Source organism: Staurois parvus, unplaced genomic scaffold, assembly GCF_062004578.1.
Source record: "Staurois parvus isolate SC_StPar_1 unplaced genomic scaffold, SC_StPar_1.0 ptg000636l, whole genome shotgun sequence".
NCBI lineage: Eukaryota > Metazoa > Chordata > Amphibia > Anura > Ranidae > Staurois > Staurois parvus.
The window spans coordinates 1,489,653-2,066,368 of record NW_028318432.1 but is presented as its reverse complement, the minus strand read 5'-3'; the positions used below and the strand labels follow the sequence as shown (position 1 = coordinate 2,066,368).

Genomic DNA, 576,716 nt, shown 5'->3' with positions numbered 1-576,716 from the left:
GTGGCGATCAGCGACTTATGGCAGGACTGCTTGACTGCGGTGGACATTCTGACACTGGGGGGGAACTGACTTGGGGTCACTAACATCCCCAGTGACACCAATACAGTGATCAGTGCAAAAAAAAAACACTGATACTGTACTAATGGCACTGGGGAGGAAGGGGTTAACGTTTTTATTTACTGAAAGGGTTAACTGTGTGAGGGGAATGTTTTACTAGGGGCGGGAGTGTCTACTGCAGGGGAACATGCTGATCCGGAGAGATAAACTCTTCTCTCCAGATCAGCAAGTCAGGAGCTGACAGGAGACTAACAGAAAGCATGGCTGCAGTGTAAACACTGCAGCCATCCTCTCTGTCAGTGATTGCCGCTAATCGCCGGGACACGGTAGGTAATGATTGGCCGTGACCCGGCGACTGACACCCGAGGCCGTGATCGGTGGGACGGGTAGGGCGGGCACGCGCCTCGCGCGTGCCCCCTACCTGTTTTGCAAGCGCACATTTTAAAACGTGCTTTTGCACAGCCGTGCCGACCTGCCACCGTATTTCTACAGTGGCTGGTCGGCAAGAAGTTAAAAAGTTGATTGGAGAGGGGAAAACATATAAAGAAGTGCAGAAAATGATAGGCTGCTCAGCTAAAATGATCGCAAATGCTTTAAAATGGCAACCAAAATGTGAAAGACGTGGAAGAAAGCAAATAACTACCATTTGAATGGATAGAAGAATAGCCAAAATGGCAAGGACTCAGCCAACAATCAGCTCCAGGAAGATCAAAGAAGGTCTAAAGTTCCCTGTGAGTACTGTTACAATTAGAAGACGCCTATGTGAAGCAAAGCTATCTGCAAGAAGCCCCCGCAAAGTCCCACTGTTGAAAAAAAAGACATGTGCTGAAGAGGTTACAATTTGCCAAAGAGCACAGTGACTGGCCTAAAGAGAAATGGCGCAACATTTTGTGGACTGATGAAAGTAAGATTGTTCTTTTTGGGTCTAGTGGCCGGAGACAGTTTGTCAGACGACCCCCAAACACTGAATTCAAGCCACAGTACACTGTGAAGACAGTGAAGCATGGTTGCGCAAGCATCATGATATGGGGATGTTTCTCATACTACGGTGTTGGGCCTATTTATCGCATACCAGGGATCATGGATCAGTTTGAAGACATCAGAATACTTGAAGAGGTCATGCTGCCTTATGCTGAAGAGGAAATGCCCTTGAAATGGGTGTTTCAACAAGACAACGACCCCAAACACACCAGTAAATGTGCAACATCTTGGTTCCAGACCAACAAGATTGACGTTATGGAGTGGCCAGCCCAATCCCCGGATCTTAATCCAATAGAAAACTTGTGGGGTGACATCAAAAATGAAGTTTCTGAGACAAAACCAAGAAATAGAGAAGAACTGTGGAATGTAGTCCAATCATCCTGGGCTGGAATACCTGGTCACAGGGGCCAGAAGTTGGTTGACTCCATGCAACACAGATGTACAGCAGTTCTCAGAAACAGTGCTTATACAACTAAATATTCATTAAGTGATTCAAAGGAAAGAAAAATCTTCAAACATTTTTCAGTTTATATAGTGAATGTTTGAGTTTGTAAAGAAGAATACAAACACTGCTATTTTTTTTAACCATCTAATATTCACTTTTCTTCAATTTGTATTAGAGGAACAACACATATTTGATCTATTTTTCTTCATGTTTTGATTTGGAATAGAATGTGTAGTGTTCACAATGCATTTGTGTGTATGGAAATAAATGCTATTAGAAGGATTTTGAGCTTTATTCACTTTTTTTCAACACACTGCTATTATTTTGAACACAACTGTACATCACCAACCTGGTCTCAAAATATCAACCAAACCGCTCTCTTCGATCCTCCCAAGACCTTATGCTCTCTAGTTCCCTTGTCACCTCCTTCCATGCTTGCCTCCAGGACGTCCCCTGAGCTTCTCCCATCCTATGGAACTCCCTATCCCAATCTGTCCGGTTATCTCCTAATCTATCCACCTATTAGACGATCCCTGAAAACCTTTCTCTTTAAAGAAGCCTATCCTGCTTCTAACTAGTAAACTGCCTTTTATTTCCTCCATCAGCTCATCCCCCACAGCTATTACCTTTTGTATTACTCAACCCTTCCTCCTAGATTCTAAGCACTAACGAGCCCTCTGTTTCGTCTTGTACCAAATTGTATTGTAACTGTAATGTCTACCTTCATTTTGTAAAGCGCTGCGCAAACTGTTGGCGTTATATAAATCCTGTATAAAAATCATTAGAAAAATTACCGGTTGGCAAAATGTTATAACAGAAAGAAAAATGTTTTCTTTTTCATAATTTTTGGTCTTTTTTCATTTGTTTAGCAAAAAATAAAACCCCCAGTGGTGATTAAACTGAAAGCTGAAAATTGGCCTGGGCAGGAAGGGGGTGAAAGTGTCCGGTAGGCAAGTGATTAACTAAGGAAAATGAGTTGGAATGAAATATATACATTTGTAGCAAAACCATCAAACTCCACAAAGGAGAAGTACATACCATACTGTGTAATATTTGTTCCTGGACTGAGGAGAGAACAGTGCTGTTTGAGTCATTACTACCCAGTCAGCTGCCTGAGGGTCTAGAAACATTTCCAGCACTTGTGAATTTACAAATTGGGCAAACAAAGCGGATAAAGGATTCCTTTCCAGAACACCACCAAACATACGGTGTACATTTTACCAAGGACCATGCTGGGTATAATCCATATGGTTTTATAAGAAATCTCCCTGGATGAAATGAAAACTACAAATCAGTCAGAACAGAAGGAAATAACAGGTGTATCATTGTCAATGCAAATAAACTCCCAAGTCACACAAGGCAAAAAGTGGAATCCACCCAGTGGATTTACTACATCTCACAGAAGAACATCAGGCACTTGCTAGGACAATGTTATATGAAGAATCAGAAACTTTTGCAAGAGGAGGGGGAAATTGGAAGTATTACTAATTTAAATGTCAGATCAACTTTACAGATAAGACACCAGTGCAAAAGTCTAATAACTCCATACCAAACCCCCTGTACTAGGATGTAAAGGCCTACATAGAGAAGCTGTTGGAAAGGGGATGGATACGAGAGTCCAAATCTCATTACTCATCTCCTGTAGTTTGTGGGGGGAAAAAAAGATGGGAGCTTGAGACTATGTGTAGACTTCAGAGAATTAAATAAGAAGACCATGCCTGACAGGCACCCCTTGCCACAAGTTCAAGACCTGATAGATAATGTAAGTGGCTACTCATGGTTCTCTGTTCTAGGTGATGGCAGTGCTTACCATCAAGGTTTTATTATTGAAGAGTTAAGGCATATGACAAAGTTTAGTACACCTCGGGGCCTAAATAAATGGTTGAGGAGTTCTTTTGGCTTGATGAATGCCCCAGCAGCATTTCAAAGATGCTTGGAAGAACTAAGAGATGAATATTGTTCCCCTTATCTTGATGATGTACTCTGTTGTTCCCAAACCTTTTCAGAACACTTTGAAGTATTGAGAGAGGTTTTTCATAAGCTATGTGCTCATGGGATCAAGCTGAGAGTATGTAAGTGTGAACATTTCAAAAGAGAAGCAAGACTTCTTGGTAGACTTTTTTCAGGCAACGGCATTCAAATAGATCCAAAGGATACAGAAGTAGTAGATGCACTTAGCAAAAGAAACAAGGGATATTTGGTTCACACATATTGGAATACATGTTTAAACTGGCCAACTGCATCAAAGTAATCTCTAAACAAGGGATATTTGGTTCACACATATTGCAATACATGTTTAAGCTGGCCAACTGCATCAAAGTAATCCCTCTATGGCCAGTGTGAGCCAAATATCCCTATTTATTGCAAAGTTTGCTTGAAAGGGTATATACCAGTGTGCAGAGGGCCTTTCAGAATTTCTAGTGTTAATATGTGATTACACCCCTTTACCACCTGATGGATAAATGCATGCACTAGCTATTGGGATTTGAGCACAGGGATCTCTTGTTTGTTGTATTGTTGGGTCAGTAGCCAGACCTACACCTGGTAGCTCTCCCTCACTTTGTCTTTTTCCCTATATTGGCATTTTGTCCACAGTAGAATTTGTGTAGGTAGAACAAAGTAGGACTGGCCACAGAGGGATTACTTTGACGTAGTTGGCCAGCCTAAACATGTATTGTAATATCTGTGAACCAAATATCCCTATTTTTTGCAACGTTTGCTTGAAATGGTTTATAGCAGTGTGCAGAGGGTCTTTCAGAATTTCTAGCACTTAGAAAAAGAACATCAAAGACAGTGGGCAAAGTAAGAAAATTGCTTGGATTTCTATCTACTACCGCTGTTTCATGCAAAACTTTTCACGTATAGCAAAACCCCTTTATGACTTACTACAAATCGAAGGAGGATATAACGAGACAAGAAAGGGAGCTACAGCAAATGGGAAGACACCTGTTAAAAAGGAACAGCTGCCCTCTGGGATACCAATTCAGTGGATGCCAGAACACCAGAAGGTTGTTGACAAGCTGGTGTTGACCACCCCCCAATCCTTGCCTATCCTGACTTTAACTTGCCATTTGTGTTACACACCAATGCATTACAAGATGGGCTAGGCACAGTGCTTTATCAACATCAAGAGGGCAAATTATGGCAAACTGAGATGGAAGCAGGAGTGGATACCAGTCAAAACAGGTATCCACTCCCCCCAAAAAAGTGCCAAATGTGGCAGTGCAGAGGGGAAAGAGGCAAACAAGCAGAGCTGCCACTTTTGGGTGGAACTCCGCTTTAAAATAGATGAATGCCACTTTGTTTACTAAGCCACTGTAACATAAACAGTTGTCATGTTATCTTTTTCATAACATAATTGTTTTCACCTTTTTTTCTCATTGCCACAGTCTTTTTCAGACCTTCTCTCTACATGGACTTGTTCCATCATTACCGGCTTTCCTATAGCGAAAGTGGGGAACCTTGCCTATGAAATGTGTTTTTGCGCAGTTGCTTGTAGTCTCCACCAGGGGCGCATAAGACAAGGGCAATACAAAGGAGTACAATTGGAATACACTTGAATACACCTTATAGCAGCATACCTTCCAACATTAGCACTTGAGAACAAGAGAAACATTAGAAGGATGCCGGCCTGCAGCCAGGGGCGTATTTACCAAAAAGGCAAACAAGGCATTTGCCTAGAGCGGTATTTTTCAGGGGGGCAGCACTGCCCCCCAGAAGAATGAGCACATGCACCATGGGGATCAGGTGAGATCTGAAAGAGGCTTCAGGCTGCTTGATGGTATATACAGAGCCTGACTCTTGTTCCCAGGGATATCCGGAGCTGTGAAGGTGAGTGTCTATCTCTCTCTCCCTGGGAAGGGGGGGTGGAGGTGGTTGTAAGTTAGTGGAAGGCTCTCTCAGGTGGGGGTGGGGGGTAAGGGTGTTTGTTGATCAATGTCAGGCTCTCTCAATGGGGGGGGGATAGGATTGGTGGCAGGTCGGTGCCAGGCTCTCTCCCCCAAATGTGGGGGGGGCTCTGATTTTTTAGTTGCCTAGGGCAGCACAAAACCAAAATACACCACTGCCTGCAGCACACATAGCACACCCCCAACACAAATCCTCTCATTCACAGCACCAATTCTTGGATACTCTCCACAGGTTGTGTTCCTCCAGTACATCCATCCCTGAAATTCACAGAACTCAGATATAGCACAGCTGAATGCCAGAAGATATCCATTCTCTCAGGTTCCCCTTATGTCATGAGATACATTAGAGCTGAGAAGGAGCCTAGGGGAAGCTTCCATTGGCTCTGACACTTAATAATGCTGTATTGGTGGGCGATCATGGTGTCAGGAACCTGGAACAGATGCCCTGTGTGCCCGATGCTAGAAATGCCCCTACATAGGTCTGCGAGGTAAATTCGTGGAGCCAAGTGCTGGAACTCATTTCGGCATTAGACTCCAGGATCTGAGGGATGCCTAGATTTTGTTGAAATAACTGGACAGTCCTGCAGAATCTGGGACAGGAGGTACCTAAACTAGGGCCTTCATGGCAAGATCTCCAGGTATTCTTTTATTGAAAGTTGCAAAATTAAAAAGACTGAAAACAACTTTCAAAATCAAATTAAAAGGCAAATATTACCAAGGATGTCCAGTTTTGATTCTAATATCAGTCTTGTGATGCAGGCAGTTGTAACTACACTATCTGGCTAAATTTTAAGAGTATACAGTATATATATATTGAAATGGAAATGTCAAGTAGCTAATCATCATATATTAACATACATAATGTGATAGCACATAGTTGTCTTAATCATTCTGACAGTCTAATAAAGGAAAATTTATATTGTCAGTTAGCATGAATCAAATAAATGTAAGTCATGGCACAGCTGGGCCTGTGTGGCAAATCTCCTTTTCATTGTAATACTTTCTTTCCAAGCGATAGCCTACAGCTCTTTGATCCATAAATACTTTCTCAATGGACTCTGTTGTCACATGGGATATGAGAAGTCCAAAATGAAATACCTGCACACTGTAATTTTTTCAGTGCCAACTCAATAAAATTTCAGCTTCTGACAGCCACTCGGTATGGTTATGAATAAAGGTCGGGGAACTTTTATATTATGTTGCCAGGTTCACTACTGACAACCCAAATCCTCCCCAACGAAAGGACGGGGGACGATGACAATGAGGTGGAGGCTTGGAGAGTCAAGGTAACCAGAGGCATTGTATGCTCATCATTAGCTAAATGTTAACCCAATCATTAAATTGTCAATTTAAAAAAATAGATTTTATTAAAAAATCTGCATTTCCCAATAAAATAATACCTGCTTATCCTGCAATGAAGAAGCCTTTTTCAAGAACTTCAAGTTAAAGGGTGACAATGCTTTCTCCTTTGTTGTCACCCTGTGACAAGGGCTTGCAATGAAGACTACAAATATCCACTGTTGTCTCTATTAGGAAACCCACCCTAAGAAATGTCATGCAGCCGTCACTTGAATGCATGTGGAGAGGAAGTGGCTGCAAAAAGGCTGCAGAAGATGACATGCAGTAAGTGTTATTTGGTTAAGGCTGATATCTATTTTAAGCAATATTTCTATCTAAATTAGCCACATAACAAAACAAATATAAATAAAGCTCATTTGCGTTAAGTTTCAGGTTAGGAAAGGGTTAAAGAATAATTAGTCATGGACACACACGCACGCATGCACGCACACACACTCTGTATATAGTACCCTCTATGGGTGCTAGAGAGGTAAATTTAGTGAGTCTCACAGTGTGAAATGAGTATGTCTGTTTTGGGTTTACTTTAGGTCAGACTGGAGGGCTCTACAGGTCAGGCCTCTGGTACTGTACCTCCCCCTGGTTCTGGAGTCTTCCAAAAGATTTTAGAAGTGAGTGGGCAGAGGGGTGGAGAACAAAATCTGCATATTGATGAAAGTCCAACCAATCCCAGGCAGCGAGCCTGGCAGTGTGGCAGACAGGCCCATAAATAAGGGAGAGAGCTTAGCCAACATGAGACTGGGGTGGAAGATGGAGTGTTAAGGATCAGGACCTGGGAGGGGACCCCGGGGAAGGGGGGTTCTGCCTCCAAGCTGGAGATAAGGAGGAAGGAAGGAAGGAAAAAAGTTAGACAGAGGGGACTTCACTACCAATCCTATTCAGGAGGCAGCCTGCTCAGCATGGATGACTAGCACAGTTAAAAGCCTTGAACAAACAGTCTTATGCAAAAGCCGCAGGATACAAGGGACAGAGTGAGTACCTCTACACCCCCAGGAACTATAAGGGAGAAACCTGCCAGATGCAATATCCAACACAGTTTCACAGGGACAGTGTCACAGCTAGCCTAATCCCGTGCTCTGGGACACATCCAATTTAGCCAGTTGGGCTGGCATCTTTCTCACCAAGTACTGAGACGTTGTGAGACTTCACACAAGTATCTTTGCCACTGATTATTAAAGGGACTGATACCACTCTGGCAGGAGTAATGTCCAGGATCCATTTTTTTGAACATAAGCAAAGGAATTTTGTCCTCAATCTGTTTTTCTAGTCGAGTTGGGCATCACATAACCCCTGCTCCCTATCCAAGCTGTTTCCCCTAAATAAAACAATAAAAACAAGCCCGTGAACTGGATTCTTTTTTTTTTTTTAGACCCCCCCTTGTCTCCTCCTCTATTTCTCCCATTTCAACATATTTATTTGATCTATTATCAGTCCATATTTTCCACCTTTCTCTAAACCTCTCCATTTTTTCTTCTTCTATGTGGTAGAGTTCCTCCATTCTGTACATATATTCCACCCTACCCATCCAGTCTATTATTTTGTTGCTGCTCAAATACTATCCCACTTCCCTCTCCCATTTTTCCATATACTGGAGAACAGTGACCTCTCCCATCCCTGCGTGTGCCAAATAATTATGAACTATTTGTGTCTGCCAAAAATGCATGTTGCCTGGCTGTGCAGTAAATAGGTGGATCCAAAATTCAGTGGCTCCTTAGGGGGGTGGCATTACACACACACATTATATTTATATTATATATATATATATATATATATATATATATATATATATACACACACACACACACACTGCTCAAAAACACTTTTTAATCAGAGTATAGCATCAAGTCAATTAAACTCCTGGGATATTGATCTGCTCAGTTAAGTAACAGAGGGGGTTGTTAATCAGTTTCAGCAGCTTTGGTGTTAATGAAATTAATAACAGGTGCACTAGATAGGCACAAATGTGACCACCCCCAAAACAGGAATGGTTTTGCAGGTGAAGGCCACTGACATTTTTTTCCCTTCTCATCTTTTCTGACTGTTTTTCACTAGTTTTGCATTTGGCTTGGGTCAGTGTCACTACTGGTAGCATGAGGCAATACCTGAACCCCACAGAGGTTGCACAGGCATTCCAACTCCTCCAGGATGGCACATCAATACGTGCCATTGCTAGAAGGTTTGCTGTGTCTCCCAGCACAGTCTCAATAGTATGGAGGAGGTTCCAGGAGACAGGCAGTTACTCTAGGAGAGCTGGACAGGGCCGTAGAAGGTCCTTAACCCATCAACAGGACTGGTATCTGCTCCTTTGTGCAAAGTGGAACAGGATGAGCACTGTCAGAGCCCTACAAAATTACCTTCGGCAGGTCTCTGGTGTGAATATCTCTGACTAATCAGAAACAGACTTCCTGAGGGTGGCCTGGAGGCCCACTGTCCTCTAGTGGGCCCTATGCTCACTGCCCAGCCCCATGGAGCTCGATTGGCATTTGCCATTGAACACCAGAATTGTCAGGTCCGCCACTGACGTCCTGTGCTTTTCACATATGAGATCAGGTTCACCCTGAGCACGTGACAGACGTGAGAGGGTCTGGAGAAGCCGTGGAGAATGATATGCTGCCTGTAATATCGTTCAGCATGACCGTTTTGGGGGTGGGTCAGTGATGGTCCAGGAAGGCATTTCCATGTAGTAATGCACAGATCTCTACAGGATAGACAATGGCACCCTGACTGGTGCAGTGGGTCCTGGGTTCCTCCTGGTACACGACAATGCCTGACCTCATGTGGCAAGAGTACGCAGGCAGTTCCTTGAGGATGAAGAAATTGATACCACTGAATGACCCCCACACTCGCCTGACCTAAATCCAATAGAACACCTCTGGGATGTCATGTTTCAGTCCATCCCACACTACATTCCTAAAGCATTATCCAGTCCATATCACTATAGATATCCAGCATGATATTTTTCCCCATTGAGATCTGATGTGTTTTCAAAGTGTTCCTTTAAATGTTTTGAGCAGTGTATATGTGTATGTATTATATAACATACCTACCAATGCCCCTGGAAGGTGGAAATCAGTGAAGTGCATACCGCTACCCAAATGATATCCACTTGTTTCCAGGTCCTGTGCTGAGTGACCAGCCTGATGCATTGTGAACACAGGAGGTCAGCTACTAAGCACAGGCACTGCTTTCATTTTCTGAAAGCAGTCTCTGATTGGAAAAGGTGGAGAGCATGACAAACTCCCTGCCTCTCCACAACATCCAATCAGAGAACATTTTGAGGTTGATTTACTAAAACTGGAGAGTGCAAAGTCTTGTGCAGCTGTGCATGGTAGCCAATCAGCTTCTGACTGCAAAAAAAAAACAAAATGGAAGCTGATTGGTTTCTATGCAGAGCTGCACCAGATTTTGCATTCGCCAGTTTTAGTAAATCAGCCCCTTTGCATTCTTTCAGAAAGCACAAAGCATTCTCTGATTGGCCCCTGTGCTGAGTGGCCAACCTCTTCTGTTCACAATGCATGAGACCAGCTGCTCAGCACGGGACCCAGAAACAAATGGAGATCAATGGATTATCAGCATCTACAGTATTTCAGTGATTTCCAGATTTCAGAGACATCGGGCAGGTATGCTATACATTAATCTCAGCTGGAGCGGAACTGGAACATGGAATATCCATGTCTGGAATTCTTCTTTAACACACTCGCCAGACTTTTGTTTTTCTGTGTCCTGATGGGAGGATTTTCCTTCACTTCTTGTGCCAGAGGTTCAAAGGAAATGGGAAGAAAGCTCTTTAAAGTGAGAGGAAATAACCGCCTAGTTGATACTGGAACATGTCCGTCCATTGGAAGATTTCCCATTTTTCTGTTTTAAGGACAACTGGAAACTTTTGGAGCTCTCATCACTTTGTGTCCTGTTGTCAATAGTCACTAGGATAAATAGAGAGGATGCATCTCCCCCAGTAGGGATACAGAAAGCAATAAAACCCCAACAGGGGCACTAACCCTTCCACACCATCTAAGGTAATCATATGTTTTGGCTTAAGGTTCACTTTAACTTATCTGGAGCAATAATGGAGAGTGTGAAAGTTCAGTAATAGAATATCATGCTTAAAGTGTTACTAAACCCCAGACCCTGCATTCACTATATCTGGTCTCCCAGGACCCTGCATTCACTATATCTGGTCTCCCAGGACCCTGCATTCACTATATCTGGTCTCCCCGGACCCTGCATTCACTATATCTGGTCTCCCAGGACCCTGCATTCTCTATATCTGGTCTCCCCGGACCCTGCATTCACTATATCTGGTCTCCCCGGGCCCTGCATTCACTATATCTGGTCTCCCAGGACCCAGCATTCACTATATCTGGTCTCCCCGGGCCCTGCATTCCCTATATCTGGTCTCCCAGGACCCTGCATTCACTATATCCGGTCTCCCCGGACCCTGCATTCACTATATCCGGTCTCCCCGGACCCTGCATTCACTATATCTGGTCTCCCCGGACCCTGCATCTACTATATCTGGTCTCCCAGGAACCTGCATTCACTATATCTGGTCTCCCCAAAATGAATATTTTTGTTTTGCACATGTCTACTAAAGCTGAACACGAGTTACATGCAGATTGTCTGAATACAAGAGGCATGTGTATTGTTACTGGAATCTTGATGTGATTTGTGCATTTCTTCCAGATCTGTGCAGTAATCCAGTGTGAAACTTTGCTTCCTGTAATAAAGACCGGTCACTGCTGCTCTCCCTCCTTGTGCAGGGTGACTGATCTTGTCTCCGCCCCTCCTGTTTCCCATAGGTAGTCTGTAGTGGGTGGAGCCTGCTGGGCTCCTCCTACAGCCCTGCTTTCTGCATATGTAATGTACAGCACAGTGATGTCTCAAGTATGTTTACAAGGTAATATCTGGATTAGCAAAAGCATTTCATGCACAATAAAATAGATTACACTAAGACACCATGATGAACCTAAAAGGGTACCTTCTGCGCTGTTTTGTATCACAAAGCATCTCTAAATTTATGGAATATGAAATGTTGGATGTTTAGCCTCTTTCAAGTTGCAGATAAGAAACAAAGGAAAATGGGAATATCGCTAGGATTGTCACATTCTATAGACACACAGAAATGCTGTGGACTGTGACAGAAGTCAGACATTTACATATAAAGCATCAAAGATTGTCAAACTGCAGAAAGATGAATGCTGTGACCTGCTGGGGAACAAACAACTGTTCTAGAAAATGTTAACTAAATGTTAGCGGCTCTAAAAATAAAATGTCTTTTATGTCCAAGGAAATGGCTCCACCTAGAGGAGACACCATTGTATGTCCTGTGAGGGCCATAATATTATGTTCCCTTTTCCTTTTAGTGCAGCTTTCTGCAGACTGTGGCCCTTTGCATATATGTATCTGGTACTACAAGCCCTGTCATGGAATCACCACTCTTGGAAAATGTTCATTCAATTGTTTAATTGTGTAGTAAAAACAAAAAACTAATCAAAGACATGCCTCAAAACTATTTTTATTTAACACTCCAACCTTCTGGCTTAACCGCTATCCCGCAGCCCTATAGCAGATTGGGGGTGGAAGGGGTGCGCAAAATCACATATATGTGATTTTGCATTTCCAGGTAGGGGGGGCACCAACTATTCCTCCCAATGACACCAACAATGGGGCATTATCACAGTGGCTAAATGGTTAGCACTTTTGCCTGGCAGTACTAGGGTCGTCGGTTCGAATCCCAACCATGGCACCACATGCCTGGAGTTTGCATGTTCTCCCTGTGCGGGTTTCCTCCGGGTACTCCGGTTTCCTTCCACACTCCAAAGACATGCTGCTAGCTAAACTGGTCCTAGTATATGAATGTAAGTTAGGGACCTTAGATTGTATGCCCCTTTAGGGTTAGGGATTGATGTGAATGTACAATATATATGTAAAGCGCTGCATAAATTGATAACTCTAATAAATAAATACATTTACTAAAACTATCCTATCCTGAATACTGCGGCCAGACTCATCCACCTTACTCACCGCTCTGTATCTGCCACCCCCTTCTGCCAATCCCTCCACAGGTTAATTGGATCCTGTCTAAATTGGCCCTAGTATGTGTATGTATGAATGTGCGTTAGGGACCTTAGATTGTACACCCCTTGAGGGTTAGGGACTGATGTGAATGTACAATATATATATATGTAAAGCGCTGCATAAACGGACGGCGCTATATAAGTACCTGTAATAAATAAATAAATTATTCCTCCCACTGACACCAATGATGGGGTACTATTCCTCCCACTGACACCAACGATGGGGCACTATTCCTCCCACTGACACCAATGATGGGGTACTATTCCTCCCACTGACACCAACAATGGGGCATTATTCCTCCCACTGACACCAACAATGGGGGCACTATTCCTCCCACTGACACCAACGATGGGGCACTAATTTTCCCAAATACCAAAGATGGGAAATTGTTTGTTCCCACTAACACCAGGACATTTTCTACTCCCATTGGCCATGGACAGCCTCCCTGAAAGTCCGAAGCACAGTAAACTGGCCCTTTCTTTAGAAAGGCCGAAAACCCCGGCTGTAGTGCAAGCATTTTCAGCCATGTGATGTGATGCATCGTGGACTGGAATTTGCGGTTTTATTATACAAGCTTGTATACACCTGTAGGTTTTTAAGTAAAATAATTTCCTTGGTTTTAATAATAAAGTCAAGTTTTGAGAATAATGCATTCGTTTGGTGCTCCCACTGTTTTGTTCTATGGCTATAGCTGTGCAATCAGCAAAAACTATACTCTTTGCCGATTGGAGGTCTGGCTCTGACTTAGCAGGGGTTGTGGTATACAAGGTTTTCTGCTCAGGCTGTGGCTGATTTTGAAGCCTAACTCTAGGAATAGTATGACTTTAAATAGTTTGTTTAGACCAAGCTGTCTCAAATGCAGAGGCATAGCTTGAAACTTTTCGGGCCTTGGCGCAAAAATTGACCTGGACCCCCAAATATCACTACCACCCACCACTTCCACCGTGCGTCAAGATACTCAAAGAGCCTAAAGAGTTATTTCAGATCTTTACTTACATATTGAGAGGGTAATTCAAAAGATTTTGGGGAAACTGTCCACATTTCAACAGACCTCTCCTATTCTTTTGAATACCCTGGAGCAGGGGTAGACAACCTTTCTGAGGTGGAGATCTACCTGAACAACAACATGAAAAAGATCACAACATGAAAAACATCGCAGATTACCAGGGTTCAGTGTCCTTTTTTTCTTTTGTGAGTAGGGCAGTGGGATGGTGTCAGTCAAGCAGTAGAGCAGTGGATGGTGTCAGTAAGGCAGAGGTTGGTGTCAGACACTGAATGGTGTCAGTCAGCATAGCACATGGTCAGTAGGGTACTGGATGGTGTCAGTAGTTTCTTTGTTGTTTTAGTTTTTTTTAATTATTTTTATTTTTTACCATATTATTTATTTTTTTAATTTTTATTACAATATTTTAGGCCCCGCTGGGGGGGGGGGGGGGGCTTTGGTGAAATATGAGATTGAGGACAGCCTTCAATCTCCATCTCTGCAGCCTCAGCTGCACAGAAGAAATGGACAAGAACAGCTCTGTACAAAGCTTCCTGTTCATTCACAAATTGAAGTATAGTAAACAGTTTACTATGTTTCAGATATGGATGGACACAAGAGTGATTGGTACCAGTCACTCATTGTGTTCACCCAGAAAAGGAAGGGGCCAGTAATGACATATTTTCTGGCCCCTCACCCTGCTCTGCATCCTGACACATCTCCCGCAACAGCTGGCAAGAGAGGGGAAGCCCATAGCACTGCGGGGGGGACAAGGGGGGCCAGGGGAGCACACAGGAGCCTGGGTCAGCTGGAAACAAGTAACCTGGATAGGAGGGGTGGTATATAGGGGAAGCAGCTGCAGGAGGAAAATGGAGGGTATTGGTTCCTCTATATGCTGCCCCCTATCCATGTGTAGAACTAAATATGACAGAGGAGCTGCACAGGCCCCCTGGAGCATAGGCACCAGTCACAATTGCGACCCTTGTGATCCCTATAGCTATGCCAGTGCCCAGATGAACTATTTCCTTTAGCAATCGGTGCAGTGGCTGTCAGCGCAGTATAAACTGTATGTAGCATCAGCTGCTTATAGTACTGTGATCTGGCAGCACCACGAGGACTTACCATCCCATTTCAGAAACAAAATTGAGTTAGGCTGAGCATAGCTTAGGTATTCATAGAAATTCTTATCAATTAATACAATGCTCTTTCTGGATGGCTGAGGTGGAGAGGCAGGCAGATGACATCGCTATCACCACCTTAGCCAATCAGAAGAAGTCTTGGATTCACTCATAAAACTTCAAAGCTTCCTATGAATGGCTGAGCAGTGCTCAGGTCAACTTGATTTTTGTTCCAGTAATCGTACAGAAAGTCCCAGTACTACTGGCAGAACACAGTGCTGTCAGCCGCTGCATTGATTAGGAAAGGAAACAGCTTTGTCCAAGCAATCTGAAGCCATAGTATTCCTGGAGTTAGGCTTAACAGTAACTACAAAGCTTTCCACATGTTTTGTTCTGATGCACCTGGAATAGAACTATATTATTTAAACCAAAAGTTCAATTGGACTTACCAAAAAAACTTTTTTTTTTTTTAATCCTTGCAGCAGTACTAAGTTCTGACATCTTTTATCAGAAGAATGCACAGGGCTAAACATTAAAAATGCATCCCTAGCATTTCCCTGTATGCGTGTCATCACACCGGCCTCGACTGAAAGAAAAGGTGGGACATCTGGTGGTGAAGAGGACTGTCTTCAGGGCCCAGCTCCAAATTTTAAGGCGAGTACTGCAGCAAAAGGTGCATTTTTATTTTAACAACTTCGGCTGTTTATTTTTTACTTTTTTTGCCAGTAGGTCATCCTACTTGTGCCACCATGGCTCTCTAGGGACCATTAAGGTGACGGGATTGTTTAACACTCACCTGCCTTCCTATCCAGCAGGATATTGTGTTCAGCTATGAAACCATAAATGACATCTCCTGACTGAGCAAGCCCCAGGCAATGTGTGGGCTAGCCTTGCTGCAAGCAGAGAATTGTCAGCTTTCCTGGAAGCAAAATAGGAAAAAAACAGACAGCACTCCAGTAATAGTTTTTTCCTCACTTACTAAGTGATTCTTCCAGATCTCAAATAAAAAAAGTTATTACAGCTCCTGAAGCATCAGAAGCTAAAGTACTCATATTTGTGCTCAATTTTTAATTGTATCTATTAACCTTGGCTCTTATGTAATCAATTAAAAATGTATGTGGATTGGGGGATGGGGGGGGGGAAGCAGTAGCTCAACAGAGGACCCAGATACTAGTGAAGATCACTGGGAGTAGCAGTGTCTGCACTACAGACATTTTAGGCACGTGATAAGAAATGCTATAAGTACAAATGCTTTCAAAAAATGTATTTTATTTTTATCAATTTTTAAAAAGCAAAGTGAGAAAACAAGAACATTTTAAATCAAATCAATATTTGGTGTGACTGACCTTGGCGTCAAACCAGCATCAGTTCCTGCACTTGCACACTTTGGACACTTGCACAATGTCAGGGATTTTGTAGGATTTGAGTCAGGTGAACGATTAACCAATTATACCAAGCAGGCACAAATGATCATCAATTTTATATGTAGGTTGAAACAGTCATTAACAAACAGATACAGTTGTGTAGGAGGCTTAAAACTGGATGAGGAACATCCAAACTCTGCTAGTAAGGTGAGGTTGTGGAAGACCATTTCATGTCACAGGTCATACACCTTGGCAAGACACAAGGTAGTTATACTGCATCAGCAAGATCTCTCCCAGGCAAAGATTTCAAAGCATATTGGGGTTTCAAGATGTGTTGTTCAAGCTCTTTTGAAAAAGCACAAAAATGGGCAACGTTGAGGACCATAGATGCAGTGGTCAGCTAAAGAAATTTAATGCAACACATGAAAGACACATCATGCTTCTTTTCCTTTAATGTCAGAAGATGTCCAGCAGTGCTATCGGCACAGAACTGGTGCAAACCAGTAGGACCCAGGTATGCCCATCTGTCTGAAGAAGCCTGCCCAGAAGTGGACTTCATGGAAAAAATGTGCTCAAAACACCATACCTCTGACAGGGAAACAAGGCTAAGTAACTCAACAATTCATGAAAACATAGGAACTGGGGTGCCAGAACTGGCAGAAGATGCTCTGGACTGATGATTCAAAATGTGAAATATTTGTCTGTAGCAGGAGGCAGTTTGTTCACCGATGAGCTGTAGAGCAGTATAAGAATGAGTGTCTGCAGGCAACAGTGAAGCATGGTGGAGGTTCCTTGCAGGTTTGGGGCTGCATTTCTGCAAATGGTGTTGATTCGGTCAGGATCAGTGATGTTCTCAATGCTGAGAAATACAGGCAGATAGTTATCCATCATGCCACACCATCAGGAAGGCGTGTGATTGGCCCCAATTTTACAAAAGGACAATGTCCCCAAACATACAGCTAATGTCATTAACCACTTGCCTACTAGGCACATTCCCCCCCCCCCCCCCCCCCCCTTCCTGCTCAGGCCAATTTTCAGCTTTCAGGGCTGTCGCACTCTGAATGACAAATGCACGTTCATGCAACATTGTACCCATATGAAAGTTTTATCATTTTTTTTCACACAAATAGAGCTTTCTTTTGGTGGTATTTACTCGCCACTGTGGTTTTTATTTTTTGCACTTATGTCGATAGGATGGTGGTCACACACAAAAGACAGACAAGCTTAAAGTATTCTAATTACATGTAAATAGAAATTGTTGTCTGATCAACATATGTAAAATACATTGAATAACTCAAGTGCTAACTATGGTGAAATAAAAACAAAAAATTACAAATAAATGCTGTAGCCGCTAGTGCACACAACCCATGTCTCAGTGGGCCAAATTATACAATCATAATGTGAAGTGAAAAAATGCTGTGCTACATAAAACAATGGAACAGACTATTAAATAATAAAAAAACAAAGTGAAGAAAATAAATATATATTAGAAGAAAAAATAGTAAAAAAAATATTAATATTGAATTGTAAATACATATATATATATATATATATATATATATATATACAGTTGCAAGAAAAAGTATGTGAACCCCTTGGGATTACGTGGAGTTTTGCATGAATTGGTCATAAAATGTGCTCTGAACGTCATCTAAGTCACAACAATAGAAGAACACTGTCTGCTGAACATAATACTACACAAACATTAGATGTTGCCATGGTTTAATTGCACATAACATGTAAACATTCACAGTGCAGGGAAGAAAAAGTATGTGAACCTTTGAACTTAATAACTGGTTGACCCTCCTTTGGCAGCAATAACCTCAACCAAACGTTTCCTGTAGTTGCAGATCAGACCTGCACAACTATCTGGAGTAATTTTGGACCACTCCTCTTCACAAAATTGTTTCAGTGTAGCAATATTCTTGGGATGTCTGGTGTGAATCGCTCTCTTAAGGTCATGCCACAGCATTTCAATCGGGTTGAGGTCAGGACTCTGACTGGGCCACTCCAGAAGGCGTATTCTGTGCTGTTGCAGCCATTGGTTTGTTGAATTACTTGTATGCTTTGGGTCATTGTCCTGTTGCCTCACCCATCCTCTGCAGAGCTTCAGTTGGCGGACAGATGGTCGTACGTTTTCCTGCAAAATGTTTTGATAAACTCTGGAATTCATTTTCCCATCAATGACAACAATCCATCCAGGCCCTGAGGCAGCAAAGCAGCCCCAAACCATGATGCTCCCTCCGCCATGTTTTACAATGGGGATGAGGTTTTGATGTTGGTGTGCTGTGCCTTTTTTTCTCCACACATAGTGTTGTGTGTTCTTCCCAAACAACTCAATCTTGGTTTCATCTGTCCACAGTATATTTTGCCAGTAGTGCTGTGGAACATCCAGGTGCTCTTTTGCATACTTCAAACGTACTGCAATATTCTTTTTGGACAGCAATGGCTTCCTCCGTGGTGTCCTCCCATGTACTCCATTCTTGTTTAATGTTTTCCTTATTGTAGATGTGTCAACAAAAATGTTAGCATGTGCCAGAGATTTCTGTAGGTCTTTAGCTGACACTCTGGGATTCTTCTTTACCTCATGCAGCATTCTGCGCTGTGCTCTTGCAGTCATTTTTACAGGACGACCACGCCTAGGGAGAGTAGCAACAGTGCTAAACTTTCTCAATTTGTAGACAGTCTGTCTTACCGTGGACACATGAACATCAAGGCTTTTGGAGATACTTTTGTAACCCTTTCCAGCTTCATGCAAGTCAGCAATTCTTGATCGTAGGTCTTCTGATAGCTCTTTTCTGCGAGGCATGGTTCACATCAGACAGTGCTTCTTGAAACCAGTAAACCCAAAACAGATGTGTGTTTTTTAAGGGCAGGACAGCTGTCAGCAACACATCCAATATCATCACACTGATTGGAGTCAAAGTTGGCTCACTCCTGGCTCCAATTATCTCTGGGAGAAGTCATTAAGCTAGGGCTTCACATACTTTTTCCTCCCTGCACTGTGAATGTTTACATGTTATGTGCAATTAAACCATGGCAACATCTAATATTTGTGTAGTATTATGTTCAGCAGACTGTGTTCTTCTATTGTTGTGACTTAGATGCCGTTCAGAGCACATTTTATGCCCAATTCATGCAAAACTCCACGTAATCCCAAGGGGTTCACATACTTTTTCTTGCAACTGTATATATATATATATAAAACACAAAAAACACTTCTGAATATTTTAAGTATGAATCAAATAAAAGTCAATCAAAAAATCAAGTTCAATCAATAAAGTGTTCATTCAGTGAACCCTCCTTTGGATAATGAAAAATATGTGCATCTGCCATTAATTCCTGTGCAAAGACATCCTCCACCATATATCTGCTCACCTCATGCAGTGTGACCTCATATTATACAATGTTACGGTCTAACTACACTTTTGGTCCCATATGGACTCAGAAGATCAGCTTGCTGAATGAAGACTCCAAAGTAAGCTCCTTCCTGATGAGCTTCTTTGTGTCAGCCGTATTCCTCATTAAAAAGAACTCCACATAGTGCTTTATCCTTTTAAACTTTTATTCATCAATTAAAACATATGAAATACACTCACGTTCCGGAGGTGTATTTTGCACCAGGTATGATGAAGATCCAGTGATATACTGAGTAAACACAAGATGGCAGTATCATCTCAAATGGACTGAAAAATTGTTTTTTCCCTGTGGCTGTTAAAGCATTGAACAGCTAATCATTAGACAATATTGCATTACTGTATATTTTATTCACCACTGAATTACTGAATATTTCATCCATGAATGCACTACTCATTGCACCGATTATGGTATTACTGTATATCTCATACCCCGATTTTTGTTATATTGTTATTTATTGTAAATGGGCCATTTATGCACTTCTGGCTGGATGCTAACTGCATTTCATTGGCTCTGTACATGTACTTTGCACAATGACAAAGTTGATTCTAATCTAATCTAATCTCAGCAGCAGAGTCCTGTACAAGCTCAAAACAGACACCATCCATAATATATTGCAAGGCAAAGCATGGGCCCACTCAAAGTATGCTATTGCCTGCTGTAATGTCGTTTCAGGAGCCGTTTGTAGAGTACTACAAGCCGCTATCCCGATGAATGGAAACGTGACGTCATGCGCACACTCCTCCCCGATGCGGTTCGTCACTAGTCACATGACTTCCCAACCACGGCACCACCTGCCTGCATGTTCTCCCTGTGACTGCGTGGGTTTCCTCCAGGTACTCTGGTTTCTTCCCACACTCCAAAGACATGCTGGTAGGTGGTGGAACACAAATAAGAGAAATATTAGTTTAACGTGGGAATGTAGTTCTACACGGATACATTTTTTGGATCTAGAACTCATTAAAGATATAAGTGGTTTCAGGACGGTCACTTATTTTAAAAGCACTGATAGAAATGCATATATACCATGCCATAGTTGTCACCACAGACCTTGGCTCATCAATGTCCCGAGGGGCCATTTCATGAGATTGAGGAGGAACTGTACTTACAAGTCAGATTATAATACTCAGTCTCATACATTGGCCAACAAGGTTACAAGTCAGATTCTATCGAGACAGCAAGGGAGGAAGTTGGGTCCCTGAATAGAGAATCCCTGCTTATAGATAAATCCCATGGAACTAAAACCATGGAAGGGGTACCAGTTATTTTGAATTATAATATCCAATTTAGACAAGTTGAGCGGATTGTGAAACAATATTGGCCTATACTAAAATTGGATAAACAACTTGGTCCTCTTCTAATGGACACACCTAGGTTCATTTACAAAAAAGCCCCAACATTAAGGGATAAGTTAGTTCACAATGTGGTGGACCCTCCCAAGAAGTAGGGTTTTACATTTTTTAATGGAAACGGTTTTTATGCCTGTGGACGGTGTTAAAGCTGCACAAGGGTGAAGTGTTTGAAAAAAAGAAGGGAGAGTTTTAGTAGTTTTGTTACAGGCAAGTCATATCAGATCAAAGAATTTATATCGTGCAATGCAGTGGGAGTTGTATATAGTTTATCCTGCCCTTGTGGGCTTCAATATGTTGGACGCACCAAAAGAATGCTGAAAGAATCTAAGAACATGTCCACAATATTATCAAAGGATTTCCTAAACATTATGTTTCCAGGCATTTTCTGGATGTGCACAACAAGGATTGCTCAGGTTTGACTGTTTGGGGCATTGAAGTATATAAAAAGATTTGGAGAAGTAGTAATAAGATAAGAGAGCTTAGTAAAAGGGAGTCCTATTGGATCCATGAGCTTCAAACTTTGTTCCCCAAGGGGATAAATAGGGAATCTGATCTTTACTTGTTTATTAGTGATTGTTAATTAGATTTATATTTATTTTATACATATCAAAGTTATATATATATTATATATATATATTGCATTTTTTATTTATAATATAATATTAATATGTATCATTTTTATTATATATATTTTTTATTTACAATATTTTAAAATAATTTTATGATAATGTTATTTTTTGTTTTATTATTGTCATTTTGTTGTTAGTGGGTGGCTTTGCAGCTTGTTTGATGAGCATCCCGTATGAATTGTACTGAGGGCTGTGGATGGTGGATGGTGAATGAGTGACATCTCAACAGCTCATGCAATACAGATCCCATGTTATTTATTAATGAACGGCGTTTGTTCTTTATCCTTGTTTGGTTTTCATTAAAATGCTAGGCCACTCCACAACAAAATGGCGCCAGTTTACTATATACATTGTCTGTGGGATGGTCCAATCGTATCCCTTTGATAAAGTCACATGACTAGTGACGAACCGCGTTGAGGAGGAGTGCGGATGACGTCACAGCTTTGCCATTCATCGGGACAGCGGCTTGTAGTACTCTACAAACGGCTCTTGAAACGACATTACAGCAGGCAATAGCATTCACTAAGTGGGCCCATGCTTTGCCTTGCAATATATTATGGATGGTGTCTGTTTTGAGCTTGTACAGGACTCTGCTGCTGAGATGATACTGCCATCTTGTGTTTAATGAGTACATCACTGGATCTCCATCATACCTGGTGCAAAATACACCTCCGGAATGCGAGTGTATTTCATATGTTTTAATTGATGAATAAAAGTTTCAAAGGATAAAGTTCTTTTTAATGAGGAATACGGCTGACACAAAGAAGCTCATCAGGAGGGAGCTTACTTTGGAGTCTTCATTCAGCAAGCTGATCTTCTGAGTCCATATGGGACCAAAAGTGCAGTTAGACCGTAACATTGTATAATGTGAGGTGAGCAGATATATGGTGGAGGATGTCTTTGCATGGGAATTGATGACAGATGCACATATTTTTCGTTATCCAAAAGGAGGGTTCACTGAATGAACACTTTATTGATTGAACTTGATTTTTTGATTGACTTTTATTTGATTCATACATAAAATATTCATATTTTTTGTGTGGTTTTTTTCGTCTTATATATTTTTTTTATATATGTTCTTATATCTATATTTACAATTCACTATTAATATTTTTCTACTATTTTTTCTTCTAATATATATTTATTTTCTTCACTTTGTTTTTTGGTTATATAATGGTTTGTACCATTGTTTTATGTAGTGCAGCATTTTTTCACTTCACATTATGATTGATCAACATATGTAACAAGGGGTGACACCATCGAAGTATGTACAGCTCAACATGTTTCATGCTGTTATTCTGCTTCTTCAGAAGGAAAAGTGGGAAAGATTATATTGCTACAATTAACGTTGGCAGAGATTATCCAACTGGTGATATATCACACAGACCGCCTCAAACACCATATCCCATCTCAAGATACATTAGCATTGAGTAACAAAAGAGGGGGAAAAGAAAAAAAGAAGCAAGTCTGTCCTAAAGAGTAAGAATAAGAATGTTTCCAATTTGTTCATGACCAAAAATATCCCATCATTTACATTAAGATTACAACATTCATTGGTCAACCATAATAATATGGGATTCATCAAAACACACACTAGTATGTAAGGACAGCGCTCACAGCGGTCAATCTGCAAAGATCTTAAATGGTCCATCATGCAGCTTGGGATCCCCAAACCCAGCACCACATAAGAGTGCAGGATGCTATATTTTTTTTAATTTGCAGAAATAAAGATTATATTTTAAGGAAAATTTCCTTTGTGATGCGGTGCCCATAAAGTTCATGGACTGTAATTATATATATATATAATTTTTTTTGTTATTGTGACTAGTTGAAATAGATTGATGATGTGGCACCTGTTTACCTTGAGGGTTTACATGCTTCGCATTTCCACACATTGTCTTGTTTCTTGATCTTTTCTGAATTTAAAAAACACTGCAATGCAGTCATTCAGCATATTTTATATTTTATATGCATGAATATACAAGCGTATACACATAAATTGCATCACTGGCAACTAAAAAAAAAGAGGAAGGCCCCTCCCTTCTGCCAAATGCCCCCAGAGCAAGCATTTTGCTAGGGGGGCACCTGAGCAGACTCGCACCTGAGCTGCTGCTCTGTGTGTCCATTAAAAGTTAAAATTTGAATCCACAGTAAGGTTTTTCCAATGTAGTTGAATAGTTGCTGTATGTACTGTAGCTTTAAGCGTCGTGATGTCAGAGCCCCTCCCCTAGACGTCACATCACTGGGTCACGTGGCTTCATCAAGGGGAATTCCTGCGGATTAAAATTTTAACTTCTAATGCAGTTTTAACTTGTAATACATGTGAGTGTACTATTTTATTTAAATAAATTTTAAAGGAGGATAAAGCACTATATTCTTTTATTACATTTCATGGCCAATATACCATCCATAAGGAAGCAAGAAGATCCCTAGTGGGAAGAGGGATATTTCTGTCCATCCATTCAGCTCCAGGAAAATCCATAAAGAAGCAAGGAGAGCCCCTGCTGTTAAAAGGGAACACTCCGCTCATCCATCCATCCTCCCATCCCAGGGAAAGAGGGATAATCCAATCCATTTATCACCAAGTCCAATTATAGGAACACAAGCTTTTTATTACCTTACTTAATGGTTTGGTTATATACACCAGAAGACATCACAACCAGTGAAGGTAAACAATATATTTTTTTTTTTTATGCTTGATGAACTGCACATTTATTATCTCACATCACAGCATTAGAAGTACCAAAGGCACGGACTTAATAAGGACATGTTTGCAGCAGCAATATATTTGCAATGATATTGTGACTTTTTTTGATGCTGGACTTTTATTTATTCAATATATATTCATTCATAATTTTTGCAACTGATAGTGGAGCGCAACACTATTTTTGACTACACTTTAAGGATATATTTTTAAAGAGCTGGATTAATTTGTCATTTCTGTTTGAAGTTCAGCTTTAATCAACTGTACAAAGACAATTTTATATGACAATGGTACGAGTATGTGTAGAGTGTAAGCGAACCACATTTTTCAGTTTTATACATATTTTATTTGTACATCACAATTTAGCATCATTTGAATATTTATTAGCATTTTACATACACCATAGTAGCTCACAAGACCCCACACCTCAGTAGATCCTTAAAGTGACACTGGTTGGAAAAATAAAAAAAACCTCAGATTGACCTGTATTTATAGAAACCTTTCAGCACAGCACCTGGAGACAGCATAGCTCCACCCCTTCTCCCAGAAAACACCGCAACCAAACTTCAAATCACAGCCTCTTCCACCATACCTTAAGTTGTAGACGAGAAACCTCAGCATGCTGGAAAACAAAAACAGAACAAGTGCCACCATAAAAGATAACCTAACAAGTAAATCAATGTCCCGGGGAGAGTAGTCACTGTTGTCCTGATAGGCTCCTGGAAATACCATTACCAGTAAGTCTGAGGTTTTCTCACCTCGCCTTTCAGGACAGCATCTGGGGATGACAACCCGAGAAATATACCCTTGGGCAGGACCACCACTTGCAGCACCTTTCTACCAAAGGATTGGTCAGCCGTCAATAGGTACAACCTATAATGTCAGATGACAGTAGAGAAGCTAGACCAACTGACAACCTTGCGTATCTGATCCGGTGATGCACCAGCCCTCTCAGCCCAGGACGCTGCCACTGCTCTTGTCGAATAGGCTGTAATTCCCTTAGGAGGTTGTTTTCCTACTGCCACATAAGCTTTTTGAAATTTTTGGAAGAAAACCTGGGTCCATCCCGAGGATCACTCGATCCGGAAACACAACTAGAAATGGTTCAACAATGGATACGGCCTGAATTTCACTTATTCTTCAGTCCACAGTAACTATTAACAGAATTGTCTTGAGAACCAGATTCCTTAACGAGGCTTCCCTCAGGGGCTCAAATGGGGCTCCTGTGAGCCCCTGTAACACAGTAAAAATCCCAGCTGGGAAAAAATTTAAAAGGGACGTAGGCCTAGCCCTGGCCAGAGCCCTAAATAAAATCTAATAACCAAAGGTTCCAGAGATCGCTTCTTCTCCAAGAACACAGACAAAGCTGCCACTTGCACCTTGAGGGTACTTGCTACCAAGCCCATCTCCATTCCTTCATGGAGGATATCTAAAAGAAACGACTTTCAACTCAAAACCCTTAGTTGAGCACTATGAATTATACAGTTTCCATGCCTTAAAAGTATATCACAGTCTGGTTACCTTCTTCCTGCTTGAAAGGAGCGTAGCTATAAATGTCTCAGACAGTCCCCTTCCACGTCTGGATAGCACAAAGGACCCTGCACCAACAAATCCCTTCTTTTCGGCATCCTCCAAAGTGGTCTCGCATATAGGTTTAGGAGTGACAAAAATCCAAGGCCTTTTTGGTCAAAACAGGGCAACAAGGATCAACTCCGTGGCTTCTTCCCTAAACTTCTTGAGCACGCATGAGATTAGTTGAAACGAGGGGGGGAACACTACAGGGGGTAATCCCACAGGAGAGCTAACGCATCTAGCCCCACCGCCTGATCACAGGGAAAAGAAAACAGGGCTTTTTAAGTTTTCCTGACTTGCGAATAAGTCGATCTGGGAAACTCCCCCAGAGTTCTATGATCATCTGGAAAACCTCCTAGTTCAAACTCCACTCGGACTTTAACACCTGTTTTCTGTTTAGGAAGTCTGCCAATAAATTTTGCATGCCCTTTAGATGGACTGCTGACAGGGAAGCCACATCCTACTCTGCCCAGTCTAGGACTTGAAGTGCCAACTCCAGAGGACTCTTGTTTCTCATTTCCCCTTTGCTTTGATAGATAGATATATATATATGCAACAGCTGTCACGATGTCCGACAAGACTTGAGAGTGATGGCCTTTGATTGCCAGAAATGTAAGAAACCCAGCTGGACTGCTTTCAATTCACTCCAGTTGGATGATCTTCTGGCCTCTTCCTTTGACCATGAACCCTGTGTTACCAACTCTTCTAGATGAGCTCCCCAACCCCATGTGCTTGTATCTGTGATTAAGCACCTGGTTATGGGGAAAGACCAGAGCAGCCCCTTCTCTAAATTTGCCCGATATCTCCACCACTATAGAGCTCTTTTTACCAGAGTAGAGATCCTTATAGGTTTCTCTAGAGAGTCCTGATGAGACCAGTTCTGAAGAATTGCCAGCTGGAGTGGATGAGAGTGCAGCCTGGCCCACTGAACTGCTGGAATGGAGGACGTGAGTAGTAAGAGAGCTGACATTTCCACCCTCACTAATGAGAGGTTGGACTGAACCTGAGCCAGGGCTGACTGGATCTGTTCCATCTTCTCTTCTGGCAGAAAGATCTTCTGTTGCACCAAATTATTGTATAGCCCAAGAACCTCACTCTCTGAGCTGGTGTCAAGTTTGATTCCTCCACCCAACCTCTGAAGATGAACTTGGGTCATCTGCAGCTCAAACAACTGACTCCTGGACTCAGCGAACAGAAGCAGGTTGTCTAAATAAGGTACAATTGAGATCCCTCTCCTCCTCAAGGGCTCCAAAGCTTCTACCATCACCTTGGTGAACACCCTGGGAGAAGATGAGAGTCCGGAAGGTAGCGCTCTAAACTGCAGATGCCAAATTCTTGTCCCTAGATTGATGACCAAACGGAGAAATCGCTGCGATAAGAGGGCTATTGCAATGTGCTGGTAAGCTTCTCGGAGGTCTATAGATGACATTAACCAACCTGGAGTCAGTTTCCTCACTAAATAAATTGTGTCCATACGGAAACGCTTGTACCAAATAGACTAAGGATCTTTAGATTCAGAATTAAAAACAGAACTTCGCAGAGGGTTTCTTGACAAGAAAAATGTGTGAATAGAAAAAGTTAACTCTCCTGTTCCCTGGGAACCTGAACAATGACCTCTTGTTGCATCAGTTCCTCTAAGGGGGACATCATTACCAGTGCCCTCTCCTGGTTCCTTGGGAGACTGGTAACAAAAAAACCTTTAGAGGAACTTCTGAAACTCCAGGCTGTAACCTTGAGGTTTGACAAACACGAAGCCTTCCCTTCCTCTGGTGGGGACCGTTAACGGCATTTTGCGGACTGCACTGGGGGCCTGAAGGTGCTTTTCCCTATTCTTTTGAGGGTTCAAACTTCTCTTCTGGCTCTGCTCCATCTTTAGGACTGTGAAAAATTATGAAAATTCCACTTAAGCAGCGCTTCTTCCTCTTGGATGGGAAGGCTTTTTTAGTCTGCCCTCCTGTCAAGAACTGTCGAGGTCCGGGCCAAACAGCAGGTCACCTGAAAAGTGAATTCCACACAACGTGACCTTTGAAGCTGTATCTCCTGTCTATGTCTTGAGCAAAATGGCTCGCCTGGCCGACATCCTAACTGATGAGGCTGAAGAATCCACTATATATCTTACTGCCATCAGAAGGGTCAGGAAGGATTCCAATAACTCACTTCTAGAGGTCCCTGCCTTCAACTGGTTGAGCCAACATTCTAAAATTCCTGCCCACTACCATTGAAGCAATCACAGGCTTAAGACTGGATAGAGTCCCATGCTTTGAGGAGGGATTCCACCCTTTTACCCATCTCATCCTTGAGGACACCCATATCCTCAAATGCCAAATCCGTACTTCTGGACACTTGCAAGAAGGCTGCATCGACTTGTGGCTTTTTATTCCAAACCCAGGACTCATCCTCCATTGTATCTGAAGGACCTTGCCGCTTCCCCCTCCCGTCCCTTATCGTCCAAATCCTTAAGGGAAAGAAGGATACTTTCTCTCTCCTCCTCTGAGTCGCTAGCCTCCAAACGCCTTGAGGTGGACGGCAGAGGGCTGGATAAGGTGCTTTGCTGAGAATTTGACAAATTCCCTGGCATCTTGTCCACTAAGGAGCGGAACAAACCCAACATCTCCATTAGTTTCTTTACTGAAGGGACTAACTGCTCATACTGCAGTGAGGATTCTTCCTTGACAAAACCACCAATACAAGACCTGCACAAGGGTTTTGACCAGGAATCTCAGAGGATTCTTACAGGAGGGGCATTTTCTAGGAGAAACTTCGTCTTGCCGGAGGCTTTAGTCTGACACAAAATCCAACACGGCCACGTAAGCTGGAGACCCCTATCCTAACCCCGCCCCCAGGGAGAAAGAACAGCAACAGGCTTCCTTACCAAAACAGGATAGACCACAAAAGACCCCACAGCCCAACAGTAAGGATAACAAAAAGGCACCACTGTACCTTCCCCCCCTTACCTGGGCCTGGCTGGTGCAAGAGGCGCCTGCTTCCGCCGTCGTTGCTGCCACCTCTAGGTCCTCCATCTTGCAGAGTGCACAGAGGACACATAAGGGACATCCGGTTCTTTAAGGCTGCTTCCTGGCTTCACCGCAACCCCAGGAACTGGAAACCAGCCAGCTGACCCACCCCTTCCACCTGCATTCAGAATTATTTGCCACCACACCCCCACTGGAAACCCCGTCCACTGGAAGCAGCGTCACCCACTTCCCGGGACCCAGAGCCGACATGCCAAGACCAGCAAACACAGAGGGACCCTTCACACCTCATGGCAGCACGCTGCCAGACACTCCCTCCATTGTGGAGGAAACAAAAACTGAAGGCATGGTGGAAGAGGCTGGGTTTTTGAAGTTTGGCTGCAGTATTTCGCAGGAGAAGGGGTGGAGCTACGCTCTCTCCAGGTACTGTCCTGAAAGGTGAGCTGAGAAAATCAAGTATGTATTTTTAAAGCATAAAGCATTCTAGGCATGATATACTTTTACATGGTTACATTGGTTCAATGTGGACCAATGTAATTATGTACAGTATATACCATACCTGGCCGATGCCAATAAAATCTGGATAACCAGTATATCTACCTTTTTCCAGGTCCCATGCCCCAGGCCAGCCAGGTGCATTCAGAATACAGGAGGTCGGCCGCTCAGCACCGTTCACAGAATGCTTCGCATTTTTTAAATGCAAAAATGTTCTGACTGGGTAAGGTGCAGTGGCAGGGCAGTGACATCACACTCCCCCTCTCCAGAGAATACTAAGCATTCTCTGAATTGCACTTGTGCTGCGTGGCCAACCTCCTGTATTCACAATGCATCAGGCCAGCCACTCAGCATGGGACTTGGAAGCTAGTAGAGATCACTGGAGTAACGCTGTGTACTTGTGCTTTCAAGTATTCAAGGGCATTAGCCAGGTATTGAATATACATAGTTACTTTGGTTCAGTTTGAACCAATGTACTATGCAATGCCTAGAATTCTTCTTTAATGGAGAAGTGCATGGAAAGTGATTATACCAGAGTGATGCCTGCAGCTGCAGGGATCATCCCAGTATTTTTTTTCATTCGGCCAACAGTTGGCTTTCTTGTAAAAGCAATCCTAGTGGCAATCCCCCCGGGCTCTCCCATCCCACCGGGAGACATGAGCGTCCAGCCCGTTAGTTGCATTAGCTGACCATAGAGGTAATCATAGACCAGAAAGGCTCTGATGATCTCTATGGTATAGGAAACCCGACACGATGAGCTTTCATCACTTCTGGTTTCGCCAGATGTAAACAGTGCCATTTTTAAAATGGGAAAGCATCTGATCACACCAAGATCGGAGAAGGGTAAAAGGAGAGATTTGGGGTCTAATAGACGTCAAGAGTACCTTTCATTGCCTATTGCCATCACGGGGGAGGGGGGATTTTTTAAAACGCCCACAATCTCCCTTATCGCGTGCTTGCACACAAAGGTGAACACATGCGTTGGTCCCGCATGAGCGCTAATAGCGATTGTCCCAAACATGAGCTATCGCCGTGAAGATCAGATCAAGGACAGTAATTCTAGCACCAGACCTCCTGTTTAAAAGCCTTTATAGGTTACTACTTTAGATTTAAAGTGTCACCTATGAATAATTAAATTTACATTTGTCGCTGTTTCAAGGGCATGTGAAATTTTAAACACAACATGTTTGGCATCTATTTACTGCTACTGCTGCGTAAATACCATGTGAAATAAAAAAAATTGCAACCACCATTTTATTCTCTAGGACCTCAGCTTTAAAACATGTTTGGGGTTCCAAGTATTTTTCTAGCAAAAAAACTTTTTTCTTCATGCAACAGAAAAGGCTTGGTCTTAGAGTGGATATAGGAAAATCATTGCAGCTAAGCTTTAGCTTTTTTGCATCAATTACCAGTCCACTGGACAATGATTTGCAGTATGAGGATGACAATTCATTGTCCAGGAAGCAGAGGGGTAACACAGTAAGCTGCAAAACTGGACCTGTAAATCGTGGTGTCACATGTCTGCCTTTGAAATGTGAGAGAGGTGTGATCGTAGGACTTGCTGATACTCCAACTTTGAGAACCTATTCACATTGTTCTACAATAACATGCACTGTCACGCACACCGACATGCATTGCATTAAGGTCGACCATTCATTTTGACAAAGAAAAGACAATCCGTTTTGCCTTTCCTTTTTACCTTCTATAAGCACCCCCACCCCCTTTTTTACAATAACAGTGAATTTAAACTTTAATAAAAAGACTCATAAATGTGTTTGATAACCAGCAATATTTATTTGTAACTTAAAAATGGTTTTAAAAAAAAACAAAAAAAAACATTTTAGCTTAAACCGTCATAAGCTGACAAAAGGTGCAATACTTAATGGTCATATCCTCATTTTTAAAATGAATAGCACTAGCATACTTGCCCAACTTGGTAGAATAGAATGGGGGGGGGGGGCAACAGATAGGCACCTTTCATCATATAATAAATGTCAAACAAAAGTAAACAAATATGGAAAAAGAAAAGTTGACCTTTTGGTTGAAATTTTCAAACGGTTAAATGGATATAATAGAGGAATACAAATAGTAAAGGCTTGTGCGCTGCTATACCATAAATGCAATAAAGGAAGGAGGAGATTGCTGCACTCACTGCTCTAGTGTACTCACACTCAAGTTAAAGAAAAATGTGATGCGCTACCTCCTCATATTATGAAAACATGAGCTCTAGAAAACATGCAGTTCTCAGTCCCAAAAAAATTTCAAAATTGTGAAATAACAGTCCAATCCAACATATGTTGTGCTATCGTATTTCTTTAATACGAGTGCATATTTGAGTGCATATAATTAGTCATTTTAAAAAACGTTGCACTACGGTATATTTGTTTTATTTTGCACGGGTTTGGAGCCAAAAGTCCAAAGGAGACATAGCACCTGTAAGGAACACTTTCTGGATCAGAAATTTTGAGGCTACGTAGTCCTTTTAAAAGAGTGTTTGGTCTATTATAATTTAAAGGTCAATACTCAAGGTGAGCAGGGAGTGAGGCCACAATTAAAGCATGGCGTTGAACATTGCTGTATGATAGCACAACATATGTTGGATTAGACGGTTTCACAATTTTGAAATTTTTTTGGACTGACACCATGTTTTTTTTAGAGCTTGTTTTCACATTATGAGGAGGCAGCACAACGCATTTTTGTTTAAGGATATAATAGAAAGCAAATTTGTAGAGATAAAAAAAAATGAAGATGTTGCAGCATCACATAGAGGATCACAATGCTGAATTTAATAGGAGAGGATTGTCTGAAAAACATTTCAGTTTAGCTGACTTTCTTAGCTACAGGTTTGCTTCTTCTGGCCCCCCAATAACACCAGTGGGGAGATATTTGTAGTAAAATTTCCAGTTACACCAACTACCATGGTCATTGAAAAGTGAATAAAGTTATGCTTTTTGGATGCATAATCCATTAGGTAGAACACCACCTTAATTTTGGCCTTGTATGGGGCACACAATCCATTGTGCAGAAATATTACCCCTGGATTCAGCTAAGATCAAGACCCTTTTTTGGTTGAAAACCGTTAACGGATACATGCATGCTTTTGTATGGGTAAATAAACATTTTTGGAACCCTTGACTGTGTGGGGGAACATCCATATATACAATGAAGTCTTATACAGGAAATCATTGTTGGGTAAATTTGTATTAAGGGTAATTGTACTGTGGTGCCACTTTGGGATGGTTTTCTATACACAAATGTTTTGATTTAGTTTTCCATTTTTAAATGAATTAGACATTTTAAAAAAGTAAGGGTTCAAAAAAGACCAGATAAAAAAAAAAGTTAAGTTCACCAATGCTGGAGCCACTGCTCATCTCAACCATGGCCTGCTTTCAGGTCAGTTCTATCAAACAGATGCTAAATCTGAAGCCAGGAAAGCCTAGAGAAAATGAACTCTTTGCATGTGTGCCTGCTGCCAGTGAAGTCTCCTTCAGCCAGCAAAGAAAAATACAAAGGCTACCACTGCTGAAGCCTCCTCCTGACAACGAGAGTTGCCTGGCTGTCGTGCTGCTTTAATACTTCTAGAACATTTAATAGTCACTGACCCAAGACTAGTATGCATCTTTGAAAGGAAACTTCTTCTGAGAAGAATATAAATATATAATAGACCTGTCCTGCAACTTATATTGGCAAGAGAATGGTTTTAGAAGCTGCATCACATAATCAGTAGACCAGGGTATCTACTGGAGTTGGATAACACTTTTTAATGTCTACAGAAAAACAAACTTGGTGTAAAAAGCTTGTTTCGAGCTAATCAATAGATTCCAATTCTTTGTAAAATAGTGAGCAACATTGGCTGTAGCACTAGGATGTCATCACCAAGCCCAAAAACACGAGCTTAGGCAGGTAGAAATACAGTGATACCTCGGTTCACGAACGTTTCTGTTCACAAACAACTCAGTTCGCAAATTTTGCTTTGGTTCGTGAGCTCCGCTTACTAACTGTGGCCATTTTCCCTGCTCGTGACTTCCTGTAGGCGAGATCGCAGTCACAAACAGACACTGAAAATGTACTGTGAAGACACTTGCAGTACTAAGCAGCTATTTTGGTGTGCTTTTTAGCACATACTGTATCGGACATCCAGTATGGCTCCAAAGAAAATTCAGAGCAAGCATGGTGGTGACAAGAACGTGCAGAGAAAGCATGGTGGTGACAAGAACGTGCAGAGAAAGCATGGTGGTGACAAGAACGTGCAGAAAAAGCATGGTGGTGACAAGAACGTGCAGAAAAAGCATGGTGGTGACAAGAACGTGCAGAGCAAGCATGGTGGTGACAAGAACGTGCAGAGCAAGCATGGTGGTGACAAGAACGTGCAGAGCAAGCATGGTGGTGACAAGAACGTGCAGAGAAAGCATGGTGGTGACAAGAACGTGCAGAGAAAGCATGGTGGTGACAAGAACGTGCAGAGAAAGCATGGTGGTGACAAGAACGTGCAGAGAAAGCATGGTAAGAATAAGGTTGTGAAGAAAATAACCATTGAGTCAAAGAAGGAAATTGTAGAAAAGCATGACCGTGGTATTCGTGTGACTGATCTGGCCTCGGAGTACAAGATGGCGAAGTCGGCAATCTCGACTTTTAAAGCTGCCATTAAAAGGAGCTGATGTGGCAAAAGGGGTAACGATGTTAACCAAGCAGAGGACGCAAGTGCTGGAAGAGGTGGCCAGGAAATTGCACAGGGATTTACTGCAAAAAAAAACCCTACAAGTGCAAGTGAAGAATTTAAAGCCAGTAGAGGGTGGTCCTGTCCTCCACACCAGAAGTCGTCTTAAGCAAAGTTAGTGTCCGCTCTTCATACTGTACTGTACTTTTGTTTTTATTTGTGTGGTTCAAAAACAAACAAAAAAAAAAAGCTCAGAACAGATTAACCTTATTTACATTGAACCTTATGGAAAATTTGATTTGGTTGGCGATCAAATTCGGCTCACAACCACGTTCGTAGGGGTCAGAACAGATTAACCTGATTTACATTGAACCCTATAAGAAAATTTGCCTTGGTTCATGACCAATTTGGTTCACGACCATAAAGTCAAGAAACAAATTACGTTTGTGAACCGAGGTATCATTGTAGAAGCTACAGTCAGGTCCATAAATATTGGGACATCGACACAATTCTAACATTTTTGGCTCTATACACCACCACAATGGATTTGAAATTAAACGAACAAGATGTGCTTTAACTGCAGACTGTCAGCTTTAATTTGAGGGTATTTACATCCAAATCAGGTGAACGGTGTAGGAATTACAACAGTTTGCATATGTGCCTCCCACTTGATAAGGGACCAAAAGTAATGGGACAGAATAATAATCATAAATCAAACTTTCACTTTTTAATACTTGGTTGCAAATCCTTTGCAGTCAATTACAGCCTGAAGTGTGGAACGCATAGACATCACCAGACGCTGGGTTTCATCCCTTGTGATGCTCTGCCAGGCCTCTACTGCAACTGTCTTCAGTTCCTGCTTGTTCTTGGGGCATTTTCCCTTCAGTTTTGTCTTCAGCAAGTGAAATGCATGCTCAATCTGATTCAGGTCAGGTGACTGACTTGGCCATTGCATAACATTCCATTTCTTTCCCTTAAAAAACTCTTTGGTTGCTTTTGCAGTATGCTTTGGGTCATTGTCCATCTGCACTGTGAAGCGGCGTCCAATGAGTTGTGAAGCATTTGGCTGAATATGAGCAGATAATATTGCCCGAAACACTTCAGAATTCATCCGGCTGCTTTTGTCAGCAGTCACATCATCAATAAATACAAGAGAACCAGTTCCATTGGCAGCCATACATGCCCACGCCATGACACTACCACCACGCTTCACTGATGAGGTGGTATGCTTAGGATCATGAGCAGTTCCTTTCCTTCTCCATACTCTTCTCTTCCCATCACTCTGGTACAAGTTGATCTTGGTCTCATCTGTATATAGGATGTTGTTCCAGAACTGTGAAGGCTTTTTTAGATGTCGTTTGGCAAACTCTAATCTGGCCTTCCTGTTTTTGAGGCTCACCAATGGTTTACATCTTGTGGTGAACCCACTGTATTCACTCTGGTGAAGTCTTCTCTTGATTGTTGACTTTGACACACATACACCTACCTCCTGGAGAGTGTTCTTGATCTGGCCAACTGTTGTGAAGGCTGTTTTCTTCACCAGGGAAAGAATTCTTCGGTCATCCACCACAGTTGTTTTCCGCCGTCTTCCGGGTCTTTTGGTGTTGCTGAGCTCACCGGCGCGTTCCTTCTTTTTAAGAATGTTCCAAACAGTTGTTTTGGCCACGCCTAATGTTTTTTCTATCTCTCTGATGGGTTTGTTTTGTTTTTTCAGCCTATTGATGGCTTGCTTCACTGATAGTGACAGCTCTTTGGATCTCATCTTGAGAGTTCACAGCAACAGATTCCAAATGCAAATTGCACACTTGAAATGAACTCTGGACCTTTTATCTGCTCATTGTAATTGGGATAATGAGGGAATAACACGCACCTGGCCATGGACCAGCTGGGAAGCCAATTGTCCCATTACTTTTGGTCCCTTAACAAGTGGGAGGCACATATGCAAACTGTTGTATTTCCTACATCGTTCACATGATTTGGATGTAAATACCCTCAAATTAAAGCTGACAGTCTGCAGTTAAAGCACATCTTGTTCGTTTCATTTCAAATCCATTGTGGTGGTGTATAGAGCCAAAAATGTTAGAATTGTGTCGATGTCCCAATATTTATGGACCTGACTGTATATGTGAATGAATGAGCTTGTCAAGCCCAAACAAAGTACAGCCCTCAGGAGTAGTCTGACAAACCAGACATAACATGGATGGTAGTTGTAATAAATCTGCCAAATGGATGGAGCATAGAAAAAATGGGTAAAAACCAAAAAGTACCAAATTAGAAATAAGGGATAAGAATAAGGGAAGATTGTGAAAAATAATGATTGGTGATTACTAATGATATGTACCAACATTATTAAAAGGTTTGCTTAGGATAGCCCAGAGTGCTAAACATAGCTAAAACTAGGAGCTGTAGCTAGAAGCCCAAAGAGGCTATGCTCACTTTAAGGCTCTCTGGCTGTCCCTTGGACATCTCTGGCTCGCAAGTCACCTTTATACCATGCCCTACACATGCGCTGTTTTGCGAGTGCAATTCTATTTTTCAATAAATTGTAATTTATCTTTTAATGCTACACTATAGCGTTGAGCGGTTTCTTTTGTTTTCTTCAGAAATGAAGTCCACCTAGCTCACTATTCCACATAAAAAGCCTCCTGAGCTAAAAGTCCCATCCTCTTTCACTTCAGGTGTCACATTCTACATCCATAAGGGAGTAAGCGAAAGATTGGCAATGTAGATCTATTCTGAGAGAAAAGCTCTGTAAAGATACTGGGGTGTCTACAAGCACATGTCAATTCTATTAACTCCAAGGGCAATTTGTACATTCCTTTTACCAAGGCTTCAATGCATTTTATTACAATTCAAACATTAAGCATGTAGGCAACAGCAACATTTTTGTCAAAACTGGTCAATAGGCAGGAGTTCTGTAAAAGGGTTGGCAAAATTAATACTTTTACACAGAAGATTAGTCAAAGCCATAATTATATAAAGTGCATCATGGTTTTGAATAGAGTAGGGGCAGGTAAGGACCTCTGGCAGTTTTTATATTATGTGTGCCCTCAAAGATAGACCCTCACTTCCTGTATTGTTGGAGAAGTAAAAAGGAATCTCTCCAATGAGGAGATACTGCAATAAAAGTCCCAATAGTCTTCTTAACCCTTCCTCATTCTTTAAAGCAAACATAAGGGGTTTGGGATATAGCTCTACTTAAAGTGGAAGTTCAGGCAAAGCCTAACTAAAGCTAAACCATCCCCCACCCCCATTCTAAGGTTATTCTATCTAACCCTGTAAGGAAACGATCTGTATACTTACCTATTCTGAAGCCACTCTGGTCTGGTCTCCAGCAGCGGCTTCTGTGTAAAGGAGAGTTCACAGCCAATGGCTAGAAATGCCTGGGAGATTACATCACCCATTGACCTACTATGGGGCATCCATTGTCTGCTCCTCTTTTACACAGAAGCTGCTGCTGAGACAGCTGATCCTGGGACAGAACCAGAGTGGCTTTGGAATAGGCAAGTAGAATAACCATAGAATGAGAGTGGAAGTAGGTTTTGCCTGACATTTCACCTTATGCACTGTTCACAAATCATTTGCCTCTACTACAACTGCTACTAGCGCATTCAAAAGCTGACTCTGGACAGTTCCATTGTATTGACCTGGATCTTCCATATTACTGCTTTCTAGCAGTTTTCACCTCATCTGAACTTTTGGTCCTTTAATGGTCTTCTTGATCACCTTTAAGTCATCCACATTTAAATTTAACGATTCATTGTCCACTACTCTTTTTGAATTCAGCATTTGATAAATACTTTGATTGATTTAATAGAACAAATCTCTTTGCTGATCTGCTTTACTACTCCGTTGTATGTCTTAAACAATATTTCTGATTCATTTTCTTTGGGTTCCTTTAGTGAGACTTCCATCTCCCTTGAAATGCCAGTGTACACCTTAAAAGGAAAAAAGTACAGCCAAAGCTTTTTTGGCTATACTTCTCTAATGGATCACAGAAGTACAGTTAGTTCTGCACTCTTGTGATCAAATCCGCTGAGAGCCTAAGCCAGCCCCTCCCATCTCCTCCACAGCCCAGCAGTCCAGTAAGTGCTGGAGGTACAGAGCAGAGATCTGGTGACTGACAGTCACAGCTCTCTGCTCAGGGTGGAGGGAGAGAACTGAGCAATCACAGCGTTTGATAGCTCAGTTCTCTGTGCAGAGCCAGCAGGGGACAGAAGCAGCAACAGATCAATGCTGCATCCACCTAGTTGAGTAGGATGTTTTTTTTATTTTTTTTCTACAGTCCATACATCTCTTAACATTAACGCCATCAATTTCCTTCATGTTGTCAGTAAAGCCCAGGGATGCAGTGGAGCGCAAATCAAAGTGGTCTCTCTCCTCAATGCACTCTTGTTCCTCCCACTTGTCCTGCTCTACTACAGAATCCAGCAGTGACACATGTCGGGTGGAAGAAACCACAGCGCACATCAGGGGATTAAGCAGCTGACACCTGTGAGTCAGATGTAAAGGTTCTTCTTCAGGCCACAGCACATCCAGAGAACAAAGTGAGGACGCTTGACCAGGAAGACAGCAGTATTAGGAGTCTTGTTAAGAGGGCACTTTTTTCTAGAATTCTTTATTCTTCAAGTGACTTTAGAAAACAAAAGCCCAATTGCTATATTTTCAAACTGACTTTTAAAAACAAATACTAAAAATAGATAATTCAGTTGATCCAGACAAAAAAAAAAAAAAAAATCAATTATAATTGGAAGACTTGACCTAATTTGATTAAAAAAATAATGCACGGTGATAAAAATACCATATCATTTTTTAAACTTGCAATCACTTATTGGCAACATGGCCAAAAGGATTAAATGTGGATCGCAGCAATAACATTTCACCACAAGCTTTCTCCCCTTTTTCTATAAAAGTATTAAAGTGTGACCCAATGAAATGAGGATATGTGGTTACCGTAATCATTTTTAAAAGTATAGAATTGTCAACATTCCCAAACCAATGTTCTACCAAACAGTCCCAGAGTAAAGTACAGTAGTTACAGTCTGCTACACAATAAAAAAAAAAAAAAAAAAAAATAACCTGAGCTCGAGTCTAGCAGTTTCTTTTCTGCCAGAGTCGAGCATCAGAGTTTCTAAGCTACATAAAACCTCTTCAACAAAACAAGCTGATAAAAAGGCTACACAATTCTTTAACAAAAAAAAATACCTATTTGCCCTTTTAAAAAAAGCACACCAGTAAACTGTCATGAAAGAGTTGTAAAAAAAAAAAAAAGTATAAAGTATATAGTTTGAAAGGTTGGTAAAATCCACAGTGAAATATTGGTGTCTGATTTCTGGAATCGGGAAAGTAATGTTTAGGGCATTTTCTAAGACTTAATTGCACCTTCAGGAACTGAATTAACAAGCTGTAAATGGTCTGATAAGCAATACTAGTTGAAATTAAATCCCTTATATAGCAAGCTTTAGAAAAAAAAAAGCAGGTAAAACTGGGTATCACTTCCAGACTTCATTCTCTACCATGATTATATTGTGGGTTCACTGAAATGAAAAATATTTCACAAGCTTTAAAAAGGACTCTCCGTTGAGCAAATGTTCCTTTCCCAGTGGTCATACTGATCCTTTACCTTAAGTGACTCCACAAGCATGCATAGTGGGAGTTATAGACATCACTGTTGTTTCAAACACTTAGCTGACCTGATATATAGATAAAGAAAGTCTACATCAACAAAGCGTTTTCAGGACATCTGCAATGGCAGCACACATACACATTTCTTTCTGTGCAGGATCCCTTTAAGAAAAGCAGGTTTTCACACATCGTGGCCCTGGGAATCTACACATGCCCATTACCCCTATACCAGCTGGAAAGCCACAAAAGCTGCCTATGTTCCTATTAAAAGGAGTCTGCAGCATGGCAAAATGCCTTCAGAAAGCCTCAGATTCCCCAACTACCATGACTGCATGGCCAAAGAAGCTGTATGCAGTCACTACATCAGAACTAAAACTGGGACCAAAAGTCAGAAAAGGACAGTGGGTTTTCTGCTTTGTAACATTTCTTTTACAGGCTAAACCCACCCAAATCTGATTATACAATGCGTCATGGATGCTGGTGGGTTACTGATACCTGGCTTCTTCTGCCCCTCAGGAAAATCAACAGCAAGGATATTCGGATACACTTCCAACTACCTGGCTTAAAATTAGGTTAAAGTCATGCTCTTGCTGCAAAAAATCCACTAAAAGCCTCAGTTGTCTAGAATTTATCAGCTGCGAGGCCTCAATTAATTGACTTGGACAATGGTGAAAGTAACAGACTCAGCAGCAGTTGCACAAAGCCAGTGAGTGATTCTAACCAACCAGTGCCCACCACAGAGAAAATACCTATTTAGTACACAAAAAAAAAAAAAAAAAGCCAGGATAAACCTAAATACTGAATATTGCAGTTAGGTATCCAGACCAGTAGTTTGATTTTGAACAGCACCGGGTCAAGTCCTACCCCCCCCCCCATGAGCACCTGCTACAATCTCCGCTTGGTAGGCACATCAGATTTCTCCATACATAGCCACAGCAGTGAGTGACTAAGCCTGCTGCATGACCTTCATCAGGGAAACCATTCTGTAGGGCTTGCAAAAACAGCCGTCTGACTGGAGGTATACAGGTTAGTAAGCTAGTCCTGACATTCCCCTTATGGACCCAGTTTGGTTCTCCTGGAACTTTCCTATAACCAAATCTTGCTTTCACAATTGAAAGAACCATAAAAGGCAACTTGCCAATTTGAAGACAACAGCAGCATAACCTAATGCTCAGCATGTACAAACGGACTGATACTATATGAAAACTGTTCTTTAGTGAGGTTGTCTGGTGTGTCCAAAACAGTTTTCAGATACTCTCCTGTTTTAGCATCACTTGATTCAAGTGTGGCTCAGACAAATAGAAACGGTTTGTATAAATAAAGTATGGTGATGATGTAGTGTAGGAAAATAATTGTCCGTAGAATAAATAGTGTCCTCCTTCCAAATGCTGGCAAGAAATTATCTCACTCCAGTTCGGCACGTCATCCACTCCAGGCCTTGACATAAGCTGCAGAGAAGAAAAAAAAAAAAGAGAAAAAAAATGGGAGGACAATTCTGGAGACAAAATTATCTACAGAGTTGTAACTGCTGGCAAAAAAAAAAAAAAAAAAAAAACACAACATCACACACTGCATTTGCCCTAAGAGACAGTCACAGGCTGAATGAGATAAAAGCAATAGATTCCCAGCTCCTGCACTTTAGCCCCTGGTTCACATATATGCGGCCGTGCGGGCCGTGTTTGCACGGGCACAAGAGCCCATTCATTTGAATAGACTCCCATGCCCGTGACACGCAGAGAAGTCCCTGCACTTTGGAACCTCGGATCGCAGTACGGTTGTGTTTCCCAGTGCGGGCGGTGTGCCATTGGAACTAATGGCACCTGCCTGCGGGTCCGCATTCCTCTGTGCGGGTAGTGCAGCTGCACGGATTTTTGTGCGGATCCGCAGCGACACCACCCGCACATATGTGAACCTAGGGTAAGAGTGTGGGTAAGATAATCAAAGCACAGGTGGCTGACTAAATACAATGGTGCTGCTATGCTAAACAGTGACTATCTGAAAGAAGGATGCAATCACGGTTTGGAAGATACATTTTTCACCAGGCCCAGTCGACTTGTTGAGGTGGGAGGTGCTTGCAGGGCTAACAACAGTTTGATTTTGGAAGGTTCAGCAGGAATTGGCTGAAATTAGGCTCAGAAGTTCCTACACAGACCTGTAGTAGTTCCAAATGTCCTCAGGTTATGACTAAACATCGAGCCACTGTTTCAATACATTTTTACTGAAGGTATGCAACATATTTACATTGTATCATTTTGTAGTTTACAGTGGAAAGTGGGAATTGGGTGGCAAACTTTTCTAGACCAAAGTTTGATCAGATGAGCCACAATCCATAAAGCAAAATGCTATATTGAGCCATTCAAACACAGACTTCCAGGGAAGTGTTTGAGCTTCCTAAATAGAATCCTCACCACTTCCTTATCTCATTTTAAATTTTTTTTTTAATCAAAGTTCAATACCTGTCAAATTAATTCCAGTGTGGTGCATACCGTTTTTCGCTGCACCATAAAAAAAAAGAAAAAAAAAGGAAGACTGAATAAAATGTAATACTACATTCCTCAGCTATTGCCTTTTTTTACAGAACACCTGTTAATCCTCCACTCTTAAAGGAGTTCTGTGGTCAAAGCATACACTTATTTTAGATCAACATGGGAACAATACAAAATCATTATTTGACTATCCAATATAAGCTCACTTGAAAAATATCCACTCATGTTGTGAGTTCTGACTGTCTGCTGGCCATCTCTTTCCACAACTTCCTGGATTCCCTGCATGTTTTGCAGCTTCTCCTGTTTCCTTTCCTTCTCTAAGGACTACATATCCCATGGTACCTTGCTGCCTGCAAGCAGCGATTCCTGTACTGACTTCCCCTCAAACTCCTCTCCTCAGCACCTCTGTAGATCAGAAGGCAGATTGTGAAATGTGTGACACAGCAATACCCACTCACAGGGCATAGTGACTACGTGTCACAGAATTCCTAGAAGTAAAAATGTGTGGAAATCTTAGTAAGTTTACAAACTTAAAAAATAGTTCAGATTAATAGAAGTAGGCTAGAAATAATTGAAATAGAATATGGAAAATGTATTGAGTTCAACTTTTGAACGATACGCTGTAAAGTAGTGTTGGATCTTGCCTCGAATGCCCATTTCACACAATCCTGTTGTCCCATCAGTATGAAAGGCTGCCCTATAGGCCAACAAGCAAACGCAGGAGATGAAAAGGTAAAATCACATTTTAGCACTGTCAGGAAGTGTCAGAGCGTTTCTGAACAAAGAGTCAGCATTTGGTCTTAACTGCAGAATTTTGGAAGCTACAGCAAGTACATATACGTTATGTGTGCAGCAGTGTTTTTTTGCCGACAAAATTTCCTTAAAAGCAGAATACAATTTTATGTGCGAACACTAGCCACGTATACATTGCATCTGTCCCCACCCTTATTAAATATCTGCTTTAGGAGTCACCTGCACACAAAGGGCAGTTGTATTTAATTTCAGGGAGGAAATGCACACAAAACGCAAGGAAAACATACAGCCTTTATGTACATAGGGCTGAGGGTGGAAAAAAAAAAGTCCAGTAGTAAATCTGATGAGTTCTCACTTCAGTAAAAAAAAAAAAAAAAAAAAAATTGTACCATGTAATAAATTACATTCATAAACACAGAACCTTAGCCACAAAATCTAGATGCCAATCGTCACACTGTGGTATACCAGCAGACAGGCCTCCTTTAGGATTTACAGATTTGAAGATGCCACAGGCTAATATGCAGACCTGTTTACTCTCAGCTGTATGAATACATGATGCAAGTATAGTCAGGGCATTTTCTGAAGAGTCTCTAATAAACAATTTGGAGCACTCCAGCCGAGGCGTTCCATACCAAACATTGAATCTGGAACATGCACCAATTTGAAAATGGAGATGAAATGGCCTATAATAGCTAGTCCACTAGACCACTGCCTTCCCCAGACATGCAGCCAGTCTAATGGGGAGTACGAATCAAAGCTGGTAAAAGTAACAATTACTTCCTGGATTGGTAATGCAGCTTCCTGTGGTCACCTCCCAACAGCTTATATCAATATCATAGGCTTCTGTGTAATGGGCAAGGGGGGTTATGAAGTAGCCAAGTTGAATCAGGCAGTAATAGCAAAGATCTGCATTGTGGCAAAGATGCATGAATCCCAAGAGTGCCTTGCCAAGTGCCCACAAAACAAGTCGCTTTCTATGGAGGCACTCATGCTGGCTCAATCCCATTGATACACAGAGCTTGGCTTGGCCTCACCCCCTGCTCTCTGGCTGTGATTGACAGCAGCAGGAGCCAAGGGCTCGTGCTGCTGTCTCTGAGCCTATGAGGAGGGAAAAAGCTCACGTATAAGGGGTGGCTGGCGGGAGATGTACACAGGTTTTTATTTTTTTACCTTAATGCAGAGAATGCATTAGGGTAAACCAACATTAGCCTTTAGAAACACTTTAATGAGTGACATGAAATATGCCTGCAACCTATGAGTATGAAAACTTTAAAAGGTCAGACTAGGTGGTACAGATTTGCTGAACATGACAGCCCTGAGGTCTACACCTCAAAATGTCTGAAGAGGTTGGGCTCTTACTTACAGGTTCAGAAAAAGAAGTAACTTCACCTGGAGATTTCCAAATTATGAATCCAGACTGAAGAAGAAACTGGGGAGAAATCTCCATCATTCAAAGTAAACCCATTTCAGCCTAATTTAAAAGTATAAATAATATCGTCTGGCATTTTAGATGCAACTAAACAAAGTTCTTCCTCTGCTTCCAGCTTGATTGCACAAGAAAAAGCCATAATGGAGTACAGGTGGTCTGCCACGCATTCGATGCACCAGTAAGGTGTCATGCACACAGGATGTTTTGCAAACTCCCCTAAAAGCCTTTCCCCCTGGCAGCAGTGTTTTGGATAAAAAAACCACCTGACGCCTTTTAAACACTTGCCTACCAGGCAATTTTACCCCCTTCCTGCCCAGCCCAATTTTCAGCTTTCAGAGCTGTCGCACTTTGAATGACAATTGTGTGGTCATGCAACGCTGCACCCAAACAAAGTTTTTATCTTTTTTTTGACAGAGAGCTTTCTTTTGGTGGTAATTAATCACCTCTGGGTTTTTTTATTTTTGCTAAGCTAAAAAAAAAAAAAAAAAAAATGAATATTTTGAAATAAAAAGTTTTATCCTTCACTGATGTACGCTAATGAGGCTGCAGTGATGGGCACTGACAGGTATCACTGACTGGCACTGATAGGCGGCACTGAAAGGCAGCTCTGATATGTGTCATTGCTGTGCACTGGTAGGCACTGATACGTGGCTTTGAGGTGCACTTGTATGTGGCATTGATGGGCACTGACAGGTGGCAATGATGAGGCTACATTGATCATCAGTGCCCTGATGATCAGTGTAGATGTCCCCTCTGAGGAATACCAATTACCAGCTCTCCTTACATGCTGTCAGCATGAGGAGAGGACTGCCGATAACCAGCATTTCCTTGTTTACATGAGATCAGCTGTGATTGGACAAAGCTGATCACATGACAGAGCCAACGTCATCAGCTCTTTAGTGTGATCGGTGATCAGCTGTGTTCCAGCGTCACCGCACAGCGCCCCTGGGGGCACGCATGTGCAATTAGAGTGGTAGGACGACGTATGACATCCTCCCAGAACAAGAGAGCCACCACCCCCCATTTCCTTATATGGCGGGAGGGAGGCGGTTAAAGTGTGTAATACATTTAGGCGTGTTTTAAGGCATTAAGCACCTCAATGCATTCATTTTTTTTGGCCAGAATATTTATTCTGGCCACTGAAACTAATTGCGATTAAACGTGCCAAGTGTGAACACGAATTTACAAGCATCATAATGCGTTTTTTTCTGCCAAAACTCTGCTGCTCTTGGGTGCACTAGCAGTGTGTTTTTTTTTTTTCTGCCTCTAAAAGCCTATATGTACATGGACACATTGGCTAACATGCAGGGGTGTTAAGAGGCAGGGAATTAAAAAACCAAAACACACGCACGCTAAACGTCCCTAGGAGCACCTGAAAAAGCTCAGTGTGCAAAGGCCTAAATCTTAAAGCCTTTTATTGGGGAAAGCAGCTCCTATTTCTTGTGGAATTAAGCTTGCAGTGAAGGACAGACCATTTGATGAGCCAGAATCCACAGCGGGCTGGTGCAGGTAGGTGCATCAGCAAAGCACCATAATTCTTATGATATAAACAAAGTCCTGTTAATATGCAGAGAGCACTACAATGTACATACCCTTCTCCTGTGAGGGCGCAGCAGGACTGAATATGCCATGGATGATCTTTTATGGAGCTAAGGGTGAGGTATTTAGAAATGTCTGCTGCCGACATGCACCCCTTCATATCCTGCTTGTTTGCAAAGATGAGAACTGCAGCCTTCCGTAAATCCTAAAAAATAAAATGAACCACAAAATCAATGGAAAAAAAAAAAAAAATTTCCACGAAAAGGACTGTGCTAAAACGATATACAATGCTAAATGTTATATAGAAAATCATACTAGATGAATGAAGACATCTTTGTTCCAAGACAAGCATACACCCAACCATCACAATAAAGAAAGACTGAACTATGACAAATACAGATATGCCTTTGTGGACCTAGATACCATAATGTATTATCAGAACGGTTTTTGAAAGGTTCAAGTGGTAAAAAGTAAAACCCAGAGTACTTGCAAATCAGAAGAAAGGCTTCCTGTTATAAATGTATAATATGAATCAGTTTAATATCTTTACGACTGTGTAACACTCAAATGTGCATCCAGGAAGTGGAAATTAATCCTGAGAGCCACATATATATGTGCTGTAAGGGCGCTTGATTGCATAATCCCAGCCTGTCGTTGCTAGCCCCAGGTTGCCTAATGATTGGGACCCTGAAAAGGGAAATTATACATTGCATCTATTGAAGAAAACATTTTATGAAAAAACAAAAATATGCACCAATTGTTTCTGGGTCCTACTACAGGTACAAAAGAACAAATCAAATAAACGGTATTGTCGCAATTGTCAATAGCAAGATAATTTTTTTTTGCAGGCCTTTAGGTGGTGGGTACTGGTGATGATATAAAAAATATAAGGCTAAAGTTTGGGGGGGGGGGGGGGAGAAGAAGGAAAAACATTACCATTCATCACCAAACGAAAGCCCAATTTGTCTTTAAAAACAAGAAATAATCCACCAAGTAGTAATTGTGATATGTATAGTTCTACTAATGAATGCCAAAGCTGCAAAATTGGGCTTGGGCATTAAGGTTTGTTTTGATCTTGGTCCTGTGACTAGGAAATAAGTTGTAGCTAGATTTCTGTGCTAAGGGGCAAACGCTTCCCCTCCCCCCATGTCCTTTATTCCACACTAACAGCTGGAGCTCTCCAAATGGCAAAGCTTCAGGCTCCCTAGTTGAGTGGGCAGGGGGTATGGAATCTGCAGAGGCCATTGCTTTCACAAAGCAGTTTACACACCAGGGCTTGGTCACAGGACTGAAACTGCTGTAGATTTCTTACTCAAATAAACGTTTATAATAGGATTTGCAGCACTCTGGGTTTCAAACATCTTTTTCTAAAAAGGTACAGTTGGCCTTTAACCACTTGCCTACCAAGGAAATTTATTTTTGCAAGTAAAACCTGCATACATGTTAAAAACCTGCAAAAATTACCTAGAACCCCCAAACATAATTTTCTGAAAGCAGCGGCCCTGGAGAATAAAATGGTGGCTGTTGAAATTTTGTTTTAATAAATAATTCTTATTAAATTTCATAAGAAGCATCTTGTACAAAATACATCAAAATCTCTGTAAATAGCTGCACACAGGCGGACAAACAGTATTACAGTGTCTAACGGTCAGTAGTCATATCAGCAGTGTATGGAGAAACTTCAATGTAAAGGATGCAACCCTGGACCAAAAATGTTACAATTAACCAAATAACTCCTCTCTACAAGCAGTCATTAACAAACAATATGACTGTCTACACCAAAGGCAGAGTACTAGAAGCAATGTCTTATTAACAATGAAGAACAGAGAAGAAGAAAAAGAAAGGTAGTAAGAGAGAGATCTAGGACTCTCCACTCTCCGGAAGCTACTCGCTCCTTCCAGCTAGGAGGGACCAGAAAACCTCCATAGAAATCGATCACAGGTCCTCAGTAGAATGCCAAAGCTCCCAAACCTTATTGTCTGTGTCAAGGTTATTGGTGAGGGGTGCCGTAAGGGACTGGCTGTTGCAATTTTTATGTCACATGATATTTGTGCAACGGTTTATCAAATGTAAAAAAAAATATAGGGTGAGTGAGCGCAATCTCAAAATAGCAGCTAGCACACAAGGCAATCCTCAACACCAAAAGAAAAAATAATAAAATGGTAAGCAGCGCTAAATAGTAAAGCAAACATCCATATAACCAGAGTGACAGTAAATGGATAAGACGGTGTAAAGCATCAAACATAAATAGTTCCATAAAAGGTAAAGATGAAAGATCAACAGTGCCACAGTGGAAATAAATATATTACAAATCCAGTCAGGCTTGTGGAAGAATCCGTCAGACGCCATTAAACCACCAGGGAGCCACTAACCACCAGGGAACTTCTCTGTTTGACCTGGGCATTGCCTTCTATTTGTGAGTTCCCTAATATACCATTTTGCTGTTTACCCAATAAAGACCTACTTCACCATTATTGCCATTTTACGCTTGGCTCGTTATTTGCGAGCCCCATCAAGGTGGAGCCATCTGGAGGAGTATTATTGGGAGAGGACTTCATTGGACCTGCCGGCGAAACCTGAGATGACCCTGGAGAGTGTTTCTCACCATTCCTGGGGGTCTTACATGGTGACTGGATACAGTCCTGTTTGCTGACCAGGCCCTGATGTCCACCATTATACAATGCTCAGTTTGTATGGCTTTGTGGTAAGCGCATTAATTTACCGGATTCTTCCACAAGCCTGACTGGATTTGTAATATATTTATTTCCACTGTGGCACTGTCGATCTTTCACCTTTACCTTTTATGGAACTATTTATGTTTGATTGATGGTTTACACCGTCTTATCCATTTACTGTCACTCTTGTTATATGGATGTTTGCTTTACTATTTAGCGCTGCATACCATTTTATTATTTTATCAATTGTAAAGTTTCAGGAAAAAATAAAGTGTTAGTGCTTACAAACAATACACAATTTGTGATAAAATATAATGTTGCATGAAATAAATAGATGCTAGACATGCCAAGATCTAAAAATTGTGCATGCATGTCAAATGGCGACAAACTATGGTGCCTAAAATTGTCCATAGGCGATGCTTTAAAAGCCTTTACAGGTTAGTTTAGAGCTGAACGTGAGCTAAGGTGCTAAAATTATTGCTCTCATTCCGACATTTACAGCTATAATTCACATGTGTGACGTAATCACCATTTGCATACCTGACCTACGTGGATTTATGTATGAGCATGAGGGGGGTTAATTTTTTTTTTTTCAGTATTTTTTTTATTTAAATGAAAAAAGTGTAAAAAAAAAACAAAAACAAAAGCACATTAAAGTTTATTGCCATAAGGGGTGAACAAGACCCTTGTGATAGCTTTCAGTAGTGATGGTACCTCCCTGATATCTCCCCAGCCTTTCAAGGCATCTGATGAAACACAGATCGTGTTGTACAGCCATGGATAACAGCACTGAAACCGGAAATGACAAAATCCTCGTTGCTTACAGCAGTAAGGGGTGGGGGGTGAATACTGTATCAGATTAACAGGAAATAAGTGTCACCAGATAAAAATAGCTCTATCCCAGTGACAAGCTGCATCATAGGTGTCATTTTTGCTTTTGTTCATTGTTTTGGCTGCAGTCAATTTCATTTTCCAGGTGAAGAACAGTTTTCCAGGCTAATAACATTTCAACAATCAGGGCTCATGCACAAGGACACAATTATTATTTTACACAGGATCACTAGGTAGTGGCACCCATGGCCATGTCTTTATTATTATTATTATACAGGATTTATATAGCACCAACAGTTTGCTCAGCACTTACATGTAAACATGCACCAACATATAACGTTCATAGTGTGTGAAATCGGACTGTGGGTGCAGAGGTTTCTTGTTCTGGTTTATGCAGCAAAATGCTGTAGGCCAAAATGCAGTTGTGGGATGGTTGCGCAAACTGTACAATACTGCCGCATTCAGATCCATGAAACAAAAATAAAAAAATAAAACTGTATACAGTACAGATCTGAATGTATCATTGTATGCCTGTGTGCATGAGTCCTAACAGAAAAGGCACTCATCTATGTGACAGTGTCCTTGTCACTTCATGCGACAAGGACTGAGGTTCATCTTACTTCTGTAAACCACTAAATCATCCCATCCCCTAGTAATGGAAAATAACAAATTATTATTATTATTATACAGTATTTATATAGCGCCAAAGGGTTTGCTCAGTGCTGTACATTATAGTGGGGGACAGAACATGAGACAATACAGTAACAAAACAATACACGAGGGGATTGAGGGCCCTGCTCTTTCGAGCTTACAATCTAGGAGGGAGGGAATAGTGGTACAGGAGGAAGTGGCTGAGGGGGATGGAGTGGTAGGAGGAGATCGGCTGTTAGGTGAGGGTGGGGTAGGCTTCCCTGAAGAGATGGGTTTCCAGGGTGCGCCTAAAGGTGAGGAGGGTAGGTGACAGTCTGATGGATTGGGGTAGTGAGTTCCAGAGGATGGGGGAAGTCCTGCAGTTGGGCATGGGAGGAGGAGACCAGGGAGCTAGAAAGTAGGAGGTCTTGTGAGGAGCGAAGAGTACGGGTTGGGTGGTATTTGGGTATCAGGTCAGTGAGGTAGTTTGGGGCAGTGTTATGAATGGCTTTGTATGTCAGTGTTAGTATTTTGAATTTAATGCATTGGGCAATCAGAAGCCAGTGGAGGGAATGACAGAGGGGGGTGGCAGAAGCGGAGCAGTTGGTCAGGTGGATGAGTCTAGCCACTGAGTTCAGGATAGACTGAAGCGGGGATAGCCTGTGTTGGGGTAGGCCAGTGAGAAGGGAGTTGCAGTAGTCCAGACGTGAGATAATAAGGTGAACGAGTTGCTTAGTAGTGTCTGGGGTTAGGAACGTATGTATTTTGGAGATGTTGTGGAGGTGGAGTCTGCATGAGTTTGCCAACGATTGGACATGGGGTTGGAAGGACAGGTTTGAGTCAGACCTGTCTGAAGTCCAGCCGGGGTGACACCCATTGCTCCTTCCATACAAAGTGTAATGGCTGAAATGTAAAACTGGCCACACATTTTTTATCCGTTTAGCCAGCTGCCTAAAAAAAAAAAAAAAAAAAATGAAAAAGAGGATTCTTCTATCCACAAAAATTAGGTAGATGGAGGAATCTCCCTTGCTGGGACACTGGATTCCAACAGCAGCATGTGCCTGTCAGAATGCACTGATTAGCAGTTACTGATCGAGGAAAAATTTCCAGGTCTCTTCAAATTGGAAGGACAGCCACACTGATCGAAATTTGGCCAGTCTGTTGAACCGGCTGAATTTCAATAATTGTCTAGTCAAGCTTTACTGTGTACCAAATTTTCCAATGTACTTGTCTGGGTTTATCTTTTTAACGACTTTTACATTCTTCAGTATGGTTGTCACTTGTTATGAACATTTTCCTACCCTACTTAGGATGGACATATTAGACCCACACAAAGGAAGAAAATCTAGGAGGAAAAAAAAAAAAAAATTCTAGAGATTACATGAAACAAGCTTGCCATTACACACAAATTGTGTAGATTTCTAAACCTGTGTAATATAAGTAACCTGACTCTACCAAGAGCTTCTGCGATTACTAATTGCCTACAAGGCATTTCATAACCATATGACAATGTAAAGCTCTCAACTCGTCTCCCTTTCTCTGCCTTTTGTACTACATGACGCAAGCTGGAGACCCCAGGACGTCACCAGGACTGAATGTTCTCGTTTCTTTAATCTAGCCCATAAAGTTGTAGTTTTTTCGTTTCTGCCAGAAGCTGCATACTAGTTCCAGGGCAAGGCTGACATGTATTGAAATAGTAGGTCAGCTTCACTACTTCAGAACTTGAACTCAGGCGTTTCAAACCTTAAATAGCATACTTTTGCTTGTGACCAACTCCCTGAATTATCTCAAGGTTTTGTAGCACATACCACACAGCACCGCCAGCAGCTTCATGAAAACCTGAGCAGAGACTTCATCTGACTGCATGCAACCACCGTTCGGATGACAATTCTTCATCAAGCTCAGGTTAGGTTTTTTAATCTGGATGATGCCAATAGGGACACCCATGGCCAATTAAGTAGGAATTGGACAAAACTTGAGCTGCATATGCTTGTGAAGAAATAAAATGGGTTTTCACAGTTATGCAACACCAATGTAAGACCAACTTTAATATAATAGGGGATTCACAACATGTAGTCTTGCCTCTCTACCCGCCACTTCAATGCATTTCACCCCACAAAAGGGATTAATCACTGAGACAAGGGTGGCTCACAAAAGTATATTTATATACAAAATTAAAACACAATCACAAACAAATGTGCTAATTATCCTCAAAAGAGCTTGCCTTCCTCATTGACTAGCTCTGAACAAGGGGGCCCATAACTCTATATAGTGGTGGATCAACTATACCCACAAATAGACATTGCACTGTAAAACTCACAGCAAGTTTCAAAGTGACAGGCAAGTGAACGTGTCATTGCACTGATATTAATACACCTATTATAAATAATATCCTTAAATCTCAAGAAGGGCTGTAGAATACAGATCATGGAAATTAGATTTAAGCTTTTAATCTGAAAAAGCCAGTTGACTGGTAGCTGCTGATCCTCTGGCTTTAATACTTTGAGTTGCTGACTTGCAACTAATACCGATTAAGAAACGCATGTCTGCATTTTGGTTCTTGGCTAAGGAACTCAAAGTTTTGAAATCAGCAGCTCTGTTTGACAGCCAGGTAACTAGCATTTTAAAATTGAGGCCAACAACTGTCACTGTACCTCTCTACTGACAGACTCATTTTGAAAAGGTTTGTTTTTCAGAGAAGTTGGCAGTTAGCTTAAAGTGACATTAGGGCTCGTTCACACCACATGTGCATTTAAACTGATGTGCAGATTTCACTTGCAGAGACATCAAATTACATAAGTTTTCATGCACGCTTCAATGAGATATATACATATTGCAGATTCCTACACAGAAGAAATCTGCATGTGATACTAGTGTTGTGGTGTGAACACAACTAATTTTGTTAAGCCCTTGCAGAACGCGTTCAGAAAAACTGACGTCTCTGTGCATGGGGTGAACGAGCCCTTTAAGGCAATTTTTAAAAATACATATACTTACCTGCTCTGTGTATTGGATTTGCAGAGAAAAGACAAGGCATGTACAAAACAGCCTGAGCACACACAATCTGAGATTACACAGACAGTTTTAAAACATCATTCATTAAATGCGGAGTTACATCCGGACAGAAAACTCTTTCTGGCCTTAGCGCAGCACCAATGCCAAACTTACATTATTAAAACATAAAAGGCAACCATGTTAAATTTCTATGTGTGCGTCGTTTATCCAGCAGCACAGCAAATAGTATGGCGACTGAAGCAGCAATACGGCTATATCATCACTGCACGTCTCCCAAATCTTACTCAAGAAAAAAAAAAAAAAAGGAAAAAAAAAAACAAAAAAACACAGCATAACACTGAAGTGTTCTAAAATACCTAACCCACAAAAAAAACTTCCAAGTAAGATTTTTTAAGAAACATGCACTTTAAAGTGGAAGTAACGTGTCAAAAAAAAAAAGCTTTCCCCCTGCAAGGCAATGTCATAATGTTCTAATATTCATGAATGCATACAAGCACATTATAAAAAAAGACTTACCTTAAAGCAGAACTCGGACATTTTTCACTGCATGGGTTAACTGCTCGTATTGTCCGGGGGCATGCACAGAGAGGCTTTACTTACTGGATCCTTTAGAAAACAGCGCTCCCCCATTTCTGGTAATGGATTGTTCCTGCCTTCCTCACATCCGGTCTATTGGCATGATGACGTCAGGAACAGTCCCATGCACAAGACCGTGGGGGGGCAGGAGCTTGCACTGGGAGGATCGGTATATTAGTCAAGTATATCACCAGTTTCCTTAACCCTAGACAAAAAACAAGCAGTTAACCCATGCAGTGCACAGTGGGTACAGCCCCATTGCATGGAAGAAAACATTTCCCTGGAATTCTTCTTTAAAACAAAGACCTCCCGTGGCATGCTGTCACCACTGACAGGGCTTCCATCTTCACCCGGTCCTCTTCTGGGTCCGTGGGCTCCAGACGTTTGAAGGGCCGAGCCGTGATGACGTCACTCCAGCAACACAGCTCTCTCAATGGACAGCATGTTGTCTATTGAGAGCGCAGTGCGCATGCACTAACATCACTGGCTGCTACACAAGTACATATCTCCTAAACGGTGCATGTTTAGGAGATATTTACAGTATGTACATATAATCCTTATCATAGGCTTTCCTGTAAGTACAAGATAACAAATGAGTGTCCTTGCTGCTTTAAAGATGGTAAAGTCTTCTACAATGCAGATTTTGACACTGCCAACAATATCTAGTTGGCAGATATCATTTGCTTTAACAAACTTTTTTTTTAGCTCAGCAGTCCAGCAATGAAAGTTTAACATCAGCACATACTGACAGCATGGGAAAGGACCACAGGTTTTGAAATCAATCCTACATTTTAAGAAATTATACCTTTTATTAAAGCATTAGCATAATTCAGCATGTTCTAAGATCTCAAACACTAGAGAAAACAAGAGATAAAATCTGACTTGAAAGGCTATGATGCGGGCTTAAAACCTATGCTGTGCATCACAAGCTTGTAATAAGCAGAAGCGGGCTTTTTTTCTCAGTTTGTAACAAACCTCGTGAGCTAGCATTCTGTAGAGTTCTTCTTTAGTGATAGAAAGTCGCTCTCTGTCTGTGCTGTCCACAACCAGGATAATAAACTGTGGAGACAAAACAGTTTGTTTTGTTTGTTTTTTTAAACTAGAAATGGTTAGCTACACATGATCAAATAATTCATTTAGTAAACTACTTTCATAAAGGAATAAAGTTCAAGCCTCCAAGCTAATAAATACACTAAGCAACATTAAATTGTAAGTAATCAGTTTGTGCTGTTAGATCAACTACTGTACCAATCACCTCCACAGTTCAGCACTAGAACACCTGAATTTGCAAAGGAAACAAATAATTTTTAATGCTGATATTTGCATAGGCGAACACCCTCTGGGGAGAATAGCAGGAGAGGGTGTGCCTATTACCACAAACCCCTTTTTCCAGAATACTCAATGCCACGAGGCAGCAAAATCAGCACAGCACACATAGCAGGCCTGTGTCCCTTTTGTCAACTAGATAAACAGAAGTGGAGTCCAAGGATAAATGCCTACTGACAATCCTATCAAGTCTGGAAAAGTTTGCCCTAGGAGTAAGATATCCCATATCAGGATACCTGACCTCAGAAGCCTCAAATGAACTTAGAGACTACAAAAAAATTAGGGAGCAGAAAAGGCAATTTGTGCCAAGAGCTCCCCCAGAAAGCAAGTTCTTTCAAATCTATACAAGTACACTGTTAGTGGGTACATAGGATAACCCTTGCTGAGGCCAATTTCAGCAGATGCCAAAGTGTTTTGGCTTAAATTAAATAATTTCACTGCAACCGAAGTCTTCAAGTGACCTCTCCCACTTCATGTGGCATAATTCCTCAAGCTGTGCCAGTTGGTGGTCTAGGCCTAGGGAAGCCGTGTGGGACCTTGTGGCATAAGAACATAGAAAAAAAAAAAGGCTGGAACGCAATGTCTGCAGTAGAGGTTGCTGCTATTAGAATCTGAAGAGGAATTGATGTAACTGGCATCAACTGTGGAGATATTGTGGCTATTCTGCATCAGTGAGGGCAGTATGGAGAATCAGGGTTAAGCCACACATGCACCCATAGACATAGTTGTTGCTGTAATCTTCATTCACTATAGCAGGTTTTTCCTCCATGAAGGAAACAATCATCTGTCGGTACCTGGCCATGTGATCCTAATATTTTCAGATCCAAATCAGAGTCTGAGACAGTTTTAAGTACCAGGGAATGTACAAATTCCTCACTGACAAGGTCCTTGTGGATTAGAGAGGAGTGGTTTACCAAGAAAAAAATACTAAGCAGCGTAAAATCAAAGCTGTACTTGTTCAATATAGCACACCATTTTGAATGGAATTTAGTGTCTGTCCTGCCAATGGTAGGAATATTTCTAATCCTAAAGTCTAAGTAAGTGGCTGTGCTGAAAGTATCCACTCAGATTTTGGCCATGTAACAGCAAGTCCACTCATGTTCAAAGTGTGCATTAAATATACTGTAGGAATCTAGCAGTACACTAAATACAATGAGGTCAGTAGTAACAAAGCAATGAAGAAGAATCCACGGGTATAGGAATGTGCCCTTTGAGGACACTTACAAATAAGAGGAAAAAAAAAACAAACAAACAAAAAAAAAAAAAGAAGAGCAAGTTATTCAGAGCTCCTGCACAGGTCTGCAATCTGTTGTTCAATGATTTACTAAAAAAATTAAAAATATCAGAGGCTTAAGATAAAATGTCCTTACATTAAAGTACCTTGGTGAAATTGTGAAAGTGAGTAAAACAATTTGTCTGATTTAGTGTTAGGTGGAGCCATATTGGCAGTCATGGAAATATAAACAATTCCAGCACTTATTGTGACAATTTTCATTCTGAGTTTTCTGGGCTGGATATTTTCCAGTAATTGTGTGCTGGCAATTTTCCAAGTACAACAAGCCAACTGTGTACAAGACATTTAAGAGTAACCAAAGCTTTTCCTATTTTAAGCATATATTACAGCTGTGTGAGAAGTCAGGTTGACATATTTGTTGAAAAAAAAAAAAAAGAAACTTTGATTCTGAAATCAGAAGCATGTGTTGGGTAAAAGTAGACGGATTAACAACAGGAAGGGTCCCCTTTAAGGCTGGTCCATTGTCAAAAACCTACTTCCCCCATCCCTCAGATAAGCTGCCACTAAACGGTTTTCCTGTGACTACCCTCTTTACACCTCCATGAAGCTGCAAGCTTCAGTGAGCCTATCCATTAGGTTTATGCCCCAGTGCCTTTTTACCTACCCATTTTTCAGCTATGGCAGCCGAAGTTCCCCCTCTGGATGCACATCTCCTTCTGAAGTGGGCCATCCATGAAAACAGAACGACCACTTAAAGGCCAAGTTCACTTTTGTAATAGCAATAAATACACTTTTTTGCAAAGAAAAAAAGTGCACTGTCTTTAGGAACCTGCAGAACATTGCACAGATCTTGGGTGCAATGTCAGGCTCCTGCAGACTCTCAGTACAGCAGTCTGCCCATACCACCAGACAGTTACTGAAGAGCAGGAAGAATTAATGAACTATGAAGGCGCTCTCCAGTGCCATCACAGTTCATCAACAACTACAAGCCACGGTGGTAGACAGGACTCATAGTTCGTTCATTCATTCACAGAACTCAATGAATGACGTGGCTATGTGGGCAGGGCCCTGCACAGCCATGCTGTCTTTAAAATTGTGAAAGTGGGTACGGGGAGAGGATCCTAACCTGCTGATTCTGCAGGGCTAATGCTTTTGTAACTTGTTACTAAAAGGTGAACTGATCCTATAGAAGATGTGTGTGTACGTTACACACTCCATGTCCACCAGTTAAAAAAAAAAAAAAAAACATAATTTGAGCTTGGATCATTCTCTATGTTTCTACGACTGTAGTATACAGATTTTAATATCAAGTTAAGGCAGGCTAGATTATCTACTACAAAGACTTAATAGCACTAAATATGAAGAAAAAGTCATATGGATTACATGGTCTTTAATAAATCAGACTAGAACTGTGGAATTTAAAACAAATTATGTAGCCCTGCAAAGCAGATAGCATAGATCGCATATATATTAAAGTATATTTAACTGATGATATGATACTCAGAGCATACTGGCTCCCCTCTTTACAAGCTCCTCTCCAGGTCAGAAGAGTTTGGAGTATATTTCTGCAAGAAAAGGGACTTACGGGGCTATCATACTCATAACATTGAGCCGTTATTTACTACCCTAAAGGCCCACACGCAATCCAGGGCAAGACTTCTACTGGGGGCTATGGGGAGAATTAACCTGGTTATAAAAAGGATCCTGCTGCCCAAATTTCTGTATGTTTTGGCATTCCTCTGTATTATTACCCTTGAAAATCTTTAAAAACACTTGAAGGTATTCTTTTAATTCATTTATCTGGGGTTCTAGTAGGCACAACCTCCCTTGGCTCACAATTAAAAATCATACCACTATGGGTGGTGTGGCCCTCCCCAATTTTCATTCCTACTATTTGGCAGCACAATGATCCCATTTTTACCACCTAGAAACGTCTGAAGCTGCTCGTTACCAGGCCTTCGTTTACAGGCAACTGGGTTGTATAGCATTCTCAAACCGGACAAGTGGCTTTAAGCGGAAGTGGGCAGGTAGGTGCCCCTGCGGCACTCCAATCTCTGCTACATCATCACAGATGCATCTTGGGGCTGGCTCTCAGGGGAGTGAATGCCCTTCCCTACCAATCACACGGTCTCATTTGGCATAACCTCCAGTTAACTGAACTCATCTCTATCCCCAACCCTGAGTTATGGACCTCTAAAGGGGTCATATATCTATACCAGGTACTTACGACCTCTGGGCCAAAGGCATTCAAAAGCTTGAGAGGAATTTGAACTTCCAAACCATATGTTCTTTAGATATTTGCAGCTACGGCATGCTCTGCAGGTCCAATTTCCTGCTCAGGCCCACTCTTTTCCGTCCTTTTCCCTGCTAGGGAACGCAGGGATGAGTTACTGGAAGGCGCTAAACTAGTTTCACCAAGACTACCAGATAAACTTACTCTGCTTTATATAGCACACCGAGCTTACCTAACTGCACTTAAGTTTCTAGATTTCGCCTGTAGCAGAGCCCTCTGTGCCCCAGCTGCTCAGGGGATACAGGTACATTTTTCCCATCTAATATGGTCCTGTACAGTTACTTAGACATATTGGGAATAAATTATCAAGTTCTTGCAGGACTATATGGGCTCTCCCCTTCAACTAGATCCTAAATCATGTCTGCTGGGCCTCCTTCTGGACCTAGAAGGATATGTTTTTTTATGACCTTCTTGCATGAAACACTCTTTAATGCTCGGAAACTAGTGGCGTGCCATTGGATGCAGGCTTTGCCTCCTGCGCTTCAAGCTTGATTGACAGAAGTCAACTCGACACCCCCTTATTAGAAATTGATTTACACAGGGGCTGTCCCATTAGGTACAATAAAATCTGGGATAGGTGGCTCAACATGCCAAACACTTGTGTGACTTAACCGAGTCAGGAAATTTGGGTCTAACTGTCCAGTTCTGCCTAACAGTATTTCTCCATTTACATGAACCCTTGCATGGGGAGACTGATTTTATTATACTTTCATTCCTAGTTTAATGTACCTACTATCTGTTACTTGTCCAAAAAATGCTTACTCTGTATATTTCGGCTGTGACCGGTGTATCATTTAATGTACTATGACATGCAACTATACTGAACTTTTTTGTAAAAAAAAAAACAACACAAGTATATTTATCTGCCCTGATGTACATAGAACATTTTTTAAAATATTTACACATACTGAGAGGTGGTATTACCTCTGTGTTGGAATAGTAGGTGTTCCAGGAGGATCGCAGGGATTCTTGGCCTCCAATGTCCCACATCAAGAAGTGGGTATTCTTTACAACGATTTCTTCTACATTACTTCCTATAGTTGGAGATGTATGAACCACTTCATTCATTAAGCTGCAATGAAAACAGAAATTTAGAGGAAACCATTCCGAGAACCTGCAAAAGGTGAAGAACCAAGAAGAAAAGAATAAAAATGATTATACTGTTTTTAAACAGAGAAATGTTGCGATCTAAATATGAATGATTAACCGTTTTCTCTCAATTTATCTGAGGGCCGGTTCACACACTAGGAACTGCAAGTGAATTGCACAGGAACACTGTGCCGTTCCTGTGCAATTAAAATGCAGTGAGATTCCAGCCCATTCATTTTGAATGTGCTGAAATCACACAACACCAAAAGTAGCGCATGCAGTACTTTTGGAAAAGCACTCTAACTGAATTGCATAATACTTTTGTATTTTGCAATTTGGTGCCGATAAATGCATTGAGTTTAAAACCTGCATTTGGAGTGTCATTAACATAACATTGACACCCACTACAGATCGCAAATGGAGTGAGTTTTGAATGTGGTGTGAAAAATGTGCACAGAACACAGGGTTTTCCATACCACGTTCTCATGTGAACCAGCCCTAAGACCTCGTAAGAGCACTTAAATGTAAACACCTATGCGAGGGCCATGTTTGACCACATGGGGAGGCACAGGGACCCTCACCCACACGGATGTCAAACTGGGAGTAGCGGCAGTGTGCCACTTGATATGAATGGGACTGCCTACATAGATGCACAAAATACCTATGCATTCCCACATAGGCAGCGCCATTCATTTCAATTGGGAGGCAGTGGCGGCGGACACAGCTGTTATTCCCAATTTGACATCAGCTTGGGTGTGGTTTCCTGTGCATACCCATGCAGGTCCCCAAATGCGGGGGCACCCACACAGATGTCAAATTGTATGTGTATTAAATTGCACCTTACCAATTTTTAGTTGTGTTGGCTGCCTTAGTTTTTCCTTCATTTCACCGTGTGGCTCATCTAGTGATTTAATACCACTTTAAGAAGCCCATGTGAATAAGGCCCAAAACAAAACACAGGGGTGTGAAAATTTACACAAAAAAAAAAAAAAAAAAACACCAACCTTGTCCAATCTACTTGTCCTGATTTAAATTCCCCCCTCCCCCCAGAAAGGAAACTACGAAGGGTTGATGTTTATTAGGCAGAGGTACTTTTAGGAATGTCTGGGGCTTTTAAAAATGAAACAGGCTTTATGGTGACTTAAACTTTTCTTTTTTTTAATTTTTACAGACAATTTCCTAGAACCCCCAAACGTTATATATATATATATTTTTTTTTTTTAACATTCCTTGTGACAGCAATAGGCAATGACAGGTACTCCTTATGGAGAGATCTGGGGTCAGACCCCAGATCCCTTCTCTGCCCTTAAAAGCATTTGATCACACAAATCGAGTGATCAAATGCTTTCCATTTCTAAAAATGGTGCAGGGGAAACCAATGGTGATGTACACTCATTGCTTCCTTTTTTTCTAAAAAAAAAAAAAAAAAAAAAAAAAAAAAAAAAAAGTGTTAAATGGGGGGAGGGGGCAATGTGCTCATTTCTAATGTGGGAGAGAGGGGGGACATTTAGGATTAGGGGAGAGAGAGGAGGAACATTGGGGATAAGTGGGAGAAGAGGGGGACAATTGGGAGAAGAGGGGGCATTGGGGTTTAGTGAGGGGAGGAAAATTGGAGAGAAATGGGGGAGAAGGGACATTTGGGATAGGTGGGGGAGGGGGCAGAAGGGACATTTGGGATTACTAGGGAAGGTGGGGCATTGGGGAGAAGTGGGAGAGGAGGGAGGACACTGGGGAGAAGTGGAGGGGAGAGGGGGACATTGGGGATAAGTGAAGGGGAGAGGGAGGACATTTTGGATAAGTGGGGGCATTGGGCGATTAGTGGAGAAGGTTACATTTTAGAAAAGTGGGGGGTGACATTGGAGATAAGTGGGGTGGGGGATGATGCAGTGTGTGACCGATGTGAGTGTACTGCACATACTGATTATTACATATCCCAGTGCATTTGGTAAGGAAGATTCCAGATGTCCATTACAGGTGGGGTACAGCAGCACACCCATTCCTGGAACTCTGAGCAGTATGCTGCACAGAATGGAGGTGGCTCAGTGTCCTGGGACTGACAGCTAATAGGAAGAAGTCAGGAAAGTATGTGTGCATGTCCTTCGGAGAGAGAAGCAAAGCTCACAGTTCTGGCTTTTAATTGCAGAAGATTGCTAGCTGCAATAGAGTACGGGACTACGGCAGGCTGTAATATGATACATTAGAGAAGATAAAAAGGGATGTTTGTTAGGAAATAGAAGTCTCTTTTGTGTCCTCGTTCATAACTGCAACTGCAATGAAGGAAAATATCAGTCCCCTGCCCTCTCCTCTGCTGTCATGGGCCGAGCAGTGAGGGTTTGGTGCTGCTGAACTAGAAGCCAGGCTTCTCTGTCTTCAGTTTCTGCTAGCGCCGGAGTAGCCATCAGCAGGGCTAAATGGAGAACAAAACTTCTAGCCCAGCTCCCAGAACTGCATGTCCCGAGCATCAGGCGATAGGAATAAACACCCCTGGAACAGATATGTAAATTAGCCGATATTTTTCTAACACATAGGATTTAAACAGTGATACAGAGACAGCAGGTCACGTATCTACTATAACTGACTATGGTAGTGGAAATTTGAGGAGGTGGCACGAAATACTTACAACTGGTAAAGAATAGTTGTCTTTCCTGCATTATCAAGTCCAACAATGATTACCTTGTGCTCTGTAGAAGAAAATAAAAAAACAAAAATGTTAATTTCTTTTAGCACAAAAGCGAGAACCATTAGTCTACCGAATCGATCTACCAAATGCTTTATATCACTGTAAAAGGAAGCATGTCCAGGCGGTGGTGTACAATAAACAGTCACAGGAGACCGGTAGCCAAATCACATAAATGTGGATTAATTCCTAAAGATTTATTGGAAAATTATCTGACCAACTGAATAAACCCAAAGAGAGGCTATAAAACAAAAAACACTTTCTGTGCTGTTCCCCTCATATTTGTTATTTAACTGTGCATTGTATCACCAATTCTTATTTCACCATGTTTGTTTCTATGTCTTGATCTGTTGCTGCCATCTGCTGGCCAGAATTTGCATGCTGCATGCCTCTGTTATAGCTAGTAAGTTTTTCCTCTGCTGGGTGTGGTTTTAGGCAAGCCTTGGTCCTGGTCACTTCCTGCAGCCATTTTATCTGCTATATAGCTGTGTGACAGGACATTCAATACCCTGGGCTTGTGAAGGCATCAGTTTTTGACCAGCAGTTAGCCTCAGGAAAGATATCACAGGACAGCATCAATACCTCTACTACCTTACAGTATTGTATCACTGTTTGTCGCTGTATTTTGGACCAAATAAACCCACGCTGATTTCATTCCCGTGTATACGTTTGGATCCATCTAACCTGAACATCTGCCGGTCCGGTCTGCTCCACTGCTTGGATACGAAGGTAGGAAGTTACACAGCCATTATCAGTTATACCTTCATTCGCCTTCATGTGGGGACAGAACAGTCAAAAACTGCCTTAAAGTCCATACCCCGCTACAGATTCCCTCAGAGTCCAGTACCACACTCAGGAATCTCCCTAGCAACAGGCCCACTTGCAGCAAATCTGCCCGGCTACAGTGCATGTTCCACAAGCCTATGCGGAAGCACTGCACATACGCAGTATCTATACTCTCGCCTGGAAGTCCTCCAAGCCATTCCTAAAGTCCTATATTAACTTTTGCTCGCATAATAGAAGTACTGTTTATGCACGTTCCTTACACTGCCGTGGCCGCCGCAAAACCCCGCAATTCATTCTAAATATCTTAGAAATATTGTCAAGGTGCCCTATCGGAGCTGTACTGCGATTTTCAGCCCCCAATTCAAAAGTTCATTTTCTTAAAGAGACAGCGCACCTTAAGTCAAAATGGCCGAAAAGGACTTTGCACAGTTCCCCAGTGATGAAATAAAGCAAATGCAACCTGATACTGATCATCATGAAGGGCAGGGAACAGAATCCACACTTCCAGCAGAACAAGTCGTGCGACCAAGACGCTCTCTCAAACCGACGGTAAAGGTCACTGAAAATTATCACACCACGAAAGATGAGCTATGTGATAACCTGGAGGAGCAATGGGAACGAGTTTCCTCCCTCATGTCCGGACTTAAATCCTCCTCAGGTGATGCCACAAGCTTACAAGTTGCCATCGGGCGGCTGGACACAGCTCAAGAAAGATACAAGAGACTGTCCACAAGGTATATAACCTTTCTAAAAGACTCCAATATCGATGAAGCCCTATCAGAACTGAGCAAGGCAGAATCAATAGCCAGACAAAGAGACGTCATGGTGCTGGATGTTAAAGGTAAAGCGGAACTCCGTATCTCTCATTTGCAAGAAACTAGATCACACAGATCAAATTCATCTAAACATTCCTCTCGGTCATACAAATCATCGTGCTCAAGAAGCTCAGCCTTGAGCGACAGATTACTAGAGGCCCGCATAAACGCAGAGCAATCCAAAGCGAGACGCTCCTTCACAGAAAAGGAAGCTCTTGCAAGAGCAGAGGCAGAGGCCAAGAGGGCAGAAGCAGAGGCAGAGGCCAAGAGGGCAGAAGCAGAGGCAGAGGCCAAGAGGGCAGAAGCAGAGGCAGAGGCCAAGAGGGCAGAAGCAGAGGCAGAGGTCAAGAGGGCAGAAGCAGAGGCAGAGGCCAAGAGGGCACAGGCAGAAGCAGAGGCCAAGAGGGCAGAAGCGGAAGCAGAGGCTCGAATAAAGATTTTCGAATCAGAGATGCAGGAGGAAATTGCATTAGCTAAAGTAAGATTACTCGAGCAAGCATTGAGCCAAGGTCTTGATCCAGTCTGCTCGCTACCACAGGAGATAGATGATCCAGTTGATCGCACCAGTGACTATGTACTGAATCAGTTATCTGCGCCACCCCCAGTTTGTAGTACCGTCCAAGCCGACAACACTGAAACCTCCAAGTCAGCTCTACCTGCGGTACCAGTGCCACCCACAGCACCCGAGCAACCTAATAACCGTTACCCGGATGTGCCCTCTCAAAGACGGTTGTTACAGAAAGATCGCTATCAGGCGTTTTCTGGCCTACCTCCACAGCTCAAGCAGCAGTCATCACAATATACAGAGGCTAAACGAAAGCTTAACCCTGCAGCTACATCATTCTACCCGGAAGCATCTCACCCTTTCACGCCAGGCAGCCCATACGCCCCAGGGGCATCACAAGTTGTCATGGCAACAAGCAGTGAGAAATCAGATATGTCTGAGTTTGCCAGGTTTATGGTGAGCAGAGAGCTAATCAACACCAGTCTCTCAAAATTTGATGACCGTGCAGAGAGCTACAGAGCTTGGAAGGCAACCTTCAAGGCCGCCATCGCTAACCTCAACCTAACCGCAGAGCAGGAGTTTGACCTCTTGATCAAATGGCTGGGCCCAGGCTCCACAAATCGCGTCAAGAGCCTCAGAACTGTCTACATGGGACAAGCAGAAGCAGGTCTCGCTGCCGCCTGGCAGAGACTTGAACGTACCTTCGGCAGTGCAGAAGCAATAGAGAAGGCCCTATTCAAGAGACTGCAGAACGTTCCAAGGATCAATCTCAAGGATGTCCAGAAGCTTCAAGATTTAAGTGATCTGCTCATGGAACTGGAGCTTGCCAAGGGTGACCCTCGTCTGTCCGGGCTGTGCTACCTGGATACAGCTCATGGAGTGAACCCAATTGTCGTGAAGCTACCATACAGTCTGCAAGAAAAGTGGGCGGCATCAGTCTCAAGGTACAAAAGAGAGCATGACATCACCTTTCCCCCATTTATTCACTTCTGTAGGTTTATCGATGAACAGTCCCAGATGAGGAATGATCCCAGCCTCGACTTCCTGGAGCTCAACACTACAGCTTCAGCAACATCATCATCAAGGTATGAAAGCATCACGCATAAACACAGAGACTTCAAGAGCAGCGTGAGTGTTAGAAAGACTAACCTACCATCTCCTGCAGTACCCACGGGTAAACAGTACACTACCTCATCAGGAGATAAGACTTTCAATCGTGAATGTCCCATTCATAAAAAACCACACTCTCTGAACAAATGTAGAGGGTTTAGATCCAAAACCATACAGGAGCGCAAGAAAATCCTCACCGAGCTTGGGGTATGTTTCAGATGCTGCGCTTCATTGGAGCACATGGCTAAGGACTGTAAATCTGTCATCAAGTGTGAGGAGTGTCATAGCGAAAGACATCCCTCAGCTATGCACCCAATCCCACTCTCCAGAGATTCACCCACTGCCATCACCACCAGTCCTGCTCCAAGTCATGGCGGGGAGCCCAAAAATTACGCTAATGCAGCGACTGCTGTTTCCTGCTCATGCTTGGATGTATGTGGGGAGGGCCAGTGCGAGAAATGTTGTGCCCGAATATGCCTGATCAAGGTCTACCCAGAGGGACTACCAGAAAAGGCAGTAAAAATGTATGCCATCATTGATGACCAAAGTAACCGGTCCCTAGCAGGTCCTAAATTCTTTGAAGCCTTTGGAATAAAGGGACCATCCGAACCCTATACCTTAAACACCTGCTCGGGCCGCATAGAGACTAGCGGCAGAAGAGCACAAGGATTCATCGCTTCTCCTGTCAGTGGGGATACGGAAATACCCTTACCGACGCTGATTGAATGTGATCAAATACCCAACCATAGGGATGAGATTCCTACCCCAGAAGCTGCATTTCACCAACCTCACCTAAGGCACCTAGCCAACGTTATCCCACCTATGGACATCAACGCCGAGATTCTACTCCTGCTCGGCAGAGACAATCTAAGGGTACACAAGGTGCGTCAACAGTGTAATGGTCCTGACTATGCGCCATATGCCCAGAGACTGGACTTGGGATGGGTAATCATAGGAAATGTATGCTTAGATCAACCAAAAATCGACTCCTTCAAAACGTACGTGCGTGCAGATGGACGCACAACTTGCATTAAGCCGTGTCCTCATCACTATGAGGTGAAAGAGAAGTCTCCAGGCCTCGTACAACTACCTGACGTCATTACTCCCCTCTTTGCCGACAACTTGGGGAGATCAGTCTTTCATACAACCAAGGATGATGATAAGGTAGCCTTGTCAGTAGAGGACAGAGAATTTGTCAAGATAATGGACAGTGAGTTCTTTAAAGACGAAACCAATCACTGGGTTTCTCCATTACCCTTCCGAGCTACCAGGGTAAGACTCCCGAACAACCGGGAACAAGCTCTGTCTAGATTTAACTCTCTTCAGCGTACCATGAACAGCAAGCCTGAAATGAGAGAACACATCGTTGCCTTTATGGATAAAATATTCCGTAACAACCATGCAGAACCAGCTCCATCCTTAAGGAAGAACGACGAGTGCTGGTACTTGCCTTCATTCGGAGTATATCATGCCACTAGACCTATGTCAGTAGGTTCCTTTACTAACTCTACTTGGCTTACAGGTCCGGAGTTTCTGCTAAGACAGGCGGACGAATGTGTACAGGAAGTTTTCAGCATCCAGGATCCGGATAATGATCCAGAAATACGCGCTGAAGTCAGTGTATTGGTCACTGGAACAAAGCAAACCTCCAGCCTCGGTTGCCAGCGCTTTGAACGTTTCTCCAGTTGGATGAGACTCGTCAGGACTATCGCAAGGTTAGTGCACATTGCGAAATGTTATCACAATACTCACAAAGATCAGGATTGTCACGGTTGGCACGTCTGCCATAAACCCTTCTCTGCGGAGAACATCTCTCATAGTGAGTCCCTCATAATGCGTCACGTCCAACAAGAGGAATTCAATGTAGAATGGAAGTGCTTATATAACAAGCAGCAGATTCCAATAAAAAGCCCTCTTGCCAACTTAAATCCAGTTATTGACAGTTTTGGCTTGCTCAGAGTTGGTGGTCGTTTGAATCAAGCCCACCTAAGAGTTGCAGAACAAAATCCTCTCATCATTCCCAGCAAACACCATATCACCGTCTTGCTGATCCGACACTACCACAAAAAGACTGAACACCAGGGCAGGCAAATCACTGAGGGCAAGTTACGGTCTGCTGGCCTTTGGATTATAGGTATGAAAAGACGTGTGGCCCAAGTATTGCATGACTGTGTTCACTGTCGCAAAGCTAGAGGAAAACAACTACACCAACAAATGGCTGATTTGCCTGCGGACAGACTATGTACAGAGCCGCCTTTCACCTACGTTGGCCTAGACGTCTTCGGGCCATGGATGGTGTCCGCACGCAGGACCCGTGGCGGTCACGCAAACAGTAAGCGTTGGGCTGTACTATTTACTTGCATGAGTGTGCGAGCCGTTCACTTAGAGGTCATAGAATCCATGGACACATCCAGCCTTATTAATGCCTTAAGACGGTTCTTCGCAATCAGAGGACCAGTGAAACAGTTGAGGTCTGACCGTGGAAGCAACTTCATTGGAGCCTGTAGAGAACTGAACATAGACACCAAATCCATTCAAGATCACTTGGCGGAAAAGGGTTGCACCTGGATTTTCAATCCTCCTCATAGTTCCCACATGGGGGGCTCCTGGGAGAGAATGATCGGAATCTCACGCAACATCTTGAATTCTATGTTGATGGATGTAAACTCTTCAAGACTCACACATGAGACTCTAGTCACCCTTCTCGCTGAAGTTTCAGCTATCATCAATTCTAGACCCCTCGTGCCAGTATCTATGGATCCTGAAACACCAGCTGTACTGACTCCAGCTATTCTACTTACCCAAAAAGCTGAGATTACACTAATGCCTAGTGGAGAATTTACTCATGCGAATATCTACCAAAAACACTGGAAACGTGTACAATACCTAGCTGATTACTTCTGGAACAGGTGGCGAAAGGAGTATCTCAATATTCTTCAAGGAAGAAGAAAGTGGCAACACCACAAACCAAACCTAAAAGAAGGTGACCTCGTGTTGATGAAGGAGCAACAAACCGTACGGACTGACTGGCCTATGGGACTAATTACAAAGGTTCTTCCTAGCAAGGATGGCAAGGTCCGTAAAGTGGAGTTGAAGATCTTCAGAAAGGGTGAGCTTAAAATGTTTGCAAGGCCAATTAACGAACTCATTTTGATACTACCCATCGAGAACATTCCTGCTGGGTGAACTCTACTGAACTTGAACTTTGTGGTTCTTCTCTATTCCAACTCGGAATCTACTATATTGTTATGTTTATTGCATTCTAACATGTTCTTTGTTACAGGTTGTTTTATATTTTATGGACATTCGTCATAGTGAAATCCCTTATGGAATTTCAGACGGGGAGTGTGCTGTTCCCCTCATATTTGTTATTTAACTGTGCATTGTATCACCAATTCTTATTTCACCATGTTTGTTTCTATGTCTTGATCTGTTGCTGCCATCTGCTGGCCAGAATTTGCATGCTGCATGCCTCTGTTATAGCTAGTAAGTTTTTCCTCTGCTGGGTGTGGTTTTAGGCAAGCCTTGGTCCTGGTCACTTCCTGCAGCCATTTTATCTGCTATATAGCTGTGTGACAGGACATTCAATACCCTGGGCTTGTGAAGGCATCAGTTTTTGACCAGCAGTTAGCCTCAGGAAAGATATCACAGGACAGCATCAATACCTCTACTACCTTACAGTATTGTATCACTGTTTGTCGCTGTATTTTGGACCAAATAAACCCACGCTGATTTCATTCCCGTGTATACGTTTGGATCCATCTAACCTGAACATCTGCCGGTCCGGTCTGCTCCACTGCTTGGATACGAAGGTAGGAAGTTACACAGCCATTATCAGTTATACCTTCATTCGCCTTCATGTGGGGACAGAACACTTTCCTTCATTAGTGTATGAAGGAAAATAAGTAGTAAGCATTGGGTTAAAATGTGAAAAGTTGCCTTCATGATCAGATGAGAACGACTGCGTGGTAGAGGTAAATCCTATGCACTTACATGTCCTACTAGAATAATCCTGAACATTAGGTCTCTGAACCAATTTACCAGAAAACCTCCACGACACACACACGGAATTTGCAATGCACTAAAAGCTATGCTAATGTCTCTTTCACACAATGCATAAAAAAACTGCTTGCTATATTTTGAAGCAGTTTGTAGAAAGTTATATCAAACTGCACCAAATATGAAAAAGAGGTAAATGGAGGGTAAATATTGCCTAAGTATTTTGTTTTCTTATTTAAGCACAATTACACACACAATTAAAGGAACACTTTGAAAACACAAAAGATCTCAATGGGGAAAAAATCATGCAGGATATTTATATTGATATGGACTGGGTAATGTACTAGGAACATGAGGATGCCCCATTGTTCGATGGAAATGAAAATTATCTCACACACACTTGATAGATGGTTGATAGATTCCCGCTCCAAAGTCCACTGAAATTGCTGGGGGCACTCTGAAGCAGGAGGTGGGTTACTGGCCAGATCACCAGGTGAAAACAGAAGGGTAAAAGAGAAAAAAAAAAAAAGTAACAGCCACCACATCTAATTATTGTTATGCTGCAATGTATTACATTTTTGGTTGGGGGTTTAATACTGCTTTAAAATGGTTTGTCTCATCCCTGTAACTGGGGCTTGCCAAACTCACTTTGGATCTAAAAACCAGCAAAAAAAGTTAGGAGCCAGTTTTTTGAAAAAGCAAACGAAAAGAAAGGAAAGGAAAGAGACACCGGGACACAGCTTCACCAGTTCGGGGATTTGAAATCTCTGTGGCTTCCTCTCCTCCCAGCACTGACAGGACAAGCTAGACAGATTCTGATTGGGCAGCGCTGTCCACATAATGGTGCTGACCATCTAGAATTCTTCATATGTACAGTGAGAGATACAGATGGGATTAAGTCAGAGATTTCAAATCCCTGGATCAGTAAAGTGGTATCGCGGTGCACGCCACAGGTGGCTGACAAAAGCCCAAGCGTCAGGGCACAATGTCTAGTCGCCATGGCGATCTGGGATTTGTCAAGCCCTGCAGTACAGCCCACATATCAAAGCACAGCCCCCCTCATGATACAATACAGTGCCCCCCCATATCACACAGCACAGCAACCACCCCCGCCATATCAAACAATATGAGCAGCAAAACACATGCTTAATGTGGCCCCCTCCCAGACACAAGTGGAACAGTGTGGCCCCCCCCATAGGTATAATACAGGGGCCCCATATATGACCACTCAAACCCCCTGCCAAACACTTGCTCAGACAATGGTCTCCCCTCCCCCAGCAGAGTGACAATTACCCTGGCTGGCACTGCATTCCTCCGCTCACTTCTGTCCACTATGGAGGCCAGGACCACCGGGAGCAGCTTTATCACTGCTGAGAGCCGCCAGTGCCCTGGAACAAATCCCTGGAGCTGCCATCACCGCCTGCCAGAGAGAAGGCGGGGCCGCAAAACGTCACACGCCGCCGGTCAGGGACTGCTTCTCTGTTATCCCTGAACTGTGATTGGCTGGAGAGGGAGAACAGCTAGGCGATTAAGCCACAGGGATTTCCATAAGAGCAGCATCCCAGTGCCTGCCAGCAGACGGCTGACAAACCCCAGGTGCCAAGACACAATTTCTAGTCGCCATGACTACCTGGTACCTGGGATTTGTCGAGCCCTGCCTGTAACCGATAGAATCTGCAAGAGCTTGTTCTTTTGAAAAACAGATTTACTGGCCAGAGGAAAATAAAGGCAAGAAAGCCTAAAAGAAAATGAATGCAGCCATCACATCTAATTGGTAAGCTGCAATATAATAAATGTTGCTTTTGGGTTCAATACTTTAACCTCTTGCAAACCACAAAACGCATACTGTATGTGCAGCAGCAAGTGGGTGGGCCCTATTGCCCACACGACAAACATGCGTCCATGACAGCTGAGGTTTCTGTGCTGAAAGCACACTCACTGCCTGCTCCCAGCACAGTGACTGAGCTGCCAACCAAAATTCCAGATCTCTAGTTATAATCACGAGTTGGTGGGACTGGCTTCCAATCATAGGACCACTGTGAACAGCCACAGCCTTAAAGTGATACTAAACAGAGAAGGGATCATTGCCATAACTCATTCACATACAGCGGTGCTCAAAGTTTGCATACCCTTGCAGAAATGGTGAAATCTTGGCACTGGAATTGAAAATATGACTAATCATGCCAAAAAAATGTCTTATTTAAGGATAGTGATCATATGAAGCCATTTTTTTTATCACATAGTTGTTCATCATGATGAACAGAACTCAGCCAAAGGGCCTTGATCAAAAGTTAACATACCCTAGAATGTTTGGCCTTGGTACAGACATACAAGGTAACACACACAGGTTAAAATGGCAATAAATGGCATTTCCCATATCTGTGGTCTTTTAACCTCTTCACGCCTAAGGGTAAAACAAATCTTAGAGCCAAATTAAAAGTTTACAACTTTGACGTGTGTTCGAAAAAAAGTACATAATCACCACAACTACTTTGTACATCCAGGTGAATTATACCTTGTGTTTTACAGGACAAATTGGGGTTTCATTTGGTGGTAAATGGTAATGGATATCTCCTGATTTTTTACTTTATTATCAAAAGGAAAACTGGCCCAAAATAGTTAAAATGGGGAAAAAAAAAACCCAAAACAAACAAAAAAAACCCACCACATTTGTTTTTAAAATGTAGCCGTGTGTTTCTTCTTACTATTATTATTATACAGTATTTATAAAGCGCCAATGGTTCGCTCAGTGCTGTACATTACAAAGGGGGACAGAACATGTGACAGAACAATACCAATACAATGCAAAACATGAGGGGATCGAGGGCCCTGCTCTTTCGAGCTTACAATCTAGGAGGGAGGGGATAGTGGTACAGGAGGAGATAGCTGTGGGGGATGGAGTGGTAGGAAGAGTGGAGGAGGTCGGCAGGTTAGCAGGGGGTGGGGTAGGCTTCCCTGAAGAGATGGGTTTTCAGGGTGCGCCTAAAGGAGAGGAGAGTAGGTGATAATCTGATGGGTTGGGGCAGGGAGTTCCAGAGGATGGGTGACACCCTGGAGAGGTCCTGGAGGTGGGCATGGGAGGAGGAGACCAGGGAACTAGAGAGAAGGAGGTCTTGTGAGGAGCGGAGTGTGCGTGTTGGGTGGTACTTGGATATTAGGTCAGTGATGTAGTTCAGGGCAGTATGGTGGACGGCTTTGTACGTCAGTGTTAGGATTTTGAATTTGATCCGTTGCGCAATCGGAAGCCAGTGGAGGGATTGGCAGAGGGGGGTGGCGGAGATGGAGCAGTTGGAAAGGTGAATGAGTCTGGCAGCCGTTTTCAGGATGGACTGAAGCGGGGATAGCCAGCGGCGAGGCAGGCCAGTGAGGAGGGAGTTGCAGTAGTCGAGTCGTGATTTGATGGAGTGGATGAGCTGTTTAGTGGTTTCTGGGGTTAGGAACGTGCGGATTTTTGGCGATGTTGCGGAGGTGGAGTCTGCATGAGTTTGTTAAAGACCATAACCTACCACCAAAGAACAACCCAAAATAAATTTTCCAGCTCGACGATAGCAGTGATACCATATATGTGTATGTTATTTGTACCAGCCCAGAAAACAACAGTGCACATTTTTGCTTTGTTTTTTTTGGCCTAAAACACACTGCCACCATTTATAAAAAAAAAAAAAAAAAAAAAAAAAAAAAAAACACCTTTACCTTTGATCCTGACCTTGACCCAAACACTAAAGCTGGCACTGAACTAGATCAAACCTTGATCTAGGTATTTTTTCCTCTCTGCAAGAGATCTACAATGTATCTCTCTCCTCCATTCAGAGAAAAAAAAAAAAACACAAGGATGGGTGGGCTTCAAAGTGACTGATCACCGTGACAGCCAATCAGAGGCTATCACAGCGATCATGTGGCCTGGAGTTGGGAGTCCAGGGTCCTGATCATTAGAACGGGACCTGAAGCTCTCAGTGACACCCTAGTCTTTTGGCTGGGAGCACGCTATGCAGCGCACTCCTAGCACAAAGACAGGTACGCAAATATGTGTGCCCAAGGAAAAAAAGCCCAGTTCTGTGAGGCCGCACATTTGTGTGACGTTGACGGGGTTGAACTGCAATTAGTGTGTGTATAGTCAACGAGTTTGTTAGCTTTCGCGTGGATGCACCGAGCAAGCTAGATACTGAGCCATGGGGAGCAAAAGAGAACGGTCCTACTGGCCAATCAGTGATCACATGAATCGGGACCTGCCACACTTCAGGCAATGGATGCGGGGGGACGTCTCTAAACACCCGCCACATCATCAACGCTCCGGTCAGGCCGTTTATCGGCATGGACTGGACTGGAAGAGATTAAGCAAAACATTCACGGGTGAGCTGCAATTGCCAAACCACTAGTGACTGATATGAATGCTCAGAAGAGGAGAGAGTGGTGCAACACCCATCAATCATGGACTATTGATCACTGGAAGACTAATATGGTCCAGTGAATCGAACTTCACACTGTTCCCAACCACCAGACAGGATTACATGTGGCAAACACCATCCCAAACTTACAACCAGGACTGTCTTGTGCCAACGGTAAAGCATGGTGGCGGCGCAATCATGGTTTGGGCAGCCATATCTTGTTATTCTGTAGGCTCCATCATCACCTTGAAGTGTCACTGCCAACGAATATGTACAAACTTTGGGCGACCATATGCACCCCATACATTGTTCCCTGAAGGCATTGCCATTTACCAAGACGATATTCTCTGATTCGCACAGCTAGTGTTGTAAAATTGTGGTTTGACGAGCATGCAGACGAAGTCTCGTACCTTCCCTGGGAGCCCCAGCCATCTGATCTCAATATCATAGAACTACTATGATCGACTTTGGAGAACAAGGTTCAAGTTAGTTTTCTGCGTCCACATCTCTGCGAGAACTGGAACAATTTTAGCATGAAGCATGGTATCAGATTCAATTATCCACCATGCTAGACTTATATTTGACAATTCCAAGAGAATTCAGATCGTCTTAGAGGCCAGGTAAACAGGCATCTGTCAGTTTTCTTTTATGAAACACAAGACAAAAACTAAAAAAAGGACTAAAAATCCTGTTAAAATTACAACACAACAAAAATAGTTACACTAATTAGTATAAACTCTATTTTTTAATATTGTATTCATGTCTATCCAGCAGTTCTACAGCACAATGTTTTCTAAAAACTATGTCCCCATTCACTAATTCCTTAAAAAGCTGCTAGCTCCTTATACCCCAGTGCTGCTTTCCCGAACTTCTGGTCGGGGTGCACTGTAAACATCAAAGTCACATGACTCAGCAGGACTACATGTCTCATCAACTTTGGCACCATTAACAAAACACACACGTGACCAGCACATCAGCTGGTTTCCCAACACACAGCTAGCAATCAATCACAGGAGGAGGAACTGGGGAGGAAGCCATTTAAGGGGTTACAAGCCGTGTGTGTTAACTTTGCCAGGAGCATATTTGTAACAGTGGCTCTAGGGAATGCTGCAAGGAATAGACAGAGCCACCCTAAAAATGGAAACGGGGTAGAGGGGAAAAAAAAATAAAAATTAAAATTGCAGATATGACAGGCTTAAAAAAGACGAACATCAATTACAGTGGAGTACAACTGTATGCGGCTTTATGTCACTTCCTTGAATGAAGGGTTTAATTACACTTTACAGTAGATAACTAGGTTTCAATGCAAAATGAACCAAGCCAGCTCAACGGTTTTCATTACTAAATAATGCAGCTGCTGGGTGTGCTGTAATATACTGTAGCTGCATTCACTACAGTCAGTAAGCAGTGCTGTGTTCCAGCAGCAGTAGAGGCACCAGCCTGTCTGCTGCAGGAATTAAAGAGTCTGACTGAGTGCTTCACTGCCATTCAGAAGTCTTGTATTAATGCTTCATTAATGAATAGAAGGCGTCAGCTGATTTGCAGAGGTAGAAATGACGCCATTCTCCCACCTCTCCACCGTGATGAATTCCCACCCACAGTAAATTTACCACAAGTGGGCAGCAACAACAGGCTAAGAGACGAACCGATATGTCATACTACATGTGTGCACTGTGGACACAGCGAGTAATGGAGCTCAGTACCCAGCCGTTGTGAGTGGCCAAGGTATCGTGATCGCTATGACCAATCATACCGGTCACATGATTATATGTAAGCAAGACTGTCACAAATGGCTTCCATTCATGACAGCTTGCTTACTATTGTGCTGTGACTGACCCACAGCTATCACATCGTATATCATAAGAATCACTGATCTCCCCCCCACCGGAGTAATACAGTGTCATCACTGCCAGCACTGGTAGTATCACTGATAAAAGTGTCATCATCACCACCAATGGTGGCATCACTACTGTGGGCACAACCACGGGAAAAGTTGGCAACGATGGCAACACAGCTGGCAAAGTCAGCTGGAGGTTCGGCATCACCACAGGCAATGCCGCCGGCAAAGTTGCTGGCAAATTCGCCATCACTGCCGACAAAGTTGCTGGAATACTCAGCAAGGTCGTCAGTAAAGACGATAAAGACAGTGGTCAAGACGGCAAGCTCGCCGGCAAACTTGGCATCACCACTAACACGCTCGGCAAAGTCGGCATCATCACTAGCATTCTCGGAAAACTTATCACCGACTAAAAAATTGGCAAGGTTGCAGGAAAACTCAGCATGTTTGGCAAGGATGTCAGCAAAGTTGCCGGCACAGTCGGCATCACCGCCGGCACCCTCGGCAGAGTCGGCATCACTACCTACGCCCGGCCCGCGGTCACTTGGCTTCCCACGCCGGCCTCGAGGTAGCTTTGCTCGCAGTCGGCTCCCATGTCTTCCCGGCCAGCTTCCCACACCGGCCCGAGGTAGCTTTGCTCGAGGTCAGCTCCCATGTCTTCCCAACCAGCTTCCCGTGCCGGACTGAGGTAGCTTTGCCCACGGTCGGCTCCCATGTCTAAAAGGTGTGGTAAAAACACGTCCCACCTTTGGGGTTTTACTGTTCCCCAAACCAAAAATGTGAATGAGCCATTATTGTCGTGAGCCCCCCTAAGGTTGCTTTCACATTGTTGCACAGTGCAGGTTAGCTGCATATACTTCTATTATACCTTGAGGGTGTGATGCACTGACAGCACATCAAAATTCTTGAATGCACGAATTCTGGTGCACTTTCAGATACTGCGTCCCACCCTCAAGGTATAATAGAAGTCACCGAGGGCCACATGTTGAGCACCCCCACTTCAAAGAATAAAATGTTTTAAGAACACCATGCTCACTGAGCTGAAATAGATATCGTACTCCTTCTGAAGTCCACAGAGATGGGTCAGAAATAGTTTGAAATTTGGGGACAGCTGGATTGAGCCATAAGGGCATGCAAGGAGAGCAGGATGTAGAGCCAAATCGACCACTTGGGTATCACCGTTTGCCAAGCCCGGACCACCACCTTCATTGACTGCGTAAGGCTGAAAGCGGTCATGGTTCCCCTATGTAATATGTTGCGAAGTGCTTCCCAGTATCCCAGATGGGCAGCCTCCAGCACTACAACAGAGTTCATATCATCCAATTGTGTGCATGTGTTACCATGGCTGCAATTAAATGATTGTGGATGTCCAGGCAAGCCAACTCACCCTGAGTCCATGGACTCTGCAGCTGCGACAACCTAAATCGAGGCTGGCCAGAGCCCCATAGGAAACCAGATATGCACGAGTGGAGGCGTGTAAAAAAAAAATGTGCAGTATCCAGATAGGAGAACGACGTAACACAGGGCACCAATGGCAGAATTTTCAACTTAATTAAATTGTATCCTACCTATCAGACAAAGGGAGATTACCCCAGGCTTTTAAACGCAATTTAATATTAGCTACGAGTGGATGTAGGTTTAAGCTACAGAAATCTTGAATGTGTGGGGAGAGGAGGATACCCAAGTATTTAAGTTTGTCAGTCTACTTCAAGGATAAAGAAAGGTCCTCAGCCTCAGGTGCCTGCCAGTTGACTTGAAGCCCAGAAAACCGAGCAAATTCAGATAACTCAAGAACCATCCAAAGCAACAGACCAGGGTATCGAGGAAAAAGTATAAGATCTTCGACGTACAATGCCAGTTTTTCAATGGATCCAATACGTATACCCTGCACCTGAAAGGCATGTTCAAGGACAACTGCTATGGGATCCAACATCAGAGCCAAGGAAAGGGGAAACCCCCGACGAGTCCCCTCTCCATGGGAAAAAAAAAAAAAAAAAAAAGAGGGTGGGAGTTCTCCACTAATCTCAATTTGAGCCATGGGGTGACTATATAAAGTGGTTAACCACTTGAAAAAATTCGGACCAATACCAAAAATCTCTAATACTTCTAGCATATAGACCCTAACCACTGAGTCAAAGGCCTTTCCTATATCGAGTGAAACCAAGAGTCTCTTGCTAGAGTCCAGTGAGGGCAGTTGTAAGTGGGAGAGGACTTGGTGGAGGGTTACATCCGTAGAGTGCCCTGGCATAAAGCCAGTTTGATCTATATTGACTGAAGATGGCAAAACTTCCATTAATTTGGTGGAAAGGATCTTTGAGAGAATTTTCAAATGATAATTTAGTGAAATAGGTCTGTAAGAGGAGCATTTAAAGGGGTCCTTCTCTGGCTTTGAGATCAGAACTATAAGGCCTTGATACATAGAAGAGAGGAGAGCCGCCCTCCCAAAGCAAGTAGGACAGACCTCAAGCAATTTAGGCACTATGTAAGGGACTTAAGACTTGTACCATTCCCCTGGCAGACTGTCCGCTCCAGTTTTCTGGCCTAGGAATGAGTGAATAGCAGCCTCATTTTCAAGTTGTGTAACATCTGACTCCAAAAGAGCGTTATCCGTAGAAGTCAACAATGAAAGGGGCAGTAACTAATAACCTGCGTATACGGGACCGGGGGGGGGGTATTTGTGAGCTGGCACCCTGGAATGAAGCTTGGCAATCCCCTCGTTGGGGGGGGGAGGGGGGGGGTGCTGGGAAGGTCCACAAGGGGAAAAGTAGCACAAAAAGAAAAAAAAAAAGGCCTCAAAAACAGCACAGTGGCTAAGTGGTTAGCACTTCCGCTTGGCAGTACTAGGGTTGCTGGTTTGAATCTGCCTATGGACCACAGACATCAACACCATCTAACATCCGTGGGCCATAGGCAGTCCAGAGGCTCATATACCCAGCAATCCCTCATTAATATGCAGACTATCATATGTGACGTCCGTGGTCCATAGGCAGTCCAGAGGCTCATATACCCAGCAATCCCTTATTAATATGCAGACTATCATATATGTGACATCCGTGGTCCATAGGCAGTCCAGAGGCTCATATACTCAGCAATCCCTCATTAATATGCAGACTATCATATATGTCACACTGGCCTCCCGACATTGAATGAAGGTAGAGATCATTAGGGGAACATTTACCAAAAAGGCCTGATTATATATACCCAGTGGGGAGGGGACCCTTAAGGGGAACTTAAGAGTTTATGGAAATAACACCCCTGACCCTGCTGAGAAGCCAACAAAGGGAAAACCCTCACAAATATCTTCTTTATAAGCCAACCTTCAGTCAGCTTTATACCTTTCTTGCGGCATCTTTCAAGGACTTGCCAGCAAACAGTGCCCTTTTGATTTACTTGTCTGCAATGGGTGTCTTCCCCACAGGTCGTTCTGAGTATGAAGGGACAATTGTCTAGTGAAGGTGGGGCTGTGCTTGATTGCTGTTCGGTGGAAAGTTCTGCTGGAGTCATCCCTTACCTGTGTGTGAGGCCAGTGGTATTATTCCCATACTATGAGCATCACGGTGGACGAGCCGAACCTGTGGAGGAGCTTTTTTAATTATAATGAGCATTTCATATGCGCTTCTGGTGAGTGCACTCAAGAGATGATATTTATCATGGAGTCACCTTTCACCACGGATACATTGTGGACTATTTATCAATATTTTTTGCTTTATTTTATTTATATTGGACATTTCACCATTGTCACTATCACTGTGTTTGACCACTTTTCACTGTTATTCAGTGCAACACTTTTTAACATTCATTAGGATTCACCCTAGCGCTACTTTTAGAGTGCTTCACTTATAATTAGTTTTCTTTGCGTACTTTCACCATTGTCCCTCGTTTTATTATTATATCCTACTGTGATTTATTAATATTTATATTTCTATGAGCGCTGCACTTTACGTTTATACTTTTGAGGATACAGAGGGTTGTACTTTTGTGCAAGCTGCTTTTGTCCCTCTGTGCGCTCACTACCTACCTTTACTTTTACTCTCAGTGGTATGGATGTTGGGGGATGGGGGGAGAGGTGGAGTGGATGTTGGCACTCTCAGTGATAAGAATGGAGTAGGAGGGTTGGTATGGATGTTGGTACTCTCAGTGGTATAGATGGAGGGGGGAATGTTGGTACTCAGTGGTACGGATGGAGGGGGTGGCATGGACGGCGGTACTCTCACTGGTACAGATGGAGGGGGTGGCATGGACGGCGGTACTCTCAGTGGTACGGATGGAGGAGGGGTGGCATGGACGGCGGTACTCTCACTGGTACGGATGGAGGAGGGGTGGCATGGACGGCGGTACTCTCACTGGTACGGATGGAGGAGGGGTGGCATGGACGGCGGTACTCTCAGTGGTACGGACGGAGGAGGGGTGGCATGGACGGCGGTACTCTCACTGGTACGGACGGAGGAGGGGTGGCATGGACGGCGGTACTCTCACTGGTACGGACGGAGGAGGGGTGGCATGGACGGCGGTACTCTCACTGGTACGGACGGAGGAGGGGTGGCATGGACGGCGGTACTCTCACTGGTACGGACGGAGGAGGGGTGGCATGGACGGCGGTACTCTCACTGGTACGGACGGAGGAGGGGTGGCATGGACGGCGGTACTCTCACTGGTACGGATGGAGGAGGGGTGGCATGGACGGCGGTACTCTCACTGGTACGGATGGAGGAGGGGTGGCATGGACGGCGGTACTCTCACTGGTACGGATGGAGGAGGGGTGGCATGGACGGCGGTACTCTCACTGGTACGGATGGAGGAGGGGTGGCATGGATGGCGGTACTCTCACTGGTACGGATGGAGGAGGGGTGGCATGGATGGCGGTACTCTCACTGGTACGGATGGAGGAGGGGTGGCATGGATGGTGGTATGGATGGCGGTACTCTCAGTGGCATGGGTGGAGGAGGGGTGGTATGGATGGCGGTACTCTCAGTGGTATAGATGGAGGAGGGGTGGTATGGATGGCGGTACTCTCAGTGGTATGGATGGAGGAGGGGTGGTATGGATGGCGGTACTCTCAGTGGTATGGATGGAGGAGGGGTGGTATGGATGGAGGAGGGGTGGTATGGATGGCGGTACCCGGACGGCCCCTCACCTTGGTTACAGAAGAAGTTCCACAGCTTGGCGAAGATGAGTCCCATGGCGGCGGACAGCGGCTCTCACACAGACATGACGAGGCCGGGCTCCGTGCAGTGTCAGGCCTCCATCCGCCCCTCTCACCCTCCAGGGACCACACGGTTCTCACTCCTAGCTGCCGACTCTCAACACCACTGTTACCCCCTCACAGCTGCGTGCGCGCTCCCAACCACTGCTTTCCCTCAGCCGGCGTCTGACGTGCGTGTGACAAGACCAAGACGTCACGGCACTTCCTTCTCCTCGCGGCACATTGACTCTAGCAGCCACCACCTTAACCAATCATGGCCTGACTTTCCACACACAGCTACTCTGAAACGATATAATTGGACCGCCGTTTGGCTGCAGCTTGCTAGGCAGATGTAATCCCATTACCCATTGGCTGTTCTGCGCAAGGCTGCTAAATGGTGTTTTCTGCTTGGCTAACCCTAATTGTAGTATTGTGAAGGGATTTCTTATTGGTTTCTCTGCAGTAGCTCGCTGATTGGATGTTACTGTAGCTGCATGACCTATATAGGGGAGGAGTTGAGACTTGGCATGAATGGACCTGTACATAAAGGACAACTATCTGCAGCCATGTACAAATAAAACCTTCAAGGATCTGTAACCCTTTCGCTGCCAGAGCCACGTTTGTGTTTTAAAAAAAATCTTTTTTAGGCCTGAAGATTGTGTAAAACACCCAAAACATACATTTTCTGAAAGCAGACACCCCAGAGAAGAAAATAGTGGTAGTTCCAATTTTTTATGTCACACAATATTAGCACAATAGTTTAACCACTTCAAGTCCGGACACTTTCACCCCTTTCCTGTCCAGGCCAATTTTCAGCCTTCAGTGCTATCACACTTTGACAATTGCACGGTCATGCAACACTATACCCATATGAATTTTTTAGAGACAGATAAAACTTTATTTTGGTGGTATTTATTCAGCACTGGAATTTTTATTTTTTTTGGCTATATAAACAAAAATGTCCAAAAATTTTGAAAAGTGTTTTTCTTATAAAATTTTGCAAATAAATAATCTTTCGTCATACATTTTGGCAAAATTTTATTCAGTTATCTTTTTAGTAAAAAAAAAAAAACCCCAAATTAGTTTATAACCCAAAATTATAATTTTTGCCATTTTTATTTTATTTTTTTTAATATTATTATTTGTTTGTTTTTTTTTATATACTGTCACCCTAGCAGTACAGTGTCTCCATAGTGACACTGTACTACTTGTGGGGGGTGATGAAAATTTTGTTTTTCTTTTGTTTACACCCATAAAGGCTGGAAAAGCAATGATTTCTCCTTCTTTCTGGCTGCATTCTTGCAGCCATTGAGAAATACTGGCAGCTGTGATTGGTCGCACCTTGTCACATGATACAAGGCTGTTGTGAATAGCTTTGTACCATGTGACCTCTGTGATCATTCACAGATTTCACACATAGTAAGCAATGAAAGTGACATCTTGCTTACACCTATTAATGTGATCACTGATAAAATAGTAAATAGATAGAAAAGTAAATTATATTTACTTGTTTTAACCTCTTTTTTTGCATTCCTTCATGTACTTCCTGATTTACATGCCTAAGCAAATGATGTCACACATTCCGGGAGTCTTCAGGTGGGGAGGGAGGGTTCTCAGCTCCACCAATGCCTGAGCTAAGGACAGATGGATTACAGGGTTGTCAACCCTGCATACACACTTACTACATTCACACATGCTACATACACACATGCTACATACACTACATATGTCCCACCACCACAGCACTTACCTTCATTGCTCATGCTGCCTTAGGTAAAAGGAGTGGCCCGGGAGCGATTATCTGTGAGGCTGGCCACACCCCCTCCCGCTGTCAAGCCTCACAGGGAGTCCTCAATCAGAGCGCTTGGGGGAGGAGGAAGAGGGGAGGAGTAGTGATCTGTCTGCATGTCTCTCAGTTCAGAATGAACAAGATTTGTGGCGCCGTCCACCCGAGACGGGAGGCACTGTACAATCCGGGAATATTTCCTATTTTTGGGATGAAGACCAGCCGTGACAGATTTTAACATCCAAGACCGTCCCGGGCAATCTGTAACAATTGGCAACTATGTTAACGGGGAGCAGGAGACGAGACCTTAAACAGGAGCTTCCCCTTTTGGGTGGAGCTCTGCTTTAACCGTAGGAGCTTCCCCTTTTGGGTGGAGCTCTGCTTTAACCGTAGGAGCTTCCCCTTTTGGGTGGAGCTCTGCTTTGACCATGAATAATGGGTCTATAATTATTAATCTCACTTTGGTGTGCGTGGTGATATGTAACACGTGTACTGCAATCAACGTTTTGTGCGTAGGTGTCCTCTGACATGTGCATTTACAATTACATTTGCGTGTATGTGACAGCAATAAAAGTGCTAAAAAATGTAAAGCGACAGTGTCAAAATAATATTAGAAACAATTAAGAAAACATTTTAGGCACCCCCTCCCCCCAAGTTGGCACGCAATGGCAAACGTATGCATTGGTCCCACACGCACGCAGACAGCAATCGTCCCACACATGTGAGGTATCACTGCGAAAGCCAGATTGTGGGCAGTAATTTCAACACCAGACCTCCAGTGGAAATCTAAAGTGGTAACCTGCAAAGGCTTTTAAAGTGTCACCTATGGATTGTACAATTTACGTCGCTGATTGACATTGCATGGGCGGGCGTAATTTTAAAGCATGACATGTTTGGTATCCATTTACTCTGCGTAACATAATCTTTTATATCTTACAAAAAATGGGTCAAGTAATGTGTGTTTTTGCATTAAAATTCAAAAAGTGTATTTTTTCCCAAAAAATTACATTTGTGACATAAAAAATTGCAGCACCCACCAATTTATTAGCTAGGACCTCTGCTTTAAAAAAAAAAATATCATATCTATCTAATGCTTGGGGCTACTAAGGAATTTATTAGTAAGAAATACTGATCGTTACATGTAAAAAAAAATTGGCAGAAAAGGTCTCGTCTGCAAGTTGCTAGAGTCAGTAATTTATCTCTAGTATGTCTCCATGTCCCGGATCCGGGACTCGGCAGTAGCAGCTGGAAGTTGGTCTACAACAAAATGGCCACCTCTAGATCTGTATACACATTGCTGCAGACACTTTTTTTTATTGAATAAATCTTTATTGGTGTGGACAGAGACCGGATACATGTGCTAGAACGAGGTAGGATTTGCTGGTATTAGCGGTGGATCGTTCATTGCTGTCCATAGATTTTTTTCCAGAGATGTCATGGAGGTGTATGTCTGACTTCTGGTGGTGGATGGTTATTACCCCTCATTTCCGGGGACAGTGTCTGCTTTGGTTGCTGGGAATGTTCCTGATTTCCATACACAGCATGTTTAGAATAAGTCCTGTCCCATTATTCCGCTCTTATTACATGCTAATGAATAGTTTTTATTCCTATTGGATTTTTTTTATTCATTCTTGGAGAGCACCATTTAAAATGTAAATATTGACCATCTCTTGTATCAGAATCCACCGCGCTGAAAAGCAGGCAAGATTCACGTTTGCTGGTCAGGAACGTGCATACCCGACCCACAGGCACAATGTGCTCTTCTGTAGCAGCTATGCAGGGCTGCCATTAAAGTGTTACTAAACCCACAACAGTAAAATCAGTCTGTATATGCAGTAAAGCATGCTTGTTATACTCACTGTGGAACCTAAGGGGTTAATCCTCTGCATTGTGTAAAAAGGATGTTTGATGCTTTCTTCTCTAACCTTCCTCTTGTTGAAATGACCACCTGATACAGACTGAACCTGTGGTCACATGTGCATGCTCAGTTTGGTGTGTATTGCTATAGAGTTTGTTTGTTTTTTCCCCCTAGGGAGGGTGCATGTGATCAGCACAGGGCCAGTCAAGACAGAGGGTCAGATGTTTCACATCCTCTTAGAGCAGAAAGAAAACGCCTACAAGCTTTAACCAGTTGGACACTGATAGAAGTCACAAGACTGCTCTAACTGCTGATGAGAAAAGGTATTTAGCAGTTTATATTTACTAAAATAATTGAATTTCCATGTAGTGTGGGAGACCAGATAGAGTGAATGCAGGGTCTGGGGTTTAGTAACACTAACTATTTGTCCATGAAGGATCATGACTTTCTGGCTCCTAGATTCCTTTGTCCTTAACCACTTGCCTACTGGACACTTTTACCCCCTTCCTTCCCAGGACAATTTTCAGCACTGTCGCACTTTGAATGACAATTGCGCGGTCATGCAACACTGTACCAAAACAAAAATTTTATCTTTTTTTAGACAGAACTTTCTTTTGGTGGTATTTAATCACCACTGTGGTTTTTATTTTTTTTGTTTGGGGAGCCTAAAACAAATTATTTAATTGCTTCAAGCTATATTAAAACAAAAAAATTAAATATATTGCCGCTTTTCAATTGTTCGATGTGGTGGCTGCATTAGTTTTCTTTTTAAAGACTTTTTACCGTCTGCTTTCACCCACTGATATGGCCAGTAAAATGCCTCCTGTATGAATGTGCCCTCATTCTGGATGAAGGAGCAACAGAGAAACCTTTTGACAGCAGCATTGTCAGTCTGGGGGGGAGGCTAGTGTTAGATATACTAGCAGATTTAAAAACACTAACAAATTGGAGCCAAACTCCAGATAACACATTTTAAGCAGTTAAAGCAGCAGTTTTGTCCCTTTTGGGATAAAAGGTTTACATAAAGAACAGCTGATCTTTGTAAGCATCCCTATCAGTGGTAAATGGTTTGTCTCAACTGTCTAACTGCTACATTTGCAGGACAACTTATTCGGTTGAAAAATAACAGACTTACTGGTCAGATCACCGGGTGAAAATAAAGGAATGAAAGCCTGAAAAAAGGAAACTAATGCAGCCATCACATATAAGAATTGGTAAGCTGCAATATAATAAATATTTGCCTTCAGGTTTAATTCCGCCTAGTCTCTTGAAAATACACACACTCCTCTGTGATTTGATATTTCAGCTGTCAGTGTGTGTGTGTGTGTGAGTGTTTCTACATACAATATATATATATATGTATAAACTCACATTTATAAAAAAAAAAATGCTTTCACTGTTTGTTCTCGTTTTTATTTTAGATTAGTTGAGCTGCAGTACGAAATGTGACAATACATCACGCATGAAATGTCAGTTTTCCCGAAGATTCTTCTTAAAAGAGAAGTACATGATCATCTGCACAATGTTTATCACAATAAGGAGGTGAATGATCTGTTATGTATTAAAGTGATAACCAATGATTAGATCCGCGCTAAGACAGCAATGTGCAGGAACAAGCAGCCGCTATAAACTGTGATATCAGTTAAATAAAATATAAAACATAAAGCAGCGCAGGAATCGATAAGTGATCAACACAAAGCAATTCATATGTGAAAAATGTAAACTATGTATAACAAAATGAAATCATGAAACTTAAATATTTGATGTCACAAAAGTGTCCATATGAGAACTGCCCATAAAGATGCCTTTCAATTGGAAGTCCACCTACCCAAAGGAAAATCAAAATCAATGTGAGTGACAATGAAACCTTCTACCACTTTACCGCTTCTTCTGGTAGATGTTTTCATTGTCACTCACACTTGTGGATTGATTTTTCTTTGGGAACGAGGACATCCAATTGAAAGGGATCTTTTTGGACAGTTCGGTGACATCAAATATGTTTCATGATTTAATTTTGTTATACATAGGAGTTTACATTTTTTACATATGAATTGCTTTGTTTTGATGATTTATTGATTCCAGCGCTGCTTTCTGTTTTATATGTATTAAAGTAGAAATATGACCTACCATAAAAGTCAGTGCAGGGCTCCAGGGACTTGAAAGCTGTGGTCCTCTTCTTAGACAGATCAGAGTGATTCAAATTTGTCCTAGCAAACCTAAGGAAAGAAGAAGGAGATTACAATTTTTAAACTTTTAAATCCCGGACCCCTGAAGTAGGGGGGTATGGTGTTGGGCTGGCCATACATCTTTCAATTTTCATATACAATTTTCCTTTAGATTTACCAAAAAACGTATAATATGAGATCAAACCTGCACAATACTTTCAAATGTATCCAATTAGGCAGGCCCTTGCACTACATAGTTGAAGGTAAATCTAAAGGAAATTGTACAGAAAATTGTATAATATATGGCCAGCCTTAGTTCATTTTTTTTATTTTTTGTGAAAAGGTAAACTTACACTTTAAAGGAGAAGTGTGGGAATATTAAAAAAATCAAACATACATTTTTATCTAGCTGCAGCAGCATCGGTCTGATGTTGTAACTGCCCCCCTGCTGGCTCTAAGCCCAAGAACTGAGCGATCATATGATCTCTGATCGCGTAGCTGTTGTGTCTGCTCCGATTAGACAGTAGTGACTGTCAGTCAATGCTATCTGCTCCGCCCCTTATGTGCTCACTAGAGAATCGGGCTGGGGAGGGATCGAGTGCGGCATTCTCAGGCTCTCAGCAGTGTGCTGAGAGGTTGAGCCAGCTGCCACTCAGGCATCTGGGTGGATCCTGACATTATTGTTGGGATCCCTCCAGAGTCTGGAGTGGTTCTGTGATATTAGCCGACAGTGGGCTGTAGCCTTCTCTTGGCTGATTCTGACAAGTAAGTGCACTCCCATGACCCACAAGAGAAGTATGACCAAAAAAGCTTTTGCCATACTTCTCTTATACATCCCCTGCAGTCTGTGCACCTCATGAAAATCTGCCCCCTCTGCATTGCACTACTATTAGGACCATGGTGGTGCTCTTACACTGATAAATGTTCTTATGAGCTTCAAAATATCTTTAACAGATGCATTTAATTGAATGAGCCCAACACATCATGGTCCCATTGTTACCCAGAGTAGGGGGTCTCCAAACTACGGTTCAGGAGCCATATCTAGCCCACTACAAGATTTTATCCAGCCCACAGCTAGGGTCAGTGACATATCCTTAGTGTGCACAGATTAAGGATTCAGATCAGCAGGGGCTAATAAGAACTCTGATGGGGACCCTCATGTAAGATGGGACTTTGATGTGGCCAAGATGTAAGGGAGAATCTGATGTAAGAGGGACTCTGATGGGGACCCTGATTTAAGGGGGGAAGGGCTCTAATGGGGACCCTGATGTAAGGGAGAGCTGTGATTTGGACCCTAAGGTAAGGAGGACTCTGATAGGGACCCTGCTCTAAGGGGGAACTCTGATGTGGAGCCGAATGTAAGAGGGATTCTGAAGGGGAATCTGATTTAAAGGGGACACTGATGTGGACCAAGATGTAAGGCAAATTCTGATGTAAGAGGGACGCCGAAGGGGACCCTGATTTAAAGGAGGCTCTAATGGGAACCCTAATGTAAGAGGGACTCTGAAGAGGAATCTGATTTAGGAGGGACTCTGATGTAAAGGGAACTTTGATGGGAACCCTGATATAAGGAAGGGGGGGGATAAAGTGTTGTAAGATTGGAGATCCCTGCCCTATGGAGTGCTTTGGGACATGCCTGTATTACATTTTTTAACCATTTTATATCCTCCAGCTTGTTGCTAATTTGGGCATGGTTGAAGTGGAAAGAAAATTTGAGCGTCTGCAGAGTTGTCTGTCGCACCCGCCATCTTTTACCACCATTAGGGTGAACACCTTGGTGACGTCTGTGGAAGATGCCAAGCAACGTCTGGCTGAAGAAATAAAAAAGGTTAGAGATTCTAGTTTTCCCACTTTGCTTTAAAGCTGAACTCCTGGCAGATATAAAAGACACAAATAAAAGTGGTTCTAAAAGCAAGACATGTTTTACCTAAATGCATTCCCTGCCTTAAGGTAAAAAATGTCCCAGTAGTTGTATGTCGCCCCCCCCCCCTATATACTTACCTGAGACCTATCTTGATCCATCGCTGTGCCCATTCTTCTCACAGGACACAGTGGTAGCAGCTGGAGCCAGTGTTTCCTGCTGCTGTCAATCAAATCCTGTGAGAAGCAAGTGAAATGGGGGGCTGCCTGAGTTACATTGTGTGTGTTTGTGGATGCACACTGCAGGGCTTGGGAGTGCACCTGCATGTGTGCCCCCATAGCACACAGCTTGCTATGGGGGTACATGCAGAAGAGGAGGAGCCGAGAGCGCCAGTGGGGGACCCCAGAAAAGGAGGTTTGGGGCCTCTGTGCAATACTATTGTACAGAGCAAGTAAGTATAGCATGTTTATTATTTTAGGGGAAAAATAAGCCTTTACAACCATTTACTGCATCTCTGTTTTCAAAAATACACCATTACATTTATTTTTTAAATGCATGCAGTGTAAGTATTTGAATTTGAATTGGTATCAGCCTTTTGCAACCACCTGGACAGCAAAGCTTAGAGTGAGAGAGGAACAAAACAACCCAAAGAGCCTATCAGTTTTGCTACAGAGTTCATGTGTTATCAAGTGACTGATATGAGGAGAGCAAAGTATCAAGAGAGATGAGCTCGTTACTGTGCTGCTTCTCCTTTCACTGTCTAGTCATGTTTGGGGAGAGACAAGACCTGTAAGTGTTTCTTAACTGCAGAAAGTATAAATCTCAGAGCTGGATTGATAGAAATAGAAATCCTTTGGCAGGAAAACCGCTTCCATTATGTATTTTATCTGTGTATGTAACGGCTTGCTAGGAGTTCTTTTTTAAAGCTGAATTCCAGGAGAAAAAAACATTTAATTTTAAATTTGCTTCCTGGCACTGAGACTTACAGTTCTAACTGGAGTAAGGCTCTGAGAGTGGACCTTGTCTCCACCTTGTCTATTCAAAAATAAATGTGTAATCTTTTCACTATATACAAGGCATTCTCTAGTTGGATGAGGGAGAATGTGAAGTTTCTGGCTTCGGGCCTGTGTTTTCCCCCCTTTTTTTCCCTCCCCCCCCCCCCCCCCCACACACCCGATGCATATTGTAGATTGTAATATTCGGTTTTTGTTTTTGCATGACTTAGTGATATTAGGAAAAGTACTGTGTATTAGGATGCTATGGTTTCGGGGTAAGCGGCGTTATGCATGACGTGTCGGTCTGGGGATTCATCCTTTAGCACATCCCGTCAGGCATCATACCGCTGAGCGAATGTATTTATTTCTGAATGTATTTATCGTATGCTTGGAACTGTATTGCAATGTGGTGCGCTGCGTCGCAGTACAGGGTGAGATGTACCCCGATTACAAATATCATGTTGTTTTTTATACTTCTGTAATAAAAGTGACCATAACATGATTTAATTTAATTTATTGTTAGCTGTAAACAGTAAGCACATACTGGAAAAATAAAAACGCAAAATTTTAAGAGCTAATTTTCCAAGGCTGAGAGCTGCTCTCCAAGACTTAGACTGGGAGGGAATATTGGCATCGATGAACACAACACAAATGGGAGTTCTTCAAAAAAACATGTAGGTGAACACACTGCAAAATATATTCCCATGGGCAACAAGTTTAAAAGGCTAAAAATAAAACCTATGTGGCTTACGGTCAAAGTTAAAAAAAGCTATAGATAATAAGAAAAGAGCTTTTATTCAATATAAAAATGAAGGAATGCTATCATCGTTTAAACATTACAAATAATATAACAGCAAAAAAGGAAATAAAGGCCACAAAATCGACAGATTGCAAAATAGTAGGAAATAGAGGAAACCCCAAAAAATTCTTCAAATATTTCAATAGTAAAAAGGTCCTGTCCGAGCATGTAGGCTCTTTAAAAAATAATCTAGAGTGGGTGACTAGGGACAAAGAGAAGTCAAATTTATTAAATACCTTCTTCAGCTCTGTGTATACAAAGGAGCATGGGGGAGCTCTTGTTCATAATGGGCATGGTATTGACACAGCTCCAGATGATCCACATTGGCTCACAACTGATATGATCCAAATATATTTAGACAGAATAAAGGTGAATAAAGCACCTGGACCAGATGGCATGCACCCACGGGTCCTTAAAGAATTGAGCTCTGTCATTTCAAAGCCATTGTTTCTAATTTTTAGGGACTCTTTAATGACTGCCATAGTACCACTGGATTAGCATAATGCCAATGTGGTGCCAATATTTAAAAAGGGGTCAAAATCTTTACCAAGTAATTATAGACCTGATAGTTTAACTTCTATAGTTGGGAAGATACTGGAGAGTTTAATAGAAGACCACACAGATAAGTTCTTGCTGGAAAAAAATATTTTAAGCAACAGACAGCATGGATTCATGAAAGACAGAAGTTGTCAAACAAATCTGATTTCTTTTTATGAGGAGGTGAGCAAAATCTTGGACAGAGGGGTGGCGGTGAACGTGGTATACTTGGATTTTGCAAAAGCGTTTAACAGTTCCCCACACACGGCTAATGTGTAAGGTAAAGTCTACAGGCTTGGAAAAATCTGTATGTAAATGGATAGAAAACTGGCTAAAAGTTCGTATTCAGAGAGTAGTGGTTAATGATTCATACTCTGAATGGTCTAAGGTTGTCAGTGGTGTACCCCAAGGTTCAGTGTTGGGACCCTTGCTTTTTAATATATTTATAAACTACAGTATATAAGGTCTGGGATTATAAATCCCATTTCAGTGCTTACAGATGACTCCAAGCTGTGCAGTGGAATAACGTCCTTACAGGATGTCTCCAATTTACAAGCTGACCTCAATGCTCTGTGTAATTGGGCAACTATGTGCAAATGAGGTTTAATGTTGATAAATGTGAGGTTATGCACGGCCGCTGGAAGATGCATGTGCAGTTCATACAAGTGGATTCATGCACAGCGGTTGCACGGACACAATTGCTTGTCAAATTTTGACACGGACAGGAACGGGTGCATGGATCTGAACTAACACCAGTAAGCATTTTTTTTTCAGTAGTCTAATAAAATGTGGCCATACATTTCCCTACCCCGTTAGGCATGCTTAACACTCTCCTGCATGATAGAAATGCAGGGCAGCAGTCAGTGGGAGCTCTGGCAAGGAGTGTAGTGATCCACGTTTTAGCACATCACACTGGTTTTTTTTTTCTTATTTGTGTAGTGTATTAATTCATCTTTTCATTTTTTCTGAAAAGGTGAACCTAACATTTTTCTTTATTTATTATTGCTCCAGTTAAACCACCACTGTTTTATTTCCTTTCACTTGGTGAGGACACAGAAAGTAAAGGGCATCACCCAGTAATTATGCAGACAGCAATCAAAAGCTTGAGGGAAATCTTTCTGTCTCTTTCTCACTCTATGCAAAACAAAAAGAAAGTCTTGGGTGAAGTTGTATTTTATTAAATGGCACTATGATGTTACTTTACAGCAATTTCCAGATGATGTTATCCCAATTCATCAGCATCCCAACCTCAAGGACCTCCTATTGATTCCAGTTATTGGACCAAGGTTGGTACATCACTTGTAAAAAGTAAGGATTTACTATATGATAGGAAAAAATATAAAAGTGTTAATTGTACCTAAAGCTGAACTTCAGGTATATAAATCTATGGGTGTCAGTATAGCCACATATTTAATTCAATTTGGTGTCTGTTTCTGCTGTATGCATTGTAGATCTTTGTAATCAGAACTAATAAACAGGGCTGGAAATTGACACCAGCAAGGCACTTCCTGTTACTGTGACCAGTAGCCTCAGCAGACTGACTAGGGTCCGGTGACTGGTCACCTCACCCCCTTGAAGGCTACCCCCACACAGTTGTTCTAGAAGGCTTTACCTATTCTGTCCTCTACACACTGGCTAAATGGTTAGCACTTCCGCCTGGCAGTACTAGGGTCGCTGGTTCGAATCCCAACCACGGCACTACCTGCCTGGAGTTTGCATGTTTTCCCTGTGCCTGCATGGGTTTCCTCCGGGTGCTCCGGTTTCCTCCCACACTCCAAAGACATGCTGGTAGGTGAATTGGATCCTGTCTAAATTGTCCCTAGTATGTGTATGTATGAATGTGAGTTAGGGACCTTAGATTGTACACCCCTTGAGGGTTAGGGACTGATGTGAATGTACAATATATATGTAAAGCGCTGCATAAATTGATGGCGCTATATAAGTACCCGAAATAAATAAATAATAAATACTCTGTAGCCTATGGCTACTTTCACACTGCACCATTGCAAGAACACTGTAAAAACACATTTATTTACTTTATCTTATTACAGGTACTGTATAGCACCGTCAATTTACGCAGCGCTTTTACATATATATTGTACATTCTTATCAGTCCCTAACCCTCAAGGGGCGTACAATCTAAGGTCCCTAACTCACATTCATACATACACATACTAGGGCCAATTTAGATAGGAGCCAGTTAACCTACCAGCATGTTTTTGGAGTGTGGGAGGAAACTGGAGTACTCAGAGGAAACACGCAGGTACAGAAAGAACACGTGCATTTTTGTTGTGTTTCCACTATGTTTTCTGGTTGCCTGCACCTATGCAAAATGGACACATGACTGAAAAAAAGGCTCCAAAAATGCAAACGCATTTTTGCTGCTTTTCCATTCATTTCAATGTGGAGGTTCGTTTTTGCATTTCTTTTTAAACATGTTCAAAAAATGCAGCCAAGCAGAACTTTTTATTTGATAAAAAAAGTACAACTCTTTATTGAGAGTGAAACATAAAAAAGAAATCATACAATAAGTAGCTTTACAAATTGTTACAAAAGAGAGGACGGAGCACTATAGTCTAAAGAGAGGATGGTTTCCATACAGAAACGGAGTATCGTACTCCAGCAATACAGTCAAAAGAGAGGATGGTTTCCATACAGAAACAGGGAGTATCGTACTCCAGCAATACAGTCAAGTGGTTAGCAATGGTACCAAATGATACATAGCACAGGTCTCGTAATACCGTAAATCTAATATAGCCAGCAGGTAATGCAGTGTACGCAGGAAATAAACACCCACGTATCTACATGTTCATCATCTACGCAAGTAGATGCTTGATCTAACCATCTGTCCCAAATTATATGATATTTAGCCGGGCGCCCTCTGGGAATATAAATAACTTTTTTATATGGCGCTGAGCGAACTATTGGCGCTTTATAAATACTGTATAATAATAAAATAATAATTATATGGTAGCATGAAATTAATGCAGGCAACCCAATCTTGGTCTGTTTGTGGTAATGCAAACAAACCAGGGAAAGAACTTGGGAAAAGAGGTACCACATTGGATCAAAGTAGTGTGACTAAAATATTGAAAGTTTACTGAAACAATATGCAATTAAAAATATACAGATAGAAAAGTAGATGCAAAGTAGCAAATGCTAATTTTGCAGAAACAGCCACCCAACACCAAAAATGACAGTGACAATGTTGTCAGTGATAAAAAAACACATGAGTACATACTACAAATCCATGTTAAGTGGACTGTAGTGTGTTTTCTGCGAAAAACTAAAAACGCATACGTGTGAACCAAGGCCCTAGGATAGGGGTAGGCAACCTGCAGCTCTCCAGCTGTTGCAGGACTACAAGTTCCATCATGCCTCTGCAAGTCATATCTGTAACTGTCAGTTTTGTAATGTTGCAATGCGTCATGGGAAATGTAGTTCCACAACAGCTGGAGAGCCGCAGGTTGCCTACCCCTGCGCGGCCTAGGAGATGTTATCTTGCAGGGAATGGCTACATGTAAAGCTAGCCACACACTACTCAAATTTCACCTGATTCCTGCCAGTTCAACTGAAATTCAGCAGTGGATGGCCTTAATCGGCACCACCCAGTTTGACAAAAGTCAGTTCAATTGGAAAATTGTCAGCCCAACAGCACCTACATACAATCCAATCCTTAAAGTGATTGTAAATGCAATAAAAAAAAACCAAAACAAACAGTTTTATACTTACCTGCTCTGTGCAGTTGAATTGCACAGAGTGGCTCCGAATCCCCTGTCCTGGGAAAAGCAAAAACGTTTTCTTTTAGTTTTGAATAGAGTGGGTTAGACCCTCTGTCATTTTTTTTTGCTCTTTGCCTTAGCTGGTTAGATTTACCCTCTCTATTTGCCCAGCTGACCATTGTCACCGAAATACATTGTGATAGAAAAAAAAAAGCATTTGTCACTAAATCTAGAGCTGAAAGTACAGTAAATCATTCAATAGTGACATCTAATTAGGAATTTCCTCACTTTCAGGAGATTTCTTTTCATTTCTTGTTGCATTGCTGAGTCAGGAAAGAAAGAAAAATCTCTCAAAAAATTGCCCCTAAAGTGTTTTTACCCCTCCCTGCTCTAACCAAAACTAAAATAGTTTGGCTAGACATGCACTTTATTTTATACATGTATGTACAGGATGGCAGCCATGTAGACATGCTGTGTTTTCAGTGTTGGGAGTAAGGTACAGTGACTTTTTTTTTATTTGTTTGAATGGCTTAGGTTTACATTTTGGATTCTTAATTTAGGAGGATACAGAAGCAGCATTCAGTACAAGTCATCGTTGGAGCCCAGTGTGGAAATGCTGTCCTCCGAGGAGCCCATGTGTACTCTGCTGGGATTCTGTCTGCTTCCAAATGTAAGAATGGTGCTATGTGGTACTTCCCAGAGGAAATAGCTCATTTTTGAACACATATTTGTGTTTAAATTGTGTTAGGGTCTCTCTAACCCTGTTGTCTTGAACAGTATTGTAACTATAGCCCTTTCCAAAAGTTTTGAGAATGACACAAATATTAATTTCCATGCAAGGAATCGCGTGTAGTCATCATTGCTTTGCAAAAAAAGGGATTCACAGGCAAGGATATTGCTACTACTAAGATTGCACCTAAATCAACCATTTATCGGATCATCAAGAACTTCAAGAAAAGAGGTTCAACGGGTTCTCCTAAAGTTGATTCAGTTGCGGGGTTGGGGCGCTACCAGTGCAGAGCTTTCTCAGGAATGGCAGCAGGCAGGTGCGAGTGCATTTGCTTGCACAGTAAGGCGTAGACTTTTGGAGGATGGCCTGGTGTCAAAAAGGCAACAAAGTAGCCACTTCAGGAAAAACCTCAGAGACAGACTGATATTCTGCAAAAGGTACAGGATACAGGAAATGCACTGCTGAGGACTGGGGTAAAGTAATTTGCTCTGATGAAGCCCCTTTCTGATTGTTTGGGACATACGGAGAAGAAAAGGTAAGCTCTACCACCAGTCCTATGTCATGCCAACAGTAAAACATCCTAAGACCATTCATGTGTGGAGTTGCTTCTCAGCCAAGGCAGTGGGCTCTCTTGCAATTTTGCCTAAGAACACAACCATGAATAAAGAATGGTACAAAAACATCCTCTGAGAGGAACTTCTCCCAACCATCCAAGAACAGTTTGGTGGCGAACAATGCCTTTTCCAGCATGATGGAGCACCTTGCCGTAAGTCAAAAGTGATAACTAAGTGGCTTGGGAAACAAAACATCGAAATTTTGGGTCCATGACCAGGAAGCTCCCCAGACCTTAATCGCAATGAGAACTTGTGGTCAATGCTCAAGAGGCGGGTGAACATTGATTATGCAAGAATGGGCTGCCATCAGCCAGGATGTGGCCCAAAAGTTGATTGACAGCATGCTGGGGCGAATTTCAGAGGTCTTGAAAAAGAAGGGTCAACACTGCAAATATTGACTCTGCATAAATGTAATTTCATTGTCAATAAAAGCCTTTGACACTTATATAATACTTGTAATTATACTTCAGTATACCATAGTAACATCTGACAAAAAGATCTAAAAACACTGAAGGAGCAGACTTTGTGAAAATCAAAAAAGAAAATTGTCATTCTCAAAACTTTGGGCCAGGGCTATATACTGTCTCCTTTATTCTGTAAAATGCTGCACAAACTGTTGACGCTATATACATCCTCTATAATAAGGTAAATCCTTGAGTTACACTTTCACTGGTGAAATAACATCGGGTACCAGTGTGTCCACTTGTCATTTTTCTAGTGCAGCTGAGAAAGTTGCTGGTTGCATTAGACGACACTGTTTTTTTACCATACTTCCATCCAGTATAGTGACACTATGGTTAGTCTGGCATTTTTGAGTTTCTCTGTGTATTTACTTCATATTGTAGCAAGGAATAAAATTTTAGGAGAGGGTCATAGTTATGGTTATTTATTATTTTTCCTTCTTCCTGCAGGGATGAAGGCTGGTGATGAGGTGTCCGTGTTCTCTGACATCAGAGGGAAATGTAGAAGGGGGGCGGTGGAATTCGATGGAGCCAAAGTTTTTATTGGCAATGGAAAAGCGGAACTGAGCCGCTCAGACATCTTCTGTACAAACAGCCCTGTAAAGTAAGTAAAACCTATGCAGATGTCATACATGAACTGGATATGTATGTTCTCAAGGCATTCAGTCAAATGTTTAATAGATTTCATTGCACAACCCTACCTGTCACTGTCTTCTGAATCTGACCCTGGTTCCAGTCACTTCCTCTTTCCTGAGTGATGAGTAGGAGGGTCTGATTCTAAAGTCACATTATCAGTCCGGAAAAGTAGGACACCAATCCTGTGATGAGGAAGTTGCATTTGTGGAGTTGTTCTATGCACCAACACTGTACAGCAGGGGTGTCAAACTCAATTTCATTGTGGACCTCATCAGTATTATGGTTACCCTTAAAGCGCCAGCTGTATCTGTAAGACTAGATATCCAGAGCACCCCCCCCCCCTTACATCAGAATTCAAGAGTTCCCCTTACCCTCCTTTTCATCACAATGCACCCTCTTACCTTCTGCTGCTACCTGGAAGATAGGGGTGGACCTGGGAACCTGAATGTGCAGGGTCTGAAGGAGGACCAGAGGAGGGCTGCTGGAGTCTGCTGAAACCAGGGGAGGCAGAGACGAGGGGGTTCTGTGGCTGCCCATAGGGGCACAGGACCTAGAGGAGGAATTCTGTATTCTTCTCTGTTGCCAACTGCTGAGGGTGGGGAGGGCAGAGATGAGCTTCTCTGTGACTGTACGGTAAAGCGCAGGATCTGGTGGAGGAGTTCAGTCCTCCTTTTTGCTCCTGGCTGCTGAGACGAGGTGGAGGCAGAAACAAAGGGGGTGCCACAGCTGCAGAGGTGCAAGGGCCACATGAAATGGCCTGGCAGGCCAAATACAGGTCTTGTGTTTGATAAATGTGCTATACAGGATGCTACTGTAATTATAAGGAAGCCATCTTTGCATTTTTTGCCAGTAGTAGAAAATCATAGTGACCACAAGGGGTCATTCACTCTGCCACCATTCAGAACATCTTCTGTTTTTTTCATTAAATACAAGGCTGATTCTCTGAATAAATCTCCTTAATGAGCAGCAGATGGCACAATCAAAAAACAATTTGAAAAATTCAAAATTACAAAACAAAAATGTCTTTAGAGGTACTTTAAAAAATAAAAAAATCTTTAGTTTGTGTTGCCATTAAAGAGATTTCCCCCACTTCCTGTTCCAGGGACAAACTTTTTACTAGACAGTGAAGTACTCTTTCAAACAGAGCCTCCATCAGCAATAAAACCTGATAGAAGTTATAATCCTTCCCCAATCTGACCAAAACTAAAAAAAAAGGTTGTGGATATAGAAGAATGAAAGCACTGTTACCCTTTGAATTAAAAAAAAAAAAAAAAGGGTAGAATATTTTTAAATTCACTTCCTTGGTGTCAACGATGTGTTTCCGGGGTTGCAGGGAAAGAGGCACCCTCTGTCTCACCTGGTGGACTTGTCCCAATGCCATCCGATTGTGGATGCGGGACTATGCTATGATCTGATCCGTACTTGCTATCTCCTTAGCTTTCAACCCCTAGTAGGCCTTCCTTCATGAACCTATCTCGTCCTTATCCAAGAACCAGCGGAGGCTGACGGGGTTTATGTTCCTGGCTGCTGACAAATTTGGGCATGGAGACAACCTTTTCTTAATATTGGCCAAGTAAAGCAGACTCATGGGCATTATGGTGCATGAGAAGCTCACTTCAATCCTGGAGGACACACATGCCCAGTACCTTAAGGTTTGGAGCCCATGTATCATCTATAATGCTCAGGAAAATATCGATCGCACCCTGCTTTATCTATGGTCCACCTATGGGGAGGATGTCATGCCCTGCTGATAGGACCACCAACCCTCCTTTCTCCCCCTCTTAATTTCCCCCAGGCAAGCTTTTCTCCTTCCCCCCCCCCCCCCCTCTTTTTTTTTTCTTCTTCTCCTTTCTCTTGATTCTACCTTCTTTATAGCTTACAGTGTACCGATGAACTAGGCTTATCCTCCTTCTTACCAAAATGTACTTTCCAGGTGCTGGTATTTGTCCGGAGTCAGGGAATCCCCTTTGTCTTTTTCTCTTTTCCTTTTCTCCCCCTTCTCCTTTCAATTGCATGTTCAATACCCTGTTCCTTATTGTCACTCAGTGAGATGGTCAGTGTTGTCATTGAAGAGCAAACTCCTCCTTGATTGGGACATTCATTTTGGTTCCTCCTGCATTTCCTTCCTCAGTGACTCCATTGGTCGGACAATATCAGTGCCTTTATTACGATGTACCTGCTTTACCTTGTACTCTTGGGTGTAATAATTCACAATGTTATCGTTTTTTGGCTGCAGCCTCTTTGTACTTGAAAACCTTTCAATAAAAGGTTTGTGAAACAAAATGAGGGTAGAATTCCATTTTAAGGATGTTTCTTCTTTTTGTCATCCCTTTCTGTTATTCTAGGGGGAAAGGCATCAGAATGACAGAAGCGGTATACTCCAGTCCATCCTTTGACAATATGCTGCCAGGATATATATACTTGCAGGTAATTCAGAATGAGAACAAGGACAGCTTTATTCAGTAAAGCAGAGCAAAAAGCAGGGGGGCCATAAAGGCGGAGATTTACTACATCTAGTGCAGCTGTGTACGGCAGCCAATCAGCTTTTAACTTCAGCTTGTTCATTTAGGCTAGGTTCACATATGTGCGGGTGATGCGGCTGCAGGACCCACTCAAAAATACCTGCAGCCACACCACCCGCACAGAGCAATGCGGGACCCGCAGGCAGGTGCCATTAATTCTGGAAATCGCAACTGTACTGGGAGCCTCGGACATCTTCCCTGCCTGTCCCGGGGCACAGAAGTCCATTCAAATGAATAGGTTCTCGTGCCCGCGCAAAACACGACCCGCACCGCCACAGATATGTGAACCAGGAGTAAATCTTGGCACAAAAACCTGGAAGCTGATTGGTTTCTGTGCACAGCTGCACTAGATTTTGCACTCTCCTGCTTTAGTAAATAGCCCCCACAGATTGCAGTACTCTGGACCGAATGATCAGAATAATGGGATAAGCTGAACTCAGACTGCTACGGATTGCTTTGCTTTTCCTTGCCCCTTTACCTTATTGAATATACCCAGATATCTTATAAGTTCACTTTCTCTCTCACTTTTCTGCCTTTGTCAAAGTTAAAGTGTTCACCTTTACAGAAAAAAATATAAGGGTGAACTAACATAGCACCCTCCCTCCCCCACCCCACCCCCAGTCCCCGTTGTATTTACCTCCAGAGCTACTGAGCTGTCAACTTCTCCAGTGGTCCAGGGATTTGCAGTCCCCGCTGTTCTCCCTCTTCTCCGTGCAGCGCTTCATTGACAGACCAGATCAAGTCACCGTGACAGCATTGACCAGTCACAATCCATCTGGTCCATCCTGAAATTGTTTCACAAAGTAGAGGGAGAACAGTGGGAATTTCAAATCCCTGGACTGCTGAAGCTGTTGTGGGGGTGCTGTCAGATTGACACCCCCTGGTGGAGGTAAGTGCAGTGAAGACCGGGGGGGATGGGGAGGGTGTCCGGTGTTAGTTTACTATTACATTTTTTCTGTAATGGCGAACTAACTTTTAACATGGTCATACACCCGTAGATCTCTTTCGTTCAGCCTGCGGGCTGAACAAAAGAGATACAACAGATGCCTCCGTCCACACTGCACAGTGCGGGTGGATGAATCTTCTACTGCAGCCAGTGAATTCTGACAACAGATACCTCCAGCTGTCAGAATACCCAAACAGCAACTGCATCTAATTGGATACAGGTGCTGTTCAGCTGACAGTTTCCCACCCGGCCCCCTTGATTTTTTGGACAAAGGTGCTTTTTTGATGCAATGTAGTGCATTTTTGGCCCCATTGAGTTCAATGGGACTGTAAGAGAAATGCATTAAAATACATTAAAAATGCACAAATATGCAGATGCACAAGTTTGAACCCAGGCTTGGAAATGGCTGGAAATCAGTCCACCCATGACCAGGACATAAATATGTTGCCCGGGAATCATGGGACACAGTTCTGGAAAATTGTGGGAAATTACATGAGGTTGCTGTCCAGACACTCCTCCAGTCTTCCTATTATAGCTGCATAATCAGCACAAGTACTAGTATACAATATTTATCCTTTCTGAAACTCCTAATTTAAAAAAACCTATATGAGACAAATTTGTGTATGGGCAGAGGAATAATAGTAGATACTAAGGCAGGAATCCTGGAGTTGGGCCAACCTGTAGACAAATAAAAACTGTCACTAAAGCCAGCCATTGATAGAACGAAATTCAGATGGTTTAGCATGGACTGGCTGAGATTCGATCCATGTATGGGCTGGTTGATTGTACCCAAGTCGATGCATTGATCAACTTGGGTACAACCAGCCTGTTAGAATTTCTTTACTTTTGATTACTGCCAGTGGCTATAGCCGCCAGCAGTAAACATTGTGTTCGGCCCGCCTGGAAGGCTCCCCCGTGCCGCCGCTGGCAGAACACTTTAGCGCTGTGTTGTTGTGGATGGGGGAATCAAGTGATAATTTCCTTTTTTTTTTTTTCCTTTACACCCACGGTGGAAGGAAAGAAAATCAAGAAATCTATGAGCTGCCTTAGTCTGGTTATTGCTGCACTGAGCCTCTTAGGTTTTAATCTGGAGTGTCTCGTTTTTGCTTTCTAGAATTTACCGTCTGCTGTTGTCAGCCATGTTTTGAGCCCTCAGCCCGGGGAACGGGTGTTAGATATGTGTGCGGCTCCTGGAGGAAAGACCACTCATATCGCTTCTCTTATGAATGACGAGGTAAAGAAAAGTCTCATCTCCTCCACAGAAAATGACCATCCTTGGGAAACAGGGATGAGGTGAAATACCCCAACTGGGCTGAAATTTCCTGCAGGTCCAGGTTTCCTTGTACTGTAGTGTATTGTCCATCCATTCAAAGGGCCGCTTTAACACAACGCATGATCACACATGTGCATTATCGCAATGTACCAGAATGAAGTCTGAAAGGGGCTCAGACAATAGGTGGACATGTCCTCATTTTATTTTAAGATTTATATTATGTTCATTTGAGATTTTCTGAATGCAAAGTCTTAACCCTTTCGCTGCCAGAGATGTCTTTGCAATTTTTACACACATTTAAAAGGCCTGAAGATTACACAAACCCCCCAAACATATAGTTTCTGAAAGCAGACACCCTAGAGCAGTGCTTCTCAACCAGGGTTCCGCGAGAGGTCCCCATGGGTTCCGTGGCGATCTACATGGCAGCTGACAGGTAGACACATGCAGGGAAGTGGCTGACATACAATTGGCTGTAGCGTTCTATTCCCCGACGGCCCCTCCTCTCTATCCCGGGTGCTTGTATGTGACATCATTTGGGATGGACAGGATATCAGGAGGGGGGAGGGGCTGGAAGAGAACCGCATGCCACTGGAGGACTGAGAACAGCTGTGTCCTCCACAATGTGCCCAACAGTCTGTCCCATGTAACGTGCCCTGTCCCATGTAATGTGCCCTGGTCATGTAATGTGTTCTGTGCCCTGTCCCATGTAACTAGCCCTGTCCCATGTAATGTGCTCTGTGCCCTGTCCCATGTAATGTGCGCTGCTCATGTAATGTGCTCTGTGTTCTGTGCCCTGTCCCATGTAACTAGCCCTGTCCCATTTAATGTGCTCTGTGCTCTTTCCCATGTAACTTGCCCTGTCCAATGTAACACGCCCTGCCCCATGTAATGTGCTCTGTACTCTTTACCATGTAACCTGCCCTGTCCCATGTAACGTTACTCTGTGCTCTCTCCGATGTAATGTGCCTTGCTTCCCCCTCATGCTGTGTTTCCTCCTGAGCCCCTGTACCCTGCCCTGCTGCACCCCCCTGATGGGGGTGCCATTAGGAATAAATGGTAGCCCCGTCTGTCTCTACAGAGTAGCGTGTTTTGGCAGCGGGTGGTTGCGGGTGCGGGAATCGCAACTGTTCCTGCAACTGTTCCTGCAATAGTGGGAACCTAGGCTTATTCAATTTAAAAATCAATATAATTGCCAAGGCTTGTTAAAGGTTTAGGGCTCGGCAAGGGGATTTACCTCCCTTTTTGGAGAAATTTTCTCTTGCTACCTATACTATATGCAGGACAGGAGGTGAAGGGCAATCTCGATGAGACACTGATGGCAAAAAAAATAACTGGGGTTTGAACTCTTCCCTACTCCATCCTAACAGATGAAAGGTTTTGGATTTAGATATACATTAAAGTGTTACTAAACCCACAACAGTAAAATCAGTCTGTATATGCAGTAAAGCATGCTTGTTGTACTCACTGTGGAACCTGCATTGTGTAAAAAGGATGTTTGATCCTGACCTCTCTGATCCTCCCCTTCTTCTGCTGTCCCTAATCCATCTGCTGATAGAACACAGCCTTTGGGTTAAGCTTCACATGCTCAGTTTGGTGTATATTGCTAGAGAGCGTTTTTCTTTTTCTTTCTTTCTTGGAAGAGTGCATGTGATCAGCACAGGACCAATCAGCGCTATCCAGACCTGCATCCTCCTACAGCAGAAAGAAAACTCCTACAAGCTTTAACCAGTGCTTTGCTGGACACTTATAGACGTCACAAGACTTCTCTACTGAGGAGAAAAGATATTTAACAGTTTATATTTAGTAAAATAATTGCATTTCCATGTTCTGTGTACTGTGGGAACCAGATATAATGAATGCAGGGTCCTGGGTTTAGTAACACTTTAATTACTTGCCCTCCAGAGGATTTACCCCCCCCCCCTTTCTTACCAGGCCATTTGTGCAATATGGCACTGCATTACTTTAACTGACAATTGTGCGGTCATGCAACGTTGTACATAAATTAAATTTATGTCCCTTTTTCCCACTAATAGAACTTTCTTTTGGTGGTATTTGATCACTTCTGCATTTTTTATTGTTTGCGCTATAAACAAAAAAAGACCGACAATTTTGTAAAAAAACAATATTTTTGACTTTTTGCTATTAAACATGTCCAATAAAAAAATTTTAAAAATCAAATTTCATCATAAATTTAGGTCAAAATGTATTCAGCTACATGCTTTGCTAAAAAAAAAATCCCAATACATGTAAATTAATTGGTTTACGTGAAAGTTATAGTGTCTACAAATAGCGGTATAGATACTGGGATTTTGGTTTTTAAACTAGTACTGACGGCGATCAGCGACTTATAGCGGGACTGCTGCAGGCATTCTGACACTGGGTGGGAACTTATTAACTGCCACTGAATCCCCAGTGACACTAATACAGTAATCAGTGCTAATAAAAAGCAATGACATTGTAGAAATTACAATGGGCAGGAAGGGGTTTTATGTTTTTGCGATAAAAGGGTTAACTGTGTGTGTTTTGCTGTGTGCGCTGTTTTCCTATAGAGACATGCTGCTTTGTATTTCTCAGCTGTGTAGACAAATACAAAGCAGCATGTCCTTGCTGGCAGGAGAGAGACCTGTGTTGTTTACACACATGTCTCTTCCCCGTCCGTTCTACACATCGCCGAGTGATGGCGGGGAATCTCCAGTCGGTACCCGGTGATTGACATCCTTAGCCGCCAATGGCAGCGTAGGTAGGGTGGCGAGCGCATGCCCCCTACCTGTAAATGTATATCGTGTGTGTATATATACGTGATTTTGCGCAGCCCTGACGCCCTGTAGCAGTAGTTCTACTATAGGGCGGCAGTTAAGCTTTGACAATAATACCTGGAAGCCAATTGGTTTCTCTGCAGAGCTACACCAGATTTTGCACACTCCAGTTTTAGTAAATCTCCCCCATTGTGTACTATCAGTATGGAGTCAGGCCGTTGACAGGGCTGAAGGTGTCAAAACCTTCTTGCAGAGTATCATTCAGTTTGCTTCTGTTGTATCACCACTGCAATAAATTAAAGGTACAGTGCTTAGTGTTTGCAGTGTGGCATTTGGTGTTCTAGATGAATTGAACCAGTTATTGACTTTGGCCATACCACACATGCCCTAAACACCTCATCTAAATACTGTGGAAGTGTGTAGCATGCCCTGCTCCTCTTCCTTTCCCATAGCTCCCAGGCCACATTCTGGCTGTCAGTTTGGTAGCAGGGACTTGTTTTGTATCACAGCCCATCTTCATGCTCCTTTGTAAACTGACTCTCTTAGAACATGCTGTGCAGTTTCTATAAAAATGACAAAGGAGGAGAGGACATTGAAAGCTTCAGGAAGCACCTTAGCAATGCAGATGCTCTCTGGATTCTGGCCGCAGTGAATTACACAGTTCAAGAACCTGATTGTACAGTCAGAATGGGCTGCCTGAACTTCAAATTATTAGGCAGGAAGCTGAAAGGCAGCATATATGTTCTTCGGCTGTCTATCTCACTTGTCTGTATTTCTACTTTAAATATTAAAATAAATAGTGATGCACCGAAATGAAAATTATGATGCCGAAACCAATCCCAAAAATTCAGAATGCATGTGGCCGAAAACCGAACCGAAAAGAAAATGTCTGCGTATGTGGGGGTGGAGAGGCTCCAATTTTTTTTTCTACTTTCATGTATATATTTATGATTTTTGTTAACTTATGATTTTATTGCTATCACATAGGGGACCAATAGTCCACTATGTGATAGCATATGAGTGACAGGTCTTCTTCGTAGGAGAGAGGGGGTGGGGGCAGTGTGTGCAAGGAAGGGCAGGAGAGGAGCAGTGTATACAGAGAGGAGGCGGTGTATACAGAGAGGAGGCGGTGTATACAGAGAGGAGGCGGTGTATACAGAGAGGAGGCGGTGTATACAGAGAGGAGGCGGTGTATACAGAGAGGAGGCGGTGTATACAGAGAGGCTCCCTCACTGGCTGTCACTATATGTTGGTGCCAATTTTTAATGAATATACAAATAATATGCTTAGTGATAATAATAAATAATATTCTTATTCCCCAAATAATAACAAACATAAAGTCCTGTATCCAAAAATCCAAAAATTTATAAAATCAAAGTCCCCTTCAAACAAAAATTAAGTCCAAAAAAATTGTCCAAGAATAGTGATAAATTCTTCAAAGTTTTGTGTAAGCTTGATTTACCTCAAAAAAACAAAAATAGAAACCACATAGTGCATTATCCTTAATATATTAATATCATATAACTCAACCAGTGATAATTCACCAAAAGTGAAACAAAAACGTGTAAACAGCAAACGTGTGCCAATACACTATGTATAGTGAAAAGCTGTGTAGGTGAATCACTCTTTAAAGTGTTTATAACACACACATAAATCACGTCTACTGCAGTAAGGAGTGAATACCCTTACCAATGTGTTTATCATTTAAGGCTTTAGATAAACATCCCCAAGTAGGCTGTATGATGGGACGAGTAAACGAGTATTATTCTGCCAGTATCCTCACTTTCACCTCCTCATAATTCAATGTGGATCCATCCACACTATTTCCTCAGACCAATTTCATCATAACCGCCATCCCGATAACGATATATATATACACACATAAAGAGATATATAGTGTAATACCGCCACACATTCGAATCACAAATTTTATTGGTGCTGCTTACAATATAAAATCTTTCTCATCGCATGTTTTAAAAGTGTGAAAAACCTGCATGCCGTACGTCCAGGAGAGTCCAAACCGCTGCAAACAGTCTTACTTCCACTCTCTAAAATGGCCGCCGCTCCACTTCCGGTTTCTCGTTTGCGTCTGACGTCACTTCCCTCTGACGCGTTTCGTCATTGGACGTAATCATAAAGGGTGTGGTTGTCAGACAAGGACGCTTCTTTATACTCCTCCTCTCATCATGGTGAAGCCGCGATCTCCATTTTTAGAAAGGGCACCGCTCTGCCTTTGACGGAGACTTAAAGCTACATCATATACTAACATAGATAACAAATAATGCCGGCACGGAATCCGTCTTCAGGAATAGCAATGAACAAAAACCGCGGATCTCAGCCCACCATGAATATAAACTTATATAAGCTACAACCCTCCAATATGATCATACAACAATAATAAAATACCTACATGATATATAAATGATGTGCAATTACTACTTATAACACTTCATATCTATAAAGGTAGCCGAATTATCTTGGATATAGTTAAAATTAAAATTATTAAAATACATCTATTATATACTCCAAAATAAATATGTATGGAGCTAACCCCAACATATTTCATATAATATATACACATATAAATAGAACACCAACCCTTAATAATATAAATTGAACATCAATACCCTAAAAATGAGAGCCACACTCTATATATTTCTCATATATTGCCCTCTCCTGTTCAATATGTACTCCTTAAAATAAATAAAACTATTAAATAATCCCTTAACATAATATATCCTAGTACCCTCATATAGGGTCCACAATAGTCTATTGATATTATTTATCTCACATATATAATTATACTGTATCATTAACATATATATGATTCAGGATATAACATCCTCAATCATAAATAGTAAGAAAAGGTTTATCATAAATACATAAAATTATTTAAAATATATTTAAATTAGCCATATTCTAAAATTAAACATTTATATTATTTTATAAAACTTTCTCCTATATCCATTCTTAATGGATCTACCCATAATATTCTGCATATATCCATCTTTTATATTATAATAAACTTTTGTTTGCAGCATAAAACTACAACTTTTAAGTTAAAAATTGGAAACAAAGCAATTTAAATCTAAATCTACATTTAAACCTCCTGGTTTCATCGTTCTCAATTCATAAATCCAGTAGGTTTCATTCTTGGATATGGTTTTGATTTTATCACCCCCCCTCCAATGCGCCTCTATTCTATCGATTCCACAGAATTTTAAACCACTAGGGTCACAGTTATGATGGTCTCTGAAGTGCCTCGATAGACAATGGTCTTTTTTCCCTTTTAAAATATTTGTAACATGTTCACTTAGTCTTTTTTGTAAGGGTCTTGAGGTCCTCCCCACGTACTGTAACTTACACGGGCATTCCAGTAAATATGTTACAAAGGGGGTGGTGCAAGTGATAAAATTCTTCATATTATATATCATTCCAGTTTTGTTAGATGTAAAATTAGAAATCACTCTCATTTTCGTATTCGTTATTGTGCATATTCTACATTTTCTACAGGGGTAAAAACCCTTAAAATCAAACATATGTTCCTTCTTTTTCTTTGGAGGAGAGATAACACTTTTAACTATAACATCTCTCAAATTCTTAGTCCTTCTATAAATGAACGAGGGCTTTTTTGGGATTAATGGACCTAAAATAGTATCTTTGCTTAATATTGACCAATGTTTAAAAACAATTTTTTCAATGTCTTTATATTGGTTATTATAACCAGAAATAAACGCATATTCTATCTTTTTCCCATTACCAGGATTCTTTTTAGATGGAACTTTTACAACCTTCTTATCTCCTAGATAGCTTTTACTCACTTCATACCTAATCCTTTCTAGTACCTCGGGGTCATACCCCTTCTCAATGAATCTTTTTTTAATGATATCTGTTTGCTCAACATATTCCTTCAATCTAGTACAGTTTCTAAAAATTCTTCGAAACTGTCCTTTGGGTATCCCATTGATCCAGGAAGGATGGTGACAGCTATTGGTAGGTATATATCCGTTCCTGTCTGTTTTTTTAAAATAAGTTTTAGTAAAAATAACTTTATCCTCAATAAAAATATTAAGATCTAGAAAGTTTACAGAGCACCTATCCATACTAAAGGTAAAACCTAAACCATGCTCATTTTTTTCCAGAACAGAGATAAAAGTCTTTAGAGATTCCATTGGTCCATCCCAAATTACAAGAATATCATCGATATACCTTTTCCACATAATTAATCCCTCCCATTTTCTATTAAAAATAACCTTCTCCTCCCATCTACTTAGAAATACATTTGCTAGACTGGGCGCAAATTTTGCGCCCATTGCTACCCCTTTCTTCTGCACATAAAATTGTCCACCATACCAAAAGTAGTTTTTTCCCATGCAAAACTCTAGTAGAGACACAATAAAATTCCTTTGTTTCCTACATAGGTCAGTAAAATTCCTTAAACCCCATTTAACTGCTTTAATACCATCTTCATGCTTGATACTGGTATACAAAGAATTAACATCTATTGTAACCAGAATGGTGTTATCAGAGACTTTCCTATACTCCACCAAATCTATAACATCCTGTCCATCCTTCAAATACGATGGCATTATTTTGACTATGGGCTGCAAATAGAAATCAATATACTCCCCAGTTCTCGCATGTATGGAGTCAATACCGTTTATAATCGGTCTTCCAGGGGGATTAATTAAACTTTTGTGTATCTTAGGTAGATAATATATTATAGGCATTTTACAATGGGAAGGAATTAAATATCTTGCTTCTTTATCATTCAAAATTCCTTCCTTTTGCGCTCTGTTAACTAATACTTGGAGTAATTTTTTGTATTTAGTCCCTGGGTTACTCTTGATTTTCATATATGTGTCTGAATCATTTAGAATATTTTCCATAACGTGTTCATAAGCCGATCTATCCAGAATCACCACCCCTCCACCCTTATCGGCTGGTCTGATCACCACATTATTTGCCTTCTTTAGAGAATTTAGACCCTCCTGAAATTCGATACTCTCTTTAACTTTCTTGATTTCTATATCTCTTAATTCTTCAGTTACCATCTGTTTAAAAACTTCAACAAAATGATTTTTATTATTGATTGGGTTAAAAACCGAATTGTTCCTCAATCCGCTATGTACATATTGATTTACAATATCTGGACCAGATCTAACAGCAGAAGATCCTTGTCCAGGTAACGATAAAAAATATTTTTTGATGTTCAATTTCCTAATATATCTATTCAAATTAATGTACGTCTCAAACTTGTTCAAACTTCTTTTAGGGGCAAATTTTAATCCTTTGTCTAAAACCTGGGTCTGGTTATATGTTAAAGGGATGGAGCTGAGGTTATAAATACCTTCCCCTACGCATCTTTCCTTTTTCTCTTGTTGTCTGTATTTGGTTCCATCCCTTGAGTTACCTTGTTTTCTCCCGGATTTCCTTGCTCTTCCCCTCTTGGTTGGGGTGGCCTTTCCTGTTCTCCCCTGTATTGATTTTGGTAATAATAAGGTGGGTCCCTCATCATCCCTCGACCCCATCCTTGTTGATAATATGGGTTTCTCGGTGGGGGTCCTGGTGGTCTTCCCCTGAAATTCCTCTGAAAAAAATTATTATTGTTCCTGTATCCTCTAGGGCTTCCATTGAAGCCCCTAGGATTATGCCACCCTTCTAGAGGCTGGAAACTATTATACACTGGAACATTGTAATTATTTTTAAACGGACTACCATAACAGTCCTCATCCCTTCTCCATGAAGATTTTTGTTGGGTTGTTTGTATATGTCTAGCATTCTCTTTCTTCTTGCTTACCACTTTTTTTGTAAGTGCACCAGTAGACTGTATACTCCCTTTTAAAGGAGAATTATTAGGTGTGGTATTATTAGATTGGCATTGATTAGCAATGACACTCTGCCATTTGTAAATGTTATTGGTCTGGTAATCTCCCATATCTCTCATATATTTTCTATGTTTTTTCTTTTTTATTTCCATATCCTTTTTATTTAGTTGATCCTGCAATTTTTTATTTGCATCATCAAATTCCTTTTTCCCTTTGAATACTTCTATTTTACTCTGTAATTCTAATAGCCTTGATTCTACTGTGATTAACTTTCTCCTTTTCCTATCCAGTAGCATACCCACTAATTGTCTTTCACAAGTGTGGAAAAACTTCTTCCATTCCAAATTGGAATCCTCATCCATCAACCCATCATTAGGGCCTAAATCCCATCTCAGCCTTCTAGGGATAATGTCATCTGTAAGATATTTTTCCAAAGTGACAATATCCCACCACAATTGTATTTTCTTCTCCATCGTGAATCCTATTTTTTTAGAAATAACTTCTAAATCATCATCAAATACTATTTGTGCAGTGGAAAAAACCTCATCTAAATTAACCTGTCTATTATTCAAAAAATTAAAAACCTCCATATCCCCTAGTGAAAGAAATTACACTCCCTAGTGTAATGCAATAATAATATTATTAATAAATCACTCTACCCAAAATATCCCGTGTCAGCACACTTCACCCCTACCCTTAGAGGTGTACACAATATACAAATAATATGCTTAGTGATAATAATAAATAATATTCTTATTCCCCAAATAATAACAAACATAAAGTCCTGTATCCAAAAATCCAAAAATTTATAAAATCAAAGTCCCCTTCAAACAAAAATTAAGTCCAAAAAAATTGTCCAAGAATAGTGATAAATTCTTCAAAGTTTTGTGTAAGCTTGATTTACCTCAAAAAAACAAAAATAGAAACCACATAGTGCATTATCCTTAATATATTAATATCATATAACTCAACCAGTGATAATTCACCAAAAGTGAAACAAAAACGTGTAAACAGCAAACGTGTGCCAATACACTATGTATAGTGAAAAGCTGTGTAGGTGAATCACTCTTTAAAGTGTTTATAACACACACATAAATCACGTCTACTGCAGTAAGGAGTGAATACCCTTACCAATGTGTTTATCATTTAAGGCTTTAGATAAACATCCCCAAGTAGGCTGTATGATGGGACGAGTAAACGAGTATTATTCTGCCAGTATCCTCACTTTCACCTCCTCATAATTCAATGTGGATCCATCCACACTATTTCCTCAGACCAATTTCATCATAACCGCCATCCCGATAACGATATATATATACACACATAAAGAGATATATAGTGTAATACCGCCACACATTCGAATCACAAATTTTATTGGTGCTGCTTACAATATAAAATCTTTCTCATCGCATGTTTTAAAAGTGTGAAAAACCTGCATGCCGTACGTCCAGGAGAGTCCAAACCGCTGCAAACAGTCTTACTTCCACTCTGCTGACACGGGATATTTTGGGTAGAGTGATTTATTAATAATATATTAATAATAATATTAATAATTATATTATTGCATTACACTAGGGAGTGTAATTTCTTTCACTAGGGGATATGGAGGTTTTTAATTTTTTGAATAATAGACAGGTTAATTTAGATGAGGTTTTTTCCACTGCACAAATAGTATTTGATGATGATTTAGAAGTTATTTCTAAAAAAATAGGATTCACGATGGAGAAGAAAATACAATTGTGGTGGGATATTGTCACTTTGGAAAAATATCTTACAGATGACATTATCCCTAGAAGGCTGAGATGGGATTTAGGCCCTAATGATGGGTTGATGGATGAGGATTCCAATTTGGAATGGAAGAAGTTTTTCCACACTTGTGAAAGACAATTAGTGGGTATGCTACTGGATAGGAAAAGGAGAAAGTTAATCACAGTAGAATCAAGGCTATTAGAATTACAGAGTAAAATAGAAGTATTCAAAGGGAAAAAGGAATTTGATGATGCAAATAAAAAATTGCAGGATCAACTAAATAAAAAGGATATGGAAATAAAAAAGAAAAAACATAGAAAATATATGAGAGATATGGGAGATTACCAGACCAATAACATTTACAAATGGCAGAGTGTCATTGCTAATCAATGCCAATCTAATAATACCACACCTAATAATTCTCCTTTAAAAGGGAGTATACAGTCTACTGGTGCACTTACAAAAAAAGTGGTAAGCAAGAAGAAAGAGAATGCTAGACATATACAAACAACCCAACAAAAATCTTCATGGAGAAGGGATGAGGACTGTTATGGTAGTCCGTTTAAAAATAATTACAATGTTCCAGTGTATAATAGTTTCCAGCCTCTAGAAGGGTGGCATAATCCTAGGGGCTTCAATGGAAGCCCTAGAGGATACAGGAACAATAATAATTTTTTTCAGAGGAATTTCTGGGGAAGACCACCAGGACCCCCACCGAGAAACCCATATTATCAACAAGGATGGGGTCGAGGGATGATGAGGGACCCACCTTATTATTACCAAAATCAATACAGGGGAGAACAGGAAAGGCCACCCCAACCAAGAGGGGAAGAGCAAGGAAATCCGGGAGAAAACAAGGTAACTCAAGGGATGGAACCAAATACAGACAACAAGAGAAAAAGGAAAGATGCGTAGGGGAAGGTATTTATAACCTCAGCTCCATCCCTTTAACATATAACCAGACCCAGGTTTTAGACAAAGGATTAAAATTTGCCCCTAAAAGAAGTTTGAACAAGTTTGAGACGTACATTAATTTGAATAGATATATTAGGAAATTGAACATCAAAAAATATTTTTTATCGTTACCTGGACAAGGATCTTCTGCTGTTAGATCTGGTCCAGATATTGTAAATCAATATGTACATAGCGGATTGAGGAACAATTCGGTTTTTAACCCAATCAATAATAAAAATCATTTTGTTGAAGTTTTTAAACAGATGGTAACTGAAGAATTAAGAGATATAGAAATCAAGAAAGTTAAAGAGAGTATCGAATTTCAGGAGGGTCTAAATTCTCTAAAGAAGGCAAATAATGTGGTGATCAGACCAGCCGATAAGGGTGGAGGGGTGGTGATTCTGGATAGATCGGCTTATGAACACGTTATGGAAAATATTCTAAATGATTCAGACACATATATGAAAATCAAGAGTAACCCAGTGACTAAATACAAAAAATTACTCCAAGTATTAGTTAACAGAGCGCAAAAGGAAGGAATTTTGAATGATAAAGAAGCAAGATATTTAATTCCTTCCCATTGTAAAATGCCTATAATATATTATCTACCTAAGATACACAAAAGTTTAATTAATCCCCCTGGAAGACCGATTATAAACGGTATTGACTCCATACATGCGAGAACTGGGGAGTATATTGATTTCTATTTGCAGCCCATAGTCAAAATAATGCCATCGTATTTGAAGGATGGACAGGATGTTATAGATTTGGTGGAGTATAGGAAAGTCTCTGATAACACCATTCTGGTTACAATAGATGTTAATTCTTTGTATACCAGTATCAAGCATGAAGATGGTATTAAAGCAGTTAAATGGGGTTTAAGGAATTTTACTGACCTATGTAGGAAACAAAGGAATTTTATTGTGTCTCTACTAGAGTTTTGCATGGGAAAAAACTACTTTTGGTATGGTGGACAATTTTATGTGCAGAAGAAAGGGGTAGCAATGGGCGCAAAATTTGCGCCCAGTCTAGCAAATGTATTTCTAAGTAGATGGGAGGAGAAGGTTATTTTTAATAGAAAATGGGAGGGATTAATTATGTGGAAAAGGTATATCGATGATATTCTTGTAATTTGGGATGGACCAATGGAATCTCTAAAGACTTTTATCTCTGTTCTGGAAAAAAATGAGCATGGTTTAGGTTTTACCTTTAGTATGGATAGGTGCTCTGTAAACTTTCTAGATCTTAATATTTTTATTGAGGATAAAGTTATTTTTACTAAAACTTATTTTAAAAAAACAGACAGGAACGGATATATACCTACCAATAGCTGTCACCATCCTTCCTGGATCAATGGGATACCCAAAGGACAGTTTCGAAGAATTTTTAGAAACTGTACTAGATTGAAGGAATATGTTGAGCAAACAGATATCATTAAAAAAAGATTCATTGAGAAGGGGTATGACCCCGAGGTACTAGAAAGGATTAGGTATGAAGTGAGTAAAAGCTATCTAGGAGATAAGAAGGTTGTAAAAGTTCCATCTAAAAAGAATCCTGGTAATGGGAAAAAGATAGAATATGCGTTTATTTCTGGTTATAATAACCAATATAAAGACATTGAAAAAATTGTTTTTAAACATTGGTCAATATTAAGCAAAGATACTATTTTAGGTCCATTAATCCCAAAAAAGCCCTCGTTCATTTATAGAAGGACTAAGAATTTGAGAGATGTTATAGTTAAAAGTGTTATCTCTCCTCCAAAGAAAAAGAAGGAACATATGTTTGATTTTAAGGGTTTTTACCCCTGTAGAAAATGTAGAATATGCACAATAACGAATACGAAAATGAGAGTGATTTCTAATTTTACATCTAACAAAACTGGAATGATATATAATATGAAGAATTTTATCACTTGCACCACCCCCTTTGTAACATATTTACTGGAATGCCCGTGTAAGTTACAGTACGTGGGGAGGACCTCAAGACCCTTACAAAAAAGACTAAGTGAACATGTTACAAATATTTTAAAAGGGAAAAAAGACCATTGTCTATCGAGGCACTTCAGAGACCATCATAACTGTGACCCTAGTGGTTTAAAATTCTGTGGAATCGATAGAATAGAGGCGCATTGGAGGGGGGGTGATAAAATCAAAACCATATCCAAGAATGAAACCTACTGGATTTATGAATTGAGAACGATGAAACCAGGAGGTTTAAATGTAGATTTAGATTTAAATTGCTTTGTTTCCAATTTTTAACTTAAAAGTTGTAGTTTTATGCTGCAAACAAAAGTTTATTATAATATAAAAGATGGATATATGCAGAATATTATGGGTAGATCCATTAAGAATGGATATAGGAGAAAGTTTTATAAAATAATATAAATGTTTAATTTTAGAATATGGCTAATTTAAATATATTTTAAATAATTTTATGTATTTATGATAAACCTTTTCTTACTATTTATGATTGAGGATGTTATATCCTGAATCATATATATGTTAATGATACAGTATAATTATATATGTGAGATAAATAATATCAATAGACTATTGTGGACCCTATATGAGGGTACTAGGATATATTATGTTAAGGGATTATTTAATAGTTTTATTTATTTTAAGGAGTACATATTGAATAGGAGAGGGCAATATATGAGAAATATATAGAGTGTGGCTCTCATTTTTAGGGTATTGATGTTCAATTTATATTATTAAGGGTTGGTGTTCTATTTATATGTGTATATATTATATGAAATATGTTGGGGTTAGCTCCATACATATTTATTTTGGAGTATATAATAGATGTATTTTAATAATTTTAATTTTAACTATATCCAAGATAATTCGGCTACCTTTATAGATATGAAGTGTTATAAGTAGTAATTGCACATCATTTATATATCATGTAGGTATTTTATTATTGTTGTATGATCATATTGGAGGGTTGTAGCTTATATAAGTTTATATTCATGGTGGGCTGAGATCCGCGGTTTTTGTTCATTGCTATTCCTGAAGACGGATTCCGTGCCGGCATTATTTGTTATCTATGTTAGTATATGATGTAGCTTTAAGTCTCCGTCAAAGGCAGAGCGGTGCCCTTTCTAAAAATGGAGATCGCGGCTTCACCATGATGAGAGGAGGAGTATAAAGAAGCGTCCTTGTCTGACAACCACACCCTTTATGATTACGTCCAATGACGAAACGCGTCAGAGGGAAGTGACGTCAGACGCAAACGAGAAACCGGAAGTGGAGCGGCGGCCATTTTAGAGAGTGGAAGTAAGACTGTTTGCAGCGGTTTGGACTCTCCTGGACGTACGGCATGCAGGTTTTTCACACTTTTAAAACATGCGATGAGAAAGATTTTATATTGTAAGCAGCACCAATAAAATTTGTGATTCGAATGTGTGGCGGTATTACACTATATATCTCTTTATGTGTGTATATATATATCGTTATCGGGATGGCGGTTATGATGAAATTGGTCTGAGGAAATAGTGTGGATGGATCCACATTGAATTATGAGGAGGTGAAAGTGAGGATACTGGCAGAATAATACTCGTTTACTCGTCCCATCATACAGCCTACTTGGGGATGTTTATCTAAAGCCTTAAATGATAAACACATTGGTAAGGGTATTCACTCCTTACTGCAGTAGACGTGATTTATGTGTGTGTTATAAACACTTTAAAGAGTGATTCACCTACACAGCTTTTCACTATACATAGTGTATTGGCACACGTTTGCTGTTTACACGTTTTTGTTTCACTTTTGGTGAATTATCACTGGTTGAGTTATATGATATTAATATATTAAGGATAATGCACTATGTGGTTTCTATTTTTGTTTTTTTGAGGTAAATCAAGCTTACACAAAACTTTGAAGAATTTATCACTATTCTTGGACAATTTTTTTGGACTTAATTTTTGTTTGAAGGGGACTTTGATTTTATAAATTTTTGGATTTTTGGATACAGGACTTTATGTTTGTTATTATTTGGGGAATAAGAATATTATTTATTATTATCACTAAGCATATTATTTGTATATTGTGTACACCTCTAAGGGTAGGGGTGAAGTGTGCTGACACGGGATATTTTGGGTAGAGTGATTTATTAATAATATTACAATTTTTAATGAAATTGCCTGCTTTTTTTTTTCTTCACTATAGCTCACAGAATTAGCTGTCAATTTCCCTGGAGCTAAAGGAAACTTTTGTTTCTTTTATCTCGGGCAATAAACTAAAAGGAAGCTTTGTTTCTTTTAGCTGGGGAAATTGACAGCTAATTCTCTGAGCTATAGTGAAGAAAAAAAAAAAAGCTGGAAATTACATTCAAAAACCGGCACTGACCTATAGTGACAGCCAGTCACTGTATACACTGCTCGTCTCCTGCCTTTCTCAGCCGCCCCCCTCCCCCCACATCTGCAGTACACACAGGCTTAATTAACCGATAGGGCTATTTTTGGCCGGTATGTTTCGGCTGCTGAAATTTCGGTGCATCCCTAAAAATGGATGTCTTTACATTCCCAGGGAGAAGTCATAGCTATGGACAAAACTGCCAGCAAAGTAGAGAAAATAAAGCATAATGCTTCCCTGCTGCAACTCAAATGTATCCAGGCCTACTGCTTCAACAGCACCAAGGCCGTGCTATGTGAGCCCAAGGGGATGGAACAAGGTAAGACGTCCGTGAGAATTGACCATACAGAAAGGGATGGGGTCACATCTATTCTATATAGATGGAAGTTTGTAGATACCTGACCATCGCACCTATATGAACTTGTTGGACTTTCCTTTACAAATCCATGGGCATTAATATGGAGCTACGACCTCTGCTCCCTTTGAAGCTATAATGGCCGCCACTCTTCTGGAAGACTTTATCCAAGATTTTGGAGTGTGTCTGTAGAAATGTTTGCCCATTCCTAACGCTGATGTACAAAGCTGTCCACCATACTGCCCCGTACTACATCGATGACCTAATATCCAAGTACCGCCCAACACACACACTCCGCTCCTCACAAGACCTCCTTCTCTCTAGTTCCCTGGTCTCCTCCCACGCCCGCCTCCAGGACTTCTCCAGGGTGTCACCCATCCTCTGGAACTCCCTGCCCCAACCCATCAGATTATCACCTACTCTCCTCTCCTTTAGGCGCACTCTGAAAACCCATCTCTTCAGGGAAGCCTACCCCACCCCCTGCTAACTTGCCGACCTCCTCCACTCTTCCTACCACTCCATCCCCCACAGCTTTCTCCTCCTGTGCCACCATCCCCTCCCTCCTAGATTGTAAGCTCGAAAGAGCAGGGCCCTCAATCCCCTCATGTTTTGCATTGTATTGGTATTGTTCTGTCACATGTTCTGTCCCCCTTTGTAATGTACAGCGCTGAGCGAACTATTGGCGCTTTATAAATACTGTATAATAATAATAATTCAGCAAAAAAAAAAAAGTGTGAGATCACGTATTGATGTTGGATGAGACGACCTGCCCTGCAATCCTTATTTGAATTCATCCTGATTGTTGGGGCGTCTAACAGAGCTGAGTTCAGGGCACTGTCTGGGAGTTCTTCCACAACAAACTGGTCATACCATGTGTTTATGGAGCCACCTTTGTGCACAGGCATGGTGGAACAGAAATGGTTCTTCCCCAAACTGTTACCATAAGTACAGCATTATGTAAAATGTCTTTGTATGCTGGAACATTGACAATACCCTTCATTGGAAACAGCTGAACTCAATAATGTGGAGGATGTGCACATAGGTTTGGCTATACAGTGTGATGGTGAGGTGTTGACATGCTTTTGGCCATATTATAATAGTTGTACATGTTCTGAAACTTCTTGAACCTGCTGAAAAGTGTTTGTTTGGGACAGCTGTAGTCCACTCTTGGCCATTTATTTTAATTGTTTTTTTTTTCACAAAGAGTGTAGGATTGACCATAATTGAACAGAGCCGCAATTATTGTGCCACCAAATGGGAGACAGGGTTGGGCTTTTTGTGAGTGCCCTTAGGGCTTGTTTACTCTTGAGGTCAGAGGAAGGTAAAAACAGGCAGTTGAGAGTTGTTACTGCCTCCCTTAAGCTGCAAAGACAGCCAGATTGGGTTGAAGATGTGCCATGGCCATGATGCTTTGCAGTTGAAGCAAAAATTATATCCACTGTCGCATTTAGTGGACAGTACAACCTGTGTATGAAACCTATGTTGATATGGTATTTACAGGGTCAAAAGATGAGGTTAGGAGGTGATATACGGCCTCTTCACTGCCTCTCAGACACCATTGTGGATCGCTTTTTAGAGTGGTGGCAAGCTTTGTGGTACTTCCAAACTTAGCTTTAAAGATCATTCATTATGTGGAAAATACTAGATACCACTGAAGATTATGTCTCAGCTTTTTTGCATCGACCAAGTTGCGACAGCTTCTGTCATTTAAGAATGGCCAGGCAATAACAGGAATTTTTGATTATTTTATTGGATGAACACATTGTCAGAAAGCTGGTATGGTATGGTATCCTATGTCTTAAAGGAGAAGTTTGGGGAATAAAAACAAATGTACATACTTACCTCTGTTCTGCTGCATTGGTGTAATGCTGCAGCTGTCCCATGTGTGCTCTTAGGACTGGGACCTGAGCAAACATGACCACTGATCGCTCAGTTCTCTGTCTGTTTAGAGTGGAGAGCAGTGACTGTTACAAACCGCTCTCTGCTCTGCTCCTCCAGCGCTCACTGTAGCACCATGCTGAAGAGAGGGCGGAGCCAGCTATCAGTCAGACAGCTGGGTTGATCCCAACAATATTGCCAGGATCCTTCCAGAGCCTGGAGTGGCAGGTTCGCTAACAATGGGCAATAACCTGCTATAACCTGACCCCGGGTCAGCTAGTACACTGTGTTGATCTTACTCAATATCAAATGAAAAAAAGCAGGTTTAACTTTGACTTGAACTATGGTAAAATCCTTCTATTAAAGTGTATATAGTAGTTTGCGTTTTTTTTTTTTTTTTTTTGCTAAAGCTAAACATTTATTTTACAGGTCCCGGACCTCCGTTCTGTCCAGAGTCATTTGACCGCATTCTCTTGGATGCTCCTTGTAGCGGAATGGGCCAGAGGCCTAATATGGCTTGTCTGCTATCCCTAAAAGAACTGATTTCTTACCAAGCCCTGCAGCGCAGACTTTTCAGCACGGTAAGTGCCCCTGTAGCAGGGATTACCATATTATTAGTGGAATTGAAGGGAATGTCCTTTGGGCTCCAGAGTTCTCTTAGTTACACTTCCAGGCTGCATGTTGCTGGTAGGCATTGCACTTTTTTTATTTATTATGACTGGTTATTCAGGCTGAAATTGGAAGGGGCAGTAAAGCAGAGGATTTAAAACCATTAAAAAAAAAAATGTTACACAAATTTACTTTAACCATTTCAATACTGGTCACTTTCACCCAACTTCCTGTCAAGGCACATTTTCAGCTTTCAGTGCTGTCTCATTTTGAATGACAATTGCACGGTCATGCAGCAATGTACCCATATGACTTTTTTTTTTTTTAAGACAGAGCTTTATATTGGTGGTATTTATTCACCATTGGGTTTTTTATTTTTTGCTAAAGAAATTAAAAAAATCAGAAAATTATAAAAAAAAAAAAATGTCTTAGTTTCTGTTATAAAATTTAGCAAAAAAGTAATTTTTTTCTTCTTCACTGATGGTAACTGATAGGCTGCACTGATGAGGCTACACTGATGGACATTGATAGGCTGCACTGATGAGGCAGTACTGATGGCCACTGGTGAGGCTACACTGATGGACATTGATAGGCTGCACTGATGAGGCAGTACTGATGGGCACTGATGAGGCTACACTAATGGGCATTGATAGGCTGCACTGATGAGGCAGTACTGATGGGCACTGATGAGGCTACACTGATGGGCATTGATAGGCTGCACTGATGAGGAAGCACTGATGGCCACTGGTGAGGCTACACTGATGGACATTGATAGGCTGCACTGATGAGGCAGTACTGATGGGCACTGATGAGGCTACACTGATGGGCATTGATAGGCTGCACTGATTAAGCAACACTGATGGCCACTGGTGAGGCTACAGTGATGGACATTGATAGGCTGCACTGATGAGGCAGTACTGATGGGCATTGATAGGCAGTACTGATGGACATTGATAGGCTGCACTGATGAGGCAGTACTGATGGCCACTGGTGAGGCTACACTGATGGACATTGATAGGCTGCACTGATGAGGCAGTACTGATGGGCATTGATAGGCTGCACTGATATGCTGCACTGATGGGCATTGTTGGGGCTGCACTGATGGTCAGTGCCCTGTTTATCAGTGTAAACCATGCACAGACAGCCTTGCTGGTTATTGGCTTTCCTTTCACACAGACGCGGCATTCGAGGAAAGGACTGTCGATAACCAGAAAGTCTGTTTACATGTGGTCAGCTGTGATTGGTCCTTTACCCCAATCTGTGATCAGCTGTGTCGAATAGTGCACCTGATGTGCGCGCAGAGGGTGGGGTTCTGGGAGGACAACCATGGACTCCCTCCCAGAACTAGACAACCACATTGTAGCCGTCTTTTGGCTATAGCGCGGTTGACAAGTGGGTAAACAAATAATCCATTTGTCGTGACAATATCTGTGTGAGATCTCAGCCTTGGCCTTGACACCAACAGGGTCAGTAAGAACTGCACAGCGTTTACCTTGCAGTAGAACTAGAAGCAAACCTTTTGCCATTTTGGATAGAGTAAGGCAGGGTTATTATCTCTGTAAAGGTTATTTTTGCCGTCTGAGTCCAATTGGGGAGATTTCCCTTCATTTCCTGTCTCATAGCCAATACAGGAAGTGAGAGAAAATCTCTCTAAAGTGATGGAATTCCTGGTTGTCACCAGGCTCACAGAACTAGTGACCCCACTTTAAGATATTTCCACAATTCCTTTTCTGGGGACAGCCCAAAATTTGGGTTGATTAGAGTGAGGGGGAAAATTTGGGGAATTAGGTTAGAGTTCAAACAAGGGTTAATGGGTTAAAACCTTCCCAACGGGAGTCCTTTACTCCCTTGAGCCCCCAAGATGTTTTCCACTTCGGTCTCTGGTGTTGGACAGGGAACAGTGCTGGCTGTGACTGCGGGGTGGTAATGCCCTCTTGGGGGAGCGGGTCCATGATGTTCTGCACTCACAGTATGTCCTAAGTCTTCCAGGTTGAAGGACGTGTTTCTTCCTCGACTTCAATTGAAAGCAGCATAGTAAGGATTGATATTTTCGGATACAAAACAGACTTTCTGCCCAGTAGTCATACAGCCATCAATGTTCACCTCCTTCTCTTCCCTTGAATGCCGTATTCTCAGGATTGTCATTTTTTTCCCCATTAGGCTGTTGAGTTGTTGAGGCCTGGAGGCACATTGGTGTACAGCACATGTACCATAACTTTAGCTGAAAATGAAGAACAGGTCGCCTGGGCTCTGAAAACCTTCTCCTGCCTCCAGCTTCAAGTGCAGGTAATGGAAATGCAGCATTGTGTGTTCTGCGTTTTTTTTCCACCCATACCAGAGAATGACAGCTATCTATAGGGGTACAAGTAGGGGAGCTGTCTTGTCCAATTTGTTTTAAAATATTCAGGCTCCAAGGTTGTAAACCTGATCGCTGTCTAAGGATTTACTGACATAGAACAAGCATGCAGGCAGTGAGGTCTGATAAGCCCCAAGAAGTCATCGACTCACTGGCAGCTTGTGTCCGTGGGCAATACAACTTGTTTTCATTTGCTTTCAGCTTGAATTACAGGTCCATTGGAGATATTTCTGAGATCATTCACAGTTCAGTGACAGGTACATTCCTGCATTTGATCTAATTCTAAACTGTAGCAACCTATTTCAAGCTGCTTCATCATTCCTATTGACTTATATGGGGAGAGAAGCAATTCTGATGGCAACAAAAGCCCATTACTGCAGACCCCAACAGCCCTGAATTCTGTACCTTTACCTCTTTGTTGCTATGTCACATTTTACAAACACACAGTACAACTCACATTAAAGTGGTTGTAAACCTCAGAAATTAAATATGAACAAAGCATATCCTTCTAGTGTGTACTTGGCTCAATCTAGAGCACTAAGTAATATTTCTGTATGCTGCCTTGTTCCTCTGCTATCTGCATCTGAGTCACTTCTGACAAGTTTTCCTGACACTAAAAAATAAGAGGTGACAGGGGAGGGTACAGCCTGTGATTGACAGCCTCAGGTCAGTGTGGAAGGGGCGGGGGAGGGGGCGGTGTGTCTCTTCTCTCTAATCAGCTCTCAGAGCTCTCCTTACTGAGCTGTAACTTCAGCTCTCCATCCCTTTTTTTCTGATAGCTCAGACCAGCTTTATAAATACTGGTCTTTGAATGGCTGTAGAGAAGAGAAGACTGCAGTTAAACAGATAAACAGGTACATCTTAAGTAGAAGGATTTGTTTCATTCCCCCCTCCCCCCAAAAAATATATAAATAAAACTTCACCTGTAGTTTTGCTTCACCCCTCCTTACACACATCCTCATTCCCCTCAGATTTTTCACCCTAGCACAAATCCTCCCACCCCCCTTCCCTGCCAAATCTCCCTTTCTAGCACAAATCTCCCAATCCTGACTCCTAGCACAACCCCCTCCATGTTACCTTTCTCAGTACAAATCCTTCCTCCCCACCCAACCCCCTCCATGTTACCTTTCTCAGTACAAATCCTTCCTCCCCACCCTAGCATAAATTCCCCCTCCCCCCTAGCCCAACCTCTCCCAATCATCCCCAGTCCCTCTCTCCTAGCACAAATTCCCCCTCCTAGCACAACACCCCACCCCCCATCATTCCTCCCTCCTAGCACAATCCCCTCTCTTAGCACCATTTCCCCCTCCTAGCACAACCCCCCCATCATTCCTCCCTCCTAGCACAATCCCCTCTCCTAGCAGAAATCCCCCCCCCTTTAATCCCCTCTTCTAATACAAATCCCACTAATTTCCTCTAGCACAAATACCCCCAACCCACCCTCCCAGCACCTATCCTCTACCTTCCATCCCCCCACCTAGGGCCAATTCTCCCAAATCCCTTCTCTATGTAAAACCCCTCCAAATTACCCTTGCCAGCATATAATCCTCCCACTTTACCCAAATGCCCCACCCCAATGAAGAGGATTTGCCGGGACACAAAGTACTACAAGCTATGGTGGACCTTTTGGTACCACCTGGCTGTGTGACAGTTGATTTTAAAATCAACCGAGCTACGTGAAAATTTGATGCAGTTTCATTATTCAGACAGTGCTGGATCCGTCTGAATATAATAGCCGGCATTGCAGATTCTTCCATCCACAGTGTTCAGGCATGACTGGGGGAGTCAATTGATTTCTCTCATTCAGTCTTTCATGGGGACAAACAAGAGAAATCTCCATGTGTTGAGGAATTGTGGACAGTTCACCAACGGCAACCTGTAGGGTGCCCAAAAAAAGTGGGTAGGGTGAGGAGGGCACAGCAAAGTGAAGAATCCTTCAGAGGGGTAGGGGATGGTCATTGAGGGGCTGTTCACACTGTTGTCCTGTGCTAATGCATGAGTATTATGCGGCACTTTACTCTGCACTACATTAAAGTACAACTATAGGCAAAACTTTTTTTTTTTTAATTTTGGATAGAGTGAAGGAGGGTTATACCCCTTGTCAGATTTTTTGCCATCTGTTTTCCGTTGGCGTAATTTACCTTTACTTCCTGTCCCATAGCCAAAACAGTAAGGGCCAGTGTGATTTTTTTCTCAACCAAAGCACACAGAAAGTAGGTTATATGGTTGTCACTGTCATAGTTCACGTCAGTGCTTGCAGTTCCAGTGCGTTCCGGTTGCAGAAAAAAAAGTAGAACATGTTGCGTTTTTTTCTGCACAGAACTGTACTGGAATGCGGTAAAACACACCAAAAATGCACTGGAACACACCAAAAATGCACTGGAATGCACGTTCCTATTTAAATTGAAGAAATAGAGAGGGAAAAAAATGAACTGAAACCTATAAAAAACGCACCTGAAATGCATAAAAAATGCATCAAAAACGCACATGCAGAAACTCATCCGAAACACATCTGGACTGCATTTCTATAATGTGAACCAGCCTTAAGTGAGAAGAAAACCCTGCAAATTATGGGAATTCCTTGAGGACCCCCAGGTTACTAGAACGTGTGTCCCCATTGGAAGATTTCCCCTCTATTTATTTCTCTGGGGACAACCCAAAATTTGGGATTTACTTTTACTTTCACTTTCAGTGATAATGGTAAACAGGACAAATGGGGGGGGGATCTCCCCAATAGGGGCACTGACAGGTTTTCTAATCCACCTTCACTGTATCCAAAACTAAGAAAAGATTTTTGCCTTTAGTTATACTTTAGTGCAGCCCATTTATTTGAATAGTTTGGCTGAGGCACCACAAAAGGCACATGTTCTATTTTTTGGAATGCACATCTGGCAAGGTACATTGAGATGCCATTTAGAATGGCACTGTGTTGTACCACGTGTGTAATGATGGTGTAACCGGATCCTAAATATATAAGTGAGACAATGATGAGCATACGGAGGAAATGTTTTAATAGAAAGAAACAGCCGGGACAGAGATTCAATCAATCCATTTCTCGTGTATATCAGACCTTTTACTTATTTATTTATTGGACAGCACAGCGGCTAAATGTTTAGCACTTCCGCCTGGCAGTACTAGAGTAGTTGGTTCGAATCCCAACCACGGTGCCACCTGCCTGGAATTTGCATGTTCTCCCTGTGCCTGCGTGGGTTTCCTCCGGGTACTCCGGTTTCCTCCCACACGCCAAAGACATGATGGTAGGTTGATTGGATCCTGTCTAAATTGGCCCTAGTATGTGTATGTATGAATGTGAGTTAGGGACCTTAGATTGTACTCCCCTTGAGGGTTAGGGACTGATGTGAATGTACAATATATATGTAAAGCGCTGCGTAAATTGATGGCACTTTATAAGTACCTGAAATAAATAAATAAATACATTTTACCAACAGGAGCCACACATAGGAGGAGAAGGCATGCCCGGTGCTGGGTTGTCCCTGGACCACTTGAAACTTCTACAGCGGTTTGACCCGTCGGCCACTGAAATGCATGACGTTGATGCAAACAAGTTAAAGTCGGATGACGACCTTGTTTCCCTCGCGGACTCTGACACCATTGGCTTCTTCATAGCCAAATTTCTCAAAAAGTCCTGACCTAAATTTTTATATTTTGGTGACTGTGCGCAGAGTGAAGGAATTCGATCTTCAGGTGTAGGACTCGTTAGACTTCACTGTTACCATGACAACAAATTAATATCTGTCACCATGGAAGCAGACTGTCTGCCAGCTGTTCATGTTGCAGCTAGCTACTGCAGTGATGAGTTAAAGAGTAACCGGGGGACTTCATATGTGTTTTTATTTCCTTTTCAGCATATGCTAATAAATGGCAACACATAGGAGATGGATCAAAAAGTAAAGTGAACCTGTGCTCAGTCTCTGCTAAATGACAGGTTGCATGACAGCAAGCTAAGCATAAGTACTTTCCCAGCATGTGGGGGAAGATGTGACACTTCTCACAATGCCCGAGGAGCCAGCTGCCAGACCCCAGAGCTGTCACATGGGGAAGGAGAGGGAATGCATATATTTACTTCTATAGTGCCCACAATTTACATACACACAGTGCTCAGCATAAATGAGGACATCTCTTTTGAAAAGTAAGATTTTAATCAATATCTCAATGAACACAAGAACAATTTCCAACATTCTGACAAAACTGAGTTTTATAGAACATTTGTTTAGCTCCTTACATGAAAGTAAAAGGTTAGTAATATAACTTAGATTACAAAATCTTCAGTTTTACTCAAATTAGTTGATGCAAAAATGAATACACCCCACAACAAAAACTACTACATCTGGTATTTTGTATGACCTCCATGATTTGTAAGGACGGCACCAAGTCTGCTAGGCATGGAATGAACAAGTTGGCGACATATTGCAATATCGATCTTTTTCCATTCTTCAAGAACGACCTCTTTTAGAGTCTGGATGCTGGATGGAGAGTGATGATCAACTTGTCTCTTCAGAATTCCCCATAGGTGTTCGATTGGGTTCAGATCAGGAGATGTACTTGGCCACTGAATCACTTTCATCCTGTTCTTCTTCAGAAATACAACATTGGCCTTAGATGTGTGTTTTGGATCATTGTCATGTTGGAAAAGTGCACGACAACCAAGGCCATGGAGTGATTGTAACATCTTTTCTGTTAATATAGAGCAGTACATCTGTGAATTCATGATACCATCAATGAAATGCAGCTCCCCGACACCAGCAGCACTCATGCAGCCCACAGAAGGACACTGTCACCACCATGTTTCACTGTAGGCGCCATGCATTTTTCTTTGTACTCCTCACCTTTGCGACGCCATACAGTTTTAAGGCCATCAGCTCCAAAAACATTTATCTTGGTCTCACCACTCCAGAGTACAGATTCCCAGAAGTCTTCTTTTTCAGCATGGACCCTGGCAAATTCTAGGTGGGCTTTTTTATGCATGGGCTTTAGGAGAGGTTTCCTTCATGGACAACACCCATAATAAAATTTATATAATTTTTTTTCCACAAATAGAGCTTTCTTTTGGTGGTATTTGATCACCACTGGGTTTTTTTTATCGTTTATTATATAAAAGAAAAAAAATTAAAAAAAATATTTTTTTTACTTTTTGCTATAAAATGTATCCAATTGGGAAAAAAAAATCATAAATTTAAGCCAAAATGTGTTCTGTGACATGTCTTTGGTTAAAAAAAAATCCCAATAAGTGTATATTTTTTGGTTTGCGTGAAAGTTGACAGTATATATGTTGGAATTTTTTGTTTTTTAAATAGCAATGGCGGTGACCAGCGACTTATACCGAGACTTTGATAGTGCGGCAGTGCTGACACTAACTGACACTTTCTGGGAGCTGGCTAACTGCCACTGACATCACTAGTGACACTAATACAGTGATCAGTGATAATATACATTGTCACTGTAGTAATGACAATGGATGGGAAGGGGTTAACATCTAGGGGCGATCAAGGGGTTAACTGTGTGCCTAACAAGTGTTAATGTATTTACTATGTGCTGTTTTTACTAATGGATCTTGTTGCTGAAAAAGCAGCAAGATTACCTGTCACTGAACGCTGCTCTTTGTTGTTTAATACCACAGAGCTGTGTTCCGTGAATCACTGAGCAGATAAGTGAGTCCCGGCGGTCAGACATTGGCCAGAACCCGATCGGCTTGTGCTGTAACGAATCACAGTACAGCTCGGTCAGCGGGCCCGCCCCCTATGTTAATCACGTACCAGATACGTGATCCAGCACAGCCGAGCCGCCTTGCCAATGTACAGGTAAGTGAGGCGGTCGGCAAGTGGTTAAACGCATTTATACGTAAGTATTTTACTGATCATTACACAGAAACGTTTCTGCTAGAAAATGTCTAATAACATCGGTAACATTTTTACGTCTGTGTGAATGAAGACTTCAAGTGTTTTTCTACATTTTCAGCTTTTCCTATATATTTAATGTATGAAGAGGGCTGTTGAGCTATGTTTGCCCTAATTAACTCTGTACTCTTCTGGCAGATCTCACTATCAGTTGTAAACTAGATGCGTGCGGACTCTGTCCTAACAAAGGGTTAAAGATCTCAAGGCTTGTATGATATATGGTATCTTAATGCATAAAAAAAACCTGTCCCTTTTCTTCATATTGCCATTGGTTCCAAGTCATAGAAGCTGGCCATAGAACCCTATGTATGAACCTAGAAAGGTGAGAAATATTTTTCAGAAAACTATATTTTTAGGTATGCTGTGTAAACACTTAGTGGTGGGTTGGGGGTTTGTCTCAAATTTGACTGCAGAGATGGAAATACACTTTTAAAAAAACTTTACTAAGCTTTGAAACGAGCCTCTATGTAGCTATTGGCAAAGACATTTGCAGAGGTTTCAGTTTTAGCTCTTTTGACAAGTCCTAGTATGTCTGAACAAGGGAGTAATAAACAGACCTCCTATGATGAAGTGGAGATTTCCCTGCTGTGTTCCTGCATGAGCTGCTCAGTCAATCAGCATAATACAGTGGATGAGGTGGGAACAGACAAAGCTTGTAAGGCTGTCAGATGTTTGAGAGTTGCTAAGGAGAGGAGGTAAAAAAGCATCCAAAAAACTAAGGGCTCTTTCACACTGGAGGCTGGGGGTTGATCAAAACAGGCATCTGAGCTGCAGTATTGCCGCCCACAACAGCCCTCCAGTATTGCACCACATTCTGCAATGCTTTGCTTTGTTGCCACAGCAATTTTAACTGCAGAATTGAGAGGTGGCACCGCTTGACAAACTCATCCATTGAGATAAATGGGGCTGCACGGCAAACTCTGAGCCAAATGCTCCCAATTATGATGTGGTCCTGCAATGCAAGATTGCTGTGCAGTAATTTAGAGGAAAAAAAAAAGGTGTTGAGACAGCAGTTGCACCCCCTGAAAGCCACCACTCTCTGAAATGTGATTCATTGCAGAACACTTTCCAGAGGGCAGTAAGCATTACTGCCCTAATCTCCTTGTTTTATCTACTTGCTGACTGCGTACTGTAGCTTTACTGCTACAGTGTGGGACGGCTGTGCAAAATCACGTATATATACCTGGTTTTGCTTTTCTGAGTAGGGGGGCACGAGCACACCAGTCTATGCTGGCATTGGCTCCCTGACATGCCAATCAGCGGGTCCTGGCCAGTGATTCACATACAGGACTTGCTGATCATCGGAGCTAGCAACTGGAGATAGATCTTTGTTAGTAAACAACACAGATCTCTCTGCTGCCAACGGGGATGTGGCAGTTTTTGATTCCCTGCTTTGCAGGGAGATGTCACATCCCCTTGTAGAACAGCACACAGTCAACACATTACACATAGTTAGGCACACAGTTAACCCTTAGATTGTCAAAGATGTTAACCCCTTCCTGCCCAGTGTCATTAGTACAATGTCAGTGCATTTTATTAGCACTGATTACTGTATTAGTGTCACTGGTCATGTCAGTGTCAGAATGCCCGCCGTAATATTACAGTTCCGCTATATGTTCGCTGATCGCTGCCATTGCTAGTATATTAAAATAAAAAATCCAGTATCTATGCCATCATTTCACGCAAGCCAACTAATATGCACTTATTGGGATTTTTTATTTTTACCAAAGATATGAAGCGGAATATATTTTGGCCTAACTTTTTTTCGTATGGGATATGTTTTATAACAAAAGAAATATTGTGGGTTTTTTTTTAAATAGTGCAAAAAATAAAAAAAAACAAGTGGTAATCAAATACCACCAAAAGAAAGCTCTATTGGTGGGGAAAAAAAAGATATAAATTACATTTGTGTACAGTGTTGCATGACCGTGCAATTGGCATTTAAAGTTCCGTGGTGTTTTATAGTAAAAAATGGCCTGGTCATGAAGGGCGGTAAACCTTCCGTAGGGCAAGTTGTTAAAACTGTAGTATGATATTTAAGTATATGTGAATTCTATAAGCTATATATGTTTTGAAGTGCATAGTCTACGGGTTGTACTGATAAACACTGCCCATATGCTTAATGAATACTAAATGATAGAATTAAAGTGGACCTGTCAGATAAAGAAATATGAGAGTCTAACACTAGTTCCTAGGAACAAACATATACATTATATTACCATAAGTATTGGTCAACCTGCCGTTACACGCACATGAACTTTAATGCCATCCCAGTAAGGTCCGTAGGGTTCAATATTGAGTTGGCCCACCCTTTGCAGCTATAACAGGTTCAACTCTTCTGGGAAGGCTGTCCACAAGGTTTAGGAGGGTGTCTATGGGAAGGTTTGACCATTCTTCCAGAAGCACATTTGTGAGGTCAGGCACTGATGCCGGGGGAGGAGGCCTGGCTCACAGTCTCCACTCTAATTCATCCCAAAGGTGTTCTGTCGGGTTGAGGTCAGTACTCAGTGCAGGCCAGTCAAGCTCCTCCACCCCAAACCTGCTCATCCATACCTTTATGGACCTTGTTTTGTGCACTGGTGTGCAGTCTTGTTGGAACAGGAAGGGGCCATCTCCAAACTGTTCCCACAAAGTTGGGAGCATTAAATTGTCCAAAATGTTTTGGTATGCTGACGTCTTAAGAGTTCCCTTTACTGGAACTAAGGGGCCAAGCCCAACCCCTGAAAAACAACCCCATACCATAATCCCCTCTCCACCAAACTTTACACTTGGCACAATGCAGTCAGGCAAGTACCATTCTCCTGGCAACCGCCAAACCCAGACACACCCATCAGATTGCCAGACAGAGAAGCATGATTGGTCACTCCAGAGAACACATCTCCACTGCTCTAGAGTCCAGTGGCGGCGTGCTTTACACCACAGCATCCAATGCTTTGCATTGCACCTGACGATATAAGGCTTGGATGCAGCTGCTTGGCCATGGAAACCCATTCCATGAAGCTCTCTATGCACTGTTGTACTAATCTGAAGACCACATGAAGTTTGAAGGTCTACCTATTGACTCTGCAGACAGTTGGCGATTTCATCGCACTGTGCGCTTCAGCATGCCCTGACCCCGCTCTGTCATCTTATGTGGCCTACCACTTGGTGGCTGAGTTGCTGTTGTTCCCAGTTGCTTCCCCTTTTTATAATACCACTAATAGATGACTGTGGAATATTTAGTAGCAAGGACATTTCAGCACAGCGGCTAAATGGTTAGCACTTTTGCCTGGCAGTACTAGGGTTGTTGGTTTGAATCCCAACCACGGCACCACCTGCCTGGAGTTTGCATGTTCTCCCTGTGCTGGTGTGGGTTAATTGCATCCTGTTTAAATTGGCCCTAGTATGTGTATGTATGAATGTAAGCTAGGGACTTTGTACAACCCTTGAGGGTTACGAACTGATGTGAATGTACTATATATATATATATATATAGCGCTGCGTACATTGATGGCGCTATATAAGAACCTGTAATAAAAAAATTAATGTCACGGATGGACTTATTGCACAGGTGGGAACCTATCACAGTACCACACTTGAATTCACTGAGCTCCTGAAAGCGACCCATTCTTTCACAAATGTTTGTAGAAGCAGTCTGCATGCCTAGGGGCTTGATTTTATACACCTGTGGCCATGGATGTGATTGGAACACCTAAATCCAATGATTTGGAGGGGGGGGACCAATACTTTTGGCAATATAGTGTATATTTTCTGATGACACCTGAAAGCTAGTGGACCCAGCAACATTTAGAAATCTCACCTATTGTAACAGCTTCAGCTCTGCCAGCTCCTACATTTCTATCCTGACAGGTTCCCTTTATAGAGATGGCAGTCCGCTTGCCAAGGACAGAATGGCCATACAAGGTGATGAAGTCCTTCACAGCCTTACTGACTCTAGTTATGATGCATAAAACAACCGATGGACATTGCATTAGTGAAATACGTTTTTGACGTGTTTGAGGTTGGTGACAGGATAGAATTACATCAATTCAAAGAATAAGTGCACCATCATGATAAAAATAAACATTTAAGCTCTTCTACCTCATACCAGTGGATTTATTGAGAGACGCTTACAGTCAAATCATATTTCCAATGTGAAAATATTCACTGTAAAAAGCAGGACCTTGAATTATCATTGGCTGGCAGCTGTACAATGAAGGGAGGAAGCAGACAGCATGTACAGTTGTGTTCAAAATAATAGCAGTCAGACATCACTAACCTCATCAATCACTGTTTTTGGTAGAATTTGCCAAAGAGCACATTGACTGGCCTAAAGAGAAATGGCGCAACATTTTGTGGACTGATGAAAGTAAGATTGTTCTTTTTGGGTCTAGTGGCCGTAGACAGTTTGTCAGACGACCCCCAAACACTGAATTCAAGCCACAGTACACTGTGAAGACAGTGAAGCATGGTGGTGCATGGTTGGGCCTATTTATCGCATACCAGGGATCATGGATCAGTTTGAAGACATCAGAATACTTGAAGAGGTCATGCTGCCTTATGCTGAAGAGGAAATGCCCTTGAAATGGGTGTTCCAACAAGACAACAACCCCAAACACACCAGTAAACATCCAACATCTTGGTTCCAGACCAATAAGATTGACGTTATGGAGTGGCCAGCCCAATCCCCGGATCTTAATCCAATAGAAAACTTGTGGGGTGACATCAAAAATGCAGTTTCTGAGGCAAAACCAAGAAATAGAGAAGAACTGTGGAATGTAGCCCAATCATCCTGGGCTGGAATACCTGTTCACAGGGGCCAGAAGTTGGTTGACTCCATGTAACACAGATGTACAGCAGTTCTCAGAAACAGTGCTTATACAACTAAATATTCATTAAGTGATTCAAAGGAAAGCAAAATCTTTAAACATTTTTCAGTTTATATAGTGAATGTTTGAGTTTGTAAAGAAGAATACAAACACTGCTATTTTTTTGAACAGTCTAATATTCACTTTTCTTTAATTTTTTTAGAGGAACAACACAAATGTGATATATTTTTCTTCATGTTTTGATTTGGAATAGAATGTGTAGTGTTCCCAATGCATTTGTGTGTATGGAAATAAAAGCTATTAGAAGGATTTTCAGCTTTATTCACTTTTTTCAACACACTGCTATTATTTTGAACACAACTGTACATTGATTAGAGTAAAGGGGGAAGTCTAGAAACTAGAAGAGAGAATTTGCAGTAAATACGAGAAAGAACTGTAGATCCTGTGCAGGGGGAAGGATGACTTTCCTGAAATCCATCTAGGTACAGTATATTCACTCTTTGCTGATTTGGTTAACGCAGGTTCATCACAAGAACAATTGTTTTCTATGTGCCCTTTTCACATCATACGGCGTACATGAAAAACATAGCACACACATTAAAGCACATGGCACTTCCCTGTTGTGCATGGAGGAGTTAAAAGCAGTATTTTTTGTTAACTTTACAGCTGAACTCCAGGATAAGCAAATATTTTCTACAAGAGGTCTGTATATTCTTACTTGAATCTTGGGGATCTATTTTTAAAATAGGGAGAATGTCACCAGCACACCGAGGATCACCAATACGAGTCCAAAAGTTTTATTGAACGATCACATAGTTACAGCAAGGCAATGTTTCCGAGTCTCGCAGAACCCCTTCATCACATGCCTGTTAACTAGTTGCCGACCGCAGATAGCCGAATGACGGCTGCACTGCGGCCGGCCAGTTCTGGGTGGACGTCATATGACGTCCCCCCAGAACGCGCTCTCCGGGGTGCGCACCCGGCGATCTCCGTGATCGCTGTGTCCTACGGACACAGCTGATCACATGATGTGGTAAAAGGCCAATCATACCGGCCTTTTACCACGTGATCAGCGGTGTCCAATGACACGCTGATCAGAGGGAAATGCAAGTGCCGGTTCTCGGCTGCACTTTCCTCACGCTGTCAGATCGTGAGGAAAGTACTGCCGAGAACCGGCAGTTGTCAGAGCGGGGATCGGCACCGATCATCAGGGCACTGATGATCAGTGCCCTGATGATCGGTGCCCAGCAGTGCCACCCGCAAGTTCCGCCCACCTGTGCCCAGCAGTGCGCCCACTAGCTCCGCCCACCTGTGCCCAGCAGATCACCCACCTGTGCCCAGCAGTGCACCCACCTGTGCCACTCTGCAGTGTCACACACCTGTGCCCAGAAGTGCCACCTACCTGTGCCCAGCAGTGCCACCCACCTGTGCCCACCAGTGCCACCCACCTGTGCCCACCCACCAGTGCTGCCCACCAGTGCCACCCACCAGTGCAGCCCAGCAGTGCTGCCAGTCAGTGCCCAGCGGTTGTGCCAGTCAGTGCCGCCAGTCAGTGCCCAGCAGTGATGCCAGTCAGTACCGTCTATCAGTACCCATCATCAGTGTCACCTATCAGTGCCGCCTATCAGTGCTGCATATTAGTGCCGCCTATCCGTGACACCTCATTAGTGCTGTCTATCAGTGCCGCCTATCCGTGCCACCTCATTAGTACTGCCTATCAGTGCCCATCAGTGCTGCCTCATCAACGCACATCAGTGAAGGAGAAAAATTACCTGTTTGAAAAATTTTATAATAGAAACAAAGAAACTTTTTTTTTTTTTCAAATTTTTTGCACTTTTTTAATTTATAGCGCAAAAAGTAAAGCACCCAGCGGCGATTAAATACCACCAAAAGAAAGCTCTATTTGTGAGAAAAAAATGATCAAAATTTCATATGGGTACAATGTTGCATGACCGCGCAATTGTCAATCAAAGTGCGGCAGCGCTGAAAGCTGAAAATTGGCCTGGTAAATAAGGGGGTATAAGTGCCTGGTAGGCAAGTGGTTAAAGGGGTCCTGGGAGACTCTGAAATGTTGGCTTGCTGTAGCTATGTGATCGTTTATTAAAACTTTTGGATCCATATTGGTGATCCTCGGTGTGCTGGTGACATTCTCCCTTGCTAATTCTATTCGGTCCAGCCGACAGTCCCTGCAGCACCCACTTATACACACAGCCATTTTTAACGCAAGAACATGTGTGTATGGATTGTACACTTCTATTTTTAAAATGTTTGCTGGACAAATGTCACACAGGGCAGATTTTCCCGTTATATTCTATAATAGATTAATTCTTGTGACCGTCAGCTTCATCTAGTGGCCAGAATGCAGTATACTTTCTCATTGAGGTAGTTCAGAAAACCATGCAGCATATTCACCACTAGATGGAGCTATCATAGGCAATAATCTGTTATGGAAATTCAGCCAGCCTGCACAGACGTTTGTGACATTCATTCAACGACTGTTTTATAAATAGGCTCCTATATGTATTTCTTCCAGATCTGTGCAGTAATCCAATGCAAAATGTTTCCCCTGTGCAGGAGTTTCCTGTAATAAAGACTGATCATTTCTCTCCCTCTCCTTGTGCAGGGTGACAGGTCCTATCTCCGCCCCCTCCTGTAGTTTTCCGCAGGCAGCCTGCAGTGGGTGGATTCTTTTGAGCCCCTCCCACAGCTCTGCTCTCTGCACAGGCTATGTAAAGCACAGTGAATAGAATAACGTGGGTCCAGTAAATCTAGCTGGACTATACTGGATTGGAAATGACATAGGACCGTTAGAAGACTCAATGGAGCGATGTGTGCAGCAAGCATTATCAAAGCCTTCGTCCAACTTCAAGATACTTTTGTAAACCCATTAAAAAACTCTCCACTTCAATTTGAAAGTGCTGAGCACTGATTTTGATTGGAAAGCTGACTGTCATAATAAAGTGAATCTGCATACAAAATAAAAATGTAATTAACCTGTAAAACATGAGCAATGGTACTTACCTTCTCGCAATGCTTTGCTAACCAAAGATCTTTCAGGATGCAACACTTCTAGGTCTGTGATATGCCCGTGTCCTGGGCTACGCAATGTTTCTTTCCTCTGGCCGCTAAGCCACTATAATACTTGAGGGAGGGCAGGCAGATGAAACCAGAGCAAATAGCGGGTGGACACAGCCATCAGACACACCCAAACATGTCTTATAGGTAGATAATAGATATACAGTCGTGCTCAAAAGTTTACATACCCTGGCAGAAATCGTGAAATTTTGGCATTGATTTTGAAATTATGACTGATCATGCCAACACTTCAAGTCCGGACACTTTCACCCCCTTCCAGTACAGGCCAATTTTCAGCTTTCAGCGCTTTGAATGACAATTGCGCGGTCATGCAACACTGTACTCATGTGAATTTATTTGCATTTTTTTGAGACAGATCAAACTTTATTTTGGTGGTATTTATTTACCACTGGGATTTTAATTTTTTTCTATATAAATGAAAAAGTCCAAACATTTTGAAAAAAGTGTTTTTCTTATACAATTTTGCAAATAAATTATCTTTCTTCATAAATCTTGGACAAAATGTATTCATCTATCTTTTTAGTAAAAAAAAAAAAATAACCCAAATTAGTTTATAACCAAAAATAATAATTTTTCAAAATTTTTTTACATTTTTATATTATTTGTTTTTTTTTCTTAACATACTGTCACCCTAGCAGTACAGTGTCACTATGTTGACACTGTACTACTTGTGAGGGGTGCAGAAGATTTCTTTTTTTACACTGATTGCTTTTACACCCATAAACGCTGTAAAAGCAACAATTTCTCCTTCTCTCTGGCTCCATTCCTGCAGCCATTGAGAAATACTGTGTGAGCTGTGATTGGTCACAGCTTGTCACATGGTACAAGGTTGTTGTGAATAACCTTGTACCATGTGATCTCTGTGATCATTCACAGATTTCACACGTAGTAAGCAATGATGTCAGGAAGTGACATCTTGTTTACTACTATTCATGTGATCACTGATTAGCCAATCAGTGATCACATGAATTGGGACCTCACACAAAGGTCCTGTACAGAGATCTCTGTTACGCTGTGTCCTCCAGACACAGCGGGCACCAATCACGGTGCCACACACTCCCAGGGAGCATGCGCAGGCAATGGATGCGGGGGGGGGCGTTTAGAAACGTCCACCTGCATCGGCAGCGCTCCTGTCCAGCTGTTTATTGACATGGGCTGGACAGAAAGAGGTTAAGTATAGCGATCATATGCAGCCATTTGTTATCAAATAGTTGTTTGGCTCCTTTTTAATCATAATGATAACAGAAATCACCCAAATGGCCCGGATCCCCTGGAATGTTTGGCCTTGCTGCAGACACACAAGGTGACACACAAAGGTTCAAATGGCAATTAAAGGTTAATTTCCCATATCTGTGACTTTTTAAATTTCAATTAGTGTCTGTGTATAAATTGCCAATGAGTTTGTTAGCTCTGATGTGGATGCACAGAACAGGCTAGATACTGAGCCATGGGGAGCAGAAAAGAACTGTCAAAAGACCCGCGTAACAACATGGAAAAGGATATAAAAAGATATTCAAAGCCTTGAATATGCCAGTCAGTACTGTTCAATCACTTATTGAGAAGTGGAAAGTTTGGGGATCTCTTGATAATAAGCCAAGGCCAGATAGACCAAAAAAGATTGCAGACACAACTGCCAGAAAAATTGTTTGGGATACAAAGAAAAACCCACAGGTAACCTCAGGAGAAATACAGGCTGCTCTGGAAAAAGGACAGTAACAATATTTGAACAAAAATTAGCTGCATGGCTGAGTTGCCAGAAAGAAGCCTTTGTGATTCCCAGGTCCATGTTGCTTTGCATTCATAGTATGTCCTCAGGACATCTTGAGGCAGAGAAGACGTACTGCAGGGGACAGCTTCAGATTAAAGGAGTATTGCAGCCAGATCTGCATTTTTTTATACCTTTAGACACTTAAAAAAAATAGCCTAAGTTGGGCTTTAAATAGTTTGTTGTCTCTGATTAAAAAGTGGCCACACACTGGAATAGCAAAAACTTACCAACATTACACAATCAGATTGAAATACGTGGAAACCTTAAAGTGGATCTCCAGCCATTTTTTAAATAGTAGGCAAGTGTTAGGATTTCTGCCAGGTTTTTATTGCCGTGCCTATCATTGTATGGAAAATCTACCTTTCCATTTTGTCCTGGTGGCCACTAGTTACCAAAACAGAATGTGAGCAGCAATCTCTCAAACAAGGCCACATAATGGATCTTTCTCCCACTTGCTATTGTCATTACCACCTAACACCAGAAGTGAGGGAAAATATATCAATACATGCCTGGCAGAGGTTCTAACCCCTCTCCAGTTTATCCACAATAGACTGTTTTTCTCAGTTTTGGATAGATTGGAGAAGGATTAAAATTTTCAGATTCAGATTTTCACTGCTATCGGAAGTCCTATTAGAGAAATTTAACCTCACTTCCTGGCAATGGTTTCACCAGACAGGAAGTGAGGGGAAATCAGGAACAAGGACAAAGACCGCAATAAAATCTGATCGGTTTTAGCCATCCTCTAATAAAAAAAAAAAAGCTTTTTTATTTCTGCCAGTATTGCTGTTGGGGAGTTCCTCCCTGTGTCTGTACGGTAAAAAGTTGTCAACAGGACAGGAAGTGAAGGGAAATCTCTCCCGAAGTCCCGAAGAGCAGAAAATACCTGGCAGGGGTTTTATTTCTTTTTCACTCTATCCAAAACTAAGAAAAACAGTTTTGACTGGACTTTAAGGGTCCATTCACACAGGTAATTTGTGTACATCCAGCCACCGATATCTGCTGGCTGTGCGAACAGCTGCAGACAGCATGTCATTGCATCGTATGGGCTCAGTGGCCACAGCTATTGGCACACGCCTGTCCATTCCACTTGTAAGAAATCACTGTGAACAGACCCTAAAGCAGAACTCCGTAACTGCAACCCTTGTAAAACTATGCTGGTTTATAAGGCACCACCTTGTGGATTTATCTCTATAATTTGTATCTATGGCTATACTCCCAATGCTCTGAGAGGAGAGTTGTGCTCTGCTACACAGTACCTGCTCTGCCCACCCATCCTCTCCCCTTTGTTGTCCATTCACAAAAGGCTTTGTATTTTGTGAATAGGTTCACATAATACAAAGCCTTCCATCAATGGGCAAAGGACTCTACAGCTGCTGTATTGGAAGCCCAAAGGTCCATTGTCAGAGCGCTGGAAGTATATCAATAGCTCTACTCCCAGTGCACAGTAAAAAATGTAAACAGTAAATAAAAAAGATAGGTCCACAAGGTGGCATACACCAAATTGGACTTGGCCCTTTATAAACCATCAGATTTTTAAAAGGACTGCCATTTCAAATACACTCTAAAGTTTGCCTTAATTGCACTCCATTTTGATTTTAGATGTTGACATGGCAAATCGTTCAAGATGACAATAAAGGACAAATAGACTACAGATATTGGAACATCATTCTTTTTTTTTTGTTGTTGTAGATTTCTACATGTTAAGAATAACATGTGATTTACAGCCACCATTTTGTATATAGTATAATAAATAAATAGAACCATTTAACAGTCTGACATGTCTACGGAAACCTACGATCCAATATCTACAAAGGCCGTTTTGAAGTATATACAAATGCTTACAAATCTGATTTTGGAAAATAAAGATACTTCCCACAAATATGCATATACAGTATTCAACAAAGCTTATATTTAAATATATATATTTTTTTCTTTGGAAAGAAAACAACTACCAAAGTGTGGCATGACCCAACTGAACAAAACAAAATGGAACTGAAGTGAAGGACCTCGAAGATTGTGGTAGGAGTTAAAACGCTGCTTGGCAATAATAATACTCAGTGGTACAAGTGTAGTTTTCAATCAAATGTTCTTTAAATATCACAAATATAAATTTATATCTGTATATATTTACACATATATTTAAGATAAAACTGTGATAGCTACTATATAGACTGGGGTTGACTTTCTAAAAGCAGGTCTTTTTCAAAGCATTTGACAAACTGTTATTGTTGCAACCAATTGATTCCATTAGACCAACTGGTATCATTTTGACTGATAGATTCAACCAATCAGAATCTCTCCTTCCTGGATCAAATGCATGGGTGAATGAGAGGTAGAAGCTGATTGGATGGTATGTGCAGCATGAAGCACTCTTTCTTCATATGCTACTCTGTTTAAAGTGGATCTTCACTCACCTTTTACCAACTGCATAATCCTTGCCTTCCCTCCTTACTTTCTTTGGGGGTAGCAAATAAAGCACCTTTTTCAGCAGGTACTTGCTCCCACTTCCTCATTCCTTGGCTAAGTAAGGATGGTGTTGCACTGGGTCCGCCCCACCCGCAGTCTCCTGGGATCAGTCTCCTATAGTCAGCCAGGAAGCCACTGCCAACTTCCAAAACCAAGATGTCGGCACAGGAACAAAGACTTAGGGTCATAAGAAAACATTGTTGGAGTTATAGAGCTGGCAAGTACGTTTTTTTTTTTTAAGTCAACAGCTACAGTACTTGTAGCTGTTGACTTTTGCTTTTTTTTTTAAACCTGGGTGAAGTTCCTCTTTAAAGTCCATTAATCATCTGTCATTTCTACAGTGGCTAGGTTGTGGCATTGAGCTTTCATGTTAATGTAAGCTATCAGGTTGCCAGGAAGCAGTATGTTGGGAATATTGATTAGATTTCTCAATTAGTCATTTAGTGCCAGACTGAGCTGGCACAACCTTGGCATATAAATTTGACAAGCTGAGGTTGTTGTAAACTATCAATGGTAAAGAATCTTGTTTAGAAAGTAAAACGTAACTACTAGACCACACCCTGTGTATATACAGTATATATATATATTAGTACTGCCATAGTCATTTTTATCTATTTTTAGGACAACTAGGTCTGCTGGCTAGTATAGCTTTTACTTGCTAGATTGCCCATTGCCCATCCTGCTGCGTAATAATACAGAATGTCTCTGGCTCTTAGTCAGCTAACAGACAAAATCCTTATAAAACATGAGTGGAGGTGATTGCAAATGTCTGTGTCCTAAGCAATAGATTCTCCGGTGTATGCCAGGAATGGGAGCAATTATGTGCAATGTGCAGTAACTCATCACAATCAGACCTCAGTGAAAAATGGATTCTGATTGGCAAACCTATGACCTAGTCTCAGATTGCTTTTAATCTGGGTCCCCAAGATGTAAAGTGTGCCACATGATGCAAATCTAGCACTACATGACCACAGCTGAGGTTCGGACTAAAGATGAATGAGTGCATTGGTGTACCCAAACAGAGAATTAACCAGATTACCATTAAACAAATATCTAAAAATGATGTGATCTACAGCGTGACCAATTTTCTCCCGCTGTCTCCTAAAAGTCAGCTCATATAAAGGGTCCTTTGGACCCCTTAGTGGTGCATTCCTCCAATTCTAGAGCCCTTTCCCCAGCCACAAAGTGGGGAAACTAGTGAGGATCACCTATTATCCAATTGACAACTGGGCAGGTGTAGGAGGAGGCAGGGAGCCTACAGCCAAGGAAAGGCTGAAGGTCCAGGGAACGCCTTCACCAATCTACTTCATGTGGTTGAGGGAATATATTTTAAGTATAGGCAAAAAAAAGCCAATGAGTCATGAATATCTGAGTCTATCAAACATATCGAAGGAAAATGACTAGCACAGCTTTTTTTTCATCTCTAGTCCTGACCCAAAAGGTTGCCCAACATTAGAAAGTGCCCTGTTTTGGTTTGGTCAACAATATTGCTCACAGGGTGGGGCTATTGAATACATAACAACATGAGGCCATGCCATTTAAATTGTAGTCTGCCTTTTCTTCCTTCAACCTGCTACAGGTGGGATCAGTAAATCATTGCCTGCCATAACCTTTGGATTAACCCCAGTGGATCTGCAAAACAAAAAAGTAAATTACATGCAGCCAATAATAATAACAAAGCACTATGAATAGGTGAATCATCCACTTTGCTATGTTATGACATTTCAGTAAAGCAGGTAATTCATCTATAGCAGAGATCCCCAACTGGTGGCTTGTGGGCCATATGTAGCTCTAAGTTACCTCTGAACACACTCATAGCAGCAGGCAGGGCGGTTCACAGTCTGTGCTGCATTTCACATTCTGCATAGGAATAGCACCAATCAGAGGATACCCAATTATATAATTCCACTAACAGTTTTATTACTGGTTTACATTTTGAGTGCTCCTTTTTCATATTTACCACGGGACTAAAATGGTCGGTCAACCAAAAATTGTCCTTTCAGTTGTAAAGGGGATAAGGCAGTCAGAACCACTGACTGATGTCCGATGACATATGAGGACCACCAGTGGGGAAATCTATAAGGGTTCCTGGCTCTGTTCTCACAAATGGTTTCCCACTGTACTTGTTGCATTCCCCGTGCTATTAAATAAACTAGATGTCCTACAAAGAGACTGGGGCCCCTCATAATGGACGCAGCAGGTGTTCTGGAGCGGAAATGCAGAGATCTCACCAACAAAGCTTTTGTTTTTTTTTTTGGTGAACTGAACCTTTTAACAAAGTGCCACAATGTGAATGCCTATACAAACTGTGTGCAAAATATTTTAAAAATCAATAAAGTTGGAACAAGATGTCAACTGGCTCTTTCTCAGTCTCCTAAGCATCTTCAGCTGAGATCAGGTGACCAGCACTTAGGCATGTGGTGATGTAACTGGGCTACCATTAAAGCCCCAAACAATCTTTTCTGCAAGTTAGGTTGTTATTAGTTGTCTAAAAGGCAAACTTTAATTATTACCGTATTTTGGTAGCCCTTTTGGTACATTTTTTAATAGATGTTTTATATATATATATATATATATATATATATATATATATATATCATTGTTATATATTATTATATGTTATATATATATATAGATATTAATAATGATATTACTATTTTTACTATTATTTGATTCTCAGTTTACAAATAAACATTTAATGCAGAATTCCATGAATTTGTTTAAATGTACTGGGAAGCAGTGGCAGGGAAAAAAAAAAGATAGTTTTTGCTGCAATATCTCTCCCCCTGTAGCCCAATGACTCACCTCTCCTGGTCACAGCTACCATTCCTCTCTTGGGTTGAATGACATCCAGCATCATCCAACCTACTTACTGTGAGCCCTGACTGTCAAGGATACAACCCCTAGGCGGAGCTTGGTTTGTGTCATTTTGTGGGCACCAATCATTCCATGGGTTAGGACTTCCAACCACCTCCAATGAATAAGAGACAGAACTTGTAACATCACCAAGCTGGGCTGAAGAGTGCAGAAAAAAGGTATGCATAAAAAGCGTAAACAGCAAACAATACTGTTGGGGGGTTTCAGGCAGGAGGAGGCAGTAGGTATTAGGAAAGCTGGAGTTCTGCTTTAATACATAACTAAGGCTGCCAAGGGGTTACCTAAAGAAACAGCAGAGCAGTAGCTGTGTGGCCCAAAGCTGGCTTTGTCTGACTGAAACCTCATACAGAGCAGTCTGATAAGGGGTGAGTTACAGTGATGAGGCATTCTATTCTGTGTACAAACTGCAGCTTCAGCTACTGAGCTTTGTTAACAACAGGCTTTATTTAAGAGGCTGTATTTACTTGACAAAAAAAAATACATCCCCTTTAACTATGAGTTAAAAAGGTACCTATTAGGTCAGAAACATAGTATCTGCAGACCACAATTAACTTGTATTTGAAGGTGCAGGATAGCTGTGATCCTAACTTTGATAATTGGTGGATGACTAACCAGCAACAAAAATATGCATAGCAGGGGTTCTGAGATGGTGATTCACTACGCAGTGAAGAAAGGGTGGGAATGTGGGGCTGGGAGCATGTACCATCAGACAACTTAGGGACAGTAGCTCCAAAATGTCCTTCTGTTGAGTCAAACCAATAACTCTGCAATCAGCAGGGAGCATGAGTTTGGCTGATTGCAGAGATATTAGTCTGCATCAGCAGAGAGGTTTGTGGGATGGCTACTCACACAGCGAGGTCAGTGGTCCTTAAATGCAGGATAAAAACGGGTGGGGGGTTGTCGACAGACATTACATTACATTACATTACACTTATGTGGCAGGCTGGACACTGGAAAACCTGTTGCTTTGGTGCAATCTAACATAATGGGTGCAGTTTTGTAAATGAGCCAAATTGGGCTTTAAATTTATTGCTGTAAAAGAGACCTGAAGCACTTACCAATCTTGCAAAACAGACTGCTTTGGGCTCCCATGGTGGACCAAGCCACATGATCTCTGCTGAAGGTGCTTAGGAGATTGGTGAGCACATTTCTATAAAATGAGTTGGCCTGCTAGGTACCATTTAAAGCGGACTTTTAATCAAAATGCAAGGCTGCCTTATCTTGTAGCCCCCCCACCACCCAGGTAAAAAAAAAAGTACTATTTTTGAAAGTTCAAAAATTCAGGAAATGTTTCCTAGACATTATTCCATCTGAATTTTATGACATTTATCCTAAGTGTAATGCAGCAAATAGAAGAATGTTGTTTGAATCTAAATGTGGCAGGCCAACATTGCTTGTTATTGGAATCTCTCTGTTAAATTGTATGTTTAAAATGATGGGTGAAATTTTTTAATCCTTAGTTGTATGGGGGAGACCCATTTTGAAAAATGTAAAGCCCGTCACATTTAAAGCCAAACAAGGTTCACCCAACTACCACATTAGGGTGAATCTGCTTCATCATTATATATGCCAGAAAATACAGATGGACACATTTTCAACAAACATTCACTGTCCAAATCGCACAAGTAATCCTTTGATAAATAGACCATTAAATAAAAGCAATTAAAAATAAGACATTTGAAAAATGAAAAAAAATTCTTACTCCAGCCTCTGGTGCACTCGCTTAGGTAAGGGTGATGTCACTGGGCCTTCTCATAGGATCCTAGGAATGCTGGTGGTCCAGAATCCTGTGCAAATGCACTCCTTCCCAGTTCTCGAGTGTCTTCCTGTGAGATTTGGGATCTTCAACTTTCCCAGATTCCCACAGTGAGATCCAATGACATCACCAGTGCCTACAAGAGGCAGCTGGAAGGTGTAAGGAATTCTGTTGTTTTATCTTTTTATATGGCATGTACTAATTATTTTTACACAGGGGTAAGGGGCTGTAAGATAATGGGACTTTGGATTATCATGCAAGGTCCACTTTAAGTTACAAATTATTTTCCATTACAAAAAGTGCCCAATTTCTTTGCCAATATACAGGTCTGTTTGGGGAGATATTCCTTCACTTCCTGTTTCAATATGCAACAGAATCCGAGAACATATCTCTCCAAAGAAAGGGGAACCCTCTCTTAGACAGTTATTGCTGAAAGTTTTACCCTATTCTGACCCAGTGACAACATAAAAATTCTGATTTTCCCATCCTATTCAGTCCCAATGCCAATGGTCACCAGGACAAATAGAGAGGGAAATCTTGCCAATGGAGGCACAGACAGAAATAAAAACCTGATTGTAACCCTTTTCCATCCTACATTAAAGAAAAAATTGGCTTTAGATAGTCTTCATATTGGGATAAGCATTTGTGCCGTGGTCGTTGACATCAACAAAGACCAGGCATCTAAGCAGCCTTGCTCTGAAGAATTTAAGCCATAATAAACTTACAGTTTAGATCAGCAAAATACATTGCAGGTGCATCAAAACAAGTGTTAAAAGTCTTACAGTCTTTTCTTAGAAAGGCACCACAGCTTGCATGGAAAAGCCTGTCCCCTGTCAACATGTTGTAAAGAAAGAGCCTTGCTCTCTATATGGAGGCAGTATTCCCTCTGCAGAGGTCCAACATGACCCCTGATGAGGAAGCTAGAGCTCTCCATGAGTGGACAGTTTGAAGTGGTTGTAAAGGCTCAAGTCTTTTTACCTTCATGCAGTCTATGCATGAAGGTAAAAACCTTCTGTGTGAAGCAGCCCCCTCAGCCTCCCTAATACTTACATGAGCCCCATCGCAATCCAGCGATGTGCACGACAGCCTCGGTTCTCTGCGGACTCTCTGTCCACATTGGCTCACGTTGCTGTCAATCACAGCCAATGAAGAAAGAGAGGGGGCAGGGTTGAGTCACAGCTCTGTGTGTGAATAGGCACGCAGAGAAGTGACTTGGGAGCAAGCCTGCTTGGGTGCCCCCATAGCAAGCTGCTTGCACTGGGGGTACTTAGCAGGAGGGGCCAGGAGCGCCAGTGGGGGACCTGAGAAGAGGAGGACTGGGGCTGCTCTGTGCAAAACCATTACACAGAGCAGATACGTATGACATGTTTTTTTTTTATTGCCTTTAAAGTGTTACTAAACCCAGGACCCTGCATTCACTATATCTGGTCTCCCAGGACCCTGCATTCACTATATCTGGTCTCCCTGAACCCCGCATTCACTATATCTGGTCTCCTCGAACCCCGCATTCACTATATCTGGTCTCCCTGGACCCTGCATTCGCTATATCTGGTCTCCCTGGACCCCGCATTCGCTATATCTGGTCTCCCAGGACCCCACATTCACTATATCTGGTCTCCCCGAACCCCGCATTCACTATATCTGGTCTCCCCGAACCCCGCATTCACTATATCTGGTCTCCCAGGACCCTGCATTCACTATATCTGGTCTCCCTGGACCCTGCATTCACTATATCTGGTCTCCCAGGACCCTGCATTCACTATATCTGATCTCCCTGGACCCTGCATTCACTATATCTGGTCTCCCAGGACCCTGCATTCACTATATCTGGTCTCCCTGAACCCCGCATTCACCATATCTGGTCTCCCACAGTACACAGAACATTAAAGTGCAATTATTTTAGTAAATATAAACTGCTAAATACATTTTCTCATCAATAGTTGGAGCTGTCTTGTGACTTCTATCAGTGTCCAGCTGAGCACTGGTTAAAGCTTGTAGGAGGTGTTTTCTTTCTGCTCTAGGAGGATGCAGAACCCCTGACCTCTGTCTGGACAGTGCTGATTTGCCCTATGCTAATTACATGCACTCTCCCAAGCAAAAATAAAAACTTCTCTAGCAATACACACCAAATTGAACATGTGCAGAGTGACTCCACACGATATGTCTTATCAGGAGATAAGAGGGGGACACTGGAAGAAGGGGAGGATCAGAGAGGTCAGGATCAAACAGCATTATTACACAATGCAGAGGATTACCCCTTAGGTTCCACAGTGAGTATAACAAGCGTGCTTTACTGCATATACAGACTGATTTTACTGTTGTGGGTTTAGTAACACTTTAATATCACTTTGAGCTTTGTTGACTGAAGAACCACTTGTGATTCATATTAGATCTCCGCAGAGAGATCACCGCTTCCATATAGAGTAAGGATCCTTCTCCAGAGCATGCTGGCATGGGGCAGGCTTTTCTACTCCGGCTTTGGCTGCATTCTAATGAAAACAAACTGTAGGACTTTGCACACTTTTTGTTTTGATGCACCCAGAATGTCTCGTGATGTTTTAAACTGAAAGGTCAACTGAAATTTTAGTTTCAGGTTCAGATGTTTTTAAGTCTCCCTATTCAATACTACAACAAATGTGGGCCACAAGATACAGTTAGGGACCTTTGCTCTAAAACCTGACAATTGTTTAATTTAAAGAGCTCTACCCATTACATCTCCTTGCTAATTCCAGTCACTGACTATTAAATTATGATGTTAAACAATATAGTTTAACATTTAAGCATGCAGGGCAAAGAAAATGACAAAAAAAATAAACACAACAAGAGTATACAACAGAGATCAGCACTACACGGAAAATTCTTTTTGAAATGTCGTGAGTATAAGGCAATATTTAACTCAGTTTTTTTTTTAAACATAGACAATGGGAGGCGAAAAAGGATGAAAAAAAAGTTAAATAGTGGATCTGAAATCAACATTCAAAGTAGGTGGGTGCATTTCAAAATACAAAAATAAATGCAATGTTTTAGCAGTCTGTTCAGAAGTCTGATATCACTTTTGCCGTCAGAAAACAAAAACATTGTCAATATATCGCTCTAACAGTGCAAAAGTGGAAACACATATGGAAGAAAAAGTGAAATCACTATTTATTTTGCCCGCAACCAGTCCCGTCTTAAAAAACAAAAAAACAAAAATAAAATAGGAGGCTACAAAAACATTATCACTTGCTTTAAAACAGCAACAATATCTTGATGGCAACACAGCATTCAAATGGTTTTCACGGAAACAGCTAAACACATAGTTTGGTAAGAGATCTGCAGATGTGCCATGGCAATTTTAAGTAAAAACACTATAAAAAAGAAAGTACTTTGTTTTTAATGCTGTTGCTTCCTAAGCAATAGCACAAACCAAAAATAGTAAAGAAAAAAACAAAAAAAGAGGAATTGGGAAAGTTATATTTTTGGGGTCCAAATAATTTGCATGGGGGTTTTATAACCAGAAAAGGAAAAAAAAATCACATATAAAGGTGTTCAAAAAGTTACTGGCGGATGTAAACATCCCGATTCCACTCATTATCATTACGTTTCCTAGAAATCTCTCCGTCCTTTTCACAATATCGTTCCCTTGATTTGTGACGGGTGCGGGGTTTGTTGCATTCGTTGTGGTCCTGATCCCTATCCTCATTTGTCCGGTGTCGAGGTTCTTTGTGTCTATGTTCGCTAACCGTGTGAGATTCGTCTCTGTGGTTGTGATCCCGGTGGGACTCCTGAGGATCAGCATGTTCGGAAGAGTAATTTTCCTTTGGCTCTAGATATACGGAGTCTCTGTTGTCTTGCGTCTCGTTGTCAAAGGTCTCCTGTCGAGAAAGTCCTCTGCTAACTCCACTTCGGTGGTTGTGGTGCTGGGCAGAGGAGGAAGATCGATGTTGAGACTTTCTTGTTGGCGGTTCGGCGGGTGGCTCTTCTTCTATGGCCCCAGGTCGTTCAGGAGGAGGATGTTCATTCTTCTGCTCTCCTTGGGAGCCCTGCTAATGAAAAAGTGAATCTGTTTTAAATGCTAATAACGTAACCTCCCTAGCGGTCTGATTATGTCCATATTTCTGTGCTCAAAGCGGTACATTTTTTTGCATGGAAATATGTTGTTTTTTTATTGTAGACCTGTCATTTTTACGAATAACTCACTGAAATCTGTCCAAACAAGAGTCTAGTAAACATCCCGGGTATGATAAAATTTGAAACACGAAATCATACATTATAATTTAATAATAAATTTATTTCAATAATATAATCAAAACAAAAACACTGAAATTTGAAATATAGCGCCAAGTTCGCACATCACTGAGCAAAGTCGCAGAATCGTTTTCAGTGTCTGATGACGAATTTCCCCACCAATCATCATCACTCAATTCTGCAAGTGGTTCTGATTTACTATCGCTGTTCTCTAGCCGGTCTAAAACCGCTTTTGACCTAAAGGGACGCTTTTTGGACGCCATGGACGTTTCTCAGTTTCCAGGCAGAAAGAACAGTAAAAATGCAGGCAGGGCACAGGACAAAGCACTCGGGACAAAATGTATGTGAAATGGTTTGATACAGTAATGTTATACTATGTGATTTTAGTGTATTTATTGAATGTCACTTTTTGCAATTTTTAAATTTCCCGCCGTTCTGTCCCTCGTACGTCTCGACATTGCAGGGAACGGAACCCGGAAGACAGATGCCAGCATCGGGCGGGGAAGACGGCCGGGGACGCTGCAGGGGGGACATCGCGGGAGCGCAGGACAAGGTAAGTGCAGAAGAGATCCCGGAGCAACGCTGCAAGGTCTTCCCGAGTGTAGCTCGGGGTTACCGCTTGTGATGCTGAAACTTTACCCCGAGCTACACTCGGGAATACCGCCAGGGGGGTTAAAGGCTAAGTTCACCTTTTGAAATATGTTACATGTGAAAATAACGTGGACGTGAGGGGCTTCACTCACATCATTCATTCAGTTTCCTGTGAATGCAGTCACGGTACGGGCTGAAAGGTGCAGGGCTTGTCTGCAGCACTCTGGCATTGCACCCCTGATCCACTGACCATGGGTGCAATGCTTTCCAGGCTCCTTAGGGAAAAAATAATAAATGCATATTTTTTTCCTGAAAAAAACACGTATTTATTATTTTTTCCCAAAAGGTGAACTTATCCTCTAAAGAGTATTTAAATCAAAGTACCCAAATTGAAAGTGTTGCAGCTCACTGATAATTAGACGTTGTGGCAGAAATCGTTTTCTCTTTTTACACTTTTATCCTATATCCACTTCAGCTCTGGAAGGTCCCTTTATGATCAGGCCATTTTTTCACACAAATAGAGCTTTCTTTTGGTGGTATTTGATCACCAGGAAGACTTTCATTTTTCAACTTACAGTACCAGACCAAGCAGTCCACCACAAATGGCAGTTAGAGGCTTGAGACAAACCATTTACCCCTAACAGGGGTGATTACAATGATCAGCTTTTATCCATTTATGTAAAATCTTTATCCGAAAAGGAAAAAAAAAACGGTGGCTGTAAATGCTACAAATGCTGACCTTGACTTTAAATTTTTCACACAAAAAGAGCTTTCTTTTGGTGGTATTTGATCACCAGGAAGGCTTTTATTTTTCAACTTAAAGTAACAGACCAAGCTGTCCACAACAAATGGCAGTTAGAGGCTTGAGACAAACCATTTACCACTGACAGGAGTGCTTACAATGATCAGCTTTTATTCATTTATGTAAAATCTTTATCCGAAAAGGAAAAAAAAAACGGTGGCTGTAAATGCTAAAAAATAGCTGACTTTGACTTTAATTTGTTAGTCAAGTCAATCTAAATCTATTAGTCCATTTAACACTATCCTCTCCCCAGAATGACAATGCTGTTGTCCAAAGGTGTCTTTGTTGCTCCACCATCCAGAGGGGAGGCACCCAATAACAGAAGGTGTTACTGGCTGGATTAAATGGTGTAAATAAGTTTAAAAAAGCTTAAAAAAAAGAAAACGAATGCAGCCACCACATTTAAGGATTGGTAATCTGAAATATATTAATTTATTGTTTTTGGGTTTATTACCACTAAAGGGTTGTTGGTACTATTATAATCGATGTAAACATATAGGCACGTTGTACTATTCTGTATTTGTCTTTGATGTACACAGCATACATCCTTTTGGAAGGGATGGAATGGGAAGATCTCCCCACAAATGTGTGGATGGGAATAGAACTGTATTATTTTAAGAAGCCAGCATGGACCAAAATCCCTATTTTCAGCACCAGCATAGATCGATATTTTTCTTTCCATGTAGAGTTGTATTTCCACGGCTTTTTTATTCTGTCTTGTTTTCTGAGAATATATTATTATTATTATACAGTATTTATAAAGCGCCAATGGTTCGCTCAGCGCTGTACATTACAAAGGGGGACAGAACATGTGACAGAACAATACCAATACAATGCAAAACATGAGGGGATCGAGGGCCCTGCTCTTTCGAGCTTACAATCTAGGAGGGAGGGGATGGTGGCACAGGAGGAGATAGCTGTGGGGGATGGAGTGGTAGGAAGAGTGGAGGAGGTCGGCAAGTTAGCAGGGGGTGGGGTAGGCTTCCCTGAAGAGATGGGTTTTCAGGGTGCGCCTAAAGGAGAGGAGAGTAGGTGATAATCTGATGGGTTGGGGCAGGGAGTTCCAGAGGATGGGTGACACCCTGGAGAAGTCCTGGAGGCGGGCATGGGAGGAGGAGACCAGGGAACTAGAGAGAAGGAGGTCTTGTGAGGAGCGGAGTGTGCGTGTTGGGTGGTACTTGGATATTAGGTCAGTGATGTAGTTCGGGGCAGTGTGGTGGACAGCTTTGTACGTCAGTGTTAGGATTTTGAATTTGATCCGTTGCGCAATCGGAAGCCAGTGGAGGAATTGGCAGAGGGGGGTGGCGGAAACGGAGCGGTTGGAAAGGTGAATGAGTCTGGCAGCCGTATTCAGGATCGACTGAAGCAGGGATAGCCAACGGCGAGGCAGGCCAGTGCTGTACAACAGTATGTCTTTCCTCTCCACTGTTTTTTTTTTTTTCTTCTAACACAGTTTCTGTCTCCAAGATTATTCCAAAGGTCCTCTTACCTGTGCATTAGAAGCTGAGGAAGGGGTGGCGGGAAGGGTTGCAGTAGTAAGGGTGCGAGATAAAAGTGCATTGGGCGGGTTGCTGCTTGGAGGGTGTGTAGCCTTCCAGTAAGCTTCTAGGTAATCTGCTAGATGTTCACACGCATCTTCAAGCTGATTCTCATCCAGGATAACATCAAACATTTCCTATGATAAACATATGAATGATTACAAGATTTCTTGCTTTAGATATTATAGTAGATGTAAATGCTAACCTGATGCCAAAGGACTACATTTGATAAACAACTATCATTGTTTTTTCATAAGATACTGTTTTCACTTTTTTTCATCCTAATTTGTATCACAGTGCTGCTGATCTCCTCCTGCCTCTTTCAGCCACTTTCTGTATACACTATATTGCCAAAAGTATTGGCCCCCCCTCCTAATTATTGGATTCAGGTGTTCCAATCACCTCCATGGTCACAGGTGTATAAAAGCAAGGCTGCTTCTACAAATATTTGTGAAAGAATGGGTCGCTCTCAGGAGCTCAGTGAATTCAAGCATGGTATCGTGATGGGTTGTCACCTGTGCAATAAGTCCATCCGTGACGTTTCCTTGCTACTAAATATTCCACGGTCAACTGTTAGTAGTATTGTAACAAAGAGGAAGCAACTGGGAACAACAGCAACTCCACAAAGTGGTAGGCCACATAAAATGACAGAGCGGGGCAGTGCATGCTGAAGTGCGCAGAAGTCGCCAACTGTCTGCGGAGTCAATAGCTAAAGACCTCCAAACTTCGTGTGGCCTTCGGATTAGCACAACAACAGTGTGTAGAGAACTTCATGGAATGGGTTTCCATGGCCGAGCAGCTGCATCCAAACCTGACATCACCAAGTGCAATGCAACACATAAGATGCAGTGGTGTAAAGCACGCCGCCACTGGACTCTAGAGCAGTGGAGATGTGTTCTCTGGAGTGACCAATCACACTTCTCTGTCTGGCAATTTGATGGAAGCGTCTGGGTTTGGCAGTTGCCAGGAGAACGGGAATTGCCTGACTACTTTGTGCCAAGTGTAAAGTTTGGTGGTGGTGGGGGGGGTTTATGTAGGGTTGTTTTTCAGGGGTTTGGCTTGGACCCTTAGTGCCAGTGAATGGAACTCTTAAGGTGTCAGCATACCAAGACATTTTAGACAATTTCATGCTCCCAACTTTCTGGGAACAGTTTGGGGATGGCCCCTTCCGGTTCCAACATGACTGCGCACCAGTGCACAAAGCAAGCTCCATAAAGACATGGATGAGCGAGTTTGGGGTGGAGGAACTTGACTGGCCGGCACAGAGTCCTGACCTCAACCCGATAGAACACCTTTGGGATGAATGAATTAGAGTGGAGACTGTGAGCCAGGCCTTCTCGTCCGACATCAGTGCCTGACCTAACAAATGCGCTTCTGGAAGAATGGTCAAACCTTCCCATAGACACACTCCTAAACCTTGTGGACGGCCTTCCCAGAAGAGTTGAAGCTGTTATAGCTGCAAAGGGCGGGGCCAACTCAATATTGAACCCTACAGACTAAGACTGGAATGCTAATAAAGTTCATGTGCGTGTAAAGGCAGGTGTCAAATACTTTTAGTCTTCAAGTGATCATTACAGTATCAGCTCCACATTCTTGCTCTGGACTAGTTTCTCAGTTTCTCAATAGTAAGAACAGTGCCTGTTGTAGTCTCCACCAGAGCCACATGCAACTGGGTGACAATGAGGGAGCATGACTGGGTGAAAGTTGTCACCCAATAACAGAAAATGCCTGAACAAGGTATTATTTTGTATAGCTTCTATGAATGAAAAACAATCCATGAATGGAGAGGTGGACCTTTCATTTGTCCATCTGTCCTCCATTTATAGATATTTTTTTTATTCATAGAAGCTATATAAAGTACAGCAGTATGCAGTTCAGTTTTGGGCACCAACTCACAAAAAGAACATTGTGGAACTGGAGAAAGTACAGAGAAGGGCAACCAAACTGATAAGAGGCATGGAGGAGCTCAGCTATGAGGAAAGATTAGAGGAACTGAATTTATTCTCTCTTGAGAAGAGGAGATTAAGGGGGGATATGATCACCATGTATAATACATAAGGGGGGATATGATCTCCATGTATAATACATAAGGGGGGATATGATCTCCATGTATAATACATAAGGGGGATATGATCTCCATGTATAATACATAAGGGGGGATATGATCTCCATGTATAATACATAAGGGGGGATATGATCTCCATGTATAATACATAAGGGGGGATATGACCTCCATGTATAATACATAAGGGGGGATATGACCTCCATGTATAATACATAAGGGGGGATATGATCTCCATGTATAATACATAAAGGGGATATGATCAACATGTATAATACATGAGGGGGGATATGATCTCCATGTATAATACATAAGGGGGATATGATCTCCATGTATAATACATAAGGGGGGATATGATCTCCATGTATAATACATAAGGGGGGATATGATCAACATGTATAATACATAAGGGGGATATGATCAACATGTATAATACATAAGGGGGGATATGATCTCCATGTATAATACATAAGGGGGGATATGATCTCCATGTATAATACATAAGGGGGGGATATGATCTCCATGTATAATACATAAGGGGGGATATGATCACCATGTATAATACATAAGGGGGGATATGATCTCCATGTATAATACATAAGGGGGGGATATGATCTCCATGTATAATACATAAGGGGGGATATGATCTCCATGTATATTACATAAGGGGGGATATGATCTCCATGTATAATACATAAGGGGGATATGATCTCCATGTATAATACATAAGGGGGGATATGATCACCATGTATAATACATAAGGGGGATATGATCTCCATGTATAATACATAAGGGGGGATATGATCTCCATGTATAATACATAAGGGGGGATATGATCTCCATGTATAATACATAAGGGGGGATATGATCTCCATGTATAATACATAAGGGGGGATATGATCTCCATGTATAATACATAAGGGGGGATATGATCTCCATGTATAATACATAAGGGGGGATATGATCTCCATGTATAATACATAAGGGGGGATATGATCTCCATGTATAATATATAAGGGGGATATGATCTCCATGTATAAATACATCAGTGGTTCATATAGTGAACTCGGTGTAGAGCTATTCACCCTGAGGTCATCACAGAGGACAAGGGGGCACTCTTTACGTCTGGAGGAAAAGAAATGTAATCTCCAAACATGGAAAGGTTTCTTCACAGTGAGAGATGTGAAAATGTGGAATAGACTCCCTCAAGAGTTGGTTCTGGCCAGCTCAGTGGATTGCTTCAAAAAAGGCCTGGATTGTTTCTTAGATACACAGAATATAACTGGATACTAACATTTATAGGTAAAGTTGATCCAGGGAATATCCGATTGCCTCTCGGGGGATCAGGAAGGAATTTTTTTCCCTGCAGGAGCAAATTGGATCATGCTTTGCTGGGTTTTTTTGCCTTCCTCTGGATCAACTGTGGGTATAGGATTATAACTTTTTTTTTTCTCTATGGTTGAACTGGATGGACTTTTGTTTTTTTTCAGCCAGACTAACTATGTAACTATGTAGCTTCAACGAATGGAGGAGGGTGCAAAAAGAGCAGGCATAGTTAGCACTCTCGATGAATGCATATGACAGGTCCCTAAGCTCTAAAATCATTGCGGCACTGGAAGATTATGGCGGCACACCCAACAGCACAAAGGACATATCATTCATTGACTGTAAGTAATGGGCAGCACAGTGGTTAAATGGTTAGCACTTCTGCCTGACAGTACTAGGGTTGAATTCCAACCACGGCACCACCTGCCTGGAGTGTGCATGTTCTCCCTGTGCCTGCGTGGGTTTCCTCTGGGTACTCTGGTTTCCTCCCACACTTCAAAGACATGGTGGTAGGTTAATTGGCCCCTGTCTAAATTGGCCCTAGTATGTGTATGTGTATGTGTATGTATGAATGTAAGTTAGGGACCTTAGATTGTACACCCCTTGAGGGTTAGGGACGGATGTGAATGTACAATATATATGTAAAGCGCTGTGTAAATTAACGGCGCTATATAAGTACCTGAAATATATAAATGTTGCCTCTGCATTGATTTAACTTTTTTTTACTAAACTTAGGCTTCTAGGGCCGATTCATAGGTAATCTGCACAGGAATGCAGTCTGTGTTTCTGTGCGGTGAGATATTTAGCCCATTCATTTTAATGGGCTGAAATCACACTGAATCGCACGAAAAGTCATGCATGCACTACTTTTAAAAATGCAGAGCAACTGGATCACATGGTACTATGTTACCATGGGATCTGGTGTGGGCAAACACACTGTGTCTGTGATCTGCATTTGGGGTGCCATTAGGAACACTTTTGACAGCGGAAAACTTAAATAGAGTGCAGGTTTCCTGCACCACGTTTTAATGTGAAGGAGCCCTTAAATTCTAAAGTACCACCTACCTGGCCTATGTCAGAAAACATAACATAACAGGGGACACTTACTGGCGGGCACTGTGCTAGTTTGTCAGCTGCTACCATTTGCACGTTTAGATGTTTTGCCTGAGATTTTCCTCGTGATTTTATTAGCCTCTGTAAAACCTGAAAATGATAATTAAATGCACATAATATTAACATACTGAACACAACACACATACTGGCATCACACAAAAAAACAGAACACATCACGCATGCCACTTTTGGACAGGAAGGAAGAAGGGTTTCAAATTATTTTGAGGGACAGTAAACTTAAATACTCATCTGGCTGCAAGGTTTTACTTTTAAATGGGGTTTGGGGGGCTTAGGCAGCCCTTGACTTGCTTTATATCGTGAATACTTCAGCAACAAGATCTCCCTGCCATAATTCCTGACTCTGTTCCAGTCCACCTGGAGTTTTTGGTGTCCCTGCCCACCTTTGGGTGTTTCAGTTCCTTCTTTTACAACCCCTCAGAAAAAATAAATAAAATGCCCAACAGGAAGACTGTAATTCTCTCACAATAGCCACAGCAGGTCTATAGAGCAGGAACCCGGGCATATAGATCTCACCAATAAAGTCCCCAGTAGATAAAATTGTCAGGTGGATAAAACTCTGTCTACTGTTCTACTAAAATCTCAACTACAGTATCAGTTTTGGGTGGACACCCCTTATAGAATAGCTGTTTTACATTAATAAGGCAATACATTAAATTAGAACTATAAGCAAAACCTTTTTTTTAGCTTTGGATAGAGTAAGAGAGGGTTATAACCCCTGTCAGTTTTTTTGCCATCTGTGTCCCATTGGGGAGATCTCCCTTTACTTCCTGTCCCATAGCCAAACAGAAAGTGAGAGGAAATTCTTGCAAATTAAGGGAATTCCTCAGGGACCCCCAGGTCACCAGAACTAGGGTTCCCATTGTTTTTAGGAAAATTCAAAATGTGGGTTTGTCTTTTACTTACACTTTTGATGATAATGGTAAACAGGACAAATACAGTAGAGAGGGTAAATTTCTTTGACGGGGGCAGAGGTAGCAATAAAAACAGGTATTCTAATCCCTCTCCACTCTATCCAAAATGTTTTGCCTTTAGTTATACTTTAAAGTTAATGGCTAGAGGTAAAATGGACTTGTAATAGTTGGAACTTTTTCCAATAATGAACATTTCTGTGAATGTGGGTTCCTACTGTCATGTCAGTGCTTACAGAACAGGATATGGCCTTGCCATGGTCTATCCTCCCAGCTGTCTATGAACACTTCTTGACTGTCATCTTACTTTAGCTGCTTTGGAGCACACAGATCACTTCTTTTCACTATGCAAAAATCTAAAATAGAGAAGAGACTCTAGAAAGCATCTCTTTCCACCACTTCACCAATTTTCTTTATCTCTGCTGGTTAGATAAGGTGATCCCTGAAGACATTATAATAGATTTTCAAACTGTCAACTGTAAGCAATGATGGAAACAGGTGGTGAATCTCAAATGACTGGAAAGGTCCAGGTTGCACATGGCTTCTCATTTTGCTGTACTGTATATCTCCAGTTGTATAATTATGGAAATAAAGCAACATTCACTAGCAAAAAATTAAGTGACAGTAGCTTACAGGTATTAGGTGTAGATACCTAGTAGTTTCTGCATATAACTGCAGCAGCTTTCAATGTCCTCTGCTACAGTTGAATTCTGGCTGGTCTGAGCAGGCAAAGCTCAGACACGTTCAGGTAGTGTTAGAGCTTTCTTACTATTCCCATCTCACACATAACCAGGGGCGGACTGACAACTTATGGGGCCCCCGGGCATTAGGGGATTATGGGGCCCCTGTGTCCTTGCCCAAACTCAAAAAAGCCTATGAAAAAGGTATCAGGGGCATCTCATGGGGCCCCCTACTGACCCCGGGCCCTTGGGCAGTGCCCGAGTTTCCAAATGGTCAGTCCGCCCCTGCACATAACCTTTGGCTAATGAAGCAGACCAACATAGTGATGGCCAATAGGAATGTATGAGGGAACAGGTAAGCTCCAAAATTATACAGAAGCATTGGAGCTTTGCCTGTTCAGAATGACCCAGCATTTGGGCATTCAGAGCTTAAACTAAAAGAAGGAGCACCAGACCAATTTCATAAAGAAGTCCAAAACAGCTTTAATGATTCACAGGACAGCCAGCACATTTTGAAAGCAAAACAGGCTCCCACTTTATCAGGGCTTAAAGATAAATATAAAGATGTAGCATTATGAAAACTATAAATCAAAAAAATATGTAATCAATATCCATTTATACATACTACCTAAAACCAGGAAAATACTAACAAGACAAAAACTTGCATTTACAGTAGATACCAAATAATTTGTGAACAGAATAAAAATAATTGAATAATTCAGAGGTGAATTTTGCCCCTAAAAGGTGTTGAATGTCTTGTGAATCATCAGAGCTGGTTTGGACTCTTTTATGAATTTCGTATGGTGCTCCTTCTTTTAGTCTTGGGGTTTTCACACAAACAACAATTTCCCACTACACTTACCTGCTAGCCTGCACAAAAAACAAATTGTCTAACAATCTGACGGTTTTGTTTGCATGCATTTGCAAATATATGTGTAAGCCGCAGTACCTACATCAAGGCACCTCTGTGTACTGTGGTCCTAACTCTATGACTTTAAGAGTCTCCACATTGGAGCACATATAGCAGTGTGCATATAACATATAGCAGTGTACATATAACATATAGCAGTGTACATGTAACATATAGCAGTGTACATATGGGTTGGATGTGAAACGTTATGCAGGTATCAGATTGACAAGGTAGATAGTATTTAACATTTGCTCTGCAACTAATGCACAGTATTAGAAATACAACTGAGAGATACAACAATCCAACTTGTTTTATTCCAACTATGTGAAGTCTTTGTTATTTCATGACAAATCTTGTCCTTTGTAACAGTTGTTCTTTTTAATGAAAAACTGGTTAATAAAAATGACCTGATTTAAAAACAAATTATAGAGTTAGGACCACAGTACACAGAGGTGCCTTGAAGTAGGTACTGCGACCTACACAAATACTTGCAAATGTGTGCAAACTAAACTTTCTGTGTATAAAGTGATTTGTTAGATACTTGTTTTTTTTTCTGCAGGCTAGCTGGTAAGTGTGCTGGGAAATTTATGTTTGTTTGAGATATGCAATGCCCTTCCATGTGCACCTTACTGCAAAGGCTAGTTACAGGTTGGGCTGGTTGCCACTTTTTTGTCATGTTCTTGGGTACCCAATATAGAGTAGCCCTGATTGCATGTGAGTCGCCTACCAAGAGCCATATCAATAAATATGAAATACTAGAAGGCAATTCGAGTTGCTGCAGGTATTGATCTTTGAGGTGCCTACACCTTATTTTTAAATACCCGGCTCTTTAAGAAATCACTTCTTTTCTTTTAATTTTTAAATGATCAATTTCAATGAGCATCTGAGATTAGTTTGAGATGCTGTTTCCTTCTTTCCAGGCCCAATTGTACTTCTGTTGACTTTCTTCTGACCTACAGTACATTTAACCCCCCTCAAACCTTCATCAAGCTGCTTCAGTTTTATGGGAAGCAAAGCAGTTCTAACACTACCTGTTAAGTCCCTAAGAGATGAGTTTCTGAGTTCTTTCACAGTTGCTTCTGGACCCTTTCTCACCTTCTTCTAAGATGCTGAATGTATTCTCATTGACTTGTATGGGAAGAAAACAGTTCTGACACAAAAGCATGCAAAAACGTCTCTTATACATAACTGCCAGACACATTACTGAAGCAAGATTACCTTTGGAGAAGAAATCTTTACGTAAACTATGATGGGGGCCAGGGAGGTCTTACTAAGTTGCGTTGGATGGTTTATGGTATCTGCGTCAAGAACTACAAGCTGTAATGTCCTCGCTAATTCAAAGATACGTTCAATTTCACTCTGGACTTCAGCTGAGGATACAGAAAAACAAGAATGAAAGTCATATGGTGCAAACCAACCGGAAGAAGCTTAACAACTGGTCCCATTTAAATTGTTAAAGGTTTTCCTTCAAGAATTTCAGCAACATGTTCATTCAGATACAGATTGCACTGTACATGGTATATTTGATAATGGGTTCATGTAAATGAAAATTATTCACTTTTGCCTCAAAAAAAAAAAGAAGAAAAAAAAAAGAACAAGCTTCAATTAGCTGTAACAAAAGACTCATTGCATCATTTTGGACTTCAAAGGAAGACATGTAAATTTTGAGGGTCTCAAACAAAGTCTTAATACTTAAGACTGTACAGGGCTGCTTATGATATAGTTTCTAAATCTACTTAGCAGGACACAGGGAAGAACAATACTTTTTCTTTTTACTGAACAGTCTGTAGCTGTTTTTGGACCTTCCTTGATATACATCAAGATTCTAATACAGCAACAAACATGGTTCTTGTTAATCCTTTGACATGCATTAGGTACAAGTTGAATTTAGAAATAGTAAATCTTTATGTATATAACAAAAAGTAAGCCCCCCCACCCCAACCCCCCCAGATAAATCTTTACCTTCTTCCCCACTCACAGTTCTTCACAGTGTGGCCCTGCCTGGAGTGCAGATCATCCACAGAAATGAACGGAGCTGCTTGGCACATATGTACTAGGAACAGTAATCCGCAAGGTCATTTTGCTTGTGCAGTGACAGGCAGGGGGTCAAATTTAATAACGTTGGAGTGGGAAACAGTTCAGGGGTTGAGCTATGACACCCTATGATCACAAGAATCCATTCTGGTACCAATCAGATTACTGTATATGGTCATTTAGGAGCGGTAGGACTTCAAATGATACAAATATTGAAGTGCAATACACCCTGTTCCAAATTATTATGCAAATTCTAATTAAGTGTCAAAAAGATTAAATATTTTGTTTTTCAGTTTAACTCATGGATGGCATTGTGTGTCAGGGCTCTTTTGATCACTGAACACAATCTCGGACACCTGTGATAATTAGATTGGCCGGTGAGCCCAATTTAAGGAAAAACTACTAAAGGAGGGTGTTCCACATTATTAGGCAGAGCACCATTTTCAAGCAATATGGGGAAGAAAAAGGATCTCTCTGCTGCCGAAAAGAGTGAAATAGTTCAATGCCTTGGACGAGGTATGAAAACATTAGATATTTCACGAAAACTTAAGCGTGATCATTGCACTATTAAGAGATTTGTGGCTGATTCAGAGCACAGGCGGGTTCATGCAGATAAAGGCACATTGAGGAAGATTTCTGCCAGATCCATGCATCGGATCAAGAGAGCAGCTGCTAAAATACCATTACATAGCAGCAAACAGATATTTGAAGCTGCTGGTGCCTCTGGAGTCCCACGGACATCAAGATGTAGAGTCCTCCAGAGTCTTGCAACTGTGCATAAACCTTCTATTCAGCCACCACTAACCAATGCTCACAAGCAGAAACGGCTGCATTGGGCAGAAAAATGCATGAAGACTAATTTTCAAACAGTCCTGTTCACTGATGAGTGCCGTGCAACCTTGGATGGTCCAGATGGATAGAGTAGTGGATGGTTGGTGGACGGCCACCCTGTTCCAACAAGGCTGCGATGTCAGCAAGGCGGTGGTGGAGTCATGTTTTGGGCCGGAATCATGGGAACAGAGCTGGTCGGCCCCTTTAGGGGCCCCGAAGGTGTAAAGATGACCTCTGCAAAGTATGCAGAGTTTATGACTGACCATTTTCTTCCCTGGTACAGAAGGAAGAACTATGCTTTCTGTAATAAAATCATCTTCATGCATGACAATGCACCATCTCATGCTGCAAAGAATACCTCTGCATCAATGGCTGCTATGGGGATAAAAGGAGAGAAAGTCATGGTGTGGCCTCCATCCTCCCCTGACCTCAATCCTATTGAGAACCTTTGGACCATCCTGACGCGAAAGATCTATGAGGGTGGGAGGCAGTTTACATCCAAACATCAGCTCTGGGAGGCTATTCTGACATCTTGCAAACAAATTCAAACAGAAACTGTCCAAAAACTCACAAGTTCAATGGATGCAAGACTTGTGATCTGCTATCAAATAAGGGGTCCGATGTTACAATGTAACGTGATCTGTTAAAATGTTTAAAAAGTTCAAATGTTGTTAAAAGTTTGATTGAAATAACTTTTGATTTCAGTAAATATGCTGCAAACACAACAAATGACAATTTTCAGTTCTTTACAACCTATAAAGTGTTTTGAAACTTACTGTGCGTAATAATTTGGAACAGTGCATTGGAAGTGTTTTATGTTTAAAAAAATCCTGTTATCATTAGGAGGTTTGTTCAATAAAATGTGAATTGTACTCTTAATAGTTGATAACATGAGAATTACGCTGACTGTTATTTACATCAATTATTTAGGTAAATGAGAAAAATATCATTTGCATAATTATTTGGAACACAGTTTATTTTGTTGTTGTAATTTGTGGTGCTTGTTTAGTATCATGTTTTAGAAATCATTATTTTTTTTGTGATAATTATGTGATTTTTCAATAAAGAGAATGAGGATTTTACAAAATTATGGTGTTTAAGTGTCTATAAAGTCCATTTAGCTGCAATCACATTTTGGCAAGTCTTCCTAGGATGTGGCACAGTGTATAAGCTATGTATCCATAGTACCACCCTAGGGATATACCCTTTATCTATGATCACAAGAAGCTGTGACTCGCTCCATGTGACAGCACTGGGCCAATCAAAAGTTGTCCATGAGGACTCGATTGCCTTGTGTAAGCTATAACTCCAGTGACTCACAGCTTACATGGTTCTTTCCTTTCACCCCAGGCTGCTGAACTGAGCAAATGGTAGATAAATATATTCTGCTGGGGAAATCCTCATTAAAAAGAACCTGTTACTTTGCCCTCCATTGACAAGCACAATGTGCACTTTGACTGTACTACAAAAGCTGGGGTTTTGTAACAGCTTCTGTGCTACCCTTAACAGATGATTTCTTACTCTTGAAGGTGAAAGCTTGTAATCCTAATGGCTGCTAAACAAACATTTCTGCCCTTGTTTGCCCAGTTTTTGTACATTAGCCAAAACCCCATTGCAAGCTGGGCCAGTGATGTCTGCTGGAGTGCTGCAGTATCACAGCTTGAATCCGCTAGAAATAGACCAGACAGCAGGTTTGTTGCAGCTGCAACCCAGGTCCAACCAGCAGCTATTTCAAAGGCAACCTGTCATCAAAGACCTATGCGGGTTATCACTGCTAATTTTTTTTTTTTTTTTTAGAATGGAAGTTGCATGACCGTGTTATTCTTCTTGTGGCTTTAACATTTTATAATTGATTATTTACAAATCTTATCTGTAAGAAGCATGTATCAAGTTAAGTTGGAACTCCTGTACACCTTCTTCTGGTCAGTTACTCAATGGGGTTGATTTACTAAGATTGCTACACTCAGAATCTGCTGTGCATAGTAGCCAATTAACTTCAGCTTGTTCAATTAAGCTTTACTAATAAACCCTGGAAGCCGATTGGTTTCTATGCAGAATTGCACCAGATTTTGCACTCTCCAGTTTTAATAAATAACCTCCAATGTATTGAAAATAATCAGCATGATAGCTAGGTAAGCTACATTTTCAGAAGGAGGTCAGTTACGGAAGCTCATGTACATGTCCCATCACAGGTACACTTTAAAAATTAATTCCAGGTATGGTATATTTTGACATAGTTACATTGGTCCAGCATTGGTCAGTGATTTTCAGCTTTCAGGGGCATTGGCCAGATATGGTAAATACATAGTAACAATGGTCCATGTGTGCTCTCCAGAAATACTATTGCACTAGTCCAATAGCCATCATGTGGAGTGAATACAAGTTAGGCAGGCAACCTCTGACCCTTAAAATTTATTTCCACTTTTTCAGTCAAATTTGAGAAAACCCTGCTTTTGTTATGTTATGTGTTCCCAATCACATAGGATAACTAAAAAATTCAAAAAAAGCTCACCTTTTAGATATTTTTTTTAGGAGAAGGTAATGGCAAACTGTACACATTTCTGAACAAATTCAGACTAATGCCGGCCATAGACGGGTCGAAAATCGACCGATTTTTCGGCTGATAAAAAAAAAATCGGCCGATTTTCGCACCGTTAGAGGGTTAATTGGTCGGCTATTTTTTGGGGGTTTTGCACATTTTTTTTTATCGGGCATGTTGGAAAATTGGTGGCCAATTTTCCCGGCAATGATGGGCAAATCGGCCGACCGGTTTACCGATAAAGAATCTGCGCATGAGCCGTGACCTGCAAGAAGAAGAAAAAGAAGAAGAAGGAGAAGAAGAAGAAGAAGAATTCCAGTCCGCTATTATATTTTATATGAAAACGTCTTGCGGTTGCAACAAATGTATCCATTTGTATCAAAATAAAAACAATGTAATCCAAATAATGTTTTACAATGTTTTTGTTTGGATACAAATGGATACATTTGTTGCAACAGCAAGACTTTTTCATAAAAACATTGTAATCCAAATAATGTATTACAATGGTTTTTTTTGGATACAGATGTTTTATTTGAATACAAATGGATACATTTGTTGCAACAGCAAGACTTTTTCATATAAAATATAATAGCAGACTGGAATTCTTCTTCTTGCTGTCACATTGTATGGTGTGCCCCCTGTCCCTGCAAGGGACAGAAGTTATGGGATTAATGCCAGCCGTAGATGGGCCAAAAATCAGCCAATAACGTTGGTAGTAACGTCATCCGATCAAACGACCGATTTTTCTTTTTTTAAAAAAAAAAAATCGGCCGATTTTTGACCTGTCTATGGCCTGCATAAGTCTGTCCCAATAGAAGGACTAAGGACAGGCTCAGCTTTGTCTCATTAACATACAATGGAGAGGTCCAGCTATTAACTGTTAAATGTTTGTTAGGGCAGACAGTAATAAAATCTAGTGTACAACCAATAATGAGATTTGCCAGCACAGTACAGGCAGGATTAAATATGGTAAACCTCATCCCCCTCATAAGCAAAAAGAACTAAGTAGGATGTTTCAGTGCTGAAGTTATCAGAAAGCATTTTAATATTTTTTTTTTCAAGTTATGCAATGTGAATGAGAACATGAAACAAATATAAAGTAGGCGTTATTCCAATGTGGCTGTAAATGTGGAAATGCACTTTGTATTGCAGACAGAGCATGCTGGGAGTTGTAGTTTTGCAGCTAATGAGTGACTAGTCAGCTGTATCTGAATCAGACAGATCAGCATGATTATAAGAGGCAGTGCCTATGATTTTTGCATCCTTTGGCCTTTTATTTTAATACCATTTTCCCCCCAAATCTTTGTGGTATCATACAGTAAAAATCCCAATTTTACTGTACATATATTAGTGAAAGGAATTTTTATTTTTTAATATTTTGGAATAGAATGGGTTAAGACAAGGAAACCTGCTGCCCCTAAAACGTTGCTGCCTTAGTCAGTGGCCTACATCATCTTTCTGTAAATCCAGGCTTGATAACAGATGAAGGCCACATCATTGCTGATGATACAAACCCCATAAAGAGAACATGTCTATGCATCACTTCACACACACAGCACAATGCACTGCACACACAATACAGTGTACCCGGTACATACCAAAACCATCTGTCATGGCCAGGCAATAATGAAGAGGAGAATGGGATAAACCAACACCATCACGAGGAACACATAGAAATGGAGATAACATGATGAGGAACATTTGGAAAAACTCTTCTTAAGGTGTTGCTTGTATTGTCCAATCAGAACAGCTGTTCATTTTTAATGTGCACTAGGAAATGACAGCTGGAATTTTACTGGATATGACATCCATGACGGGCAACAATGTTTTTTTTTTCAAAATTGTGTTTTCAAAAATGTCCTCAATGAATGGATCATAGGTGAAATAAAAGCTGGAGCTATGGATTAACTCTAGGCTCTTCTTGTAAGAGAAAACCATCAGCAAGAGAAATACAGAACCTCCTACAAAAAATGTTAGCTGCCTGGCTGACTCCAGTTTTATTAGCTCGAGTCACTAATCAGGAACGTGTATGCAGATCAAAAGGCCAAGTGAAGTCAGAACTCCATAGTCTTGTTCTGTGTCATTGACGCAAAATACTAAAGCTTCATAATCAGTATGAAATCCTCATTACAGAGGTCCTTCATGGAGGAAATTCCATCATGGAGGAAAATAATCTGCTGCCTCCGAAACCTTCCTGTCACAGATGAGCTGCTTTGAAAGTCAAAAATGCAAAGCGTGCATCTAAGCCCCACCCCTACACATTCCAATTGGCTCATCATTATGATGGGCAGCCTCACTGGCCAAAAAGGTTGTTTTGCCATTTTCTAGTTCCCAACCCTCATGACAGTTTCAAGGTCACCTTTGGATCTCCAAGGTTGGTGCACCTTGGGATCCACTTAACCATTTAAAGTGGTTGTAAACCTCAGACATAAAATATGAACAAAGCATATCCCTCTATAGTGTGTCCTTGTCTCAATTAAGAGCAATAAGTGTCATGTTTGTTGTCTGCTTGTTCCTCTGCTCTCAGCATGAGTAATTTCTGAGAAGTTTACCTGACTCCAAGAGAAAAATGGTGACGGGGAGGAACATCCAGCAGATTGACAGCCTCAACTCTGTTCCTGTGTGCTGTGTGGAGGGGGGGGGTGTCTATTCCCTCCAATCAGCTCTCAGAGTTCTCCTCACTGATCTCTCTGAACTCTCAGACAATGTTTATAAATTTTGCACTTTAAATTGATTTAGAGAAGAGAAGACTGCAGATGGACAGGTACAACTTATGTAGGAGGATTTGTTTCATCTCTGTGCATCACCTGAGGCCAGTCACATCACTGGGTATATGTAAGGGATTACACCCATTTAAATTACATTATAGAGGCTACACATATATAGTTGTCCTGTTAGTTTGGTTTAGATTTGATTAAGGAGTAACTCCACTTTTGTTGGGAAAAAAAACATTCCCCTCTGGGAGATCTATGTACACTGCAGGGATTTTAACAAACTTTGTTACAGATTCCTACCTTTTTGTAATTCTGAACAAGCAGCTGTTTGCTTGTCTGTGTCCATGCAGAAAGTGAATCTGTATGGGAGTGGTTTTATAATGATCAATCAACTGCTGCACCTGCAGGGCTCTAATGAGGAAAATTGCAGGGTCTGCATCCCTTTAGATGTGATTTCCTATAGGGAGTATCTCACCAAAAATAATATTTTTGTTCGAGGGGATGCCAAAAATCTGACTTGTATCTTAGTGCAGATTTCTGGGAAAATCATTGAGCCAATCACACAAGCAGGAAATGACATTTCCAGGGGGCATTCTGTACACATCTCTGCATAGAACACCTACAGGTTTCCATATTGCATCACATTTTACTGAAAATTTTAGCACTGCAGATTGAAAAGGGAAAGGTCATTTTTAATAACATTCAAATACAATGACTTGAGTCGCAGTTGTAAACTCTGTATAAATTTTTTTTTTTCATTATTTGCTAATGGTTTTTGCCACGAAAGTGGAGTTACCCTTTAAGGTCCAGTTACCACAGTTTTTCCTGTCCACACATTTTAAAGAACAACACCCATATGGAGACACAAACAACATTATCTGACAAGGGAAGAATGAAGTTACATAGTTTATTAATGTATGCTGGATGTAGCACTCGAAGTCGAAATTGAAAAAAAAAAAACATTTACAATGGAAATGTTAAATGAATTAAATCCCTGGTGGTGTTTAAAGTACAGTTCATCAGTAATCACAATAGTTTCCTTAGGAAGTTATTAGTTGTGTGTAATACCAGATTTTACCAGCTGATGGTGCTGCAGGAAAATCTGTGACAGCTCCTGTCTATCATAAGAAAACCTAAACCCACAAAAAAAGGACTCATTAAAACTGAACCTAACCCTTGCAATGGGACTATATCTGCACTACGAGGATTAAATGGTTGTTTTTGTATAGGGTACCTTTAAATGCAGTTTTACTTACCTCACCCCTCGTTTCCACAGGCTTCATCCTTTTTCATTCCCCGAAGCTTCTTTTCTTCGGTCACACTCTATTGTCAGTCGCACTCAGGCGTCATCACATACAATGCTGGACCACCAGCCCTGCATTGTAAGTGAGGACACCAAGGGCCCGTCCACTACCTGGAATGTCGGAGGGAAGTGGAGGGTGACAGCTGGCTGGGGAGCAAAGTGTAAGGTAAGTAAAACTGCTTTTCAGTGGTACCTTAAAAATGAACATTTATCCCATGATGTGCACTCAGGGGCTTTGAGTCCAGAAGGTGGGGACTGCCAGATCTCAAAGAAAATCTACTTGAAAGTGCTTAGGCTCATTGTATTGAGCTATAACAATCACCTTAGATTGTACACCCCTTGAGGGTTAGGGACTGATATGAATGTACAATATATATGTAAAGTGCTGTGTAAATTGATGGCACTATATAAGCACCTATAATTAATAAATACATTATTTGCAATAACATAGCTACAGAGTTACATTGTTTGTCAGGTGGAGAAAAGACACACGTCCATTGAGTGCACCAAAAGACAAAAATACATTGAAATCCTGCATTTTCAGAAAACCTAAGCCTACACCTGATCCAGAGGAAGGCAAAAAAACCCTTATATGACATGCTTCAAATTTGTTAAATCTGTGTGAACAGGAAAAAAAATGCCTCCTGATTCTCTAAGGCAGTGGCCAGATATGTCCCTTTGCTTGCCTTTATCTGACCCTTGGAGCACCGTTCCTCCCACTGACACCAGCGATGGGGCATAATTCCTCCCACTAATATCAATGATAGGACACTATTCCTTCTACTAACCACAGGTGCTATAATAGTGTTTCCCGCTGACCACAAAGCCTGAAACATTGTCTACTCCTACTGATTCTGGGGCATGTTCTACTCCCACTGGCCACAGTCTGGTCTCCTAAAGTTTGAAGGTCAGTAAACTGGCCCTTTGTTTAGAGACCCCAGCTCTAAGGCATTCAGATATTGCTTGGATATTGCTTGGACTAACAATAGATTGTGTTATTTCTTTTAAATATTATCAGCCACTTATAATCTGTGCAAGTAGAAACACATCCATCAGTTCTGAAACAGTCTAAAGAGATGGCCAAAGCTAGCTTCTGTGGAAGTCTATTGGACATGTGTCAGGAATGCGGGTGTCACTAGAAGTGTGTGGACTGACACAGGGAAACGTAGGCTTCAGATATAGTAAATAATATAATTTATTAAGACTAACAATACAAACACAGTGCAAAACTAAACATAACACAGTGCAAACAAACTGAACCAAACCTCCAACAGATAACAAACATACAATACAAGAGTAGTCAGGAAGGCCGGGTCAGTAGCAAACGGGCAAACGGAGTACCATGAGCAGGCGGGAGAGTGGTCAGGACTAGCCGAGGTCAGTACAGGCAGAGTTCAGGCAGCGTCAGGACAGCAGAAACAGGATCAGGAAACCAGGGCCAAGCAAACAGTACAACAAGGTATTGTATAAGACTGCAGGTCTGGCCATCCCTTAAATACACCACCTGCAATCAGCCCCAGGTGATGGCTAATTGCCGAAGTGAGCCTCTGGTTGTTGAGAGCACCCGCTGGCCAGCCCTGGTACTGCAGCCCACAAGGCAGGTGAGTCCCACCACTATTGGCAAGTCCATTCCTGACAACATGGTTACAGTCATACTATAAAGAAGTCCTTATGCATACAACGGTTAAATCTCCAGGAGTTCCCCCCTGTACTTTGTAATGATTTTAAAGTGAATAGCTCTCCACCAAGTTTACCGCATGGACTATTTATGTAATAATACAAGATGATCATAGAAGTAAAAAAAGTAATAGTTGGCAGTTTTATTCCTTTATATGACCAGGCCCAGACATATCTGTTTCCACTCTATCACCTTCATTAGTAAATCATTCAGTACTGATCATCCTCTCATATACCAACAGATTGAAGCTTACAAAAATGTACTTGTAACTTTAAAGTGGATGGGGAAGTTCTGCTTTAAGGCCTTCTCCCCCGATCCTCATTAACAAAGGGCACCTTTTTTTTGAGGGGGGGGTACCTGCTTTTTACAGTTACCCATTCCCACTTCCGCCCAGGTCATCTAGACAATCCGAGTGGAAGGTCTCCTCCGAACATCCCTCTCCGCAGTCTTCTGGGTCATGTCCAGAGGTCCCAGAATACTTCGGGACCATTTACAAAGCGCAGTGCAGCTTGCGCATTTGCAATGAGCACCCGACTGTGAATCCACAAGCTGTCACAGTCGGGTGCCCTTAGTTAAGATGCCGCCGCCATGGACTAAAGAACAACTGGCTCGGGTGAAGACATAGCTGGATTCTGGCACAGGTGAGTGTGTGTTTAATAAAGGTCAGCAGCTATAGTTTTTATAGCTGTTGACTTTTAATTTCTAAAAATTAGACTGGAGCTCCTCTTTAGGAGAAACTGAACTGTGCAAGTTGTGTCCAAAATAAGGCAGGCAAAGGGCAAATGACTAGTCACCAGTATTGCTTGTGGTTTCTTTGCAGCTGATCTTTTGCCATTACTGACGTGTCATGCTTTGTTCTGCAATGTGTCTCTGTATGGAGGCAGCCAACTTGGTGGAAGCAGGGCTTTGCATCCTCATGTCAGTGCCTCCAGCAAGGAGCACATTGAACAGCACAGTAGTGTTTACTAAATCTCATTCTAGATTTGGTGGAGCTAGCAGTTGGAGGCAGCAGTGCCTTAGATGTCACAATGCAGATATAAAAATGTAGGTACAGGAGTGCCTAGGCACACACACAAAGTAGGAAGTACAATTATATTTTTTGAAGAATTTAAGAAAAAAAAGGCTAATTGTTAGGGTACAGTTTAGGCATGATTGGTATTTCTAGATGTTCCCTAGAAAATAGCAACTCTTCACTTTTTAAGGTCAACTTAAGGTTTGACTGGCCTTCAGATCAGTGTTTTTCAAACTTTGCGCAGTCACAGCATCCTTTGTAAGTATCCCCAATCCCAAGGCACTCCAGTCTAAAGTGTGTGTGTGTGTGTGTAAAAAGTAATATTTTACTTATTAATGGGAAAGCTGAGCCTGGAATGATGCACACAAATGCCTTGATAAAATTAACTTCACATCAGAAGCCCCCCCCCCCTCTAATTACTTCAACAGACCCCCCCCCATCATATCAGAGCTCCCTTCACATCAGAGTTCCCCCTTCATATCAGAGGCCCCCATCACTCCAGGGTCCCCACCTATATACTAGAGCCCCCATCACACCAGATTACTCCCATGACAGAGTCTCCCATCACATCAGATCCCCCCATCATTGAAGAATCCTCCATCACATGGTTCTCTCATCACATAAAAATTCCCCATCACAGAGCCCCCAATCACACAGTCCCCCCATCACACAATCCCCTCATCACAGACCCCCACAATCACACAGTCCCCCCATCAGAGGCCCTCCTACAGACACTGATTCAGGGCAAACTGGGTCCTGTGCTGGTGGCACCCAGGGGTACCCTTGGCTTTCTCTGTGTTCAATACCTTCTGAGTCACTGACTGAAATACAGTGAGGAACAGAAGTATTTGAACACCCTGCGATTTTGCAAGTTCTCCCACTTAGAAATCATGGAGGGGTCTGAAATTCACATTGTAGGTGCATTCCCACTCTGAGAGACAGAATATAAAAATAAATTCAGGAAATCACATTGTATGATTTATAAAGAATTTATTTGTCATCATCAAGTGGAGAAAATATGGCGCAGCAGTGACATTACCAAGAACTGGACGTCCCTCCAAAATTGATGAAAAAGACAAGAAGAAAACTGGTTTGGGAGGCTGCCTAGAGGCCTACAGCAACATTAAAGGAGCTGCAGGAATATCTGTCAAGTACTGGCTGTGTGGTACATGTGTCAACAATCTCCCGTATTCTTCATATGTCTGGGCTATGGGGTAGAGTGGCAAGACGGAAGCCTTTTCTTACAAAGAAAAACATCCAAGCCCGGCTAAATTTAGCAATAAACACATCTGAAGTCTCCCAAAAGCATGTGGGAAAATGTGTTATGGTCTGATGAAACCAAGGTTGAACTTTTTGGCCATAATTCCAAAAGATATGTTTGGCGCAAAAACAACACTGCACATCACCAAAAGAACACCATACCCAAAGTGAAGCATGGTGGTGGCAGCATCATGCTTTGGGGCTGTTTTTCTTCAGCTGGAACTGGGGCCTTAGTCAAGAATTATGAACAGTTCCAAATACCAGTCAATATTGGCACAAAACCTTCAGGCTTCTGCTAGAAAGCTGAACATGAAGAAGAACTTCATCTTTCAGCATGACAACGACCCAAAGCATATATCCAAATCAACAAAGGAATGGCTTCACCAGAAGAAGATTAAAGTTTTAGAATGGCCCAGCCAGAGCCCAGACCTGAATCTGATCAAAAATCTGTAGGGTGATCTGAAGAGGGCTGTGCACAGGAGATGCCGTCGCAATCTGACAAATTTGGAGTGTTTTAGCAAGGAAGAGTGGGCAAATATTGCCAAGTCAAGATGTGCCATGCTGATAGACTCATCCCCAAAAAGACTGAGTGCTGGAATCAAAAGGTGATTCAACAAAGTATTAGTTTAAGGGTGTGCACACTTATGCAACCATATTATTTTATGATTACCCTGCTTCCTCTTCCCAGCAGTGACACAGCAGCTCAGCTCACCCTGCTTCCTCTTCCCAGCAGTGACACAGCAACTCAGCTCACCCTGCTTCCTCTTCCCAACAGTGACACACAGCTCAACTCACCCTGCTTCCTCTTCCCAGCAGTGACACAGCAGCTGAGCTCACCCTGCTTCCTTTTCCCAGCAGTGACACAGCAACTCAGCTCACCCTGCTTCCTCTTTCCACCAGTGACATAGCAGCTCAGCTCACCCTGCTTCCTCTTTCCACCAGTGACATAGCAGCTCAGCTCACCCTGCTACCTCTTTCCACCAGTGACACAGCAGCTCAGCTCACCCTGCTTCCTCTTTCCACCAGTGACATAGCAGCTTAGCTCACCCTGCTTCCTCTTTCTACCAGTGACACAGCAGCTCAGCGCACACTGCTACCTCTTTCCACCAGTGACACAGCAGCTCTGCTCACCCTGCTTCCTCTTCCCAGCAGTTACACAGCAGCTCAGCGCACCCTGCTACCTCTTCCCAGTAGTGATACAGCAGCTCAGCTCACCCTACTACCTCTTCCCAGCAGTGGCACAGCAGCTCAGCTCACCCTGCTTCCTATTCCCAGCAGTTACACAGCAGCTCGGCGCACCCTGCTACCTCTTCCAAGCAGTGACACAGCAGCTCAGCTCACCCTACTACCTCTTCCCAGCAGTGACACAGCAGCTCAGCTCACGCTGCTTCTTCTTCTCAACAGTGACACAGCAGTTATTATAGTAATACCTAAGAGAAGGAACTCTGGAAGGAAGGAGCAGGGTGGGCTGAGCTGTTGAAAGAATGACTTGAACATTTGCTGTGAACTTTGAGGATGTACCTACCTTTCCAGTACTCCCCCCACTATGACACTATAACACTGGAGAGTCCTATGTAAGTTGAAATTTACACAGGTCTATGCACACTACCCCAGCCACATGTGACATCTGTCAGGCCTGATGACTGGTCACTCAGGCACATAGCACAGTACTGTGGGAAGACCACAAAACGCAACCCTAGTTCATCTGATAGGGAAGTTCTGGAGAAAGAAAATGTGAGGGATACACTCTATACCCGGATGAACATTCTAAGAAGTGTAACTGCAACAAAATGTATTAAATAAGAGTAGGAAAAGAAAATGCAACCCACCTAAACTTGATCGCGTATTGGATCTCTCTATGATTGCGTGTTTACTAGGATTATTTAATACTGAGCGTTTGGCAAGCGAGATGTCAGCAGTGACCCGTGTGATGGATATTCTGGAGAGAGAAAAAACGTAAGACAATGATTAAATTCAGCCTTGACACTGAAGTTCATAATACAACAATATCACAATAAGAGCTAATTAAAGGAACAGTCCACCCACACAGGAGGCTGCATGAAATGAACTTCAATTGCAGAATCAACAGGTATTTGTGGGACTTTGTAGAGGGAACTAAGCCGGCCATAGATTGATCGAACCTTGGCCGATTCAGCAGGGACCAGCTGAGTTTTGATTATGGGCTGGCTGATTGTACTAAAGTTAATTCATAGTTAGACTTCAATACAACCAGCCTGTCAGGGTTTTTCATGCAATCACTGCTGGCGGCTAAAGCCACCAGCAGTGATCATTGTGTTCTGCTGACGGGGAAGGCTTGCCGACGGCAGAACACAATAGCGCTTCGGGTGGGACTCCCCCATCAATACTGACTGTGTTGATAAGGGAATCAAGCAATTTTCTTTCCTTCTACCCGTTGTGGAAAAAAAGAAAATTGCATAATCTACAACCATGTCTATGAAGTCTGAATGAGATGTTTAAATCTGGCTACTGACAGCAGAGAAAGGTAAGCAACTTCATCATTTAGGTGAAAAAAGAAGGATACATCAGTACAAAACTGACTGTCACTTACCTCCCTTCAAATCTGTGTTTTAAAAAGTCAAACAAAGCTTTTTGCATCATATCTGTCACCTGCATGGAAACAAAACCAAAGACATGAGACACAGGCAGTGGTGTATTAATTCCGTGTGCTGCCCTAGGTAACACAAAATCGCACCCCCCTCAGCCAGGATTGGACTGTGGGGGAAAAAAAGAGCACCCAAAGAAATGTCACACAAACATGCAATTTGTGTGACATTTAAAGAGTAACTCCACTTTTGTTGAGAAAAAACATTCCCTCCTGGGTGATCTATGTACATTGCAGGGATTTTAACAAATTTTGTTGCAGATTCCCACCTTTTGTTATTCTAAAGAAATAGCTGTTTGTCTTTCTCCATAGAGAAAGATAATTATAATTATCAATCAGCTGCTGCACTTGCAGGGTTTGAATGAAGTGGCAGGGTCTGCATCCCTTTAGATATGATATCCCTTTGGGTGTATCTCCCCAAAAATGACATTTTTGTTGCAGGGGATTCCCAAAATCTGACTTGTATCTTAATGCAGACTTCTTGGAAAATCAGTGAGCCAATCACACAAGCAGGAAATTACATTTCTGGGGTTATTCTGGACACCGTCTGTGTAGAGAAGGCCTCCAGGCTGCCATATTATATTGAATTTTACAGAAAATGACACCACAGCAAATTGAAAACAAAAGACAATTTTTAATAAAATTCAATTACAATATGACTTGTGTAGCAATTGTATAGTTCTATTCAAAATAATAGCAGCCAGACATCACTAACCCGATCAATCACTGTTTTTGGTAGAAATGATATTTCTCCATGGCAAATAATTTACTAGCAGGTGTAGTAGAGTAATAGAAATCCAACAGACCCAACAGTCATGACATGCATGCTGCTGATTCTGTGTAATTGAAACACTAATTGAAAGGGGCATGTTCAAAATAATAGCTGTGTGGAGTTCTATTAGTGAGGTCATTCATTCTTTGAAAAACAGGTGGCAATTATTGCCCTTATTTAAGGAAGGAAGGCAGCAAATGTTGTACATGCTGGTTACAGTGCATTTCTCTCTGAAATTCTGAGGAAAATGGGTCGTTCCAGACATTGTTCAGAAGAACAGAGTACCTTGATTAAAAAGTTGATTGGAGAGGGGAAAACATATAAAGAAGTGCAGAAAATGATAGGCTGATCAGCTAAAATGATCGCAAATGCTTTAAAATGGCAACCAAAACCTGAAAGACGTGGAAGAAAGCGAAAAACTACCATTCGAATGGATAGAAGAATAGCCAAAATGGCAAGGACTCCGCCAACAATCAGCTCCAGGAAGATGAAAGAAGGTGTAAAGTTCCCTGTGAGGACTGTTACAATTAGAAGACGCCTATGTGAAGCCAAGCTATCTGCAAAGTCCCACTGTTGAAAAAAAGACGTGCTGAAGAGGTTACAATTTGCCAAAGAGCACATTGACTGGCCTAAAGAGAAATGACGCAAAATTTTGTGGACTGATGAAAGTAAGATTGTTCTTTTTGGGTCTAGTGGCCGGAGACAGTTTGTCAGACGACCCCCAAACACTGAATTCAAGCCACAGTACACTGTGAAGACAGTGAAGCATGGTGGTGCAAGCATCATGATATGGGGATGTTTCTCATACTACGGTGTTGGGCCTATTTATCGCATACCAGGGATCATGGATCAGTTTGAATACATCAGAATACTTGAAGAGGTCATGCTGCCTTATGCTGAAGAGGAAATGCCCTTGAAATGGGTGTTCCAACAAGACAACGACCCCAAACACATCAGTAAACGTGCAACATCTTGGTTGCACACCAACAAAATTGACGTTATGGAGTGGCCAGCCCAATCCCCGGATCTTAATCCAATAGAAAACTTGTGGGGTGACATCAAAAATGCAGTTTCTGAGGCAAAACCAAGAAATAGAGAAGAACTGTGGAATGTAGTCCAATCATCCTGGGCTGGAATACCTGATCACAGGTGCCAGAAGTTGGGTGACTCCATGCAACACAGATGTACAGCAGTTCTCAGAAACAGTGCTTATACAACTAAATATTCATTAAGTGATTCAAAGGAAAGCAAAATCTTCAAACATTTTTCAGTTTATATAGTGAATGTTTGAGTTTGTAAAGAAGAATACAAACACTGCTGTTTTTTTGAACAGTCTAATATTCACTTTTTTTCAATTTGTTTAGAGGAACAACACAAATTTGATATATTTTTCTTCATGTATTGATTTGGAATAGAATGTGTCGTGTTCCCAATGCATTTGTGTGTATGGAAATAAAAGCTATTAGAAGGATTTTGAGCTTTATTCACTTTTTTCAACACACTGCTATTATTTTGAACACAACTGTATATTCTATATTATTTTTTTTCTTTATTTGCTATTTTTTTCCCCATGAAAGTGGAGTTAACCTTTAACTGAATTCAGATCTCTGGCTCTGCATATCTAAGGCACTATGCTGCACCAAATATAACATTTCCTATGCCAATAGTCAGATTTGACAAAAATGAACAGCTCCTGTGGGTTTGATTTCAGTAACATGAAGTTAACCTCATCAATATATATAACTTTAACAAACTGAAGGTTCTTTATGTTTAATGGTGTGCACCTTACCTCATATCCTTTTAATGAAGGCCCCACTAGAACTACAGGTCTCATAGAAGGCACTACATCGTAAGGAGGAATGTGCTCTGTCTGTGCAAAAATGGGAACATGGTCAAACAGGTCATGTGAATGTTATTGTATCCTTATGGACTATAGCTATGGGATATTCCCAGAAGCGTGGCAATATTTGGTTAGCAGCTTGAAATAGGCAAAGCAAAGAGGTTTATGCTCCATCACAAAAGATCAATAGCACATATCTAACATTTTTCTGCATAATTCAATTCTCAACTAAAATGTAGATTTGTTTAATAGTGGATCAAAGCACTGAAATATCCCCCCACACCCAATGCCTAAAAAAGAATACACTATACAGCCAAAAGTTTGTAGACCCCGACCATCACACCTAGATGAGCTTGCTGGTCAACACATTTCAAAACTATGAGCAATAATAATATAGAGCTGGCCTGCTCCTGTGGGAAGGTTTTCCACAATATTTTGTAGGTTTTCCACAATATTTTATACCCGTTCAGCCATAAAAGCATTTTATGAGGTCAGGCATGGATGTTGGACAAGAAGACCTGGCTCACAATTGGGTGCACAAACTGTTGGTGCTATATATAAGTCCTGTATATTAATTCCAATCATATTCAATCGGGTTGAAGTCAGGGAGCTGGCATTGAGCACATGGTAAAAGTGCACAATTTTCCTTTTGTTTCAGAAGGCATCCACAAGAAAAAAAGCACAAGCTTAGTTTACACCTCTGTTCCATACCAAATCACTCAAAATATCATCAGTCTTTAGCCTCTAACGATGGAGATAACTCCTGAGCGTATTGACTGTTTATGTACCCAGTTTTTTCTGATAAATTCAAGACTTTTTAAATGATTGGAAAATGTCAAGCTTTTTCTTTTTTGGTGCTTTTCACCCACCGTTACAGCAGTCTGTAACTGTCTAAAATGTCTGTATGCTGTAGCATTAAAAGTACCATTCCCTGGAATCACCTAAACTCAATAATACATAGGGATGTTCACATACTTTGGCCATATAGTGAAGGTGTGACGGTCAAGTGTCCACGAATTGTTGGCAATAGTGTATAAAAACAGCATGAATTTACCTGACTACAAAGACCTTTGTAAAGATTATTTCAGATTGCTCACTGCATAGATACATAAGATAAATATTTGATTCTATTTAGGGCAACTCCTGGAATCAGGACTGAATAGAATGGGGACAGATCAGTAGAGTTTATCTCTCCTTTCCTGATCTTCTGATCCATTAATTGGGACCAGTGGTCTGCGCACCACGTTTTCATCAGTTGTTGGTTTCCCCTGACTGACACATTTGGTCTCCAAACTTTCTAAACAAAGGGCAAGTTTATTGTTCTTCAGACTTTGAGGGGGCCGAACTGTAGCCATTATGAGTAGAAAAGGCAAACAATGCCCATCATTGATATTAGGAAAAGGAGTAGTGCCCAATCATTGGTGGCAGTAGGAGGAATAGTGCCCCATCAATGGTGTCAGTGGGAGGAATAGTGCCTCATGAATGGTGTCAGTGGGAGGAATAGTGTCACAGCATTGGTATCAGTGGGTGGAATGCTTCGTCCTTGGTGTCAGTGAAAGGAACAGTGCAGTGGAGGAATAGTGCCCCATTGTGGGTGTCAGTGAGAGAAATAGTGCCGCAGTTTAGAGACCACTTCATTAGAGTCTCAAATTGGGATATTCAATTTAGGCTACCTTCAGATCTTTGTGTGTCACTTTCCCAAAATACAGAGAAAGATGTGGCCCTTTAGCAGACACGTGGCTGTGCCAATAAGTATAGGTTCACATCTATGCATGTTGGGAATGCATTCAAAATCACATGCTTTCCAAAGACGCAGAGAAACACACTGAACTATAGTAAACATGCAGGTGTACCATTAATTGCTAATGGCATCCCCATGCATCTGCAAGTGCGTTCATTTTCATGAGCACACCACCACATGTGGCCCCAGCATCATGTGGTTTGGTGTGTTGTATTTTTGGAAGAGTTAGGGACTTCTTTTCTGCGTTTATCTTGCATAGGGCAGCCGACTGAAATGAATGGGTTGTCTTACTTTCTAAGCCTGGGAACAAACTGAAAACACACGGTAATGTGCATGGTAATGTGCATGTCGTACCTGTAGGTGAGAACCATGCTTAGTTGTTAAGGACACCCTACACATCTGCAAATGCACCAAACCTCATGGTGCCGCAGTACCATGAGGTTTGCTTCAGCACATTTTTGGAAAAGAGTCAGGGACTTCTTATACATGTTTCTCGCATATAGGGCAGTCCATTGAAATGAATCGGCTTCCTTACACGCCACACATGAAAAATGCACCGGAATGTGTCTGTGCTTGGTCGCACCTGTAAGTGTGAGCCAAGCCTAAAGTATCAGAGGGAGCAGGGGCCCAGAGGTGATTGTGGCTTCCATGTAACACTTTTTTCCTCCATTCCACCATCCCCTGCATGATGGAACTGCTGCGGTATATATTTTAATGAAAACCTGTCACCATGTAAAAATTATTCACTTGACAGAGTTGACAAAAAGCAAGAACCACAAAGTGCCTTTAAGTATCTTTGGTTTCTGATGCAAATCAGAGACTTCCTCTCAATTCCTGTTACCGATGCTGGACAGGAACTGACAGGAAATCATATCAATGGGACATAGTTAGCAAAAATTAAACTGACAGGTGTTTTAACCCTTCCTACTCTATGTAAAAATAAAAAAACAAGTTTGGGCTATACATATACTTTAGGTATACTGCATTAAAAGATTAAATTAAACATTTTTATTCAGGGCTCTTGTGGTAATCAGAATCCCTATTATCAGAAAAAATAGTTGAGGACTGATATCTTGCCAAAACCTCTAATATTTTAATTAAAATATTACATACATAATGCCATTTTGTTTGTAAAATTTGTTGTGAAATTGTTAAAACTCCTGTCAGGCTTCTTTAACTGTAGTCTGGGCCTCCACTGGCAAGATTCACCCTCTCTATTTGTCCTCGTGCCCGATACAAAAATTGGTGAAAATCCAAAACCGTTCCAGTTCTCATTGGCACAGGTGATATGGGAAAATATTCCAATGGGGTCACCTGTACTAGTGGTAACTGCCTAAAAGGGGAATTTCTCCTTGCTTTAGAAAGAATTCCTTCTACTTCCTCTTCTGTCTCTGGGACAGGAAGTAAAAGGGAATCTCCTCGACAGGTGACAGACAGGTTGTCTTAACCATCCACTACTCTATCCAAATCTAAAAAAAAGTTTTGACTTTAGCCATATATAGAGACCATATAAAAAAAGTTAAATTGAAATGAAAATCAAAGCAATCAATACAAAGTTATACTATGTAAAAGAATATAACATACAATTTCTAGTCCTTCTACAGGAAAATGCCTAGTTTTCCAGACCACACTATCCATGCATGAAGCTTTATTAAATAGTCTTCAATCATATCATCTTAATTAAATAAACAATTTATTACAGAAAATCTTACAAAGGAAGTGAAATAGAGATACATTTGTCTGCAATGGATAATATACTTATACTGACGACAAAGAGAAGTTAGACAGACAAACAGAAACCATTGGCAGATAATGTACTTAAAGCACAGGAAGCAATGAAAGGCAATATAAAATCATTTGTTAGATAGGTCTGTTCTGTGTACAGAAGCCACTGGCATCATAAGATGTTATTGCTACATGAAGCAGAATCATTAAAAGAATTCAAGCATTCATATTAATAAACCCCTGACAACAAAATTTTGGAAAAATTTTAGACTGGTTGCTATGGTTTACTGCAGAATCTTGTCCCTCATTGCTCTGTGTTAGTAAATAAAAATATTTGCTCAAGTCACCGTAAACCACTCTAAACCTAACCTAAGACCTAAACTAACCTCTAACACTAAACTAACCCCTGCAGTCAAATATTCCTGTGCCAGGATGTGGGCACTGTATGATCCTGGCACAAGGCTTCCATTGCTGGCAATTATGTGAGTGGTACTCTACTCTGAGGCTGCACTGACACTGCAAACATTCTGGCCTTCCGTGCTGAGACTCTCTTTCACAAGACCACAAAGCCTTGCTTGAGGTTCCAGCGCTGGGAATTCTACACTGCATGACCTTGGCATGAGGCTGCTGCCCAGAGAGGCATAGCAAATAATATTCTGCTCCAATGCCATGCTGACCAAATCATACTGGCCTTCTAAACTGGGATCATATTATCAAAAAGCATGAAGGAACTCATGCCAACATCACAATTGATACCAATATTTAGGAACTACATTTTTGTGGTGGGACTTTTAAGGCACCAATGTATACCAACATTTTTGACTCAGAATATATATTAGATAACAGAACCTTCATTCCTCATACAAGAAGTTGAAGTTGCACACTCTGTTCCATCAAACATCACAATGCTAACAGATCTTGCAAGACATAAGACGTTATTCTTATGGAAAATCCAATGTGTGTTGAAGCTTCTTCAGGGACAGGGTTGCCAGCTGTCCATAAAGTTACGGACAGTCTGTAAATTTTAACCCATTTATGGGCTGTCCGTAAATGTCACTTGCGGACAGTGGCCACCCCAGAGACCAGACCCCAGCCCTCATCATGGCTGGAGCCTGTGGGGACTCCCACCACCACACCACTGTAAGCACTGCCACACGGAGTCCAGGAGACTAAACCCCTGCACAAACCATCCACCCACGGCTGCTATGTGATATCCACACTTGAGGACTGAGGAGGCACAGCAGTTACCAGACAAGAGCAGCAGTGCCCGGTGAGATTTTAAAGAATCACAGATGTGCGCAATCTCTGGCAATTTCCTGTATCCTGTCCACAGCCTCTAACCATCTCCTGTATCATGTCCGCAGCCTCTAACCATCTCTTGTATCCTGTCCGCAGTCTATAACCACTTCTTGTATCATGTTCCCAACCTCTAACCATCTCCTGTATCCTGTCCAAAGCCTCTACCCATCTCCTGTATCATGTCTGCAGCCTCTAACCATTTCCTGTATCCTGTTCGCAGCCTCTAACCATCTCCTGTATCCTGTCCACAGCATCTAATCGTCTCATGTATCATGTTTGCAGCCTCTAACCAATTCCTGTATCCTATCCGCAGCCTCTAACCATCTCCTGTCCACTGTCTCTAATCATCTCCTGTATCCTGTCCGCAGCCTCTAACCATCTCCTGTATCATGTCCGCAACCTCTAACCATCTCCTGTATCATGTCCGCAGCCTCTAACTATCTCTTGTATCCTGTCTGCAGCCTCTAACCATCTCCTGTATCCTGTCTGCAGCCTCTAACCATCTCCCGTATCCTGTCTGCAGCCTCTAAACATCTGTATCCTGTCTGCAGCCTCTAGCAATCTCTTGTATCCTGTCCGCTGTCTCTAATCATCTTCTGTATCCTTTCTGCAGTCTCTAACCATCTCCTGTTTCCTGTCCGCAGTCTTTAACCATCTCCTGTAGCCTGTCCACAGCCTTTAACCATCTCTTGTATCATGTCCACAATCTCTGACCATTTCTTGTCTTTTATCATGTCTGCAGTCTCTGAGGGAGAGCCTGGAGAGGAGTCAAGAGTGGGAGCGCCACCAAGACAGGGGTCACAAGAGGAGTCAGATGTGTGAGGACTGTGGAGAGGAGAATACAGGATGTAACCAGAGCCGCCAAGCTGGAGCTCAGAGAGGACCATCTGACTGAGTCTTGCATGGTGCACCTGAGAGGGGGTCAGTGACCGTGCCGCAAGGCCAGTCTGACTGGAGGTCACTGGTGTAAGGGGGTAATGTAAGGGGGGGCACTGATATAAAAGTTCCCCCTTATATCAGTAACCCCCCTTGCCTTAGTGTATTCACTCTACAAAAGGTGGTCTTGCACTGTAAGGGAGAATCCAGCAGACTGATGTAAGGGGGAACTCTGTGCTGGCTGGGTAATATTAACCTGACCTTCATGTATTTGGAGAAATATGTTTTTTTATTTTTGTTGTAACCTAAACACATTGCTAATAGCACTAGCTATGTATTTGTAGCTTACATATTGATATTTGCACCATTTGGCACCTAAAACGGACATTTTATGCACTTGTTTTAAGTGTCAGTAAAAATGTGGCTCTGTCAGTAAATTTCATGACTTTGGTCAGTAAACAAAATTGGTACTGTTTCTAAATTTTTGGAGTCCTGTCAGTAAATTTCACTTCAGGGGGTTTCACTGTTCAAGGGGTAAAGAGAACATAAAGAGTATCAATTTGTAGATTTAGTCAGCCACACACTAAAGCAACTGTCTGCTCTCTGTGATCTGTTCCCACCCCATCTCCCAAATTTTTGTACAATAAAAATTGAAGGTTTTTTTTTTATCTAACATACAACTTGTGTCAGAAATGTTGGTATACGTTGGGGCCAAAAAAGTCCCATCACAAAAATTTAGTTCTAAATATTGAACTGGGATCTTCTGTGGCAAGATCACACAGCTCTGCACCAAGTTATATGGGTATGGGATCCCAGAACCATAAGAGGTTGGTTCACAGTTTTGAATGGTATGGCCCTATAATGCCATTTGCTGGTGCATATACTTCAGCATATACTTGTTGCATAGTAGGCACTGTATATAAAAAAGGAGGTTTAGAAATTATTGGCATTATTTATTTTTTACACAAAGGAATAGTGGCTGCTTGGAACATACTTCTAGCAGCAGTGGTGAGTCTAACAACAGGAAGTCAATTAAACTTGAACTCTGGGCTACAGAAAACTAACAGTCACAGTGGGTCCCCCCCTGCAGTGCAAGGGTTAAATTGTTGTTTTGACTAGGGGGGTAGGAATAAAGTGAAATAATTACCTCATTTCATGCTCCCATAGGCTTCCTCCTCTTTGGTCTTGCATTGTATCTAAGGATTCTGAAGGCCCACCTTCATCCCAGGAACGTTGGACAGCAAAAGGAGGGCACTGAATGCCAAAGGGACGAGGATTAAAGTAAGTAATTTACATTAATCATCATCTCCTGAACAAAATGAGCATTTAATCTGGACAACTCAGAGTTCAGCTTTAAATACGGCTTGGAATAAACGTATCCCTAGGACAAAAATGGTAAAAGTAAAAGAGTAGACTCCATGGACCATTTGACCTTGTTCTACCATCCATGTTCTACGCTTCTATGCCTTAGATGATAGGTTTCCTTCTGTAGGCAGCAGTAGATACATAGCATCTGGGATGTGATGTGTATAAATGGGAAGCACCAGAGCTTTGGACTTTTTTTCTTATTCTCATACATGAATTCTATAATCTTCACACAACAGTTTAGGCAATATTGCCTATCTATGGTACTTCTGGATGACCCACTCTATGAAGGAGCCAGCTCAACTCTGTACTCATGATGCCAGTGGCTAGGCAAACTCTTCACCCATGTCACAGTGAACTTACCGATTTTTGCTTCTGTTTAGCTACAAGCAGCATGAAAGAGAAACAAAGAACAACAAAGGCATGCATGTTATTGACAAGTCGAAAGACAGACATTTAACAGGACTTGCAATGTGTAACAAGGAGCAGCAGAGCAGATGGCGAGCGTCACACCGGAGCTGGTTACCTTCTTAAAAAAAGGCATTCTTTTCTCTTTGGAGAGGGGTGATGTTACACTGTTTACACTGGGTTTAGGGGAGCGGTGGTTGGCTGGGATATCAAGCTCTTCTGCCTCTAAGCCAGTGGCATCTAAGTCTATAGCTATATACAGACAAACCATGTACAGTTATCAGGTGGGGAAACAGAGGGCATTGGATGACAGTTATACAATTTTACCTGAAAAGGAAAGGTCAGAAACAAGTTAACTTAAAGGCGTTTTCCAGTTTCCAAAAGCATGGAGGCTTGCATAGCTAATGCAGTAGCATACGGACTTGTATGTTTTTGTCCCTGTGTAGATTAAAGCTGTATTAAACCCACAAAAAATGTAATATAATGCAGCTTACTAATCGCGAGATGTGGTGCGTGCATTCATTTTCTTTTTTAAGCTTTCTTTTTCTCACCTGGTGAACTGGCCAGTAACAAATGTCCTGTATTAGAGTGCCTCCACACAGAGATACATTAACAAATTGAAGCCAAACTCCAACTAACACATTATAAGCAGTTACAGCAACCGTTTTTTATATTGGGATAAAGGTTTTGCATCAATAAATAAAAGCTGGTCATTGTAAGCACCCCTGTCACTGTTAAATGGTTTGTATCATCCCTATAATTGCTACCTTTGCATAACAGCTTGTTCTTTTGAAAAACAACAGACTTACTCAGCAGATCACTAGGTAAAAATAAAGAAAAGAAAGTCTAAAAAAGTAAACTAATGTAGCTATCACATCTAAGAATTGGTAAGCTGGAATATAATAAATGTTTTCTTTTGGGTTTAATACCAATTTAAAAATGGCAGCCATGCATAGAGCTATCAAAGCAAACAATACAGCTGACTGAATATGAATATCCTGCAAACAATAGGAGGTGTAAGACTTAAAGCGCACCTTTTATTTGCCCATGCAGGGCCAAACAGGTACTTTTTCCTGCCCAGCAGTGCACACTCACCTTTCCTTCACTACCTCTTTGGTCCATTCAGCCATAGGGATTGAGTAAATTAGGCCCTGTGTAAGCTTAGAGTCACTCCATTCAGGGTTTATACTGTACAGGGCTGATGACTACCCATCCCCATATGACAGTGCTGGGCAATCATGAAGCACCAATTCTAACACATGGCGTGAACCACATGCTCCTCCACACCTAGAAATACCAGGTATATTCTTCACTGGCAGGGGTAGAAATAATGGTAAGTGTGTACCGATTGCTGGGGAAGGGCCATTAAAGCCAACTTGTTGTTTTGCCCTGTATCGACATAAATTAAAATAAAACAGGTGCCCCTGCTGACATGTTGAAGGTGCAGGCTTCAGGTCTGTCATCTTGATTCTTACTTTAATTTTTATTGACTCACTGTCCTGGAACAAGAATATGTACGTTGTATATCAAATGTCAGACACCTAAACACACATGCATGCTCCAGGTCAGTGACCCACTAAGAAGCAAGGATCAGAATAACAGCCCAACAGCATGCTCTCAGAGCACCGGCAGCTCCCATTTTCCTGTTATAACTAATTCCCTTAAAATATAGGAGGTGCTGAAAGAACTCTAAAATGTTTACCCATCTTGGAGGGCATTTATGGAGCCTAGGCACATTACCAAATGCCAAGCCATTTGGTCTTTTGACCGTCTGTTGAGGGATCTCACAGCAGTGGGAGGGGCTGTGATGTCACTTTAGATGAACTTTAAAGTGATTTTGTTGCTAAAATGAGATCCTTGCTAAAGGTCCTCCCAGTAAAGAGCAAGTAAATATTAACTTTTCCCGCTGCCTGCACTGAAAATCACCACTTTAAACTGATCTCCTGAAGTTTAGAAATTGACACTTCTCGAAGTGTTATCTCCAGCTTCCCTCAGTGGCTCATCCCACCAACCTCTGTATCACTACAGGATACAAAAAAAATTACTTTTACTGTCTATACTTTCTACAATCACTGTCTCCTTTCACCAAAATTTGTGATTTCAACATAATTTGTGATTCTTGACTTTCTAAAGTATAGGCTGCCCCTCCTCCCAAACAGCTAATGGCTGTATAACAGTATGATTCCCAGTGGAGTAGCAGGGAGCAGGAAAAGTCCGATGCTGCTTTTTATATAAGGAATCATTCTCTAAAATCTGACATGGTAGTTGTTCCATGGACATTCAAAGTACTCTGTGGAAAGACCCAAGGTGAAAAAAAAGAAAACAAATGGATGTCTTTAATTTACACAGCTCAGGTTTTTGCAATGCAGTCTGTATATAACAAATAAAATATTTTTTATAGATTTCAGTTTTTCTGGGTAGACAATATTGGTCAAATCTGGAAGGCCCCTTTAAGTAACATTGAAGAGCTGATTTATGCAAATTGGAGCAAAAGATGAGCTTTCGGCTAAGGAAATCAATTTTAATTGGCCAACTCTCTCTCCAGGTTTATTTCCAATTTCCATATATCACACAGTACCATAAAAAATAGTAAAACTATAACAAGTATAAATAAAATAGTACACATCAGTTTGTGGCCATGAAAATAGACTTGCATTGTTCATAATGACATTATACCAAAGAAAGACACATATCTGGATTCCAAGATCAAGAAAGGTATATGTGGGACAAAGTCTGCTATACATGGGAAAACAGCAGGATCTATACTCTGGAGTGCTTCGGACTTGTCATGTCCTGCAAATTTCACTGTCATTTGGACTCTTAAACCTAAAATACTGTATATTTTGCTTTGGCTGTCTAAGGGTATCAACCTGTAGAGCATTATACAGAGGAGAAGGGTTAGAACTTCTGAGGACATTTTGTTGCTGTCAGTGTTTTCCTACCCTGGTGACAACTGATAATAGAGACCATAAGTGAGAGAAAATCAACCCAATGTATTCACAGACAGGAATATAAACCTGATAGATATTTTAACTCCTCTGATATCTATCCAATAACTAAAGTTTAAAAAAAAAAATATTTGGCTAGATTTATGTTTCAAATTATTTTGCACCAGACTACACCATTTCAAAATCAGAAAATAGGAGCAGATCACTAGACATGCCCTATGGAAGGAGACTGCTAACAGAACTTCATGGAGTAAGTTTTCCACAGCAACCTTACAAGAAGAGATAACCAGAAGAAAATTGTCAGGAAACTGCCAGGGGAATCTTATACAAGGACACTGCTAAGGGACCCTTTTGAGAGGTGATTGCTAAAGGATCATTATGTGATTACCAGAGGTGAATGGTAAAGGAGGCTGACATAGGAATGAGAAGATTGTTGTAGCAACCTTGTAGGAGGGGATAGCTACTGGAGCAGCAAACATTATGATAATGTTTGCTGACTACTGGGAGTTGACTACTGCAACTCCCTCCTCACTGGCCTACCCAAGTGCAGGCTCTCCCCGCTCCAGACCATCCTGAACTCAGCTGCCAGACTCATCCACCTCACCACCCGCTCCACCTCTGCCACCCCCCTCTGCCTCTCCCTCCACTGGCTCCCGATTGCCCAATGCATCAAATTTAAACTCCTAACCCTGACCTACAAAGCCGTTCACAACACTGCCCCTGACTACCTCACCAACCTCATCACCAAGTACCACCCTACCCGTACCCTTCGCTCCTCACAGGACCTCCTTCTATCCTGCTCCCTGGTCTCCTCCTCCCATGCACGACTGCAGGACTTCTCCAGGTCCTCCCCCATCCTCTGGAACTCACTGCCCCAATCCATCAGACTGTCGCCTTCCCTATTCACATTCAGGCGCTCCCTCAAAACCCATCTCTTCAGGGAAGCCTACCCCACCCTCACCTAACGGCCATCCTCCCTCATTCCTCCCACCACTTCATCCCCCTCAGCCACTTCCTACTGTACCTTTACCCCCTCCCTCCTAGATTGTAAGCTCGTAAGAGTAGGGCCCTCTTACCCCTCGTACGTTGTTTGTTGTTGTTGTACTGTGCCATGTATTGTCCCCCCTATTGTACAGCGCTGAGCAAACCCTTTGGCGCTATATAAACTCGTAGTAATAATAATAATAATAATGATAATGGCAATCATATTGGAGGAGACTGACCACAGAGGTGAGCACATTGGATCTTGAAAATTAGTATTTCTTACCAGATGATGGTGGAGTTGATCTTCTAGAGCTAGGTACCACATCACCCAAACTGGAAGAGGAATTTCCTCCGGTTTTACTGGTGAGAAAGAGATGATTAAACCGTTTACTACTGTTGTAAAAAAGATAGTGAATGTACACAATCGATGAAGATTCTTACAGCACTGGATAAGAGCAGTGAACATGCAAAATTTTAACAATAGTAAGCTATCTTCACTTTCCACCCAAAACCCCATTTTGATGAAGGCAATCCTAAAATGTGGCTTGTTGGTTCTAATTGTTTATTTTATTAAAAGCCTAAAGTGTATTTCTAGGCAAAACCTTTTCTTGTTTTGAATAGCGCCAGGAAAGGTAACATATTCTATCAAATTGTTATTGCTCTCTTGATCCCCATTGGGGAATTCCCCAATCTGTTTGTCCTGATGACTACTGTCACCAAAACAGCAAGTGGGAGGAAATCCACAATTTTCAAGTTGTCCCTGAATAAAAGGTAACGGGAAACCTTCCAATGCCACGGATGTCATTCAACCCAGAAGCGCACCGCCACTGGATTGCAAAGTAGTGAGTCTGTTGGGACCAGGGCTGGAGAAGTGGTGAATATTGCATTCACAGCTGCTTTTTTTTCACCTTCTACAAGACAATTTATTTTTATATTTTTACTAAAACCTGGAGTTGATTTTTTTTAAAAGTATGGCCTACGGTTATTTTGTTGCAGTGGTCAATCAATCTATAAAAATACTTAACAATTTTAATTGTTATTGCATTTAGTATGTGACACTTTTCTATACTTTGTGTCTATGTCACACTCTCCACTACAGCCTGATGATGTCAGCATAGAGTAAGAATTGGTAGATTCCATTGCATCACTAGATCCCACAGCATCATTAGTTTCCATTAGATCCTATTTCATCATTGGAAGTGCCCATTTATCTGTACTACCTGTACTCTCCACAAAGGCAAGAATTAGAATGTCTGGACACCACAAAAACATTGTTGTAGTTTTGTTGTAAAATATTATGGGGTTATATAACATGGATGCTTTAGAAATCATTTTCTTTAAATGAAAAGCAGGCACATCTTTGCATAAAGCGATTGCTTTGCTATTACATGAATGAAGCTGTTTGGCATCTCAACGTTACAGACTTGCCAAATTCCGGAATACCAAAGCATCCAAAAATAATCCCATCTTAATAGAGGTCTCTGAACTTCTCTTGAAAATTCATGTAAGTTCTGTATGGGAAAAACAGACTGCTGTAACAATATGATAATTACAATATCCACAAAAACTTCCAATAATTATGTTTTCTCATTCTATCCACGACATTTTTTTTTGTTGGAAAATAGTTTTTTATTGAGATTTTCCAGATAAATTAAACAATAAATTGAGAAAAACAGATACGTGTCACACCTCAATTTGTTATGAATTAGAGCTTTTCAGTCAAGGTATGAGTATGCATGACCAAAATACTGTATAGTTACATGTGATTAACAGACAGAGCAGTAGGTAACATCTAATAATCCTGAACAATATCTAGGCGATATACATTTTCTCAACATGCCCTGATCTGGAGGCCGGCAATTATATTTTAAGACCCAATTTAACCTCCCTTCTAATTTGTTAGCATACAGCAGGATAACAAACTCAACAATTTAATCGTAATCATAACCAAAGTCCTAGCGCTAACTTTCACACAAATCCAGGATATATTTGACAAAACCTAAAACATACTGTAGATCCACTAAGAGTGTCCTTGTGCCCCAATAATATCCGGAAAAGGGACCTTCAGATTTTTTTAATGAAGTATATAAGTGAGCAGAGAGCTTGCATTTTGTAGAGGTATTTGGACGAAATGTCCCCAAGAAATCTCCCCAAAGTGTGAGGAAATCCAAGTCTGACAGCTGTCACTGGAGGCATTATGAGGAATAAACACCTACTGATCCAGCCAGAAATCTATTGAGCCTCTCACTTCCTGTAATGAACTGACAACCCTTCCTTTGCTATACAGAAATTTCATGCAGTGTTGTCAGCCCTGTGTGAGTTCAGGCATGGATGTATCATGGGATAAAAGTATGCATGGCATATTCTATTGGCACATATATATATATATATATATATATATATATATACACATGCTTTTATGGATTTTTTTACACGTCTTTATGGATTATAAGGATCTTTGTATACTTATTTGTTGTTTTTGTTCACTTGAGTCTATCTGAGAAGGGCGGCACATATGAGCTTTGTCCCCGCCTCTGGGCGAGGGGGTGATGGCCCACTTGTAACACTTGGACTTAATATCAAACCATTTATAAAGAGGGTACAGCTACTGTGTATACTGGCTCTGAGGAAGAGGCAAGTCCTCGAAACGTTTCCTATGTGGAAAGCCATACCATGCAGACTGGACAGTGCTGTTCTTTATGATGAGCTTTTATACATTTGTCCTTTGTGAGTATATCACCTATTATTTTTATCAATAAATGTTATTTAAGGTAATGCACTAGACCGGTGCGCCCTCTATTTGTTTTCTTTGTATCCAGTGTTTGGACTCCCCCCGTCCTTTGAGGGCAGCAAGGCGTGCACCATACAGGATCTGCAGAATGGATCCATAACTGTATCAAGTTCACCCCTGAATGCAGGAGTATTTGTGTTAATTATTTATCCCCAGATGAACTACAAAACATCTCTCCATTGTGTTGTGGAAATGAGGAGAAGAGAAGGAATGTGTTCTGTAGTCCAGAGAGGAGAACTTAGACAGGACTGGCAATCCTACAAGGGAGGCTAGTACAGCAAAGGCAGCATAGTTAGCTCAGAGAAAGTGAGAAGCCCACTGGATTTCTGGAAGAATTTTTTTGTCCATGTATGCACTTTAAGCTGTCCACATGCTTTGGATCTCTGAGTCCTGGGATTGAATACCAGTTTGGACACTATTTGCATAGAGATTACATTTTCTCCCATGTGCATGAGGTTCCTCCCACAGTTCAAGGACACACACTGGTAAGCTAATTGGCTTCCTCCTGCACTGGCCTCCTGAGTGTAGTAGGGGCATTGTGAGTTAATTTGGGGGATGGGGCAGATGTATGTACCTTCTCTGTAAATTGTTGTGTAATACTGTATGTTGGTGCTATATACTGTAAATACTGAATAGATAAATAGTATGGAATGATGCTCATCAGACTTATTGCTGATTCCTCAGTCATACAGGGTTTGAATGATTACTAAATAAAAAAAGCTTAAACAACCAAATAAAATGGCTGCAAAAAACACAATTAAGTGGCTTCACATAATGTTAAAAGGATGATTCTGACTAAAATGAAATGTGTTGCAACTACTGCCAAAAATATGACACTCCATAGACAAAGCTACCCGGTGTCAGTTTGCTGTTAGGATCACTTTATTAAAAGAGAAACTATAATGGTTTTAGGCCAAATTTATTTTATTTCATGATTTAAAATGTATTATTTATATCTGTATATAATCTTTTTTTAACAAATAATCATTAAACACATAGAACTATGGGTTATATTAAAAGACAGTAAAGTAGCTGCCTTTTGGATGGTTTTGTTTAACTGGAACCTCAGACACCCAGTAGAGTGATGAGTGACTCCTGTGATGCACCTGTGTGTGTAAATTTCAGACTGAGCTATTGAGTTCTGTAAAAAACAGACTTTTTACAAAAAAACAGCCCATGAGAAACTGAAACCGTGAAAAGAATCCCAAAAGTCCGTTTGGTTGCTTTTTAAAAAAAATGCTATTATTTCCTACTTTTTTATTTACTACCATTATTCACTATCTTTTATTTACTACTAAATATTTGGAATATTTCACATTTACCTGACTAAACAGAAAATATCATTAAAACATCTATAGAAAACCACCATATATTCCCTATAAAAAAATTATAATAACGTTTTAGGATGAGCAATTGACCAGCTTGAAACAGCACCTACACCGTCGGACCAAATGTTTGTGGACACCTGAACATCACAACTATATGAGTTTGTTTGACAGCTCAACCCAAATCCATGAGAATTATAATGTAGTTGACCCTCCTTTGCGACTATAACATCTTCTACTCTTGTAGGGGGGCTTTCCGTACAGCCATCCCTATGACTAAGTCAGAAGTGACGAAACGCGTCAGGGCGAGGCTGTGTGGCGACCGGAAGTGACATTCTGAACCGGAAGTGACACGTGAGCGCCATAATTTGGGATCCGGCAGTGGTGAGAGCATAGCTTATGTATCCCACTACATTTGACAGTACAGGCGATTTTTATCCATTTATCTTGTGTGTGGCTGTCTATACATTTGGTTATTGGTTACTGCACCACTGGAGTTTTATCTCTTATTTTTGCATGACCATTATCTAGTAGAGAGGAGTAAAGGAGATTTGAGGAATGTCTGTATGGAGTTACCCCTTTTTGGAGACACACAAGCGATACATGCCAACCATGAGAATGGAAAGCATGTAAATTTGGTGAGTGCATACCCAGAATTGGAGGAGTTTGTTAAAGGCACGTGGTGTTTTTTAGTTTGGGAACACATTGAAAGAGATATTCACATGTCACAATGGACTATACTTTTCTGCACTAAGTGATTGATGCATGTCACATGAACGTTTTGATGTTTTATATAATTTTTTGATCACAGCACCACTGGACTATTGATGTTCATTTATTTGTGCAAAATATTTCACATTTACCTGACTAAACAAAAAATATAATTAAATCATTAAAACATCTATAGAAAGCCACCATATATTCCCTATAAAAAATTATAATAACATTTTAGGATGAGCAATTGACCGACTTGAAATATCATCTACACTGTCAAACGTTTGTGGACACCGGAACATCACATCTACATGAGCTTGTTTGACAGCTCAACCCAAATCCATGAAAATTAAAATGCAGTTGACCCTCCATTGCGGCTATAACAGCCTCTACTCTTGTAGGGGGGCTTTCCACAAGATTTTCGCCTGCGGGAACTTGTGCTCATTCAGACAAAAAAAAAATTGTAAGGTCAGGCTAAAATTGAAGATCTGGCTCACACTCAGCTTTCCAAGTCATTCCTAGGGTGTTCAGTATAGTTGATGTCAGGGCTCTGTGAAGGACACTTGAGTTTCCCCACCACAAACTCATCAAACCATGTCTTTATGGAGCTTAAATTGTAGACAGGGGCACAGTCTGTCATGATGGGACAAAAAGGACCTTCCCCAAACTGTCACTACATTGTTGGAAGCACACATTTGTCTAAAATGTCTTTGTATGCTGTAGTACTAAAAGTACCCTTCACTGGAAAACTCAATAATTCAGAGGGCTGTCCACATACATTTGCCCCTGAAGTGAATTTACTGCTAACCAAGGGTCCCTTTTTTTGAAGCTCACGCATTTCTAGAAGCTCGTTCATTTAAGAGAGTCAATGCTTTGTGTGCACAGGATCGGCGTACTACAAAGTCCCTTTACCTTGTATAGAATTTTCCCTGCTTTGCTTTTTGTTCATGCTGTAGCCTCATGTTCTCAAGCTTCACAGGACTTGGAATAAATCCTATTTCACAGCCTTCTTTCACCAGCCGGCCTATCCACCAGTCATTGTTAAATTTCTACAAAGAGAAGAAAAATACAATAAAGATTTGCCCCTAAGCTAATCCATAAGAGAACTATAAGAGAACTCACACCAGCATGTATATATAATTCAGAAGAGGGGAAATGCTTCCCATTTCCAGTTCTCGGATGTCTTATTAAAAGTCTCAGTCATGCTTTTGCAGTTCTCGCCGCTATGACGCATCTCCAAACCACATGAAATTCAGAGGTTGCAGAAAAAGAATTTCTTTACAGTGGATATAATTTATATCATTGCTTTGAAGAATAGGAAGCTTTATTTTTTTTATAGCACAATTGCGCAGTTTCCATCAATAGTATACATTGTACATTGATTGTCACAAGTGCAGAGGAAAAAAGTAAATAAATGTGCATCAGTTTGCTTTAGGCCCTTTTGAGACTGGTATGCATTTGCCGCACTTTTCCAGGGCGAAAAGTGCATGAAAATTATTCCCAATTAAAACCTATGGAACGTTTCACAATGCAGGTGCACTGCGCTTTGAAAAGTCCTGCATGCTGCATCATTAGTGCAATTTCTCAAAAGCATTGCAAAAAGGCACCTTCCATTGTAAGTCTATGGGAATGTGTCAAAAGCGCATCAGTGTGAAAGAGACTTTAACCAGTTGCTGATCAACCCATGCAGACATACTGCAGGTCAGCAGCTCTTCTGAGTCAGATTATGTACATGCACTGGCATGTCCAGGTAGGGGATCAGCAATTTGCAGTTTTTTCCCCCCTAAAACAGGCAGATGGCTTAGTAAAAGCAGCACATACTACACACAGTACACAATTTTAGGCACACATTGCCCCTAGATGTTAACTCCATCCCAGCCAGTGTCATTATTACAGTGACAGTGTATAGTATTAGCACTGATCACTGTATTAGTGTCACTGGTGATGTCAATGTCAGGTAGTCAGTCAGATTGCCCACCGCACTATCACAGTCCCACTAAAAATCACTGATCACAGCCATTACTAGTATAAAAAAAAATATGAATTAAAAAAATGATTACATTTTACATTACAGCAGAATATATGTTGGTCTAAATGTATAAAGAAATTTGATTTTTACATTTTTTATTGGATTTTTTTCAATAATAGAAATGAAAAATGATTGTTTTTTCCAAAATTTTCAATCTTTTTTCATTTATATAATAAAAAATAAAAAAAACCCAGTGGTGAACAAATACCACTAAAAAAAAGCTCTATTTGTGGGAAAAAAAAATGTATAAATTTAATTTGGGTATAGCATTGCATGACCACGCATTTGTCACTTTAAGTAGTGCAGTGCCGAATAACAAAAAATGGCCTGGTCAGGAAGGGGGTAAAATCTTAAGTGGTTAAAGTCACAAATTAATACAAAATATGGCCTCACTTACATTTGGTAGTGAAAGCAGGTTGATGAGTTACACTTTTAACACCCCCCACCCCCCAAAGCCAAAAATAACATGGGTAGTGGCCTTGCAAGTGCACAAAAATTTATACCACAGTTCATATTTGGCAGGCAGCACTGCTGTCAAATGTGACCTGTTCAAGTGAATAGGGCTGTGCTGCAACCATGCGTGATGCATGCTTTGTTGTGCAGTACCATTGGCTTTCAAAAATTAACATAGGCGGTTATGAGGCAACAAGTCACCTCTGACCTGCCTGTCAAATGTCTCTTCGCTGTCTCTTCACCACAGATCGCTTTTCATAGAGGCAGCAATGATGTCTGCCTATGTAAACAAGCCCTATGACCGTACTTCCTCCCTCACCTCTTTGACGTGCAAAAAATCTTTAGCCTCAAAGGAAACGGCCATTCCTGGAACCGGGACCTCATCGTCGTGAGCTGAACTGTAGCCAACATTTGTCCGTACAGCGAATGCAACAGGTTTAGTCTGTAGAAAGGTACAAAGAAAACATATTTAATCAGAGACATTTAGAACAATGACATCTTTCTAATGTCTAAATAGTTTGAGCATTAAAGTGCAGTTTCGTCTTTGCAGGTAAGTTAAAATGCATGTACAGTATAGTCTATTTATTTATTTTCTCATTTTAAATAGCATGGGGATGGGTTAGAACTCCCTGGCAGGTTTTTACTGCAGTCGATATCACCTTCTCCAACTGTCCTGGGGACCATTCACCAGTTTTTGGGGAAAAAAAAATGATGGGAAAACTGAATTTTACAGTTGCCTCCAAAGCAAGAGGTTAGGGAAAATTGTGACAACAGTCTAAGAGGGCATTTTCCCTTATCATGGTGCACACTATTCTAAATGCAGAAAAAGTGACTTAGGAAGTATTAGGCCACATTTACAAGGGTGTACCTGTCCACACACCCATTTGAAGGGCTGTTTTTTCATGCATGGGATGCTTATACAGTTGCAAGAAAAAGTATGTGAACCCCTTGGGATTACGTGGAGTTTTGCATGAATTGGGCATAAAATGTGCTCTGAACGTTATCTAAGTCACAACAATAGAAGAACACAGTCTGCTGAACATAATACTACACAAACATTAAATGTTGCCATGGTTTAATTGCACATAACATGTAAACATTCACAGTGCAGGGAGGAAAAAGTATGTGAGGCCCTAGCTTAATGACTTCTCCCAGAGCTAATTGGAGCCAGGAGTGAGCCAACCTTGACTCCAATCAGTGTGATGATATTGGATGTGTTGCTGACAGCTGTCCTGCCCTTAAAAAACACACACCTGTTTTGGGTTTACTGGTTTCAAGAAGCACTGTCTGATGTGAACCATGCCTCACAGAAAAGAGCTCTCAGAAGACCTACGATCAAGAATTGTTGACTTGCATGAAGCTGGAAAGGGTTACAAAAGTATCTCCAAAAGCCTTGATGTTCATGTGTCCACGGTAAGACAGACTGTCTACAAATGGAGAAAGTTTAGCACTGTTGCTACTCTCCCTAGGCGTGGTCGTCCTGTAAAAATGACTGCAAGAGCACAGCGCAGAATTCTGCATGAGGTAAAGAAGAATCCCAGAGTGTCAGCTAAAGACCTACAGAAATCTCTGGCACATGCTAACATTTTGTTGACACATCTACAATAAGGAAAACATTAAACAAGAATGGAGTACATGGGAGGACACCACGGAGGAAGCCATTGCTGTCCAAAAAGAATATTGCAGCACGTTTGAAGTTTGCAAAAGAGCATCTGGATGTTCCACAGCACTACAGGCAAAATATACTGTGGACAGATGAAACCAAGATTGAGTTGTTTGGGAAGAACACACAACACTATGTGTGGAAAAAAAAAAGGCACAGCACACCAACATCAAAACCTCATCCCCACTGTAAAACATGGCGGAGGGAGCATCATGGTTTGGGGCTGCTTTGCTGCCTCAGGGCCTGGACGGATTGTTGTCATTGATGGGAAAATGAATTCCAGAGTTTATCAAGACATTTTGCAGGAAAACATATGACCATCTGTCCGCCAACTGAAGCTCTGCAGAGGATGGGTGATGCAACAGGACAATGACCCAAAGCATACAAGTAATTCAACAAAACAATGGCTGCAACAGCACAGAATACGCCTTCTGGAGTGACCCAGTCAGAGTCCTGACCTCAACCCGATTGAAAAGCTGTGGCATGACCTTAAGAGAGCGATTCACACCAGACATCCCAAGAATATTGCTACACTGAAACAGTTTTGTGAAGAGGAGTGGTCCAAAATTACTCCAGATCGTTGTGCAGGTCTGATCTGCAACTACAGGAAACATTTGGTTGAGGTTATTGCTGCCAAAGGAGGGTCAACCAGTTATTAAGTCCAAAGGTTCACATACTTTTTCCTCCCTGCACTGTGAATGTTTACATGTTATGTGCAATTAAACCATGGCAACATCTAATGTTTGTGTATTATTATGTTCAGCAGACTGTGTTCTTCTATTGTGATTTAGATGACGTTCAGAGCACATTTTATGCCCAATTCATGCAAAACTCCACATAATCCCAAGGGGTTCACATACTTTTTCTTGCAACTGTATGTTATGTGCAGCCAAATGAAGGGTGTCCCATTCACTATTGGGGTGCAGCAGCTGCTTGGACACAGTTGTTATTCCCGATCTGACAGCCACTCAGATGAATGTCCCCGAAGGTAGACAGTGTGCATTCAGGGGGACACACACCCGCACGGTTGTCGAATTGGGACCAGTGATTGGTATGTGCAGCCGCTGAGTCCCAATAGACAAGGATGGGGCAGTTTGCATGTGAATAATTTGAATGCCTGTGCATCTCCTATGGGCAAAGATGGCCCTTTCTACAGGTGTATGGATAGGTGATGCCCAGGGGCGGACTGAAAACTCATGGGGCCGCCGGAGAATAGGGAATCATGGGGCCCCTGTGTCCTTGCCCACACTCAAACCACAGCCAAAAAAGCTTAGGATAAGTACCAGGGGCATGTCATGGGGCCCCCTACTGACCCCAGGCCCTCAGGCAGTGCCTGAGTGTCCAAATGGTTAGTCCGCCCCTGGTGATGCCTATAAGTTGTTTATACTTCCCAGATCACTTCTCCTGCATTTAGATAAACTAAATTCAGGAGTGCCAGTATGAATTATGATTTATTTATTTTTTTATTACAGGTACTTACAGTATATAGCGCCATCAACTCACATTGATACTGTACAAACTAGGGCCACTTTAGACAGAAGCCAATTAACCTACCAGCCTGTATTTGTAGTGTGGGAGGAAACCAGAGTACCTGGAGGAAACCTACACAAGCACAGGGAGAACATGCATACTCCATGCAGGTAGTGCCGTGGTTGGAATTCAATCCAACGACCCTAGAGCTGCTAGGCAAAAGTGCTACCCCCTTAGCCACTGTGGTTTCTGGCTAAATGTGGGTGACAGTGTCCTGGGGGTTGGGACAAACATATTGCTATGTATGAATAAAAAATGGTGAAGCACTAAATAAAATATAAATGAATCTAAGTATAATCAATAATACTGTACATAAAATATTAAACGTGTTGTAATTACACACACAGTGCTCTGATCCAATCGGATCCAATCAAGTGCAACACTAGTGAAACACACAGGATTGCCTGTTTCAACACTCAGTGAATCCCTTTATTGAAAAAAATCCAACCTCCCCCTGTCCCTGTATGTGGGACCAGGGGTGGAGTGACAACTCATGGGGCTCCTGGGCAATAGGGGATCATGGGGCCATGTGTCCTTGCCCAAACTCAAAAAAGCCTATGAAAAAGGTACCAGGGGCATCTCCTGGGGCCCCCTACTGACCGCGGGCCCTGGGGCAGTGCCTGAGTTTCCAAATGGTCAGTCCGCCCCTGCCAGTGAATGATGCAACTTGAAACCTTACCCATACAAATAGCAAATTCCAAATCTGAAATCCTAGTTTGGATTGAAATGACCTTTTCATGGATTTTCTCCTCTATTTTTTTTCCCAGAAAAGCACTGAACTAAATTTGGAAGATGATTGTTTCTATTTTAATAACTTGTTGCCAAAAAGTTTAATGAAATTGGAGAAATAAAATTCTCTGTTGCAGACTGAAGAGTTCCATCTTTGTGAGAAAGTGTTTATTGAGAAATTTTCCATGTTGCATAAAAAAAAAAGGAAAAGTGGTTTCTATAAATGGGAGCTCCCAGGATATGAGGAGTGGATGACAAACGTTTACTATTGTTGATTCAGTAACACAGCTCCAGTTATGCAGTATTATTTAACCACTTAAGTACCAGTCTAATTTCCGGCTCAGTTCACCAGTCAAAACCAGGTACCTGCTCCCCCCCAAAAGGTGCCAAATGTGGCAGCGGAGTGAGAGGCAGAAAAGCGGAGCTTCCGCTTTTGGGTGGAACGTTAAGTCAGTAACGTCTGGGTTTCATCTGTACCCCCATCTCTTGAAGTCCCTGCACAGCAGAGCTCAGAGATAGGTAGGGAAGAGCAACACAAGAAGCCAATCAGGTATGTTGCAGTGCAAAAAGCATGCTGACAGGAGGAGAGAGCAGAGTGACATTGAGATGAGCCCATCAGTCAGCTGCTTCTTCTTTTTTCGCTGTCCAGACACATGATGGGGGTGGGAAGGAGACCTACAGTATAAAGGAAATAAAACTGCAGAAGTGAAAGATCAGGTCCCTCCCCTGCCAGACAGAACATTGCTTCGTGATAGTGCTGTGTAAATCTCAGGACTGGATGGACAGAAACACAAATTCTTTAAGCAGCTCACATATATGTATTCAACTGTGCACCTGGAGTTCAGCTCTAACCCAGTGATTTAAAAAAAATAGTAAATAGCAAAGTAGTTGTGCGCAGGACTGCTCATAGGCATTACAGGACAAGAAGAAGAAGGACCTGTTGTCATGTGACCGGTCACAAGACAGATGAATTTAATGTATGCATACAGGAAATGTATTCTTAAAAATGGTACATTCCGATGGGCACAGGGGGTGGGTGTTTCAAAAAAATCTGGAGATGGGCTTTAAAGCGGAATTCCACTCTCCGCTTTTCTGCCCCCCCACTCATGCCACATTTGGCAGCTTTTGGGGTGGGGGGGAGGGGGTAGCGGGTACCTTGTTTGGAAGTTAGCAGTATAGCCCCCACTCCCTGCAGCACCCTGGGACACTTTACATGTCCCAGAGGACTGCGGCCTATTCATAGCGAACTTCACGCATGCGCAGTAGGAAACCAGCTGTGAGGATGCAAGGCTTCACTGTCAGTTTCTCTTAGTCAAGATGGCGGTGCCAGCACCCAACTGAAGAATCAACTTGGGGTGAGGACATTTATTTATTTTAGATACTTATTTAGCGCCATCAATTTCCGCAGCGCTTTCCATATATCGTACATTCACATCAGCCCTAACCCTAAAGGGGTGTACAATCTAAGGTCCCTAACTCACATTCATACATACTAGGGCCAATTGACCTACCAGCATGTCTTTGGAGTGTGGGAGGAAACCAGAGTACCCAGAGAAAACCCACACAGGCACAGGGAGAACATGCAGACTCCAGGTGGGTGGCGCCATGGTTGGGATTCGATCCGACAGCCCCTGTGCTGCCAGGCGGAAGTTCTAACCACTTAGCCACTGACAGTGCTGGATCCCTGGACAGGTAAGTGTCCTAATAATAAAGGTCAGCAGCTAGAGTATTTGTAGCTGCTGACTTTTAATTTTTTGGGGGGGCCGGGACTCCGCTTTAAGCTGACATGAAAAAAAAAAGGGGGGGGGTGGAATATAGGCCAAACTATTTTTAGGCTGACATGAACAGTTAACAGCAGTCACCAAAACGTTGCTGAATAGACTGGCACTTTCCTAAGGCTCCATTCACACTAGTGTGACTTGTCCTGAGACTTTAGACATGACAAGTCACATGACAAGTCACATGACAAGTCACAGCCCATTCTGTCAATGGCACCCAATCGGATTTGTGTAACTTAAAGTCACAGCGATTTTGAAAAGGTACTTGCACTACCTTGATGGGATTTTTTACGTGACTTAAGTCCAGAGAGTGTAAAGTCAGATCAAAGTTTCACTTCCAAGTAACATGATAAAATTGTGTGACTTTGGAGTTGCACAAGTGTGAATGGAGCCTAAATGTCCCAGTATCCCCCCCAACCACATAGCCCTTATAGTGAAACTAAACTCTGATTAAAAAAAATATTTTCAGGTATATATTCTTAACTTAAATAGTTCCTTCTATTGCTCTCAGCCTCCTTCAAATCTCCAAATTCCTTTTATTTGTTACTGTGATCTGACTACCAGTTAGAGGGTGACTCTGTTCATTCTCCATGGTCCCACTGTATGGGGGAATGTAGTCACCCTCTCTTGCTCACTCCCAGATGAACTATGGACTATGACATTTGTAGTGTGCATAGAGGAGTGCACATAACCCTCATTCCAAACAAACAGAAGTGAGGGGAAAAGGAGATGTTTAGGAGCTCATGAAGGACATTAAGGGAAGGCAGAAAAACACAATAAGAAATTATTTAATTAACAGTTGATTACAGGGCCATTAAGTAGTGGATGTGTACTGATTATTTTTGGAGAATACAGATATTGTGCAGTGTCATTTTAACCACATTCCTGTACATCGCTCCCTGCTTTCGGGTTCAGGGTGTATGCGGCCGCCAACTCCCGCTGTGATTAGAAAGTGGGATTTTGTCAGCAGGTTCCCAACCAATGATTAATGGCTGAGACCTGCTGATTGGCTGTGTCCAATCACAGCCCAGAGCCCTGTGTTGACAAACAAAACAGGGCTCTCTACAGAGGGAGCAATGTCTTTGAATCTTTTCCCTGCACAGCAGGGAAAAGGAACAAATAGACTTTGAGCCTGGGTTCACACTGATACGGTGAGGAATTTGCAGCGCTTTCTGTGCGAATTCCGCACTGGATCACAATTGCACCCCGTTCATGTGAACCGCTGCCGGTGTGTACGTTAACAACACCCTGAAATCAGTCCACAAAATGCGGTGCGATGTGCAGAATCGCATCGCATGGATGTGAATACCCATGCGATCTGATTCTAGTGCGGACCAAAAAAATGGTCCTGCATTAACACTTGTTAGGCACACACTTAACCCCTTGATTACCCCAAGATGTTGGCTTGATGAACCGCTTCCCAGCCAGTGTCATTAGTACAGTGTACAGCATAGTATTATCACTGACCAGTGTATTAGTGTCACTGGTGATGTCATTGTCAGTTAGTCAGTTAGTGTACCTCCCTCCCAGTGTTAGTGTCAGATTGCCACAGTCCCACTATAAGTCGCTGATCACCGCCATTAATAGTATAAAAAAAAAAAATTCCAGTATATATACCAGGGGTGGGCAAACTTTTTGACTTGAGGGCCGCAATGGGTTCATATATTGGACCCGGGGGCCGGACCAAGAGTAGATGAATGATGTGTATGTGTCATCCATAGTAAGTATAGTAATATTCCCCCATAGTAAGCATAGTAATTCATCCCCCATATAGTAATTCATCCCCCATAGTAATTCATCCCCCATATAGTAATTCATCCCCCATATAGTAATTCATCCCCCCTATAGTAATTCATCCCCCCTATAGTAATTCATCCCCCCTATAGTAATTCATCCCCCATATAGTAATTCATCCCCCATAGTAATTCATCCCCCATATAGTAATTCACCCCCATATAGTAATTCATCCCCCCCATAGTAATTCATCCCCCATATAGTAATTCATCCCCCATAGTAATTCATCCCCCATATAGTAATTCATCCCCCCCATAGTAATTCATCCCCCCCATAATAATTCATCCCCCATATAGTAATTCATCCCCCCATAGTAATTCATCCCCATATAGTAATTTATCCCCCATATAGTAATTATCCCCCCATATAGTAATTCATCCCCCCATATAGTAATTCATCCCCCATATAGTAATTCATCCCCCATATAGTAATTCATCCCCCATAGTAATTCATCCCCCATAGTAATTCATCCCCCATATAGTAATTCATCCCCCATAGTAATTCATCCCCCATATAGTAATTCATCCCCCATATAGTAATTCATCCCCCATAGTAATTCATCCCCCATATAGTAATTCATCCCCCATATAGTAATTCATCCCCCATAGTAATTCATCCCCCCATATAGTAATTCATCCCCCATAGTAATTCATCCCCCATAGTAATTCATCCCCCATATAGTAATTCATCGCCCATATAGTAATTCATCCCCCATAGTAATTCATTCCCCATATTAATTCATCCCCCATATTAAGTCCCCAAGTCCCCCCTGTGTCAATTCACTTACCTTTGCTCCGCGCGTTCCTCTTGCCGTGTCCCGCGCCGTTCCGGTGTAGCATGAAAATCTGTCTCCTATGAGGATCTGTCCCCCTCGACGTATCTGCGCATGTGCCAGTTTCAGGCATTAGCAGCCGATCGGTGATCTCCGGCACATGCGCAGATACGTCGAGGGGCACAGATCCTCATAGGAGACAGATTTTCATGCTACACCGGTCTTCAGGGCGGACTGTGAGCGGAGCCTAGCTCCGCGGACCGGATTAAAAGGTCCGCCAGGCCGTATACGGCCCGCGGGCCGTAGTTTGCCCATTGCTGATATATACCATAGTTAGTAGATGCTATATCTTTCACTCAAACCAATTAATATACTTATTGGGATTTTTTTTTTTTTTTTACCAAGGACATGTAGCAGAATACATTTAGCTCTAAATTTATAAGGAAATGTGATTTTTTTAAAAGGTTTTTTATTGTTCTTTTTTGTTTATATAATAAATAAAAAAATAAAAAAAAACAGTGGTGATTAAATACCAACAAAAGAAAGCTCTATTTGTATGAAAAAAATTATATAAATTTAATTTGGGTACAGCGCTGCACAATCACAAAATTACCAGTTAAAGCAGACCAATGCTAAATAGAAAAATATGGCCTGGTCATGAAGGGATTAAAACCTTCCGGAGCTCAAGTGGTTAATATGCAAATATTGACTTTCTGCTCCATGTGAAAATGAAGAAAAGACAAAAAATGTTTCTCAAGCAAAAATGTACTGTATGAAAACCACACGGTATATATACAGATTTGACAAAGGTGCTGGTCTTATTGGGCCCCAGTCTGTGTATACAAAGATATTTAATTTATACCAGAAAATATGGACTGAGCAGATGACAAAGAAAAGAAAGAATTTGTAGAATTAAAGGAGCTCGGTCACACTTCCAGGAACACAGCACTACTATGATACAGACAACATCCATCTGAAAAAGAAAGCTTTCGTAACATGCAGATTAAAAACACGATCGGCCCTACCAAATTAGGAAATGCTGAACTCTGAAAACGCAGCTAGCGTTGACGGGAGAGGAATCTGCAACTGCAGGGAAGGCTGAGCCCAGAACAGCACACAGACCAACACTGTACATACAGAGCTAGTACACCATCCTAGCATTCTACCTGCTGTGAGCTCCGTTCACATATATTGGCGTTTTAAATCGCAGGCAGAACTTCTTTTGGGGACGATTTTGTTTGTGCGATTGTCGTGTGAAAATATTTCACGGCAATCTCAACAAAATCACCCCACGATCTTAGGTGCCATTGAAATGAATGCCACCTGAACACGCTGATGTGCGATTTTACATCTTAACAGCATGTTTTTAAATTGCAGGCAGAATCGCGTCGATTTAAAACGCCTATATGTGAATGGAGCCTTACTACAGGGCTACTTTATAGAGCAACTTTCCAGAATGTTTATTTTGTGTATTTCATGTAGTGGAGTAGAGTTTGAGCCCTTGGCAGATAGACACTTTCCTCTTTAAAACCCCCAGGGTCTGCCATCTGTCATAAATTTTTCATTTATTTTACATTCTGCTAAATAGTAAATATAGTGTGTGTATGGGCAAAACTTATTTTTAGCTCACTATATTTCTTACATTATATTATTTAATATTGGGGCAGAATATAAAATACATAGAAAATTGAAAAGCAAACGCAAGTGGGTGGAGCTGGCAACTCTAATGCACATATTCTGTAGACAGACTGCAGTCACAGGGAGATATTGAAGTGGTTATAAACCCTCACATATACCCAGTGAAGTGACTGGCCTCAAGTGATAAACAGAGATGAAACAAATTCTCCTACATAAGTTGTACCTATTTACCTTCTATTTTCTCTTCTCTACATCTGTTCAAAATTCTGAATTTGCACAGGATCCTTCAGCTTTGAAAAGCAGGGGGCAGAGAGCTGAAAGTAGAACTACAGGCAACATTTTTATTTTTCATTTTGGATAGGATAAGGGAAGGGAATATAAAAAGGCCCGAACTCGTGGGGGTGGTTGGTGACGGGATGTTTACGGAGTCTGGGTCCTCTGCAATGTAATGTATTGGGGCACTGTGATATAAAAGAGGACTGCGCTGTAAAGGGACACTGTTTTGATTACAGTGCAGTCCCCTTTACATTACAATGCCCCTAGCAATCACAGTATCACAGCCCCCCCCCCATCACAGTGCCCCCCTTTTCTCTCTAATCAGAGTGCCCCCTTTTACTCTCTGCCTCCCCTGCACAGTTCTACCTTTGGCAAAAAGACATCCCCACATATTCAGCAAATAGACATCCTAATTCAGCAAAGAGAAATCTCCATCTAGAAAAGGGACATCCCCATCCAGCAAGGAGACATACCAATCCAACAAAGAGACATCACTATATAGCAAAGAGACATCCCAAGCCATCAGAGAGACAACCCAACCCAGCAAAGAGACATCTCCATATAGCAAAGAGACATGCAAATCCAGCAAAGAGACAGTCCAATCCACCAAAGAGACAGTCCCATATAGCAAAGAGATGTCCCAGTCCAACAAAGAGACAGCCCAGTTGAGCAATGAGACAGCCCAATCCAGCAATGAGACATCCCCATAGAGCAAGGATACATCCCAATCCAGCAAAGAGACAGCCCAATCCACCAAAGAGACAGTCCCATATAGCAAAGAGACAGCCCCATCCAGCAAAGAGACAGTCCCATCCAGCAAAGAGACAGCCCCATCCAGCAAAGAGATGGCCCATTCCAGCAAAGAGACAATCCCATTCACCTAAGAGACATCCCAATCCAGTAAAGAGACATCCCATTCCAGCAAAGAGACAGCTCCATATAGCAAACAGATGGCAAGGTCCAGCAAAGAGACAGCCTAATCCAGCCAAAAGACAGCCCAGTCCAGCAAAAAGACAGCTCCATATAGCAAAGAGACAGCCCAATACAGCAAATATACATCCCAATCCAGCAAAGAGAAAGCTCCATATAGCTAAGAGACATCCCAATCCAGTAAAGAGACATCCCATTCCAGCAAAGAGACAGTTCCATATAGCAAAGAGATGGCCCAGTCCAGCAAAGAGACAGCATAATCCAGCAAAGAGAGCCCAGTCCAACAAAGAGACAGCTCCATATAGCAAAGAGATGGCCCAAAATACGCAAAGAGACAGCTCCATATAACAAAGGCACAGCCCAATCCAGCGCAGGGACAGATCAATCCAGCAAAGAGACAGCCCAATACAGCAAATATATATCCCAATCCAGTAAAGAGACATCCCATTCCAGCAAAGAGACAGTTCCATATAGCAAAGAGATGGCCCAGTCCAGCAAAGAGACAGCATAATCCAGCAAAGAGAGTCCAGTCCAACAAAGAGACAGCTCTATATATCAAAGAGATGGCCCAATACAGCAAAGAGACAGCTCCATATAACAAAGTCACAGCCCAATCCAGCACAGGGACAGATCAATCCAGCAAAGAGACAGCCGAATCCACCCCCCCCCCACCCACACACTGCTGCTACAGAGCAGGATGTGTGGCTGCACTGCGCTTACCTTCCTCCCCTGTGCAGCCATCATGGTTAGGTGAGAACCCGCCTTTGTGTCATGAACTGTATTTCCAGCGGCCGCCCTGGGAGGTATGTGTCTCCTGCAAGCAGGTCTTCTTCTGCACCCCCTAGTTTGCCGGAACCGGCCCTGCTATACGCATGGCCACATAACGGGGGGTGAGCGGCAGCCACAGTCTGTGTTAACCCTGTCCAGACCACGGTCACCACTTACCTCCTGCTGCGAGGCACAGTCATCCACAGGCTGCTCTTGTTAGGACACGTGGCCCCGGCCCACTGGGCAGATGTCCGGTGTGCCCTATGGCCAGTCCGGTCCTGCTTATAACCCCTGCCAGATTTTTTTTTGTTCACCATCTGTGTCCCATTGCGGAGATATCCCTTCTCTTCCTGTCCCATAGCCAAACAGGAAGTAAGAAGAAATCCCTGCAAATGAATGGTATTCATTGGGGACCCCCTGGTCACCAGAACTAGTGTCCCCATTGGAACATTTTTCCTCTGTTACTTTTCTTGGGACAACCCAAAATTTGGGATTTTTTTTAAACTTTCACTTTCAATGATAACAGTAAACAGGACACATAGAGAAGGGGGATCTCCTTAATGGGGGCACAGAGAACAGACAAGGGTTCGGATCCCTCTCCACTCTATTAAAAACAAAACAAAAAATTTGTCTTTAGTTATACTTGAAGTTACATACTGCAGAACATATTTTTGGTTTTGATTAGAGTAGGGCAGGGTTTAAACCCTGTTAGAATATTTTATTTATTTATTTCGTTATTTGCTGTTTGTGTCCCATTGGGCAAATTTCTCCTTACTTCCTGTCCCAGTGATACAACAGGAAGTCAGAGGAAATCCCCTTGTGGACAGCTATCCTTTGAACAGGGGTCCTTGATGGAATATTTTCCCTTTCCTCTTTCTCTAGCCACTTCCAAGATCACAATACATGTATATACATTGTAGTTTTGAAATGGTTTACTGAGACCATGGCTGCAGCTGTCAGCCATAACCCCGCTATTGTTTTTCTCTGCCCGCATTTCCTTTTCCACTAAAGGTGATTTGAACAGCTGATTAGCTGCTGGATCAATTTTAGAAGCAGCGGAAGGGGTCATCTCCCCCCCACCCCTTCCACCACTCTCCGGTGTTCCTTGTGCTTACCAGTCTAATCGGGGAGCCCGGGATCCGATCTGGCGATTTGTGTTGTGAGCCATAGAGGTGATCAGAGAGCAGAATGTCTCTGATCATCTCTATGGTCTAGGAGAGTGGAAGTGATGCTATGGTGTCACTTTCGGTTTAGGTCATATATAAACACTGCCATTTTTTTTTGGGGGGGGGGGAGCATCAGATCAATGTGTTTTGGTTTTTTTTATACTTTCAAGGGTAGAGGAGAGATTTGGGGTCTTAGATGTCTCCATAAAGTGGACCTGTAATGCTTTATTGTTATCACAAGTGGTGTTTAGAAACAGAAAAGCGACAGCAGAAAAGGACCGAGTGGTCCATCGAGTCTGCTGGGGTTTTTTTGTGTGTGTTTTTTGTTGTTTTTTGTTTTTTTATGGGGTTTTTTTGGTTTGTTTTTTGTTAACTTTTTTTGTCTGAGTATAGATCTATGTTTGTCCCAAGTATGTTTGAAGCGATTTACTGTTGACTGGCTCACAATCTCTGCTGGAAGTTTATTCCAAGCATCAACTACTCTTTCAGTAAAATAGTACTTTCTGAGATTAGTTTTGAACTTTCCTCCAGTTAGTATAAAGTCATGTCCCCGTGTTCTTGATTTTGGTTTCATGTTGAAAATACTGCCCTCTTGAACCTTATTCACCCCCTTGATGTATTTAACACCTTCCCACCTGGCCTATAGCAGATTGACAGCTGGGCGGGACACTCGCCGTTGTGACTGGGCGTCATATGACGTCCTGTCAAAATGAGCCGCTCAACCGGCCGCGGGGCAGCGCAGCGGCGCGATCTGTCACCGGCTGTGTCCCGTGGATGACATATCACTACACTGACCCGTTTCCAGTGTCATGTGACCACTGTGACCAATCACAGCAGATCACATGTCAACTGTATACAATGGATGGCTTCCCGTCATGCCATCCATTGTATACAATTATGTTGTTAGCTGTGACTGCTCAAGGCAGTCACATGATACAGACAGGGCCAATCACAGCCCATCTGTATCATGTGATCAGCTTTGCCCAATCACAGCTAATCACAAAAAAAGATTGAATTAATCAGTTTCATTCAGTAACAATGATTGCAAATATCAATGAAATACATTGGTATTAGCAATCATAATGTGTTAAAAAAAAATCCTGACCACTTGCCCAGAGTAGTTCAATGTTACTATGGTAACATTGTATTGCTTTGGTCACAGTGTGCTGAAAAATAAAATAGTAAAAAAAATAAAAAATGGAATAAAAAATAAAAACGTTTGAAAAAAAAAATACAAATTCAATTATTATTTTCACCACAGAAATGTAGCAGAATACATTTTGATCTAAATTTATGAAGAAATGTTATTTATTTGCAAAATGTTATAACAGAAACAAAGAAAAGTGCATTTTTTTCAAAAGTTTCAGGTATTTTTGTTTTATTTAGCAAAAATTTAAAAACTCAGTGGTGATTAAATACCACCAAAAGAAAGCTCTATTTGTGTTAAAAAAAATAATATAAATTTCATATGGGTACAGTGTTGCATGACCGCGCAATTGTCATTCAAAGTGCAACAGCACTGAAAGCTGAAAATTCACCTTGGCAGGAAGGGGGTATAAGCGCCCGGTATTGAAGTGGTTAAAGGTTTCAATTATATCTCCCCTTTCCCTTCTTTCCTCCAGTTAAGTTCCTGAAGTCGCTCTTGATATGTTTTATCCCCCAGACCTTTCTTCTGACAGCAATAAAAGTGATTGGAAAAAAAAATTAAAGATTTTTAAGTATCATAATCGTATTTGTCACCATTCCATGAGCATGCACATTTTAAAAGTGTGACATGTTAGGTATCTATTTACTTGGCATAACATCATCTTTTATATTTTACTAAAATACTGGGTTATATATTGTGGTTTTTTTGCATTAAAATTCATCGAAGTGTACTTTTTCCAAAAAAAATTGCATTTGAAGAACTGCTGCGTGTGACATATAAAATTGCAATGAGTGGCATTTTATTCTCTAGGGTCTCTGCTAAAAAAATATATAATATAATACAATGTTGGGTTCTAATTTTCCAGCAAAAAATACTTGTAAACAAAAAGTGTCAGAATTGGCCTGGTCTTTAAGTGGCTAGGGACAACTGAAATATATGGTAGATATTTGTGTTATCTGACACAACTCTATAGCACAAACAGGCCGACTGATCTGAGCTCTTAAACCTAGACCAACCAGATGAAATCTAGCAGGGGCACTCAGTATATCAATCCCCTTCCTCCCCCAACACTACTATATGACGCTGCTATATGACATACTTATTGATTTAAAGCCCGGCTTACTGAGCTCTTCACCGAACTGACTGTTCCATCCTGTCTGCATTCACTGATACCTTGGATCTTTCCAAACAGACATCTTTTTAATAGGACAGGCTGAGTCTGTAATACAAGGTCATAGCCACAGATTCCGGGCAGTGACGTCATCAAGCTCAAGCTTGGAAATCCAATTGAATGAATAAGAATGAAGAGCTGATTTGACACTCTGTTTCTGAAATATGAATATTGTGATGTTGGCTGCTGTAAGAATTGCATCCCTATGGATCTAGGCTTCTTTCACAGAGGTGGCAGACTTTTACACCCTCTAAAAATCAATCTATGTTGGGTTTCAGGCTGTGGTTGACAGCCGGTTTACGGGTGTTTAGGAGGTGACACTGTCATCTATTGTATGCCTGTTTTTTGATACGCAAGGGGATTTTTTATATTGCAATAGAGATTATACATTGATCTACTGTGCTGCAACTGTAACAGCCATGGCTGCGGCACATTCTCATTGACTTTAATTGCCCAGTAGCCATGGTTGCAGCACATTCACATTGAATTTAACTGTCCAGTAACCATGGTTGGAGCACATTCACATTGACTTTAACTGTCCAGTAGCCATGGCTGCGGCACATTCACATTGACTTTAACTGCCCAGTAGCCATGGTTGCAGCACATTCACATTGACTTTAACTGTCCAATAGCCATGGTTGCAGCACATTCACATTGAATTTAACTGTCCAGTAACCATGGTTGCGGCACATTCACATTGACTTTAACTGTCCAGTAGCCATGGCTGCGGCACATTCACATTGACTTTAACTGTCCAGTAGCCATGGCTGCGGCACATTCACATTGACTTTAACTGTCCAGTAGCCATGGCTGCGGCACATTCACATTGACTTTAACTGTCCAGTAGCCACGGCTGCAGCACATTCACATTGACTTTAATTGGCCAGTAGCCATGGCTGCAGCACATTCACATTGACTTTAATTGGCCAGTAGCCACGGGTGCAGCACATTCACATTGACTTTAACTGTTCAGTAGCCATGGCTGCAGCACATTCACATTGACTTTAATTGTCCAGTAGCCATGGCTGCAGCACATTCACATTGACTTTAATTGGCCAGTAGCCATGGATGCAGCACATTCACACTGACTTTAATGGCCTAGTTCAACAGGTGGTGCCACCTATCAGATTTAAAATATTGGGTTAAAACTGCGGCAAAGCATTGGGTGAACACACCCCTCCAGCCACCATAAAAATGTAGAGGTAGGTAGCAAATATGCTGATCAACCACCTGTTCTGACAGCCCATTTATTGCGATTTAAGCCTTATAGAAACAAAACACATGAATTAAATTGACAAACACTATGAGAGGTATATTTACAAAAACTAGAGCACTTAGAATCCGGTGCAGCTGTGTATGGTAGCCAATCAGCTTCTAACCTCAGTTTGTGCATTTAAGCGTTGGCAATAAAACCTGGAAGTTGAGAGTTGCACCAGATTTTGCACTCTCTAAGTTTGGTAAAGAACCCCCTATGCATCATAAACAACTGCCATTTTGTTTTATAAAGCATATATATATAGTCAAAATTTTTTTTTTTTACTTTTGGATGGAGTGGAAAAAGTTTAAAACCCCTGCCAGTATATTTTACCTTTACTTCCTGTCCCAGAGACACAGACAGTTAAAGAAAATCTCCCAAAGTAACGGAAATTCTCCTCTTGGATAGTTTTGGATAGAGTAGGGGTAAGGACCCCTGCCAGGTTACTTTGTTGGTTGTGTCCCTTTGGGGAAATTTTCATGTACTTCCTGTCCCAGAGACACAAGAGGAAGCTAGAGGAAATCTCCCAAAGTGGGAAATTGCCCTCTTAAATAGTCTGTGGAACAGATGTCCCCAATTGAAAGATCTCCCCATTACCTCCTGTCCTGTTGAAACTCTAACATTTTGGAATTCCACTCACTCTCTTTCTCCATGACAATGTTCACCAGTACAATTACAGAGGCGAATCTCCCCAGTTTGTACACAGACAGTAATACAACTATACAGAGGATCTAATCATTCCACACTCTATTCAAAACCAAAAAAAGGTTTGCCCAGATATACACTAACAAAATATTGTTTTCACCTTTTCCATTCTTTCTTACATCCTAGTGCTGCTGATCTCCTTCAGCCTCTTTGCAGTTAGTTCCTGACTACACACATTCCAACAATGGCTGCATTTTCCAAGGTGGATTTCATGATGGCGACAACTGTTGACTATACCTGGATAATGTGAGTTGAAATGGTCATTTGTATTCTACATTGAATGCCTGTGTAACAGGGTGATAACCAAGGAGAGCAGTTGGGAGACAGGAACAGAGCATTGTCACCCTACAAGATGAAGGACCTGAACATGGACCTTCATGACAGGATCACCTGGGATTATTTTAATAAATCCTGCAGGTTTAAAAATATTTAAAATTACTTTGGAAATTACATTAACATGTTAAAGTTATATGACATTTTATACTTGGGTTTGCATTTAAAACATGAATTTAAAACATGATACTTTAACCATGGGCAGAGTTTGATTTCCTATATTTCTTGGGAACCCCAATGGGGAGATCTTCCTGCCACAATTCCTGGCTCTGTTCCTGTCCACCTTGGAGGTCTGAAAGTGTTGAGACCTCTTTATAAATGCAGCAGCAGGAAGGACCCCAAGCACAGAGATCACACTAATGGAGTTGAAATCAGATCTAAAAATATGGGATACTTGTCATGAGAGAATTATGAAGGCTACCATTGCTGACCTTTCTTGAAAGATCCAGAGGCCTTGCTCTCATGCAGACCCCCTTTTGCTTGTTAGAGGGCCCCTTGGCATCCAGGTTGTTAAACTAGTTCCCAAACATGGGTGTCCCGGTTGGCACAACTTTTCAGGGGTGTGAGCTAAGGCTCCAACCTCATCCCATCCTTTCCAACACTAGTTCAGTATCTCAGGCCCTTGGCCTGGGGCCTTTGCCACACTTGTGCCCAGTTGGTGTGGACAGTGCACTAGAGTAACCTAGCCAGTCAAAGCCACCGATTGACCCTCCATCACTGAACCATCACCTGTCCTATCCTAAACCGACTGCTATCTGGGGATTCCCCAGGTATTAGCTGAGTACATCACCTCCTGTATTAGAGTGCCTCCACTCTGGATAAAGAACAGCAGCATTGTCAGTCTGGGGGCGGGAAGTGTTAGATGTACTAGCAGATTTAAATGCACTAACAAACTGAAGCTGACCTCCAGCTAACACTTTATAATCAGTTACAGCAAACAGTTGTTTGCCCTTTTGGGATAAAGATTTTACATAAATAAAGGCTGATCATTGTAAGAACCCCTGTCAGTGACAAATGGTATGTCTAACCATACATCTGCAGGACAGTTTGTTCTGTTGAAAAATAACAGATTTACTGGCTGGATCACCGGATTAAAAACAGAAGAAAGAAAGCCTAATAAAGAAAACGAATGCAGCCATCACATCTAAGAATTGGTAAGCTGCAATATAATAAATGTTTGCTTTTGGGTTTAATACCATTTTAATACACAAGGTTTGCAGTCTTCTCTTGTGATATATATTTAGCCTTAACCCATGAAGTTTGTCTGAGTCCTAGGTCTCTACTGTTGGTAATACAGTGTTATTTTTTTTTTTATTCAGGTGTAGAGTACACTGCAGTCTGAAAATAGCATCGACGTCACTGGCCGTGGAAAGATTATTCATCTCACATTTTTCAAAGGAGGAAACCTTTGGACTCAGACTTGTAAGAGAGCTCAGCTTGCTAGTTTCATCTGCCGCTTATTAAACCAACAGTTCAAAAACTTACCTACAATACAATGAGCTTTAAAAAAAGAGCAAAGCAAAAATAGACACAGGCAAATTTCTCCGGGGCATTGATGATGCACATCCAGCCACAACGTGCTTATTATTTTGATGCTGATAAACGGACACATCAGAAGTTGTTTCCAGGCAGACTGCAGCAGCCCCAAAATAAACCGCAATCGTTATTACACTGCAGAGGCACAATGCCAGGTCATATATTGTCAGCACGCCCCGAGGGGACTTCAACAAAATGTGTATCAAGACTACGCAAGGAAAAGGGTATGGGGACACAATCTGAGGAATAACATCCTATTAGATTTTCTTATGTACTATCAATGGTAGTCGGGAAACATTTCTATTTTGTTAAATTGTTACTCCAGCAAAACTAATTTTAGTTTTGGATTGAGTGGGAATGGTATAAAATCGCTATAAGGTTCTTAAAGGCATACTTGTAAAAAAAAAAATAATAATAGTGCAGCACCCTCCTGGATAGGTGCTAGGGTAGGGAAATTTCCTTCTTGGCTCACTGTAATCAGTTGAGCTGCATGTGATTGTTTCGGTGTTTTGGTCTGTTCTGTGTTTTCACTGGTTGAGGGGTTGACTGCTTCCCCCTGTCTGTCTTGAAATGCTCTAAAACATAGTGGGCTGGGAGAGTCAAATCAGCAGCCCTGGCTAATCTCTAGGGGATGGTGCCCAGGTGGTGTCTGGGAGGGAGCATAAATAAACTGGGGTTTGGAACAGAAGTGTCTTGTCCTAAGACGAGGAGATCTCAGCCTGGAGGGCTGCTGCCCTTCCTGGCAGGCCTGCCATGAGTCTACTGCTCAGAGTCACTGGAGCTGTCTGACGGACTTTCGTATGGGGATCTGGTCTGGTATCACTGAAGTGATGTCCGAAAGATATTGGAAGGAGGCAACCAACCATCCAAGGGCATCAGTGAGTACAGATTGGTGTGAGAGATCCCTAAGACTGTGGCCATCACTCTTGTGCTAGAGTCAGCATTGTTCAAATGGGACATTGTTCTTGGTTATCTGGTAAAGCTCACCCACTATTTTCTGCAAGCAAGGATTGTGCTCAGATTTCTTTAGGAGGAAGATTAGTATCCTCAAGTTGCTGCTTAAAGTTACTGGAGTATAAGTTCACGTTCTGCAATAAACATCAGAAAAGCATACCCCTAGCCTGTTCATTCAGCCAAACTACTGTGTGCCTGTTTGCGGGTGTAATGATGGGAAAAGAACCCAGGGATCTAAAACAGAGGGCTTCTATGGAAGTGTGCATTACAATAGCACCATAATGAAAAAAGAAAATGTGTGTTGTCATAATTTTTACATTGCAGCCTGAAAAGCGTTGCAACCACAATCAGTGCATTACAAGTGCATTGCAAAGGCTCCTTCAGACTATTCTTCCAGCCCAGGTCTGTACAGGAGTAAAGACCTTTGGTTATGGGGCTGAAGGAAGTCATCAGTGGATTTCAAGTGAAGTGACATTGCCGTACTTGTGCTTTATTGATATCTATGAGTTCCTATGCTTCGTGGCAGATGGGACTTGCAGTCTTATTTACAAATCCCTGTGAATGGATGACATGGTTGTGCAGGTCAAGCAATTCACATTTGCACTGAAGGAAAAAATTACAGGACACTGTGAGGAGAAGAACCATCCCAATAATTTTGTAAGTATTAATTTTCCATGTAATGGGGTGTGACATGGATGTCTCCTCTGCCTACTGTGACAGTGAGAGGCCGTGCCTCTATGGAACTGGATGTAGGAATGACACATTGTTTCCAGAGTCAGAGTATGAGGAATCAGCATGTTTATTTGAGCAGAAAAGGCTGTGTTTTCAGTTTTCAGGTTTTGTAATCCTGGATTAGGGCCTGGAGCTTGGATCCTTCAAAGTGTCTTGGAATGGAATGGAGCCTTCAATCCTATGTCCAGGTCTTGTGGAGACCTGCAGGAGTGCAGATTAGTTATAAGCCAGACCTGAGCATTGCTCAGGGCTCCCATTTGGGAGACAAAGCCTTTGTTTAGAGATAAGTGTGTGCTACAAACCAGGAGAGGTGAACCACACAGGAGACAGTACCCCATGTGGGAGAGATTCCCCACCCGCAGGAGTGGGACATTTGGAACAGCTGAGCAAGTCAGCAGGACTGAGAGAGTTGAGTCAACTAGTGAGTCCAAGGGACTGAAGGGGGTCTGTAAGGCTGGCCATACATTATACAATTATCTTCCAATTTTCTGCCCAATTTCCTTTAGATTTACCTTCAACTGTGTAGTGCAAGGGCCTGCCTAATTGGATACAACTGAAAGTGTTGTTTAGGTTTGTCCTCCTATTATATGGTTTTTGGTAAATCTAAACCAAAAATCTCCAGATAATTGTATAATGTATGGCCAGCCTTAGGCTGGCCATACATTATACAATTATCTGGAGATTTTCTGCCCAATTTCCTTTAGATTTACCTTCAACTGTGTAGTGCAAGGGCCTGCCTCATTGGATACAACTGAAAGTGTTGTTTAGGTTTGTCCTCCTAATATATGGTTTTTGGTAAATCTAAACCAAAAATCTCCAGATAATTGTATAATGTATGGCCAGCCTTAGTCTCAGAAGAATGAGAGAGCCTGGGGTGCTAGGAGAACCCTATCTAGAGGCCAGGAGTGGGCCTCTGTAGCAAGATGCTGCAACTAAGGCTGAGTGAGTCAGAAAAGCCCATGGTCTGAAGGACCAGACACAAGAGCAGGGTTACTGCTGAACAGAATCAGATGGCTTAGTATTTGATTGTTTTGCTTTGTGAAGCTGAAACCCCTGTGTGCAACTTTATGTGATCTTTTCTTTTAGTTTTAATAAAAGTGGGCCTGCAAGCCTTTGAAAACCCACAAGTTCAAATTGACACAGTTGATCAAAATCCGCAATACCACTTTATTACTCCAGATCACACTAAATACTTTTTGCTAATAGGTGGCCTTCATTCCCATTTCAGAAAGTTGGGAGATATGCAGGTTTACACACAAAACATATAAATGCAGGTAAGATAAAAAAACAAATATACACATGGCACTGCATCCAAGAGGCATCAAACTGCCGTACAACTAAAATCATTTTTTAGGAAAACCCGTAGATTTTGGAAGGCATGCAATGTGAAGGAGGCCCGACACTTAGGATGCTTGTAAACAGAAGTAAAATCACTTCACTGTGACTTGACATTTTCATATGCTTCCAGCACCAAATTCTACTATTTATCAAGAGGAATACACTTACTAAGAATAGAAAGTGTCAAGCAAGGAAAGACTAATATATTATGCAACTGTTGGGTGTACTATTACCTTAGAAGGCTCAAAATGAAAGCCCAAACCATGTGGAAAAAAAGAGCCAATATACCTTACAAAATACATAAGACAATTCTATATTAATTAAGGAGCAAATACAAAGGTCATATTCAAGCACAAATTGTCCTGTCTAATTTTCATCCTAATAGATGTAGGTAGCTTGTTAAACCCCTATGATCAAACTGTATCAATTTCTAAATAGCCTATGAGTGCAGAGAGCGCCATACTGTGATGGTGACTCCCATGCGCACGCATGGGAGTGACGTCATCGGGGCCCGGCCTTTCAAACAACCGGAGAGCACAAATCCGAAAGGAATACTGGGCGGGCAAGTCTAGAAAGGAGAAAACAGTGCTGCAAGCTCCATATACAGGAAAATGCTGTTGTATACCGAGTGTTAAAATTGGGCGCAAGTCCATGTCCAGAGTGTATACTTTTAAATTGTTTAAGTTTTAATGAAATTATTTTTTGCTATAGCATCCTTTGTTTTCTATACGGTGTTCTTTGCAGATGTGGTAACAATGGAAAAAGGACAGTGAAGTTTTTTTCTGAGCGGTATTTGAAACATCCAAAGTGGTAATTGAATTTGGTGTATACAAACAGAGAGAGCCGCTCCTGGAAGAGTGTCTGGCATGTTTGACCGATTTAATACTAAGGGGTCTCACAATCTGGTGAGTTCTACTCAGTTTGGAGCAGAGGCGGACTGACCATTTGGAAACTGTCCAAGGGCCCGGGGTCAGTAGGGGGCCCCATGAGATGCCCCTGGTACCGTTTTCATAGGCTTTATTGAGTTTGGGCAAGGACACAGGGGCCCCATGATCCCCTATTGCCTGGGGGCCCCCTGAGTTGTCAGTCCGCCCCTGGTTTGGAGTGTTTCTTCACAAGCACAGGTTGTGCACAACACTTAGGGAGAGGATCACACAAGCAAATTGATTTAAATGTTGAGCACTATATACTTGCTGGACATTTTTTTTGGGACTGGAAAATGTGTTTTGACTCCTCATTAAGTGTTAGCACTGATCACTTAATTGCACATTAAGGAATATTGATGAATTTATATTGAATATTTTAGTTTGTATTGAATATTTGTAACATTGAGTACTGGTCACATTACAATGAATAAAAATACATGTTCATGTTATGGTGTAAGAAGCAAACAGTGATATTTCTAACACCAGAGTGCCAGCAAACATTCCTAAAGTCCAAATAGGATGCCTGGTGAGTGGATCTGACAGCGTGGGAACAGTCCAGCATGGCATCACATGCTGGGGGTATCATAGGGGTGTGTCTACATGTTTTAAGGCATTAGGAGGTGGCGCTGCCTCAAAGCGTGTAGCCACGTGCGCCTATGCTATTTTATCAGTTTGCCAGGCTCTAAGTGTACCCAGGCCAGCGGAGGTGTCTGAATCTGGTTGAATATGACTTATCATCACACGGATCTCAGCTTTATTCTGTATGACAGGCACATACATTTTTATTAGTTGTCATTTTTCTTTTTGATCGATAAATATTAGTTTTGCTGCACCCTTTGTTTTGTTTTTTTCTTGTCACTTTACAATCAGGATAAGGAGTTATAGTCTACTAGCACAGTTGAGTGGAGGAATTTTGAATGCTGTATTATTTTACTTTATGGTTAAAGGTATCAGGGAATCTCTCATACAGCAGCTATAAAGTTCTGGTGTAGGGTTATATAGGGAAGCACAGGTTGATAATTATTTTGGAATAGTCACTGAGGACTGGTTCACACTGAAACATGCACATTCCAGCGCAATCTGTCTTTGACTATAGTGCAGGCACTATTTTTGCAAGTTGCACCACACCGCATGGTACATTTGCAAGATGCATTTGGGGTGCCATTAACAATTAACAGCACCTGCGTGTGGCTTGTAAGGGCATGGAACGCGTCTTTACCCCTCCACGTTCTAATGTGAACCAGCCCTGAAACCTGAATAGAGAGAATTTTTCAATGGGAACACTTGTTTTGATGACAGCTGTCTAAACCTTGAATTTCCTTCAGACTACTTATTTTGTTTACATTATAATTGTGGCTATTTAATGTGTTATTATGCCTTGTAATTTATATACAGTGTATGTGTGTGTGTATATATATATATATATATATATATATAGATATATATATATATGAAAATGCACTTTGAAAAATTATTTATGCCCGTCTATATTGAGGAAAAATGAAGTCATTGTAAAATTAGAAGAGTGTATAAATTAGGTTTGTGAATACTTTAGGAAACGCTATAAATATCTTACAATATATCTTACAATACATGCTTACAGGAGTGGAGAACACAAAGCATAGAGGGCGTCTCATCACTGTGCTGCTACTCCTTCAGTGTCCAATTAGCATGCTCGATGCAGAGGGAGACAACACCACTGTGTTCCCAATATCTAACAGAGAAAATTGTATCACCCTCTGGGCTATGCATTATGATAGGGGGTGTGTAAGTCAGAAAATTGGCTAACCAGAATTACAATACTTGGCAGGTAAAACAGTTACCGTAATATCTTTTAGCAGTTTATACATGCACCCTGCTCACTGCTCAGAAGTAGACTGTATCTGCATTATTTTTCTTTCAAACTGCAAGCTTTGTATATCATTGCTGTCCATATGTCCGAAGCATGTGCTATTCTTGCCAATCTCTCTTGGTATATAGGTCACTTGATTCTAATGTGTAATCATCCTTATAATTCACCTAAGCCGTACATTGATCTCTGCGTTTGGCAGGAGGACAGTAACCACACACCTTTAGATGTCTTGATAAAAACCTGCAAAACGGGGACAGGTCAACAGTCTATTGTTCCTGCGGAATCTCTAAGTCTGTTCACACACTGGCATATATCTCCATAAGAATTGGAGACATTTGGCCACCCTCAATTGCACCGGGATCTGCTTTCACTCTCACCATTCACCTAACAAAATGTAAGGTGCATTGCTGCACTGCTTCTTTTTATTTTTAAAAAATAATAATTAGCCAGGACATTGAGGTATTTTCTGACAAATTGTCTGTGAAAAAAGACATACATGTTTAATCAGGATGAGTAATCACTGATATTAATAATAAATAATAATAATACTTCGTCATTAATCAATAATAATAATTATTATTATTTTATTGCACACTAGTAATTGTATAATTACTAGCATGCAAAGATGGAATTTAATTATCACTAGATATATCTAATTAGCCAGGACATTGAGATATTTTCTGACAAATTGTCTGTGAAAAAGACATATATTTTCAATCAGGATGAGTAATCACTGATATTAATAATAATAATACTTAGTCGTTAATAATAATAATAATTATTATTAATTTAATGCATGCTAGTAATTTTATGATTACTAGCATGCAAAGATGGAATTTATCACTAGATATATCTTTCCATATTAACCGCATTTGCACCCAGCAATATGCAATTGCAGCACTTACAGGTACGTATTACCTTTCACAGATATCATTGAACTCCCCTGATAATGCCTTCATCTGCTTTTCTCTCAAACAGGCCAGAGCCATTTTTGTTCATTATCCAGTGCCAGCATCCACTTTCTGGACTGACTCAGAGATGACACAATCATGTAAATCCTGGTGTCTGTGCAGGTCTTGGCTGTGTTTAGAAATGGCCCTTTAGAGATCAGCCCATGCTGTACCTCTCAAGCTGGCCATACGCAGAGTGAATTTTGGACTGATCCTGATATACCAGAGCTCAGCTCCCTAAGGACCCTTGGGTGTGAGCCATCTGCTGCAGGTGGTTTATTCACCTTTATTTTGTCTAAATGTGTCTGGACCATATCAATTTTGTCAATGCTATCCCTATTGGGGACTTGAGCTTCCCCATTTTCCTTTGTACACAGAGCTGAAGAAAGTGTTTCATACATTTGCCATCTCAATGTCCCCAGTGACCAACTCAAAATTATCTAGTAATGGGCCTACATGGTCAGACCTGACCTTTTTAATGTTAATGAACTGGACGATATTTGAGCTGCAGGTGGCCCTGTCTGCATCCTCCAGCTGGGCATAAAATTGACAGCCGAGCATTGGCTGCAGCAAATCAGATGCGCTGGGACCAGAACCGGAAGTGACATTGGGCGTGATGAGGTCAGTAACAGATGGGTGGTAACATGTTTTGGAGCTCTGGAATGCTCCTTTGTCAAATCAGATGGTTTGACTGATGATGTGCCGGCAACTTCCTACCTTTGTGAGTGTATTTTAAACTTTTATTTTACTGATTTTAATAAATTGACACACTTAGATAGTGGCGCCCTCTCTTTTCTTGTAGTTTCAGTGCACAGAGATTATCTAGCGGTTTTCTGGAAGAGCTGCAGCCAGAACAAGTGGCCTTTTTAATACTTGGACTCCTTTTTTTTTTCCAATCCCATAGTGACTTTAGTTTGTTCCTAGGGTTTTACCATTCTCCAATTGCGCTACTGAGCTTTTTTCTTTCTTCCCCCAGTTTAGTCCTCTATTATCTCTTCCTCTCATTCCCTTCCCTTTCTCTTTTCTTCCCTGCCCCCTTCTCTTTTCCCCTCCTCTATTGCCTTGGCTTTGACCCCTTTTTAGTGATGATCGTTCTTGCTCCTTCCCTGTATGTGCAGACTGTTATTGCCCTGATAGGTGAATCATCCACTCTGCTGTGTTTTCATTTACTGTTTTGATAAATTGTCTTGCATACTGCCAATATGCTGCTTGATCCTCTACTGTACCAATTGTCGTGTAACTGCTAAGCTGCCATGAAATTTGTCTTTTTGTTGGATAAAAACTTTAATAAAAGTTTCTGTTAAGAACAAAAAATGTGGGATTAGGCCATTTATGACAATCTAAAGGAACATATGGAACAAGGTCCTATATTGTTGATTACTTTTATAGGTTAGAACAGTGGTCTCTAAACTGTGGCCCAGGGACCAGATGTGGCCTTTGCTTGCTTTTATCCAGCCCACTATTTCTCCCACTGATACCTACAATGTGGAACTATTACTCTCACTGACACCAATGATGGGGTAGCTATACCTTCCACTGACACCAATGATGGGGCCCTATTCCTCCCACTGACACCAATGATGGAGCACTATTCCTCACACTGACACCAATGATGGGGCACTATTCCTCCCACTGATACCAATGATGGGGCACTATTCCTCCCACTGATACCAATGATGGGGCACTATTCCTCCCGCTGATACCAATGATGGGGCACTATTCCTCACACTGACACCAATGATGGGGCACTATTCCTCCCGCTGATACCAATGATGGGGCACTATTCCTCCCACTGACACCAATAATGGGACACTATTCCTCCCACTGATACCAATGATGGGGCACTATTCCTCCCACTAATAGCAATGCTGGGGCACTATTCCTCCCACTAATACCAATGATGAGGCACTATTCCTTACACTGATACCAATGATGAGGCACTATTCCTTCCACTGATACCAATGATAGGGCACTATTCCTCCCACTGAGACCAATGATGAGGCACTATTCCTCCAACTGAGACCAATGATGAGGCACTATTCCTTCCACTGATACCAATGATGGGGCACTATTCCACCCACTGATACCAATGATGAGGCACTATTCCTTCCACTGATACCAATGATGGGACACTATTTCTCCCAGTAACACCAACAACAGGGCACTATTGCTCTCGCTGACACCAACATTGGGTCACTATTTCTCCCACTGATAACAAGGATGGGACTTTATTCCCTCCATTGACACCAACAATGAGGCACTATTACTTCCTCTAATACTAAAGATGGGGCAGGTGTTTACTCGCACTACAGCAATGCCAGGACATTTTCTACTAAAGTCTGAAGGACAGAAAACTGGTCCTTTGTTTAGAAATCCATGTGTTAAGCTGGGCATAGGTGGTTCAAATCTTGGCAGGTTCAGCAGGGACCAGCTGAGATTCTAACCATCTATGGGCAGGCTGATTTTACCCAATTTGATCACTGTACAACTTTGGTACAACCAGCATGTTGGGTTTTTACATACAATTATTGCCAGTGGCTATAGCCGCTAGCAGCAATCACTGTATTTTCCAGGCAGGGACAGCTGTAGCTGCACAGGAGGGATTCCCCCATCAACACTGACTGTGTTGATGGGGGAATCGTGCAACCCACGGTTGCAGGAAAGAAAATCGTATCATCTATGGCCAGCCTTGGGATAATAAGGTTTATAAACAGTATGGCAAAAACAATAAAAAAGCTGCTGAGACTGACAGAGTTGAGCTGAAAATTATCCCTTGCCTCTTTTTCAGGATACAATTGTAAAATTGTGGATTTTCTGTCTTGATGACAATGGTTACCAGGTTATATGAGGAGGTTGACTCTTCCTAGAATAGACACAAACATGGATAACAACTGGAGTGGGGTTCAAATCCTCCCCCACTCAATACAAAAATGTCTATGCATACACTGTTGTGTGTTATGTGTATACATGTATGCCTAAACATCATTTTGCCCCTACTGTGTGGTATTGAAAGTAAAGAAAGCAAGTAGAACAAAAGGCAATTAGAAAAGGTGGCCCTAAAGGTAAAGAAAGGAGAATTGTTCACTTCTATGGAGATGAGGTTCTTGTATGATCTCCAAAGAAAAAGCCATCACTGACTTAGGTCTCCCTTAGATGTGTAGCTTTTCTGCCATCAGAAAATCACATCAGAGGTGGCAAAAACACTACCGCGTTTATATCTTGGAAGTTTATTCATTTGATTGGCATGAATAAACACCCAGGCACTAAACACAGCTTGTGTTTAGACACATTTACACAGGTTTTTGCAGTTTTTTGCCCAAAACGTTCCAAATGTGTTTGTTCTGCATTCAGGAGAGGAACGTTTAACTGCCCCTAAACTCTGCTGCTCCTAAACACTGGTAAAAGCCTATGTGTACATGGACATATAGGCTTTTATTGAGTTGAGTTCAGGGGCTTTGGCAAAAAAAACACCAAATGCTCCTAAACTCGTGTTTAAGAGCAGCAGTGTACATGAGGTCTTAGCCTCCATGTACACTGCAGCTGATAAACTCACGTTTAGGAGCTTTTCTGCGTTTTTTTTTTCAGAAGCCCCTGAACTCACCCTAATGTTTTCCTATGTGTCCATGTACACATCGTCGTTTACAGACAGTTGAGTTTACAGTCGTTTTTTTTTAACACACCAAACTTGCGTTCAGGAGTAGATTTTATCAGCGTTTCAAACGCCAAATGCTTGTAAGCCTGGCTAACCGCATTTATAAGCGTTTGAGTTTGGAATTTTTTTTTAACTCTTCCATTTCCAGATGCTGTCCAGAACCTTTTTTTCATCATGAAAAATGCATGCAAAGCATTTTCCAGGTACTCAAATGGACCTGGTATACCATACGTTGAGGTTTCGCATGAAAGAAAATGTTAGACACTGCTGCATTAATTTCTGCACAGAAATGAGCTGAAACACATCCAAACACCACAAAAAAAAAAGACAGCTAATCTCAACAAATACTGCTCTTTCTGCTTCTGCGCTGTCTATTTCTCTCAAGATGTCTGAAATAGTTAATTTTTTACTGTTTTTCAGTGCATTCTGGGCATTTTGGATGGTCTCCTGAGGTTATCTTTAAAAAACGCTTCTAAAACGCAAACGCTCATAAATGCGGTATGCAAACGTGGGTAAACAGGCGGTTTTTAACCTACGTTTTCCAGCAGTCAGTTTCCATCATTTAGAAGTGTTTTCAAACATCCCATGTACATGGAGCCTTAGTCCAAAGGATGAAAAAAAAGCTGGATATTTAGAATGAAAACGTGCAACCATAAGAGCTTACATCCTTTGATGCCCTTGTTTCCCTTGTGATTGTATTCATTTTTGTGGTTCAATGAAAATAAGAAACTTGCTGAATAAGCAAAGTTATCACCTGGCCTAGTAATGTTTAGGGCAGAAAAATCCCTTGCTTTCCGAATCATATATATATTTTTTACCTATCCTGCTCTCTTTTGCTCGTTCCGCCTCATTGTTCTAAATTAAGAAACCTTGACATTTTACTTCTTATGAGAACACACATGGAACATTACGCCCAAGTCAGCATTCTATAAACACCTATACATAACTGTACATAAACTGAAACTGCGTTATTCTTGGATGAATATTATTATTATACATTATTTATAGAGCGCCAACGGTTTGCTCAGCGCTGTACATTATAATGGGAGACAGTACACAAGACAGTACAGTAACAATACACGAGGGGTTTGAGGGCCCTGCTCCTTGGAGCTTACAATCTAAGAGGGAGGGGAGAGTGGTACAGGAGGAAATAGCTGTGGGGGATGCAGTGGTGGGAAGAGCAGAGGAGATCAGCAAATTAGGTGAGGGTGGGGTAGGCTTCTCTGAAGAGATGGGTTTTCAGGGTGCGCCTGAAGGTGACAGTCTGATGGATTGGGGTAGCGAGTTCCAGAGGATGGGGGAAGCCCTGGAGAAGTCCTGGAGACGGGCATGGGAGGAGGAGACCAGGGAACTGGAGAGAAGGAGGTCTTGTGAGGAGCGGAGAGTGTGTTTTGGGTGGTAGATGGATATCAGGTCAGTGATGTAGTTTGGGGCAGTGTTATGAACAGCTTTGTACGTTAATGTTAATATTTAGAATTTTATGCGATGGGCAATCGGAAGCCAGTGGAGGGATTGGCAGAGGGAGGTAGCGGATACGGAGCGGTTGGTAAGGTGGATGAGTCTGGCCGCTGAGTTCAGGATAGACTGAAGCGGGGATAGCCTGTGTTGGGGTAGGCCGGCGAGGAGGGAGTTGCAATAGTCAAGTCGGGAGATGATAAGGGAGTGAATGAGTTGCTTTGTAGTGTCTGGAGTTAGGAATGGGCGTATTTTGGAGATGTTGCGGAGGTGGAGTCTGCATGAATTTGTCAGCAATGGGATCTGGGGCTGGAAAGACAGATTGGAGTCTAGAGTGACACCTAGTACTTTGGCTTGCGGGGTGGGGCTGATGGTAGCATTGTTGGTCATGATGGAGAGGTCGGGGGGGGGGGAGCGGGCTGGGGGGAAAACTAGGAGCTCGGTTTTGGCAAGGTTTAATTTGAGGAAGTGGAGTAACATCCAGTCTGATATGTCGTTCAGAAGGCTAGTGATTCGGGCGAAGACTGAAGGAGTGAGGTGAGGGGTAGAGAGGTAGATTTGAGTGTCATCGGCATAGAGGTGGTAGTTGAAGCCATGGGAGTGTATCAGTTGACCAAGGGAGGAGGTATAGATGGAGAAGAGAAGGGGCCTGAGGACAGAGCCTTGGGGGACCCCAACAGAGAGGGGAAGTGAAGGGGAGGTGGCAGCGTTATAGGTAACGCTGAAGAAGCGTTGGGATAGATAGGAAGAGAGCCAGGAGAGAGCGGAGTCTGAGGCCAAAAGAGTATAGTTTACAAAAGAGTGAATAAAAGACAGGCAGAATGAGCAGTCAAACTGGACTGTATGTATAGCCAACACTTTTATTTGTTTAAAGTGGATCTTCACCCAAAAATGAATGACACTATGCCTCAGTTCACACCAAATGCGACACTGAAATTGTGCTATTTCACTTGAAGTAGTGCAATTTCAAAGCTGCAGGGACGGTGTGATTTCATAGGCGGCTTGCCTGACATCTATGCGAATTCATGCACAGATGTCAATGTAAGTCGTGTCAGCAATTGCTTAAAATAGTGCAGGAACTATTCTCAAAAACAGATTTGAATGGTTCCATTGCAGACAATAGGGTGTGACTTTGGAACTGTCAAATCTCAGGACAAGTTGCACCTGTGAATCAGGGCTTATCCTCTTTCTCCCCCTGAACTTAACTAATTTTCAACCTTTTTATTATATCGGGAAGCCATTAACTTTTTTTTTTGGATGGTTACCCACTACGACTTCCTCAATCCTTGCCTAGGTGAAGATGACATAATTTTGGCCCTCTTCCTCCCTGCCTGTAGGACCTTACGACTGGCCACTTGCGCCCAAGCACTGTCACATGAGAGAGGTCACATGCTCTGTTAGAATAGGATCTATCAACAGACTGTCACTTATAGAGACCACATACACCTGCAAAATGACTCTTATATATTATGTGTTAAGTCCTTACAAGGAGAAACTCTCTCAGTTAACACGGTTCGAAGCAAGAAGAACCTCAACCTAATGTAATTTTCCATGATTGTCTCCCGTAGATACAGTTAAAATACAATTACAATGAGGTTTACGTAAAGTGATCAGACAGATCAATTTCTATTAACATGTGTCTGCAGTTCATAATTCACTTCTCAGCCGCATACATTGTCTAGACACAGTTTTATCAGAGGGTTTCTTGGTCCTCTTATGTGAATTAATCATTCTGTATATTTATTATGAAACCAAGACACAGCTCTCTGTTTCTTGGCAGGACATGTGTAGCTACAATAATGCAACAGCTGGATACCTATTGGGGATTTTTTCAAAGTAAAGTGCCAATAAATATAATTTGTACATTTTACATTTAAACTCAGCCTAACCACTGGCTAGGTGCACTGGTTTATTTAGGTTTTGTGCTGCCCTAGGCAACACAAGAAATCTGGGGCCCACATGCCCCCCCCCCCCAAGGAGAAAAAGAGGCTCACCATCAAAGCTCTACGGAATCTCAGCTCCCTTTCCAGAGTCTCACGGGCGCTCCCCGGCTCCCCTCACTCCACTCTTCCGCCTGCCGTCCAGCCCCAGTGCCCCTTGGAGCCTTGACCGCTAAAGGCTGAGCACAGGGTGCGCATTACAACCAACATCCCTTCTTCTGGGGGACAGTGCCGCCCCCCCCCCCTTCCTCCCTGAAAAATTCCACCCAAGGCAAATGCCTTGGTAAATACTCCCCTGGATGGGTGAATCCCATTCTCATGTTCATCATTATTGCTTGTAGTATCCTTATTTAAATTGCCCCGACTGCAAACCCATGGAAGTGTTCTCTGGTTCCAAGCTCCTTCCCTTGTAGTTCTCAAAGAAGAAATTGCACTACTACTCAGAAAAAAGTATGAGCAATTTGATAAATCTGGTTACATAAGATTACATAAACTATATTGCCAGAAGTATTGCGACTCCTGCCTTTACACATACATGAACTTTAACGTCATCCCAGTCTTAGTCCATAGGGTTCAATATTGAGTTGGCCCACCCTTTGCAGCTATAACAGCTTCAACTCTTCTGGGAAGGCTGTCCACAAGGTTTAGGAGTGTGTCAATGGGAATGTTTGACCAGGTGTTCTATCAGGATGAGGTCAGGACTCTGTGCAGGCCAGTCAAGTTCCTCCACCCCAAAGTTGCTCATCCATGTCTTTATGGACCTTGCTTTGTGCACTGGTGTGCAGTCATGTTGGAATAGGAAGGGGCCATCCCCAAACTGTTCCCACATAGTTGGGAGCATGAAATTGTCCAAAATGTCTTGGTATGCTGACGCCTTAAAAGTTCCCTTCACTGGAACTAAGGGGCCAAGCCCAACCCCTGAAAAACAACCCCATGCCATAATCCCCCCTTCACCAAACTTTACACGTCGCACAATGCAGTCATGCAAGTACCATTCTTCCAGCAACTGCCAAACCTAGACACGTCCATCGGATTGCCAGACAGAGAAGCATGATTCATCACTCCAGAGAAGACATCTCCACTGCTCTAGAGTCTAGTGGCGACGTGCTTTACACCACTGCATCCGACGCTCTGCAGTGCACCTGGTGATATAAGGCTTGGATGCAGTTGCTTGGCCATGGAAACCCATTCCATGAAGCTCTCTATGCACTGTTGCTGTGCTAATCTGAGGGCCACAAAAAGCTTGGAGGTCTTTAGCTATTGACTCTGCAGACAGTTGGCGACTTCTGTGCACTGTGCGCTTCAGCATGAAAAGCAGTCTGCATGCCTAGGTGCTTAATTTTATACACCTGTGGCCATGCAGGTGATTGAAACACCTGAATCCAATGATTTGGAGGGGTGTCTCAATACTTTTGGCATTATAGTGTACATCTGAACTGAAAAGGCAAACTCAATGGGCTTTGATTTTTGTACACTGCCATTCAGAGGAAAGTGACAGTGCCTTCTCATTCTGTTAACTGGCAAGGTATACCCATGATCTCTGCTCCCTCACCCCCGTCCTCCTCTTTCAGAACCGTCACTTGCAGGTATGGGGAAACATGTGACTAATTGCCCGGCCCCAACATTTAGGTGGCAATGATTTATGCATCAGTGTAAGCTTGGACACCATCTGACACCAGAGTTTACCCAGGGTGGACTCCTGCAACAGGGAAAAAACAAAAGAGAATGGATTGGGGAGTATATCGTTGTGAGGGAATGAGCTATCAGGAGGTATTGTCACTTTGTCTTTAATAAACATATGACAGTGTCACCTTAAACTACAAACAGAGGCTCCTGTATGACAGCCTATACAATTACCAAATCCAGTTCTTATGTGATGTACAAGCCTCATACAGTAAACAAAAAATGTTCTTTGCCATTCCCAACTAAGCAAAATCCTCCTTCATTCATATCTCACCTGTTCCCCCTCCCAGACACTGCAGCTCATTGTTGGAGGATTTCAGCAACAGAGGAAGTGCTGCCAATCCAGAAAGCCGCGGACGGGACTGGGTAATGCCAGGGGTAGAAAAAATGAAGATTTCTACTGAAAGCAGAAGAATCAAGACAAGAAGCACATCACACTAACTGTAGGTTTTGTCCCTTGTGATGATTATTCTGTTTTCATTGTTAGCGTTAATTTATTGTGTTTGACCATCTTTGTTTTTCTAGTTCAATGGTCTCCAAGGTTTTCAGTATGAGGGCCACATTGTGCATTTTACATATAACTGTGGGCTGAAAAAATCCCTATCAGAGTCTCCCTTTACATCAAGGTTTCCATCAGAGCTCTGCCTTAAAGGGTAACTCCACTTTTGTCGGAAAATATAGAAACATAAAAATAATATTGCGTATACAATTGCAACACAAGCCACTTTGTAATTGAATGTTCTTAAAAATGACCTTTCCTTCTCAATCTGCAGCTCTGTCATTTCTGTAAAATGCAATATGGGAACTTGGAGGCATTCTGTACACATATGTTGTCTGGAACGCCCCCAAAAATGTAATTTCCTAGTTGTGTGATTAGCTTATTGATTTTCCCAGTAGTCTGCACTAAGATACAAATTAGATTTTTGGTAAGATATTCCCAAAGGGAAATTACATCTAAATGGATGCAGACCCTGCCACTTTCCTCATTAGAACCCTGCAAGTGCAGTAGCTGATTAATAATTCTGAAATCCCTCCAATTTGCATTCACTTTGCACATGTCCACAGACAAACATCTACTTCTTAAAAATAACAAAAAAGGTAGGAATTCGCAACAAAGTTAGTTAAAATCCTTGAAATGTACAAGGATCACCAAGCGGGGATTTTTTTCTCAACAAAAGTGGAGTTACTCTTAAATCAGAGTTCCCCATACATCAAGGTCTCCATTGAATCCCCCCCTTTACATCAGGATCCCCCATCAGGAGTTCCCTATTACATCAGGGTCCCCATAAGAGTACTACCTTGCATTAAGGTCCCCTTCAGAGCCCCTCTTAAATCAGAGACCACCCTAAGACTCCCCATTATATCAGGGTCTGCATCAAAGTCCCCCAATACATCAGAAGTGGAGACAATTATCCATTTGAAAACTATTAAATGGAGACATGACCCCAAAACATGTCACCTCAAGGATATAGAAGATCCTTGTGGAAACGGAAGGAGTAGATCCCCCAGGGTTTCTGGGAAAATGGGAGAAGGAATTGGGAGTAGAAATGAAAGCACAGCAAAGAAATATTGTTTTCAAACTAATACATAAGTTGATAAATATGAGTACAGTGGAAATGAACTATAAATGTATAGCTAGATGTTACATAACACAAAGCGTAGCCCACAAGCAGCAAGTAGATATCTCCCCTCTGTGCTGGAGAGGATGTGGAGAAAGGGGTACAATGGCACACATATGGTGGAATTGCCGGAAAATACAGAATTACTGGAGGGTAATAACCAAACGTATTCAGGAAATATGTGAGATAGCGTTTTACAGAGACCCGTGGAAGTGTTTATTTTATTATTTTGAGCCCCCATTGGAATTACATAAAAATAAAGTATTGTATCACTTCATTAGCGTGGCAAAGGGTTTGATTCCCAAGTATTGGCAGGCTACTGAAGCACCAAAAATTAGAGACTGGATAGACAGAGTGGAAAGTATCTTTAGAATGGAAGAACTGTACATATAGAAGAGGATAAAATGGAAAAATTTAGGAAAATAATGTTTAGTTGGATGAAATTTAAAACCTCGGAAATATATAAATTGATTAGAGTAAAGGGGGAAGTCTAGAAATTAGAAAAGAGAATTTGCGGTAAATACGAGAAAGAGAAGATTTTTATACAGACAGATAGGTATGAGAGAAGAACTAGATGGGGAGGGAGGATGTGGAAGGGGGAATGGGATGAGGGGATGGGGAGGGATGGGGAGGAGTGGGGGGGAGGGACAGGGGCAATGTTTGGGGTTAATGGATTACATGTGAAATATTTTTTATAATTGAATAAATCAATTCAATTCAGAGGTCTTCAAACTACGGGCTTGTGGGCCAGATTCAGCCCGCTACAAGATTTTATCCAGCCTGCAACTAGGATCATTGGCTTATCCTCAATGAGCTCCTGATTGAGGGTTAAGGTCAGTGGAGACTGCCTATGGTCTCCACTTCTTTTTTTCTTTTTTTTGTTAATTTAAATTTTTATTTGATTTTCATATTATTATTATTATACAGTATTTATAAAGCGCCAATGGTTCGCTCAGCGCTGTACATTACAAAGGGGGACAGAACATGTGACAGAACAATACCAATACAATGCAAAACATGAGGGGATCGAGGGCCCTGCTCTTTCAAGCTTACAAACTAGGAGGGAGGGGATAGTGGTACTGGAGGAGATAGCTGTGGGGGATGGAGTGGTAGGAAGAGTGGAGGAGGTCAGCAGGTTAGCAGGGAGTGGGGTAGGCTTCCCTGAAGAGATGGGTTTTCAGGGTGCGCTTAAAGGAGAGGAGAGTAGTTGATAATCTGATGGGTTGGGGCAGGGAGTTCCAGAGGATGGGTGACACCCTGGAGAAGTCCTGGAGGTGGGCATGGGAGGAGGAGACCAGGGAACTAGAGAGAAGGAGGTCTTGTGAGGAGCGGAGTGTGCGTGCTGGGTGGTACTTGGATATTAGGTCAGTGATGTAGTACGGGGCAGTATGGTGGACAGCTTTGTACGTCAGTGTTAGGATTTTGAATTTGATCCATTGCGCAATTGGAAGCCAGTGGAGGGATTGGCAGAGGGGGGTGGCGGAGATGGAGAGGTGAATGAGTCTGGCAGCCGTATTCAGCATCGACTGAAGCGGGGATAGCCAGCGGCGAGGCAGGCCAGTGAGGAGGGAGTTGCAGTAGTCGAGTCATCATTTTTTGTATGAAAATCAAATAAAAATTTAAATTAAAAAAAAAAAGAAGTGGAGACCTTAGGCAGTCTTCACTGACCTTAACCCTTAATCAGGAGCGCATTGAGGATAAGCCAATGATCCTGGTTGCAGGCTGGATAAAATCTTGTAGCGGGCTGAATGTGGCCCACAAGCCCGTAGTTTGGAGACCTCCTATCTAGCTCTACATTTTACGTTTGGCAAGAGTGGGCTCAGTGCAGAGGTCAAGTTTTCTGTCTGCTTTGCGTTCATATAGGTATTAATATTAAATACATATATACACACAGGGGAATCATTTTATACAAGTACTTATAATTGTCCCTCTCTTGTCATATAAAATGCAGAGAGTTGCACTTAAGTGCCGCAAGCCTATAAAATAAGACACCGAAGCAACTGGTCTGGGAATCACACCAATCACAAGTGTACACTTACTTATTCATAGCAGTATCTCCATATGGTGCTGCCAGTGTCAGAGCAGATTCAGATCAAGAGACACTAGACGGCAGAGACAGAAATAGCCTCGGTGACGCACGAATGGCGTTGTCTTAAAAACAGGACCTTCTTTTTTTACAGAGGTCTGCTATTATCACTTAATATTCGACTGCTTCTTTTTCATTTGGCTGCAAAACTTCAACCAGATGGAGCTTCATTAGACTAGAAATAGAGTTTCTTTATAAGTACCAGGAACAGATAGGCAATCCTATTACACAGGTTAATATTTGTAGATTTTTGGGAACATACACTCACATACAGCAACTTCCCACTTGTTAAGATTTAAAGGGCAGCTCCAGTCACACTTTTTTTTTCACCCTAATATCTGGAGAGGGAAAGGGTTATATTATCATTAGATGTGCGTGTTTCATTTAGTTTCCTTTTTGTTTTTCAGTAAAAAATATACTTTTAGGAGATTTGAATGTATACGAATCTCCGAATGGACATAGTAATGAATGTCAACAAATCCCCCAAAAATTATAACGAAAGTAACGAATGCGGTCATTTCATTTGGATAACGTCACATGATGCGATAGTAGTTCGGGCCCATGGGGAAAATAATTCACTTTTCTAATTTGTTTAATTCAGATTTGGACAATGAATGGATCTGAATTTCATTCCGTTTGTTAACTCATATGCACTTGACGCCAGTCAATATTGTCCAATCACCTCATGCTAATTCTCTTTGTGAGTTGGCTTAGCATCTGAAAATATCTAATCCTTCCAATCGGAATCTGTCCAATTTCATAATATATGGAATTAATACCAAACTTCTAAAAAAACTGCAACATTTTTTGAATCCACCCAGACCAATGAATATGCAAAATGAATGCCGGAGATACGACATGAATTCCAAAAACGAATCAGTTCAATATAATGAATATGACAAAATTAAATTATTCAATGAACAAATACATCTGAAACAAAATGAAAATTTCCAGCATGCACATACCTAATCATCGTCAATTTTTCTACTGTCTGTGTCTCCACCAGAGAAATTTTCCTTCAATTCCTGTGTGATTACTGGGTCAGGAAGTGGGCAGGATCTAGCAGAGAGACAGCTAGCAATAAAAGAACTTTCCTGGCGCCAATCCATGGCAACATACTACCATGTGTGCTGCCATGGATTGGCTCCAGGATAGGAAAATGATGGTAAGTATTTGATACAATTTCCCTTTTTCCTGGTGCCAACAAGGCAGCACACATGTAGAATGCTGCCATGGATTGGTGCCAGGAAGGTAACATTATGTTAAGTATTTGATACATTTTTCAGTTTTTTTCTGCTACAGTGAGAAAGGATTGGCTCCTCTGTCTGGTTTTATTGTTACTTCTAGGATTGGGCTTCATTCGAACATAAGTTCAACTCGAACATGGGCCGTTCATGTGTTCAGTGAACACATGAACAGTAAGGGCGTTTGGTGGGCTGTTTGTCCGCTGCACCCCACGATGCACTGCGCCATGACAGTGTATTTGAATTGGCGAAAGCAATGCACCTGACCACTGTTTTTTTCAGCGTTAGAGCATTTTTACAGCTAAAGAAACTCCTCTAGAAACCCACTAGTTCTGGGGTTTTTTCCAGCCAAAAAATGTTGATTACAGTCCAGGTGTGCATGGACACATAGGATAACATGCTGGGGAGTTTACTGGCTGTAGAATAAAACAGCAAAAGCCAAAAACAGCCGCTGTAAAAACGTCCCGTGTGCATGAGGACTTAAACACACACACTCACCTGTCCCAGGGTCCAGCGATGTGCTCACCCGCACCGTTCATTTTCTCCTTCTTGTCTCTCTGGCGCCGGCATCTCAACTGTGGGCACCAGGCTGTGACAGCTTGCGGCTTCACAGCCGGGTGCCCACTGCACATTCGCAAGTCGTGCTGCACATCCTGATTGGTCTGGCAGTCTTCTGGGATCTGTAAATGTTCCCGAGAGACTGCGAGAGGGAGGATGGGGCTGAACTTTTGGCTCACTTCGCTGCAGCGAACTGAGCCGAAAGTGGAAGCGGGTGCCTGTCAAAACCAGGTGTGACGGAGGGTAGGCAGGACAGAACACACAAGGCAGACGGCAAACACTTAAAGCTTTATTAAAACAGACAACAGTCACTCAATGGGGAGTAGTGCAGAGAGAGAGAGCCCAAAATACTTGTAATCCAGCCCCGGTGGGCAAAGGTATAGTCTCTACAGCAGTTTGTAATCCAACAGAGAGGTAGGAGGCAGTTCATAAACAGTTCAGATAACACAGGGGAAGCATACACTCACGCAGAGCTGATGTGGTGGTCTCAGGCGGAGCTGATGTGGTAGTCTCAGGCAGAGCTGGCAGCGTCTCAGGCAGGGCTGATGTGGTAGTCTCAATTAAAGCTGATGTGGTAGTCTCAGGCAGAGCTGATTTGGTAGTCTCAGGCAGAGCTGGCAGCGTCTCAGGCAAGGCTGATGTAGCTTCTGGGGCCCCCTTACTCCAATGGGGCTTAGGCAGAGTCTGGCCACTAGAGTCCTGCCGCAGCTGGGATCCCTCAGTGGCTGCACAGCAGAGTGGATGATCGGGAGAGACTAGCACCGGTCTCTTAAACCGATGTTAGACGCTTCCCGGTCGTCCTGGTGACTGGGACGGGCCGTGGGCGGCGTGCCCCATTGCTTGGCAATGAGGCACACCCCACTGGACACGGGTCGTGCTCACATGTGACATCGGGACCTGGACATTCCCCACAGGAGGTTCGCACCTCTCCGTGGAGAGGTGTGAACCTGCTATCTCTGAGGAGAGATAGCGACAATTACATTTGGGCACAAACAGGCTGGACAGGATGGACAAGGAAACACAATAATTGAATTTTTAGCTGTAAACAGGATAACAGTGGGGGGAATACATTAATTGAATTTTGGGACCCTTTGGCTGGAGGAGAGTGGAGGGGGCACATTAATTACAGCTAGGAGCATTTGGCACACAGGAGTAGAATACTAATTTGAGGATGCACTTCCTCTGGACACAAGGGATTAATAAAGGAATTAATAACTGGGACTGGCAAAGAACCCATATCGTGACACCAGGTACCCACTCCCCCCCAAAAGGTGCCAAATATGGCAGTGGAGGGGGGATAAACAAACAAGAGGAGCTTCCACTTTTGGGTGGAACTCCTCTTTAAGAGCCAAGCAAATTTCTGGCAGATCAACAGGTATTTTTCTGTACGTGCAGGGTCTTTAAAGGGATAAAACATGGGGAAATGCATATGTATTACACAGATGCACATCATACGTTTTTGTTTTTATTTCATTTTGGCATACACTTCAAACTCCAAACTTTCAGCTCCTCTCTAAATATAAATTGTACCTAGTAGAGCTGCTACATGAATGGCCAATGTGAACATCCCCTTTAATAATAAGGCCTATTTTGGAGCCCATTCATTTTTTATAGGTACAAAGGAAGGATGGAGGTTTTCTACAGAATACACACTCCAATGCTTAACGACTGAATAGAACACAATAAACACATTAGTTGTGTTTACTCAACCAGGCTCTGTCCATCACTTAAGTATTTATCCAATAGAGCACATTACAAAACCTGTTTATTCAGTGCAGTTTCACTGATATGGTTGAAATGGCAGAGCTAACTACATGAAGTGCAGTTGGAATTTCTTAAAGAGGAACTATAATTCCATCCTCATTGCAACCAGGCAGCTCTTTATTGCAAAAAAACCATTGCGGTCAAATGTAAAGGGGGGAGGCAGAAGGGCAGAAGGGCGGGGTGTACTATAGATGCCCTGTGTACTTCAATTCATTTTTGGGATGTTTAGCCCTCCCAGCACGCCTAAAAATAAATCGACCATTTACTATCTACACCATATTCAGGATGCAATATGTAACATGTTATGATCAGACCGACCCCCGCTCCCCTGCTTTGACAGCTGGCGAGGGATCTTCTCCCCCCAGCTAGCTGTCAAATTTTAAAAAAACACAGCCGTATGGGGCTCCGCCCACCTAGCCTTGTCACTCATTCCCATTGTGAATAAGGGACTGCAAGTCCAAACAGCCTTAGCAGCTGTCAGCCTATAGTCCTCAATGAACTACCATGGTGCTGTGGAGTGCGGTGGTAGTTCATTCCTTCTTCCTGTCAGTATATTAGCTTGCTCGTACATCCCGTACAGGCAAGCAGATATACTGACAGGTCTGCAGGAGACCTGTATGGCACCAGCAATGTGCTCATCACTGGTGCAATGCTTTACAGGCTCCTGCAGACAAAAATAATAAATGCACATTTTTTTACCTGCAAAAAAAAATGCATTTATTATTTTTTACTAAAAGATGAAGTTATCCTTTAACTAACAAAAGTGTTAGGCCCCCATCCACACAGGTGGATGTAAATGGAGCTGTGTGTGTTTACTTCTGATTACCATCTGAAAAGGGCCTACAATTTTTTTGTTTTTTTCGGACATAAACATGATGGCTCCCAGGTAGTCAAATTTATTTACATCCACCTGCCCATAGGGTCTGTTAAGGGCAAAAACGGATATTTGTCTCTAATTAGCAGGGGATTTGTTCATGGGTCCTGGAAAGCCCTGGTTCAGCCCTGGTTCACACTGATGCAGTGCGGCACATCACATGTGATTTGCACAGGAACCGCACCGCATTCCTGTGTAAATCACATGCGATGCCTGTGTAGTGAGATTTGAGACAAATATTTTGAATGGCACAAATTGCATCGAATCCGCACCAAAAAAGTGCAGGACCCTTTTTTTTCCCCACACCTGATTTGCATCCCATGGGTGTTCACACCCATGCAATGAAAATTCTGATAATCGTACTGCGTTTTGCAATCTGTTTTGGGGTGTCATTAATTTAACATTGACACCCGTACCAGATTGCATGGATGCAGTGCGATTGCAATGTGGTGTGGGAAACAAACAGGATTCGATTTGTTTTCCACACCGCATTAGTGTGAACCAGAGCTGAAAGGAACAATATATGGCACCAGGGGCGGACTGACCATTTGGAAACTCGGGCATTGCCCGAGGGCCTGGGATCAGTAGGGGGCCCCATGAGATGCCCCTGGTACCTTTTTTATAGGCTTTTTTGAGTTTGGACAAGGACACAGGGGCCCCATGATCCCCTATTGCCCGGGGGCCCCATGAGTTGTCAGTCTGCCCCTGTATGGCACAACAATTTGATTCATTCTGGTCATCATTTAACCACTTCATCATTTACCCCCTTCCTGACCAGGCCTTTTTTTGCAATACAGTGCTGCGTTACTTTACATGACAATTGCGCGGTCATGCAATGCTGCACCCAAATTAAATGTTTGTCTTTTTTTTCCCACAAATAGAGCTTTCTTTTGGTGGTATTTGATCACCTTCCCTTTTTTTTATTTCTTGCGCTTCTACAAAATTGACAAAAAAAAAAAACCTGTATTTTTACTTTTTGTTATTAAGCATGTCCAGTAAAAACATTTTAAAAATCAAATTTCAAAACCCAAGAGAGTCTTCAAAGAACCCCCACTCTCTTGGGTTTTGATCACGTTATGGACTATACTTATCATCTATAGTCATCTTTATTGCACTATATTAGCACCTTAATATTGGTTTATATGAATGTGTATATATTAAGTTAGCGCTGCACCTCCCCCCTTTTATGTATTCTGATTATTTTGGAGGTTTATACGGTACCTTTTTTGGTGTTCAGCTGCTATTGTCTCATTTTTATTTTATTTTATTAATTTTATAATCTAATTTAAGCGCTCACTTACCCTGAGATTTACAATAAAAAGCACTGACACTGTATAACACTGGGCAGGAAGGGGTTAACATCTGGGGTGATCAAAAGGTTAACTGTGTGCTGTTTTCCTGTGTGCTGTGTGTATGCTTTACCCTGTAAGCACACTGCTTTGTATGGCTCTGCAATGCAGAGCCATACAAAGCAGTGTGCAGGAGCTGACAGGGGAGATATCTGTATTGTTTGTATCTGTATTGTTTACACACAGGTCTCTCCCCCATCAGTGATACAGGGCAATCGCTGGGTGTCGGCGGGGAATCAACGGGCGGGACCCGTAGATCGACAGGTGAGGCCACTATAGGCGGTGCAAGCAGGGCACGCGTGTGGCTCATGCGCACCCCCTACCCGGGAATGCAAAATCATGTATATACACCTACCGCCCTGTAGCAGTATTTCTGTTATAGGCGGTGGGAAAGCGGTTAACTTGGAAGAAGATAGGTGACACCAGGAGAGGAATATCTATGAAGGAAAGCATGGATGAAAGGCCTCGTTCACACAAGGTGTACAATAGCTTACACTCTGTGAGGGCCAGATGCAACCGCTGCTCCAAAATTTGACATCCATGAGGATGCATGGCCCTGAACGCTATAGTATGCCCTGTGTGAACGAGGCCTTACAGTGAAAACTGCATTTTTTTTCTTCAAATCAATATAGGGAAAATTAAGGCTCAACCCTGAGCATCATTTTTATTATAATGGGTCCCCAGACAGAATACACAATAATAAAGCAGCTCAGTCTGTAATACTTACTTCAATCTAAAGCTGCTCCCCACAATACTTCATTTTCACACAAAGAGGTTGATTTACTAATGGCAAATAGACTGTGTACTTTGCAAAGTGCTTCTGCAGACTTCCATCATCCAATCATGTGCAAGCAAAAATGCTGTTATTTTTTTTTTTTAATTCTCCTTGCACGTGATTGGGTATTTTTTGCAAAGTGAAGCTTTACTTCATTAACTAAGTTCTGGAGCAACTGCACTTTGCAAAGTGCACAGTCCAGGGGCGGACTGACAACTCATGGGGCCCCTGGGCAATAGGGGATCGTGGGGCCCCTGTGTCCTTGCCTACACTCAAAAAAAGCCTATAAAAAAGGTACCACGGGCATTTCATGGGGCCCCCTACTGACCTCGGGCCCTCGGGTAGTGCCCGAGTGCTCGAATGGTCAGTCCGCCCCTGGCACAGTCTATTTGCCTTTAGAAAATCAGTCCCAAAATGTCCATAGTCTTCCAAGTTGAAAGAAGTCTGGAAACTGAAGACCCATATACAAAGACCTGAAAGTGCTACAAAACTTCTCCCCTGCAGTCCAAAGCACAGATCAGATGCCGGCATTCAAACAACTAATCCAGGCTAGCAGAAACAGGTCGGAAGACAGAAGATGGAAGTGCAGCACACCTGAACCCAGCCACTATATGGAAAGGTAAAGATATGGCCTCAGCCTCAACTCCTCTTGGCTCTAGAGGAGCATTGCCAGGAGGAGTTAAGGCTGAAGCTGTATCTTTACCTTTCTATATAGGGCTCTTTCAGATGGGACAGACCCATTTAGCGGATCTGCTTGCTCAGTGGGGGATCTCTCTGCTGATCCCTGCTGAGCAAGCGGACGACAGCTCTGTATCCCCTCCACTGCTGCAGAGCAGACACAGAGCTGCTCGCTCTCCTCAATGGTGGAATTGGATCCCCATTCGTCCCTTTTTGGTTGATCGGATGTCGGCGGGTGTAAACATCTGCTGCTCCATAGAGGAGAATGGAGGTTCCGATTGAGTCCTCCTGAAAAACGGGCAGGCGGACCCGATCAGAATGTTTGTGTGAAAGAGCCCATAGTGGCTGGGTCTCAGTGTGCTGCATTTCCACCTTCTGTCTTCCGATATGGAAGACCGAAGACTCATAATTAATAGGTGAACATCATGGACCCCTTGCCTAAGGGCCAGTTTACACTTCAGTATGCTTTTTTTCCTGCATCCACAACGTCACAGAAAGTAGGTTATATGGTTGAAAATGTCATAGTTCACATCAGTACTTGCAGTTTCAGTGCGTTCTGGTTGTAAAAAAAAAAGAAAAAAAGTATACCAGGCTTAATTTTTCCTATGAAATGGTTACTGTGAACTATGTTAGTAAATATGTTGTTCTTTTTATATTGGAAAATCAAATAAAAGTTAAATAAAAGGCTTATTTTTTCCTGCACAGAACTGTACTGTAAGACGCATCAAAAACACAACAGAATGCACCAAAAACGCACTGGAATGCACATGTCCCTTTTTAAATTGAGGAAAAAGAGAGGGAAAAAATGAACCGGAGCTCATCAAAAACGTGCATGCGGAAACGTATCCAGAACTCATCTGGACTGCGTTGCTATGCTCCCTTTAATCATAATGTATTGAAGCACAGAGTGATGATGACTCCATACTGTCTGCACCGCTGACATTAGTAAAGGACCACCCAAGGCTGGAGAAGGGGTGAAAGGGAAAAAGACCCCACGTCACCTGAGCAGTCTGAAGACAACTGAAAATAGTAAGTCTATGACAAAAAAAACACCAAACAAACAGCATAGAAGGCCTTCAGATGGAAAGGGTGGGAAGGAGGGAGAAAGGGGACTGAGCCGGGAGGTGGGCTTTAAATAATATTACTTTAAAAAAAAAGCCAACATTGGGCTTTAACTGTCACTGGGAAAGTAGGTCCATCCTTCCTGGCTATGCTGCAACATTGCCAAGATACGTACCTTCCTTACCCCAGACACCACTAAACTACTCGTACACTCCCTGATTATCTCACGCCTTGACTACTGCAACTCCCTCCTCACCGGCCTACCCCAGTGCAAGCTCTCCACGCTTCAAACCATCCTGAACTCAGCGGCTAGACTCATCCACCTCACCACCCGCTCCACCTCTGCCACCCCCCTCTGCCTCTCCCTCCACTGGCTCCCGATTTGCCAACGCATCAAATTTAAACTTCTATCCCTGACCTACAAAGCCGTTCACAACACTGCCCCTGACTACCTCACCAACCTGATCCCCAAGTACCGCCCTACCCGTACCCTTCGCTCCTCACAGGACCTCCTTCTATCCTGCTCCCTGGTCTCCTCCTCCCATGCACGACTGCAGGACTTCTCCAGGTCCTCCCCCATCCTCTGGAACTCACTGCCCCAATCCATCAGACTGTCGCCTTCCCTCCTCACATTCAGGCGCTCCCTCAAAACCCATCTCTTCAGGGAAGCCTACCCCACCCTCACCTAACGGCCATTCTCCCTCATTCCTCCCACCACTTTATTCCCCTCAGCCACTTCCTACTGTACTACTACCCCCTCCCTCCTAGATTGTAAGCTCGAAAGAGTAGGGCCCTCTTACCCCTCGTACGTTGTTTGTTATTGTTGTACTGTGCCATGTATTGTCCCCCCTATATTGTACAGCGCTGAGCAAACCCTTTGGCGCTATATAAACTCGATGTAATAATAATAATAATAATGCTGGGTGGTGGGAATGTGTGAATTACAAAAGTGGCTTCATTAAATCACAAATAGTTTGTCATGTATAACAGTTCATACAAATGTCTTTTATCTGTGTATTTAGCTGTCTGGCCCGGGTTCAACTTTAAACAGCCGTTATTACTGGGATAATTTTTAAAGGTTATGCAGATTATACATCAGTAATTAACATTTAATGATTTATTGACATAGTAATCACTCAATGACAGTACGTTAAACTATACATACAGTATACTTTATTGCTCATTAAGTCACACTAACTGCTGTGCTGTCATTCTATGCCTGCAGGCAATTCTGCTCATGGAAGATACTCGATTCATGGCAGCGCTAAGGGAAGTACACTTTGTACAGGGAGCGCAATACACAAACAACTCTTCTTCAAGAAATGTGATGTTTCCGAATTTCTTTAGGGCTGTGTTACTTTTTCAATTCTGTGTTACCGCATGAGTGACAATTACGCCCCATTGCAAAGCCCATCACTCTGTGCTGCCTGTAAATCGGTGACAGGAATGGTAAATCATGGCTGAACTTCATGCACAGACATGCCGTACCTCCGAATTGTATGATATGGGAATAGTACACAGGCAAGGACACTGTGTCTGCTACATCAATATAAAGACTTGATGTGTAAAAATGATTGAAATATCAAAGACAGATGAAGACTCAAACTGGTTCTCGCCCTAGAAGACTTTTGTAGCACCCTCCTAGGTAGGCTGCTACATGGGTTAACCACTTCATGTCCGGACACTTTCACCCCCTTCCTGTCCAGGCCAATTTTCAGCTTTCCGTGCTATCACAATTTGAATGACAATTGCGCGGTCATGCAGCACTGTACCCATATGAATTTTTTTGAGACAGATAAAACTTTATATTGGTGGTATTTATTCACCACTGGGATTTTTATTTTTTTGCTATATAAATGAAAAAGTCCAAAATGTTTTTAAAAAAGTGTTGTTCTTATAAAATTTTGCAAATAAATAATCTTTCTTCATAAATGTTGGGCAAAATTTATTCAGTTATCTTTTTAGTAAAAAAAAAATAACCCAAATTAGGTTATAACCAAAAACTATAATTTAAAAAAAGTTTTTTAATTTTTTTTTTTATTATTATTATTTATGTTTTTTTAACATACTGTCACCCTAGCAGTACATGACACTGTACTAGTTGTGGGGGGTGGTGAAGATTTTTTGTTTTTTACTACACTGATTGCTTTTTTTATATCCATAAAGGCTGTAAAAGCAATAATTTATCCTTCTCTCTGGCTGCATTCTTGCAGCCATTGAGAAATACTGTGTGAGCTGTGATTGATCACAGTTTGTCACATGGTACAAAGCTGTTGTAAATAGCCTTGTACCATGTGATCTCTGTGATCATTCACAGATTTCACACGTAGTAAGCAATGATGTCAGAAGTGACATCTTACTTACTCCTATTCATGTAATTACTGATTGGCCAATCAGTGATCACATGATCCGGACCCCACACAGAGGTCCCGTACAGCGATCGGTGTTCTCCTGAGGACACAGCGGGCACCGAATCATGGTGCCGCGCGCTCCCAGGGAGCGTGCACAGTCCAAAATGGCGGGCGCCATTTATGAATGGCAACCTGCCCCTGCACTGCCACGTCCGGCCGTTTATATACATGGGCCGTACGGGAAGTGGTTAAGTGGTAGTAAACCGCAGGAAATGAGAAAAAAAAAAGTAATGTCATAACGTGCTATTATGCATCGCATACTAGTACATTATGTAAAACTTACCTTACAACAAAGCCCTCCAGCAGTGAGCTATCATCGTTGTTGAGGCTTCAATTTTAATCAATCTTCCTTCTGGGTTCGTCAGCTCTGGCCGTCTGACAGGCTGGGCTGCAATTATGTCACTCCCGCTCCTGCGCACTGGAGTCCCGGGCCACAGCGCACAGCTCTGAAGGAACGGCACGGACGGAGCACATTTAGAGATAGTATTATATTATTTATTATAAGCTTTCCTGTAGGTAGAATTACAATAAAGGAGTTTACTACCACTTTAAGTAAATTTAGCTCTTTAGAGCTCTCTCTCTGTAACTAGCAGAGAAGCTTCTGAATGCCTTGGGCTGCTTGGAGTTTCAGAGGCTGTGGGTTCAACTGCTTCCCCCTGCTTTCTGGAGGATTCTGAAAAGTATTGGGCTAAGAGAGTCAAATCTACAGGACAAATATTTATGTAGTTCCAGCCAATCCCTGGGGGGAGCAGGGGCGGACTGACCATTTGGCCCCATGAGATGCCCCTGGTACCCTTTTCATAGGCTTTTTTAAGTTTGGGCAAGGACACGGGGGCCCCATGATCCCCTATTGCTCAGGGGCCCCATGAGTTGTCAGTCTGCCCCTGGACAGTATTTACACATTCATATATAAAAGTCTGCCTGCCTGGAGGTTAGCACGTGCTTGAACTCAATGCTCTGGATGTTGCACATAATATCCAGCAAGGGCTACAATAGCACAACGTGTAGCAGCTGTAAACAATCAAGATGAAACTATGTAATGCCTGTGAGGTCACTGCAGCCTTGGATGACAGATAATATATCACAACATAACAAGCAGAGAAAAATGAATGGGAACAGCAGGAGGGTCATCATACAGTCACATCAATGGAGTTTTACATGAGGCCCAACGCCCCCCCACCCGAGGCAGTGCAGTCTCTATCACAAGTTTTCCATTAAAAAATATGGCTCCTCTGATGCCATTGACTAATTTCTTTTTTTGGTAGTTATTGATTATTTACTTTAATTAGTCCAGTTAACTTTATTTGATGAGGTCTAACATCAAACTAGAGCAGGAACCTTTTCAAAGTTGCAGCGACTTTGAAAAGGTTCCTACACTACATTTATGCGACTTTTAGTATAAAAGAGTGTAAAGTCGCATCACAGATGCAGCAGCTTTGTAAAGGTTCCTGCACTGCATTATAGCGACTTTGAGTGCTAAAGAGTGTAAAGTTGCATCACAGTCACATCAAACTAGTGCAGAAACTTTTCAAAGTTGCAGCGACTTTGAAAAGATTCCTACACTACATTGATACAACTTTGAGTGGCAGAGAGTATAAAGTCACATCAAAAATGCAATGACTTTGAAAAGGTTTCTGCACTACTTTGATGCGACTTTGAGTGGCAGAGAGTGTAAAGTCGCATCAAAGTCGCACTCAATACTTTCCTATTGGCAAAAAAACCCCACCAAATGCATCAAAAACTTGTCTAAATCTTGTGTTTAAAAAATGCAAAAACACATCGCAAAATGTGCCAGAAACTACATCATTCACAATACATATAGGTGTGAACCTGGCCTAAAGCCCCGTACACTCGAGCAGAATATTGGCCAAAATCATTCAGTACAGTAAAAACCGGCAGACTTTTTGGCCCGTGTGTACAGCTGCCTGTCCAACACAAGCCAATCTCACAACTGGTTTCTGTTAAATGAGCATGCTGGAAAACTATCAGCCAACTGGCATCCGATCAGCGCTTGCAGCAATCTGTACGTTTTTTTGTTTAGCCCACTTGGTTGAATGAAAAGAAACGTATAGTTTGTACCAGGCTTAGGCCCCACAGAAGTCCCCATACACATTGGATGATTTTACAGCTGCTGTTGTTGGCTTTTGGCGTTTTTTTTCTGCAGCCAGTAAACTCCCCAGCATGTTATCCTAGGTGTCCATGCACACATAGGCTTTACACCCCGGTCACATCGTATGCGACTTGGCATGTGATTTGCATGCCATGCGAATTGCAAATCATATGCCAAGTCGCACCCCAATTAGAGTGGTCAAGTCGGAACAGCACCGATTTCTAAAGTAGTACATGCACTACTTTTGGTGCAATTTGCATAGACATCTGTGTCAGATGTCTTACAAATCGCACCTGAAAGCGGCATCTCACCCAACTTTGAAATCGTGCGACTTCACTGTAATGCAGGCCATAGACAGGTCAAAAACCGGCCGTTTTTTAAAAAAATAAATAAAAATCGGTCGTTCGATTGGCCGGCGTTACCACCAACAGTAAAAAAAACCGGCCGATTTTCGTCCCGTCTACGGCCAGCATTTCATTACTTCTGTCCCTTGCAGAGAGCTCCGCTATTATATTTGACATGAAAAAGTATTGCGGTTGCAACAATGTATTCATTTGTATCCATTTCAAATACAGATCTTTTTATTCGGATACAAATAGATACATTTTTGCAACCGCAAGAATTTTCATATAAAATATAATAGTGGACTGGAATTCTTCTTCTTCTTTTTCTTATTATTTTTCTTCTTGCAGGTCACGGCTCATGCGTAGATTTTTTTATCGGTAAAACGATCATTGCTGGGAAAAATCGGCCGATCGTCAAAATGGGCCGCGAATTTTCCAACTTGACCGATAAAAAAATGTGCCAAAACCCCGAAAAACGGCCGACCAATTAACCCACTAACGGTGCAAAAATCGGCCGATTTTTTTTTTTTTTTGGCCAAAAAAAACGGCCGATTTTCGACCCGTCCATGGCCTGCCTAAGTCGCACATTTCAAAGTCAGGCTTGATGTGACCGGGTGTAAGGGCTCGTTCACACTTGGCTGTTTTGCCAACGCTTGCCAAACGCCCCTATAGCGTTTGGCAAGCGTTGGTCCGGCGTTTGCTGAGCGTTTTTAACGCTCGGCAAACGCTCCGCAAACGCCGCATGCGCGGTTTAGCGGCGGTTGCTAGGCGTTTGCCGAGCGTTAATAACGCCCCACAAACGCCTATAATGCAGTTTGAGTGGTGTTACCGCTCCGCAACCGCGTCGCAACCGCACCGCAAACGCCGGCCGGGCGTTTGCGGAGCGGCACCATAGACGAGAATAGGAGGCTTCAAAGCCTCCTGACTCGTCCAGAGGCGTCCGTTTTGCCGCGACGCAACGCGACGCAAACGCTCCCGTTAGAACAGCACCATGTGCTGTAGTGTGCAGAGTTGGCAGAGGCGTTTGGGAAGCGGTAAAAACGCTTCCCAAACGCCTCTCTGCCGCCTGAACACAAGGCTAGTGTGAACGTAGCCTAAATCAGCGTTTTTTGACAAAGGCCTTTTCAAGCTGGAAAAAAAAACTCCCAAAACTACTGGGTTTCTAGAGGAGTTTTTTTTAGCTGTAAAAACGCTCTGGCAAACCAGAGTTTTTGGGCATTTATTTGAGCCAAAAAATTTTTGTGTGTGTGTAAAAAAAAAAGTTAAAAACACAAACGTGGAAAATGCAAAAACGCTAAAAAACTTGCGTTTTTAACGCGACTTTACACAGCTATCGTTACCAGCATTATTAAAACGCCCAGTGTGCATGGAGCCAAATTAGGAGTCTAGCTTTTGGGGCCATATGGGAACACCCTACAACAGCGGAATAAACAGGTAGTGCTATAGATCTGCCCCTGGTGATGCCAACTAAGCATCTGCCAGGTTAATTTAGCATGTTATCTCTAACGACTGGTTTTCTTTTAGGGCCGGTCCCACTATAGAAATGCAGTCCAGATATGTTTCTGCATGTGCGTTTTTGATGTGTTCAGGTGCGTTTTTGATGTGTTCCGGTGCATTTTCTATGCACTCCAGTTAATTTTTTTCCCCTCTTTTTCTGCAATTGAAATAGGGAAATGTGCAGTCCCTGCTCCTTTATCCTTGTGCAGACTCTAAATTGGGGCATACACTAGTAGAATTTCATTTGACATCTTTCATTTCAAGTTTGTTTTCAACTGCAGTGAGAAGAAAATTCGAAGGAGCAAGATGGAAAACTTTTCTGGAATGTACAAATTTCAGTAAGAACAAAATAAAACAACAAAATTACAAAATTATTCCACCCCCCTTCCCAATAACAGTGCAATGCCTTAATTAAAACAGAGTCAAAGTCCAGGTGCAAAATAGTGACTTCACATGTAACATACCCAAGGAACCACAAGCAAGGTAATATTAGCCAATCAATGAATATGAGCTATTTTCCAACATATACCAAGAACCAAACATAGTAGCAGGCAACATCTGCAAACCCCCCTAAAGGTACATGCTAGAGTAGAGGAAGCAGAAACCCTACAATTCTAGACCTTATCTAATTTTTTGGGGGAACCTCTGCTCAAGTAGGTTGTCTTATATAATGGTAACATCTTGTTAATCAGGGATTTCCAATAAGAGATAGTGGGAGCTGCAGGTTTTTTCCAATGGAGCAAGATAGCATTACGAGCATAGCACAGGGTCACTCAAGGATCACGGGGGCTGGATGGGAAGGGGTTAAAGAAATACAAGACTGGTTTGCCCCATCACTAGGTTCTTCACACTTAATCCGTATCAGTTTAAACCCAAGCTCTGCTTCTCCCATTCCCGATAACTGTAGCCAAGTTGACAAATCCGCGTGCCAAACTCTCACAGCTGTCCGACCGAGACAGGAAGCTTTCTGTCACAATAACTACCTTCCTTTTAAATGACTCAGTAATTAGTAAATGCCTCCCCTTGAATACGGAATATTGCTTCCACAAATAGAACAAACAAGTAGTTACAGATTAGACATGCTCTGTGTCTGTGCCACTAAACACGAGCGCTCAGCCAAATTCCCATAGCAACCAGGAGAGCATCAACGTGTGACACAGAGAAAGACTTCTGACAGCCGGTTACATCATCGGCCTGCCTCAGCACCGCCGGTTGGGCTGATGTTTTGCTGCCTCAGTCCTTTATGCAGGATTGACATATAAACCAGCAAAACATATATACAAATACTGTCTTTAAGAAGCGCTAGATAGATGAACCACATAGGGGCTCATTCAATAAAATAGGGCCAGCAGCAAACATCCGGGTGCAGTGCTCATTATGTTGCTTTGATATTAGCATGGTTAATACCGGTTGCTTCAGGTTACCGCACTTTGCACTGATTACTGAATAAGCCCGATAGCTTATGCTAGTTAAAGGATAATTGTATCTTGAAAAATGATTAAAGCTGAACTATAGGCAAACAGCTGATTAAACAGGAGACAAACCATAGGGGAGCTGTTTTGCCTGCCAAAGGAGTTATATTTCTGTCCATTCAGTGGTGAGATTTACACAGCTCTGCCACACAGCACAGTTGGATGGAACACATTAATTGCGGTTAAAGCTGAATTCCAGGTATGGAAATTTCACATGGTTTATCTGGGACCAATAAAAAGCCATACTTGTGGAGTCCCCGTGGTAGCTGTAAATTACTGTAGCAGGCACCACTAATGCAGTGATCTCCACTAACTTCCAGGTTCCATTTAGAGAGGCTGCCCTGTTGCATTCCAATGAATGGAAAACGCTCTCTGATTAGACAAGATGGAGAGGTGACATCATGATCTCCCCCTCATCCAATCAGATAATACTTTGCACTCACTGAAAAAAATGGAAAGTGTTCTCTGAATAGTACCCATGCTGAGCAAACAATCTCCTGCATTTGGAATGCAGTAAGTAACAGGTCACTGCTCTGTATGGTCTCCTCCAAACAAGTAATGGCAGCTCCCATATTGCTACTTTGATGGACCCTATTTTAGGAGCTCATTCATACCACAAGTGCTGGATGGAATTGCTCAACTCCATTCCAAACAAATACATTGGGGGGGGTTATCAAAACTGGAGCAGACAGAATCTGGAGCAGCTGTGCAACCAATCAGCTTCTAAGGCTGGCCATACACTATACAATTTTCTGTCCAATTTCTGCCCAATTTCCTTTAGATTTACCTTTAAATATGTAGTGCAAGGGCCTGCCTAATTGGATACAATCGAAAGTGTTGTTTAAGTTTGACCTCAAATTATATGGTTTTTGGTAAATCTAAAGCAAATTTCTCAAGAAACTTGTATAATGTATGGCCAGCCTTACTTTCATTTTCAAAGGAACAATTTCTCCAGCACTCAAAAGGACAGTCACCAGAATGGGATATAGTGCAGGGTCTATGTTTCCTCCTGGACAATGCTTTAGCAGTGCAGCCCTCCTCAGACAGGGAAATCCAACTGTATACTGCAAAAGAACACACAGGGGCGCAAACGTCTAATGCATTACCCAATCATTAAAAGAAACCAAATAGCTGATTACATACTCAGAGGACAGAAGTGACCTGCATAACAACAATTTCCAATGGTCAACCAACGTGGCAACAGGTAACCCAACTGCTGGCGATGTCGGCAAGCTGACAGGTTTCAGGGACGCATAACAAATGTTCGCCTCTTAATAAATATACCAGGCACCCTATAGCTCCACCCCTCTATTAGATGGGGTGTTGCAGCATCAGAAGAGGTCAAAGTGGGAAACTCTACCTGCATGTCCATAGCCACCACCCCAGGAGGAGAAAAAGTGTGCCCTTGGGGCAATTTTTATGACTTAAAAGAACTTGTACACGACTTGAGGACTATGACGAGCAGAGCATGGTCCTTAAACGAAAATGTTTGGAGAATGATGAGGGTATGATGAGTTGGTGGCAGGACAAGCATGTGAGAAATACAGAGAGAGGTACCTTGATCACATTAGCCAAAAGGCAATGGATCAAAGAAAGACCAGGAATTATCAGCAAAATGACATTACTTTCTGCACTCAGTATAACTCCAAGCCATTTCATATAAAGCGCATTTTTCAGAAATATTGGGGCATACTTCAACAAGATCCTCATTTGGCCAAGGTCATCCCCAAAACCCCTCAGGTTACCTTCTGTAAGCCCAAAGACCTGAAGAGCTTTATAGGTCCTAGTAGGATCTGGCCTATGAACAATAGTCTGGCTCCTAACTGGAGTACCATTTTTGACCAGAGAAGGAGCTACAGGTGTGGAGGAGATGTATTCCCAAAACGCGTCAACTTGCTGACCTCGCCAACAGTTGGGTTACCTGTTGCCACGTTGGTTGACCATCGGAAACTGTTGTTATTCGTATTACATCTGTCCTTTTTGAGTATGTAATCAGCTATTTGGTTTCTTTTAATAAAGCTTGGGCAATGCACTAGGTGTTGCACCCCCTGTGTGTTCTTCTTTTCATTTTAAAAGCTTAACATGGAACTAAACTCTCCTATCCTTTTCAGCCAAGAAGCTGCCATCTTAGCCTCTATTTTTTCTGCTAGGGTGCTGCACATGTGATCAGTTATGACACCAGTATGACACCAGCCATTTGATGGTTTGACAGTTTGGTTGAGGACACAAGCACATGTGACAGCAATCCCAGCATTCCAGGAATGTAACTTTTTTGAATCCGTTAAAATTGATGGGTTTACTTTCTCTTTAAAATTGAACTAAACCCATCGATTTAACTGTTTACCAAAATAGTCACATTCAAGGCATGCCATGAATGATCCCTGTTACAGTTACTTATGTTCTCAACCGAACTGTCAAGCCATCAAATGGCTGGTGCCATGGCTGATCACAGGAATCAAATGAGAAGATGGCAGCTTCCTTGACTGTAAAGGATAGGAGAGTTTAGTTCTGCTTTAACTGAACAAGCTGAAGATAGAAGCTGATTGGTTGCCGTGCACAGCTGCTCCAGATTCCATCTGCCCCAGTTTTGATAAATTCCCACCCCCCCACCAAACAGTACTCATTGCTAGTTTGGTTGCTGTGACAAAATAGCTCACTATGGGCTCATGCACACTTGCTTTTCTCTCTGAAGAGCGATACTCATTCAGATTGCTTTTCAGAGAGCATTTGACAGAGTTTGAGGAGGCACTGCATCGTCTCCTCACTTTAACCACTTGAATCTCACACTAGTGCGCCCAACCACATGTACCTGGCACGGCTGCGGCATGGGTACACCTCCGACCACAACTTCTGCAGCTAAACAGGGTAACAGTTAAGGGATAGTAAAAGCATGGCTCAATTGTAGGGTTTCCTGCCCCCCAACCACATGTTAAAAAAGAAGCACTGCAGTTTGCTATAATCCTGCAGGTCAGGGTGCACACAATATGCATGTATTTTTTAACATTTTCTGGTTTGAATGAGTCCTAAAGAATATACTAAAGACAATTTACTCAGCACTTTACAAATATTGTACATCCATATCAGTGTGTGCCCTCAAGGAACTGATCATCTAAGGTCCCTGTCTCACATACATGCATACACGGATGCTCATACTAGGGTTAGATTGGAAAGAAGCCAGTTAACCTACTAGCCTGTCTTTGGGAGTATGGGAGCAGACTCCATGCAATCCCCCACTGGGATTCAAACTGAGGACCCCAGAGCTGCAAGGTAGAAGTGCTAACTACTAAGCCACTGCGCTGCCCAGGCGGCCAATAATGGTTGCCATGGCTGACCAGCCCGCCCCATCCTTAAGTACCATTGGCACGGGGGTTTTGCCACACTACAAATCCCAGCGGCAGGAATATACTGATTCCTGTTGCTGGGATTGAGAGCTGCATGTGGATAGCTGCAGGTGCCGAGCCCATACACTGCAATCACAGGCTGTCGGTGGTCTCAGCTATTCTTTTGCCCAGCCAGCCATAAAGTGCTGAATGCTTGCAGCTGTCAATAACCCAGTCCTAAGGCACCATTTGTACAGGCACTTTGCCCCGCTGCAAACCCCAGCAGCAGAAATCAGTAGATCCCTGCTGCTGGAAATTGCAGCGGGGCAAAGCTCCTGTGCAAATAGCGTCTTAGCGATACTAGAATGATGCTAGTAAAAGTACACCCATTCCAAGTCATTCCCTTAGAAAGTACTAAAGCCAGAGGAATGGAGTCATAGCCAGGCAATTAGTATCTTCGGAAGGAGGTCAACAATTGCCATCTGTGTATTGCTCTCAGGACAGGTTTCCTTTAAAGGTTTAATTCACCTTTACCAAAAAACTTTATACAGGTAAGGGGTGTCTGTAGAAAAAAAACCCTTTGTTATAGGTGTAGGAAATTTACATACCTCCTGAAGCCTGACTGCAATACTCCCAGGACATTGCTAAGACGTTGCTAAGTGAGGCCTAGTCGTTACTGCTCACCTCCACCATCACAGGAGTGAGCTTTTCCTCTGATTCAGACCCCCTCATATGCTCTCTCCCCCCTTGATGTACTAGCTCTGAGCTCAGCGTCTGAGAGCTCTCTCTTGTGATGGTGGAGGTGTTCTCAAACAATGAGTTTGGAGCTACTGCTTCAGGGGATGGAAAGAGCATGTGAAGTGGCTTGAATCAGAGAAAGAGCTCACTCCTGTGATGGTGGAGGTAAAAAGTAATGACTAGGCCTCACTTAGCAACATCCTAGCAACGTCCTGTGGGTATTCCAGTCAGGCTTCATAAAGCATGTAAATTGCCTACACCTATATCAAGGGCATTATTCAACTTTAGTCAGAGCTGCACGGTTTGTTTTTATCTACAGACACCCCTTACCTGCATAGGCGTTTTCTGGTAAAGGTGAACTATAGCTTTAAGTGAAGACTAAGGTGACGGGATTGTCTGATAATCGCTATGGCAACACATGACTAACAGATGCAGCGGTGAGTTATGTCTGTAGCAGCCTGCTTTGGCTCTGGGCTTCCTGCCCCGCTGTGCACCAGTTGTCTCCCAGTCAGGATCTGTGTTCCTTATATAGAATGCCTCCACTACCTGAAGTGAGAACATTTCATGTGCAGAAAAAAAAATGGAGAAAAAAAAACCTCGAGTTTGATGTATTTTTTCAGCTTCTACTGTGACAGCTCTGCCAGAAGTAATAAATATTGTATAAAGCCTGTCCGCATAGTGCAGCCACCAAGCCTGATTCCTGATTCCCATAGCAACGCTGGGCTAGATTTACTTATCTCAGAAACAAGTACAGCGGCGTGGCAGCCAGGCCTCAGTGTCTCCACACGAGAGAATGATTCCCAACCTTCCACACGGCCTGGAAAGAGAACCCGTCACTTCCACACTGGCATGCCCGCTATTATGTGCGATGAAGCAATATCCAGTGCTACATTCTTAAAGCAGAACTAAACCCTCCCATCCTTTACAGACAAGGAAGCTGCCATGTTGGCCTCAGTTTGATCTGCAGTTGCCATGGTACTGCACATGTGATCACCAACCATTTGATGGCTTGACATTTTGATTGAGAGCACAAGCAACTGTGACAGTTATTTGTCATGGTATGGCTTGTATGAGAAGAGGAGATTTAGGGGGGATATAATCAACATGTATAAATACATCAGTGGTTCATATAGTGAACTCTGTGTAGAGTTATTCACCCTGAGGTCATCACAGAGGACAAGGGGGCACTCTTTACGTCTGGAGGAAAAGACATGTAATCTCCAAACATGGAAAGGCTTCTTCACAGTGAGAGCTGTGAAAATGTGGAATAGACTCCCTCAAGAGTTGGTTCTGGCCAGCTTAGTAGATTGCTTCAAAAAAGTCCTGGATTCTTTCTTGGATACACAGAATATAACTGGATACTAACATTTATAGGTAAAGTTGATCCAGGGAATATCCGATTGCCTCTCGGGGGATCAGGAAGGAAATTTTTTCCCTGCAGGAGCAAATTGGATCATGCTTTGTTGGGGGTTCTTTTTGCCTTCCTCTGGATCAACTGTTGGTGTAGGATTATAAGAAAGTGGCATATTGCCTCCTCATCACCTGTCAAATGCTTCAAGCGTGGATCACTTTTCAGAGGAGCACCAGTCCTTCCCAGCTGTGTAAACAAGACCTTACATCTGAGGCATGCCTTGAATGATAAGAATTACAGTTGCTTGTGTGCTTAAGTTAACTCTCAACTGACCTGTCAAGCCATCAAATGGCCAGTGTTATAGTTAACCACATGTACCGCACCAAGGCAACTGCAGTGACTTCTTACTGACCCATGCTCTCCTCAGCTCCTTAGTGTGCATAACAAAATCACTGACAAAAGATCCATAGTTTAAATGCCTACTAACCACAAACAAGAACTTTTCACTTCAAACTAAAGCTTTCCTTCTTTGGAGAACCAAGATCCTTACACAAATAACTCCTTTTCATAATTATGTCAGCCACCAAACTGAGAAGAATCTTTCAATTTACACAAATTTGTTTCCTGGAAATCACATGGGCGCTGTCCTGCGGTATACACTGCTTTGGCATAGGCAGGAGGCTGAAGGCCAGCTTTATGGTATAACATGACCTGCAGCAAACGCATGACATGAGCTGTACCTTGGCTTTCTCCAACTGCGTCTGGGCCTGTCGCTCTGCTTCCCTGCGCACCGCCTCTCTGTCTTCCTCCAAAGAGACATCAGAATCGGATGGACGGCTTGTGTAGGAGTCCGCCGAACCCTGCAGAGATGAGGAGGTGTTAATAGCTGCAAAGACACCACATTTCATGAAACTGTGCATGAGATTTTAAAGCATAGAAACATGAGCCATTACTTACATGTTATTTAAAATGTTTGTACCCTGTAAAACAGGGGTGTCCAACCTTTTGACTTTCCTGGGCCACATTGGAAAAAGAGGGATTGTCTTGGGCCACACATAAAATACACTAACAATAAGGATAGCTGATGAGTAGAAAGTCAGGCAGATCACATGTTATCACTGATATACAGTAGATAATGTATCTATCTGAAAAATAAAACATAATTTTTTTTGTAATTTTTTTTTTATAAAAGAGGGCAACATAAATCTAAGGTGATATTTGACACTGTTTTTGATAAACGAACACATCAATATTTGGTTCGATGGAAGTAGTAGCAATTCTCAGTGAATTCTCAAGGTGCTCATCAGATATTTTCGCTATAATTTTGCCCTTCATGTGCTTCATCCTTGAAAATAGATGAAAATAGATGCTGTTGAAAACACTGATGACATGAATAAGGTGTGATTGTGGTGAGTGGGATATTTTTCTTTGGGAAGATAAAACTTATAAAAGTCCAGTAAAGAGACACTGTCAAGATTTTTCTTCAGCAGCATGTGTTCCCTAAGTGTAAATGCATCAGCATCAACATTTTGTGTCTAGCCGCATTCATAGCCATCTTCAGCAGCATGTGTTCCCTAAGTGTAAATGCATCAGCATCAACATTTTGTGTCTAGCCGCATTCATAGCCATCTTCAGCAGCATGTGTTCCCTAAGTGTAAATGCATCAGCATCAACATTTTGTGTCTAGCCGCATTCATAGCCATCTTGGGCCATATGTGGCCCATGGGCTGCAGGTTGGATATCCCTGTTGCAAAGAGAATCTGTCACTTAAAGGATAACTCCAAGTTATAGAGGTAGGAGCGAGGCACTGAATGCAGATGCTTCACCGGTATATGAGGTTTTTAACTGAGCCAAATGTCTTAGAAACCGATGCTCTGCACAAAGCGGGGACCATCCAGAGATAGAGGGTTACTCAGCTTGAGAGGTTTATGTATAGTTGAGACAGTGCCAAAAACATGTTTTGAGAGTCCAACAGTATTTTATTAGTTCTGCAAGTGCTAACAAGGCAACAAAAAGGCAGCCAATGCATTTCGGGGGCCAAACAATCCCTTTTCAGGGCTTTTCACTAATCACAGTATCTACTGGACTATAAGCTAGGCTCCTGGGTATATCAATCAAAGCTAGGAGGTTAAAACAACTGACAGTTATTCTGCCATTTGCCACAGGCATTCACTCACCATTTTATGGACTACTTCCCTAGCGAATAGGAATGTATGAAATGTAGAAAAAATACCCAACTAGAACAGGCCGGAGAAGGGGGAAGTATAAGCTACTGCAGTTATGTGGCGGAACTTAGCAGTTTAACTTTGGTGGTTTAAAACTAGGGGGTAACAATAACGTTATATAGTGAATAAAAAATATATATCAACTTTATTTTCTAATGCAGCTAGTGTAAGTACCTGAATTTGCTTCATGTCAGCCTCCTTGCACAGCTGCACTCAGACTGGGAGTGCAATCATGGGCTGAAGGAGGAGATAGAACCAAGCTGTATTGCTTAACCACAGTACAGACAAATCAGGTCACCAGCCTGGCTCTGCTGTCTGGCAAGGTTGTGCAAATCTCAGGACGGGCCAGACAGAAATACAAAACCTTTGACAGGTAAAACAGCTCCTTTATATGTATTGCAACTGTATATTTAGTTGATTTCCTGGATTTCTGCTGTAAAAACAACAAGGAACATGACTGGAGTCTATGAGTGAGCTCTCAAACCCTTAAACAAGCTGTTTTGACTGTTGATCACAAGGCGTGTAATCTCACTGAATAGATCTCTATTTCCGCTCTGCTCTCAGCAGGCTCATCTGCATATCCTGATCTGAAGACACAACAGACTCAGTAACACATGCTATTAACAAACAGTTAACGGGTGTTGTGTTGGCTGTGCATCTCATCTGCTGCCAATCACACAGTCAATACAGAGTTGGCGATCCCTGTACACAATCTGCGTTCATTTTATGGACATTAACCAGCCTATACGACAATTACATGCTCCATACACTGCAGCATCTTGACGGTACAGTACTTCATTCTTACTGTACCATCATTTTCAGGACGGTTCCCAACCATAGAGCAGTACAAAGTCAGGCCACACCGGAGTCATAATGTGGTCAGGCATGTTACAATGTTATTGTACAGTCTACTTAGTTAAGCTGGCCATACATGGATCAAAATTCAGCTGATTCAGCACAGACTGGACAAATTTCACTGTATGTATTGGTTAGCTGGTTGTACACATCGATTGACTTGTGTGCAGCCAGCCTGTCGGGTTTTTCCCAAACAGTCAGTGCTGTTGGCTGTAGCTGGCAGCACTGATCATTGTATTCTACAGGCAGGGAAGGCTCCTTGCCAGCAGAATACAATAGGTCAGTGGCAGTGATTCCCCCATCAACTTTGAATTCGTGGATGGGGGAATCGGTTATTATTATAATACAGAATTTATATAGCGTCAACAGTTTACTCAGCGCTTTACAATAACGGGAGACAATACAGCAACAATACAGTTCAATACAAGAGGGATTTGAAGGCCCTGCTCCTTGGATCAGTTCTTTTTTTTTTTTTGTCAACCCGCTAGTCAAACGAAAAAAAAAAATTCATGTATGGCCAGTGTTAGATTGAGATGTACAGAAATTATACAAAAAATTTGGATGAAGTTGTGAAACTAGTGGATGAAAATGTTTTCATTGGACCTAGGTAGGTTGGAAAGCTGATGACACAACTTTCGATCTACTCTTCATACAGTGTTTCAGACACTTTGATTGATGGATATTTTCATTTTTGGAACAGTCAGCTGTACAATCAGAATGTAAACATTGTCCAGATTTGAATGCCATGGAGAGTTCATACACCTTCACCGCATGTAGGAATCAGAGGAGCAGCTCCCTGATGTAGTGCAGGGGCGGGGTTCTTAGAGACCGACTGCCCAAGAGGAGCTATGCTGTCAATTTCTGTGAACAAGAATTTTTATACACAATAATAATTTTAATATTAACCCTTCTATCTTTTCTTATATATCTCTACCTGCTATTAGAGTTAAAATCTGCTATTAGGAAGCTGCACTTGATAACTCATCTTTAAAGTGGATCTTACAGGAAAATAGCCTGCTTTACTGAGACCCCCCCTCAATATGAAACACCTAGAGAACACTGGAGAAAAAATATTTTAAAATACTTATCTCAGAACCACTTTCTAGAGGCACTGGTGACAAAACTGTGCCCAGCCCATGCCCTCCCCCCCACAAAATGTTGGGTACTTGAAATCTTAAAAGAACATACAGAGGAGAGGGATCTGGTACTCCCAGCATTAATAGGGGATTGATAACATGATCAGTAAAAATTTGCACAGCAAGCTATAGCCCAGAGACACCACCTTATGAAGACAGGAGTCTGTACCGTGTGTCTGGGTGTCTATATACTATAAAACATACGGTACTTTAGGGTCAAACTGGACTTCACGTTCCTTTTAATGAATCCATCCAACATCATCCAGTGCAAGATTAAACTCTGTGGCGTCCCTTAGGCAGTCGAAACCTTGGGGCCCCCCTTGCAAGTTTCTGGAGGTTTCTCATGTGTGCTTTAGTGGGTTACCATTGAACTAAGTAGTGTGCAGGTCGGCTGCTAGATGGAGATGACCATCACTACTGAACATTACACATACGAAGGTTGCACCAAATATTTTTACAAACTGACAGTTCAAAGAAGATGACCTTTTAGGATACAAACTGTAATGTGAACCTGATGTCTATGATTTATGGACTTTGCTATTGGGTACGTTACAATAATACAGTATTTTCTCTACAGAATCTTTAATGTAAAGTTTTTGTTTCTTTGAGCTGATTCATTTTTTCTATCTTTTGTAAACAATTTAAGAAAGCTTCATTCTGATTTTCTTTCAAGATCAGATCCATCATATTTTGATCCATTGTCGCAGGGCCCTTAAATGATTTAGGGTAATCCAACAATGACATCATCTATACTGACACTAAGGTGCTAAAGACATGCAGTATATAACATATACACGGACGTGTCCCAAATGTGTGCAGTGCACATGGGCCCCAAGGGGGAGGGAGACTGTGCACTCACAGCACACATTGGGGATTCGATACTAGAAGCGATGCTTGCAGCGATCAATGTCCTTTGAGTTTCAGCCATGCTTGTCACTTGCATCTGCAGCTCAAAAGAGATCCAAGTATGCTGGTACTGTATCCGCCTTCTGGAGGGGCAGGGTACAGTGCCAACAGTACACTGATCAAGTACACAGGTAATACATGACCTCGGTCTGCTTGGTTATAAAACCTACTAAAGTCAAGTAATAGTATGCATATAATTACATAGTTGGTCTGGCTGAAAAAAAGGCAAAAGTCCATTTAGTTCACAAATGGTTTTCCACCACGGTCCCAGCTGCGGCCATATACACACTGGACACCACTAAGCACCCAGTATGTACACCCATAGCATAGAATGGTGTAGCCCACTGTCTTCAGGAAGGGGTTCCAACATACAATGTTGCATACAGGCCCAACAAATTCAGAAAACACCTACCTATCTCTCTCTCTCTCTCTCTCTCTCTCGTTTCTCGATATGTATATATTGCAGTGCTAATACCGTAAGGGGCATATTTATAAATCAGTAAATGTGACTTTCACCAAACTTTCACTGGTGGTCAATCAGTAACTGTCATTTAAAACAGATACACCAGGAAGGTTCACCTGCACTGAGTGTTTTGTGAATGTTAGTTTCACTTCTTTATAAATATCCCATGTGCCACCTTGTTCGTCAAAATATGTGTGGCACTTAAAGCAGTATTAAACCCAAAGCAAACATTTATTATATTGCAGTTTACCAATTGTTAGATGTGATGGCGACAGTAGTTTTCTTTTTTAGGCTTTTTCTTTTTGTCACCTGGTGACCTAGCCAGGAAGTCTATTTTTTAACAGAACAAGCTCTACTACAAATGTATCATTTCAAGCAGAACTCTGGGCAACAATTTTTTTTTACATGTCCTTCTTGCTGGTTTCTTACCTTCACTGAATATGTCTTCTATCTTCTGGTTCACTTAGTAGTTACTGTCACGGATCCAACCCACACACACAGGCCCACAGCGACTAGCTAACCGAGGCGCGCATGTCTGGCCGTGACTTGGGGTAAAGAGGGAATGAGGGGGACTTACTTTGAACATATAAGACTGGCCGTTATACACTTTCACAGCCCGCACTACCTCTGGCCACCACTAGAGGGAGACTCAACTCCAATCCAGCTGGCTGACCACACACAGGCGGATACAAATCTTATATACAGTCTAGTGCACTCTAAGGGTTGGGGAGCAGTCTAGCAATTGGCACACCCTTCTAGGATTCCTCCAGCTATCCTACAAGTTAGAACCCCAGTGTTAATCACTCTTCCACTGTCCACACACCCCCACACCAGACACACAACAAACGGTAGCTTGCCACCACCCAACAGTTTGTCCGCAGACTGGCCTGCTGGGCCACCACACACACACAGATCTACGTCTGGCAGATCTGCTACTTTACAATCTGCATGCAATCTGCCAACATGCAGTGCAATTGCATATAGATTGGCAATTAACTTGACCGAGCATATATAGACACTGCAATAAAATACAATCTCTCCAGAGATATGAGCCCGAGCTTAAGTACCCAGAAGTCACTTATTATTTTATGATTTAATATCCCGAAAGTGAGCAGTGAACAAAATATGTACAAAATAAAAACAATTACAGAAAATGCAAAAAGACACACAATTGGCTATTCACTATTAAAAAAAGGGAATAAAAACAGAAATAAAACTTTTACCAAGAGTTATCCTGCAACTGGAGCAAGTCAGAGAAAGTCCGTGATTCGCCAGTCAAATAGAACCGGCTGCATACGAATCACCCTGTCCATATCTCAGGGTCCTCAATTTATTGACATATGGACGTAGGCTGGACATTAGCCCTTGGCCAATCAACCCTGGGGGGTGTTCCTGTACCAACCCACAGGACGTACTGGGTTCTGAAGTGCCCAAAGTCAATTGGGCCAGGAACGGTTTGAATCACCAAGTCAGGGATAGAATTTCTGACACCAACGCATCAGTCTGATCGTGAGAGTATCAATTGCCATTCAGCTGTCTCAATCAGGCGCCATATAACCGTTTTCTGCATTTCTCTGGGATTTCACAGGGGCTACAAATACAGTTTTACATGCAGATGTAGCCTACAGTGTGTCCAATCAGAAGGAAGTATTTTCATCTCTCTGCAACTAATATTTTAGATTTTATGAGAGATGAAATATTTTCCTTTGATCTGTGGGTATACATCAGAGGTGGCAGACAGATCAGAGCCCTCTCCTGGTCTCCTGCTGCTTCCCGAAGCCGAAATGACTGGAGCTCTTCTTTTAGACTTCAAGAAGGTGGCAAAGTCTTGCTACATAGGTGACAACATTTTATTGACATCTAGGTGTCACCTCCAGCCTAGAAGCTGCTCTGCCCTTTCAGATGCTAATTGGTGAACATATGTCTCTGACTGAATACTGAACACTTTTCTTTAATAACTTAGAATTAAACTAGACCTATGATTACATATTTCTACTGATCACCTCACATCTCAGCTACCCAAATCTTACATTTATGTTACAGTTGCTCTGAAATAGCCTATTAATTTTCAAATTTAAACCACTAATTCTCTTTTGTTTCCTGTTTGTGAGACAAATGGCTGCTATGCCTCCTATTCCCCCAGCCACTGGTCTTGGAACATCCCCTTCTGTAGTTTTTTTCTCCAGGAAGCAGTGATGTAATTCAGCCTCATTTGAAGTGGTGGGTGGACCGAGACTCTCAGACACATTCAACATGTACAGGCCTACTGTACCCACCCACATTCTCTACAATTCCCTTTGGTTGATGGGAACTGTAGTTTCCTTTTACTGCAGAGAGAGAGACAGAGGAGAGGATATGATGTAATCCCTGCTGTTGCACCTCCTCCTTGGCAGAGCAGATGATGTTATCATTTGAATTACAGAGATGACTTCCTGAAAATTCAATTAGACTTAAATGGTAAGGATTTTCAAAATTGTATTGACTGCTTAGTGTATTGTGTAGGTGGGTGTGCTAACTTTTTTTTGCCTATCCCAAAGTACTGTTTTAAAAGTGTTGAGACAAGCCATTTACCACTGACAGGGGTGCTTACAATGATCTGCTTTTATTTATTCCTATAATACATTTATCCCAAAAGAAAAGAAAAACTGTTGCTGTTGCTGTGTTAATGGCCAGATCACCAGGTGAAAACAAAGGAAAAAAAGCCTAAAAAAAAAGAAAATCAATGCAGCCACTACATCTAATGATTGGTAAGCTGCAAAATATTACATTTTTGATTTTGGGTTTAATACCATTTTAAATATAAATCTGGAAATCCAAGTTTTCAGAAAGTTCTGAAACCTGGTAATAAAAAAGAAAATAAATGGATGCTATTAGCTAATGTATACAAACATTAAAAAGGTCTCTGAAGGGGCAAGGACAGTCTTCGATCGATATTCATTGTCTGGACTGCTCTAAGCCAAGGAAAATACATTGAATTGGTTGCTACTGGTTACTGCACAAGGTTGTTTATTTAAAGTTTTAAATATTTTGTATTGCTGGCCATACACAAGGTACTGGAGCTCCCCCTTTTCTCCCACATCGTCTTGTTTTTCTTACCCTGTGACATTATTTTCAAGGATTCTTTTCTCTCTCTTGTGCTTCATGGCCCTGCAGAGAACAGCTCTATTATTCATATCCCTCTACTCTGAGCCCAGGGGGAGTGTCCTTGACTCCCTTTACTTACAGGAAGTGGGTTAAATGAAGCTGAACATGATTCAACCTGGAAGTGACACAGCAGCAAGGACCGAAGGAACATGTCACAAGCTGGAGCACTCCCTTTTCCAAGGAGGGGTGGTTGGGAAGGGAGAAGGATAGTATTTATATAAATAAAATTTACTGAGGTGGAGCTTTAGTACACAGCAAGGATGTTGGTAGGTTGCCTTACTTTGTTGCAAATGGTTACAATGGCAGACATACTGTATTCATCTTGGTATCTTGCATGTGGATAAAGGTCTGAACCTCCTAGGTCAAGCACCGTATAATACGTATCTTAAATCAATAGGACCTGTCTTCTGGGTTTTTTTTTTTGCTACAAATGTTCTCATTAAAGAATATGTAAACCAAACATTTCATATTACTAATATGTGCCTGCTGTAACATGTACTTGTTTGGAAAATTATCCTGTTCTCTTTTGCATTGCTCCCATTGTGTGAAATCCTTGGTGTTTCTGCCAGTCCCTCTGCTTTCCTATTCAAAACTGACCACACTAAGCATGGGAGCACGGCATGGTCAGTTCTATAGCTATGCTGGGATCTGAGCCTGCTCTCCTCCAATGATCAGACTTGTCCTAACACCCCCCTACCACAGCAATGCTGTTTCTCGTCCCCCAGCTCTTATGCAGCTAAGAACAGAGGGAATGTAATCACTAACTAGAAAAGCTACAATTTCTGGGGAAATTGTGTGAAGTGTTCTTGCCTCCACCAGTAGTCTACAACTGGAGTGGGCGGAATAACTGGGTGGAGTGGCTTGTCACTCTGCTGCCTGCTCACACACCTGGGTTCCTATGGCAACTCACTCTACAGCAAGGGCAGAGAAGAGTGGTTAAAAACAAACTGCTCCAACTTGCTCACTTCGCTGGCGGTTGCCATCTTCAAATGGTTGTAGTTTAAAAATTATAATAGCTTTATATTGTGAGAATCACAAGACCCAGACCTACATTTTGTTGCATAGTATGTCTCTGAAATATTAAAACTGAAGGCACAGTCGCAGTTTAGAAATTGCCCTTCAAATTTGAGGTGGCTAGAGTGGAGTTTCAGTGAATGTCAATGGGCGGCATGAGTTGCAAACAAATGGTCATATTGTGAAAACTATCAGAACTATGGCTTAACATTTTGATATAAGATTTGTGTAGGTGGGCTTGAAAATGAGGGAGTGATGGCAGTTTAGAATTCATGTCCTGATTTTTCAGCTCACACTCTAGCTTTTGTCAGCTCCCAGTAGTTTTGAACATTCCGCCATTCATTCCTATGGGACCAATTTCACCACAAAAACGCTGATATTTTGTGAACCATTCGGCGAAACGTTCCACTAACTAATAGCACACCAATCGGGATCAATCCGTGTGCTGTTCCCCTCATATTTGTTATTTAACTGTGCATTGTATCACCAATTCTTATTTCACCATGTTTGTTTCTATGTCTTGATCTGTTGCTGCCATCTGCTGGCCAGAATTTGCATGCTGCATGCCTCTGTTATAGCTAGTAAGTGTTTTCTCTGCTGGGTGTGGTTTTAGGCAAGCCTTGGTTCTGGTCACTTCCTGCAGCCATTTTATCTGCTATATAGCTGTGTGACAGGACATTCAATACCCTGGGCTTGTGAAGGCATCAGTTTTTGACCAGCAGTTAGCCTCAGGAAAGATATCACAGGACAGCATCAATACCTCTACTACCTTACAGTATTGTATCACTGTTTGTCGCTGTATTTTGGACCAAATAAACCCACGCTGATTTCATTCCCGTGTATACGTTTGGATCCATCTAACCTGAACATCTGCCGGTCCGGTCTGCTCCACTGCTTGGATACGAAGGTAGGAAGTTACACAGCCATTATCAGATATACCTTCATTCGCCTTCATGTGGGGACAGAACAATCCGCACGTTTCGGTATATTACTGTCTATGTAGTGTAAAAACTGTGGGAGGAGTTAGGGTGGTAAATTTGGCTATAATAATAAGACTATATCTGTGAGATAACAGTAAGTGGTCTTGCCATGCAAGAACACTTAATAAAAAAAAGGGGGAACAAGGTATTTATAATCTTTTTAAAAGTGTTACTAATCCCACAATCAGTCTGTATATGCAGTAAAGGATGCTTGTTATACTCACTGTGGAACCTAAGGGGTTAATCCTCTGCATTGTGTAAAAAGGCTGTTTGACCCTAACTTCTCTGATCCTCCCCTTCTTCCACAGTCCCCAATCCATCTGCTGATAGAACTGAGCCTTGGGGGCAAGCTGCACATGCTCAATTTGGTGTGTATTGTTAGAGTTTTTTTTGTCTTGGAAGAGTGCATGTGATCAGCACAGGACCTATCAGCGCTGTCCAGACAGAGGGTCAGGGGTTATGCAGCCTCATAGGACAATCAGCGGAGAATGAAAACTCCTTCTACAAGCTTTAACCAGTGCTCTCCTGGACACTGATAGACGTCACAAGACTGCTACAGTTGTGTTCAAAATAATAGCAGTGTGTTGAAAAAAGTGAATAAATCTCAAAATCCTTCTAATAGCTTTTATTTCCATACACACAAATGCATTGGGAACACTACACATTCTATTCCAAATCAAAACATGAAGAAAAATAGATCAAATTTGTGTTGTTCCTCTAAAAAAATTGAAGTAAAGTGAATATTAGACTGTTCAAAAAAAATAGCGGTGTTTGTATTCTTCTTTACAAACTCAAACATTCACTATATAAACTGAAAAATGTTTGAAGATTTTGCTTTCCTTTGAATCACTTAATGAATATTTGGTTGTAGTCGCACTGTTTCTGAGAACTGCTGTACATCTGTGTTGCATGGAGTCAACCAACTTCTGGCCCCTGTGATCAGGTATTCCAGCCCAGGATGATTGGACTACATTCCACAGTTCTTCTCTATTTCTTGGTTTTGCCTCAGAAACTGCATTTTTGATGTCACCCCACAAGTTTTCTATTGGATTAAGATCCGGGGATTGGGCTGGCCACTCCATAACGTCAATTTTGTTGGTCTGGAACCAAGATGTTGCACGTTTACTGGTGTGTTTGGGGTCGTTGTCTTGTTGGAACACCCATTTCAAGGGCATTTCCTCTTCAGCATAAGGCAGCATGACCTCTTCAAGTATTCTGATGTCTTCAAACTGATCCATGATCCCTGGTATGCGATAAATAGGCCCAACACCGTAGTATGAGAAACATCCCCATATCATGATGCTTGCACCACCATGCTTCACTGTCTTCACAGTGTACTGTGGCTTGAATTCAGTGTTTGGGGGTCGTCTGACAAACTGTCTCCGGCCACTAGACCCAAAAAGAACAATCTTACTTTCATCAGTCCACAAAATGTTGCGCCATTTCTCCTTAGGCCAGTCAATGTGCTCTTTGGCAAATTGTAACCTCTTCAGCACATGTCTTTTTTTCAACAGTGGGACTTTGCGGGGGCTTCTTGCAGATAGCTTGGCTTCACATAGGCGTCTTCTAATTGTAACAGTACTCACAGGTAACTTTACACTTTCTTTCATCTTCCTGGAGCTGATTGTTGGCGGAGTCCTTGCCATTTTGGCTATTCTTCTATCCATTTGAATGGTAGTTTTTTGCTTTCTTCCACGTCTTTCAGGTTTTGGTTGCCATTTTAAAGCATTTGCGATCATTTTAGCTGAGCAGCCTATCATTTTCTGCACTTCTTTATATGTTTTCCCCTCTCCAATCAACTTTTTAATCAAGGTACGCTGCTCTTCTGAACAATGTCTGGAACAACCCATTTTCCTCAGAATTTCAGAGAGAAATGCACTGTAACCAGCATGTACAACATTTGCTGCCTTCTTTCCTTAAATAAGGGCAATAATTGCCACCTGTTTTTCAAAGAATGAATGACCTCACTAATAGAACTCCACACAGCTATTATTTTGAACATGCCCCTTTCAATTAGTGATTCAATTACACAGAATCAGCAGCATGCATGTCATGACTGTTGGGTCTGTTGGATTTCTATTACTCTACTACACCTGCTAGTAAATTATTTGCCATGTAGAAATATCATTTCTACCAAAAACAGTGATTGATCAGGTTAGTGATGTCTGACTGCTATTATTTTGAACACAACTGTATATACTGTTAATGAAAAAAGGTATTTAGCAGTTTATATTTACTAAACTAATTGTATTTCCATGTTCTGTGTACAGTGGGAGACATAGTGAATGCAGGGTCCTGGGTTTAGTAACACTTTAATATCTGTACACAAATGTTTTGCCTTTTATTACTACTGAATGGGTTATTTGACAAGGTGAGGGTTTTCATATACTTTAGGAATATAAAGTAATATTTCAGATAACACAGATGTTTGTAGTAAAGTCTGAGAGTAAATATGCAATAATAATATTCATAAATATCTATGCCCAGTATCTATGTAACTGGCCAGGTTGGTTGACAACCTGTGGTATATAATTACTTGGATCTTCCTCTTTCCCTTTTGGATTGTAAGCTCTTTAGCTCAGGATTTTCGCACTGTTTATTGATCTTTTATAAATACATAACTACAATATAGGCGACATGTCCCTTTCCCTCTTTGATGTCACCACATCAAAAATCAATAACTAATAATAGCAGACTTCCTGCCTGTCGGTGGTTTTACGGGGCTGTCTTTTGCTGGCTGTAGACACGAGTATGGGCAGCCACACGTTTGGATATCTTAATGTTAAAAGTTTATTGGAAAAAGCAAACAAGAATTGAAAATGATCATTTCAGAGTCGATCGATCACACGCTACTGGCTTGAATACTATAACACATTTTGAAGCCATCTAATCTTTTTTCACCTTTGTTGAATACTAATCTAAACTGATCAAGCATTTCTAGATTTATTTCAAATATATTTAAAGAAAAACAGTTTATTCAACAATCAGACCAGTATGTGTATGACCTGCATTGGCTAAGAAAGACTTGCTACTGGAAGTGTCTAATAATCAGTCACCATTTCCGGTGTTCTGGATTTAGTTCATCTCCTGTGAGATTTACTACCTAATATTTAACGATTGTATTTCAAATACAGAAAAATCATTCTAACTAAAGAAGCATGTCACAATTAAATATATACCAAGCTAAAAACAGTATGTTAACCACCTCCATCAACTCACCCCCCACAGCTATTATCTTTTGTACCACCTCCCCCTCTCTTGTAGATTGCAAGCTCCATGAGCAAGGCCCTCCTAATCCTTTGTATTGAACTGTACTGCCTCTCCTTAAATTGTAAAGTGCTATGTAAATTGTCGGCAATATATAAATCCTATATAATAATATTATTAATACATGTGTGTGTGATGAAATTGGTGATTTCTGGCTCAAAATGCGTGCCTGTGTACCATGTACTTGTTTTGAAAAGTATCCTGTTCTCCTTTGCATTGCTCCCATTGTGTGAAATCCTTGGTGTTCCTGCCAGTCCTTCTGTTTCCTATTAAAAACTGACCCCACTAGGCATGAGAGCACGGCATGATCAGTTCTCTAGCAGTGCTGGGATCTGAGCCTGCTCTCCTTCAAGACTTGTCCTGACACCCCCCTACCACATCAATGTTGTTTCTTGTCCCCCCGCTCTTTCGCAGCTAACAACAAAGGGGATGTAATCACTAATATAAAAGGGGGAACAACGTGTTTATAATGTTTTTTAAAGTGTTACTAAACCCACAACAGTGAAATCAGTCTGTAAATGCAGCTCACCCCCACAGCTATTACCTTTTGTACCACCTCCCCCTGTCTTTTAGATTTCAAGCTCCATAAGCAGGGCCCTCCTAATCCTTCTGAATTGAACTGTACTGTCTCTCTTTAGATTGTAAAGCGCTATGTAAACTGTCGGCAATATATAAATCCTAGATAATAATATTAATATTATTAATAAAAGCGTGTGTGATGAAATTGGTGATTTCTGGCTCAAAATGTGTGCCTGCTGTACCATGTACTTGTTTGGAAAAGTAACCTGTTCTCTTTTGTATAGCTTCCATTGTGTGAAATCCTTGGTGTTCCTGCCAGTCCCTCTGCTTTCCTATTAAAAACTGACCACACTAGGCAGGAGAGAACGGCATGATCAGTTCTCTAGCAGTGCTGGGATCTGAGCTTGCTCTCCTTCAAGACTTGTCCTGACACCCCCCTACCACAGCAATGTTGTTTCTTGTCCCCCAGCTTTTCACAGCTAACAACAGAGGGAATGTAATCACTAATATGGGGCAGCAAAGTGGCTAAGTGGTTAGCACTTCTGCCTGGCAGTACTAGGGTCGCCGGTTCAAATCCCAACCACAGTACCACCTGCCTGGAGTTTGCATGTTCTCCCTGTGCCTGCGTGGGTTTCCTCCAACACTCCAAAGACATGCTGGTGGGTTAATTGGCTCCTGTCTAAACTGGCCCTAGTATGTGTATGTATGAATGTGAGTTAGGGACCTTAGATTGTACACCCCTTGAGGGTTAGGGACTGATGTGAATGCACGATATATATAAAAAGCACTGCGTACATTGATGGCACTATATAAGTACCTGAAATAAATAAATAAAATAATAATAATATAAAAGGGGGAACAAGGTATTTATAATGTTTTTTTAAAGTGTTAATAAACCCACAACAGTGAAATCAGTCTGTATATGCAGCTCACCCCCCCCCCCCCCCCAGAGCTATTACCGTTTGTACCACCTCTCCCTCTCTTTTAGATTGCAAGCTCCATGAGCAAGGCCCTCCTAATCCTTCTGTATTGAACTGTACTGTCTGTCTTTATATTGTAAAGCGCTGTGCAAACTGTCAGCACTATATAAATCCTATATAATAATATTAATATTATTAATAAAAGTGTGTGTGATGAAATTGGTGATTTCTGGCTCAAAATGCCCCTACATCCTATTTTTAAATGTTGCCAGTATTGCAGAAAAACTTGCTAATGATATGGGTCATTATGTAGCGTAGTACCGGGTCTATAGATAGAACATCACGATCACTGCCACATCACTACTTGCCGTGCAGTTTGGAGTCACAGGTAGCAACCAGCAGCCAAAATAATGAAAATCAGCTTACGCAAATGTCAGAATTCTTCAGTCGTCCTCCCTTGGCTCTTTTTAAAAGCCTGATCCAGGAGGCCTTCATTAGCCAGCCTGCTCAATCACTGTGCTCGGCAGTGGCACCCAGAAATGATCCCGTCTAAAGCAGAGCTTGGATTGAATTGTAGATTTGCTTCCTCTCTCCTATCCATCTTGGCTTGCCAGCTCCAACACAAGCCAACCACGGCAACTTCAGCGCAAGTACTAGGGGTCGGCATTCCCGGCAGACAGGTCCAATATCATAAAGGATACATGCATCAACCCCCTGCCCCCCCCCCCAACAAAGGTCATCTAAAGAGAGGTGCAAATATGTCTCCTTCTATCAGGCGATGATAACAAATCCCAGGCATCCATGCTTGCCTGCACAGGTGATGGCTGCACAGTCCCGACTGCCTCCTCCTGCAGGAAGATACCCTCCTTTATATAAAGAAGAGGAAATCACAGGCTAAATGTATTCAGTGACATTTGCAAGTGCAAAGTTCAATCAATCTCTTTAGGGATCTGGTTGGGGGCCGGAGAATGGCATCACTGAGCATGCTCCGTATCCTTTCCTTACGCAGATGCTCACATCACACAGTGTTGTTGCTTGATGTCAGATTGCTGCTGCTGCTGCATCTCAAGGGTACACAGCTTGAAAATAGCAAGATGCTGGCTGAGCGCATATTTAGGTGGATGGCAGGGCTGTCATTGGCGGCATACTCTAGCCTCCCCAGAAACAAGGAGGAGATGTATTTATTTATCATGGGAGGGAGCAGAGATACAGGCAGCACGTGGTGCAGAAATGATGGTCTCAGTCAACATGATGCAGAAATGATGGTCTCAATTGACATGTTGCGGACGCAAGCATACAGACATACAAAGGATGAGACAGATAATAAGCCTGAGAAGGTATATAAAAGCCAATTATAAAAAACCAATAGCAGCTCTAGTGCCCGGACATACCAGGTGTGACTTGTCATGCAATGCAAGTTTCAAATCGCATGACAAGTCGTACCCTATTGTCCTCAATTAAAGCAGTCGTATCGGTGCGATTCCGACTTGGTTGGAAGGGAAAATGTCACCAGCACACTGAGGATCACCAATATGGGTCCAAAAGTTTTAATGACTGATCACATAGTTAGGCGCACCATGAAAACCCACCTCTTCAGGGAAGCCTACCCCACCCCCTGCTAATTGCCGATCTCCTCCACTCTTCCTACCACTCCATCCACCTCAGCTATTTCCTCCTGTACCACTATCCCCTCCCTCCTAGATTGTAAGCTCCAAGGAGCAGGGCCCTCGATCCCCTCGTGTATCGCATTGTATTGTTATTGTACTGTCGCATGTTCTGTCCCCCATTATAATATACAGCGCTGAGCGAACTGTTGGCACTTTATAAATACTGTATAATAATAATAATAATAGTTACAGCAAGGCAACGTTTCAGGGTCTCGCAGGACCCCTTGATCATGCCTGATGAAGGGGTCCTGGAAGACTCCGAAACGTTGCCTTGCTGTAACTATGTGATCGTTCATTAAAACCTTTGGACCCATACTGGAGATCCTCGGTGTGCTGGTGACATTTTCCCTTGCTGATTCTGTTCGGTTCCAGCCGACGGTCGCTTCAGCACCCATTTATACACACAGCCATTTTTAACACAGGAACGTGTGCGTTTGGATTGTACACTTGTATTCCGACTTGGTTGGAGTCGCACCTATTTTGAAAGTAGTGCATGCACCACTTCAGATGCGACTTGCATACACATCTGTGTCTTGTAAGCCACAGACGTCTTGCAAGTCGTAGCTGAAGTCGGAATGACATCTGACTTTGACTTATCAGTGTGACCGGGGACTTGTGTAGACACACTCACCAGCCACTTTATTAGGTACGCCTGTTCAATTACTTGGTAACACAAATTGCTAATCAGCCAATCACATGGCAGCGACTCAATGCATTTAGGCATCTAGATGTGGTGAAGACCACTTGCTGAAGTTCAAATGGAGCATCACAATGGTGAAGAAAGTGGATTTAAGTGACTTTGAACGTGGCACGGTTGTTGATGCCAGACAGGCTGGTTCTGAGGATTTCAAAAACTGCTGATCTACTGGGATTTTCACACACAGCCATCTCTAGGGTTCACAAAGAATGGTCCGAAAGAGAGAAAATATCCAGTGAGTGGCAGTTGTGTGGAGGAAAATGTTTTGTTGATGTCAGAGGTCAGAGGAGAATGGGCAGACTGCTTCCAGATGATAGAAAGGCAACAGTAACTCAAATACCCACTTGTTACAACCAAGGTATGCAGAATACCATCTCTGAACACAACACCACATTTTGTGATGCTACTCCATTCAGCCATTCATTCAGAATGGCCCTTCCCCCAAATACAAAGCATAGTTAGGGGTAATGCACCTATACTGCAGCTCATGCATGTTGTACATTGTGGTACACTTAAAGTGAAACTTCACCCAAAAGGGGAAGTTCTGCGTACCTGCCTCCTCTCCCTCCTCTAGCACCGTTGGACAATTTTTGTTTTCGGGGGGCAGGTACCTGGTTTTGACAGTTTTGACAGTTACCCGTGCCCACTTCTGTTCGGATCATCTCGGCGGATCCACTGAACATTCTCCTCCCTCTCCTCCCGGCCTTCTGGGGACAAATCACATGTCCCAGAAGGCTACAGGACCATTCACAAAGCGTAGCACAGGTCATGAATGCGCAGTGGGCAGCCGGCTGCCCACAGGTAACATGCAGGAAACAGGGACCTGAAGAGCGGTGAAGAAGTAACTCCAGAGAGGACGGCACTGGATTCTTGGACAGGTATCTTTTTCTTAAATTAGAGGGAAATGGAGCTGGAGAATTAATAATTTACTAAAGTCTTTAAAAGTTCATGAGAAAGCCCAGTAAATGTAGTATTGTGGGGATCAAACAGACAGTATTGCAGCATCATTGGCAGCACACTTTACTGCGAACCTTGGACTCTGCAGGTATATGAAAAGAAGGAATAGAGGAGCGCCAGACTAAGTGCAGCAGTAATGCTGCACTTAATTTGGCGCCCCTCTGTTCCTTCTTTTCATATCATTTTATTAAAAGTCAGTAGCCACAGTATTTGTAGCTGTTGACTTTTCATCTTTTTTGTTCCTGAGGTGAAGAACTGCTTTAAAATGAAGGATTATGCCTGGTTTTTTTAGCAAAATGAACGTTACACAACAGATAGTAATGCATGCTCTACTATGTGATGCATTGTGTTGCCATTCAATATTTAACGGTACCCCAATACAATGTCATAGCAGCAGGCAGTGCACCACATCGCACAAGCCGTCTATTGAAGTGCGCTGTGTTAACTACATGCCGCCCTGCCACTGTACATATACGGTGGCAGGGCGGCACTCGCAGGCAAAACCACATTTTAAGACGTGTGTTTTGTAAACAAATAGGGGGCGCACGCGAGGCGCGCCGCCGCCCTATCCGCCCCACGGATCACCGCCGCAGATGTCAGTCGCCGGGTCACAGCTGCTCGTTAGTGGCTATGTTCCGGCGGCAAACAGTGACAGACAGCACAGCAGCAGTAGCTGTTCTGTCTGTCACTTCCCTGTCAGCTCGAGGATGAGCTGATCCAGACAGAAGAGTTTCTCTTTCTGGATCAGCCTTGTCCCGTACACACCCCCAACCCCTAGTAAAACACTCCCCTCACTCCTATAACCCTTCCCTGGAAAATAAAGTTAACCCCTTCCTCCCCATTGCCATTAGTACAGTGTCAGTTTTTTTTTCTTTTGCACTGATCACTGTATTAGTGTTTTTGGGGACGTCTGTGACCCCAAGTCAGTACCCCCCAATGTCAGAATGTCCGCCGCAGTCCCGCAGTCCCGCCATAAGTCGCTGGTCGCTGCCATAAGTCCCTGATCGCCGCCATAATTCGCTGATCGCCGCCATTATTAGTATAAAAAAAACCCTAAAAATCCCAGTATCTTTCCCGCCATTTGCAAACGCTATAAATTTCACGTAAACCAATTAATTTACACGTATTGGGTTTTTTTTTTTAGCAAAGACATGTCGCAGAATGCATTTTGGCAGAAATTTATGACTAAATTTGATTTTTGCATTTTTTTGTTACTGGACATGTTTTATAGCAAAAAATCCAAAATATAGTTTTTTTTCCCTCAAAATTGTCAGGCTTTTTTTTTATAGCGCAAAAAATAAAAACCGCACAGGTGATCAAATACCATCAAAAGAAAGCTCAATTTGTGGGGAAAAAAAGGATGTAAATTTCATTTATGTATCGTATTGCATGACCGCGCAATTGTCCGTTAAACTAGCGCAGCGCTGTATAGCAGAAAAATGGCGTAAGTTGCAGTATTTATACCATAGTTTGTAAACGCTATAACTTCCACACAAAGCAATCAATATACACTCATTGGGATTTTTTTTACCAAAAACATGTAGCAGAATACATTTTGGCCTAAATTTATAACCAACTTTGAGTTTACTATATATTTTTTATAGCTGAAAGTAAAAAATATTGTTTTTCTTCAAAATTTTTGGCCTTTTTATGTTTATAGCGTGAAAAATAAAAAGCGCACAGATGATCAAATACCACCGAAAGAAAGCTCTATTTGTGTGAAAAAAAGGACGTAAATTTCGTTTGGGTGCAGCATAGCATGACCACGCAATTATCAGTTGAATTAGTGCAGCGCCGAGTAGCAAAAAGAGGCCTGGTCATTAAGGGGGGTAAATCCTCTGGAGCTCAAGTGGTTAATAAAGCCTGATATTTAGTGCACTAATGTGCGCCGCCAGCCTGTTCAGAAAGAGTAGGCTGCTTTAATGAAGCTCCCCTGACGCACAGTAACGTGTTGCATTAGGCTAGGTTCACACCTCTTCGTTTTGCTGTGCGTTTTCACATTTGCAGAAATGCACTACAGTCCAGTTAGCATTGTTGCCTATGGGTCACGTTCACATCTATGCGTTTTCAACCGGTGCGTTTTTTAGAAAGGGTAAGGGACTTTTTTTTGCCTACAGCAGGTTGCGTTTTTTCAATGGACTTCAATGGAAACACATCAAAAGCATGTGAAAAATGCATGTGTAAGTGTTTTTGGTGAATTTTCCTGCCTGACAACAGACACCTGCCCCACACCCTATTATAGTGTTACTAAACCCAGGACCCTGCATTCACTATATCTGATCTCCCACAGTACACACAACATGGGAATGCAATTATTTTAATAAATATAAATTACTAATTACTTTTTCTCATCAGCAGTTAGAGCAGTCTTGTGACTTCAGCAGAGCACTGGTTAAAGCTTGTAAGAGGAGTTTTCTTTCTGCTCTAGGAGGATGCAGAACCCCTCACCTCTGTCTGGACAGTGCTGATTGGCCCTGTGCTGATCATATGTACTCTCCCAAGAAAAAAAAAAAAAACCTCTCTAGCAATACACACTAATCTGAACATGTGTATTTGGCTATGAGTTCAGTCTGTCTTATCAGGAGAAAAGACTGGACAATTGAACAAGAGGAGGGGCAGAGAAGACAGGATCAAACATCCTTTTTACACAATACAGAGGATTAACCCCTTAGGTTCCACAGTGAGTATTAGAAGCATGCTTTACTGCATATACAGACTGATTTTACTGTTGTGGGTTTAGTAACACTTTAACGCAAAACACATAAAAAACACATTAAAAACGCTTCAAAAACGTGTGCAAAAAAAAAAAAAAAGAAAAAGAAAAACGCACCAGAAAAACACATCAACTACAGCCTGCATAGTTGTGAACCTAGCCTTAAAGTGACACTATGCTCTGGTTAAGAAAATAAAAAAATCTACACAAATATGTATTCCTGCTTCAGAAAAGTCCCTCCTCCAAATCTCCATTTTTTTGTTTTTTACAATTTTTGCTGGAGTGATCTGACTTCCTATGGTTTGACTACGTTCATTCTCCATAGTCCCAGTGTGTGAAGGAATGAAGCCACCCTCTCCTGCTCGCTCAGGAGATTGACAATGGACTATAAGATTTGTAGTGCACATTGTACATGACAAACAAACAGAAGCGAGGGGGAAAAGGAGACGTTTTGAGTTCACAGAGGACGACACAAAGAGGAAGTAGGATGAAAAAAAAATGCATCATCCATGGCCTGCCTTAGACAGCTGTCACAGGAACAGGTGTACCCATTGATTTCCACTTGCCTTTTGTTCCAGTGAATGGAATTTCCAATCACTGTCTTGATGACAATGGTCACTCACTAGGATGAATAGAGAGGGTGAATCCCTCAGTGGGAACAATTCTAACCATTCCCCCCCAAAAATTAAAAAAATAAGATTTGGCTTCTTTAGATACACTAGATGCCTTTTTCCTCTTAGTTTTGGATAGAGTGGGCTGGGCTGGAACCCGTCAGGTTTTTACTGCTATCCAGGACTCTTAGTCTCGGTTCACACTACTGCGACCGGAAAGTCATGCGACTTACATTGCGACTTTACCAGACGACTTCCTGGCGACTTGAGTACTACTTTGATGTGACTTGATGCGACTTTGAAGTGACTTTCAGGGAATACCTGGGTAATCTTCCTGTAATGTCAGATCCAAATCACATCAATATAGATGAGGATCCGACTTGGAGGCGAGTTATATTAAAGTCTATGGGCACAAATTGGATCGAAGTCGTCTTGAAGTAGTACAGGAACCTTTTCTAAAGTCGAAGTGACGTCAGTAGTGCTAATTAAGACATCTCTCATTGACTAACATGGGATTGCACATGTCATGCGACTTGGGGTCTCACAAGTCGGATCCCAAGTCTCGGCAGTGTGAACCGAGCCTTAACCTCCCTAGCGGTCTGATTATGTCCATATTTCTGTGATCAAAGCGGTACATTTTTTTTGCATGGAAATATGTATTTTTTTTATTGTAGGCCTGTAATTTTTAGGAATAACTCACTGAAATCTGTCCGAACAAGAGTCTAGTAAACATTCCGGGTATGATAAAATTTGAAACACAAAATCATAAATTATAATATAATAAATAATCATAAAAAGTAATAATATAATAATAATACATTTAATTCAATAATATAATCAAACCAAAAACACTGAAATTTGAAATATAGCGCCAAGTTCACACATCACTGAGCAAAGTCGCAAAATCGTTTTCAGTGTCTGATGACGAATTTCCCCACGAATCATTATCACTCAATTCTGCAAGTGGTTCTGATTTACTATCGCTGTTCTCTAGCCGGTCTAAAACCACTTTTGACCTAAAGGGACGCTTTTTGGACGCCATGGACGTTTCTCAGTTTCCAGGCAGAAAGAACAGTAAAAATGCAGGCAGGGCACAGGACAAAGCACTCGGGACAAAATGTATGTGAAATGGTTTGATACAGTAATGTTATACTATGTGATTTTAGTGAATGTCACTTTTTGTCATTTTCAAATTTCCCGCCAGTTCCGACCCCATACGACCAGACGTCACAGGGAATGGAAGCCAAAAGACAGGTGCCGGCATCCACCGGAGGACATTGCAGGGGACACTGCAGGGGGGACATCACGGGAGCGCAGGACAAGGTAAGTGATCGAGGGATCCCGGAGCAATGCTGCAAAGTATTCCTGAGTGTAGCTCGGGGTTACCGCTTGTGGTGCTGAAACTTTACCCCGAGCTACACTTGGGAATACCACCAGGGAGGCTACGGAGATTTAGAGTCCATTCACATTTGTGCGACTTGCCATGTCACTCCGGGGTTCAAAGTCACATGGCAAGTCACACCCCATATTTCCCAATGAGTACCATTCAAATTTGTGCAACTTCAAGTTGCAGCCACTTAAAACTAGTTTCTACACTACTTTGGTATGGCTTTTGATGCAACTTTAGTTCAGTGAATGTAAAGTCGGATCAAAGTCGCACCACAAGTCGCATCAAAGTCACACTGGGAGTTGCGCTAATGTGCATGGAGCCTATTGTTTACTGCCAATGTTGTTTTACCAGAGAAGAAGTGAGGGGATCTCTAAAACAGCAACACAGATATAACAATGCTCTCTTTAGCAGAGTAAGGGAAGGTTAGAACCCGTCAGATTTTTATTTTTCTCTGTCTGTGTTGTAGATTCGTCCCTCACTTCCTGTCTGGTTAAACCATTGTCAACAGGACAGGAAGTGAGGAAAAATCTCTGTAATGGAGCCCTGCATAGAGCAAAAGCACAACACAGGATCTAGCTTGTCACCACTCTATCCAAAGCAAAGAACCTCCAATATCTTTGGTCACTCAAATTCTCCAGGCCCGAGGCCCACCTCCAGAAAAAATGGGTGTCCAAACATTTAGCCTTTCAAAGATTTTACTGCAGTTAAAGTATAATGTACAGTTTGTTATAACCCGGCTCTTATTTCCACTCCTCCAGACCCAACATATATATTCTACACAGTTCTCAGGCCTGAGGCCCACATCCAGATGGTTCTACGGACCATCTCCACCTATCAAGTGGTCCTAAGGCCCACCTCCAGAAATAAGGGATGTCCACATGTTCAGCCTTTCAATCATTTTACTGTAGTTGGAGAATAATGTACATTTCATCACAACCTTTTGTCTCCACTCCTCCGGACCTGACGTATATATATTAAACACAGTGTACACACAACATAAATACAGAGTGAACGCTCAACTCTTCTACTGTCCGCACTGCAGGTACCCATTAAAGCCCTTTCATATGAGCGGTCTGATCAGGTCCGCCTGTCCTTCAGGCGAACCCGATCAGACTCTTGATTCAAATCTATGCAGCGGCAGATGTAAACATACTTGCGTCCATTTACACCATCCTACCTTCAATCTGGTCTGCTAAGAAAAAAATGGAAATTCATTCCACTCCGTCCGATTGGAAGGCAGATGGGTGTAAACAGACAGCAGGTCAGTTTACACTCGACCACCCATAGAGCTGTGCCTGTGTCCGCTCGGCGTAGGTGGAGCGGACACGGACCTGTCATCCACCTGCTCTGATATGCAGGAGATTAGCAGAGAGATCCCCCACTGAGCAAAACAGAGCCTGCCCCATGGTAAAGGGGCCTTAGGTGGGTTCTCCAACCATGTCTGCCATGGGTCTTCCCCGAAGGGTTTCCTTCCTAAGGTTACATGCTGTGCCTGTGTCCGCTTGGCATAGGTGGAGCGGACATGGTCCTGTCATCTGATATGCAGGAGATTAGCGGACAAATCCCCCACTAAGCAAAACAGAGGCCGCCCCATGTGAAAGGGGCCTTATATAGTGCCATCAATTTATTCAGGGCTTTATATATATTGTACATTCACATCAGTCCCTAACCCTCAAAGGCTGTATAATCCAAGGTCCCTAACTTACATTTAAACATACTAGAGCCAATTTAGACAGGAGACAATTAACCTACCAGCATGTCTTTGGAGTGGGGGAGGAAACCCACACAGGCACAGAGAGAACGTGCCATCTCAAGGCAGGTGGTGTCATGGTTGGGATTTGAACCAATGACCCTAGTACTGCCAGGTGGAAGTACTGACCATTAAGCCACTGTGCTTGGTTCTGGAAATGAAGGGGCTCCTTTGGAGCACATCTAACCCATGGTGCCTGGCAAAATTACAATTGTGTGGACCTGGAATTAAAGCAAAGAAACTTTGAAAAGTCAGAGGAATCTTTATATGATGAAAAACACCAAACTGGCAATGTTTCAGATCCACACTAGATCCAATCCTCAAGGTGTGAAGTCATTTGCACCTAGACTGTTGGCTTCTAAATTATTGTCGGTCTGGTGATTCTGCAGTAAATTCATATCACATGGCTGGCGGCCTGCTGGCGACTTTTCATGTTTCATTTACACTCGGTACATGATTGTTTATTGTCCTGTACGGCTGCGTTCACTCTTGGCACCTTTTATTGTTCCGTCACAGCCAGTGAGCTGATATTTGTAGGTTTTATTTCCAGCATTGGAGCTGAGACCGTCCAGCAGAGAGCTCTTCATGTCACGGCAGTTCGCTGGGTTTTCTATAGGTCACTGGATTGATTTTACAGACATGGCCATATTCCAGAATGAGGTGACCAGAAATAAAATGCAAGAATAATTTATTCACGTGCTTGTCTGGGGAAAAAGTGGCAACAAGCAGGACTGTTTGGCTCATAGGCTGACTCTGGTAGTAGCAGTTCCACCACCCTTATAACCAGCGCAGTGTTTGAGAATCGACAGGCTTGATAGGCAAACAATTGTTCTTTAAACGGTACCTGTAGTTTCAAGTGAAATCTCACTTTTCAAGAAGCATGCAATGAGAACTATGATAATTTTATTACAGGCACTATCAGGGGTGGACTGACCATTTGGAAAATCGGCACTGCCTGAGGGCCCGGGGTCAGTAGGGGGCCCCGTGAGATGCCTCTGGTACCTTTTTCATAGGCTTTTTTGAGTTTGGCCAAGGAAACAGGGGCCCCATGATCCCCTATTGCCGGGGGGCCCCATGAGTTGTCAGTCCGCCCCTGGGCACTATATAAGTACCTGTAATAAAAAGAAAGGGTTCCTTGAAACACTCAAATCTCTTGTAGCCGCCATTAAAACAAAGTGCAGCTCACAGCAGCCTCAGAAGGGACCACAGAGTATTATTCACCGCTGGCTTTTTTTTTTTTGCAAAACAAAAACAAAACACCAAAAATGTTTAAGAAAAATAATGTTTTTCTTCATTTCTGTTATTACATTTTGCAAACAAATCATTTTTATTCATAAATTTAGGCCAAAATGTATTCTGCTACATTTCTTTGGTGAAAATAACCCAATCAGTGTTTATTATTTAGACCAGTGGTAGTCGGATGTGGCCCTTTGCTTGCCTTTATCTGGCCCTTGGGGTACTATTCCACTAACTAGAAATTCTGAAGGACCCTCTGATCACTGGTATATACCAGTGTGCAGAGGGTCCTTCAGAATTTCTAGTGTTAATATGTGGTTACACCCCTTTAGCACCTGATGGATAAATGCATGCACTAGCTTTTGGGATTTGAGCACAGGGATCTCTTGTTTTTTGTACTATTCCACTAACTGACACCAATGATGGATCACCATTCCCTCTATTGACACCGTCAATGAAGGACTTTTCTTCTCATTGAAAAACAATGGAGCAACATTCCTCCCATTAAAACCAATGATGGGGCACTGACACCAGGGCATTTCCTACTCCGGCTGACTACAGTCCGAGCCCCTTAAATCCTGAGGGACAGTAAACTGGCCCTTTGCTTAGAATGTTTGGAGACCTCTGATTTAGACAAACCTTGGTACTATATATATATATATATATATATATATATATGATCGTTGATCAATCCTGATGTACTGACGACATTTCTTGAGGCCCAGTAAACACAGGACAGTACAAATACCCCCCAATGACCCTTTTTTGGAAAGTAGTCCGTCCAAAATATTTAGTAAGAAGCATGGCCAGTTTTTTGAAGTTGTAATTTTTAAGTCACAATTTTTGGAAAAAGAAGAAATTTAAAAAAATGTTTTACATACTGTCACCAGTGCAGTACAGCGTCATTATATAAATGGTGTGGCAGTGATCAGGGACACTGACTGGGGACAGTATGTAAAAAAAAAAATTAAATTTTGAATTACTCTTTTTTTTACAATTTACAAAGTTCTTTTATAACATACTGTGACCAGAGCAATACAGTGTTACCATAATAACAGTGTACTTCTCCAGGAAAATGATCAGGATTTTTTTTTTTTTTTTTTTAACACACTATTATTGCTTATACCAGTGAATTTCACTGCTAAAAGCAACCATTTTTATTGAATGAAATCGATTCATTCAATGTTTACTATTATGGTTAGCTGTGATTGACCATAGCTAATCACATGCTACAGATGGGCTGTACCATGTGATCACTGTGACCAATCACAGAGATCAAAACAATAGTACATAATGGATGGCATAAATGAACTCCATCCATTGTGTACAATTGTCATGTTATCTGCTGTGATTGGTCAGCAGCTAGTATACTGATTGGTCATCCTGTGTCCAGTGGACACAGCGGGGGGATACACCGTGTTGCAGCACGGCCCGTGGGGGGCACGCACGGCCCGTGGGGGGCACACGCGGGACGTGTTCTGGGGAGCACGTCATATGACATCCACTCGGAATAGCCGGTCTCCCGGCCGGCCGTCATTTGTCTGCAGTTAAAGTGCATTTTAATTCAAAAAGTGAAGATTTACCAAGTTATAGGGAACATCTAGAAATGTTCATTGCCTCTAAGCAGTATTTGTTTTTCTGAAATTCTTCATGAAAAATAACAGTATACTTCTTAGTACATGGGTATACCTAGACAATCCTGTGTCTACAGTCTCATAGCTGTATGTCTGCAGTGTGAGATCCAAGACATTGCTGCTTCTGACTACTAGTCTCAAGAGATTTGGAGTAAGATTTGGTGAAGTCACTAGTGTGAGGCTCACTGTTCTCCTTGCTGCATGTTCTGACATGAGGAAGCAAAGCCCTGCCTCTACCAAGATGGCTGCCAGCACACACAGACACAGTGTTAGCCTGTCAGATGTACTAGTATATTTAGATAAAAGATAACACATTGAAGCTGGACTTTAGCTCACACTCCAGTTAGAGCAACAGCTTGTTTTTCCTTTTGGGATAAAGGTTTTACATGAATAAATATAAGCCGATCATTGTACACACCCCTGTCAATGGTAAATGGTTTGTCTCAACATTCCTGATACATTTGCAGGAGAGCTTGTGCTGTTGAAAAACAGGTGGAAATACCAAGCGTAATGAGGTTCCAGGGTATATGTAGATAACCACAGTATGCGCAGCTCCAACAACACATCTGACCAGCAATGAGACATGAGCACGAAACAACAAATAAAGGAGCGCTCCTGGATAAAAACATATAGAAGAAAGCCTATTAATCAGTTGCCCTCCGCCCTATAGCAAAAATACTGCTACATGGCAGTAGGGCTGCGAAAAATCATGTATATACTGTATACCCGCTATTGGCAGCTAGAGATGTTAATCACCAGGTCCCGGTCGGCGATTCCCCACTGTCACTCGGTGATCATCAGGGAAAGCTGACAGGGGAGAGACCTGTGTGTAAACAACACAGATCTCTCTCCTCTCAGCATAGACATGCTGTTTTGTATCTCTCCGCACAGCAGAGATATACAAAGCAGCATGTCTCCCTTGTAGCACACAATAAAACACACACAGCACTCAGGTAACCCTTTGACTGACCCAGATGTTAACCCTTTCCTGCCCAGTGCCATTAGTGCAGTGTCAGTGTTTTATATTAGCACTGATCACTGTATTAGGGTCACTGGGGATGTCAGTGGCAGTTAGTCAGTTCCCACTCAGTGTCAGAATGCCCACTGCAGTCCCGCAGTTCCAATATAAGTCGCTGATCGCTACCATTACTAGTATAAAAAAATAAAATTCCAGTATACCGTATTTTTCGCTCCATAAGACGCACCTGACCATAAGACGCACCTAGGTTTTAGAGGCAGAAAACAGGAAAAAAAAATTCTGAACTAATGGACTGCAGACATAGTAGAGGAGATGACCAGAGACTGTGGACAGTACAGGGATGACCAGTGACTGCGTACAGTACAGGGATGACCAGTGATTGCGGACAGTACAGGGATGACCAGAGACTGCGGACAGTACAGGGATGACCAGTGATTGCGGACAGTACAGGGATGACCAGAGACTGCGGACAGTACAGGGATGACCAGTGATTGTGGACAGTACAGGGATGACCAGAGACTGCGGACAGTACAGGGATGACCAGAGACTGCGGACAGTACAGGGATGACCAGAGACTGCGGACAGTACAGGGATGACCAGAAACTTCGGACAGTACAGGGATGACCAGAGACTGCGGACAGTATAGGGATGACCAGAGACTGCGGACAGTACAGGGATGACCAGTGATTGTGGACAGTACAGGGATGACCAGAGACTGCGGACAGTACAGGGATGACCAGTGATTGTGGACAGTACAGGGATGACCAGAGACTGCGGACAGTACAGGGATGACCAGAGACTGCGGACAGTACAGGGATGACCAGAGACTGCGGACAGTACAGGGATGACCAGAGACTGCGGACAGTACAGGGATGACCAGAGACTGCGGACAGTACAGGGATGACCAGAAACTTCGGACAGTACAGGGATGACCAGAGACTGCGGACAGTATAGGGATGACCAGAGACTGCGGACAGTACAGGGATGACCAGTGATTGTGGACAGTACAGGGATGAGAAGAGACTGCGGACAGTACAGGGATGACCAGTGATTGTGGACAGTACAGGGATGACCAGAGACTGCGGACAGTACAGGGATGACCAGTGATTGCGGACAGTACAGGGATGACCAGTGACTGCGGACAGTACAGGGATGACCAGTGACTGCGGACAGTACAGGAGATGACCAGAGACTGCGGACATACCACAGGAGATGACCAGAGACTGTGGACACAGTACAGGAGATGACCAGAGACTGTGGACAGTACAGGAGATGACCAGAGACTGCAGACACAGTACAGGAGATGACCAGAGACTGTGGACAGTACAGGAGATGACTGCTGACCTTTGGGGAGGGAGGGGGAGCGGGTACCTGAAATTGAGAGTTTTTCTTTGATCTTACCTGTTCCTCTAACCAGCCGCGCGCTGTCTACCCGCCTTCTGTAGTGTGGGCGCTCGGCGGACAGCCCGATGCCCAGTGCGCATGCGCGAGAAGCGCTGCGCTTTGTGATTGGTCCGGCGGCTTCTGGGATCTGTCATGTGTCCCAGGTACCGCCGTACCATTCACAAAGAGCACCGCTTCTTGTGCATGCGCACTTGGGACCCGGCTGTCACGCACACTACAGAAGCCGGGAAGACAGCGCGCCGCTGGATAGAGGAACAGGTAAGGTCCCACTGCAGAGCTGAGCGGCCGGCCCGGTATTCTGACACGGCGGCGGTGAAAATACCGGACCGGCCGCTCCATATTCGCTCCACAAGACGCACTGACATTTACCCCCCTTTTTTGGGGGGAAAAAAGTGCGTCTTATGGAGCGAAAAATACGGTATATACCGCCATTTGTAGACACTATAACTTTCACGTAAACCAATTAATTTACAAGTATTGGGATTTTTTTTAGCAAAAAGATATAGCAGAATTCATTTTAGAGTAAATTTATGAAGAAATTTGATTTTTTAAATTTTTTTATTGGATATGTTTTATAGCAAAAAGTAAAAAATATTGTTTTTTTTTTTTTCAAAATTGTCGGACTTTTTGTTTATAGTGCAAAAAATAAAAAAAGCAGAGATGATCAAATAACACCAAAAGAAAGCTCTATTTGTGGGGAAAAAAAAATAACCTAAATTTCATTTATGTACAGCGTTGCATGACCGAGCAATTGTCAGTTAAAATAATGTAGCACCGTATGGCAAAAAATGGCCTGGTCAGGAAGGGGGGGGGGGGGGGTAAATCCTCTGGAGGGCAACTAACGCAGACATTGCATCTAAGAATTGGTAAGCTGCAATAGAATACATTTTTGCTTTTGGGATTAATACCACTTTAAGAAATGGTTAAAACCCCTGACAAAAAAATTTATTTTTTTGCCAACTGTATCCCATTGGGGATATTAGCCTTCTTTTCCTGTCCTGTAGACACAGCAGTAATGCCCCGTACACAAGATAAGTAAATCGTACGAAAAATTTCTCAGAACCACTGATCGAACGATTTTCTCTTCGTTGATGAGCAGGATGTTTTAACCGATAACGATATTGTGAATGAAAAAATCCGGTTGAAGAACAGTGAAAAATGTTGTCATTTTGCATACGAACAACCGATTTTCTATGCAGTGGTATGACGGTCGTATGAAAAAAATCTATCAAATGCTATCACCCATGAGTGGAAACATAAGATGACCCAGATGTCTATGTCCAAGGAATCTTCATAAACACGAACGAAAAATCCAAATGTTAAAAGTAGATTGTCCTAATGAGATCATGAAACCAGAATTCTGCAGATTATATTTTATGTATCAATATTTATGTATATAGGTCATGTAATAAACGATATTATACTCATTGCTGGTAATTGTTGTGTATATCGCTCGTTCTGGCCGGAAGGGCGTGGCTACAAGGTCACACGCACACCGCATCACTTCCACTTGTACAGAAGACGTCAACACTATGTATGGCCCGTCGAACAATTTTTTTAGATTGGTTAATGTGGGCCACGATTTTGACCAACGAACGAACGCCTCTCGATTGTCGGATGATCGATCGGTCGATTTTCTAATCGTGTATTCCCACCTTAAGTTAGAGGATATCTCCGCAAAGTAAAGCTAACCATACACAGAATGAATTTTGGCCAGTTCAGCAGCCAATCAGCTGCAGCCATTTATCAGTTTACTTTGACAGTGACGGGTGTCGCTCCCAGAATAAAATGTCCTGGCAGGGAGAGTCCTCCGTTCACCTTGTTTGTGTGGATAGAGGAATCTTCTTTTGTGTTCAGCCAGCTGGTTGATGTCACAAAAGTTGTTTGATGCACTTTAAGCCCAGAATGTGACCAAACTCCGACAATCCCTCACTGCGCTGGTCACATTTTCAGCTGCCTCTCTTCTCCTGCTGTATGGAAACTCAGATGAAATAAGAGTGCTGGCAGACAGACAGATATGGTCCCTGCCAAAATATCTGATTTTATCAGCCATACTGCATTTTGTTCTTTTTGTTGACAGATCTGTCCTCTTAAATGCACCATCGCTCAATTTGTGTCATCCAGTCTTTCTTCTGCCGCCCAATTTAATCTCCTTGATACCAGTTTTATAACTGCGATGAAAACATGTCCATGATCATAGCCATTAAATTGGAGATGTCTACAACAAGGTCACTCTTTGCTGACACAAGACAACTAAGGTGGCCATACACGGTCAATTTATCAGATTCCTCCATCACAAATGAGCCAGATGGAGGAATCCTTCCTGCCGGGACATTGTATTTTGGGAGGAAGGACAGGGCCAAGCTGTAGTGTGCGTGTCAATAGAAACACGCAGCCCGGCTTGGGAGCCAGCCCGCAAGTGCAACACCATGGGAAGTGGCTTCCAATGGGGACGCACCAAGAAGAGAAGTAGCTGAAAGCACCAGTGGGGGACCCCAGAAGAAGAGGTTTGGGGTTGCTCTGTGCAATACTATAGCACAGAGCAGATAAGTGTAACATGTTTGGTATTTAAAAAAAAAAATAAAAAAAAAAAAAAAAAAATATATATATATATATATATATATATATATATATATATATAGTGAAGGAAATAAGAATTTGATCCCCTGCTGATTTTGAATGTTTTCCCACTTACAAAGAAATGATCAGTCTAAAAATCGAATGGTAGGTGTATTGTAACACTGAGAGACAGAATAGCAACAAAAAATTCTAAAGAAATGCAGGTCTAACAAATGTTGCACTGATTTGCATGTTCATGAGGGAAATAAGTATTTGATCCCCTATCATTCAGCAGGATTTCTGGCTACCAGGTGTTTTTCTCACAAGTAACAAGCTGAGATTAGAAGCAGTCTCTTAAAGGGAGTGCTGCTAATCTCATTTTGTTACCTGTATAAAAGACACCTGTCCACAGGAGCAATCAATCAGATTCCAAAGGACAAAAATCCTTGCACCGACCCTGATGGTAGATCAATAATGGGGAAAAATTTGCTACAAGGAACCTGCAGGCAATACTGTTGACTAGTCCTCTGCTTGCCTTTTTTGGATGGAATTTACACAGTACAGGTCCTCTTTAGCGCATGGTAAAAACACACATGGGGTAGGGCCACCCTCAATTTTTCATGTGATACAAGACAGAATTATTTGTTATGGTTATTTGCTGTACTTTTTGCACTTTTTGCTTTTAGTTATATTATTCAGCTACTTTAATTTTTGCCAAAGATAGCAAAACCACTAAATTAGCCCCACTGACACTTTCACAATTAAGGACCCAAAATCCGGCTCCTTATTGTAACTATAGCATAGTTACGCTTTGTTTTAGTTTCACAGATACTATAAACACACAAGAAAAGCTTTTACAACTTCCACAATTAACAGCGTTATACATAATACAAACAGAAAATATTTTGGCCGCCCCGGCCAATCGGAGGCTCAGCCGTGGCTTCCCAAGCCATGAATCATCCAGCATTGTTTGTGGTCTGCTAACACGAGTCTTCCCCTTCAATTGAAAGCATATGTCTGCTCGACTGAATATTTATAGAAATCTCACTTAATGAAATGCGGCTTGACAAACAAAATCTGCTCGGCGGTTTGCGTTTTTTCAAAAACTTACATTGACTTTTCACGACTATCCATTTCTTTGGCGTGGTCAGTGCATACAATCCAAGCATGATGTTTGGACTTCGTTTTAAAGGGGACCTGTCATGAGGGAAACTTGAAGACTGCAATTAAGGACCTTCAGAAATTCCTTGCCATCATACTGCACCTTTGCCGGGTTAAATGTGTGGATAAGGGAATTTGGAACAAAATCAGAAGTCCTTATGTGCATATTTGCTCCATGTCAACGAGAAGAAGCCCCCACCCACTAAAACTTACCTTCTTCATGCTTACCCATGGTTCTATTTCTCTATTGGAGCCAGGAGTCCTGTGTAAACTCCATTTCGGATGCCATCAGGGCTTGCAAGTGGGTTAACTAATTTCTCCCCTGCCTCATGGGACAGTGTTTGGGCCTGGAGATTGGCTGTAGAGGCCCAAGAACTGTGTCCTAGGAGGAACTGTAGGAGGCCACATGCTCCCCTCTACTTGGAAACCATGGAATTCTGTTGGAGCAGTGGGGAGCCCAGTGAGGGTGAGTATCAGCGGTGGGGGATTATTACAAACCTCTCATTGAACGAGCAAAGAGCTTTTCTCCTTTAAATTGACCTGGGTTAGAAAGCTTGCAGCACTGCTCAAAGCTAGAGGAACCTCTTCCCTAGATTCACAAGGAATGGGGAGCCAGCATCTCCATATACTAATCCAGAAAGTGACATGCACATGTATAAAAGAACCGCCGCGCTCCTGACCAGCCCATGCAATGAAGATATAAGAAGTGGCCTCACTCTACATGTCTCCGCCGAACCACGCCCCTTGAAGTGTTTTGCCCTGCCCACCTGGGCTTAGTCATAGGGTCCTGATTAAGCCCTGGTGGGCAGGATGAATTGTTCCAGGGGGTGTAGTTTGGCGGAAACATGTAGGCTGAGGCCATTTCTTATTTCTAAACAGCACGGGTTTGGAGACTGGCGGTTCTTCTATACATGAGCTTTTCTCCTTTAACCCCCCTGGCGGTATTCCCGAGTGTAGCTCGGGGTTAACTTTCAGTACCAAAAGTGGTAACCCCAAGCTACACTCGGGATTGCCGTGCAGCATTGCTCAGGGATTCCCTCTTGAACTTACCTTGTCCTATGCTCCTGCGATGTCCCCCCTGCAGTGTCCCCGGCCATCTCCTCTGGCCGATGCCGGCATCCGTCTTCCGGGTTCTGTTCCCTGCGAGTGTCGGGATGTATGGGGGACGGAATGGCGGGAAATTCAAAAATTTTAAAAGTGAGATTCACTCAATACACTAAAATCTGATAGTATAATATTACTGTATCAAACCATTTCACATACATTTTGTCCCGAGTGCTTTGTCCTGTGCCCTGCCTGCATTTTTACTGTTCTTTCTGCCTAGAAACTGAGAAACGTCCATGGCTTCCAAAAAGCGTCCCTTTAGGTCAAAAGCGGTTTTAGACCGGCTAGAGAACAGCGATAGTAAATTAGAACCACTTGCAGAATTGAGTGATAATGATTCGTGGGGAAATTCGTCATCAGACACTGAAAACTATTCTGCGACTTTGCTCAGTGATGTGCGAACTTGGCGCTATATTTCAAATTTCAGTGTTTTTGGTTTGATTATATTATTGAATTAAATTTATTATTATTATATTATTATTTTTTATGATTATTATATTATAATTTATGACTTCATGTTTCAAATTTTATCATACCCGGGATGTTTACTAGACTCTTGTTTGGACAGATTTCAGTGAGTTATTCCTAAAAATTACAGGCCTACAATAAAAAAACAACATATTTCCATGCAAAAAAAATGTACCGCTTGAGCACAGAAATATGGACATAATCAGACCGCTAGGGAGGTTAATTATTAAAGAGAGTCATCATGACATACAGGAGGAGCATTTTTGGAAGTCAGCAATGGCAGCCTTCAAGTTTTTCTCATGGCAGGTTTCCATTAAAAGTGTTTGTATACCCAAAACATCTGGTTTGAATAGAGTAAAGAAGGTTAAACCCCCAAGAGTTTATTTTTTTGCTGGCTGTCTCCCATCGGTGAGACTTCCATTGACTTCCAGTCCCAGACACAACAGGAAAAGAGAGGAAGTCTCTACAAAGTAAGAGGAATCCCCCCTCTTAAACAATTGTCACTATTGGAAGATTTACCCTTACTTCTCACGATGGAGACAGCTCTACAATTCTGGATTTGCCATCAGGATGGTTACCACAACAAATAGAGATGGAGATTCTACTTCGTAGTGCCACATCAATAAAAAACCTGACAGAGGTTATAATCCTTCAATACTCTAGCCAAACCTAAAAGCACAGTTTTGGCTGGACATGCACTTTAAATGGCTTTTCAAGGCTTGGAAGTGCAATGGTAATCAGACGGTAAGTAGTAGCAGTAGAATCAGTCTACATATGAGATAATGGGGTTGATTTACTAAAAGCAAACAGACTGTGCACTTTGCAAAGTGAAGTAGCTCCAGAGTTTTGTAAATGAGGTAAAACTTCACTTTGCAAAGAAGAACCAATCACATACAAGGAAAATAAAAAAAAAACTGCATTTTTGCTTTCACAAGATTGGTCAAGTCAGCAGAGCTTCTGCTTATTTACTAAGCTCTGGATCAACTGCTCTTGCAGAGTGCAACTGTACTTTGCAAAGTGCACGGTCTATTTGCCTTTAGTAAATCAACACCAATGCCGCCAACTCAACAGCCTGCGGCTTATGGAAAAGCTTTTTACAATTCAACGATATGGCATAGGCTTTGTCCTTGCAGCCAGGGTTGTACCTGTGGGCAAAGTCATATATAACAGTTTAGCAACAAATATATCCCTCTCAGGGGCGGACTCACAACTCATGGGGCCCCCGGGCAATAGGGGATCATGGGGCCCCTGTGTCCTTGCCCAAACTCAAAAAAGCCTATGAAAAAGGTACCAGGGACATCTCATGGGGCCCCCTACTGACCCCGGGCCCTCAAGCAGTGCCCAAGTTTCCAAATGGTCAGTCCTCCCCTGGGCAGAGGTGCACCAAGTTTGAGAAGGATCCTGACAATATTGTTAAGGTCCTGATTGAAAGCTGGCTCACCTCACTGGAGCAGCAGGTTGGTGAGGGGGCAGGCGCAGCTGGCTCTGGCTTTCAGACACGTCTGCTGCCTCCCCAACCTGCTGCTCCAGTGAAAGTGGAATACCTTAGATTGTACGCCCCTTGAGGGTTAAGGGACTGATGTGAATGTAGAATATATGTAAAGTGCTTCGTAAATTGACAGCGCTATATAATTGCCTGCAATAAATAAATAGCAGAGCATTCTTTTTTGCCAATCCAATAGTTCTCCTTTCATGATGTACTGATTAAAGTACTGAAATCATTTTTTGTGTGTTATATCTGCTTTAAAACATTTACATTTAAAAGAAGCCCTCACCTATCTAGCTGCACATACTGTGGCAGGCCAATGGAGATGGCATGTCGGTTTAATCTGGCATGTGCAGATCCTCTAACATAAGCACTTATGGCAAGCAGAATGTCTGAGGCCCAAGGCAAACCACATACTTATGCTGATCTCTACTGTTAAGACAAAGCTCCCAATTGTCCTTCATTTCAAGAGACTGTCCCTCTTTTCAAACAAAATCCCTCCATCCCTCTTTCCTCCTCATTTGGCCCTCTTTCTAGTCTGGAGATACAGATATTGGTAAACAATGTGTTATTTAACTATCAAAACTATTATACTAAGCTAAACCTTTAATCTATCCTCTGAATTCTTAATTTTTTTTATTTGAACAGCCAGTAAGAATGAGAATTAGTGGTAAAAAGGATTTGTGGGTTTACCCCATCATTTCATTGGGCCCCCTACTGACCGCCCCTGATCCCTCTATACTAAAAATATCTGCACCACTAAATATTAGGCCAAATACTGTGTTATCAAAAATATGACATACTTTTAAAAAGGAATAACAACATATATGCCACGGAGCACCTACACAACCAAAACTTTTACTCCATCAGTCATGCTGTACTGTACTGTAGATACCTGCCATCTGCATAGATACCTGGGGAGCAACGTCCTTTGATTACTCAGGTTATTGTATTCAGATTCCAGGCTTTCAGTGTATTATTTATACAGTATTCTGATTTCATGGTTATGCATATCAAATATTTTTCTGTAGTCTATTACGTTACAATAATAACTTTTGATGCATAGTGTACCAGGGTCACTCTAGGGCAGAACTCACATTTTAGCAGCTGGTCCATTTGGCTCATTTACAGACTAGTAGATGGTTTTTGTTTGGGGTAGGCTTTGAATGTCTTTATTCTTGTGTTTACAAACCATTTGGTTATTTAAGTGCTCCTTGAGATATATGTTGCTATGACAAGTATATGATAATGACAGGTATATCTTTTGACATTACAATATTTGGCTTAAGGCTCTGTTCACACTTGAAGCTCCTAAATGTGGCTGCAAAAATGCCCTGTGTGCATGAGGTCTTAGGGCCAGTTCATACCATAAAAAAAAGTCCATATGCATTCCAGATGTGTTTCTGTATGCGCGTTTTTGACATCTTTTTGATGCGTTCCAGTTCATTTTTTCCCCTCTCTTTTTCTTCAACTTAATAAGGACATGTGCATTATGTTGAATTTTTGGTGCGTTTAGGTGCATTCCTGTGCGTTTTTGATGCATTTTACTTCGTTACAGTATAGCTCAGTGCAGAAAAAATGCAGCATGTTTCACTTTTTTTTTCTGGAACTGGAACGCACTGGTGGGAACTATGAAATTAGAAACCATGTAACCTACTTTCAATGTGTTTTTGATGCAGAAAGAAAAAACGCACTGGACTGCATGTGGTGTGAACTGGCCCTTAATGCAGAAGAAGAAGCCAATCACCCATGGCATCAGCATTTAAAATAACTGTGTGGTTTGAAAGGAGCATTAGATATGTGAAGGGAGAAAAAGAAAAGCAAATAAGAATAATAATCATATGTATTTTACAATACACATTTATTATTATTATTATTATTATACAGTATTTATAAAGCGCCAATAGTTCGCTCAGCGCTGTACATTACAAAGGGGGACAGAACATGTGACAGAACAATACCAATACAATGCAAAACATGAGGGGATCGAGGGCCCTGCTCTTTCGAGCTTACAATCTAGGAGGGAGGGATAGTGGTACAGGAGGAGATAGCTGTGGGGGATGGAGTGGTAGGAAGAGTGGAGGATATCGGCAAGTTAGCAGGGGGTGGGGTAGGCTTCCCTGAAGAGATGGGTTTTCAGGGTGCGCCTAAAGGACAGGAAAGTAGGTGATAATCTGATGGGTTGGGGCAGGGAGTTCCAGAGGATGGGTGACACCCTGGAGAAGTCCTGGAGGCGGGCATGGGAGGAGGAGACCAGGGAACTAGAGAGAAGGAGGTCTTGTGAGGAGCGGAGTGTGCGTGTTGGGTGGTACTTGACTATTAGGTCGGTGATGTAGTACGGGGCAGTATGGTGGACGGCTTTGTACGTCAGTGTTAGGATTTTGAATTTGATCCGTTGCGCAATCGGAAGCCAGTGGAGGGATTGGCATTTCATTAATAGTAGCAGGCAGAAAGGTCCGCTTTAGTATTTACCCCTGGTTCACATATCCGCGTTCCTGCAGTCCATGTTTTGCGCAGGCACGAGAGCCCATTCATTTGAATGGACTCCCGTGCCCTGGGACATGCAGGGAAGAAGTCCCTGCAGTTCTTCTGAAAATGCAGCCCGCACGGCAACCTCGGTTCCCAGTACTGTTGTTATTTCCAGTGCAGGCGGCGTGCCATTAGATTTAATGGCACCCGCCCGTGGGTCCGCGTTCCTCTGTGCGGGTGGTGCGGATGCACGGATTTTTGTGCGGATCCTCAGTGGTGCCACACGCACATATGTGAACCTAGCCTAATGCCCTGTACACAAGATAAGAAAATCGTACGAAAACTTTCGCGGAACCACTGATCGAACGATTTTCTCTTCGTTGATGAGCAGGATGTTTTAACCTATAATGATATTGTGAACAAAAAAATCTGGTTGAACAACAGTGAAAAATGTTGTCGTTCCGCATGTAAACGGCCGATTTTCTAAGCGGTGATATGACGGTCGTATGAAAAAAATCTATCAAGCGCTATCACGCATGAGCGGAAACAGAAGATGACCCGGATGTTTATGTCCAAGTTAAATGTAGAATGTCCTAATGAGATAATGAAAGCAGAATTCTGCAGATTATATTTTATGTATCACTATTTATGTATATAGGTCATGTAATAAACTATATTATACTCATTGCTGGTAATTGTTGTGTATATCGCTCGTTCTGGCCGGAAGGGCGTGGCTACAAGGTCACACGCACACTTCCACTTGTATGGAAGACGTCAACACTACGTATTGCTTGATGAATGATTTTTTTAGATTGGTTAATATGGGCCACGATTTTGACCAACGAACAAACACCTCTCAGTCGTCGGATGACCGATCGGACAATTTTCTAATCGTGTATTCCCACCTTTAGTGTTGTATTTATTTATTATTTATTTCAGGTACTTATATAGTGCTGTCAATTTACGCAGCACTTTACATATATATATTGTACATTCACATCAGTCCCTAACCCTCAAGGGGTGTACAATCTAAGGTCCCTAACTCACATACATACACATACTAGGGACAATTTAGACAGGAGCCAATTAACCTACCAGCATGTCTTTGGAGTGTGGGAGGAAACCGGAGTACCTGGAGGAAACTCACACAGGCACAGGGAGAACATGCAAACTCCAGGCAGGTGGTGCCGTGGCTGGGATTTGAACCAACGACCCTAGTACTGCCAGGAAGAAGTGCTAACCATTTAGCCACTGTGCTGCCCCAACCAGATATTTTTAGCATAGAGGGATTTTTTGTGGTGTTCTTCTGTGGTTTGTCACTCAGTGGTGCGGGTTCTTCCGTGTATTGATCATACATACATAACGGTGGAGATGTTGCGCATTAAATTTTTTATGACAGATGCAGACTACTTTTGAGTCTGGGCATTGTCAGGCTGGCTGTGGTACTCTTCACACAAACAACTTGGCTCTCACAATGAAGAAAATAAAAGTCTTTTCCAGGATACATTCCCAGGGAAGAATAATGCATTCCCGATAACAACTGGCATCCCAATCACTAACAGGAAGACAAACTTTCCTGATCTCCTTCCTTCTCAGTAACACAAGATTATCTCACACATCCATCTCAGGCAACACATAGGCTGTCACTATCACCGATAAACAGGAGGATTCTAATCCATCTAACATGGTACAAAAGAGAAACTAATACTAGATAGCAAAAGAACAAAAAATTCATTATTAAAGCCCAAAACCAAAAATGTGCAGGATTATTAGTCCTCATGCACACCTGACATTTTTACAGCAGCTGTGTTTGGTTTTTGACATTTTTTTCTACAGCCAGTAAACCCCCCAGCATGTTATCCTATGTGTCCATGCACACATAGGCTGTAATCAACGTTTTTGGCTGGAAAAAAATCCCAAAACTAGAGGGTTTCTAGAGGAGTTTTTCAGCTGTAAAAATGCTCTAACACTGAAAAACGTGGTAAAACGCCACAAACCGGCATTTTTTGACTTTTTTTGACCAAAAAAACCCCACTAAAAATGCAAACGTGGGAAAACATCACTAATCGCGGCAAAATGCTAATGCAAAAATGCTAAAAAAAAGCTTAAAAACTCAAATTTTTAATATGACTTTACACAGCTAACGTTACCAGTGTTAGCAAAACGTCCAGTGTGCATGAGAGCTTAGGCTCTCATTAGACTCTCTTAGAGTATTTTGACCAAATCATCATTTTTATGCATATTATCCAACTGCAAGCTGTATAATCTTGAATGCTTATTGGAGTTAATCATATCAAGTGATGTGTATTTGTGTAATGGGGGAGGATGCGGCCTAAGGAGATCAACACCCTATATCAAGGTGTGCGCAATTATTAGGCAGCTTCTTTTCCTCTCTGAAAAGTCAAAAATTGTAAAAAGTCTTTCAAAGGGATGCAGCACTCCTGAAATTGCTAAGATATTGTGGCGTGATCACAGAACCATCAAACATTTTGTTGCAAATAGCTTTTGACTTTTAAGGTCGGCAGAAAAATGTTTAAAAAAAAAGACGCAAATTAACCGCTTCCCGCCCTATAGCAGAACTACTGCTACAGGGCAGCACGGCTGCGTAAAATCATGTATATATATACGTGATTTTGTATAACCTCGGGCAATCGCTGAGGAACTCTGACAGGGGTAGAGGTCTGTATGTAAACATGCAGATCTCTCCCCTGTCAGCACTGACATGCACTTTATATTGCTCTACATAGTAGAGCAATACAAAACAGTGTGCTTATACAGTAAAACACACACAGACAACATAGTAAAACATAGACAGCACACAGTTAACCCTTTGATCGCCCCAGATGTTAACCCTTCCTGCCCATTGCCATTAGTACAGTGTCAGTGCTCTGTATTAGCTGTATCTCTGTATTAGTATCACTTGGGAAGTCAGTGGTAGTTAGTCAGTTCCCCCTCAGTGTCAGAATGCCCGACACAGTCCTGCTATAAGTTGCTGAGGATGTGCCTGGCACGTAACACGTAAGGAGGAGCCTACGTACGCCGTGACGTCACGCCATCGGAGCATCGTGGAGCTCCGGCGGCCATTATTCCTTTCAGGACGGTTAGTCCTTTGTACACTGCAATTTGTTATTGGATGCATCCTCTGCTACTGTCACATGCTTTTAATAAATGCTGTTTATCAAACAATACATCACTATGGGCACCTTCTTTTCTTTTCTTTTCTCTTTCTTAGACACCTTAACCCGCTCTACCCAGTGAAGAAGTCTTACCCTTTGATGGAGCTGTGCCTGGTTTTTCCCTTAAAGGGAACTTTTTAACCATCTATGTGCCATCTGTGGATCCATTTTGCCTGAGGGAATCTACCTATCTTTACCACCCAGATGACCACTTGCTGAACTGTAGGATATCTACACTGCACATTTAATGTGCACATCTGGTTAGTGTGCATTTCTCACTTTATTTTACCTCCATTGGGACTATTATTATTTTATTTTAGCAATTTATTTACTATTTTATTTTTATTTTTATTTTAGCGCTGCACTTTTTTACATAAGTTGGTGATCGCCGCCATTACTAGTATAAAAAAAAAGTTCCAGTATATATACCGCCATTTGTAGATGCTAAAGGTGTCACATAAACCAATTAATTTACACGTATTGGGATTTTTTTTTAGCAAAGACATGCCGCAGAATACATTTTGCCCTAAATTTATGCCAAAATTGTATTTTTTAAATTTTTTTACTGGATATGTTTTAAAGCAAAAAGTCAAAAATATTGTTTTGTTTTTTCAAAATTGTCAGTCTTTTTTTGTTTATAGCGCAAAACATAAAAACAGAGAGGTGATCAAATACCACCGAAAGAAAGCTCCCTTTGTGGGAAAAATGGACATAAATTTAATTTGGGTACAGTGTTGCATGACCGCATAATTGTCAGTTAAAGTAACACAGCGACGTATCGCAAACAATGGCCTGGCCAGGAAGGGGGGGCAAATCCTCTGGAGGGCAAGTCTGCCAAAGATTTGAGAAGAATCAAACATGAAGCTACCAGGAAGCCATTATCCTCCAGTGCTGTCATATTCCAGAACTGCAACCCATCTGGAGTGCCCAGAAGTACAAGGTGTTCAGTGCTCAGAGACGTGGCCAAGGTAAGGAAGACTGAAACCCGACCACCACTGAACAAGACATACAAGTCAAAACGTCAAGACCGGGCCAAGAAATATCTGAAGACAGATTTTTCAAAGGTTTTATGGACTGATGAGATGAGAGTGACTCTTCACGGACCAGATGGATGGGTCTGTGGCTGGATCAGTAACTGGCACAGAGCTCCACTTCGATTCAGACACCAGAAAGGTGGAGGTTGGGTACTGGTATGGGCTGGAATTATTAAAGATCAGCTAATTGGATCTTTTTGCGCTGAAGAACTAAAAATCAGCTCCCAAACCTACTGCTATTTTTAGAAGACACTTTCTTCAAAAAGTGCATCTTTCAAGAAGACCATGATATTTATACAGGACAACACTCCATAGCATGCATCGAAGTACTTCACTGCGTAGCTAGCCAGTAAAGGCCTTAAAGATTAAAGAGTAATGACATGGCCCCCTTCATCACCTGACCTCAACCCTATTGAGAACTTGTGGGCCCTTCTTAAATGGGAGATTTATGGTGAAGGAAAACAGTACACCCCTCTGAACAGTGTCTGGGAGGCTGTGGTTGCTGCTGCACAAAATGCTTATCATCAATCAGGGGTGGACTGACAACTCATAGGGCTCCCGGGCAATAGGGGATCATGGGGCCCCTGTGTCCTTGCCCACACTTAAAGCGCACCCAAAAAAGCCTAAAAAAAAGGTACCAGGGACATTTCATCGGGCCCCTATTGACCCCGGGCCCTCGGGCAGTGCCCGAGTACTCAAATTGTCAGTTTCATGATCTGTTGATGACAGGGGCGGACTGACCGACTCCATGAATGGAAGGCTTATGACTTGTTGAAAAGAAGGGTGGCTATATTAGTCACTGATTTTTTTTTTTAAATGTCAGAAATGCTTATTTGTAAATTTTGAGTTGTTTGTTTATTATTCTCACTTTAACAGATGGAAATAAACAAGTGAGATGGGAAAATTTTCATTTTTCTTTCAGTTGCATAATAATTCTGCACGCTAATAGTTGCCCAATAATTGTGCACACATAGATATCCTCCTAAAAAAGCCAAACCCTCACTTTTACTTTAAATATTCAGGTTTGAGGTTTATTTTGGACTGACTGAGAGTATTGTAGTTGTTCAATAATGAAATGAATCCTTAAAAATACAACGTGCCTAATAATTGTGCACACAGTGTGTATTGCAGCTTACCAACCATTGGATGAGGTGGCTGCACTCGTTTTTTTTAAGGCTTTTTTCCTCTCTGTTTTCACCTGGTGATTTGGACAGTAACACACTTCCTGGTTTTTATTTCCTGCTTTGCAGGGAGATAAAAAAAGGCACATCCCTGCTGACAAGTGAGAGATCTGTGTTTACATACACACTCGCTCCACCGATCGCTAGGTCCCAGCCATGAATCGCTGGCCATGATTGGCATAAAAGGGAGCCAATGACAGCGCGGCTGGGTGGGCATGCACACATCTGCACTGTACTATAGCTACAGTGTACAGTCAGGAAGTGGTTTTTAATGGGGTGCCTAATGCACCGGAATGTACAAAATAAGTGTATATTGCATTTCTACCAGCACACCACAACCCATGTTAGTCCAGCAGCAAGGTGTGTTGGGGTGCCAAATGAGAATGAATGGCACCACTCTGCACAAGCGCAAGTAATGTAAAGTAGCACAATAAAATAGAGTGAATGAGACCTTAGTATACTTATCTTGTAAAACAAATTGTAAATGAAAGAAAATGTAATCTCAACATTTCATATTCCTGATATGTGGCTGCTGTACCATGTACTTGTATGGAAAGATATCCTGTTCTCTTTGTATTGCTTCCTTTTGTGTGAAATACCTGGTGTTCCTGCCAGTCTCTCTGTTTTACTATTAAAAACTGACCACACTAGGCATGAACGCACAGCATAGGCAGTTCTCTAGCTATGCTGGGAACTCAGCCTGCTCTCCTTCAATAATCAGACATGTCTTGACATCCCCCCCCCCAGCCATTCACTGGGAAGGTCAGTGTAATGCTGTTTCTCCTCCTCCAGCTTTCTGAGTTCGATATGCAGATAGGAACGGAGGGTATGTGATCACTTATAAAAAAAGGGAAAAAAATGGTATTTATATATTATTTTCAAAATAAAATATTTTGGCTTTCAGTTCTATTTGAATGGGTTGTTTTATAAGGTGAGAGTTCACATATGCTTTGGGACCTATCAGACTATTTCAGTTGATCCCAGCAGCTCATTGGCAGGGGCACTAAGCATGCTCTTTAATATACACATAGCCAAAAGAGGGAGAGAAAACAATAGAGACATAGAAGAATGACTGCAGAAAAAAGACAAAGTGGTCCATCAAGTCTGCCCCATTTTTATTCTCCGATTTTTTTTCCCACCTTTTTTGCACACTGGAAGTTTTTACAGCGGCTGTCTTTGGCTTTTGGCTTTTTTTCCTACAGCCACTAAACTCCCCAACATGTCATCCTATGTGTCCTTGCACATATCAGCGTTTCTTGGCAGGGGCTTTTTTTTGGCTAGAAAAAAACCCCAGAACTAGTGGGTTTCTAGAGGAGTTTTTTTAGCTGTAAAAATGCTCTAACGCTGGTAAACAAGGCAAAATGCAGCAAAATATGGTAAACCGAGTCAAACCGGCGTTTTTGGGTGGGTTTATTTTAGTCAAGATGTTATTTTTTTTGTGTAAAAAAAGCAAATGCAGAAACACGTGGAAAAACACGGCTAAACGCTAATGCAAAAAGGCTAAAAAAAATGCAGAAAAACTCACATTTTTAATGTTACTTTATACACCTAGCACTACTGGCGTTTTTAAAACGCCAAGTGTGCATGAGGACTAAAAGTTAAAAAAAAACCCTTAAAAGAATGGGCAGACAATGGACCACTGGGTCTTTTTTGTGCCGTCACTCTTCTATGTTTCTATGTTTCAATATCTCTAAAATGTGTTCTTCTAAACATATTGTTCCCCATTCCTCCTTTGATAGAACCAGGGGTGGACTGACCATTTGGAAACTCGGGCACTGCTCGAGGGCCCGGGGTCAGTAGGGGGCCCCATGAGATGCCCCTGGTACCTTTCTCATAGGCTTTTTTTAGTTTGGGCAAGAACACAGGGGCCACATGATCCCCTATTGCCAGGGGGCCCCATGAGTTGTCAGTCCACCCCTGGATAGAACAGATCAAATACAGATATAGCCAATCAGATTTTTTTAATTAGCCAAATGAGGCAAAGGTCCAGTGTCCAAAAGTTCAGCAACCAATCACAATTTCTCCTTTATATCTTTGAAATGATCCAAAAAGTTCTAGAAGCTCAAATGTTGCGATAAACGACATATTGGCTGAGTCAATGTTGGAGCTCTACAAGTGGAAGAACAGATGTCGTATCTGGTAAATTCATCAGCTTTGCATACTGAGTCCAAAAAAAGTCGAGTTAACTTGACTGTTTTTTGCACTTCTATATGATGCACTTTGCTGTTCCATATTACCTATTCGGTTTTTAATGCATTAATTAATTGTATTATATCATATTATTTAGCAGATTTTTTCTGCACTTTTAAATAATGCACTTTACTGTTCCACTTTAACATATATTGATACATTTTTCATGCGATGCACTTTATTGTTTTATCCTAGTACTATAGCGCTGCACTTGTTTACACATTCAATACCATATATGTGTATGTTATTTGTTGTTTGCACCTGTACTACAGCCCAGAAACAATAGTGCGCATTTTGGGTTTTTTTTTTTTACCTAAAACACACTGGCACTAGCGGACACTGATACCAATTTATAAAAAAAAAATATTATGACCTTTGACCCTAACGTTGACCAAAACACTAACCCTGGTACTGAACTAGATCAAACCTTGATCTAGGTATTTTTTCTTTATATTTATTTTATATTTTAACCCCTTCACGCCAACGCCTCCCGGCCCTTTAAGAATTTCAGAAGCCTGGAGGCGGGGCGGGGTTTAGGGTCATGTGACCACTGACACGCCATCACAGCGGTCACATGATCGGGAAAGGTCCCAATTGAAAGAGGAGATTGGGACCTTTCCGTGAGTACCAGACATGTGAGCTGGGAGTGCGCAGGGCGCATGCTCTCAGCACATTTGCTTTTTTTTTTAATAGAAAGCAAATGTGCAGCAGCTCGGTGTCTAAGCCCAGATGCCGGGAGGCCGAACATTTGCATTCGGCCAGCGTGAAGAGGTTAATATTTATTTATTTTACTTTTTTTTTCTTTAACAAACACTTTTTTTTCCTCTATGCAAGAAGAGAGAGATACAATGTATCTCTCCTCCATTCATAGATAAAAAAGAAAACAAGGGGGGCAAGCTGTACAGTGACTGATCACTGTGATAGCCAATCACAGACTATCACAGTGATCATGTGACCCGGAATCGGGAGTCCCGAGTCCTGATCGTTAGAACAGGACCCGGGGCTCTCACGGACACCCTGGTCTTTGTGCAGCGCGCTCCCAGCACAGACAGGTACGCAAATATGCAGCCCCACCGAAAAAAGCCCAGTCCTGTGAGGCCGCATATTTGTGTGACGTCGGCGGGAAGGGGTTAAAGGAAGCGTGGCACTTTATGTTCATTTGTTTAGATTATGCGCATGTTATGAGTATGTGTAAGTGTGAGCTGCTTTCTGGTATGCAGCTATTTAGTTACACTCAATGAAGAAGTCAATATAGTATGTTATAATATTTTTTGGCTGCTCGTGAGAATTAGTTGGTTATATTGGTTATATTTTCCCTACATGTATTGTAAAAACGCTAATAAAATGCTAACGCTCCTAAATGTTTCTAAAACATTACAAAAAACAGCAATTACCAGCATTTTTTTAGCTTAAATAAGACGCTAGTGTGCATAGAACCTAAGGCTCCATGCACACTAGCGTTTATTTAAGCTCCTAGAAGCTGTTATTAGCATTTTTCTCTGCTCCTAGAAGCTGTTATTAGCATTTTTCTCTGCTCCTAGAAGCTGAATAGTGTTCTTTTATGTGTCAATGCACACTACTTTATGCTATTAGCATTTTTTGACCTTCAGCGTCTAGGAGCAGGAAAAACAATTTTTGTTTTTTGCGCCATTTTTCAAGCAGAAAAAATATGCTAAACACTACTAAAATGCTCCTAACAACTTTTTCTAGCTTTTTTCTACATCTACTGGAAAAATGCCAATAAAACACTAAAGCTCCTAAACTACTAAAAACAACTATTACTAGCGTTTTTTATTCAGCGTTATTTCCAGCATTTTTTTTTTATCTTAAAGCGGAGTTCCACTCACCCTGTCAAAAAATAAAAGTCAACAGCTACAAAAACTGTCCCTCGGCCCGTTTCACCGGCCGTCCTATATTCCAGGAGGCCGGCATCCTCAGTGTGGGCACCCGGCTGTGACAGTTTGCGGCTTCACAGCCGGGCATCCACTGCGCATGTGCGAGTAGCGCTGCACTTCATGAATGGTCCTGTAGTCTTCTGGGACCTGTCACGTGTCCAAAAAGACTACAGGAAGGGAGGGAGGGAGGACAACTTCCACTTCCGATCAATATAAATGGTGAATGCTTGTGAGCTATTATGAAATGAGGTGTTCAATATGTGACTTTAGATGTCCTTATTTCTCACGTGAGGTTCGCTGGCACTTGCACTGACTCATATGCTAGTGTATATATAATATTTTCAAAATAGATAGTGCCGCGCTCCCATGTACCAATATGTATATCTTATACTTTCAAAGTGCTAATGAATAGCTTTCAAGATACTGCATGTATCAAACAATTATTACTAGTGACTCAAAACATCATTGTGAATATTAATCTTCATGCAAGTGACATTAATAACTGATAATCCTAAGGTGATAGTGCCTATTAAAGTACAGTGATATACAAATCAGAAATACTCCTCTATTCTACTGTGATCCTTATATTTATATTGTGCAAACACATATATATTATGTGCACGTGCTTATGATATATTCAATAAAAAAAAAAAAAAAAAAAAAAAAAAAAGTCTTTCAAAATAAATGTGCAGGTGGATTCTTGGTTCCCTCTCGCCGAGTGCTTAATGGTCTCCCTATGTGCTCACCTCTATATTTGCCTGAATAAATCCAGGCAAATACACTTTTTATCCTTCCAGGATAGATGGGATGGAATGATGCTCTTGAATTATCTCAGAAGGTGGATGTGGATTTATATTTGTTCTCCTGTAGCTGCTCATGAGTGGGTATACTGACCATCTCTCTGAGGATCTCCCAAATCCCCTCCTGGGGCTGTTTCCTTTTCCAGTCCTCCTTATATCAGCTCAAAGGGTGTTGTTCAATTGAGAAAGGAAGACAAACAGACCATAGTGTCTTATCCTTGTGCAAAAAGGGGGTTTATTGCTGCCAGTTGCACAGTAGTATACAATTGTAGTCCAGCATAAATGTGCTCTGCCTCTGTTCCTGCAGTGCTGTCTACCTGTGTCTGTATTCAGATCACCGAGCCTCTCCAGTCCAATCCAGATTGCACTGGAGAGGCTCGGTGATCTGAATACAGACACAGGTAGACAGCACTGCAGGAACAGAGGCAGAGCACATTTATGCTGGACTACAATTGTATACTACTGTGCAACTGGCAGCAATAAACCCCCTTTTTGCACAAGGATAAGACACTATGGTCTGTTTGTCTTCCTTTCTCAATTGAACAACACCCTTTGAGCTGATATAAGGAGGACTGGAAAAGGAAACAGCCCCAGGAGGGGATTTGGGAGATCCTCAGAGAGATGGTCAGTATACCCACTCATGAGCAGCTACAGGAGAACAAATATAAATCCACATCCACCTTCTGAGATAATTCAAGAGCATCATTCCATCCCATCTATCCTGGAAGGATAAAAAGTGTATTTGCCTGGATTTATTCAGGCAAATATAGAGGTGAGCACATAGGGAGACCATTAAGCACTCGGCGAGAGGGAACCAAGAATCCACCTGCACATTTATTTTGAAAGACTTTTTTTTTTTTTTTTTTTTTTATTGAATATATCATAAGCACGTGCACATAATATATATGTGTTTGCACAATATAAATATAAGGATCACAGTAGAATAGAGGAGTATTTCTGATTTGTATATCACTGTACTTTAATAGGCACTATCACCTTAGGATTATCAGTTATTAATGTCACTTGCATGAAGATTAATATTCACAATGATGTTTTGAGTCACTAGTAATAATTGTTTGATACATGCAGTATCTTGAAAGCTATTCATTAGCACTTTGAAAGTATAAGATATACATATTGGTACATGGGAGCGCGGCACTATCTATTTTGAAAATATTCCACTTCCGATCACCTTGGTGATCGGACCAGAAATGGGAGCGGGTACCTGTCAAATTCGGGGACCCGCTCCCCCTCCGCCCCCCCAAAGGTGCCAATCCTTAATGGGAAGCAGGGGAGCAGTCCTTAAAGCGGAACTTCCCCTTTTGGGTAGAGCTCCGCTTTAAATAGGACTCTATTGTGCACATGGACCTAAGGCTCCATGCACACTATTGTTTTTTAAGCTCCTAGAAGCTGTTATTAGCATTTTTCTGCTCCTAGAAGCTAATCAGTGTTCTCCTATGTTTCCATGCACACTACTTTAGGCTATTTGTATTTTTTGAGCTTCAGAATCTAGGAGTAGAAAAAAATTGTTTTTGTAGAATTTTTTAAGCTTTTTCCCACAGAAATGCCTAGTACACACAAGGACAGAATACAACTTCGGAAGTGATGCAATGTATTGTATTGTTATGTATTCTTTCATTTCCGAGCATGCGCGGTCTTGGTCACTTTTTTGAACGAATACTGTACTGATAAAAAATTGCTCATTCTGATATCGTACAAGAAAAATTTTCATGCTTGTTCCTTCGGATAATTTTGCATGAACTGCTGTGATCAGCTCTGAAAAGCTGTGTACTAACGATCAGATTATTAGAAGCCGTATTGTTCGTCCAATTGTCTCATTGTATGTACTAGGCATAACTTTAGTAACCTCTGCACTTATGATATGAGACTGGCATGCATAAAAAAAAAAACTGGACAATCATTCATCCAATATTCTCTTCATGTGTACTAGGCTTAAGGTGCTCCAGCCAGTGGTCGCATCAAGTACAATGCAGCACCAAGTCCTGCATTGTATGTGAGGGCCTACCCAAAAACCGGAGTCCCACAAAGAAGAGAACAACGCCAGCAGATGGGCAAGTAAAGAAGTATTACACCCTTTTTTTTTCAGCCCGCTAGACTTGCTGACCATTTATCCCTTGAAGTGTCGGGGGCCACACTGCAAGGGTATTTTGTTTTAATCCCAGACCAGAAAGGAGCAAATAACAAAAGTTGATGGTTTAGGGTTGGAAATACAAAAACCATAAAAACCAAACTTAAAGTGTTACTAAACCCCAGACCCTGCATTCACTATATCTGGTCTCCCAGGACCCTGCATTCACTATATCTGGTCTCCCAGGACCCTGCATTCACTATATCTGGTCTCCCAGGACCCTGCATTCACTATATCTGGTCTCCCCGGACCCTGCATCCACTATATCTGGTCTCCCCGGACCCTGCATCCACTATATCTGGTCTCCCCGGACCCTGCATTCACTATATCTGGTCTCCCAGGACCCCGCATTCACTATATCTGGTCTCCCAGGACCCCGCATTCACTATATCTGGTCTCCCAGGACCCTGCATTCACTATATCTGGTCTCCCCGGACCCTGCATTCACTATATCTGGTCTCCCCGGACCCTGCATCCACTATATCTGGTCTCCCCGGACCCTGCATCCACTATATCTGGTCTCCCCGGACCCTGCATTCACTATATCTGTTCTCCCAGGACCCTGCATTCACTATATCTGGTCTCCCCGGACCCTGCATCCACTATATCTGGTCTCCCCGGACCCTGCATTCACTATATCTGGTCTCCCAGGACCCTGCATTCACTATATCTGGTCTCCCCGGACCCTGCATCCACTATATCTGGTCTCCCCGGACCCTGCATCCACTATATCTGGTCTCCCCAGGACCCTGCATTCACTATATCTGGTCTCCCAGGACCCTGCATTCACTATATCTGGTCTCCCAGGACCCTGCATTCATTATATCTGGTCTCCCCGGGCCCTGCATTCACTATATCTGGTCTCTCCGCCCCTGCATTCACTATATCTGGTCTCCCAGGACCTTGCATTCACTATATATGCTCTCCCTAGACCCTGCATTCACTATATCTGGTCTCCCAGGACCCTGCATTCACTATATCTGGTCTCCCCGGACCCTGCATTCACTATATCCGGTCTCCCCGGACCCTGCATTCACTATATCCGGTCTCCCACAGTACACAGAACATGGAAGTGCAATTATTTTAGTAAATATAAACTGCTAAATACCTTTTCTCATCAGCAGTATATAGCAGTCTTGTGTCTTCTATCAGTGTCCAGCAGAGCACTGGTTAAAGATGTAGGAGGAGTGTTCGTTTTGCTCTAGGAGGATGCAAAACCCCTGACCTCTGTCTGGACAGTGCTGATTGGCCCTGTGCTGATCACATGTACTCTCCCAAGCAAAAAAAAAAAAATATCCCTAGCAATACACACCAAACTGAGCATGTGCAGAAGGGCTACGGGTTCAGTCTGCCTAATCATCGTCATGGACAATTGAACAAGAGGAGGGGCAGAGAAGACAGGGTCAAACAGCCTTTTTACACAATGCAGAGGATTAACCCCTTAGGTTCCACAGTGAGTATAACAAGCATGCTTTACTGCATATACAGACTGATTTTACTGTTGTGGGTTTAGTAACACTTTAAGCTCAACGTCAATGTGTGAACACTATTATACAACCTTAAAAAGAATCCATGAGTGGCTGAACACACAACAATACCAAAATAGAAATAATTTATTGAAAAACGAATCTATACAAAAGCCAACTATCCCAAATAAATTAAACCGTGATTGGCCAATGTATATAAAAGTTTAGGTTTACGTCCACCTTAAAGGGTCAGTCCACCTTAATTAACCTAACCTGCCATTTTTAATGTTTCTCCGGGATCTCCAGTACTGGGCGCAGTTCTTGGAGTTTGGTGGTTTCTGTCTATCTTGGGATGTTAGGTCCAAACGTCAGCCTAGTGATCCTAATGCTGATGGCGACTTCCCAGTCACAGGATCACCAGCGAGCACATAAATCTGCTCCTACAGCTTCACTTTCTTGCTGGTAGAGACAATGCAAGATCTCACTCACCAACGAGGGGTGGGAACGGAATGGTACCTAGTTGATGGAGCAGGTAAGTGTTTTCTGGGCACTCTAAGCAATCCTGCCCCTAGTGTGACATGGGCCTTACCACTCTATATAATATGAAAAAAATTAAATCTCATGAGCGAGAGAGATGCAGCCTCCTGCTCTCTCTGCTCTGCTTCCCCGAACGTCCTGTTAGGGATACAGACTCACAAAATCCCCCTCCCTGGGACATTGAGTAGCATCCAACGTCTAGCCACCTCTGTGTGTTGGTGCAGGCAGTGTCCTTATGTCCCAGAACCACACAAGACAGCGTGGCTCCATAGGACCCTGCAAGCCAAGGAGCCACCCTAGAAACCAGAAAGCCAGGGCCAGTGTGCTTTACAGCATGAAGAACTGGACACAATGTAGATCTTGAATTTAGCTGCTGGATTGAAAAAACCTTTATTATCACTTTAAGGGCTCAGTCATATGTAAGGTAGTCCTTGTCAATCCTCTAAAAGTGATCTGTGGTGGATTGCTTTTCAGCAGCATTTGACAGGCAGTGAGGAAGCGATACGTCGATTGCTCACCACCTGTTTTAACCCTAAAAATGCTAAATCACCACCCTTCAACAGTGTTCATTACATGTGATTGCAGGGACACCGCTGCTGAGCACAACTAGGGGGGTCATTGTTGTTGTAATGCAAAGCATTGAGGCTGCGGTATGTGTACACCCATGTCTGGCTGCCTTTGCAGCTGAAGGGTGGGGTGCTTGAGGGTGCCTGTATTTACTGCCCCCCCACCACGAGTGTAAGGACTCAACCACATTAGCGATTGGGGGGTAAAACCCCTCAGATGAGTTGCACTTTAACTGCTCTCCAACCAATAATCCCCTTTAGCTGCAGAAGCAGCAGCCAGGGGTGTACACATACTGTGGCAGGAGTTATACCCCTGTCGCCCTGTGACCCATTTAGGCAACAATGGAACACCGCCCTGCAAACGTGTGCAATGGATGTGCTTGCAGTATGCTAGTGTGAGGTTCAAGGGGTTAAAACAGGTGAAGAGGAGGCGATATAATGCCTTCCTGCCACCTGTCAAATGCTCTCTGAAGAGTAATCTGCACACAGGTTGCTCTTCAGAGAGCAAAGCTAGTGTGAATGAGCCCTTAGGCTCCATGCACACTAGCGGTTTTTTAAGCTCAAAATGCTGGTAATAGTGGTTTTTTGTAGTGTTTTATTAGCATTCAGAGGTGTTTAAGAGCTTTAGCATTTTATTAGCATTTTTATCCACTTCCTGTCCAGACACTTTTACCCCTTCCTGTCCAGGGCAATTTTCAGCTTTCAGCGCTATCACACTTTGAATGACAATTGCGCGGTCATGCAACACTGTACAAAAATGAAAAAGTCCAACAATTTTCAAAAAAAGTGTTTTTCTTATAAAATTTTGCAAATAAATTATCTTTCTTCATAAATCTTGGCCAAAATTTATTCCGTTATCTTTTTAGTAAAAAAAATAAATAAGCCAAATTAGTTTATAACCAAAAATTAAACTTTTTTTAAAATCCTTATTTAATTTTTTTATATTATTATTTATGGGGTTTTTTTTTACATACTGTCACCCTAGCAGTACAGTGTCACCATGGTGACACTGTACTACTTGGGGGTGATGAAGATTTTTTTTTTTTTTTTTTACACTGATTGCTTTTACACCCATATAGGATGTAAAAGCAATCATTTTTCTTTCTCTCTGTCTGCATTCTTGCACTCATTGAGAAGTACTGAGTGAGCTGTGATTGGTCACAGCTTGTCACATGGTACAAGGCTGCTGTGAATAGCCTTGTACCATGTGACCTCTGTGATCATTCACAGATTTCACACCTAGTAAGCAATGATGTCACAAGTGACATCTTGCTTACTACTTTGCATGTGATCACTGATTGGCCAATCAGTGATCACACGATCGGGACCTCGTACTGAGGTCCCGTACGACGATCAGTGTTTCACTGTGTCCGGAGGACACAGCGGGCACCGGATCGCGATGCTGCGCATTCCATGCGCACAAGCAGGGTGCGGGGAGGCCGTTTATAAACGGCCACCCGACCCTGCAGTGCCACCGTCAACGAACGGACGGGAGGTGGTTAACAGTACAGTAAAAAGCCAGAAAAAAGCTGTAATTATCATTTTAACATAGAAAAGTGACGGCAGAAAAAGACTGAGTGGTCCATCAAGTCTGCCCGTTTTTTTTAGTGTGTGTGTGTGTGTGTGTTGTTTGTATTTTTTTGGGTTTGTTTTTTTTCTTGGGGGGAAGATTTGTTTTGTTTTATTTTTTTTACTTTTTTGTCTGAGTATAGATCTATGTTTGTCCCAAGCATGTTTGACGCTATTTACTGTTGACTACCTCTGCTGGAAGTTTATTCCATGCATCAACTACTCTTTCAGTAAAATAGTACGTTTAGGAGCATTTTTTTATGCCAGAAAAAAGCTCCAAAAAATTAAATTTTTTTCTGCTCCTAGACTCTAAAGCTCAAAAAACGTTAATAGCCTAAAGTAGTGTCCTGGGACATATAGGAGAACTTTATTTAGCTTCTAGGAGCAGAAAAAAACAGCTTCTAGGAGCTTAAAAAAACGCTAGTGTGCATGGAGCCTTAAGCTGGCAGTAGATGGATCGAAATTCAGCTGGTTCAGCAGGGATCGGACGAATTTTGGTCCATCTATAGCAGTTCTCATTTGACAGAAGATCGACTTATGTCAAACGAGACTGTTGGAAAACTGTTGGTTGCAACCAATTGTCTCTGTGTATTCTGACAGTGGAGGAGTCCTGTTGTCAGAACACAATAGCACATCGGGGAGGATTGTGTGGATGGGGGAGTTCATTTGTTTTTGTTTTTTTTTTTACAAGCCCATCTCTGGTCGGCTTTAAGCCAGCCATAGACGGTTTGAATTTCATTGATATTTAAACAAGGTATGAGCAGGCTGAATGATCGATCGATCGATCAACTTGAGTACAACCAGCCTGTCATATTTTACATGCGATTATTGCCACCGACTATTATAGCTGCCAGCAGCAATCACTGTGGGAGGGATTCCCCCCATCAATGCTGAGCCCAGGTTAGGGTTGCAACCTCATCCCTTTAAAACCGAACGCATATTAATCATACAGGTTCTGTGGCTGATTATTACACAGTGGCTAAGTGGTTAGCACTTCTGCCTGGCAGTACTAGGGACATTGGTTCAAATCCCAACCACGGCACCACCTGTCTGGAGTTTGCATGTTCTCCCTGTGCCTGGGTGGGTTTCCTCCGGGTACTCTGGTTTCCTCCCACCCTCCAAAGACATGCTGGTAGGTTATTTGGATCCTTCAGGTGTGTATGTTAACCTCTTGGTGCCGGCCGTACGCAAATGTGCAGCCTCCCGGCATCTGGGCCTAGACGCCGAGCGGCTGCACATTTGCGCTCTATTAAAAAAAACATATGTGCCGAGAGCGCGTTCCCAGCACACATGGTCAGTACTCATGGAAAGGTTTAGATCGGGACCTTTCCTGGTCATGTGACCGCCGTGACAGCGAATCATGGCGGTCACATGACCCTTAAAGCCCGCCTCCCAGCTTCTGGAACCCTTAAAGGGCTGGGAGGCGCCGGCGCCAAGGGGTTAAGTTAACATCACCCGAAAATCAGTTCGCAAAACAGGGTGCGATGTGCAGAATCGGATCGTAAGGGTGTGAACACCCATGCAATCCAATTCTAGTGTGGACAAAGAAAAGGGTCCCGCACCTTTCTGGTGCGATTTGAGCCATACAAAATGTACAGCTCAAATGGCACCGCACAGAATTCGCATGTGATTTGCACAGGAATGCGGTGTACTGTACTGTGTTGATGGGGGAATTGAGCGATTTTCTTTCCTGCAATCTCTCCATCTATGGCTGGCTTTACACCCTGGTCATATCGGGTGCGATTTGCAAATCCTATTCCAAGTCACACCCTATTGTCTGCAATTACAGCGGTCAAATCGGTGCGTTTCTGACTTGGTCGGATCCGCATCAATTTCTAATGTAGTACATGCACTACTTTTGGTGCGATTTGTATAGACATCTGTGTCAGGTGCAGGGGCAGACTGACCATTTGGAAACGCGGGCACTGCCCGAGGGCCCGGGGACAGTAGGGGGCCCCATGAGATGCCCCTGGTACCTTTTTCACAGGCTTTTTTGAGTTTGGGCAAGGACACAGGGGCCCCATGATCCCCTATTACCTGGGGGCCCCATGAGGAGTCAGTCGGCCCCTGGTCAGGTGTCTTGCAAATCACACCTGAAATTGGGATCTCACCCGACTTTGAAATTGTTCCACTTCACTGTAAGTCGCATGATTTCAAAGTCGGCTTGATGTGACCGGAGTGTTACTCCCCAGTATCTACCAAACACCGACATCCACTACAAGCATTAGCTGACAAATACTAAATCAAGGGACATCAGATTTGCTGAAGATTAGACCTGTATTGGGGAATTTCCAGGAACAAACCCTCCCGATCCCGGAGCCGTCCCTGGAAAGCAGCGACAGTTGTCATACCCCGTGCACTTACCTCGTCCGACTCCTCGCTGCAATAGAGGAACATCGCTCACAGCCAGCGCACAACTATTCCTCCAGCACTTCCATCAGACCACAAAGAGTTTCTGTTCTGACATTCTCCCCCCAGCATCTGGGCGCCTCATTCCCACGCTCAGCCTTCCTTCCAGCCAAAGAATGACGGTGGCTTCTATAGCTGGGAATAGGAGAGGAGCCAGTCTGGGCAGACGCAGCACTGCAGCCGGGTGAAGTTCCAGGGAATTGGTGGCAGCAGCAGCAGCACTGCTTGGGATGTGCACATCCGTTCCTGGGAGAGGGAGGCTTGTCTTAGGGAAATAATGCAGGCTTCTGGTAAATGAAGGGGTCACATGGGCCAGACAGAGGTGCTCATTGGCTGGAGATGGACTCCACATCAACTTTCACAGAGCGCTTCAAAGTGCTGAAGTCTGATGGCAGAGGACCGTCATTGACATGACATGAGGATGTCGCACAGCAAAACTCTTGGAATGTTTTCTGCTTTCACACTGATCCGCTGTTCTTCCCTCACAAAAAAACATTAAACTGGCCCTTTCTTTAGAATGTTTGGAGACCCCTGTCGTAACCTATCACTGGGGGTTGCAGCTGGTGGCTGCATTAGTTTTCTTTTTTTTCCCTTTGTTTTCACCCAGTGATGTGACAAGTAAAGCTGGGTACCAAATCTTCCGTGTTAATGCTACTGATAGGCTGCGTCATATCTGTCATTTAGGGCCGGTTCACACTACATGCGTTTCAGTTGCTTTTTTTCTGCATCCAAAACGCACAGAAAGTAGGTTATATGGTTGTCAATGTCATAGTTCACATCAGGGCTTGCAGTTCCAGTGCGTTCTGGTTGCAGAAAAAAAAAGTAGAACAGGCTGCATTTTTCGTGCACAGAACTGTACCGGAACGCGGTAAAATACATAAATGCACTGAAACACATAAAAAAATGCACATGTTCCTTTTTAAATTGAAGAAAAAGAGAGGGAAAAAAATTAACTGGGATGCATAAAAAACGCACTGGAACACATCAAAAACACACCAGATTGCGCCAAAAACGCATCAAAAACACGCATGCAAAAACACATCCGGAACGCATTTGGAATGTGTTTCTATAGTGTGAATCAGCCCTTAAACGCATCAAAAACGCACTGCAAAGTACAAAAAACACACTGGAATTCACATATCCCTATTTAAATTGAAGAAAAAGAGGGGGGGGGGGGGGAATGAACTGGAATGCATAAAAAAAGCACTGGAACACATCAAAAACGCACCGGAATGCACCAAAAACACATAAAAAATGTGCATGCAAAAATGCATAAGGAAGGCATCTGGACTGCGTTTCTATAGTGTGAAGCGGCCCTTAAACGCGTCACAAACGCCCTGGAATGCACCAAAAACACACTGGAACGCACATGTCCCTATTTAAATTGAAGAAAAAGAGGGGGGGGGAAATGAACTGAAATGCATAAAAAAAGCACTGGAACGCATCAGGAATGCACTGGAACACACCAAAAACACACTGGGATGCACATGTCTCTATTTAAATTGAAGGAAACAGAGAGGGGAAGATAGTCCGCATATGCAGCATCATCAGAGGCAGAAATATTAGATACTACAGGAAAGCAGTTGCTGGGCAGAAAGGGAAAACGCAATGTTTCAGGAATGGGTCGATTACAGAATAGTCGCATAAGAAGGGAATGTGCCATTAGCATGCAGAATTTTACGTATGCGCTCACAGCGCTTTGGAAGGATGTCAGAGGAAGGGCCTCCGGCTGTCACTCATCAGTCCCGGGTCTGATCACATGATCACTTACTACACTGTACGCTTTTTCTGAAAAAAGATGTTTTATATATCTTACTGCGAACAGACAAATGCGGGACAGAGATGTGCCTTCACCCCAGGTTCACACTCATGCGGGTTTCAGTGCGTTTTCCAGTTCGCAGAAACGCACTACAGTCCATTTACCATGATTTCCTATGGATCTAGTCCACATCTGTGTGGTGTGTTTTTTGCGGATTGCATTTTGTGTGTAATAGACTTCAATGGACCCGCACGAAAAATGCGTTTTTGATGCATTTTGTGTTTTTATCTTTTTTTTGCCAATAGTATTGACTTTAATGCAACTTTGGATGGGTGCAACTTTGATGCAACTTGGATGCGACTTTGGATGGTGCGACTTTGATGCAACTTGGATGTGACTTTGGATGGGTGAGACTTGGATGTGACTTTGGATGAGTGTGACTTTGATGCGACTTGGATGTGACTTTGGATGGGTAAGACTTGAATGCGACTTTGCATGGGTGCGACTTTGATGCAACTTGGATTCGACTTTGGATGGGTGAGACTTGGATACGACTTTGGATGGGTGAGACTTGGATACGACTTTGGATGGTGAGACTTGGATGCGACTTTGGATGGTGAGACTTGGATGCAACTTGGATGTGACTTTGTATGGGTGAGACTTGGATGCGACTTTGGATGGGTGCAACTTTGATACAACTTGGATTCGACTTTGGATGGGTGCAACTTTGATGCAACTTTGGATGGATGGGACTTGGATTTGACTTTGGATGGGTGCGACATTGATGCAACTTTGGATGGGTGCAACTTTGATCCAACTTGGATTCGACTTTGGATGGATGCAACTTTGATCCAACTTTGGATGGGTGCAACTTTGATCCAACTTGGATTCGACTTTGGATGGGTGCAACTTTGATCCAACTTTGGATGGATGCAACTTTGATCCAACTTGGATTTGACTTTGGATGGGTGCAACTTTGATGCAACTTTGGATGGGTGCGACTTTGATGCAACTTTGGATGAAAGGGACTTGGATTTGACTTTGGATGGGTGCAACTTTGATGCAAATTGGATGTGACTTTGGATGGGTGTGACTTTGATGTAACTTGGATTCAATTTTGGATGGTGCGACTTTGGATGGGTGTGACTTTGATGCAATTTGGATTTGGCTTTGGATGGGTGCGACTTTGATGCAACTTGGATGCAACTTTGGATGGGTGCAACTTTGATCCAACTTGGATTCGACTTTGGATGGGTGCAACTTTGATCCAACTTGGATTCGACTTTGGATGGGTGCAACTTTGATCCAACTTTGATTCAACTTTGGATGGGTGGTACTTTGATGCAACTTTGGATGGATGAGACTTGGATGCGAGTTTGGATGGGTGCGAATTTGATGCAAATTGGATGCAACTTTGGATGGGTGAGACTTGGAATGCGACTTTGGATGGGTGTGACTTTGATGCGACTTGGATTCAACTTTGGATGGTGCGACTTTGCTGAAACTTTGATGCGACTTTGAATGGGTGCAACTTTGATAAAACTTGGATGTGACTTTGGATGGTTGCAACTTGCAAGCAACCTTAGATAGGTGCAACTTAGATGCAACTTTTTTTTTTTGCTAATAGAAAAGTATAACAGTTCTGTTCATGTAGTGCAACATTGATGCAACTTTACACTCTCTGGCACTCAAGTAGCATCCAAGTTGCACCCATCCAATGTCGCATCAAAGTGGCATCAAAGTTAATACTTTCCTATTGGCATAAAAAAAAAAAAAAAAAGCATCATCTGCATAGATGTGAACCTATCCTCAGACAGCACATTTATTTATTGCAGCTACTTATATAGCGCTGTCAGTCTATCTTGTCCCTGACTCACATTCATACACATACCAGGGCCAATCTACACAGGAGCCAATTAATCTATCAGCATGTCTTTCCATGTTGGAGGAAACCCACGCAGGCACAGGGAGAATATGCAGACTCCAGGCAGGTCATGCCAAGGTTGGGATTCAAACTGACAACCATCATGGAAGTGCTAACCACTTAGCCACTGTGCTGCCCACATATGAGTTCTGATTCATAAAAAAAAACTAAAAGAAAAAAGGGTTGCCTTTCATTATACTTTAACCATCAGGGAAGCCACAGCATCCACACAAAGAGGGGGGTCCTCGTCTACACAAAGAGCGGGGTCCTCGTGTACACAAAGAGCGGGGTCCTCGTCCACACAAAGAGCGGGGTCCTCGTCCACACAAACAGCGGGGTCCTCGTCCACACAAACAGCGGGGTCCTCGTCCACACAAACAGCGGGGTCCTCGTCCACACAAGGAGCGGGGTCCTCGTCTACACAAAGAGCGGGGTCCTCGTCTACACAAAGAAAGAGGTCCTCGTCTACACAAAGAGCGAGGTCCTCGTCTACACAAAGAGCGAGGTCCTCGTCTACACAAAGAGCGAGGTCCTCGTCTACACAAAGAGTGGGGTCCTCATCTACACAAAGAGAGAGGTCCTCGTCTACACAAAGAGCGGGGTCCTCGTCTACACAAAGAGCGAGGTCCTCGTCTACACAAAGAGTGGGGTCCTCATCTACACAAAGAGCGAGGTCCTCGTCTACACAAAGAGTGAGGTCCTCGTCTACACAAAGAGTGGGGTCCTCGTCTACACAAAGAGTGAGGTCCTCATCTACACAAAGAGAGAGGTCCTCGTCTACACAAAGAGAGAGGTCCTCGTCTACACAAAGGGAGAGGTCCTCGTCTACACAAAGAGAGAGGTCCTCGTCTACACAAAGAGTGGGGTCCTCGTCTACACAAAGAGTGGGGTCCTCGTCTACACAAAGAGTGGGGTCCTCGTCTACACAAAGAGTGGGGTCCTGGTCTACCCCGGGCAAGCAGAAAGTCTTCTCTGCTCCGGCCCAGACTAAGGACAAATATTTGGGCTGGCTCTGGGCTTTTTAAGAACATTAGCTAAGACGCTTGCTTCCCAATTGTACCCAAACCTAAAACAGATGTGCCGTCTCCTACTTTACCCCCCCCGGTCACATCAAGTCCGACTTTGAAATCACATGACTTACAGTGAAGTCGCACGCTTTCAAAGTTGGATGACCTGACGATTTCAGGTGTGATTTGCAAGACATCTGCCACAGAAATCTATGCAAACTGCACCAAAAGTAATGCATGTACTACTTTAGAAATCAGTGCGGCTCCGACCAAGCTGGAACCCGCATCCATATGACTGCTGTAATTGCGGACAATAGGGTGCGACTTGGCATGTGATTTGCAATTCGCATAGCATGAAAATCGCATGCCAAGTCGCATCCCATGTGACCGGGGTGTTAAACACAGTCACAGCGTTATCAAAGGCCTTCCATCTTTAGATTTTGGTTTGGTTTTCAAAATGACTAGATTTGGGAGAAAGGTGGACTCGCCCTTGAAATGTAGAGCAGCTTCTGCGGTGCCGTCATCCTGCAGACCAAAAGCTTTCATTTTATCTAACCTTTGACTGGTCATGTTGCTGTATTAGCCTTGTCCTGGGGCCACACAAACTCTAATCGCACTAAAACATGCTAAGTAGCTTACCTTTAATTACCTCTTTTACTTTGAAGAATTAATGTAAACTCTGAGCCTGGAGAAGACTTTGCTGGAATGCTCCCTGAAGACTCCAGACTGCCATCAGACATGTAGTCACCATCTGACCCATTTATAGATACAGGGATTTAGAGCCTCTTGTTGGGTTTTTCCTGCTATCCGGGGCTCCTCTCCATTTCTGTCCTGTTGACAATGTTTTACCAGACAGGAAGTGAGGGGAAATCTCTCCAATTGCAGGAAGATATATTTTTGTAGTAGAAGGGGAAGACTACAACCCCGTTCAGATGTTTCCTCCTTTCCTGTCTAATAAAACCATTGTCACCGGGACAGAAAGTGAGATTAAGGCTCCATTCACACTTGTGAGACTTTAAAATCATGCAATTTTCATTGCGACTGTACAGTGCGACTTTGATGCGTCTTAACCTCTTCACGCCGGCCGCGCGTCCCGGCATCTGGGCCTAGAAGCCGAGTGGCCGCATATTTGTGTGCAATTAAGAAAAACGCGCTGACAGTGCGCGCACTGCGCGCTCCCAGCACACATGTCCGGTACTCATAGAAAGGTCCCAATCTCCTCTTTCGATCGGGACCTTTCCCGATCATGTGACCGCCGTGACAGCGAATCACGGTGGTCACATGACCCTAAAACCCTGCCCCCGCCTCCCGGCTTCTGAAACCCTTAAAGGGCCGGGAGGCACCAAGGGGTTAATGTGACATTGATATGACTTTGATGCGCCTTTAATGTGACGTTGACACAACTTTGATGTGATTTTGGATGAGTGCGACTTTGGCTTTGACCAAGGATAATTGTTTCTGCTGTACAAAGTCGCCAAACATCGCATGTACAACATTCAGGTGCGACTTTCATGCAACTTTGGAGGGTTTACATTGAAGTCTATGGCCCTCAAGTCACAGTCTTCCTCTGGATGAACTGTGGGTATAGGATTATAACTTTCTTTTTTTTTTGTAATGGTTGAACTGGATGGACTTTTGTCTTTTTTCAGTCAGACTAACTATGTAACTATGTAACATGAAAGTCAGACAAAAGTAATGCAGGAACTACTTTGAAGTCGCTGTGACTTGAAGTCACACAGACATGAATGATACCCATTGGGAAACGGGGGGGGGGGAGGTGACTTGTCATGCAACTTTGGACCCCGTAAGTGTGAATGGAACCTTAATCTCTTCCCAGATAGCAGTAAAGCCCTGTATACATGATTAGAATATCAGCCGAACGATCGTCCATTCATTTTTGGCATGCTTGTATCAAAAACAAAGAGGTTAATAAAGTTGTAAAAATTCTCGTACGATAGAATAAGAATGGTGGTATAGATTTTTTTTTTACTAGTAATAGCAGCAATCAGCAACTTTTAGCAGGACTGCGGCGGGCATTCTGACACTGGGGGGAACTGACTTGGTGTCACTGACATCCCCAGTGACACCACTAAAGTGATCAGTGCTAATAAAAAGCACTGACACTGTACTAATGACACTGGAACTGTGTGCTCTTTTACTATGAGATGTGTTTCACTGTAACATGTGTGGTGATCAAAGGGTTAACTGTGTGCTGTTTCACAGTAAGCTGTGTCTGTGCTTTCAATTGTAAGCACAGTGCTTTGTATGGTTATGCTATGCAGAGCCATACAAAGCAGTGTGCAGGAGCTGACGGGGAGAGATCTGTGTTGTTTATACACAGGTCTCTCCCCCATAGGAGATACTCGGCGTTCACCGGGTGCTGGCAAGTAATCACCAGCTGGGACCCGGTGATTGACAGCTGAGGCCGCAAATTGCGGCACGGGTAAAGGGCACACGTGCCCCCTACCTGAAAATGCAATGCAAAATCACGTATATATATATGTGATTTTGCCCACCTGTGCTGCCCTGTAGCAGTATTTCTGCTATAGGGTGGCGTGGAACTGGTTAAACAAAAATCATACGATCTGGAATTGTACGACAAAATATTTCTTGCTTGTCCCTTCGAATAATTCTGGACGCAAGCTGTGTACTAAGGATCAGATTATCATACGATCGCTTCAAAAGTGGTATTTTTTTGTACGATTTTCTGATCTGAGATTAGACAGGGGTTCTAATCCTTCCCCACTCTATCCAAAGCCAAAAAAGGGTCCTAAGGGTTTGTGAATATTTATTTCATATATCAAAATCAATACAAATGTATAATTTCACCCCTTCTACCTGTTTATAAAGTGAATCTTTTTGGAATTTTATATCTTTTTATAGCGTTTTATCCCCCATTTTGATAACTACATTTTTCCAGATTATAAATGACTAAATGAACTTTCCATCTTTGAAATGCCACTTGTTTTTTTTTACCACCGTGGATTTTGGTAAGACCCAGTTCACATACTGTATATGCCAATTGGATGTGTTTTGAACCGCATCAGATTTTCATGACATTTGATCCTGCAGCCTTTTCTATGGAGCTGGTTCACATACAGTACACGTGGGTTGGCCGCAGTGTGACCGGTACGATTTTCAGCCTGGTTCAGGTGCGATTTCTAATGTCTTACACTTTAACAATTTGCATTGGAATCGCACCTGAACTGCTAAACAAAGTCGCACTGGACGGGGTTGAAATCACGCCACAACTGGCCCGAACATATGTGAACCTGGACTAATTCATTATTTCCAGTGCATAGATTTAAAAATTTTAATTTTTACTTTTTGCCCCTCTTTTATACTAATGGCAGCACAGCAAATAAATGGTTAGCACTGCTGTCTGGCAGCACTAAGATCATTGGTTCAAATTCCAACCACAGCACCACCTGCCTGGAGTTTGCATGTTCTCCTTCGGTTTCCTCCCACACTCCAAAAACATGTTGGTAAGTAAACTGGCCCTAGTATGTACGAATGTGAGTTAGGGCAGGGGCTGATGTGAATGTACAGTATATATGTAAGTCGCTGCGTAAATTGACAGCACTATATAAGTGCCTGCAATAATAAAACAACATTTACTACGTTTTTTAAGCATTTCACTTTCTCCTCTGGCCTTTTGATACTTTTTTATACCATGGGAGTCAAAAATCAGTGAAACCTGACTAAATAAAGTGCCATATTTTAATGGCTACGTTAAAAAACTGCCCACCCTTGTGATGGGAGCTTGTACATGATTCTTATGAGGCCTCAACATAGTATTCAAAAACATACAGTAAGGCCTCGCGAACACTTGCTCCGAATTGTGGCATTTGACCCATGTTTGTGGAAGCACTGATTCACACCGCTGTGATATGTTATGCGATTTGGCAGCTTCAAATAACATGACAAGTCGCACCCCATTGCTGTCAATGGAACTGTTCAAACTGCCGCCACTCATAACGCAGCGACTTTGAAAAAGATTCCTGCACTATTTTTTTCTGATTTCATTGCGAGTTGCATAAACTTCTGTTAAACGAAGTCGCAAGCCGCTATGTAATCGGAGGTGCAATTAGCACTGATCTGCAGCTTTGAAATCGCACTGAAGTAGCATGATTTCAAAGCCACATCGGTGTGAACCAGGGATAAATGCCAATCAATAAGTAATAGCTGTACACACTTTTGAGTTTGTGTTTCTTTGATTTGCTTTGCTTCACAGATGATACAATACATTGCTGCTGCAAAAGCTCTATCACAGAGCTCCCTGCCGACACCTGTAGCAATAGAGGGGTGCTTCAGAGTCAGCTTCACTTTGTATTTTACACAGATGGCATTTGCCAAGATTCAGTGAAGCATCAAAAAAGAGTCAAAAACACAAAAAATGCATGATAAAGTGGTAGGCGCATTAATGTGTGTTACTAATAACTGCAAGTGTAAGAGAGCCCTAAGTGCACCACATTTCATTTTGCTTTTCTTAGAAAAGGAGATGAGGCAGACAGCTGGATTTTTAAAAACACCACTGAATTCAAGTGGCCACACAGAGGCCACAAAGCTCCTACCAGGGAGGCCACAAAGCTACTACCAGGGAGGCCACAAAGCTTCTACCAGGGAGGCCACACTGCACCTGCCATTGAAGCCATTGAGGTCATACTGCTTTTGCCATAAAGGGCATACTGATCTTGCCACAGAGGCTACACCGACCTTAAAATAGAGGTTATGCTATTTCCGCTACAGAAACTGCATTGTTTCTTCCACAGGGGCCACACTGCTCCTGCCATAGACGCTACACTGGTCCAAACAGGGGACATACTGCTCCTGCCATAGACATTACACTGGTCCAAACAGAGGACATACTGCTCCTGCCATAGACGCTACACTGGTCCAAACAGAGGACATACTGCTCCTGCCATAGACACTACACTGGTCCAAACAGAGGACATACTGCTCCTGCACAGAGACTACAATGCTCCTGCACACAGTTACCATGTTGTTCCTTTCACAAAGACCACACTGTTTCTTCCACACAGACCACTCTGTACCTTTCACAGATGCCACACTACTCATGTCAGAGAAATCAAACTGCTACTTCCATGGAGGCCACACTGCTCCTGCCACAGAGACCACATTGTTCCTTCCACAGAGACTGCAATGCTCCTGCACACAGTTACCACATTGTTCCTGCTACAGAAGCCACAATGTGCCTTCCACAGAGACCACACTGTTCCTACCACAGAGACCACACTATTCCTTCCACATGTCACACTGCTCATGCCAGAGATCCAACTGCTACTTCCATGGAGGCAACACTCCTGCAACAGTTACCACATTGTTCCTGCTACAGAAGCCACAATGTGCCTTCCACAGAGACCACACTGTTCCTACCACAGAGACCACACTGTTCCTACCACAGAGACCACACTGTTCCTTCCACAGATGCCACACTGCTCATGCCAGAGAGATCAAACTGCTACTTCCATGAAGGCCATACTGCTCCAGCCACAGAGACCACAATGTTCCATCCACAGAGGCAACAATGCTCCTGCACAGTTACCACAATGTTCCTTCCACAGAGACCACATTGTTCCTTCCACAGAGACCACATTGTTCCTTCCACAGAGGCCACACTGCTCATGCCAGAGAGATCAAACTGCTACTTCCACGGAGGCCACACTAATCCCGCCAATGAACCTACCATAAGTGACCACAGTGGTTGACCACATTGTTCCTTCCACAGAGACCACACTGATCATGGCACAGATATCAAACTGCTCTGCTCTTTCCACAGCGATCACGCTGCTCATTCCATAGGTCATGCTGATCTTGCCATAGAGAACACACTGTTCCTGTCATACAGACCACAATACTCCTGCCCACAGCCTCCACATTATTCATTCCACAGAGACCACATTGTACCTTCCACATTATACTTTCCACAAAGGCCACACTGTTCTTTCCATAGAAATACAATTGTTCTGCTATTGCTACAGAGATCACATTGCTCCTTCCAGATATCACATGGCTCCTGCCATAGGGATCAAACTGCTTCTGGCACAGAGACCACATTGTTCCTTCCACACATGCCACACTGCTCCTGCTACATAGATCACATGGCTACATAGATCACAAACCCTGCCATAGGGGCTACACTGCTTCTCACAATGATCCTGCTGTGACCACAGTGGTTGTATTTTGGCAATACTTGTAAGTTTGTAAGTTTTGGCTCTTAAATTTGGCAAAAATTTGGGACAATTTTACACAATATATTGGAGTCACTGGGGGAAGTGACGTCAAGGTGGGTTTAACTCTTTCAGTTCTCATACTTGTACACCCCTCACGAACCAAAGCAGTTTTCACATTTCAGCCTATTGATCCGGCCATATCGTTGTCATTACTAGTTAGTGAATTAATACATATATTAGGTTTTGTGGGGGGCTCAAACACGGCTTTACCTTGGTGATATTGTCTTATTATTTTATTATCTATGCAATCTTTAGAAAAAAAACTGAAACAAAACTTAAATGTCCATTGTTTTCTACTTTGATCAACATCAGTTTTAAACAAGTGTGTTACTGTAGATACAAATTAAACATTTTATTCTATATTTGTCCAATCTATAATGACACTAAATAATACAGTATTTAACCACTTGCCCTCCAGAGGATTTACCCCCCTTCCTGACCAGGCCATTTTTTGCGCTACAGCTCTGCATTACTTTAACTGACAATTGCGCTGTCATGCAACACTGCACCCACATAAAATTTACGTCCTTTTTTCCCACAAATTGAGCTTTCTTTTGGTGGTATTTGATTGCCTGTGCGGTTTTTATTTTTTTCACTATAAACAGAAAAAGACTGACAATTTTGAAAAAAAAAAAACAATATTTTTGACTTTTTGCTATTAAACATGCCCAGTAAAAAAATTTTAAAAACCTAATTTCAAAAAAATGTAGGCCAAAATGTATTTGCTAAAAAAATCCCAATACGTGTAAATTAATTGGTTTACGTGAAAGTTATAGTGTTTACAAATGATGGTATAAATAGTGGAACTTTTTTTTACTAATAATGGCAGCAATCAGCAGCTTATTGCGGAACTGCAGCGGGCATTCTGACACTGGGGGGGAACTGACTTGGTGTCACTGACATCCCCAGTGACACCAATACAGTGATTAGTGCTAAAAAAAGCTATGACACTGTACTAATGGCACTGGGTAGAAAGGGGTTAACATGAGGGGAGATCAAAGGGTTAATTGTGTGCTGGGAGTGTTTTACGGGAGGGTTTGGTGCTTTACTGTAATCACACTGCTCTGGATGGCTGTGCTATGCACAGCCATCCAGAGCAGTGTGTTGAAGCCGACAGGGAGGAGGACTGTTAGTAAACAAAGCAGCCCTCCTCCCCGTTGGAGAGCCTCAGTAATCACTGGGCGCCCTCTACCTGGAAATGCGAAATCACGTATATATATATGTGATTTTGCACACCCCTGCCGCCCTGTAGCAGTATATTTGCTATAGGGTGGTGGTGATGTGGTTAATTATACTATTAATATTATCATATGTTTGATCTGCACCTGGATGAAGCAAAGTAAATACAATGTAACTATAATGTTGTTACATTGTATTTCTATATATAGCTTCTGAACAGTGTTCACAATATGATTTAGTCTTCGGTCACACCAAATCTGCATTTGAAATTGTGCGACTAGAATTTGCACCATTTCAAAGTCGGATGCCAGTCCGACTTCAGGTGCGACTTGTATGACATCTGTACGAGTTCATGCACAAAGGTCTAACCAAGGTGGACTTGCACAAAGTAGTGCATGACGTACTTTCAATATTGGTGTGACTCTGACTGAGTTGGAATTGCACCAATATGACCGCTTCCACTGTGGACAATAGGGTGCAACTTGTCATGCGATTTGAATCAGATTGCATGACAAGTCGCACCGGTGTGACTGGAGACTTAGAAGCTCCATTTTACACAGCAGCGGCTGGAAAAAGTTACAGTAAATAAAGCCTTGATCATGGCACTACGTAAGCAAAAGATAATAGTAGAAATAATACCAATACTATTACTTATCAGCTTCCAGAAACTAATATTTACAATCTTTCTCACTCCCCGGACAAAAAAGTCATCAGGTCCAACTTAATCTTGCGTTGATCCAGAAGAAGGCAAAACAATACCAAAAAAAATCCCCACTGAAGCAGCTGTCAGTTTATTGTCACAGTGGGAAAATTAGTTCTTGACCCCGTCAACAGCAGTCAGATTAATTCCCTAGAAAAGTCATTTCGCTGATGGATTCTAGTAATAACAACTGCAAACGTCATTTGTAGTAAGAGAGGCATTCAAAACACATTTTTTCATTCCATGATGGTGAATTACTAACCATTTCGAACGCAAAAGAGTAAAGACAAAATGCATGGAGACATGGAATTACTGGAAGAAATATCAAGATATAAATAATAAAATGGAATTACATGGAATAGGTAACACCAGGACACTGTTCTAATATCTGGCCGGTTTAGCAGGGGCTTGACGAATTTTGGTGTGTGTGTGGTCCTGTTTGAAGGAGTCGATTGTTAGACACAATGGAAAACTTTTATTTATCAGCAGCTGCAGCCAATAGGTTATAGCCTCTGATCAGTGTATTCTGATCTGCTTTCCTGTTACCAGAATACAATGTCCCAGCACAGGGGATAGGGAAATCTTTCTTTTTTTTTTCAGCTTGCCGGCTGAATGAAAAAAAATAACTATCCATACCCAGCCTAAGAGCTGAAGGATACCCAGGAGATCGACACTCCTGGAAGTGTCAGTTTTCTTATGGAAAAACATAGCTACTAAACAGTGTTGCGTTGCAGTGGTGTGGACAGTGGGAATGGTAAGTATTCACTTGCTTATTTTCCAGGAATGCTTGTTTAAATGCATTTGTGTTAATGATGGAGGTAGCTTGAGGAACCATTTGTTAAACCTAAGCTGCACCCTTAAAAAAACCTCACTATAATTTAGAAAAAACAATAACCCTTTCTTGGTACAACACTTTGAGGAGGCTTACAAAATTGGAGTATGTATATATATATACGTGATTTTGCATTTCCCTACCCACGCCGCTATTCGCAGCCTCGGCTGTAAATCACCGGGTCCCACCCGGTGATTACTCGCCAGCACCTGGTGATTGCCAAATATTACCGATGGAGGGAGAGAACTGTATGTAAACAATACAGTTCTCTTACCTGTCAGCTCCAGCACACTGCTCTGTATGGCTCTGCATAGCATAACCATACAAAGCAGTGTGCTTACAGTTGAAAGCACAGACACAGCTTACAGTAAAACAGCACACAGTTACCCCTTTCATCGCCCCACATGTTAACCCCTTCATGCCCAGTGCTATTAGTACAGTATCAGTGCTTTTTGTTAGCACTGATCACTGTATTGGTGTCACTGGAGATGTCAGTGACACTAAGCCAGTTCCCCCCAGTGTCAGAATGCCCGCCACAGTCCTGCAGTCCTGCTATAAGTCGCTGATCGCTGCCATTACTAGTAAAAATAATGATTTTTTTTTTACATGTTTAATAGCAAAAAGTCAAAAGTATTGTTTTTTTCTCAAAATTGTCAGACTTTTTTTTTATAGTGCAAAAAATAAAAACCGCACAGACGATCAAATACCACCAAAAGAAAGCTCTATTTGTGAGAAAAAAAGGACGCAAATTTAATTTGGGTGCAGCGTTGCATGACTGCGCAATTGTCAGTTAAAGCAACGCAGCCCCGTAATGCAAAAAATGGCCTGGTCAGGAAGGGGGGTAAATCCTCTGGAGGGCAAGTGGTTAAATATACTTTCCTAGAAGCCTTCCTCCTGGCAGCAGCATTTTTTAGAACAAATGCCTGACGCTTGTACAAGTATCTAACATTTTTACAAGTGTTTAGGGACGTTTACAAGCGTCAAGCGCTCGGTCATTAATCCATTTTATTGGCCAGAATAATAATTTATTCTGGCCACTGAAATTAATTAACGCTCAAGCGCTAAATACTCCTAGCGTTAACTTGCATTTAGACACGTTTAGCCATTTTTTTCTGCCAAAATGCTGCTGCTCCTGGATGCACTGGCCCTGGGTTTTTTTCCTGCTGGTAAACACTACTGCTACTAAAAGCTTCTAAAAGTCTATGTGTGCACGGACACATAGGATAACATGGAGGGGTGTTTGGAAACAGTAGATAGAAAAAACACCTGACGCCCCTAAAAGTGGCTGTAAGAAAGCCCTGTGTGCATGAGGCCTTACTGCTTCCAAATGCCCCTCCATGTTATTCTATGGGTCCATGCACACATATTATTAATATACAGTATTTATATAGCGCCAAAAAGTTCTCAGCGCTGTACATTATAGTGGGAGACAGTACACGAGACAATACAGTAACAATACAATACACGAGGGGTTCGAGGGCCCTGCTCTTTCGAGCTTACAATCTATTAGGGAGGGGATAGTGGTACAGGAGGAAATGGCTGTGGGGGATGGAGTGGTAGGAGGAGTGGAGGAGATCGGCTGTTAGGTGAGGGCGGGGTAGGCTTCCCTGAAGAGATGGGTTTTCAGGGTGCACCTAAAGGTGAGGAGGGTAGGTGACAGTCTGATGGATTGGGGTAGTGAGTTCCAGAGGATGGGGGAAGACCTGGAGAAGTCCTGGAGTCGGGCATGGCAGGAGGAGACCAGGGAGCTAGAGAGTAGGAGGTCTTGTGAGGAGCGAAGAGTACGTGTTGGGTGGTGTTTGGATATCAGGTCGGTGAGGTAGTTTGGGGCAGTATTATGAATAGCTTTGTACGTCATGGTTAGTAGTTTGAATTTTATGCATTGGGCAATCGGAAGCCAGTGGAGGGAATGACAGAGGGGGGTGGCAGAAGCGGAGCGGTTGGTAAGGTGGATGAGTCTGGCCGCTGAGTTCAGGATAGACTGAAGCGGGGATAGCCTGTGATGAGGTAATCCGGTGAGGAAGGAGTTACAGTAGTCGAGTTGTGAGATAATAAGGGAGTGAATGAGTTGTTTAGTAGTGTCTGGGGTTAGAATTTTAGAAGCTTTTAGTGGCAGTAGTGTTTACCAGCAGAAAATAAACCCAGGGCCAGTGTATCCAGAAGTAGCAGCGCTTTGGCAGAAAAAAAAAGCCTAAATGCAGCAAAACACGTGTTAACACTGGGCGCATTTAGCGCTTGAGCGTTAGTTAATTTCAATGGCCAGAACAAATTAGAATTATTATTCTGGCCAATGAAATTAACGCCGAAGCACTTGACACTTGTAAACACGCCTAAACACTTGTAAAAGCATCAGGATACTTTTACAAGCGTCAGGCGGTTTTTCTGCAACAACGCTGCTGCCAGGAGGAAGGCTCCTAGGAGAGTTTAATCAATGTTATATGAATATCATCTACAGCCTATGGAACTAATTGAAGCCATTAGGAGGTACACGGGAGTCTACAGGAGTAACAACAACCTTTGGAATTAATGAAAGCAATCTCTGAAATTGAATCTGAGCTCCAGGCAGATGTAAAGCATAGTGCTCTCTCCCCTCCTCAAAAATCACTGCATTATACCTGTTAAAAAAAAATAGTTATGGAAAAAAAGTCAGAAAATATGCTTATGTTACACCTGGGTTCTGCCCACAAGGGTGATGCCACAATTCTTCCAGTGAGTTCCTGGGAAAGCTGAGTATTCCAAATGTATTCCAAATGAGGATGCTTCAGCACAGTAGAGCGGTGCAGAGCTCCAATCAACAATGATGGTCAGGTAGCATGAGCATTGTTGATTGCAGCACAGTAGTTGTGACTGTGCAGGGGGCATGGCGGACCACCAGAGATCTGGATTGCTGCTCTATCACATAACACAACTGTCAAGATCTCAAATGTGTTGCTAGTTGAGTGGAGGTTGGCATAGGGCTGCTGAGTGAGGGGAAGGTGGCATTGTGCTGCTGGGTGAGGTAAGGTTGGCATCGGGCTGCTGGGTGAGGGGAAGTTGGCTTTGGGCTGCCGGGTAAGGGGAAGTTGGCATTGGGCTGCCGAGTGAGGGGAAGTTGGCATTGGGCTGCCGAGTGAGGGGAAGTTGGCATTGCGCTGCTGGGTGAGGTAAGGTTGGCATTGGGCTGCTGGATGAGGGAAAGTTGGCTTTGGACTTCCGAGTGAGGGGAAGTTGGCTTTGGGCTGCCGAGTGAGGGGAAGTTGGCAATGGGCTGCCGAGTGAGGGGAAGTTGGCAATGGGCTGCCGAGTGAGGGGAAGTTGGCAATGGGCTGCCGAGTGAGGGGAAGTTGGCTCTGGGCTGCCGAGTGAGGGGAAGTTGGCAATGGGCTGCCGAGTGAGGGGAAGTTGGCAATGGGCTGCCGAGTGAGGGGAAGTTGGCTCTGGGCTGCCGAGTGAGGGGAAGTTGGCTCTGGGCTGCCGAGTGAGGGGAAGTTGGAATTGGGCTGCTGGTTGAGGGGAGGTTGGCTTAAGGCTGGCAGGTGAGGACAATTTGGCGTAGGGCTGCTAGATTAGGGGAGACGGCATAGGGCTGCTGGGTGAGGGGAGGCTGGCATATGGCTGCTGCAGAAGGGGAGGTTTGCATAAGGCTGCTGGGTGAGGGAAGGTTGGCATAGGGCCTTCAGGAAGGGGAATTAGTATGCGTCAAAGTAACATTTACATGAATGGCAAGACTCAGGGTTTCCCGCAAGAACATAGTCCAAAACATCACAAGCTTCCGCCATCTTGCCTTCTTTCCATACTTCATGCTGCTGCCATCTCTTCCCCAGATAAGTGACACGCATGCACCCAGCCATCCACATGATGTAAAAGAAAACATGATTTCATCAGACCAGACCACCTTCTTTTATTGCTCCGTGGTTCAGTTCTGATGATCACATGCCCATTGTAGGTGCTTTTGGCTGTAGATATGGGCCAGCATCGGCACCTTGACCGATCTGCAGCTGACATCTTTTTATGTCCTTTTCCATCTTTATAAAGTTTCATTACCTTGTTCCATTCAATTATCTTGTTACGCAGGACTTTTGACAGTTCTTTTCTGATCCCCATGGCTCAGTATCTAGTCTAGTCAGTGCTTCCACGTAAGAGCTAACAAACCATTTCACAATATTCTAATTTTCTGAGATTGTGGATTTGGGGTTTTCATGAGCTGTAAGCCATAATCATCACAATTATGACAAATCACGGCTTGAACTATCTTGCTTTGCATGTAATGAGTCTATCTCATATATTAGTTTCACCTTTTAAGTTGCTTTACTGAAATAAATGAACTTTTGCACGATATTCTAATTTTTCGAGTTTCACCTGTATATAAACACACTCACCGGCCACTTTATTAGGCACACCTCGCTAGTGCCAAGACAACATCCCCCACACCATGACACCACCACCAGCTGGAACCATTGATACAAGGCAGGATTCATCCATGCTTTCACATTGTTTACGCCAAATTCTGACCCTACCACCTGAATGTCACAGCAACCAGTCTTCCTGTTCTCCTCTGACCTCTAACATCAACAATGCATTTTCCTCCACACAACTGCGGCTCACTGGATATTTTCTCTGTTTTTGGACCATTCTCTGTAAACCCTAGAGATGGTTGAGATGGCTAGAGAAAACCCCAGTAGATCAGTAGTTTTTGAAATACTAATAACACCCAGTCTGGCAATAACAACCATGCCATGTTCAAAGTCACTTAAATCCCCTTTCTTCCCCATTCTGATACTCGGTTTGAACTTCAGCAAGTCGTCTTCACCACGTCTAGATGCCTAAATGCATTGAGTTGCTGCCATGTGATTGGTCGATTAGCAAATTGTGCTACCAAGCAATTGAACTGGTGTACCTATGAAAGTGGCCGGTGAGTGTATGTATATATATATATATTTAATAAAATACGCAGGGTGAATAATTCTAGTAAGAACGATTTTTCACAAGACAAGGAATTAAAAATGTACTCCTTAGAATCCATAATCTACGGCATTAATGAAAGCAATCTGCAGGTTTAATTAGAGCAATTTATGAAATTAATACACACAATATATGGACCTAATAAAGAAAATAATGCAATCCAAAGAATTTATGAGAATAATATGCGCAACCAAGCTTACCTTGTTGCGGAAATGTCTGTTCTGCGGAGCCATTACATTCCACATAAGGTATTCTATTGTGTCATGAAGAACTATGGATGGAACATTGCCCAAACAAACAGAAGGATAATAGAGAGTTGTCTGATGTGACACGGACTTGTCATTCTGCAAACTCCCCTGGTCTCTGATGTAAGCCTCAGCTGTCCACCATCTCCAACTCTCCTTTAGATAGTTTACTTGTTGATCCGCTCAAGCTACAGCTTTAAGTTAGAGATCACCCGAGTGTCCCATCAACATCGATTACCCGCAGAGTTCACGTGATTGGCTGTGACGTTGGCTGTTGTACGTTGTATACGAGAAATGCTATCAAACACCATTGACACCCAAATTCTTGCGTGGATCTGGCTCAAATCCTAGATCCTGACAGCTTTGTTTAAAAAACTCCCGTGTGCAGAACTTTCTGACGTGGCTATAATTAGAGTTCAGAAAAAAAGCTATTTTATCCTTGCCTTGGAGCGCTGAAGTCCTGGGTCTGATGCCTGCCAATTGTACAACCTGCAGGCTGTATGTTCTCCCCAAGTTTTTGTGGGTTGCCTCTGGGTGCTCAAAAAACATACTGGCAAGCCGGCCCGGACTGGGACAAAAAATAGGCCTGGGCATTTTAGACTGAACAGCCAATATACATGGGGGGGGGGGGGGGGTTTGGTGCAAGGGCATTTGCGGGGATAGTTGGTGATGGAATATTCGCGGAGTCGGTCACCCACATTGTAAAGGGGACTGCACTGTAAAGAGCAGTCCCGTTTATATCACATTGCCCCCTATATATTCAAAGAGATGGCCCAATCCAGCAAAGAGACATTCCCATCCAGCAAAGAGACATGAAAGACATCCCCATCCAGCAAAGAGACATCCCCATATAGCATAGAGACATCCCCATCCAGCAAAGAGACATCCCAATCCACAAAGAGACGGGATGTCTCTTTGCTGGACAGCCTGGTCAGCAAAGAGACAGCCTGTCCAGCAAAGAGACAGCTCAACCAGCAAAGGGACAGCTGCCCAGCAAAGAGACAACTCAACCAGCAAAGAGACAGCCCGTCCAGCAAAGAGACAGCTCAACCAGCAAAGAGAGAGCCCATCCAGCAAAGAGACAGCTCAACCATCAAAGAAACAGCTCAGCCACCAAAGAGATAGCCCGCCCAGCAAAAAGACAGCCCGCCCAGCAAAGAAACAGCTCAACCAGCAAAGAGACAGCCTGTCCAGCAAATAGACAGCTCAGCCAGCAAAGAGACAGCCTGTTCAGCAAAGGGACAGCCCATCTATCAAAGAGACAACTCAACCAGCAAAGAGACAGCTCATCCAGCAAAGAGACAGCTCATCCAGCAAAAAGACAGCTCATCCAGCAAAAAGACAGCACGTCCAGCAAAGAGACAGCTCACCCAGCAAAGAGACAGCTCATCCAGCAAAGACACAGCCCATTCAGCAAAGAGACAGCCCGTCCAGCAAAGAGACAGCCCAATCCACCGCCGCTACAGACCTGTCACAGTGTGCCCACCAGTGAAGGAGAGAGGCCGCCGTTGTCCCTTCAGCACGGCTATGTGCAGTGGCCAGCCGAGGAGGTGTCTGTGTGTGTTATCCCTGTCCAGGCCATGGTCGCCGCTTACCTCCTGCTGTGCAGCCGGTCATCAACAGGCCACTTTTCTAAAGCCCGGCGACCTCGACTCACCTGGCAAATGCCCGGTGTGCCCTATGGCCAGTCTGGGCCTGCTAGCAAGCATGGTACATGTGGGGACACACATGTATGATTATGGTAAAGGCCACATACTGTAAGCTTCTTTAAGAGCAGATGAACAAAAGCAAACAAGGGCGCACTCTCATCGTGCATTACCGTGGCATACCACAAATTTAATCAAAAATCATAAAGATGTATACTTACACACCAAAGAGGATAAAAACAGAGCAGATGTGTCCGTAATGTAAAACCAATGGAATAATAGCCCATTATAGGAATAGGTTAATGCGTTTCGGGAGCCGGACTCCCTTCTACAGAGCTCTGAATGCCATTGGTCTGACATTACGGACACATCTGCTCTGTTTTTATCCTCTTTGGTTTGCGAGTATACATCTTTATGATTTTTGATTAAATTTGTGGTATACCACAGTAATGCACGATGAGAGTGCGCCCTTGTTTGCTTTTGTTTACCAGTGTCAAGATTTCCCGATCTTTGAAGGGCTGCACCTCAACGTCAGACATTCAATATTTCTCCTAGTCTGCATGAAGATTTGAGCGCTGGTTTTGTTTGTACTTTTCTTTAAAAGCAGAGGCTGATGGAACAGCTCATTATAAACCACTGCAATAAGCAACTCACTTACAAGAAATGACAGCGCCATACAAATAAATAAATCACAGAAAGTCCTACACTCATTTCTGTCTTCGGCAATAAGGCATGGCACAAACAAAATTGTATTGATCTGTCACATATGAAGCTGGATCACAGTCAGACTGAGGGCCGGTTCACTCTATAGAAACGTAGTCCAGATGCGTTCCGGATGCATTTTTGCATGCACGTTGTTGGCGCGTTCCGGTGTGTTTTTGATGAGTTTTTGACATGTTCCAGTGCGTTTTTTATGCATTCCAGTTCATTTTTCCCCCTCTCTTTTTCTCCAATTAATATGTGCGTGCTAGTGGGTATTTGATGCATTTTACCGTATTCCAGTACAGTTCTGTTCTACTTTTTTTTCTTCAATCAGAATGCACTGGAACTGCAAGCACTGTTGTGAACTATGACATTGACAACCATATAATCTACTTTCTGTGCAATTTGGATGCAGAAAAGAAAGCAACTGAAACACATATAGTGTGAACTGGCCCTGAGACACGGTAAAAACCTGCCAGTGTGCCAGTACAGTGACACTGTACTACTTGTGGGGGGTGATGAAGATTTTTTTTTTTTTACACTGATTGCTTTTACATCATTTCTCTTTCTCTCTGGCTGCATTTTTGCAGCCATTGAGAAATACTGTGAGAGCTGTGATTGGTCACAGCTTGTCACATGGTACAAGGCTTGTTTAGCCTGAAAAGCCTTGTATAGGCTTGAATAGCCTTGTACCATGTGACCTCTGTGATCATTCACAGATTTCACAAGTAGTAAGCAATGATGTCAGAAGTGACATCTTGCTTACTACTATTCATGTGATCACTGACTGGCCAATCAGTGATCACAAGATCGGGACCTCACACAGAAGTCTCGCAAAGCGATCGGTGTTCCGCTGTGTCCCAGGGAGCGCGCACAGGCTGAAAATGCAGGCGCCATTTATGAACGGCAACCCGCTCCTGCACTGCTCCTGTCTGGCCATTTATATACATGGGCCATACGGGAAGTGGTTAAACTTTTAATTGTCGTACTCCTGTGGTGCAATTGTGTGACTTGCACGGCAATCATGGGTTTAAATCAGGTGAAATCAGGTGGTGAGGAAGCAACATATTGCCTGCTGCACTTGTGAACAAGCCCTTAGTTGCATTTAGCAGCAGCACCCTTGGGGCTTGTTCACATGTACAGTTGGGGGATAAAAAAAGCCCTGAGGTTGAGTCGTGGTTTTACCGCCCCCAGTCTCTGTCCCCTTTAGCTGCTGAGGCAGCAGTCAAAATTGTACACATGCCGCAGCAGTAAGTAAACCCCCTTTTGCTTTTGGTGGGTGTTACTGCCTGACAATCATGACCCATTCCAGTAAATGAGGACACTCTGCAAGCGCCCCACAACTGCATGCTTCTGTGGGGTCCAAGGGGTTAAAGCAGGTGGTGAGAAAGCAACACAACTCTGCCTGATTTAACTCCTTGTTTGCTGTACTGCACAAGGATGCAAGGCACTTGCAGAGCGGCCTCATTCACTTGGATGGGTCATGCTTGGCAGGTGCTACACCCACCAACCATGACAGGGGGTATAACTCCTACAAAATTAGTGCACCCCTGGCCACCACAGCTAAGGGCGGTGCAGTGGGGGCAGGGGTGGTAAATGCATGTCTTAACTATGGAGTTATACCACCCCCCAAACTGCAAACTGTACATGAACCCCCTATAAGGCTACTTTGACACTGATGTGCTGCAGTTTACCTGCACTGCGGGTGCTTATGCGGCTCTTACTCCCTACTACAGCTCCAACTTTACAAGTAGTCCCTCTGCACTGCACTCTGTGTGATGCTCTTGGATGGTGGATCAGCAAGCCCAGCTCGCGATCTACCAGTCACCTGGTCGAGATCTACTGGTAAACTGCGATCTACGTGTTGCTGACCCCCCCCCCCCGCTTAAGACAGTCATGAGAAAGCGCTGACGTGGTGTGAAACTCGTCGACTTTTCCTCTGTCCCCACAGTGTCATATTGCTGTAAAATAGTGGTCATAAGTTTTCAGAGTACAGCTGTCCAGATTTTTGGATTTCTCATAATTTTTTATGTGATTGTCACATTTTTACAAGCTTAATCTTTCCTTTTTTTTTACATTGTTTTAAAGATCTGATTTGAGATACAGATTTGATTTATTTGGGAAAGCTACAATGGCACACGGAATCTGGCAGACATCCATACATATGGAACAGGAGAATTCATTACAGTGTAGATAGCATGCAGTCATATACATTGGGAGACATGCTGATCATTCTCTCCGTTGGTTATTTAGTGGATCTCAGTCTTGTCATGACCCTGTGCCCCTAGGAGTCCATAATGGCAGGTAAAAGCAAAGAAAAGGGGAAGAGAAAATCACTGGAGCAGGGAGCAGGTGGGTAAAGGGGGGGGGGGGTGCAGAGGAAAGAAATATGTTTCATGGTGGCCATACACATTGAACAACTCACTGATCAATTTTGAGCAAAACCAATCAATTTAAACAAGTTACTGTGATTGATCTGGAAGAAAACTCCGATCATAGGAATGAATGTACAGTAGATAGGTTGATAGGATTATTTAGTGTATGGCACATCAAACTGTTTTTTCATACTTTCAATGTTCCAGTCAAATTTTTGACTGGACAAATTTTTCCCTGAACAGTAAATCAACAATACAACAGTATAAAAATCACTCCTTGTATAGATCTAGGATCGGGGTGGTAAGGGTAGAAGGGAAGTAGGGAGTAAATACAGTGCCGGGTTAAACTCTGTGGTGGCCCTAGGCAGTCGAAAGCTTTGGGTTTTGATGGTTTCCCCTGCGTGGGCTGTAGAACTAGCCAGTGTGCAGGTCGGCTGCTATATACGAAGGTTGCACCAACATTTTTTACAAACTGACAGCTGAAAGAAGATGAGCTTTTTAGAGACAAGCGGTTAACCACTACCCAGGGGCGGACTGACCATTTGGAAACTCGGGCACTGCCCGAGGGCCCAGGGTCAGTAGGGGGCCCCATGAGATGCCCCTGGTACCTTTTTCATAGGCTTTTTTGAGCTTGGGCAAGGACACAGGGGCCCCATGATCCCCTATTGCCCGGTGGGCCACATGAGTTGTCAGTCCGCCCCTGCCCCTACCTATCCAAAAAAAAGATATATAAATACACTTTAACTCTTTTACTGTCACCACATATGTCACTGTCAGGTCAGCACGGGGGGGTTAGGGTTTGGGGTTTACACACAACGTGTGTTTAACCCACAAGCCAAATGTTGGCTTTCAGGTGAGAGTGATCAGGTGGCTCTACAGCCAGCTGATCATTTTCACAGACCCTTAGAAACGAGTCCCCCCCATTATGCATACTGCACTCCACTGCTCCACCTGAGGGGCGAGATACCAGCAAACATCCCATTGCTGATATCCGCTACTTCCCTATCCTGGAAGTGATATGTGTAACTTTTCTGCTGTCACTGTCCCTGACTGCTGTAGCCTGGTAGGAAGCCGATGTACCACATACAACTTGTGCTACATGTTAAATATCACCGCACATGTTGGAGTGCGATCAACACTTCTAGGCCTACTATACATGGTTAACTCTAAACTGATAACATGTAGGGACTTTTAAAATGTCACCTATGGAAAATTCACAGTATTGAAGTTTTCCACCATTTCACAAGCACATGCAGTTTTAAGGCTTGACATGTTGGGTATCTATTTCCTCAGCACAACCTAATCTTTTCTATCTTACCAAAAGTATATTGCATTTACATTAGCTTTAGTGTATTTTTCATTGAAACTTTTACTGGATAAATTATTACACTAATATTGTGTGACACAAATAATGAGCACTACCACTATTTTATTCTCCAGGGTCTCTGTTTCTAGAAAACATATCATGTTTGGGTCTGGACCTTGAAGAAGGGGACATACCCCGAAAGCGCGTCCTCAAAATTGTATGTTAGTGCAAATAAAAAAAGTATCACTGACAGTACTCAATTGTTTTTGGGTGTTTTAACAAATTTCAAGCTGAAAATTATTTTTTAGATGTGTGCAAAAAAAATAAAATAAACGGCTCTGGCAGCAAAAAGGTTAATGAACTTGTTGCACTGGGGCAAAGCACAGGTTTCCTTTAGGTTCCTCTACATGGGGCGGAATTGTTGTTGACACAGATGATTCCATTCGGAGAGGAGTAAGAAGGAGAGAGGAGAAAGGAGAGAGAGCCAGAAGTCTCATTACCCATCCAGTACACAAGAGCAAGGTATAATCTGATGTTGTAAGTCCGCAGCGGAATGTTGGCAGCTTTCCCGGCTCGCTCTGGAATGTGCACTAATAATCTTAGAATCCCAGTGAATTTAGGACTATTACGGCAACTGTCTCCAGGAGAAACTTTCTCAAGGAGCAGAACATGTAAATAAACGTCATACTGTGACCGAAAGCCGCATGTTCTGTCTGTCTGGCAACTAGTACTGTGCGCAATACATAAGAAAAAAACACAGTCACCCAGCCAGGGCTATCAACCAGAACTCGAGAAAACCCCCAAAATATCCAATCTGACCGACAACATCAAAACACAGCCCACAAGTGCTTGATATACAGATTTTATCCTTTCTAGGATTTTTCAAGTTGAGCTCCAGGCACAAAATCGATAATATTATGGGGGCCATAGACGGGTTGAAAATCGGCCGAAAAAAAACAACTGTTAGAGGGTTAATTGGTCGGCCGTTTTTCGGGCTTTTTGTACTTTTTTTTATCGGGCATGTTTTATGGGCAAATCGGCCGATCGTTTTACCAATAAAAAATCTGCGCATAAGCCGTGACCGGCAAGAGGAAGAAAAAGAAGAAGAAAAAGAAGAATTCCAGTCCGCTATTATATTTTATATGAAAAGTCTTGCAGTTGCAACAATGTATCCATTTGTATCCGAATAAAACCATCTGTATCCGAAATGGATACAAATGGATACATTGTTGCAACCACAAGACTTTCATGTAAAATATAATACCAGAGCTCTCTGCAAGGGACAGAAGTAATTATGGGGTTAAATGCTAACCGTAGACGGGACAAAAATCGGCCGATATTTTTACCGCTGGTGGTAATGTCGGCCAATCAAACAACCGATTTTTCGTATTTTTTTTTTAAAAAAGGACGGTTTTCGACCAGTCTATGGCTTACATTACCCCGATGGCATAAAGCATATGTGTGTCAGCAGAGCGGGTGGGCCTTGACAGCCAGCTGCTGCACATGTGCATCCATGGGGCTTCAAGGAGCAGGGCCCTCCTAACCCTCTTGTATTGAACTGTATTGTTGCTGTATTGTCTCCCGTTATATTGTAAAGTGCTGAGCAAACTGTTGGCGCTATATAAATCCTGTATAATAATAATAATGGGGCTCTGAGTTTGTGTGCTGAGAGGGCACTCACTGCATGCTACCAGCACACTGATTGAGCTGCAACTGATGGCTACTGGTTGCTGTCTGCAACATGGTGCCAGCGGCACGGGCTTCTGATCATGTGACAGCCAATCACAGCAACCAGATGATCAGGAAGCTGCCTCCGCCTCCTGCCATTAATGTCTCCTTAACAAATTCTGGCCCATTTATGTAAACGGCTGGACGGGAGCAGTGCAGGGTCGGGTGGCCGTTTATAAACGTCCTCCCCGCTTCCCTGTTTGTGTGTGCTCCCTGGGACACAGCAGAACACCGATCATTGTATGGGACCTATGTGTGAGGTCCCAATCATGTGATCATGGCCAATCAGTGATCACATGAAGAGTAGTAAGCAAGAGATCACATGGTACAAGGCTATGCACAACAGCCTTGTACTATGTGACAAGCTGTGACCAATCACAGTTCACACAGTAGTTCTCAATGGCTGCAAGAATGCAGCCAGAGAGAAGGAGAAATGATTGCTTTTACAGCCTTTATGGGTGTAAAAGCAATCAGTGTGAAAAAGAAATCTTCATCAACCCCCACAAATATTAGAGTGTCACTATGGTGACACTGTACTGCTAGGGTGACGGTATGTAAAAAAACAAAAAACAAATAATAATATAAAAAAAATAAAAATGTAAAAAATGTTTTCAAAAATTATAATTTTTGGTTATAAACTTATTTGTTTTTTATTTTTGTTTTTTTTTTACTAAAAAGGTAACTGAATACATTTTGGCCAAGATTTATAAAGAAAGATTATTTATTTGCAACATTTTATAAGAAAAACACTTTTTTCAAAATTTTTGGACGTTTTCATTTATAGAGCAAAAAAAAAAAAAATCCCAGTGGTGAATAAATATCACCAAAATAAAGTTTTATCTGTCTCAAAAAATGCTAAAAAAAAATCATATGGGTACAGTGTTGCATGACCGCGCAATTGTCATTCAAAGTGTGATAGCACCGAAAGCTGAAAATTGGCTGGACAGGAAGGGGGTAAAAGTGTCCGGACTTGAAGTGGTTAAATGGCTGCCAGGTGGTGGCGCGATAGGAGTTAAATATATTTCTCAATAGCCACAAGGGATTTAAAATCCACTGTGTGCAGGGAATGCCTTGGCAAACCCAACTATTACCTTGTAAAAGTAGCAGTGACATCATCACTGCACATAGCCTGAGTTACCCAGCAGGCCCCACCCACTACAGGCTGCCTACAGAAAAACTACAGGAGTGGGCAGAGACAAGACCTGTCTCCCTGTACAAGGAGAGAAAGCAGCAGTAACTGGTCTTTATTACAGGAAGCTCCTATACAGAGGCAAATATTCGCATTGGATTACTGCACAGATCTGGAAGAAATACACAAAGCATACCAAGATTCACAATAGAATACACATTTTTTATTCACCCCAGAGTTCAGCTTTAAAATGATTTTCTAACTGGCACATGAAGCTGAAACATGACATTTCTTTGGCTGGTGTGAACAACACAGACAGATCTCTAGTTTGCTGCCAGAGCAGTTTTTGCAATTTTTTGCACACGTTTAAAAAAATCATTTTAGGACTGAAGGTTACACAAAACCCCCAAACATTATATATTTTCTGAAAGCAGACACCCTAGAGAATAAAATAGTGGTAGTTCCAATTTTTTACTGTCATATGATATTACCGCAAAGGTCTAAGAAATGCAACATTTCAGTAAAAAACACACTAAAGCGGATTTTGGGGCAAAGAAACGCAATAAATTACTCATGTCAATAGCTAAAGATCTCCAAACTTTGTGTGGCCTTCAGATTAGCACAACAACAGTGCATAGAGAGCTCCACAGAATGGGTTTCCATGGCCGAGCAGCTGCATCCAAGCCTTACATCATTAAGTGCAATACAAAGTGTCGAATGCAGTGGTGTAAAGCATGCCGCCACTGGACTTTAGAGCAGTGGAGACGTGTTCTCTGGAGTGACAAATCAAGCTTCTCTGTCTGGCCATCCAATGGATGTGTCTGGGTTTGGAGGTTGCCAGGAGAATGGTACTTGCCTAACTGCATTGTGCCAAGTGTAAAGTTTGGTGGAGGGGGGATTATAGTGTGGGGTTGTTTTTTGGGGTTGGGCTTGGCCCTTTATTTCCAGTAGAGGGAGATCTTACGGCGTCAGCAAGACATTTTGGAAAATTTCATGCTCCCAACTTTGTGGGAACAGTTTGGGGATGGCCCCTTCCTGTTCCAACATGACTGTGCCCCAGTGATCAAACAAAAGTCCATAAAGACATGGATGAGCGAGTTTGGGGTGAAAGAACTTGACTGGCAAGCCAGGCCTTCCTGTCCGACATCAGTGCCTGACCTCACAAATGCTCTTCTGGAAGAATGGTCAAACCTTCCCATAGACACACTCCTAAACCTTGTGGACGGCCTTCCCAGAAGAGTTGAAGCTGTTATAGCTGCAAAGGGGGGGCCAACTCAATACTGAACCCTACGGACTAAGACTGAGATGCCATTCGAGTTCATGTGCGTGTAAAGGCAGGCCGACCAATACTTTTGGCAATATAGTGTAGGTACCTGCATCCCTCTTCATAAAAATAATGCCCAAAAGTGTTTGGGGGAAAGACATAAACGTCCCCTTTAGACTCCATTCACACATAGGTGTTTTGAGGCGCAGGCAGCATTGGCGTGATTCTGCCTGCAATATCAAAACGCTCTGCTAACATGACAAATTGCTCCTGCTCCGTTTTAGGTAACATTCTTCATTCAATGTGGCTTGCCATGACTGCAGCATGACAACCGTGGCAGAATCGCATAGCGTTTTAGGTGCTATTAAAATGAATGGCATTTGAAAATTACATTGAGTGATTTTTCATGTTAGCAGAACGTTTTGAAATCGCAGGGAGAATTGCGGCAATGCTGCCTGCAATTAAAACCCCTATGTGCGAATGGAGCCTTAGGGCAAAGTTCTGCTTTAAATAACCTTTTTCCTAAACAGAGTACAACTCTCTTTTCAATACTGAAGGAATTATTGTCCAGTTGTAAATATGAAGTCAAAGACAAAACCATCAAGCACATTCTTTACCTAATTATTGGTTCTCTAATGTGTACCCCTGCTTTCTGAGGGTGCCCTCATGTTCCCCTGTCCTCCAAGAGAAGGCAGAGCAGCTCCCTCTCCTACATCTCCCGACTCCACAGTCGCCCTAGCCACAGTATGGGCGGCACATGAGATCACGGATCTGGCCACCTTCACCTCCTCTTCTTCCCCTCTCCTGGAGTAAAGTGTTTTGCTCAGCGAGCATCTGGCCCACTTTTTGGCAGACTGCTGTTAGAGGGAGGAGAGAGTAGAATCCTTCCTCCAGCAGCTGTTGTAGCTCACACTCTGTGCTCCATTCTCCAGCTGTCTTAGATGGCAGCATAATCGCTCCTGTCATTTAGGCAGATGGAGAATGGAGCGCAGACAAGCACTCTGCGCCCTCTCCTTTATAGGACCACATAGCGCCCAGGGCAGATGTCCCTCCTGCCCTCCCCCTTGTCCCGGCCCTGCAGCCAGTAGACTCAGACTCACACCCTTATACGTCATGCCCAATATTCAGCAAGATATGGCCAAGCAAGCATAAGTTTTGCTATAATTTCATTCTGTAAGAAGGGGGTATCATCACTCAAGCGTGTCTAAGGGAGCATGAATCCTATATTATATGTACAAAAGAAATGGGAACACCCAAAGTTGAGTGGGAACAATCAAAACCCTAAGGTAGGTAGGAACAGAGCCAGGTACTATGGAAGAGATGTCTCACTAGTGGAGTCCCTTATGACAAAAGAAGTCAACAGATGGTTCTGCTTACCAGACTCTACCCATCACTGAAATATCATTTGTGGGTGGACTGTGCCTTTACACTGATGGCATTCAGACTACCTACTAAATAAAACCATACCACCTGATTATAAGATTTACAAATACTTATTATTAAAGCGGGACTGTACCCTATTCTTTACAGCCAAGAAAAGTTGCCTTGGAGTCTGTTTGATATGCAGTTGCCATGGTGCTGCTATGACACAAGCCATTATAAGACTTGACAGTTATTATTCACAGCATGCCTTCAATGTAACTACTTGGGGAATAGTTAAAGTAATACTAAAGAAAGAAGTGTTAATTGCCATATTTCATTCACATATGTAGCACTCCTTTAGATAGCTTGGAGGGGCTAGCTAGTTTTTTTTAAATAGAAAGGCTGAGTAGCAGCCTGGGCAGGAGTCAACTGGGTTATTAAAGGTCAGGGCTGAAGTCTCTGAAGGTCAGTTCCCTGGTACCTCCCCCTGATCTAGAGACTTGGAGAAGTCTCTAGAACTCAGTGGGTAGGGGTGAAGAGGGGCTGATCTGCATACTTAAAGGATCTTGACCAATCCCCAGACAGGAGGCTTGGCATGGGGTCAGGACAGCCCCTAAGTATGACTGAGCTTGCTCAGCAGCAGGGACGTTCTGGTGGAAGATGTAGGAGAGGCTGAGATGCAGGAGTTTGGGAGAGCCTCACCGGTTCCCAGAGAGAGGACCACCTGTGGAGCCAGGGAAGGAGCCAGCCAAGCAGAAAGCCTGAAGGCAGCCCTCAACTGCACAAGCTCACAGGAAAAGGACTGAGTGAGTAACCCAACACACTCTGGGCCTGATAAGGGGAGAGAGCCTTTTGGTGGGAAACCTGATTAGCGCCTTACCCGGAACTGTTTAGCTTCTGGATGCCCTTGCCCAGGGATTCTCTCAGGCAGCTGGGTGAAGAAGAAGATTAATCTACGGTATGGGGTGGTACACTAGGAGAGGCTGGAGAGCTCTCCAAAAAGAGAATTATCTGTCTTAAGGACTGTACATAGTTAAGACAATGTCCTCAGTTTACTGCTGCTTGGGCATCCTATATACCCCTCAACCCCATCCAAGTTCAATAACCCTTAATAAAACCAAGCTCAAGGACTGTTTACTGACTCCAGTGTGCAAGTGTGAAGAAAATGTGTGTTGCCTGACTGTGCAGGACTATAGGGGGATCCAAAACTCAGCGACTCCAAAGGGGGTAATGCTATTCAGAAATCATATATATAATGCCACTGTATTTTCTTTTTTTTGTAAATGTCTAAGTACCTTAATCCTGAAGCGCTGCTTTTTGGTCACATGATCTTTTCCTGTTCATTGGCGTTTGCAGGGAAAGCTTGTTGGGAGGAGCTTCTATTGCACTGCTCATGTATGTTCTCTACAGTGTGAGTGTGTGTCTGGCCAGCCCTAATTGGTGCTGTGCATCCACATGACTAAAAAAACTGTTTAAGAAAAGAAATTCAAATGAAATGATAAATCTAAAAAAACTGTTTTGTAGCTCCCTATAAACATTTATTGAGCATCAAATGTGCATTTTTTTGTATATTAACATGATGTAGGTGGAGTAAAAGACGATTGACACTAGCTTTCATTTTGTTCAGGTGACATCTGTAGCCAAGGCTCTTCTTACTTTACAGGTATTATCAATTTGATATATTTAATACTGACTTATATTGAAACTAATGCAGGCCATAGATGGGTCGAAAATCGGACGATTTTTCGGCCGAAAATAAAATCGGCCGATTTTCGGATCGTTAGTGGGTTAATTGTTTGGTCATTTTTCGGTATTTTGGCAGATTTTTTCTATCAGTAAAGTTGGAAAAAGATCTTTGCCGATCGGCCGATTTTCACGGCAATTATGGGCAAATCTGCGCATGAGCAGTGACCTGCAAGAGGAAGACAGAAAGAAGAAAAAGAAGAAGAAGAGGATGAAGAAGAGGATGATGAAGAAGAAGAGGATGAAGAAGAAGAAGAAGAGGATGAAGAAGAAGAGGAAGAAGAAGAAGAGGATGAAGAAGAAGAGGATGAAGAAGATGAAGAAGAAGAAGAGGATGAAGAAGATGAAGAAGAAGAAGAGGAAGAAGAAGAGGATGAAGAAGAAGAGGAAGAAGAAGAGGAAGAAGAAGAGGATGAAGAAGAAGAAGAGGATGAAGAAGAAGAAGAAGAGGATGATGAAGAAGAAGAGGATGAAGAAGAAGAAGAAGTAGAGGATGAAGAAGAAGAGGAAGATGAAGAACAGGATGAAGAAGATGAAGAAGAAGAAGAGGATGAAGAAGAAGAAGAAGAGAAGGAAGATGAAGAAGAGGATGAAGAAGAAGAAGAATTCCAGTCCGGCAAAAAGTGTCCCCGCAGAGAGCTCCGCAATTTCTTTGACAGTGCTTTGACATTTATAGCGGTTGCAACAATGTATCTAAAAAATCTGCGCATGAGCAGTGACCTGCAAGAGGAAGACAGAAGAAAAGAAGAAGAAGAGGATGAAGAAGAAGAAGAGGATGAAGAAGAAGAGGATGAAGAAGAAGAAGAAGAGGATGAAGAAGAAGAGGATGATGAAGAAGAGGAAGAAGAAGAAGAGGAAGAACAGGATGAAGAAGAAGAACAGGATGAAGAAGAAGAAGAAGAAGAGGAAGAGGAAGATGAAGAGGATGAAGAAGAAGAGGAAGAAGAAAGGATGAAGAAGAGGAAGAAGAAGAGGAAGAAGAAGAAGAGGATGAAGAAGAAGAGGAAGAAGAAGAGGATGAAGAAGATGAAGAGGAAGAAGAGGAAGAAGAAGAAGAGGAAGAAGAAGAAGAGGATGAAGAAGAAGAAGAATTCCAGTCCGGCAAAAAGTGTCCCTGCAGAGAGCTCCGCCATTTCTTTGACAGTGCTTTGACATTTATAGCGGTTGCAACAATGTATCTATTTGTTTCCGAATAAAAACATCTGTATCCGAAATGGATACAAATAGATACATTGTTGCAGCCGCTATAAATGTCAAAGCACTGTCAAAGAAATGGCGGAGCTCTCTGCAGGGACACTTTTTGCCGGCTGTAGACGGGATGAAAATCGGCCGATTTTTTTTACCATTCCTGGTAACATCGGCCGCTTGAACGACCGATTTTTCGTTTTTTTTAAAGAAAAATCATCCGGCTTTCTCCCCATCTATGGCCTGCATTAGCAAATCTCTTAGTGAATGTAATCAATCAGCACACTATATTCCACCCCCATAGTGTTTAGCAATAGGAGGATATGGAAAAATAGGGGGGGGGGGCACTCTCATTTAGTATGATGTATACACCCACGTGTGACTCTATAGTTACATGGGCTTCTCAGATAAAAAGAAAAGGAGGAAATGAAGAGCTTAGAAGGGAACTGAAATTGAGCATGTGCAGTAGATGGCAACAGCTGGTCTGCACAATCTCAGGATGCAGCGGGGACACAGACAGGATGGTAGGGACAGCTGAAGGCAGGATCAACCAGGTATAGTTAATTCTACACAAAACAAATGCTTTAGTGGCTTTATGAGTGTACACACTCTGTTATTTATCATGTAATGAGAGTTTTCCATAGTCTGGGTTTAATGGCACTTTTAATCAGTGGGTTTAGTTCCACTTTAAATCTTCTAGTACAAGCAGTATCAGCAGAAGGGAGCAGATTTCTTGATAGCTTGTCCTGAAAGATTAAAGTGGAACTAAACCCATAGATTTAACCCTTTTACAAAACAGCTACGTTCAATGAATGTCATGAATGATAACAGTCACTGGTGCTGGCTCTCTCAACCGAACTGTCAAGCCATCAAATGGCTGGTGTCCTAACTGATCACATGTGCAGCACCATGGCCACTGCAGATCAAAGAGAGGCCAAGATGGCAGCTTCCATGGTTGTAAAGGATAGGAGGCTTTAGTTTCCATTTAACTCTTTGGTGCAAATAAATAAACATCACATACAGTTTTTGTTTCTTAGTGTGACGGGTGCTTTTTCAAGATTGCACCTTATTATATACATGTTTCCAGACCAAGAAACATAGAATACAATGCAGATAATAAAATGTATACCAGACCCATCTTCTGATGTAACACTATGTAACATAACTTTTCTAATGATAATATACCAGGCACAATAACCACCCAATGAATGTGTGTGCACAGCGAGTCTACACATGGTATAATATGTGCTGCATTACTCTGAGCTCGCTGGCTGGCCGCTCTGCTTCAAAATGATTGTTTTGTTGTAAGGAGATTTAGGCAGATTACGTCAATCATGGATTTAACGAGAGACACAAATACCAGTCCATCCTAATATTCAAAAACAGCTGCTAGTTCCTTGTCCTCGCTGACTGCAGCGCCAGAGTCATTTCAGACACAAAACACTTTACAATTCCAAAGAGGCCAGCCAAGGAAAGGTCTGTACAGAGCTACAAATACACCAAATACAACTGCATACACATTGGCGGGTGTCTTGCAGTTATCAAGCACAATAAAAAAGCATCAGAAACATAACTCTGATAATAATGTGTTTCTCTTGTGTTCCTTGAGTGTCCAAATCCCCATTGATTGTGGTTAACTGCAAATTATTGCATGTATATAATGAATATTTTACTATAGTTTTATTTGTGTTTGATGTGTCAAAAAGCACAAACAAACAAAAAAAAAAATACTTAAGCCCTGGTGCACATCTGTGCGGTCGCGCGGGCCGCGATTTGCACAGGCACGAGAGCCCATTCATTTGAATGGACTCCCATGTCTCGGGACACAGGGAAGAAGTTCCTGCACTACTTTGGAAGCCCACACAGAACTGAGGTTCCCAGTATGGTTGTGATTTTCAGTGCGGGTGGCGTGCCATTAGAATTTATGGCACCAGCCCAGGGGTCCCACATTCCTCTGTGTGGGTGGTGCGGCTGCAGGCATTTTTCGGGTCCCGCAGCGGCACCACCCGCAAAGATGTGAACCGAGGGTTAAGCAGTGCTGGTTGACTTCGTTTCCGGGGGGGGGGGGGGGGAGACACACAACAGGATATAATCAAAGACTATGGGAATGATACAAAAGATTGGCAGAGATTGTGGTCATAATACAAGAGATGGTCAGAGACTGAAGATATGATACAACAGATGGCCAGAGACTGTGGTCATAATAGAAGAGATAGTCAGAGACTGTGGTCATAATACAGGAGATGGTCAGAGACTGCAGATATGATACAAGAGATGGCCAGAGACTGTGGTCATAATAGAAGAGATGGTCAGAGACTGTGGTCATAATACAGGAGATGGTCAGAGACTGCAGATATGATACAAGAGATGGTCAGAAACTGCGGTCATAATACAAAAGATGATCAGAGACTGCAAACATGATACAAGAGATGGTCAGAGAGTGCAGACATGATACAAGAGATGGTCAGAGACTGCAAACATGATACAAGAGATGGTCAGAGAGTGCAGACATGATACAAGAGATGGTCAGAGACTGCAGACATGATACAAGAGATGGTCAGAGACTGCAGACATGATACAAGAGATGGTCAGAGACTGCAGATATGCAGGACATTTTCAGAGACTGAATATGCTATAGAGGTTGTTGGAGACTGGGGACACACTGTATGAGTTGTTGGGAGACTGGGGACATGATTCAGGAGACAATCATAGACTAGAGACATAATCGAGTTGATTTACTAAAGGCAAATAGACTGTGCATATTGCAAGTGCAGTTGCTCCAGAGCTTTGGTGTTAGATATGTTTGTTTTTTTGATTTAGATATGTTTTTTTTTTAAATAAACTATGAAGTACATCTCTGTAGAAAATAGACTTCTATTGTTTAGATGCATGGCAAATGCAGAAAAAAAGGTCTACTACAAAACACATGTAACTGTTTAAGCCTGAATGTATGTCAAAATATAGTGTCCGTCTATCTATTCTTATTTGTTCATTGCACCCTTCAGGACTTTCAAGGTGTCAAACCATCAACAATAAAAAATTAGATTATTAAAACAAGATTTTTATTTACATACAATAACATAACATTTTGGAAAAGTTAACATAAAATATAAATAAAATGGATGAATAATTCCACTGGTAGTACCACAATTGTATTAAATTGTCAATGAGTGAAACAAACCTTTGTTTTGCAAATTGCTTTGTTTTGATTGCAAGATGCTTAGGCATTTCACCAATCTTGTAAGCTTCCTCAGACCGTATATACTGTACATATCTATAATCATGTAATATTTATATTCATGGCACTGTATACCATACAAACACATTAGGCAATTTGTATCGTGTAAATATATATATATATCTATGGAGTGCTACCTTCGTGAGGGCTTCTGTGTTATGGGTTAAGGGACCCCCTTTGGGACTTGGGGACATGCAAATAGTCCCAAATCAGCTCCTCTTCCCAACAGAAGCGGGAGGTCTCAGTGGTGTACATAACATCTGCAGGGGCATGCGGGAAGTCCAATCCCCACTCCAATGCGGTTCTCCTTTGTACATCACTCTGGAACCTGGAGAATCTAGGAAGCTCCCTGATTCTGTCTCGCCAAGGTAATACACAAGCCTGAGGAGACTGGGTAATCCACAGCTTGTAGGCCAAGTCCCGGGCCTCTTTCCTACCCTGGGTGTCCCATGGCCCCTCCTGGGTTTGATCTTGTACATGGATGGGATCAGGTCTCTCTGGTTGCTGTCTTTTAGCAGGGGTCCATGGTGTCTACGATCTGGCCACCCATCCTGCCTGGCCAGGGGTAGCGGTTCTCTCCCTCCATCCTGCTCCCCCTCCAAATAGTCCCACATGTAGGTCAGCGATGTCTTGAGCATCCCCATAGTGCCATTCCTCATCCGAATCACTCTCTGGGGAATATTTTGTCTCTATCTCTATGTGCTTAAACTCAGCTTCCAGTCTGGGAAACCCCCAATCGATCACGCCCGATCATCACTCCCTGCCGGCTCACCTGAGGATAAGCAGACACCTGAACTTGGCTCTTTCCGAATGGGTGACAAGGCGAACTTCAGCAGCCAACCTTTCCTGGTAAGCAAGCTTGTGTTGAACCGACCACACTTGCCTCTGGTCACAACTCTTCCTTCTCCAGTCTCTGGCCCACGGCTATTGTCCGGCCTCTCCAGCAAGAGTAGTGGCGGATACCTGACCGACTGTAGGATCACACACCACACACCTCTTGCCTTCCTCCGGCCAGCCGGGATTCCTCCTTCCTCTCCACGCACAGTCCTGAGCTCAGATCCACTAAATAGATGACCGGTGGCAGGTCGCTGGGTGCCATTCTCATCAGTGGCTCATCACAGTGCCCATACCTCAGCCAAGCTCCAATCACTGCAGTGGCTCTCTGGCAAACAGGACTCAGCAAACATAGCCTCTCCACTCCATCGACTATGCCGAGGGCGAATCCTCTTCAGTGTTTCAACCTCATACCGGTATTCACCAAAGGTAACTGCTGGGTCACAAAGTTGCAGGTGACCCACCATGTTGTTGCTCTCTCTGACCTTCCCACTGTGTCCCACAAGTCACTCAGACTTGTTGGCACCAGCGGCACTGCTCTGCTGGATTTTTCCCAGGCTTGTGTTAACCCTTGCTTAGCCGAGCAAGTGTGTACTGATTGAGTTACAGGCTCAAGAAGTACCGTTTCCTGGCAGGAACACAAGAACACATAAAAAGACACTCGGGGTTGATTTAAAGGGATATATTAGCAAACCAGTGCACCTCTACTTCAATTAGGCATTGTCACCGTAACCAAAACAATTCCGCTAAACCAACAAAAAAGCCCAAAAAGTGGGCACAGTGGTTACTTATGGTGACAAAACTTCGGGACTGGTAAAGCAAGTACAAAATATGAGTTCTGATATTTTCAAAATACCATAATTTTATTCACTCAAAAAGCTGTTTTAAAAACCACCAGCCTGGAATCCAAACAAAGATTGACTTAAAAGTCAATATTGAAGAACATTTCACCATGGATAGACAAACAAGACAACAAACAATAACATATAAATGTCTGGGCGCTTGTATGAAGTCACACATGGGCCTATACCACAGCATCTGCCACATGTAAAATTGAAAAACAATAAATTAGGTATTCTCTATCTATCTATCCATTCAGTTGTATCCGATCCTTGGCGATTGCATGGACTGTCACTCGTAAGCGACTTTTTCCATGAATTCTCTTAGCAATTATTTTACAGGGTAGGTTGTCAGGTCTTTCCCCAACCCCTACCATGCAGGAGATCCCACATGGGATAAAACTAGGACAATTTAGACAGGAGCCAATTAATCTACCAGCATGTCTTTGGAGTGTGGGAGGAAACCAGAGTACCCAGAGGAAACTCACACAAACACAGGGAGAACATGCAAACTCCATGCAGGAGACGCCATGGTTGGGAATTGAACCCATGACCCAATTACTGCAAGGCAGAAGTGCTAACCACTAAGCCACTGTGCCGCCAAATTAGGTATTACCCATGTGTAAATCCCTGGGAATCTAGCATGACCAACTGTTAGCTACTGAGCCTAAAATGCAGTTTAAAGGACCAATGTTGAATCATCACTAGGTTTAGGCTTCATGAAGGGAGCTATCCCTAGGCTTCCCTCCGCACAGCCAGGCAACAGGTATATCTCGAACCAACTTGCATCCAAAGACAATGACTAGTCCATGGGCTTGGTTTTGTTATTTTATTAGGGGAAATCAAATTGAATGGGGAACAGGGGTTACCGGATGCCCGATTCGGCTTGAAACAATGGAAGGGGAACACTTCCTTCCTATGTACAAAGCAGATCCTGGATTGTTCTTCTGAAAGCCGTCAGTTGTTGCGGATCAGTTGCAGATGCCCTGTATAGGTGAGGAACTAGCAGCCCCTCAAAAATCACTTTACTTCTTGTAGCTATGCAGAGATGTCTTCTCTTCCCCCACAGAGGTTCTCCCACCTCCACAGCCTGCAAGCACTCTTAGCCCTCCTGCGTTCTTGGAAGATCTCCCGGGACAAGGGTAAAGGATTGAGCTCAATGGTGTCCTTATAAAGCTTGCTATGTTTGGCAGTCTTTCCCCTTGTAGATCCCAAAGTGTGCTACTGCATTCACACTGTCCTCTTTACTCCCTACTGCTACAGGCCTTGATCCATACATGCCTCTCCGCAGAATATATCCTCCTGAGTCAGCCCAAGGCCAGCTAGAGGCTGTCCCCCCCAGGCCTAGGAGACGCGTCCTAGGTGCCAACAGTCTTCTCAGCACTCCGTTTTCCAGCTTGACTCTCCCATATTTAGGTCAGTCCATCACTCTACCAGGGCCTCCAAACCTGGGACTGATCAGACCCCCTCATGCATATGCAGATTAGGTTTCCACCCTTTCCTTCTAACCGACTTCTGGAAGGTTCTATGGTTTTCCAGAGTCAGGATGAGGCGATAGTGCCACAACCTGTTGAGTCATCCAGCTAACCTGCAATAACCCAACCTCAATCACATGACTCACACAACTACCATGAGTCGCACACAATGATTTTGCTTATAATACTCTACACTATTCTAGTACCACACTAGAGGGTTCCACATCTATATTAAAGGAAGTATTACAATCATTGGAACAATGTGACCAAAGAATATGTGTAATGGTAATATGGTAGCTAGTTGTAATATTACATGATCATATCCGGTCCTAGTGTGGATATGTACATGTGAAAACCTCTCATATGGGGGCTTAAGCCTAGGTGGGAGGGGCAAAACATGTCAGGGGAAATGGCCCGTGTAACGGAATGGACTGAGATTTTCACATCCACACTACACACAATACTCGCTGGATGAGTTTTTCTTACACTGGCATCCCTCCTATCCTGAGTGTCAATGGGGCCCAACACCTCAGCCTGGAGCGGCATCACCAAGTACTTATGGCCTTCTGGTGATTACATGATCACAGGTATGTATATACAGTCTGAGGAAGCAGACAAGATCTGCAAAAGCCATAAAGATCTTGCAATCAAAACAACATCACAATTTGCACTATAGTAAAAAAGTAATTGATGCTTAGGAAAGACTTCCAGTTGAGGTAGAGAGCCAGTCAATAGTATATTTGAATATGCTTGATGGGACGAACTTAGATCTGCAATACCACTGAGGTATATGGTAAATGCATATACAGTACTGTAAACAGTACAGAGTGTGAAAATGTATTTCCCAGAATGCCTGCGGCGTAGCCCTATGGTGATGAGTCACACAGCCATTTGCAGTCGAAAGTGTTCTGATATGTTCTAACTTGCACTCGCCTGGGATGCAGCCCAGTTGACTCAGTCTTTATGGAGTAGTAAAAGAAATGACGCATGTATGCGTTGCACTGTTGGTGGAAAATGAGTGAAAGGAATCTGGAGCAGCAGACTAACATCAAATCTTACGAGAAAACTGCCAAAAGTGCAAGTTTAACTTTAGCTTTGCTACCACAGGCTTATGGTGAATATTCCATGAAGAAAACAAGTGTTTTTGAATGACACTGGCTGTTTAAGGAGCAGCACGAAGATGTTCACAATGACGCAATAAGTGGGCAGCCAAAAACGCAAAGGATGAATGCAAATATAGAAAGTGAAAAGGTTACGGAAATCTGTTTGGAGGAAAAGACTGGAAATCTGGCCTGACAGGTGGGTTTTCCACCACAACAATGCTCCTGCACATGATGCGTTAAAGTGACACTAAAATCTTGTGGGTTTGTTTTTGCCTTGTTTGCCTCAGCCAATCAGGAGTGGTAGCCCCATGAGAACCGAGGCTCTCGTGGACATCGCTGGATCGGGATGGGGCTCAGGTAAGTGTTAGGGGGGCTGCTACACACAGAAGGTTTTTTTTACCTTAACGCATTTTACCTTATTCCCCTGACTTAGCACCCTGTGACTTTTGGCTGTTTACAAAATAAAAAAAATGCTAGAAGAGGACATTTTTGGAAATAACAATCAAAATAAAAGTCATCTAGAAAGTGTATCGCTTCACAAAGGGGTTACTTTGAAAGTGACAAAAGCTTCTAGTTCTAGTCAACAGCTTCAAAAAAAAAAAGTCAGCAGCTACAAAAACTGTAGCTGCTGACTTTTAAAAAACAGCCACTTACCTGTCCCTCGGTCCCGCGGTGTGTCCCCTGCAGCCTATTTTACTGACTGTCTTCTCTCCCTGGGCACCGGCATCTTCAGTGTGGGCACCCGGCTGTGACAGCTTGCGGCTTCACAGCCGGGTATCCACTGTGCATGCGCGAGTAGTGCTGCACTTCCTAAATGGTCCTGTAGTCTTCTGGGACCTGTCACATGTCCCAAAAGACTACGAGGAGGGAGGAAGGGAGGACACCTTCCACTTCCGATCACCTAGGCGGTCGGAGCGGAAGTGAGAGCAGGTACCTGTCAAATTCGGGTACCCGCTCCCCTCCACCCCCCAAAGGTGCCAATCCTTAATGGGAAGCAGGGGACCTGTCTTTAAAGCGGAACTTCCCCTTTTGGGTGGAGCTCCGCTTTAAGCAAACGTTTTTTTTTACAGTCCATTCCGGGATTTACATTGTCACACCTCGCATATTATACAGAGTTGTGGTTTTAACAATGGAAACCATTCATTTCATTTTTTGTTTTATGGTAGCTTTTGTACAATTTTATGACTATAAAAATCTTGTTTTGATAGTATAATTTTGATGGTGGATGTTGCAATACCTTCCTGAATGGTGCCGTTAATACAATAGTCTATGGCTGAACTTAAAATAAGCCAAAACAAAAACAAAATGTAGACAAGAGCTACAATGAAAGGTCTAACTAGGCTGGACAGCCAACCTTGGCTGGACTCGCCGGTAACCTCAGCTCTGCAAAATACATTGCCGATTCTGCTTTTACGAATACATTGCATTTGCAAATTGACAGCACTTCAGCGAAATCATCCATAAACACCGTCAGAAATCATTAATGCTTTGTATTTCTCTTACGCAGCTGCAAGGTCATTTATGTATGAAATGATGAGAGCAGGCAGTTAGTGAGATGGAAAAAGACAAAGACATCCATCTATTCTGGTAGACAGCTTCTCCTCCACTCTGCACCTCTGTATCCTAATCTCTGCTCTCCCCTGCTCATTTACATGACGGGTGTCAGGGAGTGAATACCTATCAGAACCAGCCTAATACAATGCTGGAGGGAAATAACTTATGCTGACCACACCTTTCTGATTTGGCCAAGATCTCAATTATTTTGAAACAGGATAAATTAGTTCAGATAATGTGCTTTGGGGCCCAGTGGCTGAGCTAAAATATTAAAGTGTCTTGCCTTAAAGGACAACTGTGCCTAAAGCTATATCTTAAAGTGGAAGTAAAGTCCACTTCAAAAGTTGTAACTACAGGTAAGCCTATAACAAGGCTTACCTGGGGGTACACTGAATATCTCCTCAACTTGCACCGTTTAGAAGATATTCACACAGCATGCAGCCGATGATGTCACTGGCGCATGCGCTCTGAAGGGATGGCACAGTGTGCCAGACCTTCAGAGCTCTGTGTCACAGCCGAGGGCTCCTGTGTGCATGCGCAGGAGTGACGTCATCGCGGGTCTGGACATTCATACCCCTGGAGCCTGAGAAACCAGAAGGAAGACCAGGTGACGATGGTGGTGCAAGGGAGCTGTGACAGTGCAATGCGGTGCATACTAGTACATTTTGACCTAAACCTGCAGAGGGCCCATTATTCTATTATTTTTTCAGGCGGCTTACAACTGCTTTGAAATTAATATTGAAAGCAAATTAAACTTTTTTTATGTATATGTAATCCTCCCCTGAAAAAGCAAGGCTTGTTTTTTTTAGTTTGCCTTCTCCTAGGTGGTGAAGGTACTCTTCTTTGATCCTGTAACAGAAGGGTCTCCAAGTCTTTGTTCCACAGGAACTGGAATCCCATCTATTCTAGTAGACAGCGTCTCCTCTGCATCTCCATGTCATAATTTTTGCCTTCCTCTGTTCATTTACATGAAGGGTGTCAGCGAGAGAATACCTATCAGAACCAGCTTCAAGGCAAAGCTTGCATTTTTTTTAAGTACCTTCTCCTAAGCAGTGAAGGTCCTCCTCTTTGTTCAATTGACACAGGAGGGCTGCCAAGGCCTTTGTTCCACAGAAAATGGGACCCTAAACACCAGACACCCTAATGGATCACATATCAGGGGGCTGATGGGCAACAAGGAGGAGGGTTATTAGCAGTGATAAAGCTCTTAGCCCTGCTCCTCAGCTTGTGTGAATACACAGCCCTGCAAGGTGTGTTGCTATGGCTATTTTAGTGATTTTTATAGCATAAATATATGGAATAACAATTTATGAACATATTTTTTTTAGAAGTTAGGCTTCCTCTAATTATTTACTAATTACCTTGTTGGACTGGTTCATGGAGCTCATGCTACAGGAAGTGATTTTTGTAGGAAGTAGGGGAGGGAACAGAGGACTTGAATACAGCCATGTGCTGAGGAGAAAGTAGTTTTTGCAGGTCTCCAAGAAGCAGTCTGGAGAGATCCTGGATAAAAGGAAGACAACTCCATCACCAGGAATAGCCAAATTAAGTATCTGTTGCTAGGAAGGATAGATAGCTTGTGCACATGTATATTGTATGCATATTTTGTGATATTTTGTATGTTTTTCAACAATTGTATATACAGTGATTTTGTTTGGTAAAGCACATTAATACCTACAGAGGTTTTTGTGCTTCCTTGCTTTTACTACAAAGAACCCTAAAGACACAAAGCAAAACATATGGCTACTGAAGGTGGCAATGCTGCAGTGAATTCGCTGCAGGAACTACAGAGTCGTCATCCTCCCAGAGGAAGACTGTAGGGCTGGCAGGATCACCAGTATTTATTCAAATAAGACAGAAGAGTTGGAGTGCAATTTGCACTCATATGTATTGTTCTGAAACTGATATACATAGTTACATAGTTAATCTGGCTGAAAAAAGACAAAAGTCCATCTAGTTCTACCAGAAAAAAAATAAATAAAGGTATAATCTTATACCCACAGTTGATCCAGAGGAAGGAAAAAACCCAGCAAAGCATGATCGAATTTGCTCCTGCAGGGGAAAAAATTCCTTCCTGATCCCCAGGCAATACGATATTCCCTGGATCAACTTTACCTATAAATGTTAGTATCCAGTTATATTCTGTGTATCTAGCAAAGAATCCAGGTCTTTCTCAAAGCAATCTACTGAGCTGGCCAGAACAAACTCTTGAGGAAGTCTATTCCACATTTTCACAGCTCTTACTGTGAAGAAACCTTTCTGTATTTGGAGATTAAATCTCTTTTCCTCCAGATGTAAAGAGTGCCCCCTTGTCCTCTGTGACGCCCTCAGGGTGAATAACTCTACACCGAGTTCACTATAAGAACCACTGATGTATTATACATGTTGATCATATCCCCCTTAATCTCCTCTTCTCAAGAGAGAATAAATTTAGTTCCTCTAATCTTTCCTCATAGCTGAGCTCCTCCATGCCTCTTATCAGTTTGGTTGCCCTTCTCTGTACTTTCTCCAGTTCCGCAATGTTCTTTTTGTGAATTGGTGCCCAAAACTGAACTGCATATTCCAGATGAGGTCTTACTAATGATTTGTACCGGGGTAATATGATATCTCTCTCTCTGGAGTCTATACCTCTTTAAATACAAGAGAGGATTTTGCTCGCTTTAGAAACCGCAGCTTGGCATTGCATGCTATTATTAAGCTTGTGATCTACCAGAACCCCCAGATCCTTCTCCACCATTGATTCCCCCAGTTGTACCTCCCCAGTATGTATGATGCATGCATACTGTTAGCCCTCAAGTGCAGAACCTTACATTTATCAACATTAAACCTCATTTGCCTTATTTGATATATAGAATTATTTTCAGTTTAGGGTACTCAGCAAAAACATTTGATTTTAGAAAAAGTGAAGGAGAATTGGAACACCCCTATCGCCCTTTAATAATATCAATGCCTCTTTTAGGAAGATTTGGTGGTGGGGACGTGGTCAAGCAGTATTGCATATCAAAAATAGGGGAAAAAAGGAAAGCTGGGGAGTCCACATGCGATCACTAAAAGCATAGATGAGGCGCCACCAGAATATCTGGAAGGGTGCTACCTAACCAACTATCAAAAAAACAAAGAAAGAGAGAAAAAAGGCTGCACACCTAATTGGCTAACCTAAAATAAAGTTTATTGTACAACAATCACATAAAAATGACATCGGAGATATGACATACAATCCAACATCATAAGGAGCACCACTCCCTGAAGATGGGGGGACCCTTCAAGTGGGACATCAAAGATAGAAAAGGTGTCTACTGGATCTAACCTACCCCAATCATATATACCCCTATGAGCCAACCCCTACCACCTCCCACCCTACCAACCACTTCGAACCCCCCCAAAAACCACAATGCACCCCCCCAAATTCGAACACCCACCCACCCTGTCACCCCTCTCTCAAAAGGAGGGAGAGGAGCTGAGGGGAAATACACCAGCCCACTGACAGTATTGAAGTCAAAGCATCTTTTATACCCTAGTCACTGTGACTGTAATAGAGGAAGGACAGACTTAGGAGATGGTCCTGGAGTGGTCTACAAAGACCCAACGTGTGGTGGGCCAAGGTTGCAAGATTCAGGTAAGTATCTGGGGCACAGAAGGATGGTTACTTTAGGTTGGAAGGAGACAGTAGGCAGGAAAGGTAGGTACTTTAAGGGTGAACACGAAAAGACGGTTGAAATGCTGTTCATTCACGGTATTTACAATGCGAGGAATCTGCTCCTGAACACCATTCAACCTTATGAATACACAAAGAAAAATGATATATCCTTCACACAATGCTTCAGACAGCCTTGTCGCGATAAACCTGGCATGTTTTTCAGATGCTCACTTGCTTCATCTCAATATTTACTACTGAGGGAACCTGAAATTGACACTGACCTTGCTGTAAAATATCAATAGCTATTGTTGGGCCATTCTCTTCATCTTTCTAACTTACATCCACGGCTACAGCTTGTTGCCAGGCAACGGTAACACAATACCCGTGCATGCACAGATATAAAGGAAGGGCTGGAATTGTGTGCATGTTACCGGAGTGTAATACTACTCCCTCAACAATATCATCTACTAGTCATCAATTAACGGAGAAAACGTAAACTTCCTGAATTTCAGCTAATCATATCGTCCAGACACTTTTTTTGGGTAAGTAATACCAAGCGGGGAGGTTAGGTTACATCTGACTGCGATGACTGTGCCAGTGAAGTATGAAATGTATTTCACCGGAAAAAGTTTGATGTGCCCAATTTTTTAAAAAAGAAGAAAGTCAAAAGAAAAATTGAGTCTGTATGTTAAAATGTCTCCCAAATGTGGACTGTGTAACCTTCTTTATTATGTTCTCACCGTCTCCTGCACACCAGCTGAAATTTAAATCAGCACAGACATAAATGCTGAAATAGGACATCGACGTAAGGAATTCACATGACTTATTTGCAGCCCTGCTAGTATCACATGACCCTGGTGCTAGTATCACATGACCCTGGTGCTAGTATCACATGACCCTGGTGCTAGTATCACATGACCCTGGTGCTAGTATCACATGACCCTGGTGCTAGTATCACATGACCCTGGTGATGAATGGGGCAGGTGTATGGTTTGATGTGTCAGAGTTGCAACTACCTTAACCACTTTCCCGCCACCCTATAGCAGAAATACTACTACAGGACGGCAGGGGTGCGCAAAATCACATATATATACATGATTTTGGCATCTTCAGGTAGAGGGCGTGCGCGAGCCACGCGCGCGCCCTACTTGCGCCACTATTTGCAGCCTCGGCTGTCAATCACCGGGTCCCGGCTGGTGATTACTCGCCGGCACCTGGTGATCACCAAAAATTCCTGACGGACTGTATGTAAGCAATACAGATCTCTCCCCTGTCAGCTCCTGCACACTGCTTTGTATGGCTCTGCATAGCAGAGACTTGACAAAGCGCAACTGCGCGAAACATGTCGTCTTGGTAACCCTACATATGCTCCCAGCTGAAGCCAACGCCGGACACTGCCTTCGCTTGCCATGGTGACACCACCCAGGACGCTGGTACGCTGACACCACGTGATTTGAAGCCGACAGGAGCATTCTCTGATCTCAGCTCCCCTCAGAGCGGACGGGCCGTCCATTGGAGTCACACTGTCCACTTCAGGCTGGTCAATTTTATTATATTTGCTACTTTGTCTCACCCAATAAAGATGCATCTTCACTAAAGTGCTTGTCTGAGAGCATTTTCCACAGCGCCTTTTTTTTCCAGTTCTCTTCTATATAAAGCAGTGTGCTTACAGTTGAAAGCACAGACACAGCTTACTGTGAAACAGCACACAGTTAACCCTTTGATCACCCCACATGTTAACCCCTTCCTGCCCAGTGCGATTAGTACAATGTCAGTGCTTTTTATTAGCGCTGATCACTGTATTGGTGTCACTGGGGATGTCAGTGACACCAAGTCAGTTCCCCCCAGTGTCAGAAAGCCCGTCGCAGTCCCGCTATAAGGCGCTGATCACTGCCATTACTGGTAAAAAAAAAAAAAATCCAGTATCTATACCGCCATTTGTAAAAGCTATTTTAATTATAATTTTCATGTAAACCAAGTCATTTAAATGTATTGGGATTTTTTTTTTTAGCAAAGACATGCAGTAGAATACATTTTGGCCTAAATTTATGACGAATTTAGATTTTTACATTTTTTTTACTGGACATGTTTAATAGCAAAAAGTCAAAAATATTTTTTTTATCCGAATTGTCGGTCTTTTTTTTTTATAGCGCAAAAAATAAAAACCGCAGAGGCAATCAAATACCACCAAAGAAAGCTCTATTTGTGTGAAAAAAAGGACGTAAATTTAATTTGGGTGCTGCGTTGCATGACTGCGCAATTGTCAGTTAAAGTAACACAGCGCCGTATCACAAAAAATAGCCTGGACAGGAAGGGGGGTAAATCCTCTGGAGGGCAAGTGGGGATCTTCACCCTAGAAATAAAAAATTAAACGTCAGCAGCTACAAATACTCCAGCGGCTGACAATACTTACTTTCTAGGGATCCATCATCATCCTAACCCATGGCAGGGTTTTTGCTGATGTTTGGGTCCCTGCAGGGGCAGACTGACAACTCATGGGGCCCCTGGGCAATAGGGGATCATGGGGCCCCTGTGCCCACACTCAAAAAAAGCCTATAAAAGGTACCAGGGGCATTTCATGGGGCCCCCTACTGACCCCGGGCCCTCGGGCAGTGCTCGAGTTCTCGAATGGTCAGTCCACCCCTGGTTCTCTGGAGCCAGCATGTTTAGTGCGGGAAGCTGGTAGCGGCTCCTTCTGGCTTCACAGCCAGCTTCGCACTGCACATAGACCTGTGTTTTTTCAGTCATGGCACCCTTCAGAATCTCGAGGCACCCATTACAATATGTAAAAAAAGTAAACTAATACTTTTACAGAAGCAGCAACATCCACACATGTAGGACACCCAATGTCAGAGGTGATTTATTCTTCCAAAGCAAATACACCATTGCACACTGGTACTGACTAGTATTCCATGGTTTCTCTTCTCCCTCTGTTTCTTTCTCTCACTCAGCTGACAGAAAGGAGCAGGGGAGGGGCAAGCAATGATGCTGTGCAGCTCTATGTCCTTATCAACTGAAGACATTGTTTTTTTTATCTTGTCTACAAATTTGTAATGGTGCACAATGAAAACCTGTGGCTTTGTGTAACTAAAAGGCAGTCTTGATCCACCCGCTGGCTTGTACACAATTTTTGGGCAATTTTTAGGCATTGCCAAGGCACCCCAGGGTACGTGAGCACCCTGGTTGAAAAAGGCTAGCATAGAGAGTCACCCTGAACTTGATAAATGGTCCTGTAGCCTCCCGGGACCTGCAACGTGTCCCAGAAGTCAGCGGGCAAAGAGAGGGGGAGCCAAACTTCCGCTCAGATCACTGAGTCAATCCAGGCGGGAGTGGGAGCGAGTACCTATCAATACTAGTTACCCGCTCCCCCCAAAAAAAATAATGTGCCAAAGTTGTAATGGTGCACAATGAAAACCTGTGACTTTGTGTAACTAAAAGGCAGTCTTGATCCACCTGCTGGCTTGTATACAATTTTTGGGCAATTTTTAGGCATTTTGCCAAGGAACCCCTGAAGGCATCCCAGGGTGCCTGGTTGAAAAAGGCTGGCAGAGAGAGTCACCCTGAGGTTGGTGAATGGTCCTGTAGCCCCCCGGGACCTGTCCCAGAAGTCTGCGGGCAAAGTGAGGGGGAGCCAAACTTCTGCTCAGATCACTGAGGCGATCCAGGCGGGAGTGGGAGCGAGTACCTATCAATACTAGTTACCCGCTCACCCCAAAAAAAATAATGTGCCAAAGTGGTAGAGGAGGGGAGGAGGACATAAAGCAGAACTTCTGCTTTGGGTAAAGTTTCCGCTTTTACTAAACTCTCCTATTATTTAGACCTCATGCACACAAGACATTTTTGAACTCCCCTGGACGCCTTTACTCCAGGGGAGGAAAAGGTAGCTTAAAAAATGCATTTTACAATGCGTTTTGGTGTATTTAGACGCATTTAGGCGCATAAAACGTTTGGCCATTCATTCATTCCATTAGCCAGAATATTAATTTATCTTGGCCCCCATAATGAATGAACACTGAGTACTAAATGCACCCACTGTTTAGTCGCGTTTAGTCACATTTGTACGCGTTTATATGCATTTAGGTGCATTCAGCATTTTTTCCTCTTCAAGCGCTCCTCTCCTGAAAGTTCAAGTGATTTTTTTGTCACCTGCTAAACGCTCCTCTAATATGTCTGTAAACACAGATGTGTGCATGGCCACCTAGGCTAACATAGAGAGGTGTTTGAGGCTAAAAAAAAATTAAAATGCCTGTAAAAGTGGCGTTTTTCAGATCCTATGTGCCATCTTAGCCTCTGTTTGATCGCTGCACACTTGATCAGACACTGGCCATTTGATGTTGGCAGTTTGACTGAGAGCTGACCTAAGCACACAAGCAACTGTAACAGTTATCATTCAAAGCACGCACGTTAAATCAGTGGATTAGTTCCACTTTTTTGGCTTGTTCACACCATGTGCTGAGACCTGCTTTTTTCTGCGCAGAACAGCACAGCTCACTGCTTAGGCAAGCAATTGTTTCCTATGTGCCATGTTCACATTACAGCATTGTAGTGATGTGCGATGCTGATCTGCATTTTTCCACAATGCACCGGATGGCACTGCAAGATACCGCAGCGCTGTACGGAGATTTGAATGGAGTGTACAGGTGTACATTTTCAATAAAGCAAAAAAAAAACAAAACTTGTAAATAGTGTCATGTGCTGAAACAGTACATCGCCTCCTCACCATCAAGCAAAACGGACACCAGCGTCAATGGAGCATTTAGCATGCAGGTAGTGCGAAAAGGCCTTAAAGTGATTGTAAACCATCACCTTGTAAAACAACCCATCCAGTTTAACCACCTACCATACTGGGCACTTTTACCCCCTTCCTGCCCAGGCCAAATTTAGCTTTCAGAGCTGTCACACTTTGAATGACAATTGCGTGGTCATGCAACACTGTACCCAAACAAAATTTGTATCTTCTTTTGACAGATAGAGCTTTCTTTTGGAGGTATTTAATCACCACTGGGGTTTTTATTTTTTGATAAACAAACTAAAAAAGACTGAAAATTTGGGGGGAAAAATTTTTTTCTTAGTTTCTGTTATAAAATTTTGTAAATAAGTAATTTTTCTCCTTCATTGATGTGCATTAATGAGACTGCAGAGATAGGCACTGATAGGATGCATTGATGGGTGCTGGTAGGCGGCACTGAAGAGGAGGCACTGATGGGCATTGACAGGCATCACTGGTGGGCATTGACAGGCATCACTGATGGGCACTGAAAGGCAGCATTCACAAGTGGCACTGATAGGCGGCACTGAGAGGTGGCACCAGGGGCGGATTGACAACTCATGGGGCCCCCGGGCAATAGGGGATCATGGGGCCCCTGTGTCCTTGCCCAAACTTAAAAAAGCCTATGAAAAAGTACCCGGGGCATCTCATGGGGCCCCCTACTGACCCCGGGCCCTCGGGCAGTGCCCGGGTTTCCAAATGGTCAGTCCGCCCCTGGGTGGCACTAACTGGCTCTGATAGGTGGCACTGATTGGAACTGTTAAGCGGTACATCATCTTATATTTTACCAAAAAATTAGGGTATATATTGTGTTTTGTTTTTTTAATCGTTAAAGTGTATTTTTTTCCCAAAAAATTGCATTTGAAAAATATATTAATTTTCAAAAACTGTCCGGTTTTCAGCCAAGTGAATTTTCAGTTTCAGTTTCGGTGCCAGAATTTTCATTTCGGAGCACCACTACTTATGTCACCATGGACAATACACAAATGGAATCTCACAACCCCTAAAGCAGAAGTACAGCCAAAGATCGTTTGAGTCAGGCCTTCCCGGCCCCGCCACAGCCCAGCGCTCCAGCGAGTGCGGGGGGGGGAAGAGCAGATAGTGGTGACTGACAGTCACCACTCCATGCTCAGCACAGCACAGAACTGAACAGTCAGCGATGTTTGATTGCTCAGTTCTCACCCTTAGATCTGGCAGGGGACAGATGCAGCATCAGATTGATGTTGCATCCACCGAGGTAGGTATAATTTAGGAAAACAAAAACATGCCATACTTCTCTTTTAAGCAATATATTGAGATGATAATATAAATAGTGATAAATAGCATCCATTACTAGGAGATGGACATATCAGAGCCTAACCACCTCAGAATGACTTATTGATTGTGTGCCTGTTAGACAGACAGAGGTGATTGGTACTAGGACAAGGTGACAGGAAGGTAGGAATAGAATTGTTTCCAGAAGTAAATATCTCCTGACATTTCTTGCAAGAGCTGCAAATTGAAGACAAGGCATTTCAGCTTTATCCCTGGAGCAATAATGTTTTGACGAACCACAGAATGAATTCTGCACAGAAAGACACTTCTCCGACATTACCCGTAACTTTGGCGTGTGAATGCTGACTTCTACATTTTTCACTTATAAGCAACTATACTACTGCTTTTCTTTTTTTTTAAGGATTGTAATGATGCACTGAATAACAAGCCATATACGGTAACCCTTTCAGTGAAAAGACATCTTATTTAGAGTTCAACTTGGGCAAAAAACAGCTGGCTCATGTGCTGGCATTAATGCCTACCTCAATCAACTGTTATTGCAGCCAGTATAAAGTGGTGCAGCAAACTGGAACGGCGTGAACTAAGCAGATTGACCTGTTTTTAGGTCTATCTGCACCACCTATGCCAGTTTCTGTTTCAGAGCCGGTTCACACTATAGAAATGCAGTCCAGATGCGTTCCGGATGCGTTTCTGCATGCGCGTTTTTGGCGCGTTCCAGTGCGTTTTTAGGCATTTTTTAACCACCTCCTATCCGGCTCATGTATATAAACGGCTGGACGGTGGCAGTGCAGGGTCAGGTGGCTGTTTATAAACGGCCTCCCCGCACCCTGCTTGTGCGCGCTCCCTGGGAGCGCGCGGCACCGCGATCCGGTGCCCGCTGTGTCCTCCGGACACCGATCGTCAGACGGGACCTCTGTGTGAGGTCCCGATCATGTGATCACTGATTGGCCAATCAGTGATCACATGCAGAGTAGTAAGAAAAATGTCACTTCTGACATCATTGCTTACTACGTGTGAAATCTGTGAATGATCACAGAGGTCACATGGTACAAGGATATTCACAACAGCCTTGTACCATGTGACAAGCTGTGACCAATCACAGCTCACACAGTAGTTCTCAATGGCTGCAAGAATGCAGCCAGAGAGGAGGAATAATTGCTTTTACAGCCTTTATGGATGTAAAAGCAATCAGTGTAAAAAAAAAAAAATCTTCATCACCCCCCACAAGTAGTACAGTGTCACCATGGTGACACTGGACTGTTAGGGTGACAGTATGTTAAAAAAAAAAACATAAATAATAAAATAAAAAAATAAAATAAAGAAAAAAAAGTTTTTTAAAAATTATAATTTTGGTTATAAACTAATTTGGGTTATTTATTTTCTTTACTAAAAATATAACGAAATACATTTTGGCCTAGATTTATGATGAAATACTATTTATTTGCAAAATTTTATAAGAAAAATACTTTTTTAAAAATTTTTGGACTTTTTCAATTACATAGCAAAAAAAATTAAAAATCCCAGTGGTGAATAAATTCAGCCAAAATAAAGCTTTATCTGTCTCAAAAAAATGCTAAAAAATTCATATGGGTACAGTGTTGCATGACCGCACAATTGTCATTCAAAGTGTGATAGCACTGAAAGCTAAAAATTGGCCTGGACAGGAAGGGGGTAAGTGTTCCAGTATAGTTCTGTGCAGGAAAAATGCAGCATGTTCTACTTTTTTTTCTGCATCTGAAACGCACTGGACCTGCAAGCACTTATGTGAACTATGACACTGACAACCATATAACCTACTTTCTGTGTGTTTTGGATGCAGAAAAAAAAAACACTGAAATGTATCTAGGGTGAACAGGCCCTTACAGCCAGGTCACATCAAACCCGACTTTGAAATTGTGCGACTTACAGTAAAGTCGCACAATTTCAAAGTCAGGTATGCAGATTTCAGGTGCGATTTGCAAGACATCTGACATAGATATCTATGCAAATTGCACCAAAAGTAGTGCATGTACTACTTTAGAATTCGGTGCAGCTCCGACCACGTTGGAACCGCATTGATATGATTGCTGTAATTGTGGACAATAGGGTGCAACTTGACATGCAATTTGCAAGCCGCATGGCTTGCAAATTGCATGCCAATTCGCATTCAGTGTGACCGAGGTGTCAGATTGAAATAGAAACTGGTGTGGGTTCTGTTGGTAATTAACAAAGAGATTGTGACATTTTACAGTACAAAAAATTGATGCAGATCCCAAGCAGGCCTGACCTGGTGTACAGGATGTGAGTTATCAGCAGACAGCTCACATTCCGCTCTTCCATTATACAAGCAGCCCTTCTCCTCCCTCTCGCACTCAACTGGGGGAGGTGGGGTTCCAGGGACAAGCAGAGAAATCTAGAGCACAGCTCCAGTGGTACTGTTCTGTGTCTATCACAGACATAACATTGAACAGGGATCACAGAGAACTCCATAACAACGGGGTGTGTACCCCTTTAATTAGGAGCAGTATCTTCAAAATTTAGTAGAGTGGTGCATGCATTATGCTTGCACCACTCTTTGTATATTTCTCCCACTGTATCTAAATTAATTTTATACAATCTTTTTGAGACAAATAGAGCTTTCTTTTGGGGGTAATAACCTTTTTTTTTTTCTTTTGGTTTAGAAAACATTTTTTTATTTTTTTAACTATATAAAGTAAAACAGTAAACCAACCATTCTGATAAAAAAAAACCTGTCTTTCTGTTATAAAACATACAAGCAAACATAGCAAATAAAAATGCCAGGACAGTACAAAAACCTCTAAAATAACCAATTTTTAGAAAGTAGACAGGCCAAAGTGATCTAATTTTTTTGCTAAAATTTTTGGAAAGGAAGAAACATGGTGGTATTGAGGTGGTTAAAATGAGGAGCTTGGTAGCAGCATCACTATATTGCCAAAAGTATTGGGCTACCACTCCAAATCATTGGAATCAGGTGTACCAATCACATCCATGGCCACAGGTGTATAAAATCAAGCACCCAGGCATGCAGACTGCTTCTACAAACATTTGTGAAAGAATGGGTCACTCTCAGGAGCTCAGTGAACTCAAGTGTGGTTCCATGATAGGTTGCCACCTGTGCAATAAGTCCATCCATGAAATCTCCAGTGGAATAACGTCTGTACCAGATGTCTCCAACTTACAAGCCGACCTCAATGCACTGTTTAATTGGACAACTATATGGCAAATGAGGTTTAATGTTGATAAATGTAAGGTGATGCACTTGGGGGCTAAGAATATGCATGCATCATACATACTAGGGGGAGTACAACTGGGGGAATCAATGGTGGAGAAGGATCTGGGGGTTCTGGTAGATCACAAGCTTAATAATGGCATGCAATGCCAAGCTGCGGTTTCTAAAGCGAGTAAAATCCTCTCTTGTATTAAAAGAGGTATAGACTCCAGAGAGAGAGAGATATCATATTACCCCGGTACAAATCATTAGTAACACCTCATCTGGAATATGCAGTTCAAATTTGGGCACCAATTCACAAAAAGAACAATGGAGAACTGGAGAATGTACAGAGAAGGGCAACCAAACTGATAAGAGGCATGGAGGAGCTCAGCTATGAGGAAAGATTAGAGGAACTGAATGTATTCTTTCTTGAGAAGAGGAGATTAAGGGGGGATATGATCAACATGTATAAATACATCAGTGGTTCATATAGTGAACTCGGTGTAAAGCTATTCACCCTGAGGTTATCACATAGGATGTGACAATCGCGCGTCAGACCCCAGCCCTTCTCACCAAACTTGTGACCGAAGGACTAGCCAATCTAAAACCGTGATGTCACGTGCGTAAAAATGCCACGCCCAGATGCACCCTGCATAACGATTTTCCAGCTAATGGACCACAAATCGATGTACCGGCAGCCTGGGAGCGATTGTTACTGGGTCAGGTTAATTACGCAATTAACCCTTCACACTGCCACCACCTCCTGTTTGTACAGAGAAAGAGGAAACTCGGCAATATCAGCAATAACACTGTGATGGTTGAGATAATCGTCTGCTTAGCACTGTCACTGCAGACAGGTTATACAGAGGGTTAAACACACACAGTAGCGCTCTTTTAGAGGCAGGAATTCGTAAGTTGCAATAAGGAGCTTTAGAAACAGTTCAACACTTTCAGAAAGAAAGATTTATTACTAAAAGGTCAAAAGGGAGCACTAAAAATATTTACAGAAAAAAGATGTAACCAATATATATATAAATATGCAGAGAACAATAGCACAGCAAAGAGTTAACAGAAAGGAGGTTAAAGGGTCAAAGTACTTGCCAATCAGCCTTGGGTTAAGCAGATCAAGCTTCAGAGCAAAAGGGCACCGTCTCCCAAGTTGGTTCTGATGTTAAACGGGAGAATTCTTCAGCTTACACTCTTAGGTCTAACAGCCTATTTTGTAGTCCCCCAGCAGGGTGTCTATGGAGCCAAGGACCAATGCCTCATTTGGGGAGGGGTTTTCTGGGCGGAGACCCAAACTAGAACCAAAATCTCTCATAGCTCATATTTTGGCTCATAACTTTTCCTAGGCACAAGTAGCATTCCACCCGCGGGTAGATTAATATGCAGACACATCTGAGGAACGGTTAGATATGAAATATAGAATACATACTTGAATGGTTCAAGAGATGTAGTTTTCTGCTTTCCTATGTATTCCAGCCAGGGAGTGTGACCTATCAAACGATTGTCTGATCATGAGCAATCTGAAGATATGCCTGGTTTTTATGTAAGTCTCTCATATTCCAAGATATGAGGCATAGGGGGAAAATGGATTTTAAAAGTGTTATCTAGTTTCTTACACCTCTGGAATGTCTTTGAACTCAGGGGAAGGCTTGGGTTATCCTTTTATGTGGTGCCAGATTGCACAGCTTCCCAGCCAGCCTAGCACCCAGTTCAGAGATGTTTTATAGCTCGAAGCTCCCATCAATCCTACAGAAAGCTGCGCAAAAAAAATAATTTTCCCAGATTTCTGCTTTATTGTACAGGATAAGGGTGGTGAAGGGTAACAGGCCATAGATGGGTAGAATTTTGTGCTAGATGACTAAGTGCCCTTCTAGAGATTCAACCTTAGTACTGCCAGGCGGAAGAGCTAACCATTTAGTTACTGTGCTGCCCTCTCATCAATGCAGTCATAAAAGAATGGTTTTGACCCCACTAATGATCAGAAAAATGAACGAACTTTCCCAGAACCTTCTTTCCTAATGTTAACCATATACTAGCTGAAAACTCGTTCAAACTTATTTTCGAATAACAAAAACTGTGAGAGCAAACAATATTGCCATCATGTGATGACCGAATTTCGAACAATAAATTGTTCAATGGACAAAAATGAATCAGTTTGTTGTCCATTTCTTCACATATATACGAAAAGTGTGATTTTTAACGGGTGAGAAACACATTAACCTTTCGATTTATCGCTTATTCTTCAGAAGTTTTTCAACCTGTTCCTTCTATTTTTGTTGGCTCTGAAAAGTCAAAACTGATTTTCTATTTGTGCTCATTAACAAAAAACAAGTGAACAGTCCAAATGACAATTTTTTGTCTAGTACTGTGGTCTCCAAACTGCGGCCAGGGGGCCAGATGTGGCCCTTTGCTTGCCTTTATCTGGCCCTTGAGGCACTATTCCACCAACTGTCACCAATGATGGAGCACCATTCCCTCTACTGACACCATCAATGGGACATCATACTTCTCATTGTTATCAACAATGGAACACTATTCTTCTCTCTGATATCAGCAATGGGGCACTATTCCTCCTATTAAAACTGATGATGGGGTACTGATGCCAGGGCTTATCTACTCCCACCGGCTACAGTCCGGCCCCCCTAAAGTCTGAAGGACAGTAAACTTGCTCTTTGCTTAGAACGTTTGGTGACCCCTGGTCTAGTGTATGGGGACCATAAGAAGTTTTGTTAGAAATTCTATCTATCTGTGGCCAGTCAGCTTGTACTCTGCTTGTACAAGGCCTTGGTAAAATCACCGTGGATTCATTGATTTTGCCAGTGCTTTTACAGTTAGTAAAAATTCAGGATATTGTTTTCTTCTTCTTCTTCCCACTTACTCTGAATCTGCTGCTGCTTGTGCCCGGGAACTAATGAATGATTATTCATTCATTATTTCTTCCTTCCTCTGTTGTGAGTGGTGGTGGATCCAGGAAAACTGGGCTCAGAGGAAATGAGATGAAATATGCTAGCTATCAGAGTGGGGACATATAGTATTATTATTATTATTATACAGTATTTATATAGCGCCAAAGGGTTTGTTCAGCGCTGTACAATAGCAGGGGGACAGAACAAGAGACAAGACAGTAACAATACAATACACGAGGGGTTCAAGGGCCCTGCTCTTTCGAGCTTACAATCCAGGAGGGAGGGGAAGTGGTACAGGAGGAAATGGCTGTGGGGGATGGAGTGGTGGGAGAAGTGGAGGAGATCAGTTGTTAGGTGAGGGTGGGGTAGGCTTCCCTGAAGAGATGGGTTTTCATGGTGCACCTGAAGATGAGGAGGGTAGGTGACAGTCTGATGGATTGGGGTAGGGAGTTCCAGAGGATGGGGGAAGTCCTGGAGAAGTCTTGCAATCGGCATGGGAGGAGGAGACCAGGGAGCTAGAGAGTAGGAGATCCTGTGAGGAGCGAAGGGTACGGGAAGGGTGGTATTTGGGTATCAGGTCGGTTAGGTAGTTTGGAGAGGCGTTGTGAATGGCTTTGTAGGTAAGAGTTAGCAATTTGAATTTGATGCGCTGGGCAATCGGGAGCCAGTGAAGGGATTGGCAGAGGGGGGTGGCGGATGTGGAGCGGTTGGTGAGGTGGATGAGTCTCGCTGCTGAGTTCAGGATCGACTGGAGTGGGGATAGAGTTTGTTTGGGTAGGTCAGTGAGAAGGGAGTTGCAGTAGTCCAGGCATGAGAGTATGAGGGAGTGTACGAGTTGTTTAGTAGTGGTAGTAGTAGTAGAGAAAACACTAAGGAGAAATATCTGGAAATATCTGGAAAAGCTGGATATTTTTTAAAAATCTTTTAATTGAGTGTACATACCTAATAAACCACTTCACAGTTTTTGTGTGAAATTCTCTTCTTTCCTGCACTCCGCAGCTCTACAATTAAAGTGTATTGACAGCCGTTTTTTGTTGTGGATAGAGTGTTGAGGGGCTAGGAGTTAAATATCCCCACTAGGGATATTCACCTTTTCTCCTGTACTGGTGACTAAAACTACAGTATTTTCCGGCGTATAAGACTACTTTTTATACTTAAAAATATACCCCAAAAATTGGGGGTCGTCTTATACGCGGGGTAAAAAAAGTGAACCTTGAGTTTGTTTGGGTCAAGCTGGCTGGATGTGCGGTAATACTGTACATACAGTATACCGTGCTGAGCCAAGCTGGCTCAAAACAAATGTCCCTATGACAGATTAATCTGTCAGCCCGCTGGACGTGCGGTATATACAGTATACTGCGCTGAGCAAAGTGGTTTCAAAACGTACCGGTAGGTCCCTACTGTAATCAGCCCGCTGGATGCGTGTATGTACGGTAGCTGCGGCTACATACAGTATACGCTGGGCCAATCACGCCGAGTGATGTATTCTACTAATGAATACAAAGCCTGTATTCAGCGGTAACCATCTGATTTGGAATTTGATCCATATGATGACTGTCTTACAAATGTATCACAAGATGTCATTCATGAACTTATGATGTCAGAGGATGAACATGAGGATTTTGAAGGATTTTAAGTACCTGTAAGTCATAACCATTTCAATTAAAAAATCTGATGTTTTTAAATGGTGTTGCCTCGGAAGGGGGGTAGTCTTATACGGCGAGTATAGCCCAAAACCTATGTTTTAACTGGAAAATTAGAGGGTCGTCTTATATACCCAGTCGCCTTATACGCCGGAAAATACGGTATGTAATTTGAAAGCCAAGCTAACATATACAACCATTTTTGTATTCAATCAGGTAGACCCCTTGCACTACATAGTTGTCAGTAAATCTTACGGAGATTGTACAATCAGATTGAAATACATGTGGTGAAAAGGGTCGATCTGTAGAGATGTTCTCTGACTTGGATCTAGAGAATGGAATGCAATTGGAAATCTCTCCAATGAGACACAAATGACAAGAAAAAACCTATCAGGATAAAACTTGGTTTTACTGGATGGATTTTACATGCTACCCCGAACATAGAGACCTCATGGACTTTCAGGGGTAGGAAGTGCTCTACAACAGGCTTTATCCCTTTGGATTTTCTGAGCTGGACTTCTGTTTATGTGGCCATCTGGGTTATGTGTGGCTATGTTTTGTGGATTTTTTTTTTCTTTACTCCTCGCCTTACTCCCAACTTTTACTTTTTTTCTTTTTTCAATCCTTGCCCGCTTTCGGGCTCAGTATGTTCCATGTTTGTGCATGTAGGGATCTCCCAGTTTGGTGTGGAGATTTCACAATTGAATGCTATGGAATGACTCAGGTTTGTTAGTTTTGTTCCACATTGCCAATGGTGTATGCACTTGCTTATATGTTATAGTACTTTGTTTTATGTGGGTTTGGGTGATTTCACCTGGTGGAGAATGTTCGATGTTGGTGCATATGAACTACCTGTATGTATGGATGAAATGTTTTAATGAAGAATTTAAAAAAAAAACTATTGGGAGTTTACAAAAAGTACCACGTCAATTTTTTTTCATGTGTTTTATTTTCCTAGGAGACAAAGTCCACATGGTATTTTGCCCCATCTTCCTAGATGCTGTTTAAGGCTATCTGTGAGGTCGAACAAGGCATCCCCCTCCAACCCCCATGGCTGCCTGAACATACACCTAGAAATGTGACAACTGTTTCTCCATCTCCAACCACTTGCCTAGAATATTTCAGCTGACACCCCCATCCCCTTCTTTCCTCAAGAGACCTTTGTCTCAGACAAGTGCTTGGAGATGGAGAAAAGTGCCCTCTGTCAAAGCAGCCATCTTCTTGGTAGCTGTGTTGTTGGACAGCCATGTAGGGAGGAGGGGTATCCTGTCCAACCATACAGGAAGCTGGGACAATGTACTCTAAGTGGGGAATAGAACACATTTATACAATTGAATGTGAGATCTCTTTTTTAACCCTTTCCTTATCCAAAATGAAACAAAAAAGTTATGGGAATATTTTAAGTTCACCCTAGAGTGAAATGCATGAGAGGGAGGATTATTGGATTATGAGAGTTTGACATGCAGCCTCCATTTTTTTTGTATGTTGGGGCTTAAAAACAGCCATACACAAACTGATGGCTGATACATGCTGTTAGAAAGAAGGTACAAAAATGGCACTTCACACTTGGCTGGTTTTAACCCATACTACACATAGATGGATGGCCCAATATTCTCTTGGTGAGGCTTGAGTACACCTGAAGTATTATCCTTCAGCAATGTTCCTCCAAACCAAATGTTTGTTTACCATCTATTTAAAGCAAGAACAGTATATATATCTTAAGAGCTGACCAGTGCGGATCCAGTAGTCTTACAATTACGTCCATATATATTTGGACACAGGCACAATTTTAGTTTTTTTCAGGTATTTACTAAAACATATTCAAGCTATAGTTATATAATGGAGATGGGCTGAAAGTGCACACTTTCAGGTTTAATTTTAGGATATGTACATCCAAATTGGAGGAAGGGTTTAGGAATGACAGCTCTTAAGAGTAGCCATCCCCCCTTTTTCAAGGGACCAAAAGTAATTGGACAATTGAATCAAAAGCTGTTTCATGGCCAGGTGTGGGCTACTCCTTCATTATTTCTTCATCAGTTAAGCAGGTAAAAGGTCTGGAGTTGATTCTAAGTGTGGTATTTGCATTTGGAATCTATTGCTATGAACCTACACCATGTGTTCAAAGGAGCTGTCCATGCAAGTGAAACAGGTCAGTGTAAGGCTTCAAAAATGAAACAAATCCATCAGAGAGATAGCAGCAGCATTAGGAGTGGCCAAATCAACAGATTGGTACATTCTGGGGAACGAAGAATGCACTGGTGAGCTCAGCAACATAAAAAAGCATGGACGTTCACAGAAGACAACAGTGGTGGATGATCGCAGTATCCTCTCTATCGTAAAGAAAAACTCATTCATAACATCCAGACAAGTGAAGGACACTCTCCAGGAGGTGGATGTATCATTGTCAAAGTCTACAATCAAGAGAAGACTTCATGAGAGCAAATACAGAGGGTTCACCACAAGGTGCAAACCATTCATAAGCCTGAAGAATAGAAAGGCCAGATTAGACTTTGCCAAAAAACATCTAAAAAAGCCAGACCAGTTCTGGAAAAGCATTCTTTGGACGGATGAAACTAAGATTAATCTGTACCAGAATGAAAGAAAGAAAAAAGTGTGGAGAAGGCTTGGAACAGCTCATGATCCAAAGCACACAATGTTATCTGTAAAACATAGTGGAGGCAGTGTGATGGCATGGGCATGCATGGCTTCCAGTGGCACTGGGTCATTGGTGTTTATTGATGATGTGACAGAAACAGAAGCAGCCGGATGAATTCTGCAGTGTTTAGAGATATACTGCCAGCCCAGATTCAGCCAAATGCAGCAAAGTTGATTGAACGGAGCTTCACAGTACAGATGGACAATGATCCAAAACACACTGCTAAAGCAACATAGGAACTTTTGAAGTAAAAGAAGTGGAATATTCTGCAATGGCCAAGCCAATCACCTGATCTCAACCCAACTGAGCATGCATTTCACTTGTTGAAGGCAAAACTAAAGGCAGAAGACCCACAAACACAGACCAACTGAAGACAGCTGCAGTTAGAGCCTGGCAAAGCATTAGAAAGGAGGAAACCCAGTCTTTGGTAATGTCCATGAGTTTCAGACTTCAGGCAGTCATTGCCAGTAAAGGATTTTCAGCAATATATTAAAAAGGAACATTTTATTTATGATTATATTCATTTGTCCAATTACTTTTGGTCCCTTGAAAAGGGTGATGGCTACTCTTAAGAGCTATAATTCCTAAAGCCTTCCTCCATGTTGCATGGAAATACCCTCAAATTAAACCTGAGAGTGTGCACTTTCAACCCATATCCATTATATAACTATAGCTTGATAATGTTTTGGTAAATACCTGAAAAATCTAAAATTGTGTCCAAATATACAGTATATGGACCTAACTGTATGTAGCTTGCATTGGATGCTTAGGTGGAGTACAAAAAGAGTGCAGAACCCTGTCCATACTACGAGCCAATATACCAGTAAGATAAATAAAATGGACACCCCAAAAATGAGGTCCCACTCTCAAAACACTAGCACAGTGATTACCACAACCAGGCTCTTTCTTTGGCTTTTCTTTGGCTTTCACCAATTCCCAATCTCCTACTGCCCTTTGGATATAATAAAGTAGAGTTCAAAACCCAATCAGGTTTTATAGCTGTTTTCATCCACTGGAGAGATCCACCTTCCTAATCAGTCTTGGTGATCATTGACCTTATTCTGGTTTTCAAAGGAACTAGAGCTGAGGGTAATGATATACCTTATTCTAGTGACAAATGTCTAAGAGGGAATTTTACTTAATTTTGTAGATGTTTCTTCTCACTTCCTGTTTTGCCTCTGGGGCACCATACGAAGGGAAATCTCCCCAATTGGACACAAAAAGCAAAAAGCAAAAGAAAACTTACTGAGGTTTTAACCATTTCATAATCCACAACTCAACAATCCAAAAATGTTTTTTCTTTACATATATTTTTAAAAAGTTATTTCCTATTTCTCCCACACTCCAAAAATATGCTGGTCAGTTGGCTTCTAAATTTGCACTAGTAAGCAAATACAAATTGGATATGCGCTTTTGTTATCACACTCTGCATGCCAGTCTCAAGCCCAAAAAATTGGAAAAGGGTTGCGAAAAATCTTGGAGACCTAACTCACCAGGTAAGACTTCCAAGCATATCATACTTAGTGCTCAGAATGCTGGCTCATAAAATTGTGGAGAGTCTGGTACAACTGAACAGCTATCATGCTCTCATATCCTATTCGACAAGCAAAGGTTCATTCGCAATGCTACCCTGTTATAGTGAGCCATCAATATAAATTCCCAAAGTCTGCTGCAAGAAGCAGCAAGAACACAGTGGGGGTTATTTACTAAAACTGCATGGTGCAACATCTGGTGCAGCTCTGCACAGAAACCAATCAGCTTCCAGGTTTTATTGCCGAAGCTTAATTGAACAAGCTAAAGCTAGAAGCTGATTGGCTACCACGTTGAGCTTCACCAAATTCTGATTGCACCAGTTTTAGTAAATCTCCCCCTGTAGTATGAATTACCAAGAATTGGGCGGCAGTACAGGAATCTTTTATGATCAAAATGTTCAGCAAAGCAACATTTTGCACAATGGCTTAGCAACATTAAATACTTTTGCGTTGAGAGGCGTTCAGCCCCATTTGTAACAAAGTAAGTTAAATTTATCATTCCAAATAAGCAACATTGTTGACTGTAACTCAAATCCCAAAAAAATGTAGACAAAAGAAAAAGCCAAAATCTACATACAGTATACATTTAACACTTGACAATTCAGAAATACAGATACAGAAGCCCTCTCCCTTTCTCCTGTAGCTATCACTGATCTGGACGGTCTGGCGCAATGCAATTGGGTTAAGTGTCGAGGTTTTAAGCTTTAGGCGTTCTAAATATAGATGAGATTTTAAACCACACATTGAATAATGATTTTACAACTGCATATACAAACTGTACTAAACACCATCAACCTTACCGCATAAAAAAACAGACAAAAAAACATAAAACAAACCAGCTGATCAAAACTCACCAAAAAGTTGAGACAAATAGTTTTTCTTAAAAAATGAATAAAATAATATAACATGTTTGCATTGCACACAGTTTTACTTTTACATTAATTTGCCAAACTGTAGAGCAATGTAACTATAGAGAAGTTAAGTTTATATAAATAAAAATAAAACATCTTTTATATTTATATATATATATATATATATATATATATATTATATAACTATATTAATGTTATTTATTGTATATAATAATATACTGTATATCAGGTTTTTAAACTCAAATGTTATGCTATGTTGTGTGGCACATAGTTACGCAATAAAAAGATTAATTAAAAAATGAATACAATAAAATGAAATAACTAGTAATACATGAAAATAAAACACAAAAATATGTAGCTTTGCTTACCCAGGACACATTTTTACCCTTGGGAGCCTTTAGCATGGCAGCATGCACAGATAAAAAGATTAATAACAGCCCCACCAGCATGGGAAGTCCAAGGTCCTTTATTGCCCCAAAATATAAATTCCTTTTGCTTCGTCAATACCAGCATATTAAATGGTACATGAGACAAGAACAAAACCAACCCATCAATGGTTTCAATATTCCATCCAGCAAAGTAAAAAATAAAGCAAAATATATTTTCAGGATCCGTTCACGTCAACTCGACACCAGAGTTCATGGTTCTCATGAAGATCTGTCGACACCAAAACCAAAAATTTGTAGTTGGTAGAAAAAGAGACCGCAGTCTGTGACCAGGATAAAAAAAAGTCTAATGTCACAAATGCAGAGGCCAGAATGCTCTGGAACAGACCTGCTGATTACTCACTGAGGTTTAATAAAAGCTTTGAGGCTGGAGCTTATGCGAGAGAATTAAGACATAAATACTAGATGCTGCTACCATTCAGAAGACCTTGAAAGTTACACGGTGATGCTCTCTTCCCACAGGCATCTGGTGGTTCTATGGAGGTTGTTATTTTTTTTCTTCTTCCTCTTAACCTCAGGACTAAATATAGGGGGAAACAAGAGTCTGGTCTTGCTGAAATAAATAATGCATACAAAACAGGTAGAGATTATACCGTTGCCTCCAGACAGGCCCCCTTTCCAGAATGCTGCCTCTGCTGCAACTGAGACTCACAGAGCACCTGTTGTTGATTTAAGTCCACAATGGGATTCCTGTAACCTGACAACCAATAAGGTTGGTTTGAAAGGTAAGAAAAACAAGGGCAGCGGGCGTAAAGAGAAAGCTGGAATCACTGATCTGTCTTGTGCAGCAGTTTATCCCCCCCCTTTGTCCAGCCCCCTTTACTTTTACTGCGCTCCCTGTCAATCTAGATTAGCAGAGCAGATCCAGGCTAAATTTTGCAACTATCACAAGTGATTAGTGTGAGTTGATTGAAATCGGATCATACATCTCACTTGCCGAGGCCGCTACTAACGTGGAAGGCAAACCGCCGCTTTTCATGTGTCGATTAAAAAGTATGACAACATATACTTTGTATATATATATATATATAAAATAATATTTTACATATATATATATATATATATATATATATATATACATATAAAACTTTCTAAGATATATATGTATGTGTGTATTTTTATTATACATGTGATTATATATATTATTATATATGTATATTATATATTAATAAATATGTATTAAGTTTTAATTATGATTCTTTTATCTATATATATTGTGTGTGTGCATACTGAATATATTTTTTTATTTTCTTAATTTCTTATTGCCTGAAAGCTCTACTCCATCCAAAACAGGCATTTCAACATTGCATATTAGGTAGTTAAGTGATAAGCTGTCTTGCCCTGCAATTTTTGGGGTCTTATTATTTTACAGCAAACACAGGAGCTTGTTTTGCGTCTCCTGTTTTTGCCCCGATTTCAGCCCCAGCTCGTGGGCCAGATGCGGCCCCTTGCTTACCTTTATCTGGCCTTTGGGGCAGTATTCCTCCTACAGATACAAGGCACTATTCCTCTCACTGACACTAATGACAGGACCAAGGGCGGACTGACAACTCATGGGGCCCCCGGGCAATAAGGGATCATGGGGCCCCTGTGTCCTTGCCCACACTCAAACCACACCCAAAAAAGCCTATGAAAGGTACTAGGGACATCTCATGGGGCCCTCTACTGACCCCAGGCCCTCGGGCAGTGCCCGAGTTCCCCAATGGTCAGTCCACCCCTGAACAGGACACCATTCTTTCCACTGACACCAACAGTGGGAAACAATTCCTCCCACTGACACCAACGATGGAGCAGTAATCCTCCCATTGACACCAACGATGGGGCAGTACTCCCCCCACTGACACCAACATTGGGGCACTATTTATCCCACTGACACCATCGATGGGGCACTATTCCTCCCACTGACACCAACGATGGGGCACTATTCCTCCCACTGACACCAACGATGGGGCACTATTTATCCCACTGACACCAACGATGGGGCACTATTCCTCCCACTGACACCAACGATGGGGCACTATTCCTCCCACTGGCACCAACGATGGGGCACTATTCCTCCCACTGACACCAACGATGGGGCACTATTTATCCCACTGACACCAACAATGGGGCACTATTCCTCCCACTGACACCAGTGATGGGGCACTATTTATCCCACTGACACCAATGATGGGGCACTATTCCTCCCACTGACACCAGTGATGGGGCACTATTCTTCACATTGACACCAATGATGGGGCACTATTCCTCACATTGACACCAACAATGGATCACTATTCCTCGAACTGACACCAATGATGGGACGATATTCCCCCCACTGACACCAACAGTGGGACACAATTCCTCCCACTAACACCAAGGATGGGACACTATTCTTCCTCATACTGACCTCAGGTGCTATGTATTTTTTTTTTTACCACTAACATTGAAACACTTTTTACTCCCACTGATGCTCCCAGTGGTCACAGTCCAGCCCAACTAAAGTTTGAAGGACAGTAAACTGGACCTTTGTTTAAAAGTTTGGAGACCCCTGTTCTAGATCAAGGCCAGATGTATCTGTATCAGATATTTATTCTGTTAACTGTTAGGCAGCTTTTTTTGTACATTGACAACATTTTTTATTATCAGAAATACAGTAATTCCATATAAACTTTTTTCGACAATTACAATATTCTAAAGACCAGTAAAACAAGTCAAATACTCAGTGTAAAAGAGGTAATTTGTTGGGGGTGTTCCTTTGGAGGTTTCAGTGATGAAGTTCTGTCCGCGTGTACAGGAGCTACATGGTCCAAGTTACAATGAGTTGGGATGTGCACAGTGCATGCGCCAGGCATTTGGCAAAAGACTTTGCATGTCTCTTTTTCCAAAAACTCTCATTCCTAGTAGTTTTTTCACAGTGGGACTTTAAATTCTTTAAAAATCTACAGTACCTTCCATCTTAGCTAGCCATACTCATGGTAACTTTACGGCAATTTAACCAGTAACCTGTATTGATGCTGTCAATTTGTAGTCCAAGTTGATCAAACAAATTCAGGTGATCCACTAAGCTTGTGGGTGGTAGATTACAGGCAACTATTTTTGGTCATATATTTGATTGCAGGTTGACCAGAAGTGGTTGAACTGGCCTGACAGTTGCCAAATGTACAGTTTGAACACTTTACCCCAGCTTTCACAATTAGAGTGAACTGAAGGCAGCGATACTTACCTCTGCTTCAATTATCCATGTCCGCGAGGTCCCTCACCAGCGTCGGTGTCTTCTACCCAGCTTCTTCTGGGTGCTGGTCTTTAAGCATCTTGATTGACTGATTACGGGATGATGTCAGTCTTGCGCGGGAGTTATTCATTCTGGCATACTGGCACTGTACTGGAATAGCATGCATGATTCCGTTTACATTTTGCAGAGGACTACGAACAGGCAAGTACTTTTATTTTAATGCATGTGTATTCTACGATACAGAGACTGCCTGTTGGCAAACAATTAAAGAAATTGTGTTTAGTTCCACTTTAAAGTGGAAGTATAGGTACAACCTAACTAACTCTAATCTATCTAGCCCTGTAAAGAAAAAAAATCGCTATACTTACCTGTTTTGCAGCCACTCCGGTCTGCTCCCATGCTGAGCTGTCAGCGGCGGCTTCAACATGTAGGAGTGTGCAGGAGAGGCAGCCAACAATGGAAGCCCCATAGTAATTCTATGGGTGGCATCACTTCCCAGCTGTTGTCACCTATCTGCAGTACAAAGAGGGCGCCAGTGGAGCAGCTGCAGAACAGGTAAGTAGACTGATTTTTTTTCTTTACAGGGCTAGATAGATTAGGCTTAGAAAATGGCTGAGAGTAGGTTTAGAGTTAGTTAGGTTTTGCCTTTACTTCCACTTTAACCCTGAAAATTCCCCTTTGAAATTCTACTTTACCTTTCCAACAGACCTGGACAAATTGCGGCCCCATGGCCACATCCGGCACTTTGGTTGTCCATATCTGTCCCTCGATGCCTCCAGTGTCACCATGCTTCTCTGAGCCTCAGGGGAATTTGGCAGGCTTAGAGAGTCACACTGACAGATGTCCATTTGGAGAGCTGCAAGAACTGGAAGGAGAGAGCCTGTGGAGCTGATTGGTACAGCAGGGAGGCTCAGTTCTGGCTGGAGAGCATTGCCTAGGACAGCAATGGGCAAACTACGGCCCGGCGGACCTTTTAATCCGGCCCGCGGAGCTAGGCTCCTCTCACAGTCCACCCTGAAGACCAGTGTAGCATGAAAATCTGTCTCCTATGAGGATCTGTCCCCCTCGACGTATCTGCGCATGTGCCGGAGATCGCCGATCGGCTGCTAATGCCTGAAACTGGCACATGCGCAGATACGTCGAGGGGGACAGATCCTCATAGGAGACAGATTTTCATGCTACACCGGAACGGCGCGGGAACACGGCGAGAGGAACGCGTGGAGCAAAGGTAAGTGAATTGACACAGGGGGGACTTGGAGACTTAATATGGGGGATGAATTAATATGGGGGACTTGGGGACTTAATATGGGGGATGAATTAATATGGGGAATTAATTACTATAGGGGGGATGAATTACTATATGGGGGATGAATTACTATATGGGGGATGAATTACTATATGGGGGATGAATTACTATAGGGGATGAATTACTATATGGGGGATGAATTACTATGGGGGATGAATTACTATATGGGGGATGAATTACTATGGGGGATGAATTACTATATGGGGGATGAATTACTATGGGGGATGAATTACTATATGGGGGATGAATTACTATGGGGGATGAATTACTATATGGGGGATGAATTACTATATGGGGGATGAATTACTATGGGGGATGAATTACTATGGGGGATGCATTACTATATGGGGGATGAATTACTATATGGGGGATGAAATACTATATGGGGGATGAATTACTATGGGGGATGAATTACTATATGGGGGATGAATTACTATGGGGGATGAATTACTATGGGGGATGAATTACTATATGGGGGATGAATTACTATGGGGGATGAATTACTATGGGGGATGAATTACTATGGGGGATGCATTACTATATGGGGGATGAATTACTATATGGGGGATGAATTACTATGGGGGATGAATTACTATGGGGGATGAATTACTATATGGGGGATGAATTACTATGGGGGATGAATTACTATGGGGGATGAATTACTATATGGGGGATGAATTACTATGGGGGATGAATTACTATGGGGGATGAATTACTATATGGGGGATGAATTACTATGGGGGATGAATTACTATATGGGGGATTAATTACTATGCTTACTATGGGGGAATATTACTATACTTACTATGGATGACACATACACATCATTCATCTACTCTTGGTCCGGCCCCTGGGTCCAATATATGAACCCATTGTGGCCCTCAAGTCAAAAAGTTTGCCCACCCCTGGCCTAGGAGATGTCCTGGTGCTCTGCCACCTCTTACTCTATACTTACCTGGCCAAGTTCTTCCTCAGGAGCCATTCACCTGTTTTTCATTCTAGGTCAGGCGTGGCAGGAATCTCCGCTGTACCAATCTCAGACTCTCTCCTTCCAGTCACAATGCTTTTCAGAGGGCATTCAACAAGCAGTGAGAAGGTGTTATATCGCCCCTTCACCGCCTGATTTAATCCTATAATGTAGTTCTGCTGTGCTGCAATTGTGTGCATTGTACACGTTAGCACTGCAGCCCTGATGAACTCAATGGGTGAGTTTGACAAGTTGTGTTGCCTGTCAAACTCTGCAGCCCAAGTTAAAAATGCGATGTAAACAGTCCATCCAGCTGTTATTTTATGCTTTGGATGGGCGACCTGAGAGCGGAAGAACTGCGGCACAGCTGACCATTTTCACCCCCCACCTCAGTTCCTATCTAAAAGAGAGCTATTTCACAAGCAGTTGTACCTATTATTTATAGTACCAGGTGTTTGTTTTCTATATGCTTATGTCATTCCCAGATCTAAAATTAAAGTATTACTAAACACATAACAGTAAAATCAGTCTGTATGTGCAGTAAAGCATGCTTGTTATACTCACTGTGGAACCTAAGGGGTTACTCCTCCGCATTGTGTAAAAAGGCTGTTTGATCCTGTCTCTCTGATCTTCCCCTTCCTCTACTGTCCTCAATCCATCTGAGCCTTGGGGGCAAGTTGCATATGCTCAGTTTGGTGGGTATTGGTAGAGTTTTTTTTTTTGCTTGGGAGAGTGCATGTGACCAGCACGGGCCAATTAGTGCTGTCCAGACAGAGGGTTAGGGGTCATGCAGCCTCAAAGGAGGAGAATTAAAACTCCTCCTACATGATTTAACCAGTGCTCTGCTGGATACTGATAGAAGTCACAAGACTGCTATATACTGCTGATGAGAAAAGGTATTTAGCTGTTTATATTTACTAAAATAATTGCACTTCCATGTTCTGTGTACTGTGTGGGAGACCAGATATAGTGAATGCGGGGTCCTGGGTTTAGTAGCACTTCAACATTGAGAACAATTAAGCTCAGCTCCCAGCAGTCCCAGTTTCTCATGTGGCCCCTTAGGAAAATCAATTTCCCTGTTCTACAAGATAAAGCTTAAGTCTGGCAGGAAAAAAAAATTGAAATCACTCAAGTAGCCAAATCCTTTGTCACGTGATGTGTTGGGTCCAAAGTTATCTCTCTTTCTGACTACAGAGTAGTGGTGATGGGGACACTTCCTAAAGACTCCAGCAAGGAGCAATGACATCCCGATGAAGAGTGGCAACAATACTGACCAGGTTTTGCCGGTGTTGGACTTCACTACCAGAGCAGGCATCATGGAGGGTCAGGTGACAGCAGATTAAGGTAACTTAAAAAGGCTTTAGGCAAAAAATTTTTTATGTATTGCAAATGGGAGGGAGCAATGGGGGTTGTTCTAAATGTGCCTAGAGATGAGAACTCCCTAAAATCCAACCTTAACTGCTAGGCTCTGCCCCTACGACCTAACTTTAAATTAACCTCTTTAAATCCATAAACTATTCCACTTGTCCAAAAGATTGGGCCATCCTATATTGACCCAACTACTTGCTAAAGCCATCCTGTATCATCATATCCATCCAGTCCCTACAACAAACAGAAGCAGAGCTGTTTTTTGAAGCCAAAATTCACTAGTTTAAAATATTCTTCTGGACACAAAGATTATTAGTTGCTTGAACATTCTTCCCAATGTAGTATGGCTATAGCTGGCCAATAGATGAATCTAGCCTTGGCTGGTTTAGCAGGTACCATCCGAGATTCGATCGATCTATGGGCAGGCTAGTCGTACTTAAGTTACTACATCAACTGACTTCAGTACAACCAGCCTGTCTGATTTTTTGTAGGCAAATATTGCTGGCGGCTACAGTCACTTGCAGTGATCATTCAGTTCTGCTGGCTGGGAAGGATCCCTGCCCGCAGAACACAAAAGCTCCAAGGGAAGCATACTCCCATCAACACTGACTGTGTTGATGGGGGAATAGCACAACCTTCTTTCTTTCCACCCGTGGTGGAAGGAAAGAAAAATCGTATCATCTATGGCCTGTTTAAGAGACGTATACCACAACTAAAGATATTTCCCCTCTTTGAACACCTTCTGTCTTTGTCTGGGCCCTCCTGCCACACAGACTACATTATTAAAAGCTGAATAATGGATCACAAAGCCGAGTCGTAGTCTTTATCTGTGACAGCTGCCGGGGCAGCCTGATTGTGTGTAACCAAGATGCAATATGTTATGTCCTCTTACATCCAAATTCTGTTACACGACAGGGAAACATTCAGAAATGCCATGTTTTCAGTTCCCCAAAATTATGCCAAAGAGTATCTTTATTCCTTTTAAATTACATGCTGCCTAAATATCTAAATACAAGCAATTAACGCTCTTTAATTTGAAAAAGGACAGCTGCCAATTTGACTAACATTTGTCAGATATTAGTTGTCTGTATATTTACATATTTATCCATGGCTGCTTATAAAGAGAACCTGTCTCGAGAGATATAACTTTGACACTTTCTGCCTCCCTGCTGGAGAAATAAATCATATGGCCATGCAGGGAGACAGGGTGAAAGGGGTAAAAAGGGATGACTCCTGGTATATTGGGGTGTATTGACATGTCTGCTACCAATCATTGTATACTGTACTGTATCTATAGTATATCACACTCTTTCACTATTGCTCATGCCAACACTCATAAGATGACACATTGGGAAAGATTTACTAAATCTGGTGCACACAGAATCTTGTACAGCTGTGCATAGTAACCAATCAGCTTCTAACTTTAGCTTGATGAAAGTGGAACTTTAGGTAAAAAAATATAAAAATGGGCAGACAGGCAGGATTTTAAATGCAGAAGAGACATGCTTTGTCTCTTCTGCATTAAAGCTACATACATGCCTGTTCACCCCTGTACAGTGACCCGCGCAGGCGCAGCTCACTGTACAAATTTGGCATTGCCAAATTCAATGGAACTCCTGCGCATGCACGGGAATGACATCATCCCTGCCTGTCCAATGACAGCGCCTGGAGTTTGAGACCCAGAAGCTGGCTGCCCAAAGATGTCAGCGGCCGGGCATTGCTGGATCAGAGGTGAGTATATCAAAAAATATATATATACTTGTGAGCTACTATGGTAAATGGTGCCTGTGATAATCAAATTAATTGCATAAATAAACATACCTGTGGTTCGCTGGCACTCACACCAACTCTTTAAATAGTGTTTTGTGACTCAAAATAAAAAATAATAATAGTGCCGCGCTCCCATACAGATTACCTTAAATATCTTATAATATTATTTCAAAAATGATAAATTCTATATAAATCAGAAGTCTAATCTATAACACTTATAGCACCCTAAATTAATCAAATAAATTACTGTGCTGATTAACCTTTGTGAGATCTGAAATCAATAACAGTGAACCAAAGTCAATATATAAATACACACAAAGTCCTCTTCCAATTCAATTCCAAATGTGGAATACCACTCCAAAAATCCAAGTGCAGTGTGATCTCAGTATGCGCTCACCTTATGTTTTGCCTAAGATTATAGGCAAAATTCGCTTTTTGTCCTTATAGGACTGATGAGACCATATTCCTCCTGTGTGAGATTTCTCCCAATATCAAATGGATAGTTGTAATTTAGTATTATTTCACCTGGGGTCTCTCCAATCAATAGATCTGCTGTGTAAAGGAAATGGATGGATATCTCTCTTTTCCCCTTCAGGGGTCTCCTTCCTCCTCTAGTAGCCTCTCTCCGATGTATCACAGATGGGTATCATAAGAGAAAACAGAAACCATGGTGCCTTATCCTTTTTAAAATTGTAATTTATTGCTGATCAATATACCACTCACATTTGTGTAATTTGCAATGAGCTGGAATAATGAGAGCATAGCCTGCAGTGTCTGCTATACTCGCCGTGCTTATCCGAGACAACGCCGTGACGTCAGAACCCCTCCCCTACGTGTTGCGTCACCGGGTCATGTGACTTCATCAGGAGGCTATGATTCAGCACAGTAATTTATTTGATTAATTTAGGGTGCTATAAGTGTTATACATTAGAGGTGAGTATAGTTCCCCTTTAATTAAGCTTTGAAATAAAATTTAAAGCTGATTAGTTACTACGCACAGATGCACCAGATTCTGTGTGCACTAGTTTTAGTATATGTCTACCATTGTGATACTGCTGTAACTTTTTTTACAGCTTTTCATAAAATAAATTTTTGCCATTCTTAAGAAATATAGAGAAAGAATCAAACAAAAAAACCTGTATCTGGTACCACCTTAGGTTTACTAGGAACAGGAGCTGACATTTTAGACTTCATAGTTACATAGTTAGTCCGGCTGAAAAAAGACAAAAGTCCATCCAGTTCAACCATTAAATAAAAAAAAAAAAGTTATAATCCTATACCCACAGTTGATCCAGAGGAAGGCAAAAAAAAAACCCAGCAAAGCATGATCCAGTTTGCTCCTGCAGGGAAAAAAATTCCTTCCTGATCCCCCGAGAGGCAATCAGATATTCCCTGGATCAACTTTATCTATAAATGTTAGTATCCAGTTATATTCTGTGTATCCAAGAAAGAATCCAGGACTTTTTTAAAGCAATTTACTGAGCTGTCCAGAACCAACTCTTGAGGGAGTCTATTCCCTTCTACTCCCCCTTCTGTTGAAATATGATATTGCAGCTCAACACAACCATTCCAACACAATAGCACTCTCTGGACCCTGATCACAACAATATATCACACCTAAACACTTTCACTGAATGCAGGCAGATGATGCAAAGAGCAGTGTAGCACCCCGTAGAAAAAAGTTATATTTCTATAGTCAGATCACTGAAAAATATTCTAATTGGCTATTAGGCGGTTACTGCACTTTGCCTATTGCCTTTTGCCGCATTCACACCTATGCAACACGTTGCATTGCTTTACCATGTATTTTGCTGCATTTCGGACAGCAGCAAAGGGCAGCCTATTCATTCCTACGCATTACGAATGCACCAGTGTAGCTTGTGTACCTTTTGGGGGCAATGAGCTAAAAGCATTTCTCAATGCGTGTTTTTGTGCATTTTCATGAATTTTTATGCAGCAAATGCATAACAAAATGTGCAACTGCTACCTGCATTTGTAGTGCCATTAAGAATCAATGTGCGATGCACAGTTTGCTGTGTATTTTATGCATTTCCGGGTTTCAAGGTTCCATTCCTGGCAAGTCAAAGTGTGAATGGGGCCTTACAGTATAAGGATACATTTGGTTAGTATGAGACTCGTCCGACGAGCAGGAATCTGAAAATTAGAAGTCAGCATCCCACCTCTCCACCTCTTCCAATCAGAGAATGCTTTGCATTCATGCAACAAAAGCAAGCATTCTCTGACTGGCGCCGTGCCATGCAGCTGACCTCCTGTGTTCAGAATGCAGCAGGAGAACCACTTGTCGCAGGAACCTGAAACAAGTGGAGATCTCTGGAGTTGCAATGTCTATTTCAGTGATTTCAAGCTTCCAGGGGCATCAGCCAGGTATGGTATATGCATAGCTACATTGGTCCATGCTGGGCCAATGTAAGTATGTATAAAATATCCATACCTGGAATTCTTCTTTAACAAAGTGTGTAAAATATCCATACCTGGAATTCTTCTTTAGCAAAATGTGTAAAATATCCATACCTGGAATTCTTCTTTAACAAAGTGTGTAAAATATCCATACCTGGAATTCTTCTTTAACAAAGTGTGTAAAATATCCATACCTGGAATTCTTCTTTAACAAAGTGTGTAAAATATCCATACCTGGAATTCTTCTTTAACAAAGTGTGTAAAACATGGCTATAAAAGGCTGCTCACAACTTACAATAAGAACTGTGATGGAGGAATTTCATTCTATACTGTACATTACCGGATCTGTCATATCCTTCCCAATAGCTCATTTACACTTGTGAAAGTACACTGACTAATCTGTAAAGAATTAGCAATAACGTAGTATATAGACGTAGATGGCTAGATCAGTGTGTGTGGCAAAGAAAAAAAGAAGCAGTATTTAACTCATTAATTAAATCATGAATGGTGCAGACTAAACATAGGAAGGTGAATATATGATTTATGTATTATTAATAAGGCACGCATAATTCACAAAGAGATAATACCAGCCTCTACATCAATATGTCCGATTAATTTTCCCTGTCTCTCCATGTCCCAAACCATCAGAACATGAATGGAAATGACAGCTACAGAAACGTGAAGCTGGTAACATGTGAGACAGTGCTGTGTTACCTGCTATTAGGACCATGGGCAATTATTTTAGTTGAGGACCTGCCGCCAAAACATTGGGCAGTGATCGTTATGTGGTATGGTAAGACTTTAAGAGAGCCCAGTGGTAACAAACAAAGGACATGGTCAAACTATCAATGTAACAGGACTGATCACATTTAACAGATCAACTCTGGCTTAATTTTTTAAACATTCTCCTGGAGGTTTCTGGGTCTAGTGGTGATTATAGTGCTGGTCATTCTCTGGGTCTAGTGGTGATTATAGTGGTCATTCTTATGGGGGTGGTCACGCCTAGAGTTTATTGGTGATTATCGGAGTGGTTACTCCCTGGGTCTGGTGATGAATATATTGGTGGTCTCTTCCTGGGTCTACTGGTGATTATGGTGATGGTCACTCTCTGGGTCTAGTGGTGATTATGGTCACTCCATGGGTCTAGTGGTAATTATGGTGGTCGTATCTATTAGTAAGACTTGATAATGGTAGTGGTCACCACCTGGAAGCAGTGGTGATTATAGTGGTGGCTACTCTCTGGGTCTTGATTATGGTGGTAGTCACTCCCTGGACATAGCACTGATTTTGGTGGTAGTCACTTCCTGGGTCTAGTGGTGGCTATCATAGGGGTTACTCTCCTGGTCTAAGAGTGATTATGGTGGTGGTAATTTTCTGGGTCTAATGGTAAATACGGTGGTAGTCATTACCTGGAAGCAGTGATGATTATGATGGTGGTCACTACCTGAGAACAGTGGTGACTGTGGTGGTGGTCACTACCTGAAAGCAATGGTGACTGTGGTGGTGGTCACTACCTGAAAGCAATGGTGACTGTGGTGGTGGTCACTACCTGAAAGCAATGGTGACTGTGGTGGTGGTGGTCACTACCTGAAAGCAGTAATGACTGTGGTGGTGCTCACTCTCTGAGTCTAGTGGTGATTATAATGGTTGTCACTCTCTGGGTCTAGTGGTAATTATGGTGGGGGTCATTCCCTGGGTCTACTGATGATTTTGGTGGAGGTCACTCCCCAGGTACAATGGTGATTAGGCACTACCTGCATCCAACACTGATTTTGGTTGGGTCTGGTGGTGGTTATGGTGATGGCCACTCTTTGGATCTAGTGCACATTATGCTGGTGGTCTCTACCTGGGTCCAGTGGTGATTATGGTGGTAGACACTACTTGGAAGTAGTAACAGTAATGATGGTGGTCTGTACCTAAAAACAGTGACAAATGAAGTGGTGGTTCCTCTGTGTATCTAGTGGTGATTATGGTGGTGGTCACTCCCTATATCTAGTCGTGAGTATACTGGTGGTCAGTCCCTTGATCTATTGATGATTTTAATTGTATTCACTCCACAGGTTCAATTGTGATTATGCTGGAGGTCACTCTCTGGATCTAGTGGTGATTATGCTGGTGGTCACTCTCTGGCTGTAACAATCCATGTCTGTAGTGACATACTTTACTACAATGATAATTGTCACTCCCTATCATTTTTTTGGTCATTCTTTGTGTTTTTTCTACTAACTGTGGCTCATCACATCCAGAGATTGTCAGTTCCTGTATTCAGTGGTGATCACTATCCCTGTTTCCAATGTGGTGGCCTATATACAATGGTAATCTCCATATCCAGTTACCTTTTTTACCACAATCTCAGTGTCTCCCTGGCACACTAATATCAACAAGAGATATCTAGAGATCCTGGCAAGCCTGCAATGAGGTGTTAGAAAGGGTCATTAGTGTTGCAAGGTGAGGTGACTATTCCACAATGGTTTGGGATGGGGTGGGCCATCACTTTCCAAAGGCCTAGAGCCTTATTCATGTGATATGACCTATGAAGGAAAGTAGAGGGTTCAGCACTGGAGCAAGCAGCCGCTTAATTGATCATCAGGCACATAGAGTGACTTCAAATGGGCTTACATGGCACCAGGTCCCATACCTCATTAGCAAGGTGATCTGCCGCCCATGCCCCTCTAAACATAATTAATTTAAATACAGACACTGAACAATACAGCCTATCAAAATGACCCGACCAATAGTTACGTTCATTTGCACAATTCTAATAACTTCCTTACGGAACAGTTAAACTTGAGCACGTATTCCAAGTGAAGGTTACTGTGCCATTCACCATCAATCAAACTTTCATTATCTCTGTCATCACCCAAATGCATAAACATGAGCTCTGACCACAAGGACCCTCTCTGAGACGTGCCGTTTTTTACATATCCCTCTCAACAAGTGTCTGTGGATTACTCCGGTATGCACGGCGGGTCCGCGTAAAGGAAAACAAGCGCATGACAGTGCTGTTGCTAGGAAACGCTTCCATCTGCAGCGTCCACTGAGGATGCAGTCTGCAGAAATGACACTGACATTCCTTCCTTGCTGTTTCTATTCAGTTAAAGCCAACAGGTTAGTCTGCCTTTCGCAGTCTGCTATGCAGGAATATGCCCTAATTATCACATCTCTGCTGGGAGTACATATCTAATGCCGTCACATCCAATGAACTCTGTATCCAGTGCTTCTCTTACATATGGCAATATGCTTGCAAGGAACATGTGTATGTGCATGTTTCTGTATACGTCTGTTTGTATGTGTGTGTTTATGTGAGCAGCTGGATATAGATATATATATTTATATACATAATAATAGTATAATATACTAATAATTTCCCTTTGGCATTAATAAAGTATTCTGAATCTGATATATATATATATATATATATATATATATATGTACACATATATATACATATATATATATATATATATATATATTTAAAAAATATATATATATATGTATTTATGTATTTATTAATATTTCTGTGCATATATACTTATATATATAGACATATATACTTATATAAACTATCTCTCATTTGTAAGCATTTTTGGCCAATATATAAAATATAAAGTTTAAAGTCATTGATCTAACCCCTTGCGGCTCTTCACTTTGTACTGCGCTGTTGATTATGTTGGCGCAATATGAACAAATCAAATATCTCAATACTGGCAATATTAATATATGTGTGTACAATTCTATAAAGGTATACATCAATAATTATATATGTACACATGCATATATGTATAGGTGAGTGTTTTCACGCGTGTGTGTGTTTATGTGTGCATACATTCCTAAGTATAGTACATAACATGATATACATACACAAGCAAATACCTAACTTCATCCTGCATTGATGTGAAATGCGGCTAATACGATTTTTAGCGTCTTAGGTGAGGGATGAGGAACGGATTGATGACGAGTGACAGTCTATAAGTCATCGTTCAACTTACATAGGAAACGCGTACTCGCCGACGATGTCCCAGTCCACAGCACTGCATGAAGAGGAGAGCAGAATGCCATCAGCATCGGACTCCGACGTGGCTCACCTTTCCCTCAGGGATTCGGTCCATGCCTCTATTGCCTTAGCTACCCACAGCCAGAACCCTCAGCTGTCCGCTCAGCTATACAATCAGCCAACAGCTTGTCCCCGAATCTAGACACAGTCTGTCCTCCACATAAGATGAATCTTGTGATGCCACAGACGTGTTTACAAAGAGCATAGTGTCCTTATGGATGCTGAGCACTGCTACCAGGCTGTGCAGACACAACGCTGCACTGCACAATGTTGACAGCCCTTATTGCCAGCATTGGAAGCAATGTTGGTCCACAGCTAGAACAATATTGGAGCATTGTGGAGGTGGGAAATGGCATTGTGTTGCTGCGGGTCTACATGGCAATCAGTCTTCATAAGGAAACACGTACGGAGAGAGCTGTCATCCCCGCAGCTCGCCATCAATACATCCCAATCACTGACCATATCTTCCCAGCCTCAACGTACTGACTTATTTATTCGCAATTCATTGGCTGACAGCAGTAGCCGGCAAATTGCTTGCTGGCAGTGCACGTTCCACCTAGAACCGCAGGCAGCATGGCTTAGCGGCCTTGTTTCTTGACTTGGCTGCTGCAGCGATACATTATGCGCTCACCAGCTGTGTGCTGGCGTTAACCGTCTATGGCACAGGCTGCATTCACTGCTGCTTCGAACACAGGAACGTGATGTGCTTACAGGTGACCTAAGCAATCTGCCATTGCTGTTCTCTTCTTCTGAAAATGCTACTTGCCTGGCTGTTGTGCTGTTTCAAAACATTTTGGCTTCTCTCACATTTGGGGTAAGCTTACCACCCCCTGAAAAGTGATCCACAGTGAACTGCTTTTTTCATGGAGCGGTATAGCATACAGGGAGAACTTCCGCTTTCTATCGCCTAGGCGGTTGGAGCAGAAGAGAGAGCGGGTACCTGTCAAAATTGGGGACCTGCTTCCAAACGGCGCCAATTGTTCACGGGGAGTGGGGGACCAATCCTTAAAAGTGGAACTTTCCCTTTACCTTCCACAAATATGCACTCCAGATCCAGATCCAGCATAAAGGAAAGGGTACCTCAGGGGCGGACTGACCATTTGGAAACTCGGGCCTGCCCGAGGACCCGGGGTCAGTAGGGGGCCCCATGAGATGCCCCTGGTACCTTTTTCATAGGCTTTTTTTGAGTTTGGGCAAGGACACAGGGGCCCCATGATCCCCTATTGCCCGGGGGCCCCATGAGTTGTCAGTCCACCCCTGGGTACCTACTACTGTTTTGTAGCTTACGTGTAAACATGAGCACAACCATATTTGCTGCTCAGGCATAGTACACCTCTTCCTTAGCGGTGTTACACGGTGACTGCACTTTACTCTGTTTCTTTTATCCCAGTGTAGCAAAACAGCAGCTCTAGCCTCTAGAGTGATCTACAAATCTGTAATTAAATGGAATCATGAATATATTCTTGAATATATACAGCAACAATGTAACTCCAAAGAAACAGGTAACACACAAATCTGTTTTACAGGCCAATTTCTGTATATCCAATCCTGAAACTTACAGAGCCCTGCTAGAAAGTGCAGGCCTGTCTGGCAGGGTAGGAGACCAGGTTATTCTCTGCTGCATTTAAGTAACAATTGCAGGTCTCCTCCTGCCTCCATCCAGTGACTGGACAGTGAAAGGAGAAGCAGCAGACTGATGAGCTCATCTCTTGGTCACTGCTCTCTCCTTCTCTCAGTAAGCATCATTCATTGCAAGACAATTGCAATGGTTCCTGCGATTGGTTCCTGGTGATGCTTCTCCTTCCCCCAGGCTATGCTTTGCTGTAGAGGGAGTGCAAGAGGCTGATATGGAGTCAAATTCCTGCCCTTTTACAGCTTGCATAAGAGTATATATTTAAGGATTTATCAAAGAATACAGTTCTAATCTTTTAACTTTTATATCTGCCTATGATTCAGCTTTAAAGTATCAGAAGCATTTATCCCATGTTATACCCACTAGCAAAAGTGTGCCTGTTCAGAATGGTCAAAATTGGGAATGTAACAAACAATGCTAAAGAGATGTGTTAGCAGACAATATGTGCAGGAGAGGCGTTCAGAGGACATGACAGTGAGTGGTATGTGAACAGAGGAGATCAGAGGGTATGACAACAAGCAGTAAGTGCTGGAGAGGAGTTCAAAGGGTAGGACAGTGGGCAGTATGTGCAGGAGAGCTGTTCAGAGGGTATCAGAGGGTATGACAGTGGCCAGTATGTGCAGGAGAAGAGTTCAGAGGGTATGATGTTGGGCAGTATGTGCAGGAGAGGAGTTCAGAGGGTATGACAGCAGGCAGTAAGTGCAGGAGAGGAGTTCAGAGGGTATGACAGTAGGCAGCATGTGCAGGAGAGGAGTTCAGAGGGTATGACAGTAGGCAGCATGTGCAGGAGAGGAGTTCAGAGGGTATGACAGCAGGCAGTATGTGCAGGAGAGGAGTTCAGAGGGTATGACAGTAGGCAGCATGTGCAGGAGAGGAGTTTAGAGGGTATGACAGCAGGCAGTATGAGCTAGAGAGGAGTGTGAAGGGTATGGCGATGGATAGTATGCAGAGGAGAGATGTGTATACAGTATGACAGGGTAAGGTATTTAAAAAACCTAGCTCAGAGAGTACGATGGGGACAATAGGTTCACTAGAGCAGTGCAGAGGGTATGATAGTGGGCAGTATGTGCAGGAAAGGAATGTGAAGGGTGTGACAGCAAGTTGTATGTGTAGGAGAGAAATACAGTTACACAACAGCAAGTAGTATTTTAAGCAGAGGAGAATGGAGGGTATGGTGATGGACAGTATGTGCAGGAGAGAAATGGAGTGTATAACAGTAGGCAGTATGCAGACATGAGAAGTATGGAGAGTATGATGGTTTGATGGGGGCAATTTGTGCAGAAGAGAAGTGAGAGGGTATGACAGTGGGCAATATGTGTGTTCAGAGACAAAATACAGATCAAAGCCCAATGGCCATACCATGACCATGCTGCTGTTAAAAAAAATTTGATCAGCCACTCCTTAAATCATTGAGTTCTGTCTGCCATGTTAAGTAGGGAAGGTTTTGAACAACCACAGGCTTCACACTGCAGCCTGCATGTTATGAATGGGCTCTAAAATGTAGGCCAGAATATAGAGTTGCATTATAGCAGGGGTGCTCAACCTGTGGCCCTTGGAGCCCTCTGATATGGCCCTCGACCTCAAACAAGGGAATCACATTCCCGTGATCGGCAACTATTACAACCTGCCGTTTTGGTGTGCATTCTGAAAGCACACCAAAACTCCTGAATGTGCACCACACCTGCAAGCTAGAAGTCTATGGCAAAGCACAGCTAACCTGCAGGAAAGCCACAAGTGCACTGTGCTGCAACCATAGTGCAGGTGAACTGCAACACACTCTTGTGAGAGCAGCCTAATAAGAGGCTTAGGATAGTAAGGCATCAGTTACATTTGCCCTTTGGGGGGGTGGTGGTAAAACCCCATAGTTGAAACATATTTTTACCACACACCCCAACCACTAATGTAGCATCAGAGGTCACAATGGTGACCCTGTCTTTTGCTCCAGGAGGCCCGTGCGGCCTCTCTGTCACATTCTGTTTTACACTTGGACAGGAGGGCAGCATATACAGGAACTGATCCTCTCCATTTTCCTCCAGCAACCTCTGAAAGCCTGCTACTGCTCCTCTCCCTTCTGCCAGCACTCAGTAGCTGCACGGGGAAAATGTTTGTTATGTTATTCAAAATTTAAAAAAAAATCAACATTCTGAACCATTTCATTTCATTGTGGCCCGCGATCGGATACCAAATCACTTAAGTGGCCCTCGCTCTTCAAAAGACTGAGCACCCCTGTATTATGGTCTATAGCATCATAAATGTCTGGACTCCTTCAGCAATGCCTGTAGGAAGTAAGGATGAAGGAGTCCCTGAATGGAAAAGTGGAGATTGTGTGTGCTGGGGGTAGGATGCAGAGAAAAACCAATGTGTTTGTGTGATAAAAGTGAGACCAATCTCTGTACTGAAGGTTGGATTTTGACAAAAGAATGACCAATCTGTCTGCTGGAGGTGGGATCTCACTGCAGAGCATGATCTTTTTAATTAAATTCAAGGCTGGAGGAAGAAAGTGCATGTAAAATATATGCATCAGGGATGTTGAATTTGTATCGCCCGACGCACAGGGCAGGTAGCTTTTTTCAACATTTAGCCCTGCTGCGGGTAAGCAACAGGGCTCACCTGTCAGGTGAAAGCATTCGGAGGGCAGCGCTGCTACCCGATTATCCACCACGGTGCCAGCCTCCGCCCCCCGCATGTGAACCTCCCTCCCCCCAGCTCGCCAAGTCTCCCGGGCTCCGCTTGCCCATCTGCGGGCCCGGGACTGGCACAGTGTGGCTAGAGGAGAGGGAGGAGAGTGAACATGTCCGCTCCCCCCCCCTTTTGTCCTGACCCAGAAGTAATGTTTGGTGTCACTGTCAGGTCCCCATTCACAGATTCCCGGCCATTGAAGCCGGGCAAGAATGTAATGCAGTGTGATGTACACTGCATTACATTCAGGGGAGCACAGGGGAGACATGCAGGGTTTTTTAGACCCTGGACGTCTCATTAAAGAGAACCTTTCACCAAAAAATTATCACATAGAGGACTTTTTGATGAAAATAAAAAAGCTATGTGATGAAAATAAAAAGTTAAGTAGAAAAAATTTTTTTTTAATAGTAAGTTTTAAAAGTTGCACCCCAGCACATAACATCCCCTCAAAAAAAATTGAGGTCCCCCCACCCCCACATACACACACGTACAAAAGGAAAAGCGCGCCGGGGCACCTGTGCATGAAAATGTTCAGTGCGATACATATGTTACATATCGCCGTGCACGCCACAATGAGAACAATAATTCTAGTACCAGACCTCCTCTGTAACACTATACTGATGACCTATAAAGTTCTTTAAAAGGGTCGCCTATAGAAAATACTGGGTACTGATGTTTGTCGCCATTTCACAAGCACATGTTTGACATGTTGGATATCTATTTACTTGGTGGAACCTCATCTTTTATATTTTACAAAAAAATAGGGTAATTTATTGCTTTTTTTGTGCCCTAAAATTAATTTAAGTGTATTTTTGACTGAAATGTTGCTTTTCCTAGACTTTTGCAATAATATCGTGCTGCAATTTGGTACTACCACTATTTTATTCTCTAGGGTCTTTACCTACATAAAATATATAATGTTTTGGGGTTTTGTGTAATCTTCAATCCTAAAATGATTTTTTAAATGTGTGCAAAAAATGCAAAAATGGCATCAAAAATGGCATCCCTTACCAGCACCCAATCAGTGCTAGTTACACTGCACGGTCTCTCCCCTCCCTGCTAGTTCCTGGGTGCGGTGCTGGAGACAGGCAGGGAGGGGAGGAGGATACATATAGCCCAATGTTAAAAAATTAAACATTTAAGTCACCATAGAGCCCCTTTTGATTTTAAAAGTCCCAGACATTCCTAACAGCACCTCAGATTTAAATACGGTTTCAGTTCAAATTGATTTTTTTTTTTTCATCTGGACATGTAGATTGTCATGCGAGATAAGTAGATTGGGACACTGATTTAGTACCTGGACAAGTAGTTTTTTTCAAAAATGTCCACAACCCTGACGCATTACTATATATTATACAGGATTGGATAGAGCAGGGTATAGGATAATATAGGACAGGATATAAGATAATATAGGATCTTGGTTAGATGTTTTTAGGTTAGTATGTTTTTGAACTGTTGGTAAGTACAATTATTGTGTCAGTGATAAATATTTCATACATGATAAAGGACATCTAGAGTGCTATGGGTTATCTAAAAAGAAAACACAGCAGTTTGCTTTGCTGCTCTGTTGATGATAGAATTTGCAGATGCAGGCATCTAATTACGGAGACTGCTCCATTGTCTCACTGAAGTTCTGTGTACATTGGGCTTTTCCGAATAGCTGAAAAGTAATCAGGCCAATGATGTGAAAAACAGAGCAGAGCTCCACATACTGGATAAAACAATACATTAAGTTCTAAAATGAAACTATTTATTTTTCAGTCCTGACTATGCTAAACAAAAACCTATGCACCCATTACACCTTCCCTTTGTTGGTGCATTTGTAAGTATTAAGGCTCAGGCCCACCTATTCTGCATACAGTAACAAAAATACTTCATTAAAGAATATGCAAACCCAAGATTTCATATTGCTGATATGTGGCTGCTGTACCATGTGCTTGTATGAAAAATGATCCTGTTATCTTTGTATTGCTTCCTCTGTGTGAACTCCCTGGTGTTCCTGCCACTCCCTCTGTGTTCCTATTAAAAACTGACCACACTAGGCATGATAGCAGTGTGCTCAGTTCTTCAGCTGTGCTGGGAACTCAGCGTGTTCTCTTCCAATGATCAGACTTGTGCTGACATGCACCCCAATCCACCCCCCCCCCCCACAGATATTTACAGTGTTCTGCTGTTTTTCCTCCCCCAGGTATATATGCAGCTCAGAACAGAAGGAATGTGATCACTTACATAAAAGGGGAAAAGGGTATTTATAACGTTTTTGGTATCTATACACAAATGTTTTGCTTTTTATTTCTATTTTAAACTGAATGGGTTGTTTTACAAGGTGAGGGTTTACATGTAATTATAAATAGAATAAGGGCCTTTTCACATTTATGTGTTTAGAAATATGTTGTAAAATGCACGCCTTGTTTCACGTTACCACAATGCACACTGACACAAGCATGCCGTAGCACTGCTGTGTTATTCATTTTAAATGTCATCCCAATGCACTGCTACAGTAACATGCAATGCACTTATACTGCATGACGCACAAAGTCTCATTTGATTTTTGGGCTGTTGCCACTTGTTGGCAGGGTATTCATAATGAATGGGCCGCCTTGATGCAACAAACATTAACCCCTTGCCCTCTAGAGGATTTACCCCCCTTCCTGACCAGGCCTTTTTTTTGCAATATGGCGCTGCGTTATTTTAACTGACAATTGCGCGGTCATGCAACGCTGTACATAAATGAAATTTAAGTCTTTTTTCCCCACAAATAGAGCTTTCTTTCTTTTCTGCGGTTTTAATTTTTTTGTGCTATAAACGAAAAAAGCCCAACAATTTTGTAAAAAAAAAAAAAAAAAATCTAATTTCTTCATAAATTTAGGCCAAAATGTATTCTGCTACAAAAAAAATCCCAATACGTGTAAATTATTTGGTTTACGTGAACGTTATAGCGTTTACAAATGGCAGTATATATACTGGAATTTTTTTTTATATATATACTAGTAATGGTGGTGATCAGCGACTTATAGCAGGACTGCGGCGGGCATTCTGACACTGGGGGGGAACTGCCTAACTGCCACTGATGTCCTAATGACACTAATACAGTGATCAGTGCTAATAAAAAGCATAACCAATGGCACTGGGCAGGAAGGGGTTAACATTGGGACGATCAAAGGGTTAACTGTGTGCTGTTTTGACATGATGTGCTGTGTGTGTTTCACTAGGGAGACATGCTGCTGTGCTGAAAAATACACAGCAGTATGTCCTTGCTGGCAGGAGAGAGACCTGTGTTTTTTACATACAGGTCACTCCCCTGTCAGCTTTACTCGGCGATCGCTGGGTGCCAGCGTGGAATCTCTGGCCAGGACCCGGTGATTGACATCCCTAGCCTCCAATGGCAGCATGGGTAGGGCAGTGCGCTACCCAGAAATGCAAATCATGTATATATACACGTGATTTTGCGCAGCCCTGCCATCCTGTAGTTTTTACTATAGGGCGGTGGGAAAGGGGTAACACGCAACATAATGCACTGCAACAGTCAACAGATAAGTGACTAGGCCCTCAAAGATGCAAACCGTATTCCAAAATATAAATAATTCTATTAATCTGAAGATTTCTTATACCAAATATGGGTAGTGATGTTAAATGGAACTCCTTCCCTAGGGTTCACTGGGCATTTAAAGCCATGCCAGTGGTTGGAACTTTCTCTATGTTTTCATTGCAGTTTGAGCATTGAGGAGGGAGAACCTGTGCTCCCTCCTTCTAGGGTTCTGCTGTGGGTCCCTTTCCTACACTGCCAGAATTTACATGGTACATTATATAAATATTACCAATATTAAAAAGTGTTTTTTTTTTCCAATGTGATTTTTTTTTTTCTTTTTACAATTGCCCGTCGCACTATCACAGTCCTTCTATAAGTTGCTGATCGCCAACCATTGCTAGTATTAAAAAAAATATTAAATTAAAAATTCCCGTATATATACAGTCATTTGTAGATGCTATAACTCTCAGGCAAACCAATTAATATACACTTAGTGGGATTTTTTTTTTTACCAAAGACATGTAGCAGAATACATTTTGGCCTAACTTTATGAAGAAATTAGATTTTTGAAAATTTTTTATTGGATATGTTTTATAGCAAAAAGTTAAAAATATTTTTCTTTTTAACAAAATGTTTGGTGTTTTTTCATTTATATAATTAAAAAGAAACCCAGTGGCGATCAAATACCACCAAAAGAAAGCTCTATTTGTGTGAAAAAAATTTATATAAATCCATTTGGGTACAGTGTTGCATGACCGTGCAATTGTCAGTTAAAATAGCGTAGTGCCGCATAGCAAAAAATGGCCTGGTCATGAAGGGGGGTAAATCTTCCAGAAGGCAAGTGGTTAAATACCACCAAAAGAAAGCACTGTCTAAAAAAATGACAGAGATTTAATTTGGGTAAAGTGTTTCATGCCTGAGTAATTGGCATTCCAAGTGTGACCGTGCTGAAAGCTAATAATTGTCCTGGACTGGAAGAGGGTGAAGTTTCCGGATTTGGGCAGGTTACTTAACATACCATTCTAGACACTGGGGGTGGTGAAGAGCCCTGTCTGCATTGAGCACTGGTCCTTCAGGAGATGAATTCTGGTTTTTGGAACCCCATCTCAAAGCACCTTCTCAGTATTGAGGACAATCAGGATGGTATCAATGTGGTTCTCTTACTAGAACGATACCAGACCGCATAGCTTACATGCCAAGCTGGTTAGTTATCAGGCTTTTATTTATTGTGTATGTTCCGAATATATATATATATATATATATATATTGCAATTATTATATTGAAAATAGAGGTTTATGAATTTAGCTAAAAGCAGCTTTGGAAAATGTTACATGAATGTACAGAAAAAGTAACATTCACCTTTTTTTTTTTACAAAGGGTGAATGTTACAGTAAAGATCTTTTATCCACTGAATGTCAAAAAATTTAATTTTCACTGGAAAAATGTAGAGCAAGTGTCCAGTAACTTGGCTTGATACATTTAATGAATGTAGACCAATGCATATTGAGTGAATATTGAGGGAATTGCCTGCCTAACAAATCATTAAGAAATAGTCGCAATAGTTAGAAAGTTCACTTAATGTACACTAAAGTGTTTGCAAACCCTTACATATACCCAATGAAGTGATTTGGCTCAGGTAAAACAAATCCTCCTGCATAAGTTTTATCTGTAGTGTACTCTGCTCTACATTTGTGCAAAGTGCGGAATTTATAAAGCTTTTCTGATAGTTCAGAAAACAGGGGGTGGATAGCTGAAACTACACTCTGCAGAGCTCAGTGAGGAGAGCTCTGAGAGCTGATTGGAGGGAAGAGACACCCCCCTCCACACAGCTCACAGAAACAGAGCTGAGGCTGTCAGACTGCTGGAGCTCCCTCCCATCACCAATTTTCTCTTGGTGTCATGAAAACTTGTCAAAAGTGGCTCACAATGATAGCAAAGGAGCAAAGCAGCAAACAGAAATGACACTTAGTGCTCTGGATTGAGGCAAATAGAGGAATATAGAGGGATATGCTTTGTTCATTTTTCATGCCTGAGGTTTACAACCACTTTAATCTGAGTTCTCTCTAATCATCAAAAAGAGTACAACATTTTGCAATTTCAGTCCTTTAAATAGTACTCTCATTTTATAAACATCATGTTTTCCGTATGTAAGAGACAGCAGGATGACTGCAGTTGACATGTTTAGGAATAGCTCTCTTGCATCAAATAGGCACTAAGTGATAATATCATGGATGGCATTATACACTATTCTTCTCAATTTAGTAAATCAAAACATAGTTTTATATACACAGCTTCCTACACAATCATACTCATTAATGATAAGTAATGGACTAATGCTAAGCAATTGATTAACACCTAGTGGTTGTGCATTTTGGATTTATGCCACTAGATGGCAATGGTACTCAAGTTATTCTTTCAATGCTGAAAAGACAGAAATGTATTATCTTATTATTTATTTCAGGTACTTATATAGCGCCATCAATATACACAGCGCCTTACATATATATATTGTACATTCACATCAGTCCCTAACCCTCAAGGGGCGCAGAATCTAAGACTTCTCTGCTATGATGACTGATTGCATGTTACAGGCAACTTTCATACCCTGCTGAAATGTTACAAAAGACCATTTCATACTGCTGAGTAGGTTGTAATTAATTATTACAAATGTGCTGCATGTTTACATACAAATATGTATAATTTTGTCAGTGCAAGAACAAGGTCCTTTAGCAAACTTACTCAACAAAGGGCCGGTTTACTGTCCTTCAGACTTTGAGGTGGAATGGACTGTGGCCAGTATGAGAAAATGACCGACGGCAATGGGAATAGACAATGCCTCGTCACTGGTATTAGTAGGAGGAATAGTGATCCATTGTTTGTAGTAGGGGAAAAATAGTGCCCCATCATTGGGATCAGGGAAAGAAATAGTGCTCCATTGTTGGTGCCAGTGAGAAAAATAGTTCTATACCATTGGTGTCAGTAAGATAAACAGTTCAATAACATTGGTGTCAGTTGTAGGAATAGTGCCTCATCATTGGTGTCAGTTGTAGGAATAGTGCGCCATGATTGGTGTCAGTTGTAGCAATAGTGCCCCATCAGTAGTGTCAGTTGTAGGAATAGTGTCCCATCATTAGTGTCAGTTGTAGGAATAGTGCCCCATGATTGGTGTCAGTTGTAGGAATAGCGTCCCATGATTGGTGTCAGTTGTAGGAATAGCGTCCTATCATTAGTGTCAGTTGTAGGAATAGCGTCCCATGATTGGTGTCAGTTGTAGGAATAGTGTCCCATCATTGGTGTCAGTTGTAGGAATAGTGCCCTATTGTTGGTATCAGTCAGGGCTTAGCCATGAAGTCAGGAAAAGTCGCATCCCAGTGACACAGTGATACCAGATAGTTGCTTTTATTGCTGAAACCATTTTGTGTTATCAGCTCCTAAGAATATTTAGTTTTAAAAGAGTACACTGGCCATAGACATTCAATACTTTAGACCACGGGTGTCAAACTGGCGGCCCTCCAGCTGTTGCCAAACTACAAGTCCCATGAGGCATTGCAAGACTGACAGTTACAAGCATGACTCCCAAAGGCAGAGGCATGATGGGACTTGTAGTTTGGCAACAGCTGGAGGGCCACCAGTTTGACACCGCTGCTTTAGACGTTAGACGGATTACAGTGGGGTCAATTTACCAAATTAAATAACAACTGAAAAAATGCGGCAAAAACGCATGCAGTAAATTTTTTGCAAATGCACAATTCACTAAGAATTTTGCAGTAAATAACTCATGCGGTAAAATATTATTATTATGGTAATTGCCGCATATTTTCATACAGTAATTTATTTACTTATCATATTACTTATTTATTTATCATACAGTATTTATTTACAATGTCTCCCATTGTAATGTACAGCGCTGAGTGAACTGTTGGCGCTATATAAATATTGCGTAATAAAAATAATAATAATATTGCATGGTAGCTGGTTGTTAACCTTCCTAGCGGTCTGATTATGTCCATATTTCTGTGCTCAAAGCGGTACATTTTTTTGCGTGGAAATATGTAGTTTTTTTTATTGTAGGCCTGTAATTTTTATTATTAACTCACTGAAATCTGTCTGAACAAGAGTCTAGTACACATCCCGGGTATGTTAAAATTTGAAACTCGAAATCATAAATTACAATTTAATAAATAATCATAAAAATAATAATAATAATAATAATAATAAATATAATTCAATAATATAATCAAACCAAAAACACTGAAATTTGAAATATAGCGCCAAGTTCGCACATCACTGAGCAAAGTTGCAAAATCGTTTTCAGTGTCTGATGACGAATTTCCCCCACGAATCATTATCACTCAATTCTGCAAGTGGTTCTGATTTACTATCGCTGTTCTCTAGCTGGTCTAAAATCGATTTTGACCTAAAGGGACGCTTTTTGGACGCCATGGACGTTTCTCAGTTTCAAGGCAGAAAGAACAGTAAAAATGCAGGCAGGGCACAGGACAAAGCACTCGGGACAAAATGTATGTGAAATGGTTTGATACAGGAATGTTATACTATGTGATTTTAGTGTATTTAGTGAATGTCACTTTTTCACATTTTTAAATTTCCCGCCAGTTCCGTCCCCTGTACGTCCCGACGTCGCAGGGAACGGAACCCGGAAGACGGATGCTGGCATCGGCCAGAGGACATTGCCTGGGACACTGCAGGGGGGACATCGCGGGAGCGCAGGACAAGGTAAGTGATCGAGGGATCCCGGAGCAGCGCCGCATGGTATTCCTGAGTGTAGCTCGAGGTTACTGCTTGTGGTGCTGAAACTTTACCCCGAGCTACACTCGGGAATACCACCGGGGGGTTAAGGAAGCCGTGGTGTCCTTAACAACGGATGACTCATCAGCTGTCAGAGGGTGTCGCACTGACAGCTGAGTGTAAACAAAACATGCCAGCATGATGATCAAAAAAACTCCCACCCCCCCATCCACACCAGCTCCTTTGGTTCTGGTATGGATTTTAGGGAAAAGCCCACACCAAAAAAAAAAAAACGGCCCTTAGATTTTGGGGGAATCCCACACCAGAATGAAAAAAAATGGTGTGTGGGGGGACCCCACCCCGTTTTTCTTTAAAATTTGGCATGGGGTTCCCCTTAAAACCATAGCAGATCCCTAGGGGTTGGGGGGGACCCCCTCGCGGCATCTGAAAAAATGCTGCATGTGATACCGCCAGCAAAACCCTGGTGATAAATATTGCATCTTTTTTTTACTTTCTGTTCTGTTTGTGAATTGGACTTAATAGCTTATTGCATTTTTTTTTTTTGCAGTATTTACCAACAAATTTTTAATTTTGCATTAAATACCGCAGAATCTTTTTTTTTTTTGTGAATTGGACATTTTACTGCATGTGATAATTTATGCAAATGAGTCACATGACCGTGTTATCGCATGCTGTAACCTTTAGTGAATTGAACCCAGTGTCTCCTGATCTGGCCATTTTTTTCATACCTCTGTTGAACTCAGTGCCAGGAAAACATCATCTAGAGCACAGGGTGAACATGCTGAAATGTGCCCTGCCCCAAGATGCAAAAATCACCTCTCGCCTGCAAAAAAATTGAGAACTACTCTGCATGCTTACCCCCTAAGCATAAATTCCCCCTCCTCCCAGTACAAATCTGCCCTCCTTCCCATCATAAATATTTGCCCCCAACTCCCAGATCAAATCCTCTCATTCCCTCTATGCCCCCAGCACAAATCTACCCCCCCCAAAAAAAAATCCCCCCCTCCTATTACAGATCCTCTACCCCTCCAATGTCACTTCTGAGCACAAATCCTCTCCCCCCACTCCAAATCCCCCCTCCCAGAACAAATTATCTCCAATCCCCCATCCTAACACAAATCAACCCAAATTTCCCCTCCTAGCACAAATCCCCCCCCCAAAAAAAATTCCCCTACTAGCACAAATCCCACCTCCCCACCTCCTTTTGGTGCCCCCCTACCTCACATGATACCACAGTGCCCAGGGCATCCACCCCTCCTGACCACCCCTTGTCACAGCCATGGTTGTACTTACAGTGCCACATCGCTGTATTACAAACACTTCCATATGCCTTTATGCTAAAAACACACTTACAGAGGGTATAGAAAAGAATCATCCCCTTTAAAATAATCACGTTTTGTTGCTTTACAGCCTGAAAGTGTTTCTAAACCCAGGACCCTGCATCCACTATATCCGCTCTCCCGAGGACCCTGCATTCACTATATCCGGTCTCCCACAGTACACAGAACATGGAAATGCAATTATTGTAGTAAATATAAACTGCTAAATACCTTTTCTCATCAGCAGTTAGAGCAGTCTTGTGACTTCTATCAGTGTCCAGCTGAGCACATGTTAAAGCTTGTAGGAGCAGTTTTCAATCTCCTCTGATTGTCCTATGAGATTTCATAACCCCTGACCCTCTGTCTGGACAGTGCTGATTGGCCCTGAGCTGATCACATGCACCCTCTCAAAGAAAAAACTCTGGCAATACACACTAAACTGAGCATGTGCAGAGTAACTCCTAGAGCTCTGTACTATCAGCAGATGGATTGTGGACATCAGAAGAAGGGGACGAACAGAGAAGGTAGGATCAAACAGCCTTTTTACACAATGCAGAGGATTAACAGCCAATCTGGACATTGCTGGATCTGGATGGGGCTCAGGTGTCTGGGGGGGGGGGGAGAGAGACTGCTGCACACAGGAGGCTTTTTTTTTACCTTCATGCACAGAGCCTTTAAAACTACTTTAAGTGCAGTGGGTACAAGTGGGGGATTTTTACCTCCAAAAATAGGTCCTGATCCTTAAAGTATATGTAAACCCTCACTTTGTAAAACAACCATCCAATTTAAAGTAGAAATGAAAAGCAAACCATTTATGTATACATATAAAAAATATTATAAATACCATTTTTAACCCTTTTTTTATAAGTGATCACATACCCTCTGTTCTCATCTGCACAAGGAGCTCAGAGAGGACAAACAGCAGTATATTGATCTACCCAGTGGATGTCTGGAGAGGGGGGAGTGTCAGCAAAAACCTGATCATTGGATTAGCTCCTAGCGCAGTCAGAGAACTGACCACAGTGTACTCTCATGTCTAGTGTGGTCAGTTTTTAAAAGGAAAGAATAGGGACTGGAAGGAACACCAGGGAATTCCCACAAAGGCAGCAATACAAAGACAACAGGATACTTTTTCATACAAGTACATGGTACAGCAGGCACATATCAGGAATATGAAATGTTGGCTTTACATATTCTTTAAAGCAGGCACTGAGAGCTTCCTGCTGTCATCTCTGGATGGTCTTCACCGACAGCCAGGGAACCCCAAAGTCATGTCACAAATAGCCATCATGGTTTCCTGATTGTCCTTGGCCTGCTTCCTCCCACCCTTTGTGCCTTCCTATCAGCCACTGAGGCTACAGCTGCATTTAGTGGCCAATAGAAGGATATGTAGGGTGGGAAGCTAGACCTGGTGGTACCTATCTGCAAATTGTTTAGGGAACCCTGAGATACCATGAAAATAACATAAAGGTAGGAACAGGAACCTTGAGGTGGCTATATTGTCTACGGAACATTTAGAGAGGTAGAAATCTCACACTTTAAACTGGTTTCACTGAGCATCAACAAAAGCAGAAACAAATATTGCAAACATGAATTCCAGCAGTGTGAGGGCCAAGGTACTGGCAAGTCTACCAAAATGCAACCACTTCATCACTAACCAGATGGCTAAAGGAAATCAACTGCACAAGTCAGCAATGACGGAGTGACCTGTGAATAGTTCAGCCAGCGAGGAGAAGGTAAATGGAGTCGTGAGCAGGGGCGGACTGACCATTTGAGCACTCGGGCACTGCCCGAGGGCCTGGGGTCAGTAGGGGGCCCCATGAGATGCCCCTCGTACCTTTCATAGGCTTTTTTGGGTGTGGTTTGAGTGTGAGCAAGGACACAGGGGCCCCATGATCTCTTATTGCCCGGGAGCCCCATGAGTTGTCAGTCCGCCCCTGGTCGTGAGCTAGCCTTACAGAGCTCGATTTTCTCTCCTTCAGCCCACATTGATTCCTTCAATTCAATCCATCAATTTTTAAGTCAACTTTTGTCAAGTCTGGTGGTGCTTGCACAGCTACCCATGGCCCAAATTTTGGTTGATTCAGTAAAAATCAGCCAAAAATATGGGCCCTCAATGGTCAGCCTTAGCATTTTTAAATATGATTTGTCACCAGCAACTGAATCAATAGTGTGACATGGGCCTAATAGCCTAGTTAAAATACTTGTCTTCAAGTAAATCTAAACCCATGGATGGAGTGGTGGGGGAGTAGACTCCATGTCAGTTTTGATTGCCGTCAGTGTCCCCACCAATAGCCCTCTGCATTTGTCCTGGTGATCCCTGTCACTGGGAATGAAAGTGGGGAAAAAGCCACAATTTAGGAGTTGTTACTGGAACAGGAATAGAGGGGAAATCTTCTAATGGGGACACTTATTCTTGTGACAACTGTCTAAAGTCTGCCATAAACTGCTTGAATTTAGGCTGGTTTATGCAGAATACCCTGTTGGCACCATGCAGCTCAACAAAAGTGGATTTTTCAACCAGAACCGTATGGAAAACTGTGGACCAAATAGTGACTGTTTGAGTATTGTGACAGCCACAGGCATTTGCAGGGGAGATGCCTTCATCCACGTTGTTTAGTTTTGATGGAGAAATCTAATAGATTTCTCTACTTCAGCCCATGGGTGAACAAGAGATATCTACACATGTATGGCAAGCCTATGAGAAGGGGATACCCTTGCTTTAACCACTTTCCCGCTGCCCTATAGCAGAAATACTGCTACAGGGCGGCAGGGGTGTGTACAATCATGTATATATACGGCTCGGCTGTCAATCAGGTCAGTGATTCCCCAACGGCATCCGACGATCACAGTGTATCACAGATGGGGGAGAGGTCTGTATGTAAACAATACAGATCTCTCCCCTGTCAGTTCCAGCACACTGCTTTGTATGGCTCTGCATAGCAGAGCCATACAATGCAGTGTGCTTACAGTGAAACACACACCCAACACGCAGTACAACAGCACACAGTTAACGCTTGGATCGCCCCACATATTAACCTCTTCCTGCCCAGTGCCATTAGTACAGTGTCAGTGCTTTTTATTGCTTTGTATTGGTGTCAGGTGTCACTGGGGATGTCAGTGACAGTTAGTCAGTCGTACCCCCCCCCTCCCCAGTGTCAGAATGCCCATTGCAATCCTGCTATAAGCAGTGGGTTTTTTTGCCTTCCTCTGGATCAACTGTGGGTATAGGATTATAACTTTTTTTTTAAATGGTTGAACTGGATGGACTTTTGTCTTTTATCAGCCAGACTAACTATGTAACTATGTAACTATAAGTCACTGATTGCCATCATAACTATTGGTCAGTGACACCAAGTCAGTTCCCCCCCAGTGTCAGAATGTTCGCCGCAGTCCTGCTATAAGTCGCTGATCGCCGCCATTACTAGTTAAAAAAAAAATCCCAGTATCTATACCGCCATTTGTAAACACTATGAATTTCATGTAAACCAATTAATTTAAACATAATGGATTTTTTTAGCAACTACATGGAGCAGAATACATTTTGGCCTAAATTTATGACGAAATTTGATTTTTTAAATTTTTTTACTGGACATGTTTAATAGCAAAAAGTCAAAAATATTGTTTTTTTTCTCAAAATTGTCAGTCTTTTTTTTGTTTATAGCGCAAAAAATTAAAAATGCACAGGCGATCAAATACCACAAAAAGAAAGCTCTATTTGTAGGTAAAAAAGGACATACATTTAATTTGGGTGCAGTGTTGCATGACCACGCAATTGCCAGTTAAATTAACGCAGCGCAAAAAATGGCCTGATCAGAAAGGGGGATAAACCCTCAGGAGGGCAAGTGGTTAAAAAGATTTCTTCCTATTCCTATTGTGTCTCTGGGATAATAAGTAAAGAACAATCTCCTCAATGGGAAACAAATGTCAAAAAAGCAAAAAAAACTGAGAGGGGTTTTAAACATTTCTTTGCAAAATTAAAAAGAAAAATGTTTTCGCTTTATGCATACAGTACTTTTAGGATTAGGATTTGAGGAAATGTTTCTGAGATTTCCTATCTGCTTCTGTTCTGGAGATCTTCCACCCTTGTCTGCAAAAGAAGATCAGAGTGAAATGGGAGATTCTGCAATATGGATGAGTCTGAGGCTCCATTCACCTCGATTCTGCCTGCAATTTGAAAATGTGCTGTAAAATGTGCATTCACATGTTCATTTATTCCAGGTACTCATATAGCGCCGTCAATTTTACGCAGCACTTCACATATATATTGTACAATTACATCAGTCCCTAACCCTCAAGAGACGTACAATCTAAGGTCCCTAACTCACATTCATACATACACATACTAGGGCCAATTTAGACAGGATCCAATTAACATACCAGCATGTCTTTGGAGTGTGGGAGGCAGTGGCGGACTGACCATTTGGAAACTCGGCCCGGGGTCAGTAGGGGGCCCCGTGAGATGCCCCTGGTACCTTTTTCATAGGTTTTTTTGAGTTTGGGCAAGGACACAGGGGCCCCGAGATCCCCTATTGCCCGGGGGCCCCATGAGTTGTCAGTCCGCCTCTGGTCGGAGGAAACCAGAGTACCCAGAGGAAACCCACCCAGGCACAGGGAGAACATGCAAACTCCAGGCAGGTGATGACGTGGTTGGGATTCGAGCCAACAACCCAAGTACTGCCAGGCAGAAGTGCTAACCATTTAGCCACTGTGCTGCCCTTTTTATTTGAATTGAACCTGAAAATGTTTTTACCATGATCACAGCACATTTATCCGTGCGACACATGCGCCACAATCACGCAAACAAAATTCCAGGACACACAATGCCCAAAAACGATTCCGGAACCTTTTTTGGGCATCACAGGCCCCACATTTTCAGGTGCCATTCATTTAACATGCAAATGCACGTTTTCAAATCATGGTCAGAATTGCGGCGATATGCCTGTGATTTGAAATGCCGAAGTGTGAATGGAGCCATATAGGTGGAATATTTCTTTTTTACCGCTTTGAGCTATTGGCCAGGGGTGGGGGCTACCTTTCAAAAAAAGGAACATTGATAAATCCAGTCTTATCTAATGACTGATGAGAATTAGTCTTCACATGACAGGTCAGCTTCAATCCATGAATTACACAGCAGGGATTCTGGTAAAACATTGTTACAAATAGGCAAAACATGTCTGAATTCCCCTCGACAGCACACAAACTACAGATCCTCCCTGGCCTACTGAACCTCCCAATTACTAATGTCAAATAGTGCTCATAATTAACGACTTTTTCATTTCATCAGGACAGGGAAAGCTACTGCCAAAAAAACATATTTTCTCATTGAAACATGGAAGCTGGAAATAAAACTTCTAAACTGGAATTCCCTTATGGCATTTGTTTAAATTGATTAACTGCACGGCCTTTGAAAATGGTGTATTTCATTTGGCTTGGCAAGGTCCCAGCATGTCCTCTTCAAAACTTCCAGGCTTTGTTTGGCTGGGGAGTCCAATGCGAGCTATGGCTGAAACCGCAGAATTTACTCCCATTTAAATAGAGATTAGGGATGACAAGATCAAACTGACGGGAATCAGGGGAGGGGATCAGTTCTCCAGCCTGGCTTCTCCTCCATCCCATGAAAGATAAACTTTAACATTATTGAGTACTATTTTTATTACCAGGAGAAAACTCTAGTTTCAAGGGAATGTACAACTCTTGTAAAGACGTTAGCTTTGTATATAAATGCCATTAGCTCAATGTAAATAATATTATCAATGTGTACAAAACGATTATTTCCTTGTATCTTCTTTAACTATACTATAATGCCAATACCTATGGACACCTGAAGTTCTGTTACAAATGCCACTTTATACATTGACATACCTCCTTAGACCAAGTCTGTCTAGACAGTATGGCCACTTGCTAACTTGGCATCATCCACAAGCAGCTTCATTCTTAAAGTGGTTCTAAAGGCTCAAAGTTTTTTACCTTTATGCATTCTATGAATATAGGTAAAAATAACCTTCTCTGTGCAGCAGCTCCCCCAGCATCTCCTAATACTCACTTAAGCCCCCTCTTGATCCAGTGATGTACACTGGAGTCTCAGCTATCCCAGGGCTACCTCTTCTCATTGGCTGAGACAAAAGCGGGAGCCATTAGCTCCTACTGCTGTCAATCACAGCCAGTGAGCCAATGAGGAGAGAGAGGGGGCGGGGCCGAGCCAAGGCTCCTTGTGTGAATGGACACACAGAGCAGTGGGTGCCCCCAGAGCAAGCTGCTTACTGTGGGGGCACTCAACAAGAGGGAGGGGCCGGAAAGGGCAAGGAGAGCCTGTGGGGGACACAAGAACAGGAGGATCCGGGCTGTTCTGTGCAAAACCACTAAACACAGCAGACAAGTATAGGCATGTTTGTTATTTTTCTTTTAAAAAAAGTCTTTAGAATCACTTTAAAGTTTCTCCATTAAGGTAAAAACCTTCTGAGTGCATCTCCCCCCTTAGCCCCCACTTATACTTACCCGAGCCCGATCTCTCTGCACTCTCCCTCTTCGTAGGCTCAGAGACCGCAGCGGGAGCCATTGGCTTCCACTGCTGTCAATCACAGCCAGTAAGGAGGGAGCTGAAGGCAGTGCCAAGTGACTCCCTGTGTGTCTATAGACACATTGAGCTAGCTTAGGATCAAACCCAGACAAGTGAATCCAGGAGCGTTGGCGGGGCACCCCAGAAGAGGAGGATAGGGGTTACTCTGTGCAAAACTTATGCACAGAGCAGCTAGGTATAACATGTTTGTTATTTTTTTTTAAGTTTATGTTTACAAATACTTTAAAACGAATCTAAGGTCTGGTGTTCTTTTGCTATTGAAATCTGTGATGTCATCATACCAAGATCTAAAGTGCTTTTTAAGGCCCTCAAAAGAAGAAGATTGTGGATGCCTAGGAGTCAAAGAAATTAAAATGATCACCAATTTTTTTGTAACCAATCATTCCACTTTAAGGAAAAAACCTTTAAAGTGGAACTCCACCCAAAAGGGGACATTCCACTTGTCTTCCTCCTCCCTCCCTCCCTCCACTGCCACATTTGGCATTTTTTTGTGGGGGGAGGGGGGAACAGGTACCCGGAATTGAGAGATACCCACTCCCACTTCCAGGTCAGATCGCTGCGGCGATCTGAGCCGGACGTTCTGCCCCTCTTCTAACTCCCGCATCCTTCAGGGACACTTTACAGGTCCCAGAAGACTATGGCCCATTCACAAAGCACAGCACGCTTCGTGCATGCGCAGTAGAGAAAAGGCTGTCGGCACATGCACCTGAAGCCGACTGAAGAATCAGCTCTGGTGAGGACATTGCTGGACCCTCGGACAGGTAAGTGCCCTTATATTAAAAGTCAGCAGATACAGTATTTGTAACTGCTGACTTTTAATTTTTTGGGGGGAGTCCGGAGCTACGCTTTAAGTGGTAGATTTCAAGCTTGCTAATTTGTCCAGGACTGGCCATCCCAGCAAATATAGCCCAAGAACTGAACATCTGATACTGAAAGAAGTCTCCAAGAACTTAAAAATTTAATTGCGGAATCTGCAAATAACTCTTGCAACAGGTGGTGTCAAAGTGCATGCGTCTGCGATCAGCCTGCATGGCATATAGTATATGCCAAGAAAAAAGCCTTTGCTCTTCAAAAAAAGAACATTAGAACAAGACTACATTTTACAATTGAACATATAGGCAGGGACTAGGACTTTGGGAACAATGTGCAGTTGGCTGAATAATCAAAGAGAAAGATGGTTGTCCACAGTTACAGTAGACAACTTTGGTGCAAGCTGAAAACAGCATTTCCAAAAAAAAATCTAATACCAACTGTGAGCAAAGTAATACAACATTTGATGGGAAGATAACAATTATTTATTGGGAGTAAAAAATATACAAGTTGAGCCAACATGTTTCGGGGAATTGCCTTCCTCTTCTTCAGGGCTTTCGGTACGTGTAAACTGAAGTGGGTGGGTGTAGAGAGGCCTCTCCATCATTCAAGCCGACATTAGTTCTCACAAGAGACTCAGGTACTACTGTGGAGCCCACCCACCTCTGGTTACACATACCAAAAGCCCTGAAGAAGGGGGATGCTATTCCTCCCGAAACATGTTGGCTTGACTTTTATATTCTTTGCTCTCAATAAATTATCTTCCCATCTAATGTGGTATTTCTCTGGACACCAGGTGCTCCTCTCTTCCCATTCAAACATCTTTGACACTGAAGCGACACCGCAGTCGTACCAGTGAGGTAGCAGCCCATACCTCCAAGTGGAGTTAAACAACACTGCTCACACAGTATCACCTAATGCCAATTAAAAATAACTTAATCAGTCCTCCGCTCCAACAAATACCAACTGTGAAGCATGGTGGTCAAAATATTATGATTTGGGGTTGCTTTGTTGCTTGAGACCTTAGAAAGCTTGCACTGTCAAGTGAAGAATGGGGGTTTCAAATACCTGGACTGCTGGAGCTGGCAGGAGGTGGGGGCAATGACAGCTTGGCAACCCCATGGGCAGGCATGGGGATGGTGTCCAGTGTTAGTTCAACTTTACATTTTTTTCTGTACAGGTAAACTAACCATTTAAGTGCAGCAGAGAAAAGTTAGGTCACCTGTTTTGCTGTTCTGCATATCAGGGCCTGTGCAAGTCTTAGGACTAGATCGACAGAAAGGCAAATATTTTGGCAGGAAAAACAACTACCGCGCATGTAATGAAACTGAGTGTTTACTGTAGCTGTTTGCCTGGAGTTCAGCTTTAAATCTCCCATTTTACAGTTTCTACAGGTCAGATAAGATGGATATTTGGGGAAGCAATGTATAATCTTGCGTGCTATTGTTTCGGCCTCACATTACTGAGGAGCTCTGTACAGGAAACTCATTTGAAAGCACTTCAATTGGCATTGTACAGTCTCAATTACTGGCTGGTGACAGATAAGCCATAATCACATCTCGCTATCCACATGGAACGATCCCTAATGTCTTGTCAGACAGACCTGGCACGTTTTCCTTCCTGCTGACCCCGGTTCCTTCCTGTGCTTGCTGCTTGACAGTGAGCCGATTAGTCCCCTATCTTTTATATGAAAGAAGAAAAATAAATGAAGTTGGAATTCTCCTTACAAGGGCCCTCATATATAAAAGCGTTGGGCCTCTGAAAACTGATTTTCAACAGCTTCACTCCATCACAGACATAAGGAAGAAGTGTCATAAAAACGTATCTGCTGTCCTTATGCTTGTTATCATTTAGATCGGAGTGCCTCTTTAAAATTAAACTGCAGACAGATATATAAAAAACAAAGTAATGTATTATTATTAATGTTATTATTTTTCCTCTTGTCGGCCAAATGATGCATATGTGTGGCGACAAAGAGGGTGGGCGTTACTGTCCACACATCCCACATAGGCATCCATGGGCACCCGAGGCTTCTTTGCTGAGAGCATGCTGTCCTAGACAGCTTTTGGTCTCTAGTCATAATTGGGAAGTGGGGGGGGGGGGCGTGTTTCTGATCATGTGACCATTGTGACAGTCACAGTAGTCACGTGATCAAGAAGTCTGTCCCACTCATATATTTATTACAGGTACTTAATAGTGCTTGCAATTTATGCAGCACTTTACATATATATTGTACATTTACATCAGTCCCTGCCCTCAAGGGGCGTACAATGTAAGGCCCCTAACTCACATACATACATACACATATTAGGGTCAATTTAGACAGAAGCCATTTAACCTACCAGCATGTCTTTGGAGTGTTGGAGGAAATCAGGGTACTCGGAGGAAACCCACGCAGGCACAGGGAGAACATGCAAACTCCAGGCAGAGAGGAAAGGAGTTAAAGCTAAACTCCAGACAGATATAAAAGACACAAATGAATTAAAGGGGAAGAAGACCCAGAGGTTGAGCTGTGCTCTTATCCCCCCCCCCCCCGATTAGCTGCAGAGGCATCGGCTATGGTGCGTACATGCCTTGGATGTGATGCTTTGATTAGCAGTGTGTAATGCTAGGTTCAAGGGGTTAAAGCAGGTGGTGAGGAGGCAATATATTGCTTCCTCTCCACCTGTCAAGTGCTCTCTAAAGAGCAATCTGAACGTTGATCACTCTACAGACAGAAAATCAAGTGTGAATGAGCTCTAAGTCTAACTACTGTACAGCCCTGGCCAAAAGTTTTGAGAATGACACAAATATTAATTTACCTGTAAGAAAACACATTCAGTCATCATTGCTTTGTACAAAAAAGGATTCACAGGCAAGGATATTGCTACTACTAAGATTGCACCTAAGTCAACCATTTATCGGATCATCAAGAACTTCAAGGAGAGAGGTTCAAATGTTGTAAAAAAGGCTTCAGGGCGCCCAAGAAAATCCAGCAAGCTCCAGGACCATCTGCTAAAGTTGATTCAGCTGCAGGATCAGGGCATCACCAGTGCAGAGCTTGCTCAGGAATGGCAGCAGGCAGGTCTGAGTGCATCTATATGCACAGTGAGGCGAAGACTTCTGGATGATGGCCTGGTGTTAAGAAGGGCAGCAAAGAAGCCACTTCTCTCCAGGAAAAACATCAGGGACAGACTGATATTCTGCAAAAGGTACAGTGATTGGACTGCTGAGGACTGGGGTAAAATCATTTTCTCTGATGAATCCCCTTTCCGATTGTTTGGGGCACCCAGAAAAAAACCTTGTAGAAGGTAGGAAAAAAGGTAAGCACTACCATCCGTCCTGTGTCATGCCAACAGTAAAGCATCTTGAGACCATGTAAGGAGTTGCTTCTCAGCGAAGGCAGTGGAATCACTCACAATTTTGCCTAAGAACACAGCCATGAATAAAGAATAGTACAAAAACATCTTCCAAAAGCAACTTATCCCATCCATCCAAGAACAGTTTGGTGATGAACAATGCCTTTTCCAGCATGATGGAGCACCTTGCCATAAGGCAAAAGTGATAACTAAGTGGCTTGGGAAACAAAACATCAAAATTTTGGGTCTATGGCCAGGAAACTTCCCAGACCTTAATCCTACTGAGAACATGTGGTCAATTCTCAAAAGGCAGGTGAACAAAAAAAACCTACACATGCGGACAAACTCCAAGTATTAATTATGCAAGAATGGGCTGCCATCAGTCAGGATATAGCCCAGAAGTTAACTGACAGCAAGCCAGGGTGAATTGCAGAGATCTTGAAGAAGAAGGGTCAACACTGCAAATATTGACTCTGCATAAACTAGATTGTCAATAAAAGCCTTTGACACTTATGAAATGCTTGTAATTATATTTCAGTATTCCATAGTAACATGTGACAAAAAGATCTAAAAACACTGAAGCAGCAGACTTTGTGAAAATTAATATTTGTGTCATTCTCAAAACTTTTGGCCAGGGCTGTATTTCTAAAATGGTTCCTCCACCCTCCTCTCACCTATCCTGCCAAGCCTGTATAAAAACAATGTGTAACCTTAAAGTGGTTCTAAAGGCTCACGTTTTCTTACCTTCATGCATTCTATGCATGAAGGTAAAAAACCTTCTGTGTGCAGCATCCCCCCCAGCCCCCCCCCAATACTCACTTAAGCCCCCTCTCGATTCAGCGATGGCCGAGAAGCAGGAGCCATTGGCTCCCACTGCTGTAAATCACAGCCAGTGAGCCAATGAGAAGAGAGAGGGGCGGGGCTGAGCCGTGGCACCGTGTGTGAATTGACATGAAGCAACAGATGCCCCCATAGCAAGCTGCTTGCTGTGGGGGCACCTGACAGGAAGGAGGGGCCAGGAGAGCCTGCGAGGGACTCAAGAAGAGGAGGAAGTGGGTTGCTCTGTGCAAAACTACTGCACACAGCAGGTAAGTATAGACATGTTTATTATTTTTTTCTTAAAAAAAAAACAAGCCTTTAGAATCATTTTAACTATTTTTAAACCGATCCAGTTTGGTCACATGATCCTGCAGCTCTGGTTTCCCTTTGTCAATGAGCAGCTGCTGCAGGGGAGAGGATGAAGCACCAATAACAGCTGGGCTATGGGAGGCTATGGATGCCTATGAGTGACATCAGTTGCTGGAAGTCATACCCATTATTGAGCGCTCTCTGAGCCAGAGCGGAAGGATCACATGACTGAACCAGAGTGAACTGAAAATAGGCAAGTACAGTTAGGTCCATATATATTTGGACACAGGCACAATTTTAGATTTTTTTAGGTATTTACCAAAACATATTCAATGGGGGGATGGCTAATCTTAAGAGCTGTAATTCCTAAAGCTTTCCTCCAATTTGGATGTACATACCCTCAAATTAAACCTGAGTGTGTACACTTTCAGCCCATATCCATTATAGAACTATAGCTTGAATATGTTTTGGTAAATACCTGAAAAAATCTAAAATTGTGCTTTTATCCAAATATATATGGACCTAACCAGGGGCGGACTGACCATTTGGAAACTCGGGCACTGCCCGAGGGTCCGGGGTCAGTAGGGGGCCCCATGAGATGCCCCTGGTACCTTTTTCAAAGGCTTTTTTGAGTTTGGGCAAGGACACAGGGGCCCCATGATCCCCTATTGCCCGGGGGCCCCATGAGTTGTCAGTCCGCCCCTGGACCTAACTGTACATAGATATTTTTTATATAGGTTAGGCAGGATAGGTAGGAGAAGGGTGGAGGGAATATTTTTAAGAATAGTAAGATCTAGTTGTTTTTCCATTTTAAAGTTTGTGTTTGTTAATACATCATTACATTTTTTCCCATACAAACATGCAAGTACTTGCACTAGACTTGGTATCTCTCTCTGTACAGCAGAGCTCAGACTGGGGGATGGAGGGGCAGGGCTGGAAGCTAACTGAGTATGCTGCATGCATGTGTGCTGATAGGAGGAGAAAGCCAAGTGAGCAAAGGGATGACCTCATCCCTTGCTGCTGCTCTTTTATTGTCCTATCACAAGGCTGGGATTGGAGTGAGAACACCACTGTATTCCTTCACTATAGTGGTGTATAAAAGATATGTGGAGTACACAGCAAAAGTCCAAAGGTGTCTTGTGAAACAGTCACCAGCTTTTCTAAGTTTCAAGAAAAAAAATTAAACCAGATCTTAGAGTGTTGTGATCTTCAAGGATCTTTGAGAAAGAATAACTTCACATTACAAGCAGCTAGGGAGGTTAGATATGGCTTGTTTTAAAGCTCTCTAACCCATTCACACAAGAAACTGCAAGTAACTGCGCATTTTTTTCCTTGTATCTAAGCAGGCATTTGATGCATGTTTTACATGCAATTGACGCATGTTTTACATGCAATTGGCGCGCGTATTTCCATATGCATTTGTCCTGTGAGGTCACTTCCTTCTTCTTTCTTTCCTTGGGTTTCTACTGTGCTTGTACTGTGATGCATCGCAGTGCATTTGCATACGCTTTTGCACATTTTTAGTGCGGAAAAATGCAGAATGCTGTACTTTTCTGCACTGGAATGGTGTGAACTATGCCCATAGGATAGCCTGGATTTTGGACTGTCTATGCAGTTGGAGTGCAGTCCAAAATGCATCCAGCTGCATTTGGTGTGAAAGGGCCCTTAGTGCTGTTAAGGATCTGACCATATCTGGGCACAGGTGTAATTTAATCATTTTTCTACCAACGCAGTTTTTTAATTTTTCACACTTATGTTAAAATCTGCATTTTATGGTTAGAAAATCACTTTACACCCCCAAATAATTATATATTTTATGAAAGAAGAGGCCCAGCTGTTTATCAATCGCATATTTTTGAGGCAAAATTACACTAAAATTAATTTTAGCACACACAAATACAATGCAATACCCATATTTTTTGTAAAATCTAAAAGATGAGGTTCTATTGTATAAGTGGATATCAAACACGTCAAGACTCAAAATTGTATGAGCCCATGAAACAGTGTGAAAACAGTGTAAAACTACAGTGCCTAAAATTTTCCATAGGTGATGCTAGCTTTACGGAAGTGTCTACATTCGAGTTTATCAATAAAAGAACTGTGCTCGGTTCGCAGGGGGGAACTCGCACATACATAACTCAAGTGGCACCTGAAAGCTCTAGGGCAGTGGTGGGCAACCTTTTTTTTCAACTGAGCCAAATCTCGCCAAAACCACGATTGAAATTTATTTTGAGAGCCACATTTTTAAAACTGAAAATACATCCCCCATATAGTAATTCATCCCCCATAGTAATTCATCCCCCATAGTAATTAATCCCCCATATAGTAATTCATCCCCCATATAGTAATTCATCCCCCATATAGTAATTCATCCCCCATATAGTAATTCATCCCCCATAGTAATTCATCCCCCATATAGTAATTCATCCCCCATATAGTAATTCATCCCCCATAGTAATTCATCCCCCATATAGTAATTCATCCCCCATATAGTAATTCATCCCCCATAGTAATTCATCCCCCATATAGTAATTCATCCCCCATATAGTAATTCATCCCCCCTATAGTAATTCATCCCCCATATAGTAATTCATCCCCCATAGTAATTCATCCCCCATATAGTAATTCATCCCCCCTATAGTAATTCATTCCCCATATTGTGTCAATTCACTTACCTTTGCTCCGCGCGTTCCTCTCGCCGTGTTCCCGCGCCGTTCCGGTCTTCAGGGCGGACTGTGAGAGGAGTTCGTCACGCTGCCCCGCCTACATCCTGACAGCCAATGTTTGCCACGCTCCGCGGGATTAAAACGTCCGCCGGGCCGTATACGGCCCGCGGGCCGTAGTTTCCCATTGCTGGGCTAGCTGCAGAGTCCTGACTTTTGGGGCGGCCGCCCGAGAGGAGGGAGGGGAGCGGGCGCCCGGCACACAGAAGAGCCGCATTAAAATGTGTAAAGAGCCGCATGTGGCTCGCGAGCCGCGGCTTGCCGACCACTGCTCTAGGGTATCACTGTAGTAGCATGGACTACTACGGTAATTGTCAACTTCCCCAGCAGCTCATCAGATGTGAGATACAGTATGCATACTTACAATGTGCAAACACACTATCACTGGTAAAAACAAAATGTACATGACCCTTAGACTTAATTTAAAATTGCAGTTGGGGGGCAGCAAAAATGTGTGGTTGAGACACATTTTTGGTGCACTCAACTCCCACCCACCCAACCCCAACCCCCAATAAGCTGGAAGAGGTAGTGTATGGGGATGTTTACATGCCGCAGTCACAATACACAACGCTTACCTGACATGTAGCGATCGGCAGGCAGCAAGCCCATCAAATGCTACACACTCTAGCAAATGTGGAGGCACCGCACACACCCCACAACTGTGTACAATAGACATAAATGAATAGATAAATAGTGCTGCACTACTCACTAAAGAGTCTGTTTTTTGTTTTTGTCTGTCAGACCTGCCAGATCACTCCATCGCTCATAACATCAAGACAAGTGGAGTTTCATTCTTCTACAATTTATAAGCATCGGTTACAGTTCATTTATATTTGGGAAGATTATCCCTTGAAGCTTGTTTGCCAACCACGAGAGTGGAAGGCAACTACCTTTGGTGAGTGCACATCCATGTGGGGGGTTTTGTGAAGCACTTGATTACCAGTGAACAGCATGTAGTGAATTCTAAAAACAATAATTAATTTTCATGGACTTTTGATCACTATATTATATTTTATTAATTATTTTTGTGTGCACATTAATTCACGGATGCTAAATTTGTTTGATTGATTCACATTCATTTTGTGGCATTCACTATATCACTTTATTACTATTAATTTAGCGCCACTATAACACTGTATGTGTTGTGTGTTCACTCATTTATTACGGTTTATGTAAAGTGGCAGCTCTCTATTTTTTATTATTTTTTATTATATTGATTACATTCTGCGCAATTCAATAGGTGCCGATAATTATCACAATTTTATTATCATATTTATTATTTTATTTGATATTTTTTAAATGTTCCCCCAACAACAATACCCCCTTGGTTTTATACTTCCCAATTCAACTGCCCAAATTTGACTTCATCCTCTTGCATCTCCCTATACAGAAGCACTAGCACTGGGAGCCAGTCAACTGTGCTGCATGCAAAATGTGCCGCTGACAAGGAACATGCTGCTGGAAAAGTGAGCAGAGAGAATACTTCAACAGTCTATGGCTGCTCCTTCACTGTTCAATCAGCAGCCTTTTGAGGAAAAGAGGACACTAATGTATTTTTTGTACTGTTTCAGCGTATTCTTCACCAGGTATTTGCAGTGGAAGAAGAGATCCTGGCTGTACCATCCAGCAGGGGTGTTTGGATGAAATTAGATTGTAAGCTCGAAAGAGCAGGGCCCTCGATCCCCTCATGTTTTGCATTGTATTGGTATTGTTCTGTCACATGTTCTGTCCCCCTTTGTAATGTACAGCGCTGAGCGAACTATTGGCGCTTTATAAATACTGTATAATAATAATAATAATAATTTGGTAAACATGATTACAGATCCTTGGCAAAAAAAGTTCCTCTGCTGGTATTTCAATTGTGTGTGCACTTGTTTGGAATTCAGCTTTTGTTCAGAAAATAAAGTTTAAAAATGTTTGACCTAATGCCATACAATCAGGGGCGGACGGACCATTCGAGCACTCGGGCACTCCCCAAGGGCCTGGGCTCAGTAGGGGGCCCTATGAGATGCCCCTGGTACCTTTCATTGGCTTTTTCATAGACTTTTTTGGGCAAGGACACAGGGGCCCCATGATCCCCTATTGCCCGGGGGCCCCATGAGTTGTCAGTCCACCCCTGCATACAATACATAATAAAACATTGTATGTGGCACGCATACCACAAATGATGACTTACCTTCTCTTTTGCCGTCATCTTGCTGCCGTTTGAGTCTATAGTACTCCATATGACTGCCTGCTGCAAGTGACGGGAGGTTATATAAACGCCTCTTTGTGTAATAGAATTCTAATGTAAGTGATCTACTCCAGCTAGATAAGGTGAAACCCTCATTGCTATGCAAACTGCCAGCTTCACCTCCTGCAAAGTGTAATACAACCACTAAGAGAACACTGCGAGCTGCCTGACTCCTCCATAACCAGGTGATAGTTAAAGCAGAACTCCGAAAAAAACAAACAAGATAAAAATGAATAGTTCATTAAATAATAACATAACAAATAAAGCTTTTGCTGATTCAACCCAGAGATTTCCTCCGCAGTACGTTTTCTGATGCTAGATGTCCTTGGTCCAATGACTAACATCATTCAGCCCACTTCCTATGAGCCCAGGTCATCCTGGACACCCCCTCTGCCTGTATCTGGAAAGTGAAAAGAAGGAGCAGCACAGTGATGGTCTCACCTCTCTGTCACTCTGCTCTCTTCTCCTATCACCATGCTTCTTGTCAGCACATGAGCTGCTTGACTACTCGTTCTGCTTCCTCCACTCAAATTTCAGCCCTGCTGTACAGGGACTGCAAGAGGATGGTAGCAGGTCAAATTCAAGCACTTATGCTGCATGTATTTACATGTATAATGTATTTAAAAATAAATATTTAGTCACCGGTCACACCGTTGCGATTTCAAATCGCATGATTTGTGTGCAATTTCAGCACGATTTCAGGTGCGATTTCTGATGACTTTATTGCTACTTGTGAAGATTTTCAACAATCTCTTGCAATTTGCAGTGCGATTTCCATTATATTCTATGTATGTGAAATCGCAACAAAACTGCAGAAAAAGTAATGCAGCAACTACTTTAGAAATTGCGCTGCAGCAAATCGCACATGTTAAGAAACTTACATTCACATTCAATAGATGAGATTTAAGGTGCGAATTAAATTCGCAAATCACACCTGAAATCGCATGTGTGTGACTTCAGGGCCAGTTCACAGGCATGCTCTGCGTGTTCCTATGACATTCACATGTGATCCGAGTGTAGTCTGATTTGAACCCATTCATTTGAATGGACCGAAATTGACAGATCGCAGCAAATATAGTGTTTCACAACTTTACAAAACGCAAAGCAACCAGATCACATGGTACTTTTGTGTATCATGAAATACGGTGCAGGCAAACACACTGCATTTGCATTTGGGGTGTCATTAGCATTGTACTGGCACCTCTGTGACCAAGCCCCTTATGGGCAGGGCGAAATGCGACACCAACGATGGGGCACTATACCTCCCCCCACTGACACCAACGATGGGGCACTATTCCTCCCCCCACTGACACCAACGATGGGGCACTATTCCTCCCCCCACTGACACCAACGATGGGGCACTATTCCTCACCCCACTGACACCAACGACGGGGCACTATTCCTCCCCCCACTGACACCAACGACGGGGCACTATTCCTCCCCCCACTGACCAATGATGGGGCACTATTCCCCCCCCCACTTACACCAATGATGGGGCACTATTCCCCCCCCACTGACACCAATGATGGGGAACTATTCCCTCCCCACTGACACCAATGATGGGGCACTATTCCCCCCCCACTGACACCAATGATGGGGAACTATTCCCTCCCCACTGACACCAATGATGGGGCACTATTCCTCCCACTGACACCAATGATGGGGCACTATTCTTCCCACTAACACCAATGATGGGGCACTATTCCTCCCACTGACACCAATGATGGGGCACTACTCCTCCCACTGACACCAATGATGGGGCACCTTTCCTCCCACTGATACCAATGATGGGGCACTATTCCTCTCACTGATACCAATGATGGGGCACTACTCCTCCCACTGACACCAATGATGGGACACTATTCCTCCCACTGACACCAATGATGTGGCACTACTCCTCCCACTGCAAAATTACAGTTATGAAGTAGCAACGAAAATAATTTTATGGTTGGGGGTCACCACAACATGAGGAACTGTATTAAAGGGTCGCGGCATTAGGAAGGTTGAGAACCACTGCTCTAGAGGATTTACCCCCCTTCCTGACCAGGCCATTTTTTGCGTTACGGCGCTGCGTTACTTTAACTGCCAATTGCGCGGTCATGCAACACTGCACCCAAATTAAATTTACGTCCAACAAATGGAGCGTTCTTTCAGTGGTATTTGATTGCCTGTGCGGTTTTTATTTTTTGCTCTATAAAAAAAAAGTTCGACAATTTTGAGAAATAAAACAATATTTTTGACTTTTTGCTATTAAACATGTCCAGTAAAAAAATTTTAAACATCAAATTTCATCATAAATGTAGGCCAAAATGTATTTACTAAAATATGTATAAATTAATTGCTTTATGTGAAAGTTATAGTGTTTACAAATGGCGGTATATACTGGGATTTTTTTTTTATAACTAGTAATGGTGACGATCAGTGACTTTTAGCAGGACTGCGGCCAACATTCTGACACTGGGGGGAACTGACTTGGTGTCACTGACATCCTCACTGACACCAATACAGTGATCGGTGCTAAACAAAAGGCACCGACACTGTACTAATGGCACTGGGCAGGGAGGGGTTAACATGACGGGCGATAAAAGGGTTACCTGTGTGCTGGGAGTGTTTTACTAGAGGGCTGTGTCAGTGTGCTTCACTGTAATCGCACTGCTGTGTATGGCTCTGCTGTGCACAGCCATCCACAGCAGTGTGCCCGAGCTGACAGGGAGGACTGTTAGTAAACAAAACAGTCCTCCTCCCCATTGGAGATCTTCGAAAATCAGTGGGTCTCGACGCGTAATTACTGGATGGGACCTGGTGATTGACGGCTGTGGCTGTAAATGGCGATGCGGGTAGGGCGCGCGCCACCTACCCGGAAATGCAAAATCAAATATAAATACATGATTTTGGGCACCTATGCTGCCCCGTAGCAGTATTTCTGTTCTGTCCCCACATGAAGGCGAATGAAGGTATATCTAATAATGGCTGTGTAACTTCCTACCTTCGTATCCAAGCAGTGGAGCAGACCGGACCGGCAGATGTTCAGGTTAGATGGATCCAAACGTATACACGGGAATGAAATCAGCGTGGGTTTATTTGGTCCAAAATACAGCGACAAACAGTGATACAATACTGTAAGGTAGTAGAGGTATTGATGCTGTCCTGCGATATCTTTCCTGAGGCTAACTGCTGGTCAAAAACTGATGCCTTCACAAGCCCAGGGTATTGAATGTCCTGTTACACAGCTATATAGCAGATAAAATGGCTGCAGGAAGTGACCAGAACCAAGGCTTGCCTAAAACCACGCCCAGCAGAGAAAACACTTACTAGCTATAACAAAGGCATGCAGCATGCAAATTCTGGCCAGCAGATGGCAGCAACAGATCAAGACATAGAAACAACATGGTGAAATAAGAATTGGTAATACAATGCACAGTTAAATAACAAATATGAGGAGAACAGCACACTCCCCGTCTGAAATTCCATAAGGGATTTCACTATGACGAATGTCCATAAAATATAAAACAACCTGTAACAAAGAACATGTTAGAATGCAATAAACATAACAATATAGTAGATTCCGAGTTGGAATAGAGAAGAACCACAAAGTTCAAGTTCAGTAGAGTTCACCCAGCAGGAATGTTCTCGATGGGTAGTATCAAAATGAGTTCATTAATTGGCCTTGCGAATATTTTAAGCTCACCCTTTCTGAAGATCTTCAACTCCACTTTACGGACCTTGCCATCCTTGCTAGGAAGAACCTTTGTAATTAGTCCCATAGGCCAGTCAATCCGTACGGTATGTTGCTCCTTCATTAACACGAGGTCGCCTTCTTTTAGGTTTGGTTTGTGGTGTTGCCACTTTCTTCTTCCTTGAAGAATATTGAGATACTCCTTTCGCCACCTGTTCCAGAAGTAATCAGCTAGGTATTGTACACGTTTCCAGTGTTTTTGGTAGATATTCGCATGAGTAAATTCTCCACTAGGTAATAGCGTAATCTCAGTTTCTTGGGTAAGTAGGATAGCTGGAGTCAGTACGGCTGGTGTTTCAGGATCCATAGATACTGGCACGAGGGGTCTAGAATTGATGATGGCTGAAACTTCAGCGAGAAGGGTGACTAGAGTCTCATGTGTGAGTCTTGAAGAGTTTACATCCATCAACATAGAATTCAAGATGTTGCGTGAGATGCCGATCATTCTCTCCCAGGAGCCCCCCATGTGGGAACTATGAGGAGGATTGAAAATCCAGGTGCAACCCTTTTCCGCCAAGTGATCTTGAATGGATTTGGTGTCTATGTTCAGTTCTCTACAGGCTCCAATGAAGTTGCTTCCACGGTCAGACCTCAACTGTTTCACTGGTCCTCTGATTGCAAAGAACCGTCTTAAGGCATTAATAAGGCTGGATGTGTCCATGGATTCTATGACCTCTAAGTGAACGGCTCGCACACTCATGCAAGTAAATAGTACAGCCCAACGCTTACTGTTTGCGTGACCGCCACGGGTCCTGCGTGCGGACACCATCCATGGCCCGAAGACGTCTAGGCCATTGTAGGTGAAAGGCGGCTCTGTACATAGTCTGTCCGCAGGCAAATCAGCCATTTGTTGGTGTAGTTGTTTTCCTCTAGCTTTGCGACAGTGAACACAGTCGTGCAATACTTGGGCCACACGTCTTTTCATACCTATAATCCAAAGGCCAGCAGACCGTAACTTGCCCTCAGTGATTTGCCTGCCCTGGTGTTCAGTCTTTTTGTGGTAGTGTCGGATCAGCAAGACGGTGATATGGTGTTTGCTGGGAATGATGAGAGGATTTTGTTCTGCAACTCTTAGGTGGGCTTGATTCAAACGACCACCAACTCTGAGCAAGCCAAAACTGTCAATAACTGGATTTAAGTTGGCAAGAGGGCTTTTTATTGGAATCTGCTGTTTGTTGTATAAGCACTTCCATTCTACATTGAATTCCTCTTGTTGGACGTGATGTATTATGAGGGACTCACTATGAGAGATGTTCTCCGCAGAGATGGGTTTATGGCAGACGTGCCAACCGTGAAAATCCTTATCTTTGTGAGTATTGTGATAACATTTCGCAATGTGCACTAACCTTGCGATAGTCCTGACGAGTCTCATCCAACTGGAGAAACGTTCAAAGCGCTGGCAACCGAGGCTAGAGGTTTGCTTTGTTCCAGTGACCAATACACTGGCTTCAGCGCGGATTTCTGGATCATTATCCGGATCCTGGATGCTGAAAACTTCCTGTACACATTCGTCCGCCTGTCTTAGCAGAAACTCCGGACCTGTAAGCCAAGTAGAGTTAGTAAAGGAACCTACAGACATAGGTCTAGTGGCATGATATACTTCGAATGAAGGCAAGTAGCAGCACTCGTCGTTCTTCCTTAAGGATGGAGCTGGTTCTGCATGGTTGTTACGGAACATTTTATCCATAAAGGCAACGATGTGTTCTCTCCTTTCAGGCTTGCTGTTCATGGTACGCTGAAGAGAGTTAAATCTAGACAGAGCTTGTTCCCGGTTGTTCGGGAGTCTTACCCTGTTAGCTCGGAAGGGTAATGGAGAAACCCAGTGATTGGTTTCGTCTTTAAAGAACTCACTGTCCATTATCTCGACAAATTCTCTGTCCTCTACTGACAAGGCTACTTTATCGTCGTCCTTGGTTGTATGAAAGACTGATCTCCCCAAGTTGTCGGCAAAGAGGGGAGTAATGACGTCAGGTGGTTGTATGAGGCCTGGAGACTTCTCCTTCACCTCATAGTGATGAGGACACGGCTTAATGCAAGTTGTGCGTCCATCTGCACGCACGTACGTTTTGAAAGAGTCAATTCCTGGTTGATCTAAGCATACATTTCCTATGATTACCCATCCCAAGTCCAGTCTCTGGGCGTATGGTGCATAGTCAGGACCATTACACTGTTGACGCACCTTGTGTACCCTTACATTGTCTCTGCCGAGCAGGAGTAGAATCTCGGCGTTGATGTCCATAGGTGGGATAACGTTGGCTAGATGCCTTAGGTGAGGTTGGTGAAATGCAGCTTCTGGGGTAGGAATCTCATCCCTATGGTTGGGTATTTGATCACATTCGATCAGCGTCGGTAAGGGTATTTCCATATCCCCACTGACTGGAGAAGCGATGAATCCTTGTGCCCTTCTGCCGCTAGTCTCTATGCGGCCCGAGCAGGTGTTTAAGGTATAGGGTTCGGATGGTCCCTTTATTCCAAAGGCTTCAAAGAATTTAGGACCTGCTAGGGACCGGTTGCTTTGGTCGTCGATGATGGCATACATTTTTACTGCCTTTTCTGGTAGTCCCTCTGGGTAGACCTTGATTAGGCATATTCGGGCACAACATTTCTCACACTGGCCCTCCCCACATACATCCAAGCATGAGCAGGAAACAGCAGTCGCTGCATTAGCGTAATTTTGGGGCTCCCCGCCATGACTTGGAGCAGGACTGGTGGTGACGGCAGTGGGTGAATCTCTGGAGAGTGGGATTGGGTGCATAGCTGAGGCATGTCTTTCACTATGACACTCCTCACACTTGATGACAGATTTACAGTCCTTAGCCATGTGCTCCAGTGAAGCGCAGCATCTGAAACATACCCCGAGCTCGGTGAGGATTTTCTTGCGCTCCAGTATGGTTTTGAATCTAAACCCTCTACATTTGTTCAGAGAGTGTGGTTTTTTATGAATGGGACATTCACGATTGAAGGTCTTATCTCCTGATGAGGTGGTGTACTGTTTACCCGTGGGTACTGCAGGAGATGGTAGGTTAGTCTTTCTAACACTCACGCTGCTCTTGAAGTCTCTGTGTTTATGCATGATGCTTTCATACCTTGACGATGATGTTGCTGAAGCTGTAGTGTTGAACTCCAGGAAGTCGAGGCTGGGGTCATTCCTCATCTGGGACTGTTCATCGATAAATCTACAGAAGTGAATAAATGGGGGAAAGGTGATGTCATGCTCTCTTTTGTACCTTGAGACTGATGCCGCCCACTTTTCTTGCAGACTGTATGGTAGCTTCACGACAATTGGGTTCACTCCATGAGCTGTATCCAGGTAGCAAAGCCCAGACAGACGAGGGTCACCCTTGGCAAGCTCCAGTTCCATGAGCAGATCACTTAAATCCTGAAGCTTCTGGACATCCTTGAGATTGATCCTTGGAACGTTCTGCAGTCTCTTGAATAGGGCCTTCTCTATTGCTTCTGCACTGCCGAAGGTACGTTCGAGTCTCTGCCAGGCGACAGCAAGACCTGCTTCTGCTTGTCCCACATAGACAGTTCTGAGGCTCTTGACACGATTTGTGGAGCCTGGGCCCAGCCATTTGATCAAGAGGTCAAACTCCTGCTCTGCGGTTAGGTTGAGGTTAGCGATGGCGGCCTTGAAGGTTGCCTTCCAAGCTCTGTAGCTCTCTGCACGGTCATCAAATTTTGAGAGACTGGTGTTGGTTAGCTCTCTGCTCACCATAAACCTGGCAAACTCAGACATATCTGATTTCTCACTGCTTGTTGCCATGACGACTTGTGATGCCCCTGGGGCGTATTGGCTGCCTGGTGTGAAGGGGTGAGATGCTTCCGGGTAGAATGATGTAGCTGCAGGGTTAAGCTTTCGTTTAGCCTCTGTATATTGTGATGACTGCTGCTTGAGCTGTGGAGGTAGGCCAGAAAACGCCTGATAGCAATCTTTCTGTAACAATCGTCCTTGAGAGGGCACTTCCGGGTAACGGTTATTAGGTTGCTCGGGTGCTGTGGGTGGCACTGGTACCGCAGGTAGAGCTGACTTGGAGGTTTCAGTGTTCTCGGCTTGGACGGTACTGCAAACTGGGGGTGGCGCAGATAACTGATTCAGTACATAGTCACTGGTGCGATCAACTGGATCATCTATCTCCTGTGGTAGCGAGCAGACTGGATCAAGACCTTGGCTCAATGCTTGCTCAAGTAGTCTTACTTTAGCTAATGCAATTTCCTCCTGCATCTCTGATTCGAAAATCTTTATTCGAGCCTCTGCTTCTGCCCTCTTGGCCTCTGCTTCTGCCTCTGCCCTCTTGGCCTCTGCTTCTGCTTCTGCCCTCTTGGCCTCTGCTTCTGCCTCTGCCCTCTTGGCCTCTGCCTCTGCTTCTGCCCTCTTGGCCTCTGCTTCTGCCCTCTTGGCCTCTGACTCTGCTTCTGCCCTCTTGGCCTCTGCCTCTGCTTCTGCCCTCTTGGCCTCTGCCTCTGCTTCTGCCCTCTTGGCCTCTGCCCTTGCAAGAGCTTCTTTTTCTGTGAAGGAGCGTCTCGCTTTGGATTGCTCTGCGTTTATGCGGGCCTCTAGTAATCTGTCGCTCAAGGCTGAGCTTCTTGAGCACGATGATCTGTATGACCGAGAGGAATGTTTAGATGAATTTGATCTGTGTGACTTAGTTTCTTGCAAATGCGAGATACGGAGTTCCGCTTTACCTTTAACATCCAGCACCATGACATCTCTTTGTCTGGCTATTGATTCTGCCTTGCTCAGTTCTGATAGGGCTTCATCGATATTAGAGTCTTTTAGAAAGGTTATATACCTTGTGGACAGTTTATTGTATCTTTCATGAGCTGTGTCCAGCCGCCCGATGGCAACTTGTAAGCTTGTGGCATCACCTGAGGAGGATTTAAGTCCGGACATGAGGGAGGAAACTCGTTCCCATTGTTCCTCCAGGTTATCACATAGCTCATCTTTCGTGGTGTGATAATTTTCAATGACTTTTACTGTCGGTTTCAGAGAGCGTCTTGGTCGTACGACTTGTTCTGCTGGAAGTGTGGATTCTGTTCCCTGCCCTTCATAACGATCAGTATCAGGTTGTATTTGCTTTAGTTCATCACTGGGGAACTGTGCAAAGTCCTTTTCGGCCATTTTGACTTAAGGTGCGCTGTCCCTTTAAGAAAATGAAGTTTTGAATTGGGCGCTGAAAATCGCAGCACGGCTCCGATAGGGCACTTTGATAAAATTTCTAAGATGTTTAGAGTGAATTGCGGGGTTTTGCGGGCCACAGCAATGTAAGGAGCGTGCATAAACAGTACTTCTATTATGCGAGGAAAAGTTAATATAGGACTTTAGGAATGGCTTGGCGAGTTGTGGAGGACTTCCAGGCGAGACTATAGATACTGCGTAGGCGCAGTGCTTCCGCATAGGCTTGTGGAACGTGCACTGTAGCCGGGCAGATTTGCTGCAAGTGGGCCCGTTGCTAGGGAGATTCCTGAGTGTGGTACTGGACTCTGAGGGAATCTGTAGCGGGGTATGGACTTTAAGGCAGTTTTTGACTGTTCTGTCCCCACATGAAGGCGAATGAAGGTATATCTAATAATGGCTGTGTAACTTCCTACCTTCGTATCCAAGCAGTGGAGCAGACCGGACCGGCAGATGTTCAGGTTAGATGGATCCAAACGTATACACGGGAATGAAATCAGCGTGGGTTTATTTGGTCCAAAATACAGCGACAAACAGTGATACAATACTGTAAGGTAGTAGAGGTATTGATGCTGTCCTGCGATATCTTTCCTGAGGCTAACTGCTGGTCAAAAACTGATGCCTTCACAAGCCCAGGGTAATGAATGTCCTGTCACACAGCTATATAGCAGATAAAATGGCTGCAGGAAGTGACCAGAACCAAGGCTTGCCTAAAACCACGCCCAGCAGAGAAAACACTTACTAGCTATAACAAAGGCATGCAGCATGCAAATTCTGGCCAGCAGATGGCAGCAACAGATCAAGACATAGAAACAACATGGTGAAATAAGAATTGGTAATACAATGCACAGTTAAATAACAAATATGAGGAGAACAGCACAATTTCTACTATAGGGCGGACGGGAAGCAGTTAAAAAAAAGTGGGCAGAGTGCTGAAAGTTATACACTGCAAGGTTCAGTGAGGATAGCTCTGAGAGCTGATTGGAGGGAAGAGACATACACCCCTCCACACAGCACACAGAAACAGAGCTGAGTCTCACCATTTCTCTTGGTGTCAGGAAAACTTATCAGAAGTGACTCGTACTGATAGCAGAGGAAGGAGGCAGCAGATAGAAATGACACTTAGTGCTCTGGATTGAGACAAGTACACACTATAGAGGAATATGCTTTGTTCATATTTCATGTCTGAGGTTTACAATGGGAATTAAGGCAAGATATAGGTGGTCATAGGGCTCATACCATGAAACTAGACATTATGGGATATAAAATGAATCCTTGTCTATGATGCACAGCATCTGCTACTTATCCAGTTGGCTGGAATTAAAGTATATCTATGGTCAAAATAAAAATTCAATATATTAATTTCCCCATTATATTTCAATGATTTCTAGGCTACTCCTATTAATCTGCACCACCTTGAAGTTTGTAAACTTACTTTGTGGAGATCCCACGCATTTATTTCCTTGAATTCTGTGACCCGTAGTCACTACGCCTGGTGAGTAGCACTGCTGGGTCACACATTTAACAGAGCCTGCCTTACTACAGAGGTGCTGAGAGGAGGAGTTTCAGGAGGTGGAGTCAGTACAGGAATCACTGCTTGCAGGCAGCAAGGTACCATGGGATATGTAGTCATTAGAAATAGAGGAGAAACTGCAAAGCATGCTGGGAATCCAGGAAGTTGTGGAAAGAGACGGCTAGCAGACAGGCAGAATCACAACATAAAAGGAGATTTCTGAAGCAAGCTTAACCCCTTTGCGCCGGCTGCACACAAATGTGCGGCCTCCCAGCTGTTCTGTTAGTCGATCCTGCTCAGATGCTCACACACTGTAGTTAACAGGAGACATTTTATTAGGTGCTCATAGCTGCCATTATACATGTGTCTGCCCTAGAACTACAACCAAAGAGAGGCAATAACACAGTTGTACCAGTATCTAAGTAGTGAGACCCCTAGAGGCCATACACAGCATATAACATATTGCTACATCCTTTCTCTTTTAAATAAAAGAACAATGAAATATAACAAACACAAAATGGTGAAGTAGAACATAGCTATAAGTTAGATATAATCCTTGAGGTGAGCCGGCTTTCTGATTGTTCTGCCAGCTCGCGTAACATATGAGGTTTCTTCTGATTCTGGCAGTCTATTTTCTGGGACTGTCTCTCTCTGCCTAGAGACCTCCCTATGCTCCTCAGCAGTTCCTGTTTCTTTGTTGCTGGTATTCATAGTCTCATCGCTTTGAGTGTCCATATACTGTTCCCAGGGCCCTGTATCATCTCCTTCTTGTGTTTTTCTCAGATGTCTCCAATTTCTCCTCCATCTTCTTCCTTCCTTTGTTATAATTTCATAGGACCGTGGTCCCAATTTCTGTACAACCTTCGCTTTTTTCCAGTGTTTGTCATATTTGCCTATTGGCTGAATCCGTACATTGTCATTGCTCTGGAGAACAGGCAGATCTTTTGCAGATTTATTATAATAGAAAGCTTGCCTATCTTGATTCTTCGTTAGTTTGGCTTTAACATTGCCCACAAGCTTTGGCTTTAGTAGTTGACCTGCAGTTGGTAGGAGAGTCCTTGTACGTCTACTCATAAGTCGCTGTGCTGGACTGGTGTCTAGGCCTTGTGTGGGTGTGTTTCTGTGGTCCAGTATAGACAGGTATATCTCTGTACCTGCCTGTTTTGCCTTTTGCATGAGTCTTTTGGCTGTTTTTACTGCTGACTCGGCTTTACCATTACTCTGCGGATATCCAGGAGATGATGTCTGGTGCTCAAATTCCCACCTCTCCCTGAATTTTTTGAATTCTTCCAATGTAAATTGAGCGGCGTTGTCAGAGAACACAATATCCGGAATTCCATATCTGGCAAAATGGGCCTTGAGTTTTTTAATTACTGTTTTGGCCTTTGTGTCTTGTAAGTAGTCTATCTCCCAGAAGTTGGAAAAATAGTCCACAGTTACCAGATATTCCTTGTCGTTCCACGTGAACAGATCTGTTCCTACTTTTGACCATGGTCTGTTTGGAATTGTATGTGGTTGCAATGTCTCTTTTGGTTGCTTATCATTGCACGATGCACATATTTCACACTGTGCTATAAAGTTTTTTATGTGGTCATTCATTCCAGGCCAATAAACATATTCTCGTGCACGACGTAGACATCCTTCTACACCTAAGTGAGTCGAGTGCAATCTTTCTATAATGTCTCTTCTAAGTGATTGTGGTATGACAGCTCTTTCTCCTTTAAAGATGATTCCATGCTGCACAGAGAGTTCATCTCTTATGTGAAAAAATGGAGAAACCTCCATTGGAGCATGCTGCTTGTGTTTTGGCCATCCCTTCAAGATGACAGTCTTTTGGATCTATAGAGTTTTATCTTCCACTGTGCAGGTCTGTATTTGTTTCAGTCTGTCTTTTGAGACAGACAGATATTCACACATATTGATGCTTTCAATGTCTTTTTCTTCTTCATTTGTGATGGGTAAGTAAGCTCTGCTTAGGGCATCTGCAATCAGTAAATCCTTCCCTGGACAGTAACAAATGTTAAAATCATATTTCTGAAGCCTTAACAGCATACGCTGCAGTCTTTTTGGGGCATTCAGTAGTGGCTTTGTAATACTTTCTAAAGGCTTGTGATCTGAATGCACCACCACTTGTCGACCGTAGGTGTACTGGTGAAATTTCTCTAACCCAAATACTACCGCTAGTAGTTCCTTCTCGATTTGAGCATATCCTTGCTCTGTTAGAGTTAACGCTCTGCTTGCATATGTGATTGGCTGTTTATCCTGCATTAGTGTGGCTCCAAGGCCGGTTTCTGAGGCATCACATTGTACTACCACTGCTTGATCTGGATCAAAATATTTTAGCGTTGCTGCGTCTGCAATAGCATTTTTCACTGACTGAAAAGCAGTTTCATGGCTTTCTGTCCATTCCCAGAGTACGTCTTTGTGAGTTAGCTGTCTCAGTGGCTCACACATGTCTGATAAATGCTTGCAAAATTTGGAAAGATAATTCACCATGCCCAGGAATCGTTGTACTCCACGTATATCTGTAGGTGTCGGCATGTCCTGTATCGCCCTCACCTTCTCTGGATCGACTTTAACACCATTTGAGGTAAGAAGATGTCCAATATATGGTACTTCTGTCATTTTTAGTTTGAATTTTCCAGGTTCAGTTTGATTTGTTTTTTTCTACATCTGTCTAAGAATTGTATCATCTTTTTATCGTGATCCTTTGTTGCGGATTCTAGATCATCACCTTCCCCAACTATTAGTATATCGTCTGCTATTATTTTTACTCCAGACAGTCCTTCCAAAGCTTGCATCAATTTTTGTTGGAACACTTCTGGAGCTGGGCTTACTCCCATTGGCATTCTAAGCCACTTATAGCGTCCAAATGGGGAAGAAAATGCTGTTAATAAACTTGATTCTTTATCCAGTTCCACGTGCCAGAACCCATTTTTCACATCACATACCGAAAATATTTTAGCCTTTGATAGATCTGGTAGAATATCTTCTATTGTTGGCATTGGATAGTGATTTCTTTTAAGGGCCTTGTTCAGTGGCTTAGGATCAATGCATATTCTTAACTTGCCTGATGGTTTTTTCACTATCACCAAACTGCATATCCAGTCTGTGCTTTCCTGTACTGGTGCTATCATACCTCTGCTGTGCAAATCCTGCAGTTCCTCTTTAAGCGGTTGCATTAAGGCTACAGGTACTCTTCTTGTAGGCAGTCTGGTAGGCTGTATTGTATGATCAATTTCTAGTTTGTATTTACCTTCCAGGCACCCATCACCTTCAAATAAATCAGCATACTCTGTTTTTATGTGGTGAAAATCCAAAATGTATTCTGCCTTTTGTGTAGGATTTTGAGTATTCTCAGAAACTTCCAGAGCCATGATGTTATGGGACTGCACCTTTATTAAGTCCATAGCCTGAACTGCTTTAACTCCCAGCAAAGGAATGTGATCGTCCTCCTGCAACACAGTAAACTCCACTCTGTAGCTCTTTCTGTTACGTGGATTTCTTAATTTTAGCTTGCATGTTCCCATGGGTTTCAGAACACTTTTGTTGTACATGACCAGTACCTTATCAGTGGGCTCAATGGGAACCTGTTTGTTAAGCAAAGTGAATGGAATGACATTGCAGCTTGCTCCACAATCCAGCTGAAATCTTATGGGCTGTTCATCCACCATAAATATGGCAAAGAGCTGCTTTGCATCATTGGCTACTGGCTGTTTGACTACATTGACGTTCTCTGTTGCAGACTGCAGCTGCAGCCATGTGATGCCCTCTGTGCTGTCCTCGTCTGTGTCCTGGGTCACTGTGTGGACTTGTCTGTACTGTTTGCTGGTTTTGAATTTGCACACAGCTGAAAAGTGGTTCATCTTGCCACAAGTCCTGCAGGACTCCCCATACGCTGGACATTTCTCTTTGTCTCTTTCATGTCTTTTGCCACAGTATTTACACTGGACTGAGCTCACAGGGAGCCTGGACCTTGCTCTGCCTTTCACAGATACTGCATGTACTGAGGCATCACTGGTGCCCTCCATCATCTTCAGCCTGTCTTTAGTCAGCTCTGCAGCCCTGCAGATTTGTATACATTTCTCCAGCGCCAGCTCTTCCTCCCTCAGTAATCTTTCTCTGAGGTGAGAGTCTCTGATGCCACACACTATCCTGTCTCGGATAAGGGAGTCCCTGATGTCCCCAAATCCACAGGTTGCAGCCAGTCTCCTCAGCTCTGTCACATATCTGTCCACACTGTCCCCAATCTCCTGATTCCTTGAGAAGAACTTGTATCTCTCCACCGTCTCATTCTTTTTGGGGTCACAGTGCTTATCAAATGCTTGCAGTATGTCTGTCAGTGCCATGCTGTCTGTGAGCAGGGTCTCGGCTAGTTCTCTGCCTTTTTCCCCAATCAAGTAATAAAACAGCTTTACTTCCCTCTGCTCATCTCTGGGTGCCACTGTCAGGTCCACATACAGAGTAAACTCTTCCTTCCAGTGTCTCCATGTCTGTGAGAGATTGGAAGAAGTGACATCCAGTCTCTGAGGGGGTTTCAGGCCACTCTCCATAGTGCAGTATGATAGGGACTCTGTACTTACAGTTGCTGATTCTCTGTACAGTTCCAGTGTCACACAATCTGTATTTGTAGACAGAAGACTTGCTATTCAGAGGTTCAGTGCCCAGCTGCCACCATGTTCTGTTAGTGGATCCTGCTCAGATGCTCACACACTGTAGTTAACAGGAGACATTTTATTAGGTGCTTCTAGCTGCCATTATACATGTGTCTGCCCTAGAACTACAACCAAAGAGAGGCAATAACACAGTTGTACCAGTATCTAAGTAGTGAGACCCCTAGAGGCCATACACAGCATATAACATATTGCTACACCAGCGTCTGGGCCTAGACGCTGAGCGGCCGCACATTTGCGTTCATGTAGCAAAAAACATATGTGCTGAGAGCGCGCGCCCTGCGCACTCCCAGCACACATGTGTGGTACTCACGGAAAGGTCCCAGTCCGCTCTTTCGATCGGGACCTTTCCCGATCATGTGACCGCCGTGATGACGCGTCACGGCGGTCACATGATTCCTAAACCACGCCCACCCGCCCAGCTTCCCGGCGACTGAAACTCTTAAAGGACTGGGAGGCGCCAGCAGGAAGGGGTTAAATTATATTGTCAAATATAGCTATTGGGTGTATTGCTATTCCCATGCTGATGTTATAAAGTGAAAATGTATGCTGTGACCATAGATCTTCCTTAGTTCTTTAAGTGGCACTCCAACCAACGCTTACCAAGATAGGAAAGGGTATGGAACAATGAGATCCTTTGTCAGGTTTTCATTGCTGGGTACCTACAAGAGGCTTTTCCTTCACTTCTCATTCTACTGGCATGCTGAGTGTTATCCATGTATTGTTTTGGTGAATCCACAGGGACAGTAGGGAATGTGGTGGTGATGGTGTCATTGAATGACTACTGGGTTCTTAAAAGCAACATATATTGAATTTATTTTGGAAAAGAAGAACGGGAATTTTGTCTTCTAGCACACATTGCCCTGGTGGTCACTAGGACAGGAGAAGAAATATCCCCAACAAAGACTCAGACAGCTATAAAAACCTGAAAGGTTCTAAACCTTCTCCACTCAATCCATATAAAGTCTGGAGATCCACTTTGAGATTTAAAAAAATATGAATTTGTGAAAATAAAATGCTGTTTTGAAATACAACCAAATAACCAAATAATGACTAATAGGCAGTCCAAACAGTGTACATTGATAATAATGTATCTGTGCCCAATCACTGCACTATATTATGCGAAAGTAGGCAGAAACGTAACCATTCAAATCTCTTACAAGTCTCAAAGTGGCTGAAAAACCTCAGACATGAAAAATGAACAAAGCATATCCATCTATAGAGTGTACTTGTCTCAGTTAAGATCACTAAGGGGTTTATTTACTAAAGCTGGTTCATTCAGAATCTGGTGCACTTCTGCAGAGAAACCAATCAGCTTACAGGTTTTATTTCTAAAGCTTAACCACTTGCCCTCCAGAGGATTTACCCCCCTTCCTGACCAGGCCGTTTTTTGCGTTACAGCGCTGCGTTTCTTTAACTGACAATTGCGTGGTCATGCAACGTACCAAAATTTAATTTACATCCTTTTTTTCCCACAAATTGAACTTTCTTTCAGTGGTATTTGATCACCTCTGCAGTTTTGTGCTATAAGCAAATAAATAAACCGACAATTTTGAGAAAAAAAACAATATTTTTGACTTTTTGCTATTAAACATGTCTAGTACAAAAATTAAAAAAATAAAATGTTGTCATAAATTCAGGCAAAATTTATTCTGTGACATGTCTTTACAGGACTTCGGCGGACATTCTGACACTAAGGGGGAGCTAACTTGGTGTCACTGACATCCCCAGTGACACCAATACAGTGATCAGTGCTAATAAAAGCACTGACACTGTACTAATGGCACTGGGCTGGAAGGGGTTAATGTGAGGGGCGATCAAAGGGTTAACTATGTGTAGGGAGTGTTTTACTAGAGGGCTGTGTCCGTGTGCTTCACTGTAATCACACTGCTGTGTATGGCTCTGCTGTGGGGGGTGTGTGCTTTACTGTAAGCACACTGCTCGGGATGGCTGTGCTGTGCACAGCCATTTCGAGCAGTGTGCCCGAGCTGACAGGGAGGAAGACTGCGGGAGCCGGGCACCAGCAGGTAATTACCTTCCAGGATCTGGTGACTGACATCTGCAGCCATGAATGGTGGCTCAGGTAGGGTGCACGCGTGGGTAGGGCACGCCCCCTACCCAGAAATGTAAATTCACGTATCTATATGTTATTTTCTGCACAGGTGGCGCCCTGTAGTAGTATTTCTGCTATAGTGCGGTCCTTAAGTGGTTAATTGAGCAAGCTGAGGTTGGAAGTTGATTGGCTACCATGCACAGCTGTACCAGATTCTGAGTGAACCAGCTTTAGTAAATAAACCCCTAAGTGTCATTTCTGTCTGCTGCCCCATTCCTCTGCTATCTGCATGAGTCACCTCTGACAGGTTTTCCTGACATCAAGAGAAAAATGGTGACATGGGAGGGACCTCCAGCAAACTGACAGTCTCAGCTGTGTTCCTGTGTGCTGTGTGAAGGGGGTGTGTCCCTTCCCTCCAATCAGCTGTCAGAACTCTCCTCACTGAGCTCTGCAGTGTGCAATTTTAGCTTGCCGCCCCCTATTTTCTGAAAGCTCAGACAAGCTTTAATAATGCAGCATTTTAAATAAATGTAGAGGAAGATTGCAGGAGAAGGAGAAAATAAACAGCAGATAAACAGGTAGAACTTATGGAGGAGGATTTGTTTAATCTCTAGGTGTCACCTGAAGCCAGTCATGTCACTGGGTATATGTAAGGGATTACAAGCACTTTAAAGCTGAACATGAGCTCACCACATATGTGTCTCCACCACCCACCATTAGGGCACAGATGTTCCCATGGGCTCTGCCTGACTTTTGGTTCCTGGCAGAACCAGTGATTCTTCCATGTATGTGCAGGTAGTAGTCCTTGGGCATGCATAGGAAGTGCATATGGTCAGGGAAAATAGTGCATGCGTAGATGGGCTCAAGTAGGGGGTGGGGAGAAATTCTCACCTAGACGAGAAACAAGGAAGTGCAAATAAATTATTTTGTTTTAAAAAAGTCTACTTTTAAGAGAGGGAGGGGGAAGTAGGCAGGGCAGCACAACAAAACTTTTAGGGTGAAGGTCCACTTTAAGATTTTCCAGCAACTAAAAAGCAAGTGAAAAGGTAAGCATCAATTTTATTTTATTTTTTAATTCATGCTATGTGAATGGGAACACGTAACAAATATGAAGTAGGCGTTATCAGTTTGGCTGCAAAAGTGGAAATACACTTTAAATAACATCTATTTCTTTATTCATTCCTCTTCACGTGCTGAGACTTTATTTGCTCTAATATACGAAGGTACTGCACTGCGAAAATGAGTGATTAATTATTTACTCTGAGGCAGATGGTAAATATGTTAAAAAGATAGATGAGATAGCAACATTTAATACAAGCACATCTTGATTTACATCTATATCATTTCTGCTATGTTAAGCTGCCACTTTAAATACAGGCAGCCCTAGGTCACATATCTGAAACATTTCACTGTGGTCCTCACACACCACTAATGTTTCTGGAGTGGCTGTAGACAGGTGCAAGGTGGGTCTTCCTACTGTGTAAGCCTGTTCTAGTATGCATGATTTACTATGCTTAAAGTCTAGCTAAACCCAAGAACAAAAATTTAATAAATTACAGATTACTGGTCCTTAGACATGATGGCTGCATTAGTTTTCTTTTTTCATGCTTTTACCCCCCGCCCCTTTCCTCTTCTCTATTAAATAAAAAGGAGGCATTTTGTAGGGCAGTACAGTGCCTAAATAGTTAGCACTTCTGTCTGACAGTACTAAGGTCATTGGTTTGAATCCCAACCATGGCACCACCTGCCTGGAGTTTGCATGTTCTCCCTGTGCCTGCATGAGTTTCCTCCAGGCACTCCAGTTTCCTTGCACACTCCAAAGACATGCTGGTAGGTGAATTGGCTCCTGTCTAAATTGTCCCTAGTATGTGTATGTATGAATGTGAGTTAAGGACCTTAGATTGTACACCCCTTGAGGGTTAGGGACTGATGTGAATGTACAATATATATGTAAAGCACTGTGTAAATTGACGGCACTATATAAGTACCTGTAATAAATAAAGAAATAATCCAGCAGGGGAGAACTGGGCAGGGCTGATAACACTGCTTGGGCGTGTTTTTTTGCATCAGATAAATAAAACAAAACACTATCAATGGTATATTTAAAGCCCAACTTTGGGCAAAAAAAATGTTTTTTCATACAGTCAAGCTGTGCCCGCACTGCATGGGTCAACGGCATGTTTTGTCTAGGGGTGAGGAGAAAGCTTATACTCACCCAATCCTTCATTCCACCGGAAAATGGCACTCCCCCACGATCCAGCAGTGGACTGTTCCTGATCTATGGAGCCTGCTCTGGGCTTGATGATACCAGGAACAGTCCACAACTCAAAACTGCTGTAGCGTGCGGGTGCCAGATTGGTCTTGTGCTGAGAGGATTGGAGGATTAGGAAAGTCTATGTTCTTTCTTCTTCCCGTAGACAAAAACGAGCCCAACCCCACTGCATGGGAAAACTATTTTTCACCCGGAGATGGGCTTCACAGCTGAAGTTTAGTTAAAAACGAATTTTTCTCAGCAGCTTTAGTTCCATTATTTGCCTATAATGAAGTATGTCACACCATGTGCAGGCTTCTGGATTCTATAGAAATCTCCACTGTAGGACTGCCCTGCCTCTTCCTGTTGTTGAACCTCAGGAGCTCTAGGTTCTAACAGCTTCAGGTCTCCAGTCTCAGCAGCTGTAAAGATGATCCAATAGGGACACACCCCCTCCTGCTCTCTCCTCCAATGAGAAGTTTTTTTCACTGATTACACTGCCTGTAACATAATTTGTGAAAGGGGGAGAGTCTCATGAGTCACAGTATTCTTTCCACCATTCACAGATCATGTTGCAGGCAGTGTAATCCCTGGAGGAGAAGGCAGGAGGGAGCATGTCCTCAATTGGACTACCTGTAGTGCAGCTGAGCCCAAAGACCTGAAGCTGTTAACCCATACACCTTCAGACGTTCATCACAAGGAAGAGGACAGGGCAGCCCTGCAGTGAAGAGTTCTACAGAACCCAGAAGACTGCTCAGCTACATCACCTGATTTACTTGTCTACACTACATCCACATAACAAAATTAGGTATTTGTTTTGCTTTAAAGTGGAACTTCACTCTCTCAGGCAACATTGACTATTTTTAATCCTTATGCTGCTAGCATTAGTAAATAGATAGGAAAGTATACTATATTTACTTGTTTTAAACTTTTTTTTATTTCTTCATCAATTTGCCTAGGCAAATGATGAAATGATGTCATACATCCCAGGAGTCTTCAGAAGGGGAGAAGGGGTTTTCTCAGCTAAGCACACCCTCCTCCCTGCATGCCTAAGCTAAGAGCAGATGGATCCCAGTAAGTAAATGTTACATAAAGAAACAGAATTAAAAAAAATCACACTCTTCTTTTGATAAATCAATAAAAAGAATTATAAAAAAAAATCACACTCCTCTTTTGATAAATCAATAAACATAATTTTAAAAACTCACACTCCACTTTTGATAAATCAATTAAACAGAATTTTGAAAAAGTTACAAGAATCATCTTCCCCTAATCAAGATGACCCACAGCCAGAAATGCTATGGGGTGTTTCTAAAAGTGATTTCTCAGCAAAGTATAGCATGGAGACATACGGTATATGGATGGGGGAGTTTGGTTTGAATAATAAAAAAAAATAAAAATCAATAGTGTTTTTAGTTTGTGGTGTTCTGATACAGTGTAGTTATGCTTTAACTGCATTGGAGGAAGTGAGGTCACTGACCAGGCAATGCTGTCTGGCAGGGGTGACCAGATCGCAAGACTGGCTAAGCAGGATTACAAACCTATTGGCAGCTGAAACAATCCAGATATATATAGTTTGAGTGAAAATGTAGCTGTTTGCCTGGAGTTCAGCTTTAACCACTTGCTCTCCTGAGGATTTACCCCCCCTTCCTGACAAGGCAAATTATTTGCTTTACAGAGCTGCGTTACTTTAACTGACAATTGCGCAGTCATGCAACGCTGCACCCAAATTAAATTTACGTCCTTTTTTCCTACAAATACAGCTTTCTTTCGGTTGTATTTGATCACCTGTGCCTTTTTTATTTTTTTATGCTATAAACAAAAAAAGACCCAACAATTTTGAGAAAAAAAAAAATTTTTTACTTTTTGCTAATAAACATATGCAATAAAATTTAAAAAAAAATCAAATTTCGTCATAAATTTATACTAAAATTTATTCTGCTACATGTCTTTGCTAAAAAAAATCCCAATACATGTAAATTAATTGGTTTTCATATAATTAATTTCATAAAAATCTATGTCTATAGTATGGAGGTGTTTTTTGGGATTCTGGGATCCTTTCTCTAATGTTTCTATGAATGGACAGTTCAAAACTAAACAGAAATGTTATTTTAGCAGCTGACATAATACTCATGAGAACTTGGCTGTGTAAAGTTAAAAACGAGAACATATTGTTAAACCTTGCTTGACCCTTGATATTTATGTCTACCAGTTAAATACATCCCACTCCAGAAAATAACGTATTGGATGAGGGATCTGACTGCTTCTGAGTAAGTCGATATGACCAGAATAAAGAACTGCATCAGTGGTATATGAAGTAAAGCTGATTTTACAGGTGGCACATGTAGTGGCTCAGGGTTTGGGGCAGTCGTTGGCTTGGGCTTGCACAGAGCCATGGTGAAGAAGTACAAGTGACGTTGGTCACTGTCGCATGGAAGGAGCCCGTACGAGTATCTGGTGGGTGCACTGCTTGGATTTTCTGTAACAACATCTACAGACTGGAGAAGCTGACCCTAAGTCAAGCCTCAGACTTCTTGTGGTTGCATATTAAGCCCAAAAAAGTTTTGAAGTGGTAAAGAAGGTTAAGTAAATAGCATTGTGGTTAAGCGTGAGGTTAACATAAACAGGATATCATCAATGATAAAATGATGCTTCTTTTAGTACATGCCTATATCCACTTCTTAGAGTAAAGCAGACTTGGCCTTAAATGTTTTAAAGGCAGACTCCAGGCTTACTCCGTCCACCAACTAGTCCCACAACCACCTACCAAGGCCTCTCTGCTGTATTGTTTGCTTTTTTTTGTTATATCAAGCTTTCCAGAGCTCTTTAGGCAGGTCATGTGATGCACAGGGTCATTATTCTCTTTGGATGTTCTTGCAGTGGCGGGAGGTTCTCGATGATGCAAAGAACGGCATTATTTAACAAAAACAACCACATTTTGTTCTTGCCAATGAAACTTATTTACAAAAAAAAAAGGAAAAGACACCGAGGAAGAGAATGCACTCCATAAAAAATACACTTGTTGATACACAAGTTAAAAGGGTTAAAACCAAAATCTGCTATGTTTGTTCACTTATATTTAAACACACTGTTCCACGGTTTTTCAACCAGGGTTCCATGGAGCCTTAGGGTTCCTCCAGAGGTTGCTAGAGGTTCCTTGAGCAATGAGCAATTTTTGCCTTTCAAATAAGTCCCCACTGACACCATTGACCTTTTTAGCTATCTGTAAGGGGGTAATCCTTCCCAATGACCACTAGTGTAAGGAGCATTCTTCCCACTGACTGTCCCACTAAGGTATCATGAGTGGTAGAGAGTAATTTTTAGCAGGGGTTACCTGAGACCAGAAAGTTTTTTCACGGGTTCTTCTGTACTGAAAAGGTTGAGAAAGGCTGTACTATACCCTTGAAGAGGAACATAACCCATTTTTAAAATAAAATTAAGTAGAGTCAGTAGAGCCAAATACTTTAGCTGCTGACTTTTTTTTTTCAACAAAAGGAACACAATATACAGGATCCCGATACGTATGAACCAGGCAGAAGTCAAAAACAACAGATAAATGGCAGATCAACCAAATAACTAAATGGAATGTTCTCTGCAAGACAAATGTGCAGAGAAAAGCTTGTCATTCACAAGTGAGACACATCATATTCATATATATATATATATATATATATATGGGAAAGAGTCAAGCTCAAAACTGGAGAGCTTGACTCCGTCCCGAAGTGGCACGTATCGGTTGCTGCTGACTTTTAAATATCAGGTATTTACCAGTCCATAGAGTCCAAGGCTGTCTTCCCGCATCTGATTCTTCTCACCCCGGCAGAAGCCTAGCACCACCCAGGTGGATTTGGGAACTAATTGTGACTTCTTAAGGAATCACAGCCAGCTCTCCACTGCACTTGTGTGAGATTGTGAGGCACAGTGAAATTGGTTCTGTAGCCTCCTGGTGACATGACCCAGGAGGTTGCATGAAGGAAGGGAGGTGGGATGAGTGACATCATTCACACCTACAATAAATGCTTAGTGGCCCTTGCTCAAGCTAACAAGGTCCAATGAATTGTGACTAGTGAGGTGCAGGTTGGGTTTTTTCCAGACACAAAACACGCTGTAGAAATAGGAATAGATTGCCCAACCGCCACACACCTTGCCCGGCCCAAGCGATTAGCAACCTCAGCTTAATTCGTCCTCCACGAGTAAACCCTAGAGTCGGGACGAAACATGTTAGGAGCATGGCTTGGATGAATCAAGCTGAGGCTGCTTTTATCTGCCAACCACTCGGGCCAGGCGAGGTGTATGGTGGGTTGTGTTATCCCTTCCTATCCTGCCTACATCATTCACACCTAAGTGAGAAATGAGGAAGCAGGAGTGAGTGCCTGGCAAAATAGCACCAACTCTCCTAAAAAAAAAAAAAGGGGGGGGGGAGTAGGGGCAGGGGTGGGCAGCAGGATGTGCAGCACTTTCACATTTGAGTGATAGTCTGTTTTAATGAAGACTTCTAATACTGCTTCACTAAGTCTTTAAAGTGTTACTAAGCCCCAGACCCTGCATTCACTATATCTGGTCTCCCACAGTACACCTAAAAGATTTCAGTTTGTTGTTCAATTGAGTTCGTGCTTTAGAGCAAAGGGAAATTTAGACACACATCTAAATCTCTCCAAAAAGAAATAGTTCCAAATAGTCACATATCTTATAAGTAGTTTGATCAGTTTGATAGTCAATATAAGTAGTTTGATAGTCAATATAAACTGCTAAACCTGTTCAGCCAAGCACTAGCTAAAGCTTGTAGGAGTTTTATTTCTTCTCTAGGAGGATGCAGGACCTCTGACCTCTGTCCAGTGCTGATTGACCCTGTGCTGATCACATGCACTCTCCCAAGAAAAAAAAAACCTTTTCTAGCAATACACACTAAACTGAACATGTGCAGAATGCTTACCATTCAGTCTGTCTTATCAACAGATAAAAAAGGGGAGCAACAGAGCAATCAGGAACAAATGGCCTTTTTACACAATGCAGATAGTTAACCCCTTAGATTCCACAGTGAGTATAACAAGCATGCTTTACTGCATATACAGACTGATTTTACTGTTATGGGATTATTACAGTAAAAACCTGCTTGTAGGCGTGTCAAGATGGCAGCATATGCCAGCAATAACCGATATTGAATATTGTCCAATCTAAGAGGAAAATTTATAAAGCAGGGAATTATAGATTTAACAAAAATTCTCTGCAGGTGCATTATGCAGGTCCATGTGTTTTAAATGGCAGTGATTGACCCTGCTTTTTTTTTAAATAAACAGACCCCGCTGTAGAGCCTTCTGGCACAAAATCTCATATTCATATGCTATTTATCCTTAAGGCACAAAGTTGCAGAAGAATAGTTGAGTGCCCCAAAGTCTGCAACTGGCAATGGCCTCAAATTTGGCAAGCTGGATAATAAGGCTTAAAGTCAACTGCCACTTGTAATATCAGTGGTCACCTGAACAATCTAAGCCATGCCAGAAAAGAGTCAACAATGTCATCTCTCTGATCTATGTTGCTGGTAGTTCCTTTGGAGATCACAACAGAGACTGTGAAGTTGTGGACTTCCTCAGCGCAGGCAGCAGTAAAAAAAAATATTGAGAATTCCCATCTTCTTTTAAAGGTATGCTGTCCTCTTAAAGAGATTTTTTTTTGGTGGTGCTTTAAAACCTACCACTGGGTTAACAGTGTATTAATTAAAATAGTCCCCCAGCAACTTAATAAAAATAGCAAAGCTGTAATGCTCACCTTCAATCTTCAGCTGTCCTCCACATTACTTCATTTTCAACTTGGAAAACTAAGGACTTCACCGTGAGGTCAGGGCATTATGTCCCCCCCAAGCTAGCATCACCATTTCATTTATGTAATCATGCAACGTTGACGTCATCATTTCAGCACTATCTGCACATCATTGTAGACTGCCCACTGCTGGAAAGGAATGGAAGAGCAAGAGGTCTCTCCTCATCATTTGACTGGCCTGAAGACACCTGGAAAATGTCTAATCTCTTCTTTAAGTAGAATGTAGTTACTAAAAAAACAAAAAAAAAGTCACTCTAATCAAAACTCCTCACTGGTACAGCAAGGGACCATGGAAGAACAGTTAACACACTTGCTGAAATGCAATGGTTGCCATTTAAGAAATTTCCCCTCACTTCCTGTCCCATGATCATCCTCTGTATTGGGGGTGACAGAATTTCCCATGGTCAGGAAGTAAGAGGAAATCTCTCCAAAAGGGACACAGATAGAAATAAAAATATGATATAGGTTTTATCCCTCCCCCTTCTATCCACTGCTAATTAAAACATTTCTAGCTTAAAGTATAAACTGTTCATCAACCATAGCATTAGATTCACCTAAATGCTACCCTTCTCTATGTCTTTATACTTACCTCATTTTGCTCCCTTACTATTACACTTCTTTACCAGAGCAAACGGGAAAGCACAGTGAAAACCTCCCTTATAGGGAGTATTCTCGAAGTAGTTCAAGTGAGAAGATTTGAGTATGTAGTCTGCCTTGGCCAGTCACTGAGAGATTTATTCCAGTGATGTATGCTGGGATAGGAAATAAATATTTGGGGTGATCTTCTAGAAGGATCCCTGCCTCCCAGGCCCTGTCTGGAGGGAATGTCAGTGTGAGGGATGCTTTTCTTTGCCTCCAAATCTTTGCCTGGAGGGATTGTGACTCCAGAGCGCCAGTCTTTATGTCCTAATCATTCCCTGATGGGGAGGTGAGTACAAAGATCCAGTCTTTGTCTCCCAGATGTTCTCTGGAGGGGATGTGAGTGTGGAAATCCAGTCTTTGTTTCCCATTCATTCCCTGGAGGGGATGTAAATCCAGAGATCTGTATCTATCTCCCAGTCCTTCCCTGGAAAAGAGGTGAGTCCAGAGATCTGGTCTTTGTTTCTCAGGCATTCCCTGGAAGGGATGTGTGTCCAAAGATCCAGTCTTTGTCTCCCAGTCATTCCCTGGTGGAGATGTAAGTCCAATGCTCTGTCTTTGTCTCAAAATCATTCCTTAGAGATGTGAGTGTGGAGATCCGGTCTGTTTCCCATTATTCCATGGAGGGGATGTGAGTCCAGAGATCCAGTCTTTGTCTCTCAGTCATTCCCTGGAGAAGATGTGAGTGCAGAGATCTGATCTTTGTCTCCCAGTCGTTCCCTGGAGGGGATGTGAGTGTGGAGATCCAGTCTTTGTTTCCCATTCACTCCCTAGAGTGGATGTAAATCCAGAAATCCATCTGTGATTCCCATTCATTCCCTAGAGTGGATGTAAGTCCAGAAATCCATCTTTGTTGCCCAGTCATTCCCTGGAGAAGATGTGAGTCCAGAGACCTAGTCTTTGTCTCCCATTTGTTCCCTGGAGGAGATGTCAGTGTGGAGATCTGGTCTTTGAATCCCATTCATTCCCTAGAGTGGATGTAAGTCCAGAAATCCATCTTTGTCTGCCAGCCATTCCCTGGCGGGGATGTGAGTCCAGAGATCCATCTTTGTCTCCCATTTATTTCCTGGAGGAGATGTCAGTGTGGAGATCTGGTCTTTGTTTCCCATTCATTCCCTGGAGAAAATGTAAGGCCAGAGATCTGGTCTCAGTCTCCCAGTCGTTCCCTGGAGGGGATGTGAGTACGGAGATCTGGTCTTTGTCTCCCAGTCATTCCCTGGAGGGGATGTGGGTCCAGAGAGCTGGTCTTTGTCTCCCAGTCAATCCCTGAAATTCCCTGGAGGGGATGTAAGTGTGGAGATCTAGTCTTTGTCTCCCAGTTATTCCTTAGAGGGTATGTGAGTATGGAGATCTGATCTTTGTCTCCTGATCATTCCCTGGAGGAAATGTGAGTCAAGTGATCCAGTCTTTGTCCCCCAGGCTGTGTTGGGAGGGGTTGTGTGTCCAAAGATCCAGGCTTTACCTGAAGGGGTTGTGAGTCTATAGATCTTGTCTTTTCCTCCCAGGTTTTGCCTGGAGGGGTTTTGAGTCTAGAGATCTGGTCTTTTCCTCCAAGGCTTTCCTTGGAGGGGTTGTGAGTCTAGAGATCTGTCTTTGCCTAATAGGCCTTGTCTAGATGGGATATGAGTCCAAAGATTCAGTATTTGCCCCCCAAGCTTGCTGTCTGGGTAGGGTTTGAGAAGAGCGTCCTTTCTTCTTAGGCCTGCTGTCCATAGAGGGTATATCTCTAAAGATGACTAGTTCATGCTTTTCAGGGCTGCTACCTAGGGAAGGAAGCTGACGGAGAGTTTTACTTAGTCATAGTCAGTGTCAACTTAAAAGTCCTCAACTAGCCTATGAGGGGCTGGAAGTAGATACAGTTGCAAGAAAAAGTATGTGAACCCCTTGGGATTACGTGGAGTTTTGCATGAATTGGGCATAAAATGTGCTCTGAACGTCATCTAAGTCACAACAATAGAAGAACACAGTCTGCTGAACATAATACTACACAAACATTAGATGTTGCCATGGTTTAATTGCACATAACATGTAAACATTCACAGTGCAGGGAGGAAAAAGTATGTGAGGCCCTAGCTTAATGACTTCTCCCAGAGCTAATTGGAGCCAGGAGTGAGCCAACCTTGACTCCAATCAGTGTGATGATATTGGATGTGTTGCTGACAGCTGTCCTGCCCTTAAAAAACACACACTTGTTTTGGGTTTACTGGTTTCAAGAAGCACTGTCTGATGTGAACTATGCCTCGCAGAAAAGAGCTCTCAGAAGACCTACGATCAAGAATTGTTGACTTGCATGAAGCTGGAAAGGGTTACAAAAGTATCTCCAAAAGCCTTGATGTTCATGTGTCCACGGTAAGACAGACTGTCTACAACTGGAGAAAGTTTAGCACTGTTGCTACTCTCCCTAGGCGTGGTTGTCCTGTAAAAATGACTGCAAGAGCACAGCGCAGAATGCTGCATGAGGTAAAGAAGAATCCCAGAGTGTCAGCTAAAGACCTACAGAAATCTCTGGCACATGCTAACATTTTTGTTGACACATCTACAATAAGGAAAACATTAAACAAGAATGGAGTACATGGGAGGACACCACAGAGGAAGCCATTGCTGTCCAAAAAGAAGATTGCAGCACGTTTGAAGTTTGCAAAAGAGCACCTGGATGTTCCACAGCACTACTGGCAAAATATACTGTGGACAGATGAAACCAAGATTGAGTTGTTTGGGAAGAACACACAACACTATGTGTGGAGAAAAAAAGGCACAGCACACCAACATCAAAACCTCATCCCCACTGTGAAACATGGAGGAGAGAGTATCATGGTTTGGGGCTGCTTTGCTGCCTCAGGGCCTGGACGGATTGTTGTCATTGATGGGAAAATGAATTCCAGAGTTTATCAAGACATTTTGCAGGAAAACGTACGACCATCTGTCCTCCAACTGAAGCTCCGCAGAGGAGGGTGATGCAACAGGACAATGACCCAAAGCATACAAGTCATTCAACAAAACAATGGCTGCAACAGCACAGAATACGCCTTCTGGAGTGGCCCAGTCAGAGTCCTGACCTCAACCCCATTGAAATGCTGTGGCATGACCTTAAGAGAGCGATTCACACCAGACATCCCAAGAATATTGCTACACTGAAACAGTTTTGTGAAGAGGAGTGGTCCAAAATGACTCCAGATCATTGTGCAGGTCTGATCTGCAACTACAGGAAACGTTTGGTTGAGGTTATTGCTGCCAAAGGAGGGTCAACCAGTTATTAAGTCCAAAGGTTCACATACTTTTTCCTCCCTGCACTGTGAATGTTTACATGTTATGTGCAATTAAACCATGGCAACATCTAATGTTTGTGTAGTATTATGTTCAGCAGACTGTGTTCTTCTATTGTTGTGACTTAGATGACGTTCAGAGCACATTTTATGCCCAATTCATGCAAAACTCCACATAATCCCAAGGGGTTCACATACTTTTTCTTGCAACTGTAGCTGTCCTTCTGGCCCACACTAGCCTGTGGAAAAGGCAAAAGAGTTCAACCTTGGCTCACTGCAAAAGTCTGAATATACTATACAGTAGAGGGACTTTTTGAGCTAATAAAAAGTACCAAAAGAAGATTAATGGAGTGGTCAGTGCTAACAGGGTTTGGTGCAACTGTAGGCCACATCAATTACCAGTGAAAAATTAGGAAATCCCATAAAATCCAGCAACTCCTTCTGGAGTGAGTGCTACACTGCATACGCCCAGTGTTTTTCCTCTTTATAATTTTACAAGTTATCACAACTAGTTTTTGGGTTTGTTGCACCGGTTGCAGTATCAGTATGTCTAACTCATGGTGGAAATCACGTACTGCTTCTTATCATGAATGAGAGTGAAGTATAATGTATACTTTAAGGATTATGGTTATATACAGTGATGACAATTTATACTTATCTATATAAATGTACAAAAATTACACATCTAAACCTGTTGCTGTTTCTATAAATAGTATCCTACAGACTCCCATGTTTCTATAGTGTCTAGTTCAGCTATTTCATTTAAAGGAACAACAGCTAAGTACACAATTGAAGTAGATGTAGACTCTAACTAAATGACATTTGGTCTGCTAAATGTCTCATCCGGGAATTGGAATTTTGGGCTAATATAACTAGAGGAAAGAAGAACTGTTCAGTTGTTTATATCAGCCAAAGAAATTCAAAGTTTTAGACTTATGTGCAGGTTACAAAATTAATATTAAATAAATGAAAACCTTAACTGAATGGTAGTTTGCTAAAGCATTGTGTATTTTTTTTTAAATAATATGTATTACTATGAAAGGGTTTACATTTACTTTAAATGTGTATTAACTGTTTCACTCTCATCTAATGCAACATCCTTAAATTATATTAAACCTTAACTTTTAGGCACTTTCAGCAGCAAGTTTAATCACATACCGAGTATGTAACTTCTTTATCTTTTAATCCTTGCCTCTGTTCCAGTTAAAGCTGGTACCATGAATGTTGCCCCAGGTTTCCAGTTTCAGGGTAGCTACTTTCTCTTACACAGCATCCTATGGAGCCACACTTCATGTCAGGGCTAGAGCTGTATCTCCCTACACTGTAGGATGGCAAGGCACTCCCCTGCTCCTCTCTCCTCCCTTCTCCAAGCTGAGACCTCGAGACTGCATTGTTCACTGTTATCTCTTTCCTGTGAAGACCAGAAGTTCAGGGAAGCATCACTGAGTAAGCAGGAGTCAGGAGCCTAAAATGTTGCAAACTACAAATGCTAGGCTAGGAATTTTAACAAGTAGTTTACTGGGGAATGTTCATTTCATTGTGTTCAATATGTTAAGCTAAAGAACGCTGAAGGTTTAATACTACTTTTAATGTATCTTTAAATACAGCTGGTAAAGGTACCCAAATCTCTTTTGACATGTAATAGCGAAACCACACAGAAGGGTTGCTGTTTGTCCCCAATTACCCTAACTATACAAAAATATTTTCATACCCACCCTGGGACTTTTAGGCAGCAAAAATATAAGTCTGACAAGTATAATATTATAAAAAAAAGTTGATAACAGCTTTATTCAAATGAATAAAGCTGTTATCAACTTTTTTTTATATCAATACGCTTGTCACACTTATCATTTTGCTGTCTAAAAGCCCCAGGGGAGTAAGTGAAATATTTCTGTAATCTCTTTTGACAATATCTTCCTTTAATTCTTCACCCAAAAGGCTTCAGAAGTGGGGATGGGGGGGGGGGCTCTGCACAGCACTACTAGTCTAAGACAGGCTACAGATGATGTGATCTTCCTACCTGCAGCCACAGGATGCAGGAAAGAAAATTGCCCGGTTCCTCCATCAACATTTCTGAGCATCAGTGTCAGGGCTGGAGCTGAGGAACGGACAGGCAGGCCTAATAACAATGTAACGCACTGGCTGACGACAACAACCACCCACAGACCAAAGTCCCTCAGGGCGCGGAGTCTAAGTCCCAGGCTGCCCTTCACCAGGGCCCCTGATGGTGGGGATGGACTTGATGCAGCCAGGAACCAGGTCACGGCCCCTGAGACACCCCAGTTGCGGTAATGGCCAATGGCGTGTAGCTGGTGGAAAAGACAATAGAGTAGTCGGGCAGGCCGGGTCGACAACAACGGGACAAAAACGGTACAGGACAGCAGACGAGAATCACAGGTCACGGGCCGGGTTCAGCAACGGAGGGTCAGATCAAAGGAGAACACAAAGAATGGTCGAGTCACAAGCCGAGTCAGATTCCAGGAGAGTCACGAGAGTCAGAGCAGAGTTATAGCAACACAAAGACACAAGACACAAGTGCAAAGGGCATGTGCGGACCACAGGCTTATATGTAATCAGCCACCCCCTCTGGGGGATGGACCTCAGAGACCTGAAGGCATAAAAGATTCCCACCATGCTCTGCAGAAATTGAAGATGGACGCCAGCACATGGAGTAACATAACCTCTGGGAAAACGTAGGACCTTGACAATAAGAAGGCAGGGGGCTGGAATCTGATGTCACACACTGCACAACATAGAGCACAGAGCTGAGTGTAATCTGAGAGTTGAGTGGATGGAGTGGACACCCCCCTTTTACACAGTCTCCTAGGGAAGCATGCACAGTTGGGACTGTCAATTACCTGCTGTGTGCTGGAGGGGCATTTACTGGGATTGTTTGGTGTCAGCATATCAACTGTCAGAAGTGACTCATGCAGATAGTGGAGGAAGGAGAGAGGAGACAGAAATCAAAACCAATTCTTTGGATAGAGGTACACTGTATAGAAGGCCATTCTTTTTTCCAGGATGAAGTGGGGTCAGAGGAGGTAGGTTGAATGATGCTGGTCATCAGACTGAGGACATCTGGCAGCAAAAAAAAGTACTATGGGGGAAATCTCTGGATTGAAGGTGAATATTGCAGCAAAAACTGGTTTTGTCATTTTATCTTTAAATTGGCTATTCATTTTCATCTTGTTATTTATATAATTATTTTTGCCTGGAGTTCTGCTTTAAACTTTTAGGGTTTTTTTTATTGATCGAGAAAGGGGTAATATCCTTGTAAGGGTTGCCACTATTAAAAACTATAGCAAACCTAACATAACTTCCCTGAAAATACAAAGTATTATGAATGCAGCACAAAAAAATTTAAACTGCATGTTCCTATTTTTTAATACATATATGTGAATACACCTGTGACACACGTCACCTGCATTGTTAACAGGGCTGAAGGTATGTGCTTAGAGTGGATCTAAACCTAACTTTTATAAAACTGCGAACAGGCAGCTTCTTATTGCAGAAGGGACATACCTGACTGCCTGCAGTTTTCTAGAGAATGTACACATATCAGCGTTCCCTCTCAGCACACCTCAGCTGTGCCACAATCACTGAATCCTGTGCACATGCATTGGGTGTTGTCATTCCCCAGCCATCCAAAAAAGAAGCCCAAAAAACAGCAATGGGCAGTGCCGGGACTCTGTCTGAGCTGTTGTTGAACACACCCTGCATCATGTCCCAGCTCTTTTCTCTTCTCCTCGCTGCTCCCAGTACTATGCTGACAGGAGTAGATATGCTGTTGTCACAACTCCTGTCAGCCTTGTAACAGAAGGAAAGCTCCCCCATCCCTACAATAAAGCATGGCTCCCAGGGCAGCTGCCCCTCTCACCCAGCCCTGCTAATCAGGAAAAAGGTGACGGGGGCCTGCAAGGCATATAACCACTGCATCGCTGGTAGTTGGAGGTGAGTATCCTAGGGGGTATGTTTTGTTTTAAATATACAATATATTGCCAAAAGTATTGGGACATCTGCCGTTGCATGCACATGAACTTTAATGCCATCCCCTTAGTCCGTAGGGTTCAATATTGAGTTGGCCCGCCCTTTGCAGCTATAACAGGTTCAACTCTTTTGGGAGGGTTGTCTACAAGGTTTTTGAGTGTGTCTATGGGAATGTTTGACCATTCTTCCAGAAGCACATTTGTGAGGTCAGGCACTGATGTCAGGGGAGGAGGCCTGGCTCACAGTCTCTACTCTAATTTATCCCAAAGGTGTTCTGTCAGGTTGAGCTCAGGACTCTGTGCAGGCCAGTCAAGTTCCTCCACCCCAAACCCGCTCATCCATGTCATAATGGACCTTGCTTTGTGCACTGGTGATCAGTCATATTGGAACAGGAAGGGGCCATCCCCAAACTGCTCCCTCAAAGTTGGGAGCATGAAATTGTCCAAAATGTCTTGGTATGCTGACGCCTTAAGAGTTCCCTTCACTGGAATTAAGGGGCCAAGCCCAACCCCTGAAAAACAACCCCACAACATAATCCCCCCTCCACCAAACTTTACACTTGGCACAATGCAGTCAGGCAAGTACTGTTCTCCTGGCAACCGCCAAACCCAGACATGTCCATCAGATTGCCAGACAGAAAAGCGTGATACGTCACTCCAGAGAACACGTCTCCACTGTTCTAGAGTCCAGTGGTGGCGTGCTTTACACCACTGCATCTGCACTTTGCATTGCACTTGATGATGTAAGGGTTGGATGCAGCTGCTCGGCCATGGAAACCCAATCCATGAAGTTCTCTACATGCTGTTGTGCTAATATGATGCCTACAAGTTTGGAGGTCTTTAGCTATTGACTCTGCAGACAGTTGGCAACTTCTGTGCACTGCATGCTTCAGCATGCTTCAGCTTCTGTTGACCATGGCATATTTAGTAGCAAAAATATTTCATGGATGGACTTATGGCACAGGTGGCAACCTATCACGATACCGCACTTGAATTCACTGAGCTCCTGACAGCGACCCATTCTTTCACAAATGTTTGTAGAAGCAGTCTGCATGCCTAGGTGCTTGATTTTATACACCTGTGGCCATGGAGGTGATTGGAACACCTGAATCCAATGATTTGGAGGGGTGTCCCAATAGTTTTGGAAATATAGTGTATATTCACTATAAAGCTGAACTTAATCTAAAAAAATATAATACAAATCTAAACTTACTAGCCCATTAAATGTAAAATAAATAAATAAATGTAAGCAGCTCTTTCACCTTAATCTAGAGCTGCAGTAAATCCATTCCACTGCAAGATGTTCCCAGTCTTCTGGGTTGAATGATGACCACCACCATTCAACCTTCTTACTTTCAGCTCAGGCTGTCACATGAACACACCCCTGGGGTGGTCCAGTGCAGCAGTACAGCTCAACCACTCTTACCATCAGAAGAGAAGAGGAAGGACGGTTAATGACATCAGACCTGGCAGAGGATTCTCGGGAAAAAGGTGTGTGCGTGTGTGTCCATATATAAAAAAATTATTATTATTTAAAAAAAATTACCTATATATATATATATATATATATATATATATATATATATATATATATATATATATTTATGCGCACAGAGGAATGCCCAGGTATAGAGGGTGTTTTATTTTTGTGTTTTTTTCTATTAAATAGACTTTTACTTCAAGGGGGCACCTAAGAGAAACCTAGGGGTGCAAAGGGTGCATAGTAATTAGTTTTTACAATAAAGGTATATATAAGACTGAAACTAATGCTGTTGTATGAATTAGAACCAAGTATTATTCTGCTCATCATTCTTCGAATGAAAACTTCTGGCCAGTAGTGAAATGTGAAAAGAAATTATGCGGCAAAGTTTGGGCGGCTGCGATAAGCTGTGTGAATGAAAGGCTGATTCCCCCATGAATCATAATAAAAGCAATTATTTCTTGCTCATCCTCGAACAATCCAGCTTCTTCCTGTGATTTTCTCATTACTACCAGCCTGGCTTAATTAGGACGGAGATTACACAAAGCCAGCAAAGGAGGTTTTGTTTGCCTTCTTTATACCATTTATGTACACGATGTACCAGCTGCCCTCTGCTTTTTCCCAGAAGTATATCCTTATCTTATGGTGTCCTCTTCTGCGTGACTTCATGAAATTGTTTTATATTCATAAAAGAGGCATGCAGGCGGCTTTAAATTCATGCAACAAAAAAGTCTTGTTTATAAACACAGTTTGTAGTGTAATCCATGGCAACCAATCGGCTTCTTCTGGGACTGTACAGCGGCATCCAATTGCCTGTGCAGAAAAGAACATGCCCCCCCTATTGGCCCCTCTGCCCACATCCAGCTTCCAGACCAATAATATTAGAACATGTGTATATACATTTACAGGGGAACTCCTTTAGTTTCCTTTAGATTGTAAGCTCCACGAGCCGGGCCCTCCTATTCCTTCTGTACTGAAATGTATTGTAATTGTATTGTCTCCTTTATATTGTAAATCACTGCGCAAACTGTTGGCGCTATATAAATCCTGTATAATAATAATAATAAAATGTTAATATAACATATAACTCCTATATACCTTGATTTGTAATTTAAAGTGTTACTAAACCCACAACAGTAAAATCAGTCTGTATATGCAGTAAAGCATGCTTGTTATACTCACTGTGGAACCTAAGGGGTTAATCCTCCACATTGTATAAAAAAGCTATTTGGTGCTGCTTTGTCTGCCCCTCCTCTTGTTCAAATGTCCACCTGATAAGACAGACTGAACCTGTAGTCACATGCACATGCTCAGTTTAGTGTGTATTGCTAGAGGTTTTTTTTTCCTGCATGTGATCAGTACAGGGCCAATGAGCACAGTCCAGACAGAGGTCAGGGGTTCTGCATTCTCCTAGAGCAGAATGAAAACTCCTCCTACAAACTTTAACCAGTGCTCTGCTGAAGTCACAAGACTGCTCTAGCTACTGATGAGATAAGGTATTTAGCAGGTTATATTTACTAATACACGTTCTAGGAGCATTCAGCTTTTTTTTTCAGCCAGAAAAACGCTCCCAAAAACTGTACAAAAACATTTCTTTTTCTGCTCCTAAACGCTGAAGCTTGCAAAATGCTAATAGTCTAAAATAGTGAAGGACTGATATCCTTACCAGGCTGATAATTTTCTGGACCTCTTTGCGTGCTGCTACGTCCCAAGACAAATACAATACTGTAGTGAAAGAGATTTTTCCAAAGCTTCTGGGCTCTTGCTACGCGGAAATAATAAGCTACAGGTGTAATATGTGCATTTCTTTGTCTGACTTGTTTTTCAATGCGCTGCTATACAGCTGATGTACAAAACAATCCAGTTATAAACAGAATTACTATAACAAAAATAACAGGATCAAAATGAATAGCTAATTAACCACTTGCCCTCCAGAGGATTTACCCCCCTTCCTGACCAGGCCATTTTTTGCGTTACGGCGCTGCATTACTTTAACTGACAATTGCGCGGTCATGCAACGCTGCATCCAAAATGAAATGTACGTCCTTTTTTTTGCAGGAATTGAGTTTTCTTTCGGTGGTATTTGATCGCCTGTGCAGTTGTTATTTTTTGCCCTAAAAAAGACCTCCAATTTTGAGAAACAAAACAATATTTTTGACTTTTTGCTATTAAACATGTCCAGTAAAAAAATTTAAAAATTTAAATTTCGTCATACATTTAGGTCAAAATGTATTCTGCTACATGTCTTTTTTAAAAATGGCGGTATATATACTCAGATTTATTTTTTTTTGTACTAGTAATGGCGGCAATCAGCGACTTATAGAGGGATTGTGGCGGACATTCTGACACTGGGGGGAACTGACTTGGTGTCACTGACATCCCCAGTAACACCAATACAGTAAAAAAAAAGCACCGACACTGTACTAATGGCACTGGGCAGGAAGGGGTTAACATGAGGGGCGATCAAAGGGTTACCTGTGTGCAGGGAGTGTTTTACTAGGGGGCTGTGTCAGTGTGCTTCACTGTAATCTCACTGCTTCGGATGGCTGTGCTGTGCCCAAGCTGACAGGGAGGAGAACTGTTAAACAAAACAGTTCTCCTCCCCGTCGATCGTCGGAAATCACCAGAGACCCGGTGATTGACAGTCACGGCCGTGAACGGCAAGGCAAGTAGTGTGCGTGCGTGGCTCGCGCTTTCCCTCTACCCGGAAATGTAAAATTACATATATATACGTGATTTTGCACACCCATGCCACCCTGTAGCAGTATTTCTGCTATACGGTGGTGTGGAAGAGGTTAAAAGGTATAAAAAAACAAAAACAGTTTTGCCTGCAAAATTCTCCTTCAGTACAGAGATTTCCCTTGCAGTACTTTGTAATGTCATTAAATGTCCACAGTCTGATGGCCTGCATCAATCAATCTCGGACTAGCTTCAGCCTGTGACTGTACAGTGAAAGGAGAAGCAGCACAGTGATGAGCTCATTCCTCTGTCATTCTGCTCTCTCCTCCTATCAGCATGCTTCTTGTCAGCACATGAACTGATTGGTTCTTTGTACTGGTCTTCCTCTCACACTCCAGCCAGGTTGGATCCAAGTGCTTATACTACTTGTATTTAAAAAATATAGTTAATAATAATATTATACAGAATTTATATGGCAACAGGTTGCACAGCCCTTTACAATATAAAGCATGGGTGCTCAACCTGTGGCCCTCCAGCTGTTGTGGAACTACAAGTCTCATGAACCAGGTTGAGCACCCATGAAATAAAGGAGACTGTACAGTTACATTACACTAAAATACAAGAGGGTTAGGATGACCCTGCTCATAAGAGCTTACAATCTAATAGCAAGGGGCAAGTGGTACAAAACGTGATAACTGTGTGGGATGAGCTGATAGAAGTGATAAAAGTTAATTTGTTATTTGGAGGTGTGATAGGCTTCTCTGAAGTGATTAGTTTCAGGGAATCGCCTAAAGGCTGTCAGAGTAGGAGATAGATGGACAGACTGAGGTAGAGAGTTCCAGAGGATGGAAGAGGCTCTGGTGAAGTCCTGGAGATGAGCATGGGAGGAGGAGATAAGAGAGCTTGAAAGCAGGAGATCATGAGAGGAGCAGAGAGGACGGTTTGGGTGATATTTGGAGACAAAATTGATGATGTAGCTGGGGCAGATATTTGAAAGGCTTTGTATGTTGTTGTTGGTATTTTGAATTCAATTCACTGGGAAATCGGAAGCCAGGGGGGGATTGGCAGAGAGGGGTGGCAGGCACAAAGCAGTTGGTAAGGTAGATGTGTCTGGCAGTTGCATTCATGATAGACTGAAGAGGGAACAGTCTATGGAGAGGTAAGCCTATAAGAAGGGAGTTGCAATAGTCAAGATGAGAGATAACAAGGGAGTGAATGGGTACTTTGGTGGTTTCATTAGGTAAAAAGGGGCTTATTTTAGAGATGTTATAGAGGTGTGGTCTACAAGCTTTTGACAACGATTGGATGTCAGGCCAAAAGGATAGGTTAGAGTTCGGGATTACACCTAGCACCCTAGTATGAGGGGAGGGATTGATGGTTGTATTATTGATCTTGATGGAAAAGTCATGGAGGGGGGGAATATTATCAGCTCGGTTTTAAAGAGATTTAGTTTAAGGAAATGGTGCGACATCCATGCTGACATTTCAGTAGGTAAGTTAGGAGACTGAAAGAGTGAAGTGAAAAGAGATACACTATACTGTCAAAAGTATTGGGCTGCCTGCCTTTACACACACATTAACTTTAATGGCATCCCAGTCTTAGTCCATAGGATTCAGTATTGAGAGCATGAACTTGTCCAACATGTCTTGGTATGACACCTTAAGAGTTCCCTTCTTAGAGTCCAGTGGCGGTGTGCTTTACACCATCGCATCCAACTCTTAGGGCTCTTTCACATGGGATGGATCCGTTTAGCGGATCTGCTTGCTCGGCAGGGGATCTCTCTGCTGATCCCCGCTGAGCATGCGGATGACAGCTCTGTGTGCCCTCTGCTGCTGTAGAGCATTAACAGAGCTGCTCGCTCTCCTCAATGGGCGGTTGGATGAAAATGGACCACCTGTCTGTTTTCATCCGATCCAATCTGATGGACAGAAGGAGAATTGGATACCCATCTGTCTCTTTTTGGGATTGGATGTCGGCCGCTCCATAGTGGAGAATGGAGGTTCAGATCGGGTCCGCCTGAACAACGGGCAGGCGGACTCGATTGGAACATTCGTGTGAAAGAGCCCTTTGCATTTCACTTGGTGATGCAAGGCTTGGATGCAGCTGCTCGGCTATGGAAACCCATTCCCTGAAGCTCTCTACGCACTGTCGTGATAATCTGAAGGCCACACCAAGTTTGGAGGTCGTTAGCTATTGACTCTGCAGACAGTTGGCGACTTCTGCGCACTGTGCTCTTCAGCATGCCTTGACCCCACTCTGTCATGTTACGTGGCCTACCACTTGGTGGCTGAGTTGCTGTTGTTCCCAGTTGCTTCCACTTTGTTATAATACCACTAACAGTTGACCGTGGAATATTCAGTACCAAGGAAATTTCATGGATGGACTTATTGCACAGGTGGGAACCTATCACGGTACCACACTTGAATTCACTGATCTCCTGAGAGCGACCCATTCTTTCACAAATGTTTGTAGAAGCAGTCTGCATGCCTAGGTACTTGATTTTATACACCTGTGGCCATGGAGGTGATTGGAACACCTGAATCCAATACTTTTGGTAATATAGTGTAGATCTGAGTGTCATCAGCGTAGAGATGGTATTAGAAGCCATGGGAGGTTATCAAGTTACCAAGAGAGGAGATGTGGATCCAGAAACAGAGCCTTGGGAGACCCCATTAATGACTACAGAACTGCATGAATTTGTGCATTCTATATCTGCCTGCTTTTAAGCTTTAAGGCTACTGTAGGTTTACACCTCTGCATGTTGCATTCATGTGTTCTGCGGTGCGTTTTGCGCTTTTAAAAACGCGCCTTTGTTGCAACTCTGGATGGGTGTGACTTGGATGCGAATTTGGATGGTTGTGAATTGGATGCAACTTATGGATGGGAGCAACTTTGATGAGCTAGAGAGTGTAAAGTCGTATCTAAGTCACACTACAGTACATGAACAGAACTGTCATCCTATTAGCAAAAAAAAAAAAAAAGTTGCACCCATGCAAAGTTGCACCAAAGTCCCTTCAAAGCCATATCCATCCAAAGTCACATCAAAGTTAATACTTTTGTCAAAAAACGCATTAAAAACACACCTTATGCATTTTTCTGGCATGTCCCTTTCCAAAAACGCAGCAGCTGAAAAATGCATAGATCTGAACTTGTCCCATAGGAAACCATGTTAAATGGACTGTAGTGCGTTTCTGCAAAATGCACTAAAAAACGCACTGGTGTGAACTAGGCTTAAATGTATTTTTTTAATGCAAGCTGTGCAAATACTTGATTTGAATGTGGTATTGGCCCTTTGTTGTCCTTGTACAGCAAAGCTCAGCGAGGAGGAGAAGCAGCACAGGAAGAAAGATGATTTCATTCATTGTGCCAGGCAGACTGAAAGATGATTTCATTCATTGTGCAAGGCGGGCTGAAAGATGATTTCATTCATTGTGCAAGGCGGACTGAAAGATGATTTCATTCATTGTGCAAGGCGGACTGAAAGATGATTTCATTCATTGTGCAAGGCGGGCTGAAAGATGATTTCATTCATTGTGCAAGGCGGACTGAAAGATGATTTCATTCATTGTGCAAGGCGGGCTGAAAGATGATTTCATTCATTGTGCAAGGCGGGCTGAAAGATGATTTCATTCATTGTGCAAGGCGGGCTGAAAGATGATTTCATTCATTGTGCAGGGCGGACTGAAAGATGATTTCATTCATTGTGCAGGGCGGACTGAAAGATGATTTCATTCATTGTGCAAGGCGGGCTGAAAGATGATTTCATTCATTGTGCAAGGCGGGCTGAAAGATGATTTCATTCATTGTGCAAGGCGGGCTTCACATGACTTTGCTTAAAGTCTTGTAATATTGTTTTTAGTTTTGGATGGATTTGGGAAGGGTAAGAACCCCTGTTAGGTTTTTATTGCTATGGAACCAGCTAGTGAGGGATTCTTTTGTTTGAAACTGTGTACATATTATGATATTAACATGCAAGGGGACCATTTTTTTACTACCGCTTTCACATGTTGATGAGGAGACAGGAGCAGGGAAGGAAACCTATAGACAGATTCAGGCTAGGTTCACACCTATGCAGTTTCCTTTTGACCCATTTGTGCGTTGCATTTTGCATTACGTTTTTGCTGTGATTTTGATGCATTTTGCATTTTTTTCCTTTGTTGCTAGGCAGATCTAAAGTGCAAAAGGCATCAAAAACACAGCAAAAATGCACTACATGCTTTTCTGCAGAGTTTCCATTGAAGCCTACAGAACAAAAATGCCACTTTTTGAGTTAAAAAAAATCCCTGACCCTTTCCAAAAAACGCACCAGGTGAAAATGCGGAGATGTGAACATGTCCCATAGGATATCGTGTTAAACGGATTGTAGTCCGTTTTTGCAAAAGCTGAGGAAAACGCTTAGGTGTGAACCTAGGATAATCTTCAGTTTTACCAAATCTATGCCAAATTTTCATAATTGGTCTGTGTGTCAGCCAATTCATGCTGATCCAAAGCAAAAATATGCGTTTTTGCCACATTTGTACTGTGTTTGTGGTGCGGTTTTTACAGGACATGTGATTTAGGTGCGTTTTTGATGCATTTTTGCCACGTTTTCAATTCATTTGAATGGGGAGATGCATTTTTGGTGCAGTTTTCTTACTGCACCAAAAATGGAGCAAGCAGGATTTCAAAGATACGCAGCGGACCCGCAGCAGATCAGTGCAGAAAGTTCCATAGGATTACATGGTCACACATTTTTCTTCTGTTTTTTTTTTTTTTTTTTTTTTACGCAAAAGTGGAAGAGAAACGGATCAATGTGAAAGCAGCCTAACTTCCATTTTAAAAAAATGATCATTGGAATCTGATGGGTTGTTATGGGCAAAAGAATGATTTGATGCTAGAGGGTTAAATGTCTGCAATGTACACAGGTCGCATGTTCAGCACATTTCAGCGCTTTTTTGGCGTACGAGCCGTTCCCCAATCATAGCAGAGTGTTTCTATAACAAATGTGTGTTTTGCCAGCCCCACAAAGTGTTATTATAAGGTTTATTTAAAATGCGCTTAGCCACCAGCATAATATTTATACAAAGACAGCTTTCTGCAAGAAGTCTCGATTGTCAGGCAAAAAAAATGACTTTGCACTTTCCTCTCCGGCGGTATGACCGAGTCATCTCTCAGCTAAAAGTCCAGTAAACACAAAGTTCACAAGCAACTCGGAGAAACAAATCAGCTAAACTGCTAATGTTATTTGACAAAAAAAAAAAAAAAAGTTGCCAGTAAGAGAACTAAAAGTTCCTTTAATCAAACTGTTTTTAGCCCACCGTTGTCATATTCAGCAGGCTTTTCACAGTGTTTGGAAAGGCATCCTGTTGTCACAGTCAATTCTCTCTCTCTCGCTTTATTAATGCATATGCGTAATTTTTCCACCTGTCGCATGCTTTTTAAAACATTTTTTTGCAGAACCAAAACCTTAATGGACTGTGGCATTATTGACAGCAATAGCGTTTTGTGTTTGTTTTTTTTTGCAACTAAATTGTGAATACAGCACATAATACTTGGTAGCACTGTGAGCACCTAAGTTTAGACATGCATTTGACACATGTTTTGGAGGCCTGTCCCCCCTTAACCCCTTCTGGCCACCACCTCCGGGCCCTTTAAGAGATTTTAAATACTGGGAGGTGGCATTTGGGTCATGTGACAGCTGTGATTGGCTGTCACAGCGGTCACATGATTGGAAAGCTCCCGATTGCTAGTGTGTTTTGGGCGCTTTCTGGTGGCCGCCGTTGTTAGTGCTGGGAACTTGCAGGGTGCGCACTTTCAGCACAGAGAGTTGTCTATTTTGGGCCGCACATACGGTGGATATATAAAGTCTACACACCCCTGTTAAAATGTCAGCTTTCTGTGATGTAAAAAAAATGAGACAAAGATAAATAATTTCAGAACTTTTTTCACCTTTAATGTGACCTAGAAACTATACAACGCAATTGAAAAACAAACTGAAATCTTTTAGTGGGGGGAAAGTAAACATAAAAAACTAAAATTATGTAGTTGCATAAGTGTGCACACCCTCTTATAACTGGGGATGTAGCTGTTCAGAATTAAGCAATCACATTCAAAATCATGTTAAATAGGAGTCAGTACACACCTGCCATCATTTAAAGTGCCTCTGATTAACCCCAAATAAAGTTCAGCTGTTCTAGTAGGTCTTGCCTGACATTTTCTTAGTCGCATCCTACAGCAAAAGCTATAGTCAGAGAGCTTCCAAAGCATCAGAGGGATCTCAGTGTTAAAAGGTATCAGTCAGGAGAAGGGTACAAAAGAATTTCCAAGGCATTAGATATACCATGGAACACAGTGAAGACAGTCATCATCAAGTGGAGAAAATATAGCACAACAGTGACATTGCCAAGAACTGGACATCCCTCCAAAATTAATGAAAAGACAGGAAGAAAACTGGTTTGGGAGGCTGACAAGAGGCCTACAGCAACATGAAAGGAGCTGCAGGAATATCTGACAAGTACTGGCCTTGTGGTACATGTGACAGCCATCTCCCATATTTATGTCTGGGCTATGGGGTAGAGTGGCAAGACGGAAGCCTTTTCTTACAAAGAAAAACATCCAAGCCCGGCTAAATTTTGCAAAAAAATCTGAAGCCTCCCAAAAGCATGAGGAAAATGTGTTATGGTCTGATGAAACCAAGGTTGAACTTTTTGGCCATAATTCCAAAAGATATGTTTGGCGCAAAAACAACACTGCACATCACCAAACAAACACCATACCCACAGTGAAGCATGGTGGTGGCAACATCATACTTTGGGGCTGTTTTTCTTCAGCTTATTCTGGGGCCTTAGTCAAGGTAGAGGGAATTATGAACAGTTCCAAATACCTGTCAATATTGGCACAAAACTTTCAGGCTTCTGCTAGAAAGTTGAACATAAAGAGGAACTTCATCTTTCAGTATGACAACGACCCAAAGCATATATCCAAATCAACAAAGCAATGGCTTCACCTGAAGAAGAATACAGTTTTGGAATTACCCAGCCAGAGCCCAGACCTGAATCCGATCGAAAATCTGTGGGGAGATCTGAAGAGGGCTGTGCACAGGAGATGCCCTCGCCACCTGACAGATTTGGAGTGTTTTTGCAAGGAAGAGTGGGCAGATATTGCCAATCAAGATGTGCCATGCTGATAGACTCATACCCAAAAAGACTGAGTGCTGGAATCAAATCAAAAGGTTCTTCAACAAAGTATTAGTTTAAGGGTGTGCACACTTATGCAACCATATTATTTTAGTTTATGTATACTTCCCTCCACCTAAAAGATTTCAGTTTGTTGTTCAATTGAGTTCGTGCTTTAGAGGAAAGGAAAATTTAGATGCACATCTAAATCTCCCCAAAAAGAAATAGCTGCAAATACTCGCATATCTTATAAGTAGTTTGAACCCTTCTTAAAGTGTTACTAAACCCTGGACCCTTTAATTATTTTACTAAATATAAACTGCTAAATACCTTTTCTCATTAGCAGTTAGAGCAGTCTTGTGACTTCTATCAGTTTCCAGCAGAGCACCAGTTAAAGCTTGTAAGAGGAGTTTTCATTCTCCCCCTATTGTCCTATGAGGCTGTATAACCCCTGACCTTCTGTCTGGACAGCGTTGATTGGCCCTGTGCTGATCACATGCACTCTCCCAAGAAAAAAAAAACTCTCTAGCAATACACATCAAACTGAGCATGTGCAGCTTGCCTCCAAGGTTCTGTTTTATCAGCAGATGGATTGGTGACACTGGAAGAAGGGGAGGATCAGAGAAGACAGGATCAAACTGCCTTTTTACACAATGCTGAGGATTAACTCCTTAGGTTCCACAGTGAGTATAACAAGCATGCTTTACTGCATATACAGACTGATTTTACTGTTGTGGGTTTACTGACACTTTAAGGTACAGGTGTCAAACTGGCGGCCCTCCAGCTGTTGCCAAACTACAAGTCCCATGAGGAATTACAAGACATTACAAGATTGACAGTTACAAGCATGACTCCCAAAGGCAGAGGCATGATGGGACTTGTAGTTTCGCAACGGCTGGAGGGCCGCCAGTTTGACAGCCCTGCTTTAAGGGCTTGATCACACCAGGTTAGGTGTAGGTACGCAACTGCCCACAACGAACAAAAACACGCTGTCTATTGCAGAGGCACATGGGTGCCATTAAGTTCATGCCCACACTACGATATGTTTTGGTTCTTTCACATTTTTTTAAAATTGTGCCAGCATCTTTTTTTGCACATTTCACATGAATAGGACAGCCCAATAATTTCAAAAATAGCATGCATGGGAACATGCAAAAAAAGCGCATGCTTAGACGCACCTCCCAGTGAGAAGAAGCCCTCAATAAGCACAAACGAATTAAAAAGGTAAACACAGACCTATTCACTTTATTTCAATTTCACAATTTTATTACATTTATTTATCATATTCTGTAAATAAAATAAAATAAAGATTGAGCCTATGGCCCCATGCACACAGGGCGTTTATCCTCTTCTGGACACCTACGCTCCAGGGAAGGAAAGAGCAGTGTCAAAAATGTGCCTAAAGCCGCGTTTATAACATATATTTAGGCGCATCAAGCACTTGGGCGTCCATTCAGTTCACTGGCCAGAATATTCATTTATTATGGCTATTAGAATGAATGAACACCAAAAAAAACCTGACAGGTTTTTCTTTCCACAATTTTTAAAAAATTGCTTTTAGTTTTAATTTAACCACTTCCCGTCCGGCCGCTTTATATAAACGTCCGGACAGTGGCAGTGCAGGGGTGGGTTGCCGTTCATAAACGGCGCCCTCCATTTTGGATTCTGTGCGCTCCCTAGGATCGCTGTATGGGATCTCTGTGTGAGATCCTGATCATATGATCACTGATTGACCAATCAGTGATCACATGAATAGGTGTAAGCAAGATGTCACTTCTGACATCATTGCTTACTACGTGTGAAATCTGTGAATCATCACTGAGGTAACATGGTACAAGACTATTCACAACAGCCTTGTACCATGTGACAAGCTGTGACCAATCACAGCTCACACAGTATTTCTCAATGGCTGCAAGAATGCAGCCAGAGAGAAGGAGAAATAATTGCTTTTACAGCCTTTATGGGTTTAAAAGCAATCAGTGTAAAAAAAAATCTTCATCACCCCCCACAAGTAGTACAGTGTCACTATGGTGATACTGTACTGCTAGGCTCCATTTGGAAACTCGGGCACTGCCCGAGGGCCGGGGGTCAGTAGGGGCCCCCATGAGATGCCCCTGGTACCTTTTTCATAGGCTTTTTTTGAGTTTGGGCAAGGACACAGGGGCCCCATGATCCCCTATTGCCCGGAGCCCCATGAGTTGTCAGTTCGCCCCTTGCTAGGGTGACAGTATGTTAAAAAAACATAAATAATAATATAAAAAAAAAATTAAAATGTAAAAAAAAATTTTAAAAAAATTATAATTTTTGGTTACAAACTAATTTGGGTTTTTTTTTGTTTTTTTTTTACTAAAAAGATAACTGAATAAATTTTGGCCAAGATTTATGAAGAGAGATTATTTATTTGCAAAATTATATAAGCAAAACACTTTTTATCAAAATTTTAGGACTTTTTCATTTATTTAGCAAAAAAAAAATAAAAATCCCAGTGGTGAGTAAATACCACCAAAATAAAGTTGTATCTGTCTAAAAAAAAATGCTAAAACATTCATATGGGTACAGTGTTGCATGACCGCGCAATTGTCATTCAAAGTGCGACAGCGCTGAAAGCTGAAAATTGACCTGGACAGGAAGGGGGTGAAAGTGTCCGGACTGGAAGTGGTTAAACAATACGAGGCTTTTTAAAAACTTTGTTTTAAAAGAAAGTAAACAATGTGCGTTCTAAGGGAATGTGTTATTCAGGGATATTTGTCATTTTCTCTCTCTTTATACAATGTAATCATTTCTTTGTTGTGAGCAGATACAATGGTACAATTGCTGTTAAGCCGTGACCCGTCTCCCTCCTGCAGCCACCAACGTGCAGCATTAGCATGTTTACATTGACATGTATTCCCGGCACTGGAATCCACAGCAGGCCTCTGTTCTAAGTGCGCGATGTCTCTCGTTATTTACCCTGGCACACGACCCACTTACCTCTTTGCAGCGTCTGAAAGCAGTCGGGATATGACGCTTTGTGTAAATAATAAAGCCAGGAGGACTTTTTTTTGTCTTGGAGTGCTGCTGCTATTAATAGGTACAAACCTTCATCTAAAGAAATGCGTTGTTTCCTTTCCTGCAAGCCAACCTTCATACAGTTTTTCATCATTATTATTATTTTGTAATGGAAAAAAAGCTTAAGGTGTTACTAAACCCACAGCAGTAAAATCAGTCTGTATATGCAGTAAGGCATGCTTGTTATACTCACTGTGGAACCTAAGGGGTTAATCCTCTGCATTGTGTAAAAAGGCCGTTTGATCCTGACTTCTCTGATCCTCCCCTTCTTCCAGTGTCCCCCTTTTATCTCCTGATAACACATATCATGTGGAGATACTCTGCACATGCTCAGTTTGGTGAGTATTGCTAGAGAAGTTTGTTTTTTTTTCTTGGGAAAGTGCATGTGATCAGCACAGGGCCAATCCGCATTGGTCAGACAGAGGTCAGAGGTTTTGCATCCTCCTAAAGCAGAAAGAAAGCTCCTCCTACAAGCTTTAGCTTGTGCTTGGCTGGACACTGATAGAAGTCACAAGACTGCTCTAACTTCTGATGAGATAAGGAATTTAGCAGTTTATATTTAGTAAAATAATTGCATTTCCATGTTGTGTGTACTGTGGGAGACCGGATATAGTGGAAGCAGGGTTCTAGGTTTAGTAACACTTTAGAGCCGAACTCCAGGGAGATATGAAAATTGCTTCTTTAGTGTAGGTGAGAGGAGAAGCACTTTTACTTAACTGATCCACCACTCTGCGGCATATGGCACTGCCCCATACTCCAGTATTAGACTATCCCTTGACGTCATCATGTCCAGTGCGGGGCTATGTACCCTGTATGGGAGAAGACACTGCAGGGAGGAGCAGAGGATCAGGAGGGTAAATCCTCTTTAGCCACTTGCTGACTCGCCACAGAACATTTTTCTGCAGCAAGTTGGCACATACAGGCACAATCATGTACCTGTATGCCACGGCTTTTTTCCTGGGTCTGCTCTGGTAAGTCTTCCATAATATGCTAACGTGGCGTGCTGCATATTAGTACATTATGGCATAAACCCCTGGGGGACCCCTAAAAAGAAAAAAGTCAATGGACTTAACTATCGCTTCAAGTGTCTGTCTCCATAGCCAGACACTTTCTATTGGAGCAGATGTGTGGGCTTATTCCTGAGTCAGGCTATGTGCATCCATAGACACACACTGCAGTGCTCTGCCCTGCCCCCTGCTCTCAGGATTTTTTTTTATACAGCAGCAGGAGCCAATGGCTCCTACTGCTGCCTCTATATCCCGTGAATGTAGGGAGAGAGCCACTGTACAGTGCTGAATCAAGTGTTTAGGAGGGGTGGGGAACAAATACTGGGACTTTTTTTTGCCTTAAAGTGGTAGTAAACCACCATCAAATGAAAAAACAAAATGGGGCCCCTGCAGGTTTAAGTCATAATGTACCAGTATGCACAGACTTACCTGGACTCGGAGCCCTCCAGCGCAGTGCTGTCACGGCTCCTGGGCACATCGATCTTCACCCGGCCTTCCTTTCGGGTTCAGACTCCAGCTCTATGAATGGCCAGGCCCACGATGACGTCACTTCCACACATGCCCGCACCGCATGCAATCATTTTTACGTTTCTTTCACCTCTTGCTGCCACATAACACATATGAACGGTGGCAAAGCGGGATGGCTTCAACACCTACATGCCACATATAGGCATGCATGGACGGCGGAGGTTTCTGTGTTGACTATGAACTCCCAGCACAGTGACCAAGATGTCAGAGACAGTCCTCAGTTTTCCATTATCATTGGCAGTCAGCAGGACAGAAACTCACTCATGTGACCACTGCAACAGCCAATCATGTCCGTCCTGCCCCCAAGGGCATAGATCCACCTAAAGGGACGCTGGGGCTGGGTGGGAAGTAAAAACTGCAAATAGCTAAATATAGGGTGAAAATACATATTTGCTTTGTCTGCCAAAGATTCATAAATCTGTACAGCCAGCTTTGTGATTTAGGGCTTGTTCACACCAGCCTATATGGCAAAATGTGTGTGCGCTGTTGTGCTGGGGTGGTGAGGGGCAGTGTGATATGTTGTTACAACATTGCATTGTTTTTTTTTGTTTTTTTACTCCCTTTTTTCCTTTATTGAACTGCCACAAAATGACAAGTCACTCTATAGAGTCCTCCTTTAAGTAGAAACAGGTAGGAGATGGAAATCAGCTAAAGCAACACTTCTATGTAATCCCCATCAGCTTCCTATTCTCTGCACTGCTTCTGGCTATTGTCTGTCATCTTCCCAATCACTGCACTTCTCTTACAAGAACTTCTTCCAGATCCCTAGTGGCTGCCCTGCTCCTGGCTAATCTCTGCTATCTTCATTTTCTCTGTATTTATCTAATCGCTTGGCTTCCTCTTCTGTCCCACATACCTAATTATTTCCTACAGAACTCCTGAATGTCCCTGTTACTGATACAATGCAATCCTCCTATTTGCTCCCTTTGCCTCTGTTGTACACTGATGAGCCATAACATTATGACCACCAACCATAATATAATGACCCCCCACATGACATTATGACCATCTACTTGTAGAGCTACCCCCTTTAGGGAAGCAAGATTTTGTTGGGTCCCACTAAGCTCTGCACAGCCAGGCAACACGCATTTTCCACATTCTCTCAGAATCAGTAAAATAGTCATTGAGCTTGTTTTTGTTGTTTTTATTAGGGGTTTAGAACTTGGATGGGGTCTAGGGGTATAAGGGATGCCCGAGGAACCTAAAAATCTGAGGGCAACTTCTTAGCAAACTGTATAAAATGTGGATCAAAAATCAGCAACAATCTTTAGCAAGGAGCTTTGAGTCCCCTTTGGTGTACCTCCTCAGACCCCAGATGAAACTCTCCTCATCTGACCACTGTCCTGAGGGTATCCCTGGGCAAGGGACTCCAGAATCTACTGTGAAGCAGTCCCAGATGAGGACTAGTTGGGTATTGCACCTGACCGCCATCTCCCTTCCTTGGCCCAGATGGTGTAGAAGTACTCACACTGTACTTTTTAGTGTAGGTTAGTGGGTTGCAGCTGCTTTCAGGCCTTACATTGGGCTGACTCCTCTGCTGACAGGTTGTCCTCTTTAGGAGATCGTAGGGCAGTGGAGATCATTCTGTCTGGTCCAACCTGTAGGTAGGCTCCCCTCTTTGGGCCCCCTCCCAGGCTCAATGCTCCAGCACCTTCCTTCAGTCCATCTTCCATTCGACTCCAACAACAACTCTCCTGCTGTTCAGGATCTCTCACATTTAAGGGTTCTTCTAGCCACCATGCCAAGCCTCCTGCCTGGGGATTGTCCAGGCTCTCCTAAACATGCAAATCCAGGCCTCTTCCACCCCTCTTCTAAAAAGTTCCAGCAGTTTCTAGAAGGGTGGGAGGGCTTCAGAACCCCTGACCTGTAGACCCTTTCAGCCTGACTGAGGTAACCTCACTTGCCTCCCTACCAGGCTGACTCATCCCAGGCTTCTAACAAGCCTCTGACTAAGCAGAAAAATCTACCTAGAGGGCACTACACACCTAATATTGAGTAGATTCCCCGTTTGCTGCTAAAACAGCCCTGACCCATCAAGTCATGGACTCCACTAGACAAAGTATCACACTACCTCCGCTGGCTTGCTTTCTTTCCATTTTCGTGCCATCTCTTCCCGAGGTAAGTGATGCACACGCATTCAACCATCCGCACCATATAAAAAAAATGTGATCCATGAGACCATGCCACCTTTTTCCATTGCTCCGTGGTCCAGTTCTGATGCTCACATGCCCATTGTAGGTGCTTTTGGCTCTGGACATGGGCCAGCATTGGCACCATGACAGCCCCATAAACAACAAACTGCGGTGCACCTTTCTATCAGAAACAGTATAAACTTTTTGTTTTTTTCTGTGACCCCAGTGGAGGGAGACTTCCTGTTTCTGTGACTCCACTGGAGGGAGATTTCCTGTTTCTGTGACCCCAGTGGAGGGAGACTTCCTGTTTCTTTGACCCCAGTGGAGTGAGACTTCCTGTTTCTGTGACTCCACTGGAGGAAGACTTCCTATTTCTGTTACTCCACTGGAGGGAGATTTCCTGTTTCTTTGACCCCAGTGGAGGGAGACTTCCTGTTTCTGTGACTTCACTGGAGGGAGATTTCCTGTTTCTGTGACTCCACTGGAGGGAGACTTCCTGTTTCTGTGACTTCACTAGAGGGAGACTTCCTGTTTCTGTGACCCCAGTGGAGGGATACTTTCTGTTTCTGTGACCTGTGACTCCACTGGAGGGAGACTTCCTGTTTCTGTGACCCCGCTGAAGGGAAACCTCCCCTTAATTCCTGACCCTGGCACGTGATTTATGTTGAAGTGGATGAGTACAAATTCCACATGTACAGGCCTAGTTTACCCACCCACATTCAATGCAATTCCCAGAGGTTGATGGGAACTGTAGTTTCCTTTTACTGCAGAGAGAGAGGAGAGGATATAATGCAATCCCTGCTGTTACACCTCTTCCTGGACAGAACAGATGCTGTTCTTTTTTGAATTACAATGAAGACTTCCTGAATATTCAGTTAGACTTTTCCCTTCAATGTTAAGCAATTTCACAAATGTATTACCTGTTTAGTGTTTTGTATAGGGGGGTGTACTAATGGGTGATATTTTGCCTATCCCAGAGTTCTTAGAGAATAGAGTCATTATCATTGGCTGGGATATACCTTTGACTGAACACAGCATGCTTAGAACACAACAGCATCTAAAGCAAGGAAAACTATTTTTAGATTGGTAATACTATGGTATTATTTCATACAAGACTTCCTACATTGACATTTTCATAAATTCCAGATAAAAACTACCGCTAGCTGAGCATCTTTTGGCTCCAGTAGATGGGAAGCTTTATATAGCATCATTTCTGGCAAATAACCTATAGATCACAGCATTCCAAACATTCTTGAGATAGTCAATAAATCATAAATACTGTTCAGTCCTAATGCTACGAGCACACTATTTCCGATCAGACGCACGCACAGTCGGTGGGAAACTCATCTCACCCCACTGTACAATTTTTGTTTATGATAAGGCTAGAAGGGCAATCTCTGAGCTTACAGGAAAATTAGCAGCACATGCAAGCTAAACAAAATTCATCTCCAACATTCTGATTTCTGTTAACTGGAATCCAGCTTGGTGATTACGACTTCCTACATTGTGCACTAGTCTACTGAAGATGTCCTCTTGGGAGCCTTTTATATAGATCAAGTATTCTGATGCAGATGCTGCTATACGCATTAACATACCACTTTAGACCCTATCTGTCTGGACAGTATATCCACTTGCTGACTAGGCACCATCCACAGGCAGGTTAAAACGGGGCTCCAGGCTGCCCCCAAAAATATGCAAATACTGTAGCTGCTGACTTTTAATATAAGGACACTCACCTGTCCAAGGATCCAGCAATGTCCTCACCTGAGCCGTTCTTCAGTCGGCTTCGGGTGCAGGAGCCAGCATCTTCAGTAAGGGAAACCAACAGTGAAGCCTTTTGGCTTCACAGGCGGTTTCATACTGCACATATGCGAAGCATGCTGTGCTTTATGATTGGTCCCTCGGTCTTCTGGGACCTGTGAAGTGTCCTTAAAGGCTGTACAGGAACGGGGGGCGAAATTCTGGCTCAGATCGCTGTGGCACATCTGACCAGACGTGGGAATGGATACTTGTCAAAACCAGTTACACCCCTCCCCCCCCAAAAAAAAATCCAAATGTAGTAGTGGAGGGGGGAAAGATGTAAAAAAGCAGAAAGTCCCCTTTTGGGTGAAGTTCCCCTTTTAACTCTTTTATAAGACACAGAAGTTGAATCCAATGCAACTGTATTTCAGATAATGCAGTACAGAGAAAGTTTTTACAGTCTTGTCTTTTGAAGTGTAGGAAGACCAGGGCTTTTTTCAGTGGGAACACAGGGGAAAGCAATTCCTGCACCTCCAGCACTGAGTGTATGTAATGGCCAGGGGTGCTGGGGTGTGCTGGAAGGTCTATTGATGCTGGGGGATCTATTGTCACTGGAGGGGATACTTTTTTATATATTGTTGCTGGTGGGGGGTCTTATGTTGCTGGTGGTCAACTCTTGCTGAGAGTGATCTACAGTTGAAGGAGGTCTTCTGTTGCTGGCTACTGGAGGGTCTATTAATGCTGGCTGCTGGGTGATTCTTTTGTTGCTGCAGAGGGTCTATTGTTGCTGGGGTGGTATTTTGTTGGGGGGGGGCTAAAAGGGGTGGAACTCGGAGGTGAGTAGGGGTGAAACCAAGGGATGGTGCCCAGAGGAGCATAGGGGACTGAGACAAGGGGTGAGTTAAAGGGGGGAGTTCCTGCACCTATTCTCTGAGAACAAAAGGCCTGAAGAAGACTTTCCCGAACCCTGTCTCTGCAAACAAATAACACTGACTAAAGGATCACAGAAGAAGGGGTCTAGCTAGGACTGAATTAAAGTGTTACTAACCCCAGGACCCTGCATTCACTATATCTGGTCTCCCACAGTGCACACAACATGGAAATGCAATTATTTTAGTAAATATAAACTGCTAAATATGTTTTCTCATTAGCAGTTAAAGCAGTCTTGTGACTTCAGCAGAGCACTGGTTAAAGCTTGTAGGAGGAGTTTTCTTTCTGCTCTAGGAGGATGCAAAACCCCTAACCCTCTGTATGGACAGTGCTGATTGGCCCTGTGCTGATCACATGCACCCTCCCAAAAAAAAAAAAAAACCTCTCTAGTGTGTATATCTCATATCTCGTATCTGAGGTTTACAACCACTTTATAGGTGATGGCTGGTGGGCTGAAGAAGCCGTGACTGGATACACCAAAAGTAAAATCTCCCCCCACCCCGTCCACCTTGGGGCTTTGGATGTTCCTGTTGTTCTTTGGTGTTCTAATTGCTCCTGTAGCATTTTCCATAATATGAAATAAATACCAAAAAATCCAACATGGTGAGATGGAGCCCCTTATAATGGTCAGAAGACCCAGCACAGAGGTACCACCAAAAAGGATAGATATACTATTCCCATGGTTTCATTCGCTAGCATCTACCATAAGAAGTATTGATTTTGAATGGGCTGATCCTTTAAGTGTAGTCATAAATGGGCAGATGAGCATAGATGTGCCCTCCTTAGCATAGGATCATCCTGCTCATAGAGCAATTTCCAAACACATCACCAGCTCTTCTGACCACAGAAAGTGCTCCTATTAGTCTCCTAGGAGTTCCAAAAAGCAAGATAATGGCAAGCAAAGCTCTAAATCCTAAACATCAATTGTAATTATGGGGCCTCTAAAGACACCCACAGTGTAAACTGTATCATTTTTTTTCTAGACTGTAAACTAAAACTAAAGACTAAAATAATTTGTTTTTTTTTTTCATAATTCTTCAAATATTGATGGCATATTTTGCCTAATTGCAGTTCTGTATATGTAAACTCAATCATCAAAATCTCACGTAAACTTTAGCATTTAAGAGCAATTTAATAATGTGTTTTTAGAATGTTTAAACCTGCAGCTTTTATTGAAAACCAGCACTAGAACCATGCATATCATCCATAAATACCTGTACATTGGTCCTGATTTGTGTATAGAACAATGGTCCCCAAACCGCAGCCTGGATACGGCCCTTTGCTTGCCTTTATCTGGTCCTTTGGGCACTATTCCTCCCACTGATATGAGACACTATTCCTCCTACTGACACCAACGATGAGCCACCATTCCTTCCACTAACACCAAGTGGGTCACCATTCCTCCTACTGACAATAACAATTAGGCACTATTACTTCTACTGATACCAATGTTGGGGCACTATTCCTCACATTGACACCAATGATGGGGCACTATTCCTCCCACTGGCACCAATGATGGGGCACTATTCCTCACATTGACACCAATGATGGGGCACTATTCCTCCCACTGATACCAATGATGGGGCACTATTCCTCACATTGACACCAATGATGGGGCACTATTCCTCACATTGACACCAATGATGGGGCACTATTCCTCACATTGACACCAATGATGGGGCACTATTCCTCCCACTGATACCAATGATGGGGCACTATTCCTCCCACTAACACAAACTGTGGCACTATTCCTCCCACTAACACAAACTGGGGCACTATTCCTCTCACTAACACCAATGATGAAGCACTATTCCTCCTACTGACATAAAAAATGAGGCACTATTCCTCCCACTGCCACCAATGAGGCACTATTCCTCCCACTGACACCAACAATGGAGCACTATTCCTCCTACTAATGCCAATGATGGGGCACTACACCTTCTACTAAAGCCAATGATGGGGCCAATCCATGGTGATTGGATTAAGGTGTCCTAAGGTGTGAATATAAATACTGGGGTATCTTCTTGACATTCTAGGAACCAAAGAAGTGGCTTGGAGAAGCTAAGAAACATTTTCAACATTATAGCACAAGTCCAGTTGCTACTACTAGATATACTGTGACCTGGATATATGAGAACCTTCACACAAAAAAGGCTATGTCCCGTGCTAGGCTATCCATACATGCATAGACTTCTCTCATTCAGCCCATCATTAAAATCTAATCGATTCTTCCATATATGTTAAAGAACCTGAATGATGGAATCTCCATTGCTGACTGTTGTAGTGATAGTATGGCTGCTTGAATATTCAAACAGTGGCTGCATCTGATGGTATAGTCACAATTTGGCCAACAATTTTCAACTGAGTTCAGGCCAGGTGGTATCACCATTGCCACATATTGTATGGCTAAAATTGTGTCTTATTCAGACAAGAATGGGGCTCAGCCATCCAGAATGTACATGATGGCCCCTGCAGAGAATTCATGCTGACATTGGAGTAGAAGTTCTCCCCACCATTCTTGCAAGCACTGCAGCGGTGGCAGATAACATGCAAAATGGTTGGCATTAAAAACTCCAGTCAAGATTATTTTTAAGTTTGGAGAGGACAAGGATAGGTTAAGATCCCTCTTAGATTTTCATTGGCTTTTGTGTTCCCACTGGGAAGTAGAGGATCAGGATATCATGGGAAATCTCTCCAATCAAGACACAAACAGCAAAATAAATCTTTTAGTGGCTGCCTTGTCCTTGTGGCCCCTTCTCCCTTCATTTCTTTATAAAGGGAAATCCCCCCCAAGGCCGTCACAGACAGCAGTAAAATCCTGCTAGGCATTTCAACCTTTCCACACTTCAAACCTAAGTTTTTGTTGGAGTTACACTTTAGGAAGGCAGGGAGATGTCAACTGCTTGCAGAGCTTGTTCACGGGTACAATCATTATTGCTGCCCCTCTGAAAAGTGATTAATGGTGGACTACTTTTCAGAGGGAGTTTGACAGGAGGTAAGGATATGATATGTCATCTCGTCAACGTCTGCTTTATCGGTCAGTATGCCGACCCACCGTGCAGTAATTGCATGAATTGCACATGGTCACAGGGCGATTACAGGGTGGCCCTATTCATTTTAATGGGTCATGTTCAGCAGTATTGCCCAAGGAATGCAGCATACAGCTTGAGTGGATGAATTTCTGTGTTTACATGTGCTGACAGGAGGTGGTAAAACAGCCTTTCAGCCAGCTGCTTTTACTTCCCTCTGGATTCCTGTGTGAAGAAGTCTGTACAGTAGACCATAGACTGCAGGAGAGGAAAGGTTGTTGTCAGCAACAGAACAGATGAGTGGTGCAGACTGATAAAACTGAGAGAAGTGTACAGATGACAGATTAATTGAATAGTGGGTCTCAGGCCGACAATGTATTATGTAATTTTACCTTTAGGTCTACAGAAAGAGATTCTTAACTCACTAACCTTACAGAAAGGTTGTAAACCCAATATTTCACAATAATGTCAGATGTAGCGCAGGCATACAAATTATTAAAGTCTTGGCTGCTAAATGGTCAGAGCTGCTGTCAATCAACCAGCAGGGGGCGTTGTCTGCAGCTGATTGGATGACAGTACTGCGCCTTAGTACAAGCAGGAGGGTGACAATGCTCCTGCAGCTAAACTTTTATTTACACCAACAGGGGTGGGCTGGGACTCTGAAGCAAAAGAGATGGAGAGTGAAAATTGTAACAGGAAGAAGGGTCAGCTGCACATCAGATGATGATGATGAATATAATGTATATTTAATGATCCATAGCAGGGGCGGACTGACCATTTAGCCACTCGGGCACTGCCTGAGGGCCCAAGGTCAGTAGTAGGCCCCATAAGATGCCCCTGATACCTTTCATAGGCTTTTTTGGTTGTGGTTTGAGTGTGCATGAGCACACAGGGGCCCCATGATTTTCTATTGCCCAGGGGCCCCATGAGTTGTCAGTCCGCCCCTGATCCATAGGACACACAAAACACCAGGACATGAACACAGGACCTGTTAACGCGTTTCACACGATCTCATGCTTAATCATAACCAGTAAAAATTGTATGCAGCGCAAGAAGCACACTTGCCTTCTAGTTGCTAGGAAATGGTATGGGGCAGGATCAACCCTTGATGTTTTTTGCTCTATATACTTACATATGTACATAGCTGAAAAGATTTAATAAAGACACCAGTCCATCCAGTTCAACCTGTGTGGGTGTGTTTATATAAATATGTCTTTGCCGCTTCCCATATCCCTGTATATTGTGTTCGATACGATGCCCATTTAAACGTTTTTTTTTAATATTATCTACACTTCCCGCTGCCACCACCAATTATAGAAGGGAGTTCCAAATCCTAACCGCCCTAACAGTAAAAAAAAAAAACCCTATGCAGTTTAAAATTAAACTGCTTCTCAGACAACTTCATTGAATGGCCCAGTGTCTTCTTAAACAATTTGATACCGAATAGTTTTCCCTATGCTACCATCATCATTAAGATATTTGTATATAGTGAACATGTCACCTCTTAAGCGTCTCTTCTCCAGGGAGAATAAGTTTAAAGCCAGCCATAGACGACTCAAATCTCGGCCAGTTCATCAGGGACTGGTCAAGATTTGAACCATGTATGGGCAGGCTGAATGTACCCAAGTTGACTGACCGATCAACTTGGGTACAACCATCCTGTTGGATTTTACATGCGATTATTGCTAACGGCTATTATAGCCTGTGAACACATACATATACACTATATTGCCAAAAGTGTTGTGATGCCTGCCTTTACATGCACATGAACTTTAATGGCATCCCAGTCTTAGTCCGTAGGGTTCAATATTGAGTTGGCCCACCCTTTGCAGCTATAAAAGCTTCAACTCTTCTGGGAAGGCTGTCCACAAGGGTTAGGAGGGTGTCTATGGGAATGTTTGACCATTCTTCCAGAAGAGCATTTGTGAAGTCAAGCACTGATGTCAGATGAAAAGGCCTGGCTCGCAGTCTCTGCTCTAATTCATCCCAAAGGTGTTCTATCGGGTTGAGGTCAGAAGTCTGTGCAGGCCAGTCAAGTTCCTCCACCCCAAACCCGCTCATTCATGTCTTTATGGACCTTGCTTTGTGCACTGGTGCGCAGTCATGTTGGAACAGGAAGGGGCCATCCCCAAACTGTTCCCACAAAGTTGGGAGCATGAAATTGTCCAAAATGTCTTGGTATGCTGATGCCTTAAGAGTTCCCTTGACTGGAACTAAGGTGCTATGCCCAACCCCTGAAAAACAACCCCACACCAAAATACCCCCTCCACCAAACTTTACACTTGGCACAATGCAGTCAGGCAAGTACCGTTCTCCTGGCAACCCAAGCCCAGCCATGTCCATCGGATTGTACTTGGTGATGTAAGGATTGGATGCAGCTTCTCAGCCATGGAAACCCATTCCATGAAGCTGTCTATGCACTGTTGGTATGCTAATCTGAAGGCCACATGAAGTTTGGAGGTCTTTTTCTATTGACTCTGCAGACAGTTGGCGACTTCTGCACACTGTGCGCTTCAGCATGCGCTGACCCATGGCCTACCACTTAGTGGCTGAGTTTCTGTTGCTTCCACTCTGTTATAATACCACTAACAGTTAAGCGTGGAATATTTAGTAGCAAGGAAATTTCACGGATGGACTTATTGCGCAGGTGACAACCTATCACGGTACCACACTTGAATTCACTGAGCTCCTGAGAGCGACCCATTCTTTCACAAATGTTTGTATGCCTAGGTGCTTGATTTTATACACCTGTGGCCATGAATCCAATGACTTGGAGGGGTGTCCCAATACTTTTGCCAAAATAGTGTATGTAATTATAATTAGCAACATATCTGATTTCAGGTAGGTAGTAGTTGCTGAGGTTCAAAAATATGCAGGAACAAAGCATAAAAACATAACTGGTGTTAATTATTATAGTACAATTACATTGAACTACGAATAAGGGGCCCTAAGACATCAAGAAGTATGGTGACCCATGATTTTTGATGGCAGCCCTTTCCCCAACTCAAGACTAATGTTATTTATACCTTAATTAAAGAGGAATTCCAGATTTGGATGTTATTTTATTATTTCTTTATTTAATGTTTCCAAAACCATAGCAAAGGACCGGGGTACAGCCAGAAAGGAAAAAAATTTACAATGCAACAGTATAGCTGGCATACCTAATAAACAGAATACAAAGTGGAGTAATAAACAGTGTACAAAAAGCACTGGATGGTATCTCAGTAAGTCCTTTAAAACATGATTAGCTGGCATGATGGGGGAGACCTCTCTGGTGGCTGCAGTAGGTATCATGCATGTGACACAACAGAGTCTCAACATGCATAGGGTGCCTATCGAGCCAGTGGACTTATGGGGTCAAACCATACATGGAAAGATCCAAAAAAGGAGGAGAGGGGAATGGGAAAGGGACTGGTGGGGTTCCCCCTGCGCTGCAGCCTACCAACAAGCATAAACAACAGAGAGCCTTTATGACGTGGCCCATTGTTGACCCAAAGGAGACAGCTGATAGTGAAGCTAACTAGAAAGATCAGCAGAGTAGGCTGCAGAGAAAGTGTAGTCAAACCAAGAGAACAAAGTCTGGTGGAATTTTTCTTCTTTATGAATGGACGAGGCTATGATATCTTTCAGTGTGAAAATTTCCTGTATTTTATGTAGCCAGACCCCCACAGGGAGTAGTCTTGGCTGTTGCCAATAGAGTGGGATTCACGCCTTGGTAGCATTGTGTAAATTGACATGGTATGGATGTTTTTACATAGTTACATTGGTTCAGCTTGGTCCAATGTAAGTATGCATGCTCCATACTTGTGGGATCCCCCTTGAAGCTGAAAATCACTGTAGTAGCCACCACTACTACAGTGATTTCTACAACATCCAAATACAATGCTGAATGACTGCCCTGCTGCATAGTGAACACAGGAGGTCGGCAGCTCAGCATGGATGCCATTCAGAGAACGCTTGGCAATTTCGCAAGTCATAAAAAGAATTCGCTAATTAGATGAGGTGAAGAGTGTAACCCCACTGCATCCTCTCCAATTCATCCAATCTGAGAACACTTGTAGCTCACTGAGAAAATGCAAAACATTCTCCAAATGGCTCCCACACCAAGCTGCCAACCTCCTGTGTTCAATAAGCAGCAGGGCAGTTACTCAATATGGGACCTAGAAGCAAGTGGAGATCACTGGAGTAGCGTTGCCTACTACAATCATTTCCAGCTTCGAAGGGGTAGTGGCCAGATCTGGTAGATGTATAGTTACATTGAACCGAGATGGACCAATGTAACTATGTAAAAATATCTATATATGGAATTCCTCTTTATATCATTTAATTAGATCTCAGCCAACTCGCACAACAGACCTTGACACAAGCCACCAGCCATTGCATGCTGTCAGCAATCTACTGTGCTGCACTGTAGATGAGCTTCCCAGTGTTCCTAAAAAGGCAGAAATATTTTCCCAAGAAGAAATTACGTACTTTGATTTTGCTGTAATTCAAAGTCCATTCAACTTGTCAAGGTAGAATATCTTCTGAGCTACTCAATAAAGATAGTTATCATTGTAATGGGTTGTTATTGTAGTCTTCACTTTCACAGAACAGATAAGAGCGGGATGACTCAGAAACAAAAGGCAGAGGGAACATCTCAGATGTGTTCTCGAGTGGTTATTACAATTCGATAACATTGCATGATATTAATGACAACTGGAAAATGGTTGTCATACTGCCCAGAAGTCAATCAGATCCTAATCGTGATTTTAGTCTTAGCACAGTTTTGGAAAAAATTTATCTGATTAGCTTTTAAAGATAATACTGGCCATACATAGACATTACTTTTGCCATGAAGTGGAAAATGAAATATTTGCCTATTTTATAAAAGCCAAGCTCCATGAATAAATAAAAGATAAACTCCAGCACCCCTTCCCCCTTCACCATATACTGCCCCCTCCCTACACCTTTTTTTTATTTAAATAAATATGTATTGTACAACATTGATGTGACTGAGGAACACCTGGGCTATTGAATACCCAGATAGATCTTTGGTACCCAGTGCCGAGTAAGATATTGGGGCACCCTTTACCCCTTCTCCCATCTTTTCAGCTTTCCCCCTTTTTTCTGTTATTTTGATTTTTTTTTCTTCCTTTTTTTTATTATTTTATGTATGTATGTATGTATGTATACCTGTTTTGCTGTAAAATTGTTAAAAATTTTTAAAGCGATACTAAAGACTTAATTTTTTTTCTAAATATAACACACGTTATACTTACCTGCTGTGTGTCCCCCGCAGGCTTTCCTGGCTTCTCCCTCCTGTCGGGTGCCCCCACAGCAAGCAGTTTGCTATGGAGGCATCCACTACTCTGTGTGTCCATTAACACATGGAGCCACAGCTCGGCTCTGCCCCCTATCTCTTCTCATTAGCTCACTGACTACGATTGACAGCATTGGGAGCCAATGGCAATGAGGAGAGGGAGTCCCAGGATAGCTGAGACTCCAGTGCACATCAGTGGATCGAGAGGGGGCATAGATTGTATTAGGGGGGCTGCTGCACAGAAAAGGTTTTTCACCTTCATGCATAGAATGCATAAAGGTAAAACCCTTGAGCCTTTACAACCACTTTAATACTGAATACAAAAAAAAATCTGTATACATACAGTTGTGTTCAAAATAATAGCAGTCAGACATCACTAACCTGATCAATCACTGTTTTTGGTAGAAATGATGTTTCTACATAGCAAATAATTTACTAGCAGGTGTAGTAGAGTAATAGAAATCCAACAGACCCAACAGTCATGACATGCATGCTGCTGATTCTGTGTTGTTGAATCACTAATTGAAAGGGGTATGTTCAAAATAATAGCAGTGTGGAGTTCTATTAGTGAGGTCATTCATTCTTTGAAAAACAGGTGGCAATTATTGCCCTTATTTAAGGAAGGAAGGCAGCAAATGTACATGCTGGTTACAGTGCATTTCTCTCTGAAATTCTGAGGAAAATGGGTTGTTCCAGACATTGTTCAGAAGAACAGCGTACCTTCATTAAAAAGTTGATTGGAGAGGGGAAAACATATAAAGAAGTGCAGAAAATGCTTTAAAATGGCAACCAATACCTGAAAGACGTGGAAGAAAGCGAAAAACTACCATTTGAATGGACAGAAGAATAGCCAAAATGGCAAGGACTCAGGCAACAATCAGCTTCAGGAAGATCAAAGAAGGTGTAAAGTTACCTGTGAGGACTGTTACAATTAGAAGACGCCTATGTGAAGCCAAGCTATCTGCAAGAAGCCCCCGCAAAGTCCCACTGTTGAAAAAAAGACGTGTGCTGAAGAGGTTACAATTTGCCAAAGAGTACATTGACTGGCCTAAAGAGAAATGGCGAAATATTTTGGGGACTGATGAAAGTAAGATTGTTCTTTTGGGTCTAGTGGCCGGAGACAGTTTTTCAGACGACCCCCAAACACTGAATTCAAGCCACAGTACACTGTGAAGACAGTGAAGCATGGTGGTGCAAGCATCATGATATGGGGATGTTTCTCATACTACGGTGTTGGGCCTATTTATCGCATACCAGGGATCATGGATCAGTTTGAAAACATCAGAATACTTGAAGAGGTCATGCTGCCTTATGCTGAAGAGGAAATGCCCTTGAAATGGGTGTTCCAACAAGACAACGACCCCAAACACACCAGTAAACGTGCAACATCTTGGTTCCAGACCAACAAGATTGACGTTATGGAGTGGCCAGCCCAATCCCCGGATCTTAATCCAATAGAAAACTTGTGGGGTGACATCAAAAATGCAGTTTCTGAGGCAAAACCAAGAAATAGAGAAGAACTGTGGAATGTAGTCCAATCATCCTGGGCTGGAATACCTGATCACAGGTGCCAGAAGTTGGTTGACTCCATGCAACACAGATGTACAGCAGTTCTCAGAAACAGTGCTTATACAACTAAATATTCATTAAGTGATTCAAAGGAAAGCAAAATCTTCAAACATTTTTCAGTTTATATAGTGAATGTTTGAGTTTGTAAAGAAGAATACAAACACTGCTATTTTTTTTGAACAGTCTAATATTCACTTTTCTTCAATTTTTTTAGAGGAACAACACAAATTTGATATATTTTCTTCATGTATTGATTTGGAATAGAATGTATAGTGTTCCCAATGCATTTGTGTGTATGGAAATAAAAGCTATTAGAAGCATTTTGAGCTTTTTTCACTTTTTTCAACACACTGCTATTATTTTGAACACAACTGTACAACTGCCATGGACAATTTTCTTCTGACAACGAAAAAAAAAAAAGGTTGCCCATGAGTGGCTTGTTTTTTTTAGACCCCCTAATATAAAAGGCATCTTTCTGCAGCATTGCTTTTTCTGTAAGTAGTTCTAAGCTCTACACTTTTTTTACCTTAATACATTCCCTGCATTAAGGTACAAAAAAGCCCTGCTGCCTGTTCCTGTCCCCTACTCCCTAAACACTCACCTGACTCCTGTCACCAATCAAGGACTGTTCCAGCTGCAGCACCCCTCTCCTCTTTTCCTTGTCTGATAAGGGCCCCTCTCAGCAGAAGAAGCCATTGGTTCCTGCTGCTGTCATTCAAGTTCCTGTGAGGAGGGACTTGGGGTGTTCCATACTGACACTGTTTGTGTCTATGGATGCACATAGCCTGGCTTGGAAGCATGCCCACACAGGTGCCCCCTTAGTACACTGCTTGCTGAGGGGGCACTCAGAGGAATATTTTGACAGGCACCTGCTCCCATTGCTGCAGAGTCTGCTTAGGTGGTTGGAAGCTGTAGTTGTCCTCCGCCCCTCTCTCCCCGCAGTCTTGTGGGACACATGACAGGTCCCAGAAGACTACAGGACCATTCACAAGGCACAACGCTACTCGCATATGCGTAGTGTGCACCCTGGCACAGCTAGGTGCCCCCACTTAGATGCCGGCACCAAAACTGGCTGCGGTGAGCAATCCGCTGGATCGTGGGACAACTGAGTAGCTGTTTTTTAAAATGTTTTATTTATTTTTTTCAGCTTTGACTGGAGCTCAGATTTACTATGAAAACCCAACATTTCATATTCCTGCTATGTGCCTGCTGTACCTTGTACTGGTATGGAAAAGTATCCTGTTCTCCTTGTATTGCTTCCTTTGTGTGAAATCCCTGGTGTTCCTGCCAGTCTCTCTGCTTTCCTATTAAAAACTGAAAACACTAGGCATGAGAGCACAGCATGGTCAATTATCTAGCTGTGCTAAGTACTCAGCCTGCTTTCTGCCAATTATCAGACTTGTCCTGTCATCCCCCATCCCTCCGCACAACCATTCCCTGGGAAGACCAGTGTCCTGCTGTTTCTCCTCCCACTGGTTCTCTAAGCTCCTTGTGAAGCTGAGAACTGAGATCATGCAATCACTTATGAAAAAAAAAGAAAAAATGTCTTTATAATTTTTTTTATTTCTATACACAAATGTTTTTCCTTTCATTTCTATTTTAAACTGAATGGGCTGTTTTACGAGGTGAGAGTTCACAAAGAGTTTAACGGATGGCCTATTGAGAAAAGTCACGCATGCCTAGTACTGAGATATACTGTATATATACAAAGACATAATAAACGCACAGGTAAGTAGAGTTTCACTTTATAAATTTAGTATTACATCTTTTGTTTCCCTGGAGGTCTTCTTTAGACTGAACTGGATGTTAGAAAAACACTTACAATTCTTCCAGTTTTCATAAACTAATCCATATAATGGAATACTGGAATAATTATACCCATCCCCCTTCAAATAGCAAGCAAAACATGGTCTAGACAACAATTTTTCTTTAACAGCTACTCTAGACACATTATAATTCTACCGAAATCACTTACATCGCAGCCAAGATACCCATTAAACCAAATCAATTTTCATTAATGGGATTTAATTGACAGTAAAAGTTCATCTTTAATGCATTCTGCTGTTTGTATGTGCTGTGAGGTTCTTGAAGTTCAAGAAGAATTAGGAAAAGATCTTCCAACGGTAACCGGCTTGTTTCTCTTTTCCATTCCCAGCAGTCGCAGTGAACTCAGTAGACTTGCAAAGCATTTAATAGATTTTGACGGACCTCTGATGTTGTAGGGCCAATTTGAGTGGAAGTCAATTAACTTATTTATTACTAGCCAATATTTCTCACAAAATTTACAGACACTTGGCTGAAGGCTGGAGATTTTGGCATGTTACATTCAACATTGTCTCAGAAGGATCGATGAGTCAATATGGACACAGTGACTACATACTTAAAAACAATGGAATATCATTACTGTAAGTATTTTATAATTATGCTCATTAACAAATATTATTTTCCTTTGGATAGAAAAGATAATGAAGAAATATAAAATGAAAACTTCTATTAAATAAACTAATAATTGAATTTAAAGCAAAACCAAAAACCACAAATACTCATCCCTGCTCCTGTGATGAAACATTCTTGGCCCCTCTAGCTGGCACTGACATCATCTCCCCAACTTCTTTTGGGTGCCAGGTCTTCGGCTGTCTTGATTGGCTGGAGGGGGTGCTTAAACTCCCACGTATGCACACTGAAGTTCTTTCATTCCAACCAAGGTGTGTCAAGAATGAACACTGAGCTGCGCATGCACAACTCATGCAAACACATACAAAGTGAATTTTCAAAATAAGATTTCAAGCAAGCAGGCAATTTATGTTACTGCAGAAGAGGCATAACATGTCTCGTTTGTAATAACAAATCTGTCAGTTTGCAATTTTTTATATTTTCACTTTAGCAGATGAAAAGGAAAAGGTGAACTAACATACCCCCCACCACCACCACCTCCGGTTCCTGATGGACTTACCTCCATGAGTGATTATTTGTCACTGTCCATGCAGCCGGTTTAGCAGTTTGGGGATTTGAAAACTGCACTGTTCATCCCTGTCTTTTCTTAGGGTTAGATTCTGCAGAGAGGACACGGGCAGAGCCTGCTCTGCTCTATGGACGGCTGGGTGTAAAAGTTTTCCGCTGCCCATTTACACCCGACTATCCTCTGATCTGATCAACCTAAATGAAAGAGGCCGGATCCTGTAAGTGAAGCTCAGTATGTTTTGGAACCAGAAGACGCATCACATGCTCATGTTCATGTGCATGCTCACAATTATGAGCAAAAGTTCAATGCAAAACAGGCATTGGCACGCACACGCAAACGTATTAGCATGTGCTCAAAACATATGTGCACATGCACACGCGCGGCTGGCACTGGCGCCAAGCAGCCTATTTAAGCTGCACTGTGACGTGAATGAATTGCTGAGTGGTCTTCAGCTTGTTCCTGCTTATCTGGAACCTTGACCTGTTATACCTGCCTACCCGTGTACAACTCAAAACTTGCTCCTGACCTCTCTTTGGATTTACACCTGCCTGCTGTAACCTTGGCTTGTATCCTGACTCTGCTCCTGTCTTGAGCTCCTGTACCTCACTGCCTGGCTGTGTACCCATCCCGGCTTGTATCCTGATTCTGTCCTCTGCCTGATGTCTCTGCACCTCGCTCACTAGCTGTTTATGACCTTTTGGCTTATGTCCTGGATACACTCCTGTCTGCCAGTCAAGTGTCACCGTGTTACAGTTCCTGGTTCCTGCCTGGTGAGCTACAGTAATCTGCTTCCTGCAGAAACCATTTGGTGCTGCCTGTTACTCCAGTCCTCAGGCCACTCTGTGTCCCCATATCTCCAGTCATCATTACCAGGGGTGTTGGACAAGAGGTGCAAGAGAAGCCCCCTCTCCAGCTCGATCTCCACCAGGTATGAAACAGATACCCTCCTGTTTTTTTAGCAGACCTGCTGGAAATGCCCATCTCAAAGGGGCCTTAGTGACAAAAAAAGATATTAATTAGAGCCATTTGATAGCTGAAACATAGATTCTTTTCTAGTAATATTTTTTAAAGAACAACCGAGGGTACAAGTAGTACAAGTGAAGAACCAATGATACAGACAACTAATGTTCTCATTTTTCAAAAGTATTGGAATCAGAAGCTGCTTATAAGCACTATATGGCCAAAGGTATGTGAACCTCTTTCCAAAATGAGTTCAGGTGCACAAAGACAGCTCTGTAAAGATCTGGTTTGATGCTTCTGAACACCTTTCGGTTGAACTGGAATGCCGATTGCGAGCCAGGTCTTCTCTAACATCAGTACCTGACCTCAGAGCCTCAAGGCTAGTTAAAAATTGGGGTGGTTGCTGTGTTTTGTATAGCTCATTTGCTGGATTTAGCGTGGATTTCAGCGTCTCTATGTCTTTAAGGAAGAGTGGACTCCCTCCAGGCATACCTCCTCTTAATTTATCCACTGCTATAAGTGCTCCAACTTGGGAGACTGATATATAGAGTTAGGACCACAGTATACAGAGAAACCTTGGTGAGGCTTTTACATATCTTTGCAAATGTGTGCAACTAAACCCTCTGTTTTTAACATGAATTGTTAGACAGGGTCAATTTTTTTGCAGGCTGGCTGGTAAGTGTGCTGGGAAATTTTTGTTGTTTGTTTGTGATGTGCACTGACCTCAGAAACTTTCTATTGGCTGAAATTGCCACAGACACATTCCAACATTTTAGCCCCCCCCCGAAGGGTGGAGGCTTTTAACAAAGTTGGGGCCAAGGATATGTTAATCCAGTTAACCAGTTCCCTACTGCGCTATAGGCGAAGGACAGCTACAGCGCGGTTGTCTGGTTCTGGGATGAAGTCCATGGATGTCATTCCAGAACACGCCCCCTGAGCGCCCCCAGAGGTGCGCACCCAGTGCCACTGGTGATTGCTGTGTCTGTAGGATCATGTGCTATGGTAAATGGCCAATCACGGTGGCTTTTTATCATGTGATCAGCTGTGTCCAATGACACAGCAGATCACCGGTAAATGCAGTTACTGTTATCGGCTGCACTTTGCTCACACTGTCACAGCATGAGGAAAGTACTGCTGATAATCGTCAATTGTCAGAGAAGTGATCGACACTGATTATCAGTGGCCAGCAGTGCCGCCCACCTGTGTCCATCAGTGCCGCCCGCCTGTACCCATCAGCGCCACCCACCTGTGCCCAGAAGTGCCACCCACCTGTGCCCAGCAGTGCCATCCATTAGTGTTGCCCAGCAGTGCCACCCAGCAGTGCCGCCCATCAGTGCAGCATCATCTGTGCCAGCTCATCAAAGCTGCCTATCAGTGCCACCTATCAGTGCCTCCTATCAGTGCCCATCAGTGCTGCCTATCCATGCCACCTCATCAGTGCCCATCTGTGCTGCCTATAAGTGCAGCCTCATCAATGCACATCAGTGAAGGAGAAAAATTACCTGTTTGCAAAATTTTATAATAGAAACAAAGAAAAACCTTTTTTTTTCAAATTTTGTGCTTTTTTTGTTTATAGCTCAAAAAAAAAAAAACACCCATAGGCGATTAAACACCACCAAAAGAAAGCTCTATTCGTGTGAAAAAATGCAACAAATTTCAGTGCAGTGTTGCATGACTGAGCAATTGTCATTCAAAGTTCGACAGCGCTGAAAGCTGAAAATTGGCCTGGGCAGGAAGGGGGTATAAGTGCCCAGTAGGTAATTGGTTAAATGGCTCCAGCCCTCAAACCTACAAGGAAGACCGGGTGAAGATGGAAGCCTCGGGGAGCCTTTCATAATGTGCTAGTATGCAATGCACATCATGCTCTTAACTTGCAGGGAGAAGATTTTTTAGATTTATCTTTTGCGGCTTACTACCGATTTAATTTTGCTGCCTGTGTCTCATTATGATTTCCCTTCACTGTGTTCTGGACGCAACAGGCAATAAGATGCAATCTCACCAAAGTGACACAAAATTTCTCATCTCAGGGAGTTGACACAGCAAAAGGGGTTCACATTGGAGTATGATTTTTTTTTCTCATCTCTTGCTCTAATGACTACTCAAATGTTTGGATTTCTTCTTACTTTCTATTTAGATGGCAGTCAACATCGGGACAAATAAAGAGGTGACTCTCTCCAACGGGGATGCAGATAGCAAAAAAAAATTAAAAAGTTCTAACTCTTCTTTACTGTATCCAAAACTTTGAAATAAATGTTTTACATAAACTTTAATAAAAATGTCTCCCATTACCTATGACCTATTCCTTGTAACTCCACGGTTAATGTGAAATCGTAATGTTAGTGCAGCTCTTTACTATCCTATAATAAACAATGAGTACATGGGAAATAAATGGGATGAAAATATTTATTATATAGCAAAATCCTAAAATAGAAACTTTCTTGCCTGTTGTTTCCCCAGTTCCAAAATTAGCATCATTACGACTAACTGCTCAAGGAAAACCAGAAGAAAAACTGGCAAATATGACCTCCTGCCCTGTATTCTCAAAGCAGAACTTAACTGTATCTGAGCACCAGAAACTGAACACTTACAGTAATTCATTTTTAATATTCAAAGTAAACCCACCATCTATCCATATCTCCATGCTTTATTTTGTTGAGAAATCACTTTGAAAAACACCCCATTACATTACAGTTACAATACAATTTAATACAGAAGGAATCAGAGGGCCCTGATCGTTAGAGCTTACAATCTAAAAGGAAAGGTCAAGAGATACAAAAGATAGTAACCATGTGGGATGAGCTGATGGACAAAATAAAAGTTCAATTCTTAGGTGGAGGCAGGATAGGCTTCTCTAAATGAAGGGATCGCCTAAAGGTGGATAGAGTAGGAAATAGTTGGACAGATTGGGGTAGGGAGTTTCAGAGGATGGAAGAGTCTCAGGAGAAGTCCTGGAGGCAAGCATGGGAGATGGTGACAAGAGAGCTAGAGAGCAGGAGGTCTTGTCAGGAACGAAGAGAACAATTTGGTTGGTATTTAGAGACTAGGTTAGAGATGTAGCTAGGGGATGAGCTGTGGATTGGCTTTGTAAGTTATGGTTAATATTTTGAATTCATTGGGTGAGTGGAAGCCAGTGGAGGGATTGGCAGAGAGGAGAAGCAGATGATGAGTCTGGCAGCAGCATTCATGATGGACTGAAGGAGGGATAGCCTATGTAAAGGTAATCCAAGGAGGAGGGAGTTGCAGTAGTCAAGCCAAGAGATGACCAGGGAGTGAATTAGAAGCTCTGTGATGTCGTTAGTTAGGAAGGGGCGTATTCTGGGGATGTTGCACTATCCTCTCCCCAGATTAACAATGCTGCCAAAAAGCCAATGTTTCATCCAAAAAACACCAACAGAGTGATTTATAAGAGGAGTTCAAGTCAAGTCCTCCTGTGCCTCTACCCCCTCCCTCCTAGATTGTAAGCTCGAAAGAGTAGGGCCCTCTTACCCTTGTGTACTGTTTGATGTTACTGTTCTGTTTCATGTATTGTCCCCCCCTCTATTGTACAAACCCTTTGGCGCTATATAAACTCGATAAATAAATAAATAAACCTGGACTAATTGTACAGGTATAGAAAGGGATGCTAGCGTGGCGGTACTACACGCAGTAGTAAGTGGCAAGTGTGTCCTATTACTGATAGGCGGTGCACATGTTGTGGGCCAGTCCAGAGATCATTACCACTTGCCCTCCAAAGGATTTACCCCCCTTCCTGACCAGGCCATTTTTTGCGATATGGTGCTGCATTGTTTTAACTGACAATTGCGCAGTCATGCAATGCTACACCCAAATGAAATGTATGTCTTTCTTTTCCCCACAAATAGAGCTTTCTTTCGGTGGTATTTGATCGCCTCTGCGTTTTTTATATTTTGCGCTATAACCAAAGAAAGACCGACAATTTTGAAAAAAAAAAACAATCATTTTTTACTTTTTGCTATAAAACATGTCCAGTAAAAAAATTTCGAAAATCAAATATAGTCATAATTTTAGGCCAAAATGTATTCTGCGACATGTCTTTGCTAAAACAAATCCCAATACATGTAAATTAATTGGTTTACGTGAAAGTTATAGCATCTACAAATGGCGGTGTATATACTGGGATTTTGTTTTTTATAATAGTAATGGCGGTGATCAGTGACTTATAGCGGGACTGTGGCGGGCATTCTGACAATGGAGGGGAACTGACTAACTGCCACTGACATCCCCAGTGACACTATTACAGTGATCAGTGCTAATAACAAGCACTGACACTGTACTAATAGCACTGGGCAGGAAGGGATTAACATCTGGGGCGATCAAAGGGTTAAATGTGTGCTGTTTTACTATTTTGTCTGTGTGTACTTTACTGTGTAAGCACGCTGCTTTGTGCAGCTCTGATATGCAGAGCAATACAAAGCAGCCTTCTGCAGCTGACAGGGGAGATTATTATTATTATTAGTATTATTATTATTATACAGGATTTATATAGGGCCAACAGTTTGCTCAGCACTGTACATTACAATGGGAGACAGTACGCAAGACAGTACAGTAACAATACAATTCAATACACGAGGGGTTTGAGGGCCCTGTTCCTTGGAGCTTACAATCTAGGAGGGAGGGGATAGTGGTACAGGAGGAAATAGCTGATAGGAGATATCTGTATTGTTTACATACATACCTCTCCACTGTCATTGTTCCTCTGTGATTTCCGAGTGCCGGCGGGGAATCTCCGGCCAGGACTTGGTGATCGACAGCTGTAGTCGGCAATGGCGGCGTGGGTAGGGCAGCGTGCGTGAGCCCCCTACCCGGAAATATAAAATCAAGTATATATATATGTGATTTTGTGCAGCCCTGCTGCCTTGAAGCATTAGTTATGCTATAGGGCGGTCGGGAAGCGATTATTCAAGATGGCAGAAAACAGTGTTACTGCGTGGATGGAACAGCATGTGGTGACGAAGTGAAGCTGGCTGTCTCAGGATGGTTCAGGCGTACTGACAAATCTTTCTATGCCAAAGCTTTCCAGTGTTTATTTAAACACTGGGATAAGCGTATAAATGTAGCAGGGGAGTATGTAGAAAAATAAATGCAGTTTGTGGTCCTTGAAATTTGTTATATTATATAAACTCAAAAATCCCAGTTTGACTTGAACGCCCCTCAAATACTGAGGCAAAATCCTTTCTACATTGCTCAATGCTATGCAACGCCACACAGCAAGGTATGGAAACCAACTGTACCAACACATCCTAAGTCTCCAGAGCCTCATCCTTCACACTCCAATGGCAAGGATGACTTACAGTCAATAGAATGATTCTGCAGAAACTTAGCAAACAGTCTCGAGAGAAAAAGACGCGATGGCCTATTTCCAGATTTCCAGCACATGTTACAAGGTTGGATGGAATGGCAGCACTATAATCTTTGTTCACATTTAGAGAAAAAAAAAACTATGATGGATTCATGACATCATTGATCCATGAAATGTGTTTACTAAACAAAAATGCAACCTGCATAAAATATTCCAGTAGTAATTACACTTTCAGCATCAGCACTGAAATTTTATGTTGAATTAAACTACAAACTGTACAGAAAGTAAATGATCAAAGTATCTAACCACAGCAACCAATCAGGGGTTGATTTACTAAAGGCAATGAGACTGTTCACTTTACAGGAGATGTTGCACTTTGTTCGGGAACTTTCCCCGGAGCTTTAGTGAATGTGCACCAGCTGATTGTTATGAGCCTGTTCTTCCCATTCAGAATCAGTATGCACAGAACACGGTCAAACAAACAGCGGTGACAGCATGAACAGGTAGGAATCAGCAACAAAGTTTGTTATAGTCCCTACAATGAACAGAAATCACCCAGAAGGGATTGTTTTTTTCTCAACAAAACTGGAGTTACTCTTTAAACAAGATATGTAGGTATCATATATTTTGGTGCACAGCCCATTATTGACACACAAGACTTCAACATCTGCAGCCCAGAAAAGTAAAGATAAGTCACAGTACCTGCCGTACAAAGCTGTTTGAGGTAGTGTCAGAAGACGTACTGCCATCCGATCCTTTGAACCTATTTTTCCTTCTTGCTCCTTTCCCATAGGTCTGAAATGAAAACCGAGAAATGGATAGTTATCAACAATGCCTAATACAATAATGTACTTTCAGAAGAGCATTTTTCCTGCCATCAGGTGTATTTGTTGTAGCAAGTAGCATCTAGGTGTAATGGTAGGCAGTTGGTAGAGCAGAAACGTGACAGCAGCCTAATTTCCTTTTTCTGCAGTCAGATTTTATTACAAGTATTCAGGGCTTTTTTTTCTCAGGGAATAGGTGCAGGAACTCAACCATGTCCCCTCCCTCCAAAACAACCTCCCTCCCCCCCACACGCACAATGGCCAATCTACACCAAATAGTAGGTGTCGCCAAATTTCACTAACAGTGAGAGGGTCTTAAAGAGGCATTAAATACAAGAAGTGCATTACGTCCAGAGTGCAGAGTACAGGAGTGCACTACATACAGAGTGCAGGATTCAGGGGTGCACTGCACACAGAGTGCAGAGGTCAGGGGTGCGCTACACACAGAGTGCAGGGTTCAGGGGTGCACTGCACACAGAGTGCAGAGGTCAGGGGTGCGCTACACACAGAGTGCAGGGTTCAGGGGTGCGCTACACACAGAGTGCAGAGTTCAGGATTGCGCTGAACACAGAGTGCATAGTTCAAGGGTGCGCTGCACACAGGGTGCAGAGTTCAGGAGCGCACTGCACACAGACTGCAGAGTTCAGGGGTGTGCTACACACAGAGTGCAGAGTTCAGGAGCGCACTGCACACAGAGTGCAGAGTTCAGGGGTTCACTGCGCACACAGAGTGCAGAGTTCAGGGGTGCGCTACACACGGAGTGCAACTTTCAGGAGTGCGCTACACACAGAGTTTAGGGGTGCACTGCTCACAGAGTGCAGAGTGCAGGGGTGCGCTACACACAGGGTGCAGAGTTCAGGATTGCGCTGAACACAGAGTGCATAGTTCAAGGGTGCGCTGCACACAGGGTGCAGAGTTCAGGGGTGTGCTACACACAGAGTGCAGAGTTCAGGGGTGTGCTACACACAGACTGCAGAGTTCAGGGGTGTGCTACACACAGAGTGCAGAGTTCAGGAGCGCACTGCACACAGAGTGCAGAGTTCAGGGTCAGAAGTGCCACTAAGTTTCAGCTGAAAAAAAGCCCTGCAAGTATTACAGCACCAATTTTGTACACAGCACTTGCATACTGTATACTAACATTAGTCCCCGCCCCCAAGGTACTTACACTCTAAGGTCCCTATCTCAGAGGCATACATACTAGGACCAGTTTAGACAGGAGTCAAATTAACCTACCAATATGTCTTCAAAGGGTGGGAGGAAACCCACACAAGCACAAGAAGAACATGCAAACTCCATGCAGGTAGAATCCTGAGCAGGATACAAACCAGACTCCCTAGTGATGCAAGACAAAAGTGCTAACTATTAGGCCGCTGTGATTAGTGGATGATTGCTACTGTTGATTATTGCTGTTATTTATGTAGCGCTTTACCCCTGAAGGAGCCGCTGAGTATTGGGTCTCCTTTTCCCTGCACAGACAGGCAATACGCATTTTCAGACTTTCACTCTGAGTCAATAACCAGTCCAAGGGCTTTTTTTGTTGTTTTATTTAGGGGATAAATGGCTTGGATAGGGTCTATGGATATTTGGGATGCCCAATCTGAGTTGCAGTAATAACTCTGAGGAAACCTTCCTGATTATGTACAAAAGGCAGATCCTCAACTTTGTACTCCAGCTGGAGTGACACAATCTCTTAATAAATCAATAGCACAGTGTCATCTAAGTGAATTCTCTTCAGTCCCCAGCTAGGAAATGCCCATCCACCTGGCTGTCCTTTGAAGAGTACCCTGGAGCAAGAGATTCCAAGACAGGCATGCAGCACTGTCATAGGGAGAATTGGTTAAATATTGCACTCAGCAGCCCTCTCTCCTATAGGCCCCAGGGGTGTAGAGGTGCTCACACTGTCCTTGTATCCTGTAGCTCTGTGTAAACTGTGTTCAGTAATATGTGGGGTCTTGAGAGCTAATATGGGCCAAAAAATATTATATTAACCAATAAAGTGCTGTGAGTTATTATACAATTAATTTATAACAGTAGATCGCCTACACATCACACATACCCATACTAATGTGTTATAGCAAATCCAAGAAAATTATAATAGTGTTGCGCTCTACTGACAAATGAATAGGTGATTCCCAAAAAACAAAGTTATTAACCAAAACAAATTTTGTATCCAAATACAATATCTTTAGAAAATTAAGTGTCCATATTCAATCCGTGACTTCACACTCTTTCAGGTGATGTAGACAAAACAATGTGTTCAATCCACCAATATTGCACTGGTGGATTGGACGCGTAGGGGCGTAACGCGTAGGGGAGGGCTCTGATGTCACGAAGCTTAAGGAGACAGGCAACACACAGCAAGTATACAGCAGTGATTGCAAATACACACTGTGGATTGATTTTAAAGCGATTTTTACAACAGTTACATGTGAGTGCACTACTATAGGTTTCATAAATGTTTTAAAAGAAGATAAGGCACTATGTTTTTATTACTCTTTATGGCATATATACCTACGGAGGAAGAGTCTTAAGGAAGTGGGGGGATCCTTAACTTAACTGCAAATGGGACATTTTGATAACGCTGCTAACGTTAGCTGTGTAAAGTCACGTTAAAAATGTGAGGTTTTTTTAGCATTTTTGCATTAGCATTTAGTGGCATTTTTCTGTGTTTGCGTTTTTTTGCTTTATTTGTGGTCCAAAAACACCGGTTTGCGGCGGTTTACCGTGTTTTGCCACGTTTTTCAGTGTTAGAGCGTTTTTACAACTAAAAAACTCCTCTACAAACCCACTAGTCCTGGGGTTTTTTTCCAGCCAAAAAACGTCCCAGCCAAAAAAACGTTGATTACAGTTTGTGTGCATGGACACATAGGATAACATGCTAGGGGGGTTTACTGGCTGTAGAAAAAAACATCAAAAGCCAAAAACAGCCGCTGTAAAAACATCCAGTGTGCATGAGGACTGAAGAGTGACATCCCCATGCAGTTCTAAGTCCTCATGCACACTAGACATTTTGATAACACTGGTAAGGTTAGCTGTATAAAGTCACATTAAAAATGTGATTTTTTCAGCTTTTTTAAAGAGATCTCTTATGACTAAGTCGAATGACAAAACGCGTCAAGGGAAGTGACGTCAAGACGCACAGCGGAACTCCCTCCCCAAAGTCCAATAAACACAAATTCATTTAGGTGTATTTATAAATGGTTACACAAATACCACGTGACACAAAAATTGCAACAACCACCATTTTATTTCCTAGGGCCTTTGCTTTCAGAAAATATATTTGGAGGTTCTAAGTAATTTTATAGCAAAAAATGCTTATTTTAACATGTGAAGAAAATAAAAAACAATTGCCCCAGGCAGAAGTGAACTACAGCCCAGACTTTTTTGTTTTGAATCAAGAGCAGACATATTTATTGTTGTCAGTATCTGCACTGAGATTTCTTTTTAACTGCTTCCCGACCGCCCTATAGCAGAGATACTGCTACAGGGCTGCATGGGTGCGCAAAATCACGTACGTACATATACATGATTTTGAATTTCTGGATAGGGGAAGTGCGAGGCTGCGGCTGTCAATCACCTGGTCTCAGCCGGTGATTACTCACCAGCGCCCGGTGATTGCTCAGCATCTCCGACAGGGAGAACAGTTTGAAAACAAAACAGTTCTCCTCCCTGTCAGCTTGTGCACACTGCTTTGCATGGCTGTGCACAGCACAGCCATGCAAAGCAGTGTACTTACAGTGAAGCACACGGACACACATAAGTAAAACACACACAGCACACAATTAACCCTTTGAACGCCCCTCATGTTAACCCCTTCCTGCCCAGTGCCATTAGTACAGTGTCAGTGCTTTTTTTTTAGCACTGATCACTGTATTGGTGTCACTGGGGATGTCAGTGACACCAAGTCAGTTCCTCCCCAGTGTCAGAATGCCCACAGTCCCGCTATAAGTCTCTGATCGCCACCATTACTAGTAAAAAAAAAATCCTAGTATATGTATCACCATTTGTAAACGCTATAACTTTCATGTAAACCAATTCATTTACACGTATTGGGATTTTTTTTAGTAAAGCAGAATACATTTTGGCCAAAATTAATGATGAAATTTTATTATTTTTATTTTTTTACTTGACATGTTTAATAGCAAAAAGTCCAAAATATTGTTTATTTCTCAAAATTGTTGGCTTTTTTTTTTATAGTGCAAAAAATAAAAAATGCACAGGTGATCAAATAACACAGAAAGAAAGCTCAATTTGCTGGAAAAAAAGGATGTAAATTTCATTTGGGTGCAGCGTTGCATGACCGTGCAGTTGTCAGTTAAAGTAACACAGCGCCGTAAAGCAAAAAATGTCCTGATCAGGAAGGGGGTAAATGCTCTGGAGGGCAAGTGGTTAATTTGGCTACTTCCTGTTTACATGCCCTTGCTCCAGCTTTGGCTGCACATCATTGCTTTGGATGGTCTTGCTGATGGTGACAATGTGTATTCCTGATGACAATGCAGGAGAACAATTGGCAGACAGTTGTCACCCCATAACAGGAAGTGCCTGAAACAGGGGACATCATGGCAGGATCACTAGGAATTATTTTAATAAAAGCTGCAGATTTAAAAAGATTGAAAACAACTTTTTGAAATGACATTTTAGTGATTGGGATAACATCTACCTCCATTCTAAGAGCACTAATACACTTTCCATAAACACATACATGATACCTTTTAGTGTGATTTCAATCCTCCGATGTGACCACTGATAGTGAATGAGTCAGGAATACTGGGGATAACTCACATAACACACTTGCCTGTACCTGCTACTTCCATCCTATGTTAACAGGCAGAGATCAGCATGGGGGCATGAGGAGTGACAACGTATCAAGACATAACCCAGAGCAGAGGATTATTCCTTCTCTGTCAGCGCTAGGACAGAAGATGACTGTGGATCAAAACTGACCGCTGACAACGTAAGCCTAGCATTTGGAGATGGATCAGTTGGTATGCTGGCAATAATAAACATTCCATAGGGGATTCTGACAAGTACTTAAAATACTACAAAACAACAATTAAAGAAGAATTCCAGGTATGGATATTTTATAATTACTTTGTCCCATCTTGGAGCAATAACCAGCTGATGCCCCTAGAATGTGGAAATCACTGTAGTAGACACCACTAATCCAGTGATCACCACTTGCTTCCGGGTCCCACCCTATTTGGCACCGTGTGAACACAGAAGGTTGGCTGCTCAACATGAGTGCTATTCAGAGAATGCTTTAGGGCTTGTGTACACTGCAGCTGATAAACTGACAATCAGGAGCTGCTCAGTGTTTTTTTCCGCAGCCCCTGAACTCTCCCTAATGTTTTCCTATGAGTCCATGTACACATCTTCCTTTACAGTCATTTACAGGCAGTTGAGTTTACAGTCGTTTTTTTGAACGCAGAAAACTTGGTTCAGCAGTCGATTTTATCAGCGTTTCAAACGCAAAACGCTTGTAAACGCGGCTAAACGTGGCAAATCACATTTATAAGCATTTGCAATTTTTTTTTTAACTTTTCCAGTTCTCGATGCTGTCCAGAGCCTTTTTTCATCATGAAAAATGCATGGAAAGCGATTTCACGGTACTCAGATGGACAAAACACTGAACACAGGATGTTCCTACCAAGCTTGTCACACATGGTAATGACCAATTCACACCTCAAGCCTCTCCCACCCATGGAAACAAAAGATATGTTAATGACCATTTACACCTCAAATTCCTCATGAAGACCCCCTGCCAGGTGGCCTTAATGACTCCCCCCACCAAACACCTTTCCCACCCTTAGAAACAAAAGAAATGTTAATGAGCAATTCACACCTAAGCTAATCTGAACACATACTGCTGTCTCTGCTTGTACTCTGTATTTCTCTGAAATAGTTAATAATTTACCACTTTTCAGTGCATTCTGAGCATTTGGGAGGTTCTCCTGTGCTTATCTTTAAAAAAAGCTTCTAAACGCAAACGCACATAAACGCATCTAAACAGATGTTTTTTAACCTACATTTTCCAGCAGTCAGTTTCCATCGTTTAGACGTGTACATGGGGACTTCCACTGTGAACAAATTCAAAGCGTTCTCTAACTCAGTGTTTCTCAACCTTTTTTCAATCAAGGCACCCTTTAAAATTATGGACAGTCCCAAGGCACCCTTTAAAATTATGGACAGCCTTGAGGCCCCCCATTCTAAAACGTGAAAAACTATTCTAATAGTTTTATATAACGCAGCAATTTCCACACATGTAGGACACCCAACATTAGAGGTGATTTATTCTTCCAATGCAAATACACTATTGCACACTGGTCTTGACTAGTATGTTTCTTCTTTTTCTCCATCACTGAGCTGATGTGACCCCAGCACTGATGGAGATGGGCAGAGAAGGGTCAAACCAGGTGTTGTGCAGGCAGCTGACATCCTCCTTATCAACTGATGATGTCATTGGTTGTCAGAAAGTGGGTGGCTAGCAGGTTGTAATGGGGCACAATGAAAACCTGTGACTTTGTGTAACTAAAAGGCAGGCTTGTTCCACCCGCTGGCTTGTATACAAGTTTTGGGCAATTTTTAGACGTTTTGTTAATGCACCCCTGAAGAAACCTGAAGGCACCCCATGGTTGAGAAAGGCTAGAGTCTAACTGGACATGCTGGAGAATGCGCTGTCACTGCCTTGCCTCTCCAGTCACCTGCCCATGCTATCATAAAGGGGGCTTGTAAAAAGGAGTATATAGTGGTTTTGTATATATTGTTCTTTATTGATTATAGTCAGAGCTAGTAAAAAAATATTTTTAAAAATACTTTTTTTTAACCTGCATATTAAAGCGGAGCTCAACTCAATAGGGGAAGTTCCGATTTAAGCCTTTGTCCCCCACTCCCCATTAAGGATTGGCACTTTTGGGGAGTGGGGGGGGGCAGGTACCCAAATTTGACAGATACCCGCTTCCACTTCCGCGGTGATTGGAAGTGGAAGTTGTCTTGCCCCCCCTCCCTCTCCGTAGTCTTCTGGGACATGTGACAGGTCCCAGAAGACTACGGGGCCATTCACAAAGTGCAGTGCTTCTCGCGCATGCGCAGTGGGCACAGTGGGCGCAGTAATTATTTAATGATTATATGAAAGATTTTATGTAAGCAAAAAAAAGAAGATTAAAACGGCCTAAAAGTGGTGAGTTTGTTGTAAATGTTATTACAGGCCACTCCCTTACTTTGGGTAAACCCACAAGTACTCAGCTCTGAGTACTTTGGGTTTCAGAGCTCTACAGTACTGAAGGCGCTGGCCTGATAAATTGTGGTTCAGAAAATATCTGTAACCTGGTCTGCATAGGTGAGGCCAGAATACGCACTACAAATAAGTTCAGTATTACCAGTAATAAATAATCATTAAAAATTTCTGTTAATTGCACCAAAGCTCATCAAAACAATATCCACTGGAAATTTTTGAAAATATGTCCCATTGGGCTGGAACACAATCAACATCTTAATCTTGACCACTCTCTACTTTCTCTTTGACTAAATAGAGAACTCAGTCAGTGGACAGATCTGATCATACTCCCCTACTAGCCCTTTCCCCCTCCTAAGTATACTCTTCTTCTTCTCCCACTTTCTCTATATCCTTCTCTTACTTCCTCCTTTCCCTCTTCTTCGTACAAGCTGCTTGGCCTCCTTTCTCACCATACATAACAGAAGTATCTCTCCACCACTTTATCCCTTCCTGTCAGGGACCACGGCTCCATGGCCCGCGATCGCGGCTCCGTCCCTCGCGCATGCGCAGTGGCGGCGGATCGCGCCGGGACACAGGCACTAGGTCCCAGCGAGCCGTGGCTGACAGGACGCCGCGCATGCGCAGTAGGAGCCGCGGGCGCGCCTCAGGCGTCCAATGACAGCCGGGGGCGCGTCCTAGCCGGCCAATGACAGTGCAGGGCGCACTATTTAAAGATGCCCTGCACTGTCACAGATTGCCGCAAGGTCTTCCTGGGATCCTGAGTTCCTGCACCTATCTTGTGACCCTGATTGACCCTGACTATTCTGCCTGCTCCTGCGTTTGACCCGGATTGTCCTGACTATTCTGCCTGCTCCTGCGTTTGACCCGGATTGTCCTGACTATTCTGCCTGCTCCTGCGTTTGACCCGGATTGCCCTGACCATTCTACGGATTGACTTCCCTGCTGACCCTGCGTGTGACCCGACTACTCTCGCCTACCGATTCTGTACCCCGCTTACCCTCACGGGCCCACGATCCGTTACTACCCTGCTGGGGCCGCCATCCTCTTCATATCTGGCTCTCCCGGTACCTGTCCCCAAGGGTCTCCTCAGCCACTGGCGGGCCTGCTCGGAGGTCGTGACCTGGCCCGGGACTGTTTCAAGTCCATCCCCACCATCAGGGGCTCTGGTGAAAGCACAGCCCGGGCTTAGACCCCACGTTCTGAGTAAGTCTGTCAGTTGGCAGCCTGAGGCACCACCTGGCGGATCATAACAGTACCTTGCGGCCATGACAGAGCCAGGAAGTGGACCGGCGTCCCTAGAGGATATTTGTCAGCACCTGGCCACCTTGACCCAGGCTTTTCAGAACTTCCACAGTCGCTGCGCCCGACTGGAGGACCGCATGGAGTCAATAGCCCCCCTGACTCCCCCTGCTCAGAGTCCTCCACCTGCAGGACCTCCCGCTAACCCGGTATCCGGAGCGGTTGCCACATCCCTAGCTCCTGAACCCCGCGTTCCTCTGCCGGAACGATTCCGTGGTGATCGGAGCCGCTTCCGAGCCTTCCGGAACGCCTGCACCCTATACTTTGACTTACAACCCCGCACGTTCACCACTGAGACCGTCAAGGTGGGGTTTATAGTCTCCCTCCTTCAGGATGAGCCCCAGGATTGGGCTCACCGTCTGATGGAGAAGCACGACCCCCATCTTGACTCCGTGACCGAGTTCTTTCGGGCCATGGCCGTCTTGTATGACGACCCTCAGCGAGCTGCTTCCGCTGAAGCGACTCTATACTCCCTGCGGCAGGGCCGCCGGACAGCCGAAGAATACGCGTCCGATTTTAGGCGTTGCATGGGCGACACCAGATGGAACGATGCGGCCTTATGTCACCAGTTCCGCATCGGGCTGTCTGAGCCTCTCAAGGACGAACTAGCGCGAGTAGGCCTACCTGACTCCCTGGAAAAACTGATTGAGTTGGCCATTCAAATTGACCGTAGACTAAGGGAACGTCGGCTGGAAAGGAGCAGTCAGGGTCAAAGGGTGGCATGGATTCCTTCCAGAGATACAGCTCCAACCCCAGGGAACCATCCGCGAAGCACGGAAACAGGGGACAACCCGGAACCCAGGCAGCTGGGATTGGCCCGTTCTCACTTATCGGTCGAGGAACGTCAAAGGAGACTTTCACAGAACCTATGTCTGTACTGCGGGGAAGCTGGTCATCAGGTGCGCTCCTGTCCTGCTAAAATGAGTAAGTCCACGCCCGTTTCTTTTACTCTACCCGCAGGAAGGGATGATCAGTCGAGTTACCTGGCCATTCCTGTGTCTTTACAGCTCCCCGGAGGAACATTGTCGGTGACCGCAATCGTTGACTCAGGAGCCTGTAGTTGCTTCATCGATCTGACTTTTGCCCACCGGCAAAAAATCCCTCTCCAGACCAAAGAAAGGGGGTTCAACATCTTCTTGGCAGATGGGTCTCGTATAAAATCAGGGGTGGTGGACCAGGAGACACCACCCATTTTTACCACAATGGCAGACCATCACCAGGAGTTCCTCCGTTTGGATGCCATCGCATCCCCCCTTTTTCCAGTCATTCTGGGCCTCCCTTGGCTGAGGGCCCATAACCCCCAGATTGACTGGGAAAAGGGAACAGTTCAATTTTGCTCACCCTATTGTTTAAGTCACTGCCACGTCACAGGATCCGTGGTTCCCCGGTTCCTCCTGTGCTTGGATGGTGACACCGATCTATCCCAGGTTATTCCCCCGGCCTACCATGACTTCTTAGACGTCTTTAGTAAGCGAGGAGCTGACGTTCTCCCTCCGCACCGTTCCTACGACTGCCCCATAGACCTCCTACCCGGATCTGAAATCTCTTTCGGCCGTATCTTTCCCTTGTCCGAAGCAGAATCAGGAGTACTGAGGGAATACATTGATGAGAACCTTCGGAAGGGATTTATTCGTCCATCCACATCCCCAGCCGGGGCCGGGTTATTCTTCGTAGAGAAGAAGGACAAATCGTTACGGCCCTGCATAGACTACCGTGACCTGAACAAAATAACGGTAAAGAATCGTTATCCTTTACCCCTAGTCCCCGAGCTCCTCCAGAGATTGAGATCGGCAACGATATTCACTAAATTAGACCTGCGGGGGGCCTATAACCTTGTCCGTATCAGGGAGGGGGATGAGTGGAAGACGGCGTTCCGTACGAGATTCGGTCACTACGAGTACTTGGTGATGCCGTTCGGGCTCTGTAATGCACCGGCGACCTTTCAGCACTTTATCAATGATGTTTTTCGTGACCTTCTTGATATTTTTGTGGTGGTTTATTTGGATGACATCTTAATTTTTTCCCCTTCACTGGAGGTTCATCGGGGTCACGTGATACGGGTATTAGAACGGTTGCGTCAACACGGGCTATACGCAAAGGCAGAAAAGTGCTGTTTCGAACAGCACGAAACCACATTCTTGGGACTGGTTCTCTCTTCCGCGGGGGTCGCGATGGATCCCCAGAAAGTCACGGCGATCTTAGATTGGCCAATACCCGCCGACAAAAAGGGGGTACAGCGTTTCATCGGTTTTTCCAACTTTTACAGGAAGTTTATTAGGAACTTCTCCGGTCTGGTCTCCCCGATCACGCAACTGACGAAACAAGGGGTCCGCTTTAAGTGGACTCCCGAAGCGCAGACAGCCTTCGAAAAGCTCAAGGAATTGTTCACCTCTGCTCCCATTCTCTGCCATCCAGATGCTTCTCTCCCATATGTGTTGGAAGTGGACGCCTCCGAAAATGCTGTAGGGGCGATTTTGTCCCAAAGGAATGGTACCAAGGAACTTCTGCACCCTGTGGCGTTCTTCTCCAGGAAGTTGACTCCAGCAGAACGCAACTACGACATTGGAGATCGGGAGCTCCTGGCCATTAAAACTGCTCTTGAAGAATGGAGGTATTTACTGGAAGGAGCCACACACCCAATCCTAATATTCACAGATCACAAAAACCTTGAATATTTGAGAACGGCAAAACGACTGAGACCTCGCCAAGCGAGATGGGCGCTTTTCTTCTCTCGATTCTCATTCCATATAACGTACCGACCCGGTACTAAGAACACTAAACCAGACGCTCTGTCCCGCATGTTTGAGGACCCCGACGACGCTGTGCTACCTGACACCATCTTACCTTCTGGGAGTTTCCTCGCTCTACAAACGGAACTTCGCTCCCGGCTTCTTGATGCTTCTGTAGGACTACCAGTTCCGTCTGAATCACCCCTCCAGAGCCACGGTGGGCTAATTTGGAAGGAAGACCGGATCATGGTCCCAGAAGAAGTGCGAACCCTGGTCCTAGGGCACTGCCACGACCATCCTATGGCGGGCCACTTCGGGGTAACGAAGACGCTGGATCTGCTACGGCGCTCGTTCTGGTGGCCAGACATGATCAAGGATTGTGAGCAGTACGTCCGAACGTGTTCCACCTGTCAAAGGAACAAGCCCTCCAGGAGCAGGGCATGGGGATTGTTACGTCCATTACCCATACCCAAGCGGGCTTGGCAAATGATAGCCAGGGATTTCGTGGTCGAACTTCCACCATCCCAGGGCTACACTGCAATAATGGTGATCGTCGACCGCTTCTCAAAGATGGCACATTTCGTGCCCCTGGAGAAGACCCCATCAGCACCGGAAACGGCACGGATCTTCATCAAGGAAGTGGTTAGGCTTCATGGTGTTCCCGAAGATATAGTATCAGATCGGGGGGTCCAATTCACCTCCAGGTTCTGGAACGCCTTATGTAAATCGCTGGGAATCAAGCTGTCGCTTTCATCCGCCTACCATCCACAGACCAACGGCCAAACTGAGAGAACAAACCAGACGCTGGAACAGTACTTACGGTGCTACACATCCTACCTTCAGGACGACTGGCTGTCGTTGCTGCCTTCCGCGGAATTTGCGTACAACAACTCGAGTCACTCAGCCACGGGTCAATCCCCGTTCTTTTCCAATTATGGGTATCATCCCACATTCCTCCCTGATCTGATGCCTGAGAATCCGGTACCAGCATCTCAAGACATCTTGAACTTCTTTTCTGTCAATAACAAGACAATTCAGGAAGCCATCGCTAAAGCCCAAGAGGACAGTAAGAGGGCATTCGACAGAAAGAGAAGAGGAGAATTACTGCTTCAACCAGGGGATCAGGTTTGGCTAGCAACAACCAACTTGAAGATGCTATGTCCTTCAAGGAAGCTGGGACCCAAGTTCATCGGCCCCTTTCTGGTAAAGCGAGTGGTTAACGAGGTGGCCTACGAGCTCGAGCTTCCGCAGACCTTCAAGATACATCCTGTCTTCCATGTATCTCTCCTGAAGCCATCCAGACCGGATCCCTTCCCGGACCGTGAATCCAGACCTCCCGAGGCAGTCACTATAGGTGACCAGGAGGAATTTGAAGTGGAGACTATCCTCAGTTGCCGAAGGAGGGGGGGCCAGACACAGTTCCTGATAAAGTGGAAGGGGTATGGCCCTGAGGAGAACTCATGGGAACCCGCCCAGAACGTCCACGCGCCCAGGCTCATCCGGGAGTTTTTTCGTGCTCACCCGCGGTGGAGAGATCAGTGGGGCTCCCGGAGGGTGCCCATTGGGGGGGGGGCAATGTCAGGGACCACGGCTCCATGGTCCGCGATCGCGGCTCCGTCCCTCGCGCATGCGCAGTGGCGGCGGATGGCGCCGGGACACAGGCACTAGGTCCCGGCGAGCCGCGGCTGACAGGACGCCGCGCATGCGCAGTAGGAGCCGCGGGCGCGCCTCAGGCGTCCAATGACAGCCGGGGGCGCGTCCTAGCCGGCCAATGACAGTGCAGGGCGCACTATTTAAAGATGCCCTGCACTGTCACAGATTGCCGCAAGGTCTTCCTGTGATCCTGAGTTCCTGCACCTATCTTGTGACCCTGATTGACCCTGACTATTCTGCCTGCTCCTGCGTTTGACCCGGATTGTCCTGACTATTCTGCCTGCTCCTGCGTTTGACCCGGATTGTCCTGACTATTCTGCCTGCTCCTGCGTTTGACCCGGATTGCCCTGACCATTCTACGGATTGACTTCCCTGCTGACCCTGCGTGTGACCCGACTACTCTCGCCTACCGATTCTGTACCCGCTTACCCTCACGGGCCCACGATCCGTTACTACCCTGCTGGGGCCGCCATCCTCTTCATATCTGGCTCTCCCGGTACCTGTCCCCAAGGGTCTCCTCAGCCACTGGCGGGCCTGCTCGGAGGTCGTGACCTGGCCCGGGACTGTTTCAAGTCCATCCCCACCATCAGGGGCTCTGGTGAAAGCACAGCCCGGGCTTAGACCCCACGCTCTGAGTAAGTCTGTCAGTTGGCAGCCTGAGGCACCACCTGGCGGATCATAACACTTCCTCCTACTCCCCAACATTCCTCTCACTGCCCCCCCAGGAAGAATATGTAAACTCAACATTTCACATTCCTCATATGTGCCTGCTGTACCATGTGCTTGTATGAAAAAGCCTCCTGTTCTCTTTTTATTGCTTCCTTTGTGTGAAATCCCTGGTGTTCCTGCCAGTCTCTCTGCTTTCCTAAATAAAAACTGACCACATTAGGCTTAAATTCACAGCATGGTCAGTTCTCTAGCTGTGCTGGGAACTCAGCCTGCTCTCCTCCTGTGATCAGATTTGAACCGATCTGCTGTTTCTCCTCCCCCACCTCTCTGTGCAGCTGAGAACGGATGGTGTTTAATCACTTATAAAAAAGGGAAAAATTTATTTATAAAGTTTTTTTTATATCTATAAACCTTTCATTTCTATTTTAACCTGAATGAGTTGTTTTACAAGGTGAGGTTTTACATATACTTTAACACCAACAAACTCATCTTTGAGATGACCGATGTTACCTTTCCCTCTAATGAACCATGCCAAACGCTAAAAAGAGCTCTCTTGTTTCCACACCTGATCTCCATAATAATCTATCTCCTCCCCTACTCCTAAAGCAGGCCATACATGGGTCGAATTTTGAATGATTTTTCGATCGAAAATCGAAAACATCGTTTGTTCTGTAATCTGATGGTGCCACCAATGATTTTGAAAATTGGTAGTTTTTCATGAATTTTACAGCATGCCCGATAAACGAAATGGGGAGGAACCACAAAAATTGACTGGTGCCATTACCCCACTAACAGAGCAAAAATCGGCCAATTATTCTTAGGTGCAATTTTCGAACGCATGCACGTCCTCAGGGGTACGAAACGCGTCAGAGGGAGCCTACATTCCTAACGTCATGCCGCCGCTGCCGAAGGTCGGAGCAGCGGCCATTTTGGTATTTACCATTTGCTTATTTTACTCCACGTGGATATGTATATTTTACTAAAAGATTACAAATAAAATACTACACTATATGCAAATTTCTGGCTCTTGGCTTTGAGCTACTTTCCATAGGACAAAGGTCCCTTCTTCCACCTTAACCCGGAATGGAGCAGTTTGATTAACCCCCGTCTGCTGTTTCACCTCCAGATGTGACATATCATGTATATGCCTGATACCATATACCTTCTGGTGAGTGTACATCCGTCCAAGGTGGTGGATTCCTTTCTGTGATTGTTCGCACTTTCACATCCTGCATGTTGAAAGTATTGCACTTTATCAACATTAAGGACACTATTCGAACAAAATTGTTGGATGGAATAGTAATTTAATATGTAATAACCTTGATCACTATCATTGAATTTTTGCACTTTAGTGCACGGATTGTCATAATCACTCACAGACTTTTATTTATTTATTGCTGTATTTATGCTTACGCAAAGTTATTTACACATTTATGCTGCACTTGACTGATCCACCTAATTCATCGACTGTGTGTTTTTAGCGCTGATTTCAATCAAAAACCACCTCCCAAAACAAATACTAAAACTCCCCCACAACACAAACAACACCCTCCCCTGAAGGTGTAACAAATTATATATGTGAAAGTGTTTAACAAAATAAATAAAATAAAATTTAATTTAAACAACAACCGTGAAGTCCATCAATTAGTCCATCAACTATTACCCCTATCTACCCTAAAACATCATAGTGAAAAATAGTTCAAACTGTTCAAAATTCTTCCAACGATCTCCCAGATGCATATACCTCAAAAAAAAAAAAAAAAAAGAAATATCACATAGTGCATTATCTTTTAAACAACATAAATTCAATTCATCCCACGCAATTGATACAGTGAATAATTGTGAAAAAAAATGGTGAAAAAACGTGAAAAACCATGAAAAGTGAAAAACACTGTGTGTGTGAATCACCCTTCAGTGCCACAAAAAATTGCAAACTGGTGTGCACTTCTACTTATAGTAAGGGTACCCTTACCAACACTCCAAAAAACACATGCTTATACTGATCCAACAGCTATCCCAGGAATAAGTAATCTCCACAATCCTCTCTGGATTCCTTAATCACAATGATCCCAATGTCTCCAGGCACTTCACTCCACCCAGAGACAAAACATGAAGGACATAATAGTGTAATACCGCCAATCATATAGTAAAATGACCTTTATTCAAACTGCTTACATCAAAAAGCCTTTAAAATCACTTAATTATAACAGATACACCTCACAGTCATCCAGGAAAAACGTCCAGGTACTCCAGATCAATCGTTTCCCTTCTCCAAAATGGCCGCCGGTCAACTTCCGGTTCCTGTGTGCGTCTTGACGTCACTTCCCTTGATGCGTTTCGTCATCGACTTAATCATGTTTTTAGCGCTGCACTTCTTTTTTTATTCATCTTGCAATACAAATGCCGAACTGCAAACTGTTTTGTTCAAATACATCTTATTTGTACATATACTTTTGAAAACTCAAAAAAAAAAAGTTTGTGAAAGAAAAAAAAACAACTGTTAATTCTATTGATCCTGGCTTTCAGAACATCGTTTTGATGGTTTTAGAGAATTGTCAAGTATAACATATATGTTATTCTAAAATCATCTAGCAGTAAAATGCTAATAGCTCTGTCATTGGAAACTATGGAAATGTTTTTGTTTAGACGGGAATCCTTTAAATATCTTCTTATATTTTTTTTTTTGTTACATATTTATCAATTGATGTGATTAAAAACCTTGTTTCTGTAAACCTTTCTTCGCTGTGGCCTCTTAAGCCTGTTGTAATGCAATGGTGACAGTAACACAGCTGTCAGAGGAGTATGTACCTTCTTATATATTCTTGTCTGCATCACTTCATTATTCTGATCTTCTGTAGGACATTCTGTAAACTGTTGGGGCGTACAGAAGTGTGGTCTAGCTACTGGAACACAGAAACGCTAGACAGAATGAAATACCTTTGTATGTATAACACAAAAAGATCGCTGTTTGCTTTGGCAACTGATGCACTTGTTCTGCGCGGACCTGTCCATTTATCCTTGCCTATTCAGTGGTCAGTAAGATTGTGACATAGTGCAGATCCCTCCGGAGTGGATGTTACAGAACAAAGTCTGCTCAGTCAATAAAGCATTTCATTTTGTTCAATAAAGAAAGCTAAATTTAACCCTTCTTGGAAGGCGGGAAAGATTGGTCAATTACATAACCACTGTGATTGGCTGTCACAGCGGCCACATGATCGGGAACCAGTCCTGTCAGCTGCCAATCATTAGCGGGAACCCGAGAGCTATCTTTCACAGCTCTGTCTCTGTTCTGGGACTGTGCAGTGCGCACACTCTCAGCACAGAAACATTGACTGCCCAGTGATGCATATGTGCGGCACATGGTCGTTAAAGGCGGTCCTAAAAAGCCTGATATTTTTCTCATCGGATGACTTCATCTGAGGTTTCAGTCAGACAAACCAAGCTATAAGGCAGTTTGCTGTAGCTCTACCTCTTTAGATATCCCATAGTGCTCTAGGAATCCTTTATCATATTGCTAAAAGTAGATTTGTAAACCAAAAATCTTTTTTATGACATAAAGTAATTATCTAAAAATGTAAAAAAAAGCCCCCTCCCCCCCCCCCAAAAAAAAAATGTCCTGTTTGCCTGCATGTTAAATCTTAGGATTGGCAACAGTTGGAACCTTCACTGGTTGGGATTTCTCCTCACTTCCAGTCTTGGTGTCACTGAGACAGGAAATGAGGGATAATCTTCTCAACGGAGACGCACACAACAATAACAATCTCACTGAGGTTCTTAAAGGATTTCACTAAGGTAAGCTTTTCACGTGTTTTTCTCTTCCACATTATTTCCAGTCATATAAAAATTCAAGTTGAAGTTTACACACAAAAGTGAATACATTAATGCAGTGATCCTTTATTGGATGACTCCATCTGAGGTTTCAGTCAGACAAACTGAGCTAAAAAACAGGCTAAATATGCTCTGCCTCTTGAGATAATCTACAACTCTCTAGGAAACCATCATATTGTTAAATGTATATTTGTAAACCAAAAATATAAACGTTAATAAAAATTATAAATACCATAAAAATAAAGAAAAATATAAACAATATAAATATAACATAAAAATCTAAAATGTTTTATATATATATAAAGGAATTGGTCGCTCTCAGGAGCTCAGTGAATGCAAGCGTGGTACTGTGATAGGTTGCCACCTGTGCAATAAGTAAATATTCCACGGTTAACTGTTAGTGGTATTATAACAAAGCAGAAGCAACTGGGAACAACAGCAACTCAGCCACCAAGTGGTAGGCCACGTAGAATGACAAAGTGGGGTAAGACATGGATGACGGAGTTTGGGGTGGAGGAACTTGATTGGTCTGCACAGAGTCCTGACCTCAACCTGATAAAACACCTTTGGGATGAATTAGAGCGGAGACTGCGAGCCAGGCCTTCTCGTCCGACATCAGTGCCTGACCTCACAAATGTGCTTCTGGAAGAATGGTCAAACCTTCCCATAGACACCCTCCTGAACCTTGTGGACGGCCTTCCCAGAAGAGTTGAAGCTGTTATAGCTGCAAAGGGCGGGGCCAACTCAATATTGAACCCTACGGACTAAGACTGGGATGCCATTAAAATTCATGTGCATGTAAAGGCAGGCCGACCAATACTTTTGGCAATATGTATATATATATATATATATATATATATATATATATATATATACCAAAATATAAACATAAATAAAAGCATAAGATGTAAAAGCATCATCTAAAAAAAGTACTCCCTGAAAATCCCCATTTGCCAGCATATTAAATCCTATCCTATTACGTATCTGTTAATGACTAGGGATGAGTGTAGTTGTTTCTGCAAATTGCTGATTTCCCTGAGGGTGAAATTTAGTTGAAACAGAAACCCTTCATTTCACTCAGTGAGTGAAGATTTCAAATCTGCTTGAACAAAAAGATCTACTGTTTTTTTTTTCTTTATTAATAGGGTGTTTTCTTTTTTTATTTGTGCATGTAGAGTAGATTCACTAAATAAATAGTGCAGCGCTAAACCATAAATCTAAAATAAATATATATATATATATAAATAAATACAAAAGAAATATATATCATATAAAAGTGCAACCGTGCAAATATTTGCACGGTTGCACTTTTATATGATATATATTTATTTTGTATTTATTTATATATATATATATATTTATTTTAGATTTATGGTTTAGCGCTGCACTATTTATTTATTGTATTGGACTCTTATTGGTAGGAGTTTAAGTGTCAGCAGCTATAGGGATAGGGCCTCTTAACGCAGGAAGTCGTTTTATAATTTATAGAGTAGATTTGTTTATTTAATTTAGTTTTTTCTTTTCCTTTTTTATGTGTATTTGATAGTTATTTGTGTATAGTCAATTTACTTTTTTTCATGTTTTTAATGACATTTCTTTCTTTCTGGCAAAAAAGGGTGTTCTTGGCAGAAGAATAGCTCCAACATAGCTGTAGTTTTTGTAACTTTTAGGAGCCAATTAAGTCTATTACACCCCCAAAAACAACCAAATACGGTAACTTCAGCACCCCCACTGACTCTAACGTATATTGCCAAGAGGTCAAAATTTTGCCCAAATTCCCGTCTTTTCAACTAAATTTTAAGGAAACTCAAAACGCCTAATTCTGTTCATCCCTATAAATGAATCTAAATGCACATTTCAAATTTTACTAAGATTATAATTAATTTACCATTATTAACGGTCTTTCTTCTAGACATCTAATCATTTTTTGCTGTGCCATGAAGCAAAGCATTGCCGCTGCACCCTGTGTACAACCCTGATCAGCTGCTTTTGCAACTTAAAGATAAAAACGGTTTTACTTTACCTTTACAATCTTTGCATTAAGCTAAAAACGTTGTGTTCTTCTCTGCCCCCCCCCCCACCCCATGTAAATGGGATGGAAGGAGAGAAGAGATCCAGCACTGTGAACCTAGTTGTACCATGTGACCTCTGTGATCATTCATAGATTTCACACATAGTAAGCAATGATGTCAGGAAGTGACATCTTGTTGACTACTATTCATGTGATCACTGATTGGCCAATCCCATACAACGATCTGTGTCCCAGGGAGCGCGCACAGGCTATGGATGCTGGGGGACGTGTAGAAACGTCCACCCGCTTCGGCAACGCTCCCATCCGGCCGTTTATCTACATGGGCCGAATGGGAAGTGGTTTTAAGATGCGTACAAAATTATAAACTGTAAACATCTAAACGCAGCATTTTTTCCTGCCTATGTGAATAAGGCCTAAGGGGGGTTAAAACCGCAGCTCAATCACTTTTTTTTTACCGCGCCCGACTGCAAGTGTAAATGATCCCTTATGGTTTACAATACTTTAAATGTATAATTTTCTATTTTATAAAGGAGGTTACTCCTTTATTTTTCCTGCAAACAAGCCATTTTGTCGCGTTTGTTTGTGAGCGCTGTACTTGAGGCGAGCTTATTGTTGTCATATAAAGTTCAAATATCTTCGGCTGATGTGTTTTGTTCATTGCCATACATTGTGCTATACATAATGTTTATTTAAACTGTTCTGCGGCCTACAGATAAAATATCATGCGATAGTTGCCATGCCGACAATTCAATTTGCTCTGGCGCTGAAGATGAATAATTACGGAGAAATCTCTTTGTATAACCTGCAGGCACACATCAATGGCTCACCTCGGCGCCACTGCAATTCACACCTTCTCACTTTGGCTCAGCCACTCGGAGACGTTTTCTCAGTGACTTCTAAAAGCTCTTCAGTACATTTGCAGAAATCTGACAGAAAAGGTCATCGCACCTCCCACCGCGGTTCTTTCCTGAACGCCGACTCTGTATAAAGAGCCACTCCGGGGAACAAGTAACTTGTAATCAGTCAATGAACTATTGATGCCTCACAGGACCCATTGGGGTAGGTTTAGCTTTGGCGCCTTGTGTAATCGGGGGAGCAGTGATTGTTTAGTCTGGCCTGTTCAGGGTCTCACAGACTGGGAGTTTGATTACTTACCCCTTCCTTGGTCAACTGATACACTCCCAGGGCTTCAACTACCATCTCTATGCTGATGACACTCAAATCTACCTCTCTACCCCTCACCTCACCCCTTCAGTCTCCGCCCGAATCACCAGCCTTCTGAACGACATATCAGACTGGATGTCACTCCACTTCCTCAAACTGAACCTTGCTAAAACCGAGCTCCTAGTTTCCCCCCCCCAACCTCTCCATCATGACCTACAACGCCACCATCAGCCTAACCCGCAAGCCAGAGTACTAGGTGTCATTCTAGACTCCAATCTGTCATTCCAGACCCAATCGCTGACAAATTCGTGCAGACTCCACCTCCGCAACATCTCTAAAATACGCCCATTCCTAACTCCAGAAACTACAAAGGAACTCATTCACTCCCTTATCATCTCCCGACTTGACTATTGCAACTCCCTCCTCGCCGGCCTACCCCAACACAGGCTATCCCTGCTTCAGTCTATCCTGCACTCAGCGGCCAGACTCATCCACCTCACCAACCGCTCTGTATCCACCTCCCCCCTCTGCCAATCCCTCCATTGGCTTCCAATTGCCCAACACATAAAATTCAAAATAATAACATTGACGTACAAAGCCATTCATATTACTGCCCCAAACTACATCACCGACCTGATATCCATCTAGCACCCAACACATACTCTCCGCTCCTCACAAGACCTCCTACTCTCCAGTTCCCTGATCTCCTCCTCCCATGTCCATCTCCAGGACTTTTCCAGGGCTTCCCCCATCCTCTGGAACTCGCTACCCCAATCCATCAGACTGTCACCTAACCTCCTCACCTTTAGTCGCACTCTGAAAACACATCTCTTCAGAAAAGCCTACCCAGCCCTCACCTAATTGCTGATCTCCTCCGCTCTTCCCACCACTCCATCTCCCACAGCTATTTCCTCCTGTACCAATCTCCCCTCCCTCCTAGATTGTAAGCTCCAAGGAGCAGGGCCCTTGAACCCCTCGTGTATCACATTGTATTGTTACTGTACTGTCTCCCACTATAATGTATAGCACTGAGCAAACTATTGGCACTATATAAATACTGTATAATAATAATAATAATAATAATACCCCTGCCTCTGGATTCACACAGGTGTCAAACTGGCGGCCTTCCAGCTGTTGCCAAACTGCAAGTCCCATGAGGCATTGCAAGACTTACAGTTGCAAGCATGACTCCCAACGGCAGAGGCATTATGGGACTTATAGTTTGGCAACAGCTGGAGGGCCACCAGTTTGACACCCCTGCGTCTGGAAGAAGCTTCCAAAGCTTAGGGCGGGAGATTCAAATCGATTAGCCTGAATATTTATTAGGTTCTGACCAATCCCAGGAGAGTGTCCAGAAGGGGGCAGGAATGGAAATAACTAGTCTGAGACACTGGAGTGCAGGGTTCCTTCTCCCCAGGAGGGTTCCAGAGGTGCAGGGGCTACTGCTGCTAGGCAGCCTATGGATTAATTACTACTATAGGAGACCTCAGAGTCATCAAGATCTAAGGCTTGCAAGGACTTTGTTCAAAGCTGATTGCAGAACCGCACAGCAAGGGATCTGGTTCCGACCAGCGTCATTTGCTCACTGGGCTGTGTCCAGAGAAAGCTGGAAGAAGGCAGATGTTCTAAGGACCTATGAGTAGTGACCTTGTGTTGATCCTTGAGTTGATTCTTGAGTTGATCCTGTTGTATGCCGCACATGGGTACTGATAGTTGCATAATGATGCAATGGAACCAGATGCCCAAAGAATTGCCCCATGGTTTTCACTCTAGAGCCTTGGACTGCTCTACTGCCACTACTACTAGGAAAGACTGTCCTCTAAACATGACTACTTTTGAACATTTTGAAGTATCCCTTACCAAGTTCTTCTCTTCCCCGTTGAAGTTCTGCAAGCAATAGCATTTTAAAAGACAACTCCTTGACCAGGGTTGTCAAACTCAAATTTATCGCGAGCCACATCAGCATTATGGTCACCCCACATCAGACGTCAATAACCCCTCCACCATCAGAGGTTAAGAGTCCCTCACCCTCCTTTACATCACAATGTACCCCCTTATCTTGTGCTGCTGCCGAGAAGAAGATGGGGGAAGAACTGGAAAACAGAAAGTGCAGGGTCTGGAGGAGGACCAGAAGAGAACTGGAGTCAGCTGCTGGAGTCTGCTGAATGCTGAGACCAGGGGAGGCGGAGAGGGTGTACCGCTGCGGCTGTACAGGGAGGCAAGGATCTGTAGGAGAAGTTCTTCCCTCTGTTGACTGTTGAGACAGGGAAGAGGGGGGTGGGGTGGGCAGAGACAAACCTCTCCGCCAGTGTATGGAGAAGTACAGGAATTGGCAGAGGTGTTCTGTCCTCTGAGACGGGGAAAGGGGGGGGGGGGGTAGAGACAAACCTCTTCACTAGGGCATGGAGAAGTGCAGGAACTGGCGGAGGAGTTCTGTCCTGCTTTCTGTTGCTGATTGCTGACACAAGGTGGGGGCAAAGTCAAGGGGGGTGCCGCTGCTGTAGAGGAGGTGGGAGGGCCACATGAAATGACCTGGTGGGCCGGATTTGGCCCACAGGCCTTGTGTTTGACACATGCTCCCTTGATGGTTTACTGGAGCCAGTTTGAATGGACTGTAGCCTGTGTGGATGCGACCCTGAGCACTGTTCAAAGTAAATATAAACGCTAAGCTTCGTGAAGCTGTGTTCACATCATCATCCAATCCAGTCTGAGTTTCCCTGGGGTGCTGTGAGCACGGGACCCAGTTTACCCTAGATCAGCATCTTGGGTTGCCATGGTGCAGGCAGGATGGCCACCAGTACCATAACAACCAATGACACTCTAGGGCTGGATTCATGGCATCATTTGTTCCTACAGTAATGACATCTGGCTCTCCAGCACAATGGCAATGTATGACTCTTATACAGGCCAGGCAGCACTCATCCAGGGCTGATCACTCGCAGGTGATTGCTGCCTGAGCAATTACATGCAAGTGGGCAGGATTAGCTGTGGAAGCCAGTCTACTACTGCTTTCAATGGGGCTGCTTCCTGCAGCTGATTGCAGAAAACCGGCTGGAGTTCTTCCATGTAATCTCCGTGCTGGTGAGTGTGATCATGCAAAGTCCCTGTCTACAGACTGCTATCTTGCATTGTCACCATGTCACATGTATTTTTGGCAGAGGCTATAATTGGCCCTGTCATCATCAGAAAACCTATACGGCTGCTGCTGGGTCCCATGTACACAGGAAGCGGTTGTAAAGAGGCTGGAGGAGAACAGCACTGAGATACAAAAAGGGAAAAACTTTATTTTTAAAATGAAAACAATGTGAACTGTTTATGATACACAGGGCTTTTCTCAAAAAATAGGTACAGGAACTCCCCTGTTCTGAGTCACTTCTTGTCTCCACCCCCCTACCCACCTCCAAGCACCTTCACTTGGTTCCACTCCCTACCCACCTCCCAGTACTACTCTTTTTAGAGAATACAGAACCCAGTATCATTTTGTGGTGCCAAATCTTTTGTATGGAATTTGTTAATGGTGACAAGAAAAGCAGAAAAATAAACCCCCTGCAGCCAGCAACAATAGACAATAGACCCCTCCCTCAACAGTAGATCCAGTCTAGCAACAAATGACCACCATCAACAATAAATCCCCCACCAGCAACCATAGATTCCCCACCAGCAACCATAGATCCCCCCACCAGCAACAATAGATCACCACATAAAAATAGATCCCCTTCAGTGACAATAGATTCCCCAGAAGCCAGCAACAACAGATCCTCCAGCACACCCTGCCATTACATACATTCAGTGCTGGAGGTGCCGGAACTGCGTTCCCCCGCGTTCTCGTTGAAAATAAACCCTGATGATACACAACACTTTAGATAACTAATGGGCTATTTATAGTAGACAGCGAATTCTGCTATCCCTTCTGGACACTACAATGTTAATCCACACTGTAGCCCGTATTTTACATTCCATTCATAAAATACAAGATGTTTTTATGTGTAGCCTGTGGTGTCCATCGGAGTTCTCTCTGCCTAATGCCGCACTGCAATAATGCTAGAGGACAGGCGGATCAAACAACTCTTACAGGTCACATGACGGAGCCCTTCTCCCAACTTCTTTTTTTCCTTTTACTCCCTTACTTTCTTTGTGTTAGCACTCCCTATGACAGTATGCTTTCGAATACATGCACACACACCTGCATGGCTGTCAAATTGGGTCCAGCTGCTGCGTCCCAATCAGGGGCGGACTGACCATTTAGAAACTCTGGCACTGCAAGAGGGCCCCATGAGATGCCCCTGGTACCTTTTTCATAGGCTTTTTTGAGTTTGGGCAAGGACAAAGGGGCCCCATGATCCCCTATTGCCCGGGGGCCCCATGAGTTGTCAGTCCGCCTCTTGTCCCAATAGACATGAATGGGAATACCTGCCTGCAGATGCACAGGGCACTTCTACATCCCATGCAGGCAAACACAACCCTTGCATGGATGCACACTTAAAGGATAAGTTCACCTTTTGCACAAAAATAATATATGCACATTATTTTGCAGGTAAAAAAATGTCCATTTATTATTTTTGTCCAAAGGAGCCTGGAAAGCATTGGACCAGGGATCAGTAGATCGCTGATGCCATGCAGGTCTCCTGCAGACCTGTCAGGATATCTGCTTGCCGCACGGGATGTATGAGCAGGCTGATATACTGACAGGAAGCTTCAATGAACTACCACGGCACTCCACAGTGCCGTGGTAGTTCATTAAAAACTACAAGCCCACAGCTGCTAAGGCTGTCAGGGCTTGTAGGCACTTATTCACAGACAGTACACCCCTTGAGGGTTAGGGACTGATGTGAATGTACAATATATATATATGTAAAGCGCTGCGTAAATTGATGGCACTATATAAGTACCTGAAATAAATAAATAACTAAATAAACACTGTGAATAAGTGATGCAGCTGTGTGGGCGGAGCCCCGCACAGCGGCGCTATTTTCAAATCTGACAGTACGGGAAAACCTCATATTATCTGTCAGAGGAAGTGGTCGGAAATGGGTGGAACATGTACCATGTTCCCAAAGGTGAACTTATCCTTTAAGTACGCCTATGTGAACAAGTCCTAAACCAGCCTATAGTTAGAATCTACATGTCTCCTTTTAGGCACTGGAGGCTTTCAGATAAGAATGTCTTTTGACTTCTAACAAACAAAGAAATCCATTCTTTGCAGTTCTCCAAATTGGAACAAACTATATGGGATTTTATATCTGAGGTGTGGTGACTTTTGGTGAGATGACACTGCATGTGCATCTTGTCAAGTCAGCAAATTGCCATGCCATCCTTGCAGACTGGGTCTCAGGAGGTAGGTGTTTTACATAAGTACGTTTAAAACTTCAGAACAAAGGGGCCCAGTCACTCCTATGTGCAAGTTTTTTGCATACTTTCTTCACATTCTTCACTGTCCAAAATACATAGCCCCTCATTTATTTTAATTGCTCCTTTAGACAATTCTTTTTTTTTTTTTACGCTGCAGTCTGCTGAGAGGTAGTTGAGTTTGTTTGAGCTGAATGATCATCTCTTTTTTCTTTCTATCGAAAGTGAAGAGGTTACTAAAGTTAGGAATATTCTCGTACGGCAGAATAAAAATTAGGAAGTGATGTATTGTATTTGTATTGTATTTTTAGATGAAAACTGTACTAATTAAACCAAAATCGAAAAGTGTGTTCCCAGGTGTTGTATGTAGGACAGCCCATTCATATTAACGGGTTGCCCTATACGTGAGAAACATGGAAAAGAAGTTCTGACCCTTTTTCAAAATTGCACAGCAATGGAGGGTGCAAAAACACGTGTGTTAGCAGATGCATGGGGTATGGTTAAAAAAAAAGTAAGCTTACTCTGCTATAGGGCAAGGATGCGTAAAGGATCATTATTTTTTTTTTGTAAGAAAATATACTGAAAGGTCACTTTCCTCCTCTTCTGGCAGTCCTCCTTCCTCCTTTAGGTGCCTCCTATAGCAAACCGAGTGCTCAAGAGGAACCTATACTTGTGTGTTCATGTTGGATCCCAAGTCTGGCTGTGTGTATCCATAGACACACACAGCATCAGTAAGCCACTCTCCTGCTCCTGCCTCACAGGAGTTTGATTGATGGCAAGCAGTTTCTCTTGTGATAGCACACAGGAGTGACAGCGCTGAAGCTGTGACACGGAGCCATGTAAATGTTTAGGGATGGGTTGGTAGGACAGGTAGTGGGCATTTTTCACCTTAATGCAAAGAGAGCATTAAAGTGGAACTTCACTCTCTCAAGGAACATGAACTATTTTAATCATTATATTGCCAGCAATTGTAAATAGCTAGGAAAGTATATCATATTTACTTGTTTTAGACATCTTTTTTACATTTCATTAGTTACTTCCTGGTTTCCTGCCTAGGCAAATTATTCCAGACATCCCAGGAGTCTTCTCAATGGGAGGAGGGGTTTTCTCACCTAAGCACACCTTCCTGCCTGCATGCCTGAGCTAAGTGCAGATGGATTCCAGGAAATAATTGCTACATGAATCATTTGCCCTTCCACAAGATGGCCATGGCCAGAAGTGCTTGGGGAGTGCTTTTTAAAGTGATTTCTCAGCAATATAAAGCATGGAGACATGGATGGATGGGGGAGTTTACTTTGATCATTAAAAATGAATGAAATATCTTATTGTGGTGCTCAGGTGCAGTGTAGTTCTGCTTTTAGGTAAAAATAATGTTTAAGCTTTAGTACAACTTTAGCACACGGAGTACAGGGGTCTGTAGTGTGTAATACATGAGTGTACAATGCACAGAGTGCAAAGGTCAGGGGTAAGTGACACGCAGAGCTCAGAAGTACGTGACGCACAGAATGTAGAGGTCAGGAGTAAGTGATGCACAGAATACAGAGGTCAGAAGTAAGCGACAGGCTGAGAGCAAACTTCAGTAGTAAGTAAAGCACAAAGTACAGAGGTCAGGAGTAAGTGGCACACAAAGAGGAAAGGTCAGGAGTAAGTAATGCAGAATGCAGGGGTCAAGGGTGAGTGAAGCACAAAGAGTAGAGGTCAGGAGTAAGTAGTGCAGAAAGTGCAGGGGTCAGGAGTAAGTGAAGCACGAAGAGCAGAGTTCAGGAGTAAGTGAAGCATAAAGAGTAGAGGTCACAGTAAGTAATGCAGAGAGTGCAGGGGTCAGGAGTAAGTGCAGCAAAAAGAGCAGAGGTCAGGAGTAAGTGAAGCACAAAGAGCAGAGGTCAGGAGTAAGTGACGCATAGCCAGCAAAGGTCAGCTGTAAGTAATGCAAACAGTGTAATGGTTAGCAGTAAGTGACGTACAGAGAGCAAAAGTTACACAGGGAGTGAAGGGGTTGGGAGTAACTGACGTACAGGGTGCAGGACTCAAGAGTAAGTAATTCAGAGACTGCAGGGGTCAGGAGTAAGTGATGCAGTGCGTGCAGAGGTTAGGAATAAGTAAAGCAGTGAAGGAGTAAGGAGTAACTGACATACAGGGTGCAGTGCTCAGAAGTAAGTAAGGGATCAGGAGTAACTGATGTACAGGGTGCAGGGCCCAGGAGTAAGTAAAACAGAAAGTGCAAGGGTCAGGAGTAAGTAAAACAGAGAGTGCAAGGGTCAGGAGTAAGTAAAACAGAGAGTGCAAGGGTCAGGAGTAAGTGATACACAGAGAGCAGAGGTCACAAGTAAGTCATGCACAGACTATGTAACCAGAAGCTGTGAATGCAAAGTTAGGCAGACGCACAAGTATTTTCACACATTCCCAATTAGCTACAGAGACCAGCACCATCATTTTGGGGCAGCTGAGGTGCCTGCTCAATATAATGTTACACTGATGGGGACATGCCAGGGACGCTCGACAGATCTGTCCCTGGGAAGTGGGGACGAATGGCAGCCTTACTGTGCTGTGACATGTAACCAGACCTCTGTGCTGTACTGTATGTCAGTTGTCTGAACTATGCATACAAACTTTAATGCTGTGCTGTATTTACACTATAATGCCAAAAGTATTGGGCCACCCCTCCAAATCATTGGATTCAGGTGTTCCAATCACCTCCATGACCACAGGTGTATACAATCAAGCACCTAGTCATGCAGACTGCTTCTACAAACATTTGTGAAAGAATGGGTCGCTGTCAGGAGCTCAGTGGATTCAAGTGTGGTACCGTGATAGGTTGCCACCTGTGTAATTCTATCCATTCCACTAAATATTCCACAGTCAACTATTAGTGGTATCATAACAAAGTAGAAGCAACTGAGAACAACAGCAACTCAGCCACGAAGTGGTAGGCCACGTAAAATGACAGAGTTCGTTAGCGCATGCTGCACAGTTTGCAGAACTCGCCGTCTGCAAAGTCAATAGCTAAAGACCTCCAAACTTCGTGTGACCTTCAGATTACAACAGTGTGTAGAGAGCTTCATAGAATGAGTTTCCATGGCCGAGCAGCTGCATCCAAGCCTTACATCACCAAGTGCAATCCAAAGTGTTGGATGCAGTGGTGTAAAGCACGCCGCCATTGGACTCCAGAGCAGTGGAGACATTCTCTGGAGTGACGAATCACGCTTTTCTCTTTAGGAATCCGATGGACATGTCTGGGTTTGGCGGTTGCCAGGAGAACGGTACTTGCCTGACTGCATTGTGCCAAGTGTAGAGTTTGGTGGAGGGGGGATTATGGTGTGGGGTTGTTTTTCAGGGGTTGGGCTTGGCCCCTTAGTTCCAGTGAAGGGAAAACTTAAGGTGTCAGCATACCAAGACATTTTGGACAATTTCATGCCCCCAGCTTTTTGGTAGCATTTGGGGGTGGCCCCTTCCTGTTCCAACATGACTGCACACCAGTGCACAAAGCAAGGTCCATAAAGACATGGATGAGTGGGTTTGGGGTGGAGGAACTTGACTGGCCGGCACAGGTTCATGTACGTGTAAAGGCAGGCATCCCAATTCTTTTGGCAATATAGTGTATGATCCCCCATGCTGTAACCACCTACCCAATCTACTGTTCTGCACTACAGACTAATGAAACTTTAGTGCTACTCCGTGTCTCTCATTAGACTTCTGTATAGTTTGACATCAGCCAGTAAAAACTGCAATGCTCAGCATGCAATTACACCTCTGACCCCCACTTCCAGCTTCTGCAACAAATTTTCCTTGGCATTCATGGCTTCTTCGTTCAGCCAGTACAGTCTATGCAGCAAAGTTGCACTGAACAGTGCACAGATGGAATGACATCACAGTATAATGGTTACATTTACTATCTGAATATGCAGTATAACATTTGTTCAGTGTAAATCCCTCTACTTGATCTAATAACATTTTTCAGCCTGACCTATTACCATTGCTTGATGGGACAGGCATTTATGGCTGTTGTAAACATATACAGTAATTGCACCGGCAGCGGTAGAATCTGTAATTATCCAGTTAGGAAAATGATTTTACAACCTGAATTTTCAAGGAGACTTTCTAACAAACTGCTCAAAGGAAACCTATATAGAAGGGTACTTAAAGACTTCCAATAGCGGCCTCCCTGTTAAAATTCAGGGTATCTGGCTGTCATGCTGATCCTCTGGTTTCGATACTTTGTTGGTTGTTGATACCTTACAAGTATATGAGGGTGTTTGTTATTGTTTCAGTTGTTAGAAAAGATGGCAGCTGGCAATAAAACCCAACAGAGGTTCTAATACTTCCCTGCTCTTTCCAAACCTATATTTTAGCTGCAGCTGGCCTTGAAAGTGAACCTACTGTATATGTTTCCCAGACAAGGTAATGTATGGCTATGCAAAAAAAATTAAAAAGCAGTATGTAGCATCCCAAGTTCTATCCATCCCTTTTGATCCAATGACACCTGAGATTCTTGGTCAAGTTCTGATCAAGTCAACTTTCAAGTGTTAAATTGTAGGGAAACATAGAGAATGAAACCTGTTTTTTGTACCCAGATATATTGGAATTTTTTGGTCGTGGATATGTGCAGTGGGGGAGTATGTGAAAGGTGTCTTATGGTCCCACCTGCAGATGAGCCTTTTGCTACGCCTATAAGGGGCCAAGTACATATTAAGACTTTGTGGACCATGCTGGTGGTGGTGCTGGTAGTGGGGAGGTGGGTGGTGAAGGGGGTAACACTAGCAGTAAACCAGTAGAACTTAGTTTTGTTTTCCAAAACATTCATTAAATGGTTAGTTGGCTCAGACTGATGTTCATTTTCAACTTTGAAAATTCGATGGAGCAATATGTTGATTTTTTTCTTTATTCTCAGACAAACAAAATTCTTTACCATAAATGTCTGGTTTGGGCTGGAGACTGTGCTGGATCGACTTGATTGGTATCTAGTGGTTGGTAGGTGGTCGCGTGGGCAGTGAGGAAGAAAACACTTTAAGTGGGTTGAGCCCAGTGAATGGTGATGGTGCACCTCCTTGGGGGGCTTGGGCGGCTACCTTTCTGATAACTGTGCAGTCATTTCAGCAAGAAGAATTGGGTGAGAGGGAAGGAACGTCCGATGTCCAGTAATATTCAACTCTTAGCCTCCATGCACAAGGGGTGTTTTAATAACGCTGGTAACGTTAGCTGTGTAAAGTCACATTAAAAACTAGTTTTTCAGAGGTTTTTAGCATTTTTGCATTAGCATTTTGCCGTGTTTTTTTGCATTTTCAGTTTTTAAGCTTTTTTTTACTACCAAGTTTGCCGCGATTTACTGTGTTTTCCCACGTTTTTCAGCGTTAGAATGTTTTTACAACTAAAAAACTCCTCTAAAAACCCACTAGATCTGGGTTTGAATTCCAGCCCAAAAAAATGTTGATTCAAGTCTATGTGTGCATGTACACATAGGATAACATGCTGGGGGGTTACTGGCTGTAGAAAAAAAGCCAATAACAGCCGCTGTAAAAACGTCAAGTGTGCATGAGGACTTAATCAGCCTCTACAACACCACAAGCTGGCACTCTGCCTATTGGAAACTAGACATGTAGAAATCACTCCAGAATGTACCCCCACTCACAGCCCTGAGGAAGGGGGAGTCCATTCCCTTGAAATGAAGTGGCTTTATGTACATGTTTTACCCTTTCAGTAAACATTTTGTGAACTCTACACCATCAGTTGCATTTTTCTGGACACTGGGTATTCCTTCCCTCTACTCCAAGTCTTACCATAAATGTGGCTTTCATTTCCAAATGTTCTAGACACAAAATAAACCTGTTTAGTACCTCCATTCAGGTAGCAGATATGTGTCATATCACGCCTCAACTACTGTAACTCCCTCCTCACTGGCCTACCTCATCGTAAGCTATCCCCACTTCAGTCTATCATGAACGCCACTGCCAGACTCATCCACCTCACGAACCGTTCTGTATCCGCCACCCCTCTCTGCCAATCTCTCCACTGGCTCCCAGTTGCCCAACGGATAAAATTCAAAACACTAACACTGACATATAAAGCCATCCACAACACTGCCTCTAATTTATATAACGGATCTTATCTCTAAATATCACCCAAACCGTATTCTCCGCTCCTCGCAAGACCTCTTACTCTCTAGCTCCCTCATCTCCTCCTCCCATGCTCATCTCCAAGACTTCTCCAGGGCGTCACCCATCCTCTGGAACTCCTTACCCCAATCTATCAGACTATCACCTACTCTACTTGCCTTTAGGCGATCACTGAAAACCTATCTCTTCAGGGAAGCCTATCCCACCCTCTGCTAATTCTGGAATCCTCTACTTTCCCAACCACTCCATCCCCCACAGTTACTATCTACTGTACCATTCACCCCGCCCTCCTAGATTGTAAGCTCCAAGGAGCAGGGCCCTCAAATCCCTCTTGTATTGAACTGTATTGTTACTGTATTGTCTCCCGTTATATTGTAAAGCGCTGAGCAAACCGTTGGCGCTATATAAATCCTGTATAATAATAATAATGAAAATTTAGGGACTTTCCAACAAAAGGATGATGGCAAGATCAAATGATCTCAGAAAAAAATTTAAGAGTTTTCGCATATACGTTCAAAAGAAATTTCACTGGTGTATGGCCAGCTGTAGTAAATACTGTTCAGAATATTCATCTGCATGGCTCTGCTACTCCAATCTTCTGGCAACAAGTCCAACCATGCTTCAGTACACTGCCCTCAGTGGGAGGGCTAACAAAAAAGGCCCAGACTAGACTACAGCTTATCCACTTGCTGGCCGATGTACGTATATAAATGTCCCATCAACAAGCGGTTATACAAGATCTTGGTACCATTTTGTTGAGCCAGTGATTGGCTGTTTTGTAAAAGTGATCACTTAACCAGCTCTGTGAATTGTCACCCCCTCCTGCCGCCACTCACGGTGGTTCCTTGGCTCTCCCTTTCCTTTAGGGAGTATGGGACTGCAGTGTGTGTCTCATACCTCCCAACTGTCCCTGATTTTGAGGGAGTGTCCCTGATTGGGAACAATGTCCCTCTTTCCCCCTCATTTGTATCTAATTTTGGTCTGATCTTTATAATTGTACATAAAATGCACTACTTATTGTTCAAACAGTGTTTCCCAGTGCTAAACCTTTCATCCAGTTTCTAAATTGCTGCATTTGTAAATTTCATAAGCCAATATTAAGGAATAATAGTGGTTAAAAAAACGTACTTGTAGGTTTAATTAATCTTTTTTTTGTCTAATTGTCTTTTAAGGGGGCGTGGCAGGGGGATTGTCCTATGTCTACATACATTTGCTAATAGGTGTACCTCGTTCCCATCTCAAAAAGTTGGGAGGTATGGAACTGTTAGAGATTCTGTATATAGCCCTACAAAACAGACAGCGCACAGTCCACGTGTGTTTATCTGCTTATCCTCTGAAAACAGGAAACAGGAACTTTATTATAGAGAAAAGACAGAGTTTATCATAGATGCAGCTGCAAACTTAAACACTGCCATCTACTGGTTGAAGACTATATCTCTACTGAACAATGAAGCATTTGTTGCAAAATACATGAACACTGTGGGGGTGATTTACTAGCTGAGTGAGACAGTGCAAAATCTGGTGTAGCTCAGCATAGAAACCAATCAGCTTTCAGGGTTCTTTTTTTGTCAAAGCTTAATTGAACAAGCTGTGGTTAGAAGCCGATTGGCTACCATGCACAGCTGCACCAGATTTTGCACTCTCCAGTTTTAGTAAATAAACCCCTGTATTCCAACAGAACAATTTGTTCCCCCATCTCCTCTGTGACAAATGAACCTGGAAGGGACATGGATTTAGTTTTCGGTTTCAGAGCTGTCATTCCCTGGCCGATACAGCCAGGGAAGCAGCTAAACAAGCACAGTTTGTACTCTATTAGCTGCAATGGCAGCCTCCATATTTCCCTTATGACAGGTTTACTCTACAGCTGTGAAAGGTTCTTATTCTGATTCACTTCCATTGACTTGGTAAGGAACAGGAAATGAAAGGAATTCCCCTCTTACTCTTGGTTCACAGCTAAGCGTTTTCTGCAGCGTTTTGTGTTTTGCAGAAATGCAGTACAGTCCATTTAACATGATTTCCTATGGAACACGTTCACATCTGCACGTTTTCACCCGGTGCTTTTTTTTGGAAAGGGTCAGGGACTTTTTTTAATGCAAAAAGTTGTGTTTTTTTTTCTTCAATGGAAACGCAGCAGAAAAACATGTATTACGTTGTTGCTGTGTTTTTGATGCATTTTGTGTTTTAAATCTGCCTAGCAACAAGAAACATTTAAAAAAATGAAAAATAAAACCCACAAAAAAAATGCGAAAAAACACATGTGCAAAAACGCAGCGCAAAACGCAATGCAGAAACGGCTCAAATTCAACCTGCATAGGTGTGAACCTAGCCTTAGACAGTTGTCACCGGAATAGGTGTCCCCATTGGAAAGTTTATCCTGTACTGTTCTGATGCAAGTGTGAATACTGGGCATCCCATCACTTTCTGTCTCAGTGAAAGTGGCCACCATTGGGTGAATTAAAAAGCCCTCCACACTGCAAAAAAAATAATTATGGTATTTAAAACAAATGTGTACTTTACCTGAAAGTGGCAAACTAACAGGTTCTCTTGATAGCAGCCCTGCAATGAGTCTATACTTAGCTGTTTCCATTATGAAATACAAAGTCTATATTTTTTCCACTTTTTCAACCAAAAAGCCTCAAGCAAAACTAAAAAAAAAAAAAAAAAGTTCATTTTATAGTTCATTTTAATGGAAATGTCAGAGTGAGATGTATATTGCTGTAAGGTCATCCTTCCCAAGTACTTTGAGCATGACATTTCATGTTCCCTACAAAGGAGACAATTTGGTGTGGCCATTTCTTCAGCTTAGAGTACAAAAAAAGAGAAAATCTTATTTTAGTTTCGGATAGAATGGAAGTAGAACCCCTTTCAGATTTTTATTGCTGCCTGTGTCCCCATTAGGGAGATTCGCCCTCTCTGTCTATCCTACCGAGACTGAAAATCTTATTTTTGGTTGTCACCAGAACATCCTCCAATGGGGACACCCATTTTGGTGGCATCCAAGGATTCTCTCACTTTGGAAGGATTTCCTTTTACTTCTGGTTTTGGCTATAGGACAAGCAGTGAAGGGAAATCACTCCAACGGGACATAGAAAAATAAATAAACTGACAGTTGTAACCCTCCCATACTGTATCCAAAATGGGAGAAAAAAAAATTGATTCCGTTTCTGCAGTGCTTTTTGCAGTACGTTTTGAGTTTTTGCACAAGCGGTTTTGATGCATTTTTGATGCTTGTTGCGTTTTTATTTAGTTTTTTTTATGTTGGCCAACTTGTTGCTGGGCAGATTAAAACCACAAAAACGCATCAAAAATGCTTAAAAAAGGCACACAAAACGCAGCACTTGCATTTTATATGCGGTTCCATTAAAGTCCAGTAGGGCGGCACAGTGGCTAAATGGTTAGCACCTCCGCCTGGCAGTACTAGAGTCATCATTGGTTCAAATCCCAACCATGGCATCACCTGCCTGGAGTTTGCATGTTCTCCCTGTGCCTGCGTGGGTTTCCTCCAGGTACTCTGGTTTCCTCCCACATTCCAAAGACATGCTGGTAGGTTAATTGGTTCCTGTATAAATTGGCCCTAGTATGTGTATGTATGTGAGTTAGGGACCTTAGATTGTACACCCCTTGAGGGTTAGGGACTGATGTGAATGTACAATATATATGTACAGCGCTGAGTAAATTGACGGCACTATATAAGTACCTGAAATAAATAAATAAAATAAGTCCATTGGACTAAAAACGGAAACTGCTGTGGGGAAAGAAGTCCCTGACCCTTTCCAAAAAATACACCCACAAAAACTGCATAGATGTGAAAGTAATCCATAGGAAATCATGATAAATGGCATGCACTGTGTTCCTACAAAAGGCAAAATGCATAAAAAAACATACAGGTGTTAACCTGGCCTAAGCAAAGAACCAGTTTTCTGTTCTTCAGGCCGGACTGTGGCCAGTGGGAGTAGAATATGCCCCAGCATCAGTGCTTTAGTGTTTTAGGAGAAGAATAGTGCCCCATTGATGGTGTCAGTTGGTGGAATAGTGCCTGCTGAAGGGCCAGATAAAGGCAAGCAAAGGGCCACATCCGGCCCCTGGGTCACAGTTTGCAGACCACTGTCCTTGTGTTTTTGCTTCTCACTGGTGCCCGTGTTTCCTCCCATAATATAGAAATGGTCAGAGCTGGTTAACGCTACCTGGTAAGTGAATCTCAGGTTATACTCACCTGTCCTGTCTTCGCTCAGAACAGATGGGTATGGCCTTGTCTTTTTGCAGGTCCTGTTTTGAATCTAGTGCAGGGCAAGCTGAAGAAATCCCCCTTTCAAATCAGAAGCTACCCCATCACATTAGCTACCCCATCACATTAGCTACCCCATCACATTAGCTACCCCATCACATTAGCTACCCCATCACATTAGCTACCCAGGGGCGGACTGACCATTTGGAAACTCGGGCACTGCCCGAGAAGCCCGGGGTCGGTAGGGGGCCCCATGAGATGCCCCTGGTACCTTTTTCATAGGCTTTTTTGGGTGTGGTTTGAGTGTGGGCGAGAACACAGGGGGCCCCATGATCCCCTATTGCCCGGGGGCCCCATGAGTTGTCAGTCCGCCCCTGTAGGTACCCCTTCACATTAGCTACCCCATCACAGTAATTCTATAGAATGAGATTTGCACATATCACGCAGTTACCTTCTTCTAACATAGAGGTCTATTATAAATGTATTCACACCACTTTTACACGTTGTTCTAAATGCATCCAATGGTAAAAGCTATGGGTACCGCGGGTGAAAGCTGTGTGAACCATGGGTGAAAACATGTCTCAGTAGCCCCAATAGCATACACCTTTTTTTTTTTGGATAGAGTAGGGAAGGATTAGAACCCCGTTCAGGTTTTATTGCGGTCTGTGTCCTGGTTGGACGGTGTCATCCCCTCTGTTTGTCCTGGTGAGCATGGTCTCTGAGATAAATAGTGGCCGGAAATCCAACGTTGTAGAGTTGTCACCAGAACAGGAGTTGGGGGGATTATTTTAAAGTGGACACCTCTGCTGGTGATGAATGTGTCACTTTGGAGAGCTCTCGTTTCCTGTAGTATCTGCAGGACAGGAAGTGAGGGGAAATCTCCCGATTGGAGAAGACGTTCTAACCCTCTGCACACTATCTGAAACTAAACCAAAAAAGATTTTTGGCTTTGGATACACTTTAATCAAAATCAGGTAACCTGGAATTTTGGAACTAAAAGTCCCAGCTTGTCTTCAGTCTACTAACCTATCATAAGCATAATGTCAACCCATGTGAGTCACTGACAGTCTGTCACGCAGTGTCACAACCTGGGAATCACTGGTATGGATTAGGCTACAGTATCATTAGAATGTGGTGATTAAACAGAACCTGCGCCCCTTTATATCAGATGTGCATATCAGAGTCTTCCTTAACATCAGGAGTCCTCATGAAACCTCCCTTTTATATTGGGTTCCCATCAGCTTGCTCTTTATATCAGGGTCCCCATCAGAGTGCCCCCTTACATCAGTGGTCCCATAAAAGTGCTCCCTTACATCAAGGTCCCCATCAGAGTACCCCCTTATATAAGGCGTCCCCATCAGAGTGTCCCCTTACATCAAGGTCCCCATCAGAGTGCCTCTTTACATCAGATGTCCCTATCCGAGCCTCCCCCCCCTTACATCAGGTGTCCACATGAGAGTACCCCCTTACATACAACCAGTTATCCCCATCAGAGTGCCCCCTTACATCAAGGTCCCCATCAGAGTGCCCCCTTACATCAAGGTCCCCATCAGAGTGCCCTCTTACATCAAGGTCCCCATCAGAGTGCCCTCTTACATCAAGGTCCCCATCAGAGTGCCCCCTTACATCAAGGTCCCCATCAGAGTGCCCTCTTACATCAAGGTCCCCATCAGAGTGCCCTCTTACATCAAGGTCCCCATCAGAGTGCCCCCTTACATCAAGGTCCCCATCAGAGTGCCCCCTTACATCAAGGTCCCCATCAGAGTGCCCTCTTACATCAAGGTCCCCATCAGAGTGCCCTCTTACATCAAGGTCCCCATCAGAGTGCCCCCTTACATCAAGGTCCCCATCAGAGTGCCCTCTTACATCAAGGTCCCCATCAGAGTGCCCTCTTACATCAAGGTCCCCATCAGAGTGCCCCCTTACATCAAGGTCCCCATCAGAGTGCCCTCTTACATCAAGGTCCCCATCAGAGTGCCCTCTTACATCAAGGTCCCCATCAGAGTGCCCCCTTACATCAAGGTCCCCATCAGAGTGCCCCCTTACATCAAGGTCCCCATCAGAGTGCCCCCTTACATCAAGGTCCCCATCAGAGTGCCCCCTTACATCAAGGTCCCCATCAGAGTGCCCTCTTACATCAAGGTCCCCATCAGAGTGCCCCCTTACATCAAGGTCCCCATCAGAGTGCCCCCTTACATCAAGGTCCCCATCAGAGTGCCCTCTTACATCAAGGTCCCCATCAGAGTGCCCCCTTACATCAAGGTCCCCATCAGAGTGCCCTCTTACATCAAGGTCCCCATCAGAGTGCCCCCTTACATCAAGGTCCCCATCAGAGTGCCCTCTTACATCAAGGTCCCCATCAGAGTGCCCTCTTACATCAGTGGCCCATCAGAGTGCCCCCTTACATCAAGGTCCACATCACATTGCCCCCTTATATGAGATGTCCCTATCTGATTCCCCCCCCCCCTTACATTAGGTGTCCACATGAGACTACCCCCCTACATACAACCAGTTATCCCCATCAAAGTGCCCCTCACATCAGATGTCCCCACCAGAGTGCCCCCTTGCATCAGTTCCCCCATCCGAGCCCCCCCTTTACATTAAGTTCCCCATCATAGCCCCCCTTACATATGAACAGTTATCCCCATCAGAGTGCCCCCTTACATTAACTGTCTGCATCAGACTGGGGGAGAACAGCTAAAATCTGGGGGGGCACAGCCCACCTCAGCACCCCCCTAGATCCGGCCCTGCCACTAAGCCAGGGGTCTAGAATCTGTTCGTATGATAATTACATTGTATATTGAACAAATATTCATGGCCTGAAAAATCAGTCGTCGTCCCCCCCCTTTCACATCAGAAGTTCTCCCATTACATCAGAACCTCACTTCCATCAGAGTCACCCTGTCATCAGTCACCCTTTCACATCAGTTATCCCTTTAACATCAGAGCCCCCCTCTTCATATCAGAGTCCATTTTATCATCAGAGCCCCCCCCCCCGTTCAGATCAAGTTCCCCTTTCAAATCAGAACCCCCCCCCCACATTCTCATCTAGTTCCCTTTTACATTAGAGCCCCTTATCACATCGGAGCCCCCCCCCGTTCTCATCAGAACCCTCCGTTCACATCAGAGTCTCCCCACCACATCATAAACCACTATCAGATCAGAGTTTCTGCGCGTCAAATAAAATCTTGTATCGGCCTGGATGTGGCCCTTGGGCTATAGTTTGGAGACCCCAGTACTAAGCTATAACAGAACCCCTACAGATGACGGACGTCAGATGGGAATGCCAACCTATGGAGGAAGGACTACAAGCTCTAAACATTTTCCTGGCATGGTCTGGTTGCCAGGAGCACTACAATACCACAAGCTGAAAGCATGTTTGTGCCACATATTATATCCACTTTTGCATCAGAGCCCTCTTTTCACATCAGAGTCCCCCTTTCACATCGGAACCCCCCTCCCTTTCACATCAGAGTCCCCTCACATCACAACCTCCTGCACATCAGAGTCCCCCTTTTACATCACAACCTCCTTCACATCAGAGCCCCCCCTGCACACCAGAGTCCACTTTCACATTAGAGTCCCCTTTTTACATTAGAGCCCTTCCTTCATATCAGAAGCCGCCATTCCCATAAGAGTCCCCCTCTTTACATCACAGCCCCCTTTCACATCAGAGCCCCCTGTTCACATTATAATCCCCCTTTCACATCAAAACCCCCATTCTCATCTAGTTCCCCATTCACATCTGAAGCCCCCCTTCACATTAGAGTCCCCCTATTCACCTTAGAGACCCCTTCACATCAGAGCCCCCCTTCACATCAGAGCCCTCATTCACATCAGAACTCCCTCATTCACATCTAGTTCCCCAGTTGACAACAGGGCCCCCCCTTTCACATCCAAGCCCTCCCCATCACATCAGAGTCCCCATTTCACATGAGAACTCCCTCATTCACATCTAGTTCCCTATTCACACCAGCCCCCCCCCCTTTCACATCAGAGCCCCCCCCATGCACATCAGAGTCCACTTTCACATTAGAGTCCCATTTTTACATCAGAGCACTTCCTTCACATCAGAGCCCCATGTTCAGATCATAATCCCCCTTTCACATCAAAACCCCCTATTCTCATCTAGTTTCCTTTTTACATGAGAGCCCCCCTTCACATTAGAGTCCTCCTCTTCACCTCAGAGACCCCTTCACATCAGGGCCCCCCTTCTCATCAGAGTCCCCCTCTTCACCTCAGAGACCCCTTCACATCAGAGCCCCCCTTCTCCTCAGAGTCCCCATTCACATCAGAAATCCCTCATTCACATATAGATCCCCAATTAACAGGGCCCTCCCTTTCACATCAGAGCCCTCCCCATCACATCAGAGTCCCCATTTCACACGAGAATCCCTCCCATCACATCAGCGTCTCCCCATCACATCAGAGTTGCTGCAGGCAAGGTAAAATCTTATATCGGGCTGGATGTGGCCCTAGGGCCATAGTTTGGAGACCCCAGTACTTAGCTATAACACCTACAGATAAAGGACGTCGGATGGGAATGCCAACCTATGGCGGAGGGACTACAAGCGCTATACATTTTCCCGGCGCGGTCTGGCTGACACGAGCCACAACTGCAATATTACAAGCTGAAAGGATTCTGTGCCACATATGAGAAAACTATGAAGTGTGTCATAGAATAAAATGTGATTTTGCCAGGTGCAAACGACAAACTAGAGTAACCCATGTCAGCCAATCAATATTCACCTTTCATCATTCTCAGCGCCAGACTATACTGTCCTGGGTAATGATGAGGACAAGCTAAACGTCCGGGTGGAATCCAAACGCATGGCTGCCAGCATTATAGATATGTGGGGACGCTGGTGCTCAGCTGTTGTATCTGAGCTCTTCATGTTCAGGGCTGTGCGGCAGGTCCCAGGGTTACTACATGTTCCATTATGACATGTTTACAATATATATATATTTCATTCATATTTTATGGTGCCAACAAATTCTACAGTGCTCTATTAACGATACCAACCATCTGCATTGCTCCCTGCTCCTGAAGAGCTTACAATCTAACAGTCACACACGAGTGCTATTTTGGGTGGAAGTCAAGAAGTCAATTAACCCACCGGAGGGTTTTTAGAGCGTGGGATAAAACTTACGCCAACAGAGGGAGAACATAAAACTCCAAGCAGATGATGTCGGGAACTGAACCCACCACCCCAGCTCTGCAAGACAAGAGTGCTGACTTAGCGGTTGCGCTGCCCAGTCTACAGACAGATGTCGGCTATTTAAAATATAAATAGATGTTACGTTTTCAAAGCGGGGAGGTTAGGGTCCAGCCGATCAGAACCAACGCTTCCAGGGACCGTCCCATGAAATGGGGGAGCCAGAGCTGGTTGCTAACAGTTACAGCCTTTTTTCACGCCATCATCGCTCTTTACGCCGCCCTATTATATAATCAATGTGCCGTAATAATGCAGCAACCAAAAAAAAAAACGAATGCAAGCAATAAAAATCTGCAGCAGTCGGCGTACCTGTACGGTGGGGTTCTCCAGAACATCCATGTGGATCTCCTGTGAGGTTGAAGGAGTCTTGGACATGTTGTTTTGGACCATTGGTGATGGAAAGTGTCCCTCAACCGGGGAGGTGAATGGATGGAAATAAGGCAGAAGGGACGGCAAGCTTTTTTCGTAGCGGAGAGCCCGGGTATGGTCAAATTGCCTGATATGGTATCATGGTCCTAGGATGGCTGCTGGCTTTCCTCTGCGATCTCCGCTCATCCACTTCACTCTGCTGTGACTTGCGCTGAGAGCAGCTGCAGCTGAGCCACCTCCCCAGCAGGCTGAGAAGAAGGAGGAGGAGGAGAGGCCAGCCTCACATACATATTACACACAGACAGAGCGCTGAGCTGACACCAGCTGGGGGGCCACGCTGAGCCCAGGTGTCACACAGCCCCCTAGCACCTGCCACTAGCACCCCCGAATCCTTCCCCCATCACTCTATTCTGCATGACTGTCCTCCCATGTAGCTCCTCGCAAATCTATCACGCTCTAACCATACAGCTTTTAAAGTGTATCTCTAGGCAAAACCTTTTTTTTTTCTGCTTTAGAAGGATTAGACCCTCAGCCTGGGTTCACATATATGCAGTGCGGTATATCGCATGTGTTTCGTACCGGAACCGCACGGCAATTCGCATGCGATTTGTGTGCGGTGCGACTGGAGCCATACATTTGGTATGTCTCTAATCGCACCGCACCCTCACCAAAAACGTGCAGGACCCTTTTTTTGGGTCCGCACTAGAATCGGATCGCATGGGTACTCACACATCTGCACATCAAACTGCATTTTGCAGACTGCTTTTGGACTGCGCATGTGTGGACTGAGCATGCTTTTGGACTGCGCATGTGTGGACTGCTTTTGGACTGCGCATGTGTGGACTGCTTTTGGACTGCGCATGTGTTTCATAGCGGAACCGCACGGCATTCCTGTGCAATTTGCATGCGATTTGTGTGCGGTGCGACTGGAGCCATACATTTGGTATGGCTCTAATCGCACCGCACCCACACCAAAAACGTGCAGGACCCTTTTTTTGGGTCCGCACTAGAATCGGATCGCATGGGTACTCACACATCTGAACATCAAACCACGTTTTGCGGACTGCTTTTGGGGTGTTAACCTAAAGCGGAGTTCCACCTAAAAAAAAAAAAAGTCAGCAGCTACAAAAACTGCACAAACAACTATAGTGCAGCGCTCTGATACCCTCCAACCCTCCAACAAATATATAGTCAAATAAGATGCAAAATGTGCCACAGAAAATGATAAATGTATCACATGACCAAATCTTGGTGCTCAATATACAGTGAATAATGCAAGAACTAGAACTCATGTGACAACTATATGATAAAAAATACGAACCCTATACAGGTGTATTAAGTGATGAAGTGAAACAAACGTGATCAAACACAACATAAATCCAAAACAATGTCCATAAACCTGTGCTTCAGAAACCATGCAATATAGTGTGGTAAAGGTAGCTGTGAATGTGTCAGCACACTCAGATCCTCAAATGGCTCGATTGCCTCCTCACCTCCCTTCTGAGACCCAACGGGCCACTTCACTTTCAGGATTTCCCAGGATCCTACTCCAACTGTGGCAGGTGATTCTGGGACCTGTGGTTCCTCTCCAAATGAAACCAGGCTTCACAGGAAGGACTTCTGTTAAAAATATCTCACACCCAATGTAAAGCCTCAATGCAGAACTGAAAAAAGATCTGTGCATCGAAAACTGTAGCTGCTGACTTAAAATACAGACACTTACCTGTCCCTTGGTCCAGCCGTGTCTTCACCACCGCTGGTTTCTCCGGCCGTCTTCTCCTCCCGATGCCGGCATCTTCAGTGTGGGCACCCGGCTGTGATAGCTTGCGGCTTCACAGCTGGGTGCCCACTGTGCATGTGCAAGAAGCGCTGCGCTTTCTGAATGGCCCCGTAGTCTTCTGGGACCTGTCACGTGTCCCTGAAGACTACAGGGAGGGAGGGGGGGAAGACAACTTCCGCTTCCGATCGCCTAGGTGGGTACCTGTCAAATTTGGATCCCCCCCTCCACTACCCAAAGGTGCCAATCCTGAATGGGGAGCGGGGGACAAAGGCTTAAAGCGCAACTTCCCCTTTTGGGTGGAGCTCCGCTTTAAATTAGAACTATAGGCAATACTTTTTTTACCTAGGCGATCGCAGCGGAAGTGGGAGCGGGTACCTGTCAAATTCGGGTACCCGCTCCCACCCCCACTCCCCAAAGGTGCCAATCCTTAATAGGAAGCGGGTGACAAAGACTTAGGCTACATTCACACTAGCGTTGTGTGCAGGCGGGAGAGAGGCACTTGGGAAGCGTTTTTACTGCTTCCCAAACGCCTCGGACAATTCTGCACATTACAGCACATGGTGCTGTTCTAACAGGAGCGTTTGCGTTGCGGCAAAATGGACGCCTCTGGTCGAGTCAGGAGGCGTTGAAGCCTCCTATTCTAGTCTATGGTGCCGCTCCGCAAATGCCCGGCCGGCGTTTGTGGTGCGGTTGCGACGCGGTTGCGGGGCGTTTGCGGAGCGGTAACACCATTCAAACTGCATTATAGGCGTTTGTGGGGCGTTTTTAACTCGGCAAACGCCTAGCAACCGCTGCTAAACAGCGCATGCGGAGCGTTTGCCGAGCGTTAAAAACGCTCCGCAAACGCCGGACCAACGCTTGCCAAACGCTCTAGGGACGTTTGGCAAGCGTTGGTAAAACAGCCAAGTGTGAACGAGCCCTTAAAGCGGAACTTCCCCTTTTGGGTGGAGCTCCACTTTAACATATTTACCCTCAACGGTTTGCATGAACGGGGTGCGATCCTGATGCACTGTGGAATTCGCACTGAAAACGCTGCAAATTCTGAACCGCATCAGTGTGACCCAGGGCCCAGTTACGGTTTTATTCCTATGCATACAAAGAGAGGCACTTGATCTGCTGTTATTGACAATACACACGTCAATAAATGATTTATTTTCTGATCGACCTTTTATATACTTCGAATAATCGATCTATAGTCGACAAACCTTTTGATCCTTATGCCACATACAGGGAATCGATAGGTAAGATGCGATTGTAACTTGTGATTGCAAGTTATCGATTGCTTCTTTGTTTCCACTATGTAATCTTATTAACTGGTCAATGGAAATATGATCACATTCATGAAAAAAGCATTTCAATGCTGCTGATGGATGCAAAATGATCGATAAAATTCTGCCCTGACCAATAGACTAAGGGCTCTTTCACACTTGACTGTTTTACCAACGCTTGCCAAACGCCCCTATAGCGTTTGGCAAGCGTTGGTCTGGCGTTTGCGGAGCTTGGCAATCACTCTGCAAACACCGCATGCGCGGTTTAGCAGCGGTTGCTAGGCATTTGCCGAGCGTTAAAAACACCCCACAAATGCCTATAATGAAGTTTGAATGGTGTTACCGCTCCGCAAACGTGTCGCAACCGCACTGCAAACACCGGCCGGCGACACCATAGACTAGAATAGGAGGCTTCAACGCCTCCTGACTCAACCAGAGGTGTCTGCTTTGCCGCGACGCTAACGCTCCCGTTAGAACAGCACCATGTGCTGCAATGTGCAGAATTGTCCGAGGCGTTTGGGAAGCGGTAAAAACGTTTCCCAAACTCCTCTCTGCTGCCTGCACACAACGCTAGTGTGAACGTAGCCTTAGTTTGATGGAATTTTATCAAAATTGAATCTAAGCCTGGTTCACATATATGTGGTGCGGTACAACACATGTGATTCACACAGGAACCGCACCGCATTCCTGTGCAAATCACATGCGCTTTGTGTGCGGTGCGATTGGAGCCACACATTTTGTATTGCTCTGTTGACACTGCACCTGCACCAAAAATGTGCAGGACCCTTTTTTGGGATCGCACTAGAATCGAATCGCACCGCGTTTTGCGGACCGATTTCGGGGTGTTGTTAACTTAACATACACACACGCATGAATGGGGTGCGATTCTGATGCCGTGCGGAATTCGTACAGAAAACGCTGTGAATTTTGCACCGCATTAGTGTGAACCAGGGCTGAAGCTGGCCATGGATGGATTGAAATTCGGCCAGGTCAGCGGGGATCAGCATAGATTCCATCCATGTATGGGCAGGCTGATTATACCCAAGTCAATCTATCGATCGACTTGGATACAACCAGCCTGTTGATTTTTTATATACGATTAATGCCAGAAGCTATAGCCGCCAGCAGTAATCATTGTGTTTTGCCTGCCGGGAAGGTTCCCTGCGCCCCCTTCCCACTGCCGGGAGAACACAATATTTCTGCGGGAGGCATTCCCCCATCAACACTGACTGCGTTGATGGGGTAATCAAAGGATTTTCTTTCCATCCACCCCTGGTGGAAGGAATGGAAATAGACTCATCTATGGGCTGCCTAAATCGATTGGAAGGGAAACTATGGCTATTCGACTGTTTTCAGATTTGATCGTTTTGATCGAATAGCACACTGAGTATGTATGGCCACTATTAGAGAGGACCATCTAAGGGCTGGTTTACACTTGAGGTTGGGGTGAAAGGGGGGGGGCTAAATTCAGGAGGATGAACTGCCCCCTGCCCTCAATTGGCCACCTGGTCACTAAAGACACAGCCACTCGTATACATGCCACAGCCTCAATGCTGAGCTTCAGCAAAACTTACATGGCATGTTGCCAGGGGCGGGCTGACAACTCATGGGGCCCCCGGGCAATAGGGGATCATGGGGCCCCTGTGTCCTTGCCCAAACTCAAAAAAGCCTATGAAAAAGGTACCAGGGGCATCTCATGGGGCCCCCTACTGATCCCAGGCCCTCGGGCAATGACCAAGTTTCCAAATTGTCAGTCCTCCCCTGCATGTTGCTTTCTTTCCATGGGTGGTGCTGTCACTGAATGCAACTAATGCAGTTCTATGAAGCCACGCCAGAACCACAACACAACTGTGGAATGTACGCAATTGCGGCATGGTTGTACGGCAATGATCGGGATAAATCAGATAGTAAGGAGGCAGCATATCGCCTTCTCACTGTCTGTCAAAAACCTTGGAAAAGTGATCAGAGCTTGGACTGCTTTGCAGAGGAGTGGCAGTGCCTGCTGTACTTGTGAAGGAGCCCTAAGGATCACCATACACGTTCTGACCTTACAATCTACATACAATTAACTTCATATTGACCAAAATGATGTCATATGAGGACTCACCTATAGTATCTGATCAAGCTGTATGCAATCAGGCAAGCTCTTCTACGAGATCCTAGTTGGAAGATCTAAAAGAAATTGTTCAGTAAGATTGTAACTTGTGTGGTGAGCTCAGAGGAGATCTCTGGTCACAGCATACACTTTCATTTTACATCATCAGCATTGTAATAACATAAACATTAGCTGTATTTGACAATTCGATGCTGCCAGTCTGCTGCCATTTCTTTCCACAACTTCCTGCTTTCTGCAGTTGCTCCTCTATTTCTAAGGACTACATGTCCCATGGTACTTTGCTGCCTTAAGCAGTGATTCCTGTACTGACCCCGCCTCCTGAAACCCCTCCCCTCAGCTTCTATGTCGTTCAGAAGGTAGGCTCTGTGAAATGTGTGACACAGCAGTGCTACTCACAGGGCGTAGTGACTACAGGGCACAGAATTCAAGGAAGTAAGTGTGTGGGGGTCTTCACAAAGTAAGTTTACAAACCTCAAGAAATTACTGAAATACAATGTGGAGATGGAATATATGTGTCTACATCTTGGCCATAGATGTGCTTTAAAGTGTTACTAAACCCAAAACTGTAAAATCAGTCTATATATGCAGTAAAGCATGCTTGTTATATTCACTGTGGAACCTAAGGGGTTAATCATCTGCATTGTGTAAAAAGTATGTTTGATCCTGACTTCTCTGATCCTCCCCTTCTTCCACTGTCTCTGACTCATCTGATAGAAAAGAGCCTTGGGGGCAAGCTGCATATGCTCAGCTTGGTGTGTATTGCTAGAGAGGTTTTTTTGCAGCCTCATAGGACAATCAGATGAGAATGAAAACTCCTCCCATAAGCGTTAACCAATTCTCTGCTGGACACTGATATATGTCACAAGACTGCTATATACTGCTGATGAGAAAAGGTATTTAGCAATTTATATTTGATACAATAATTGCATTTCCATGTTGTGTGTACTGTGGGAGACCAGATATAGTGAATTCAGGGTGCTGGGGGACCAGATATAGTCGATGCCAGGTCCTGGGAGACCAGATATAGTGAATGCAGGGTCCTGGGAGACCAAATATAGTGAATGCTGGGTCCTGGGAGACCAGATATAGTGAATGCTGGGTCCTGGGAGACCAGATATAGTGAATGCAGGGTCGGGGGAGACCAGATATTGTGAATGCGGGGTCCAGGGAGACCAGATATAGTGGATGCAGGGTCCGGAGAGAGCGGATATAATGAATGCGGGGTCCGGGGAGACCAGATATAGTGAATGCAGGGTCCGGGGAGACCAGATATAGTAGATGCAGGGTCCTGGGAGACCAGATATAGTGAATGCAGGGTCCGGGGAGACCGGATATAGTGAATGCAGGGTCCGGGGAGACCGGATATAGTGAATGCAGGGTCCAGGGAGACCAGATATAGTAGATGCAGGGTCCGGGGAGACCGGATATAGTGAATGCCGGGTCTGGGGAGACCAGATATAGTGGATGCAGGGTCCGGGGAGACCAGATATAGTGAATGCAGGGTCCGGGGAGACCAGATATAGTGAATGCAGGGTCCGGGGAGACTGGATATAGTGAATGCAGGGTCCGGGGAGACCAGATATAGTGAATGCAGGGCCCGTTGTTTAGTAACACTTCTAGGCCTCTTGCACACATGTTATAGCGTGCCTGGAAGGGGCGAGTGAAGCGTCCAGCCCTATAGCCTGTAGCCTGTCAAAGTCCATGGCAGGCTGAGTAGGGCTGAATCCTCTTCAGAGGGGTACCCACACTTAATCCCCTATGCATTCAGGGACGAATACACTTTAGTCTAGGTTCACACCTAAGCATTTTCCGTTACGTTTTGCCGAAACGCACAGCAGTCCATTTAGCATGATTTCCTATGGGACAGGTTCACATCTCCGCGTTTTCACCCAGTGCGTTTTTTTTAAAGGGTCAGGGACTTTTTTAAATGCAAAATGTTGCGTTTTTGGTTCTATTGACTTCAGTAAAGACGCTGCAGAAAAGCATGTAGTGTGTTTTTGATGTGTTTTGCATTTTAATCTGCCCAGCAACAAGTTGAAAAAGAAATGCAAAACGTGGCAAAAATGCATGTGCAAAAATGTAAAATGCACCACAAAAAGCACTGCAGAAATGGATGAAACGCAAACTGCATAGGTGTGAACCTAGCCTTAGGGCTCATTCACACTTGACTGTTTTACCAACGCTTGCCAAACGCCCCTATAGTGTTTAGCAAGCATTGGTCCAGTGTTTGTGGAGCGTTTTGTAACGCCGCATGCGCGGTTTAGCGGAAGTTGCTAGGCGTTTGCCGAGCGTCAAAAACGCTTCGCAAATGCCTATAATGAAGTTTAAATGGTGTTACCGCTCCGCAAATGCCCCGCAACCGCGTCGCAACTGCACCGCAAACGCCGGAGGGCGTTTGCGGAGCGGCACCATAGGCTAGAATAGAAGGCTTCAACGCCTCCTGACTTGACCAGAGGCATCCGTTTTGCCGTGACACTAACGCTCCCGTTAGAACAGCACCATGTGCTGCAATGTGCAGAATTGTCAGAGGCGTTTGGGAAGCGGTAAAAACGCTTCCCAAACGCCTCTCTGCTGCCTGCACACAATGCTAGTGTGAACGTAGCCTTCCAGTCATTCGTCCCTGAATGTATAGGATTCTACATGCAGATACAGTGTTCAGTCTATTGACAGGCTGCAGGCAGCAAGGCCGGGTGTGGCACCTGTCCCTCCCAAGCGCCCTCAAATCCCGGGTAGGAAAGCACTGCAGCTAGACTGCTCTGTTCAAGGGGCTTAAATAAAGTACAACTATTGGCAAAACTTTTTTTTTCATTTTGGATAAGGGAGGGTTATACCCCTGTCAGATTTTTTGGGGGGGTTTTTTGTGTTCCATTGCGGAGATTTCCCTTCACTTCCTGTCCCATAGCCAAAACAGGAAGTGAGAGGAACGCCTGCAAATTAAGGGAATTCACCAGATCTAGTGTCCCCATTGGAAGATTTACATTTCTGGGGACAACCCAAACTTTGGGATTTTCTTTTACTTTCACTTTAAGGGTCGGTTCACACTATAGAAACACAGTCCAGATGCGTTCCGGATGCGTTTCTTCATGCGCGTTTTTGACATGTTCTGGTGCATTTTTTACACTTTCCTGTGCATGTTTGATGCATTTTTTACGCTTTCCTGTGCATGTTTGATGCACTTTTGATGTGTTACAGTTCATTTTTTCCCCTCTCTTTTTCTTCAATTTAAATGGGGACATGTGCATTCAAGTGCGTTTTTGTGCTTTCTGGTGCATTTTTTGTGTGTTTTACCGCGTTCCAGTACAGTTCTGTGCAGGAAAAATGCAACCTGTTCTACTTTTTTTTCTGCAAACGGAACGCAAGAACTGATGTGAACTATGACATTGCAAACCATATAACCTACTTTCTGTGCATTTTGGATGCAGAAAAAAAGCAACTGAAACGCATGGAGTGTGAACTGGCCCTAAATGATAATGGTAAACAGGACAAACAGAGTGGATGAATCTCCCCAATGGGGGCACAGACAGCAATAATAACCTGACACGGGGTCTAATCCATCTCCATTAAAAAAAGTTTTGCTTTTAGTTATACTCTAAGTTAAAGTAGTGTACATCACACCATACTGCAGACACCTCCAAGGAAACCCTATGGAATGGGTAGGTGCACAAAGAGGAACTTCCCTCACCCCACACACACACACACACACACCCATTTATTTTCTTTCTTATCCACTCTCAGACCTCTTTCACTTGGGCGTTCCATTTGCCCGTTTTTCAGCTGTCCGTTTACGGATGAAAAACTGACCCCCATGTATTTCTGTGGACTTAGGGATGTAATAGGATGAACATCTTTTTACATCCGTTAATGTCCGCATCTGTTAACATCTGTATTTTTTTGAGCGGAAGAAAACGGATGTAGACGGATGAAAACGGATGTAAACGGATTTAAAAGTCTGTAAACCAATGTAAATGGATGAAAAACGGATGAAAAAACAGAGGGAAAAATGGATGTTAATGGACCTAAAACGGATGTAGACGAATGAAAACGGATGTAAACAGATCTAAATGGATGTAAACCAATGTAAATGGATGAAAAAAACTGATGAAAAAAACTGATGAAAAAACGGAATGTAAATGGATAAAAACCGGATGTAAGCGGACCAAAACGGCTGTAGACGAATTAAAATGGATGTAAACGGATGTAAACCAATGTAAACGGATGAAAAAACAGATGTAAACGGATGAAAAAACAGATGTAAACTCATCCAATTTTTCTTTGAAAAAACGTGACTGAACTGAAGAAAAAAAACAGAACGCCCGTGTGAAAGGACACTTACCCAATGATGCTTTGTCCTCAAATCACATATATATTCACAGTCCTGCTACAATCTGCTTCTCTACTCCCAGCACCTAGGTGCCGTGCCGCCATTTTGTCCTGTGACGTCATTCTGAGGTGGCTGTCTCTTCTAGGTTTCGGCAGCTGTACCCCCATTGATGAACAGCCAGGCTTGTCCTCCTCCTCTTTCCATGAATGGAAGTCGATACCTCCTGGGATACTTGATGTACATATATCCCATGAGGCTTCAAGAGCACAACACGTCATTCATACCTAGGCAAGAATGGAGGATGGAAGAAACAAAGGGAACAGACACAAAAAAGTATGGAGATCTTCATTGTGTGTGTGTGGAGTGGGGGAACGTGTCAGCACAAGTCTTGGACATTGGAGGACCGGCAGGCTGTGCTCCCATCACTAGTCCCCGCGGCCTCTTCTCTCCAATGCTGCAGAGTTTGCAGGTCCTCTGACATCATTGAGTCCAATTCAGTGCCTATACCTCTGCATTGGACATGAGAAGGCAGTGGAACAGTCCAATTCTGGAGCATAGGGGAGTGCCAACTGCTGCAGGACAGGAGGATCAGGTAAGTAAACCTGCCTTTCTTGTTTCCTCTAGACCAAAATAAGTGATTATCCCTTGTTGTGTGGGGGAGCCCCAAAACAAGGGAGCATTTTTATTCTTACTGGAGTTGGCCTGTAAGCTAGCCATACACCAGTAGAATTTTGTTAAAACATTTCCATTTACGAAATATTCGTTCGATTTTCTACTGGTTAGGCCAAATTGGTGGTCATTATCAGCTGTAGTGATGTGAAAATTCAAAGGAGCAGTGCGGAATTTTTTTTTCTCAAATTAACAACATTCTAAATGTGAATGTGGTTTTTATTCGGGAAACAATCGTACATAATGTAATGTGTGTGTTCTGGGTACAAAGGAATCCCTCATTCCTATGGTCATACAGATCTGTACACCCATTTGAAGGGCCATCCATCTTCAGCCATCCGGGATGCACAAGTGTTCTTAGTACAGGTGAGTTTGGAAGACATCCTAGCTCATCTCTACTGCTATCCATCATCGCTGGGACTGAAAGTCTCATTCAAAAGATTTAATTAAAAAACCATATACACTGTTAGACAATCGTTCGTTCGAGAAACATTTTCCATCTTGCTCCTTCGACTTTTCTCATCACTGCAGTTGAAAATGAACTTTGAAATTAGAAAAGTGAACAAATTTTCTTAGAACATTCTCTTAGAAATGCTACCCATCTATGACCAGTTTGACCATAGATAACTCATTTTTTTTCAGTCAGCCAGCAGGCTGATCAGATACAAAACAAATGGATTCCCCCATCCACACAAACAGGGGCGGACTGACAACTCATGGGGCCCCCAGACAATAGGGGATCATGGGGCCCCTGTGTCCTTGCCCAAACTCAAAAAAGCCTATGAAAAAGGTACCAGGGGTATCTCATGGTGCCCCCTACTGACCCCGGGCCCTTGGGCAGTGCCCGAGTTTCCAAATGGTCAGTCCGCCCCTGTACACAAATGAGGTAGGTGCAGGAATTCCCTCCACTGGCACATTGCATTTTAACAGCTGTACTCTTGCACTGTTGGAATACACTGATCAGTGGCTGCAGTCTCTGATCAACAAAAGTTTTCCAACACTCTTGTTGAGCAGAAGTCAATTGCTAGTGGGAACGACCATACATGGATTGAAATTTGGCCAGTCCCTGCTGCTCAATTTATCTATGCCCAGCTTAACAACTTTACAGCTTCCCCAGGCTCAGCAACATACATATACATTGCTGAGCACAAGCGAACTGGTGCTCCCATTGGGGCATGCAGTGCGCAACTCCTTTGACCACTCCTGTGACTACAGCGGATTATGTTTCCCAGTACTCTGCTGCTTTGAACATCCGGGGTATCACGTGCTAACAAAGTCAACAAAACTGTTCTGAATGAATTTCATTCATAACAACTGTGCTTCCTATAGTGATGCTGTGATTGGCCTACAGCTATCACATGGTAGTTGGGCCAATCACAGCACCCTGTGCTATGTGATAGCTGTGGGCCACTGTTGCGCAGTCATGTTGGAACAGGAGGGGGTCATCCCCAAACTGTTCCCACAAAGTTGGGAGTATGAAATTGTCCAAAATGCCTTTAAGAGTTCCCTTTATTGGAACTAAGGGGCCAAGCCCAACCCCTGAAGAACAACCCCACACCATAATCCCCCCTCCACCAAACTTTACGCCTGCCACAATGCAGTCAGGCAAGTACCGTTCTGGCAACCGCCAAACCCAGACACATCCATCGGATTGCCAGACAGGGAAGCATGATTGGTCACTCCAGAGAACACGTCTCCACTGCTCTAAAGTCCAGTGGCGGCGTGCTTTACACCACTGCATCTGACTCTTTGCATTGCACTTGGTGATGTAAGGCTTGGATGCAGCTGTTCGGCCATGGAAACCCATTCCATGAAGCTCTCTATGCACTGTTGTGCTAATCTGAAGGCCACACAAAGTTCGGAGGTCTTTAGCTATTGACTCTGCAGACAGTTGGTGATTTCTGCGCTGACCCCGCTCTGTCATGTTATGTGGCCTACCACTTCATGGCTGAGTTGCTGTTGTTCCCAGTTGCTTCCACTTTGTTATAATACCACTAACAGTTAAGCGTGGAATATTTAGTAGCCAGGAAATGTCACGGATGGACTTATTGCACAGGTGACAACCTATCACGGTACCACGCTTGAAGTCACTGAGCTCCTGACAGCGACCCATTCTTTCACAAATGTTTGTAGAAGCAGTCGGCATGCCTAGGGACTTGATTTTATACACCTGTGGCCATGGAGGTGATTGGAACACCTGAATCCAATGATTTGGAGGGGGGACCAATACTTTTGGCAATATAGTGTATGAAGAAATGTAATCTTGTTGAATATTTCTTTATTAGAGGTACTTATATAGCGCCATCAATTTACGCAGTGCTTTACATATATATTGCACATTCACATCAGTCCCTGACCCTCAAGGGGCGTACAATATAAGGTCCCTAACTCACATTCAAACATACTACGGCCAATTTAGACAGGAATCAATTAACCTACCAGCATGTCTTTGGAGTGTGGGAGGAAACCGGAGTACCTGGAGGAAACCCACGCAGGCACAGGGAGAACATGCAAACTCCAGGCAGGTGGTGCCGTGGTTGGGATTTGAACCAACAACCCTGGTACTGCCAGGCAGAAGTGCTAACCACTTAGTCACTGTGCTGTCCTATGTTTAAGAATATGTTTAATAACAGAAAGTAGAAAATATTGGGGGATTTTTTTCAAAATTTTGGGTCTTTTTTTTGTTTATATAGCAAAAAATTAAAAATGTCATTGGTGATCAAATATCGCCAAAAATAATCTCTATTTGTGTGAAAAAATTATATAAATTTCAGTGTTGCATGACTGCATAATTACCAGTTAAAAGTAACACAATTCCCTACTCCGTCCAACATGGGGAAAAAAAAAAAGATTTGTCATTAGATTTTATTAAAGGGGCATAATACCTAGAAGATGTGAGGATGACCCTGATCTAGCACAGACCCCCTCAGGGTGTCATCATCTGTAGGAGTTTTTTTTTCACATTTCAACAAAACAAAGAGCGAAGTGTTTAAAGTGCGGCTCGGGTGCACTGCGCCAGAGGTCATGTACGCGGCATAAATCACTTGGAGAGGAACCACTGGGATATGTTGCAACACCCGCGTGTTATTAAATAAATAGACAGGCACGGGGCACTTGCAGGATGGGGCCATGATTGATGGTGCTGAGAGTAGTTTTCAAAACGAAAGTGCTGCATTTATCCAGCTGCAGCTGAAAGTTCCAGATTATTCCAGAGACAAACTTTTCATACAATCAAAAGGAATTGCAGAAGCAGCCTATGCAAACGGCAAGAGACAACAGCACCTGTAGGAAAGATACAAACATGGGCGGGGGGAAGTAAATGAAGACAGAGACGCTGGTAGCAACTGAACTCAGGACTCCAGCGCTGCAATACAGGAGCACTAGATACTAACAACCTTGAGTAGGCATAGATTGTGTGTGGTTTAACCCAGGGGCGGACTGACAACACATGGGGCCCCCGGGCAATAGGGGATCATGGGGCCCCTGTGTCCTTGCCCGCACTCAAAGCACACCCAAAAAAGCCTATTAAAAGGTACCAGGGGCATTTCATGGGGCCCCCTACTGACCCCAGGCCCTCGGGCAGTGCCCAAGTGCTCGAATGGTCAGTCCTGGTTTAACCACTTGTCCACTGGGCATTTTTAAATACTTTTTGCACACACGTGATCAGAGACTTTTTTATTTAGCAGCAGATTGTGTTTTTTGAGCAAAGGACTTCAATGGAACCATACCAAAAACGAAAGTGTTGCGTTTTGAATGCATTTTTTTTTCTTTTTGCCATTTTGAAAGTATTGACTTTGATGTGCCTTTAGATGAGTGTGACTTTGATGCAACCTTTTTTTTTTTAAAAAAAACTAAAAAATTCTTCCTGCGCCAAGTTAAACACCTTACTACAGGATCTATCCTGCTGCTGTGCAATGTGGTGAACACAAAATGTGATAAATATAAATAAACAGCGCAAACATAGACCTTTAAATCAAATCAATATACAAAGTGCAAACATATATAAAAAATTATATTAATAGTGAAGTCCATCATGGTTAGTAGACAACAAAAGTTCAGAAATCTCAAAAAAATATTTTGTGCAAAAAAAATTTTCAAATTCTTCTTCTAATGTAAAGAAAAAATCTTCCACCTTCCACCCGTGCAAACCAACATCAAATGCACTCACCAGATTTAGGTGAATGAAACGCCTTTTAGGAATTTATATGGAATCCTAAACCCTCTTCCGTATCCACTCTATAGGAATCCTCACCTTCAGTGTAGGCTCCACCATACAACCGGGGAGAGAAAATCTCAGATAGTGTAATATTGCAAAATACCATTTATGAATAAAATCAAGGATTAAGGCCACTCACATTTTAATCACTTTAAAAAGGCATATTTATTAGGACAAGCTTCTTCCAGATGGACAATGAATGTAAGACAACCTCCCATGGAATCTCACATCACAGCTCCAGGATACAGCAGAAGTTCCACAGAGACCAAACATACACAGATCCCAAAAGATGGCCGCTGGAACGCACCGCTCAGCGTGCACTCCACTCACCGGAAGTGACGTCAGACGTACGGGGTAACAACCGGAAATGCGTCAACGCATTTCGCCCCTCCCATCGGGCGTTCTCAAGACCTTTTTTTTTTGCTAATAGTAAGTCGCATCAAAATCAGTATTTTTCTATTGCGTTTTCAAAAACGCACTGGAAAAACACATCAATCGCAATGTTTGGAGGTGTGAAAAAAAGCAGGTTGTGTTTTTTGAGCAATAGACTTCAATGGAACCACACCAAAAACAAAAGTGTTGCGTTTTTGATTGATTTTTTTTTTTTTGTAATTTGGAATGTATTGACTTGATGCGACTTTGATGTGCCTTTAGATGAGTGTGACTTTGATGCAACCTTTTTTTTTTTTTTGCTAATAGGAAAGTATGACAGTTCTGTTCATGTAGTAGGACTTTGATGCGACTTTACACTTTCTGGCAGTCAAGTAGCATGAAGTACATGAACATCAACGCTGCACTACATGAACAAAACTGTCATACTTTCTTATTAGCGAAAAAAAAAGTGACATCATACCCATCCAAAGCTGCATCAAAGTCGCATCAAAATCAATATTTTTCTATTGGCAAAACATTTGATCAAAAAGCCAAAATGCACTGGAAAAACGCATCAATCGCAACATGCAGAGGTGTGAAAAAAAAAGATTGCGTTTTTTGAACAATAGACTTCAGTGGAACCGCACCAAAAACTAAAGTGTTGCGTTTTTGATGCATTTTTTTTTTGACATTGGGAAAGTATTGACTTTGATGTGACTTTAGATGAGTGTGACTTTGATGCAACCTTTTTTTTTTTCTAATAGGAAAGTATGACAGTTCTGTTCATGTAGTACGACTTTGATGCGACTTTACACTTTCTGGCACTCAAGTAGCATGAAGTACATGAACATCAACGCTGCACTACATGAACAAAACAGTCATACTTTCTTATTAGCGAAAAAAAAAAGTGGCATCGACATCATACCCATCCAAAGCTGCATCAAAGTCGCATCAAAATCAATATTTTTCAATTGGCAAAACGTGTTCAAAAATGCAAAACGCATGGAAAAACGCATCAATTCGCAACAGTCAGAGGTGTAAACATAGCCTAATGCCGGGCATAGACGGTTCAAAAATCGGCTGATTTTTCGGGCGGAAAAAAAAAAATCGGGTTAATTGGTTGGCCGTTTTCCGGGTTTTTTTGCGCAGTTTTTTTTATCGGTCATGTTGGAAAATTCGCGGGCGATTTGGACGATCGGCTGATTTTCCCAGCAATGATGAGCAAATCAGCCAATCGTTTTACCGATAAAAAAATCTGCGCATGAGCCGTGCCCTGCAAGGTTGCCAGCATTCTTTTTACTGTAAATGCACACACACACACGTGTGTGTGTGTGTGTATATATATATATATATATTTATTATTTCTGAAAGTCCAAAATTAAATTGTATGCCTAGAAAAGGTAATGAGGTTCTAAAAAGGTTCTTTAAAATTTTCTATTTTCCAAGCACAGGTTTATAGGAGTAGAAAAAAAAAACAGGTGGAAGAGGAAGAGGAAGAAGAAGGTAATTCAGTGCACCTTTCCCAGTCCTGGCCTTTGCCTGCCCTGTGACTGCTCTGTACTGCGCTATGGAATGTCCAGGTGTCACTGAACGGCAGCTCCTAGTTTAAGAGCGTTGTCAGGCTAATTCATTTCCCCCAATCCCTCTGATATTGCAGACTGTCACATCAAGAGGAAATTTTATTCTGCTAAAGTGAATCGATCATAGGAATGGGAGACACCTGAATCCTTCCTACGAACTGGAAGTCCAGCCCGCTATTATATTTTATATGAAAAAGTCTTGCGATTGCAACAAATGTATCCATTTGTATCCAAATAAAAACAGAATGTTTTTGTATTGCTGTCACATTGTATGGTGTGCTCCCCTGTCTCTGTCAAACTGGTTTCTTGTCCCATTCTTTTGTGAGCATTGGTGGCAGCATCGGCAACAACTGATTTTTCATTTATCGGCCAACAATTCGGCCGATAAATGGCCCGTCTATGGCGTGCATTAAAGTCTGCACTTTTTGCTAGAAATGACTATAACCCCACCAAAAAATAATATATTTCCTGAAAGCAGAGGCCCTGGAGAATAAAATGGTAGCAGTTGCAATTTTTTAATGTGGCATGATATTTGTACAACGTTTATAAAATGTATATTTTCTGGGAAAAATACACTAAATGCACACTGGACATTAAACATTTTGCTGCTTTTTATTCTGTTCTCAGTGTCAGATTCCTTAACTAGATACAGTGTCACTTCATATAGCCACACACGTCCCCATAGCATTGTGCCTGCTGAAGTTTATCATCAGTATCTGCGCTCTTGAAGTTTTCTTGTGATATATCGCTGCAGCCCAAGGCTATGGAAAGGAGAGAAAAGCTTGAAGTGGTTCTAAAGCCTCGATTTTTTTTTTCTTAAAATAATAAACACATCATACTTACCTGCTCTGTGTAATAGTTTTGCACCGAGAGGCCCCAATCCTACTTTTCTCGGGTCTACCGCTGGCGCTTCCGGCCCCTCCCCCTTGCAGAGTGCCCACAGAGCAAGCTGCTTACTCGGCGGGCATTCGTGTCTGCTCCCTCCCGAACCGCATCTGTGAGTCTATGGGACTCACAGCTCCAATGGCTCCTGCTGCTGTGTCTCAGCCAATGAGGAGAAAGAGTTCCGGGAGAGCTGAGGCTCCTGTGCACAATGCTGGATCGAGATCGGGTTGGGTAACTATAGGGGGGAGCTGCACACTGAAGGCTTTTTACTGTACATGAAGGTAATAAAGCTTCAACCTTTAGAGAACCACTTTAATTATTTATTACAGGTACTTATATAGCGCTGTCAATTTACGTATCCCTTTACATATATATTGTACATTCACATCAGTCCCTAACCCTCAAGGGGTGTACAGTCTAAGGTCCCTAACTCACATTTGTACATACACATACTAGGGACAATTTAGACAGGAGCCAATTCACCTATTACCATGTCTTTGGAGTGTGGGAGGAAACCCACACAGTCACAGGGAGAACATGCAAACTCCAGGCAGGTGGTGCCATAGTTGGGATTCAAACCGATGACCCGAATACTGTCAGGCGGAAGTGCTAACCATTTAGCCACTGTGCTGCCCACAGAAACAGTTGTGAAAGGGACTAGAAATAAAGTCTGTTCCTGGCTTCCCATCAATAAATAAAGGTACCACATTCCAGACATTCTATGTAGGTAAAAACCACCAATGGGAAACCGTTCTAGGAACTTTAAGGTACCAAAATATATGACAAAGAAATAATATAAAAATACCACATTTTTATTCATACAAAATATAAAAAAGCCCCCAAGGGCTAAGCATACCCTAACATATGCAAAGTATATTAAAAACATGAAAAAGAAGATGTTACATGCTGTATACACAATATTGGAATAATGAGCATAAATTGTTTGAGAAAAACCCCAACGCGTTTCAACATGTAAGTCTTCCTCAGGGGGTCATCAATTAATTGTCTGAGATAGAACCTGAAATATAAATTTAAAAAAAATACAATAAAATTGTAGAAAGGACTCTGTGGGTATTTAGCCATTATTTACCCATGAATCAGCAGCCCAAAAATGAATAATTAATAAAAGAAGAAAAAAACAAAAAGGAAACTGGGTGATCGAGGATTGCTCGAGGTGATTATAGCCGTATTAGTGCACTTGCAACAGAAACAACTGAGTACTGATGTGATACTTTTTTTAATTTCAAAACAACCAAAATTGTTAAATCTTCATTTATTCAAAACAACATTAAAAACTATCAAATATTAAAAAGACAAAATTCATTGTACATCATACAGCAGGGAAACTTTCTTTTCATATATTTGTGTCCAATTGTCACATATTATATGGTCATATTAAATAGTCAACGCGTTTCACAGTCAAGGCCTCTTTTTCAGGACATATTTCAAGGGTTCTCTCCCTCTTCCTAAGACACCCTTGTGCTGAATATTGCCTAAAGCAGGCCATACATGGGTCAAATTTCGAACAAATTTTTTTTAGAAAATCGGAAATTTTGTGCGTTTTGTAATCCGATGGTGCCACCATCGATTTCGAAATTCGACTAACCAAGCCGCTCATTTCACCTTGTGTTGCTACAGAAAATAATTTTTGTGGTCAAGAATTTTCTTTTCCTTCCAGATCATAGCTCATGCTCATTTCCTTTTCTATTACATTTCTCGGTTCTCCCATCATTGATCAGAAATTTGTTTGTTTTTTAAAAAATTTCTGACATGCCTGATCACTCAAATTCAATGATCGCTTGAAAATTGGCCTTTGCTGTGGCCCACTAATGGTGCAAAATTTGAATGAAAATTCTTCGTTGGGAATTGAACCCATGTATGACCGGCTTTAGCTAGTAAGGGAGGGGGGCAGGGAGAGTGGAGGAGGGATGGGGAAAGTCACAGGAGAGACAAGGAGAGTTGCAGGGCAGGAGGGGGCCAGATGAGGGGCGGAGATAGGAGGCGCTGCGCATGCACTTACAGCTCTTTGTGTACATGTTGCTATAGCAGCAACAGCAGAAGTTCCCTACCGCTGCTATAGCAACCTATGAACACGGTGCTTACTGCGCATGAGCAACCCGAAGGTTTTTAATGCAGATGCGTGAGATTTCAGTCGCATGGAGAAGAGGAACAATTCTGACTATTCTTGGAAGACTCTGGCCAGGGCTTCATTTGCCCACAGTGAAGATGGCCGCTCACAGAATCAGAGCGGGGATGAATAAAAGGCATTTATTTTATCAAGGTAAATGTAAGCTTAAAAATGCTTCTAGTTCCTAATTGAGCTGCTGTTTTTTTGGGGGTTGTTTTTGGAAAGGCGTGCGTGACTACAGTTCCTCTTAAAGGATTACTTTGAAACAAACTTCAGGGATTTCTGCTGTCCTTCCATTCCTCTCTGGAGTTACAATAAGGCTTTACAAGAAATGTGTCATATACTAATACAGAGTCCTGAAGAAGCGGTCCTTGACCACGAAACGCGATGACTATGTAATATGACCATTTAATATGTGACAATTGAACACAAATATGTGAAAAGAATGTTTCCCTGCTGTATGATGTCATCTGGAATACGCAGTTCAGTTTTGAGCACCAATTCACAAAAACTGAGGAACTGGAGAAAGTACAGAGAAGGGCAACCAAACTGATAAGAGGCATGGAGGAGCTCAGCTATGAGGAAAGATTAGAGGAACTGAATGTATTCTCTCTTGAGAAGAGGAGATTAAGGGGGGATATGATCTCCATGTATAATACATAAGGGGGGATATGATCTCCATGTATAATACATAAGGGGGATATGATCTCCATGTATAATACATAAGGGGGGATATGATCTCCATGTATAATACATAAGGGGGATATGATCACCATGTATAATACTTAAGGGGGGATATGATCTCCATGTATAATATATAAGGGGGGATATGATCACCATGTATAATACTTAAGGGGGGATATGATCTCCATGTATAATATATAAGGGGGGATATGATCACCATGTATAATACATAAGGCGGGATATGATCTCCATGTATAATACATAAGGGGGGATATGATCACCATGAATAATACATAAGGGGGGATATGATCTCCATGTATAATACATAAGGGGGGATATGATCAACATGTATAATACATAAGGGGGGATATGATCTCCATGTATAATACATAAGGGGGGATATGATCTCCATGTATAATACATAAGGGGGGATATGATCTCCATGTATAATATATAAGGGGGGATATGATCTCCATGTATAATACATAAGGGGGGATATGATCTCCATGTATAATACATAAGGGGGGATATGATCTCCATGTATAAATACATCAGTGGTTCATATAGTGAACTCGGTGTAGAGTTATTCACCCTGAGGTCATCACAGAGGACAAGGGGGCACTATTTACATCTGGAGGAAAAGAAATTTAATCTCCAAACACAGAAAGGTTTCTTCACAGTGAGAGCTGTGAAAATGTGGAATAGACTCCCTCAAAAGTTGGTTCTGGCCAGCTCAGTGGATTGCTTTAAAAAAGTCCTGGCTTCTTTCCTAGATACACAGAATATAACTGGATACTAACATTGATAGGTAAAGTTGATCCAGGGAATATCCGATTGCCTATCATGGGGTCAGGAAGGAATTTTTTTCCCTGCAGGAGCAAATTGGATCAGGCTTTGCTGGGTTTTTTTGCCTTCCTCTGGATCAACTGTGGGTATAGGATTATAACTTCTTTCTTTTTTTTTTTTTAATGGTTGAACTGGATGGACTTTTGTCTTTTTTCAGCCAGACTAACTATGTAACTATTTGGTTCATGGTGCATGAAGAGAACTATGACTATGTAACTATGATCTACAATACATTTTGTCTTTTTAGTTTTTTATGTTGTTTTGAATAAATGAAGATTTTAACAATTTGGGTTATTTTCATTACCAATGAGCCACTCTAGCTGTGTCCAATCACAGCTGATCACATGTAAACAGGAAATGACAGTTATCGGCAGTCCTCTCTTCACGCTGACAGCGTGTGAGGAAAGGAGAGCTGGTAAGCGGAATTCCTCAGAGGGACATCTAAATTGATCAGCAGTGCCCTGATTATCAGTGTAGCCCCATCAGTGCCACCTGTCAATGCCCATCAATTCACATAAATGCCACATATCAGAGCTGCCTTTCAGTTCCAACTATCAGTGTCAGTAAGTGCTGCCTATCAGTGCCGCCTATCAGTGTCAGTCATTGCGGCCTATCAGTGTTCATCAGTGCTGCCTATCAGTGCCACCTAACAGTTCCAATCAGTGCCACCTATAAGTGCTGCCTTTCAGTGCCCATCAGTGATGCCTGCCAATGCCCATCAGTGCTGCCTATCAGTGCCTCCTCATCAGTGCCACCAATCAGTGCAGCCTATCAGTGCCCATCACTGCAGCCTCATTAGCGCACGTCCGTGAAGGAGAAAAATCACTTATTTACAAAATTTTATAACAGAAACTACGAAAAAAATGTTTTTTTTCAAAATTTTCAGTTGTTTTTGGTTTGTTTAGCAAAAAATAAAAAAACCAGAGGTGATTAAATACCACCAAAAGAAAGCGCTATCTGTCTAAAAAAAAAATGATAAAAGTATCATATGAGTACAATGTTGCATGACCGTGCAATTGTCATTCAAAGTGCGGCAGCGCTGAAAGCTGAAAATTGGCCTGGGCAGGGGGTATAAGTGCCCTGTAGGCAAGTGGTTAAGGGAACATGAGCTAGATCCCCTGCTCAGGAAGAAAGTGTCCAGATTTCTGGGTGAAGAGGAGTTCATCTAGGGTCTGAGGTAGTACAACTGGAGCTGCTGGAAAGATTGTATAGAGAAGAGAAGCTATGAATAGTTCAGGAAGTTGTCCTCAGATTTCAGTTCCCTTGAGCATCCAATGCATCCCTTTACCCTATCCAAGTTTAATCCAATAAAATAAAACCAACACTCAAGGTCTGATTTCTGTCTACAGATGAAAGCTTGTGTGGGAAATGCTAACTAACTGGCTGTGCAGGACTATAGGGGTCCCAAATTCATCAGCAACCCCTAAGAGGGGGAGTGCTACATAAACAATTGACATTCTTTTAAAATATCATTTGCATTTAAAATATAATTTTTTTTAAGCTGCGTATTCAAAAAGATTGAAAACAATGAAATGACATTAACATCTGAAAGATTATATGAGAGTTTAGGGATCTACTTTGATTGTGTTTTTTCCGTATCCAGTTTTCGATGTGCACATTTGTCTGATTCAGAAGCAGGGAGAGGACTAGGGCATCCTTCCACATAATACTCACTTATTGTCCATAGCTATCCCTTGGATCTTCTGAGAATGTCCCAGAAAGGATTTCCCCAGAGTGCAGCTGAACTACTGCCCCATGAACTATTCATATTTTACTAGCCGCCTGAGAATACCACTCTTGTTTTCTTTTTCTTTTTTTTTTTTTATTTTGCTATTATTTATTTTTCATTGTTTACATTATAATATTTTCAGCATTTATTTTACTTTAAGGCTACCTTCACACTGAACTTGTGACCATGTATTCCTATGGAACTCTTCACACTGATCAGTTGCAGGTCCGGTGCAAGTCCTGCTTGCTGCATTTTTGGTGCAGTAAAATAAAACACAAAAATGCACCTCCCCATTGAAACCAATGAAAAACTTGGCAAAATGCATCAAAAGCGCACATGCATTGTGTTGCGATGTTTTTACCGCGCTTGCTGTGCATTTTTTAAAGGACATGTGATCAGTGTGAAAGTAGCCTTAAACTGCTGAAATCTGATCCCGGAACTGCATTTGCAAAGCTTGAAAAAGTGAAAATGACATCAAGGATGTGATGATGTCATTGCGCTGGTTGCTTTGTTATCCTATCCTATTTGAATCCTTTTGCAAAAAATATACTGTCAAACCAGAGTTTCAGTATGTGTCCCCTTCTTGCTGGAAAGTATACCTAACTGTTTGCTTTGGCCAATGACGTTTATCCTTTTAAAGTTTTCTATGCATGAGGCTATTGGATAACAGATCAGTTTCGAAAACACAATCTATTAAAATTTATTTTCTTTCCTTATGTTTTGAGAGTTGTCATCCCAGGTCCTGGACAAAGTAAACAATAATTTTTTTTATATTCAGTCTGTCTGCGGTCTACACTGTAACTGCAGACCAAGAATGAGAAAAGGGAAGGCATATGCTCCTTTTTTCTGTGTGGTCCAATGTCTCCGGGAACCAGAAATTATTTTTGTACTGTACTGCACCAAGGGCGTATTTACCACAAGGCAAACAAGGCATTTGCCTAGGGCGGCATTTCTCAGGGGACAACAGCATTTTTCAGGGGGGCAGTGCTGCCCCCCCTTAAGGGACAGAAGAAGGGACACACGCAGCATGGGAACCAGAAGGGATCTGAGAGAGGCTGCGGGCTGCTTGATGATGTATGCAGGGGCCGACTCTTGTTCCCGGGAATGTCCGGAGCTGTGAAGGTGAGTGTCTTCTCTCTCTTGCCGGGGGGAGTGGCCAGTGTATGGGGACGGTGGTAGTGGAAGGCTCTCTTGGGTGGGGGGTGTTGTTAGTCAATGTCAAGCTCTCTTTGTGGGGAAGGGGGGTGTTGATTGGTGTCTGGGTCTCTCTGTGTGGGGGAGGGGGGCGGGAGACGATTTTTGTGTTGCCTAGGGCAGCACAAACCTAAATACACCCCTGCACTGCACTCATGTACTCTGTGCAAATCAGAAGCTGCTGGAAGAAGACAGCTCTGCATGCATTTAGCTCAGCCCTGTAATCGTATTCATCCAATGGTATTCAAGATAAGGTATTTGTAGAAAATTGAATGCACATCGTGGGGATCCCCTATGCTTTCCATTCTCTCATGTCTGCATACATGTGCTCTCTACACTGCAGCCATATGTATGCAGAGGTTACCTCTAGGCTTTCCCAAAAAAAAAATCATTATTCAGCCCTGGTTCAGGATCGGATCACATAGGTGTGATTACGCATGCGATCCGATTCTAGTGCTGACCCAAAAAAGGGTCCTGCACCTTTTTGGTGCGGTGCGATTACCCACATGGAAGAAAAATATATTTGAAATATATTTAAAACAGTTTCTTCCCAAATATATTGACAAATATTTGAAATACTACAATTTTGGCCGTATTCAATATATTTCAATATATATATATATATTATGTTGAAATGCATTATTATTACAAAATATATGAAAAATATTTTGTAAAAATACATTTTCAAATATACTGTATGTCTTTAAAAATACATTTAATCTACATTTTTGGAATGCATTTACAAATATATGTAAAAATATGTTAAAATTACTTTTTTATATGTTAAAAAAAATCTGAAGAATATATTTTCAAAAAATATATATATTTAAAAATATTTTTCATATATTATGTAATATATAAAAAACTGTATATTTGGGAAGATATTTTAAAAATATATTTCAAATATATTTTTCTTCCGTGTGGGTACAGCCATACAAAATGTATGGATCCAATCGCACCGCACACAAATCACGTGATTTGCACAGGAATGCGGTCCGGTTCCTGTGCCAATCACATGCGATATACCGCACCGCATATATGCAAATCCAGGCTTAGGGCACTGAAGTATCAGAGGTCCAGATCCTCTTCTTGTTTTCAGTCTGCGGATACAGTGCAGGGCAGACAAGCTGAATTGAAACAATACAATATTTACACTAAGCCCAGGCTTGTGATGACAGCTCTCAAACACGGGGAAAGAGAAGGCAGAGGTAAAACTTTATATTTGCAAAGCTGTTTAGTCCTCCTGGATGGTAAAAGCTAATGTGCTTTAAAGTGACTCTGTGACCATAAAAAGTAAAATTAAGTGGAATTAAAGCCTAGCACAAATTATTCTTAAAAATGTAACCTTCCTCCACTTCCTACCTATCCTACCTACCCTGTGCGTTAGTTTTCCCTCCTCTCTCCTGCAGCTGCTGCTCACCGCTACAAGAAGCCAGTCCTGCAGAATGACCAGACTGGAGCTCACTAAAAAAAGTGAGTTTATAGATCTTTTTTACACAGGGTAGGCAGGATGGGTAGATGGATGGGGACAGAACATTTTTAAAAATAGTGTTAAGCTTTAAAATGGATGTAAACTTCAACTTTTCTTCTTCTTCTTCAAATAATAAACGTATTATACTTACCTGCTCTGTGCAATGGTTTTGCCCAAAGCAGATCCAATATTCCTCTTCTGGGGTCCACCGTCGGCACTAATGGCTCCTCCTTTACAGCAAGTGCCCCCATAGGTAGCGACTTCCTATGGGGGCACTTGTGCAGGCTCACTCACTAGCCTTGCTGCCTGAGTCCATAGACACAGACAGTGGGATTCAACCCAGTCTCCTACTCCCTCATCATAGGGTTTGATTAACAGCAGCAGAAGCCAAAGGCTCACGCTGCTATCAATCTGCCCTGTAAGGAGAGAAAGAGAGGAGAGAGACACTGCTCTCATGCACAGCGCTGGATCAAGATCAGGTTCAGGTAAGTATAAAGGATGGGGGGAGGGGAATCCTGTTGACCAGAAGGTATTTTACCTTAATGCAGAGAATGCATTAAGGTAAAATACTCTTGAGCCTTTAGAACAGTGGTTCTCAACCTTTCTAGCGCCGCAACACCTCATGTTGTGGTGACCCCCAACCATAAAATTATTTTCGTTGCTACTTCATAACTGTAATTTTGCAGTAGGAGGAATAGTGCCACGTCATTGGTGTCATTGGGAGGAATAGTGCCCCATCATTGGTATCAGTGGGAGGAATAGTGCCCCGTCATTGGTGTCAGTGGGAGGAATAGTGCCCCCTTCATTGGTGTCAGTGGGAGGAATAGTGCCCCGTCATTGGTGTCAGTGGGAGGAATAGTGCCCCGTCATTGGTGTCAGTGGGAGGAATAGTGCCCTGTCATTGGTGTCAGTGGGAGGAATAGTGCCCCGTCATTGGTGTCAGTGGGAGGAATAGTGCCCCGTCATTGGTATCAGTGGTAGGAATAGTGCTCCGTCATTGGTGTCAGTGGGAGGAATAGTGCCTCGTCATTGGTGTCAGTGGGAGGAATAGTGCCCCGTCATTGGTATCAGTGGGAGGAATAGTGCCCCATCATTGGTGTCAGTGTGAGGAATAGTGTCCCATCATTGGTGTCAGTGGGAGGAATAGTGCCCCATCATTGGTATCAGTGGGAGGAATAGTGCCTCACCATTGGTATCAGTGGGAGGAATAGTGCCCCATCATTGGTGTCAGTGGGGGGGAATAGTGCCCCATCATTGGTATCAGTGGGAGGAATAGTGTCCCATCATTGGTATCAGTGGGAGGAATAGTGCCCGATCATTGGTGTCAGTGGGAGGAATAGTGCCCCATCATTGGTATCAGTGGGAGGAATAGTGCCCCATCATCGGTGTCAGTGGGAGGAATAGTGCCCCATCATCGGTGTCAGTGGGAGGAATAGTGCCCCATCATCGGTGTCAGTGGGAGGAATAGTGCCCCATCATCGGTGTCAGTGGGAGGAATAGTGCCCCATCATCGGTGTCAGTGGGAGGAATAGTGCCCCATCATCGGTGTCAGTTGGAGGAATAGTGCCCCATCATCGGTATCAGTGGGAGGAATAGTGCCCCATCATCGGTATCAGTGGGAGGAATAGTGCCCCATCATCGGTGTCAGTGGGAGGAATAGTGCCCCATCATCGGTGTCAGTGGGAGGAATAGTGCCCCATCATCGGTGTCAGTGGGAGGAATAGTGCCTCATCATTGGTATCAGTGGGAGGAATAGTGCCCCATCATTGGTATCAGTGGGAGGAATAGTGCCCCATCATTGCTGTCAGTGGGAGGAATAGTGCCCCATCATTGGTGTCAGTGGGAGGAGGAATAGTGCCCCATCATTGGTGTCAGTGGGGGGAGGAATAGTGCCCCATCATAGGTGTCAGTGGGGGGAATAGTGCCCCATCATTGGTGTCAGTGGGGGGAATAGTGCCCCATCATAGGTGTCAGTGGGGGAAATAGTGCCCCATCATAGGTGTCAGTGGGGGGAGGAATAGTGCCCCATCCTTGGTGTCAGTGGGGGGAGGAATAGTGCCCCATCCTTGGTGTCAGTGGGGGGAGGAATAGTGCCCCATCCTTGGTGTCAGTGGGGGGAGGAATAGTGCCCCATCCTTGGTGTCAGTGGGGGGAGGAATAGTGCCCCATCCTTGGTGTCAGTGGGGGGAGGAATAGTGCCCCATCCTTGGTGTCAGTGGGGGGAGGAATTGTGCCCCATCGTTGGTGTCAGTGGGGGGAGGAATCGTGCCCCATCCTTGGTGTCAGTGGGGGAGGAATAGTGCCCCATCGTTGGTGTCATTTGGGGGAGGAATAGTGCCCCATCGTTGGTGTCAGTGGGAGGAATAGTGCCCCATCATTGGTGTCAGTGGGAGGAATAGTGTCCCATCGTTGGTGTCAGTGGGAGGAATAGTGCCCCATCATTGGTATTAGTGACACCAATGATGGGGCACTATTCCCACTGACACCAATGATACTTACCTTGCAGACCCCTGCTCCAGCCTGGGCTCGCTCGCTCCCTCCCTCTCCCATGGTACCGACACTTACCTGTCAGATGTCTTCTTTCTCCGGCCGCTCTCCTCCTCTTCACTCGCTCGATCTTCGCGGTGCCGCTCGGCTCCTCCTCTCCAAGCTCCACCTCCTTGCCGGTGATTGGCCGCCTGTGTGCCTCTCCTGAGCTACAGTGCCGGCGGCCAATCACAGGCGAGGATTGATCTCGAGGTGTGTCCAGATGACAGGGGCGGCATGTCATCCCGCCCACACCTGGAGACGGCGGCGGCGGCAGCGAGGAGCGGTGTCTCGGTTCCTAAGACCATCGGAAATATGTGTTTTCCGATGGTCTTAGGCGACCCCTGTGGAAGCGTCGTTCGACCCCCAAAGGGGTCGCGACCCCCAGGTTGAGAACCGCTGCTTTAGAACCTGTAATTCTACATTAAGCCCCATGTGTGGACCTTGGACGTTTATCAGTAAGTAAATGCAGGGTGCTTTCTAGTGTATTTGAGATCAGTTTGAAGTGCTGCTGAGATCATTCACAAAATAAAAAAAATGGCGGACTTGATGGACCACTCAGTCTTTTTCTGCCGTCACTTTTCTATGTTTCATTGACAGTGCAGTTGCCCTCTTTCTGACTTGCATTTGACCTCCTTCTAAGATGTATTAACTTGGAAGTTTCCTTTGCATTTCCACTGACCTGTATGGGCATAGAAGCAGTTTTGGCACAAACATAAGCCATCACAGGCCCTTGGGAGCTAACAGGTATAAAGCACAGTCAACTCTACCTGCTGCCTTCATTGCCACATCTATTCTAGGTCATTTTGATCAAATAAAGTACAAAGATGACCAGCACACTAAAAGGTAAAGACCTCAAATCTTTGCTGAGGTCATAGTTGCAATAACAGCATCTTAAGCACATAGACAACATCAAAACCACTAACATTTCAGAGACACTATGGCCTCCTTTCTCAAGGTGACAGACCATCTGACACCTTGAGAAAAGAGGGCAGAGTGTCTCTGAAATGTCAGTAGTTTTGATGTTTTCCATGTGTGCTCTGTCAGCTTGAGAAAGGAGGCCATAGTGTCTCCAAAATGTTAGTGGTTTTGATGTTTGCTATGTGTGGTGTGTCACCCTGAGAAAGAAAGCCATAGTTTCTCCAACACATCAGTGGTTTTGATGGTTTCCGTGTGTGGTCTGTCACCTTAAGAAAGCAGGCCATATTGTCTTCAAAACATAGGTGGTTTTGATGTTTTCTATGCGTGAGTTTGCACTTTGAAAAAAAGAGGCTATAGTGTCTCTGAAACGTGAGTGGTTTTGATGTTTTCTATGTGTGGTTTGTCCCCTTGAGAAAGGAGGCCATATTGTCTCTGAAATGTTAATGGTTATGATGTTTTCTATGTGTGGTCTGTCACCTTGAGAAAGAAGCCCACAGTGTTTCCAAAAATTGGTAGTTTTGATGTTTTTTTATGTCTAGTCTGTTACCTTGAAAAAGTAAGCCATATAGTCTCTGAAACATCTGTGATTTTGATGTTTTTTTATGGGTGGTCTGTCAGCTTGAGAAATGAGGCCATATTGTCTCTGAAACATTATTGGTTTTGATAGTTACTATTTGTGGTTTGTCACAATAAGAAAGGAGGATATAGTGTCTACAAAACGGTGGTTTTGATGTTTTCAATGTGTGGTCTGTCACCCGGAGAAAGGAGGCCATAGTGTCTCTGAATGTATTCTCTGTGCTAAATATGCTATTATTGCAACTACAACGTTAGTAGGGGCAGAACTGACAACTCATGGGGCCCCCGGGCAATAGGGGATCATGGGGCCCCTGTGTCCTTGCCCAAACTCAAAAAAGCCTATAAAAAAGGTACCAGGGGCATCTCATGGGGCCCCCTACTGACCCCGGCCCTCGGGCAGTGCCAGAGTTTCCAAATGGTCAGTCCGCCCCTGAACGTTAGTAAGGTTTTGAGGTCTTTAGCTATTGGTGTGCTGGCCATATTAGTTCTGTGAACGTTATCAACGAAAGAGTGCATTCTAGTTTTAGTAGGACTTGTTTGCTCCTCCGGCCACCCACAAATTCCTTTTGGCCAGTGAGATAGGCCTTCATAGGGATAGATCTGTAGGAATGTGTGAGGTTAGGAGAGAGTGGGCACTACCCAACACTACTTATTTAGAACTCCCCCATATTCAGGTATGGAAGGCATACTGCACTTTACATCTAATTTCAGCTTTATTTTAAGTAATGTAAAAGGAATATCAATCCTTTAACATGAGCACGATTAAAGGAGGCAGTTTCTACTCCCTCCCCCATCCCCTTCTAAAGTTAAGTGGTATGTGTTTCCAACAGATTTTTTAGACTAGTTGCAGCAGTAATGCATAAAATTGCTCCTTTTTCTGTGTGTTGACAGGACAGCATTGACCACAACAATTAGCAGATAGGAGAGGGCAACAGCTGACAGTGATAACAGCTCGATATTTTCCCAGACCTTAAGCAGCTCATGTCTGTCATAAGCTCTGGGGAATTTATTTTCTGTGGCTATACGTTTTATGTCAGATGCTGGCTCTTTTAATCTGACATAATGAAGATGCTCTAGTCTGACCTTCATAAGTCAAATTAAAGGGAGAATGGCTAATATAATGGGATATACATTTAAGGACACTGCAGTAGGAGTAGAAGAGGACATACCGTATAGTCATTTGTTATTTAGAAACAAGGGGAATTTCAGAGTAGTACAGGGGATGTCACATGGGTGGTAAAGATGAAAAAAAGCACTTAGTAGAGGGACCATATCTGGATATAGATGCTCATGTGGTCAACCAGATTTCATCTTTTTTTTTTATCTTGGAACATTGAGGAAAGAATCAGATGGGACCCTCATGGACAATTCTACTGATGTTCCCACTTTCAAATAACCATACATTTTGTGATAAAGCAAACATCTTAGATAATACTTATTCCTCACTTTTCTCTCAAAATGCCCAATGTCGGGTACATTTGATATTGACACAGTGCCCCCAAGGCCCCTTTCAGGTTTAGAATGGTCTCTTTTTAGGAGAGAGAAGGCTTTCAAGGCTACAGGGGATGGTTTGGGCACAGCAGGGAAAGACAACTACTTCACATCCTGCACCTCCATACTCCTTCTTACCACCTGCAAATTTCTGAATGGCCAAGAAATGTCTGTTGCTGTAGCAGTCTCTTCTGTTGAAGCCTTTAGAAACATTCTGAAGAACTGAATAAGGGGAGAACCCTTCATCTTCTTGTACATGTCAAAAAGTGGCTTGCTAGAGTGTAATTGGCTTCATAGTGGGTTCATTTTATCAATGGAGAATGCACAAAACCGGAAGTTTAACCCACAGTATGATGGGAAGTATGGGGAAATCTTTCCATTGGATTCAGAAACACCTGCAAAAAAAGGAACTAATTATAGGCATTGCTAAGATCTAGCACACGACCTGCGGCAATCCTGTCTGGAGCGCTGGGTCTAGCAAACCAGGCACAGTGGTATCCAGCCTCATGCTGTTAGCATAGATCAGGTGTGATGCCAGAAAAGAGACTATATCAGTATTCTGCATGCATAAAATCATGTGTAATGTAAGGGTTAAAAAAATAATCTTTCTCCTAAAGTTTATGTGTGTCTAGCAAACCTCTCGCACACCATAGTAAATAGGAAGCTATCTATGAGTACAAGGACTGTGGCATAAGTGCGCAGCATATTCAGCAGGTAGGTTGAGTTTTGTTTGCCTGTTGCCCATTATGCCATTCCCACTGTTAGGCAGGATAGACAATGCTGCAGTGGGCTCAGAGTGGGATGCTGGAAGCAGACAAAACACTCATCAGGTTACTAATTCACTCTTTTGTTATTTCTAGCCTCGACCTTACAACTCCCTCCTCATCAGCCTACCTCTACAAAGACCCTTTGTCACATACCTGATAGAATGAAATGACGAGGTCGGCCTCACTTGTGTCACTAGCCCTGACCCGCTGGAAGTGGAACAGAGGGTGCCGAGGGACCAGGGGAACAAGAGTGCCAGCAGGTGTTGCCTGAAGAGCTTGCAGTTGGAGTCCTAAAGAGCCTGGCGAACCACCAGTTCAGGAATGGTAGCGATGTTTCGGAATCCCACCTGGGTTAAAAGGGCACTCCGCATGCACAACAGGTTCAGGATAAGTGATATGTCAGATCTCCCAACCGAATAGAAGCAGGAACAGTTTATGGTAAGCAGAGCTGGTATAGTGGACAGCCAGGCGAGCACTCGAGCAAGATAGGAAGCTGGGATCAGAGACAGGAGCAAGGTCACACGAATAGCCAAGGTCATCAACGGATGGACAGCGAGGTACCAAATCACGAGCAAGCCGAAGTCAGGAACAGAGCCAGGAACAGGAACTAGCAACAAGGCAGGAGCAGAATCCAAAGTCAGGTCAGGAACAAGCCGGGTCAGCAACAAGAGGATCATACAAGAATACGGCAGGACACACGGAAACAGCTGAAGACCAGTCAGCACTAAGCACAGGCAAAAGTATCCTTTAAATTGTCCGTCTGGTGCCAATATTCACTGTTCACACGCCTGTGCGCGATCATGCATTTCTGTGCGCATGTGCATGTCTGGTCACTAGTCTGCGGAGATTGCTGTGCGTATACACATTTCTATTAGCCAGCCGTCTCACAGGAATTCCCTTACACCCTTTCAGTCTGTCAGGAGTGATGCTTCCAGACTCATCCATCTTACCAGTCACTCAATGTCCACCAATCCTCACTGCCAATCCCTCAATGGCCCAACTAATATCAGTTAAAATGTTACCAACAACATTCAAAGCCATCAACTCTGCCCCAACTTCATTACCAACCTATTCTCAGCATATCCCCAAAAATGTCCTCTTCACTTCTTCCAAGATCTCCTGCTCTCTAGTTCCATCGTCACCTCTTCTCTTGCTTACCTACAGGACTTCTCCAGAGTCTCTCCCATCCTCTGGAATGCTGTACCTCAATCTGTCTACCTATCTCCTATCCTGTCCACCTATAGGCGATCCCTGAAAACTCATCTGTTCAAGGAAGCATATCCCTCCTTCACTTGCCAACTGAAATTTAAATTCTTGAATGATTATTCTCTACACAGACATTACCTCTTGTATCACATACCTTTCACTTTAAGATTCAAAGCTCTTACAACTAGGGCCCCCCTAACCCTCGACTTCAATTGTATTGTAATTGTGCTGTCTCCCTTAAAGCTACACTAAACTCTGGTTTAAAAATAATATTCTATTTAAGTATGCTTTCTTAACTCAGAAAAGTTACCTCTACTGCTTCCAGTCTCCTCCAAATTTTGGAATTCTCTTTTTTTTGCTGCTGCGATCCAAATTTCCATTAGAGGGTGGCTATATTCATTCTCCATGGTCCCACTGTAAGTAGGAGCATAGAAACCATCTCCTTCTCACTCTTGAGATGAACTATAGACTATGCACCATGTGTAGTGTGTGTAGCCAGGTTCTTGGCTTGGTATGAAAGTGAGAAAAACACTGGCTGCAGCTGCTCTCTGTAGCTTCTGCCCTGCGGTACTGAACTGGTTATCAGCTATTTCAACAAAAGGAGGGATCTGCTGAGTAGGAAGCATTCCATAGACTGAGTCAGGCAGCACTGCACTGTGGGAACTGTAGTTCTGAGGAGACTCCTTAATCATGAGCTTTTGAACTACATTCCACAGGGAGAGATTGCTGGGAGGAGAGGAAAGAGCTGCATTTTCTCAGGCTTTATTGGATGCAGTTTCCTTTTGCCGTGAGAAAGCCTGGAGAGTGCACATCGCTGTCCAGTGTGCACCATTACTGCTGCATGTCGGCAGCCTGAGCGGGATCTGGAGTGCTTAGTTCAGGTGTGTTGACAGCCAGAGTCACTTAAGTGCAGAGTAGAGAGCGGACTGATCGCTGTGTGTGACTGGAAGGTGAGCTGCAACATCGCTGGGACTGGTGAGCTGCTGATGTTGGGATTTACTCACTGCTGCTAGAGAGACTGAGGCCTTTAGGAACTGACCATACAGCCATCAAGGGCGGTCTGACCACTTGGAAACTTGGGCACTGCCTGAGGGCCCGGGGTCAGTAGGGGGCCCCATGAGATGCCCCTGGTACCTTTTTCATAGGCTTTTTTGAGTTTGGGCAGGACACAGGGGCCCCATGATCCCCTATTGCCCGGGGGCCCCATGAGTTGTCAGTCCGCCCCTGACAGCCATCTAGTAGCCATATTGCTGCCTGCAGGCTTGACTATTCTCATGTGCACCAATGGTACTATTGGGCCCCAACGCTAACCAGCTGACAAGTTAGGACTTAAGACTGCCCCTATACAGCTGCTACACAGAGACCTTCACCTACTGCTTATGCTAAGATGTATCTCTCAGAGGACATGACATCCTATCCTAGCCATAGTCCTAGAATGCAATCTAGACTAGTTATACTGTAATTATTCCCATTGCAGTTAATGTTTATATGCACTGTTTATTGCTGATGTATGTGTTGATTTCAGTGTAGTGGTACATAACTCTATTCTAAGCTACTATGGCATAGCGATGGCACGGTCTAGCAGATTGTGTCTGAACCTAACTTCTGTGTATTCATTTATGCTCAAACCAGCATTCATTCTAATTGGTACCAGTATATTGAGTTAACTTTCCACTGAACGATCTTCTGTCTTTTTCCTGGTACTAATTTACAGCCAAATTAAAAGGTATTTGTACTCGTATTTTTATAAGTGCTTGCTATGACTTCCATTAAATCAGATATGTCAGAGCGGCAGAGGTTCTTCTTGGAGTCGCGACGCAGAACAGAGAGCCCAGAATGCCAAGCGA

At 42.7% G+C, this 576,716-nt stretch overlaps 3 protein-coding genes and 2 long non-coding RNA genes across 15 annotated transcripts; 3 read left to right on the top strand and 2 right to left on the bottom strand.

The window, feature by feature from the left end:
• Positions 1 to 36,902: 36,902 nt before the first annotated feature.
• Positions 36,903 to 81,119, bottom strand: ARL5B (ARF like GTPase 5B). Its single transcript, XM_089693731.1, has 6 exons — positions 80,837 to 81,119; positions 62,209 to 62,269; positions 59,424 to 59,571; positions 54,622 to 54,705; positions 45,973 to 46,124; positions 36,903 to 41,160 (listed from the first exon to the last, which is right to left on the bottom strand). Exons 1-6 carry the CDS (start codon positions 80,880 to 80,882, stop codon positions 41,112 to 41,114), a joined length of 540 nt encoding a protein of 179 aa, XP_089549857.1. The 5' UTR covers positions 80,883 to 81,119; the 3' UTR covers positions 36,903 to 41,111.
• Positions 81,120 to 83,906: 2,787 nt separating this feature from the next.
• Positions 83,907 to 126,547, top strand: NSUN6 (NOP2/Sun RNA methyltransferase 6). 3 transcript variants are annotated; one of them, XM_089693730.1, is made up of 14 exons: positions 83,907 to 84,040; positions 84,703 to 84,851; positions 85,630 to 85,742; positions 85,950 to 86,070; positions 88,366 to 88,521; positions 92,092 to 92,171; positions 95,168 to 95,277; positions 96,863 to 97,016; positions 99,394 to 99,475; positions 101,631 to 101,750; positions 117,606 to 117,750; positions 120,094 to 120,245; positions 122,434 to 122,559; positions 126,079 to 126,547. In XM_089693730.1, exons 4-14 carry the CDS (start codon positions 85,996 to 85,998, stop codon positions 126,277 to 126,279), a joined length of 1,401 nt encoding a protein of 466 aa, XP_089549856.1. In that variant the 5' UTR covers positions 83,907 to 84,040; positions 84,703 to 84,851; positions 85,630 to 85,742; positions 85,950 to 85,995; the 3' UTR covers positions 126,280 to 126,547. The 3 variants fall into 3 exon arrangements, with proteins under 3 accessions (XP_089549856.1, XP_089549854.1, XP_089549855.1); XM_089693728.1 differs by lacking the exon at positions 85,630 to 85,742; XM_089693729.1 differs by lacking the exons at positions 83,907 to 84,040; positions 85,630 to 85,742 and adding an exon at positions 84,046 to 84,114.
• Positions 126,548 to 139,869: 13,322 nt separating this feature from the next.
• Positions 139,870 to 542,330, bottom strand: CACNB2 (calcium voltage-gated channel auxiliary subunit beta 2). Of its 9 annotated transcripts, none has more exons than XM_089693718.1 (14): positions 542,064 to 542,330; positions 500,128 to 500,220; positions 257,423 to 257,542; positions 197,077 to 197,199; positions 195,188 to 195,324; positions 189,729 to 189,805; positions 185,632 to 185,765; positions 178,049 to 178,129; positions 175,434 to 175,492; positions 174,694 to 174,803; positions 160,712 to 160,863; positions 156,969 to 157,064; positions 152,425 to 152,610; positions 139,870 to 149,340 (listed from the first exon to the last, which is right to left on the bottom strand). In XM_089693718.1, the coding sequence occupies exons 1-14, from the start codon at positions 542,142 to 542,144 to the stop codon at positions 148,852 to 148,854; spliced, it is 1,938 nt and encodes a 645-aa protein (XP_089549844.1). In that variant the 5' UTR covers positions 542,145 to 542,330; the 3' UTR covers positions 139,870 to 148,851. The 9 variants fall into 9 exon arrangements, with proteins under 9 accessions (XP_089549844.1, XP_089549845.1, XP_089549848.1 ...); XM_089693719.1 differs by having other exon boundaries at positions 139,870 to 149,337; XM_089693722.1 differs by lacking the exon at positions 185,632 to 185,765 and adding an exon at positions 185,469 to 185,488.
• On the top strand, positions 259,203 to 426,766 carry LOC149449096 (uncharacterized). Its single transcript, XR_016315453.1, has 4 exons — positions 259,203 to 259,280; positions 299,629 to 299,832; positions 424,990 to 425,143; positions 425,639 to 426,766. It is a non-coding gene; the product is annotated as an uncharacterized LOC149449096 (long non-coding RNA).
• On the top strand, positions 461,008 to 496,396 carry LOC149449095 (uncharacterized). The gene is made up of 3 exons (XR_016315449.1): positions 461,008 to 461,079; positions 492,475 to 492,591; positions 496,243 to 496,396. It is a non-coding gene; the product is annotated as an uncharacterized LOC149449095 (long non-coding RNA).
• Positions 542,331 to 576,716: the final 34,386 nt, after the last annotated feature.

Bases quoted from the DNA above. Each gene is read 5' to 3' on its own strand.
- ARL5B (XM_089693731.1), bottom strand. From the start codon at position 80,882: ATGGGACTCATCTTCGCCAAGCTGTGGAACTTCTTCTGTAACCAAG. The intron at 54,706-59,423 runs GTAATACCACCT...TTGTCTCCACAG, and splicing joins CCTACTATTCCAACACAGAG to TTTATTATCCTGGTTGTGGA. The intron at 46,125-54,621 runs GTTTGTTACAAA...TTTATTTTTTAG, and splicing joins ACAGAATGCTAGCTCACGAG to GATTTACGGAAGGCTGCAGT.
- NSUN6 (XM_089693728.1), top strand. From the start codon at position 85,996: ATGTCAGTTTTCCCGAAGATTCTTCTTAAAAGAGAAGTACATGATCAT. The intron at 99,476-101,630 runs GTAATTCAGAAT...TTTGCTTTCTAG, and splicing joins CAGGATATATATACTTGCAG to AATTTACCGTCTGCTGTTGT. The intron at 101,751-117,605 runs GTAAAGAAAAGT...TTACATTCCCAG, and splicing joins CTTCTCTTATGAATGACGAG to GGAGAAGTCATAGCTATGGA.
- CACNB2 (XM_089693718.1), bottom strand. From the start codon at position 542,144: ATGGTCCAAAACAACATGTCCAAGACTCCTTCAACCTCACAGGAGATC. The intron at 175,493-178,048 runs GTAAGGTGCACA...GTTTCCATGCAG, and splicing joins CTTCATTAAAAGGATATGAG to GTGACAGATATGATGCAAAA. The intron at 174,804-175,433 runs GTAAGTGACAGT...TTCTCTCTCCAG, and splicing joins AAACACAGATTTGAAGGGAG to AATATCCATCACACGGGTCA.